Here is a 576,716-nt window from a genome sequence, read left to right as displayed (position 1 = left end):
GTGCTCTGGAGGCGTCATTATCCGGGCATTGCCAAACTACGTGGTCGATGTCATCATAACCGGAACCGCACTTAGTACAAACATTGCTCAACGCGAGGTTTATCCTGTGTAAATGCGCGTCTAGCGAGTAATGGTTGGACATAAGTGTTGACATCACGCGAATGAAATTGCGACTTACATCCAAACCATACCACCAAACTCGCCAAGAAACATTAGGAATAATGGAATGTAACCACCGTCCCAGCTGGCCATCTCGCCAATCATTTTGCCAACTTTGAAGAGAACTCTGGCGAACAAAATGGAAAAATTCATCATGTGAAATTCTTCTATCATAGATCTCACCTTCCTGTGCGCCCACCTTTGCGAGAGAGTCCGCCTTCTCATTGCCATAAATTGAGCAATGTGAGGGGACCCATACAAAGGTAATCTTGTATGATCTTTCGACCAGTGCACCCATCTGCTCCCTTATTTTTGTAAGAAAGTAAGATGAATGTTTTACAGGTTTCATCGACCGGAGTGCCTCAATCGAACTAAGGCTATCCGAGAAGATGAAGAAATGGTCTACGGGTATGTTTGAAATCATCCCCAAAGCGAAATTGATTGCTGCCAGCTCAGCAACATAAACCGAACAAGGTTCCTGAAGTTTGCGGAAGGCGGTGAAATTTTCATTGAAGACACCGAAACCAGTGGATCCATTTATGCGAGACCCATCAGTGAAAAATCTCTTACAGGAATTGACATTTTGGTACTTTTCGTTAAAAATGCGAGGAATAGATATACATCGAAGTTGATCTGGTATTCCATGAATAGCTTGTTTCATGGACAGATCGTATTAAACAGAGGAACTGTCATTGGTGAAGTGTACACGAGGAGGATTATAACCTGGGAGGCTTATGTCAGATGACATGTAGTAGAGATAGATTCTCATGAATTTCGACTGAGTGCTTAGTCTGAGCATTTCTTCGAAGTTTTCAATAACAAGTGTGTTGCTTACTCCACACTTGATAAGTAACCTTAGCGAGAGCTCCCAGAAGCGGTTCTGGAGAGGTTTTACCCCTGCCAGGCTCTAGGCTCTAGACCTCTAGGCTCGCATTATGCGTTGAGTGCATGCAACCGAGGGCATTACGCATTGAATTCGTTCCAGCTTTAGTAGGTGGCAGTTTGCTGCTGAGTGGAAGCAGAAAGAGCCATACTCAATAACAGAGAGAATAGTCGTTTTGTAAAGTTTTATGAGGTCTTCCATGTTCCATGTTCCGGTAATTGTGCGTAGAAAATTGGTCCTTTGCTGACATTTTTGCACCAAATACTTGATTTGGGTACCCCAAGTGCCTTTTGAATCAAACCAGACACCAAGGTATTTCGAAGTCAAAGACTGGTCGATTTCTATTCCCAAAAGATTGAGTTTCAGTTGGGCTGGGTTCACCTTTCTAGAAAACACAACCAATTGAATTTTTTTGCGAAACAAACTCAATCTCCAAGTCTCTTGCCTAGATTGACAGATTATTTAGAGAATTTTGCAATGGTCTTTGGAACATTTCTGCATGTGGGCCTTTTAGAGAAACCACAGCATCATCTGCAAGTTGTCTTAGCGTACGTTGTCCTTCCAAGCAACTATCAATGTCTTTCACGTAAAATTTATAAAGCAAGGTAACTTAAACATGAGCCTTGGGGTAGGCCCATGTAACTGATTCTGGAAGTTGTCAGTTCTCCGAGATTGAAGCTGATGTGTTTTTCTGACAACAAATTATACAAGAAATTATTTAAAATTCCTGGAAGTCTACTATTGTGCAGTTTTTCTGACAACTGTTGAAAGCAACGCTAGACAATCGTTTGTTCCTTTGCCCTTGCGAAACCCGAACTGTGTATTTGAAAGCAAATTATTCCATTCAACCCAATGGTTGATTCGCGATAGAATCATTTTTTCTAACAATTTCCTTAAACATGATAACATAGGAATTGGGCGGTATGAATTATGATCAGACGCTGATTTACCAGGCTTTTGAATAACTTTTTTTTTTGACCTGTCTCCATTCTGGCGGAACAATGTTGTTCTCCATGAATGAGTTGAACAGATCGAGTAGTCGTCTTTTCGCGATATCTGAGAGATTCTTAGGAAGATTGAACTTGATCATATCGCGTCTCGGAGCGGAATTGTTTGATGAAAGAAGAGCCATAGAAAGTTCCAGCATAGTGAAGGGTCTGTCCAGAGAACCGTCTCTTGAGCCTGTTTCCCAAGAAATCGGTTGTGCTGGGACTCAGTCTGGGCAGACCTTTTTCGCGAAGCTGAATATCTAACGGTTGGAGTATTCGTCACTCTCATTGTCATTGTCATTGATGTTTCTCTTGAGAGACCCTCAATGAAGTGTCGCCAATAACTACGCTTTTTCGCTTTCAGCAGGTTCTTCAGCTGTCTTTCAAGCATAGCGTACTCTTGATAAAGATCTGAGGTACCGTGCCTACGAAAAGTTTTGAAAGCATCAGATTTTTTAAGATACAACTGGGTGCAATCATCATCCCAGCCTAGTGTGGCTGGTCTTCTTTTGAAGGTTGCACTTGGAACACATTGTTTTTGTGATTCTAATGCACTCTTGTATATCAGTTCAGACAGAAATCGATACTCATCCAAAGGTGGGGGGGGGGGGGATTTTTTTTGAGATTTTACCCTAGAGGGCATTCATCTCAGGTTTATTGAATGATTCGATGCCAAAAGATACCGCTTCTGCATATTTTTCCAATCGTTATTCCTTGTGAGGTCAAAAGGAACTTGAATTGGTTGGCCTGACTGTTCTGTATGACGGAGGGAATGAGAGACGAGACCGCACTGCTAACTTACCGATGTAGTTTATTAAAAGGTTGAAATACAAAAGAGGCTTATTCTAGGTAGTGCAGGCTATTTATATCTATACAGCCGGAAGTCAATAGGTAGATAGACAATAGGCAATATAATTATTCACAATCAAGATAGAAAGCTACTTCTCCTGACATCTATTGCTAATTCTACAATGCCATAATTATAGCTATAAAAGTAGGTAGTTTAATATATTACATCCTCCCACTTTTAAAGTTTTCGTTATAACCATCAATATTTTAAATAATTTCTGAAATCAAATCTCAGCGGAGCTCTCTTAACTCTACTTGACCTTCTGACCTTTTTTGGTGATTTCAGCTTTCCTTCACTACTTCTTCTTCTTTTCTGTTTTGGTTTACAATCTTCATTTTGTTTATCAATTTTAACAAAAGTATTGTTTTGAATCAAATAGTCAGGATGAAATTTATCATCTAACCTGGACTTCCTAATCTGATTCCTATGGACATATTTAATATTATCGTTTACATTAATCAAGTGTGTACAAAAACTAACTCTCTTAACAATTCTAGCAGGTATCCATTTAACATGATTTTTAAACACATTTCTGTACATTATCTTTTCATTAGTTACAAATACGTCTTCATTTACCTTTTTCTTCATTTCCTCGTTATCTTTAAGTTTTGGTTTACAATTTGTTTTAGCAATCTGATTTGTATTTTGTTTTGGATTCATTTTACTCAATAGCGTTCTAGGTTTAAACGAGTAGATCATGTCATTTGGAGCTTTTCCAGTTACTGTAGAGGGGGTATTGTTGTATGTAATAACGAACTTACAAATTATTCGGACATGGGCAACTTTCGACAGTTTGACGAATCAACAAAAACCTTCTTAAAAACTCCCTTGACAGTCTGAACTGCTCGTTCAGCCAACCCATTACTCTCGGGATGATGAGGGGGGATTCGAGTCATTTTGATACCATTTCCCTCTCCAAACTCAACGAATTCCTTGGAACCAAACGGCGGACCATTATCAGATACAATCTGATCAGGCAAACCAAAGTACGCAAAAAAACTCCCTCATTTTACTTATCAGAGAAGCGGCATTGGTTTTGTTCATTTCTTTCACATCAATGAACTTCGAATACGAATCAACTATAACCAAACAAGTAAACCTTTCAAAATGGAAGAAATCCACATGGATTCTCTGAAACGGACGTACCGACTCTGGCCACTCAACCGTATCCTTCGAGCATTTAGAATTTTGTGTTTGCTGACAGGTGAGACAAGAAGCAACGAATTTCTCAATGTCGTCATTGACGTTCTTCCACCACACATACGACCTCGCATTAATCTTCATACGCACTATACCACAGTGTGGCTCATGGACAACGGCAAGAACACTGTTAATCAACTTTTCTGGAATCACAATGCGATCATAGTAGAACAAAGCACCATCTTCAATGCTGAAGTTGTTACGAATCTTGTAATAAGGTTGCAAATAATCAGGAATTTTCTTAGACCAACCCTCATGGACGCAAGCGAACAACTTTTTCACCAACTGATCACGTTTTTGCTCTTCCCTTATCATTTCGAAATCAAGTGGACAGTTTTCAGATAGACGGTGTATCGATTCATCTTCAATACCTGTAGGATCTGGCAACGGTAATCTAGACAATGCATCAACATGACGCATCTCTCGTGCCGGACGATGGACAAACTTGTACTGATACATAGACAACGTGACTGACCAACGCTGTAACCTTGACGCAGACACAGCGGATGTTCCTTTTGTTGGATTGAATATCACTTTCAAGGCTTCGGAATCGGAACACAGAGTAAAGATATTCCCGTACAAATATTTGTGAAATCGAGTCACTGCGAATATGATCGCAAGTGCTTCTCGATGTAGTTGAGAATAATTACGCTCAGCAGGAGAGAGAGTACTAGATGCAAAGAGGACCGGACGTTCTACACCATCAACAACGTGAGATAGAATTGCACCCACACCAAGGGGACTTGCATCTGCACAGACTACTATTTCCTTCTCTGGATCATACAGAGTTAGGACATCATGATCGAGTATTAACTGTTTACTTCTCTCGAAAGTGGACTGACAACGGGGACTCCAATCAAACTTGGTATCTTTCCTAAGAAGATTGTACAGCTCTCTCAATTCCTCGGACAACCTTGGGATGAATCTACCGTAGTAGTTCAACAGACCTAAATAAGCTTGCAACTCCACAACGGACTTAGGCACAGGGGCTTTTACAATCGCTGCAACTTTTTCCGAATTTGGACGAATGGTATCGGAACTTATCGTAAAGGGTGAGTCGTTAATTATTGTGACACCCTACCTTCAAGTGATTCGCAAATGGTCTACAGTTAACGAAACGAAACCACATTTTTACTGTAGTTTCGTATATGTATGTATTTCAACTTTTTGGTATAGGTTCAAATTTAGGATGCGTTTTAGTGAAATTCACGACATTTTCAATTAACGCCCTCCATGTGGACATGTTCAGGCTCCACTTGCAACAAATAATTAAAGCTCTCTGGTTTGTTTATGCGCATCGTGCCTGGTTTTCACCCAGCTCCAAGCTTATGTTTCACTGACAACCGTTCCTGAAACCTATTGACGAACATCAAGATGATCCGATAATGTATAATCATAAATTGTTCTAAGGCGCTATACCATGATTTTAGATTTTAGCATGTGATTGTACAACATCTTTTTTAGAACTGTGAACTAAATTTATTCTATGTGGAGCGGAATCTCACTGATAACTGCTCAATTCATTTTATGTGCACAATAGACTTTAAGGAGAAACTGTACAAAATTTGGTTGATTTTGGTGAAGTAGGAAAATAGTTACGTTAGTTTAAAAATGGCACAATAATTATCGACTCACCCTTTATGACCCAAAAAATCGACTGACTGTTCAAAAAATTTACACTTTTCGAGATTAATCTTTACGTGATGCTTATTGAGACGACTAAGAACTTCCAAAAGACGAGCTTTACATTCTTCCAGGGTCCTACCTCCCAAAATTATATCGTCTAGGTAGACTTTTGTACCCGGTACACCATGCAACACCCTATCAATTACGGACTGAAATATCGAAGGGGCACTACACACACCAAACGGCAATCGTGTATACTGGTATAACTCTTTGTGTGTGTTGATTGTCAAATACTGACGGGACTGCTCGGACACTTTGAGCTGTAGATAGGCTCTGGAGAGATCAAGGACACAGAAATACTTGAAATTGGCTAAACTAGCGAAAAGATCATCACTGCGCGGAAGGGGGTAATGTTCAGTTTCGATGTACTTGTTAATTGTGACTTTACAATCGATACAAATACGGACGGACTCAGACTTTGGCACCACTACAATTGGAGAGGCCCATGGACTAGACTTGACGGGAACTAACACACCTTCACGACACATTCGCTCTAGCTCATTTTCAACTCTTTCGCGGATTCCAAAAGGGACGGTATATGCTTTGTGGAATATTGGGACGGCATCTGGTTTGAGCACAATTTCAGCTTCATAACCAACGATACAATCAGACAGACTCCGAGAAACTACATTTGGAAATCGTTTCTGGATGTTGGAAAAATCAACAGATGGACTGCTCACGACTTGGATTCGTGACGCACTAAAATCAAATAATTGTCGCCATTCCGGGACTAAACTATCGAGCCAAGGACGACCAATCAATGGCATCTTTGAGACGGACGACTTTTTGCACTCACAAATGACAAGTTCTAACTCGACAACACGTGAACTTCCTGGTAGCCTAACCCTAACCTTAATCTGACCACTAATCTGAATCTTATCTCCTGTTAGAGTTACAAATGTTTTGGGACACTTTTGGATCGGAATTGCACTGAATAGCGATAAATACCTTTCTAGTGGCATGACAGACGCACTAGCTCCTGTGTCGACCTCCATGACGACCGACTTATCCTCGATGACCACCTCCATCTTGGCTACGGGACTCGCACTACTGGACGGCTTGCTGACTTCACTGACGACGCTGACGGATTCTTCGGGACTGTCCAATTCTTCGATCAGCTTCATAGCGAATAGATTTCCTTCTTCTTCGCTATCGGACACTTTCTGCTTCACCTCGTGGATTCTGGACGACTTTTTCAGCACACTCCTCACGTTTTTCTTCGGTTTGGATCTGCACACCAGCGACGTATGTCCTTTCTTCCCGCACGAAAAACACTCCCAATTACGCGCCGGACAGTCTTTCAGTTCATGGGACTTCCCACACAGGTGACACGTTTTTCGGATCTCACTTTTCACAGACTGCGATGCAAGTTTCTCTTCCCTCACACGTGACTGTTTGAAACCTAACCTCTTCACATACTCCTGCGACGAATGCTGCAACGTGGTATTTCCTGACTCGGCCATTTCGAAGTTCAATGCCAAATCACACGCGGACTGGAACGTTAGGTTCTTCTCTTTCAAAAGCACTGCTCGCAAACCTGAGCTTTGGATTCCAACAACAAACCTATCTCGCAACGCATCGTCTAGGAAATTTCCGAACTGGCACGACTGAGCACGTGTTTTTATCGCAACAATGTACTCCGCGATGGTGTCTGATGACGCTTGGACACACTGGTGAAACTTGTACCGTTCTGCGATCACATTCACTGTTGGCGCAAAATGGCCTTTTAACGCGGACACTAGTTCTTCAAAACTTTTTGTTTTAGGTTCCGCGGGGATCACTAACGACTTCAAAATCTTGCATGTTTCCGGACCGATCAACGTGATCAACATCGCGACGCGTTTGTTTGCGGACACTTCGTTTAACTCGAAGAAAAGTTCAAGACGCTCTTTGTACTCTTCGAAGCACTCTCCGGGGACGTACGGCTCAATGCTCCCAATCATTCCTCCACGATTCACTATAACCGGTACGATCGCTTTCGAATTTTCACCTTCGACGTTGGACATGGCTTCACTATTCCACGACTAGCGACTACGCAAGACACTGCTTCACAACCACGTGGTAGACTTCACTTTCGCGCAACGACCGACGTAGACACAACTTTTACACACGCGTTACCGTTTACCTCGTCGCCAGCTGTTCTGTATGACGGAGGGAATGAGAGACGAGACCGCACTGCTAACTTACCGATGTAGTTTATTAAAAGGTTGAAATACAAAAGAGGCTTATTCTAGGTAGTGCAGGCTATTTATATCTATACAGCCGGAAGTCAATAGGTAGATAGACAATAGGCAATATAATTATTCACAATCAAGATAGAAAGCTACTTCTCCTGACATCTATTGCTAATTCTACAATGCCATAATTATAGCTATAAAAGTAGGTAGTTTAATATATTACACTGACCTTTCACTATTATGCTTTATGGTGGTTATAATGGGTAAGTGATCACTACCATGAGGATCCTCGATTACCTTCCACAAGCAATCGAATGATAGTGAACTTGATCCCAGTGATAGGTCGAGACGACTTTCTTTGCCGTCAGATGCATTACGTGCCACTTCACCTGTATTTAAAATATTCAAATTGAAATCGTCGCATAAATCATAGAGAATGGCCGCTCTATTATCGTCATTTGGTTCGCCCCACCCTGTATGCGTTCATATCACCCAGAACTAAAACTGGATGTGATAGTGAAGAAACCGAATTCCAAAGATGACGGCGGTTAATTGAAATTCGTGGAGGAATGTAAACGGAAGCTATGCAAAGATCTTTTCCCTTTACGTTTACGTCGCGATTGGAATTCAATCAAATGAGTAAGTCTTTTTGATCTCCAAAAGAACTCCTCCATAATGGTCATCTCGGTCATGGCGAATAATGTTGAAATCGTGGAAGTTGAGTTCGTCTTCAGAACAAAGCCATGTTTCACAAAGGGCAAATATATCACAGTCAGAGTTGTGAATCAAAAACTTAAACAGGTCTAATTTAGGTTTTAGACTATGATAGTTCCACTGTAGCACAGTGATCATATCTTGCACCTCTTTTGATGAATTACCCATTGAAAGAAATGATCGCAGCAAGGAGGGGCCATGATTGTGTCAGATTTCCAAGATATTCTTCTACTGTAGGTATAAACATGTCAATAATGGCTTAGGGACAAAACATCGAAAGACAAAACGTCTAATGCCAAAACGTCGAATGCCAAAAGGTCGAATGCCAAAATGTCGAAAGGACAATACGTCTAAAACGTCGAAAGCGTGTAATCTAAGCAAATAGGGCGCCGTCCACAAATTACGTAACGTTGTAGGGGGAGGGGGGAGTACACCCCGGCGTTACGGTCCATAGAAAAAAATTACGTTTTTCATACAAAACAGCGTTACGGAGGGGGGAGAGGGGGGGGGGGGGGGGTTGAAAAATGTCGATTTTAGCGTTACGTAATAAATGGATGCTGCCTAGTGAGTTCTTTATTCTTTCAAAGGATACTCATTCTTTCACTTCTATCTGCCAACTAGTTCAGAGGGGAGCCTTCCTGAGGCTCCCTGAAACAATACCTCACGGTCGACATGTTCCTTGACTAGTTCTTCGTGGGTGGGGATTATTCGCACTGTCGTATATAAAAAAAAAAAAAAACTCACATCACGGCACGTTAAGTGTAAAATTATTTATTCCCGGCTTTTCTTCTCTTACTTCTTTGAGGCCCCTTCTACTGGCACCTAGTGTTGCATTTGAACTAAACGCGAGCCAAAAAGGAACTGAGCTTGGATGTGCCATCAAATCTTATGTGCGTCCTGACCAAGGTGCTGCCCTAGGACTTTGTGACGCATCTGCATACATGCGTTGTTGCGCGAATATATGCGCCACAATGAAATGGAACATTTTGGCATCGGGCATTAAGATTCTGCACCGAAATCCGGATTTTCCGGTAATCCACGGTGACCGAACTGGTTCCCCTTCTCAATAGAGGGTGACTTTCTGAATCGAATCAACCCAAGATTGTTAGAATTTGTGAAAAAATGGCAGACACATGACCATATAAGCTTACCAGGTACCAGGTGCCATGTTTTTGCGGGTGCAGTTCTTGATCAAATTTTGAACTGAACAATGTTCAAATATGTTTGATCGCAGCGTGCCGTTTTTGAAATTCAACGCAAATTGGTCGCGTTCAAATGCAACACTGCGAGTGGCACACTGTCACAAATTTCCTTCCACAAATTTTCAGCATTACGTCACAGCTTCCTTCAGGGTAGCTTCGATGGTAGCCTCTAGCTATCGCCTGCCGGATCTCTGGCACCTTTAGGGTGGAGATGGCGATCATTGGGTGCATTGTTCCTTCAAGGGCGTCTGGTTTGGTTTACGGCACGACATGCCGGTAACTTCCAGGCCAACGTAAGGGGTGGGAGGGAATGTCTTCCTCATTCAGAACCGGAGTTCTACTTGAAATAGCGGGGTTTTGACTAGCTGTCCTTCTCAGCAATTCATCCGGTATTCATAGAATATGGGACTAGTGCAACAATGCTAAGTATCCTCGCAATAATCTTTACTCAGCTAGTGGTTTCAATTGATGCATTGTAGAGTACAAAATGAGTCACTGACCTTCAGCGTTCGGGCAGTGACCCCAGATAACGAGACAATGTTCGTGTGTCCCCGTTAATCAGTTCGTCATCCTGCCATCTTGGTGGATCTACCGTATCACCACCCGTCTCAGGTTACCAACAGGATCGATTTTAATTCACACAAAATTTCAAAAAAAAATCCACGTTGAACTGTGAACACACACACTGTTCGACGTTTTGTCCTTTCGACGTTTTGGCATTCGACGTTCTGGCATTCGACGTTTTGGCATTCGACGTTTTGTCACCCAATCGTCAATAATGCCTCTAAATGTTTCTGGAAGGCCGAGGGCATTATATAAGCGATCCACGAGAACCCTTAAAGTAAACAGTCCTCGCTTGGGTTTAGGAGGCTTGCTTGAACTGCGAGGAACTTTAGTAGCTTTTTTGTTGCTCCCTTGTCGATTATTTCTCTTTGAAGTGTATTTAACAGGCGGAGACGGGGGTGACAGGTTCTTGCTACAACATGGATCTGAAGCTAAAGGAACCTGATTCTTCGGAGTTTTTAAGTTTACCCCGTCTCCTTTGACATTAGGCAAACTTTTGAGGGAAGACTTCAAAAAGACGTTTCGGCGCAATCCCGGAGAAGATCCCGACTTCCTTTTTCCAGGTGCGTGTACCTCCGAAAGAGATCCACCCTCATCAGTTTCGCCATCGTCCTGATCATCGGAAGACAACTCCTGATAGGGATTTTCAACTGGGACATGGTAGCGGACGAGTTCTGAGATTTTACCATTTCCGCATAAGTCTGTTTGGAGCGCCTAACAATAGAGCGACTCTCATTTTGAATGCGTCTTTTGTAAGCCGGGCATTCACGCAAGTCATGTGGATCTCCGCAACAGTAGCTACATTTTTCCGCTTCCTGTGTGCAAGAGTCCTCTAAATGAGTCTAGTTGCATTTGCCACAACGGGGCTTGTTATCGCAAAAGCTATCACTGTGACCAAACTGCTTGCATTTGGTACAATTTAAAACCTTCGGCCTTAAAAGATGCACTGGGTAAAAATCACCATCGATTACAACAAATTCCGGGAGGACGGAACCTGGAAAAGTCACTCGAAAAAACGCTGAAGGCGAGTACACTTTTTTTTATTTAAAAAAATGTAGATACTTTCCAATCCTTCAATACTCTGGGGGTATTATAAGAAGAATGCATGAACAATTCTTAGGGAAACGCCTGAAACCATATGTCTCATTTTCTTAACAGTTTGGATGATCCGGGAACCATTCAATTATCACGTGAATCAACTGATCTTCTATGACTACCAAAACTTGTTAAAGTGAGTTTGACATGTAGCCGATGCTTTGTTACGAGCGTTGATCTGGAGGCCTTAACCATATAATACAAAAAAAAATGATGCTTCAGATATCGCTGATGTGCTGGAAATATGTCTCCCACGACTTGTATTATATGTTTGAATCAAATGAGATAAAAGCCCCTACCTCAGTGAGTTGCAACGTTACGCCAACAGATTCTAGAAAGCGATTCTGAATGTAGAAATTAAGCATACGTTCTACAAAATCAAGCAGATAAAGACATTCCTCTCCAATCTGAAGACATCAATATGTGAGCAAATGCTGATATTAGTGCACTTTATAGGTCATTACAAATGAAAACCGTGTATTTTAGCTTCAGAATGGTTTAGGTTATCTAGAAAAGCTTTAAGTTATATGATATATGGTCGAACTTATCATCGATGTCTACTAAAACACACTATACCAAGCTTTGAACGTGCAGGATGCTTTGTTACGAGTGTAGATCTGAAGTCCTTAATACTGAAAGGTGACCTCAGATATCGCTGATGCTGTGGAAACTTCTCTCCCATGGCTTGCACTATGTGTATGCATCAAATGGGGCAAACTCTGATGATTGTGCATTTCTATTGATGTACCATTTCAAATTTCTTAACTTCAGAATAGCTCGGATGATCCAGGATGCCTCTATGATGTGTATCATATGATTCAACTGATCTTCTATGACTACCAAAACGCACTATACCAAGTTTGAATTTCACCCGATGCGTTATAACGGGTTTAGATATGAAGGCCTCAACTCCAGAATGGCATTCATACATTAGTTTGATATAGTATTACAGGTAAAGGCCTTATAATCAGAACACCAGAGCTATTTTAAGTTGCCTAGAACATCACCAGGTCATGACTACCATCATTTCATGTTTCAAAATGTATATTTGAATGTTATTCATCAAGTTCAAGTGATTTAAAATGTAAACACAACTTTTTGTATTCAGTAGACAGAGTTCAAAACTTCTGGACGTTTTGGATATCTATGTTACAGCTGTAAAAGGACATATGACATTTCTATCTAACAGCCCCAATCCAAACAAAGCATATTGTGCAATTTCCATTGAAATATAGCACATGTACATAGAAATATAAAGCGGAATCGAGTGAAGAACTAGTTGTGTACACTACATTTGCAGCTATATCTCCAAAATGTTCTAGCATAACATAATCTTCATATATGCATATGGTTGCACAACTAATCCCCTTGATAAAAACATCTTGGTTTTGAAAATCTACGCACTGGGTCAAAAGCTATAGGTAAAACTATGCAAAAAAGTTGTCCACATCCTTAAGGGTTAATGAAGAATGTCCAAAAGAACCCAAGCAGAAATTTTTGCAAGAAAAGATTTTTCGGAGAAATTTTCAAACGAATTCCTGAAAGAATCCATGAAGAAATTCCCAAAAGTATCCTGGAAGAATTTCTTTCTGAATGTCTGCAAAGAATTTTTAAAACTTCCCTGAAAAAAATCTGTAACGGTGAACCAGATTCAATCTGGAATCGGTTGGATTAACCACGTCGCTTAAGCGCCAAGCAAGCGAAAAGTTTCACTTGCATGCGAAGAGGCAAGATTAGAACACCCGGCGAGACTCCTCAAGGCGAGTCCTTCAAAATCAACCGAACCGACGAATCGTCCCACAGCACACACTCACAAAACCTAATCATAAGCAGGATATTCAATGGGGAATCTGATAAGAAAAACGCATGCAAAAATAAAAAAACTAAAATCGATTATTGAATTTTCTCTCTTCTTCCGACTGTGGTGTAGGGCTACAATTGCTGTATTCGAGTAACGAATGTTCCGTTTATTTTCTTACCCACTCGGTCTTCTACTTTACCGCCTCTCTTTCCCCAAATAACATCCACCTTAGCCTCCTGTGTCTGATGTCCCTATATTTCCTCTTCACAATTTCTTATTCTATGATTCTGGTCCGGACCCGAGAGATCTAGTGTTTTTTCTTCAATTTGGCCAATTTTAACAAATTTCTAATGAAAAGATCTGACCTGGTTTAGATGCGCAGTCGTCGAGCTCCTTCCACCTTGCCGCACCGCTGTCAGTGGTAGGCGTCCTGATCGTGGCGGCTTCTTCGGTAGGCTTGAACGTGTAAGGTACACCGGGGCAAGTTGAAACGGGTGGGGCAAGATGAAACACGATGTTTTGAAATAGATTTCAATACAATTTAGAAATTTGTCGTTCACCATAAGATTGTTTGAATCAAAAACTTTGTGTTATGACATTCAATCTGTTTACCATCATTGGATAACATCATGTTAACCCGCTGTTTCATCTTGCCGCACCCGTTTCAACTTGCCCCGGTGTACCTTACACGTGGTTCTCTTGATGTCGGACTAGCGAGTTCTGCTTCTAGGTCAACGATGAAGTATTTCTGGCATTTGGCGACCAGGGAAACACTTCGGAAGTAGTGGTGACTTCCAATAGCCCGTAAATGCGCTGGGATAGAAACACTAACCCGCCACGAGGAAAAACCTACAAGCGAACGAGTTTTCGGTCCTATCCAAAGGTCACATGACGTGCGTAACCCCCCACCCCTACCCAGGAGAAACACCTTCGCTTGAAGGATATTCGATCCTTCAAGCGAATATCACATGTTACAAATTTTGTTCCGATCGTTAACAAATTGTGTTAACAAATATTCATTAGAATATTTACCTGGACCTCGAGCAGATAGTTCAACAAACTTCCACAGACTTCAATTGGTAGAAGTTTTTCCGAGCCTACAGCAGTGATGGAAAACAGTGAGGAATGCAACTGAGCAGACACAAACGCAAAGCTATCCTACTCGTAAACAACAGAAGCCAGAATATATTCCTACTTCCTTCGCTCGCGAGCTAACGAAGCTGGTTGCACTCGTGATTGATTCGCGAAGCAGCTCTGAACATTTTTCAATTTTGTGAAAAAAACGAATTTCAGGAACAATAAAGCACAAAACACTACAATCTGACGGATAATTACTTGTTTTGCTATTGAAAACGCACTAAAATGCAATTTCCGTATCTCCACTTGTTCTTCGCGAATAAAAATTCATGACTGTTTATGTTTTTGTTTTGCTTCATACTCGTGAAGCAAGCGGGTGCGAATAAACTCACACACGGCTTACTCTCGGCACCGTGAGTAAACCGTTTGTTGGTTTTACACTCGCGAGTTGATTCACGATGAGAGTGTTTCCATCTCTGGCCTACAGGCAATTAATTATAAAATTACAAAATGACCATTTTTTTTATAACTTAACTCACTTGACTTTGTTCATATTAGAGGCTCACTTTGGGCCGGTAATCACGTCCTCAACCACTAATTGTCTCGAATAGGTACTGCAATTTTACAACAATTAATTATAAAGAAAGATCTTTACGACTGTAGCTCTCAGCAATTTTAGGGGTTTTCGGCCTTTTCAGTCGGTAAAATCAGCGAAAACTAATTTACCTCTACATCCGACGGTTTCGGTTGCTTTATTCCTTGAAAAAGGTTGAATAAAGCAACCGAAACCGTCGGATGTAGAGGTAAATTAGTTTTCGCTGATTTTACCGACTGAAAAGGCCGAAAACCCCTAAAATTAATTATAAAAATTCAACTCTCTACTTTTCTTCTTTACAATGGTTCACTCACAATATAGCTTTCGACTAGCTAACAAACTGAAGATCTAATAACTTTTTACTATACTTGGGACTACGTCCTTACACTCATCCGATCAATTCGAGAAAGAACAATAATCGTTTAGTCAAAGATGGCCTTCACATATTGACCTTCAAGAAATCGCGGGATTCCCTTATCACACATACAAGCATACATACATATATTTCTAGCAAGTCATGTTTTCTTTTTTAAACATTGGCTATACTGCCTATTTTCGAAGCAGAGCGATGTGATCTGCTTCGCGATCCGTTAAGAATGGGTCCTTTCAATTCTCGCCACCCATGGCGCTGCGATCGAATAAAAGCTTGCATTTCAAATATTGCCTCTTATATACAAGTCTCTCACTTTTCGGCTTGGTTGTAACCCGAGAAGTGAGAAATCCAGCTAGATATAAAATTTGATGTTTAAATATTTATTTACATTTTGTAACCTTGTTACAAATCAAGGAGGCGTTTCTGTGGAAATTTTCTTAAAAATCACAGAAGAATCCTTAAAAGTTTTCTTCAACAGAATTTCTTGAAGGAACAATGATTGCCTTTCCAACATTCCTGCTCGTCCTCGATGACTGTAAGGACGTAACGGGCGCCGTTATTGACCTTACTGACCTTGACAGATCTGGAATTGTGCACATTGAGAACCCAATTAAATACTAGGCATTATTATTCGCCTTCCGTGCTAATACACTTCAGTCATAGAACCAACGTGCTCTATATTGGCTGAGCCCAAAAAGTACTAATGATTACTTAGCAATGGTTTGCTTGTTTCCAAACCTCAATCATTACGCTATATAGATCAATCAAGAAGTAGCAAACTACGAATTGTACGGTTATGTGTGCTCTGCTCTTATACATGCTCATAACAAGTGTGTTCCCACCAAAGACAAACCAAGCTTCAGACCTAAACTGCCCATACGGTAAGCAACATTGGTCGCTTGGCACCAGAGTATCTGTACGCACAAATCTCAATACGAGATTGAGAAAAGTTGGCTGTGAGCACATGAAAATTCCGTGAGCTTGAGACTCGCGATGTTACTGCGCATCACATTGGCATTGGGAGTCTCAATGAGACATCTCAATGAGACGAGCTCCACGTACAGCTTGTTATTACCCGATAACGTACCAGTTTAATTTACTCTCGAATCCGTCACTAAAATGAAATTTTCCAGATGATGTCCAGCTGGGATTGGATTGACTTTATTCGGGTGCGAAGAAGCTTTAAGTCATAAGTATGCTGAGGCAGATAAGATACAATCGTAGGTTGTTTTACGGCGGGGAAGCTGGTAATAGGTATAATTCTGGCAGGAGTTTCTTCCCAACTCCGTATGTCCATATTGTTCTGGGAGACTGCGTAAGAGTGCTGTTGGTACTCGTTCGGTCAGCTCGTGTGCTTACAATTAGTGATTTTCTGAGCGTGTTCTGTTTGACCAGCGGTCAAGGATGAAGGGATGAAGGGTCGCTTGAATTGACGGGAAATGGCACTAAAGTTTATCTTTGGATTGATTATAATTTGTGGTAGTAGAAGTTTCTACAATAATTCCTTATTTTTCAACCTATTCATCGATTTGGTGTAGTGGCGGTGGTGGGCACAAGCGAGCGGTTGCGATTTTGACGTGGGATACAACGGTAGGCACCACCAAACAGGTAGCGAAGGAAGATTAACCGAATCGCTATGATTTTCCTCCACGAAACGTCAATATCCGAACCACCAACATGACCGCCTGTGGATAAGTGGGTTGAATCCCCGGATAATTATCGATTTCGATATTCCTGCCATAAATCTGTGGTGGAACCAGGTTCACACGATCTAATGTAGGCCTCTAAAACAACTTCGATGCAATTTGGGTTTGACTGACAGACATCTCAATGAGACGTGTCTCACGAGACGTCTCATTGAGGCACGTACATCATAATTTTCATGAGCATGCTATGATCTCAAATCTCACAAATTTTCATGAGACGCATTTCAAACCAGCTCATGGCACACTGTCTCATTCAAGTATACATGAGCTTTCTGGCACTCTGCTTGGCACATCAAACTTGAGGTGTCTACATTTTCTCCATAAGCTCATAAGGGGATTTTTTTTTTATCGTACAAATTGGGCCGAAAGGTCTCAGATTTCCATGAAACTTTTTCCACAGGCAGGGCTCATGGATATATGAACAAAAAAACTTGAGAAAAAATCGGGGTCGCCTATTTTTCCGGAAAACTCTGATGGATTTTCTTTGTTTTCCCCTGACACTACTACATAGAAACAAAGTTTTTTTAGAAAACGAAAGCAAGTTTTCTCAGAAATCAAAAAAATATGAACTAGAAAAAGTTTTCCACAAAATTTTCCACAGTTGAGAAAATTCGTAAAGAAAGCCGGAAAAACAATGCCCGAACTCGAACTCGTGAAAAACTTACACAAACATATTTTTGAGAAGGTTTTTTTCCATATGTTTTAATCGCTGAAATTTTTGGAATGCACTTTTTTCTCGTTTTTGAGTTATGGCCAATTTTGTTGAAAAATGTCCAAATGTGTCATGTAAGCCTTTTCTTTAAAAAAAATCATAACTCAAGAATGAAGCATCGTAGAAACATTTTAATGAAAATGAAAGCAAATTTTCTCAGGATTCCAAAAAAAATATGAAGGGGAAAAAGTTTCCCACGAAATTTTCTACGGTTGAAAAAAATCATAAAGAAAAGCCGGGAAAACTATGCCCGACCTCGCAGAAAATTTTCAAAAAAAAATATTTTGAGAAGGTTATTTTATAAGCATTGATCAATGAAATTTTTGGAATGCACATTTTTTTCTTTCCTGAGTTATGGTCATTTTAGTGAATGTACCCATATATTATATGTACCCATATATTATATGGTTGTACCCATATATTATATGGTTATTCTTCACCCATATATTATATGGTACCCATATATTATATGGTTATTGTACCCATATATTATATGGTTATTCTTCACAAAATAGGCCAAAACTCAGGAACGAAAAAAAAGTGCATTCCAAAAATTTCAACCACCAACGCTTGTGAAATAACCTTCTAAAAAATATTTTTTTGATTTTTTTTTGCGAGTTCGGGCATAGTCTTTCCGGCTTTCCTTTATGAATTTTCTTAACGGTGGAAAACTTTTTCCATTTAATATTTTTTTTTTGGATTCCTGAGAAAATTTCCTTTTTTTCATCCAAAAACTTTGTTTCTACGTTGCTTCGTTCTTAAACTATATTTTTTCAAAGAAAAGGCTAATATGACCAGTGCTGAAAAATTCATTTCGTCATATCTAAATTCAATCACCTACAGCTAATTTTAGAAGCTGAACCTGAGAATATGATATATGAAAAACTTGTGCAGCTAGACCAGTTCTGCAAAAAAGTCACGGAAAAATCGCTATTTTTCGAATATTTAAGGTAAATGTCCCGGACTAGTTTCAAAAAATGCCAATGATATTCACGGTGAATATCATTTGGCATTTTTCAAAGGTAGTCCGTGACATTTACCTTAAATATTCGAAAAATAGCGGTTTTTCCGTGACTTTCTTACAGAACTGGTTTAACCGCAAAAGTTTTCCATATACCATATTCTCAGGTTCAGCTTCTAAAATGAGCTGTAGGTGATTGAATTTAGATATGACGAAATGAATTTTTCAGCACTGAAAATGACACATTTGGACATTTAAAAAAAAAAATTGCCATACCTCAAAAATGAGAAAAAGTACATTCCAAAAATTTCAGCGATTCAAGCTTATGAAATAATCTTCTAGGAAATATTTTTTTTGAAAATTTTGCACAAGTTCGGGCATTGTTTTTCCAGCTTTTCTTTATGGATTTTTTTTTTATTTCTGAGAAATTTGCTTTCATTTTCTAAAAAACTTTGTTTCTGCGATGCTTCGTTCTTGAGTTATGATTTTTCAAAGTAAGTAGTGTCAGGGGAAAACAAAAAAAAATCATATAATTTTTCCGAGAAAATAGGCGACCCTGATTTTTTCTCAATTTTTTATTGTTCATATATCCATGAGCCCTGCCTGTGGAAAAAGTTTCATGAAAATCTGAGACCTTTCGGCCCAAACCCGTACCGTAATAGAAAAAAATGCCTAGAAGTTACCACAAGGGACATGCCAGTCCCTTCGCTTACGCTCATGTTATTTTTTCTCACTCGGCTGACTGCCGCTGAAACAAAGAAATGCGGAAAAAAGATCGCCAAACGGAAGCCCGAGCGGAACCCAATGAAATGAATAGAGGGGAAAATCCTTCCGTTTTGCCGGTCTTTTGAACTGGCAAGTAGGTAGTGGAGCGAACGTCCATTCACTCCGTTCGCTCACTTTGGGCTTAAGTTTTTTCTCCTCCCGAAAAAAATGCATCTGAATACATTCAGTTGGAGTTCTTTTTTCTTTGAAGTGATTATTTTCTTTTGTGCACAGGATCAACAAAATCGACACGGAAAATACGTGGAAATATGAAAATGGATTTCGGTTTTCAATGGGTTCGCTGAAGAATCATCGCATCAACACCTCATCAACGATTCAGCCAGGATAAGAGCGAAGAGCCAATTTCGGTAATTAATGGCTCTCGGAATCCATTAGTATGGCTTCACCGCTCCAAAAGACTGGGTTTTCCAACCATCGAAGAAAAATGGGAGCTGATGTTGGGTTTGGAACAAAAAAGGGCTAAATGTCTGCAGCAGTTGGCTTTTCTTCTGATGAGTTGTGTGAATTAGCTGATTGATTTTTCCATGTTGACCAGGAATGAGAGGGATCCATGTGGTATGCATAGGTGCTCCATGTAGTCAAGAGTTATCAACTGGCAGACAAATTTCTGCTAATTCCACCCTTCAGCCCAGCAACAAAGGTCTGTTATCATGCACCCGACCAGACGTGTCAAATTCTAAACACCCACGCGACTGGCTCACAATGAAAGGATTAACTTTGCCAGCTCCAATCGGAGGTTTCGGAGAGTCACTTTGCCCCGGGATCAACGCCACATATTCATCCAGGTGGGGGTGCTTGAAATGCAAAATTGAGTTGTCAGAGGCACTCGAACCGAACCGAACGAACGAGTGACAGAATGTTGATTGACTGGATGTCGACCGACGATGATGACGACGACGGCGACGTGGTAGTGAGGAGACAGCATATGGTGTATGATGGGCGGGGAGATGCCTGACATGTGCAGTGCACACAAACAGTCGCTCACGTACACAGCACACAGTTCAGGGGCTGTCCATAAACCACGTGGTCATTTTTTTGGAACTTCTCAACCAACACCCCCCCCCCCCCCCCCCCCGCGTGGTCATTTGTCCATACAAATTTTTTCATTCGTCCATACAAAATGCTCTTTGGCCGAACCCCCCCCTCATGACCACGTGGTTTATGGACAGCCCCTCACGGTGACACAATGATTGTAAAATTTCGATGGTTTTGATCCCGATGCTCTGGCTTTTTGTTTAAACCTTTGAGACGTGGCTGGATGAGAGAGTCGTCTACCTCTTAGGTACGTATCCATCCACACTTTGTCGGCAAGTGACAAGGTCGACAATTTGTCACTGTGGATAGGGCCAATGATGCGGTGTAGAAAATGGAAGAATTATGGGCAAAAATAATAACAAAATCCGAAGCACTAACAATTTAGCATCCAGACAGTACGAATTCAGTAAGACTATGCTGAGGGCAACGGGTTCGAATCTGGTCCTTATGCACTTCTCAACAATACAATCGTTGACACACTCTCACTTTCAAACAAAGCTTGGCATCCTTCCTTCATGGTTACGGCGAAGTTTTACTCCAGCTCTGGCGTCTAGTAGAACCTCAGTCTTTTTGCTTTTGCAATCCTTTCTTCCAACATTTGCAATATATGACAGGCTACTGCAGTCTATCATGTTTTATACACTTAACAATGATAATTTGCTTGTATGAAAAGTATACTTTATACAACCCACGCATCTGCGTTTCTAGTGTTCCACTTTGCTAAAGATGGGTTCTGTTCCCCTACTTGGTTGCTAGTAGAGAAAGAGGCAGGCCTTGTGGTGTTGGTGCTGGTGCAGTGATAGGTGGACTTAATTTGAACCTTGCTACAAGAAATTCCCTGAAAGTCCCTTTGAAATCTTTTGAAACGTGGGCTTTGAAACACCTTGAAACGATTCTGAAATTACATTCAAAGCCCCTTATTTATTTAGCATTACATAACACCTTGCACGTTGTCCTCCAGATCTTCTTATACCATACGGATCCCTTGCGAACGCCAGTTCTACCGGGTTTTTGTCCGGCATTCTCACAGACATGTCCTGTTTACGGAATGCTTCCAGCTTTTGCCACCTTCCGGATGCTACGCTCGCCATGGAGTGCAGCAAGCTCGTGGTTCATTCTTCGCCGCCACATACCGTGCACCTGCTCGAACATTTCTAGTACATGCATGTTCTTCTCGTGCTAGTCAAGGTCTCGTGCCCGTAGAGAACCACCGGAGACGAGGAATTTAGCTACCTTAAGAGAGTCATGGTTAGGTACTCCCGCCGCTTACCCGCGCTTGCTTGATTTTCTTCACGTTGACGGTCTTATCAGCGTTTTGTACATGGTAGGGTCTGGGACCATTTGGGCAGGAGCACCTATTTTGGGCACTTGCTGCTATAACTCGGTCAATTTTGAACCGATTGACTTGATTTTTGAAACACGATCTGATACGCACAGTATCTAGCCATGTACAAAAATTCAAGTCAATCGGTTAAAAATTGACTGAATTATAGCAGCAAGTGCCCAAAATAGGTGTTCCTGCCCAAATGGTCCCAGACCCTACCTACATTTGGTGCGAGGGTGAATCATTTTCGACCGCAGATTCTTGTGGAGCCCATAGTAGGCCCGACTTCTACTGCTGATGCGCCTTCGTATTTCGTGGCAAACGTTGTTGTCTGCTGTTAATAAAGCCCGGAGAAAGACAAAGACCTCCATCATCTCGAAAGTGTACCCATCTATAGTAGCACTGCTATCTAGGCTTGCCCTGTCGTTCGGGGCTCTGTCTAACAGCAAGTATTTCGTTTTCCACGTGATCACCGTGAGTCCGACATTTGCTTCTTCACGTTTCAGGTGGGTATACGGTATTGTTCCAAAATTTAATGGTCTAGCAATAACACCCATGCCGCGTCATTTTTGGAAGATTTGCTCTGTTGGTGATGAAGATTTGGTCCGTTGTCGAGCGGCCGTCAACGAAGCTGGCTTGAAAACTTCTCATTAACTTTGGATGAAAAAAAAATGGAAAATGATCTGGTGTATCACTTTGTAAGCTGCATTCAGAATTGAGATTGTTAGGAACTTCTCGCACTTCAACTTGTTACTTTTCTTGTAGATTCCTGCACTCCTCCGGTAACTGGTCGGTCTCCCAGATCTAGACTATTAGCCGCAGCAGACAGGTGGTCAATTTTCCTGGGTTACGTACAAAAGGCTGAATCACATAAGGCTGAATGATCAAAAGGCTGAAACACATAAGGCTGAATGATCAAAAGGCTGAAAGCATCAAAAGGCTGAAATATATCAAAAGGCTGAAAGATATCAACGTGTTGAAAATTTTTGAAAGTTGTAGAGAATCGAATGAAATAACATTTTGGACATTTATGGCTAATCTATTGGTCTTTGATAAACATTTGACTCGACTTGAAAATGATCATAGGAAACAAAATAATCTTTGCTCGAAAGTACATTTGGTCAAACGGTCATTTGGTCAAAACCCATTTTACGGAAGAGGAAGTATATGACATTCAATCGATTTGACTATTCATCGAATGGACATCTGGTCACGTAAGTTAACTCTAACTGATGAAAAGACATTCAAATGGAACATAATCTTATGGATTTCAGTATCATAATGTCTATTGTACTTTCTGCAGTATCGTATCGGCCAATACCCCGCTATTACTAAACTATTTCAGCTCAAATTGACAAAGGATTTCGCCAACAATTTATTTCCACTCGTTTGAAGTATTATGTGTGTCAACTTGGAAACTAAGTTGAATGAGTCTTAGATGTAAACAATTGTTCGGGTAATTCGGGTAATAAGCGGTAGTTGAGGCAAAAACTATTGTACCTAACTGTTGCTCAAAAATGTTTGAACTTTGTTCAGTTCTAAATTTATAACGCGTGAGAGCTCTAAATTGAACACTAGCGAAATCCGCGAAACTGAAATGACCATACCTTCACCATGTTTCCACAGATTTCAAATATTTTAAGCTCATTAGATTCAGAAATTCTTCTGCTATTGGAACCATATCTGAGCGTACCAGTTCGGTCAACATGGGTTTTGGAAAATCCGGATTTCCAATCATATGATTTAATACAATACAGTAACGGAGTTATTGGCATGAATTATCGATAATCATAAAATTGCCTAAACCAATAGAGTCTGATCGTCGGTCCATCAGTTGGCCATCCCTGATTAAGTTTCTCAAGGAACTCCGGGTGACTAAACAGGTTTATTAGCATCACATATCGACAGAAACTATTTCCCCCAAATGGTGTGCGCATAAGAATTCAGAACCGAATTGCAGCACTGCAGTGTGAACGCGTTCAATTTGCATTGAAGCTCATACTCGACACACTGCGATCAAATATATTTGAACATGCAAATTGAACGCGGTATGAACTGGAAAGGACTGAACCCGTAGCATGCTGACTAACATGTTACCCTGGTATCTGAGGTACTAAAATGGTCATATTTGCGCCATTTCACCCTTCAATTTTGGCAATCTTTTGGACTAATTCAATCTCCTTTTATTGAAGAGTGAACCAGTCCCATCGTGTGTTTCGAAAAATCTAAATTCCTGGAGCTGTATTTCAATATCCGAGACCACAATGTCGTACCAAAGGATCTATGATGCATTTCCCTGTGACATAACATAATAACGTCTAAACATGTAGATGCGGCACAAGGTTCTAGTCCTAGGAAAGAAGACACATAGGATTTAATGATAAGCGCATGTGAACTCAGAGTCGAATGGGAACCGAGCGGGCGCTCTTAAGCAGCAAAAGCTCTGACAGGCAAATTCAATGCTTTGTCGATCAAAAAATTTCAAGTGTTCAGTTCATGTTTGGCTCACGTTCTGTTCGAACACAAATAATACAATACTGCTTGAAAGAATAGCCTATTTTATAAGAAGGAGAAACATCTGGTAAAAAGTAAGCAGCTTCAACACCTGAACTTAAATTATGGTTCTTTCAACATTTTAAAAGAAGGAAAACCTTTGATAAAAAAAAGATGCAGCTATAACATTCAAACACAGTAAGAACAGCCTATGTTCAAAAGAAGGGGAAATCTCCGATGAATCGTTTTTAAGGAATATGCGCACGCAGAAGCTCGCTGCATATTACACATCGGTAAGAATGCCAACACTGAATATATGCAAATACCTCAAAAGAACAGCCTATTTTTAATAGAAGGAAAAATCAGTCACGGGAGAGTTATGAGTATGCAGATATTATCATCAAACCTTTCCGCTTGGTCGTTATACTGTACTATTTGCGGCAACAATACTTACTCTTCCATCAGAGATTTTTCCCGCTTTTTTAGAGAGGCTGTTCTTTCGAGGTAAATGCATAGATCATAATTTAACCATTCAACTAGGCTGCCTAGTAAACCTCCTTTGCATTAAAATCATTATAACCCATTCGCCTTAGTGGCAATTGAGGCCTGATATCCTTCGGCATAATGACACAGCACCAACGGGAACGACATTTCGGCAAATGCCACTCCCCGGAATAGTATTCCGGAAAATATAATACCTTGTGTAATACCATCTTTTAAATCATTAAACCCTCAGCTACGATTCTATAGAGATCATTATTATGCATATTTCAAATTTTGGAATTTGCCATGTTTTCAGCCTTTTGTTATTTCAGCCTTTTGTAATTTCAGCCTTTTGTAATTTCAGCCTTTTGTTACCATCCCATTTTCCTGGACCCATATTAATGAGTTCAGCTCCGGTACCATCCCAATTAACACACTTGTCATAGAGTCACGGTGGCGCAGGTTTTGGTTACGTAGAAGTCACTGTGACTTACTTCTAACTAGTAAGTATTTATTTGTTAGAATTGAGTCACTGTGACCTCTGCACTACAAAAACCTGCGCCGCTGTGCCTCTTCCATGACAAGTCTGTTACTTGGGATCTTTGCCAGCTGACTTATTGTTTTTGAGCTACTGGATAGCTTTCTTAACTTCTCTCAGCGTGGGTGTTGTCTCGTTGTTGCTCCCTTCTGTACTGACGTGGTCATTTCTCCCGCTGTCTTGATCCTGCATGTCTGCGCACCATTCAGGTGTTCGTCGTAGTGCTGCTTTGTCCTTTCGATGACCTGATGTCCGGTCCTCTCCCTTATCGCTGCACATTTTGGCTCGCGACATGAAACCTTTGCGGGATGCGTTCAGCTTTTGGCAGAATGTCCGTGTTTCTTGTGAAGGGCACCGCAGTTCCATTCAAGGTTGTAAAATGTCAAGGAAATGTCATGAAAAAATGTCATGACATTTTCTAGTTCTACAAATTCCTGAAATATGGTCCGTGAACGCAAACCATTGTTAAAATAACGATATCGTCAAAAAACATTTGTTAACAGGGGCAGTGAAATTGACAGATAATCAAATGACATTTTTATGACATTATACAACTCTGGTTCCATTTGTTTACATTCCGCTTTTTCTAGGCGGCTCTTTTTCTCCCAGAAGAGATGGGTCTGCTGTATCTGCATTCTTTTATATCGCTTCAAGTTCTGTCGGGTCCCGTGCTGCAGCATGACCGCCATCGCTGCGTTCTCCTCTTCCAAAATCTCTCTACACTCATCGTCGAGCCAATCGTTCATTCGACTCTGTTCCACATACCCAACGTTGGTCTCAACTGCGTTGTTAATTGCTGCTTTTAACGTACTCCAGCACTCCTCTAGAGGGGCATCAATGAGCTCAACCTCGTCCGGAAACGCTGCCTTGAGACTCTGCGCATATGCGGTGGTGATGTCCGGTTGTTTTAGTCGCTCCAGATTGCCGGTACCATACGTTGTTGATCACGGAGAGTTTCTGGCGCATTTTCATCAACATCAGGTCAGAGTCATAGTCGATGCTAGTGCCACGATAGATCCTGACGCCGATAATATCGTTGAAGTGCCGTCTGTCAATCAGGACTTTGTCGAATTGGGATTCCGCCCGCTATGGCGCTATGGCGCCTTAATCCATTGAGAAAGTGAGAGCAAGTGAATGAGAAAGAGTAGCCGTGGCTTGTGTGATAATCCATTATAAATTAAGATTGTTATATTTAGAATAAATTTTAACTAGAAGAATAGTTATGTTCTTGTTTTATCCCTGGGTCTGCATGCAAAGTTTTCCTGCTCCACTGAAGAAAACTAACGGTACATAAGCTTTTTACCTCTGAGATGGTTGAATCAGGATCAGGAGTCTCTGAGATGCACCCGGTCGGATGACCCGCTACTTACAGCTTTGTTCTCCCTAAAAAACGCCCTTCTCACCCTTAAGGACAGACTTGTTAGAATCCCAACATGGCCGCCACAATGTCCGACTTTGGCACCTACTCACGATTTCGAGGGCACAAATCTCTTCGTAAACAAAACCAGCGCATCTGATCTTCTTATTTTAAGCTTATTACAAGTGAGCAAGAACAGAATAATAAACTGCTTTGTTGTGTAACACTTGCTTCTTGAGATTTGTGCGTTTGAAGTTTTGATGCACTGTTGAAGCGGGATGTCAAGACGTTTGTCCTTAAACAACTCTTTCAGACACTTTTCCGCCGGCCCACAGTGGGATCATTCTGAAAAAAGACGATCAAAACCTCTAAGAGCCGTTAGATGACATTTTAGCATATAGGTGTCTTTGGAAGATATGTTCAGAAAAATCTTCTCTATTTTTATGCATATTCACTGTATGGTAAAACTGTAGGGTGAACCCGAGCAAAAAAATATTTTTTCAAAATAATTTTTTAGAGGGTAGATGTCTTCAGCAAAGTTGTAGAACAAGTGATTTCAAATAACTTTGCTGAAGACACCATATAGCTTGGACTTCATTTTTAGGGATAAAATATGAAAGTTTAAAAAACAACCTCAAAATCAGTTTTTTGAACTTTTCCATGATTATATCATAAAATTTCAACGTGATATGTTCTACAAGTTTGTAGGTACTACTGGAATACACTATCTTGCCGAAGACATCAACTCTGTCAAATTGAAAATTGCTCCAGTAAACCATTTTTTTGAAAATTTTTCACTATTTTCACTATTGAATATTTTTTGAATAGGCACTTTTTGGCAGCCGTGCTATCAAAATTTCAATGCTTTATCATGTCCAGAATAGACCAAAAGTGACTTAACAATCGGGTCTGATAAGGCAGTTTGATTTCTGATGCTATTTTAATAGTCATGTTTCAAGGAAAATATTCACAAACTTCATACAAATCATTTAATACAAACTGAAAACTCAAGTAAACTTTCCGACATTAATATTTGTTAATCAAAATAGTATTCTTGTTGAAGTAGTCTACATTTCTAACACTGTGGTTGACTTTACATTGAATACCCGACAAAAATATCGCTTTTTAAATTTTTAGATGATTTAAAAACTCACTATTGAATATTTTTTGAGTGGGCACTTTTTGGCAGCCGTGCTGTCAAAATTTATATGGTTCATTATGTCCAGAATAGACCAAAATTGACTTAACAATCGGGTCTGATAAGGCACTTTGATATCTGAAGCTCTTTTAATAGTAATTTTCAAAGAAAATATTCACAAGTCTCATACAATTTTTCGATATTATTTTTAGCTCATTCAAGTAGTAATTCTGAATAAAAAAGCAAGTTAAATAAATGTATACTATTTCAATTGTTAGTGTCATTTATTTTGAACTACAAATTTTGAAAGAGGGAAAAGCTTCTTTGAATGATTTCCTCATCTACGAAATCTTTCTCAAAAAGGTACAAAACCTTATTATCTTTTCCAAAAATCGTTATCATATAAACTTAAAACTAAAGGCTCCTCCGGAAAAGTATCCATAATCGAGCCGTGATCTTGATGCGGATTTGTCAAGGGATGAATCAAGGTGATATGTCTACGACGAAGAAATTTTGAAAATCATGGACAGGAATCAACCTAACGGACGCAGTTCTTGAAAACTGGAGAAAATAAATTTTAAAGAGTATCAAACAGCATAACCAATTTCAATAAAATATCTGTGAAGAATTTTCATCATGGCGTAAGATTTACAACCTAGAATATCCCTAACAGATACTGGCTATTTCAATGTGATGTAACAATGTTTCACTCGTTTTATTTTATTTTTTTTATTTTCAACACAAAACTTGTAGAGGCATTCATTATATTTTCGCCTTTTTAGTTTTTTAACCGAAGTTATAATGTTAACATAGCAAATGAAAAAAAAAATGTTTTCATTGTTTTAGTTGATTGATTAATGTATGTATTTTAACAAAAGCAAATGCATTGGGAATTACAATAAAAAAATTGACAAAAAACACAGGTTGTAATTAGTATTAAAAACTCTTCTAAAAATTTAAAAAGCAATATTTTTGTCGTATATTCAATGTAAAGTCAACCACAGTGTTAGAAATGTAGACTATTTCAACAAGAATACTATTTTGATTAACAAATATTAATGTCGAAAAGTTTTCGTGACTTTTCAGTTTGTATTAATTGATTTGTATGAAATTTGTGAATATTTTCTTTGCAAAATGACTATTAAAATAGCATCAGAAATCAAAGTGCCACACTTGTTCTGAAACATTCTGAAATCAATATAAAATCAGTACAGCACTGCCCAGTCCACCAAAACTGTTAAAAAATGTGAACTACGACTCATACATTTTGCAGCTGAACGATTTTGAATAAAAAAATTTACCTTTTTTTCTCGTTTCACCAAATTCACAGTTTCGTTTATATCACGGTAAATTTTTTTTTGATCGTGATAAAACCGAAAAACCACTGTATTTGTTATTTTGCCGCTTATGACAGACAATTTTATAACATAATACGTTATGCTAATAACATATAAGGAGCTGTCCATAAACCACGTGGTCATTTTTTTGGGACAAACCCCCTCCCCCCCGTGGTCATTTGTCCATACAAAAAAAAATATTGGTCCATACAAAATGGTCATTGGCCGAAGCCACCCCCCTAATGACCACGTGGTTTATGGACAGCCCCTAAATTACTGATTCCATTATACAGTTATTAGGCCAAAATAACATATTTTATTTTGCTGCTGATATTTTCTTCTGCTCGGGTAGTTTCATCCAGAATTGCTTCCAGGCTGAGATACATCCTTGAGCGCCCCCTGGAATCCCTTCTATGATTCACTCAGGTATTCATTCCGAGATTCCTCCGAGAGTTCCTTCTAGGATTCCCACAAAACAAACTGGAATTTCTCAGGAGGTTCATTCTGGAATTATTTCAGATATTCCATATGGAAATCTTCTAGCATTACATTACCATTCACCGCCACCATCACCTTCAGGGAATTTTTGTTTATGGAACTCCATATGGAACTCTTTTTTGAGTTCCTAACGATATTACAACAATACTTTTTTTAATGAAACTCTCCATCCAGGCTCCAACAAATTCATAAGGAATTCTTCTGGCAGTTGGTAAGGAATCCTTCAAGGAGTTGCATCGGGATTTTCCCCAATGGTTCCTTCTAAAATAACATTCCAATTGGAATTCCATAAGAAAAATCTGACGACATTCGAGAAGGAACTGGAAGGAGTTTCTGAAGGGATCCCGGGAATCTCAGAACATACCCCTGAAAGAATCTCTGAAGGTGCTCACTGAAAAATCCCAGTATGCAGTACGAATTCTTAGAAAAATTTGGAATACATTTCTGGGGAAACATTTATGTAAATCCTGGAAGAGGCCCAAAAAGATTTGCTGGGGGAACTAAATAAACAATTTCCGGAGGAATCCTAAAAGTATTCCTGGAGAAACATCGGGTGGAATTCCAGAACGAATTCGCGGAGTCATCCCAGAAGGAATCTCTGGAGGAATGCCGCGAGGAGTCTTAGAGGAACCCCGTAAAGAACTCTTGCAGAAATCCTAGATGGAAACTGTTTGGGAAACTCAGAAGCAGATTATAGAGGAGTTCTAAATACACATTAATAAAAACTAAAAAAAAAGAGTCCTAAATAAATGTCTCGAAGAATCTTATATGAAGCCCCCCGAAACACCCTGGAGAAACCCTGAAAGACATTCCAGGAAGAATTCCCAGGAGAATTCCCGGAGGATTCCCGGCAGGAACTCCTGAAGGAATCTCGGAAGGAACTACGAGATGAATCCCATCGGCAAAAAATAAATCAACACACTTCGAAACGCTCGAGTGTACAACTCCGCCACCGCGGTGTTGTAGAACGGTGCACCGTTCCAAATGTTCTAGCGATAATGTCCATGTCGTCCGCAAAGCACACAAATTGACCGGATTTTGTGAAAACCGTTCCCCGGCTGTTGAGCCCGACTAGTCGCATCACACCTTCCAGAGCGATGTTGAAAAGTAGGCATGAGAGCCCGTCACCTTGTCGCAGTCCCCGACGAGATTTGAATGAACTGGATAGGAAACCCTTACGCAATTTTGCACACCGTCCATCGTTGCTTTAATCAGTCTAGTCAGCTTCCCCGAAAGGCCGTTTTCGTCCATGATTTTCCATAGCTCTGCGCGGTTGATACTGTCGTATGCCGCTTTGAAGTCGATGAACAGGTGATGCGTTGGGACCTGGTATTCACGGCATTTCTGGAGGATTCGCCGTACGGTGAAGATCTGGTCCGTTGTCGACCGGCCGTCGATGAAGCCAGCTCGATAACTTCTCACGAACTCATTTGTTTCGGGTGACAGACGATGGAAGATGATCTGATAAAATTGGTGTGTAATTAACTGTATTAGTCTCATTCGAGTCACATTCAAAATCCTCAGATATTGAAACCGTTATTCCCAAACGCTCAATATACCTACACACATCACGCCGTCACCCCACCCCTATCCTCCACACATAAAGGAAAGGAAACCCAATTGAAATGTTAATTCCGTCACCGATGATGATATGAACAGTTCGCTGCACCTCTTAATTAACGGGTGAAAATTGAAATGTTAATCGATGCTGGGTTTGGCACCGTTGTTGTTGTCGTCGTCGTCGTCGCTTATCTCTAGCTTTTCGGCCTATGTGCTGTACAATGCATTCGCCCTGGTAGGCTGGGCAAGACCTAACTGCACTTCACATCAACAACGGAGCCAAGTGGATCCGGAAAGTGGTTAGGCATCACATGATGGCGACCGTGACATCATGGCAGTCAGTGGCAGTGGCGGCAACACAAGAGCAACTTGTTTTTCATTTTATCCCTGGAGATGTAGTTAAATTTGAAACTAATTGGATTTCCGTGGAAAAAAGCAGGTGTTTTCCTCGTGCCGAGTCTCTTCCGTATTGAATTTGCTGTCGGCGGGGGTGGGAGATATTTTTGCATGGGCGCTTCCATTCTGAACGGCGGGTGTTGGATGCAAAAGAAATGTGAATGTGTGCCTTCATTATATTTAATTCATTCCCCCCAGTTGGGGATGGGATGAATCTCGGTGCGAGAGCATGCCGGCTTGTTTCGAGGCAGTATCCACATTTACTCGTTTTGTATTATGAAGTGCGGTAGAATGCTGCAGTCATTTGCAACAGTATGCCGGTAGTAATACGTTGGTGAAGAGGTATGTATTTTTTGTCTGAGAGTGCCATAAAGCTTCTTCCGTCTGCTGTATGCATATTCACATGATTCAGTGGTTAGCACAAGTTGATAATTCAGTTATGTCATAATGAGCGCACATCTTGCTGAGAATTTATGAGTCATTAAAACATTATTCTCTTACACGATTAGCGTTGCTCAGAGAAGTATGCAGAGCATATGGGAAGCGGTTTTTAGATTTCGTTTACGTTTTACGTCGTTTCGTTTGTCTTTTATTTTTTAGTTTTATCATTAGCCAAGAGTGACACTAGTTCTAGAAGAACACTTGTCTGCATTAATGGAATCGAAACAATTTTTAACCCTAGGAAAAGACCTCCACAGAGCTTCACTACAAACCAATGCTATTTACCCGAAATAGATCGCTGGTGATGAGAGTGGGGATTCGAGTTCCCCATAAATCAATCTCATTTTCGACAACTGCCCCAAGCTAACTACACATTGATTGGAAAACGGAATCGAAACACAACAGCCTGAAAACCAGTTTCGACTGTGGCGGGAAATGGACAGGACAGTGCACACACACTTTCTCCCTCGAGGATTTTCGCTTCACGGAATGAGTGACCACTTTCTTTTTGAGAGCTTTCAAAGTAATTGCGTTTTTACTTTGTAAATCGATTATTGGTAACGTTGGTGAGAAAGTGCATGTAATATTTCCAAAAATGAACTCTCAATGTGTAGGTAGCACTCTTTATTTTAATGTAAATTGGTCGGATTGATACTCCGTACACTGTTAAGACACCCGCACTACTTTTGAAATCGTTCATTGAATTATAATGCACCATTATAAGAGGTCGTTTATAAATGACGTACCATTTCAGGAGGGAGGGAGAAGTCTTGGATTATGCTACGAGCCATGTATTAGATATAGGAAAATAGGCTACGAGAGGGGAGATGGGTGTCAAAATTCGTCAAAAAATATTACGTCATTTATGGAGGCCCCTAATGTCAGCAGTGCATTTGAATTCTATGTGCTCTATTATAGCATTTCGTACGCCAAAGTAGTATTCCATGTATCAGATCGATGTTGACTTCTGCACCACATTAAATAGTTTGCACCATTTTGCAATACTTATATCTAATCATGCAACATATTGAGGATCACTGAATCATGGTGGCAGCTAATGCATCATACTGACGCATGCGCCATATGCACAACCATGGTGTTCACTGAATCATCTAGAAAACCACAGATTATACTGATCTCACGCACTATCTTTTAATCATTTAGGGATCTAATGGACCATACTAAAATCGTGCACTGCCTTTGAATTTCATGCACCACCAAGGCTTTCCAAGCACCTTTTTTGTTTTCACTGCATCATCTAGGCATCTAAAGCATCATTATGATGTCAGCATCACAAATGTTTTCGCTGCACCATCTTCGCATTTATTTAGTACGCCAAAATAACATTCCATGCACCTGGACCAAGTTCATTCCACATCACATTGTTTTTCATGCACCATTTTTGCAATTCTTGCACCAAACCATGCAACATGTTGAGGATCATTGAATCATGATTTAATGCTCCCTAATGACATCATACAGAAACTTAACATTTCATGCAACATCATTTGGTTCACAGAATCATCTAGGCATTCACGCAGTATGCTGATCTCGCCATTGAATCAATTAGGTATCCAATGTGCTACACAGATAAAAATAATGAGATTTACACGTCGTGTAAACTTCAGTTTAGTCATGTAAACTTAGTGTTATGATGGTTTACATGATATATCATGTAAATTTGTGTTATATGTCATGTAAACACACAGAGTCATGATGAATTACATGACATATAATGGAAGTTTACATGATATTTTATGACTTTTACATGATATGTCATGTAAACCTCTGTGATATCCCACGCTCCAATCATGTGCATCATATGTCACAGAACTTTACACTCTTTTTTCGATCTGTGTATACTTATTGGTGCACTATATCATTATATTTCAGGCAACATTAAATCTTTTCGAGCACCATTATAGCGTTTATTATAACATCTAGACAACTAATGCACCAATGTGATGGCTGCACCGTATGGCACGTCGTCCAACAATATAGCATTCCACGTATCTGATTTATGTTGACTTCCACGCCACATTAAATTCCATGCACCGTTTATGCAATTTGTGCATCAAATCATCAGGAACACTGAATCATTAAGACGACTAACGCATCACTGGGTACATTGAATACTATTTTATTGTACGATGCACCAGAATATTCTCAATTTCTTTTTTAATTCCTTCGGTTATCAATTGTGTAATCTTCCAAAAATTGCTTTGTGGTGTTTTTGTGATGCATTTGGTAATTTTGCAGGTAAATTATTGTCGGATATTCATTCAGAAATTTATTCTATTTATTATAAATTTCATTGGACATTTCGTAAGAAATTTCTGGTTTGGTAGTACCTTTGGCAGTTTAAGAATTTATTCGCTTATTTCTTGCCAAGCTTTTGAGAGCTGCTTCAGAGATTGCTTTGGAAAATTCTTCGGTTATTATTTTTACAGCTCTGCAAATCCTAAGAATTTGTTAAATTAAAGGCTATGAACTTAGTACCCAAACGTCTTTGAGAATTCTTTCAATTATTCTCTTGGAAGTTCCTTTGAAAATAAATTCGTGAATTCCTACGGCCAACAATTTGGGAAATTCAGCGGAAATTCCTTTCTGTGAATTCCTTTGCAATTTCGAAAATTTTCTTCTGAAATGCCATTGGAAATAAAACGCTATTTTTTAAGTTGCGGCTGTTTGTTCAGAAAAGTTCAGCGGTTATCAATTTGGAAACACTTTGAGTATTTTTTATGGAAGTATGTTTTGCAATTCTTTTGAGATTTTTTAGGTAATTTATTTGAATAACTACAAGTTCGACAAAAATCTGAAAACTCCTAATAATGAAGATCAGTTATTAAATAAATATTTTCGCGTATATTTTCTTGGCAACAGAGTTCAACAAAACAAAATCAGATCATTTTTATTTGAGATAAAACATTAAAAAAAATGTTTCGGGAAATTTCTTCCTGGAGTTCTCAGAGCCCTTTATTAAGATATGAAATTCCCAAAATACTTGTGGATATTTCTTTTTGGCACCAGATTTATGCAAACCAAATCAAGAGAATTAGTAATTAAGATCATACATTCAAATATAATTCAGGCATTTTCTTTTTGGCACCAAGATTCTTCTAAAATTCTCAGAATGTCCAGATTGAGATTAAAATTCAAAAATATTTCAGGAAATTTCTTCTTGGAAGCAGAGTTCTACAAAACAAAATCAAAGAATACCTTAGTGAGATTCTTAGAACCAGAGTTCCACAAAAAATATGATAGTTTCTAATTTTTCATGATCCCAATTCGAAAAAAAATAATAAAAGTTTATGAATACTACTATAAATACAGAAACTATTAGAGTTTTTTTTTTAGTCAGAAATTCAAAAAATTCTCCTAAGTATTTCTTATTGGCATCAGTTCTAACAAAACTAGAAAATTTCAAATGGAAATCAAGAATTAAAAAAAAAACCTTCTGTGAATTCCGTATCGAGATAAAAATAAAAACATCAGGGTATTTCTTCTTGACAACAGAAATAAATTAAGAGAATTTCTTTTTAGCATCAGGGTTCTTTAAAAAATCTAAGAATTCCTAATTGAGATCAGAAATTAAAAAAAAATACTCCGAGGTATTCCCTCTTGAAACCAGAACTTTACAAGTATAATCAGAGAATTTCTAATTGAGATCAAATATTGAAAAACTTCAGAAACTTTCCTCTTGGCACCTTCCAAAAGCAGAGTTACTTATCGAGATCAGAATTACAAAAAAAAAATAACTTGGGGTCTTCTCTTTTTAAACCAGAGTTCTGTATTACTTCGGGGAATTCATTTTTAGCACCGGAGTTCTACAGAACAAAAGCGGAGAATTCTCAATTGACATCAGATATTCTATAAATTTAAAAATGATAAAATTTAAAAAATATTTCGCAATATCCTTGGTACCAGAGTTCTACAAAAATTTTGAGAATTTATAACTGAGAAATTTGAAGATTTGTCATAATGGCAACAATGAGATCAAACTTTCAAAAAAAAACACACATATCAGGATATGTCCTATCGAGACCAGAGTTCTACAATACGAAATCAGAGTTACTTATTGAGATCAGAAATTCCAAAAATACTTCGGGTTATTTTTATTGGCATCAGAGCTCTTAGAGTTCCTAAGAGTTAAAGATTCCGATTCGTAATCGGAGAATTCATAACCGATATGAGGAGCACTTAAATGACTTCGAAGTATTTCCTCCTGGCTCAAGAGAACTATAAAAAATCATTTCAGAGATTGTTTGAAAAATTCGTTCAGAATTTCCAGAAATTTATCTGGATATTTATTTAAAAATTACTATAGGCATACGTATAGAGAATCTATAGTAGTTTTTTTTTCTTTAGAAAATCTACCAAAAATATCTGCAGAAATCTGAAAGATTTCTAAAAAAAATCATTATGAAATTTGTCCAAGTACCTATTCGATTCATTCAAAAAATCTTCCATGGATTCGTTAGAAATTTTTTTCAAGAATTTGTTTAGAAGTTCTTCTTATTCTTCAAATTCCACAAAGAATTCTTTCAAAATTTCGTTATGAAATTCCTCCAGAAATTTTTTAGGCATTTATTCAGAAATTTCTCCAGAGTTTTCTCTAATTAAACTTTCAGCAATGTCTTTAGAAACTATTCCAGAGTTTTTCAGAAAATGTTTCAAAAGTTGCATTAAAAAAAAAGTACTGAGATTACTTTGGAAATTCTTCCAAGGATTTCACCAGAAATTCCCACAGCAATATCCAATTTTACCAGGAATTTCACTAGGGATTCTTCCAAAAGTTTCCCAAAGAGATGTGTAAGACAGTTGTGTATGGGTTTCTGTAGAAATCCCTCCAAGGATTTGTTTAGAAAATCCTACAGATGTTCACCCTATTTTTTTCAGACTTTTGTAGATTTTTTTTCGGAAATTCCTCTAAGCATTCTCTCAAACGATCTTCCATGGATTTATTCCAAAACTTTTCCGAAATTTGCTTTAGGAATTGCTCCAAGATTTTTTTGTTTGAAAGTCTGAATTTATGTATGAAAATCTTCCTGATACATTTTTTAAATATACCTCCAGGGACTCTTTGAATGAATGCCTGTTGCATTCGGAAAATCTCCCTTGGTTATAATAAAAACCTTCGACTAATAACTTCTTCAGGAATATGTCCAGATTGTCCTCCAGTGATTTCATTACAAATTTCTTCCACAACTTCCACAGATTTGTTGATGATGTTTTCAAGGACCCTTGCTTTAAACCATCCTAGTATTATTTAAAAAAAAATCTTTCACTGGTTCCCGAAAAAATCTGCTAGGGATTCTTGCACAAATTCTTTTAGGGACTCCTTTTCCAAATACCGTAGATTTTCTCTAGAATATCGTCCACAAAATCCCTAAGAAATTTAGTCAGAAAATCTTCCACAAAATTTTCTAGGGCTTCCTTTAGAGTTTGGAATGTCCTTCAGAAATTTCTTTAAGAACTCCTTAAGAAAGTCTTGCATAAATAGTTTCCAAAAATATTACATGGATTCCTTTAGAAAATATTTCAAGAATTTCTTTCAAAAAGTCTTGCCTTAATTGTTCCAGAATTTTTTTTTCGAATTTATGCAGATTTTTATTCATTTCCTCCAGAAATTTATGTAAGCGATAATCTAGAAAACCTTCCATGAGTTTTATCAAAAAAAACCCAGATTAATCCACCTTGTGGTGATAGTGCCTTTCTCGTCGAATATGTACTCATGATCTTTCCGTCGACGCAATCAATCTTGTCTTAGAGTCAGTGATCAGCCCCAAATATCTGTGCTTTGGTAATGGACGAGAAGGAGGAAATTCTCATAACAGCGATCTGGGACTTTATTACTTTACATACTTTATTTAGAAAACCAAGAATTTTATCAAGGTCATCATCGAATTGGGGCACTTATTCCGACGTTATGTTCAACGCATAGGCAGAGCTGAAAGTATCAGTCCTTTCAGTTGACTGCTTGACAACCCTCACTGGAGGCTGATCCATACCAAGATTACAATTACAAGCCAGGATTAAACTTTTTCACAGATCACTTTGACGAAGTTTGTTCTGCACATTTTGGCTATATTTTATTATCATTGGATACAAGATTCATGTAAAATTTGTAATGTAGTAATTTGAATTGTCAATGCTATATCCCATTCAAATATTAACCACGTTACAGAGCTCGCCCTTCAGTAGCATCTAAATTTTGCGCAGTAATCAGACGCAAATAGTGATTTAAAAAAATGTTCGAGGCTGTTTTAATTTTTCAATACAACGTTGATCCATCCTACTGTATATTTACATCTCAGGAATCTAAAATGGTGTGATTTGATGAAATCGCTTAAGTGTTTTAGGTTTTTGGTTCTCTTACACATATCTATCGCTTGCATTGATTTAGTTCACTTTCGTAATTCCGCTGAAGCACTCAACGCTGCTTCTGTCTCTTATGTAGTCTGAGCCTATTTTCTTGCTTACCGTTCATTAGCTTATCGAAATGTCGCGATTTGATGTGTTCCATGCATGAGTTTTGTATACTCTATATTTGGTCACTTTTGACGAGACCGCCGGAAATGATTCCGGAACACTACCGGCATATTTGAATGTGGTCTGTTATGTTAATGCTAACTGTTATTCAGGTTACTCGGAACTAAAAACACTGCCGGTAGTAATTTCTGTGAACTGTGCCTATTTTCTTATTAGGTTACTGACAAAAAAGAGATTTTATGTACCGCTCACTTTTATATATGTCCACTTCCAGTGGGCACCCTAAACCGGTTTCGGAACATTTACATGGCTCATTTTTACATTTGACCAATTCCGGAGGGACATCCGAAACCGGTTGTGGAACACTACCGGCGGTCTCCAGCGTAATTTGAGGCGATTTTCTTGAAAACCGTTCATCAGGTTATCGGAAGAAAACCTTATGGGGTTCAGTTCCCTTCTACATTTGATTACATCCGGAGGGACACTCGGAACCGATTCCGGGACACTACATAGTTTTCCCAAATATGATCTGAGATATTTTTTCTTGTTAACCGTTCATCAGAATGCCTAAAAAGCCATTTGATGTGTCGCGGAAATTGGTTTAGTAACTAGAGAACTGTTCTTTTTTACATCCAGCCACTTTCGGCGAGACAAGTGGAACCGGTTCCAGAACACTGCCAGTAGTTTCTAATGTGGGCTTAGCTTATTTTCATGCTAACCGTACTGTAAGGTTATAGAAAAGGCTGCGATTTGATGTAACGCATGTATGGATTTGGTTCACTTTTATATTTGGCCACTTCCGGCGGGGCACCCGGAGCCGGTTCCGGTATGCTACCGGTTCAGATATGATCTGAGACTATTTTCATGTTTACCATTCATCAGGTTAGGCACTTTCCATAAACTACGTAAAATTTTTTTTCGGCCATCTCAGACCCCCCGCTCCTCTCATAGACTTTTGTTCATACAAAATTTTCGAAATTTGTATGGAGTGTATACTTTAGGCAAACCCTCCACTGTCCCCCCCTAAGAGTCTATGTAGGGGTGGTTGGGGTAAAGTGGAGAGGTGGGGTAAAATGGACAGGGTACAGTTTCATGGCTTTTATTGTCTTTTTAAATGTTTCAACGATTGAAACTTATGCCTAAGCATGAATCATTATACTTTTGCTGATCTTGAACATTAAAATCAAATAAACCTCTTCAAGATGACAAAAACTTTAAATCTCACGTGAAAAATCGGAAATGATGTAAAATCTGCTTATAATTGCTAAGTTTTTCTCGTAAGTTATTTTCAAATTATTACAAGTTTTACACCCTAGGCCAATGAAGTCCATGTAGAAGAATATATTTGACCGAAAAAAAAATAAAATTTTGTAAAAAAAAAAGTTTTGGAATTTTTTTTAACAAAATCAGACCGTGGGGGTAAAATGGACAATCGGTTCAAATTTCACCAAAATTTTTTGATTTTTTTGCAAACTTCAGAATCATCAGCCGTCATACCTATCGTAAGATAGTTGAAGTAAAAAGTTGTGAAAGTTACATCAACAAAATATAATTTTCATCCAAAAAAGTGCTTATTTTTTACACTATTTTTACAATAATTATTTAGGTGTGTTTCAAAGTTTGTATTAAAAGTTTGAAAACAACATAATAAAGGTATCGTATGAAATTTGATAGTTTGTATTTAAAAACATAGAATCAATATGCTGTTATATAACTTTTAACGACTTGTTCATTTTACCCCATCGATTGTCCATTTTACCCCCACCATTTTTTTCACGCTATTTTGATGCACGATTTGGCGAAGAAAATAATCAAACAAAACAATATTTTTTAAATGCAACCCCTTACAAGATTTCTAGAGTATATCATTACCTTCTATGTTACTCGGAAAATCAGATGGATTTTGCTGCATTTCCGCGGGAAACGACCAAAATTCTTAGGTTGTCCACTTTACCCCCACCACCCCTAGTTTATGGACAGACCCTTACAGGAAAAGCTGCAATTTGATGTGTCGCATACATGGGTTTGGTTTACTTTTATATTTGGTCACATCCGGCGGGATATCCGGAACCGGTTCCGGAATACTACCGAATCAGATATGGTCTGAGACTATTTTCCTGTTTATCGTTCATCAGGTTATCGAAAAATCTGAGATTTGATAAGTCGCATGCATGGGTTTGGTTCACTTTTATATTTGGTCACTTCCGGCGGGATATCCGGAACCGATTCCGTAATACCACCGGATCAGATATGGTCTGAGACTATTTTCCTGTTTACCATTCATCAGGTTATGAAAAACGCGGCGATTTGATGTATCGCATGCATGGGTTTGGTTCCCTTTTATATTTGGCCACTTCCGGCGGGACACCCGGAACCGGTTCCGGTATGCTACCGGTTCAGATATGATCTGAGACTACTTTCATGTTTACCGTTCATCAGGTTATAGGAAAAGCAGCGATTTGATGTGTCGCATGCATTGGTTTGGTTCACTTTTATATTTGGTCACTTCCAGCGGGATATCCGGAACCGGTTCCGGAATACTACCGAATCAGATATGGTCTGAGACTATTTTCCTGTTTACCGTTCATCAGGTTATCGAAAAATCTGCGATGTGATATGTCGCATGCATGGGTTTAGTTCACTTTTATATTTGGCCACTTCCGGCGGAACACCCAGAACCGGTTCCGGAACACTACCGGTTCAAATATGGTCTGCGAATATTCTCCTACTTACCGTTCATTAGATAATCGAAAATGCCGTGATTTGATGGGTCGCATGTATGGGTTTGTTGCATTTTCATGTCTGGCCCCTTCCAGGGGTACCGGTCCGGAACACCTAAATGGCCATAACTCCGGAACGGCTGGACCGATTCGAACCATTTTCAATAGGAAACAATGGGACCAGATTCCGCGTCGAATGAACCGTCGGTCATTAAACTCGGTTGAGGTTTACTGCCAAAAAGTGATGTGAGTTTATTTGTACACACACATACACACACACATACATACATACACACACACAGACATCACCTCAATTCGTCGAGCTGAGTCGATTGGTATATGTGACTCGACCCTCCGGGCCTTCTATCAAAAAGTGATTTTTGGAGTGAACATATAGCCTTTCCAGTACACTTAGTGTACGAGAAAGGCAAAAACATAATGTTTTTGCCTTTCTCGTACACTATGTGTACTGGAAAGGCTATATGTTCACTCCAAAAATGACTTTTTGATAGAAGCCCCGGAGGGTCAAGTCATATATACCAATCAACTCAGCTCGACGAATTGAGATGATGTCTGTGTGTGTGTATGTGTGTGTGTGTGTATGTGTGTGCGTGTGTGTGTGTGTATGTGTGAGTGTGTACAAAAAAACTCACATCACTTTTTGGCAGTAAACCTCAACCGATTTCAATGACCGACGGTTCATTCGACGCGGAATCTGGTCCCATTGTTTCCTATTGAAAATGGTTCGGATCGGTCCAGCCGTTCCGGAGATATGGCCATTTAGGTGTTCCGGAACGGTACCCCAGGAAGGGACCAGATATGAAAATGCATCAAACCTATGCATGCGACACATGAAACCATGGCATTTTCGATAACCTGATGAGCGGTAAGCAGAAAAATAGTCTAAGACCATATCTGAACCGGTAGTGTTCCAGAACCGGTTCCGGGTGTCCCGCTGGAAGCGGCCATATATCAAAGTTAACCCAACCCATGCATGCGACACATCAAACCACGGCATTTTCGATGACCCGATGGACAATGAGCAGGAAAATCATCTCAGACCATATCTGAACCAGTAGTGTTCCGGAACCGGTTCCGGGGTTCTCGCCGAAGTGGTCAAATCTGAAAGAGAACCAAACCCATGCATGCGTCACATTAAATAGCGGCTTTTTAGCTTACCTAATGAACGGCCAGCATGTGTTTCGGAATCGGTTTTGAGTGGCCGGAAGAGGCCAATGTAAAAGTAAACCAAATCCAGGCATGTGACACATCAAATCGTGGCTTTTGCGATAACCTGATGAACAGTTAGCAAGAAAATAGCCTTAGATCACACTAGAGACAACTGGTAGTGTTCCGGAATTGGTTCCGAGAGTCCCGTCGAAATTGTCAAACCCTGCATGTGACACCTTCAATTTGCAACGTTTTTGGTTAACCGATGAATAGTTAACAAGACAATAATGTTAGACCATATTTGGTTCATCCGGTAGTTACCCGGAATCAGATCCGGGTAGTAAAATGTAAAATTAAACCAAACCCATGGATGCGGTACATCAAATCACGACCAGTCTTGTAAACATTCGACACGTTTTACTACCTTCATTTCGCTGCTGCAGTCGGGTGTCAGCTTGCTTTGTTACATTCGTGCGCTACCGTTACCTCTTACACACAACACGAGCAGTAGAACGAAGATCAATAAACATAACAAATGTCATCCGACACGATGACATGTGACTAATTCTAGCTTTACGCATAGATTTTCAGCCAATTCAGCTGTGGCTTCGAAAGTAGTTAAAAGTAAAAGTGAATCAAACCCATACATGCGATATATCAAATCGCGGTGATTAGGTAAAGGTGAAGAATTAGCAATAAAATAATCTCAGACCATAATTGGGACAACCGGTAGTGTCATGGAATCAGATCCGGGTATACCACCGGAAATTACCAAATATAAAAATCAACCAAACCCATACATACGACACATCAGATCACAGATTTTTTGATAATCTAATGAACGGTTAGCAAGAAAATAGCCTTAGATCACATTACAGACTAGCAGTTGTGTAGCATAAGCAACGTTCATGTGAAAAATTAAATCGTGGCATTGTTTAATGGCCTGATAAACGTTAGGTATGAACAACAGTGAACCTATTCGTCTATGTTCTCATATATGAAAGAGAACAAAATATAGACAAAACTAAAGCGATCTCATCAAATCGTACCATTCCGGATTCCTAAGGTGTAAATTTAGAGCAGGATGGGTCAACGTTGAATGGGAAAATAAGAATTTAATCGCGTCAATAGAAGATGGCGGCTTTTTTAAGGAATTTTGAGCTCTAAAACTATGTAAAATAAGTGTTTTTGGTATGGGAAATATATTCGGAGTCCACAAGAGTATCCAAGATAGCCATCCAAAATCCAAGATGATGGCTCAGTATTTTAGTTAGCGCCTATTTGATAGGATTTTAAATTCTTGGATTATGGGCATAATTTGTATGGAAGTATAGACTGTTTCAGAAATTATAAATACACTAACGATTAACTGCCATTTCAGTTTGAGCACAATATTCAAAAAAGTTTCTTCTACCTTTTATAGTAAACATGCTAACGAAGCAAATAATACCAATTTTGTTGATGTTTCTGGTAAAAGTTAAAAAATAGGGCTCTGTAAACTAGATGATTAAAATTTGAAGTTGCACAAAGTGGTCAAAAAATGTAGCATAGTAGAAAAGAAAACAATCTCACTGATGAAATATTTAATTTCCAAACACAATAAAAATTGCTGTATCGATAATAAAAGATATTTCTCGATTGGTAAGAGTAATTTTTACTAGAATATTTGATCAAGAACCACCATAACGGGCCTTCTCAATACATTTTTTTTTGTTTCAAATTTCTCAACAACACCAGTAGCAACAAATGTTAACCAAACGAATGTCTTAATTACTGCTTACTGCATTCGTTTTTATGGAATGACAAGCTTTGCCATCTGGAGGATCGAATGAGCTGAAAAAATAAGTTTGTTTAGATTAAATGCGTTCAGGAATGCCAAGAAACTGTGTGGTAGTTCTTATGTTCCGTAGAAAACCTTAAAAAATAAGAAACTTGATCTCCGAAAAAATGTTGTAGAAATGCCTTTATCGATTTTTCCCAAATTTTGATTAATGTATTTCTTAGACAACTTGTTGAGTTAGCGAATGTGATGAAAATTGAGATAATTTTTGGTACTTAGTGATAAATAATGTTGAAATCATTAAAAAACACCTTTGTGTAAATGCAAATTTGGAAAATTGAGTTATTTGTTAGAGAACTCGACTGTTCTTTAAAATATCAAGACAACTGAAAGGAAATATAAAAATATGGAGTACAATATGCTATACTCTGAAAGAAGTTGATAAAAATCATTAGAACAGTTCATTTAATTTAATAAACAAAGTGTATTTATAATTTCTGAAACAGTCTATATGTCCAGAATTCAAAATTTGTAATCAGAAAACCCAAGCTGTGCGCTGTTTCATAAGGTCTGCAATATGACTATAGTTTGAATGGGGAATAATGCCGGTCTTCTTCCAAAACTGGTTACCAGAAAATCATAAACGACATGCCAAAATTCAATACGGTGACTATTTTATGTAATTTTAGGTGCAGAGTCCAAAATACCAGAACATCCAAGATGGTGTCTCAATGTTCAAGATGGCGGTTAGTTTAGTTGGGGTAGATATCCGGTGTCAAAAAATGATGACCGGAAAATCTAAAATGACGTTTCGAAATTTTGCGGCTTTACAACACTTGTTTGGTTTGAATTTTGGATCATTGTCTTATATTTTCTGAATATTGGATGTTATGCTAATATAAAATGTATCCATATTGAGTAGATTTAGCAAGCAGTTTCCATTTTATATTTATGTTATGGATATTTTAAAGCACGAGAAAGGCACCATCACCGCTAGGTGGATTAATTGGGGTTTTTTAGAAAATGTTTAATGGATACATTGAGAATCAGAAATTGAAAACTCATTAAAAGTTTTCACTCTCAACAACAATTTCTCCAAAGATTGCTCCAAAAATTTTAAAATAGATTATTAGAAAAATCCTCAAGATTTTTCATCTTCCTTAAGCTATTTCTTCAAGGCATTTCTCTTTCAGAAATTGCTCCAAGAATTTCTTATGAAAGTTTTAGAAAATCGCCCAAAAATTCCTTCAGATAATTTTGCCAGAGATTCTTTCAGAGATTCTTATGGAAAGACTGGAAGACGTTCTTGCAAAGATTTTTGCAGAAGTTTTCACAGAGATTTCATCAGAAATTCTGCCGGATAATCTTCTATGTATTTTCTCAGAAATTCCTTCAGGATTTTCTCCAAGCGTAGCTCTAGGAATTTCGCTATGGATTCCTCCAGGAATTCATAAAAAAACCATGTTAAGGATTTTTATTAGAGGATTTCTCCAGGAATTTTTCCAAACATACCTCAAAATGTTTTGTAAGGTATTCTACCAGAGCTTTCCAGGTGTAACTTCAGGAATTCCTTCTGAAATTTCTTCAAAAACGTAAAATATTCCAGTTATTTTTCAAAAATTCTTTGAAAATTTAATTAGAATTATTCTTTAGAATTTGTTTACATCCTTTCTGGAATTTGTGATACCTTCTGAAATATATTTAAAAACATCTTCAATATTTCCAACTAATTCAGAATTTTCAACAGGGATTTCTTCAAAAGTTGTTCCATGGATTATTTCAGAAGTAGTTCCTGTTCAAGCAGTTCCTTCAGGAATTATCCAAGCGGTTCCATCAGAGATTCCTCCAGGAGTTCATCTATGGGAATGCACCAGTGAAGGGACGCCGAAATCGGTAATCCTTGACTTACTAGCAATGATTTTACCATGACATCACTGGAAATAATTCATCACATATTTTGTCAGTAATCTGCCGTAGCGTTACAATTATATTTTAATGGAATTTCGTACAAATTTTGGGATTCAATCAGCTGAGTACACGCCATGAATCCGATTTCAGAAAACTGTCGGAAGTTCTTTTGGGAGGTCGTCAAACACTCTAATAGGTATGGCGTTAGAAATTTCATGCCTCAGTTCCACAAAATATCATCATAATCGACCAGCAATTTCTCCAAAGATTGCACCAAAGACTCAGATAGAAAATCGTTCTAAAAAGTTTTCGCAATAACAACCTCTGCAAATACTATTTACTAGAAATTTCTCATAAAAAATGCTCATAGCTTAGAAACCATCACCATCCGAACCCTCCTTCAAAACTCCAATTATTGTACTTGTGCAAAGTGCGCTAGTGTGCAAAATTGATTATTAAATTACAGCTTCCATTTAATATATGTGGGAGATCTCATAGAACACTATTTTCAGAAGCCCGCTCTGAACTTAATGTTTCTAATCGAGTTGTTAAAAAATTTCCGCCCTCACGGACCCCGAGAAAACTAAAACCATCCCATCCAATTAGAGTCTATTGAAAACGTCCGGCCGAAATGTCCGCTACCACGTGTACTTCAAAGCACCATAAAATATCGTAATACCATCGTAATTCCCGGCACCAACCTAATTAGTGACAGCATTCAACAAATTTCCTGAGCCTATAGCTTTCACGCTTCTCATTATCGACATATTTTTTCCCAGAGTCAGGTCAGGGTCGAATTGCTTCGCATCCCCACTTCGCCCCAACAAAAAGCCCATTTCCTCACACCACACCGCACGTTTTGTCTTAAATTGGGAGTTGCCGTGAGACAAAACATCACTCTGTTCTGTGTATCGAACAGAGTTTATCGCACACGCCAAAAGCAGATTACCATTAATCTCGAGTCCGCATCAGCAGTCGATTCCGGGCGTCTTATCAGAATTTACACCTTTGCGTGTGGCTTCCGATACGATGTTGGATGCTGATGGCGAATAATGAGGCCCTTTCACTTTCATTCAGAGCGGCACCACGGTTTTATGACTGGCTCCCTTTCGGGGAGTTTTATCACCGGAGGTGAATTTTTAGATGGTGGTAAAATTCGGGGCCTTCCGTTGTTTAGTTGGCTGAGGAAAGGCTTTGGAGTAAGACCTTAAAACATATTTGGTGGTATAACATATTTGTCGACCAAAGAACACTGTCCGATGGCATTCTTCTTTCTCATCTATCAACGCACGTCGAGAGCATGCTTAGTTCCATATAGGTTGAAATATCGAACTAAAAGAGGACAACAACGATAAATCACCTGGAGAATATACCTTCTTCAATACAGAGAGATTTTCAATCAACGTCATCATCACCACTGCTGTGCTGTATGATGTGGCTACCGGTGGTGGGACGAGGTTAGTACCGCAGGGTGTTTTCATTTATAGCATTGAAATTGGAAACAAAGGATTGTTTCCGTTGGAGACAGCGAAGCATACAGATTTGAGGAGAAAGCCTCTTTTGAGCTTTCGGATATTTGAAATGATTGGATGAAAGTATCGACTTTTGGCAGTGCAAGCAAAAATTTAGATACCATGACTAATGCCACCCAGTCGCCTAGGTTAATGGATTGCTTCGGGCCGTGCCAGCTAGCCGTTAAAATCTCACTTGTGATTGGAATCACAATTCGTGGTACTGCCGATTTCTCAATTTCATCGGGAGCACCCGCATACTCGCCAATACTGACGGGCTTGGTAGTTTAGTGACTACCGCTGCTGATTCGTATGCAAAAGGTTTGGGGTTCAATCTCTGGACCTTCCCTTTCCTCCCACTTTGTATCTTTCTATCTACTTCCTTTCATTATAGATATAAAAACATATACAACTTATGTATATACATGAGTTCATAGCCATCGCTAGAAAAGAAACGGGTTGATAAGAGTGCCTTTCCTTCCAACATTCACAGAACTGATTCAATCTATCATATACAGGTTGTGCAACCAAGCAAACCATGCTGATTCTCCTTTAGAGTAATCAACACTCAATCTATCACCTGAAATAAATCCCCCATCCATGGATCTCATCACCGACCAAAGGTAACTCCCAGATCTCACATCCTACCCTACTAAACAAACACCCCCAACCGTGCAGGTTGTGGGTACGCAGAGTGCTCTCCGTCTCCAGTAACAACAACCATCACACTCTAGCATTCCTTTCCTTTTCAAACTGACTATAAGGACTTGGTCAGCACCGGTATTGATTCAAAATTTACTTAAATACTGTTGAACTCGATGATTGTTAGAAATAAGAATCGAAAAAGAAGTACTAAAATAGGGCCTGTCCAAGGGCCTGTCCATAAACTACGTAGACTCTTAGGGGGACGGGAGGGTCTGGTCAAAATCTACGATCCTTACATATTTCTGAAATTTTGTATGAACAAAAGTCTACGACGGGGGATGGGGAGTTCTAAGAACAAACACAACAATCAGGAGGTAGTGGTAGTGGCAACCCCTATGACTGTTTAACAATGGGTAAATGGGTAAATATCTACGAAGTCGTACAACCTAACCCTACAAACAACATATGTAATTATGTGAAACTTCGCATACAGTAGCAAAGGTGGAATAAACGCGGTAATTTTCATGATTTATTTCACCTTACGCATTTGTAACCTCTCTAATGCAAGCGCTGCTGTCACCTATTTGACGGCGGAATAAAAGGAACGATGGCTACCCAACTTCCGGAGTGATAAGAGAAGGTGAGGAAGCATGGAAGGGGAGAAACGAAGAGGAGTCAGTTGCTATGTCAGAATTGGCCTTGCGCAACCTAGTGAAACCACCTGAATCTATGATAGACGGATTCGCTCGACCAGCCAACCAAGCGGTCCGTGGGACGGCCCGTTAACCGAAACTAATCTCTGTGAACTCCACTGAATCGACGCGCCACACGGATTCCGCATTGTCAGCCGACGAAGGAGTTCGAGGGACGATTGGCGCGCGTGGCCCGTTGACCGTTTACCAGCCCTGTGAAGCCATCGGAATCGACGCCTGGGACCCACCCGATTAGCCCACGGAGTGTGCCAACCCAGGTAACAATTTGATGTTGATTAAGGTGAATATATGACGAAGCCACAGGCAAAATTTTCAAAAGCACAAATCTGAAGAACCATTGGACGGGTTGCTCTGAAAAGTTGATCGATTGGTCATCACCAGCAGGTTACCAATCGATCAACTATTCAGCGTAAACCGACACGTGGTTCTTCAGATTTGTGCTCTTGAAAATTTGGGCTGTGGCTTTGTCATATCTTCACCTTAAGCGCTTTTCTCACTTATGCTAATCAGCCTTAATTTGAACACAAGCTGTGCAAAAGAACTGTAAACATTTGTTCAGCTCTTAAACACCCAATTTTGGTGATTTTATCCAGTCATAGAGTAAAGTGGGGCAAAAGTTCGAGTGGGGCAAGAGTTTCTTTTGAAGTTTTTGAGCTCAGTTCAAATTATTTCTTCCGGGTGTCAAGGTTGTTCGAAGCCTTTTTGAAAAAAGAGTCTTTCACTCCAAAAATTATGAAAAATGATCAATATTTCGAAAAGTTATGACAAAATGTTGGTTATTGATCAAAAAATTATAATATGCTATGGTCCTTCCAACGCATGGAATTGAATTGTGAAAAAATCGAATTCGATATTTTATTTTGGGGGGTAATTAGGTATATTTTGAAGATACTTCATGTATAATGTATATGTATAATTTTTCACAAAAAAGATTTGGCAATCTTATTTTACACATAGTGGGGCAAAAGTTCGAATTGTGGGGCAAGAGTTCGAGCCATGTGGCAACTTTCAGGTATCAGTAGGTCGGCTCTATGTGGCAACTTTAGGTGAAAACCTCAAATTCTGCAAAATGTCTCTATTGTCTCTAAAAATAATGGAATTAATGAGAAAATTCGATCGAAGTTGAAAAAAAATGTTGCTTTATCTGAATTTGGCGGAAAACTACTAATTTGTGGTGCAGTGAATTTAATCCTGATTTGGGTAAAATCCAGATCGAACTTTAAAGTGTATTCCAGTTCCAACATCAAATATTAATTGGTTTCAGGTATTCCTATGATCAAAAAGTCAAAATAGTGTGCTACGGTTAGCGAAATTCCACAAACACTAGATTCGCACTTTTGCCCCAGTGGTGGGGCAAGAGTTCGAATAAGACACACACATACAAAAAGTATTGTAACCTAAAATTGAAAAGACATTTGGTGTAACTTTGTTCAGCAAAGTTGTAGCTCATGGATGGTAGAATCACCAGACGGTATTCATTTATTTATATCTGCTTTGTTTTTTTTTGAAAAATATTGAATTTTCAACTAAGGTCGAACTTTTGCCCCACCTTACTTTAAGTTGATTTGAGCTCTCCATGAAGCTGGATTAGGGTTGAAGAAGCGCTTATATCCTAGCGAAGAACGTTTTTCAGCCTTTATCCAGCATTTATTCTGCAAATGGGAATGATTTATGATTCTATTTATAGAACAGACAAGGATCAGGTGATGCTTTAGAGTCGCTTAATCATCTTTAGTTCAGCAATTAATCATCACTTATGCAGCATTACCAAAAAAATAGAATTAGTCCCACATAATTTAAGCCAGAATTGCCAGGACTCTTGGTCTAGATGTAGAATAGTAGTTCATAGTTGCTGAAATTGAAATATATAATGATGATTATAATTGAGAATCGAACTTCGGTGAATTGATTCATGGTCACTTACCTTAGCATCTGCTCCACCTGAAATGGTACGAGCTTAGTGATTTATGAAAGCACAAGCTAGATACCGTCGTGTCTGAATAAATGTTGAACAATTATGAACAAAGGCTGTGTTGAGGTTGAATACGCGATGGAAGTGCTTTGTTACGAATGCATGGATAAGCTGTCAAAACATCATTGTTTTGTTTACAGTTCAGTACTCGGTTCGGTTGTCGTAAAACACCAGAGGAAATGAACAGAAATACAGGTAAATATTCATAATTAATATTCCACGGTGTGGATAAGAAGAGTCTGCTATCTATTTTTAGAGAACGCTGGTTGTTTCGCCGTTGTCAAAACGGTAGAACACAGAAAACCCTCATCTCCATCGTGCCTCAACGTTGGGTCAACGGAAGCGTCTTGATGTGGCCAGACAAAAATGCCGCATCGCTCATCAAAGACCGGTCGTCAGCCCCGTCCTCAAAATGGTACAAAATTCCCTACACACTGAAACGAAAGTCCTTCAAGACGTTCGTAGAAGCGGAAGCTAAGGCGGCGGAAACGTCTGGTCACACTGATTCGGACTCCACGCAACCACTCCCTGTAAAATAGTTCCGAACCAAAGGAGCTGCGAAACAAATCTTGGAAGCCAACTTCAATTAAATGATGACCAACCCAGCTAATAAACTGACGATCATTTCCAAATTAAATCGAATACAGCAATAATTACTTTCAACTGAGCCATCCGTATAATCGGAAAATCATCACATCTGTCCACCGAGTCACGATCATGCTCAATTACCCTCAGAAAAGATGCACAGCGTGCAGACCCTGCAATTCGAGCAACCCCAACTTTCTTTATTTTCAGAAAATATGGTCTTCAACACATTTTGATATTTCTCACGTCTTTTTTTTTTTTTTTTTCAAATTCCGGTAATAAGTACCATTCCTTTTGAATGTTATTTTAGATTTACAATCCATTTTTGTGAATGATTATGATCCGCACAACTTTCTCATTGATAGTTTGTTATTATCATTGAAGGCTGAATAAAAGAGTCCTAGCGCATACCTTTCAATATTGCAGAAAGGCTGGATAAATGAATATAGAGAAGTTGGATAACCTTCTACCGAGTATCATATTCAGCATACGATGATAAGCTGAACAAAAGATACTTTGTAAACTCAACAAGCTACTTTTCAACTAGATGTTCAGCTCACGGCTTATTCAGCTATTGGCACCATTAACCAACCATTGTTCAGCTTTGACTCTGACTGTTCAGCTACCATTGTTACTTGGGAAGATACAGCCTACTCGTCCCGTGGTCAGTGTCTGTTGGATACCCGAAGCCAACAAATCCTTAGCCGTGGGTTGCATGCCAGAACGTTCTTGCCATTGTTTTGTCAACCTGCTTTGTAGCGTCACGTGTGTTCCCTCAAGAGGCCGACTCTGAGAAGGCAGGTCCATGAGCTAGCCGTTTGTCACACCCCTTCGCAAGAAGTCTCCGTTAAGGAGAAATGAGGAGTCAGGAGCGGGAAGTTATACACGCAGCTCCAGCGTCAGAGTTCCGATCCATTCTCCGGCTGGTCAGCCGTTGGAGATATTGGACGGAGCGTTGTTGATGAGGGCCATCAACCAAAAGTAGGAAGGGCTGCCCGGAATTGAGCTGGCTGAGCAGCAGCTTGGCAAGATGATCGACTTTGCGTCCACGAAGTCCACGAAGTAAGGACCTGAAAACGGCCCTGTTGCGACTTCGTAAGTCGATGGACACTGTCAAGCAGGATGATCACGTGAGACTCGTGAAAACTGCAGCAGCGGCGGAACTGGCGAAAGTAAAGGTTACAAAGTGTATCCAGGCCATCGTATTCACAGGAAGTCCAAAAGACGATGTGACTGCTCGTGATAAGCACTCTCAGAAGCGGGTGAGTCAGCCGTCAGGTGAGGAGCTGTCTGGTGGTGCCTGCAAGGCTAGGCGAATACAAACCCCGAAAGACGGCAGTAATGCCAGCAGGTTGGACCCCAGCCAGGTGTCTCGGAAAGCTGGGAAAGGTGAGCCTGAAAAGGCAGAACCGTTCTGGATGGGATGGTAGGAAGTAGGGGGTTGCGACCGTTGTTAGGCCCTCAGCAATCACAGAGTAGTGTCAACCAAAGGGATGATCCCCAAACCGCCGCCACCCTCCCCCCCCCCTCCCCTTGGACGAAAGTTGATCGGGAGAGGAAGAAGAAAAACCGCAGGTCGAGGAGATCGGGGATGCCAAACCAAGTAGGCGTAAAAGAGCAGGTGCTAAGCGCGAGACAGGCGACGCGCTCGTCATCAATACCGAACATTCTACGTACTCGAACGTCTTGAAGGCGATGCGAAGCGACGCCAAGCTCGTGGATCTGGAAGCCGACGTGCACAGTATTAGACGTACTCGTACGTTTAAGCACTAAAAAGAACGCAAGGGCGCCGCCTACAAAAGTCTATCGGAAGAGGTTCTTGGCGAAGGGTTCGAGATGAGAGCTCTTACTGAAGTTGAACATCCTAAACGAGGTCATGAAAGCGGAAGAGCTCGTCAACAGTGCGAGGTACATATGGCCACCGCAGCCGTTCAGCTACAGAAAGGGCTGGCAGGGACACAGGTACCTGTGGTGGACGTAATTAAGTTTGTTAACTCGGGACCGGTCGCGTCGTGTACTGAGTACACGCACCATAAAAAATGCACGCATGTGGTACACTACGTGAGCGCGGCGTACTACAGGTAGTCAAAAGCGCGACTGCTGGAGGGTTAAAGTAGGGAAAATCAGGGTTGCTGGTGCGTATGCCCTCTGACCTTTCACGACCCATCGGAGATTTGTTTCAGGTGTCTGGAACCAGGACCTAATTAGATGCGGCGCCGAGGGCCATAAGGCGCAAGCCTGCACGAGTCCACCCATTTGTCTAATTTGTACCAGGAAATTCGTGAACAACAGGCATCCAACAAGTGGTCCAAGGTGTCCGGCCTTCAAGAAAGCCACAGTCAACAAATAACAGTGCAGGTAACGCAGTTGAACCTGAACCACTGTGACACGGCTCAGCAACTGCTTTGTTAGGTGGTTTCTGAGTGAAGGATGGATATCGCCATCATAGCGGATCCATACTGAGTACCCGCCAGCAACGGCGATAAGGTTGCGGATGGGTCCAGAAAAATGGCGACGATATGGACGTCGGGTAAATACCCCATCCAGGTGCTCGTGTCTACTACCTACAACGGCTTCATGGTCACCAAAGTAAACGGTGTCTTCTTCTGTAGCTGTTGTGCGCCTCCACGGTGGCCGATCGAGCAGTTCACGCAGATGCTGTACTGTATGACGACCGTGCTCACAGGGCGAAGGCCGGTGATAATAGCGGGTGACTTCAATACCTAGACCGTGGAATGGGGAAGCCGTTTCCCGAACCAGCGGGGTCAGATTCTGCTAGAGACACATATTAGATGTCGATCTGTCGGTACCAAGCGTACCTTTAGACGGAACAGTACAGAGTCGATTATTGACGTGATTTTGTGTAGTCTTAGCCTAACAAGTAGTTCGAAATGGAGAGACGATGGCTACACTCACAGCGATCACCTGGTGGTTCGCTACAGTATCGACCACAACACCGACATGCAGCTGGTATAGGAAGCGGCGTCCACCCTAGAAATTGTTGGATTAACAGGCGCCATGGGGAAGTAACATTCCACCTGACTCCGGTCCTTCGAGCCATGGTTGCTTCCGACAGTATCTACATAGTTTCGGTCATATGGGTTCTGCCAAATGTCCGGTTTGAGCTTGTTTAGAGGAAACTGCGGAACACGTTTTGTTCGCGTACCCGCGTTTTCACACAATGCCTGACCGCATGCTTGCCCACATGCAGAGAGGACACAACTCCGGACAATTTTGTGCAGAGGATGTGTAAGGATGAGTTTGGCTAGCATGTCGTTTCAACGGCTATCACCCACATCGTCTTGGAGTTACAGAGGAGGTGACCCGTGGACTCGAAGAATGGCTAGTTTCGATGCGGTACAAGAGGTGGCCCAGGGGTTGGGAGTCGGTCATACCGGTGCTCTGTGGCCGAATTCGACCCTAACAGCGATTAAGTGGCCTCGGAGAGAACGTCCTGGTAGCGTTGCTGTCATGGCGTCAGTCCACTGGGTTGGGTTGTTGCGATGTGCACTAGTCCCTCTCTGAAGCAATGCCTTCTTGGTAGTTCCAGAGAAACGAAGAGTTTGGCGACCATAGGGATGTTGTTTAGTGGGTTGAGGAGAGAGTAGTACCGGTTTTTACTTATGTTGTAGAGAACGGCCTTAACCCCACACTACCCGGACCTTCCTGTTCGGGTGTCTGATGAGCAGACCTGATTTTTTTTTATCCAAAATGTGATGAATGAACAAATAAATGTGTATAACTTGAGTAAAATAACTGAGGTGAGAAGACAATGTCATTCAGGACCTGAACAGTGCAGTTGCTAAAGTTGGTCCAGCAGCTGAGCTCATCAGTATGGGCCCGGAAAAGTTTACAACCCAACCTCAAACAAGCCGCTTTCATCATTCACCGATGAAAATGATTTACCATGGCATCACTTCCATGCGTTGAGTAAGTAGAGCGACATCAACGTTAACCTTATCCTTCCACGTCGCTTATGAGAAGATCACATATGTATCGACCATGTCCCACACTGCTCTAGTTGGAACGCAGAAGCTGCCGAAGACGAGGCCCAAATTGTCCCGAGCTTTACTGCCAATGTTTATTTTATATCAATTTTATTTCACCAAATCTGACACTAACTGAAAGAACAACAGTCACAAGGACAACGACGTCGTCGACGACGACGATGGTCTGAAATGACGATGATGCCTGCGCCGACGGTGAGGCAACAACTCAAGTCACAGGAGATAACGAACGGGTCCTGATCTCGAATGAAAATAAAAGAGCCCTATTTTCCATGCCCACGAGCGGAAAATCTCGTTTCCTCTTGGGCTTTTTGGAGCAGCCAGCCAGCCAGCCAGCCATTTGTTGGTGAAACAGTTGGAAGATAAATAAGTTGGTCGTAGGATTTTGTGCGTCGAAAGCGACTGATTGCTACTACCGCGCCGGTTGTGGTCCTCTGTTTTATAGATACCTACAACGCCCACAGCTGCCATCCATAATGTCATAAGCTTTTCTGTGGCGTGGGGGAAAAGTGGCGGATATCCGGAGCGGGGGATGGATAAGGGCCGAAGGAAGGCGAGGGAAATGAAAACGAAACGTACTTTCCGTTGTCGGTTTTTGTTTTTGTTTGTGGTACCTGGTCGTCACAATTCTGTTCGGATGATGGCTCCATTACTGTTGGCGGAAAAAATGTTTTTGCAACAGTTATGATTGTTTGAATCTAAAACAAAAAACAAAAGCCGGTATATTTAAAAGGTTTACAATGTGTATCTATTAGGAACGATTTGAGAAGTCAAAAACATACAGGATTTGTATGTAACATGTATTCCTCTGGGACATTCAGTGGGCTGCCATTACTGTCAGTACACACGCAATGATTTCAACTGTTCGCACGGATAGCGGAGGGACATCGAAGTTTTGCCCAGAGGGAATTCTAATATAAATTAATGATCACCCGGCATGTTGGTAAATTTAAACGTGCCGTTCTCTAAATCAAGTATAAGATTGGACATTTCAGTAGATTTGACGCAGAATCATTGGAGATGTCCTTAGAATAAAAACTCCCAGTCTGATTATCCCACAGGATCTTATCCTCATCCTCAACGCTACAATAAAACAAGAAAACCCTGAGAGGTACTCGAGGAAACCCAAACTAACCGACACGCGATAAAGAAGATTGGAGGATTAGGTAAACTCTTTGTTCTCAAGCTTTTCACTTGAGAGTAGTATCTTTCCTCCGCGAATATCCTCCGAGACGTGGAAAGGTGGACCTCGGTATCACCGTCTGACGCGACGAAGGAAAAGCGATGAAACGGGATATTAGAGATCATTATCATCTTCATTTCGTGGGGTTCGCGATAATAGCGCACTGGATTAGGGTGGGAATTAATTAAATTTCGAGAGTAGCGACAGACACAATCGCGCAAAGACCAAGATGTAGGAAAACTGCCATCGCCGTCGCGTGCTGAAATTTCATTAAAAACGTCGTCAACTGAGTGGAAGAAAACCAGAAATAGGATGACGCGACGACGGTTGTCAAACAAACGACCGACGTGAGATAATTCGATTAATTGAACTTTCCAGAAACGGAGAATGAAAACAGCTGATTCTGAGAAAGAAAATTCCGAGTTATTGTTGTTCTCTTAGTGGTACGTGAGTAATTAAGGTGAGCAGTACCGAGTATTGATGAGCTTAGTTTCAGGAAATGTTTCCTCTGTTAATTCCGAAGAATAACGAAAGCTATGCGCTAATGAAAAAGGACGTAAACATTCCTCTTCATACAAAGAAAATGACTGACAAATTAATGAAATACGAGCGCCTAAAATAGCTTCTCAGTAAAATTTGATATTTTTTTTCACCATACTGGATTTATGATTGTAATTTTCGATACTTTATGCTCTTATAAATGTAAGAAAAACCACTTTCTTATGATTTTTGTTCCCACCTATACGAATATTTTTTTTGTGATATTGAAAAAGTTTTTACGCTCTGTCGAATATATTATGGAAATCGCTTAAATAATTTCCAGATTTTTATGCTTCACAAAATTTAGAAAAAATAACTCTGTAAACATCCTCATTTTTTGCCCCTGAAGACTTATAAATAAAGTCTTCTTTATGATATTGGACATTATTCTTTTGCATTCTAAATACTCTATCCTACGGAGATAAATTCAGATGACCACGAATAATTTTTGAATTGTATTCTCCATGGGTTTCTTTGAAAGTCCTTTACTGATACCTTCAAAAATTCTTTGAGAGATTTTTCAAGAAATTTATTAGAAATCTTCCAAATTTTTCGAGAAATCTTCCAGAAATGCCTTCGAAGACTCCTCTTAGAATTTGATCAAGCATTCTTCTTCTTCTTTATGGCCTTACGTCTACACTGGGACTTGGCCTGCCTCGCTTCAACTTAGTGTTCTTTGAGCACTTCCACAGTTATTAATTGAAGGGCTTTCTTTGTCTGCCGTTGCATGAATTTGTAACATTATGATGCAAGTACAATGATACTCTATGCCCAGGGAGTCGAGAAAATTTTCTCGACCGGAACGGATATCGAACCCGCCGTCTCCGGATTGGCGATCCATAGCCTTAACCACTAGGCTAACTGGAGACCCCAAATACTCTTTTGTATAGAGATAGGTTCAGATTACTGGAAAAATCTTGGAAACTATAAGAAATTGTAAGAAAAATTGATTTCTGGTGGGATTCAAACCGACGTCTCCGTATTCGCCAGACCAGCGCTTATACCAACGCAGCACCAGAACAGTTAAAAATTCTACGGAACAGAAAGCCAAACTGACTCTACTGACTGAGCTCACACCATGTACACTTCTATTTTCCCAGAATTGTTATCTGTTCTGTTGCTACGTTGGTTTAAGCGCCGGTCTGGCGAACACGGAGTCGTGGCTTCGAATCCCACCATAAAGCGATTTTTTTCATAACTTCAACTCTCAATTTGCGATTTAATGAAAATTCTGTGTCTTCTAATTTCCAAGTTTTTTCCCAGTACGTGTACGTGTCAGCAAATCGGTACGAGCCTGTGAAGGGCAACATAAACATGTGAAATTCAGATTACTCCAAAGATTTTTTGAGAAAATCTTGCATGGAATATATAAAAAAATTGCATGGATTTCTTCTAAAATCCTTTACAGATTCCTTCAAAAATTATTTGGGACATTCTTCAAGAAATGTTTCAAAGGATTCATCTAAAAAACTATTCATGGATATCTTCAAAAGTTCTACCATGGATTCCTGTGAGAAATCTTCAGTATTATTTAAGAAAGCTGCAAGGCATGACTTCAAAGATTCCTCTGAGTATTTCTTCAAGCATTCTTCCTGGGATTCCGTTGTAAAACTAATTGTTTTTTTTTTAGAATTCTCTCGAATGTTTTCAGAGATTACCTCGAAAATGACTTTAAAAACTTTTCTGGATTTCTCCAGAAATTGTTAAGCGATTTCCTTTAGAAAATTTTCCAGGAACTTCTTTCAGAAAGTCGTTAGTTCTTTAAAAATCCTTCATGGACTCATTCAGAAAGTCTTTTGAAATTCCTTTAAATGTTCATAGTTTTTTATGAGATTTTGCAATATTTTTTCCTCCTTGTGCATTAGGGTTATTTTTCACCCAAATCGTGCACAAAAATGTTGCCTAGGATATTTTAAACAATATCTCAAGATACTTTTCTAGGCATATTTACAGAAGTTTCCCAAGTAACAATGTAATGTATTAGCTGAATATTGGTGTCAGTGGCTGAGCATAATTATAGATAAATGTTGCTCTGAAGTATTTATGGATTGTTCAACCTCTTCAATCAGCAGTACTTTGATGGCTGAATATCAAGTTGAGTAGAATATTATGCATCTGAGTAAACTGCTTCAAAACATACACCAACTTGGTATAGGTTCCCTTATTAAGCATGCGGCTCCCGTTTTCATCCAACGAAAAACTGTTTTGTTTCTTATTTTTGTATTTTTGTTAGAAGCAGAGATACCATATATACTGATTTATCTGTAGTATACAGATTTTTGAGCATATGTACAGATTGCGTTTATATGAAATACAGATTTGTCATTTGTATTAAACAAAACACGAAAACAAAAAGAACTGTCTGTTGTTCAACAGCTCCCGAAAATTATCCCGAATGACCTTCTAAAGGAATTCCCGGAAGAAATTCTCGAGCAATTCCCGGTGGAATTTCTAGAGGAATTTCCGAATAAACTGTATAAGGAATTCCCGGAGGAACTTGTAGAGGCACTCCTCTAGGTGCTCCTAGAGGAATTTTCGGATAAACTTCTAAACGAGTTTCCAAAAGAGAATCTAAAAGAATTCTCTGATGAACTCTTGAACTCTTAGAGGAACGTTTGGGGAAACTTCTGGAAACAAATCTTAGCAGAACTCTTAGAGACATTGCCGGAAAAACTCTTAGAGGAATTTCCGGAAGAATTCTTAGGGGAATTACCGGTGGAACTCATAGAAGAATTCTCGGAGGAAATTCCGGGCATTCCTTGTGCAACTCCCAGACATATTTTTAGTGCAACTAGTAAAGTAATTGCCAGAGGAATTTTCGGAGGAACTCGTACAGAAATTGCCGAAGAAATTCAAAAAGGAATTCAAGGAGGAACTCGTAGAGAAATTTCCAGAGGTATTCATAGATGAGTTCTTGGATGAGCTATTAATGGATTTCTCGGAAGGATTTCTTGAGGAATTTCCAGCCGGATTTCAAGAGCAACTCCCGATGGAACTCCTAGAAGAATTCCCAAGAAATTCGTGAAGAAATTCCCGAAAGAACTCGTAGAGAAATTCCCGGATAAACTCAGATACTTCTAGAGAAATTCCTGGCAGAACTCATAGAGGAACGTTCGGGGAAATTCTTAAAGGACTTCTCGAAGGAATCTCATGGCATACCCAGTGCAAGTTTTAGAAAAAACTTATATAGCAACTCGTAATGAATTGCCTATGGAACTTCTTCCCGGTGAAACTCGTAAAGGTCTTTCCGATGATTTTCGAACTCCCGGAAGCACTTCTAGACGAACTCCTAGAAGAACTTTTAGAGAAAGTAACGGTGAAACTATTAGTGTAATTCTCGGAAAAAAAAATGGTGAGGAATCCTCGAAGGAACTCGGAAGGGAATGAATTCCCGGAAGAATTCCTAGAGGAAACCCTAGAGAAATTCCCAAAGGAACTTCTAGAGGAATAATCGTAGAAACTTCTGGAAGAATTTCCAGGCGAACACTTAAAGAATTCCAGGAAGAACTGCTACAGAACTTGCCGGAAGCACTCCCAGAAGAATTCCCGGAAGAACTCCTAGAGGAATTACAAGAGAAACTCCTAGAAGAATTATCGGAGGAATTTCCTGGTATTTCCAGTGCAATTTCTATGAACTCTCAAAGGAATTCCCGCAGAAATTCGTTAAGGAATTCCCGGATAAACTTGTTGAAGAACTCGTGGAGGAATTCCCGGAGGTGCTCCTAGAGGAATTGTGTGTGTGTTTGGTTTTGAAGAGGGACTTTAACCTAGTGGTCATTCGTCCCTCTGTCCTAGAGGAATTGCCGAATGATCTCCTAAAGGAATTCCCAGAAAAAACTTCTAGATGAGTTCCTGGAGGATCTCCTAAAATAATACCCGGAGTACCTCTTAGAGAAGTTTCTAGAGGAAGTACTACAAAAAGTCTCAGTGAAACTTCTGTAACAATGCCCGAAGAAACTCCTAGAGGATTTTTTTTATGTCTTTATTTATGAGATTTTCAACCCGAGGCTGGTTCATCTCATCCTAGAGGATGTCTCGGAGGAAACCCTCGGATTTCCCGAAGGACCTTCTAGAGTTCCCGGAGGAACTCTTACCGGAATGCTTCGCGAAACTGCTGGAAGAATCCTCAAAAGAGTTGCTGGAGAAATTTCATCTCTTCTGGATATGAACACGGCAACATTTTTTTTCAGAATCACCAGCATCTTCGGAATCCCTAGAATCTGTTTTCAGCCATCAGTTATCTTCAGGAACCCCCGGTATCTTTGTAAACTCGTTTAATTCGAAGGACAAACTCTTTCACTTTTTTAGATCTGTTATAAATTTGGACCAAAAAAATGGACCACCCCTGAAAACGACCTCACAAATGCTGCGTATGCAGATGACTTGAAATATTGTAATGAAATAAATCAAGAAATAATTTAATTTATCAATGCGTTTTTGAGATCGGCGTAGAAAACTGGAGTTCGGCGGCGGCGCACACCTCTAAATAAAGGATTGTACCTCTTGTGCTCAGCTTTTGTTGAAATGAAGGCTGCTTTAAAATAGTTTGAAGATCATTTGTACAGCATCAAATTGTTACATGGGTTGTCTAGGCCTTTCACAAGATATACCTAAAGGAATTCCTACACAAATAGTCCACAGATTGCTCCAGAAAATTGTCCAAGAATTTTATTAAAGGATTTCTTCAGAAATTGTTCTCACCAAACGGAAATCGAAAGATAAAGAGTAGTTCTTTAAAATGAAGAAAAGTAATTGTTGTTTTATTGGGAAATCTAAAAGATCTGGAGTGCCAAAGTTGGGCCATTTGTATGGAGATTTAACTTTTTTGCGCTCCGTCCCGAAAGGGATGCGGCGGACCATAATCCAAGATGTGGGCCACGAAATGGTGGTTTGAGCTATGATACCAGTTCGATGGTTAGGGGCTGTCCATAAACCACGTGGTCATTAGGGGGGGGGGGGGGGGGGGTCGGCCAAAGAGCATTTTGTATGGACGAATAAAAAAATTTGTATGGACAAATGACCACGCGGGGAGGGCGGGGGGTTTGAAAAGACCCAAAAAAAATGACCACGTGGTTTATGGACAGCCCCTTAAGATAGATGGTAGGATGGAAGGTAGTGTTAAGCGTATGGTGAAGGATTGGTGTATAGGCATAAGGTACGGTAGAAGGTAGTGTGGAGGTTAAGGTAGAAGGTAGGGCAGAAGGTAGGGTTGAAGATTAAGGTAGGGCGTAGGATTAGAGATTTGGGATATAGGGCAGTGAAGTCGGTTAAATGGACGGTAAAACGGTAGGGATTTCTTTAGGCATTCCTGTCGAGAATCTTCCCAGAATTCCTTCCAGGATTTCTTCAGATGTTCCTTGCGAAATTGATGTGAGGATTACTCCCGAGATGTCTTTCGGGATTTCCGCAGGGATTGCTTTAGAAAATCCTGAATGGATTCTTTCAGTTATGCTATTCAGCATTCCTACATGAATTGAACTCCTTCAAAGATGATTTGTGGAATTTCTGATGTAATTGTATTCCTTCAAAATTGCTTCTCTAGCTTTTTTTTTCAGGGATTTCTTTAATGGTTCTTTCAGGGAGCTCCATCTGAGATTTCTCCAAGGATCCCATCAGGTATTCTCTACGGACTTTCTTCAGGAATAAAGTAATCCCTGATTTAGGAAATCTTAAAAGGGTTCTTTCAGAAATTCAAGCTGACATTTCTTCAGTGCACATTGGTCGGTCTTCATACAAAGGGGCGGCCAAAACTCCCAAAAACCGGAATTGATATTTTAAAACTTTATTTCACCTTATAACAAAGTTAATGTATTGTACTTTTATGATTCTTAATTAAAAGCATACCAGCTTTTGTATTTCAATGACATTTTCACTGCCAAAGTGGCCTAAGTCATAAAATTGAAAAATGAATTATTCGAAAAAAGTAAAATAATAATATTTTGAGAATGGAATATATGTTTTAAGTTATCCAGCATATGAAAGCTTGTTATTGGACTGTTTGGATGCACGTATGGTGCAAAATTAATATGTCACAAAACTGTTCAAATTTTCATATATTGTACCTTAGAAATTTTGGTAATTTTTAAGTTAAAAAACGGTTCGTGTCGTCACGTGTCGCCGCAATTTCGAATAGTACATCTTAAACATCATGCTTAGAGATGCCTAAAAACGTTTAAATATTTTGCAGAAACTTGCAGTTTTTCAAATTAGAGCTTTTTTAAAAAGTCATGTTTTTTAATGTATTTTACGTTATTTTTCCATTTTTTAGTGATATAAAATTTATCTTTCCACATTTTTCACACGTTTTGAACAAACTTGATTGGATTTGATCGAAAGATGATCATTTATTTGAATTCGAATTGATTTTCTAACAAAAAACGCAAAAAATATGGGGTTTACTGATTTTCACCGTTTTTGAAATTATTGAAATTACGTAATTTTTGAATACCCCTTTTTAAACACTAAAAATATTATATAACATATCTAGGCAACCTATAACTTCGATTAAACACATAAAAAGAGTTTTGGCCGAACTATATCTTTTTCCGACCATTGTGCAGTGATTCCTGCTGGAATTACTTCACAGATTCCTTCTGGTATTATTTCGACGATTTCTATTGTAGTCAGGGAATCCTAGTATAATTCTTTCAGGTATACGTGCCGCAATTCCTGGTGATATTCCTTGAAAGATTTTTTTCGGGTTTTTTTCTCTTCAAGGTTTTCTCTCTGGATTTCTCCAGTAATTCCTCCCAGGATTTCTTCTGTGATTCCTCTCAGGACTCTATCAGATATGACGCCCAGAATTCCTTTAGGGATTTCTGCCGGGATTGCTTTAGAAAATCTTGAAGAGAAAAATGTTGTAGTTGCCATTCTTTCAGGGATTACTGCTGAAATTCCTTCAAAGATCCCTTCCAGGATTTTGTAAAGGATTTCTTTAGGGGTCTCTGCGAGGATTGTTTCCTTGTATACCTTCAAAAATTCCTTCAGGAAATCTTACGGAAGTCTTTCAGGTATTCATGCCAGGACTCTTGCTCTGGTGCCTCCAAAGATTCTTTTCGGTTTATCAACATTGCTCAAGGGATTTCTCCTACGATTCCACTAGGGATTGCTTTCCGTTATACTTCCAGGGAGTCCGGCCGAGTTTCCAGCCGGAATTTCTTCCGTGATTTTTTTGAGGATTCCAGGAGGGATTCTGTACGGTGTTTCTTTTGTGACTTTCAGAAATTTCTTCCGGGATTTCTACAGGAGAACTTCCTCCAGCGCGAGCCACATCTAATGAGAGTGGGACAATAAGGTTATATATAATATATAATACTGAAAAAGATTGATTGATTGATTTGTCTTTATTTAAGAGACTTTCAGCCCTTGGTACTGAAAAAGAGTGAAATATGCTTTGGATGCACGTAGATATCTCTAGTAAGTCATTACGAGTAAAAAATGATAGTTCGAGCTCACCGATCGAAAAAAAAAGTTACGAGTGCCGACTTGTGTATGGAAATAGGTTCGCTTATGTTCGCATCCGATTAGGAGCACATCATCACTGGAGCCAACGATGGAATTTAATGGGTGAGTTCATTCCATATTGAAACCACTATTCGATGACTTGTAAAACCAAATCTTCTGCGTATTTAACCAACAACTGTTGAAGGGTTCGTCACGTGAAGTGTCGACACAAGTTTCCAAATCACTTAATGTTTTTAAACATCTTTCTATCATTTGACCATTGACGAAATAATTTGAATGTTTCGTCGTCTTCGGTGTCGGCATGTGTAATGTTTTAGTCATAATGAAGACGTGTTATGATTCAAATAAAGGTTGCATTAACCACATTTCTTACCAAAGTGAATCCCGGTCATGTGACTAGTCTGTGACGGTAGTAGCAACGCACGTCACACTAACATTCCTTCCCTTCCTCGATGACCATTAGGACGTGGCCGGCGCCGTTTTCGAGTTTTTCGTGGAATCATGTTTATTTTATTGGAACTTGACTGTTGATAACAAATTATTATGATTGTTTGGAGGAATAACAAATAAATACATTAACAGGAATGCATTCTAAAGAGATTTATGAAGGATACATTGTATGAATTCTGCTGAAATCGTTATAGAAAATCAAGTTGTTAAGACGGCAATGATAAGACATAATTATGTTAAAACTTATCAAATGTTCAATTGTGTTAATTGTTCAAATCTGAATTCGTTATTATCTTATCGCTAAAGATTTTGATTTATTCATGAAATTGACGCATGGCATTTCCAATGTTTGACAACTTACAATTAATTAATTATTCATTATAAAATTCCCCATCGCATACGAATGGCCTTGCATTCAAACAAATCCAATATCACCAACCTACGTCAAGCATGATTTGCCGATTCAAAGAACGAAGCCTAGCCAGACACATAGAAAGGTCAAGATTGGGCATTTCGTTGTTTTTGATTCAGCTCACCACCGCGACCGTATACATTTCACCCAGTTCCTCGATCGGAAGTAGAGCGATTAGAAGTCAGCGGCGACGACAACGACGACGACGTCGCGCACGTTCTCAGTACAGACAGAGTGCGACGACGAGTTTCGCATCGTAATTGACTGCGAGATAGTGGGCTGCTTCTCCGCGCGCGGATTCCATTTCTATCGGGAGTTCAGCTGTAGTAAGCGTGTGTAAACAAAACTAGTGCGAGCGAGATGTTATCACGGTTTGGTGCGGTGTTCGCGGCGGTGGTAGTTTTGTGTGGCCTCAATGCAACCCCGGTACCGGCGTACAGTTGCATCGTGCAATTTGAAGAAGAGAGCTCGGGACGAGGCAGCTTCAAACGAACTTTCAACGGGAATCCCTATTGTGAATTTCTGGGGATCCGGTATGCGGCACCTCCGACAGGAGCATTGCGGTTCGAGGTTTGAAGCGAGATGAAAGATGGCTGATATGGAGAGTGTGTTATTAGTATGTTTCCATTTGTAGAATCCAGTACTGTTGCCACCTCATGGCAACCAGAATTTCACCAAATTGGGAAATGTTTGTCCGCAGGTGGACGATCTCAATGTCGTGACACAAATTCTAGGTGATGAGGATTGCTTGTTTCTGGATGTTTATCGACCCAATGGAGCTAGCGGCGATGTTTCGCAAAGGTTACCAGTGCTTGTGTTCATCCACGGAGGAAGTTTTTCAGTGGGATCGTCAACTAGTGACTTCCACGGAGTTGATCTACTAATTGACCATGTGAGTTTGAAGCCGATCGTGAAAAGTTTCTTGTATTTCAAAGCAAGTTACATCTTACAGGAAGTCATCATTGTTAGCATTCAGTATCGACTGGACCAGCTGGGATTTCTACGGTCGGACGAGTTCAACGTAAGTGGAAACTTTGGGCTCAAGGATCAGAGAACGGCCTTACGCTGGGTTCAGCGATATATACACCATTTTGGGGGAGATCCCCGCAGGGTTACCCTAATGGGCCACAGTGCTGGAGCTGCCTCAGTGACATACCATCTTTATTCGGAAAATTCCAAAGGGCTATTCCACCAGGCGTTCGCCTTGGGAGGATCAATGCTTGCCCCATGGGCTTATTTGTACGACGCTAGTCTTTACTCACATCAGTATTTCAAAGAACTAAACATCACTTCAATCGAGCAAATGAAATCGGTAGACTTTAAGTCATTCTGGAGCCGTGACATCGTTTACAAATTTGCGACGGTCAATTATGGATTCTGTGTTCCTAGCGCAGAACTGGACGCTTCGGATGCAGTTGTGACACGTTCACCGCAGGAGTTGATCCGCTCAAAGCCAATCAATGACGTACCTCTCCTGTTTGGTCAATCATCCGAGGAGTTTGAGCTATTCCTGAGCTACGTAGACGACTATTGGATGGGAGAAAACTTTCCCAACTTCCAAAATGAAACCTTGAAGAGCTACATCGATGCGATAGTGGACAGAGCTGCGGAGCTAGCGGAGCGAAGCGGAGTTGAACTGGACAAAAATGTGTTCTATCTGGAGCTGGCTAATACAGCAAATTGGTTCTTCCCGAACAAACATCTGCTGGAAGAGTACTCCAAATGGGTTCCGGATGAGACGTACTTCTTCCGGTTCCAATTCGATGGGAAATTCGGTTGGTACAAGAAGGCTTTCCACGGTCACATCGATGAAGTGAAGCACTACGGTGCAATCCACGGCGATGAACTGGGATACATCTTCACACCTTACAACGTGAGGGAAGCTTTGGCCAATAGGAGTGCGTTCCGGGATGAATGGCGAATTCACGAGCAGACGGTTCAACTTCTTGCAAGCTTTATAAAATTCGGGTAAGATTCAAGTCGATTAACCATGATGGGGTTTAAACGTTAAATTTCTTTCGGTAGGTCACCGAATTACCCTGGATCAAGATTGGAATGGCCGCCATACGACGGAAATACAGCAAGCCCAAAGTACCTGAATATTGATAAGGCGTTCGAAATACGGTCGGATCAGTGGAGTTTGTATCACTCCTTTTGGGGTGCCATTTATCAGTGCTTGTATCACTACAACTGTAATGATATCAAAGATCTGCTGAGAATGGTGGTGAAGGATAAAAGATTAGTTTGAGAGGAGTTCCAAATAAACAGAAAATATCTCTAAGTTTTTACAACGCAATGGTTAAGTTTTATGAATGTTATTGCATTCAAATCTTCTAGTCATCAAAACTGTACGACCGCTTTGGTCAGATTATAATAAAAAGTTCTAAGGCTCGAGTCCTCCATATTTTAAGGTGCCCTAAACACTTTCTTGAACACAAGTCATCTCATTTAACTTCTTAAACGCCTTAAAACGCCTCTTAAATTACTCCACCCCCGCGCCCAACGTGAAACTTACCTAAGAGTTTGTGAAACTCCAGAAACCCCTCTAAACCCTTCTGGTACGCCCTGAAATTAATTGATGTGTCCCTTAAACCAGCATGAAGCTCACGTGAGAGCACATAAAACTCCATAAGCTCTTTTAAAACCTTCTGAAGGAAAAAAGTAGCGAATCTATCAAAAAATGAGTTCAATGTTAGTTTAAGAATCTCTCAGAGCTCACTTAAGGTCATCGGAGCTACAAGCGTAATCAGTCTGGAACGACTTTAATCCTTTCTGATACCGCTTGAAACGATTATGAAATCTTCCTGAAGCTCAACTAGGAGCTGTCCTAAGTAACAGAACAAGCTGAATAACAGGTTCTTAAGCTAAATTTGCTTGGTTTGTTTAACTCTTGTATAGCATAAATGTTTGTTGGGGTGATCTCAAATGTATTTTCAAAAACTGTAACGCCTCACCAGACCCTCTGAAATCTTCCAATATGCCTCCGAAACTCGATGAAAATTCTCTGGAATTGCTTGTAGCACCACCGAAAACCGACCCCCTTTAAAACCCCCCAAGACGCTCCTGTATCACCTCCGGAACCCCGTGGAAATCCTCTGAAACTACCTGGAATGCCACCGAAAACCACTTGAAACTCTTTCGAATCCTCTGTAACGCACATGATGCCCTCTGAAGACCCCTTAAACAGTCCTGCAATACCTCCGAATTTTACTTCCACAACACAACTGATATGCAGAAAAAAATATGTGATATCATGATTTTTTGCTGCGTACCTCTAAAAATTTATCCGAGGATTTCTTCAGAAATTCTTCAAAAGTTACGGGGCCGGGTTCCTTCACAAATTCTCCTGTAGAGTTCTTCTGAAATTGTTAAGTATTTCCCCCATATTTTTTTTTCGGGAATTTCTTCAAGAAATCTTTTTAATGTTCTTTCTAAAATCGCTCAATGGATGACTTCAGACATTACTCTAGGAGTTATGTATTGTAATATATGAAGGTTTCTTAAAAAAAGTTCTTTCAGGGATTTTAAATGAGTTTCAGGGATATTTCTCCAAACATGCTATCAGATCGATTTTCATGGGTTCATTCTGAAGCTCCGCCACGGCTTCAGAAATTCTTCTAGGAGAATGTTTAAAAAATCCTTCGGAAATTTTTCCAGAATTTTCTACAGGGATTCCTTCAGAAATTTGTGTAGGTATTTCTCCAAGGAGTCAATCGGATATTTATTCAGGAATTGCTCTAGAAATTCCAATTGAAATTCCGGCAGGAATTTGTCCAACATGACTCAACATTCGTTAATAGTTTTTCCTAGGAATCCCACCGATTTATTTTTCCAGGAAGTTCTACTGAAATTTTACATGGGATTTCTTCAAGAATTTTTTCTAGTTTCTTCTTAAATATTCCTCAGAAATTCCACTGAAGAGGTGTCATCAAAATCTCCTTCAGCGTTTTTTTTTTTCAAAAAATCCTGCGTGGATTTCTTTTCAAATCCCTTCAGTGATTCCTTCAAAAATATCTCCAGAGACATCTTCAGAGTTTTGGGAACTTCCTTGGGAACTTAAGTGGGATTTTTTCAGTGATTCAAAGACTGTTTTATATATTCCTTCAGTTTTTTTTTTTGTTTCAGAAGATGTTCAGGAATTATAAACAAATTCTGGGAGAATTTTTGGAAAAATATCGCTGAAAGATTTTATAATAAAAATAAAATCCCTGGATGATTGTCTTGAGGTATTTTTAAACTTATCCTGGAGATTCCAAGAGGAAATTCTTGAAAATTTCGAGAGCAATTTCTGGATGAACTCCTGAGAGAATACCTGAAGAAATTTAATACATCCGTTTGATTTCTGTAAAAAATGAGAAACTGTAAAAAAATGGAGAAAGTGATGGCTGGGGCAAATGTGTGAATTTCTGGAGAGTTCGATGGAGAAATCAGTGGAAGAAATTCTTAATTCTTTAGATATCCACTGAAGAAATTGCTAAAACCAAAACAAACTTTTAAAGGAATTCAAAGCTTTTCTTAAATAATTCCTGGTAAAACGCCAGAGCATAGAATTGCTAAGAGAATATGTGGAGAAAAACCTGAAGCCTTCCTTGAAACATTTCTGAAAGAATCCCTGAAGAAACCCTTACCAATCCCTGGAGGACTGGAGAAACCCCAGAAGTATCTTCCAAAAAATCACTTGGAATGTTCTTGAGGAATTTCAGAACAAATACCTGGGATAATCCCTGAATATATGAAGAATCTAACAATAGGCATTTTCTAGAGCAATTTCTAAAAAAAAGTCTTCGAATCTCTGTGAAAAGAGTTATCCTGGGATTTATACTTTTGAAGAATCCTCCAAAGTGTTTTCTAGGAGACTCGCTTGAGAAAATTCTACGAGAGTTCCAAGAGAAATCCCGAAGAAACTCTGATTATATTCCTGTAAAAATTCCTTCAGAAATGTTTGAAAAAATAAATTTAAAAAAATACATACACGAACTTCTGTAGCAATCCTGAAGGATTTTCCTAAAAAAACCTCAGGAAAAAAATCTGGGGTAACTGCTTAAGAAAATTTAAAGATAATTCCTGGAGAAAATCCTGCAAGAATATCTGGAGGAATCTCTGGGGAAATTTTTAAAGAAATACATGGACAGGCATGCATTCTAAGGGAACACCTGCAGAAATGTTTGGAGGAATTTGTTCTGAAATCATTCTAGGAAAGCCTGATATTTTTTTTCATAAAAATCCGGAAAAAGTTTCATAAATCCTGAAAAAAATCTTAAAGAAATTTCTGATTTCAATCATTTGTATGGGGGCGTACCAGTAAAGAGGATATTTGGAAGCCTTGAGTAACGATTTTACTCATGATTTTACCATGACAGTATGCTCAGGGGCTGGAATTTCAGCGGCGTTTTTCTGGAAGTTTCAAAGACAGTCCAGATGTGTTCAAAGGTGTTTCAGGGGCATTCCAGAAGTGTTCCATGGAATTTCAGAATGTTTCAAAGACGTTCCAGGGACATCCCAGGGGTTTCAGCAGGTGTTCGTGCATTACGCGAAGAAGAATATGTGTATTGAGATATGAGGCTTGGTACTATGAACAGCCGTCCATCATCTAGTTCATCAATTCTGATTAACGCCCGAAATCGAATAGCCGAGACAACCATGGCGGTTTACCTTCTTCCGTCGTACCTTACTATAATAGGCGTGTGGTGTCGTACTACGAGCCTCTTTCTTCTCACCTCTACTACCAACGAATCGTCATCGACCTTGCCGAAGTGGATCAACCTAACTTCCAGAAATGAAGAACTTTAGTCATGTATGATTATAACTCTAATACCTTAATTACTTTGTTGTACTAGTACTCCGTTAGTACTGTGTATCTATGCCGCCGTTACTCACAACAAAAGTTTTTCCAATGGATCCGAGATTCACACATCAGCTCGCTGCGGTACCGACAGCAGGCATGATGGGCGTATCATAAGATTTCAGGGAGTTTATTGAGGGACGTTCCAGGAGTTCCAAAGGGGGGGGTTTTTTGGGTTTCAGGGGATTTCTTAGACGTTCCAGAGGTTTCAAAATCGTTCCATGGAGATTCAGGGGCTTTCATGGGTATCCAGAGGCGTTCCAGGGTTGTTCCAAGTGGTTTCAGGTGCATACCATGGGGCTTCAGGGGTGCTCAGGGGGTCCCAAGCAAGCTTGATAGAAACTCCCTCGCGAGAAAATGAGAATGCAATTTCGGTGATTTTCTGAGGAGTGATAATAAAACGCAGGAATCACAACGCAAATCTTCAACAGCTCCGAGCGCTGCTTGTCGCGCAGCGTGGAGTTAATCCAACACTTATAACTGTTTGTTGGGTTTCTCACGTTCACAGCACTCGCGAGTTACACTTCCATTCAAATATAGACTCGCTAGGCTCAAAACACACTCCTTTCTTTCTTTCTTCTTGGCGTAACGTCCTCACTGGGACAAAGCCTGCTTCTCAGCTTAGTGTTCTATGAGCACTTCCACAGTTATTAACTGAGAGCTTCCTCTGCCAATGACCATTTTGCATGTGTATATCGTGTGGCAGGCACGAAGATACTCTATGCCCAAGGAAGTCAAGGAAATTTCCTTTACGAAAAGATCCTGGACCGACCGGGAATCGAACCCGTCACCCTCAGCATGGTCATGCTGAATACCCGTGCGTTTACCGCCTCGGCTATATGGGCCCTCGAAAAACACACTCCTTTATCCGAAATAAAAACGTTGTTTTTTTCGTTCCCCTCTTTCTCACTAGCTTTTATTACCTCATTGATCGGGGTTCGTTCGCTCCCTTGCGACGAGGCAGAAGCAACATACCACTCTAGAGCATTTTGCAAAACTCTTTTGATTCTGAAAAGTATTATCAAGCCTGGTCCCAAAGGCATTCAAGTGGTGTTCCAGGGGGATACAGAGGGTTTCAGAGGTGTTCCATCAGTGTTCCATGGAGTTTCAGGAGCATTCTATGGGTATTCCAAGGAGTATCAAGGGGCTTCATGAGTGTTTCAAAGGTTTCAAAGGAGATTGAAGGGATTTCAAGGGGTCCCAGGAGTGTTCCAAAAAGTTTCAGGGAGATTCTGGAACGTTCCATGGGTATTGAACGGGTTTCTGAGGCGTTCCCGAGATTTTACCGTATGCGTGATAATGTTTGCACCATCGTTAAATAAATTTCCAGTTTTACTTGTGAAGACAATGTATTGGTTTTATTTGCAGGCATTTAAGCTATAACTCATATCATAGTAGGCTGTGAATAAAAAGTGTTGATTTTCTTAGTTTAACACTTGCATAATGACTAAGTGGCAACCTAGCTCGTGATTTGTCCACGCGCAAATGTCGAAAAGTATCCGTGGTAGTGTCAAAGTCAAGATTAACAATTTTTGAATTTATTTTTTTATTTTGACATTGCCTCATGGTGTAGACATTGACACACAAACAAAAGTTATAATAACTATTGATTCTGGAATTTGGTACGGATCGATAGTTTTTCGGAAATCGAAAAAAAAGAAGGTTGCGTTCGGGCAAATTCAAGACTTTCTTATATGGCGCTACTCGTAGCTCCTGGATGCCATTGGTAATAATGTAAGTTTTTTTTCTATGGTCGAAGGATCATAAAAGCCACCGTAATTTTCCTTTTCGACATGCCATGCCGTTAAGTCGCTGATTTCGCATTTCTATGCCATTTTTCTCATTGAGCGCATATAATTCACCCAAATCTTATTTTTGGTGGCAGCGATAGCTTTCTTAATCCATGTTAACCTTGAACGACCAGTGGACACCTTCGGGAATAGTTGCCCTTGCTTTTTTTCGGTATAAGACTGTTTTACGGTTCTCCTGAACACTCCTGAAATGTCTTTTTCGACATTTGCGCGTGGACAAGTTCCGACTACCGCTGCATGGTGCAAATTTTAAACTTAAGAAATCGGATTTTTTTACCCGCAGCCTACTGTGAGATGAGTTAGAGCTTACGTGCATGCAATAAAAACCAAGACATTGTGTGTACAGGTGATATGGGCACCTTATTTGTACGATGGTGCAAACATTATCACGCATACGGTATTGGGGGCTCATAGGATTTCAAGGGCGTTCCAGGGGTTTCATCGGGTTTCAAAGGCGTTCCGGAGGATATTTTCCTCATATCACTTGAAAGCTACTTATTTTCAATCCGGGGCACCCATGGTGGTGCAGAGGTCCACATTGAAAGTTCGTCATCCTGGGCGATTGCCAGCCATGGCCTTGACCTCTGGCCAGGTAAAATTTCTGTCGAGTTGCTTAATTTCGTTGTAGAGGCTGCGCCGCTATGAGTCTCTGGGTCTGCCTCTGCTGCGAGGGATCGGGCGAGACACCGTTGCGCAGTATTCTGCACGAAAATGCCTCGTATTGTGCTTGAATGAGGCCGATGATTTTCTAAGAGACACCCTTGCGCCTGAGGGCTCCCCACATATTTTCGTGTTTTACATGGTTGAAAGCTATTTCGTAATCCATGAACAGCAGGTAGAGAGACCCTTGGAATTCATTGATTTGCTCCATAATGATTCGGAGCGAGACAATGTGGTCCACACAGGATCGTCTGCCACAGAATCCTGCTTACTGCCAGCGGAGAGTTGTGGCAATCTTCTCCTGTTTGCTCGCGGTTAAGGAACACTTTACAGAGGACTTTACATAGCGATTTTCGTTATTTAGTAAATCTCAAAAGTTAAGAATTTACTTAAACTCAAATGTTTTGCGTTGTATTTAATTAACCAATTTAGTTGCAATGATAGTAGGCTGAATATAATATGTTGCGATAATCTTTATACATTTTTGTGGAAGATTAATGAAAGTCGTGTTATTGGAACAATCTTCATACATATTTTGCTGAATTTACAAAAAAAAGAGACTTCTTATACAATACAACAATCGGTCTAGAAAAACTTGGAATACTGCCGCAATACTGTTAACTTTTCACAGTTTTAATTCAAAGCCCTTTAGCTTTTAAACTGCAGAAAGCTTTGTTTTCGCCAAAGTTCGATTTACTTTCTAAATACACCCAACCATGACCTTTTGGTGCCACCACTCCCCACCCACTGCACAAGTTTTGTTTGAGATTGCATTCCCTGGGCGGCGGCGGCGGCAGCGACGATGGTTTGCCGCATTGGCGAGCTATGGTTTATTAATTTTTCACTTTATTACCTTTCCAACTACTCCGGTTGCCCGTTTGAGTGTTGATTGTGAAAATAACACAGAAGTGGGTGCACCACGAAGGGCAACATTCGCCAAGGGGGGTGTTGCAAAAATGGTTCGGTGCATTATTAGAAATAATTGTTTGATGAATAAATTCTCCCTCTCTCTCTCTGGTGTGGCACGGTTGGTTTGTGTACTTGCCATTTGGAGGAGCTGTCTTTCTGTTATTTCTGTTCTAGCGCCCTCGACGACCGCCCCAAAAAGTGTACCCCGGAGGAAGTGAAATTGGCCAGGCAAATTTCGCTGCTCACTCTTGTTTGAAATTCAATTTTCAATTTGCGCGCGCGTACCTCTGAAATTGTTTTATTCATGCTTGGAGGAGAGCGACTAGTTTGACTTTCGGTGTTCCGCAGCTCAAGTACCGATGAAGATGGTAGACGAGGGAAAAGCACTGTTTGCTTGGAAGGAGGGGAGTTTGGATCATGAGGAGGAAAATAAGTGCTAAAAGTGCCCAGAAATGCACAGAGCCGTTGATTTTGCTCAACACTTCGGGTAGGGTACTGCTTGGGTTTCCATCGAGCTGGCGGTAATTTAGTTGTAGACTGTTGCCAGACAAATGAAATGTGGCGTGCAGAAAAGTTTAGTTGACCTTTTTGAATAGGTTATAGCAAGACAATTGAATAATGTCGTATTGGAAGTTGGTCGGAAAATTAGAACCAACGTCGACAGGCCTATTTATTTATTAATATGCCATAGAAGTTCAACTTGCGAATTATTTGCTTAAACTTTTTGTCATTGGGAATTCGCCAATATCATTGCTCCTAATATTCTTATACACTCCAATGTACTATATTTCTCCTAAAAAAGTGAGATTCGTGTATATTAGACATGGTGCAAGCAAGGTTTTGAACTATCAGTAAATTAAAGAAGGATGAACGCTCTGTTTCTTATCAATTCAATGATGACGCTGTTTTTTTTTTTGAAGAGGGAGTCCACCATGTGTGCAATCAAATTATGACGTGCGAATTGCCATGGAAGACGTCATGAAAGGGGTCACTAGGTTAAAGTGTTTGAGTTACCGCTTTTTTAGTAGATTATTTCCAGAAGTGTTTTCATTTGTACTCAGTTTACCATCACCACCATTCACAAAAAATCCCACCCAGTGAAAGCATTTCTCTCATTGCAAGCAATTACTTTTGCTGGCAAAAACTAACATTTATTTGCTTAAATGAGCCACAATGAGTGGCATTTTTCGTCCAGCTATCCTCCAGTAGACGGACGTTCCACGCTAATAGAGAGATTTTTTTCCGTTCCTTGCTGCTCAACATTGAACGTCATTCTTTCATTGGCTCAAATGTCCTGAAAAGGAAATGAATCATTCAACACAGAGAATCAACTGAGCTTGACCTCGTTTTTTCAGTGGTGTAATATTCTTCTATGCTTCGAATACCCACATTCATTGGCTTGAATAGAATGTATCCCGCATTATCGCACCATCTCGGTTCATGATTTCCGTCAATGCCAGTTGCTACGGGCAAAAACCTAGTGCATCGTCATTCAGCATTCACCCATTTGCAAGTATGTAGTGTTCAATCTTTTCGGATGAATGAATTAGAATGTGGAAACGTGGAAATGTTTTTCATTTCCTCTTTGAATTTGAAACCTGAAAATCTTTCAAATGGTTCAACCCTACCAAGAGGATTACTACTTAGTATGGTCAATGGATTAGAGCTTTTCGGGCCCATATGAAGTTGATCTTCATTATTAACTTTTTTCCCGATCAGCCTAGATAGCTGTGTAGTGTCAATAGCGATTAGTTCATATGGCTAAGCATAGCACTACGGACCGCCTGTTCCGGTGGTAAGCGTCCACCAACAGTTGACCGCTAATTCATGGTGTGATGCGGCTTTATGCTTACCGTGCCTAGGAATGAATGGTTATCGCAAACGAAGGCTGTGGAGTACCAAGGCACCCTACACAATATTTGCCCTTACTGTGCTAACCGGAGCATTAGCGCAGTTGACCTTGTGTATCTGCGAAACAATCAGCTGCCCTTCTTTTGTCTCAAACTTGAAGCTGAATAATTATTATGCCTCCAAAAGCCTTCCGCTAATTGTTGGCAGTGATACTAATGCTCACCATATCATCTGGGACAGCTCGGACAGGCTCCACTTTGATGGAATATTTAAGTAGTACAGATCCTGGATTACTTAACATAGACAACCACCCAACCTTCATGGTATCTGCTAGAGATGAAGTGTTAGATATAACGCTTTGCTCAAACACAGTAAGTCAGGAGTTGACCAGTTGGCATGTGTCAGATGAAAAATCTTTATCTTATCATCGCTACATCTTTTTTTAACACTTAAATGTTTCTTCGCAAACTTTGCGTTTCAGGAACCGCCGTTCAACCAACTGGGATCTCTTCACTGATTTGGTTGTGGCCAAGTTTCATGGATACTCATCATCCATTGCCACTTCAAGTGATTTAGATGACGCCGCTGATACTACAAAGCTTTTGAAGAAGCTTGTCCTCTACGGTCTGTTAGGAACACAACCCGAGCAGAGGAGTATAGCAAATTATAGCTACGAAATCACATAACCTGTTTTTATATCTTGTTTTGTTATTATTAAATTATCAAGGCATAGCTTTTCCATAACACATTTTGTTAGACAACCTCATTTTGTTATAATCAAGCTATTGATATACAATAACTAAATTACATTTAAATAACATATTTTGTTGAAGTATAAGTTTAGTTATTGTTGTACTATTGATCAAATTATCAGCAATAGCACAACAGTAACATGTTTCGAAATCACAGCAACAATTCGACAATTACGACCTGTCTCTTTGTGTTGTTCCATTTTTGTATTCAGTTAAAAAGGAAATTCCGAAGTTAATACTTCTGAGCAATTATTAGGATTCTTGGCAGAATCTTTTGAAAAACTCCTGGAGAATCCTTCGGAAAAACTCATGATGAAATCCTCAAAGAAATTTTCAGAGAAATCTTAACATGAACTTCAGGACTAATGATCACAGGAAATTCTGAAGAAACCCTTGAAGGGATTCTACGCAGGATTCTGGAGGAATTTCTAGAGGAGTCTTTGAAAATCCATGAAAGATTCCGTCAAAGAACTCTCAGAGAAATTTCTGGAAGATTTTTGGTGTCATTTATAGAAAAGTTTATGACCAAATCTGTCGACAAATTTTTGGAAGAATTTTATGACAAAGTCATTTGATAAACACAAAAGAAGTTTTTGACGGAATCCTTAGATAAACAAATAGGAAAGGATCGAAGTAAGCATCGCCGCGATCGGACGCGTTTTGTTTTGCTTGACACGATTTTTTTCGCGTTCTGTCTTGAATGGTTCTTGATTTTTTCTAGGTGACTTTTTTGTGTCCGTTAAAAAAGATTCATCTGAGGATCAGCGGAAGTGGATCAAGTGCGGCCACGCCGAGCGCGGTGCGGCCGAAAAAGTGACATTTCGTGAGGATGTTAATTTTTTTCATCGAGCGCCCGTCAGACTCAATGGTGAAGGGCAAGGAAAAACTGTGATGTGCTGCATGCGGTGCCTTCTCCGCGGAACACATATTCTTAAGAAAAACATGAATAAAAAAAGGCACTGCCGCGACCCAGATGTGTTATTATGAGAGGCTTTCGGGGATGTTGTGTACGGGGGAGCAAGTGTTTGTCGACGCTGAAAGATAGGATCTCGTGTCGGCCACAATAGTAGTGTGGGTGATGGTGGTGTCCAGAATCTTGTTTCTTAACCGCCGTTCTTCGTCTCGGCCACTCCTTTTTGTGTTTGTGTTTCCTAAGCTTACAGTATCGTTTCGCGATTTCCAACCAAATTGATCTTGCGAGGATATTTAGAAGAAAAAATGCATTGTCCATCGTGAAAAAGTGATCTATGTAAAAACTGTGCAACTTCCGTCATCTCTCGTCAACCTCGTTAGTAATGTGGTGTTGTGTGCTGTTGTCCGTTGAGTGGAAATGATCGGAAACTGAAAAACTGGAACTAGATGAGATCTTTCTGATTACACTCTTTATACCCTAAATTGAATATTCGCTATTTTCAATATCCGATCATCTATTAGAAGCTGCTTCAGTTCGGGGCTCTTTCTAAGTTGATGATTGGACTACATAAATGCTTGCAAGGACTTGGCCAGGTGTGTGAGCTGAGTGGGTCTATGGCATTGTTGATAGTAGCGACATCAGCTATGTCAATGGATATATTCAGCTTTGCAACTCCATCCAAGATTTGTGTAAGTATTCATGCTATGCTATGCTATGCTATCTTTAAGTATCCCTTTCGATTTCCTTTGGAATTTTTTCCTGGACTTTCTCGCATTATTTCTTCTGCAGTTCATACGGAGCTCTTTTTGAGATTCTTGCAAGAGCTATTGGTGATATTTATCATTGCATTTTTCTTGAATTATCAGCCATAGTATTTCCTGGGTTCTATTAAAGTTACTTCCGAAATTTCTGGCAATGATTTCCTGGGGTAACCTTAGGAGAGATTGATTTAATAACTTCTAAAGGAGTTCTTGCTTGGATTCCTCTAGCAGTTTTTCCTGGTTATATTTTCTTCTCGTTTCAGAGAGCGAGCAATGGCGCTTAAACCTAGGCTTTCGAGCCAGGACATAAGGGGCTAATACCATAAATACCTTTGTCCCATCCCAGGAAGAAGAGAAGCCCCAACGGAGTGACATTAACTTTCTTAGCAACGTCACTCCCAACGTTTTCGCTTCACATTTATTACACATACGATACGGAGCGGCTGACGAGATGTCGCCGTTCCATAGTTCTGTTCAATTGTATTCAATAACGCTGCACAGTAGGCCTGGCCGCTTCAATACTTGTAATGCATCTCCGATGCCTTGCAAGTATTGATAATGACAAGAAAAATGGTAGAAGTAGTCGATTCTATCATTTTCCAGGATTCTTTCAATGAATGGCTGTGTATGTGTAGACTAGACTAGACTAGACTAGAATTCTTAGATAAACAAATATAGGAATGTTAGAAAAAAATATTGCAAAAAATTCTGGTGAAAGTCCTGTAGGAATCATCAGAGGAAGATCAAGAGAAATTATAGCAAAATTTATGGAGGAATTCTTGTAGAATCTAAGAGGAATATTTGACATAACTCTTGAATCCAGAGAAAAATCGGAGGAATTTAAACAATCTTTCCAGGGAAATTGTTATAATCTGTATAATATTTCCAATATCCTAAAAAAATCTGCTGAACTGTTGAGCATTCTAAAAATTCTTCAGTTTCTATGCTGAAAAAAAACAAAGGTCACACGTGCTTCGAAAACAATTAAGGCATAAATTACAGGTTAAAATCGAAGCTCGTCGTATTTGATAATATAGAAATTACTAAAGTTCGATTATCTCGCGACTTCAAATCTCTTAGAATGGATTAAAAGCTGAATATAGTATTTTTCGATCAATTGAAAATATTTCTTAAGTCAGAGTGATGAACCTCATGTTATTGGCGGGTTTGTGAGACAAAGCGAATAATTTTATATTATAAGTATTATAACTTATTTAGTAACGAGTTTGGTTTCATAGCAAATTCTGCTCTCCGATTATTATCAATAACATATTAATATCAAAATTTGTTATTGAAATATTTTCTGAATTCACTGTTATTAAGTTGTTATTGAAACTAACAAAACAAGTTATTGAAATGGTTTTCCAGGAACATTTTTTTGTTACGGAATTTGTTATTTTGCCGCTTATGACAGACAAGTTTATAACACAATATGTTATGATAATAACTTAAAAATAATCGATTCTGTTATTCAGTTATTTTGCCCAAATAACACAGCTGCTGTTGTTATTCCCTTCTGCTCGGGAAGGGGAATCCCTTGGTGGAACTCTGATCTGGCCAAGCTCAGGAAATAATGTAGAAAGAGTTGCAACAGACGACGTTCGGCTGGATCGGAGGCTTCCAGGTAGACTTGCAAGGCCTACCAGACAGCTCTCCGGTCTGCTGAACGATCCGGCTGGAAAAACCTTTGTACAAATGTTTCTAGCTTGAGTGAAGTCTGTCGATTGAACAAAACCCTTGCGAAATCTAAGGATTTTCGAGTGAACGAGCTCCGTTTGCGAAATGGCGATGTCACTTGCTCTGATGAGGGATATATCTCATTTTTCTTCAGAAAATATTTGATTATTTCAAACATGTTTTCAAAAAAAACTACTTGTTTTCAGTTTTTCTACAGGGTATATTCCCAAATCTTGGCGAAATATTACTGTAAAGTTTTTTTTTCGAAAGTGGGTCGTACATAGTATGATGAAGCAAAGAGTTTCCGACCTATCAGTTTGACCTCTTGTCTTCTGAAATGTTTAAAACGCATTGTCGATCATCACATCCGTGATGTTCATCTGGCCAACGTGCCTTTATTTTTTCTTCAATGATTTCCAATTGGTTTTACCAAATGCTTAAAAACCGACATCTATTGTTAACAATTTTTTTAGGAAATTTGTGGACGCCCTCATGGGCGAGTCTTATCACCACTTTTGTGGAATTTCGTAGATACGCTAATACGCTATTGAGGCAGCTCAATAATAGCGGCGTCCCTTTTTATGGTTTTGTGGAAGATTACTCAACACTGTTGGATTCGGAATTCCACCATCATTGATCACTTCGTTTCAGGCCTTCATGATGTAACAAACAATTAGATTTTTAAACGACAAAATTAATTTAAAACACACCCACTTTACAGCATGTACCAAAAACGACACAAAAGGAGACAGTTAAAGTTAGACAAAACATTTGACCAAAAACGATAATATTTATGTAAGTAATCAGACAAATTATGTAAAGACAACTCTGTTTAAAGCCTTATTACAGTTTCCCCCTGAGGAAGACACTATCCCCGTGTCGAAACATCAGGTGAATAATAACACTCGTTTTTTTTTTGAACCCTAAGACTGCGTAGCCGATAATCTATAGAGTAGTTAAGTTTCCGAACGTCGTTACTACTTGCATACGAGTTGGCTCCAATCTAATAACTATTTGCTCCCGGAGTTATGGATGTAGTTCTGTTGCAAACATGCAATGAGAAAGCCATTCACAACGCCACCAATTCCAGAATTCCACACGAACAGGAGATTCTGTTAAGCCTAGGCCCAAACTTTGCACTCCCTTACACGCCACTACACCAGGTTCCATTCTATCACGCCATCGCCGACATCGTAAATGTCTTGATCTCCACTCTGAATCATTCGGTTCGAGATTGTAATCGATGCGCAGCCACGAACATGTTGCCCTACTACATCCATAACTTCGGCAGTACATCCTAGGACCCGTTACCAACCTTTCTGTCACGTGCATGTGAGATTTCCAGGCGTTTGAACAACACTGAATCGGACAAGGGTAAATAAATCGTGGTGATGTAAGAGGCGGCTTGGGCTTCAAGGACTGTATCGTTAATTATGAGTACACTTGAATATTGCTGTATTTGATATCATTTTCTATTTGATTTTTCGTGGATCTTGCCAGCTCTCGCACCTTCTTCATGGTGTTCTTCATAAGGTTTTGGACAACCGCACCGTCAATGGTTCTGCTTGGGTTGACCCAGTTTTTCTTGAATTTGATGACGTCCTCTGCTCCCCTATTCTTTTTCCGTAGTTTCCTTTTCATCAAAGCCAAATACTTCTCAATGGGCATTATTTGCGGGAAATTTAAAGGGTTCATTGACTTTTCCACAAATTGGACATTGTTTTCTTCATACCAGTCAAATATGTCACGCGCATAGTGGCAGGATGCCAAATCCGGCCGAAATAATGTAGGACCTTTGTGCTTTCAGAGGAGTGACAGAATTAGTTTAGAAGGAGATATTCTTTCCGGTATATTTCGACGTTCATATTTGGGACGGTGAAGAAAGGTGACGATTTCATACCACTTTGACAAATTGCTTACCAAACCAACACATTTTCCCAATTTTTTTTCGCAAAAAAATCGATTTCTTAGAATTTGGAACATCCATGCCCCGCTTCACAGTAAGAAACAGTGCCCCTAGAATTGCCTTGTAGTCCAGTTTGACATGCGTTTCAGCATCCATGGATATACTCTTTTGATTTTTGCTCAAAACATCGTCGTACAGTTTCCGAGCCCGAATTTTCACATAATCCGCCAAAATTTGATTGCGTTTTGAATATTTTTGTTTTGGATGGGTCTTCAGGGAATTATGCTCCTTGGCTCGCTAAACCATACCATTAGTTGTTCCACACTTTTTTACACAATCTCTGATGGGTACCTCCTTACTCCAAAAATTACTGCTGTTGAAATACGACTGTATGGTTGACTCTCTCGATTAACGGCTACGCAGTCTTGGGATTTAAAAAAAGAGCTGTTTTGTTCACCCGACGTTTCGACCGGGGATAGTGTCTTCCTCAGGGGGAAAATAATTACTATCGTTTTTTGTCACATCGATTCGATATTATAAAATATGACAAAATTAGAAAATGATTCGTTTGCTGCATTTAGTTCAAGTTCATGGCATGTTTTTTTTTGTCTAAATAAATTCAATATCAAAATTTGAGATTGCACATCGAACATTTCGCGATTCTGATTCGAACATGGATAAAACTTTGAGACAGTGCATTCTGAATCCCAGAGTACTGGGATAAATTACCGCAGACTGCTGAGAGGAATTTCCCAAGAATCTCCAGAATTATGAAAAAAGTTCATCTAGAATTATAAGAAAGAGAGAGAGATTTCTTCAGAATGCTAAAAATGATTAAACCAGAATCCTGAGCGATATTACCTAGAAAAAAGCGAGACTCTTCCGGTATCATGGTAGGAATTCTCTCTGAACCTCTTTAAGAATTTACCTAGAATCCTAAGAGAGACGGATTGTTTAAGAGTCCCGAGAGGAGTTCTCCTAGAATCCTGTGATTAATTGTCTCAGAATCCTAAGTGAAGCTTTTCCTTGAGATTCTTCCAAAATGTTCCAGAATCCTAAGAGGGATTATTCCAGAATCATGAATAGGATTATCCCAGAATCCTGACATGAATTCTCCAAGAACCCTGAGAGGAATTGCAAGAGCGGTTCTTCCAAATTCTTGAAATAAATTCATCTAGAATACTGAGAGAGATTCTCACAAAAAAGATTTTCGGAATTTTAAGATGAAATCCCCAAGAAACTTAAAAGAAATGCCCCATAACCCTGGAAAGGATAGCTTAGAACTCTAAAAAACATTACTTCAGAATCCTGAGAAAGGTTCCCTCAAACTACTGGGCGAGAATGCTGAGATATACTCTCACATAATTCTGGAAGATAGGATTCCCCCAGAAGAATAACTCCAGAATCCTTTTAAGTATTCTCCCAGAACTCCCCTAAAATCCTGGGTAGAATCCTTTAGAATGCTGAGAATAATTCCGCCAGAATCCCGAAAAGTATTCCCCCAGAATCCTGAGAGGTATCATAAGAGGGGTTCTTCCAGATTCTTGAGAGAAATGTATCTGGAAACCTAAGAGGGATTTTTCCGAAAAACTGATAAGGATTCTCCCTGAAAAGGATTACGAAAACTGTTAGAATGGATTCCCCTGCATCCTGAGAAGAATTATCGGGAATTCTGAAAGAAAACAGAAAATTACAGCCGATTCCTGAAAGACATTCCCCCAGCATCTTTGAAAGGAATTCCCTAAACTCCTGAAAGGGGTTGTCTCAGAACTCTGAGAGTGATTCCTCTAGAATACTTTAAACATACAGAAATACAGAAAACAGAATTCTACTAGGATTTTCGTTGAATGCTACGAAGGATTTTCTCCGAACCCTAAGAGGAATCACAAAATCCAAAATTCTCTGCCCAGAATTTCGAGCGAAATTCTCCAATAATTAAAAATTGAGGGGCCTAGAATCAAAGGGGTGTAATTGACTATTTTATCGATTTTGAGCTGAGCATATCATAAAATTCTTCAGATTTCAAGCTTTCCGGAACATTTTTAAGATTGTTTCTACGATGATTGGAAAAATTACATACATTTTGTATGGGATTAAAAATTGGGCAAAAACTTTAAACCTCGAAAGTGGGTTTTGTCACATACACCCCTTTGCTTCTAACCCCCTCAATTCTGAAAGAAAGTGCCCTAAAACCTTGAAAAATATAGCCCCATAATCCCAAGGATTTCTCCGAAATCATGAGACAAATTCCCCAGAATCCTGACGGAGATTACCCCAGAAAGCCGCATTTTCAGAGAATCTTGGGAAGTGTACTCGCAGTATACTTAGTGATATTCTCCCAGAATCTTTGAAGAATCTTACACAGAATCCTGAGAAGGATATTACTAGAATCCTCACACAGGATTCCCCCAGAATTATTCTGAGAGGAATTTTGCCACAATTCTGAGAATTATGAATATGATTCTCCAAGTTGTCTGAGTGGAGTTCTTTAAAATGCTGAGAAAGTTTTACTCAGAATTCTGAGTGGGATCCTAAGTGAGGGTTTTCCAGAATCCTTAGAAGAATTTACCCAGAGCATCCATAAATTACTTCTGTACTGCAAAATCCTGAAATGAATTTTCTTAGAATCCAGAGATTCGCTAGAACTCTGATAGGTATTTCCATGTAATACTACTGCGAAAAATTCCTCCAGAGTTTTTGGAGGGACTCTTCCATAACTCTGAGGATTCCTCTAAAACTCTGTGGGAGATTCCTTCTAAATGCTGAAAATTATCACATCAGCATCCTGGTAGACCTTATCCCAGAAAGAGAGAAAGACGCTTCCAATAGGAATTCTTCCTGAATTTTATTAAAGAGAGCGATTCCAAGCAACAGCATCAAAATTAAGGAAAATTTTTAATTCATGATTTTCTATTGTACTGAAACTTTGCACAGTTTTTCAGTTTCATCTAAATCGCCATTTTTCGATATCAAATTTTTATTTAGAGCCACGACTAACTTTTCAAAAGGGTGTATGTGAAAATGGTTCAAAAATATTCAAAAATATGCACAGCAAAAACGGATTGTTCGATTGTTATGAATTTTTCAGCAAAGTTAGATAGCTAAATGGTGATTTCTAAGAAAATATACACTGTGAAAAAAAATCTATTTTATCATTGAAAAACATCATTTTTGTCACAAAAACTCAAATATCTCAAAACCCTATCTTTTTACCAACTTGAATTTTTTAGGGAAAACGGTCCATTGTATTAGCAATCTACCATAAAAATTTGGTGATGGTAAACTAATAAACAAAAAAGTTATAACATTTCAAAAATTTCACAATTTTTACATTTAGTAAAAAAAAATTTTCTGTGTAAATTATTTCGGCCGGGAATCGCGATTTGATGCTGAAAGAAAGAGAGAAAGACGCTTCCAATAGGAATTCTAACTGAATTCTATTAAGGAGAGAAATTCTCCTGCAGTATTGAAAGACATTCCATTATAATCCTGAAAGAGTTTGCCCCAGAACCCCGAGAGGGATTCTAAGAGGGGACCTTCCACATTGTTAAGGAAAATTCATCTAGAATCCTGAGAGGGATTCTGAAAAACAAAATATGTTCGGCATCCACAGATGGACTGACGTTGAATCCTGAGAAGGATGCGCTAGAACCCTGAAAGGGAGTTTTTCGACCATAAGAAGGATTTCTCCAGAATCCTGAGAAAGATTCATTTAGACTCCTGGGAGGGATTACCCAAGAAACCTGAGATATACAGGTATACCTCGATTTAGTAGACCCTAGATAATATACAGTATCGGACAATAAAAATGCACCAAAGCCGTTTTCCCATACAAACTAGTCAGCTTTAGATTACCATATCTCAGTTACTACCGATTTTTTTTCATTTTTATGTGACGAACTACAAAACATTTCAATTTTTAAAAACTGTTGAAAAAGTTCAATGATAACTATTGTTACAAAAGTTACAGATAGGTTGAATTTTGACAATAAAAATGCACCAAGACAAAAAATGTTATAGCAAAAAATGGTTATGTCATATCATTATGGTGTCTTCGGCAAATATGTTTCTTGTGTGATGACGAATAAGTTTGCTCAACAGACCAACATGATTTGACTCCAACATTTTTTGCTATACAATTTTTTGTCTTGGTGCATTTTTATTGTCAAAATTCAACCTATCTGTAACTTTTGTAACAATAGTTATTACTGAACTTTTACAATAGTTTTTGAAAATTGAAATGTTTTGTAGTTCATCACAGAAAAATGAAAACAATCGGTTGAGAAGTAACTGAGATATGGTAATCTAAAGTTGACTAGTTTGTATGGGAAAACGGCTTTGGTGCATTTTTATTGTCCGATACTGTAGGTCCTCAATTTTATGTACTTCGATTTTATGTACATTTTAGCTCGATTTTATGTAAAATTTTGCAATGGTAAAATTCTACAGAGCATTCTAAAAAAAAAGAAAATTAATATTTTTGAATCGAAAAAAATAATCGAATGTAAAAAATCGATTCGGTCGATTCCATTGGGCTTCAACATCGTTTCAATCAATCGATTAATCGGAACAAAAACATCGATGTTGCGAACATCGATTCAAGAATGCCCAACGCTACTTCAGAAGGAGTGGCTGATGAAATTGCTATAAGAAATTGACAATTCAATGCTTAAAAACATTGTCGAAACTGTGTCCAAATGAATAAACGATGAAAGTTTTAAAGATTGTGCTGAAAGATTCTCTTAAGAATTTGCCAAAGAAGCTTTTGAAGGGGATTTAAAGGAATTTCACAAAGGTATTGTCACTTATACTTCCAAATGCTTCACTGAGGTATTTCCTAAAAAAATCCAAAGGAATTCCAAAATAAAAGGCCGAACTGTAAAAAGAATCCCGAAGAAATTGCCGAGCAAATTTCCGAAAAAAATACTGGAAAACAGGAATTTCAGAAAAAAACGTTCAAAAAATTTGGGAGCGATAGATACCAAAACAAGCGCAGCCGTGTTTTTAGATTATAAAGTATAAAAGAACGCGATTAGTATTGAATTTGAACCAAAAATATACACCTAATTAAAACTAAGAAAAACATTGGACCATATTCTAAAACTTTTTGAAAGTTATGCACGCAACCTCAAATAGCGTTCTCTTACCATTTTTTCCACAATAATCATACCGCAGCTTCCGATGTCTGATGCGCTGTGTCAAGCTTTCATTTGCATACAAATTAGCTAATGTACGTTGGTTATGAAATAATTTGCATACAGCAGCAGCTAGAGCTGATGGCAGCGGCACGGCGGCGGTTTATGTTGTGGCAGAAATTTTCACGCGATCTTCCACGAAGAGCAAGACGATGCCACGATGCCCCTTTAACGCCTGCACCAGAAGAAACGTGCTCTGCGATTAATCTCGGAAAAGTCAGCTGCTTCGGGTGGATGCCGCGCCGCGCTACTTTTGATGATGGTCTATAGCGTCGTGCAGACAAGATGCCGCCGGTGGTGTGTGCAAAAACGACGGTAAGCAGCTTAGCATTAACAAGCAAAACTTTCTAAAGTGTACATATTTACAAGCTAAACAACGCAACCGTGTCCTGGCTTGTTCCGGAGCGGGGACTAAGTGAAACGCTTGTTTAGTTTGCGATTACCCGACGGTTGGTGGAAGTCACGTTGACGAGCTCCTTATGAACGAATGAGCTGCGATGCTATCATTTCTTAAATTATATTTGAATTTTCCTCTTGCTTCGAAGTGGCTTCCTCGGAAGGAATTGCAACTTTATCTGATTTATGGTGCTTCCTAATGCAACCATAAATCTTTTCATCACCCGGGGCTTTCGCTTTAATATCTTTCAAATTACTTTTGAATACTTTTCTGTCGTCCGATCGTCTCCGGGTATCATTCCGAGACGGTTGTTGCTGAAACTAAAATTAATTCAAACTACCCGGGAGTCTGTGCATTTATCCCACCCGGTCAATTTGAAATCCACAGCAAAGCACACTCGCAAGCCAACTTAAGCACAACTGAGCAAGATAACAAAGAGTAATACCAGTCGAACGGTCTATTCTTGCCAGTCTTGTTCACCATTAAGAACGTACTACAGTCTTTAGACGTCGAGCTACACTTGTTCGATAGCACACTGTGCCCTCCAATCTTGTCCACCGACTCCCGGTCACACTCACAATGTTCTTCGACTGTGGCGAACGATTACCTAGAATGTGGCTTTAACATGACCATTAGAACGGTAGAAAATAGAGTCCGGCCCCTTTGGATGGTGATGGTTGCACTAAAAGTGAGCGAAATTCCGAACGATTGACCAAAGATAAACGGTTGGTCAATTTGTGATTTTTCTCAAATTTTTCATCTTACAGGAGATTTCTCACCATATTCAGTAATGAAAGTTCCTAAAACACTTTAAATCCATGTCAGAGCTCACCGTTACCACTCAACTAACTCCAATCCACTATGCTTGACCACCGCCGGACAACGCCAACATGTAGAAGAAAGCAAATGAAAAAGTAAAATAATGAACTGATTTGTTCGGTGCTTCTCCTCGTCCATGCTAGTTAGTGTTGACATCGTCCTCTCAGCCAAGCACCACCCATTCGAAAGAGGGTAAACGATGTTGATGTTAATCCACAAGTAAAGTCCACCCTAGCTTCAACCTTCAACCAACTGTGGTGCCAGCGCGCTTTGTCTCCCGTACGACGGAGGAGACAAAGGAAGACTCATTTGGTGGTTTGCTTTGGCAGATTAGCTAGCTTTTCAATTGAAAATTCACTTAACAACTGTATGGATTGTACTACGGGAACTGTTATGGCGGTGGACAATCGGACACATAGTTGGGCCAAGTGCGATGGGGGTATTTGTGGAGACTTACGGAGTGAAGAAGGCGATAGAAAGTTTTCATTATTTTCGGTTCAATGGCTACATTTTTCCACTTTAGGTGGACGTGCTGATGGGTTTCGATTGATAATAATGTCGAATTCAGAACGAATTCGAGGGTATATGTGGTCGAGGTGAGCTTTTACTCTATCGTAAATTCATGTCGATTCACGTGTGAGTGTGGGTATTAAAATCCGTTTTGCGAGGTTTAATAGTATAATGTCATCCAGACAGCGAGAGATGGGACTCTCCTATTATGCACTACAATGAGCAACTCATATTTATTGGGGAGCTCGTTCCATGCTTACTTTCAAATTGTATATACAATCAAGGAATAACACTTTCCATGTACTTATTCAAGAAACATTAAAAAGGTCACAACGTTAAGCGTCGGCCCAGTGAATGCACTAAAAAAATCTTTTAACGGTTCGTCACCTTAAGAACAAAATTTGTTTTTAATTCAAATTCGATTTGAATGAAAAAAAAACCTAATAAATCCTCCTAGGTGGTGGCGCCTTTCTTGTACCTTCGAAAACCAATTTCAACCAAACTCAAGTGACATCTTGATGAATATTGCACTTTCATACGTTTAACAAAAATCCACTACATAGCAACAGAAGTCATACCGTTTATCTGGATTTTGATGTTTGAACCATAAACACTTGAAAAACCGCCATCTTGAATTTTAGTTGCCATTTTTTTGGACTCCAGACTTCTTCCCCATACTAAATATACGCACATCGCATGGTTTTGGAGCTGAAACTCCATGAAACAGCCGCCATCTTGAATTCTCAGCCGCAATCTTGGATATTCTGGCCACTGTTTTTGGACCTCAGATATCTTCCTCGCTCCAAATATACCCATATTGCATGGTTTTGGAGCCTATACCTCCATTAAACAGTCACCACCTTGTATTTCATATCGCCATCTTGAATTTTAGACTGCCATTTTGGATATTGTGGATGCCATTTTTGGACTTCCAGACATCTTCTCCATACCAAATACACTCATATTGCATGGTTTTGGAGCCATCATCCATTAAACAGCCGCCATCTTTTATTTTTACCCGCCATCTTTGATATTCTGGTCGCTATTTTTGTACTCCGGACATCTTCGTCATACCAAATATTCCCATATTGCATGGTTTTGGAGCCTAAAACTCCATTAAACCGCCGCCATCTTGAATGTTCATCCGCCAGGTTTCAGGGATATTCCGTGGCATTTCAGGTCAGCGTCGTATCAGGGGATTAAAATAACACCCTTAACCCTTATGTGGCCGACAGGGTACCCGGGTACCTAGCGCCCATTTATTTTTAAATGGCATGGTGAAGAAAAAAGCAAAAAGTTTGTTGGACACATAACGGTTAAATCAAAGGGCATTTCAGGGGCGCTTCACATGTTTTTGTGATGAGGTCTCTGAAACTTCCTGAAATGCCTCCGAAATCCCTCCAAAACTCACAAGAACCCCATTTAACGCACTTGAGACCCTCTCTTGGACCCTCTGAAACCCCCAAAGTCGCCTGCGTTACCTGCGTTGCCTCTGAAACCTGCTGAAAATCCACTGGAACTCCATGAAATGCTTCTGAAATCCTCAAAACCTCCTCTTACCTCATGTAACGCACCGGAGACCCTCCGGAACCCTCGAAATCGCTAACCACTGGATAACTGACACTGAGGATGATTGCAAGTGGTAGTCGAAATACGCGTATCTGTCAAAGAATAAGCAACAAAGGGCGGAATTAAAAGGTACGAAACTGATTACACTCATTCGAAGAGGGTATTTTGCTTAGAGGGTTAGAAAAGTCGGTACAAGATCAAATATACATTTCAAAACATGAAATGATGGTAGTCATGACCTGGTGATGTTCTAGAAAATTTAAAATAGCTCTGGAGTTCTGATTGTAAGGCCTATACCTGTAACAGTATATCAAACTAATGTATAAATTTCAGAACTGATTTCATCAGATCCATACATGTAAATCAGAGTATGAAAGACTAACTGCACATCAGTGGCAATACCTTAGGCCATCCAAATCATTCTGGAGTCAAAGCCTTTATATCCACACCCGTAATAACGCTTCCGGTGCATTTCAAATTTGGTATAGTGCGTTTTGGTAGTCATAGAAGATCAGTTGATTCATGTGATACTTCTATACACATCATAGAGGCATCCTGGATCATCCGAACTATTCGGAAGTTGAGAAATATGGTTTGAATTTAAAATGGTATATCAACAGAAGTGCACAAACATGAGAATTAGTCCATTTGATTTATACACATAATGCAAGCCATGGGAGAGAAGTTTCCAGAGCATCAGAGATATCTAAGGTCACCTTTCAGTATTATGTGGTTAAGCCCTTTAGATCTACACTCGTAATAAAGCATCATGCACGTTCAAAACTTGGAGTAGTTTGTTTTAGTAGACATAGATGATAAGCTCAATCATATATCATATAACTTAAAGCTGTTGTAGATCATCCAAACTATTCTGAAACTAAACTATACCTATGAAGTGCACTAATATCGGCATTTGTCTTATTTGATTCAAACATATAATACAAGTCGTGGGAGACAAATTTCCAGTACATCAGCGATACCTGTAGCATCATTTTTACATATCATATGGTTAAGGCCTCCACATCTACACTCGTAACAAAGCGTCGGCTACACGTCAAACTCCCTATAACGCGTTTTGGTAGTCATAGAAGATCAGTTGATTCACGTGATTTTCGAATATACATCTTAGAAGCTTCCCGAATCATCCAAACTATTCAGAAAATGAGACATATGGTTTGTATGAACGCCTGGAGAAATCTTTGGAGAAATCTTTGGAGGATTCCCGAGGAATCCTGAAGAAATTCCTGGAGTGAAATCAGTTCTGACATTTATACATTAGTTTGATACACTTTTACAATCAGAACTCCAGAGCTATTTTAAATTTCCTAGAACATCACCACCTAGCCAACACAAAATCGCATATGATGTAGAATGGGATGCAAAAGTGGAGGCGATATGCGTGCATGCTTCCATTTAACCGCGTGTTAAGTGTACGCATATCGCCTCCACTTCAGCATCCTATTCTACATCATATGCGATCGTGTGTTGGCTGGGCAGGTCATGACTACCATCATTTCATGTTTTGAAATGTATATTCGAATTTAATTCATCAAGTTCAAGTGATTTGAAAAGTAAACACAATTAATTGTATTCAGTAGAGAAAGTTTAAGACTTCTGGACGTTTTTGATAACCTGGAGGTCTATGTTACAACTGTTGAACTGCCGTAATTCTGCAAAGTGACGTAAGCGACATGGATAGTTTTTGCCCATTTTTCGGTTATTATGCATAAAACTCTTGCTCATTCTCTAAGTTTCTTTCCGTAGATGATAGATAACGACTAGATCTTGCATTCTAATACAGCGGGCATACCACAGTGTTATTTTTACATCAGATATTATATATAATATACCAAAAAATATAGACATTTTGAATGACGCTTACGTCACTTTGCAGAATTACGGCAGTGAAGGACATAAAACATTTCTATCTAACAGCCCCAACCCAAACAAAGATTATTGTGCAAGTTCCATTAAAATAGATCATATGTAAATAGAAATAAAACGCGGAATCGGATGAAGAACAAGTGGTGTACACTGCATTTCCAGCTATATCTCCAAAATGTTCCAGCATAACATAATTTCCCATATGATTTCGCATATGATAGCACAACTAATTCCCTTGATAAAAACATTTTGGTTTTAAAAATCTATCCACTGGGTCAAAAGCTATAAGTAAGACTATGCAAAAAAAGTTTTCCACATCCTGTAAGGGTTAAGTAAATTTTAGCTTAAGAAAGTGTTGTTCAACTACTTCTTTTTCTTGGGAAGGCTGACTAGGTCACAGGTCGCCAGGTCGACTAGGTCATAAAGCCGGCTAGAGCATAAGGCCGAATAGGCCTTTGCGACCAATGATCTTTGCTAGGCGGCCTAATGACCTTTACGGAAAAATGAACTTTGCGGCCTAATGTCCTGTTCGGCCTATTGACCTGTTCGGGCCAATGACCTTTGTGGCCTAATGACCTTTAAGACCTATTCGACGTAATAGCCTTTCCGGCCTAATCCTTTCCGAAGAACAAATGTTTTCGAAATCGTAGCCTATGTACGTTATTTGTTTTGCTCTGAATACAGTATATTTCCATTTCAGTTACGTTACATAAATGAAGGTACTTTGATGGGTTCTACTTAAATGGAGGTTTCAGTGTAGTAATAGGTCATAAGGTCGGTTAGATCATAAAGCCGACTAGGTCACAAGGCCGACTAGGTCATAAGGCCGAATAGGCCTTTGCGGCCTGTGACCTTTGCGGTCTATTGACTTGTTCGGCCTAATGAACTTTCCGCAGAACAGATGTATTCGAAATCGTAGCCTATGCACATTTGATAAACTGTGACTACAATAAATTTCCATTTCAGTCACGTTACTTAAATGGAGGTTCTTTAATGGATTTTACTTTAATGGATTCTACTTAAATGTAGGCTTGAGTGTAGTAATATTTGCATTTCTTTAAAATGCCGTCTCTACAAATAAAAGACCTAGCAAAAGAATGAGAGTGAGCACATATTGCCGTTGATCATATCTACTTTTCTGCAAGTGTTGACGATATTGATAATGAAATTGTTGGACGTGGACGAGTTGACCATGGACACGAATGGCATCGTACACTCATAGCACAATTATGGGTCACTCAAGAAGCAATCATTTCATAATATGAATCGTTTTTCATACAAATATAACACTTTCTTGATTTTTATTTTATATTCTTTTCATTGAAATTCCTTTTTATTGTTTTATATCAAAATCTGCTTGTAAAATTCATTTCAGGATGTGAAAATTACTAAAATATTGGTGAACAATGAAAACCACAATAATGGGTCAAAATTGGTTGTGTAACAATTATGGGTCAATTTGTAGCCTATTATGGGTCACTCAAGAGGAATCGGCTCAACAATTATGTTTTGTCAATGAATGATCACTTATTCTCGATAAATCAACTATAGTAGAATCTAAAACTGGTCTCAACCTCTTAACGAAGCGTGTTTTCACGACTTGGAATCAATTTTAAAAAATTGGGACAAAATCTCCAACACAACCACCGATAAACGCCTAAAAGTATGCAATTCTCATGTTCGCAGAACTCTCAATATTATGCTGCACAAAAAGTGACCCATAATTGTGTGATTTTTGGGGTTCCTTGGCACAATAATGAGTCACTTAATTTTTTTCTGAAATAAGCTTTAATTTGCTGCAATCACGTGAATTTCTACATTTAGAACGTAAATTATACCTTTGTTCTGGTGACGATACTATTTCGCACTTGAAAATCACTAAAGCTCGCTTTTACAGAGCTTACGAAAGCAGCGCACGCACTTTCCTATCACAATCGAAGCGTTACTTTGACAGATGGTTTTGCGCCAAACAACAAATATTGAGAATATGTATGTTTTGACGTATAAGCCTGTGTGCGATACGTATAGTGACACAAAACATATCAACTTATGTACGAAAAATGATAATGGCCATCAAAAGCTTGCAATTATTTATTATTTATCTATTAAAGTGGAAAGTGACTAATAATTGTGTGTGACCCATAATTGTGCAATGAGTTTACACAAGTAACGTAACGCTGAAATCGACCATTTCAGACCCCCTCTCTCACCGATGTAATGCGTTTTATGTGGAAGCCTATTTTTTTGTATGGAATGTAACGGTACGCTAGATTCCTCCTCTCTATAGCGTTACGTAATTTGTGTGTGGCGCCAAAGTATTGTAAAATGACAGTCAATTGTTGAAATCTCAGTAGAGTTCTGGGAGAGATATCGTCAGTAGCTGCACGTTGACCAGAGTACCTAGGTTGAGCAACAGGGTCTACAGGGGCAAAACAGCCGTTGGGGCGAGATGAGTGATGGTATCTTCGACGCCTATTCAGCTCTCACATGAAATACAACTGCTTGACTCCAATGTTTCGGAGTCTATTATCTCTACGTATTCATCTTGCACGATTGCGTATGCTCTCCAAAATTTCCACAAACTTTTCAAATGATGGGGAATTTCATGCTGATGTTGATCGTAGTTCCTCACGAACGTGCCCAGCCACTTCAGCGCCTCGATGACGTTCTTCCGCTGCAGCGATTTACAAGGGTCTTAATTCCGGCCATATGACTAACCTCAGAAATCACAGTGGTGTTCATAAGCAGTCAGAGACTCTTGTTCAAAACTCGTTAAGGATTAGATGGTGAAAAATACTTTGATCTAGTTCATCTACACTTGGTTGATTTCCAAAAAGCGTTTTCATCATACGTTTATTTGTAGATAATTCGCTCGATTACAAATTATAAATACCAAGAACTGTGTGAAACACCGGGGCCAGAGGCAGATGAAAATCTGATAAAAATAATAACTCAATTCTCAAAACAACATTGGTTTGCCATATTTTTCCATCGAATGCACAATTTGATTTTTCACTCTAGGTGGGGATTAAACTTTATGAATCGAATAAATTGTCATCATATTTCGGACTGATTGGTAAACCATAACGTAAATCCACTTCTGCACCTGATAATGTTTATCAAACGACCACCACCCCTATATTGGGCCGAAATCTCTATCGGACCAGCACAAAATCGTCACAAGTCACACAGCCAGCCGATAATTACTCCCTGCAGCTGCAACATAAATTCCACATAAAAGTACATTAAATCACTTACCCCACTTGATCCGAAATCCAATTTGACCCGACCCATTGTATGTATCCTCTCTCCTGTCACGTGTCTCTCTATCTCCTTCTCTTTCTCTCGCACGACAGGGAGCTCTTCTGCCGATGTCATCTCTCCATCCAAAGTCCTTCAATCGACCGCTGTAATTCGTTTACGGGACCGGCCCCAAACCAATCCCCCCCGTGAGGTGACCCAACCATTCCGGCGTACACTAATTAAAAAGTCGAAAACTCGTTGCGATCACACACGGCGAACCTCCAGCTAGCGCGCATATTGCCAATTAAGCAAATTGTAATTAATTTATGTGGAATTGGATTCATGGTGCTCGTTTGCTCGAGAGCTCGTCCCGTTATGGCCCTCAATAGAACGCGGTCAAAAGGTCACCTGGTTCCTGGTTCAAATTACCCGCATCCCAGCGCGGGACCAACAATCCGAGTACAATATCTCCGGGGAGGATTAACTGCCACCACAGCCAAATGACCGGTGCTCAAATCACACACTGATTTCTCTTCAATGATTACGGCAGTATGGTGGGATCGGGTTTTTAAAATTACTTTATTTAAAAAATGGGTACCATTTTGCTGCGGTTTCACATTATTCACAAAGGATGATTCCAACCAATTGACGGTTGAATGCTCGCTTGCTTTCACTAGGACATGTACTTACGGCTAGTTTACACTTACAGGTTTGTAATTATACTTCTCATCGATTTGTTTTTCGGTAGTTTACTTTTGGGGTCTCTCTAGAAGTCCTCGTCAGACTATCAGCGGTAAAATTAGAATCTATTTTACAAAAGGAATGAGTTATAGTATCTTGAATCTTATGTCTACATCATAGCATCTTGTCTTTGTAAATCTTTTATATCATCTTCTTCGTCGTTTGTTTAAGTCGAATTTCGAATTGAGTTTTTCAAATTTTAGCAATCTTATTTTATTTCTGTTTCACCTAATCAAAGTCATTACAAAAGGAAATGCCCTTTGGGACACCTGTTTTGAATCTCTTCTCTATGATCAAGCTTAAGACTCACATCTCTATGCTCCAAACTTCTTTTATCACATAAGAAATAAATATATCCACATTAGATTAGTGACTTGAAAACTAAAATTCTTACAGGAAACGCATTATTCTTTGCAGCAATAAAATTCCGAGTACAATCAGCCAACTGGTACAGCTACTTGATTGAGCTCTGTTGGCCCAACCGAAAGGATTGCCAAAAGCGGTCGATCCCAGGGTCTGCTCAACGTCCTCCTCCGGCATGTCGCTGCTCAGGGTGTAGAACTGGAAGATGTCACTGACCTGGAATAAGAAAAGGAAGCCACGTATTAAGCAGAAGATCCTCTCTAACATGGAATGCAAAAAAAAAAAACAGTTTGTTCAAACAGGTTTTACACATTGGGTTTAGTGCCAGTGATGAATCGGAAAGGTCATCACATATGACCCAAACGTAGTACTTGCAGAGACTTCCACCTTTTTAAAACGAAACAAAACTTGCTCCCCTCTGATCGGCGCTTTTCAACCCATGGTAGCATTACAACCAAATAGACATAGCACTCCCTAAAGCAGTTTCATGCCATGCATCAATGACCAGATTCGATTATAGCTTATGGAGGTTGCAGGTGCATTTCAGAGGTATCCAGGAGTTTCAGGGGTACCAGAAGGTCGCAGGGACATTTCAACGGGTTCCATAATGACACAGGGAGTGTCAGATGCACTTCAGGAGGTCTCAAAGACGTTTCAGAAGGTCTCAGGGGGTTCCAACAGGCCTCAAGGACGCTTGAAGGGGTCTAAGTGGTTCCAAATGAGATCAAGAAGGTCTAAATGATGTTTCAGGGGTCCTCAGGGGTGATTCTGAGGCCTCAGGGGCGTTTCAGGAAGTCCGAGTGGGTTTCAGAGTGGTTCTAGGGTGTCTCAAGGGTGCTTCAGGAGGTCTCAGGGGCATTTCAAGGGGTCTCATTGGTTATTTGGGGGTCTCAAGGGCATTCCAAGGGATCGTAGAAAGTTTCAGGGGGTACCAGGAGGTCTTAAGGGCGTTTTAAGGGATTTCATAGGGTTTCAGAGGCGCTTCAAGGGGTCACAGGATGTTCCAGAGGGTTTCAGGAAGTTTTAGGGAGCTCTAGGGGGTATCTCTTTTGGCCTCGTTTAAACGCCAAGAAGCTAGATTTGTTCAGTCATTTCTTATTTTTCCCAATGAATTTGAATTCCCTTAAATTGCATTTTCTAAGATGAAATACAACATTTCAATCGATTGGCTAGGACTCAAATTATGAACGATTCCTTAACTCATTGGAGACAGAGGGGCTAACAAGCCCCCGGCGATGAATCCGAACATAACAAACGTGTTCAAGACGGGCGAGGTTGTGGCAGCTGTGGCGAAACAATTCGGTTCGAAAGGGTTAACTCAGGAGCGGTCGTGTCGTGTACTGAGTATACATACCATGAAAAAAGCACGCTTGTGGGATACAGTGTGAGAGTGGTGTCGCTGAGGATGGCTTCATGCTAATGTTGAAAGATTCTCTCTAATTGTTGAGTGGTTTTCTCTGGTTGTCGACGTTTTACAAATTTGTCAGGTTTTCGATTTTCAAGTTTCAAGGGAGTATTCGGTGCGGTACACGGAGGTTCCTTGGAGCTTCTATAGAAGTTTCAGGGATATTTAAGAGGAGTTTTAAGGCATGTAAAGGCTTTGCATGAGATTACAGGGCAGTGAGTTATGAAGTGTCAATGTCAACCGACGTTTCAAGCAGAAATTGAGGCAACCACACATTTTTCTATACAAATTGAAATCGGGATATATGTATATTAGCGTGGGTCATCGGAACCGTTTTCTCAGATCCAAGCTTTTTTGGTTCCGTTTCGGGTCCTGAGTATCTGTGCAAAATTTGAGCACGATCGGTTGCGTTTACACTTTGCGCATTGCAATAGAGATATGTATGGGATTTTGTATGGGAAAACATACTTTTTTGCATTTTTGTCATAAGTTGAAAAAGTTTGTCTGGAATTTTTTAACCGATACTGTAAAATGATAGCCTAAGATGTTCTGAAAAACTTTGTTGAAGACTGCAAAGCGATCACAAAAGAAATTACTTGATATCACAAAAGAAATTACTTGAGGAATCCAGCTTGAATTCTTGGAGGAAGGCCAAGAGGAGTTCCTGGTGGAATTCCATGACAACCTTTATAACCATATGACAATCTCTTGGATAAAAATTGTTGGAGGAATCACCGGAGGAACTTTTAGAGAAATTTCAGGAAAAATCTCAGGACAAATTCTTAGAAGGATTCTGGGATGCATTATTGTAGATATTTCAGCAGAAGTCCTAGGAGGAATTGCTGGAGGAAACTATGCAGGAATCTCTAGAGAAACCCCGTCAGGGATGCCTGGGGAAATCCAAAGAGAAATTCTTAGCAGAAACCCCTGGAGAAATACCTAGAGAATTCCCAGGTAGAACCGGAAGAAGTATTCTGGAGGAATCCATGGATTCTGAAAGAATCTTCTGGAAGATTTCTTGGAAGAATTTCAGCAAGAATTCCAGGATACATTCTTAGAATATTTCCTGGAAGTATCATAGTTATAAATACTGGAGCATTCGTAGTAAGAATAGCTGGAAGAACCGCAGCAAAAACTGCTTGAGGAATCCTAGCTAGAGTTTCAGGAGGAAAGGCAATAAGAGTTCCTGGAGAAATTTCATGAGAAATTATTGAACGAATCCCTGGATGAAATCTCCGAAAGAGTTCCTGGAGGAATTACCAGAAAAAAATTTGGAGGAATCTCAGAAATATCCCAACTAACAAAAGAAGCTGCAAAACAGCTTATGTGGGTAACGCTTTTGCAAGAAAGTCTTATGCAGTAGAAATGTAGGCTGGTATTGCCATGAATAATCTCAGCAAGAATTCTTGAAAGAGTCCCACGAGAAATCTCTAGAGTAATCCCTACAAGAACTACTAGAGGTATTACAGTAGTAATTACTGGATGAGTCCTAACTGGAATTGCTGGTAGAATTGCTTGAGGGGTCCAGCTGGAATGAAATCGCGGAAGATGTTCCTGATGAAATCTTCTAAGGAACTAATAGAATGATCCCAGAAAGATTGTCTTCAATGATCCCTCCAAGAATTCTTAAAGGAATTCCCGGAGGTATCAAAGAAAAAAAATTCTATTCGGAATTAATGGAGAAATCTTTACAGGAATTATTAGTTAAACCCCATCAGGAATGCCGGCGGCATTCCGACAAAAGTTCGCTGAATAAATACTTGGAAGAATAACTCTCCTTGTCAGAATCTGTTTAGGTATTCTGGATGAATCCATGGAAGAGTCCCTGAAGAATCGCAGATGATATTTCTGGACGAATCTCAGGAAGATTTCCCGGAAGTATTACAACAAGTAAGTATGCCGGTTTAGAAATACCAAGAGGATTCCCCAATAGTATTCCAGGAAGTAGAACAGTTGGAATTTCTGGAGGAGATTTAAAAGGAAATACTTGAGGAATCCCAGCTGGAATTCATGGAGAAAGGTTGATAGAAATTCCTATACAAATCTCATGAGGAATTTTTGGAAGAATATTTGGATGAAATCTCAAGAAAAATTCCTAAATAAATCCTCGAAAAAAGCCCGGAAGAATCACCAAAGGTATCTCTGGAAAAATCCCAGAAAAATTGCTCGGAAGAATTTCAGCAATGATGCTAGAACAAATCTCTAGAGGAAACCCTAGTATAATTCCTTAAACATTCAGGACGCGCGCCATCAAGTAACTGAACTGCACCGCGTTCGCGCTGTATACGACTAATGAGTTTTTTTGGGTAGTGTTGTACTTTTTACAACAGTGCGCATCCCGAAGAGTTAAGGTAACACAGCTAGAATTTCTGAAGGAGTTTTATGAAAAAAAAATTCTAGACGACACACAGCAGGAATTACTTCAGGAACCTCTGCTACCTTCCACGAGGAAGGCCAACTGGAGCTCCTGAATGAATCCAATGAAGAATTTCTACAGGAATCCCTGGGTAAAATCGCTATAGGACTTTCTGAGAAAATCACCGGAGTAACTTCTGGAAGAAGGCCAGGAATTGTTTTGAATAATCCCATAAGGAATTCCTGAAGGAATCCCACTAAAAATTTCCAGATGAATCCCAAGAAGCATTCCGAGAAGTATCATAGTAAGAATTAAAAAAAAAATCCATGAAAAGATTGCTGGAAGAATCTCTGCAGGAAATTTTAGTGAAACCCCATCAGAAATATTTGGAGAAATCCTAAAAGAAGTTCATTGAAGAAATAACGGGATGATTCCAATAAGGAATAACTAAAGAAATCACTGGAATAATCTATAGAGATTTTGGAGAGCTATTGATAGCCAATTCAATAATGATAGGGACTTGGAGGACCAGAGAATATGAGATTAGATTTTCGGATCCGTTAACACATCGGATGTGATCTGATTGATGGTCAACTAATAACTTAAATTTATTTACAACAGTTCAGGTCAATTCAACTAGTGTTGTGATAAGACAAATTTGATCATTAGTGTAGGAACACGAAGCTCTGGCTATAGAAGTGGTTGATCGCCAGCACGATGGTCGAGTCCACCACAAGATATTACTGGAGGAATCCACGGAGAACAAGAACAGCTCAGAATGATGTTAAAATCTTGAAAAGCTCAAACAAACGTAAGGATTTCTGGATCCTTAAAGTGAGTGTATCCTCAGCAGTGTCAAGTTTACATAGGGAGGAAACTGTCAAGTACAAACGTTCTCCGGATACGCAACAGTCGGAATTGATGATTGTATTGAAGCTTGTAGTTCGTTATGAAAATCGAGTAAGGGAACATATGAAGTTGCCACTGCTCGAACCTTGCAGATGCTTTCTTGGTACTTGGTTAGCTACATCTCGTAGCGGTGACTCCACGTCGAATAAAGCAATCGCCTCCAGATGCCCGGAGCGTTTAGAGTCCAAGGTCCTTCTGAAAAAAAAAAAAAAAAACAAGCTGTGCGCGGCTTACCACGAAACTAACGACCCCTTCCTGGTTTTCTGCTGAATATTATTTAAGCTTGTTGCTCCTCTGGCACACGAACCCACTACTATATCGATCTCTTTACATACTTGATTCAATTCGTAGTTAATGTGACGCCACCAAATGCTGTCCTCCAGTTTACCACCAAGTGAAAAAGGCTACCCGGCCCGCGGCGACATTTTGTGCGGCCCGCGACACAAATAAAGAAAAATTATAGATTTTGGCCCAAGGAATAACATTTTTTAATTTTAATGTTAAATTCAAAAAATGATTTTCTTGGAGTGTATTTTTATTGATAAGAGTTTATATTTCATAGAAATATTTAAACACTTCTTTTCGCTTACAAATTTCAAGAAAGTTACAGATTTCTTCCATGTGAAAGTTTTTGTGAAACAATATTTCAACAAGAACTTTTTGTAACTTTAGAAATGAATTATAATTCTACGATCATTCAAAAATTTGATTTTTGTCATAAAATTCAGCAAGCTCTGGTACAACATAAAAACATTTCTAGGATTCAGGATACATCAAAATCTAAAACAAAAACGTTTTCCTCTTGGCAATATGTAAATAAATATATTGTCTTAATCCTAGGGTGGATGCATACGAAACATCGTATTTTACAAATCAGAGAATCAGAAAATCAGAGAATCAGAGAATTTCAAGAGCAAACTTATGTTTCTCTGACAGATTTTGGGCCGCTGAATCCGAATCCAGGCTCAGATTTGCTCCAGCACGTCAAGATTTCGGGCTATACATCAATTTATAGGGCAAAATATGCGATTTTGGGCTTTTTTGACATCAAGCCATTAAGCATGGAAATATTTTTTTTAAGCAATTAAAGAGTAAATTAGTTAATTAACATCTAAATTAACGACTCATGCAAAATATTTTGTTTCACCAAATCGAATTTGATAGTTTTAAGCGATTTATGTTAGATACGATATTACTCATACAAGTCACCCTCCAAAAGTTGCATGTAAGGACATACTAACATAAAATGCTCAAATCTATCAAATTTGATTTGGTAAAACGATATATTTTGCATGAGTCGTTCATTTAGATGTTAATTGACCAATTTACTTTTTGAGTGCTTAAAAAAAATATTTCCATGCTTATTGGCTGGCAGTCAAAAAAAGCCCAAAATCGCATATTTTGGTATAGCTTTGAGGTATAGCTCAAAATTGTGACGTACTGAAGCAAATCTGAGCCCAGATTCGGATTCCGCGGACCAAAATCTGTCAGAGACACATAAGTTTGCTCTTGAGACAAAAAAAAAATTGCGCTGTGTTCGTTTTCGTAAAAGGTAGTTGGGCATCATTTGCGGTGTTTTGTGGCTCTCGGATCCTGGCTGCCCACAAATATAGCCTATTCATTGGAAGTCACACAATCAAATTTCGCTTCTGTATTTAGTGAAATGATGGTCATTCAAAACATTTCCCATGCATATTTAATGTTTCTATTTCGGTAGTTGAATGAAATCCCAACATTATTTAGAAATCTTTCCTCTCTAAACAGCAACGAGAAACACTTCGAAAAGCATTGAGTGATGTGGATTAAAATCCAAAACATTCACGCCCCACGACCAATGTCGGAAATGATTGCATAGAAAATTAAAACTTATCTCCGAAACTCATTTGGTCCATCCGATCCGAGACTGGCATCATAAGCAGAAGCACTTTGCCACCTTCCTTCCCATATGGTGCGGTGTTTAAAACCACACACACACACACACACACACAGTTCTCAGCTCCACTCCCCGCGACATTCACTTTCACCTACCTCGTTCCAGCCGTATCGATTTTTCGCCTGCACGATCGTCTCGTACACCGAGTTCGGGTCCAGGTTCCGGATGGTGTACGTCATGATGTGCCGGTAGGATTCGGCCCGGGTCGACGGTGGATTCAGGATGACGTCGTGCCATCTGCCCGGATGCTGATAAGACTCGTTCATCTGGTGACGGTGACGGTGACGGTTGCCGAATCGGTGCATGCAAATGTGATTCGGGGGGAAGAGAAAATAGTTGTTAGTGTACGGGAAATTGATTTGGGGGGGATTACTGCATCGGTTTTGTGTGGTTGAGTAAATATTCATATGTAGCAATAGAGAGTATAAGCAATGCAGATTTTTATAGAAACAGTCCAAGGCCCCAAATTATTTGTATTTATGGACAGATCCTTATATTCCAAGACAATTATAAAAGAAACTTGTTTTAGACTTTTCTGTTTAAACATAAATGTAGAGTGGTAACTTTTGTTTTTTTACGATCTTCATAAAAAATAGAAAATTTTCCTCTACAGAAGTTTGTGTTAATGATTTTGTATAACGCTAATTAGATAGCTTACTAGCCTTGTACGAACGATTCCATACAGTTAGCTCAAATTTTGTCCAATAATATCTTAAGATGTGCTCATTTCACCTACAAAATCAGTGCAGTACTTTTTGTTATAGCAATGAAAGAATATTAAATTTTGTACAGCCCTTAGTTTTGCTTGCCAGCGCTGTAACTTTTGAATTTGGCAAAGGAAATGGCTGAAATTTTGAACACAAACCTCTCTCAATGCATTTGTTGCATAGGCAAAATTTCAAAAAAATCAGTGCACTATTAACAATTTTATAGTCGAAACATGTATTGGGACTCAATGTGATTTTAGCTCCTCAGACAGCAATTGGTAAGCACCCTTTATTGTTTCGATTGTACTATTGAAAGTGCTATACCAATAATCATCAAATTTTGCAGGCATAATATACACATAATCTGTGAGAATTTTATGAAAATTGGCAGAGGAATTCAAAAGCTATGTTTGCCTATATAGCACATGAAAACACAAATAGTTTTCACTAACACTTACCCCTATCAACACCAGTAGCTTTCAAACCAAAATTGATGAAATTTTTCAAGAAAGCGTCTCTATAAGTATCATAACTGCTAACGAAATTTTATAATTATCATCACAGAACTTTGAACTGTAGCATAAAAGAACTATCTATTATGCGAATGAAAATTGGTGTTGATTGTACAAAATGCTTAAAACCACGTCTATTTGTTTTTCATCGACAGTTAAGAGTAATGCATCGATTTTTATGAAATTTGTCACAAATAATAAATATGCACCAATGAATTCTCAGTCAATTATTTGGCCAACTTTACCGATTCATTACAGAGCTTCAACCGTACTTCTGTGTCCCGATTATTGCGGATACAGGCTTTACACCAAACTTAAGAGTTCTGTATATGCATTAGCATTGGACAAATCTGGCTGAAACATCGTTTTTTGTGAATTTATTCGAATCGGATCAGCAGAATCGATTCACCGATTTAATCGAATGCTTTGAACCGATGTTTTCATATCGATTCGATATTATAAAATATTACAAAACTATAAAATGATTCGTTTGCTGCGTGTAGTTCAAATTCATGGTATGTTTTACTTGTCTAAATAAATTCAATATCAAAATTTGAGATTGCACATCGAAAATTTCGCGAATATAACGTGTATAACAGTGCTTTCTGAAAAAAGAAAGTTGAAATATTATTGATTTTTGATTCGAAAGAAATATCATGAGATCCTGATATTCCCCAGAACTCTGAGAAGTATTCCCATATAGTTCTGAGAGAATTCTCCCAGAATCCTGAGAAGAATTCCAATAGCGGTTCTTTCACATTCTTGAGATAATTCATCTAGAATACTGTGAAATTTCCAAGAAACTTGGAAGAAATGACCCAGAATCCTGAAACGGTAGCTCAGAACCCTAAGAAGGATTACTACAGAATCGTGAGAAAGGTTCCCTCAAAATACTAGGCCGGATTGCCAAAAAAACCTGAGATACACCCACACATAATTCTTGGAGATAGGATTCTCCCAGAATCTTGAGAAGAATTCCTACCGAATCCTTTTATGTATTCTCCCAGAATTCCCTAAAAATCCTTTGTAGAATCCTTTAAAATGCTGATAATTCTGCCAGAATCTCGAAAGATATTCCCCAGAATTCTACGAGTGACTCCCCCAGAATCCTCAGAGCGATCATATGAGGGGTTCTTCCAGATTCTTAAGAGAAATATATCCAGAAACCTAAGAAGAATTTATCCGAAAATCTGATAAGGATTCTTCCTGAAAGGGATTACCAAAACTTCTATAATGGACTTCCCCAGCATCTTGTGAAGGATTATCTAGAACTCTGAAAGGTATATGTACCCGCATAAAACAGAAAATATATCGTAGATTCCTGAAAGACATTCCCCCAGAATCTTTAAAAGGACTCCCCTAAACTTCTGAAAGGGATTGTCTCAGAACTCTGAGAGTGATTCCTCTAGAATATTTTGAATTATTACACCAGAATCTTGTCAGGGATTTTGCCTGATTACTAGAATCCTGAAAAGAGATTTCTGGGAGTAACTGCTCAAGAATACAGAAAACAAAATTCTACTGGGATTCTCGTAGAGGGGTTTCTTCCGAACCCTAAGAGGAATCACAAAATCTATGCGAGGGGTTCTTAAAAATCCAAATTTCTGTAGATAATTCTACCCAGAATCTCGTGAGAGATTCTTCAATTATAATTAATTCTGAAAGAAAGTGCCCTGGAATCCTGAGAGAAATTTCCCCAGAAAGCCGAATTTTGAGAATATCTTGGGAAGAGTACTCGCTGAATTCTGAGAATGCTGAATATGATTCTCCAAGAAGTCTGAGAGGAGATCCTGAGAATTTATTGATTTGTTTTTATTAAAGAGACTTTCAGCCCTTGACTGGTTCGTCTCTAAATCCTGAGAAAGCTGAGAAAGATTTCCTCAAAATTCTGAGTGGGATCCTAAGTGAGGGTTTTCCAGAATCCTTAGAAGAATAAACCCAGATCATCTAGAAATTTCTTAAAATCCTGATAGGGTTTTTACCCTTGGTAGAGAACCCTGGTAGGAAAAACCCCAAAATCAAGAAATGAATTCCCTTAGAATCCACAGATTCCTTAGGACTATAGGTATCCCCATATAATACTGCTGAGAAAAATTCCTCCAGAACTTTTAAAGGGACTTTCCCATAACTGTGAGAATTCCTTTAAAATTCTGTGAGAGATTCCTTCAAAATGCTGAAAATTATCACCCCAGCATCTTGGGAGACCTTATTCTAGAAAAGAGAGAAAGACGCTTCCAATAGGAATTCTCCCTGGGTTCTATTAAGGATTTCCCTAGAATCCTTGGAGAGATTACTCCAGTTTTCTGAGATGGACTCTCTCAGAATCTTAAATAGAAAATTCTTCCAGAATCCTGAGGGATTGCCTCAGATTCCCGAGATGGGTTCTCTCTGAATCCTGTGACGGATTGCCTCAGGATCCTGAGAGAAGTTTTTCCTCGATATTCTCCCAGAATGCTTAAACGGATATCCCCAGAATACCCTGGCGGATTCTTCCAGAATCCTGAGAGGGATTCTCCTGTAGTATTGAAAGACATTTGGTTAGAATCCTGAAAGAGATTGCCCAATAACTCAGAGAGAAAGTCTCCACACTATTGAGAGAAATATATCTAGAATCCTGAGAGGAATTCTCAGAAAAAAAAAATGTTCGGAATCTGGAGATGGACTGACCTAGAATCCTGAGAAGGATGTGCTAGAACGCTGAAAGGGATTCTCTAGACCATAAGGAGGATTCCTATAGAACCCTGAGAAAGATCCACTAAGACTCCTGGGGGGGATTGCCCAAGAAACCTGATATAGAGGTACGTTTTTCTGTAGTTTTGGTATTCAATGGAATATTATGCGGAATATTTTTCCTGAACATCCCAGATCATCCAAATTATTCTTGAGTTTAGATCCTTAAGGCTAAATACACTAAAACCTCTTTTTATGCATGTTTTTTTTTATGCACTTTTTATTTATGCACCTTTTTTTATGCCCTGCATAAAAAGAGGGAGAGCTACTCAGAACCAATATTGTGCATAAAAATATTTAATAATGACAGGAACTATTGCAATGGCGAACGGGGGGGTGTTTACAGATGAGAGCAAAGGAACGTTACAGGTTCGTTTTTGGGTGTGTCCGAAGGTCTCATGTGCGTTACATGGGCTCCGAGTGTGTCTTAAGGGGATTTCGGAGTCATTTCGGGAGTCTCAGAGCATTTTAGGCTGGTTTCAAAGCCGTTATGGAGGCGTTTTTAGGGGTTTTGGTTTAAGAGGATTTATTTAGACATTTCAAGATGTTCCAGATCATTTTCGGCGTGATTCTGAGGCGTTACGGAAGCGTTACGGAGGAGTTTTCGGGATGTTCGGAACCTCTCAGGTGCGTTACATGGGGTCCGAGGGGGTTCAAGGGGGATTTCGGAGGCATTTCAAAATGTTTCAGAGCATTTTCGGCGTGATTCAGAGGCGTTACGAAGGAGTTTTCGGGGTGTTCGGAGCCTCTCAGGTGCGTTACATGGGGTCCGACGGGGTTTAAGGGGGATTTTGAAGGCATTTTAAGACATTTCAGAGAATTTTCGGCGGGATGCAGAGACGTTACTTATACGTTACGGAGGAGTTTTCGGGGTGTTCGGAGCTTCTCAGGTGCGTTACACGGGGTCCGGGGGGGTTTAAGGGGGATTTTGGAGGCATTTCAAAATGTTTCAGACCATTTTTGGCGTGATTTGGAGGCGTTACGGAAGCGTTACGGAGGAGTTTTCAGGGTGTTCGGAGCCTCTCAGGTGCGTTACACGGGGTCCGAGGGAGTTTAAGGGGGATTTTGGAGGCATTTCAAAATGTTTTAGACCATTTTCGGCGTGATTCAGAGGCGTTACGGAAGCGTTACGGAGGAGTTTTCGGGGTGTTCGTAGCCTCTCAGGTGCGTTACATGGGATCCGAGGAGATTTAAAAGGGATTTTGGAGGCATTTCAAGACGTTTCAGAGCATTTTCCGGGGATTCAGAGGCGTTACGGTAGCGTTACGGAGAAATTATCTGGGGTTTCGAAGCCTCTCAGGTGCGTTACATGGGGTCGCTGGGGGGTTCAAGGGGGATTTTTGAGGCATTTCAGGAAGTTTCAGAGCAGACTCTGAAATACCTTAAATCGCCCCTCAAACCTCATGCACCCTTTAAAGTCTCCTGAGATTCCTTGAATTGCCTCTAAAGCCCCTTGGAACGCCCCTGAAACCCACTTAATACTATTGAAATACCCCAGAATTCTCCGTAACCCCATGAAAACACCAAAAAATCTTGACAGAACACCCTTGTAAGGCTCCTCAAACCCCCCGAAACAACCCCTTAAAACGCCCCTGAAGCCCCTTGGAACCCCCTTTTTGGGCTCTCTAGGAACATTCTGGAAACCCCCTTAGCCCCACCTCATCTGCCCAGGAGCAAGATCTGTTCTCGCAAACTAGATTTTCTAATTAAAGCCCAAACTTAATTTATGCATAAATTTCCCTCTTTTTATGCCTTTTTTAATTTATGCACATTTTTAATTTATGCAGTCCCACCCATGTGCATAAAAAGAGGTTCCAGTGTATTAGTTTAACTGTAACTTCTTTCATTATACAAAGCTACGATTTGTAATCTATCATGCCCAGTAAGTCTTCTGAAAGGATAATAGATAATATTAGACCAGTCGGGATATCCTAGATCATCCAAGCTGTTCTTGAGTTTAGATCCTAAAGTCTGCGGGTGTAACGGTAACTGCTTTCATTATACAAAGCTGTGATCTGTAATCTACACAGCTAGTTGCGTTCGGTAATTTTTACCGAAATCTCAACTGCTGAGCGTTCGGTAACGGATTTTTACGGAATTCTGTAAAAAAAAAATACCAAATTTCGATAAAATCTTATCGTTTATCTGTCAAACTCTAACGAAGTTCGGTAAAAGTTGCAAGCTTTACTGAATTTTACCTGTAAAACAAACTTAACGGTTGAGATTTCAGTAAAACATTACCGAAGTCGGTATTTTTTTCTAAGTGTGTATCATGTCCAGCAAGTCTTCTGAAAGGTAAAAAGACAATATCAGATCAGTCGGGATATCCTAGGTCATCCATACTGTTCTTGAGTTTAGATCCTAAAGCCTGCGGGTGTAACGGTAACTTCTTTCATTATACTAAGCTACGATTTGTAATCTATCATGTCCAGCAAGTATTCTGAAAGTTCAATAGACAGTATCAGATCAGTCGAGATATCCTAGGTCATCCAAATTATTCTTGAGTTTAGATCTTAAAGTCTGCGGTTGTAAAGGTTACTGCTTTCAATACAAAAGCTGCGATTTGTAATCTATCATGTCCAGTAAGCCTTCTGAATGCTAAATAGACAATATCGAATCAATCGGGATATCCTAGGGCACCCAAAATGTTCCTTAGTTTAGATCCTTAAGTCTGCGGGTGTAACGGTAACTTCATTTATTATACAAAGCTACGATTTGTAATCTATCATGTCCAGCAAGTTTTCTGAAAGGTACAGTGGTTGTTTTTATTATCAACTAAGCTTCATTACAGTAAGGAGCCCATAAATATCCCCAAAATATGAAACAACGCGTATTGTTCTTCTAACTGCTACAGTGGATTATGTAACACCTTAACGTAGTGGCTAAAGCTATTATTACAAGTGTAGACCTGAAGCAATGGTCTCCAGAGTAGTGATGTTGATCTGGAATATCTCAAAACTATCTCAAAATGACTCATGATATGCCAGGAGGATTACAGATTATTTACAGTCTAAAGTTCATTGTGAGACTAACTACTGTTACTATCAAGAGCTAAACTTCAGGATAGTTTGGACAACCCTCAATGTCCCAACGTTTCATAATAATGTATGGTAGACTTCAGGTTGGTCCAGTCACCGCCTTTGATTATAAAAGATTACTCAGTATGTCAGATATAGCTGATGTTACGAGTGTAGACCTAAAGGTTTGAACTCATAGATAGTTTGGCAGAACTGGAACATTCCCATAGTGTCTCTACATGACATTTGAATTTTCAAGAGCTTCACGGATCTCAGCAGATTATGGTGAAAACACATAAAGTTTTTCTTGTATGTTAAGGCGTGTGTGTTTCCGCCATGGTGTTTTGATTATAGGATTCGACTGGATGATTGTTGATTTTTCCTATCAACAGTCATCCAGTCGAATCCTAGTTATTCTTGTAGATTTTAAGGACTTCATAAAAGAACAGTTTGGACGATTGTGTATGTCCCAAAGGTTTTTCTATAGAAAAGTAGACCTCAGTTTGCTTCAGTAACTGCGGTTGATTATGCAGCGTTACTCAGTATAACAGAAATAGATATTGTTACGAGTTTAGACCTGAAGTCCTGGACTCCAAGGTAGTTTGGCTGACCTGGAATATCCCTGTAGCGTCTCTGAATGACATTTGAGATTTCAAGAGCTTCGCGAATCCCAGCAGATTATGCAATACTATTATTTTTGCGAAAACATATAAAGTTATTCTTGTAGTATGTAGTATGTGTAGCTTTTAGAACAACTGGTATGTCAATTATTTCATTTTTCGAATTTTCATGATGTTCAGGATGTTCTAGGTTATCAATGAAGTCTCAAATACATAAAAATCTCCATTTTTCCCTAATAGAGGACTCAATTTTTCAACAACTTTGCCGAAGACAGTATTCTGTTTTATCGAATGGGTGAATTTATACAGCCTTTTGTATGTAAGGGTCATATATGACCCCTCCGGCTCCAAAGGGTTAAATATCCATGAAAGAAAATTGAAAATCGGTTCACAGGCGGCTTAGAACGAGATGCTCAAACTTTTAGTTCCCACTTTTTTTCCTATCACGGTATTTTGAGTGTTAATGTAATTTCTAGCCGCGAGGAAAGTAAATCATTGCCAAAAAACATTTTGCATCAGTTTCATTAGAAAAAAATCTCACCACAGTTGTTTTCCAAATTATAAATTCACAATTATAAGAGCTTGCAGGCGAATTTGCATAATTTACCACAAGTTTACGAAAGTGCCTTATGGTCGGTCTTCTAATTACAGTCTGCCAAATTTCTGCGGCATAGAAAACAACAACAAAGCTCTCTCCATCTCATCTCTCACATCAAAGATAAACTTTTCAGTCAATTTCTCCGCCAAATTCGATGAAATTGAAAAGTTTATTCCCATCTAGAATCACGCCTCGACTGAATGCGCTAGCAGCCGAAAGATTGTCCCACCCTCCCTCCACACTGCCTTCTATCAAGGGAATAATTACATTCGAAAGTCCTCGGGACAGTTGGTCGTGGAATCGTTCTGCCTGATGAGGGAAATTTCGTGGGAAAACCTTTGAGTGACGACGGCGCTCGAACTATGGAGCGCCGTGGATTGAAGTTTGTTTGGTTGGTGTATGAATAAATCACGAGCCAAGTGGAATTGTAATTTGGGACTGTCGTCACCGCTGTCGCTGTGCAAAATCTGCTTCCAACGGCAGGGATTCCCAAACGATAATTTGTAGGTCTGAGAGCTCATGCGTTTGAAGTGGTAAACGTGCGGATGTTTAGCAAGACCATGCTAAATGGTCATTCGGACAGAAAGCTCTCAGTTTTAAGTAGGAATATGATCATAGAACTCTAAGCAAAGAGCGTGGTGCTGTCCCATTTGCAAAGAACAGTCAGAAAGAAGAAGAAATGTCCAGGAATATGTAATGATTTTAATTTTCAAAAAGTTCGGAAACCCCTGCCCGTGAGAAAAGTACACCCCAGGGGACTAGCAAAACGGTCCATACCACTCACCATTAACTTTCGGTACAGTAATCGAATTTCCTCGATCGGCGGAAAGGACTCCACGCTCCAGGTCAGGTTGTACATCTCGCGGTAGCGGCTGTACATGGGTGAGTGGAACTGCGCTGGCCCCGGTCGGCCGGACATTTCGATGTACTTTTTGGCACGTCCGAGGGTGTTTTCCGCCACACAGCTGTACGGAACACGGGTGAGAAAGAAGCAAAACGCGGGAAAAATGGTAATATTTTAAAATTGCATTTTTGTACGGAATGGAGTGAAGAGCGGCGCAAAAGAAGCTTACCTGTAATTGCCAAAATCAGACTGGCGCACATTCCGTATCGTGAGATAGTGCTTGTCCCCTCTGGAGTCCATCGTGCGGCGATCGTTCGGGTGCAGGAGGAACGAATCCTGGTACCACATCATCTGTAAATTGTGCAAGTGCGTGAACTGTGAGATGAAGGGAATTATTATTGAAGCAAGGAATGTACAGACAATGAATACAATCGAGTTGATTGAGCGGAAACGCGAGTTCGTCAAGCAACTCTCACCACTAAGTTTTTTGTAAGCATAAATAATAATTTTCTGAAAAAGATTCAACTATTCACAGGACAAAATCAAGATTAGTGTTATAACAAGGAGCTCGATAGAATCTACAGAATCCTATGAGGATGCTCAACAGAATTTTTGAGGATTCTCTACAGAATCCTCTGAAGATTATCCACAGAGTGTGAAGAATTAGCATTAAGTTATAATTCACAAATACAAAGAAATTAAAAAAAAAAATATCCACAGAATCCTTTGATAATTCTCTACAAAATCCTTTAATGATTCTCTGTAGAACCCTTTGAGGATGCTCTATAGAATCATTTCAGGTTTCATAATAGAATCCTTCGAAAAAACTGTAAAAAAATCTTCGAGAGTTCTCTACAGAATCCTTCGAGGAATCTCCACAAAATCCTTCAAGGACTCTCCACAGAATCCTTTGAGGATTCTCCACAGAATCCTTTGAGAATTCTTAACAGAATTCTTTGAGGATTCTCCACAGAATTCTTTGAGAATTCTCCACAGCATCCTTTGACGATTCTCCACAGAAACCTTTGAGGCTTCTGCACAGAATGCCTTGAGGATTCTCCACAGAATCCTTAAAGGATTCTCTACATAATCCTCAGAGAATTCTTCACAGAATCCTTTGAAGATTATGAACAGATTTCTCCCTCTGTGGAGAATCCTCAAAGGATTCTGTGGAGAATACTCAAAGGATTCTGTGGAGAATCCTCAAAGGATTCTGTGGAGAATCCTCAAAGGATTCTGTGGAGAATCCTCAAAGGATTCTGTGGAGAATCCTCAAAGGATTCTGTGGAGAATCCTCAAAGGATTCTGTGGAGAATCCTCAAAGGATTCTGTGGAGAATCCTCAAAGGATTCTGTGGAGAATCCTCAAAGGATTCTGTGGAGAATCCTCAAAGGATTCTGTGGAGAATCCTCAAAGGATTCTGTGGAGAATCCTCAAAGGATTCTGTGGAGAATCCTCAAAGGATTCTGTGGAGAATCCTCAAAGGATTCTGTGGAGAATCCTCAAAGGATTCTGTGGAGAATCCTCAAAGGATTCTGTGGAGAATCCTCAAAGGATTCTGTGGAGAATCCTCAAAGGATTCTGTGGAGAATCCTTAAAGGATTCTGTTGAGAATCCTCAAAGGATTCTGTGGAGAATCCTTAAAGGATTCTGTTGAGAATCCTCAAAGGATTCTGTGGAGAATCCTCAAAAGATTCTGTGGAGAATCCTCAAAGGATTCTGTGGAGAATCCTCAAAGGATTCTGTGGAGAATCCTCAAAGGATTCTGTGGAGAATCCTCAAAGGATTCTGTGGAGAATCCTCAAAGGATTCTGTGGAGAATCCTCAAAGGATTCTGTGGAGAATCCTCAAAGGATTCTGTGGAGAATCCCCAAAGGATTCTGTGGAGAATCCCCAAAGGATTCTGTGGAGAATCCCCAAAGGATTCTGTGGAGAATCCCCAAAGGATTCTGTGGAGAATCCCCAAAGGATTCTGTGGAGAATCCCCAAAGGATTCTGTGGAGAATCCCCAAAGGATTCTGTGGAGAATCCCCAAAGGATTCTGTGGAGAATCCCCAAAGGATTCTGTGGAGAATCCCCAAAGGATTCTGTGGAGAATCCCCAAAGGATTCTGTGGAGAATCCCCAAAGGATTCTGTGGAGAATCCCCAAAGGATTCTGTGGAGAATCCCCAAAGGATTCTGTGGAGAATCCCCAAAGGATTCTGTGGAGAATCCCCAAAGGATTCTGTGGAGAATCCCCAAAGGATTCTGTGGAGAATCCCCAAAGGATTCTGTGGAGAATCCCCAAAGGATTCTGTGGAGAATCCCCAAAGGATTCTGTGGAGAATCCCCAAAGGATTCTGTGGAGAATCCCCAAAGGATTCTGTGGAGAATCCCCAAAGGATTCTGTGGAGAATCCCCAAAGGATTCTGTGGAGAATCCCCAAAGGATTCTGTGGAGAATCCCCAAAGGATTCTGTGGAGAATCCCCAAAGGATTCTGTGGAGAATCCCCAAAGGATTCTGTGGAGAATCCCCAAAGGATTCTGTGGAGAATCCCCAAAGGATTCTGTGGAGAATCCCCAAAGGATTCTGTGGAGAATCCCCAAAGGATTCTGTGGAGAATCCCCAAAGGATTCTGTGGAGAATCCCCAAAGGATTCTGTGGAGAATCCTCAAAGGATTCTGTGGAGAATCCTCAAAGGATTCTGTGGAGAATCCTCAAAGGATTCTGTGGAGAATCCTCAAAGGATTCTGTGGAGAATCCTCAAAGGATTCTGTGGAGAATCCTCAAAGGATTCTGTGGAGAATCCTCAAAGGATTCTGTGGAGAATCCTCAAAGGATTCTGTGGAGAATCCTCAAAGGATTCTGTGGAGAATCCTCAAAGGATTCTGTGGAGAATCCTCAAAGGATTCTGTGGAGAATCCTCAAAGGATTCTGTGGAGAATCCTCAAAGGATTCTGTGGAGAATCCTCAAAGGATTCTGTGGAGAATCCTCAAAGGATTCTGTGGAGAATCCTCAAAGGATTCTGTGGAGAATCCTCAAAAGATTCTGTGGAGAATCCTCAAAGGATTCTGTGGAGAATCCTCAAAGGATTCTGTGGAGAATCCTCAAAGGATTCTGTGGAGAATCCTCAAAGGATTCTGTGGAGAATCCTCAAAGGATTCTGTGGAGAATCCTCAAAGGATTCTGTGGAGAATCCTCAAAGGATTCTGTGGAGAATCCTCAAAGGATTCTGTGGAGAATCCTCAAAGGATTCTGTGGAGAATCCTCAAAGGATTCTGTGGAGAATCCTCAAAGGATTCTGTGGAGAATCCTCAAAGGATTCTGTGGAGAATCCTCAAAGGATTCTGTGGAGAATCCTCAAAGGATTCTGTGGAGAATCCTCAAAGGATTCTGTGGAGAATCCTCAAAGGATTCTGTGGAGAATCCTCAAAGGATTCTGTGGAGAATCCTCAAAGGATTCTGTGGAGAATCCTCAAAAGATTCTGTTGAGAATCCTCAAAGGATTCTGTGGAGAATCCTCAAAGGATTCTGTGGAGAATCCTCAAAGGATTCTGTGGAGAATCCTCAAAGGATTCTGTGGAGAATCCTCAAAGGATTCTGTGGAGAATCCTCAAAGGATTCTGTGGAGAATCCTCAAAGGATTCTGTGGAGAATCCTCAAAGGATTCTGTGGAGAATCCTCAAAGGATTCTGTGGAGAATCCTCAAAGGATTCTGTGGAGAATCCTCAAAGGATTCTGTGGAGAATCCTCAAAGGATTCTGTGGAGAATCCTCAAAGGATTCTGTGGAGAATCCTCAAAGGATTCTGTGGAGAATCCTCAAAGGATTCTGTGGAGAATCCTCAAAGGATTCTGTGGAGAATCCTCAAAGGATTCTGTGGAGAATCCTCAAAGAATTCTGTGGAGAATCCTCAAAGGATTCTGTGGAGAATCCTCAAAGGATTCTGTGGAGAATCCTTGAGGGATTCTGTGGAGAATCCTTAAAAGATTCTGTGGAGAATCCTTGAAGGATTCTGTGGAGAATCCTTAAAGGATTCTGTAGAGAATCCCTAAAGGATTCTGTGGAGAATCCTCAAAGGATTCTGTGGAGAATCCCCAAAGGATTCTGTGGAGAATCCTCAAAGGATTATGTGGAGAATCCCCAAAGGATTCTGTGAAGAATCCCCAATGGATTCTGTGGAGAATCTTCAAAGGATTCTGTGGAGAATCCCCAAAGGATTCTGTGGAGAATCCCCAAAGGATTATGTGGAGAATCCCCAAAGGATTCTGTGAAGAATCCCCAATGGATTCTGTGGAGAATCTTCAAAGGATTCTGTGGAGAATCCCCAAAGGATTCTGTGGAGAATCCCCAAAGGATTCTGTGGAGAATCCCCAAAGGATTCTGTGGAGAATCCCCAAAGGATTCTGTGGAGAATCCCCAAAGGATTCTGTGGAGAATCCCCAAAGGATTCTGTGGAGAATCCCCAAAGGATTCTGTGGAGAATCCCCAAAGGATTCTGTGGAGAATCCCCAAAGGATTCTGTGGAGAATCCCCAAAGGATTCTGTGGAGAATCCCCAAAGGATTCTGTGGAGAATCCCCAAAGGATTCTGTGGAGAATCCCCAAAGGATTCTGTGGAGAATCCCCAAAGGATTCTGTGGAGAATCCCCAAAGGATTCTGTGGAGAATCCCCAAAGGATTCTGTGGAGAATCCCCAAAGGATTCTGTGGAGAATCCCCAAAGGATTCTGTGGAGAATCCCCAAAGGATTCTGTGGAGAATCCCCAAAGGATTCTGTGGAGAATCCCCAAAGGATTCTGTGGAGAATCCCCAAAGGATTCTGTGGAGAATCCCCAAAGGATTCTGTGGAGAATCCCCAAAGGATTCTGTGGAGAATCCCCAAAGGATTCTGTGGAGAATCCCCAAAGGATTCTGTGGAGAATCCCCAAAGGATTCTGTGGAGAATCCCCAAAGGATTCTGTGGAGAATCCCCAAAGGATTCTGTGGAGAATCCCCAAAGGATTTTTACCGTCCTAAATGGTAACATTTTAGAGTAATGCGGGGCAAAAGTTCGCACCTAACAGACTTCACAAAATAACTATTGAACGAAAAGAAAACAATATAGTTTTTCTTCGTTAAACGGGTCCCTATCATGTTGCCTTCAAAACGTAGTACTAGATTTTTTCGCATTCCTTTTGTAGTTTTAGTAATACAATTTTTAAAACAAGTACTCCAATGCGAACTTTTGCCCCATAGTGGGGGCAAAAGTTCGCATTATGCGGGGCAAAAGTTCGCACCTTGTACAGGGTAGTTTATTGGTGTGATGTTCATTTATTTTATGTTAATTCATGTTCATCTTTTCACTCTAGCAATGAAATCTGTTTCTTTCTGTTCTTAGCATTACGGCCCAACTGGAATACGACCTGGTGTTCAGCTTTTGTATAGAGTGTCTTTTATGAAGATTTACACAACTATCAACTAAGAGCTGTCCTTTACAGCGTTACTGAAGTTGTCAAAACACATTGTGGGGTAATCATAGATATACGTGTTGCACAAAATACATGGAAAAAAATCAAATATGCAGCAAAACTGCTGAACGGGACCGTTATCGAATCTTATCCCCGTCAGTATGGTGATGAATTATAACTGGGAATTTACAAACTAAGCTATGAAAGACCCCGGTAAAGTAGATGAACATAAGACCTTCAGAAACATACGAAAAGACACTACGAGGATGACGAAGAAAATGTTTTAGAATGTTTTTTAGCCATTTTCCATTTATTGATTTAAATGCGTGAACATAATGTTTGAGTTACAATCAATCTTCTTACAAAACTAAGTTCAGACCCTCTGCCGCAACGATTTCAGGGTGCATCAAGGGGTGCATATTACTCATATTATGCATATATAGTAGTTTCTATACGAAATTATCATTGCTTCAAAGATTCTGTAATTATATTGATGTACTAGACTCAGAAATCTTGTGCGAACTTTTGCCCCACAGCTACTGCGAACTTTTGCCCCACTGTCGAGGTTTTAACAATGTCCCTTTCTGCAAGAAGCACTAGTAGTTTATTGTTTATTCGAATGCACCTTGCGAACTACTATGGAATAACGATTTTCCGACATAAAGAGGTTATGAGATTCTTCTTCTTCCTGTTACTACAAATTCTTATTCCAAAAGGTCCAAAAATTCTATCAAAACCCCTTGAAACACATTTTTTCGCATAACTCTGCCAAACCATAACGAAATCGTTCCAAATTTTATTGACGAGTAGCTGACCTGATTATGTGTCGAACCCATACAGATTTGTTTGGGTTCTTAACTTGTGCTCAAAAAAAGACCCACTGCGAACTTTTGCCCCGTGCGAACTTTTGCCCCGCATTACTCTACGTGGTTAATGACTAGGGAAAAAGGAAGCTTAATTTCCCTACATCAACGTCGCTTTTAAATGCACTGAGCGGTAGCACCAGCAGCAATGCGTGGGTGGTGCTAACAAACTTCGTCAGGCATGAAGTTGACAGTCAGTCGGCGGGCAGCGGATATAGACGAAAACTCCCGAAAGAACGGAGCGAGCCGAAGAGACGAACATTCGATTGGGATGCAAGGCAGTCGGTTTGAGCGGTCTCCACCACACGGACGTGCCGCGCTCGAAAGTTCGGGATAATCGGGCCGGTCAGTGTTCTTGGGAAGTGTAACATAATCCGCACAACCCCCCCCCCCCCCCCCCCTTTTGTGTGGACGGTGGAGGGCCCTCGTCAGCTGCTCTGTAAAGGCGGAGCAAACTCCAGGTTAAAACAAAATACCAACTCCGTGGCGTCTCCCTAGCGGAGGCGCGTTTTCCATCCACGGTCCACGTGGAAATACAGTCGAACCACCGAGGACAACGACAGCCATCAGTGTTCGGGGAATCCGAACATTAACAGCCGAGAATTCGGCGCTCTACGCTCTTCGTCGAGATAGGCAGAAGGGATCCTCGTGCCTCATCGGAAGACAGCAGACACCCCCCCCCCCTCACGTGTACTACTCCTGTGCCGATCGATTATGTCAAGCTAACCCGCCAGGGCAGCCCGGCTCCTTGACTGAGATACCAGCAGAGTCAATAGCCCCGGAACAACGCCGGGGATGGACATAACGGAGCCTGCCATGCTAGGCTCGCGAGCTTCCAGAACCCCATCAGCCGACGCGACGTCCGCGCCCAGCATTACCGGCGGGACCCCAGAAAGCTTCGGCACGCCCACGCTATTGTCAAGGTTGGCCTCAGTTGCAGAAATACACCCGATTGATTTGAAACGTGAGTACCTTTTCCACATTCCCCGGTCATCCGAAAACTCTCCCTCGTTTCAACGCCCTGGGACTCGGGAGCAAAAGAGGCCTTTCGCGCCCACCCCGGAAGCTGCCGACGGTCAGACCAGCAGCTTGGGGTCTAAGCAGGTCTCCTTCTGGGACCGCACGAGCTCCCGAGGTCAAAGACGTTTCATTGGCGCCCAACGAAAAAAAAGTACCATTCTAGGTTCTCAGGAGGAAAAATTATTCCTGAATATTTTTTCTCAACAAGCGTTGGGGGAGTTTTCGAACCATGTTCTCTAATTGATCCCTGCTGGTCACACAAAGAAAAGGAATCAACTTTCTATCATTTGGGCCGTGACGAAGTTTTGCATTAGCCCTGACTAAGAAGCAACTGAAGTTCTTCATGTGGAAAAAAACAGTCATTTTCGCTGGATGAGCAGGACAAAGAATTGAAAGTGTGGAAACTATACGACGTTTGAAGCTACCATCCATGAAAAAAAAATCAGTTAAACTGTGTAATTTTGCCATATTTATCGCCAACGCACAATTTCATAATCGGGATCATCTGAATCGCTAAGATCCCAACCTCATTAGCGATTTTTGATAAGTTGGAGCTGACAATTAGCTCGGAATAGTAAATAGACAAAACTATAATTTATTTTCGTATTTTTGCATGCTATTTTTTGTTTGATTTGTTGATTATTTTGTTATTATACAGATAAGGTTTATTTTTTTTTTTTCCAATGCGCATGAGATATACTTTAGGATTTAATAATTTTAGATAATTGAGATTGCTTCTTCTTAGCTAGAAGCTATTTACACAATTGTCATTAGTTGAATCGTATGTCAAAGTTGAACATTCCAGCCACTCTTCGTGTGGTTTCAGAAGAAACTTTGCTTAAGGAAGATGTGGTAGAACGATCGGCCCTGGAATTTGTGTTTGTTTACATTTCCCGAAGCCATTCTTATAAGAATTCAATTTTGAATGGTCTCCTACTACAAAGTAGACCTATCCAGTGTCATTCATGAACATGTCGCGGGCAGGAGCAATGAAAATCTACCTGCATATCACAATCCTGTAATGCCCTTGGAATGACCTTCAAATAATTCATTCCGGTTTGTCCCATGACAGAAAAACCGAAAATATGCATTTCGACTACCTATATATTAAAATCAACTTCGTTCTATGACTTCACGAGTTCGGAGCGACCCGTCTGATAGTCCAGACAGGTCTAGATCAACTATACTAATCTGGCCCATAGCTTAGCTATTGAGTGCGTACTGTAGACGTTGTATCTGAAACTTTACAGATGGTTTAGTGGAGACGTCCACGAAAACTCATCAAAGTTTGAAAATAAATATACCACTCGGTGCCTGATCTTACGAGATCTAGGTCTACATCCATACTGATATCCCGGGATTCTGTGTTAGTATGCTAAATCAATCGGAGAGGTAATCCTCTCGATTTGAACATGTGCTCTCCCTCATAAACAATATATGGTTGTGGTTGAGAAAGAGAGAGCCCAGTGTAGATCGACAGTAATCGTACTGGACATATGAGCCAATGAAAACTCGAAGTGAGAAGTCTACCGCTCTCTGTGGTCCTGGTCTCAGACGAGTAATCAAATGGCGAGAGAGTTCCAACGATTGTCGATCGGACACTTCGGTCGTCAAAACTTCAAAGGCGATTTTTAATTGACTTATAGCCGTCGATAGCAACGGTAACCATTATCCGCTTCACTTCGCGGAGTAAGACTCAGGGATATGGTTGGCCATGACCTGATTGTCGCGCTGCTGGATTCGTTTTAATTTCAGCTCCGTCGTGATAGTTTCAATACTTTAGAATGGTGTCAGTGCAATTCATCCCATAGAAAATTTTGACCCTCTAGTAAGAACAAATCGCGTCGGAATTTCAGTTTTCTTATTACTTAGTGCGGACCGTGTCACTCAGATAAAAAAAGTTGTTTTCCTCTTTTTTCTTCCCATGTTAATATAAACGATGTATTGTATTTACAAAAAAAGAAACTTTTACCATGAGTTTCTTTTTTTCCCCGACCAGTGGGGGATATGTTACCGTCCTAAATGGTAACATTTTACGTGGTTAATGACTAGGGAAAAAGGAAGCTTAATTTCCCTACATCAACGTCGCTTTTAAATGCACTGAGCGGTAGCACCAGCAGCAATGCGTGGGTGGTGCTAACAAACTTCGTCAGGCATGAAGTTGACAGTCATTCGGCGGGCAGCGGATATAGACGAAAACTCCCGAAAGAACGGAGCGAGCCGAAGAGACGAACATTCGATTGGGATGCAAGGCAGTCGGTTTGAGCGGTCTCCACCGCACGGACGTGCCGCGCTCGAAAGTTCGGGATAATCGGGCCGGTCAGTGTTCTTGGGAAGTGTAACATAATCCGCACAACCCCCCCCCCCCTTTTGTGTGGACGGTGGAGGGCCCTCGTCAGCTGCTCTGTAAAGGCGGAGCAAACTCCAGGTTAAAACAAAATACCAACTCCGTGGCGTCTCCCTAGCGGAGGCGCGTTTTCCATCCACGGTCCACGTGGAAATACAGTCGAACCACCGAGGACAACGACAGCCATCAGTGTTCGGGGAATCCGAACATTAACAGCCGAGAATTCGGCGCTCTACGCTCTTCGTCGAGATAGGCAGAAGGGATCCTCGTGCCTCATCGGAAGACAGCAGACACCCCCCCCCCTCACGTGTACTACTCCTGTGCCGATCGATTATGTCAAGCTAACCCGCCAGGGCAGCCCGGCTCCTTGACTGAGATACCAGCAGAGTCAATAGCCCCGGAACAACGCCGGGGATGGACATAACGGAGCCTGCCATGCTAGGCTCGCGAGCTCCCAGAACCCCATCAGCCGACGCGACGTCCGCGCCCAGCATTACCGGCGGGACCCCAGAAAGCTTCGGCACGCCCACGCTATTGTCAAGGTTGGCCTCAGTTGCAGAAATACACCCGATTGATTTGAAACGTGAGTACCTTTTCCACATTCCCCGGTCATCCGAAAACTCTCCCTCGTTTCAACGCCCTGGGACTCGGGAGCAAAAGAGGCCTTTCGCGCCCACCCCGGAAGCTGCCGACGGTCAGACCAGCAGCTTGGGGTCTAAGCAGGTCTCCTTCTGGGACCGCACGAGCTCCCGAGGTCAAAGACGTTTCAGGATTCTGTGGAGAATCCCCAAAGGATTCTGTGGAGAATCCCCAAAGGATTCTGTGGAGAATCCCCAAAGGATTCAGTGGAGAATCCCCAAAGGATTCTGTGGAGAATCCCCAAAGGATTCTGTGGAAAATCCCCAAAGGATTCTGTGGAGAATCCCCAAAGGATTCTGTGAAGAATCCTCAAAGGATTGTCTACAGAATCCTTCGAGGATTCTCGACAGAATCCTGAGAGGATTCTCGACAGAATCCTGAGAGGATTCTCGACAGAATCCTGAGAGGATTCTCGACAGAATCCTGAGAGGATTCTTGACAGAATCCTGAGAGGATTCTCGACAGAATCCTGAGAGGATTCTCGACAGAATCCTGAGAGGATTCTCGACAGAATCCTGAGAGGATTCTCGACAGAATCCTGAGAGGATTCTCGACAGAATCCTGAGAGGATTCTCGACAGAATCCTGAGAGGATTCTCGACAGAATCCTGAGAGGATTCTCGACAGAATCCTGAGAGGATTCTCGACAGAATCCTGAGAGGATTCTCGACAGAATCCTGAGAGGATTCTCGACAGAATCCTGAGAGGATTCTCGGCAGAATCCTGAGAGGATTCTCGACAGAATCCTGAGAGGATTCTCGACAGAATCCTGAGAGGATTCTCGACAGAATCCTGAGAGGATTCTCGACAGAATCCTGAGAGGATTCTCGACAGAATCCTGAGAGGATTCTCGACAGAATCCTGAGAGGATTCTCGACAGAATCCTGAGAGGATTCTCGACAGAATCCTGAGAGGATTCTCGACAGAATCCTGAGAGGATTCTCGACAGAATCCTGAGAGGATTCTCGACAGAATCCTGAGAGGATTCTCGACAGAATCCTGAGAGGATTCTCGACAGAATCCTGAGAGGATTCTCGACAGAATCCTGAGAGGATTCTCGACAGAATCCTGAGAGGATTCTCGACAGAATCCTGAGAGGATTCTCGACAGAATCCTGAGAGGATTCTCGACAGAATCCTGAGAGGATTCTCGACAGAATCCTGAGAGGATTCTCGACAGAATCCTGAGAGGATTCTCGACAGAATCCTGAGAGGATTCTCGACAAAATCCTGAGAGGATTCTCGACAAAATCCTGAGAGGATTCTCGACAGAATCCTGAGAGGATTCTCGACAGAATCCTGAGAGGATTCTCGACAGAATCCTGAGAGGATTCTCGACAGAATCCTGAGAGGATTCTCGACAGAATCCTGAGAGGATTCTCGACAGAATCCTGAGAGGATTCTCGACAGAATCCTGAGAGGATTCTCGACAGAATCCTGAGAGGATTCTCGACAGAATCCTGAGAGGATTCTCGACAGAATCCTGAGAGGATTCTCGACAGAATCCTGAGAGGATTCTCGACAGAATCCTGAGAGGATTCTCGACAGAATCCTGAGAGGATTCTCGACAGAATCCTGAGAGGATTCTCGACAGAATCCTGAGAGCATTCTCGACAGAATCCTAAGAGGATTCTCGACAGAATCCTAAGAGGACTCTCGACAGAATCCTTCGAGGATTCTCGACAGAATCCTTCGAGGATTCTCGACAGAATCCTTCGAGGATTCTCGACAGAATCCTTCTAGGATTCTCGACAGAATCCTTCGAGGATTCTCGACAGAATCCTTCGAGGATTCTCGACAGAATCCTTCGAGGATTCTTGACAAAATCCTTCGAGGATTCTCGACATAATCCTTTGAAGATTTTCTACAGGATCCTATGAGGATTCTCGACAGAGTTCCTCGAGGACTCTTGACAAAATCTTTCAAGGATTCTCGACAGAGCCCTTCAAGGATTTTCGACAGAATTCTTCGAGAATTCTCGGCAGAATTTTACGAGGATTCTTGGCAGAAAGTTCTGAACAACATATTCCATGAATTCTGCAAAAGAAAATCCTCCGAGAGCTTCGAAGCTAACCTTTTGGAACTTGAATTTATTTTCGATTTCTTTTTTCAAGGATTTAGTAAGTCTGCTTTAACTTGCATTCCAAGCAAACATATTGCATTTGTAAGATAATTGAAACACGAAGCCATCACGAACCTCCACTCTGTCTGATCTAATTTTTGTTCCATAAAGTGGTTGAGTTTAAAGATGATTGATATTTTCGTTCAAGGGTAATCAAGTTTTGACTTTTTGAAGATACAGTTTGAAGTTGAAATGTTTTTGATACAAGCGAAAATTCAAGGTCTTTCTTTTTCTTGTGTTGTGCATCCACAAAGCGGTTCTCAGCCAAACACATATCGAATCTTTTGCTGAAAAGCAAACACCGAACATACTTTCGTAGATTGGTTGAAAGACCACTGCACGAAATCCTGTTGCACTCGAACACACCAGCCAGCCAGCCCAACCCTGGCTGGAACACATCTCCCGGCCTCCAAAGAACCCACAGTTCTCGTTCTCCAAAGTGCTTCCAATTCTCCGCATCGGGTATCGGTTTACAACTGTGATTCCATTTGCCGAAGAAAAGTGGATTGCATTGGATTCGCATCGGACCGGAAGGTTTGTGCCAACCTTATTGAAGTAATGGGTTTGGAGGGAAGGTTTTTTTTTTTTCGTTTTTGCTCTCATGTGTGTTTGTGTGAGGTGAGCTGTTGCACCTTGTTCCTCTTCTCGGGAGGAATCGATATATCTCCCACTTGTATGTTGGTAGGTGCTGTGTGGCCATTGGGCCTTCTGACGTGCAGTACTGGGTTATTGAGAAGCTCTAGCTGCTGCAAGGTTCAACGGAGCGCATAAACCAGACCAACTCAGTACCTACCGTGGCAGGCTGAAGTTCTGTTGCCTCCTCTCCTCTTCTTGGCGTAACGTCCTCACTGGGACAAAGCCTGCTTCTCAGCTTAGTGTTCTATGAGCACTTCCACAGTTATTAACTGAGAGCTTCCTCTGCCAATGACCATTTTGCATGTGTATATCGTGTGGCAGGCACGAAGATACTCTATGCCCAAGGAAGTCAAGGAAATTTCCTTTACGAAAAGATCCTGGACCGACCGGGAATCGAACCCATCACCCTCAGCATGGTCATGCTGAATACCCGTGCGTTTACCGCCGCGGCTATATGGGCCTTGTTCTGTTGCATGTGTATCGAATGAGTTGGAATCACGTTTTTCTGCTAGGTACGAGTGGTTGATGGAAGAAGCCTGGTTTCCCGGAGGTGAAGCCAGGGGAGAAAATGGTTGGAATTGTTAACAATTCTACAACATCCGAGGGGATACACGATGAGGAAATTTGAAATTCGTTGAAGCCTGAAGATTTACCTTCCATTGGAATCAGACTTTTTCCAGAATAACAAAAATAAAACACATCTTCCAGCATCGATTACAATACATTGGAACCCCTCGTTCGTGCAATTCCCACAGAAGCATACGAAATTGCTGTGCAGAAAATTGACAAACAGCCATCAACCAGTAGTTCTGCAGCCAGCACGTACGAATGAGTAGGTACAACAGCTAGATGGGAGAAAAAATGTGAAACATAAATCAATCCGTATCGACAGGTTCACTACATCGACCGAAAGGAATTCAAGTGCCTTCTACCGTACGAGTGTGCTTTTGAGAATTGTGTTTTTTTTTCAGCTTTCCATGTACTCAAGCTAACTGAAAGGGTGCAGAATCCATTTTGAATGGTGAATGACAAAAGGTTCTTAAAATTAACGAATGACTGAATGACAGACTCTTTTGATCTGAGTCTTATAATGAAAGAAAATCATATCTGTTATGTAAACCACGAAGGCTCTTATAGGAGGAGCCTAGTCAAAGGTATCTAGCCAAGGTCTGCGATACAACTTCCGAAAGTTTTGTACGAACATAACTTTACAAGGAGAAGGGGGTTTTGAGTGGGCCTGATATGAGTTTACGCAGTTTATGACAGCGCCTAAATTAAAAACTGTTATAAGATTTAGTTTCTACGTTCATATTTTTAAGCTAGGAACGATTTCGTTTAAAAAATGTTAAGCAAATAGAAACACAATGCAACACTGCTAGGTGAGATATTTGGACGTTTTTGTTACATGTAGAACGACTGCAGTTACTGGAAGGACATTGAAACAAGCTTCCGGAGCAGAACGAAACGTGAATTAGTAAACGTGACCAATGAGCACAAAAACAGTTCAAGTAATGACAATTGGTCTTTCTTGCATGAAAGGGACTTGAGAACGAAGTAACAATTGCATTGTTGTTTCTCCCAATCATCACTTACGGTTTTAAACTTTTTAACAGAAACGGTAGAAACAGATATTCAATCATTTAATGACGACCAACGACTTCGGTTTTTACATTACATTTAAGCTCAAACAATGGCTGTTGAAAATTTCTCGTTTTCATTCGAACGAGCACAGTTTGTAGGCGTAAATAACGATCCATCAACAATGGCTGCCAGGTTGCAGATAATGAGCTCAGCAGAAAAGTATTAGTTATTTACAGTGGTGGTGCTGTCTGCCACTCTAATACCTTGCACGAGAATTGCTCGAAGAAACTAGAATGTGCTGTGAATCAACACGTAATCGGTTTGTGAATTCCAGTTCGCAGCATTGATGCCGAGGCACAATGTTTGATAACACTAGTTTACAAAATAAATCGAAAGACGTGAACTTCTGTCAACGACCAAAATTTTTGAAGTACAATTTAGCACTGATTTCGAAACCGCGCTTCAAAAATTTTTAAGTAGAGCGGTTTTTGAGTTTTAGCTCAATATCAAGTTTTACAACTTTTAAAAATATGGAATTTACTAAAATTCAAATATCTTGCGTTTTGTTCAACCAATTACAAATCTTTTTCCATAAATTAAAAGCTGAATACAATACCATTCGATCATCTGAATGCAGGTTTTGCGTCAGATTGATGAAATTCAAGATATTGGCGAGTTTTAGGGTTCTGAATGCAGGTTTTGCGTCAGATTGATGAAATTCAAGATATTGGCGAGTTTTTGGGTTCAGATCGGAATTTCTTCTGCTGCTGCGATTGTTTCAAATATTCTTCATAGATTTTTTTTGAGAAGTTCTTCCAGAAGTTACACAAAATACATTACTGGAATAATAAATGAAATAATCCCTGAAAGAAGTTAAAGAAAATCCCATAAGGATTGTCTGAAAGAGATTACTTGAAGAAATTCTTGATGATTTTCTGAAAGGCTTAAAAAAATCCCAAACAAATTAGAAACTATCTCTGAAGAAATGCCTGAATGAATGTCTGGGATAAAAACTCGAGAAATTCTCGAAAATGCCCTCTTAATTCTTTGAAAATAAATCATAAGAAACTTCTGCAGAAAAGGTTGTTTGACAAATTTTTGGAATGGTTTCTGAAAAAATCGTAAAAGAACTTCAGAATTCCTTTCCAGGAAACCTTTTAAATGTCACCAGAAATTGCAGGTAAATGTACTACGGAAATTTTGAAATTTCTTAGTGATCCCTAGAGGGTTTTTTGGAAGTATCTTTGGAAAACCTTTTCGAAATCCTGGAGATGCTGCTGGAGGAAATCTCAGATTTTTTTATCTTCTTGTTAATAATATTTGGAGGGATAAGTACCTGGAGAAATGTTTGAAGAAAATTCTTCAAATGCAAAAAAAAATCCTTCAGGAATTAACAAGGAAGAACTGGAATATCCTCTGCTGGTATTCATAGAACAATTTCTAGATAAATACCTAAAAACGTCAAGGAATAGATTCTGGAGTAATTTCTTCTGGAATTGCTGAGATAATCTTTGGAAAAAATCCTAAACTTCCTGAAAGAATTCCTGAAAATTCCTTCAAAGGATTTTAGGTCTGAATAAGTCTTAATCAATCCCTGGAGAAACGCCTGATGGAACTTCCGGAGAAATCTCTGGATGTACTTCCAGAAAAAAGCCGCTGGAAGTTTTCGGGAGAAATTTATTAACAAATGCCTGAATATATAGAGTCGTACATGTAGGAACCTCTCAGGAAATTACAACAATAGTTTCTGAAAGAACGATTGGTGGAAGTTAGCCTTTGCAGTCTACAATTCCCTAGAACGACCATTTGGGATTCGTCCCTATGTTTTGACAATTGTTGATGCCTTGGTGTTTTTTTCTGGAATTGCTACTTTTGAAAAAAAAAATCTTTGGAGCAATTTTTAGAGAAACCTCCACAAAAAATAATGGGAGACTTTCTTTGGAAATTTCTAGAAAAATTATTGGATGACTTTATTCAGCAATGTTTAACCCTTCAGGGCGCATGCAACATAACCGAAAAACCTCGTCGTATACAGTGCGAGTTTGGAGCAGTTTTAGGATCAAACAAGCGTGCTTCATGGAAGTTTAAAGAAGTTCATGTAGGAATCCATGCCCGATGTTCTGTTGGAATCTTTGAGGGGTTTTCTGAAATAATTAAGGAATCCCAGGAGGAATTTCTGAAGAAACCCATGGACGTTTGAAGTTTTTTTTACAGTGTTTACGTTCTCCACATAAAACGACAAGTTGCTCAAAACTTTGCCGATGTTTGTTTGAAAATTTTCAACGATTTTCTGCTTCGGCCCTCGTCAAAAGGAAGACTAGAGTCAAAATCACGAACTAATAATGCAAATTTTGTTCATGAAAAATGAATACACAATATTTGAGGCAATCAAAAATCACACATATACAATTTGAAGAAAAAATGCCATTTTCGGTAGAAATGCTCTTCTTAGACACTTATACAGGATTTCCTTCATTCTTTCAAAACTTCATTATACTTTTTTTAGATATTTTTTTCGAGCAAGTAGTCTTAAATCTTTGCATACTAGAGGAATATTTTTGCAAGGATTCCTCTAGAAAACCTTTCATAGACATTCTCAAAAAAATAAAATGTCTACAGATGCGTGAAGGTATTTGTCCAGCGATTCCTTCAGAAGTGTAGAATTAGCAAACGTTAGAATACACCTATAAAATAATTAAAAAAAAATCCTTCTTAAAATCAAAAGTTCAGAATACATGCATAAATTTCTTTAAAGTTTCCTTCAGCAATTCTTCCAGGGATTCTTTGAGAAAATCCTTTCGGAAATCATTTAGAAAGTACCTATTATTCTGCGGCTTATTTTTCAAAAGTTGTTGAAACCTGGAATTCGTAAGCTCTTTTGGATTCAAATGACACAAAAAGAGAAACCTCTGAGTTTAAGCCAAAAATATTGAGATTTAGAGGTCGCGCAATCGCTTCAAAGCCGATTTTTTAATAATAAAAAGGTGTTTTCATTTCAAGTGCCATAACTTTCTCAATTTTCAACCGACTTTCAATCTTTTTTTATGAATTTCTCATAAATTAAATTTCGAATAAGCTCGTAGAACATCATTTTTTTCCAAAGTCACGCAAAATATGAGTTTTTGAAGATTTAATTAATTTTCTTCTTCTTTTTATAAAAATGTGTAACTTTAGAGTCCTATAACTTTTTACCCGTTTGACCAATTTTAAATTTTTTAGCTTGCTTTTGTAGATATTTTTATTGCCTATCTTTGTCCTGAACAAACTTTTCATCAAAGTAGTAGTGATACTTTTCACCAAAATCTGCCAAAATATGCCTTAAAACTTGTTTTTTTCATACAAAATTGGAGTTTTGACGATCATTTGCAATTTTTTCACATAACCAGTTACTTCGCCTCATATTTAAGGATATGGATCACATTGGAGGATTTTTTTTCTCGTATTTTGAACATAAAAATATTTTTTGATTCAGAACACTAAAAAAACGGAAGTTTAAGGCTTCCATATGATTATCGAGAATATTTTTTTCACTTTCAGCCCGAAACTAAGCATGAAAACTATTAAAATGTTGCCAAAATTCTGTTTTTTTTTCAATAAAATACGTGTTTCTGAACGGTTTTTGGTATTTATCTATTTTGAAACGTTTTTGCCTTTCTCGTACACTAAGTGTACTGGAAAGGCTATATGTTCACTCCAAAAATGACTTTTTGATAGAATGCCCGGAGGGTCAAATCACATATACCGATCGACTCAGCTCGACGAATTGAGGTGATGTCTGTGTGTGTGTATGTGTGTGTGTATGTGTGTGCGTGTGTGTGTGTGTCTGTATGTGTGTGTACAAAAAAAAACTCACATCACTTTTTGGCAGTAAACCTCATCCGATTTCAATGACCGATGGTTCATTCGACGCGGAATCTGATCCCATTGTTTCCTATTGAAAATGGTTCGGATCGGTTCAGCCGTTCCGGAGATATGGCCATTTAGGTGTTCCGGACCAGTACCCTTGGAAGGGGCCATACATAAAAATGTAACAAACACATGCATGCGACACATCAAACTGCGGCATTTTGGATAACCTGATGAACAGTCAGCAATAAAACAGTCTCAGACCATATCTGAACCGGTAGTGTTCCGGAACCGGTTCCCGGAGTTCCACCGGAAGTGGCCAAATATGAAAGTGAACCAAATCCATGCATGCGACACATCAAATTGCGGCATTTTGGATAACCTGATGAACAATCAGCAAGAAAACAGTCTCAGACCATATCTGAACCGGTAGTGTTCCGGAACCGGTTCCGGGAGTCCCGCCGGAAGTGGCCAAATATAGAAGTGAACCAAATCCATGCATGCGACACATCAAATTTCGGTATTTTGGATAACCTGATAAACAGTCAGCAAGAAAACAGTCTCAGACCATATATGAACCGGTAGTGTTCCGGAACTGGTTCCGGGAGTCCCGCAGGAAGTGGCCAAATATAAAAGTGAACCATATCCATGCATGCGATATATCAAAGCGCGACTTTTTTGATAACTCAATGAAAGGTTGGCATAAAAAAGACTCAGACCATATCTGAACCGGCAGTGTATCAGAACCGGTTCCGGATGTCCCGCTGGAAGTGGTCATATATAAAAGTGATCCAAACCCATGCATGCGGCACATCAAACTACGGCATTTTCGATAACCTGATGAACAGTTAGCAAGAAAAAGTCTCAGACCTTATATGAACCGGTAGTGTTTCAGAACCGATTCCGGGTGTTCCGCTGGAAGTGGCCGTATTTAAAAGGTGACAAAACTCTTGCATGCGGCAAATCAAATCACGGCTTTTTCGACAACTTGATGACCGGTTATTGAGGAAGTAGGCTAAGACCACATTATGGACTGTCAGTAGTGCCGAAACTAGTTCCCTCCGAAAGCGGCTAAATATAAAATTGAACCAAAGCCATGGCTTTTTTGATAACCTAATAAACTTTAGCAAGCAAATAGGCTCAGACTATTTTAGAGACTATCGGTACTGTATCGCAACCGGTTCCAGGCCGGAAGTGACTCCAAACCCATGCATGCGATACCTCAAATCACGGCTTTTTAGGTAACATGATGAAAAGTTGCAAGAAAATAGACGCAAGCCCTATCAGTGTGTTACGGAACTGATTACGGGTGTCCCGCCAGAAATAATCAAATGTAAAAGAGAACCAATACATGCGACATATCGATGACTTATTCAGTAACAAGATAAACGGTTAACCAACAAATAATCTCAGACCATATTTGGGAGAACCGGTAGTGTTCCAGAACTGGTGACAAGACGAGTAACGCGTCGGAAGTGGTAAAATATAGATAGGAACTAAACCATAGCGGCGTTTTTGATAATCTGATGAACAGTCAACAAGAAAATAGTCTTAGGCCTCAGTAGTTCGGAATCGGTTACGGGTGTGATTTGATAGAAGTGAACCAAAACCATGCATGCGATACATAAAATCGCGGCATTTTCTAAAATTTGCCGAACGGTTAGCAAGAAAATAGCCTCAAATCACATCAACTTCCGGCTTTTCAGGTCACGTGATGAACAGTTGACAAAAACATAGTCTAAGACCATATTTGAGACAACCGGAATCAGTTCCAGGTGTCCCGCCGGAAGTAGTCAAACGTAAAATTTAACCAAACCCATGCAAGCTGCACATCAAATAGCGGAATAATAAAGGTTAACAAAATAAATGTCAAAGCGATAAATCAAATTGTGGCTTTTTTGATAGCATGTAAACGTTGGGTAAGATTATAAATGAAGAAATGATCAAAGTCTTCATATATGCGAGAGAACGAAATCGTGACCAAAGCGATCTGTTCAAACCACACCATTTCAGATTCCTGCGGTGTAAATGTATAGTAGGATGGATCAACGTTTTATATAAAAATATAATTTAATCGCGTCAACCCTATACAGTTTTTCAATCTAAAATCTCCTTATGCTTCTAAAATTACTGCTCACAATTTGGGAAAATTTACATTTTCTGCATTTTCCTCGTAGGAAGATCAAATTTTACATGAATCCTGTTACCAATGATAATAAAATATAGCCTAAAGTGTGCTGAAATAAACATTGGCGAAGATCACAAAGTGATCTGTGATTGTGAATAAAGTTAACCTTCTCCAAGCATTAGCTGACGCTCACCTCGCTGCCGTAGTGGATGGAATAGGGTCACAATGACTAGGGTTAAGGTGGTCAAGCAGTCAACTGAGAGGTCTGATCTTTTTCTGCTCTGTTTTGTTGTTGAACATAACATCGGAATATGTATCATCAATAAGCCTCGAAAATCGATGATGGCTTTGTTAAAATTGTTGCTAGTGTAAAGTGTTTTCAGGATTCAGGAACATTTTGGCTAACGTCGAAGAAAAGTTTATGAGTACATATTCGACGAGAAAGGCACTATCACCACTAGGTGGATTAATCTGGGTTTTTTTTTTAAGGTACAGTTTATTCACAGCATTCTTAGGCAACACAAAACAAGCTACAAAAGCAAGCTAAAAAATTTAAAATTGGTCAAACGGTTAAAAAGTTATAGGACTCTAAAGTCAAAATTTTTGCGCGACCTCTAAATCTCAATATTTTTGGCTTAAACTCAGAGGTTTCTTTTTTTGTGTCATTTGAATCTAAAAGAGCTTACGAACTCCAGGTTTCAACAACTTTAACAAAATAAGCCGCAGCCTAGTACCTATGCATATTTCTTAAGGATTTTTTTTCTGAAATTAGTTTAATATATCCCCTCAAAAAACCTCCAAGGGATTCTTACAGTGATCTCTCCATGGATTTATTTAAAAAACTTTTCCAGGAATTCCTGAGAAGCTTTTCCCAGAGATTTCCTTAAAATTTCTCTCAAGATTTGTTAGGAATTGATACAGGTATTCTTTGGAAAATTCCTGGGATTCCTTTAGGAAGTTCTCGAATGATTTCATTGAAAAGCTTCCGAAGGAATGTCACCAGCAGGAGGAGTTCCTTTAGAGATTTGTGTTCCCTCATCTGTAGAGCCTTTTAACCACTGCGTCCATTATTTAGGAATATTGTGGTATGACCCATATTTAATTTGGTGCTAGTCAAATAACCTGTCACAATTGAGCTGTGTTGGACAATAGTTGATCACAACTAGGCACAACTCGTTTTATAAAGTTCATTACCCTGTTGGGATTACTTCTCCAAATTTCCAAGGGCTCTAGAAAGCCTTTACCAAACATTTTCTGTAGAGATACTTCCCATTTTTTTTTTCAGTGGTTCCAGGATTGCCCCAAAATATTTCTTCAGTAATTTGAAGCAGATTCCTGCAAACATTGCTCCAAGTATATCTTTCTGTATATATTTTTTCCAGAAAACCATGTCGAAATTACTCCCAGGATCCTCTAGAAATTTTTCCACAGAATCTTTATCAAATTATATCAAATATTTCTTAGAAATTCCTATAGAAATATAAATGTCGATCTTTTTTGGGAATCATTACAGAACTATCCTCCAATAGCTTCGGCAGATACTATTTAAGAAATACTTCTACGGATTCTTTCGGAAATTCTTTCAAAAAATGTCCAGGATTTCCATTGAGGGATGTCTTCAGGAATCCTTATTGAATATTTAGAACCTTTCAGAGACGCTTTCACAAACTCCTCAAGGGGGTTTCCAGAAAATCTTGCAAAACTTGTTTACGGTTTTTTCCTTAACTTCTTCTAGGATTAATTCCAAAGACTTTTCAAGAAATTGCTTAACTAACTCCCCCGAGGATTCAGTTCTATAAAATTCACTTAGAATTCATGTGGAAAATCTAGCAAGTGTTGCTTCAGACATTCCTCTATGAATTTCTTTTAAAATTCCTCCTGCGATTTGTTCCTAAATTGTTCTAAGGACTGTTCATTTTATAAAACGGACAACTTTACAGGCTATAAAAAGAAAACGCGTGGTTCAAATTTAACCACCCTTGTTTCGTTGTTCAGTACATCATTTTTCATTACAGTAATGATTTTTGAATCGAATAAAAATAGTTTTATTTCATAGAAAATCGGCCAGATGTTAAATGAGGTGAATTTAACGATTGCCATAAATTGAAAATATACACAAAATTACTGTTCACATATGGTATGTCGTTTTGATTATCAGAAAAGTATTAGCCATGCTGCAGCAGCATGAGTAATAAACATTCTGGCGAAGTTTCAACTCAAATATAAAATTAGTTGTTGAAATATTAAAGTCTCAAGTGAGATTCGATTTTTTGATTAAAATTTCATTGTAAAGCAAAAAGGGCATGAACATATTCAATAAACAACTTTTTTATACATCCAGTCGAAAGTCGGAGTAATGTGGTTTCAAATGCAGAAAACTGTTTCGTAATAGCATTGCTGGTTAGGTTATTGTGTGCCAGTAGATGCACAGTAATCAAAACAGTTTCGTTCTTTGAAGATTCTTCCAAATAACAATTCAACGTAATGCAAATTTTACATAACAATGATGTTGGAAATATGAAATTTTACATCCAATTGTATACAATAACATAGGACCAACTTTGTTGAAAATAAATAATAACAAGATTCGCTAGAGTCGAAAATTGACATCAATGGAGCAAAAAGTATGCATTTTTTTACTAAGACCATCTTTATGGATTAAATTTTTCATGAAGAATGCAATTAAAAGTAAATTTTTCTTCTGTATCATCCAGCAATCAGTATTCTACTACTCTGGACAAATTTTTAGCCAAATCCTTTGTGCTATTGCATCACAGGACTTAAATAAATATTTTTTTAATAATTTCTTTATAAACAAGGCAACTTAGTATATCAAGCTGGAGGCTGCTTGGTGCGTTATTATTTACCAACTATTGAGTTTTACCTTTAGTAGAATAGTATAAGATTCCAATACATTAAAAATTTCATGAAAATATGCATGTTTAGTATGTGGAAAGTTATGTCGAATTTTGAGAAATGGGTTTTTATTGATGTTTTACGAAAACCGCTTCAGTTAGACAATAAAGAACATTTTGCCAAATGTTATATTTTTCCTACATTTGAGAATAGCTATAGTAAGTTGTGCAAAAAACTGATAATGATTTTATTGAAAAATAAAAAAGATATCGCACAAGCAAGTTGTCCGTTTTATTAATTGAACAGTCCTTAGAGTTTCCTTCAGAACTTTTTCCAGAGATTCCTTTGAAAACTCTCCAGATATTTCCACAGAAATCATCCCGGATGGTTTTGAGACAGTAATTCAAAAATTTCGTAATGAATATCCCAGTGAGTCCTTCGGAAATACTTTGAAACACTTTTTTAAATCTTCATTGCAGCTCCTTTAGTGATTCTTTCAAAAATTTTGTTGCTAAATTTTTTTAAGAGATTGCTTTAGAAATTCTTCCATAAATTTTCTCAGAAATTCCTTCAGAGCGGTTTTCAGGAAATTGTCTAGGGATAATTCAGAAAACTTTTTCAAAAATACATACAAGGATTCCTCTAGAAGCCTTTCCATGAGCATTGCAGGGATTCCTTCGAAAACTTTTTCATGAATTTATTCGGAGTTTTTCCCAGGAATTTCTTTAGAGATTTTCTGCAGGATTTTCCAGAAACTCTTCAAGGAAGTCCTTCAAAAATCTCCGGTGATTGCTTCTGGAATTTCTCCCGGAGTTCCTCCAAAGATTCCTACAGAAATTTATTCCTCCTTGCTTCTCTTCATTTTTATCAAAAATCCAAGGTTTTTTTATGAAATCCTGCATGAATTCCTTAAGAAATCAATAAAAAAAATGCTCCAAAAATATTTCCATTGGATTCCGGAAGGAAATCCTTTTGTACTTTCTCAGTTGATTATTTTTGGCAATATCTCATTTTTTTTGGAAATCATTTTTTCCGCAGATATATTTAATGCAGTTCGTTCAAGGTTTCCTCCAACTGTCCAGCATTTTAATTGAAGGATTTCTTCGGGAATCCTTTAAACACCCTCAAAAGATCCATAGGAAACTGGTAGAATAGAGTTTTATAAAGAAAAAAAAAAATCGTTGAGCAAAATCCTCGTTTGGTGTTTTTTTTTAAGAATTCCTACAGATACAGAGATACAGAACTACAGATTTACGTTAATTGTTTGAATGTCGAAATACTTTTAAGAGTCTAGGCGAAAATTCCACTAAGATTTCCATCGAGAAATCCTCTAGCAGTTTCTACATTAATTTCTCTAAGAGGTTTTTCAGAAGTACATCCAAAAATTCCCTCAGGAATTCTTCTTCTTTCCTTTAAGAATTCCTCTAGCAGTGCTGCCAGGAATTTCTTTAGGAAAGCCTTCTTGCATTGCTTTAGAAGTTTCTTTGGGAATTCCTACTGGGAGTTCCTGCGGAAATACCTCTTGGGAGCTCCTCCGTGAAGTTGTATAGGAACTCTCGCAAGAGTTTCTGTAGAAGTTCCTTCAGGAATTGCTATAGGATTTTTTTTCCTAGAATTGCTGTATGATTTCTTCCGAAAATTATTATTTTTTAATTCTTCTATAATATTATTCGGGAATCCATCCAGCAATTTCTTTGGGATTTTATTAAGAAGTTCCTAAAAGAATTCAACATGGAGTTTCTTTGAGAATTCCTCTCGGATTTTCTTCGGGAGTTCCTCCACGTTTATCTACATCAATTCCCCTTAGAGATCCGTAATTCCTCTGGGATTTTTTCCAAAAATTCCTCGAAAAGTTCCTACAGGAATTCTTCTAAGAATGGCTATAAGAATGCCTCTAGAAGTTCCTCCACAAATTTCTCAATACATTTCTCTGGGAATACCTCTAGGAGTTCATGAGCGATTTTCTTTTGAAGTCGCTTCAAATATTCCTATAGGATTTCCTTCGGGAGCTTCTTTGCGAATTCCTCTATGAAATCCGCAAATTCTCTGAGAATTTCTGGAAGAATTTCTTTAAAAATTATTGCAAGATTTTTTCTCGGAGTTCCTCCAGAGATTCCCTTAGAAGTTTCTTCAAGAATTTCTCTCGAAGGGTTTCCGGGAATTCTTCAAGAGTTCTTCTGAAAGTTGCTCTAGGAATTCCTCCGAGAATTGCTCTATGGATTCTTCCAGAAAATCATTCAGAAGAGCCTCTAGGATTACCGAGAGTTTTCTTAGAAAATTTCTCATGTAGTTCTTCTGTAAATTCCTCTAGAAGTTCCTCCTGAAATTAGTGAGCCCCGACCTTAAGTCAGAAATAAAGCCTAATGAAATCTTAAAACAACAGTCTCCTGTATTTGAAACACAAATAGCACTCTTGCGAACAAAAACTTTCCTTGCAATCATTAACTGAGAGCGACCTTCCGTAGAATCAACAGCAAAAATATATCCAATCGAATAAAAACAGCACTTACCTCAGGAGTTGAATCGCCGTGGACGGTGCAGACCAGTTGCGCCTCGTAGCCCTCTCCAGCGTGAACCCAAGTTTTTTCAACGGTTATTTCCGGTGGAGCTGCAGGAAGAAACAAGAAAACAAAAACACAACTCTAATAAAGATCAAACCGAACGCCAGCCAACTTGCGAAAGGGGCCATCCCCTGAAGAAATCTCGATAAAACAACACGGAACCCCTCGATGTTTTCCTCGGTGTGGGTCGAAACTGGGATGAAGACATCCCGTCGGTCCGTGGGAGTCTAAGTTAAACAAAATTAATTTCATTCCCAACAGTGCGCGGATAGTGATTCGGGGTGAAAGGGGGCATTGAGTAGGGAACCAGGAAAAAAAAACGAACAGCAATCATTTTAATCATGAGGCCGAGCTCTTCGTCTACTGGTCGGCTGGTCCTACAGGCTCGGGAAAAGTCCTTTGGTCGGTTTGGCCTATAAGCGAGTTAGCATTTGCAAAATCAGCTGCCCATAAAAAGGGATAATGCGAGGGTACTTGAACCGCTCTTTTGTGTGTGGGAGCAACAAGGCAAATTACACCGAAACAAAAAAGGCGGATTTCGACGGGAAAGCCATTTATCAACGGTGGTTCAAAATTATGGTTTTTGTTAGGTATTCTAAGAATCAGCTGGAGAGTACTCAGAAGATTTGTAGGAGAGGACGCATTTCACGATATTATCAGATTTCTATTTGTTTCTAGTATTTTATCAACAACAACCTGTGGCAGAACACAAATTGATATCTGATAGAAATTAATAAGCATTTCAGGAAGGAAATATTCGATTCTGATTGAATATTTAATAAATTCTAGCAACTTGAAGTAACACTCCTATACCTTGTCAAATTAAACATTCAGAGCCCTACATTTTCCTCAAAAATTCAAGGAAGAGTGCTCCGGAAGCCATTTCGCGGCCACTGTGCATCGGAAGCCAAACATTCCGGAAAACCCGACGTCAAACAGAATGCGTTTACTTCTGGGAAAATGATTTTCACTGTCCGGATCGATGACTTGTTGCGTTCTTTTCCGCCACAACAACAACGCAATCTGTTTCCGAGGGGTTCCTTTTTCGAATCAGAATTCGGGATCGAGCATGGTGATTTGCATGTTTTAAATAACTTTGGCTTTGCCGCCAGACTACAGACGAGCGATACGATTGGGAATGGGAATGGTGGTGGTGGTGAACCCTTCTCAAAAGTGGTTACACTTTTTGACAGTCATCGTTCAGTCGGACTGTAATCACTGCTGTTCCTTTGAAGTCGCTCGTGAAATTGGCCTTTGGAATGATGGGTTGCTCGGAGTGGATTTGAATGATTGAGGATTTTGATTTGACAGCTGGAATGTGGCGTGTCTTGCTGTGTAATGATGTCTTGGTTAAAGTATTCCGGAGAATAAGGATTCTGAGAGTTTGAGAATCCGCGAATGTGATGTCCAGTTTAAGATCTATTCTTTTTGAATTTCCTATTTCTGAAGTTCTTGAAAAAACTTTGGGAAAAATCAGCTTCTTAAAACATTTTCGAAGGAGCTCTCGAAAAAGAAAACGTTAGTTCTATTGAACATTTTTCGTTAAAATTGAATAGAAATTTCATTCGGACCTGAGTCAAAAATTTCTATTGAAGAAATTGCCGTTTATTTTATTTTTTTAACTCATAATAAAATTTCTCTCTATTTTTTGTCAAGTATTCCTTAAAGAAATATTCTATTGATTTTTCCCAAAATTGCTACATGGATTCCTTTAGAAATTACTGTAGAAATTCAGTCTTTTAATTTACCAAGTTTTTTTTTTCAAACACTCAGTGGTTTCTTCAGAAAATCATCCAGGAATTCTTCAAGAAATTCCTCCAGTGCTCACTTCAAATATTCCTTTAAGCATTTCTCCAGAATTCGTTAAGGTTAGATTTCCATAGGTTCCTTCTGAATCTCCAATAGAGATTACTTTAGATTTCTTCTTTTTTCTAGGGATTCGTTTAGAAAATCATTCGCAAATAACTCCAGGGGTTCATTCAGAATTTTCTACAGGGATTCCTTCAGATTTTTTTTCAAAAATATCTATATATATAAATGAGTTTGAAGTCCCTTTGAGGCAACAAAACTCACGAACGGGTGAACCGATCAGCATGGCTCTTGCATGGATCGAATCGTATTCATGGCGGCTGTGTTTATATGTAAAAAAAGTTACGAAAATCGTCTAGAAAAGGACAAAAATTGTGAAAATACTGAATTTTTATGATCGGGGAAAAAAAAATAGAACGATAAAAAAAAAAACAATCTAGAGTGCTTTGCTTCAATGAACTCAAAAGCTGTCAGAACACCGCAAGCTTGGCAAGACAAAGTTTGCCGGGACAGCTAGTATTTCATAAATTCTTCCAGTGGTTTCTTCAAAAAAACTTCCAGAGATTTCTTTCAGAAATTCGAACGGGTATTTCTTCAAGAGGTCTACCAGGGGTTTGTTCAGGAATTGCTCTAGGGATTTCATTACAATCCCCATATGACAGGCTCGTGCACATAAGTGGCGCCAAGGGAGGGGTTTTTCCCAATTTCGGAAAAGGCGGAGGGGTGCCTATTGTATGAAACGTCACTCCCCTTCTCCCTTTGTACACGGGCTTGCCATAGGAATGTGTTGAGATTTTTCTCAGATATTCTTCCAGAAAATTCTGCATGATTAGTCCAGAGATTCTTGCATTATTAATTCATGCAGGAATTCTTTCAAAGCTTTCTGCAGGCGTTCATTTCAGAAATTTCTCCACCATTTAATCTAAGGATGTCTTTATTTCTCCACGGATTCCGTAGGGAATTTATTCAGATATATTTCTCAGGAATTTCTGCAAGGATTTCTTCCAAAGTATCTGAGGTTTTGAATGCATCTTTACAGAACGTGTTATCAACGTGTTTCTCCAGGTATTCCTACAGGAATTGTTTCAGAGTGAATGTGTTTCTGCTCCAAGATTGCTCCAGGCATACTTTCAAAAAATCCTCAAAGAATGTAAATCAGAGATTTAGGATTTTTTCTAGAAATCGTTAGTAAACTTCTCAAGGAATCCAGCCAAGGGTTTCCCTAGGAGTTTCTCCAGGAAGTTTTTCGGAAATTCCTTCTGGGTTTCCAACAATAACCCTGGTATTTTCTCAGACATTCCTTTAGATACTCATTCTGAACTACTTCCTAAAATTTCTACAGAGATTCACCAGAGATGAGAGAATTATTCAAAGTTTTTCCATGGAATTTACAAGAAATTCCTTCAAAGGCCAAGCAGTCAGTAGTGTGCGGTAGTTCGGCAGCAGCAAAGTTTCGTGCGCTCGCTTTGCTAGATTTTTTTCCTCTTCCCTCTGCGGGGCTCCGACGACGGGATGCCAAGCAGTCAGTAGTGTGCGGTAGTTCGGCAGCAGCAAAGTTTCGCGCGCTCGCTTTGCTAGATTTTTGCGATTTTTTTCCCCTTCTCTCTGCGGGGCTCCGACGACGGGACGCCAAGCAGTCAGTAGTGTGCGGTAGTTCGGCAGCAGCAAAGTTTCGCGCGCTCGCTTTGCTAGATTTTTTTTTTCCTCTTCCCTCTGCGGGGTTCCGACGACGGGACGCCAAGCAGTCAGTAGTGTGCGGTAGTTCGGCAGCAGCAAAGTTTCGCGCGTTCGCTTTGCTAGATTTTTGCGATTTTTTTCCTCTTCCCTCTGCGGGGCTCCGACGACGGGATGACAAGCAGTCAGTAGTGTGCGGTAGTTCGGCAGCAGCAAAGTTTCGCGCGCTCGCTTTGCTAGATTTTTGCGATTTTTTTTCCTCTTCCCTCTGCGGGGCTCCGACGACGGGACGCCAAGCAGTCAGTAGTGTGCGGTAGTTCGGCAGCAGCAAAGTTTCGCGCGCTCGCTTTGCTAGATTTTTGCGATTTTTTTTCCTCTTCCCTCTGCGGAGCTCCGACGACGGGATGCCAAGCAGTCAGTAGTGTGCGGTAGTTCGGCAGCAGCAAAGTTTCGCGCGCTCGCTTTGCTAGATTTTTGCGATTTTTTTTCCTCTTCCCTCTGCGGGGCTCCGACGACGGGACGCCAAGCAGTCAGTAGTGTGCGGTAGTTCGGCAGCAGCAAAGTTTCGCGCGTTCGCTTTGCTAGATTTTTGCGATTTTTTTCCTCTTCCCTCTGCGGGGCTCCGACGACGGGATGACAAGCAGTCAGTAGTGTGCGGTAGTTCGGCAGCAGCAAAGTTTCGCGCGCTCGCTTTGCTAGATTTTTGCGATTTTTTTTCCTCTTCCCTCTGCGGAGCTCCGACGACGGGATGCCAAGCAGTCAGTAGTGTGCGGTAGTTCGGCAGCAGCAAAGTTTCGCGCGCTCGTTTTGCTAGATTTTTGCGATTTTTTTTCCTCTTCCCTCTGCGGGGCTCCGACGACGGGACGCCAAGCAGTCAGTAGTGTGCGGTAGTTCGGCAGCAGCAAAGTTTCGCGCGCTCGCTTTGCTAGATTTTTGCGATTTTTTTTCCTCTTCCCTCTGCGGGGCTCCGACGACGGGATGCCAAGCAGTCAGTAGTGTGCGGTAGTTCGGCAGCAGCAAAGTTTCGCGCGCTCGCTTTGCTAGATTTTTGCGATTTTTTTCCCCTTCTCTCTGCGGGGCTCCGACGACGGGACGCCAAGCAGTCAGTAGTGTGCGGTAGTTCGGCAGCAGCAAAGTTTCGCGCGCTCGCTTTGCTAGATTTTTTTTTTCCTCTTCCCTCTGCGGGGTTCCGACGACGGGACGCCAAGCAGTCAGTAGTGTGCGGTAGTTCGGCAGCAGCAAAGTTTCGCGCGCTCGCTTTGCTATATTTTTGCGATTTTTTTTCCTCTTCCCTCTGCGGGGCTCCGACGACGGGATGCCAAGCAGTCAGTAGTGTGCGGTAGTTCGGCAGCAGCAAAGTTTCGCGCGCTCGCTTTGCTAGATTTTTGCGAGAGTGAGTTTTTGGAGGCAAAGTTTACAGGCCGCGTTTTCATTTGGTCGTCGTCGTCGTCTATTTCACTGCTCATCTTCGTACGGGGCGATTTATGATACGATAAATGCAACAAACAACATTTTTTGCGATTTTAGTCAACAGACATTGAAATGTTCGTCACGTCAAGTGTCGGCCCAAGTTCCAAAGCCACGTTGGTTCAAATCACTTTATTTTCTCTTTCGTTAATTTTCGCACTTCGAAAACTATCTGAATCGTTCGTCATCTTCGATGTCGGCATGTGTTTTGTTTTAGTCCAAATGAAAATAAGTGGTTTGATATAAATAGGGTTGCATGAATCACTCCACTTACCAAAGTGAACTCATATCATGCGCCCTTTCCCCTCCCCACTAACAAAAAGTCCTTCCCATGACAGACGTGGAGACGCAGAGGTGATCTCGGTCTTTAGTAAGCAACGCACGTCATAATAACATTCCTTTCCTTCCTCGATGACCGTAAGGACGTGGCCGGCGCCGTTATTGACCTAATAAAGTTTGGAATTCTCGAAGATGCACATTGAGGACGGTAAGCTACTCCCAAGCTCCGTCTGTTGGTTCCTTGTGCAACTTCGATTGTTCTGGTCAATCACGGAGTAGCAACTACGAATAGTACGGTCATCTATGCTCATGCTCATGCTCATGGAATTTACAAGAAATTCCTTCAAAATTTTCTCTCCATATCGTACAATGATTCCTTCGAAAATTATCCCAAATGTTCCTCCAAAATTTCATTGTTAAATTCTTTCAAGGATTCCTGCAGAAATTGCAGGAAGGATATTATTAGAAAGCTCTATCAGAAATATCTCTAAGCAGTCTTTCAGATATTTCCACAGGAATTCCTCCTGGAATGTTATAAGAAATTAACTTCCAGATACGTCACCAAAATTACTGAAGTTTTCTTGAAAGAACCCCTTAAAGAATGGTTTTAAGAAATCCCTGAAGTTTTCAAAAGGAAGCGCTTGAAATAACTCTACATATCAGAAGTGGACAGAAGAATTAGCTTGCCGTTTTACCCCAGGATAACAAACCAAATGAAAACAGCACTTCGTCGACAAGGTCTTCACGTTGTGCATAAAAGTGACAAGACTCTTCGGGGGATCTTTAATTCAACCTTAAGGACAAGGTACCGCCGGATAAACAATCCGGATACAGTAGACTCCCAACACGAAATAGACTGGGGAAATGCAAAACTCGTCAAAGGTGAGAGGAAAATAGTGCACTAAACGCTTGGGAGTTAATGTTTATCAGCAACACATGAAGACCGTTGATGAATGAAGACGACCTTCCCATCGTGTCATGTCTTTTCAATCTGGTAGACACGACACCTCAGTAGCATCTCTTCTCTTCGGACGTGTACGAATATCAGTCGGACATTGTTCTGCTGAGGCGTGACATCGAGTCCGAAACCGGTCGACGAAAGGTCAATTTAAATATGTTGACAGTAGTGAGTACTATACTGCCGTGAATCGCATATCAGTCCCATCTTTGCTGGAGTTCCTATGCAAATGGGACAGATATGCGATTCACGGCAGTATAAGTGTAAGGTTTCGTCTCACGTCACGTGTAATATGTATATAGTTACTATTCTTACGCTAGCACAAATCACGTAAATTGAATAGTCCTGGTGAGTGATATCCTTGAAGATTCGTAGGAGATATGCTTGAAATTTTTCTGAAAAGACAAAAAATTCTGAAGCTATTTCTGATGTTATCTCGGGAGAATTTCCTGGATGAATGTCTAGAAGAATACCTGAAAATATTATTTTACTTCTTACTATGGAAATAATTCCAAAAAAACATTGTTTGAAACATTCTTGGAGGGATTCTTGGAGAGATCCGAGAATCACTCCAGAAATCACCTGAAAAGTGTTTGCAGAAATTCCAGCAGAAGTTGCAGAAAAAGGTACAGAGGGAATTTTTGAGAAAATCCCTCAATAAATTTTTGAGGGTTTGCTTGAAGAATTTTCTAAATGATTCATTGGAAAAACGTCTAGAGATAGTTCTGGGGGAATTTCTTTTACAATTTTTGGATGGATTAGTCCCAGACAACCAGATCGTATAAGTTGTTGCATAAGATGTTATCGTGGAGGCGATACGCATATGGCCTCTACTTTATCATCTTATGCTACATCTTATACGATTACTGGTTGTCTGGGGTATATACAAAAATCACTAAAGGCAGAAATTTGCAAAGGAACAAAAAAAAAACCTGGAGGAAGTCTTTGAACGAATACCTGGAGGAACTGGAGAAACCTGTGCAGGTAGTGGGCTTCATGGCCGTGCGGTTTGCGGCACCAGTCGTCTAGGCGTTTCGTAAGCCTCAGAGTGCGGGTTCGATTCCCGATCCAGTCGAGGAAAACTTTTCGTCAAGCGGAAAATTTTCCAATGGGTCATTGGGTATTATGTGTGCTGTCCGTTGCTTCGTGTTAGTAATGTTCAGTCTAAACAGCCTCTAGCTGAAGACGGTGTAGTGTATTTTTTCAATCATCCCATGGAACATACTGGTGATCAATTAGTCCTGTTGAAGTTCTGAGAAACTTCACAAAACCTAATACCTTTATTTTTTGTTTTATGGTGGCTCTAAGAACATCTTCTAATCTATTTGACTATAAAATGTTACTTGGGATAGACAAAAATCTTGAAAATTTCGTGGAAAAATGCGAAGGAATAGATTTAGTAGTAATTTCTGCAATTTTTTTTTTTTTCATTCTTCAATCACTGAACCGAATTTACAGCTCTTTTATTCACTAGGGCACTGCGTGAGCGATTCCAATTGGAAGCTGTACTTATTTTGTACAGCGCCTAAATGTATTCTATTCCTATTCTACTATATCAAACTAGTTGCCGTTGCGCTGCTTTCACTTTCTACCCTATCATGGTAGAATGCTGAGCACGAGAATAATGATTTGGGGCTGTCCATAAACCACGTGGTCATTTTTTTGGGACTTCTCAACCCCCCCCCCCTCCCCCGCGTGGTCATTAGTCCATACAATTTTTTTTTTCTTCCATACAAAATGGTCATTGGCCGAACCCCCCCCCCCCCCCCCTCATGACCACGTGGTTTATGGACAGCCCCTTTGTGGCTGTTGGTTGTTCCTTTTTCCGTCCGATTGGGGTTCCATGAGTTGCCGTTCACCGATGTCCAAGTTTCCGTTTAAGCCATGGACTTAGAAGAGGGCCGGTGTCAGCTGCTCTCAGGTGGAAAATGCCGGGGCTGGGATCGAGCCCATGACCATTTGCTTATGATGCAAACGTGTGGCCAAATGCACCACCAGGCCCCGGCTGCTTCTGCAGGAGTTGCTGGGAGGTTTTTCGGCGAAATTCGTGAAATACCGCCGGTAAAATTGCTGAAAGAATCTCAGAAGAAACCTTTGAAGAAACCTTAAGCAATTTTTGGTGGAATACCTGGAAGAATTTCTAGTGAAACCCTTATAGAAACTTCTATAGGAACTTCCACAACAGTGTCTTCAGAGTTCTCAAAAGGAATTTCAAAATAAATACCTGAGAGAATCCCTAATATGTTATACCTGCAGGAGTGAACCAGGAGAAACCCCAAGTAACAGATCAAGAGCACAGCGAGCTAAAATGGTCAAAATGTAACCCGGAAGGGCTGCAAAACGGTGAGTCGATAAGGAGAGCGTCCAATATAGCTCTGGTCCTCACAAGTTCCTACCTCATGCTTCCACGGGTCAAGCGATGACAAAGACCGCCAGCTAAGAGTTGTGTGCTTAGCTGGTAGCCTGGTAGTGCAGCCTGGGCACTGTTGTCATTCTGACTTCAGCTAGAGTGAGGAGGTACGATCCGAGTGTCTGTTCACCAAGGAGGTGCGGCTCAAACAGCGTCTGTTCTGGCATCCAGCGGCTGAGTAAGAAACGCTGCACCACGCCCAGCTAGATCCAAGGTGGTAGCCCCATCAGCGTGGTCGTCCCAGTGTTGGTTGGGACGTTAAACAGAACTGGCACGATGGCCCTCCGGCGAGACAGGAGTGTTGGCGTAGGCCCAATAAGCCACCCGTAAAAATCCCCATTGCGAACAACATAGGAGAAAATACGACTCGATACAATCGGCAAAGACCCACGCGACGAAATAAGGACTACGATTGGAAACTTGGAACATGGAATTGCAAGTCACTTGGTTTCGCAGGATGTGACAGTATAATCTACGACGAACTACATCCCCGCAACTTCGACATCGTGGCGTTGCAGGAACTTTGTTGGACTGGACAGAAAGTGTGGAAAAGCGGGCATCGAGCGGCTACCTTCTACCAAAGCTGTGGCACCACCAATGAACTGGGAACAGGTTTTATAGTGTTGGGCAAGATGCGACAACGTGTGATCGGGTGGCAGCCGATCAACGCAAGGATGTGCATGTTGAGAGTTAAGGGCCGTTTCTTCAACTACAGCATCATCAACGTCCACTGCCCACACGAAGGGAGACCCGATGACGAGAAAGAAGCGTTCTACGCGCAGTTAGAGCAAACATACGATGGTTGCTCGCCGCGTGACGTGAAAATCGTTGTCGGCGACATGAACGCGCAGGTAGGAAGGGAGGAAATGTACAGACCGGTAATCGGGCGAAACAGCCTGCACGCCGTATCCAATGATAACGGCCAGCGATGCGTAAACTTTGCAGCCTCCCGTGGTATGGTAGTCCGAAGCACCTTCTTCCCCCGCAAAGATATCCACAAAGCCACCTGGAGATCACCCGACCACCAAACAGAAAACCAAATCGACCACGTTCTAATCGACGGTAAATTCTTCTCGGATATAACCAACGTCCGCACATACCGCAGTGCGAATATAGATTCGGATCACTACTTAGTCGCTGTATGCATGCGCCCAAAACTTTCGACAGTTATCACCACGCATCGAAGTCGAACGCCGCGGCTCAACATCGAGCAACTTCGTAACGTAGAAGTGGCTCAAGACTACGCGCAGCAGTTAGCAGTGGCCCTACCAACGGAAGAGCAGCTTGGCGCAGCTACACTTGAAGATGGCTGGAGGGACATCCGATCCGCCATAGGTAGTACCTCGGCTACAGCACTAGGCTTCGCGACTCCGAATCACAGAAACGACTGGTACGACGGCGAATGTGAACAGTTGAAAAACGAGAAGAATGCAGCATGGGCGAGAATGCTGCAACACCGTACGAGAGCGAATGAGGCACGTTACAAACAGACGCGGAGCAGGAAGAACTCAGTCTTCCGGATGAAGAAGCGCCAGCAGGAAGAACGAGATCGCGAAGCGATGGAAGAGCTGTACCGCGCTAAGGACACACGAAAGTTCTACGAAAAGCTGAACCGCTCGCGCAGAGGCTTTGTGCCACAAGCCGACATGTGCCGAGATAATCACGGGAATATTCTCACGAGCGAGCGTGAGGTGGTCGAGAGGTGGCGGCAGCATTACGATGAGCACCTCAATGGCGACGTTGCAAGTACCGAAGGTGGCGTGGTAACAGATCTAGGAGTATGTGCACAGGACGAAAGACTTCCGGCCCCTGACCTTCAAGAGATTGAGGAGGAGGTTGGCCGGTTGAAAAACAACAAAGCCGCTGGAGCAGATCAACTACCAAGCGAGCTTCTCAAATACGGTGGAGAAGCACTGGTGAGAGCACTACACTGGGTCATTACCAAGATTTGGGAGGAGGAAGTATTACCGGAGGAATGGATGGAAGGTATCGTGTGTCCCATCTACAAAAAGGGCGACAAGTTGGATTGCGGAAACTACCGCGCGATCACACTACTGAGCGCTGCCTACAAGATACTCTCCCAAATTTTATGCCGCCGTCTATCACCGATTGCAAGAGAGTTCGTGGGGCAATATCAGGCTGGATTCATGGGTAAACGCGCTACAACGGACCAGATGTTCGCCATCCGCCAGGTGTTGCAGAAATGCCGCGAATACAACGTGCCCACACATCACTTGTTCATCGATTTCAAATCGGCGTATGATACAATCGATCGAGAACAGCTATGGCAGATTATGCACGAATACGGATTCCCGGATAAACTGATACGGTTGATCAAGGCGACGATGGATCGAGTGATGTGCGTAGTTCGAGTATCAGGGACACTCTCGAGTCCCTTCGAATCTCGCAGAGGGTTACGGCAAGGTGATGGTCTTTCGTGCTTGCTGTTCAACATTGCTTTGGAGGGTGTAATAAGAAGAGCGGGGATAAACACGAGTGGAACGATTTTCACGAAGTCCGTTCAGCTGCTTGGTTTCGCCGATGAGATTGATATTATTGCTCGTAAATTTGAGACGATGGCGGAAACGTACATCCGACTAAAGAGTGAAGCCAAGCAAATCGGATTAGTCATTAATGTGTCGAAGACAAAGTACATGATGGCAAAGGGCTCCAGGGAGGAATCACCGCGCCCGCCACCCCGAATTCATATCGACGGTGATGAAATCGAGGCGGTTAAAGAATTCGTGTACTTGGGCTCACTGGTGACCGACGACAACGACACCAGCAGAGAAATTCAGAGGCGCATTGTGGCAGGAAATCGTGCTTACTTTGGACTCCGCAGAACTCTACGATCGAACAAAGTTCGCCGTAACACGAAGTTAACCATCTACAAAACGCTGATTAGACCGGTCGTCCTCTATGGGCACGAAACATGGACCCTACGTGCAGAGGACCAACGCGCCCTTGGAGTTTTCGAACGGAAGGTATTGCGTACCATCTACGGCGGAGTGCAGATGGAAGACGGGACTTGGAGAAGGCGAATGAACCACGAGCTGCGTCAGCTGCTGAGAGAACCAACCATCGTCCATACCGCGAAAATCGGGAGGCTACGGTGGGCGGGTCACGTCATCAGGATGTCGGATAGCAACCCGACTAAAATGGTTCTCGAGAGTCATCCGACCGGTACAAGAAGACGTGGAGCGCAGCGAGCTAGGTGGGTCGACCAAGTGGAGGACGATCTGCGGACCCTACGCAGAGTGCGGAACTGGAGACAAACAGCCATGGACCGAGTGGAATGGAGGCGGCTACTATGTACAGCAGAGGCCACCCCGGCCTTAGCCTGACCGGTAACGTAAGTAAGTAACCCGGAAGAGATTCCCAGATTGAATAGTTGGATTAGAAACTTCAAAAATGCAGGAGGGTTTCAAGAACACAGTAAAAAATGCTCCAATTTTTTTCATCTTCATTCATTTTCTTGAACAACACTCAAATTGATTCACTTCATAATCACAATTTCAAACAGTTCAATATTACTTAATTCAAAAATACTTCACACAATTTTAGATAATAGGATAGCGAGGACATCCACTTCACGTAATGGCACCAAGGTGGTGCTTCAGAGCAGAAAAGAAATCTTTGCACGTTAATTGTTCTTCTTTTATATCACGATGTCCCGAAAGGCGGTTGTACGCCATGATGAACATATCTTGGCGATAAAAGTTTTATCGTTTTTTTAAGGACGAAGATCTCGCACGGTGATAACAACTCATGAGATTTAACAGCTGACAGATAAGTGGCGCGTAATTTACCTACTCGCAATGTGCAGGACATATACTAACATAGGCATAGGCTTGAGTTTTGTCTAGGAATTTCTTATCCTAAGGGGGCACCTTGAATCTCGTTTTAACATGACCCTGGTAACAATTTGATGCTGTACAAACGCTTCTCCAGCTATTTCAAATCAGCCTTCATTTGAACAAAAGCGGGGCACAAGAAGTACAATCTTTTATTCAGCTCTTAAACATCTAATTTTGGTGATTTGAATCAACCTTCAGCTGATTTGAGGTACACTGTAAGGCTGATTTAAGGCTTAAATTGCGCTTAATCAGAGATCAATTAAATTTATTAATTGTGTAAACATAAAAGAAAAACACTTCCATTATTTTTACCATTTGCTGCGTCTATTTTCAGAAGAGATGTTTAGGAATGCATAAATTAATCAGTAGGAAATTTGGGAATTGAACTCGGACCTCTTGATTTATAGTCACTCACCTTAGCACCTACACTACACACCATTATATACACATCCTCGAAAACAAGAGCATTGCTTGTTGTATCTGAATAGTCAAGAACATTAGTTGAACCAAGTCTGTGTTTAGGCTGAAGAAGAGATGTGGACTTTACGAAAACCATGCTTGGGTCAGCTGTCAAAAATTATTTGATTTAAGGTCGAACAACATTAGATTAATTCTTCATGTTGGTGTTTGTTTTAAAGCTGGTTACCCACATGAATAATGTTCAATTCAACTTGCTATTCAGGCATCTATGAATTGTTGATTAAAGAGGATGAAGAAGTTATACTGCAGATCAATATTCAGCTGTCATTGTGGTCAGCCATTGACACAATTAATCAGCTGTTGTTCAGCTTATACTCTCACTGTTAAGCATTCATTGTTACTTGAGGAGACGTCTACACGCTGATGATCCTGTTAGGGAAGAGTCTACACATGTCATCTAGTTAATCATTTTCCAACATTACCTGAATGTAGAACATCAAAATGAGATTGCTGAGATCTCATGGTGCTCTATTACCCCAGAGCACTATAAATGCGCATTAAACTTGGGGAAAAGTTTACAAGTTGAGAAGTACATTTAACACAAAAGAAAACTTGTAATAAATGTTACTATAGATTCCAACATTAGTTTCTGAAAGTTCCTGAGAATGCTTTTGATTTTCTAAAGAAATACTCTAGAGAAATCTCTGGGAGAACCAAAATTGCAAGAAAACGACAAGAGCCAGAAGTATGGTGTCAAAGAACAAGTACAAGTGAAAGTCGTGATTCGACTGCACACACTGCTCCAGATCCAAAAGCGGTTATACAACTACAGCAACTACGAGATGCACTAGCGTTCTACATGTCCATAACAATCCCGCAGATCATCGACACCCATGTGCAGCTGTTGAGTGCTCTTACGAAACGATGGTGGCGTTATGGAATGTCCGAATGTCCAACATTAACGAAAGGGAGTACTACAACTGCATCCGAAAGACCTTCTGAAGATTGGCGACGTCACACAGTTCTGGGTCAATCTATGGCAGAAGCCTGTCCAGCACAGCGACGATGAGATGTGGTTGGCAGGAGATCAACGGCAGTGTAATGGCGATGTAGACATGACCGCGGTCATAGTAATCGCCCAAGATATATGCGAGGTTTTACTCGGTATACCAGAAATTGGACCAGATTTCGTGCACAATTTTTGGCATAAAAAACTTACGACGATCCACGGGCGAATGGCAGAATCTTCCAACATGGTGCTGAAAGACCCTTCGCATCTACTAGAGTTCGTTACCTGGGGTGTCACTTATCTTCTGCCGAAGGAAGGGCCAAAACAAAGTTGGTCCAGCAAAGTACAGTCCCATCACGTGCCTCTTGAGTCTGTACCAGGAAAATATGAGCTGCAAAAACAACACTTGGTAGATAAGGACAGTGTTCCAATCATTATTTATTTGGAAGTAGGTGTAATTTATCTGTTCGAATTTCATTATGGCAAAGGCGCAAACATTCAACATGAACAATCTCACACAACGTTAGTACAGCCAATCTATCTGATCAATTACCGAATAAATAACAAGAGAAATACTGTGTCAACCTGTCAATCCTCAAAACGGCGTCGCTAAATGCTGCCACTGAATGACTCTTTGCTACTCTAGCAAGAGCGAGTGGTGGGTATCTTGTAGCTCTGAACAACTCAATGCTGCAGAATTGCCACTTTCACAAGGTGCTGGCAGCCACTAATCTAAAACACAAGCGCTGCACGTGTTGAGTTGTTTTATGAAAGATATGTTTCAGAAAAATATGATTAAAAACTATGTCGCCTAAAAGCACCATCAACATGCATAGAAACACAATTGGATTGGCACCGCTCGTTTGAAGTCAAAATTTATGCAACATCATCACAACGTTATCTTATTACCCTGCCTCCACAACACCTCCCCTCCACCCAACATTTACATACAAAATCGTTATCCCCACCCACACACCGCACCGGGCCCAACGCACATCCATCAGCGTGACAAATTTGTTTGTCTATTACTTACACAGGACGATGAGTTGCAAGTCGACAAACACGGGCTCCCGGATGCCGTTGTCCGCAAAGCAGCGGTACGTGCCACTGTCCTGCCGGCTGACGCTCTCGAGCGTGAGCGTCGGTCCCTCGGCCAGATGGGGCGCTCCGTGCAGCGAATCCTGCAACAAATCCAACAAAACATTACTCAAAGGATTTACCTTCGTCGTCGGCCGAGAACGTTCCGCCGCACACATACCTTTCGGCTCCAGCTGATGCTGGGCACGGGATTTCCACTGGCTTTGCACTCGAGCGTGGCCGTTCCGCCCTTCCGCACCGTTACGTGGCCCGTTTCCGGTACGGAACGCACCGACGGCGGCACGAGGATTTCCACCGTGTGCACCAGATCCCGGTTGTCGTGGTCGCCGACCTGGCAGCTGTAGTCGCCGGCGTCCTGCGGTCGGACGTTCTTAATCTGCAGCGTGTAGCCTTTGAGCAGCTTGAAACGCAGATCGCGGGTGATAATGAGGTTGGATGCCGTCACGACGGCACTCCCTCGTCGCCATAGGAGAATGTTGTTGCCTGTAATCATAGGAGAAGGGAAAACCATGTGATTAGCTTTAGAAGGGCGATAAAATAATGTTTAAATTGTTTTGGTCTTATGTCAAAAAATGATAAGCAGCTTCTTCTTCTTCTTCTTCTTCTCTTTTTCCTTTTCTTTTTCTTCTTCTTCTTCTTCTTCTCCTGGCAAGTATAACGATACTTCATCAAGGAATTGCATTCGAAGCTCCTCAATGAATGCCATTCACAGTTCCTCCAGGAATTCCATCTGGGAATCCTCCAGGAATTCCATCTGGAGTTCCTCTAGGAATTCTATCCGGAGTTCCTCCAAGTATTCCATCCGGAGTTTCATACGGAGTTCATCGAGGAATTTCATTCGAATGTCGAATTCAGAGCTCCTCCAGAAATTCCATCCGGAGTTCTTCCAGGAATTCTATCCGGAGTTCCTCCAGGAATTCCATCCGGAGACGCTCGAGGAATTCCATCCAGAGTTCCTCCAGTAATTCCATCCAGAGTTCCTCCAAGTATACCATCTGGAGTTTCTCCGGAGTTCCATATGGAGTTCATCGAGGAATTTCATTCGAATTGCATCAGAGTCCTTCCAGGAATTCCATCCGGAGTTCCTCCAGGAATTCCATCCAGAGTTCCTCCAGGAAATCTATCCAGAGCTCCTCCAGGAAATCTATCCAGAGCTCCTCCAATTCCATCCCGATTTCTTCCAGGAATTCCATCCGGAGTTCCTCCAGGAATTCCATCCAGAGAACCTCCAGGTATTTTATCCAGAGTTCCTCCAGGAATTCTATCTGGAGTTCCTCCAGGAATTCTATCCGGAATCGCTCGAGGAATTCCATACAGAGTTCCTCCAGGAATTCCATCCGGAGTTTCTCCAAGTATTCCATCCGGAATTCCATACAAAGTTCATCGAGGAATTTCATTCGAATGTCCTCCAGGAATGAAATTTAGAGCTGGTCCAGAAATTCCATCCGAAGTTGCTCCAGGAATGCGATCCGGAGTTCCTCCAGGAATTCTATCCTGAGTTCCTTCAGGAATTCCATCAGGAGTCGCTCAAGGAATTCCATCCGGAGTTCCTCCAGTAATTCCATCCGGAGTTCCTCCAAGTATTCCATCTGGAGTTTCTCCGGAGTTCCATACGAAGTTCATCAAGAAATTACATTCGAATTTCCTCCAGGAATGTAATTCAGAGTACCTCCAGGAAATCCATCCGGAGTTCTCTCAGGAATTCCATCCAGAGTTCCTCCAGGAATTCTATCTTAAGTTCCTCCAGAAATTCCATGTGGAGCTCCTCCGGGAAATCTATCCAGAGTTCCTCCAATTCCATCCGGAGTTCTTCTAGGAATTCCATCCGGAGTGCCTCCAGGATTTCCGGAGTTCCTTCAGGAATTCCATCCGGAGCTCATCCAGGAATTGCATCAGGAGTTACTCCAGGAGTTGTTTTAGAAATTCCATCCGGAGTTTTCTCAGGAATTCCGGATCCTCCAGGAATTCCATCCAGAGTTCCTCCAGGAATTCTATCCAGAGGTCCTCCAAGCTATCTATTCGGAGCTCCTCCAGGAATTCTATCCGGAGTTCCTCCAGGAATTCTATCCGGAGCTCCTCCAGGAGTTCTATACGGAGTTCCTCCAGGAATTCCATCCGGAGTGTTTCCAGGAATTCTATCCGAAGTATCTCCAAGTATTCCATCCGGAGCTCATCCAGCAATTCCATCCGGAGTTCCTCCAGGAATTCCATGCGGAGTTCCTCCAGGAATTCCATGCGGAGTTCCTCCAGGAATTCCATGCGGAGTTCCTCCAGGAATTCCATGCGGAGTTCCTCCAGGAATTCCATGCGGAGTTCCTCCAGGAATTCCATGCGGAGTTCCTCCAGGAATTCCATGCGGAGTTCCTCCAGGAATTCCATGCGGAGTTCCTCAAGGAATTCCATCCGGAGTTCCTCCAGTAATTCCATCCGGAGTTCCTCCAGGAATTCCATCCGGAGTTCCTCCAGGAATTCCATCCGGAGTTCCTCCAGGAATTCCATCCGGAGTTCCTCCAGGAATTCCATCCGGAGTTCCTCCAGGAATTCCATCCGGAGTTCCTCCAGGAATTCCATCCGGAGTTCCTCCAGGAATTCCATCCGGAGTTCCTCCAGGAATTCCATCCGGAGTTCCTCCAGGAATTCCATCCGGAGTTCCTCCAGGAATTCCATCCGGAGTTCCTCCAGGAATTCCATCCGGAGTTCCTCAAGGAATTCCATCCGGAGTTCCTCAAGGAATTCCATCTGGAGTTCCTCAAGGAATTCCATCCGGAGTTCCTCCAGGAATTCCATCCGGAGTTCCTCCAGGAATTCCATCCGGAGTTCCTCCAGGAATTCCATCCGGAGTCTCTCCAGGAATTCCATCCGGAGTTCCTCCAAAAATTCCATCCGGAGGTCCTCCATGAATTTCATCCGGAGTTTTTCCGAGAATTCCATCCAGAGTTTCTTCAGGAATTTCATCCAAAGTATCACCAGGAATTCCGCCAGGAGTTCCTGGTGAAATTCCACCAGAAGTTTCTACAGGAATTCCGTCCGTTCCATATGGAGTTCCTCCAGGAAATCCGTAGGGAGTTCCTCCAGAATTTCCATCCGGAGTTCCTCCAGGAATTTCATCTGGAGTTTCTCCAGAAATTCTAACTGGAGTTCCTCAGGAATTCCATCTGGGGCTCCTCCATGAATTCCCTCTCCAGAAATTTCATGGGGAGTTCCTTCAGGAATTCCACCTGGAGTTTTTCCACGAACTTCTCCAGGAATTCAATCCAGAGTTCCTCCAGAAATTCCATCTAGAGTTCCTCCAGAAATTCCATCCGGACTTTCTCCACGAAATCCTCCAAGAATTCAATCCTTAGTTCCTTCAAGTATTTCATCCTGAGTTCCTCCAAGAATTCCTTCCAGAGTTCCTCCAGCAATTCCATCTGGAGTTTCTCCAGGAATTCCCTCTCTAGGAATTCCATAGGGAGTTCCTCCAGAATTTCCATCCGGAGTTCCTCCAGGAATTTTATCCGGAGTTCCTCCAGGAGTTCCATCCGCAATTCCTCCAGGAATTCCATCAGGAATATCTCCGGGAATTTCACGGAATATAATTCAATAACTGGAACGCAAATTATGAGTACGCATGAATGATGAATTCTTAAAACATCATGTTTTCAGAATATTTTTGGTACATAGAAAAAATATATAAATAGAGTTCAAGGTATACATTCCTGGAATTGCTTTACTCCAACCCAAAATTTCAAGCGCAAAAAAATCACAACGACAATCGAGCGCTGATTTTCTATTCCGGACGCGCCATTCCCTTGTGAAATATTTCATCACCAAAAACAACACCATTCCTCTCTTCTCTTGCCCTAGGAAGCTCCGATGCTTCGGCCCTACAATCCATTTGGCAGTCGGTTATTCTAATTTTAACAAACTCCATTGGCCACTACTGACCGTACATCAGTGAAACAAAAAAAAAAATATCGAAAAGCACTCTCCCTAGAAAACCTCCCGGTAAAAAAACCCAAACTCCCACAAAATCCAGTTCACCGGACTCCATGTTTCAAAAAACTATAACTCTTTCCACTTGTTCGCCATTATAAACTATTGTCTCTTCACCATTTCGGGCACCCCATGGGCTTGGACCCAACCGGGTGCGCCCCCCATAGGGTAGGTGTCCCCATCGTTCTGCATCGGAGACAGACAATAAAATCAACTGCATATTTCATTGCTTGGCGGAGGCTTTGTGCAGAGCGCGCGCGTCTGCATCGCATCCAACCGAGAGGCTTCGTTTGCATTTGGATGCTAGTGTCCGTCCTCTCCGGTCCCGGTGTCGCAGTGGAGCTGTTGGTCAACTAGGTGGCATGGAGTGCGGTGAAGCTGTTGCAACAGAGGGATGCCGTTCGGGGTTTTTGCTGTTTGAACTTTTTTGCTACTCGGTTCTTGCTCTGTGTGCATGATTCGCTTTCAGATATTGTTGCTGCCGAGGCTGGCTGGCCTGGTCAGAGGCTGTTAGTGTTGTGAAAGCTATGCTTTTGTTGTGTTCTTAGTATATGGATTTGTACCTGGCTAAAGTTGGCTTGCGGACGTTGCATACTGTAAGTGGTACTTTGCTATTCACTTAATAATAGATTCATATTGGTTTAAAAGTGGACTGGACAAATGGAAATGCATTTGAAATAATTTTTGGAAAACAACTGCATCATTTGTGAATAGTTTGTGGCTCTGCAATGAAACTAAAACTGAACACTTCTTTTGAGTTTTTTGCTCTAGAAAACTAAGTTGTGCAACAAAACCAATAGATTCAAAGATCTTATTTGATAGTAAATTTAATAATCTTTCGAATGAGGAATCACTGCGATAAGATTGACCATTTTCAAGTTATAGCCAATTTGAGACAAGCATATTTAAAAACATGAAAAGTTCAATTACTACGTAACGTAATCAATAATCATTTTCAATTTTGAGCGCCCTTATATAAGTGAAACTTACTGTAGTATTAGTTATTTTTCTTACGATCTCCCAAATATACAAAATTCTCCTTTGTGATTATTCAAATGCTTGCGAATTCTGTTTTTTTTTCTGTTTCGGTTTGTACACCTTCGAAGATTTTTGTGAGAAATCCTAAACGATTTCTGCTGTTGATTTTTTCAAAAAAATTCTAAGTTTACTATATTCTTTTTCCAAAATTTTCTAGAGATTTCTCCAGAAATTAATTGAGGAACTTTTAAATAAAAACCTTCACTGGATTCTTTCCTATATTGCTCCATTTCTTTCAGAAAATCTTCCGCTAATTTAGTCTGGAAGTTACCTAGAATATTTCCAATGGATTGCTTCAGAATTTCCTATAGAATTTCCTTAGGAATCTATTATTCTCCAGAATTTCTCCAAAACATCTTCTTGAAAAGCGTGCATGTTTTTTTTTTTTAAATTCCTCCACAGTTTTTTTTTTTTTTATTTTCAAAAATCAGTACGAGAGTTTCTTTAGGAAATCATCCACGCATTCTTACAGAAATGATTTCAACAGTTTCTTAAGAAAATCAAAGGTTCCTCCAGAAGTTTGTCTAAGGTATTTTTTAGAAATATCCTACGGTCTTCTTTAGAAATTCTTGCAAAGAATCCTTTCGAAATTCTCCCAGGGATTATTTTAAAAATTTCCATGGAGATTCCCACAAAAGTCCAGAGAAATCTTGCAAGGATTTCTTTCGAAATTAATCCATATAGAGTCCTTAGGAAATTATTCCAAGGATTTAGTCTTAAAATCTTCAAGCTTTCTTTCAGAAACTTTTCAGGTGATTTTTTTTTGTTCAGAAATTCTTCCGGGGATGCTTTAAGAAATGTCTTCAGATATTCCCCCTTGAATTTCTTCAGAAATTTCTCTAAGAATTCTAATAGGTAGATTTCTATGCGTTCCTTGAGAAACTCCATCAGGATACTTTGGATGTTTTTCTAGGAGTTTGTTAAAAAAGGGAATTCTGTAGATTTTTTTTTTCAATTTTTCCTTCAGTGAATTTTCCAGAGATTGGTTCAGAAATTCTTTCAGGTATTTTCTCAGAAAGTCCTACAGAGATTTTTTTAGGAATCGTTCTAGGGAATGTGTCCATTAGTTACTTCAGGGTTTCATCTAGAAAATCGTTCAGAAATTCCTTCAAAGAATCTTGCATTATTACTTTCAGTAATTCAGGCAGAAATTTCTCCAAAGATTCATACAGGAGCTCATACATAGATTCCTTGAGGATTTCCTCCAGATATTCCTCATGTTTTATCCCAGAATTTCCTCTAAGGATAATTCCAATAACTTCACCACGGATTCCTTAAGAAATTTATTCAAAAATGTTTCCTAGAAATTTCTACAAAAATTCATTTTGAAATATCTTTAAAAAAAACATCAAAGGATCTTCACGACCGCTTAGCTATGCGTTTCTCCAGGTATTTCTACAAGAATTTTACATAAATTCGTCCACAGATTTCTTGAGGAATACTTTCAGAAAATTCACCAAGAATTTTATTAAAAGAATTCTCCAGGATTTTATTTCTGAATTCATAAATATTTTTCAGAAATTCCACCAAGGGTCTCCTGGGAGATTTTCCAGATATTTCTCCAGGAAGTTTTTCAGAAATTGTTTTTGAGATTCTTTGAAGAAATGCCTTTGAATTTCTTCAGATATTTCAAAAATACTTCCCAAGATTTCTACTGGGGATAAGGGTTTCAGTAGAATCCCACTGAAGATTACTTCGGAAATTTCTTCAGGAGTTCCATAAGAAATTCTTGCTGGGATTCCTTCTGAAATGTCTTCGAGAAAATATTTTTTCCATCATAAACTTCTCGAGAATTTCAGGGTTTTTTTTTTTAATTTCAGCAAGAAATTTCTTTAAAAAAAAATTTCCATGAAGTTTTTTTTTTAAATATATTTTAAAAATTCTTCACAAATTCTTATCAGGGTTTCTCTAAGATTTCTTGTTTTTTCTATCTGTATTAACGAGATGTTTAGCCCTAGGAACTAGTCTCGAGACCCACGGTTAACATCCCTTCCGAAGGAAGAATCCACATTTTGTGATTTTGTCGGGAGTGGGATGCGATCCCTGGTCCTCGGCGTGATAGACAACCCAAGTAACAATTCAAAATCATTAATAAGCATGTCAGTTGATTAAATGTGCTTCAAAGGCGCCGACAGTTGTACAAGAGTTTATGTTGAACAAAATGGCGAATAAATGTTTCATGCAGTGGAAACTGCACGTTAGTTAAACATATTTCTGCTTATTGAATAACCAATGGTATAAAAGTTTAAAAACAGTTACTTAAGTATTGCCATCATCTGTCCAATAGTGCTCTAATAATGATAGAATACAAGCTGCTTCCAACGTATTAGATGCCGTTATTCCACATCAGATCTTCAGTGGAACAAGTAGCCTATTTAAAGTTTAACAACTTTTGCTTGATCATTTTATTCATCTACACTGATATAGCTTAACAACAAGATATTACCATGTTTCTTTAATACAAATGTTACACTTTCATTCAAGCAATGTTGATTAGCAGTGGTACTGTGTCAGTTAATTATCGTTGTTCACCATGCCCCTTTTTGTAAACACAATTGTTGATTAGGAGCCTAAAAAGAGCAACCGCGGCTACAAGCTTGAAGACCAAAAAACTTCATGCAGCAGCTCTAAATATCACACTCTTCACACTTTTAAAAACATTCTGACTCACCTTTTACACTACGCTCCAACGACAGCAGCATCGGCAACAAAAACACCAAATGCAACTGCAGTGGATCCTGGGCGGCTCCTCTCTTTGGTATTGACGAGGTAGATTACCCACCAAGGTGGCACCGGTAAAACCGGGCTCAGCTTCCTAATGTTCATATTTCCAGCTGATTGGAGATATACACAATCGTTGCACATTTTCCTCTTGACACAAAACAGGACCGGTGAAAATAAAACAAATAAGTTCATTTGTTTGGGCGTTTAAATGAAAAAAGTTCGAAGAGTCACCAATCTTACAACACAACACCGTGAATTACTGACACGTTGTAAACAAACAAACTAATTAGCATGCATGCCTTATGATTAAACGTTGCGGTTACAATTATTCAAACATTGATCAACTTCAATGTTTATGAAGGCAATTAGTTGAATAAAATATGTAAGCAATGTTTAAGCAGCATATGTACGGTAATGTATTCGACTTAGGAATTGAATATTTATATACTGCTTTAAATCTGCCGATTCATGTAATTCGGATTGAAGCAGAGCGGATGCAGACGAGTGTGAACCCAAAGATCCAGAGTTCGAGTCTTTCCATTGATGTGATTTGTCCCATAAAATGTAATAAAATAAAGATGTTGGGGGTACATAATCAGAGAGAGCTATTCCAGACACAAATGCAGAAATGTTGAAAGTTAAATCATTTTCTCATTTTATTGTTACATGATGTAACATGATGTTGAAGAAACGTTTAAGAATCGTTTTTGTAGCAATTATAAAATCATATCTATAAATAGAAATAAATTTCGTAAGTTTTATCACAGCTCCAGCATGTTTTGATTGTATTATGGTGGAATAAATATCGAAGAAAGCTTGTTATTATGCGCTATGCTGCTAGTGCACAATAACGGTTTCAAAAACCATTCTTAAATTATTAAACAAATAGCGTCATACAACATTGTTTAATAAACGTTGAAGTAAAGTTTATGATGTTTGTGTAAATTGCTGATGGTTCTAACGTTGAACAAGAGTTTCACAACCGATGTACGATCATTGGATAAACTTTCATTTCATCGTGCTTATAGAACGGTTAACGTTGAATAAATTCTCATTTTTGGGCGAACAAGAGTTGAAGAATAGTTTCATTTTAAAATTATTCAAATATAATACGACTTCCAGTTTAATAACGTTGCTTTGAGAAACATTTCTAAAAGCAAAAATTGTTTCTTGGGAAGTGTTTTGACCATCACACCAGGTTCGCTTCACACAATAATTGTTTGAGAAATTCCTTCAGCGATCCCACAGAAACTTCTTCAAGGATTTTCTTTAAGAAATTGTACCTGCGGTTTCATCAAAAATATCTCCAGGGAGAGCCCTACAAAAATCGTTCGGATATTCCTCCTAGTATTTTATTGCTATTATTAGCTTTATTTACGAGGCTTTCAGCCCTAGGCTGGCTCACCTCGGATCCTTTGCCGTTTCAGAAATTGCACAAACATCTCTAAAGGAATTTCTATGAAATACTAGGATGAGTGTCGCAAGCAATCTTTTAAAAACTCCTGAAGATACTTTGGAAATTTATTAGAAGAAATTCTTGAAAATTTTCTGGAGAAATCCCTGAACAAAAAAAATCCTATTTGTTTAACCCTCTAATACCCATTTTTTTATTTTGATCTAAATATCATTTTTCGTCATCTAAAATCGATTTAAACATGTTTTGGAAGATGATTCTTTTTAATTCTCGATTTCATAAATTTCAGTTTTTGATTTTTCTAATTTTTATTTTTGAACATTCCCACATTTTTATATTTTTCCTGGAGCCTATCTGGGGTATGGATTTTTTGAGATGAAAACATTTTGAGATTTTATGATTATTGTTGAAATATATTTATATTTTTTTTTTTCATATTCATTATATTCATATTTTTTATTTTCCGTGTAATTGTAAGGAAAACAATTTAAGAGTGTATTCGATTCCCTTAAACTGTTGAACTAGGATAAAATAGTTTAAGAAAAATTTAAAATATGAAAATTGTAGCGATTCAATACAAAATAAACAATGACTTCTAGAAGGTGACTAAAACATCAATTTTCCAATGATTTTTAACAAATGTTAAAACGCTTTAAAATGCACCAAAAGCCATTTTGAGATATACAAACCAGTCCTATGTTTCAGCCAAAAATATAAAAATCTTGATTTTCCTCGAAACAAAAATTACAAAAATGCTCAAACTATACCCCGTCTAAAGGTGGGGTTGGGTATTAGAGGGTTAAAATTTCATGAACAGTTATGAAGGATGGATACTGGAGTAGTATCTGCAGAAATTGTTAAGAGAATCTTTGAAAAAAATCTGAAAGAATCTCTGAAGAAACTATTGGAGAAAACCCTGGAGGAAATTCCAGATCAACTTCTAGATTTTTTTAGAAAAAATTCCAAATAAATGCCATAGAAAATCACTGAACAATTAACTAATAGCTGAAAGAATCTCTGGAGAAATTCAAGCAATGATTTCTGAAAAAAATTCTGGCTAATAATTATATTCTAAAAGAAGACACTAGTGAACTTTCTTAAAAAATCAATGATTTTTTGTAAAAAAAAAAGCTTTTTGCCTTTCTCGTACACTAAGTGTACTGGAAAGGCTATATGTTCACTCCAAAAATGACTTTTTGATAGAAGGCCCGGAGGGTCGAGTCACATATACCAATCGACTCAGCTCGACGAATTGAGGTGATGTCTGTGTGTGTGTATGTATGTATGTGTGTGTGTATGTGTGTGTACAAATAAACTCACATCAGTTTTTGGCAGTAAACCTCAACCGATTTTAATGACCGACGGTTCATTCGACGCGGCATCTGGTCCCATTGTTTCCTATTGAAAATGGTTCGGATCGGTCCAGCCGTTCCGGAGTTATGGCCATTTAGGTGTTCCGGATCGGTACCCCTGGAAGGGGCCAGACACGAAAATGCACCAAACCCATGCATGCGACCCATCAAACCACAGCATTAACGATTATCTGATGAACGGTAAGCAGGAAAATAGTCTCAGACCATATTTGAACCGGTAGTGTTCCGGAACCGGTTCTAGGTGTCCCGCCGGAAGTGGCCAAATATCAAATTGAACATAACCCATGCATGCGACGCATCAAACAGCGGATTTCTCGATAATCTGATGAACGGTTACCAGGAAAATAGTCTCAGACCATATCTGAACCGGTAGTGTTCCTGAACCGGTTCCGAATGTTCCGCCGGAAGTGGCCAGATACAAACGAGTACCAAACCGATGCATGCGACACATCAAACAGCGGCATTTTCGATAATCTTATGAACGGTAAGCAGGAAAACAGTATCACACCATATCTGAACCGGTAGTGTTCCGGAACCGGTTCCCGATGTCCCACCGGAAGTAGCCAAATATAAAAGAGTACCAAACCCTTGCATGCGACACATCAAACAGCGGCATTTTCGATAACCTGATGAACGGTTAGCAGGAAAACAATATCAGACCATATCCGAACCGGTAGTGTTTCGGAACCGGTTCCGGGGGTCCCAACGGATGTGGCCAAATATAAAGGAGTACCAAACCCATGCATGCGATACAACAAATAACGGCTTTTCTGATAACCTAATAACTGGTTATCAAGGAAATAGGTTAGGACCACATTAGGGACAGCTGGTAGTGCCGTAACCAGTTCCGGACCCTCCGAAAGCGGCCAAATATAAAATTGAACTGATCCTATGTATGCGACACAGCAAAGCTCGGATTTTTGATAACCTTATGGACGTTAGCAAGCAAACAGGTTCAGAATGGTGAAAAAAATGTTTTACGCATATGGTCAAATCTCAACCGTTACGTAGTAATTGAATTTTCGACTTTGCTTGCCTCAAACTGGCTATAACTTGAAAATGGTCAAAGTTATCGCATTTAGAAGATTATTTGCTACCAAAAAAGATCTTGGAATCTATTGGTTTAGTTAGTTTGAAGCAAAAAAGCTCGAAAGTAGTGTTGGCCTTTCTCGTACACTTAGTGTACTAAAAACTATATATTCACTCAAAAAACGATTTTTTGAAAAAGAAAAAAGGCTCGGAGGATCAAGTCGCATATACCAATCAACCCAGTTCACCGAATTGAGATTTTGTCTGTATGTCTGTATGTACATATGTACAGGGGATAGACAAACTGATCGGGACAGGCAAATTTTTCCCTTCTCAATTTTTTTTCAAAAAGATGTAACTTTTCGAAAAGTGCATCAAATATTCTCAAATTTTCACTGTAAGTTGATCAACTAGTTGTGTATCAGTGGAAAAAATTTGGAAAAGATCGGGCTATTCTGCACGAAGTTATAAAGATTCCAGAAAAAGGTATAACTATCCGATAGCCAACTTTGAGCTGTTATATCTCCGGATTCAATGAACCGAATGCAATGAAATTTTGACCATTTATGACTTATATAATACGCTTTGAAAAAATTTTGACTGAACTTAAAAATCTTAACACGGAAGACAATTAACGATTAGAATATTTTTCAGAATTCAAGATGCTGATTAGAGGTCATTTTAATTTCCTCTAATTGTCTTAAATATAAATATGTTTTGAAAGAAAGTAACAACATAGCCGGAAATTCATTGGAAAAGTAATGGGATGCATACTAAAAATAAACCAATTTACAAAAAAAAAATATACAACAAATTAAATCGCTATAACTTTATCTCTTGTTAATAATTTTAAGTTGAGTCAAACGTTTTTCAGAGCTCATTATATAAGCTCAGTATGTACGCTACGCAAAATAAGTTCACGCACTTTTAAGACACTTCCCACTGGCCGATTTTTCGGATTATAGCTTGAATCGAACCGGAATTGTTTGCTATCAAAAATGGTCTAGATCGGCCAAGGCGTTGCAGAGTTATGGCCATTTCAGTGAGCCTCATCATGAGATACATCAAACTGCGGCGATTTTTGTAACCTTTAGCATGGTTGACGAGTTTTGTGCGGGAATCAACACTGGAGACCAGAAACTCCACAATGTCGGCCCGAAATTCAAGATGACAGCCATGGCGGCTCAAAATTAAAGATGGCGGCTGTTTAATTGATATTTAGGCTCTTAAAGCATGTTATATGGGAATATTTGATATGGGGAGATGTCTGGACTCCTGAAATGGCGACTAGAATATCCAAGATGGCAGTCTGGAATCCAAGATGATGGCTTCAAAATCAAGATGGGGTCTGTTTAAAGAAGTTTAAGGCTCTAAAATCATGCAATATGGGTATATTGGGTATGGGGTAGATGTCCGAAGTCAAAAAATGGCGACCATATTGCACAAGATGGCGATCTAAAATCTAAAAGATGGCGGGTTCAGTATCAAGATGGCGGCTGTTTGATAGAGATTTAGGCTCTAACGGCTGTTTAATGAAGTTTTAGGCTCTAAAACCATGCAATATGAGTATATTTGGTATGAGGAAGATGTCCGGAGTCCAAAAAGGCCGACCAGAATATCCAAGATGGCGATGAAAAATTTAAGATGGCGGCTTTTTAATGGAGTTTTAGGCTCTAAAACCATGCAATATTGGTATATTTGGTATGGAGAAAACTTCCAGAGTCCAAGATGGCGATCTAAAATTTAAGATGGCGGCTCCGAATCCAAAATCGCCGCTGGTGAATAGAGTTTTAGGGCCTGTAATAATGCATTATTGGTATATTTAGTATGGGGATGATGTCTGGATTCCAAAAATGGCGACTAGAATATCCAAGGTGGTGGTCCAAAAAACAAGATTGCGGCTCCAAATTCAAGATGGCGGCTGTTTAATGAAGTATATTTTTTGTAGGGAAGATGCCTGAACGCCAAAAATGGCGACCAGAACAACCAAGATGGCAATCTTAAATTCTAAATGGCGTCTTCAAGATAGCGTCTTTTTCTTAAGAGGTTGTGGCTCAAACATTAAAAGCCAGAAAATGATATGATTTCTGTTATCATGAAATGGATTTCTGTTAATTGTATGAAAGTGCGATATATATATATCAACATTTCGCTTGAGTTTTATTGAAATGGGGTTTGGAAGGCACGAGAAAGGCGCCATCACCACTAGGTGGATTAATTAGGGTTTTTTTAATTTTTATTTCTGTGTACTTTTACATATGCTTATTCTACAAAAAATAAATCTTCTAAAGACTGGTCCAGAAAGTATGGACGCAGTAAGAAAACACTGGCATTTCAAAACTATTGATGACTAGTTCTTTTTGAAAGCTACATCCTGTCGGTCAACCTATTTTCTCAGCATTTGTATAGAGGTTTTTGTGATTCCTTCAATTTGTTTCAAAATACATGAGCTTTCAGCGAAACATCATCGAAAAAATGTGCACAAACGATGGACAGAGTTTGAACGGTCACTTAGGAAATGAGCAAAATATGGTGGGAGTAAGTGAGAAAGTCGTGCAAGCAGCAATCAGCAACCATGGTGGGGATACCACGTTTAAGCATATGCAAAAATTGGATGAATAATAAAGATCCTGCTAATCCTCGTTTGGATAAACAAATAATGAGGTGTTTGAGCACAAGAAAAAACCTTCTAACTTACACAGAGCGGGGTATGACCAAAACAGTTATCATTTCGAATTCCAATGTTCATCGTGGCAAAGAACGTTTAAATTTTCGATCTCATAGTAAGCAAAAACAGCCAAAACGAAACCCGAAACAAGAACCATCGATCAGGCCCAAACAATTGAAGATTAGGTGCGTCCATACTTTCTGGGGCAGTCTTTAGGAACGCACTTTTGGAGTAATTCCTGGAGAAGCCCCTAAATAAAACCCCAAAAGAATTCCATGAATTATTCTTGAAAAATTTTCCAGAACAATTTTCGGAGAAATTGCAAAGAAAAACTCCTGGAAAATATGCCGACAATATTTCTGGAGATTTTTTTTCAAAAATGCTTAAAGATATGTGAAGGAATACGATCAGGAATTTATGTAGCAACCAATGAGAGAATATCTTATAAAATTTTGAAAGAAAAACATGGGTAAATGTCTTATTGTTTCGAACAAAAATCTAGTCGTTTTGCCTTTCTCGTACACCAAGGTGTACCGAAAGGCTATATGTTCACTCCAAAACTGAAATCTTGATGGAACCCCCGGAGGGCCAAGTCTTATATACCAATCGATTCAGTTCGACGAGTTGAGATGATGTCTGTGTGTGTGTATGTGTGTGTGTATGTATGTATGTGTGTGTGTGTGCGTGTGTATGTGTGTATGTGTACAAAAATGTCACCTCACTTTTGGATAGTAAATATCATCCGATTTTAACGCTTTAGGTTTCAATCGACGCGGAATATTGTCCCATTGTTTCCTATTGAAAATGGTTTGAATCGGTCCAGCCGTTCCGGAGTTATGGCCATTTAGGTGTTCCGGACCGGTACCCCAGGAAGGGGTCAGATATGAAATTGCAACAAACCCATGCATGCGACCCATCAAACCACGGCATTTTCGTTCATCTGATGAACGGTAAGCAGAAAAATAGTCGCAGACTATATCTGAACCGGTAGTGTTCCGGAACCGGTTCCGGGTGTCCCGTCGGAAATGGCCAAATATAATAGTGTACCAAACCCATGCATGCGACACATCAAAACGCAGTTTTTTGTATAACCTGATGAACGGTAGACAGGAAAATAGTCTAAGACCATATCCAAACCGGTAGCATACCGGAACCGGTTCCGGGTGTCCCGCTGGAAGTGGCCAAATATAAAAGTGAAACGAACCCATGCATGCGACACATCAAACCACCGCTTTTTCTGTAACCTGATGATTGGTAAACAAGAAAATAGTCTCTGATATCTGATCTGGTAATGTTCCGGAACCGGTTCCGGGTATCCCGCCGGAAGTGGCCAAATATAAAAGTGAACCAAACCCATGCATGCGACACGAAGGGCCCATATAGCCGAGGCGGTAAACGCACGGGTATTCAGCATGACCATGCTGAGGGTGACGGGTTCGATTCCCGGTCGGTCCAGGATCTTTTCGTAAAGGAAATTTCCTTGACTTCCTTGGGCATAGAGTATCTTCGTGCCTGCCACACGATATACACATGCAAAATGGTCATTGGCAGAGGAAGCTCTTAGTTAATAACTGTGGAAGTGCTCATAGAACACTAAGCTGAGAAGCAGGCTTTGTCCCAGTGAGGACGTTACGCCAAGAAGAGGAGAGGAGGCATGCGACACATCAAATCGCAGCTTTTTCTATAACCTGATGAACGGTAAATAGGAAAATAGTCGTGCACTTTATCTGACCGGTAGTGTTACGGAACCGGTTTCGGATCATATCCCAGGAAGGGACCAGATATGAAATTGCAACAAGCCCATGCATGCGACCCATCAAACCACGGCATTTTCGTTCATCTGATGAACGGTAAGCAGGAAAATAGTCGCAGACTATATCTGAACCGGTAGTGTTCCGGAACCGGTTCCTGATGTCCCGCCGGAAGTGGCCTAATTCATACATGCGACACATCAAATCGTAGCCTTTTCGATTACTTGTACGATCAGCAAGAAAATAAGCTAAGCCCACATTAGAAACTACGGATAGTGTTCCGGAATCGGTTCGAGGTGTCTCGCTGAAAGTGGCCGAATGCAAAAACAAACCAAAAAAAAAAAATATTCGCGACACATCAAATGGCATTCAAGGTATCCTGATGAACGGTTACAAAGAAAAAATATCCCAGACCATGCTTGGGAGAACTAGTAGCGTTCCGAAATCGGTTCCCGGTGTCCCTCCGGAACTCCATGCATGCGCTTCATCAAATCACGGTTTTTTCGATATGCTGATGAACGGTTATTAAGAAAATCAGTTGAGATTACGTTCCACAACCGGTTTCAGGTGTCCCGCCGGAATTGGTCAAATATACAAATGAACCATGTAAATTTTCCGGAACCGGTTAAGAGTGTCCCACTGGAAATGGGCATATATAAAAGTGGATCAAACCCATGCTTGCGGTATCAAATCGCTTTTTTGTCAGTAACCTGATGCGTGGATAATAAGAAAATAGGCACAGTCCACAGAAGTTACCACTGGTAGTGCTTTTAAATCCGGGTAACCTGATTAACAGTTTTCATAAACTAGTGAACATAAGGTAGTGTTCCGGAATCATTTCCGGGGGTCTCGTAAGCAATACAAAATAGACTGAGACCACGTAAGAGGCTACCGGTGGTGTTGCAGAAGCAGCGTTGGGTGCTTCAGCGGAATTACGAAAGTCAACTAAATCAATGCAAGCGATGGATATGTGTAAGAGAACCAAAAACCTAAGAAAACTAAAGCGATCTCATTAAATCACACAATTTTAGATTCCTGAGACGTAAATTTACAGTAGGATGGGACGACGTTATATGGAAAAAATAAAATTTAAGCGCATCAGCCCCGAACATTCTTTGAAATCTTTATTTGCGTCTAAAATTACTGCGCAAAATTTTGATGCGACTGGAGAGCGAGCTCTGTAATGTGGTTTATATTTGAATGTGATATAACATTGGCAATTCAAATTACTACATTACATATTTTACATGGATCTTGTAACCAATGATAACAAAATATAGCATAAAGTGTGCAGATTAAACTTTGTCAAAATGATCTGTGAAAAAGTTAAATCCTGGCTAGTTATTGTCATCTTGGTATAAATCAGCCTCCAGTGAAGATTATCAAGCAGTCAACTAAAAGGTCTGATACTTTCGGCTCTGCCCATACGTTGAACATAACGTAGGAATAAGTGCCCCAATTCGATGATGACCTTGAATTTCTAAATAAAGTATTCTCATGATTCAGAAATTCGTAGGTGGTACAGTCCCAGATGGCTGTTATGAGCATTTCCTCCTTCTCGTCCGTTACCAAAGCACAGATATTTGGGCCCCAAATTTTGGGGCTGATCACTGACTCTAAGGCAAGATTGATTGCGTCGACGGAAAGATTATTAGTACATATTCGACGAGAAAGGCACTATCACCACTAGGTGGATTAATCTGGGTTTTTTCTAATATTTTAGAAGGCTTTTCTTGCAAAAAATCCTGGAAGAATATCTGGAGATATCCGATCGATCAATTCCTGAACGAATCGCATGAGGAATTTCCGATGCAGTACTTGGAGGTACACTTGGAGAAATTCTTGGTTGAATTCGTATAAGAGATTATTGAGAATTTAACAACAATCCAGGGGAATTATTCTAATAAACCCAGATTAATCCACCTAGTGGTGATAGTGCCTTTCTCGTCGAATATGTACTCATAAACTTTTCTTCGACGTTAGCCAAAATGTTCCTGAATCCTGAAAACACTTTACACTAGCAACAATTTTAACAAAGCCATCATCGATTTTCGAGGCTTATTGATGATACATATTCCGATGTTATGTTCAACAACAAAACAGAGCAGAAAAAGATCAGACCTCTCAGTTGACTGCTTGACCACCTTAACCCTAGTCATTGTGACCCTATTCCATCCACTACGGCAGCGAGGTGAGCGTCAGCTAATGCTTGGAGAAGGTTAACTTTATTCACAATCACAGATCACTTTGTGATCTTCGCCAATGTTTATTTCAGCACACTTTAGGCTATATTTTATTATCATTGGTAACAGGATTCATGTAAAATTTGATCTTCCTACGAGGAAAATGCAGAAAATGTAAATTTTCCCAAATTGTGAGCAGTAATTTTAGAAGCATAAGGAGATTTTAGATTGAAAAACTGTATAGGGTTGACGCGATTAAATTATATTTTTATATAAAACGTTGATCCATCCTACTATACATTTACACCGCAGGAATCTGAAATGGTGTGGTTTGAACAGATCGCTTTGGTCACGATTTCGTTCTCTCGCATATATGAAGACTTTGATCATTTCTTCATTTATAATCTTACCCAACGTTTACATGCTATCAAAAAAGCCACAATTTGATTTATCGCTTTGACATTTATTTTGTTAACCTTTATTATTCCGCTATTTGATGTGCAGCTTGCATGGGTTTGGTTAAATTTTACGTTTGACTACTTCCGGCGGGACACCTGGAACTGATTCCGGTTGTCTCAAATATGGTCTTAGACTATGTTTTTGTCAACTGTTCATCACGTGACCTGAAAAGCCGGAAGTTGATGTGATTTGAGGCTATTTTCTTGCTAACCGTTCGGCAAATTTTAGAAAATGCCGCGATTTTATGTATCGCATGCATGGTTTTGGTTCACTTCTATCAAATCACACCCGTAACCGATTCCGAACTACTGAGGCCTAAGACTATTTTCTTGTTGACTGTTCATCAGATTATCAAAAACGCCGCTATGGTTTAGTTCCTATCTATATTTTACCACTTCCGACGCGTTACTCGTCTTGTCACCAGTTCTGGAACACTACCGGTTCTCCCAAATATGGTCTGAGATTATTTGTTGGTTAACCGTTTATCTTGTTACTGAATAAGTCATCGATATGTCGCATGTATTGGTTCTCTTTTACATTTGATTATTTCTGGCGGGACACCCGTAATCAGTTCCGTAACACACTGATAGGGCTTGCGTCTATTTTCTTGCAACTTTTCATCATGTTACCTAAAAAGCCGTGATTTGAGGTATCGCATGCATGGGTTTGGAGTCACTTCCGGCCTGGAACCGGTTGCGATACAGTACCGATAGTCTCTAAAATAGTCTGAGCCTATTTGCTTGCTAAAGTTTATTAGGTTATCAAAAAAGCCATGGCTTTGGTTCAATTTTATATTTAGCCGCTTTCGGAGGGAACTAGTTTCGGCACTACTGACAGTCCATAATGTGGTCTTAGCCTACTTCCTCAATAACCGGTCATCAAGTTGTCGAAAAAGCCGTGATTTGATTTGCCGCATGCAAGAGTTTTGTCACCTTTTAAATACGGCCACTTCCAGCGGAACACCCGGAATCGGTTCTGAAACACTACCGGTTCATATAAGGTCTGAGACTTTTTCTTGCTAACTGTTCATCAGGTTATCGAAAATGCCGTAGTTTGATGTGCCGCATGCATGGGTTTGGATCACTTTTATATATGACCACTTCCAGCGGGACATCCGGAACCGGTTCTGATACACTGCCGGTTCAGATATGGTCTGAGTCTTTTTTATGCCAACCTTTCATTGAGTTATCAAAAAAGTCGCGCTTTGATATATCGCATGCATGGATATGGTTCACTTTTATATTTGGCCACTTCCTGCGGGACTCCCGGAACCAGTTCCGGAACACTACCGGTTCATATATGGTCTGAGACTGTTTTCTTGCTGACTGTTTATCAGGTTATCCAAAATACCGAAATTTGATGTGTCGCATGCATGGATTTGGTTCACTTCTATATTTGGCCACTTCCGGCGGGACTCCCGGAACCGGTTCCGGAACACTACCGGTTCAGATATGGTCTGAGACTGTTTTCTTGCTGATTGTTCATCAGGTTATCCAAAATGCCGCAATTTGATGTGTCGCATGCATGGATTTGGTTCACTTTCATATTTGGCCACTTCCGGTGGAACTCCGGGAACCGGTTCCGGAACACTACCGGTTCAGATATGGTCTGAGACTGTTTTATTGCTGACTGTTCATCAGGTTATCCAAAATGCCGCAGTTTGATGTGTCGCATGCATGTGTTTGTTACATTTTTATGTATGGCCCCTTCCAAGGGTACTGGTCCGGAACACCTAAATGGCCATATCTCCGGAACGGCTGAACCGATCCGAACCATTTTCAATAGGAAACAATGGGATCAGATTCCGCGTCGAATGAACCATCGGTCATTGAAATCGGATGAGGTTTACTGCCAAAAAGTGATGTGAGTTTTTTTTTGTACACACACATACAGACACACACACACACGCACACACATACACACACACATACACACACACAGACATCACCTCAATTCGTCGAGCTGAGTCGATCGGTATATGTGATTTGACCCTCCGGGCATTCTATCAAAAAGTCATTTTTGGAGTGAACATATAGCCTTTCCAGTACACTTAGTGTACGAGAAAGGCAAAAAATACTGGAAAATTTTCTAAAAGTACTCTTGGAGTACACAGATCGAAAAAGGGTGTAAAATTCTGTGACATATGATGCACATGATTGGAGCGTGGGATATCACAGATTTTTACATGACATATCATGTAAAAGTCATAAAATATCATGTAAACTTCGATTATATGTCATGTAATTCAGCATTATTCTGTGTATTAACATGACATATAACACAAATTTACATGATATATCATGTAAACCATCATAACACTAAGTTTACATGACTAAACTGAAATTTACATGATATTATTTTTATCTGTGAAGACGAATTATAATTATTAAAGGAATCCCTACTGGAACATCTGGAGAAACACCTAGAAGAACCTGTTTGAATATGACAGTTTTTGAAAATGTCCAGATGAATTCCAGCAAAAACATTTTTGAAAATAATTTTGGATAAATTCCTGAATGAATTTCTTAAAGAATCCGTGAAGCAAATCGTGGAGAATTTTCAAGAAGAATACATGAAGGAATACGCGAAACGAACTCCTGAAGCAATCTTTCCATGAATTTCTGCAGGTATTTCTGGAGATATTGCTGTTCGAATTACCAAAAATGATTTAGCAAGAACCGCTGCACGAATTCCTGAAGGATTGTCTTGCAAATTCCCGGATACTTCTTGGAGACAGTCCTGCGGGAATATCCATTCGAATCCCTTGGGAAATTTATGAAGAAATATCTTTGGAAAGTTTCCTGAGGAAATCTTCGAAAGATTTTCTTAAAAAGTATTAAAAAGAACTTCCGAAAGAAGTTTCAGTTTAACTTCAAGGAGAACTTCCAAAAGGAATAAAAAAGGTTTTTCTAGAGAATATCTGTAGGAAAGCCTGTTGTTTTTTGCCTTTCTCGTACACTAAGTGTACTGGAAAGGCTATATGTTCACTTCAAAAATGACTTTTTGATAGAAGGCCCGGAGGGTCAAGTCATATATACCAATCAACTCAGCTCGACGAATTGAGGTGATGTCTGTGTGTATGTATGTGTGTATATGTGTGTGTGTATGTGTGTATGTGTGTGGACAAAAAAACTCACATCACTTTTTGGCAGTAAACCTCAATCGATTTTAATGACCGGCGGTTCATTCGACGCGTAATCTGGTCCTATTGTTTCCTATTGAAAATGGTTCGGATCGGTCCAGCCGTTCCGGAGTTATGGCCCTTTAGGTGTTCTGGACCGGTACCCCTGGAAGGGGCCAGACATGAAAATGCAACAAACCCATGCATGCGACCCATCAAACCACGGCATTTTCGATTATCTGATGAACGGTAAGCAGAAAAATAGGCTCAGACCATATCTGAACCAGTAGTGTTCCGGAACCGCTTCCGCAAGTCCCGCCGGAAGTGGCCAAATATAAAAGTGAACACTACCCATTCATGCGACACATCAAACAGCGGCATTTTCGGTAACCTGATGAACGATTAGCAGGAAAATAATATCAGACAATATCTGAACCGGTAGTGTTCCGGAACCGGTTCTGGATGTCCTGCCGAAAGTGGCCAAATATAATAGTGAACCAAACTCATGCATGCGACATATCAAACAGCGGAATTTTCGTTAACCTGATGAACGGTTAGTAGGAAAACAGTTTTAGATCATATCTGAACCGGTAGTGTTCCGGAACCGTTTCCGGATGTCCCGACGGAAGTGGCCAAATATAAAAGTGAACCAATCCCATGCATACAACATATCAGAGTGCGGCTTTTTTTATAACATAATGAAAGGTTAGCAAGAAACTAGTCTCTGAACATAGCTGAACCGGTAGGGTTCCGGAACCGGTTCCGGATGTCCAACCGGAAGTGGCCAAATATAAGAATGAATCAAACTCATGCATGTGACACATCAAACAGCAGCATTTTCGGTAACCTGATGAACGGTTAGCCAGAAAATTGTCTCAGACTAAATTTGGGACAACAGGGCCCCTAGAAGGGGTAAAATTGGGCCAATTTCAATTAGGCTATATTATTGTCAAAATTAAAGTTGAAGCATTTACACTTTAAACAATCCTAAACAACATAATACTGAACGTGTCACCTGAATTCAACATTGATTTAGAGCTAAAGTATTGTTGTAACGACCTACAAAGGGATGGACTATGCAGTTTTGGCCCAATGACACCCCCACTGACGATAAAATTTAAAATAAAGAAATGGTCGAAGTATTCATATATGCAAGTGAATAAAATCGTGGCCAAAGCATTCTCATCAAATCACACCTTTTGTAAAATGAATGCGAATAGAATCATTATGCATTTTAAATTGTAGGTATAGTGGAGCGGACCTGGTGTGATGGTTAGAACACTTGACGCCGAGGACCTGGGATCGAGTCCCACTCCCGACAAACTCGCAAAATGTGAGTTCTTCCTTCGGAAGGGAAGTAAAGCGTGGGTCCCGAGATAAACTAGCCTAGGGCTAAAAATCTCGTTAATACAGATTAAAAAAAAAACCTTTTCAAATTCATGTGGTGCACAGTGGTCCAGATTTAAAATACCTGGCAAAAATTTCCAAATCATAGTAGTCTGCTAGATTTAGCCAAAATGAATAAGGTTTCAGTATTTTTAAGATCTCAATTTCATTTTCATGGCATTTTCATTATTTTTCGATTTCTTCGAACGAAGTCCGAACAAAATAACTGTTTTTCATACCATTTGACTATATACATATCACCATGGTGCTAATGTTTTAGTAGCTCTTCGCACTCGTTTAAATTCGTTTATGTTCATTATCAAAACTGCAATATTTTCCATTAGTATCGTTACAAGATACAACATCAATAGTTTCAAATTCTTTAAAAGCTATTCAATGATCATGACATTATAGACGAGTGCTCGATATACTGTAACCCATGAGATACATGTTCAAAATTTGAGTTTCTGCCAGCTTTTCCCAAAACTGGACCTCTGTGTGGTGTGTAAATATAAAGTAGGATAAATCAACTTATCATGGGAAAATTATAATTTGTCGCATCAACACTGAATAAAGTTTTTCCAATCTCTTTTTGCGTCTCAACTTACTGTGCACAATTTGGGTGCGGCGGGTTGAGCCCTCGCTCTTCTCATTGCGATTAATTATTAAATGGAAAATATCCCTTTTCTGCATTTTTTTTTTCATAAGGTCAAATTTTACATGAATTGTATTAAGCGTATAAGTATTCTCAGGATCGGCAAACCTCGACGGAAAGATCATGAGTACTTATTCGACGAGAAAGTCACTACCACCACTAGGTGGATTGATCTGGGGTTTTTTAATAACTCTTAGAATTCCTTCTACAACTCTTTATAGGTTTATGCAGAAATTCCCAAAAAGATTCATTTCAGAAAACTGTTTATGTCATTCCGTCAGAGATAATTCCTAGGATCCATTCAGAGATTCCCCGAGAGATTTTTCGGGTGTTTATGCAGAAACTACACAAAAAAGATACTTAACGAAACAAGTTTTCTTGGAGAAACCTCAGGAGATTTCAAGGAAAAAAAATCTAGAAAATTTTCCGGAGGGATTCGTGAAAGAAATTCTCTGAAGCAATGTCTGCAGTAATCTCTGTTTCATGATTCCTTTGGTGGAATTCCTGAATTGTAGGAACTCTGGAAGTGATTTCAAGGAAAAAAATCTTGAAAGGAAGTCTGAAGGAATTTTTGGAGAAGTCTTCGAAAAGTTCTGGAGAGATTTCTAAAGGTCACCCCTAAGGTCATTCCGAAAGAAGCACAAGAAAAATCAGCTGGAATTTTTGTAGAAAATGTAGACAACAGTAGGGGAGAAGTTCTTGAAGAAATCTGTGAACAAATTCTCTTAAGGTTTCCTTAGAAGATCTTCTGTGGATACTAAGGGTTCTCTAAAGGTTTTTTTGTACAGCGGATTAGTAGTCACGAATTAATAATCAATACTCTAACTTCACAGAAAACATAGAAAAAAAAAATTTCCAGGGGAATCTAGTAAAGACAGCACTGAAAAAGGATTGTCGGGAAGAACAGTAGAGTCTTCAGCAGGTATTCCGATAATCATTTCATAAAAAAATCTGGGAAAAATACCAAATAATAAAACATGAAGTAATTTCAGAAGAATGTTCTGGAAGAATCTCTGGAGAGATTGAAGGATCATCGGAACAATTTCTGAAAGAATCCCTATAGAAAAGCCTGAATAAATCCAAAAAAACTTATAGAATACGAAGGAATACTTCCCGGAGGAGTCCCTGAATATGATAAAATGATAAAAAAAATACCTGTAGGAACCTCTGGAGGATTTCCAACAATAATATCGAAAATAAATTTAATTGTCTGAAGAGAGAAACTCTTTCAAGAATCATTGAAACAATCTCCAAAACTTCTGCCGAAATCTCTAGAAGAATTCCAGTTACAATTAAACTGTGAACAAATTTACGTTAGAATTTCTTCTTTTTGCCTTTCTCGTACACCAAGGTGTACCGAAACCCGAGCAGAAGAGAATAACAACATCATAACAAAATGCGTTATTTTGGCAAAATAACTGCATAATGGAATTAGTAATTTTTATGTTATTAACATAACATATTGAGTTATAAACTTGTCTGTCATAAGCGGCAAAATAACAAGTCACATAACAAAAATTTGTTCCTGAAAAATCAATTTAATAACATGTTTTGTTAGTGGCAATAACAACTTAATAACAGTGAATTTGGGAAATATTTCAATAACAAATTTTGATATGTAAGAGTTATTGATAACATTCCGAAAGCAAAATTAGGGTAAAAACTAACTTTTTTTACTCATTTTTGGGTAATTATTTTAAGTGTGTTATTCTATTTTTAGAAAATAATAGGTCACATAAAAAAAATTCGAATTCATTATAAAACTTACAAACATCGACGGGATTTGAACCTCCAATCCTGCTATCCAGGCCCGGATTTAAGGGGGGGCAATGGGGGCAAGTGCCCCGGGCCCCCCGATTGAGGGGGCCCCCAAGAATCCCTAAGCACTATATATATTTTGTTCAACGAACTTATATAAAATGCAGTTGTCCTATAGTAGTTGTAATTGGGTTACCGAAAGCTGAGACGAGACTCGCGAAGACGGTCTTCTTTTTCTCCAGTTTGTTATTTTTTTCTTCTTCCTATCTGTGTTGACATTATGTTTTGGGCTGGTGGTTCAAACACGTACGTGACCGCATCACCTCACATGCAGTGTGATTCAATCCCATTCACGCACAAAATCATGTTGAGGTGAAATTTTGCATCGCCAACAATCGCCAAGCAAAGTAATCATTGGAATATTTTGTTTTCAATTTATTTTTGACAGTACAGGAGAAGAAAATGCTGCTCGGAGTGAATTTTGGCTTCAGAATTTATCTCGGATAGCAATACTTGCCTCGTTTTAGGTAACGTAATCAAACGGGCTACAACTGACAGCTCAGTTGGGCTGCACTTGACGTTGCTTTTTTTCCTCTTCGCGAGTCTCGTCTCAGACCGAAAGTATAGAGATTATTTCATAATCTGAAATTTGTCTTGAGAATAAATCGAAATCCTAAACTTCATGATTTTTGGCACTATTTTTAAAATGAATTTACAGTTTTTTTGGATATTTTTTTTATATGAGCTGCCATTCAAAAACCATAAAACTGTTTTGTCAATTTATTCATAAATGCAAACCAAATTTTGTCCATCCAATTGAAATTAAAAAAAAACAACAACAACTAAACGATTCAATTGTTTCCCCAGAGAGGTATACAATATTCATCAATTAGATAAAAAGATGTTTCTTGTTAATTTTGGTGTACACGAGTTAGGTACTCCAAAACCTCTTGAAAGTTTTTATTGAGTTCTGTAGTACAATTTAAAACGTTTCTTAAAAAAACCAAGAATACATTTTTCAGAGTAAATTAGACGATATTTGTGCATCAAGAGAAATGTCATTTCATTGATAGTTTAACAATTCAATCACTTGACAATAATTGTGCATGCTTCTGTTGATTATACGATTATATTCTGAAAACACCTGCTCAACATCCATCTACATCAGTTCGTTGAGGACAAATGTTTTTATGGGAAAGATATGATAGTTATTCCAGGAAATGCTTAGGAAATTCGGATAAATTTTGGTAACCTAGCTTCCAAAAACATTTCGGAGCAGTGGTTTTACATATCTATATTTTGGGTTTCACCGACGATTTCGAAAATTTATTGCAACAGTTGCCCCCTAAAGACAAACTTTTTTCAGTCTAAAGCCTGTATCCGCAATAATCGGAACACAGAAATACAGCTGCAACTCTACAATAGATACATTGAAATTGATCAAATTTGGCTTAAAAACATCTTAAGATGTGTTTATTTCGCCTACAAATTTTTATGTGAATTGGTGCAGTACTTTTTGTTATAGCCATGAAAAAGTAGAATGTGCGCCATTGAATTTTGTACAGCCCCTAGTTTTGCTTGTCAGCGTTATAACTTTTGAATTTGGCAAAGTAAATGGCTGAAATTTTCAACACAAACCTTTCAATCTATATTTGTTGCATAGGCAAAATTAAAAACAAAAATCGATACACTATCAACAATTTGATAGTCGAAACATGTATTGGGACTGAACGTGATTTTAGCCCCTCAGACAGAAATTAGTCAGCACCCTTTATTGTTTCAATTGCACTATTGAAAGTACTATACCAATAATCATCAAATTTCGCAGGCATAATAAACACATAATCAACTACCTTCTGTGAAAATTTCATGAAATTGGCAGGGAAATTCAAAAGTTATGAATAGGCAAACATCGCACATGAAAAACACGAAAAAAATTCACTTACACTTACCCCTATCAACACCAGTAACTTTCAAACCAATTGATCAAAGTTGATGAAATTTTGCAAGAAAGTGTCTCTATAAGTATCATAACAGCTAAAGAAATTTCATCATCACAGGGCTTTGAACTGTTGCGTGAAAGAGCCATCTATTATGCGAATAAAAACATGTTATGATTGTACAAAATGCTAAACTGTGAATGAAAAACAAACAGACGTGGTTTTAGTCTGTTTGTTTTTCATTCACAGTTAAAAGTGATGCATCGATTTCTATGAAATTTGGCACAAATAATAAACATACACCAAAGAGTTCTCAGTCAATTATTTGGCCAATTTCACCGATTCATTACAGAGCTACAGCCGTACTTCTGTGTCTCGATTATTGCGGATACAGGCTTTAAATCTTGAAGTATTCGTAAAATATTGCAATCGCAAAAAAAACAGTAAAAATTTAAAAAATTCGAATTACACAACATTGACGAAAAATTAATGTACGGTTTACATCTTTAAAATCTTGCTTTTGGGGGCCTACTCTAGAAAGTTTGCCCCGGGCCCCCCGAAGCCTAAATCCGGTACTGCTGCTATCGTAAATTTCCAGTCGCCTTTACCAATGAGGCTATCACAACACTTGCAATGAGGGACGATAGAAGCTTTACTGGTTCTACGTATTGCCAGTTTCCCTATTCCCCCATTTCATGTTTGCCAGTCGCAGGACAAAAATAGACAGAGATTTGAATGCAAGATCAAACAACGAACCTCTCTCTCTTACCAACAGCGCTATCGCGGTGCGCAGACATGTGCACTGTAACACTAATAACAGTGGTGGCGTTCGCAGGGCCCGTCGTCGGCTGTTTCGGAACAAAGAGAACGAAGAAAAAGTTGCTAGTCGACTATTTCAGGCCAAACATGTCTAAAGGTCCTATCTGCAGAAGAGAGGCTCTCTTTGGTTTCCCTCTCTTTCATTAATATCTCAGCTGTTTATTTGAGTTATGATTGTCTCCTTGCATTAAACGATTGTCAAAACAATCGGCTTTGGATTAGTACTGCAAAAGTAGTTGAAAAGTGTACCATTAAATTGCAATAATTGAAAGAGAAAGTGAACAAAGAGAGCCTCCCAAATGCAGATAGGACCTATTGAAATGTTTGGCCTGATTTATGATTGAGCTTCGTCATGGGGTGCATTTTGGCGGCGACAAAGATCCTTTCCAGACGGAGATGATTTTATTTAATTTTTTGTTTTGTTCGCGTTGTGAGAACGGCGATTATACACGTACCTACGTGAGCGAAGGTAAAAGGTAATTATATCAAATGCCGATATGATTACTTCTGCAGATGCTGTTTAGTTTTATTCTGTTTTAGATTATTTTTAGTAATGAAAAAAGATATTTATGACATAATGTCAAACAATATATGATCGAATAATAATAGACCGAAAGAAAAAAGTTATAATAGACAAATGCAATCATCAATTGAGCAGAATTGTCTGTATAGTTGACATTTTTATTGATTAGAATTATTTAGTAGGTACCATATTTGCTATCTCCACTCTCACTAACATTCATTACTTCGTAATACATAGTCTGTTCGATACTTTTGACGTTATAATTAGAGGTTAGAATAGCAGTACTGTTAAAATGACATATAAATTCAACTAAGTTTACTCAATTTTGAGATAAAAAAAAACTCATTTGCAGATGTATCACTTTTTGAAGCTAAAATTTTACTTAACCTATAAGAATTGGGAATCGTAGAAAAGTGATAGGAATTTGGCACCGTAACGGAACTGGGATATTGAAAGAAGGAAATTAATACAAAGATAAACATATCAATAGCTATGATGCTATATTTACCCAAAACTCAAATTATAGCAATGAATAAAATAAAAAATACGGAAGAGTCTGATGAAATTTCTAGAAGTTACAATGCCTTTATTTTTTACTTCATAATATGAAACAGCAGACAATAAAATAAAGAAGGTAAACTATGTAATGGTTATATCTGCGATAAATTTTCTCCGATTTTGACAATATTGATCTCATTTGATCCAGATTTATTTTTTCCATCAAAAACAAATCCGACTGAACCGATCTGGTCATCGTGAGTTAAGAAAAAACCCGAATTGCCATACACGTGGAATTTTCCATAGACCAGCTGCAATTGGCTTCTTTAGTGGTGTTGAGATAATTCCATATTCACAATCTATACATGCCAAACTGAGCCGAAATCCAAATTTTCATGAACTTTGGTGCCCGGGAACCTATTTAAAAATCGATTTAAAGTTTGTATGGGATCGATTTGTCGAATCACCCCTCGTCGCATTTCGTACTGGGTGGAGCTGTCAAGCAATTGCCCAGCTGTCAAAAGGTGATTTCAAAAAATCTTTTTGTAATTGAAGCTTAAGGTATCAAAATAAAGTTTAAAAAATCTGAAAAAAATCATACTGGCTTAAAAAAAGGTGCTCTTTCGAATAAAATCAAAAAATCAATATATTATTCTTAATTTAAAAAACCCAATTGGTGATTGGTACAAATTAAGTACCTTACCAAGAAGTAAAATGTTAAATTTAAATTTATACGTTCAATATGTAGTCCGTCCAAAGTCTTACACCGTACATCAAAACGTTTTTAATTAGATTTTGTTTTAGATTTTATAGAGACATTTTAAAATCTTCGCCTGTGTGGTAGGGATAGGATTTTTCAAAACACCATCGTTCTTCTTCTTCTTCATGCACCATCGAATCACCAATAGCATATCTGCCCAGCCTAGGCCCAAAGTATTGACTTCAAAGTAATCATTACGAAGCATAAATGTCAATTTCTTGATTTTGCTTTGGCTGACCAAGCCAAGGTTGACCGTAGCATTTTCATAATTCAAATCTCAATTTGTTCATCGAGCACATGTTCTGTTGTGCTGCACGTGGATGTCAAAGCGTTTTCAACAGTGTAATTACGAAGCATGTTTCACGAGAGACCATATTTTTTTCAATACACTAACTCCAACAACGCCGATATTAGAATAGAGGAGCTTAGAAGCAAAGGGGTGTAAGTTACAAATACCCACTTTCGAGTAAATGAGCTTTGAAGTTTTTCACCAGTTTTTCATCCCATTCAAAATGTATGGAGTTTCAATATCAACCCAATTTTCTCTGATTTACTGTAACTTTTCTAATCATAAAAATAATCTTTAAAAAGTTCTTGTGAGCTTGAAATCTGAAGATTTTTTGATATGTTCAGCTCAAACTCGACAAAACGGCCACTTACACCTCTTTGCATCTTGGCCCCTCAATAGCATCAGGATATGTTCCAGAAAATTTGGACTTTTGGGAATACCGCGTAACCCAATCGTTCTATTCGCATAACCAATCAATAAAAAAAAAGATTTCTTATTCAAACGAGTCGAAGTTCACTTAAATCGGTTCAAAGTTGAAAAAATATGACTACTTTTCAGTTTTGAGGGTAGCCGGATACGCTTCCGGCATTCTACGCAATGAAAAACAAGCAAAACTGCAGCCCCTCAACAGTAATTGAATGTTTTTTTTTTTTTAATTTTTCAATTACATGGAATAAAGCTGTTTCCTTATAAACATTTTCTGATCTTTTACCTGCTATCCATCGACCTTTTGCTCTACAAGCAATGAAAAAAAAACGAATACTTAATCAAATTTCTCATTTTTTGTAATATAGCTAAAATTAAAATTATTTCATATTCTATATCAGATAATGGGTATTATCGGCAGGTTTGTTCTCTTCGTCATGGGGGGTTTTTGTCAGCCAAATTGCCTGAAACTTGGCCATACAATTCAGCTTAATTGGGAAGGATTTGAGACCAACTATGAGTTCAATAGGTTTCAAAAAACCCCCAAAGACGAAGAGAACAAAACGGCCGAGAATAGGTAATTTCCCCTAATTATGTTATTTTTGCAACTGATTATTTTGTTCAGTTGCAAAAATAACAAAGTTATAACAGAGTTTGTTCTGATTTATTTGTAACAAAACTAGTTACAAAAGATTATAATATATTTTGTTATAATTTAGTTTGAAAAAGTTTGAAACAGTCCATGTCATAACAAAATTATAACATAATTTATTAGTTATATCACATTAAGATATAATTATGATATATTATTGTTATGTTCATCTAGTCGGGTATGGCCTCCACTTTAGCATCCTATTCTACATCATATATGACTTCGTGATGGCTGAGAATTCTATATATTTAGACCAACATGTGAGAATGCGAACTTCAGTTTCTCTCTTCCCTAATAGGTGTATTTTCAACTATTCATGTACCTATCTTTCAAATAGGTAGATCCGACTTCATCCTCTGGAACGACAGGGAAAACATGTGAAATACAAAATATTTCTGAAAAATTCCATTCAAAACCATCTACAATTTTGGATTTAGCTGTCTGTATTAGCTTCGTTCAAACAAGTTTATTCCATAAGTTTGACATTTTTATCATTGAAATTCACATGTCAAAGGCGGAATCTGGAACGTCCCTTTGAAAACCTTAAAAACCTTCAATATCGTCTGCTATGTTCTCGTTTAGATGTATGCAGGGTACTGCGCCACTTGGGCAGTGGCTGGTATTTTGGGTACTTTTCAGCTACAACTCAGTCAATTTCAGAAATTTAGCAAAACCTCGCGCCGCCCAGCAGGGACTTTGTTTTGTACACATTACAGCACCTCCATGTCACGTAATATACCACACCTCTTATCAAATGTGATACCGTAAGCGTACCATACTTTTAGGTTTTGTTTCAAAATTTGTTTTAGTTTGATAGCAATACCATAAAGTATTTGTGCACTCTCAATAATACAATAATAACCAAACTTGTTCCACAACAGAATGTAATATTGAGATGTTATTTAAGGGCTGCATACCAATTGCTTGGTCATAACAAAATAAGATTGTCCAACAAAACATGTTATGGAAACGTAATGCCTTGATAATTCAATAATAACAAAACAAGATATAAAAACAGGTTTTGTGATTTCGTAGTTATTAATTTGATATTCCCCTCTGCTCGGGAAGGCTATATGTTCACTCCAAAAACGAAAATTTTATACAGCCCCCGGAGGGGCCAAGTGTTATATACCAATCGACTCAGCTCGACGAGTTAAGATGATGTCTGTGTGTATGTATGTGTGTGTGTATGTGTACAAAAAGGTCACCTCATTTTTAGTTAATAAATATGAACCGATTTCAACGACCGATGGTTCATACGACGGGGTATATTGTCCCATTGTCTCCTATCGAAAATGATTCAGATCGGTCCAGCCGTTCCGGAGTTATGGTCATTTAGGTATTCCGAACCAGTACCCCAGGAAGGGGCCAGATATGAAAATGCAACAAACGCATGCGACCCATCAAACGACGGCATTTTCGATTATCTGATGAACGGGAAGTAGGAAAATAGTCTCAGACTATATCTGAACCGGTAATGTTCCGGAACCGGTTCCGGGTGTTCCGCCGGAAGTGGCCAAATAAGAAAGTGAACATAACCCATGCATGCGACACGTCAAATAGCGGCTTTTTCCATAACCAGTTGAATGGTAAGCAGGAAAATAGTTTCAGACCATGTTTGAACCAGTAGTGTCCTGCCGGAAGTGGCCACATAAAAAATTGAACCAAATCCAGGCATGCGACACAACAAACAGCGGTTTTTTCGATAATCAGATGAACGGTGAGCAGGAAAATAGTTTCATACCGTATCTGAACCGGTTGTGTTCCGAAACCGGTTCCAGGTGTCCCGTCGGAAGGCACCATTTAAAAACTGAACCAAACCCATGTATGCGAAACATCAAATCATCAAAAATGTTCGATAACTAGATAAACGGGCAGCAAGACGACGAGAAAGGCACTATCAACACTAGGTGGATTAATCTGGATTTTTCTAAGTAATCTCTGAAGGAACAATTGGAGAAAGCCGAGGTCTAATTCATAGAAGAATCTTCACAGTAATTTCTTGATTTTCATCTCACCCCCGTGCAAAATTCCCGGAGAAATTCTTGGAAGAATCTCTGTTGGAAAAATAAATCTTAAGTAATATATGAAGGAATGGATATGTACCAATTTCTAAAGCAATCCTTGAAGGAATTTCTAAAAGCGGTATTTCTGAAGATATCCCGTGAAGAAAATCTGGAGGAATTGCTGAAGAAAACTGTGGACTAGTTCCTGGAAGAGTCTTATTAGTAATTTCTTGTAAAGGTACTGAAAACATCCCAACGAAAATTCCAAAGTCAATTCTTGAAGGATACTCTGGAGGAATTCCTGGAGAACTTTTCGCAGAATGTATCGCTGTTCATACACTACAGTAATACATTCAATGGGGATGCCTTTTTTAAATCTCGTTATTACAGACAAAAATATAGGAATGTCTAGAGGAATCGTTGGAAGGACAACAATGTTGAACGAATGTGTACGTAAGTGGATATTAAAGTGAGATTCCCGTTCTTCTACGGTCTCCCGAATCGTGCTTGAACTACTAGAAATTGGCGTCAATAATGTATACAATGATTTGTCCAGAAAAGTAAGAACATACTAATTAACCAAACATACATTTGGTCATCTGCAAAATTAATTCCAGGCCCGTGGATTTCTAATTCACATCATTCGACGAAAACCTATCCAGCGTTCAAAAGTGGTGGTGCTTCATTCAGCCGAAAACTTATGCCTGGTTAGTTAGCGTAATAATATTTTCGAATATTTGAGCTAAATAGTTTGGCTGTTGCTCTCTTTCAATTCCCCATCACATGCGTCCATCACATCCTAGCCCCTCCCCCTTTTGATAACCCGTTTCACAATCACTTAGTCGAGCTCGCGTCTGTGTGTGAGGGTACAAGAGTTGCTGCTCATATAGCATGAACAGGCACAATAGAGTCGGTAGCCTCGATTCCCTCTCTTGTTTTGCCGCCCTTCCGTGTGATCATTTTCGAAAATGAATTTCTATGCCAGTTGGCCAGTGGTTCTCAAACTGTGGATTAGTTGCCAAGGATAAACCATCGTGAACTTATATGGAAGAAGTGCAACCTGTTTATGGCATTCCATAAAGAATTCCACCTGGGAGCGGACCTGGTGTGATGGCTAGAACACTTGACTATAACGCCGAGGACCTGGGATCGAATCCTACTCCCGACAAACTCGCAAATTGTGAGTTCTTCCTTCGGAAGGGAAGTAAAACGTGGGTCCCGAGATGAAAAAAGGGCTAAAAATCTCGTTAATACAGACAAAAAAAAGAATTCCAAAGAAATTCCTTATCAAATTCAACTTTTCAGATATGAAAACGAAATCTTCCTTCAAAGTAAATTTAGAAACTTCATATATATTTGTTGAATTTAATTTTGAAACGGTTGGATCAAAATACTGAATAAAAAAATTCCGACTTTTAAAAAACGTCACCGCTCTTAAACCTTTGAGAACCCCCTACCGGGCTAAGAACCAGGAACAACCAAGGGGAGTGAGAAATCGTGTTTATTTTATGCTATCTAAATTTCCATATTTTGCCCGTCCAGTCGAGCATCAACAGCCAGCAGTGCACCGAACGCATGCATCGTGCATGCAACATGGGGCCAATGATAATGGTAATTACATTTCAAATAATTATTTTGCAGTTTGTGTTTGATTGTGGTGACCACTAGCTAGCACTAGCCGGCATCTACCGGTGCAAATAACACGGATCGTTTATGTGGTGGTTGGTGGCTGTGCGGGAAGTTGGTTAGAGGTCAGAAGATCGTTTGCTATATTTTTGGTAAAATATACTTTTGAAAATGGCTGGTGTGGCTTTCGAAAAACAACCAACTATCAAACTGCGGGCTGCCAGTAAGAGTGCTGTACTTGACATGAAATTACACCAGCAATACCGTTTAGACAATTGGCAGTTTATTGTGAGGCGGACGCAATATGGGAAAATGTATTTTTTTTTTCGTTTTTGAACTAAGCAGGGACGCATAAAGCTCAGTTATACATTAGCTTAATAACACATTTATTTCCACTCTAAATTCAGTAGCTTTATCCTGCAGATACACGTGCACAGTGGTCTGTTAAGTGTTCAGAAATTTACTCAAAAAATGTATAGATGTTGTCACAAGTTCACCTTATTCGACACATCCTTAATTCATCAAGGAAATCTAAAGATTACATCCGTATGTTTTCCCCAAATAATAACTAATCTTTGAACTCAGTAGAAAATTCCACAGCATTTCCAGTATTCCAGTAAAATACTGCGATTATGAGTTCCCACCGCGAACATGAGTCGTCACCAGTGTGGTAACTCACAAGAAACTCACCACAGCACCATGATGAACGATTCCATCCGCGTCACGATTTTGTGCGCATGTTCCAGAATACCACAGAGAACAGACACACGGGAAAAAATCCGCTGCTTGAAACCTGCTAAATGAGTCATGATTTCGCGTAAAATGTGTGTTTTCATGTTATAAACATACACCACAAAAAAGGTAATAATTTCATGACTCATGTTGCCGTAACGTCACCTTGGTCACGTTTTTCATATTTATTGACAAAAATTTGTAAGTTAAGTCATGATATCATGCCCATGAATACCAGAACTATTAACTAGATTTATAAAACCAGAAGCGGTATTCATAGAACTAGTAGTTGTCATTTATGGTTCCAGTTTTATTAGCGAAATTTGGTAAGTCGGTTCATATTATCATGAAGTACATACTCAAACTATGAACTAAATTTATGAAAGCTTGAGCATTACTCATGGTGCAAGTATTTGTCATTTATGGTACTGGATCGATTTGCGAAAAATGGTAGTACTGGTCATGTTATCATAAAGCATGTTCTAAATTTATTACCTAATGTTATAAAAACATAAGCAGTATGCATGATTCTGGTATTTGTAATTTATATTATCGGATTAATTGGTGCAAAATGGCATTTAAGGTCATGTTATCGTGAAGCACGCGCTCTGAAATCATGAACAAGGTTCCTGAATATCTCTGCTGATGAAGCTGGCCAAAATTTTGTGCCGGAATTGTGCGTGAGCTTGATTGTTCTGCTGCTGATGAAGCTGGCCGGAGTTTTGAGCCAGAATATGGAGTTTTTTCACTTTCAACTTCTGAAATGTAGTTCAATAATTATATAGTTTACTACTATTTAAGTAAGAACAATTCACTACACTTTTTCGAAAACCAAAAAAAATCTCACCGGAAAACACTGCCGCTCACCAAAGGCGCCTTGACAGAAGTGACAAAAATGGCGTAGGTGATTCTGCGCGAGGGTTTGCATAACGTTTACAGTGCCCAAATTCGTTTGTTGTGATTCATGATTTTATGACTCTGCGTTATGTTTATACGACTCAGCGTCTGGTTGAGATGACTCAGCGTCATAGTTTTATGACTCAGAGCCATGCTCAGCCTTATGGTATTCAATTTATGAAAACGAGCTTAATTTTTTCATAACGCTTTTGGCGGCCATGGCTTTTGTTGATGGAATCAGTTATTATTATTTATGATAATCGTTGTTAACGTCACGATATCATGACTTGTAGTTACAATATCATGAAGCGAGAAGTTTTATGATTTCATAACATTTTAGTCATGGATCCGGCAACGATTTTTTTTCCGAGCAGCCAAGTCCATTTCCGAAACTGTGTAAGGAATTTAACGACCATTTGAAATCGGCAACACAAGTGGCAATAGCGTGGCGCTGCAATCGGTTAATTTCCCATACAAATTTAATTCACCACTTGAAATGTTTCAATTCACCACTGACTGTGGTAATATGGTGTTTGGTGACGTTAGCACTCCGTCAAACACTTGGGCGTGATGATCGACGATAAGCTTACCTTCGGTAGCCACCCCAAGTAACACACTTGTCACCGAAGAGTCACGGCGGCGCAGGTTTTTGTTGTGCAGAAGTCACTGTGACTTACTTCTAGCAAGTAAGTGTTTATTTGTTAGAAGCAAGTCACAGTGACTTCTGCGCAACAAAAACCTGCGCCGCCGTGACTCTTCGGTGACAAGTGTGTTACTTGGGACGTCGATTATGCCTGTAAAAGAGCCTCCACAGCTATTGCGGCACTGTCCCGGATGATGTCCAATAGCTCTGCGGTGTACGCCAGTAAGCGCAAGCTTCTGGCTAGTGTTGCTACGTCCATACTTAGGTATGGCGGCCCGGCGTGGGGCACCGCGCTAAGTACTAAATGCTACCGACGGAAGCTGGAAAGTACTTACAGGCTTATGTGCCTGAGGGTTGCGAGCGCGTACCGTACCGTGTCACACGACGCGTTCTGCGTCATTACTGGTATGGTGCCTATCAGCATTCTTATCAGTGAGGACATGGAGATGGAGTGCTTCCAAATGCGCGGCACAAGAGACATACGCAGGACTGCCAGGATGGCCTCTATGGTCAAATGGCAGCGCACGTGGGACAGTTCCGCCAAAGGAAGGTGGACCCATAGGTTGATACCGAGGGTAGATAGTTGGATTAATAGGCGCCATGGGGAAATTACATTCCACCTGACACAGGTCCTTACAGGTCATGGTTGCTTCCGACAGTATCTACACCGTGTCGGGCATGCGGATTCTTCCGAATGCCCAGTGTGCAATGGTTTAGAGGAAACGGCGGAACACGTTTTGTTCGTGTGCCCGCGTTTTCGCACAATGCGTGACCGCATGCTTGCCACATGCGGGGAGGACACAACTCCGGACAATTTTGTCCAGAGGATGCGTAGGGATGAGTTTGGCTGGAACGCCGTTTCAACGGCTATTACCCATATCGTCTGGGAGCTACAGAGGAGGTGGCGCGTGGACTCGGAGAGTGGCTAGTCCAGATGCAGTACAAGAGGTGGTCCAGGGGTTCGAAGTCGGCTTCGTAGGTCATACCGGTGCCCTGCGGTCGAGATCGACCTTTACAGCGATTAAGTGGCCGCGGAGAGGAAATCCCGGTAGCGGTGCTGTTGCGGCGTCGGTCTACTGGGTTGGATCCGAGCCCGCGGTTGGAAAGGGGTCCCCAGCAAGGGTCGGGGCAGGTGGAGACCCTGCTGTCAGCAACCTTCTGGTGCAGCTGATAGGGCCTGAAGGGTATAGTGATACCCTTGCCTTCAGCAGGTCAGATCGGGTTGCACGTGGGCATCAATTCTTGATGTCTGCAAAGCAGTTGGGCGCGGGCGGGGTTGACCCTGCCCGCCTTCCGAGGACAAAGGGACTGGCGAGGACCACTCGGGAAACTGGCTAAGCGCCAGCATGCTACCGTGATGGACTCTCCAAAGCGAGTCATCGATGTTCGTTGCTGCAGGCTACGCAGCTAACCTTGAGGGTGCGATGTGCACTAGCCCCTCTCTGAAGCAATACCTTCTTGATGGTTCCGGAGAGACGTAGGGTTTGGCGACCATAGGAATGGTTTAGTAGGTACACGAGGAGAGAGTAGTCTTGGCTTTTACTTTTGTTGTAGAAGACGGCCTCAGACCTACACTACCCTAACCTTCTGTTAGGGTGTCTGTTGAGCAGATTATCCCCCTATGGTTTAGAAGAAAAAAAAAGGAACTTCCGGTGTTTAATCTCATGAGGCTGCAGAGGTGCCTCAGAGGCAGCGCATTGGAAGCTGTCCGCAGCAATCTACTGCTGTCCAGATCGACTGCTGCAGACCATGTTGAACAAGGTTCATAATATTCCAGCACCAAAAGCAGACCGGTTGGAGACTTTGGTCAATTTTGGCATCATCATTTAGAACCGGGTGGGACATCTGGAAGGCCCAAACTAGCAGGCACATCTGATGAATCCATCGCTGATGAGCGAACTAGTGGAAAAACCGGCTAACAAGCAGTGCGCCGGTTTCGTCGACTTGGGCACCTTCAGCGAGTATATGATGACGATAACTTCGGCGGCCAGTGATGTCACGCAGTTCAGCGACCCAAGGAGGAGGCATATATGAACACCCACTCTTCTTTCCGTTGAGAAGAAGGGAACGCGGAGCACGAGAACCAATCGCAGCGAAGACAAGACTAGGTTGGACTGTGTTCGGCTGCATAGGTGATCCTTCGGAAGTCACTGTATCACCTTCGTTTCACATTTGCGAATGCGTGGAGCTGAAAGGAACCCATGAGCTGGTTGAAAGTTTTTTCTCCGAGGAATATCTGGTCATTGCAGCAGCACATACGCTGGAAGAAAACGAACAGCGTCGCGCAGGAGAGATCCTAGAAACTACCACCGTAAAGCGAGAAGATGGGCGTTTTGAGACTGGTTTGCTGTGGCGCAACGACGTCGTGGAGTTTCATCCGAGCTACGCTATGGCTAAAAGGGGACTAGCTTGTCTTTATCGTCGACTGAAATCCAACCCGGAACTGCTAGCGGACCTGGAATACCAAATGGCAGAATACAAGATTGAAGGATATGCACACAAGGCTACAAAGCAAGTGATCGAAGAATTCAATCCCAAGCAGATATGGTTTTTACCGTTAGGGGGTGTGATCAATCCAAGGAAGCCTGGAAAGGTTCGCATTATTTGGGACGTCACTGCGAAAGTAAACGGCGCATCGTTTAATAGTCTGATGTGCTGATGGGACGGGACCTGTTGACGCCATTGCCGAAAGTATTGTTCCAGTTTCGACAGCGACAGATTGCAGTTGTTGGAGATGTGCGTGAAATGTACCACCAGTTCTTCATCCGTGACGCAGATCGTTCCGCTAAATGCTTCCTGTGGAGCCTGGAGACCTCGCTGGGAGTATTCATTATGGATGCAGCGGCCTTCGGCTCCACCTGTTCTCCGTGTCAGACACAGTTCATTAAGAACATGAATGCGAAGAGCTGGGCGCATGAGTTTCCGGAAGCAGCAGTAGCACTAGTAGAAAACCACTACGTGGATGACGACCTAGATAGAAGGGACACAGCGGAAGAAATGGCAAAACTGGCGACAGATGTTCGAACAGTGCACGCGAAAGCACGATTCGAAATAAGAAATTGGCAGTCAAATTCGGGACAGGTGTTGGCGCATCTTGGGGAACAGCATACATCTCATTGAACGTGTGCTAGGGATGGCCTGGCTTCCCAAGGGAGATGTATTCACCTTCAGAATATCTGTTTCAGAGGAACTGCAGAGATTAGTATCAGGAGATTCAGTGCCTACGAAGAGGAAAATCTTGTGGTTCATTATGAGCCTATATGATCCGATTGGACTAATCTTTCACATGCTGATACATGGACAAACCAGCATACCAGATCAGTGGAGATGTGAAGTTGAATGGGACGATCCAATCCCAGAAAAAGTTAACGAGACATGGAGAAGATTTGTCAGCGTTTTCGGTGAGCTGCACCAGATTCACGCAACTCGCTGCTACTTTCCAGACTAAGAAAAGGGCAGCTGCACATGTTTGTGGATACGAGCTTGTCTGCTATGGCTTGTGCGGCTTTCTTCCGTGGACAAGCACGATGCGCATTGGTGGCTTCGAAGGCAAAGGTAGCTCCGTTGAACCCGCTATCTGTTCCGCGTTTGGAGCTGCAGGCGGCTGCTATTGGTAGCCGCTTAGTGAAGTCCATTGTCGACAGTCCTTCGATAAAAATCCAGAGGAGATTCATCTGGACCGATTCCAACACTGTTCTACTGTGGATTCGGTCGGACGCTCGAAAGTACCGGCCATACGTTGTTGTGCATGTAGGCGAAATCCAACATCGACTCCGACCACTACCTAGTGATGATCAAACTGCGTCCAAAACTCTCCGTCAACAAACATGTACAGCAACAGCGATCGCCACGGTATAACCTAGAGCGACTAAAACAACCGGATGTCGCCTTAGCATACGTGCAGAATCTCGAGGCTGCGTTGACAGCCGAGAGCGAGCTCGATGAGTCCCCTCTAGAGGGCTGCTGAAGTTCAGTGAAAGCAGCCATCAATGACGCAGCCGTGAGCACCATCGAGTACGTGGAACGGAATCGACGGAACGAATGGTTCGACGAAGAGAGCAGAACGGTTTTGGAGGAAAAGAAAGCAGCGTGGGCGGTAATGCTGTAGCAAGGGACCCGACAGAACGTGGAACGTTACAAACAGAAACGGAAACAACAGACCCGCCTCTTTTGGGAGAAAAAGCACCGCCTGGAATGAGCGTAGCGCGAGGAAATGGAACTGCTTAGCCTTTTACAAGAAACACTTAAGTTCTACCTGAAGCTCAACGCATCTCGCAACGGCTTCGTGCCGCGAGCCAAAATATCGAAGGATAAGGAAGGAGCCCTCTTGACGGACGGACGTGAGGTGATCGAATGGTGGAAGCAGCACTTCGAACCTGAATGGCGTGGAGAAAGTAGTCACGGGAAACCACGGCAACGGAGGAAACGACCACACCAGTGCAGTGGAGGACGAAAATGAACCAACTCCCACGCTGGGGGAAGTTAAGGATGCCATTCACCAGCTCAAAACCAACAAAGCAGCTGGTAAGGATGGTATCGCAGCTGAACTTATTAAGATGGGTCCAGAAAATTTGGCCACCTGTCTGTACCTGTCAGCATTCACAAGGAAGACGACCATTTGGAATGTGAGAAGATCAGAGCAATCCCTATTTTGAATCCTGCTTACAAAGTGATATCCCAGAGCATCTTCTGTCGTCTTTCTCCTAGAACGAATGAGTTCGTGGGAAGTTATCAAGCCGGCTTCATCGATGGCCGGTCGACAACGGACCAGATCTTCAACGTACGACAAATCCTCCAAAAATTCCGTTAATACCAGGTCCCAATGCATCACCTATTCATGGATTTCAAAGCGGCATACGACAGTATCGACCGCACAGAGCTATGGAGAATCATGGACGAAAACGGCTTTCCTGGGAAGTTGACTAGCCTGAGTAAAGCAACGATGGACGGTGTGCAAAACTACGTAAGGATTTCCGGTGAACTATCCAGTTCATTCTAATCTCGCCGGGGACTGCGACAAGGTGATGGACTCTCATGCCTACTCTTCAACATCGCTCTGGAAGGTGTGATGCGACGAGCCGGGCTCAACAACCGGGGAACGATTTTCACACTATCCGGTCAATTTGTGTGCTTTGCGGACGAAATGGACATTATTGCCAGAACATTTGGAATGGTGGCAGAGCTGTACACCCGCCTGTAATGCGAAGCAGCAAAGGTCGGACTGGTGGTGAATGCCTCAAAAGCAAAGTACATGCTGGTAGGCGGAACCGAACACGACCGGATCCGTCTGGGTAGTAATGTTTCGATAGACGGGGATACTTTCAAGGTGGTGGAGGAATTCGTCTACCTCGGATCCTTACTGACGGCTGACAACAACGTGAGCCGTGAAATTCGGAGGGGCATCATCAGCGGAAGTCGGGCCTACTACGGGCTCCAGAAGAAACTCCGGTCGAAAAAGATTCACCCACGTACCAAATGCACCATGTACAAAACGCTAATAAGACTGGTGGTCCTCTATGGACACGAGAGTCTTCAAGCGACGCGTGCTAAGGACGATCTTCGGCGGTGTGCAGGAGAACGGTGTGTGGCGGAGAAGTATGAACCACGAGCTCGCTGCACTTTATGGCGAACCCAGCATCCAGAAGGTGGCCAAAGCCGGAAGGATACGGTGGGCAGGGCACGTTTCAAGAATGCCGAACAACAACCCTGCAAAGCTGGTGTTCGCTACAGATCCGGCTGTCAAAAGCAGGCGTAGAGCGCAGAGAACACGATGGACGGACAGCCACAAACCGTGAATTGGGGCGTACTATTGTTGACAATTTTGACGTTATTCGGCACCACTGTGCAACGCGTGCATTGAAACAGATGTTAGCAGAAATTCGCATTCGTATAAAAGTTATAATGGAAATTTTCCACCCAGTGAACGACTTGCGCTAAGTTTCCCTGCACCCGCACACGCATTCAACATCGTTTCCACCAACACAATAACCATCATCATCGTCATCATCCTCATCATAGCGAGCGGAGTGCATAGCTCCATAATTGAATAGAGAGACGAAAGATATGCACGTTAATGAGCGAATTAAAATGCACTTAACATTCGTATTCATAATTCGCTCGGCTTTTCCTTCTGGCAGCGCAACCAGCAGCGCAGCGGCTCGGTATAGTTGGTAAGTTTTTTTTTTCTATCCACGAAAACTCTTCCAGCGAGTGTGGCTTCGAATGCCACCAGTCGGAATGCTACCGCGGAAGGATCATAAAAGGCTAACTACTGGAAGTGTTAATTATGAGTGCTTTTTAGTCGGTTGAAGTACCGACTGGCGTGGGAGAGCAGCTTGTTCCATACCCCTCTAGGCCAAAAGGGCTACGCGGTAGGTAAAATCTCTTCCTGGCAAATTACTGCACCAGTCAATAAAACTGATTCGCTATGTAATTTCTAATTAGCAAATCGTTTCGCCATTATTGCCGATGTAGAACGACGGCCACGCTTAAAATTCAATTTGATGTCATTACAACGTTTGTGTCCGTTGTCGTCTGGTTCGCTTCTGGTTTTCACCATAGCACTGCAGCAGTTCATTGGAACTTAATTTAATTAGGTTGGATTGTCGCTGGATTGCTTTTTCAAATCAAATGGAACTTTTTTTTGTGCATTGACCGATTTACGTGAATGTGTTTAACCGCTGGACGGTAGTCCCTTCGCGTTTGAAACGCTCAAACCTTGTTTCGTAATGTTTTCCTTTAATCCGATTTGTATCAACCAGATCTCCAAAAAGTCATCTTTTCAATCGTCCACTATCCTTTGATCTCAGCGCTGCTCGAAAAAATACCAATCTACGTTCGAAAACACCAGATCAATCATCTCGGCAGCAGCGCTGTTCTCTATGCCTGGATCTTCTCGTGCTGCGAAGCAAGGATTACACTAGTTTACAAAATAAAACGAAAGTCGTGAACTTCTGTCAACGACCAAAATTTTTGAAGCATAATTTAGCGCTGATTTCGAAACCGTGCTTCAAAAAAATTAAAGTAGAACAGTTTTTGAGTTTTAGCTCAATATCGAGTTTCACAACTTTTTAAAATATGGAATTTAATAAAATTCAAATATCTTGCATTTTGTTCAACCAATTTTAAATCTTTTTCCATAAATTAAAAGCTGAACATAATACCATTCGATCATCTGAATGCAGGTTTTGCGTCAGACTGATGAAATTCAAGATATTGACGAGTCTTGGGGACGATCTCCTTGAATTTTAGCAAATTTAACAAAAAAAATATATGAAGAAATGTATTTTTTTCAATAAGAAAAAATCAATTTAATAATTCTTTCTCAACGTTTATTTGACATATCATATGTAGACGAGTTACAGTAAAAAAATTCAGCTCAATCGGAGCATTGATTATGGAGAATGAGATGTGTGAAGTGAGTGACGTTGCTTAAAAATAGAACAAAAATCGTTTTCAAATCATCAACCTTGTATGGAAAGTCGAAAAAATTTCCGCTCTACTGTATTTTTTTTCCTTCGCGTTTTCGAACTCAGGGCATGATTCTACACCAAAAACGATTATCAGCTTACCGAGTCCAAAATTGCTGTAAACTAGTGTTATGGTATAATTATTTAGCTGCAACTGCAAACCACAATTGCACGAACCAACCTCCACGTAACTTCACCATTATTGAAGCCCAGAAAAGTTTTCCGATATGTACATGAGAGTACGCCCTCAACCCCCTTCTTCCCCCGTACTCACCCAGATTATCTACCTCGCACGGTAGCGTGATCGTATCGCCAATGACGGCCCTTATCGACTGGGACCGGGAGGTGAACTTGGGCTGAATCATCGGTGGGTTGTCGATAAAGTCTGGATCTGACAGCGGATCGGACAGCGAGTTACCGTACGATGTGCCTGTGGAAGAGAAGAACCGGCGCGCCGGGCGGAGAACAGAATGGAAGGTGGTTAGTGGGAAAAATTCAGAAAATCAGAACAACGATTTGAAACGAAAACGAAACGTCAATCAGGAAGGTTTTCGGTATCGGTTTTTTGCGGCGGTTATATGTAGTTGGAATTGGGTGAAATGATTGCTTAGTGAGGTTTCGCTAGAGAAGGGGTAGTCAATCATCATGTACATACAATGGTTTTCAACTGGCAACGCAATACGGCATCGCAAATGTATAGTTGATAGTTTAGTCAAGATATATTAGAAATGTTTAGCTCAAAATATCATGTTCAAGATAGCACAAACATGAGTATATGAGAATACCAGTACAATTCGTAGTTACTACAGGCATACTTCGATTATATAGACCCTCGATTTTATGTACTTCGGTTTTATGTACATTTTTCATGGTGAAATTTTGTATATCCGATCAGTTTAAAACTTGCAGTGTGCAGTATGATGACTTATAATGCAGAGGTTTCTGCCTTTTGACACACGGAGAACTTCAGATCCATTGATTTGTGGAGCACCCATAATAGGGCACTGCACTGTTTTGATTTTGTATGGGATTTTGAAATTTCTTGGCCTTGTTGTTTACAAAATTTCTGTAAGAGTGAAAGAAAAGGAGAGAATTTCATGCAGTGCCCTATAGTGCCAAAGCGTATCTCATTACATACTAAGCCTAATTCCATAAAAAGTTCATAATTATTATTATTATTATTATTATTATTATTATTATTATTATTATTATTATTATTATTATTATTATTATTATTATTATTATTATTATTATTATTATTATTATTATTATACAGTTGTGATGATTCAGGAACCGCCTAACTATACTACAGGTTCCAAGAATCACCGCTTTCAGGATGCTGTTCAGGTCCTTCTTCAATTCCAGCTCGTCTAGGGACCTCAGGAGAGATTTAGGGACAACTCCGGTTGCCGAGAGGACAACCGGAACTATACGGACGTCCTCCAGGTGCCACATCTGCTTCAACTCCTCCGCTAGGTCGTGGTACTTGGTTATCTTGCCGGAGAACGTTGATTGGACATTATGGTCTAACGGTACAGCGATGTCGATGAGAGTTACTCGCTTCATCTTTTTGTCGAAAACCACAATGTCAGGCCGGTTGGCACGAATGAGGACGTCCGTAATGATCTCGCGATCCCAGTACAGCTTTATGCAACTATTTTCCAGAACCGGGTCCGGCTGGTACTTGTAGTAGGGTACAAATCTGTCGACCAAGTTGTGCTTTAAAGCAAGCTGTTGGTGCACAATCTTGGCAACTTCGTTGTGACGATCGAGGTAAGCTGATCCAGCTAACACTGAACAGCCTGCAACGACATGCTCGATCGTTTCTCCTACTGAATTACACTTCCTACAACGGTCCTCCACGTCCTCGTGCAATATGTACCGCCGATAGTTCTTCGTCGCAATAATCCGGTCCTGGATGGCTACCATGAAACCTTCTGTTTCTGAGAACAGGTCACCCCGCACCAGCCACGCGTTTGACGCCGCCTTATCGATGTGCTCGAGTTCCAGTTGATGGGGGTGCGTCCCATGCAACTCCTTTTGCTTCCACGTTACGATCATCTCGTCGACGGTCTTGATGTCGCAGTTCAGCTGATAATCCTCCTGCGCCAGATGCAGGGCGCTGTAACCGTGGTCAGCTTCACATACAGTGCGGTACATTTCGTGACGGTTCTGGCTTTCTACGAAATATGCCCGCAGCTGCTGGATCTGGGAGACACATAGTGCCTGGATATCGGTGACGCCTCTTCCTCCTACTGCGCGTGGCAGGGTGACTCTCTCAATGGACGACTTTGGATGGCGCATGCGGTGCTTGGTGAACGCCACTCGTACTGCTCGTTCTAACGCCTCGTGGTCAGTCTTGGTCCACTTTACCACCCCAAAGCTGTAGGTCAACAGGGGCACAGCAAACGTGTTGATCGCCTTCACCTTGTTGCCGGCTGACAGAAAGCTCCTCAGAACACAGTTGACACGATGCAAGAACTTGTCCTGCAGTTCCTTCTTGATCGCTGTGTGGCGAATACCTCTCAGTTGCAGGAAGCCGAGGTATTTGTACGCTTCGCCTTCAACCATATTCCGAATCTCCTCCTGTTCGTTGACGCGGAAACAGCTGGCGTCCACTACTTGACCCCGGCGAAGATGGACTAACCGACATTTGTCAATTCCAAACTCCATCCGGATATCGTTGCTGAACACCGTCACAAGCTGCAACAGTTGATGCAGCCTCTGTATTGATTCCGCAAACAGCTCCAGGTCGTCCATAAAGAAGGTGTGGGTTATTCTTGTTCTCCTTCCCCCACTTTTCAGTTGGTAGCCATAGTTGCATTGGTTGAGTGCTCTGCTGAGGGGGTTCATCGCAAGGCAGAACCATAGCGGACTAAAAGTATCGCCTTGAAACATCACCTTTCGGATGCTGAGAGTTCTGGACCGCAACACAGCTGTTCCGTCGGTGATTTGTAGGGACGTGCTCCACATCCCCATCGCGTGTTGCATCAGCCTGATGACGTTCCCGTCTACCTTGTACAACTGCAGCACCTTAAGAAGGTACGAGTGCGGCACTGAGTCGTACGCCTTCTTGTAGTCGATGTACGCCATGCTCAGGTTCCTCTGCTTTTCGGTGGCTTGACCCACAATGACTGCGTCTATGATGACCTGGTCTTTGCAGCCTTGCGTGTTTTTGCGACACCCTTTTTGTTCCTCGGTCATCACGTTGTTGGCATCGCAGTGGGCTTGTATCCTACTCGCTATTACCGACGACAGCACTTTGTACAGACTTGAAAGGCACGTTATTGGTCTGTACTTTGCTGGGTCTGCTGTGTTTTGGTCCTTCGGCAGAAGATAAGTGATACCCCTGATAATGAACTCTGGTAGCTGCGTGGGGTCTTCTAGCACCATGTTGAAGCATTCCGCCATCCGCCCGTGAATCGTCGTGAGTTTTTTTATACCAAAAATTGTGCACGAAATCGGGTCCTGGTGCAGCCCAATTTCTGGTATACCGGGTAGCTTCACGTATATCCTGGGCGGTTACTACGACCGCGGTCATGTCTCCAACTTCATTACACTGTCGCTCTTCTTCTGCTAACCACATCCCATCGTTGCTGTGCTGGACAGGGTTCTCCCATAGATTGGCCCAGAACTATGTGACGTCGCCAATCTCCGGAAGGCCCTGTTCATAATCAGGCTTGTCGTTTTGGATGCAGTTGTAGAACTCCCTTTCGTTAATGTTGAACATCCGGTTTTGTTCTTTCCGCTTCGAACATTCTCCATAACGCCGCAATCGTTTCGCAAGAGCACTCAGCCGCTGTACATGGGTGTCGAGGATCTCCGTAACGTTGACTTCTGTGAGATCTCGGAGTTCTGCGGGCTTCACAATTTCAGTAACATAACGAACTAGCCTCGTTGATCGAATCCCCTGCTTGTACTGTGTTGATCGACCAATCTTGGTCCGCAATGTAGCGATCCGGTTCTCCAAACGTCGCATCCACGCGGGTTTCTGTGTGCTGGGGCGTGTGCGACCTTCACCGTCGCCTTGCGGGCGCGTCCGTAATCCCAGCGTCTTGACAACAGCAACCGCAGCTGAATACACCGTGAACTGCAGAGGGATCTCTCGTTGAACATTTCCAGCATCCCTGATCTGCCGGACATGTCCGTCTCCATCCTCGTGCAGACAAAATAGCAGCGAATCACGTACATGTTCATCTCCCTCGTCCACATGATCCGCTGCCGTCGGCCGCCTGCTAACGTGAGTGACTGACGTCGATCAGCCACAGCAACATTGGCAGGTGCAGCATGGCCTTGGTGATTGCTATTGCTGCCGTTTCTGCTCTGCGTTCGTGGTACGGGCTGTGCCCGTTGACTGGAAGGCCGCTCTTGCACCACTTCCTCTTCCAGCCGCTGGCCGCTCGCTCTGTCCCCCGTTCCAGGACCAGCTCCAGTAGGGGCTCCCTCCTCGGGCGATCGCATTCTTCTATTTCGTCTTGCTCGTGTCTCCATTATGGGTGTGCTTTCATTCCCGGAAGCTACGGGTTCTGCATTGGCATTTACTCCAAGTACAGGGTCGTTTGGCCGCATTATGATCAAAATATTTCAGAGGTAGTTTTTGACATTCTTACTATCAGTATGATTATAAGTAGTATTTACTTCTTTTAATCATAGGATATTCCTTTAAGTTTTGACATTCAAGGATTAGTTGGCGTTAAAACTGCCAATAATCAAAGATTTTTCCTTCTTTGAATCATAGGCTGTTCTTTCCAGTTTTACTGATGTGCGGAACAGTGGCATGGTCACTTAAGTTCATCAATCATTTTTCGGCCAAACGGCGTTCGGCCAAATGGCGTTCGGCCAAATGACCCGGAACCGATTTTCTGACAGAATCACTCGAAAAATATGTGATGGAATTCCTAGGGCAGTTTCTGTAGGAATCCCTGCAGAAATTCCCTGAATAGATCTCACATTAAAAAAAATTCCCTGGAGGAATTTCTAAAGAAATCTCAGGATCCCTGGCGCAATCCTCGGAAAAAAAAATTCAAAGTATCCCCAGTACAAATGTTTGAAGGAACATTTGAAAAATTTTCTGAAAAAAAAACTCCTGAATAGGGTAACGAACCACTTGAGCAGTGGCCGGCATTTTGGGCACTTTTCGCTATAACTCAGTCAATTCCAAACCAATTGACTTAACATTTTGTACACGGCTGGATACTATACGTATCTCATCGCGTTCCAAAAATTGTGTCAATTCGTTCGAAATTGGCTAAGTTATAGCGGAAAATCCCCAAAATAGGAGCTCTGCCGAGATGGTTCCACTACCCTATGAAAGAATTCTCTGTAGACATTTCTGAATATATGTCTAAAGAAATATCTGAAGGAATCTTTGAATGAATTTTTGAAAGAATGCCTGGAAGAATTTCTGGTCAAATTCATGAATGAAAATGGAGGATTTGAAGAAGTAAATCTAGGTAGATGCTTTCAAAGAATTCTTTATGAAAATATTAGAACAGGAAGAATTTCTAAGCAAATCCCTGAAGACAGTTTTCGAATAAATCCATGGAATATTATTTGAAAGAATCTGTCAAGGAATTTTCCGAATCCGAAGACATTTTGCTAGATTTTCTAAGGGAATCTCTAATACATTCTCCAAACGAGTTCCTAGAAAAAATCTTAATAAATATCTAGAGGAATTTCTGAAGAAATCCCGGGAGAATTTATCAAACAATCTCGGAAATGATTTGATAAACATAATGGAGGAATTGATGAAGCAATTCATGGCAGATTTCGTAAAATAATTATTTGTGACACTTCTGGAGGAACCACGTGGATGATTTTCTGGAATAATCTGTACCATGATGATTTGATTTGGAAAGATTTCTTCGGAGAAAGTCCTAATAAAGTTGAAAATGCAGGGCTCACTTACTTTTGAACTATACAATGAAACGGTGACCACGGTGATCTCGTCAGCCGCTCCATATAGATGTGAAATAACAATTTTGTGAGTGACGTTGCTAAGAAAGTTATTGTCACTCCATTGGCGATTCTCTTCCTGGGATGGGACATAGAAATTAACCTCTTATGTCCGGCCTCGAAAGCCTAGGTTAAGCGCCATTGCATGCTCTTTGAAGCGATAAGAAAATATGGCAACTTCTTCCTCGGCTGAACTATAAATAATGGTATTATAATAAGGAAAGGAAGCAGTAAGAATTCTACTGACAGCTTTCCGTGAAATATTTACTGGAAAAATAGCATAACATCAAAGATAAATTATAGATATAAAAAAGCCCGACGCATTAGTTCATCGGCAACTGTTACTGTCTATCATCTATCATATAATGCCCACAAGTTATGCAACCAAGCGAAAATAAACGGTGATCAAAGCAACGAAAAGACCATCTATCACCTTACGCCTGGCATCCACGCATCAATACGTGAATCCTTGCCAAAAATAACCATTTCCCAACAACACTCCGACATCCGCATGACCTTGTGCAGGCACAGAGAACTCAACGGCCTGAAGTGGGCAAGCAATTGCAATCTGAGTTTTCCTTCCATTTCCCGCATTAATCTGCAACCTGATCTAAAACAGAAGTTCACCAAGACTCACATACTGAAGATACCTATGAGTGTGGCTGATATGGCGATACAGGAGTAACCACTACGGAAAGTCATCAAGCTCAAGATCTATTATTTCAGGAATTCCTTCCGAAATCCTCCCATGGACTCTACCTGGTGTTCTTTCACTGATATTCCACGGGATTCCTTCAAGGATTCTTAAACAAAGTCTCCTGGATATTCAGTAGAGATTCCTTCATTGATTTCTCCGCGGATTTTTCAGGGATTTCTTCCGGATTTTCGGATTCTTTCGGAGATTCTACCTCGGGTCCTTCTCGGATTTCCATTATAAGTTTCGCCAGCGATTCGTTGTGAATTTCTCCCGAGATACATGGATTCATCCCTGTGATTCCTTTATCGATTCCTCCCGGGATTGATTTAGAGATTTCCTCTTAGATTTTTTACGGACTCTTCTCGAGACTGCGTCGGAGATTTTTCCTGGATCCTCCTTGGATTTCTCCCGGGATTCCTTGAGGAATTCTTCCTGCAATTTCCTCATTAATTTCTTTCAAATTTCCTTTGTAGATACCTTCCCAGGTTCATTCAGGGAGTCTTTCAATGATTTTTCCGGAATTGCTCAAGGGATTTTTTCTGGAATTGCTTCTAGGTTAAAATCGTTGAGTTTCCATAAATTTCTTTCAACATTTTTTAGCGGAAATCCTTATGTGATTTCCTTCGGGATTCCCTCTTTGATTATTGATTCTTTCCAGTATTTCCCGTGGAATATCTTCAGAGAACTCGCTCAGGATTCCTTAAGGTTTATTTCCCGGCATTCAACCAGGGATTCGATTCGAAACTCCTTCATTGATTCCTCTCGGAATTCCTTTGAGGATATCTTCCAGATTTCTTTCCAGAATTCTACCACTGATCATCATCTTTATTTCCTCCAGGATTCTTATTGTGTTTTTGCCGGGATTCCTTCATAATTTCCACTCGGGATTTAATCATGATTTTCCCAGGTTTTGTCTAGAATTTCGCCAAAGATGTATTTTGGGATTTCTTCCGGTATTCTTTGTGAAATTCCTTCTGGTGTTTCCCCTGGGATTCTTTCAGGGGTTTCACCGGGAGTCTTCCTCTACACAAAATGACTGCTTTTGAATTTCTATCAAGGAATTACTCCCATATTTTTTACAACTTCTTCTTGGGATTCTGCCTGGTTTCTTCTGGGGTTCTTCATGGATTCCTTCCAAAGCTTCAACAGTAGTTGTTACGAGGATTCCTTCATTGAGTTCTCACGTGATTCTTTCGTTGATTCTGTTCAGGTTATCTATAGGAATTTCTCCCGACATTCTTTCAGGGGTTCTTCAGGCATTTTTTCCGGGAATCCTGAAGGGATTTTTCCCAAGATCATTTAGGGATTCCTTCCGCCATTCTTTCATATTTTGCCCCTGATATTTATTTTGGGATCTCTTAATAGTTTCAAGGATTTCTTTTGAGATTATTAAATGATTTTTAAATTCGGAATTAATTTCCTACTTTCCCCTGGGATTCCTTTCAGGATCCTGTTGAAAATTTCTTTAGGATTCTCTCAGAGACTCCTCTAGAGATTCTTACAGGGATTGTTCCCAAGATGCTTTTAGGTATTTGGGCTAGGATTCCTCCTGAATTCTTTCGAGATTTCTCCAGGAGTTTCTTCCGAGAATCGTCTGGGTGCTCCTTCCCGGACTTCATCTGAAATTGATCCCGGGAGACTGTATTACTCCAGATAATATTCCCGGGATACCTGCGAGGATTTATGAACGAGGAGAGGATCGGGTTTAGTGAGGGAGATTTATCGATAATTTAACAAGCCTTGTGTCAAGTATTGGAAAATAAGTTACCAGGGGCAGAAAAATGATCGAATTCGATAAAAAATGAATTGTCTTTTATGTATTCTCCCTTACAAAAAGATCCATTTGAATCTATGGTATGTTGTAATTGATGGTAGGCACTTCTTCCACATTATTAACGTCAGGACTAATCATGATGCCAACATAGACTCAGTCCATTACCAGGTGATAGTATAGCTGCACTCAAAACTCGTAGTCATCAACAATATACGGTACCGACGGCCACGTCGGTACGACTACAACAATCAGAAGTCGACTCAACATACGCGCAGAGTATCGAGGAGGTTGAGCTCGATAAGCAGTGGTGTCATTGTGGTTACTCCAAGTTACTTAGTGAGTAACTAGCCCTTGAGATCGCATCAAAAAATTTTTTAGCTCTCAGTATGAGTGCCCTCGCAAATATAAAAAGAACCTCCATTTTTTATTACTTTGTGCTCTAACACATAGAAGGATTTAACCTTGGCGCACTCATATAATACAAATTATGTCAGAAAAAATGACATCTAATTGTTTTGCTCTTACATCAGAAGGCCGACTCCAAAGTCATGTTATCCTCCATTTGGGACATTTGTGTTATTTGCGCCCTCTTATGTGTTAACATTACAAATTTTGTCTTCTGCTCTCTCAAATATAAGGAAATCTTCTGTGTAATTTTTCATATGTTTGCGCACTCATGAATTTAAGAAAAAATATCCTTTTGAATATTTCAAGCTGAGCGCCCTCGTAGGTGTAAAAAAAGCTTTTTTCTGGATTGCGGAAGTTGGATGTTCCCTTCCTCTTTTCATGGTATAAGAATAACTAGAAAAAACCTCTTTGATATTTTCGATAAAGAAACATTTTACGTTAAATTAAACGTTTTTCTTGCGCTCTTATTCCAAATCATGTAAGAACGAAAAGCAGCTTTATGATTTTGGAAGGGGCGAAGAGCCTCTTATATTATCTTCAGTGATTGCTTATGTGATTATTTTATAAAATTAAATTTAAATATAAGAAAAGTAAACTGTGACATTTTTCAAAATGGTGTGCTCTCCAAATATGACCTTTTCCATACAAGAGAATTTCTTAATACGCCCTTCAATACAATAAAATCACCTTATCATTTTTCTACTTGTTCTGCGCTTTCACAAACCTAGAATAATAATCCATGTATTGTTTTTCCTGCAAAATTTCTCCTCCCAAGTATAAGAAACCGTGTACGATTTTTTGACATCTTGTATGTAAAAACCGATTTAATCCACCTATGGTGAACAGAACCCTTCTTACACTTATTGAAATTATTGTTGTATTATTTGTATTTAACATATTTATTTCGTGCTATTGACCAAAAGTTATAGAAAATATTTGTCATCTAGAGAATTGGATTCCAAAATATCATCATGGACCATGGGCTAAACTACCAGAAATGCCAGACACCTCCTAGAATCTTGTATGGTATATTTAAAAAAATAGATTACATAGTCTGGAATATTGTATCTTTTGTTAACTGCCAAAAGATCTTGAATCGATTTACAAATGGATAAGAAAATCACCGAGATACACTTTGTCTAATATCTCTTAAATATCTCGATTAAATTTGATCCGAAGTACTTGGTATTCATGGTTATGGTGTAGAAAGGACAAAAATGATACATCTACTAAGTTAATCAGTTTTGGCATTAGCTAGTTATTTTGGCTGTCCGGTTCTTGCATTTTTCCCACAATATATAAATTCAAAGCTTTCATTTAACATATTGTTAGTTTTAATAGAATTCCTGTTTATTTGTAATTTGTTATTTATAATTTTGTTGAAAACAATAAGGCGAATACAAATTTTATTTTCACTTGTTGTTTCCCCCCCCCCCCCCCCTTTAAAAATGTTTGGCCGGATTTTGCATTTTGAGGGGGCAGATAAAAAAAATATTTATCAAAATATAGGGTCTTGCTAAAAATTCTTTAACAAAACCGGTGAGTTTTTAATATTTTTCAGATTACATGCTTTATTATTTTTAACCCCCCCCCCCCTCTACCAGCCTAAGAGTGGTGAGACAAAAAGTGAAATAAATATTTGTAACGGCCTAACCTGCTATAGTATACACTATAAATGAGGTCAGCATTATTTATTGAAAAATAATTTCCCATATAATGGTCAAAAACTCATGCAAGATAACAAGTGAATATAATAATAAAATAAAAAAAGATTTAATTGAAATACTCTTCGTAAGATATCTCAGTAATCAAATGTCGATTCGAAATAAAATTTCAGGGCCTTTTACAAGGATATTGCAGCTTTCATTTGGTGCTCAGAGAACCCAAATCGGTTGACAGATGGCTGAGATATTTATTATGGTACCCTTAGTCAAAAATCTCTCAAAAAGTTAACCTGTATTACTCCCAAGTACTCTTTGAAAGATATCTCGGTAACCAAATGTCCAGTCCTAATGAAATTGTATAGGGTTCTACTAGAATGTTGTAGCTTTCATTTGGTGCCAGGAGAACCGAAATCGGTTGACAGACGGCTGAGATATTTATTATGATACACTTGGTCAAAAATCTCAAAAAGTTTAGTTGTATAAATCCTAAGTGCTTTTCGAAAGATATCTCTGTTACCAAATGTCCAATCGAAATAAAATTTCTGGGCGATGTACTAGGATGCAGTAGCTTTCATTTGGTGCCAAGAGAACCCAAATCGGTTGACAAACAGCAGGGATATTTATTATGATGCACTTGGTCAAAAATCCTAAAAAGTTTAGATGTATGACTCATAAGTACTCTTCGAGAGATACCTCGGTAACCAAACGTCCAATCGAAAAAAAAATTCAATAGCGTTCTACTAGGATGTAGTAGCTTTCATTTGCTTCCAAGAGAACTCAAATCGGTTGACAGACTGCTGAGAAACGTGCGTGACTTTTTTTTGTAACGCACATACACACACACACACATACACACATACACACATACACACACACACATACAGACATTTGCTCAGTTCGTCGAGCTGAGTTCATTGGTATATGAGACTCGGCCCTCCGGGCCTCGGATCGAAAATCGGTTTTTCTAGCGATATTTATACCCTTCTTATGGGTGTAAGAAGGGTAAAAAGGCTTTTCCTACATACATTCCGTGATATTTTTGCTACTGTTTATTAAGCTCAAATATTACAAAGAGATAGTAGCTTTTATGTATTTGATGCAATTGCATTTTCATGTAGAGCTAACTTGGGAAACCAGATTTGGTCATAAAAAAGGCTTTTCCTACATACATTCCGTGATATTTTTGCTACTGTTTATTAAGCTCAAATATTACAAAGAGATAGTAGCTTTTATGTATTTGATGCAATTGCATTTTCATGTAGAGCTAACTTGGGAAACCAGATTTGGTCATAAAAAAGGCTTTTCCTACATACATTCCGTGATATTTTTGCTACTGTTTATTAAGCTCAAATATTACAAAGAGATAGTAGCTTTTATGTATTTGATGCAATTGCATTTTCATGTAGAGCTAACTTGGGAAACCAGATTTGGTCATAAAAAAGGCTTTTCCTACATACATTCCGTGATATTTTTGCTACTGTTTATTAAGCTCAAATATTACAAAGAGATAGTAGCTTTTATGTATTTGATGCAATTGCATTTTCATGCAGAGCTCCTTGAGAAACCAAATTTGATCATAAAAAAAGGCTTTTCCTAAATACATTCCGTGATATTTTTGCTACTGTTTATTAAGCTCAAATATAACAAAGAGATAGTAGCTTTTATGTATTTGATGCAATTGCATTTTTATGTATAACTAACTTGTGTAACCAAATATGATCATAAAAAATCTGTTGACAAACGGCTGAGAAATGTATTATGATACATTTTATCAAAAATCTCTCAAAAGCGTAAACTTCATTACTCCTTAGTACTCGTGGAAAGATATCTCGGAAAAAAAATGTCCAAACGGCATAAAATTTAATAGCATACTACTTGGATGCTGTAGCTTTCATTTGATGCTGAGAGAACTCAAATCGATTGACACACGGCTGATTCATTTATTATGAAGCATTTTGTCAAAGACCTCTTAAAAAGTTAAGTTGTATTACTCCAAAGTACTCTCCGAAAGATATCTCGGTTACAAAATGTCCAATCGGAATGAAATTCAAAAGCGTTCTTCTAGGGTGCAGTAGCTTTCGTTTCGAGCCTTAAGAACCCGATTCGGTTGATAGACAGCTGAGAAATTTATGGTGATACACTTTGTCAAAAATATCTAAAATAATTAAGTTGTACTACTCCCTAGCACTCTTTGAAAGATATCGCGGTAACCGAACGTCCAATCAAAATAAAATACAATAGCGTTCTACTAGGATGTAGTAGCTTTCATTTGCTTCCAAGAGAACTCAAATCGGTCAACAGACGGCTGAGAACCGTGAGTGACATTTTTTTATAACATACATACACACACACATACACACACACATACACACACACGCACATACAGACATTTGCTCAATTCGTCGAGCTGAGTTGATTGGTATATGTGACTCGGCCCTGCGGGCCTCGGATCGAAAGTCGGTTTTTCAAGCGGTATTTATACCCTTCTTATGGGTGTAAGAAGGGTAAAAAAATAAATAACCTTTGTGGATTTTCCCATTTTTATTGTAAACTCACAAGTGCATCTGTGGATCCCTTTAGAAATCTCTACAAATGAAAGCAGTATTTGGGGATTCTTTCAGAAATTCGTTCAATTTTCTCAAAGATTATCCCACATTTTTTTCAATTGGTTCTTTACAAAATCTATCATAAAATCATTTGGAAATTGTCACTTGTTTCTCGTTGATATTTCATGAAATTCATACAAAAATCCTCCAGGTATTTGTTAAGGAATTCCTCAGTCAATCAGTGATCGTATAAGATATTGCATAAGATGTTAAAGTGGAGGCAATATGCGTACATTTTACATGCGCCTAAATGGATGCATATGGCCTCCACATAATCATCTTATACAACATCTTACACGATTATTGGTTGTCTGGGTCGTCCAGCGATTCCTTTGGAAAATCTTCCACGGAATTGTAGAGACTGCCTTTAATGCCTTCGGAGATTTCTCCGAGAAATCCATTGATTCCATTGGAAAATTCTTTATTTCCTTTGAAATTTTGTCCAAAGTTTTCTAGAGATTAACTCGAAAAAATAACTTAGGACCTTTCTATAAAATCTTCCTTGTATTGCTTCCGATTTCTTTAGAAAATACTCCACGAATTTCTTTTGAAAGTTCTTTAGAACACATTCCATGGATCGCTTCAGAATTTCCTACGGATTTTTTTAGAGGGTTTTCCAAAAGGATCTCCAAAAATCCTTTGAGAAAATCTTGTGTTTTTTAAAAATTCTCCATAGATTTTTTTTTATTCAAAAATCTGTACCTGAATTCTTTCAGGAATTATTCTACGGATGCTTCCAGATATACTTTCAGCGATTCTTTAAGAAAATCAAAGGTGCTCCAGAAATGTCTCCAATGATTTTTAAAGAAAATCTTTCTTGGACTGCCGAAATTCTTACAAAGATTCCGCCAGAAATTTATTCTGGGTTTCTTTTAGGTATGTTCCTGAGCATTAGTTCAAACATTACTAATGAGATTCCTTCATAAATTTGTTCAAGCATTCCAATCCAAGGAAATCTTCAATGGATATTTTCCAAAATTAATCTATGGAGCCCTTCATAAATTACTCCACAAATTAAGTCTTTGAACCTACCAAAGTTTTAAACAGAAACCTCCGGCGATTTATTTTGAGAAATTATTCCAGGGATTGTACAGAAAATTTGTCATAGGGTTCCTCCAGTTATTCCCATATGAATTTCCCCTAGAATTCTTTTCAATTCTATAGGTTATTTCACTAGGAACGTTATTCCACTTCTAGCGATTCGTTTAAAAAATCATCGGAAATTCCTCAAGGGATTTATTTAGAATTTTTCACAGGAATTTCTTTAGTTTTTTTCTTAGGTTCAGGAAAATTTTCCAAATATTTCTCTGGACATTCGTTAAGGATTTTCTTCAGAAAGTCCAGAGATATGTTCAGGAATTGCTGGAAATTCATACGTGAATATGTCCAGAAATTTCTTCGAGGATTATTATTCTACTTAATCTTGAGATATTAAGGAAAAAACTGCTGAAATTCCTCCAGAGATTTTGGCGATAATACTTTCAGTGATCCAAGCAGGTACTCCCCCTGAGATTCCAGCAGGAGTTCAGAAAGAGATCAGACAGAGATTCCTTCAGGGTTTCCCCCAGATATTTTTTCATTTCTTATGAGTTCCTCGATATTTTTTTCCCTATGAGTTCCTCACTATTTTTTTCTATGAATTCCAACAAGGATTTTCCGAGTAGTTTCTACAGGAAGTTGAGAAATTCCTCCTGGGAATCCTTCAAGAAAGTACCTGGGATTTCTTCGGATATTTCTCCAGAAATTGATTCAAAAGTACATACTTTCTATGATTTCTACAAGAATTCTGCTGAAGATTTATTCAGAAATTCTTTACAAAATTGTTCCAGAAATTCCCGCTGGGATTCTTTCTGAAATTCCTTCGAGAAAATATTTTTATCTCCAAGGAATTCTTCAGAATTTTATGGATTGCATCAGGACCTTCAGCAACGGATTTTCTTGAAGATTTTTCCATGGAGATTTTAAGAAATTCTTATAGAATTTATTTACAAATCCTGCATTGCTTCGGAAATTCTTCCTACGGTTTCTCCAAAGAATTCTTTAAGAAATTCCTCCAGTTGTTTCTGCAGTTGTGCAAAGATTCCTACTAGATTTTTATTTTTGAAAATGATCCTGCGGCTGCATAATAAATATCTCCTGGGATGTCCTCAGAGATACCTGCAGATTAGTTATCCCTGCAGGGTTTTTTCAGAAATTCTTCTAAAAAAAAATCAATAGAGGATTGACTCAAGGAATCCTTTAATACTCCAGGAGATACCTTTGGAAACTCCTTGTATAAATTCTGGAATTTTCATTTGAAAAACTCCAGGACAAAACTTCCTGAAGCAATTTCTGGAGTATTAACTTGAGTAATTCCTGGATGAATGCCTACCCCTAGTAACATTTTTTTGACGAATTAGTCTTGTACATGGTAATAGGAACCTCTGCTAGTTACTGCTTCTTGGGTAGGCTAATATCTAAGAGAATACCTGAAGAAATAGCTTTAAATACTCTTGATTTTAAGAAAAAAAAATTATGATAGGCTTATGGAGGAATTCTGCAAGTAATTCCAAGGAAAAAATACTTATTCAAATTTTGGAGGGAACCCTGGAAAAATCCGTAGAGGAATTTCGGAAGGAATCTCTAAAAATATGTCTGCCAAAATCGGAGGAGTCAGAATATAGCAGTATTGGAGGAGTTCTTGAAAAATTCTTCAATAAACTTCTAAGAGATCCCTGGAGGATTCCTTGTAAGAACTCCTAGAGATACCTCTGAATAAATTCCCAGAAAAAAAAATCATACACAGTTCCTGAAGGGTTTTATACACAAAAACCCCTGAGCAACTATCTGAATAAATCATACACAGTTCCTGAAGGGTTTTATACACAAAAACCCCTAAGCAACTGTCTGAATAAATTATATGAGGGAATAAAAACCAAAACAATAAAAAATCTTGTAGAAATTCTTTAGAGAACAACTGAAAAAAGGAGGTTGAAATAATGTTTGGAATAATACCCAAAAACATTGAAGTATCCTCTAGGTATTCATAGATAAATTTCTTGATAAGTTTCTTGGAAATTTGAAGGAAATTTTGAAAAAATCCCTGGAGGAAGGTCAGCATAAATCTCAAAGGTGAAACTATAAGAGAAAAACTTAAAGGAACTTTCAGAAAAAATCCCTTGAGATTTTGTTAAGAATTTAAACAGAAATGCCCGAGAAAATCCTAGAATAAATGGAGTAATACCTGAAAGAGCCTTTGGAGTAATTCAAGCCATAATTTCTGAAAAAGTTTCTAAAAATAATCCTGATTTTTTTTAAAGAAAAATTCAAAGGAATCTTTGAAGGAATCTCTTAATCATTGTAAAATAATCTTTTGAAGAAACATTTGAAGGAATTCCTGGGAAACTTCAGAAATGCTTTAAAGAAATACATGACGGAGTACAAGCATGAACTTATGTATCCATCCTTGATGGAATTTACTATAGAATACCTTAAAATCCCAGAAAGAATGTCGAAAGAATTTCTAGGGAGTCCCGCGGACCAGTTTCAACATTCATTTTTTGAGAAATTTCTTTAGAAACTCCTGCAGAAATGCCAAGGAAAATTCTTGGGAAAATTCATGAAAAAATCTCTGCAGAAATCTTCAAAGGATTCCATGGACAACAGGGCGTTTTGATTTTTTTTTTTTTTCAAAAATATCCAGCGAGAATCTTATTTCTGTAAACATTCCATAAATTTTTTGATGAATCTTCAAAGAATCCCCAAAAAGAAAGTTCTAAATTCTAAATATGACGATGTCCCTGAACGACATCTTGGAGAATTTTCTAGAAATTTCAAGAAGAATTCTTGCAAAACTCATAGGAATTTCAGCAAGAATTTCTCTTGCGCGAAAATTACAGATAAAAATCGGTAAATTATAATGCATGACGGGATTATCCCGAAACAGTTATTATTTAGGCACAATGGTAAACTCATTTCCTTAAGGCGTACCAGTTTAACAGAACGTGGAACGTTACACACGGAAACTGAAGCAGCAGAGAAGCGAAATGCAAGGAAATGGAATGCCGTTTTTATGTGCTGAATCGAAGAATGAAAACCAAGTAGCAAAAACGATAGAAACCTCTGGACGAACGGGCGTGAGGTGGTTCTCAAATGGAGGATAACGTGCCTCTGGAGCCGGTCTTCTGACTGCGTACGCGCAGCCGAGCCGATGGCCACCTGTCTACATTGGTTGTTTGTCGTTATGGGAAACCCAACATCTACATACCAGAAAAATGAAAGGATGGAGTAATTTGTTCATTCATGAGAAATTTGGGGAAGTACGTAGTACGAGAGTTCGCAAGCAATAACCATTCTGCATGCTGCCTTAAATGTGCTATCCAAGATCATCTATAACTTTTATCATTCAAAGTGAATGAGTTTTTGGGAGGTTATCAGGTTATCTATTACAAAGTGTTACATAACACTAGGAGGCAGTACTATAGGAATACTAAACCAAGAAGCAGTGGGTATTCCAGGTGGAATATATAATCGAGACAATGAAAACGCTCAAGAAATAATGAAGATGCGAGCTATGGCTTATGGGTTCCGTCAGTCAGTTGTCCGCATTTGTTACAAAAATCAAACACCCCACTCAAAGCCACCCAAAGCACCGCACATCCCACATCTCCCACCAAATTATATCCGCTTCCAGAATCTCATAAAAATTCATGAGAAAACTTTTCCCTTCTCGAATTAAAGACTTTCAATAACAATTTTATGTCATTTCGCGAAGTTTTGGCTGGTGTACGCACGTGAAACTTTTTTATGCTGGGTACGCTTGATAGAAAAAAAAAACAAAGCGGGAAAAGTTGACGAATAAAACAAACATCTTGATACGACTTTACAGCTCATTGTGTAATCGTTAAAAGCTCGTGCAGAACACGCCATAATTTCTACTTTGTTTCAGCGGTTGCGGAAGGGAAATTCCCTTCGTCGAACCGTGCACCAGCACCGTAACTAGGTCGTCGCTGTTGCTGTTGGTGAACAGTTAATAATACAATTTCCACCCCACCGAACGCCACACAGACAGAAACACCGAGAGCTTATACACCTTCCAAAAAACCGAAAATTGAAAAAGTGGAAAATCCCATTTCCCAAGTACACGGTTATTATTATTATGTCGGACTCGATAGCAGGAAATTTAATGCGAGCGGAGGTTTTTCAATTTACCTGCTCATGCACGCCACAATGAATGGTGGAGCGTTCAATGCTGCTGCTATGCAGGTGTTAAAGGTCATGACAGGTGTTCGAGAGACTTCACGGCTGCCAGTCAGTGACGGGGCCGACAGAAGTTTGCAACTCTACAAGTTCAATATTCTGAACTGGTGGAGTTAGTTCGTGATATTTTTCTACGATGTAGTAGGGGTTGCTGAGCTGAACATTGAGAAGACTTGGAGGGAGCGTCCAAAATAACTTTGATGTGATAACTGAAGCATAGGAAAGCATGAATCAAAAGGATTTGATGTGACTTCATGCCACGGGCATAGCCAGAGGGGGGCAGGGGAGGGCCGTGCCCCCCCCTAGCCAACAGATGTTTTTTTAAATTCAAGCCAACTCAAACATTATCAATAATTCAGAGTTCCAGAAAAAATATCACAAAAAATTAACTATGTTAATAATTAAGGTTTTTATCCACAATTATCAAAACTTTTTGACTTGAGAACCACAGGGAATTTCGCCAAGTTTTTCTCCAAGAGAACCACTTCAATCTTATCATAGAATTTTCCAAATAACAAGGTTGGTTCAATGGCTAAATTTTGAGATGTTTATTCATGGAATACAAAAACAGAATGCCAAATTTCCAGGTATGCCGGATCCGGTTTCGGTAGCGAAAAATAAGGACTTTGTAAAACCATATGCTGCTATAGAGCGCAGTTACATGTGTGCAACTGCTACACGAATTTTCACTCGTATTCAATTCAAACAAACGTCATGCTAAGAGCAAAATACCTGGGATTCCTTTACAAATTCTTTCAAGAATACCTTCAGAAATTCCTTAAGGCATTTATTCAGGAACTTCTCCAGAAATTCTTCAAGGGACTCCTCCAGGAGTTTCTCCTTCATGAATTCTTTCGTGGGCATCTTGCAGGGTTCCGATAGTGATATTTTCAGGGTTTGTTCCGAAAAATGCTTCAAGAATTCCTCCCACGATTCCTTCAGAAATGTTTACTGATACAGCTGCAAGGATGTATCGACGAATTCCTCCAGGAATTTTTGCTCCAGAGAATTTCAAGAATTCTTCTGTGGGTATCACCAGACATTACCTCGGGGAATTTTTCCTGGGATGTTTTTAGAGCTTCCTCCAGCGATTGTTCCAGTGCTTTTCTCGAGGATTCCTGCAGGAATGTCAGGAGGGATTTCCAAAGGAATGTCAACAGAAATTCTTTTAGGTATTTCTGCAAGTGTTGCTTCAGAGATTTCTTCAGGGATTTCTCCATATATTCCTTCAAGAATTCCACTAGATATTGCTCCAATTATTCAATCTGGAATAATTCGAAGTATTTCAGCAGAAATATCTTCCAGATACCCATACAGGAAATTTTACCAGATATTGGCTAAAAATTAATCCAGGAATTCATTAAAACATTATTTAAAACATTCTTTTGGTAGTCCATCCAAAGATTCAAACAATAATTCGTCCAAAAATTATTGCAGACGTGAATTTCCTACAGAAATTCTTCAAGGAATTTGTTAAGAAAGCTTTCCTGGGATTTCCTCATAGGATTTCTTCAGGAATTCCTGCAGGTTTTCCTTCAAGAATTCCTCCAGGGATTCACCCGGAAATTTTGTCTGTGTTTCTTTCCGGAACAACTGCAGGGATTATTTTAAAAATCCCTCCAAGGATTCCTCCAGGAACACTTCTTAGAATTCCTTCAGGAGTTCCTTTTGAAATTCTTTAAGGAACTCCTCCAGGAATTAATCCAGTACTTTCTCCAGGGACTGTTTATTGATTCCCTTAGGAATGCCTCTAGGAATTGCTTCCGGGATTCCACATCGGGTTTCTTCAGGAACTGCTGCAGGGATTCCTTCAGGAACTGCTACAGGGATTCCTCAAGGAGTTCCTTAATGGACTATTCTTAGAATTCCTTCAGGATATCTTCAAGGATTCCATCTGCAATTTCTTCAGGAATTCAGGAATTTCTTAAGGGATTCCTGAAAATTCAACCAGGGATTCCTTCAAAAATTCCTCCAGGAAATCCCAAGGAGTTCTTCCAGAAGATTGTCCTGCGATTGCTTCAGGAATTTTTCCTGGGATTCCTCCAGAAACTCATGCCGAGGATTTCTTCCAGGAATTTCTCCAGGGTCTCCTCGAGGAATTCCTCCAGAAATTACTCCAGGAATTTCTTCAGGAATTAATCTAGGAATTCCATAATAAATTATGTCAGAAAATTTTCCAGGAATTTCTCTAGGTATACCTTCTGGAATTTTTCCAGGAATTCCTTCAATAATTCTTCCAGGAATTCCGCTAAAACTTCCTCCAGGAACTTCTTCAGGGATTTCTCCACGAATTTCTCCAAGGATTCCTTCGAGGATTTCTCCAGAAATTCCTCCAGAAATTTCTCTACAAAATCCTCCAGGAATTTCTCAGAGGATTTTTTCAGAAATTTCTTCCAGTGTTCCTCTAGAGATTCCCACAGACAATCATACAGTAATTATTGCAAGAATTATTCCAGAGATTCCTCCAGGAGTTCTTTCAAGGATTCTTCCAGCAATTCCCAAAAGAAAACCTCCGGGAATTCCTCCAGGATTTTATCCATGAACTCCTCCAGGAAATTCTCCAGAAATTACCCCAAGAATTTCATCAGGAAATCCTCCAGCAATTTTGGAATCCCGGAATTGCTTCTGGACAACCTTCAGAAATTATGTCAGCTGAAAATCTCTAGAAATTTTTCCAGAAAATCTTCTGGGGATTTTTTCAAAAATTTTTCCTGGAAATTCTCCAGGAATTTCTCCAGGAATTCCTCCAGGAATTCCCCCTGAAATTACCCCAGGAATTTTTTCAGGAATTCTTCCAGGAATTTCTCTAGGAATTGCTTTTGGACATCCTTCAGAAATTATGTCAGCAATTCCTTTAGAAATTCCTCCACACATTCTCCAGGAATTTCTCCTGAGATTCCATCAACAATTGCTTCAGGGATTCCTCCAGAGATTTCCCCACGAATTCCTCCAGGGATTTTCTCAGCGTTTCCTCCAGGAAATCCTCCAGAAGATTCCTCCAGGAAATCCTCCAGAAGTACCTCCAAGGACTCTTCCAGGAAATCCTCTAAGGATTTTTTCAGAAATTCTTCCAGGAAATTCTCCAGGAATACCATCAGGAGTTTTTCTGGGATTCCTCCAGGTATTCCTCCAAGAATTCCTCCGGGGATTCCTTCAGGGGATTTCTCCAGGAATGACGCCAGATATTCCGCTAGAAATTCCTCCAGGAATTTCTCAAGAGATTTTTTCAGAAATAGAAAAATAACAGAAAAAGAAATATTCCACAATTCCTCTGGAGATTCCTCCAAAAAATCATTCAGTAATTCTTTCAAGCATTCCTTCATCAATTTCCACAGGAATACCTCTAGCAATTCCTGCAGGCATTCCTCCAGCATTTTATCCAAGAATTTGTCCAGGAAATACCCTAGGAATTCCTCCAAGAAATACCCCAGGAATTTCTTCAGGAAGAATTCTCCAGGAATTCATCCAGGGATTGCTTCAAGAATTCATCAAACAAAAAAATCTCCAGGAATTTGTTTAGAAGTGTCTCTAGGCATTCCTCCAGGATTCTCTCTAGGGATTTTCCCAGGAATTGCTTCAGGGATTCTTCCATGAACTCCTTCAGGAATATCTCCAAGAATTCCTCCAAGGAATCTTCCAAAAATTTATCTAGACATGTTCTAGGATTTCCTCACGAGATCTCTTCAGAAATTTATTTAGTTATTACTCCCATTATTAATACAGGAATTTCCCCAGGTATACTTTCCAAAATTCGTCAAGGGATTCCTCCGGGAATTCCTTCGAGAACTCCTCCTCTAGGGATTCATCCAAGTGTTTTTTTCACGGATTTATCGTCCAGGGTCTTCTAGGGATTGCTACAGGAATTCCTCAACTGATTTCTTCAGAAATTCCTCTCAAGTTCTCTTCAAAAATTCATTCAGGAGTTCCCTCGAAAATTTCAGAAACCTTCAATCATCTTGTCAGGGATGTACCCAAGAACTACTCCAGGATTACCTGATGTTTTTTTTTTTGAATTATTTCAAGAGGAAGAATTCCTCCAGCGAATATTTAGTATTGGAAGATAATTTAAAAGGATGTTTTGCCATGAAAAAAGCAATAAAAACAAAAACATTGGACGCCATGTTCAATCGAATGCTGGGATGCTGTTTCTGGCCCTTCGTCATCCTCTGGTGCAAATAAGAGCGATAAAAAGAATTGAAAATTATCCGCGATGATTATTTCGAGTGATCATGTTCTGTAAGAAAGGATTCGGACAATCCATTGAGAGATTCAGAATATATAAACATTAGTACAAGGGCCAAGCCCATGCACAAGGGAGGGGTTTTGGGGGTTAAACCCCTCCCATTATCGATGTTCCATAAACTAGGCGCCCCTCCGCCTTTTATCAGAAATAGGAAAAACCCCTCCCTTGCCGCCTTTTCTGTGCACGGGTCTGACAAGGGCAACACATGTTCTAAAGATGTCTCCGATGACCTATGGGGTCAATAAGGGAATCATATCTCGTGTTTAATGTCATTTGAGAACAACAATCGTAGATGTAGACTTGGATGCTTCAGAAATGTTCAATATCCAAAGAACTCAAAGGAGACCTATCGAAGAATCTCAAAATCGAACCTGTAGCAACTTCAACTATGTAAACTCCCATTGAAATACTTCGTGACCAAGACAGTTATGGTGGTGTAAATCGTACTTGGCCTTATTTTTACCCGACTTGACCCAGTAATCTACCGACCTTACTCCGTTCAGAAGTCCAAGAAAATTTTGATCCCGTATATTTCCAAACTTGAGTGTTGTGTGAATTTGTATTCAAAATTTGGTCAAATTCAATTGATAAATGGGTTGTTGGCGATTTTTTGAACTTTTATTTCTCAGCTGGGCTTGGTGGTCTAGTGGCTATCGCTTCTGATTTATATGCAGAAGGTCCTGGGTTCAATCCCTGGCCCGTCCCTTTCCTCCTACTTTGTATCTTTCTGTATACTTTCTCTCTGCTCTCTACATATACAACTCATGTATATAAACATGTTCATAGCCGTCGCTAGAACAGAAACTGGTTGAAAAAGCCGTTTCCCTTCCTTCCAAACTTTCACAGCACAGTATCACAATCCTATTAGAAAACGCCTACAAGTTATGCAATCTGTGCGAACTGTGCCGCACATCTTCAAAATAATAAAAAAAATACACAATTCTATCACCTTCCCCCTGGTATCCACACACCAATGTGTGAACCTTCTGCCAACCAATTCCCACCAACACTCCAACATCCGCATGAATTTGTGCTGGCGCAGAGGTATATTCGGCCAGATGTGGATACAAACGATTGCAATCATCACTTCCTTACCCCTTCCTCACATTGACCTGCAACCTGACGTGGCAGGCGCCATTGTCGCCTAAAAATAGAAGATCACCAACGCTCACACACTGAAGATGCCTGCTAGTCCCCGGCAGTTATCTCATTGGTCCTTGTGTGAGTGTAGTAGTTGGTCTGGCGATACTGGAGTAGCATCCACGGGCGGTCAATCAAGCTCAAGCAAGCTCAAGCTCAAGCTCAAGCTTTTATTTCTCAGCTGGGGACAAACGGGTTAACCAAAAAAAAAATCAGAGCAAAATAATGCACGAATAAATACAAATCCTTAAACTTCCAGAAATTGGTCACCTAGTTGATTTGTGTAGATCAGGCGTGCCTTTTTTAACGTATTGTACAAAATACAACAGCGTGGCTGCTGAAGGGTTTGATAATGCTTTAACCGTTCCGGACACGCGCCGTTGAAAAAAAGTTCAACACTACCAAAAAAACCTCACTCGTCGAATACAGTGAAAGCACAGTGCAGTTTTGCGAACAAATTGGCGCGCGTCCTGAAAGGTTAAGAATATAATGTTATAATATTCAATTCCATCATGTTGCGTTTAGTTATAAAAGCTATTAGTTACAAATTTGCTATTTCGCTCTTGTATATATGTATTTATGTATTTGTGTTAATAATTCATCCGACAAAAGTCTACATGAATAAGTTAGTTGGTAAAAAAACAAGAAACAATACAATAAAACTGAACGAATTAAACATTACATCTTCATCTTCTTCTTCGGAGAGCATTGCGTAGCTGGTTTGAAGTTCTGCCAAACTCAAGCACGGATTTCACCTCCAAAAACGCCCTAATCATCGCTGTCAGTGGCGCATGGTAACCATAGGCAATGCGATGGTCCCTGATTTGCAGCTACGAAGAATTCCGTAACCACCTTTGAGGAACTTGGAAGTCCAATTGCGCAAGTATTTCCGGGCAATCTACTTCACCATTCAGAAGCTTTGCTACAAATGTTGCCTGTTGTATCGTCCTCCAACGCTCCAAAGAATCTGAATCAAATAAGTAGGCATCTGTCCAAATATGGTGGCAAATTCGTCGGATCTCGCCAGGAGAGATTTTGCAAAGTCATTCTCAGAAATCGCTTTTGTACCCGTTCAAGTCAAAGAATCCACGTGACTTCATACGGACACCAGATAACAGATGCATTCTCAAGTATTGGCCGTACAAGCGAGCAGTAAAGCGACATTAGGCAATGCGGGTCAGTAAAATCCTTTGCAATTTTTGAAATAAATCAAAGTTGGCGATTCGCTTTAGAAATTATCTCTTGATAGTGTAGACGGAAGTCCAGCTTTGGATCAAGAAGGACGCCCAGATCTTTGACCCTGTCAACTCTCTGCAGCGAGTCGCCATCAATGTTGTAGTCAAATACGATTGGGTTCTTGATGCGATGAAACGTCATTACACTGAAACCTCCATTTAGGTTGAATCCATTTAGGTAAACTCTATTTAGGTCCCTCCATTTAGGTAACGTTATCTAAATGGAATGTGATTGTGTTCAGAACAGTCGGAGTGCTTAATATTAGGTATAAGGGTGGTTTACGGGAAAGAATTAGTCAGTAGAGTAAACGAGATATTGTGGGGGGGGGTGGCAATGTTGAGAGATGCCCCCTCACCACCCCACCGCTCTGCAGTGTTGCAAAGTATCAGTATCAACCGATATTTTCAGCTGAAATTGAGCTCCAGCTCAGTCTAGACACATATCATTCAATTAAGCCCTAGTTAGGAAGCAAAATTTGTGGTGTTATAGGTTTAAAGCTTTACCATCATTGATGACGTCAAACCCGACATAAACCAATCATTCGCCTATTTTTATTTTGGCCACCAAACCCAACAAAGACCCAACAGCTGTTCGATGTTGGTCCAACAGTGGCCCAACATAAGATAAAAATGTACTCGACTTTGACCCGACATTCGATTTTTTTTTCAGTCTAGCGGAATTTTGCAGGGCTTTTCATATTTCGTACCCAGCTAGTAAATTGGATGACAATTCATTCAATTGACAAGAATTCGCTTCTCATTTGATAGGTGCTCTGATTGAATTAAAGACCCTCCAGAACCCCCTGAAAACGACCCTGAAGCCCCCCCCCTTGAAACTCCCATGGCAGCCCTTTGAAACTCCGCATGACCCCACTTAAATCTCCTAGTCACTCTCCCTTCAGCTTCCTCGATGCAGCAATAATCATCTCTTCGGACACCACAAACGTAGTCAGATTTATGGAATCCTGCGGTACATCACTTGCTGAAGACTCCGCTTCCTGGTCGCAAGTTCCACTCTGTTCGAAGACTGATGCGAAGTGTTCTGCAAATAACTCACATGCTCCCGCAATACTGGTTGCCTCTCTATCACCAAGTCGCACATTAGAAGGAGTACTAGAGTTTTTCCTTTTGCTGTTCACGAAACTCCAGAAGCTGCTTGGGTTGCGCCGCAAGTTCCACTGCACTCTGAGAATATGTGATTTATACAATGAACTGTTGAGTCTACAATAGACTGTGCTTGCATGTTTAAAGTTCCGCTTATTGTCAGCTGTTTTGTTGTTCCTTAGTTTTCTCTGAGCCGAGTTTCTATCCCTTTTCAGTCTACGAAGCAACGGAGAACTCCACGCTTGAGAAAAGCGGCGTTTTTTACGTGGAACATTCGATTCCAGACAATCCACAATGGTTTATTTTCCCATTTTCACGCTCTTAATTATTAATTCGTAGGATTGAGAAAATAGAGCAATGGTGTCTTCGGCAAAGTTGACGGGAATGACCAGCGCCATCTTTTGACAGTGAGAGTTTTCGGATCAATCCCCCTAAAAGTGAGATACAATATTTTTTTTTTTTTATTGTTGAGATAGAGGGTTGACGTCTTCGTAGTAGCCATGAATTTTACTGTCAACGTAGATTTGAATGCAGTTAAATCGTTATACGGACATTTTTTATTATGACCATATCTCCTCAGTAGACGATCGTGGACGGACAAACTAACCCTTATTTGAAAGCTCTTTAGATAGACTTTCTGATAAGTGTATCCTCAGCTGCACTTTTTTGCCCCTAAGAAAGATCTCTATCCCCAAAAATCGATGAAAAAAATCATAAATTTATCTATAACTCGTCTTATTTAACTCTTACAACTTTGATGTCTTCGGTAAAGTTGCGCATTTCATTGAAACATACAACTTTGCAGAACATTGTATAGGTCTGAAAATTTAAAAAGTATATGTTTTACCTAAAAAACGTGTTTTTGGGGTTAATTTTCAAACACAGGCCTCTATCTCCATTGCTGTAAAAAATACAACATTGACGTCTTCAGAAAAGTTGTTTGGAATCAAAAATGCTACAACTTTGCCGGAGACGTCGACCCTCTATCTCAACAATTTAAAAAAATTAATTTTGTATCTCACTTTTAGGGGGATTGATCCGAAAACTCTCACTGTCAAAAGATGGCGCTGGTCATTCCCGTCAACTTTGCTGAAGACACCATTGCTCTATTTCCTCAATCCTACGAATTATTAATTAAGAGCGTGAAAATGGGAAATTAAACCATTGTGCAATCCTTGATAATCCCACAAAACCGCATGGTCATGTCGTCTGCGTCAGTGGATTGAAGAACATCGTCCCAGTCTCGGTTAGAGAGGAATTGCGAGAAAATCGCAAAGTCAATCTTACGGAAGTCAAGAGGCCGGACTTCGAAGTTCCGCTCAATTTGTGCTGGTTGTGCAAGAGTCGAAGACAGTGACAAAACCAAAGAACGATTTCCATGTCGTTTTCCACGCTGTAGAATACCAAATCCAGCGTGCGGCCGAGTTCGTTCCGAACTGCGTTAGAAAACAACAGGACCAGTACCCGTCAAATTTGACAGGTGTTGGTCCTGTTGTTTTCGTATTCCCCATTGGAGAGAAAGAGAGCAATTTCTTGATGACGTCACCGTGCATTAGAGTACTGCCCTAGTGTCCATGTGCGATGAGCAGGAAGTTAGTTAATGAGGATAATCCTGAACAAAATCTATATGAGAAACTTAAACTCTCATCGTCTGTTCAATAATTGAAAATTTGCATTTGGCTGAAGAATCAGTTTAAGAACAAAATAAATACATAAAAACCATTCCTATCTACCTACTTCTAAATTGAAGGTGACACCTTCCCAATTTCAAAATCCAGGAATGCCCTCAAGGAGTTGAAACAAAAAGTTTAATAAAAGTATTTCCAGGGCTTACTGTCTGTATTCAGAAGCTACAAACTGAAATTCAAAAGTTATGGAATAATTTTTTTTTATTGAATAGATCCTTCAATCAAGCACGGTACAATAAATCGAGTGATTGTTTGTTCTCGGCAATGTTTCGAAGTGAGCCCAGCGTGACCCCTCCGGACACAAATTGTTAATTAAAACCGAAGCCAACATCTACTCTGTTCCAATTTTCGAATGCCATTTTTCATTGTTCTAACTGTGAACACTTTCAACAATAAAATACCCCACAGCTTCAACTTGTGGCACCGACCGAACTGCAAGTGGCTTTTCATCATTGCTGAAACCATAACTGCACAAACAAGCCGCGTTCGACAGTAAACACTGACAGACCGCATCTCGCTCCCTCGGCATCCCACCACCACCCACTCTTGGCCACCGTCCAAATGTCGGTCACCAATTTGAAGCCACTAGACAATGCGAAATTTCGCGCCGCGCTGCTCAGTGAAACAAAATTACAACCCATCGACAGGCAATCGGCACTGGAGCCATCGAGTTCAAATATTGACACTTGAGTGGTCTAGTTCGCGTGCAGCAACAGCAGGATCCCGTTTCCGATCTCCCCCATGTCATGTCGTATCCGTTCGAGAGGCTGTTGGTCGATTCAAATTGCAACGCAACGCTCTTGCTCTTGGAGCAAAAATAGCCTAGTCGGCACGTTTCGGGCCCGCAGAGTTACTGTGGGAAATTGATGGCCTGTGATGGTGCACCATTAATTCCCGCGACTTGGTTGAAATATTGCCAGCCATCAATATTCAGATTTTTGCAGTATTGATTTTGCCACAAGAATTGCTGGCATTTAGCTACACACCAAACGCTTTCAGCAATATTTTGCTGAATTTTGCCGAGCTGAAGGGTTCAGCAAATTTTTTTGCTGAACTTTCGGCAAAGTTTGCTGAATTTCAGCAAAACGTTACTGGTGATCAGCAGAGTTTACTGAAAAAATCAGCAAAATTTTGCTGAATTTCAGCAAAATGTTTACTAAAACCTTCACCTCGGCAAAATTCAGAAAAAAAAATTTGCTGAAACCTTTAATCGATTTTTGGTGTGCATCGATCTTTCAGTTTTTGATATGCAGCGTCCAAGAGTGGAGGTTGGACTAACGAAACTTTGGCTAATTACATCCTGGCTCGTTTCGACTGACGAGTTTTGCGTAAACTGTATTCGTTTAACATTGACTGTGGTGAAGTAGCAGAGGTTGTCTTCTATGGATGACCTGAGTTTCGTGAGCTTGCAGCAGAACGCACAACATACGTACATGTATTTGTAAAGCATGAATTAGGGTACGGGTACCCTTCTTCGGCCTATTTCCCTAGGTTTATTTTATTCCAAATCTGAACGATTCAAGCACCACCGATGGCTGCCTTTTTTGTTATCACGCATATTTACTCCTAGCAGCAAAAAAAAAAAACAAAAATGAAAAACAAAACAAACAGCTCTAATTAGATTTGTTTTCGATAGGATGAAAATGGGAGCACTATGCTTAAGGTGGGTTCCGTTCCCCTACATGGTCAATAATATTACCAAACAACAATCAAACTTTGTATGCGGATGGCCATGTGTTCAATTCCCAGCCACGCCACCAAAAATAATTTGTCAAACCGACACATCTCGTCGGTAGACTCCAGGGTAGTTCAGATTTTAAACTTGTTAAAAAAAACAAATCAATACTCCTGTGGGATGTGAACGAAGCTTAGTGTCATTCCCCTTGCGTGTCTATTCCCTAGGAAGCAACAGTGACAGCAAGCATCATGACGGGGTCGCCAGTGTGATGCTGCCGCCCCGTCATCAACCCTAGAAAGATGTTGGGGTCAATATGACCCAGACAGGCACGCTGGACGTGCATTACGCCAGCGGTGTTGCACAAATCCTAACATCCTGGGAGAGTTAAAGGGTGTAGCTTTGGCGGAGTAAGTTCCCTTCATCATGAATTGCCAGAGGAATCAATGGATAAATGTAATTAAGGACAGACTTGTTAGAATCCCAAAATGGCCGCCACAATGGCTGATTTTGGCACCCACTCACGAGTTTAAGCGCACAAATCTCTTCATAAACAAAATCAGCGCACCTGATCTTCTTATTTTAGGCTTATTACAAGTGAGCAAGAACAGAATAATTAAATGCACTGTTGTTTGAAACTTGCTTCTTGACATTTGTGCGTCTGAAGTTCTGATGTACTGTTGAAGCGGGATTTCAAGACGTTTGTCCGTAAAGCTCGAGCTTGAGCTTGATTAACTGCCAGTAGGTGCTACTGCAGTATCGCCAGATCAGCTACTCTCTTACAAGGAACCAATAAATGTAGATAGAAAGATACAAAGGTGGAGGAAAGGGACGTTCCCGATATTGAACCCATGACCTTCTGCATATGAATATCATACACACTAGCTCGTTTATTGCCGTAGAAATTAAAAAAAAAAATAATCAAACGAATTGATGAAGCAATAAATACTGCTTGAGAAAATCCTGAAACGATTGATGAAGGAATGTTCCGGATTTGTCAATGAAAATTAACCCTCTAATAATCAAATTTTTGATTTTGGTCTAAAGATCATTTTTCTTCATCTATAATTCGATTTTAACATGATTTGGAAGATGATTGTTTTAAAATCTCGATTTTGTGAATTCCGGTTCTTGATTTCTTCTAATTTTTATTTTTGAACATTCCCACACATTTTTATTTTTCCTGGAAGCCAATTCTGGATACGGATTTTTTTTTTGAGACGAAAACATTTTGAGATTTTATGATTATTGTTGTAATATTTTTATTTTTATTTGTTTTTCATGGAAAATTTTATTTTTTGTGTAATTTTAAGGAATGGAAAGGAAAAGAAAACAATTTGAGAGTGTTTTCGACTAGGGATGCGATCATTCATTTGTAAAGAGTTACATTCACTTGATACTATCCCAGATCAGAAGCATTCTATAAAAAGCTATGTGTGGATGAATTGAACCTTGTAGTTGTATCTGAAAGTTCGCCGAATAGCATAAGGGTCGCACACGCATACCAAATTCGTGAACGAGCTGTGAAGGCAACTCTCCACGCAGTGAATGTAAATTACTTTCACACCGTGGAGAGTTGCGTTTGATGCCTTCTGTTGACTTTATTATTGACGCTACGCTAGTACATTGTTCTACAAAGTTTCAGGTAGAACAAAAATAAAAAAAATGCTCCAAACATTAAATTTTTGCTACGAAGTTTCTGAAGCGAGTTATTTGCAAGTGAATGTAAATGATTGCAAATGAATGATTCCATCCTTGTTTTCGACTCCCTTAAACTATTTTACTATGATGGAATGATCTGAGAAAAAATTAAAATTGCAGCGATCGAATGCAAAATGAACACTGGCTTCTGGAAGGTGACTTAAACATCATTTTTTCAATTATTGAAAAAAAAAATAAAAACGCTTTAACCAAAGCCATTTTGAGATATACAGAACAGTCCTAAATATCAGCTAAAAATATAGAAAAAAGATTGTCCATGAAACAAAAACTACAAAAATGCTAGAACTATACCCCGTCTAAAGGCGGGGTTGGGTATAATGCCTGTACTCAAAAAAAAAATGCACCACAGAAAATAGTGTATAATTTTTGATTGAACGCATCCAAACAGATGATTTTCCAAAAAGTTACTGTATAGTTTGTGTAGATTATGCCATGAAAGTTTCATAAAAATCGGTGAAGTATTGGCAAAGATATCTCAGACGGCTCTAGAGTAATTTCATTTAATTTGATCTTACCCACAAAAAGTTGTGGTCGTATATGTGGACAAATGTCGCAATAATCAAGCATAGTCGCATCATCAATAGTCGCATAATTGCCATTTCCACTTTAAATCAACCTTAAGTGTTCATGCAAAGTAATGATTGCTCTAAATACACCGTATATCTGCATGCAATAAGGCTTCAGCACCGTGGTTACTTGGGTATTTTAAGGCTGTCAAATTTTGATAAGAATCGTGGCAGTATGGAAAGTTCTACAATCCAAATAGTGCACTCGGACCTTGTCAGTAGCCACGTAGTCGCCGGCTAAGAATAGGACTACTAACCCCAATTCAAGGTGTCAAGCGACCCATGCTGAGGAATGAGTGATCGAGGGGGTGAAAAAGATGCTCGATCTTTAACGGAGCCTGTGGGGTACCTGGGCATCCCCCACAGTAAGCTGTCACTTACCGCGTTAATGCAGTGCTTTGGTGTGGTGGACTTTCTTTCCCGTGCGACTCGTGGGATGTAAACATGAAATGTAACAAAAACCAACATCAAAACTCATGTGGAAGTAGTGGTGGGATCAACCCCTTCGCAAGAAGCGGGTTGATGAGGTCTCCGACAAGGAGAAGTGAGGAGATAGGCGCTGAGAGCTGCGTACGCAGCTCAAGCGTGGGTGCTCCAGTTCACTTCCCAGCAAGCCAGCCGGTGGAGGTTATGGACGGAGCGTGGTTGTTGAGGGCCGTCAACCAAGAAACCAAAGGACGGTCCGCAATAGAGGTGGCTGAGCAGCAGCTTGGCAAAATTACCGACTTTGCGTCCACTAAGTCGAATATAAGCAAGGACCTGAAAACGGCCTTGCTTCGACTAAGGGTGTCGATCGACGAGGCCAAGCTGGAGCACGCGGCACTCGCGTTGCTGACTGCTGCAGCAGCGGAGCCTGCAAATGAGATAGTGCCGAAGTTTACCCAAACGGAGGCCTTCTCCATCGCAGGAAGTCCGAATAAGGCGGAAGCGACTGCTCGCGACAAACGGGGCAAGCAATCGCAGAAGCGGGCGAGGAAGCCGTCAGGCGAGGAACTGTCTGGCGGTGCTCGCAAAGCCAGGCGAATCATTACCCCGAAAGTCTATAATAATGCCGGAAGGTCGGACCCCAGCCAGGGTTCCCGGAAAGCTGGGAAGGGTGGGCCTGAAAAGGCTGGCCCGTCCCGGAACGATGGGAACAAGGGGTTGCGCCTGCCTACGGGCTAGGCGGCGGATGCAGCGAGCACGATCAGAGGAAGAGCTAAACGAACGGCGGGTGGTGTTCGCCGCTGCAAAAGCCGCGCTTAAGACCGAGATAAGAGCAAGCAAAAAGGCCTGCTTTGAGGGTCTCCGTCAGAGTGCCAATACGAACCCGTGGGGTGACGCCTACAGGATCGTTATGGCCATGACGAGAGGTGTGATGGCTCCTACAGAGCAATCTCCAGAGATGTTGGAGGGGATCATTGGAGGACTTTTTCCGCGTCATGATCCTAGTCCTTGGCCTCCTTTTGTAGGACAGCCGGGGACTGGGGCTGGCGATGAGGAGAGGGTCACCGATGTGGAACTTGCGGAGATAGCTAAGTCCCTTAGCGTAGGTAAGGCCCCAGGTCTGGACGGAGTTCCGAACCTGGCCTTAAAAGTAGCTATTGCAGAGGCTCCCGAGATGTTCAGGTCTGCTATGCAGAAATGCCTGGACGAGGGAGTTTTCCCAGAAGCTTGGAAGAGGCAGAGCCTATTGCCAAAGGCGGGGAAACCACCCGGAGACCCGTCGGCATATAGCCCAATATTTCGTGGTGGCTTGTCAGTCTTGACAAAAATAAAACACTATTTATGTTATTTTGTCCGAGGTTTCGGTCCGTTTGGGACCTTCTTCAGGGACCGAAACGTCGGACAAAATAACATAAATAATGTTTTATTTTTGTCAAGACTGACAAGCCACCACGAAACAGTTTCGTAAAACAGTCGAACACACCAACGATATAGACCAATAATATTGGTCCAATATGCTTGATTGACACGGCGGGGAAGGTGCTCGAAAAGATCATCCTCAATAGAATGTTGAGGTTCACCAAGGGCGAAAATGGTCTTTCGAGCAACCAGTACGGCATCCGGAAGGGGAGGTCCACCGTAGACGCCATCTTGTCGGTTACAAAAACCGCCGAGAAAGCACTCGAGCGTAAAAGAAGTGGGATTTGCTACTGTGCTACGACTCTGGATATAAGGAACGCGATTAAGCCAAAACTGGATCCATTTCTTCATTTTTGGGTTTTTGATTTTTCATAAAATACCGAAGCAATATTTTCAAAATCGGTTTTCGTGCACATGTAGAGTATGGATCAGGGTATCTCCTGATTTTTTTGACGTAGGACTACCCGGTATAGAAATTAAAGACTATACCGCAGTACACTTTACAAAAACGAAAAACCGAGCATGTAACGAAATTATGAAAGATTTCAAACGTTAATAACTCAAAAAGTAATTGATGGATTTTTCGGATTATAGCTCGAATCGATAGGAAAACTTCACAACAATTTTCTACAATACACGAAAGTTACTATTTTCAATTCTAAACTATTGAAAAATTGATAATTGACCCATATTTTCACTAACCAATCACGTCCAAGCAGAATTTTGGATTTTTCCTTGGGATATAAAAGCATTCTGCTTCTTCTCATCTTCCATCAGTTTTCTTCGATGCCTCGAGGAGAACACATCAGCGGAGCGCTCGTGGAGTATAAATTAAAATCTTCTTTTCGTTTTCGCTCAGTATTCTTCAATGCGTCGTCGAGTGCGGTGGGGTCGGCGAGAGCGCTTTTGCGTTTCGCTTGCCCATTCTTCGCCACACTGTCGAGCGCGGAAGACGGGCGGTCGCATTACCGACACGAAGCAGCAAAAGCGGCGAATTATTTTGCATTTCCGCAGCTCGGAAGCGGATGCGCGACGACACGGCAGAAACGCTTCCCTTGCAAATGCTTCGCTTGCAAATTTTCATCGTCAAAGGAAGAAATTTCTAGGGAATGTTTGAATGGTTTGCGAAATTAAAATTAAACAGCCCTTATTAGGGCTATAATTCTGAATTCCATGTTTATCTAATCCAGTAAGTTGATGAATTACGGACCTCACAAGGGCAACGTGACTGTTTTCGAACCATTTAACCCGAATTGGATAGCTGAAGCTAGGCAGATCCTGAACTGAACCTCCAATAATGCCATTCTCGTTGACTCTCCCCTCGCGTACACAAAGCACACTGTCATAGTGGGTACGTCTGGCGGGCAGCCCGTGATTCACACGTCTTTTAGTGCCCGAAACGAGGTTTCTGTAGAACAGGTTGTAGCGAGGTAGGAGCTCGGTTTCGGAATTTGCTGGTCTGAATTCGATTTTTGATCCATCCTGGTGAATCGTAAATATTACTTGATAGCGATTCGCCAGCGCCGCGATAGATTCTTCTCCACCCCAGAATCCAGAACTCTCCAACTTCGCAAGGTACCACTCAACTTTGTCTTCAATAGAACAGTCCGCAGGAAACTCGTCGTTAGCGTGGCAAGCAATTTGGTCGTAGTAATAGGGAAGGTGGCTCCGTATCTCATCCACCGCAGTTAGGCGTGCCTGATGGCTATGCGTCTTGAACATAGGGTGTTTGGGGGTGACCCCGTAGACCTGATGCACGATAGAACCGAACAAGCAATCTCCGTCGCCGGGAATCTTTAGCAACCAATAACGATCTCCGCGATTATCCACAATACATTCCATCATGAGGGCTTCACAAAATAAATTGAACGACAGCAACCACGAGTTGTAACGCGGAAAAAAATCTCAAACTTGAAATCACGTGACGCTGACGCTCCAATAGGCTTGTTTGTTTGAAGTAGTAGTAGTAGTGAAATTCTGATCGTACTTAGATAGCGTATAAGCATTATATACTAGCGACCGACTAACAGTTCGCTTATATATTGTATTAAGCATAAGTAAAAAGAGAATGAGTGACAACTAATACAAATGTATACATGAACACATTGGCCGTAGTAAAATATAAACGATACCCAAGACTAAACTGCAATAGGGTCTTGTGCCGCTTGGGCAGGTGTTCCTTTTTAGGACGCTTGCCCCTAGAACTGAGTCAATTTCATACCAAATGTTTTGAATTTTTGCATAGGATTAGATACTATACGTATCTCATCGTGTACCGGGAGTTGGATTATTTGATGTGAAGTTGACTTAGCCACATCGGCGGATGCCCAGGTTGGGTGCACCTGCTCAGGTGGTACCCGAAACGTGGGTAGATCACCTTGGAATGATGCGTTACGGTGTAAGATCTACCATATCACATTTTGATCTTGCTATTTGCCAGCCTGGTTAATTCAAATGCAGGAACATTCCAGGATCAGGATTTGGTTTCTGGTTATTTTTTTCTCTATATATATATATATATTTTTTTTTAATATTTTTTTTCCACCGCTTATTATACCTTTTGTTGCAGAGGGATGATGGTAAATTTATCATATACATGAATAACATAGTTTACAAAAACATAACTGTAGAGAACGTATCACCATCTAATACTATTTTCTATTTCAGATTTACAAGCAGACAATCAGCGATCAAATCGACGAAACGTCAAGATTACCGTACGATTCAGTGACAAGTAGACCGCGTTGTCCGCGTCGATTTATTCGTGCCAAGTTTCATAATTTCGCGTCTGTTCGAACACGTACGATAACTTTATTTTTTGGTATATTTTTTTCTTAAGCAAAAATTAAATAATTCCTTAGTTTACATTTTCAATTTATATTACGCGTCGCGAGCATTCGCGGTAATAAATATGTACAATGGTTTAATTATCCGCAATCTTATTAACACGGGAACGCGAGAAAAGAGTAATACAAGAACATAGGTGAAACTTATAAACAACGATCGTTAAGCAATATTCACTGGCATTTTTTAAGCTTCCGTTGTCTCGTAAAGCTATGGCGCGTGTTTCGGTTTTCCATCATTGGCATTGAACTGAACTACTTACAGTTTAATTTTTACTAAGAAACGATTAGCTTAGAACGTGCTTTAATGCGAGTTGGTCCGACATAAGTGTGGTTTAAAAATTATCCATACCCGGTATATAATAAAATTCAATATACAAACATACAATAAAATTATTGTATTCTTTCGACAGCCGGCTGTCGGAAGACTAAATCATATTATGGGTCGCATAGATCACATCACTTACCAATGTGAATCCAGATCTATGTAACTATCTATCCCCTCCCACTCCCACCAACAAACTTCCTTCCTGTGACAACCGTGGGGATGCGGAGGTACACACGGTCTCTAGTAGCAACGGATGTCACACCAACATTCCTTCCCTTCCTCGATGACCGTAAGGACGTGGCCGGCGCCGGTACTGACAATATAGTTTTGAATTTTCGAAATTGCACATTGAGGATGGAAAGCTAAACCCAGGCCCCTTCCTTTTGGTTCCCTGTGCAATATTGACTGTTCTAATCAGTAACGGAGTAGCAACTACGAATTGTACGGTCATCTCATGCTCATGCTCATGCTCAATTCTGAATTCCATGTAAGAGTTAAACCGAATTCCTTTAGAAAGTGGAGAAACATAAGTGCTACAAGAAGTGCTAACATTTTAAAACCTACCGCCGAGGGCGGAACATGCTTCGTCACCACCTAGTAGCAGCAGCGGCGGTGGCTCATTCGCATTTTCAAAGTGCAGTCGCGAATGCGCATGGCAGCGACTGGGAATAATTACCTATGGGGCTGTTTATAAACCACGTAGACCAAATTTTGCCAATCTCAAACCCCCCCTCCCCCCTCGTAGACTTTTGTTCACACAGAAAAATTAATTTGTATGGAGCGTAGACTTTGGCCAGCAAAAGCAGAGATATTGTGCGAGAGGATCTGACATCTGTATCAATTTTATTCGCAAAATAATTACATGTTAGCAGCCAAAGAAATTTGAAGGTCTCGGAAACTACGGTTGACCCACTGAAATTCTTCTAGAAAATTTACTCACTGTACTTTCGAGGGCAACAACATAGTTCAATAAAAGAGAAACTAGCGACTACCTGACGGGCCGCTACCGATAGATGTTGAACCAAGAAAACCCAGTGCTGGGTTAGTATGCAGGTTTAAATAGTTGATATGGAATGAATCGGTTCGAAAATAATGAAATTCTTACCGTTTCAACCAGAATGTTCTATACTTGATCTTAATTTGATTTAATATAATGTTTCATCTTGTGTAGGGATGATTATATTGTTCTACAATTTCGTAACCAACTTTGGTGAAATTTCTATCGGTAGGTTTGAAAAGGAATTTTTGGAAAATCAGGTATATTCTCCCTGGTGCAAAAGTTACAACAGAAATATTTATAGTACGCAGTTCTATCATATACTGTTCTAGGATATAATATCTCTTCAGCATGATTCATCACACTATTAAGTTCAAATCATAGTAGTCCTACGTCACCCTTTCGTACAACCCCTAGGGCTGTAACCTTGTAGTTTTTGTGGAGGAAAATGTTATTCGTTTTTGCAGAAACCATTTTTGAACAAAATTTCACAATAAAATGGTTTCTGCAAAAATGGAAAATATTTTCGACCTCAAAAAAATCAGAAGATGCCTTGATCCATTCTCTTCCGATTTTGGAAATATTGCTTCGTTATTTAATAAAAAATCAAAAACCAAAAACCCAGATTAATCCACCTAGTGGTGATAGTGCCTTTCTCGTCGAACGTGTACTCATGATCTTTCCTTGGTTGGGATACGACTGGGATGATTTTGAAATGGTGTGATTTGATGAGATTGCTTTAGTACAGACAAACAGACATATCATTTGGAACATAATGCTATTATATTTCTTTCGTGACGGAGCTCAAAAAACTGAAATTTCCATACAAATTGCTCAACTTTAACTCTCCAGCACTTTAAGATTTCCCAACAAAACAACAATTGTTATCCCTCATTTGGAAGAACCACTATTACTCTTTCGATTTCTAGCTTTGACTATCTAGATAAAACGAAAATTAAATATATGCTACAGATAAAACTTTTTCATGTTTTTCGGTTTTTGTCCACATTTTGTTCAACTAGTTGTGGTGAATGCCACATGCAACGTAAACAAAAGTTTTTTTGCACACATACAAGTTCAATTACTAAAACAGTTTACATGCCATAAAACAAAGAAAAAAACAGATGAAAAATATGCAAACCTGTTATTGCTCAACAGCACAACTGTGCTGGTTCATGACGAAAGGGATATTCATCGTCGAGAAAAAAAAATCGTCAAATGCTTTCACAAGCAGCTTCTGGCTTGATGGCGGTAGTGAGTAAACGTCAAACAAACAAAAACGATTTATATTTTATTCAACCGTTGAAAACAAGCACGATGGATAGTGAGTAGAGTGAGACGTCTGTATGTATGTGACCTTAGTTCAGTCAAGATTTTAATCGCTTGCATTGACTTTGTTCACTTTTGTAGTTCTTACGAAGCACCCAATGCTGGTTCTGCATCACTATCGGTAACTTCTAATGTGGTCTGAGCCCATTTTCTTGCTAATTGTTCCTTAGGTTATAAAAAAGGCGCGGTTTGATGTATCGCTTGCATGGATTTAGTTCACTTTTGTATTTGGCCACATTCGGTAGGATACCCAAGAAACTGAATCCGGAACACTACCGGTAGTTTTAAATGCGGTCTGAGCCAATTTTCATGCTAACCGTTTATCGGGCTATCGAAAAAGTCACGATTTGATGTATAGCATGCATGGGTTTGGATAACTTTTTCATTTGGCCACTTCCGGCGGGACACCCGGAACCGATTCCGGGACAATACCAATTATCCCTTGTATAGTTTGATACTAGTTTCTTGCTAACTGTTTATCAGGTTTCCTAAAAAAGCCATGGATTGATGAGTATAATGGATGAGTTTGGTTCATTTTTGCATTTGACCACTTCCGGCGTAACAACCGAAACAGTTCTGAAACACTACCGATATTGTATAATGTGGTCTGAGCCTATTTTCTTGCTAACCGCACATCAAGTTATCGGAAAAGCCGCTATCTGATGTGTCGCATGCATGGGTTTGGTTCCTTTTGGCATTTGGCCACTTCCGGCGGAACACCCTAGATTGGTTCCGGAACACTATCGGTAGTCTTTAGAAAGATCTTAGCAGTGGTCTGAGTCTATTTTCTTGCTAATCGTTCATCACGTTTTTTTTAAATGCCGCAGGCATGGGTTTGGTTCTCTTCTACATTTGAACACATCCGGTGGGACACCCGGAAGCGGTTCCGGAACACTTTCGGTTGTTCCAAATAAGTTCTGAAACTATTTTCTTGCTAACCGTTTATCAGGTTGCCAAAAGAGGTGCGATTTGATGCGTCGAATGCATAGGTTTGATTCACTTTCATATTTGGCCACTTCCGGCGGAACACCCGGAACCGGTTCCGAACCACTACCAGTTCAGATATGGTCTGAGAATGTTTTCCTGACTGCTGTTCATCAGGTTGTCAAAAAGGCCGCGGTTTGATGTGTCGCATGTATGGGTTTGGTTCACTTTCATATTTGGCCACTTCCGGTGGGACATCCGGAACGGTTTCGGAACACTACCGGTTCAGGTATGGTCTGAGAATGTTTCCCTGCCTACTGTTTATCAGGTTATCGAAAAAGCCGCAGTTTGATGTGTCGCATGCATAGGTTTGGTGCACTGTCATATTTGGCACTTCCGGAGGGACACCCGGAACCGGTTCCGGAACACTACCGGTTCAGATATGGTCTGAGAGTGTTTTCCTGCCTACTGTTCATCAGGTTATCGAAAAAGCCGCTGTTTGATAAGTCGCATGCATGAGTTTGGTTCACTTTCATATTTGGCCACTTCCGGCGGAACACCCGGAACCGGTTCCGGAACACTACCGGTTCAGATATGGTCTGAGAGTGTTTTCCTGCCTACTGTTCATCAGGTTATCGAAAATGCCGCGGTTTGATGTGTCGCATGCATGGGTTTGTAGCGTTTTCATATCTGGCCCCTTCCTGGGATGCCGATCCGAAACACCTAAATGGCCATAACTCCGGAACGGCTGGACCGATCCGAACCATTTTCAATAGGAAACAATGGGACAAAATGCCCCGTCGAATGAACCATCGGTCGTTGAAATCGGTTGATGTTTACTATCTAAAAATTAGGTGACCTTTTTGTACACACACACACACGCACACACACGCACATACGCACACACATACATACACACACACACATACACACACACAGACATCATCTGAACTCGTCGAGCTCAGTCGATTGGTATATAATACTTGACCCCTCTGAGGGCTCTTTCAAATTTTCGTTTTTGGAGTGAACATATAGCCTTTCGGTACACCTTGGTGTACGAGAAAGGCAAAAAATGAGAAAATGCTTCCAGTTTCACCTTAATAGCGCCAGTTCGCCAGCTATTGCCGATGCACTCCTGCGTCTGGGCCTCGGATTCTCGGAAGTTACTTCCACAATCAAGTACTAGTTAACGACACAGAGGTGGGTCGGAAGTGCTTTCACATAACCTCAGGAGTCCCGCAAGGTTCCATCCTGGATCCGGTGTTATGGAATGCCATGTACGACGAGGTGTTAAGGTTAGAGCACCCAGTGGGAGTGAAGATTGTCGGATTTGCCGACGACATTACGCTCGAGATCTACGGTGAAACGATCGAGGAGGTGAAGTTTACTACCGACCACTCGATCAAGGTTGTGGAGGCGTGGATGAGGTCCAGGAAACTGGAGTTGCCTCATCACAAGACTGACGTGACGGTTGTGAACAACCGGAAGTCGGAGCAGCAGGCGGTGATCAGTGTAGGCGAGTGCACTATCGCGTCGAAGCGCTTCATCAAACACTTGGGCGTGATGACCGACGATAAGCTCACCTTCGTTTATTATGCCCTTGATTATGCCTGTAAAAGAGCCTCCACAGCTATTGCGGTACTGTTCCGGATGATGTCCAATACCTCTGCGGTGTACGCCAGTGAGCGCAAGCTTCTGGCTAGTGTCGTTACGTCTATACTTAGGTGTGGTGGCCCGGCGTGGGGCACTGCGCTAAGTACTGAATGCTACCGACGTAAGCTGGAAAGTACTTACAGGCTTATGTGCCTGAGGGTTGCGAACGCGTACCGTACCGTGTCACACGACGCTCTCTGCGTCATTACTGGTATGATGCCTATCGGCATCCTTATCAGTAAAGACATGGAGCGCTTCGAAATGCGCGACACAAGAGGTATACGCAGGACTGCCAGGATAGCCTCTATGGTCAAATGGCAGTGCTCGTGGGACAGTTCCACCAAAGGAAGTTGAACCCATAGGTTGATACCGGGGGTAGATAGTTAGATTAATAAACGCCATGGGGAAGTAACATTCCACCGTGGTTGCTTCCGACAGTATCTACACCGTTTCGGGCATGCGGATTCTCCCGAATGCCCAGTGTGCACTGGTTTAGAGGAAACAACGGAACACGTTTTGCTCGTGTGCCCGGGTTTTCGTGCCTGACCGCTTGCTTTCAACATGCGGGGAAGACAACTGCGGACAATCTTGCCCAGAGGATGTATGGGACCTACAGAGGATGTGGCGCGTGGACTCGAAGAACGACTAGTTCAGATGCTGTACAAGAGGTGTTCCAGGGGTTCGGAGTCGGCTTCGTAGGTCAGCCGGTGCCCTGCGGTCAAAATCAACCCTTACGGCGATTAAGTGGCCGCGGAGAGAACGTCATGGTATCGTTTATGTCGTGGCGTCGGTATACTGGATTGCATACGAGCCCACGGTTGGAAAGGGGTCCCCCCTCCAGTAAGGGCCGAGGCAGGTGGAAACCCTACTGTCAGCAACCTTCTGATAGGGTCTGAAGGGTAATGATACCCTTGCCTTCGGCAGATCAGATCTGGTTGCACGTAGGCATCAGTTCTTAATGCCTGCAAAACAGTTGGGCGCGGGCGTGGGGCGTGATAACCACTCGGGAAACTGGCTAAGCGCCAGCAAGCTATCGTGATGAACTGTCCAAAGCGACTCATCGATGTTCGTTGCTGCAGGCGACGCAGTTAACCTTGAGGGTGCGATGTGCACTAGCCTCTCTTTGAAGCAATGCCTTCTTAGTGGTTCTGAAGAGACGAAGGGTTTGGCAACCATAGAAATGTGTTTACTTGGTCGAGGAGAGAGTAGTACGGCTTTAAGGCTTATTACGGCATCATCAGCATCGGCAGCCATGTTGGATATGAGCCTCAAAATTTCAAAGTGATAATTCTCTGCCACCAAAGCGAATATTCGTATGAAAAAGTATCATCCTATATGCTCACTCGCAGTGATTGCGATGATACTTTTTCTGCTGCATTGCTGCAGAATTGACAGTTTTTTATCACTTCAAAAATGCGAGGCAAACAATCATTGAAAAGGAAAATGTCAATGATTCGTTTGAAAACTTAGTGATGCAGTAAGACACCTTAACCCCACACTACTCGGACCTTTCTGTTCGGGTGTCTGTTGAGCAGATTTACCCCATATGGTTTAGAAGGAAAAAAGGGCATCTTACGATTTAAAATGCAATAAATCAATCATGAATGCAAGAAAACTTGAAAGGAAAATGAAATGGAAGACTCTGAAGTTATTTTCCCTTTAAATGGGCCATGAGCCCAAAAGTGGATCAAGTGTCACACATTTTTGTAAAAATGCCTGTATAACTCTAGCCCGAGTAGCACACATGCTCTGCAAAAGTTTGTACAACTCTTGTATGATCTAATTCAAACATACAAGAGTTGTAGGTAGTTTTGTAGAACATGTGTGCTATTCGAGAGTTTTGGAAACTTTAACATCTAAGGCTTTAAGGCTAACAAATGTCTGCTTCAACCACAAAATTAACTCTACACTACACCGCCACGCCGTATGCCGCTAGATGGGGAACATCCTGTATCCTTCTCTAGTTTTCACAAAACAGTACTGTTACACTAGGGACTCGCCGCTCAACACAGTGCCCTTGTCTGCTTTTATGATCCATCATTCTGAATGGATAATTTATTTACGCGTGAATCTAGGCTGACATTTTTAATGAGTACTAGCCGTATGCTATCACACGCTCCCATGGAAGATTACGTGCATGACCTCATACATAGAGATGTTTCGTGGGAGGACATGTAATAACTGCGGGATAAGGTGAATTTAGGACGTGCCCAACGAGGGTCTTGGCGGTACACACTCCCCTCCCCTCCTCCGCAGTTTAAAGAGATCATGGAAATGGATCTTTTAATGTATGACCTTCAAAGGAATCATGCAAAATGTTCTGTTGCGTTTAAAGCCTATGCGTTGGTGTGCTGTATTGTAGCTTCGTTGTACCAATCATAAGGGGCTGTCCATAAACTACGTGGTCATTTTTTGGGACTTCTCAACCAACCCCCCCCCCCCCCTGCGTGGTCATTAGTCCATACAAAAATTTTTATTCGTCCATACAAAATGGTCATTGGCTGAACCCCCCCTCATGACCACGTGGTTTATGGACAGCCCCTAAGGTTTGTTTTTTTTTGCCAATTACTTTGACTTTGCTATTATATCGTCGTATAGGAATATAATTCATGAAAATATTTAAATAGTATGATAGGGTAATTTTCCAATTGTTGCACGGCTTAAAACTCGCCTATTGTTGCACACTCCATGTTATTCTTATGAGCCGTGCAACAATTGGAAAATTACCCTACTAGGTATTATCATACTACCAATCAGGATGACTTATTCCTGATCTGAATCAAGCTGTTTCTACACTGATATTTCCCTACGCAGAACATCGAATCATGCAAGCTTTCACTCATTCCGCACGCTTTTCCCAACAATACCTATGTACACGTAAGCCTAGAATTCCTCGAAGTCAGTTCAGCCAGTTAATCGCCATAACCCAGTTAAAAATCAATCATCTCTCCTCACCGGCAGGCTTGCGGACTTCATCGTCTGTCGGTCGGTGTGCACTCAGTCAGTCTCTGCTGCTGCTGTATCAGGTTGCAGCACCTGGTTGTTCGGTATCATGAGAGCATGAACGAGTGGGTGGCTTTGACTATGTCGTGTCTGGCCTTAGGTCGGTCGGCGGCGGTGGCACACAATCCGTTCGTGTCCGTTCACTTCCTCCCCCACATCGGCCATCGCTTATCATAAACTATAATTGAGTTCAATTAATTTTCCTTTCCGAACAAAAACGTGATAATGTTCCGTTTGCTGCACTGTTTTGCTTCGGTTTTTGCACCATGAGTGGTTTGGAGCATGGATCTGTTACCGGCGCACGATACACCGCTCCGAAAGAGTGTTCACTTCAGTTCAGAAAGTTTGTGAAGTGTTTCAAATGAGTTTTATTGTTGCATGTTTACCGGGAGGCTGATAAAAAGTGGAATGGAATTTGTTGTTTTTGTGTTTCGTTTTAAACTGATAGTACATGAATGTGTCTATACTCGCCCAGACAATATGATTTTTGGATCGGTAATCCTCAAACTGTGGATTCGCAGTCCTTTAATTGTTAATTGCGGAAGTGCTCAGAACAACATTGAAGGTATGACAAGGAAGATGGATAATGGAATACACAAATCTGCAGAGGACCTCCTGGCACGGAAGACCACTTTGCCGCCATAAATCTGAACTGAACAGCGTGGATGAAATCACGCGTCAAATTCATCATGTTTGGTAATTTACGATCGCACGTTTATTAATCCCCCATCTGCGACTCCATTTTCCGCGGGGCTCAATTTTCCACTCTCTGTCGATTTATTATCCTCCTCGTCGCGTACCGTATAATCAGCAGTGGCTGTTTCTTTTTTTCATCTTCTTTTTCCGTACCACCCCCAAAATAATCTCGCCAATTTCGCCGAGACTCCAAACAGGTTTGGCCCAGGTTCACTTGACTATCATAAAGTGCCGAGTTATTTTTTTCGTCAGTGACCTCCCAGAGCCAATAATGCCACCTCCCGCTCGCCAGCTAGTAGATATACGATTGAACTCTCGATAACTGGCGGCACGAACGTGGAGCGCGCCGTGGTGGAGATCGGTGAAAGCGTGCGCGGGACCAAATAAAAATAGCCTGTCGAGTCCGCACCTGGCTGTTTTAATCAAAAGCTAGGTGGAACTTAATTAATGGAAAAATTGGAAATCGATTTTTGCGGGGCACTCCCGTGCCTGACCGTGATTGCTGGCTTTCGTCGGAGTCATCTTTGCGTCCACACACAGGTCAATGTGGGGTTTTCTGACGTTTATTTCCGGTTGGATCAAATCTAATTTTCTCAACTTGGATGGATGGTTGTGTGTTTCTTCGATACACATTTGTTTACAGGCACGCTTCTCAGTCTCAAAGGACCTACGCATGTTTGTATGTGTAGAGTGAAGGCTGGTTGTTCCATTGGTAGCCTACAAGATTACAAGGATGATACAATGAACAATCGCTACTGGAAAACATTGACGGGTTAAGATTCAGAATTGATACATTCCATGCTAGAATGAAATGTTCTACTGATAGTTTTATTATTGTTTGCGTTACGTTACAACTGGAACCTATGGATTCATATGAGCACTTCGTCATATATTGAGCTCAGAGTTTACTTTGTCGATAGATCTATGCACGTACCTGTGGGGACTTGTCGTCACAAGCGGTTACTTTGGTGGTTCGGTTTTGAATGAATGTTTTATTTCAACCAATCTTACTTGCTAGGTTACATGAATTTCGGGATCGATCAAATATGTATCGATCCTCACTTACACGTTTAAAGTATATAGAAATATAGAGAGGGACAGATAGAGTTGCGCTGTGCTAGTCAGTTAGTTGTGTGTCGTTAATAGGAAACAGATGGGTTAAGTAAAATAGAATGCATACTGCTGACTGTTACATTGCAGTTCGTTCGCATTTGTGTTCTCACGCTGTGAAATGTAAATTGACCTGGGTATGGTTCGGGTCTGTCACCTCGAGTGGTTACGACATGCTTTAGGTTTCGGTAAAAGATTTATGTTGCAGTTTTATGAACTGTATGAAGCAGGGTGGTCTGCTAAGGGTAAAGAATTTATATTGATGTAAAACAGATGTAGGCACAGCACACCTACCCCCTTTGGGAAGAATGGTTTACGCAGTTAACCATTAATTATAATCTAAGCGTTAACCTTATACATTCTTATTATTTCATTTATTTTTGTGTTATATATTAGTTTGATTGTTTTAATAAAGAAAATTATAATTGCAAATTTGATTCATTTGATAATTCTGTTTTTGTGAACTCTTTGTTTTTCTTTTGATATTACGTTTTCTATTGTTACATTAGGATGGTCTATGTTTATAATTTTATATGGTCCTGAGTACACGGGATCAAGTTTTCTTCGATTCTCTATTTTTAGGTAAACTGTATCTCCTACATTTATTTCCAATGGGTTTGATGATAGTGATTGATTTTGATTTCTAAGAGTTTTGGATTTGTCTAATAAAATTTTGGCTTTTGCACATGCTGTTTGAATTCGGTATTTCATTTCGGTAAAATATGAATCTGTATTGTAAACTGGGTCGATATTGCTAGTTGAGGTTTTTGAAATTTGGCATTGTCTTCCGTATACTAATTCAAATGGGGAAAATTTGTGTTCCGAGTGAGGTGTGGTATTGTAATAAAATGTGTAGTAAGGCAACCATGAATCCCAATCGTCATGTTGCTCGTTTATGAAATGTCTTAAATATTCGTTTAGGCATTTGTGATTACGCTCTAAACTACCTATTGTTTCTGGGTGGTATGCAGTCGAGAAGTTTTGTTGTATCTGAAGCAAATTGCAAATATTCTGAAACACTTCGTTTCTATATTCGGTACCCATATCTGTTTTGATAATAGAGGGGCTACCATATTTTAAAATTAGGGTTTCGACGAACGCTTTTGCTAGTGTGTTCGCCTGCTTATCCACTATTGGTGTAACTACGACATATTTTGATAATTCGCATTGGATAGTTAATGCATAGCGATTACCATTATTTGATCTCGTAAATGGTCCTATAGTGTCCATCGAGATAGTTTGGAAAGTTTTTTCGGGTGTTGTTGTATGAGTAAATGATTCTTTTGTTTTAATCGAGTGCTTGTTCTGCTTACAGAAAAGACAAGATTTAACATATTTCGTGATAATAGATTTCATATTAGAAAAATAATAGTTTCGCCTCAATCTGAGTATAAGTTTGTTTATACCTACGTGTCCTCCTAAGGGTGTCACGTGGTTTTCTTCAATGATTTTCATTATTTCGTTTTCATCTTTCAATATTTGCGCAGGGGCGTAAAGTATCAACTGAACATGAGTCAGTGTTTCATTACATATTATTTTAAAATTTTCAGGTGTCACCATTGTAAAGATTTCGTCGTTTCTTGCAATTGCTAGTTTATTAATTTCAACGTTTTTGGCCATTTCGTTGATTATTTTAAGGTACCTTTTTAAATTAAGTTTTCTCAATGCATAGGGAAATTGAGCTTGAGCAATGACCCTTTTCACATTTTTCGAGTAAATTGTCGCATATAGGTGGTTTTGCTGAATTGAAAAATTGAGCTTTAGCATGTTAAATGCATCGATATTATTAATAGAATCATATGCCATAAGGTGATCAATCTCATTAGCAGTTTGAGTTCTTGCTGAAGTTTGTTGTGGTGTTTGAGTCATGGATCTTGTTTGAACTCTTAGTATTTGAAGATTTTTGAGTTGTTCCGAATCTATGCTGATACGAGATAGTGCGTCGGGCCCGACGTTTTCTTTTCCTTTCACGTATTCAACTTCGAAAACGAACTCCTCTAAATCTATTCTCATCCGGGTAAGTTTCGATGACGGGTTTGTCATGGAGAATAAGTACACAAGTGGGCGATGGTCAGTTCTGACCACGAATTTTCTACCGTAAAGATAGGGTTTAAAGTGCAAAACAGCCCAGTGGATAGCCGTCAATTCTTGTTCAATAGTTGACTTGTTACTTTCTCCTTTAGTGAAAGATCGGCTGGCGTATGCCACTGGTAAGTCAATATCACCATGTCTTTGTGACAATACAGCACCGCATGCTATTTTGGATGCGTCTGTGCTGAGAATAAAAGTTTTGCCATAATCAGGAAATTTTAAGATTCTTGGAGATAGAAGTTTATTTTTGAGTGTAACGAAAGCTTCTTTACATTGTTCGTTCCAAATAAATTTAGCATTTTTACGTGATAATGCATTCAATGGAGCAGCTATATCAGCGAAGTAAGGTATGAATCGTCTGTAATAATTACAGAACGCTACAAATCTCTTTACTTCGTCTGTTGTTTTTGGCTCGGGGTAATTCAAAATAGAAGAGTATTTACTTTTATCCGGTTGGATCCCTTGTTCGGAAATATGATGTCCTAAATAGGTAACATCAGCGCAAAAAAAATTGCATTTGGAAGGGTTTAATTTTAAGTTAAATTTCCGTAATCGATCGAAAACTTTTTCAAGATTTGCCAAGTGATGATTAATTGAGCATCCGACAACAATTATATCATCTATGTAAAGGAATGCACTCTCTGGGGGCAATCCACTCAGAGCAATGGTCATCATCCTCTGGAAACTGTTTGCTGATATATTTAAACCGAATGGTAATCGGTTAAATTCAAAATGACCTGACGTCGTGGAGAAGGCGGTATATGGTTTAGAATTTTCATCGAGTTCAACTTGATGAAAACCGGACATCAAGTCTAATGTGGTGAAATATTTCGCTCTACCTAGTTGATCGAGAATGTCGTCTACCCTAGGTAAAGGGAATTTGTCGGCAACTATTTTCTTGTTTAGCTGCCTGAAGTCAACGACCAAACGCCATTTTTTGGTATCCGTTGAGGACTTCTTTGGAACAAGAAGTATGGGTGAATTATATGGCGATACAGAAGGTTGTATTATGTTATCGTTTAAAAGTTTATCGACTTGTGTGTCAATTTCGTGTCGATGAATTTCTGGTGATCGGTAATTTTTTATGTATACCGGTATATTGTCAGACAAGTTAATATTTTGCCTGTAAAAATTATTGCTTGACAGTGTATCTCCTTCTAAAGCAAATATGTCGTTAAATTTTGCACAAAGATCCAAAAGTTTTTGTTTATGCGTTTCGGGCGTATTTTTTAGTTGTAACTCTTCAAAGAGTTTTTGATTTCGATCATTGGTATTAGAATTGTCATAGTTGAGAATATGGTAATTTCGTAGCGGTACATAAGTCCTTCCAAAATTTTTATTCACACGTATGGGTTCTTGATTCGTGTTGATTAGTTTCACGACATGATTTTGAGAGCTTACTATTGCATTAGCACAATAAACTCCAGTTTTGATTTCTTTGGATAGTAATACATAATCGTCGTTAATTTCGCTAGTGTAGACGTGTTTGTAAATCTCACATCTTGGTGGTAAGATAAAATCTCCGTTCAAATTATCTTCGATTGGAATCTCTATTGTTTCTCCATTGCTAATAGCTGTTAAAATCCATGTGTCATAATTTAGGGAACAATGAAATTTTATTAAGAAATCTCTACCGAGAATTCCGTCTGTCGGTATAGGAAAATTTTGATCTACTAGTTGGAATTTGTGTTGCACAGATGTGCCATTTGGTAGTAAAATATGTGTTGAAACAGTTCCAATGGTCTCTATAGGTGAATTATTAATGCCAGTTATTTGACATTTTTCTGAAGAATTAATTGAGTGGGATTGTGTTAACATATTAACTTTAAAAATAGAAACTTCGGCACCGGAATCAACTAGTAAAGTCGAATCTGTTGCTGAAAATTCTAATTTTAAGCATACGAAGTTGTTGCAAGAGGTATTAATTTGAAAACATTGCCCATTATTCAGTTCCGGGTTATATGATGTATAACCTGACCTTGCGGTTGATTCAATAGTTGTGGCTGATGACTGATGTTTTGGGGTTGGCCTTGATGTGCTCTTTGGCCCCCAACCTGGCCCAGTTGAGGAGCTGGTTGGTTTCCCGATTGCGCCATGAAAACGCGAGGGGCTTGGAAAGTAGACCTGTTACGCTGATAACGATCATATTGTTGGTTATTTTGCCTTTGGTAATTATTACCCGCATTACCTCGTCGATAGTTTGTAAAGCCTCGTGACTGATATCTTTCATTTCGTCCAAAATTATTGTGACTATTTCCGTTTCCGCGGCCTCTATGGTAATTGTTCGAAAAACGATTGCCATTTCTGAAATTTTGAGTGCGGTAATGTAAGATACTATTTGTGTTATTTCCGGTCGGCTCATTTTCAGTAGCTCTTTCTACTGCTGCAGAAAGAGTGGCAAATTGTCCAGCCTTCAAGAGAAGTCTGGTTTCGTTATTTTTAATACCCGTGGCAAGGGCTTTTACACCCGCTTTCACGGCCATTTTCGAGGCTGTAGCCACAGGAACATCTTCGCTTATATAAGCGCGTTCTAATTCTAAGGTAAGTTTTTCTATTTGTTCGGTAAATTTTCCCACATCTCCATTCTGCCGTGTGGCATTAAGTTTAGCTACCACAGTCTCAGGGGAAATTTTAGTTTTGCACTTGTCCTCTAATTTTTGAATTATTTCATCTACATTTTGGGGATTATCTCCCACAGCTGCTCTAGCTTTTCCTTCTAGGCGGGAAAGTATTATTTGAATAGCGACTGCTTGGTTACCATCGTTGATTAAGGTTTTACACGCTTTTAAAGCGGCCACCGTGCTGTTTAATTTTTCGCCATCACCATTGAACATTTGAATCAGTACAGGAATCGTTCTTATTAATTCCATAGCCTGTGCCATTTTGGAAATTTTCGTAAGTTTATTCGCGAATATAATTGCTGCACCTAATGCTTTGAAAGACACAACCTCAGTTTTTCTTTTCGTTTCTACCAGATGTTCTATGGCTTGGAAATATTGTTTCGCTTTTTCTAGGGTTACTTGATTTTCCGTAGTGTCTTCAATTTGAGCAATATTTTTAATTTGTTCTAACAATTCATTTGCTAATTTGATTTGATTCGATAATATTCTATTAGATGATCTTACGTTTATTTTTAATTTCAAATCAAGGTAGATCTTCTTGAGGTTCTCGTATTTTTGCCTCATTTATAATCACTTGGTACTAATAATTTAGACTAACATTTGTGTACTCACTGAAAAAATCCTTTCGCGTTCCTCTGGCTCCAACTGCCCATCTGAATGTTGTTGGAATCGGTTGGCCTCGCCGAGCTGCTTGCCCCGGGCATTTGTTATCGCGACTCAAACATGATATTACCGGCGGAGGCGCTCTCCTCGACGCTCGGTGATCGAAAATTCTCTGCTGCTGATGTCTTTGGCGGAGGCGCTCTCCTCAACGCTCAATCAGGTAGCAAACAGGGGTCGCTGGGGTCGCCGGAACGCTGCCAAATTGCTGTGTAGTTGATTAGCACTGCACTGAACTTTTAGTAATTTTCGCTTTAGTTCTTAGTATTGCACATAGCATTGCACTGAACTTTTGGTAACTTTCACTTTAGTTCTTAGTACTGCTCACTTTTTTTTATTACACATTCAGAGCAGCAATTGATTTTGCTGCTTTCAGCGCGATCTTCTTTTCGCGTTTTTTATAAGCGCCGTAAATCGTAATTGCGAGTTGCACCAGAACCGCGAACAGGATAACCCATAAAAGGAGGGTTTGCACACCATGCTCATCGGTGTGCTCTTCTTGATTTTGCACTATTGCGGTGAGTTGTACGTCACCGTTTTCATTGTTCTGTTTAGACTGCGTTTTACCCATATCGTAGGAATTCACTTTTTTTTTTTTTTCACGGATTTAACTACTTGCACTTGAATTTAAATATTCTAAGTCTTTTTAGGACTTAGAACCTGCACGTGTCGCCATGTGGGGACTTGTCGTCACAAGCGGTTACTTTGGTGGTTCGGTTTTGAATGAATGTTTTATTTCAACCAATCTTACTTGCTAGGTTACATGAATTTCGGGATCGATCAAATATGTATCGATCCTCACTTACACGTTTAAAGTATATAGAAATATAGAGAGGGACAGATAGAGTTGCGCTGTGCTAGTCAGTTAGTTGTGTGTCGTTAATAGGAAACAGATGGGTTAAGTAAAATAGAATGCATACTGCTGACTGTTACATTGCAGTTCGTTCGCATTTGTGTTCTCACGCTGTGAAATGTAAATTGACCTGGGTATGGTTCGGGTCTGTCACCTCGAGTGGTTACGACATGCTTTAGGTTTCGGTAAAAGATTTATGTTGCAGTTTTATGAACTGTATGAAGCAGGGTGGTCTGCTAAGGGTAAAGAATTTATATTGATGTAAAACAGATGTAGGCACAGCACATACCCACGTTTTCTAGTCATTTGGATTTTGAGCTAAGTTATGTTATCTAGATGGCCATGGAACCTATTTAATTTTCTGTTAGCACGGTACTCTTGACGGTACTGCTCAAACATCCGCGCAGCATATCTAGATAGTAGATAGCTTACACCATCCATTTTCGGAGTCATTTAAACATAATATACTGAGCATAATAGTGTCGATGTATGCTAACATCGTTTGCACTTTCATCTAATAATGTCAACTCAACAGACGATTGTTGTACTAGTTGTAGAGTTGAGAAGCTTTATCTTTTACTAATCCCTCCTATTACCCAAGCCTTCGAATGCGAAAGGAGTTGGCTGGAGCTTGATTGGAAAAACTTAAGTCTTTGAAAAGAGTTACTTAGTACTTAGAATCGAGGAGTCTCAAATCATACTGAATCGATCAAACTTTTTTCACTTTGGCATGCTACGGTTCCGAATGCGAGTACCTAACTTTGGCATGAGTCTAGAAAAATATAAATGCATTGTGATCGACTTTTCCTCATCCGACTAAGTCACGTCTTCGAATGCGAAAGAATTTGACCGGATCTAGGAAGGTTGATCGCTCCCACATTCGATTAAGACCAATCGATTTTAATTATCTACCACTCAATCCTCCGAGTATCAGTAAGTAGTTTCGGTCGTCGACAGTTCATTCAGTGCGTTTCTCTTGCCTGTTGATTGGCACACGCGGAATCGAATACCGTCTCCCTTCGCAACGGTACCGTGCAACTACTGTGGTGTGATTGCCATCATCGTCATCGTCGTCGTCGTCGTCGAGTGATCGTCGCGGCAGCTGACAGGAACACAACAGGAGTGTAAGTGCCCCATCGCCAACATTCTACGAACAGTCTCAATCAACCACCTTACCGAAAGCTATAATTGCCGCAATCGGAGGCACCACTATAGTGAGTGCCCTGAGAAGAAAGGCACGTTTTGCAGGGTGTGCGGATTTCCGGAGGTCTTTACAAGTCAGTTGCCCAATTTGCCCAAAAAACCCAGAGGGAAATATTTTGTAAACTTACTTGCGTCACAAATCCAATATTCTAAACCAAATTTGATGAATCATTACAGAACATTGTCTACGCTACTCAGAAAGCTTCAAAGCACTTCTAGAAAATGTATGATACATGAATTAAGTGATCTAGGTCATCCACACTACTCAAGAATTCATTTTCTTAAGACCTACAACATCTACCATCATTTGTGTTCACTCTGTTCAAGAAATTTAGTCACGTTGATGTCCATTAGACCTCGCAATGTTACGAGCAACTCAATATTGTGATAGTTGGAGTTTGGACATTTCGTGAAATACAAATGGCCTCCAAAATGCTTTGAAGGTGGGTTACGATATCTACATCCTGTATCATGCTTAAATTATAAAAAATATTCGTGGAATGTAATCTATACTGCTGATGGAGCCACAGTGCACAACTATAACGCTTTTGGTACATTTATGGGATATTTCAGGCTTTCCAAACTATTCTGGAATTAGGACCTTCAACGTCTACAGGCTCTACTCTTGTTTCTGTTCACTCTATCGGCATAATTCTTTCACGATTGTGTCTGTTGCACCTCATAATATTACGCGTATCTCTATGTGTTGCTATTTGGGTGTCCACTCACTGGCACACAAATAGACTCAATGTATTTTGAAGTATGGGTCGCAATATCTGTTAATCTAAGGATATTTTATTGTAGCGAATGCTCGTGGAATAAAATCTACACTTCTCTTAGAGTCTCGGAGTGTAATTCTGATAACTTGGCAACATTCACTTGGTGATCTAGGTCATCAAATCTATTCTGGAATCGAGACTTTTAAGTTCCATAAGCTCTACTCTTGTATCTCTTTACTTTATCGGTCTGGTGCCTCCAAAAAATTCATTTAGGAATTTCTCGAAGACTTTCGCCAAGGATTCCTCAAAGAATCTTTCCAGATATTCCTCCAAGAACTTCGGCAAACAATTCATTGAAGAATTTCTCCAGCAACTTTTCGAAAAATTCCTCGAAAATTCTTTCAGGTGTTCTTCCGAGAATTCTACCAGAAATTCGTTCAAGAATCGCTCCAGGAATTTCTTTAAGTTTTTCTCCAGATATTACTTTAAAAATTCTGCCAAGAGCTCCTCAAAGAAACTCGCTAGGAATTTCTCCAAGAATTTCTCCAGTAATTCCTCATAGACTTCTGCCAAGAAATTATTCAAGTATTCCTCCAGGAATTCGTGAAGAAATGTTTCAAGGAATTCTAACAGAAATTACTTCAGAAAATCCTCCAGGAACTCTTCGGGAACTCGTCGATGAATTCTTCCAGGAAATCCTCCAGGGATTTTTCAGGTGCTTAGCGACAAGTGCTTGTTATTGAACTGCTCATGAAAAACGGTTGCGCAGTCAAGTGGACCACATGGAAATGTATCAGATGTCAACAACTGTTTCCTGAAAATATGAAGAACACCCAAGCACATGTCAAAAAGGAGTGTCCACAGCGCAGGTTTTTGGTTGGACACGATTCTTTTTAAGTTATTCTGCCTTTGGGTTAAAATTACATGAATGTGGCTCCTACAACCAAAAACCTGCGCTGTCGATACTACTTTGTAACATACGTGTGCTGCTTAGGCATGTGATTTCACACGTTACAGTTCAAATCTCATTGGTCATGTATCATCTTTCCTTACACACATATATATCAATCTCACTTGTACGTATTCACGAAGAGCGAGCGCCATTTCTTTATTGTTGAAACTGATTGGCTATCTTACAGGCGTCGCTTCGTTAAAGACTGTGTTTATGAAACCCCTCCAGAATCATGGGTCCACCTGAAACTATGCTAAATTACATGACATATAATGGAAATTTACATGAAATTTTTTGACTTTTACATGATATGCCATGTAAACTTCGGTGATATCCCACGCTCCAATCATGTGCATCATATGTCACAGAATTTTACATTCTTTTTTCGATCTGTGTAGGAAAGGACAGATCGCTTAGGTCGGTGGTTTCAATTCGTTAACAAGATAGTTTGCGACAAATGCAAACTCATTCCTCTGCGGACTCCAGGTCTAGCCTAGAGTTTTCATGACTCCTTCGCAGCCAGCAGCTCCTCACGATAAGATTCAGGGATGCGTTCAAACAGCTCCGGAGAGTCGGAACTCCATCTATGAACAGGGAACCCAGTGGATTTCAGCATTCCAGAATGCTGGATTTTGCATTCCATGGCATCGGTTACGGTATCAGCTACAAAAAAAGTTGCCATCGACTTTGCAATCATCTTGGTTGACGTTTACAGCGTTGGGAAAGGAGTCGGCCTCATCGATAGTCAGCTGCAACAAACACCTTGTCACGATGAATGGAGCGCACGCTGTTTCTTACGTTACCGTAACCAATTCCAGTACTCGAAGAGGTAGCCCAGGGTCGTTTCGCCAGAAGATCCATAGGAAGCACGAATGGGCAGGAATAACCTTGCTATGCCGATACCTCTTCGAAATATCTATCCTGAATTCAACAAAGTGCTTCCAGAAGCGAACGAGGATGACGAAGATGCCCATGTGCGTACCTACAGCCCATTTGCCTCGTTAACTTCAATATCGTTCGCACTTATAGTGCAATACAACCAGCGTGCACGACTTCGGAGCTGGGGAACCGAACCGCTGTAGTTACGCGCATGAAGATGCCGTTCTGCACGATTGCTCCCAATAGAAGAGCTTGATAAATGTCAGATGGCGAAGCCTTGGCTGATGCATCGAACACCACACGAAGCTTTGTACTGGAGCTCGATGGATGAAATACCGTATAATGCGGCATGTCCGGTGCATCGCAGTATTCGATGATCTCGCAGCAGTGTCCTAGGGCTTCGTAGTCAGAATACCTGGACTCGATCGCCACTGTCAGCATTTCTTATTTTGGTTGCAAATACTCTCGTAATTTTTACAAGCATGGGAGCCCGTTGTATCGCCCGACGGTCTGACATACCTTCTTGTTGTAGAGATCTCGCAAGCTCACCAGAGCATCACCGTCTTCTGTTCCAACGGTTGGTTGTTTGGAACAGCCGTGTTCAACGATGATCGAGAAGGTAGTTGCGCTGGCGGTGCCGATTGATTCCCTAGAGTTGTTCTTACCTGCTGTACCGGTTGAGCGAACTTGTCTGGTGTTGACCTCGACTCGATTTTTCATGCAAAAGCGTGTAGTGTTTCCGCGGGCACTCCACACACGTCTTGCTTGATGGGCACTTGACGGATCGATGTCCTGGACTCAGGCAGATTGAACTCCTTTACCTTCTCTACGCGGTTTTGAACATAGGGCACTCGAAGTGACGATGATTTTCGTTACAAGAGTCGGGCCGCGACGATCTTAGTCAGTAAGAGACCAGACATCACGTCGACCTTTATGCCTTGGTACTCTAGTCCTTTGATGTGTTGGTCGACATCGCAATCGGCTATACATCCAGAAGGTCTATCAGATGGGAGTCAACGTTCACTTCACACGAAGTTTTTTGAACTGGTCTTTGACCTGCACGTCTGCTGGAAGTTATTCTCCAGGATAATTTTTGCCGTAATTTATCCGGATGCTTCAGGGCATCGAATTCATTGCTGCACTCGACGATCTTAGTGACCTTCATATTGATTTGGTCACGCTGATAGATGAGACCGTCAAGATCGTCATCCATCTCCTCTTCCTTCTTGTTATTCTTCTTCTCGGATTTGGGTGTGTGACCAGTACGCGGCACAAAGGTGGGTTCGAAGTGCTTTCTCATCCGGTTTTATGGAATGTCATGTGCGGCAAGGTATTGAGTTTGAAGGTCCACAGACGATATTACATTGGAGGTCTACTGTAAATTGATCAAAGTGGTGGAGGAGTGAGTAAGTTCCAGAGAGCTGACATTGGCTAACCACAAAACAGAGGTGGTTGTTATGATCAACCATAAGTCGGAGCAGCAGGTGATGAATCTGGCAGGCGATTGCACTATCTCCTCTGCGAAGATACCGATTAGAAGAAGGTAGACTCGGAGAGTGGCTTGGTCAGTCGCATCCAAAAAGTGTTCTCAGGGTGCGGATGTCGGTTACGTATATCGATGCTCTGCGGTTAAAATCAACTGTTCTATCAGAAGACTTCCTGGCATGTCGTAGTCGTAGCAGCTGCATAGAAAGGAGTCCATAGAAAGGTAGACGGAGGCTCCATGTTGACAGGTTCTTTTCCGATAATAACTGATTAAGGCTTTGCTAGGGAATGGTCAAATTGCGGTGCACGCCGTATCAGCAGCGGAAAGTAGCCGGGGTATTTACAGTGACCCCACACCGATGAATCACCTTAATTTTTGTACACTATTTATGAATCACCATGTTGATCAAATGGAGTGATCCATAAACTGTGGTCATTTTTGCCGATTCATAAATTGTGGGGTCACTGTACCCTGTGGTCTCTTCCGAAGAGATAAGGAGAGGTGAGGCTGCTAAGGAATCTAGCAATACGTCCGCGTTATACCTTGTTGCCGTCCTCCTAAAAGAGCGAATCACGAAGTCCGTGGCTACTTGAAGGCTTGTCTTGACTAGGCTGCCTACTTCGAGGGTGTGTGCTGCACTCTAGTCCTTCTCAGAAGCAGTAACTTCTGGTGGTCTCGGGAAGACGATGGGCTTGTCGACAATGAAAACGGTTTAGGATTAGACCGTGAAGTAGTCCCTTCTCTTTGTTGGCGTAGGAAACAACCAAGATAACCTATAGGTCTTTATAGAATAATGGAAATGTCTTACCATACATGGTTGCAATTTTTCATTTGCATATCGTTCAGTTGACTCTAGTGAAGTCGAGGAAATTGCAAATTTCCAGAACTCTCCCGAAAAATTGAACTCAGATGCAATCAACTTGGACGTGCTTCGTAGCTTAGCGACTTTCCATGGATCTTTCTAAGCTTCCTTATCCTTTCCCCTGGCGATTCCCATATACAGAACCAATAAAACTGTCTTATAACTCTATTTTTACGAATATCCCGAAAGTCACTTCTCACTAAGCTTTAACTCACACATTAGGTCGTATACCTCCCTCACACGATGACTTTTCCGCACAACGAATGGCAAATGCGGTACACGGTCCCTGTTGATTGAATGAGTGTTATGGCATAGCTCGTAAAAAAGCTCATTCTCCGTCGCCGTCGTCGTCGTCGTCCGTCACACTATAGCCGGTGCTTATGTATAACAGCCAGTCGTATCGTCGTAGGTACCTACCAGAAGCTCGACATGAGCGCTACATCGCCGCACCTTTCCAGGAAAAGTAATGTGCGCGCCTGTTAAAAGATTTATGGTAATCTCATAGTCCCGCCGCTGCCGCCGCCGACGCTAGATAGGCACCTGAAACTGAAACGACGACGACGAAACGGCAACTTGTCTTGTTGTTGATACGGCTACGGTGGCTGCGGTAGTGGTGGCGCTGCTATTGTGCCTAAAGGAAATACACGGCGTGCACAAAAGCGACGGCGTGGCATTACCGACGACGCTAAAATGAGGCTGGCTAATTGAATTCGGGCTGAGATTGTTTGTCTTCCACCCGCCATCATTGTGGCGGTGTGAGGCGCGGTGTTCGAAGACGGCGTCGCCGGATGGGATGACTGAAACATCTTCGCCCTCTAATTGTCGAATTCTGTCGAAAAGTTTGTGCGGTACATTATGAAAGCGTGAATTCCTTCGGGCCACAATTGTTAACGAGCTGGGAAATTTCCAAAACTGGAGTCCGGTTCTCTCAGGCGGTGAGTTTTCACTGAATACAAAGGCGCTAATGGGGATTCAAATCTTTCTGAGGAAGAATGATGAGGGCCATATATTATTTCTCTACTATGCTCAGAAACGTAATTTGGGCGTCATGTACGCACTTATGAAGTCAAGATTGAAGATAATTAAAAAGATACTATAGACAGGTATGTAGATTCACATCCGTCATTAGAAAAAAATAATCTATTCCTTGCCGTCACTAAGCCTGTGCCCCTTTTATCTTCACGTAGTCAGTCAGTACTATCTGATTTAGTAATTCTACACCACAAATTTCGGCTCACAGCTGTTACTCTTGAACATCAAGAACGACCAACCCTTGCCAGATTACTCTGGGCATAGTCAGCCCACCTTGCCCGCTGCGCTCTGCATAGGGGCTGTCCATAAACCTCGTGGTCATTTTTTAGGAGTTTCCGAACCCCCCCTCCCCCGCGTGGTCTTTTGTTCATACATTTTTTTTTTAATTTGTATGGACCGTGGTATTTGCCCGAACACCCCCACCACCCCTTACATGACCACGTGGATTATGGATGGCCCCTAACAGTTGTATCGCATCTCTGGCGAACACAATGTTATAATATAACTTATAACATTTCAAGTCCAACGTCTCCTACCGACTTTGGCAGTATTGCATTCTACATACGTTTGCCGTAGAGCGCAGCGAGCTTGTGGTTCACCCTTTTCTGCCATTCACCGTCCACCTGTACACCGTTATAAAGACCTTCCTTAAGGTTGAAGAATTCGTCATTAATAAAACCGTCATCATTGAAAATTCCAGGAAAATTCAAAAGCAGTTTTCGCGCTCAAAACTTAAATGTTTGCATTGAAAATGTATTCACTGTAAATACTCCCTTCTCCATCCGCAACACAGTGAATACATTTTCACCGCGGAAAATCCAGCTTTGAACGTGAAAACTGCTTTCGAATTTTCGATGATGACGGTTATGTCAATGACGAATTCTTCAACCTTAACACTCATTGTTTGAACACTCCAAAAGATTGCTGGTTCACCTCGAGCAAGGTCCATTAGGGTGGGGAATGTTTTGAAAAATGTATCCGGAATATAAGCTCCTACAGTGTTGCCAGTTTCACAAGAAAAACACCACAACACTACGGTACTTAACACTCCCACTGCCATGCCTCCTAAACAGTGGGAACGGTAATTTCAACTTGATGAAACTCAGCCGTTTTTCATCCGATTTGCAAAATTTTTGAAGCAATGAATTTTCTCAGCCTTCTAGATGAATATAAAATTTTCAAACTATCGATTGGACCACAGTTCAATTTTTGAGTACTCAAAAACTCGGAGCAAGTACTTAAAAATATCAGTTTATTTGGGGTTATTCCAAATGTGAAGTAGTTTCCACTCATATTTTGATGTTGAATTGCCCATATTGATAAAGCAAAATTATTGCATAAGAAATCTGGAGATACTCAATATTTAAGACTATACAATCTTCACAAAATTACGTATAATACAGAAAATTTGTATATTCGGTTTGAACTTTATATTCATTGCGGCAACCCCTGTGTTTTATTGCTAGAAAACAATCACGTGCACATGAGAAAACTTTTTCCAAACGATTGTTAAAAGTGTGAATCTTGAAAACTACAAAATCTTCACAAAATGACGTATAATACAGGAAATTAGTATTTTCAGTTTTAACTTCACGTTCATCGCGACAATCCCCATGTTTTATTGCTTGAAAACAATCACGTGTACATAAGAATACATTTACAGATCAATGAGGACAAGTATGAATCATAAAAACTACAAAATCTTCACAAAATTACGTATAATACAGAAAATGTGTATATTCGGTTTGAACTTTACATTCATCGCGACAATCCCTGTGTTTTATTGCTTGAGCACAATCGCGTGTGCATAAGAATACTTTTTCAAAACGATTGTGAAATGTGTAAATTACAGGAACTGAAAATAATCACAAAATTAAGTGAAATACTGGAAATTTGTATTTTGAGTTTTACACTTCAGGTCCGTCGCAACAATCCATGTGTTCCATTGCTTCAAAACAATCACATACATACATACATAAGAATACATTTCCACAGGGCAGCGATAGGGAGAAGTATGAATCATCAAAACTACAAAGTTTTCACAAAATTACGTATTATACAGGAAGTTTGTATTTGTGGTTGGAACTCAACATTCAACGCGACAACCCCTGTGTATTATTTATTTTTTTAAATAAATCATATGCGCATGAAAGAACTTTTCCAGAGCGATGGGGATAAGCATGATTCTTAAAAACTACAAAATCTTCAACTACGTACGTTTGAACGTAATTTCGTCATGATCTACAGCGCTTACTACAGCTCAAGGGCGTAGCTAGCTTTTCGGTCAGGGGGGAGGGGGGTCAAGCACCCTAGGCCAGCGTTTCTCAAACTATGGGTCGCGACCCACTGGTGGGTCGCGGGCTGAATTTTAGTGGGTCGCGAAAGCTTGAGCAATATTGTGATAAATGCCTTAACCCTTTGGAGACGGATGAGTCACATTAGCCTAACCGTGAAAATTAACCTTTACAAACGTGTTCTAGGCCAGCGAGGTTGCATCCAGAAAGGCAAAAATGCCGTCTGCAAAGGGATAACTTAACTTAACTTATGTCTTACTGTAAGAAAATTTTGAAATTGGCAAAACTTATAAACGAGAAAAAAACAAATAAAATGCATTATTAGACTTCCTTTCATTTGCAAGTGAATTTTAAAAGTTATTCAAATGCATGAACTAAATGTTTTCTTTCTCTTCAAAATGTTATATTATCTAGAATCTATGAAGTTCTGTTTTGTTGCATGGAGCAAGACTGGTTAAATTTGCACTAGAAACATGCAAACTTATCAAAAATTCTTTACACCACTTGATACTAAACGCTTGGGCCAGTCTGAATTATCAAAATGACTTATGTTATGAGCTGGTGGGTCGCCAAATTCTACTACAATCTAAAGTGGGTCGCAAGCTGGTAAAGTTTGAGAACCCCTGCCCTAGGCAAATGTGCACGTACTAGCTTTTACAACCAAACACAACACGATGAAATTGAATATTATAACATTATATTCAAAAGCATTATTTAATTATTATTTTGTATAATACGTTGAAAAAATCGCATTTTCTACACTAACCAAGGTAGTGCTGGTAGCGGTGGTCAATTTCTGCAAGATTTAGGATTTTTATTTATTCGTGCATTGCATATTATTTTTGTAGCTCAGTCGCAGACCCAGATTTTTAATCATGATTTCCGTCAACGTATTTTTCCAGCAGAACATAATGGAAACCCGTCCGAAGATTTTTTCAAAAAAGTTTACATAATATCTTCCTGGAATTTCTGAAGGGATTCCTGAAGAAATCCTCGAAGGAATTATTGAACTAATCCCTTGGGGAATCCTTAGATAAATTTATGATAAATCCCAGAAGGAATCCCTAAAGTAATTCCTAGAGGAATCTCTAGAGGAATTCCTGAAGGTAACTCTGGTAAATTCCCTGGAAGGATTGCTGAAGAAATCTTAGATTCTTAGAGGAATTTCTGGATGAATCTTCGAAAGATTTCGTGGAGGAATTCTTGGGAAACACCCAGGAGAAATCCATGGAGAAATCCCTGGAGGAATTATTGAAACAATTCTTGAAAGAATCTTTGGAGTAATTCCTGGAGAAATGCCTGATGGAATCCCTGGAAAAATCCTGAAAGGTATTCCTGGAGAATTTCCTGCAAGAATTTCTGAAGAAATTCTAAATGGATTTTCTGGAGAATTCCTGAAGAAATTGCTGACATAATTCTGACAAGAATGTGCAGGAGCAATTCCTGGATCAATTCCTGGATCAATTACTGGAGGAATTCCTGAAGAAATTCTTGGGGTAATTCCTGAAGATTTTCCTGCAGGAGTTTCTGGAGAAATTCCTGGGCAAAAACCTGGAGGAATTCCTGGAGGTATTCTTGCGGGAATTGCTGGACGAATTCCTGGAAGTTAACCTGGAGGAATCTCTAGAGCCATTCCATAGAAAAACGATATTGAAACAATTACTGGATGAATTTCTGGAGGAATCTCTAATGGAACTCTGTGAGAAATTTTTGTTATTATCCCTTGAGAAATTCCTGGAGAAATTTCTAGAGGAGTTTCTGGAACAATTTATGAGGAAATTCTTGAAGGAATTTCTGACAAATCCCTGGGGAAATCCTTGGAGAATTTCGTGGAGAAATCCCTGAAGAAGTTCCTGGATGAATTGTTAGCAGAATTTCTGAAAGAATCACTGCAGCAATTGCAGGAGGGAAATCTGGAAGAATTCGTGAAGGAATCCCTGGAAAAATTCCAAAGGGTATTCCTAGAGAAAATCCTGAATGAACTTTTGAAGGAATCCCTGAAGGATTTCCTGTAAAAATTCTTGGAAGAATTGACAACAGAATTCATAAAGGAATTCCTAGATCTATTCCTGGTGGATTTCTTGAAGGAATCCCTGAAGAAATTTCTTGGGTATTTTCTGGATGAATTGCTCGAGGCGACCCTACAGAAATTCCTGGATGAAATCCTGGAAGAATGCCTGCAAGAGTTCCTGGAGAAGTCCCCGGAAGAATTCCTGAGGCAATTCCAGGAGAAACTTTTGGAAGAACTCCTGGGGAATCCCTTGGAGCAATTATTGGAGGAATATCTGGAGGAATTCCAGAAGGAATCGCTGGAAAAATTCCGGGAGAAATTTCTTCAAGAATCCAAGTTAGAAACCTTGGAAAAAAGCATTCGTAGTGGAATTCTTGGAGGAATCCTTGAAGTTATTCCTGGAGTAATCTTTGGAGGAATTCCTGCAGGAGTATCTGGAAAAACCCTTGGAGGAATCCCTTGAAGAATTCCTAGAAAAAATCCTATGGGAATTACTAGGGAAATCCCAGAAAGCAATTCCTGGAGGAAGTCCTGCAGGATTACATGGAGAAAACCCTAGAGGAATTCTTGGAGGTATCCCTGGAGGGTATCCTTGTGGAATGCCTGTAGGAATTCCTGAAGAAATCTTCAGGGGATCTCCTGGAAAAATCCCGAGAGGAATTTCTGGCGGAACTTCTGGAGGAATCTAGATGAATTCCTGGAAGAATTTTCAGAGAATACCAGAAATAATTCCGCAAGAAATCGCAGATGGAATACTTGGAGAAATTCTGAAGAAATTCTTAGAAGACTTCGTGCAGGAATCCCTGTAGCAGTTCCTGAAGAAATCCCTTGAGGAATTCCTGAAGAATTTCCAGAAGAAATCCCGGAAACAATTTCCAAGGGAATCCCTAAACAGTTCATTGAAGAAGTACTTAATTAATTCCTAGAGGAGTTCCTTGAAGAATACAAGGAGGAATTCCTGAAGGAATCCTAAGAAGAGTTACTAAGGCAATATGAAAAATAAGTTGTTCCAGAAAAAATCACAGAAGGAATTCCCGAGTGAAGCCTTGAAGAAATTCCTGGAGAAGTTTCTGGAGGACATCCTGGAGGAAAGCGTATAGGGATTCCCGGAGGAATCTCTGGAGAAACTCCTGGAGGAATCTCTAGAAGAATTCCTGGAAGAGTTTCTGGAGGGATTCCTAGAGGAATATCTAGAGGCATTTGTGAAGGATTCCCTGGAGGTATTTTAAGAGGAATCCCTGCTACAATCCCCAGAGAAATCACTGAAAGAATTTCTATAGAATCCCTGAATAAATTCGTAGAGGAATCCCAGTATGAGTTTTTGAATAAATCGCAGGTGGAATTTTTGGAGAAATCCTGGAGTAATTCTAGGAAGAAAGGATGTACTACTAGAGGAACCCCGTAGCAGCTCCTGAAGGAATCCCTGCATGTGTTCCTGAAGAAACCCCAGGAGAAATCCCGGAATCAATTTCAAGAGGCATTCCTAACAGAATTCATAAAAAGTTCCTGGAGAAAGAACTGGATCAATTCATGGAGAAGTTCCTGAAAGAATTCCAAGAGAAACTCCTGAGAAATTCTTGAAAGAGTTCCATGGGAATTCTTGAAGGAATTCTTATAATAATCCCTGGAGTTGTTCCTGAAATAACTACAGAAGAAATAATCCCAGGATGAATTCCTGAAGAAATCCAGATAAGAGCCCCGAAAGCAATCCCATGAGTAAATACTTAGGAAACCCCAAGAAAGTTTTCTTAACAAATTCCTGGAAGAATTTCTGTAAGAATTTCTAGAAAAAATATGAAAGAATCCATGTATTCAATAATTTATGAACGAAATGTTGGAATCCCAAAAGAATGTTTTGTACAATGTTTTAAGGAATTCCTAAATTAATTTTGAGATATAATCTAGTTAAATTTTCTGGAAGATATTCTAAATGGGTTTCTGAAAGATATTCCATATCTGCAGACATGTTGTCTAGGATCAAGTTCGTGATCTATTTTATTTTGAAAGTGATCATACGAAATGAAACAGCATTGTAAACGGCCTAAAGGAGTTGTCTTGATTAATGTTAAGTTAAAAAAAACCTGACTTATAGGGCGTGGGACCATTTGGGTAGGAGCACCTATTTTGGGCACTTGCTGCTTAAACTCAATCAATTTCAACCGATTGACTTTAAACCGTATCTGATCGAGTCTCAAAAATCAAGTCAATCGATTCAAAATTGATTGAGTTATAGCAGCAAGTGCCCAAAATAGGTGCTCCTGCCCAAATGGTCCCAGACCCTATGTACGTAGTTTGGTGAAGATTTTGTAGTATCTTACTTCTCACAATCGCTTGGAAAAAGTTTTCTGATGTATTCATTGTTTTCGAACAATAAAACGCAAGGGTTGTCGCAATGAACGTGAAGTTCAAACCGAAAATACAAAAATCTTGTGAAAATTTTGTAGTTTCTAAGCACACACTTTTCACAATCGTTTTGAAAAGTATTCTCATGTACATGTGCTTCTTTTCAAGCAATAAAACACAGAGGTTATCACGATGAATGAGAAGTTTAAACCAAATATAAAAAAATTGTATTATACGTAATTTTGTGAAGATTTTGTAGTTTTTAAGAATCATACTTCTCCCCATCGCTCTGGAAAAGTATTCTTATGTATGTACACATAATCATTTTTCAAGCAATCAAACACAGCGGTTTTTGCAACGAATTTGAAGATCAGTCCGATTTTTTTTTTGTATTATACGTAATTTTGTGAAGATGTTGTAGTTGTTATGATTCATACTTGTTTCCTGTGCTCTGAAAGTTTATTCTTATGTACACGTGATTGCTTTGAAACAATAAAACACAAGGATTGTCACAATGAATGCAAAGTTCGAACTGAATATACAAAACTTCCTTCTGTATTATACGTGATTTTGTGAAGATTTTGTAGTTTTTTTGGTTCACACTTCTCACAATCACTCTGAAATTTTTACCCATGTACACGTGATTGTTTTCAAGTAATAAAACACGGTGAACGTAAAGTTCGAACTGAAAATACAAATTCCCTGTATTATACGGGATTTTGTGAAGATTTTGTAGTTCCTAAGACACACACTTTTCACAATCTATTGGAAAAAGTTTTCTCATGTACACGTGCTTGTTTTCAAGCAATAAAACACAAGGGGTTGTCGCGATGTTCAAACCGAGTATACAAATTTTCTGTATTATGCGTAATTTTGTGAAGATTTTGTAGTTTTTAAGAATCATACTTCTCCCCTTCGCTCTGTAAATGTATTTTGATGTACACGTGATTGTTTTCTAGCAATAAAACGTGGGGGATGTCGCGATGAACGTGATGTTCAAACTGAAAATACTAATTTCCTGTATTATACGTGATTTTGTGAAAATTTTGTAGTTTCTAAGATTCACACTTTTCACAATCGATTGGAAAAAGTTTTCTCATGTACACGTGATTGTTTTCAAGCAATAAAACACAGGGGTTGTCGCGATGAATATAAAGTTCAAACGGAATATACAAATTTTCTGTATTATACGTAATTTTGTGAAGATTTTATAGTCTTAAATATTGAGTATCTCCATATATTTCTATGCAATAATTTTGCTTTATTAATATGAGCAATTCAACATTAAAATATGTATGGAAACTACTTTACATTCGGAATGGCTCCAGAGAAACAGCATTTTTTTAAGGTACTTGCTCCGAGTTTTTGAGTACTCAAAAATAGAACTTTGGTCCAATCCATAGTTTGAAAATTTTATATTCATCTAGAAGGCTGGGAAAATCCATTGCTTCAAAAATTTTGCAAATCGGATGAAAAACGGCTGAGATATTAGAAGTTGAAAAATACCGTTCCCACTGTTTTGAGGCATGGCAGTTGGTGTAAGTGATTTGAGGAATTCCACGGAGTCATGTCAGTCGATCCTGAGCGACCATTTCAAAAATATCTGAAACTTTGCACAGTTTTTCAATTTCATATAAATCGCCATTTTTTGATATTAAACCTTCATATTCACTCACGACTAACTTTTCAAAAGGGTGTATGCGAAAATAGTTCTAAAATATTCTAAAAGCTGTACAGCAAAAACGGATTGTTCGATTGTTATAAATTTTTCAGCAAAGTTAGATAACTAAATGATGATTCCTTAGAAAATATACACTGTAAAAAATTTCTTTTTCTACTTTGAAAAAATATGATATTTGTCACAAAAACTCAAATATCTCAAAACCCTATCTTTTTACCAACTTCAATTTTTTAGGGGAAATGGCCCATTATATCAGCTATCTACCATAAAATTTTGGTGATGGTAAACTGATAAACAAAAAAGTTATGACATTTCAAACATTTCACAATTTTTACATTTAGTAACAAAAAAAAAAAAATTTTCTGTGTAAATTATTTCGAGAATTATATTTTAATGCTGATTTTATTGTAAAGGCTACCGCCTGAATTAAACAAGTTGTTTTCATGATACTTTAGTTTGATTATTCGTAATTACTATATTATCTATTTGAAACTTAGACGCGATCCAGTGTTGTGATCAAAAATATTGAGATTGTCATACTTTTTATTGTACGTGACTGGTGAAAAAATCCCTTGATAGTGTTGAAAAGCTGTTGATTATAAGAAAAATGGAATTGAATTTATTTTTAAGACAAAAGCTGTATAATAAAAGTTTTTTTATACGCGTATACGTCTAGTTTATCCGCAAAAAAAATCCCTCTTACACACTTATTTCTGAATTGCCTGTTCGGTACTTTTTTGACGAGATTATAACAGCAGTACGATCTCGGTAGTTTCGGTAATCGATTTTACTGAGGCTCAGTAAAACAACTGTCAAAATCGTATGGAAAAGGTAAACAATGCATTTTTGCTGAACGAGTTCGGTGCTCAGCAGTTTTAATCTCGTCAAAAAATTACCGAACTCGGTAATCAAAATTAAGTGTGTAGAGAACAGACTTTATGATCGGAAGAATGCGAGTAACTTCAACAACAACAAATGCATAAGAGGTACATACCACAGACAAACAGACGAAACGCCTAGAACAATTTTAGTGAAAATTCATCGCCCAGTTCACACTATCACCACCTGGTGGAAATGTTTCACGAAACACTGCGTTGTGCAATATCGTCATCAGAAGGCGCTAGTGTGAAACGTCAAACGCAAAGAAAAACGATGGGCGCTCTTCTTGTTATGAAAGCCACAACCAAGATTCAAAATGATCGTTGAAGGCGTGGTCAATGAAAATTTCGCCAGTGTTACGTTTGTTTGTCTGTATACATACCTGACAATGCTCACGAAAAAAACAAAAAAATACTACCGCTATGAATATTAAAAATTGTATACTATTTTTTTTCTTCAGCCACCAACACCAAACAAGTAAGTTAAAATTAATAAGTGATTTTGTTTATTATAATCTAACGAACAAGATGAACAGTCGCTTTCTCAAAGGTCTTCAACTCAACGCTCTCTTGTAGACCGTTTGATGAAAAAAAATGTTCAAAAGAGTTACGAAATCTCACCGAAAGCACCATAGATAAACTGAAAGAGACTGGTTATGCCCAAATGTCCACATTGTCTACAAAATTACGCATTTGCACGTCCTGCCGTCTAGAATTTGACAAACGAGCCATCTGTATATCATCGGTAAAGCAGGGCGCAGGAAGTTCGAAAACGACAAAAAACTGAGAAATTGCCATCAGCGACATCTGTTTAAACAATTTAATTACGCCCCTTTTCAAAAATGCCCTGTAATATTCTTCAACATCTATACCCATTTCAATATTTTTAACGTTGCAAAACACGCTTTCAACATTAATCTTGAAGAAGAGGGAAAACACTTGTCCTCAAATGTAACAGCAAATTAATGAATAAACGACTAATGCGCGGAGGGCGTGATAAAATCGGAACATTACGGTACATAGTATATTATATTATATGTATGTATAATATATAATAAAAACAACTTGTTTTACTCACGCAAGGCCATTAACAATAAAATCAGCATCAAACTTCAATTTCCGGCCGAAATAATTTACACTAAAAAAAATTATTACTAAATGTGAAAATTGTGAAATGTTTGAATTGTCATAACTTTTTTGTTTATTTTCATGGTAGATTGGTAATACAATGGACCGTTTTCTCTAAAAAATTACGTTGGTAAAAAGATAGGGTTTTGAGATATTTGAGTTTTTGGGACAAAAATGATATTTTTTTATGTTAAAAAAGATTTTTTTCACAGTGTATATTTTCTTAGGAATCGCCATTTAGTTATCTAACTTTGCTGAACAATAAAATCAGCATCAAATCGCGATTCCCGGCCGAAATAATTTACACAGAAAAATTTTTTTTACTAAATGTAAAAATTGTGAAATTTTTGAAATGTTATAACTTTTTTGTTTATTAGTTTACCATCACCAAATTTTTATGGTAGATTGCTAATACAATGGACCGTTTTCCCTAAAAAATTCAAGTTGGTAAAAAGATAGGGTTTTGAGATATTTGAGTTTTTGTGACAAAAATGATGTTTTTCAATGATAAAATAGATTTTTTTTCACAGTGTATATTTTCTTAGAAATCACCATTCAGCTATCTAACTTTGCTGAAAAATTCATAACAATCGAACAATCCGTTTTTGCTGTGCATATTTTTGAATATTTTTGAACCATTTTCACATACACCCTTTTGAAAAGTTAGTCGTGGCTCTAAATAAAAATTTGATATCGAAAAATGGCGATTTAGATGGAACTGAAAAACTGTGCAAAGTTTCAGTTCAATAGAAAATCATGAATTAAAAATTTTCCTTAATTTTGATGCTGTTGCTTGGAATCGCTCATTTATAGCATGGCAGTGGGAGTGTTAAAAAGCCTCAAATTACCGCTAGAATATTCATGGTACATGAATTGGGTCATCTAGGTCATCCAAACTACTCTGACATTTTTTTTTTGTAATATATAAACTTTGATGTTCGGGTTACAATATTTACATACTTTGTCATAACTGCAATAACACTAGTTTACAAAATAAAACGAAAGTCGTGAACTTCTGTCAACGACCAAAATTTTTGAAGCATAATTTAGCGCTGATTTCGAAACCGCGCTTCAAAAAATTTAAAAGAGAACAGTTTTTGAGTTTTAGCTCAATATCGAGTTTTTCAACTTTTTAAAATATGGAATTTAACAAAACTCAAATATCTTGCGTTTTGTTCAACCAATATTAAATCTTTTTCCATAAATAAAAAGCTGAATATAATACCATTCGATCATCTGAATGTAGGTTTTGCGTCAGATTGTTAAAATTCAAGATATTGGCGAGTTTTGGGAACGATCTCCTTAAATTTTAGCAAAATTTCCAAAAATATATGAAAAAATGTATTTTTTTGAATAAGAAAAAAAAACAATTTAAAAATTCTTTCTCAACGTTTTTTTGACATATCATATGTAGGCGAGATACAGTAAAAAATTCAGCTCAATCGGAGCATTGATTACGGAGAATTAGGTGTGTGAAGTGAGCGACTTTGCTTAAAAATAGAACAAAAATCGATTTCAAATCATCAACATTGTATGGAAAGTCGAAAAAATTTCCGCTCTACTGTATTTTTTTTCCTTCGCGTTTTCGAACTCAGGGCATGATTCTACACCAAAAACGATCATCAGTTCACCGAGTTCAAAAATGCTGTAAACTAGTGTAATTGGTCGTGGAATGTAGTCTATGCTGCCGATGCAGCACTAGTGTATGTTTAAAATACTTGTGGTACATTCTTGGGATATTCGAGGCTTTTCAAACTATTCTGGAATCAGGACCTTCAATGTCTTTTGTTTCTCTTCCTTCTATCGGCACAATTCTTGCACGATGTAGTATCTTATAATAGTAGAGGGTGATACGGTCAAAATTTGGTCACACAATTTTTTTCATAACTTTAGACTTACACCGTACACCGTACACCAAAACAGCTGATTTTTGGACCAGTAATGCTACATTAAATATATGTTGCTTATACCATAAAATTTTCATCAAAATCAATTAAGTATTGGTTAATATATAGATAAAACCATCGACCTACCTTTTTAAAATTTTGTACAAAGGCGCTCCATAATACATTTTCGGAAATTTAAGGTCAGTAAAGCACAATTTTGATTATAGAACTACCAATACTGCGCCGATTTTTATCAAAATTTTAAAGTATAATACTATTATGAAAATATGTTCTTAGTAAAATTTTGAGCCATTTTGTATGAATACTTTCAAAGTTGTAGCAGTTTGAATATGAAAAAAACTGACAGGGTGCCACTTAAGCAAATATAACTTTGTAACGGCTGGATCAAATTGAATGAAATTTTTACACAACATTTTGATATGCATACTTCACATACAGAAAAATTTTCATTGAAATCGGTTTAGTATCTCTGGCTCTATAAATAAAACAGTAAAAGCGTGTTCTTATTTGTGAATCCTCTTTGCACAAAATTTTAAAATTGCAGATCTCAGGGTTCAACAATATCTCCGCAAATACTAGACCGATTTTGATGAAAATTTTATGGTATAAGCTACATATAATGTACCATTACTGATCCAAAAATCAGCTGTTTTGGTGTACGCAGTCCAAAGTTATGAAAAAAATAGTGTGACCAAATTTTGACTTGACTTGACAAAATTTGACAAAATTTGACCACCTAAACAAATATAACTTTGTAACGGCTGGATCAAATTAAATAAAATGTTTACACAACATTTTGATATGTATACTTCACATACAGAAAAATTTTCATTGAAATTGGTTCAGTATTTCTGGCTCTATAAATAAAAGAGTAAAAATGTGTTCTTATTTTTTAATCCTCTTTGTACAAAATTTTAAAATTGCAGTTTTCAGGATTCACAATATCTCCGCAAATACTAAACCGATTTTGATGAAAATGTTATGCTATAAGCTACATATAATGTACCATTACTGGTCCAAGAATCAGCTGTTTTGGTGTACGCTGTTCAAGTTATGAAACAAATTGTGTGACCGAATTTTGACCGTATCACCCTTTATGAGTATCTCTATGTGTTGCCAACTGGGTGTCCACTGGCATACAGATTTTTACTTTTAGAACCGCTGAGTGCAATTCTGATAACTATTCTGGAATTAAGACCTACAAGTTCTATAAGTTCCACTCTTGTTTCTGTTAACTCTATCGGTTTAATTATTTCACGATTAATTCTGTTGTACCTCATATTATTATGAGTATGCAATAAAGTTCGTGACACTAGCAATGTTTTACAGATAGTTAATAGCTTTCAAATTGTTCACTACTCATCAATAATCTCCGTCAGCGTAGCATTTTGACATGTTTTATTTCATAATTATCTCAAAATATAATATCAACAAACTTGTACAGCAGTCTTTTTTTTTCATTCATTTATTTAGTTCACATCAAATTCATGATAATACTGAATCAACAATTTGCCGCCATAATACTCGATTTGCAGCTGCAGCTCTCCATCCTCGGTCACGCCCAACACTCGCCAGATCACGCTCCACCTGGTCCGCCCATTGTGCTCTCTGCGCTCCACGCCTTCTTGTACCAACCGGATGGTTAGCAATCACCAACTTTGCAGGGTTGTTGTCCGGCATTCTTGCAACATGCCCTGCCCACCGTATCCGTCCAGCTTTAGCCACTTTAAGGATGTTGGGTTCACCGTAGAGTGCAGCGAGCTCGTGGTTCATCCTTCTCCGCCACACACCGTTCTCCTGCACACCGCCGAAGATCGTCCTTAGCACCCGTCGCTCGAAAACTCCGAGTGCTTGCAGGTCCTCCTCGAGCATCGTCCATGTCTCGTGTCCGTAGAGAACCACCGGTCTTATTAACGTCTTGTACATGGTACATTTGGTGCGGGGGTGAATATTTTTTGACCGCAGTTTCTTCTGGAGCCCATAGTAGGCACGACTTCCACTGATGATGCGCCTTCGTATTTCACGGCTCACGTTAGTGTCAGCCGTTAGCAAGGAACCGAGGTAGACGAATTCTTCTACCACCTCGAAAGTATCCCCGTCTATCGTAACATTGCTGCCAAGGCTTGTCCTGTCTCGCTCAGTCCCACCTACCAGCATGTACTTTGTCTTAGCCGCATTCACCACCAGTCCGACCTTTGCTGCTTCACGTTTCAGGCGGGTGTACTGTTCTGCCACCGTTCCAAATGTTCTGGCAATAATATCCATGTCATCCGCGAAACAGACAAATTGGCTGGATTTCGTGAAGATCGTACCCCGGCTGTTGAGCCCGGCTCGTCGCATAACACCTTCCAGGGCGATGTTGAATAGTAGGCAGGAAAGTCCATCACCTTGTCGTAGTCCCCGTCGAGATTCAAATGAACTGGATAGCTCACCCGAAATCCTTACGCTGTTCTGCACACCGTCCATCGTTGCTCTTATCAGTCTAGTCAGCTTCCCGGGAAAGCTGTTCTCGTCCATAATTTTCCATAGCTACAGCAGTCTTATGACGTTCAAAAAGTCGACATTTGGTGGGCAAATCAGAATTCTCTGAAAAATACTTTGAGGTACACATGAATTCTGAGGAACTCCAGGATGAATCTTTGATGTAATTCTCGGTGCAATTTTTAGAGGAACCCTTGGAATAATTTTTGAAGAAATGTTTGGAGAAGTTCCTATAAAATAAAAGAAATAACCCTGACAACGTCGGAAAACAATCTTTACAGGATTTTTTGGAAGAATACACGATAAAATTCAAGAGGGATTCTTGGAGAAGTTCCTGAAGTTTCCTGAGGGGAGTACCCTCAAATTCTTGGAGAACCTCTTGTGGATCACTGGAAGAAATTCTAGTGAAATCCCTGGAGAAATGGCAAGAGAACTTTTTTAATCTCCAGAAGCAATTCCTGAAAATTATACTTGGTCTTGTATAACAAATTATTGACAGCCTCTTAATAGTTTTTTGTTCAAAACGCATGCAGTTTTACTACAAAAATTTTCCACAAATTGAGTCTGACGTGATGAAGTTTAAGACTCCTTCGGATAATTATTTGAGAAGTAAGTTAAATCAAAAAAGAAACTGAATCACAATGATAGGAGAATAAATAAGGAGGGCTTTTAGATCACGCAAATATTTCCTGCAAGAATTTCATTTTAGATTCAAACCTGACACACTCCCTCCCTTTTGCGCACAGCTTGTGGGATAATAATTAAAAAAACAGGCTTGTAGAAAATTACGAAACCATCCAGATGATATCTTGGAAAAAAAAAATTCGCAAAGAAAGACAGAAATTTACTAAATATATATTTTATTGGTGTTTGTATGTCAGGCATAGGCTCGAGGACGGGTAAACGAAGGTAAATGATGCTTCAATTGTTGAATTTTTACAGGGCTCCGACGTGTTCGTACGAAAGAATAATTAAGAAAAGTGACCGGGAAGGCAGGAAAAATGGGAAAATCTGAAATTGCATTTTGCGGGCGATTTTTCTACAGAACTGCATGTCAAAAACGTAGTAGGCAGGCAGTACGAAGTTTGCCGCGACAATCATATGTATGACTGTCGTAACAATTGGAAGGGTTTGTAGTTCATCGGAAAAAAAATGACCCGTATTTTTTATATCGTCTTAGGGTGGCCAAGCTTCAGATAAGGTAGTCCAATAATAATAATAATAATAATAATAATAATAATAATAATAATAATAATAATAATAATAATAATAATAATAATGCATCTGGCGCAGGAGGATTATCAGCTGAACTGCGACATCAAGACCGTCGACGAGATGATCGTAACGTGGAAGCAAAAGGAGTTGCATGGGACGCACCCCCATCAACTGGAACTCGAGCACATCGATAAGGCGGCGTCAAACGCGTGGCTGGTGCGGGGTGACCTGTTCTCAGAAACAGAAGGTTTCATGGTAGCCATCCAGGACCGGATTATTGCGACGAAGAACTATCGGCGGTACATATTGCACGAGGACGTGGAGGACCGTTGTAGGAAGTGTAATTCAGTAGAAACGAAGTTGCCAAGATTGTGCACCAACAGCTTGCTTTAAAGCACAACTTGGTCGACAGATTTGTACCAGCCGGACCCGGTTCTGGAAAATAGTTGCATTAAGCTGTACTGGGATCGCGAGATCATTACGGACGTCCTCATTCGTGCCAACCGGCCCGACATTGTGGTTTTCGACAAAAGGATGAAGCGAGTAACTCTCATCGACATCGCTGTACCGTTAGACCATAATGTCCAATCAACGTTCTCCGGCAAGATAACCAAGTATGTACCACGACCTAGCGGAGGAGTTGAAGCAGATGTGGCACCTGGAGGACGTCCGTATAGTGCCGGTTGTCCTCTCGGCAACCGGAGTTGTCCCTAAATCTCTCCTGAGGTCCCTAGACGAGCTGGAATTGAAGAAGGACCTGAACAGCATCCTGAAAGCGGTGATTCTTGGAACCTGTAGTATAGTTAGGCGGTTCCTGAATCATCACAACTGAAAGTACATCCAAAAGCAGACTCATTAGGATAAGTTAAAAAACCGGCTAATGAGATCCACAGAGCCGAATCCCCTTTGGCATTCCGATTGCCCGGGGTAGGTGATAGTTTCCAGCAATTTTTGCTGCGAAGTGCCAAAACTCTATAATAATAATAATAATAATAATAATAATAATAATAATAATAATAATAATAATAATAAATCAAAATAAAGGTCAAATTTTCCCATAAAAGACACTTTTTTAAATTCATTTATGTTTTGAATCCTTATAAAACCATGGAAACCAAAAACACAAGGAATCACTCAAAAAAGCAATACAATGTATAGTTTTATGAGGATTTACAACAGTAGGCAGTTTAATAGTAGCTAGTATTAAAATATATGACTTTCTATATTCAAAAAATCATATCCCAAAGACTAAAAAAACACATTTCTCTCATTGTTTGATATGTAACGCCAAATTTCTGAGTTTTCTGATGAAAATATAAAATCAGAGTACCCTTCCGTGACCATGAAAACGTAAAAAAACAATATATTTGTATGTTTTTTTTTACATTTTAACACAATTTGGCTTCTTCAACGTATTTTTCCTTAAAACTACAATTCAATAGCCTACAAACAAAAAACAAAAAAGTTTAACATCGGTCAACTGGTTCAAAAGTCATGATTTTTCGAAAAATTGTAGTTTTTAAAAACCTTGATTTTCAGGACCATCGTATCTGAAAATTGGTCACTCTAATGATGAAATAACATGAACTACAAACTCATCAAGTTTCACGATAATCGGAAATGTACTATTTATTTTTTTCTGTGAAATGGTTGTATAGATATAATGATAATCAAAAGAAGGAGGGCTTCTATATCGAGCAAATATTTCCGACAATTCTGACAAGTTGCTCCAGAAGTTTCGTCAGTGCTTTTTGATGGACTTCTTTGGAAATGTCTCTGGAAATGCTTTCCAGAGTTTCTCACAAGATTCCGTTTGATTTTATCACAGATTTTTTTTGTACAGTGCGAGAAATAAGTAAAAAGACAGAGCCGATTTCCATACAAAATAATCATGTTTGAGGATCAAAATCTCTGTTTCTAGCGATTTGATTGTAATGGAATTTTGGCTGCAACCTTAAAATAACTAGAATTTTAGCTAGTATTATAAATCATCATCTATGCAAATGTTTACATTTACTTTTCAGATTCAAATAAGTATAAAGACACTTTTTGTATGAAAATAGTGCCTTTATATTTATTTGATTCTGCAAAGTAAATGTAAACATTTGCATGGATGATGATTTATAATACTAGCTGAAATTCTTGTTATTTTAAGGTTGCAGCCAAAATTCCGTTACAATCGAATTGCTAGAAACAGAGATTTTGATCCTCAAACATGATAATTTTGTATGAAAATCGGCTCTGTCTTTATACACTCAAACCTCCATTTAGGTAGGATCCATTTAGGTAAAATCTATTTAGGTCCCTCCATTTAGGTAACGTTACCTAAATGGAATTTGATTGTGTTCAAATCAGTTGGAGTGCTTAAGATTAGGTATAAGACTGGTTTATGGGAAAGAAGTAGTGAGTGGTGTTAGGGGGTGGGTATGGGAGGAAGGGGGGTGCAATGTTGCCCGCTAAACACCCCCTCCCCCCTAATTCAGTGTTGAAAAGTGCCAGTATCTAGCGTCATTTCCAGCTGAAATTGAGATAATCAACCATCCTTCCATCATTCCATTGATATCAGCTCCAGCATTGATGACGTCAAACCCGACATCAACCTATCATTCACCTGTTTTTATTTTGGCCACCAAACCCAATATAGACTCAACAGTTGTTCGATGTTGGTCCAACAATGACCCAACATACGATAAAAATTGACCCGACTTTGACCCGACATTCAATAATTTTTCAGTCTGGCGGAATTTTGCAGGGTTTTTCGCAAAGTTTTTCGTGTTTCGTGCCCAGCTAGTCATTTGAATGACAATTTTGATCTAAGACCCTCCAAAACCCCCGAAAACGCCCCTGAAGCCCCTCCCCTCCTGAAACCCACCCCCTCCTGAAACTCATTGAAAGCCATCTGAAACTCCGCATGATCTCCTTTAAATCTCCTAGTAACTCTCCCTTGTTGAACTTCTTTGCAACCTTGTAATCCATTTAGGTAATAAACTGAATCCATTTAGGTAATGAATCCATTTAGGTAAAAATTCTATTTAGGCAGTCCCGACTCATTACCTAAATGGAGGTTTTAGTGTACTTATTTCTCGCACTGTATTCCTCTCGGAGATTCTTCCGGATTCTTGCCGGCATTTTTCAGGATTCGAACAATTCTTGCTGTATTTTTGCTAAAGAATCTTCCAGGATTCGTGAATGCAACTTGTTGCTCCTGGATTTTTTCACAGGGATCCTGCAGTATGTCTTTCAAGGCTTTCTGCCAGAGGTTTTCCCGATATTGATAGCGGATTTTTTCCCGGAGTTTTTCCTGCGTTCTACCCAAACAAATGTTTGTGGGGTTTCTTCGAGGATTTATCTAGGGTTCTCTAGAAGAGTTTCTAGGGAGAGTCTGAATATTTCTTAGATGTTGTCACGGAATTCCTCCAAGGGCATCTCTCAAGATTCCTTTGAAATGATTTGTCGTAATTCTGTCTAATGGGATTTCCGTAGAAGATCTTGCCGAGATTTCTCCCAGAGTTTCTGCAAAAACTATTCCTGAGATATCTTACATCCTGGCATTTCTCCTGGAGTCCTTTTTTCTAAAGGGATTCCTCTCGAAATTAGTTCCGAAGTTTCTCCTGAAATGTCTACAAGAATTTCTCCTGGAATATTTTTAGTAGTTTTTCTCGGAATATCTATGTTATGCCTTTTTGGAGAAATTCGGAAGAAACCCTGAGAAAAACTGGGCCGTCTCAGGAAAAAAAAACTAGAATTTATCTCGGAAAAAAACTACCTAGGGAAATTCAAAGAGTAAATCTGCAAACCTCTGAGAGAAATCCTGGAAGGAACTACGAGAGAAATTTTGCGAAAAAATTCAATGTTTTCTCCAATGGTTGTCTAGTATTTGTAAAAATTGTCATGATATTCGGTATCGCCAGTCTTTTATTCAAAATTATTCTGTTGTTGTTTCCAGTTATCCGTACGATTATCATCGTAAATACCATGATGTAATACCTTTAACTCCCCTGGGGTCCCCAAGCAACACACATGTCTAGTTTGGTTACATAAAAGTTATTGTAAAGTTCTTCTAGAATAATACTAGAAATTCGTGAAAATAAACACGAGAAAGAGAAGGATGGAAAGCAGTTCCATGGCACCCCCTTTCATACTGCTCTTTCTCGTGTTAATCAAGGAGAATGAATGAGAAAAAAGAAAAAAGCTAGATTCCCCAATATATAGCACTTGTTGTATGCTGAATAGTATGGGACCCGCTTGTATGGAAAAAATAAATCCTCGCTCAAGTCGACTTTTTAGATGCCATTTAGGTCCCATATAAACTGTACAAAATTTCAGTGCAATCGGTGAAACTATAATTTAGCGCAAGCGGCTCAAAGTTTGCATAGGATTTACTATGGGAAAAGTTTCACTTTCAAACAAAAATCCCAGAGGTCGCCCTTTGTCTCCTTAATTCAAATCGATCCATGTTTCTTGTAGAAAAATCATTTATACAACTTTCCTTCGAAGACCGCAAAACGATTGGATGCTTGTGGAAAAAGTTATTGATTTATTACCGATTAGTGATCCAACGAACGGTTTTTTGATTTGTTTTACCAGCAGCACTGCTGCTGCCGTTGTTGCATGTGGTGGCGGGAGGCATCACCACCCCCAGAAACAGCAGCAGCCAAGGCAGCAGCTACAGTGCTGCTAATAAAACAAAACAAAAAGCCGTTCGTTGGAGCACTAATCGGTAATAAATCAATAACTTTATCCACAAGCATCAAATCGTTTTGCGGTCTTGGAAGAAGAGTTTCATAAATGATTTTTCTACAAGAAACGTTGATCGATATAAATTAAGGAGACAAGGGGCGGCCTCTGGGATTTTTTATCTGAAAGTGTAACTTTTCCCATAGTAAATCCTATGAAAACTTTGAGCCGCTTGCGCTAAATTATAGTTTCACCGATTGCTCTGAAATTTTGCACAGTTCATATGGGACCTAAATGGAATCAAAAAAGTCGACTGGAGCGAGAATTTTATGTTTGTTCCATACTAATGTTGAACTAATAGTCAGAAAAAATAATTAGACCATATTATGATTGATGTCACGCCCTGAAGCCACCCCGCTTTTCAAGCAAGATTGTTATGCAATTGTTTTTGATAATGAAATAAAATAACTTAGTATTTATTTCGTATATCCTAGAACAAACTTCATAACTTTATTCAGGTAGTCCCCGATATTAACTCTAACCCGCAAAAAAATGCAAATGTTATAATTATGCAGTTATGGGCAGAGCTGTCCCTGCAAACGATGTACAGCATTTCTACGTAATTTTTGACTAACAACTCCATAGAGAAGTGCCCCGCAAATTCATCTGTATGGGAGCCCCCGTTTTTCAGAGGGGAAGACGTCTTTGATCATGCAAAGAACCTTCATCGTTCCAAAAACTTCTACAAGTAAATTTTCACGCCAATCAGTTCAGCAGTTTCCAAATCAGGATCAGACAGCCAGACATATTATATATACATACATATAAGACTGGGTCAACAAAGTTGATTTTTTTTAACAAAGCTTTTTCGATTCCTTTTAGCGTCCAAAACAATTGTGCAAAATTTGGGAGCGATTGGTTGCGTCCCCGTATTCCGCATTGCAATTGAAATTTGTATGGAATTTAGTATGAGAATCACGTTTTGCATTTTTCTCATAAATTGAAATTTTTCGTCTAAACCGATCTAACTAATGACGTTGAAGTATAGCCTAGGGTATGCCGAAAAACTTTGCCGAAGACCGCAAAGTGATCCGACACTTGTGAAAAAAGTTATAACGTACAGATTTCCCAGTGGTGCTTTACATTTAACATGTAAAGGAATAACATCAATAATAAAATCTCAATTTTTGGCCTAAGTTACCAGACGAATAACTTTTTTCACTAGCGTCGGATCACTTTGCGGTCTACGGCAAAGTTTTTCGGCATATCCTAGGCTATATTTTAACGTCATTAGTTACATGGTATTAGACAAAAGAATTCAACTTATGAGTAAAATGCAAAAAAGTACGTTTTCCCATACTAACTTCCATACAAATTTCAATCGCAATGCGGAATACGGGGACGCAACCAATCGCTCCCAAATTTTGCACAGTTGTTTTGGACGCTAATATAGATTGAAAAAGCTTTGTTCCGGGTTGATACGATCAAATTTAAAGTTTCTCCATACAACGTTGACCCACTCTAATATATAGATTAGTGTGGGTCATCGGAACCGTTTTCTCAGATCAAAGCTTTTTTGGTTCCGTTTCGGGTCCTGAGTGTCTGTGCAAAATTTGAGCACGATCGGTTGCGTCTACACTTTGCGCATTGCAATTGAAATTTGTATGGGATTTTGTATGGGAAAACATACTTTTCTGCATTTTAGCCATAAGTTGAAAAAGTTTGTCTAAAACTTTTTAACCGATACTGTAAAATGATAGCCTAGAATGTTCTGAAAAACTTTGTTGAAGACCACATAGCGATCCGATGCTTGTGAAAATAGTTATAACCAACGAACCGCATGCATGTGTTTATGTTTTAACATGTAAAGGAATAACAATAGCAACAAAATCATGCTGTTTCGCCAAGCAATGCCAACGCTATAACTTTTTTCATAAGCATCAGATCACTTCGTGGTCTTCGACAAAATTTTTCAGGACACCCTAGGCTATGCTTTTGCTTTATCGGTTACACGGTTTTAGAAAAATTCGAGCTTGTTATGAGAGAAATGCAAAAAAGTGTGTTTTCCCATGTAAAACCCCATACAAACTTCAAACGCGATGCGCAAAACGTAGACGTAACCAATCGTGCCCAAATTTTGCACACTTATTTGGGTTCTGAAATGGGATCAAAAAAGCTTTGATCTGATGGGATGTCATTGAATTTTTATTTTTTCCATATAAACGATGACCCACTCTAATATAGATGTGTGATAGTTGGGTGCGAGTGATCCCGATTCTGAATGCGTCCTTCTATGTGCCATACTAGATCATCTTCCGTCGACTGAGATTTCGAGCGGACATCGTCGATGGCCAGTCAACAATGAACCAGGAATCCTCTAAAAATGCCCTTGATATCGGAACTTCTCGCATTACCTTCAAGGTTTCATACAAAATGTATCAACCGCACATGAAAGCTTATGGACGAGAGCAGCTTCCCCAGGAAACTTAGATTCCAGACAGATAGAAGCAACAACGAACGACGCACAAAATTGCGCGTTTTCGTGTAAACTATCCAGTTTATTCAAACCTTTTTTTTTTTTGCCGTTACTTTCTCACTGAGACAAAGCATGCTACTCAGATTAATATTCTTTGAGCACTTCCACAGTTATTAACTGAGAGCTTCTTCTGCCAATGACTTTTATACATGTGTATATCATGTGGCAGGCGGGAATGTACTCTATGCCCTAGGAAGTCAAAAGAATTCCTTTACGAAAAATTCCTGAACCGAACGGGAATCGAATATGTCACCCCCAGCTTGGTCATGCTGCATACCCACGCCGTTACAGCTGTGGCTATAAGTACCCTTATGTCTATTTCGGATTTCATGTCTATTTTTCGACATCGGCCTTGTAAATGCTTCTTACGTAACACTAAGGCTGTTACAATCATTCATTTCACTTTTTACTCAACCACTCATTGGCTGGTGTAGGGGGTTGGGGGGTAATAAAAAAATAAATCATTTAATCTGGAAATATTAAAATCTCATCGGATTTATTAACATATATTTTTTTAATCTGCAACCCTCAAAATGCGAAATCCAGCCAAAAAATTTTGCTGAAAGGGGGGGGGGGGACAAACATCAAAATGAAATTTGAACCACCTCAAATAAAATAAGTGTATGTTAACCTACACGCAGAAAAATGGCGCTTGTTTAGAACAATAAAACGCATGGTTGATTTTCAAACTAAGAATTTACTTATTCCAAAGTTATATTTAATTGTTTTCATTTAGAGTTTATCGATAAAAACAACCGATTACCATCATTTGATATAATGTCAAAAATTTCATTTGTTTCAACAAAATAAAAACCATAAACATGGTCCGAAAGCACTAACACATCCATAAAATGCTTGCTCCAACATCGCCACAACGAAGAAGGTGTGCCAACTTCCAAGTGCAGCTTTGGCCGTGATGGATGACGCGCAGGTACTCACGACAGCATCCACAAAAAGTTGATCGGTTTCGCCTTTTTTGTCTTTTTTTTTAGTCGGTCTCCTCCCCAACCACTTTCCGACGGTCTAAAAATAGATTTCCGAGCTGCCGCAGTTGCTGCCGTCACCAACACAATCACATTCCGGGTTTGTTAGTGGCAAAAGTACAGTCGTTTGAATCAATCCATTATTTCATGTTGAAAATACCATATCTCTGTTTGTTTTAACAAACTGTCAAAAATTTCGACAAATGAAAACATTTGTATTATCAAACAATAGAACAGTTCAGTTTAAACTAGAAATCAGTTTGTCGCTATAGTAAACTGAAAAATCGTTTGATTTGAACTAGAATTTAATTGTGTTTACAATTTATTTTTCTGCGTGTACATAGAAAAAAGTTTCATCATTCCAATGTGACTTAGTCCGTGTCTTCATCATGATTTTTGAATGCACTCAGCTCGGCGTTGCTCCAATAGTGAACAGCACAGACGCGTCGAACGAGCATTGTCGAACGCAGAAGCGGATGTGAATTATTGCTACTTTCGAAATGAATTGCACCGACGCCCTTGGGACTGGATTCACCACCCCCACCCATTGATGGCAACAAAGCGCGGCTGTAAAATTGCGATTTGTTATATTATTGCAGCGTGCACTAGGAAATAAAAAAAAATCCATCAGAAAATCCATTACGAGGAATCCATTACCCCCGAAGCGGCAAATCGGATCGAAGTCGGTACAGATGAACCTAAATTGATTCAACCAGTTCTCTCTCTGCTGGACTAGTTTGTCCAGTCCGGGCGCAACGTAGCGTGTAACCTTCACACCGACAGGGCTTAAGTAGTTGCCATTACCACGTTCCCGGGGGACCAGAGAAAGCTTCGCACTTCTGCTGGCTGAGAGCACAAAAGCAAGCCAAGTGACAATCATTGAGCGCCGGGCGGCGAGAGCGCTGCTTCCAGATGAATGATGGGGGAGGGTGGCATTGAAGGAAAAATGGGACATCATTTGTCCTTTCTAGTGAAATACTCAACGAAGGATAAACGGGACACTAGGGGTGAAAAAGTTTAAAAAAATAGTAAATTTTGGAAAATTTACACATTTTTAATTTGTGAAGTACATATTTGCTTGATTTTGTGATTTGTATAAGTTTAGTATAAGTATAATTATTCATAATGGTAGATTTTTTATAAACATCCCATAGTTTTTAGGTAATGTTAGCTAAACTTGATTTAAAATTTTGGAATTTTGGGAATTGGTTTACTGTTTGAAGAAAATTTAAAAAAAATAGAAAACCTAACAAACCTCATGAGATTTTAAAATGTCATAAGCCTGTCATTTACCGTCAGCTTGATATACTTGTTTCCTTCTGTAAGATTTAAATATAGCAGCCCAGTGTAACTCTTTCGCCTTGTCATCCCCACACAGGGTGCATTATTCCTGTGATGCATCGGAAAAAAGCAACACAAAACTGTCCTCCCTCGTGAGGAGAATAATGGGGCAAACAATTTCCGCACGGTTCGTCTCCATTGTCGGTTGATTCTCCTGGGTTGTTACACGTAAGCCAGAAAATCGTTCCTTTATGACTTTTGTACACCCATACTCCGGACTATTTTCGAAGTGTATGAGCCCTGCAGCATCAGAGTTTTGCTTTAACAAATGTGGAGAAACAAAAAAAAATCGCTCATCACTCAGGCACATTCGAAGCATTCGCGCATTCAAGGAACAAAAAAGAACGACAATGACAAAACATTAGGCTAGACTCCGGAGGAGATGCACTAAAGAGGCCCTGAGGCCCCGCAATCTTAGGAGAAAATTGCAGCTCACTGTCGCTCATTGTTCCACTTTTTCCTCTCTAATGGTGGTGCTGCAGCTGCACTGAGTGGCATTGAGTCTTTCGTTCTAGTGGAAAAGAAGAAATAAAAAAAACACTAGAGCTAGGAGATGGATGCTTTTAGCGCAAATTAGTGCTCCATACAGGAAGTGCTTGTCGTTATTGGTGTTGTACTCTCAGTTTCTCTGTTGGTACACCTAGATTATTGGGTTATGGAAGAAAAGGTAGTTCATCAAGTAATCGATGAATTTTAGTTTACACCCAAACCTCCATTTAGGTAGTGAGTCGGAACTGCCCTAAAATTGAATTATTTACCTAAATGAATTTGATGATTGGAAAGAAGTTTAGTAAGGGCGAGTGGCGTGGAGATTTAAAGGGGGTCATGTGGGGTTTCAGAGGGCTTTCAAGGGAGTTTCAGCGGGGGGGGGGGGGGGGGGGAGGGGGTCAGACCAGAGATGCCAGATATACAGATTTTTCTGTATTATACAGATTTTTTACCTTCCATACAGACAAGATACAGAGTACAGAAAAATACAGATTTTTGAAATGTGATACAGAATTCTACAGAAAGCATAAAATTTGAAGAAATTTTCAATGGATTCAATGAAAACTTTGTAAATTGCTGCTTAAACTTTGAAGAATTTATGAAAATTTGTACGTTTTCACACATGTTTGAGAAAAATAAATACCCGTAAAAATTTAAAATCATCAAAAAGTATTTTTGTTAGTTTCGATTGAAATCTAGGACTCCCGGTGTCTGCTATACCCTCAAACACAGCGATACAGAAAAATCTGTATTGATACAGATTTTTGATGAAAATGATCTGGCATCTCTGGGTCAGACGCATAGCATGGGTTTCAGATGGGGTGGGTTCAAGGGTCTTAGTTGTGTTACATGGGGTCGGAGGGGGTTTTAGGGAGATTTCGAAGGCATTTAAGAAAGCTTTGAAGGATTTTTTGCGGATTTAAGAGGTGCTATGAAGGCGTTTTCGGTGCTTTCTAAGGGTCTCAGGTGCGTTACATGGGGTCCGAGGGGTGGGGGGTTTCAAAGGCATTGAAGGAAGCTTCAGAGGATTTTAGCGGGTTTCAGAGGCGTAACGTAGGCGCTATGTAGGCGATTTTTGTTAAGATTTTAGGAGATTTTCGAGGGCATTTCTGAAAGCTTCAGAGAATTTTTGGTGAGCTCCAGAGCTAAAGGGAGATTTGAACGGCGATTGAAAGCATTTCATGAACGTTTCCGGCGATTTCAGAAGATAATCAAGACGTTCCAGACTGTAGATCCGATGACCTATACTCAAGGGAGCTCCTATACAAACATTGAACTTACTACAAGCACACAAGTTATACATGTGGATTCGATGACTTATGCTCAAGAAAGTTTTAATGAAACCTTAAACAGTCCCAACTCTCACCTGAAATGCCCCCCCCCCTCCTCCCTCATCGCTTCCCCCTGAGCATACCCTTAATTCCCCTTAACTCTACTTGCTACTTATCTCTCGTAAACCAACGTTATTCCTTATCTAAAAGACTCCAAGGGGCTGTCCATAAACCACGTGGTCATTTTTTGGGACTTCTCAAACCCCCCCCCCCCCTCGCGTGGTCATTAGTCCATACAATTTTTTTTCTTCCATACAAAATGGTCATTGGCCGAACCCCCCCCCCCCCCCCTCATGACCACGTGGTTTATGGACAGCCCCCAACTGCTCTGAATACAACCAGATTCCATTTGTGTAACGCTATTTACCTAAGTGAAGGAACCAAAATAGATATTATGCAATTCAGTATCATAATTTACATTTTATATAACTCATTTTGGTATCATAATGGCCAATTTTTCCGAACTGGTTCATTATGCAACTGAAATGAGTTGCATAATGAAAAATAGTTGTACATATAATGTTCATAATGCAACTCATTTGAGTTGCATTATTAACATGATGCAACTCAAATGGGTTGCATTATGAAAAAATCATTGCATAAAATTTTGTGTGGAACTCGTTGCAAAACTCGATTTTTTTAGCACTCTTCGTATTTATCCAACTCGGCAAGCCTCGTTGGATAAATGCACGACTCGTGCTGAAAAAATCAACTTTTTGCCACTCGTTACATAAATAACTATTACCTAAATGGGTTCTACCTTAATGGAAGTTTGAATGTATGCACTTTTTTATGCCCTGTATAAAAAGAGGGAGTGCTATTCTGAACCAATATTGTGCATAAGAAAATGTAATGATAGTAACCATGACATTGATGGCCAGGGGCCCTATATAGGGGTGAGTAGAGGCGATTACATGGGTGTTTCAGGAGGGTATCAGAAGATCTCAGGGACGTTTCAAGGGGATCCAAATGGGTTTCAGGGGAGGTACCAGGAGATTTCAGAGGTGATATTCAGGCGGCCTCAGCGGGATATTGGAATGCATAATGGTCTCAGGGGCATTCCAGGAGTTTTCAGAGGTCTTCAAGGGGATCCGATGGAGTATCAGGGGCGTTTCAGGTGTCCGCAAGGCGCTTCAAAGGGTCTCAGAGGAGTTCCAGAGGATCTCAGGGGTGTTTCAGAGAGTACCGAAAATCTCGGAGGTGTTTGAAAGAGGTCCCAGGGGGTTTCAGAGGGGTACCAGGATATCTCAGGGGCTTTTCCAGGTGCTCCTAGTGGGTTTCAGAGGGGTCTCAGTGACGTATGAAGGGGTTTTCATAGGCCTTTAAAGGACTAGGTTTCGGGGGCGTTTCAGATAGTCCCAGGAGGTTCCATGTGGTCTTAGGGGCGCTTCAAAGGGTCTCAAGGATTTGCATGGGAGTTCCAGATGGTCTAACAGGCGTTTCAGGGGCATTTCAGACAGTTTTAAGAAACACCAGGAGAGTTCAGAAGCGTTTCAAGGCATCAAGAACACTTTAAAAGGTCCCAGGGATTCCATGAGACTTCAGGGGCCTCAAAAGGCACTTCGGGAGGGCTCAGGAGTGATTCAGCGAAATTCATGAGGGTACCAGGCGGCAGGCTCGTGCACAGAAGTGGCACCAATGATTTGAGGTGTGATACGGTGCAGAACTTTGTGTGCGAAAATACTCAGCGTAACGAGATTGTAGAATTCTAAAATAATTACACGGAAATGTTTGATTAATGCAGATGTAAAAAGGGTGCAGCATAATGCGAATGTGTTAATAAATTAAATAAAAAAAAAATAAAAAAATGTAACTTGGAATAAGAATTGTTAAATTGCAAACCTCATGTTAGAATGCTGTAGATTTTTGTCATTTTTAATCCAGACTATAATGTATGACTAACCAACCGCTCAAAACCCGAGCCATAACCGTCTTGTCTTGGGTCTCTTGCATTCCTTACTGGCGAAAGTTTCCCACTGGAGTACGTAGCTCCATGGGGCCGGGCGGAACAAGCAAAAGTTGTTCATTTTTTATGGATATTTACCAGCATCTTTGTGAGAAGAGTTTATTATTCTTCGTTGGCAAAACAGGACAAGAAAAAAAAAGCATCCTACCGGAAGCGCAAGTAAGAACAACATTCTGTTCATACTGTTATGGCGCAAGCTTGAATGCTGCCATTTCGCCCAGTAGAGGAAAACTTTTTCGCTTCATTCCAAGCATCAGTTTTGGTAGTGTAAGCAAGATGAAAACATGACTTCTTACATCCGAGTCTCGGTAAGCAACTTTGATGCGCACTTGGAAGAAACCTACTGTGGTCAGCATGAGAAAAAAAAAGTAGGGGGGAAAAGAAAACTTAGAAACCTGTTCAAATATTAATCTTTATCGGGATACAGCACTTGCCCTTCTTCTAGGATGATCCCTCCCGTCCGTGTAGTCTTGCCCGGATTCGCTAATTTTATTACACACGCTCGGACAAACTTCCCATGCGGTAAGCCATCGATTTTATTACGTCCCATCCATTGCTGCTACTGCCTCTTGAATTGAAATACGTCTTCCCCTCAGCGTAATCGACAGCAGCGGCAACGTGTGTTGCGGAACGCGTGTCCAGTTCCTGAGTAATGCCGCAATAAAATTTCCTTCCCAGTGGCTTCATGGCATCCTAATGGGTTTCAGTTATTGCCTCTGATGTCCGGTGGTATCTATTTTCTCTGGGCGATCGGTGAGGCATACAATCAGAGTTGGTTTTATCGTGACTATGAGTTTTGCGATTTGTTCCTGATACAGCGGCCAGAATTGTAACCAGATCAGTTTTTTTTTAACCAACTATCAATGTTTATACTTATTTCAAAAGCCGCTAGTACACAAGGTCTTCCAAGACTTACTGGAGTACTTTCAGTAATCAATCATCCAGTTTGTCTATGCTTATTATCAATCTTTGAATCTGTATTCCTTCATAAATAAACATTCAGTGGTGGAAGCTCAGGTAAAATATTATCTCCTGGGCGCCCATTAAAAACACCACCCCCGGCGAAGACTGGTGCTTGAGCCTAGCTATTTAGCACTGTAGTTGGAGGAAATGCCAATGCAGAACCCGTAGCTTCCGGGAAGGTAAGCCCAGCTCCTTGGGCTAGTGGGTTGGTGTCAGGCCCTGCGAGCCAGCCGTAAAAAAGACTAGCACCGGAAAATCAACAAGAGAAGAATGCGAACCGATACCAATGGCGACGACCACAGCGACGAAAAGGGACTTGCGATTGGAAGCTCGGTACGTGGAACTGCAGATCTCTCAACTTCATCGGGAGCACCCGCATACTCGCCGATATACTGAAGGACCGCGGGTTCGGAATCGTAGCGCTGCAGGAGGTGTGTTGGACAGAATCCATAGTGCAAACGTTTAGAGGTAATCATACCATCTACCAGAGCTGCGGCAACACACGCGAGCTGGGAACAGCTTTCATCGTGATTGGTGATATGCAGAGGCGCGTGATCGGTTGGTGGCCGATCGACACAAGAATGTGCAGGTTGAGGATCAAGGGCCGATTCTTCAACTTCAGCATAATAAACATGCACAGCCCACACTCCGGAAGCACTGATGATGACAAGGACGCATTTTACGCGCTGCTCGAACGCGAGTACGATCGCCCACCACGACGTCAAGATCATCATAGGAGATTTGGACGCTCAGGTAGGTCAGGAGGAGGAATTCAGACCGACGATTGGTAAGTTCAGCGCCCACCAGCAAACGAACGAAAACGGCTTACGACTCATTGATTTCGCCGCCTCCAAAAATATGACCATACGTAGCACCTTTTACCAACACAGCCTCCCTTATCGTTATACCTGGAGATCACCACAGCAGATGGAATCTCAAATCGACCACGCTCTGATTGACGGACGGCACTTCTCCGACATTATCGACGTCAGGTCCTATCGTGGCCACGGTACAACCTAGACTGCCGTCCTACGCATAATTGTCCCATGTTATATGGGAATCCCATATAACATGGGACAACTATGCGTATAACTATGCGTATAATGGCACAAATTTCCCAAATGGAGGAGAACGTGCCTCTAGAGCCGACCTACTGATACCTGATGCGTATAACGGCAGTAGAGTGACTGAAACAACCGGATGTCGCCTCAGCATACGCGCAGAATGTCGAGGCCGCGTTGCCAGACGAGGGCGAGCTCGATGAGGCCCCTCTAGAGGACTGCTGGAGTACAGTGAAAGCAGTCATCAACGACGCAGCCGAGAGCACCATCGGGTACGTGGAACGGAATCGACGGAACGAATGGTTCGACGAAGAGTGCAGAACGGTTTTGGAGGAGAAGAACGTAGCGAGGGCGGTAATGCTGCAGCAAGGAACCCGACAGAACGTGGAACGTTACAAACAAAAGCGGAAACAGCAGACCCGCTTCTTTCGGGAGAAAAAGCGCCACCTGGAAGAAGCGGAGTGCGAAGAAATGGAGCTGCTGTGCCGTTCCCAAGAAACACGGAAGTTCTATCAGAAGCTTAACGCATCCCGCGACGGTTTCGTGCCGTGAGCCGAAATATGCAGGGTTAAATACGGAGGCCTCTTGACGGATGGACGTGAGGTGATCGAAAAGTGGAAGCAACACTTCGATCAGCACCAGAATGGCATGGAGAACGTATGCACGGGAGACCACGGCAACGGAGGAAACGACGACGCCAGAGCAGCGCAGGACTGTAATGAACCAGGGAAGTTAAGGATGCCATTCACCAGCTCAAAACCAACAAAGAAACTGGTTAGGATGGTATCGCAGCTGAACTCATCAAGATGGGCACAGCGAAGTTGGCCACCTGTCTGCATCGGCTGATAGTCAGGAAGTGGAAGGCAGTGGAAGGAAGGGGTAATTTGCCCCATTCACAAGAAAGGCGACCATTTGGAATGTGATAACTTCAGGGCAAAATCGCTATTTCGACTGCTGCCTACAAAGTGCTATCCCAGATCATCTTCCATCGTCTGTTACCTAAAACGAATGAGTTCGTGGGAAGTTATCAAGCCGGCTTCATCGACGGCCGGTCGAAAATGGACCAGATCTTCACCGTACGGCAAATCCACCAGAAATGCCGTGAATACCAGGTCCCAATGCATACCTACGCTGTTCATCGGCTTCAAGGCGGCATACGACAATATCGACCGCGCAGAGCTATGGAAAATCATGGTCGAAAACTGGTTTCCTGGGAAGCTGATTAGACTGATTAAAGCAACGGTGGATGATGTGCAAAACTGCGTAAGGGTTTCGGGTGAACTATCTAGTTCATTCGAATCTCGCCGGGGACTGCGACAAGGTGATGCACTCTCACGCCTACTCTTCAACATCGCTCTAGAAGGTGTGATGCGACGAGCCGGGCTCAACAGCCGGGAATGATTTTCACAGAATCCGGTCAATTTGTGCGCTTTGCGGACAACATGGACATTATCCCCAGAACATTTGGAACGGTGGCAGAGCTGTACACCCGCCTGAAACGCGAAGCAGCAAAGGTCGGACTGATGGTGAATGCCTCAAAAACAAAGTACATGCTGGTAGGCAAAAACCAAACACGACCGGATCCGTCTGGGTAGTAATGTTACGATAGACGGGGATACCTTTGGAGTGGTGGAGGATTTCGTCTACCCGGCTACTTACTGACGGCTGACAACAACGTGAGCCGTGAAATTCGGAGGCGCATCATCAGTGGTGGTCGTGCCTACTACGGGCTCCAGAAGAAGCTGCGGTCAAAAAAGATTCACCCACTCACCAAATGTACCATGTACAAGACGCTAATAAGACCGGTGGTTCTCTACGGACACGAGACATGGACGATGCTCGAGGAGGACCTGCAAGCACTCGGAGTTTGCGAGCGACGCGTGCTAAGGACGATCTTTGGCGGTGTGCAGGAGAACGGTCTGTGGCGGAGAACGATGAACCACGAGCTCGCAGCACTTTACGGCGAACCCAACATCCAGAAGGTGGCCAAAGCCGGAAGGATACGGTGGGCAAGGCATGATGCAAGAATGCCAGACAACAACCCAGCAAAGACCTGTTTGAAACTGATCCGGTTGGCACAAGAAGGCGTGGAGCGCAGAAAGCACGATGGGCGGACCAGGTGGAGCGTGACATGGCGAGCATTGGGCGCGACCGAGGTTGGAGAGCGGCAGCCACAAACCAAGTATTGTGACGTACTATTGTTGATTATGTTTTGTCTTAAATGTGTTGAACAAATAAATGTATGTATGTAATGTAATGTGTGATTTTTTTTCTAGGCTAATTATACCAGAAGTTGCTGTTATAGTATCAAGTTAATCAATGTTTTATAATTAAGGTAATTTTTCGAAGTCGATAGTTGTTTGTTGTTTGTTTATCAAGGTTCATATGTCTCTTAATTATACATACAAAAACCGGACTATGTCACCTATTTTTTCTTTCTCTCACACACGAACCGTCGCTTAGAGGTGCAAACCACATCGTTCCAGCCCCAATTCAGCTTCTTGGCCTTTTCGTACCATAAATGCACGCAATGTTCCTTCCCATCCTTATTATCGGGCTTTCCAGGTAACCAATTGGCATATTCAATTGGTTGCCCATTAGCAATCCACACGAAATGTCCCTCTTTGGTTTGATCGCTAGCTCCAATCCATAGCTCAACTTTTCCGTTTTTGAATTCGGGCAGATTTTTGGCCAAACCCTCGATCTTCATCTGTTTTGCTTCACTGTTGACCACGGCCAGTTTCCAGCCGTTTTTCAAACAATACTCGATGGCACCGGTCCATGTTGCCTAGAGAGGGGCGTACAATGTCAAAATAGGGTATCCGCTGGATAAGTGATTGTTTTATTTGATCGAACTCACCACTTCGTTGGGAAAGCAATATTTGTTCTGTGAATCACACTTCTCCTGGCAAGCAACTAAACCCAGAAGAGCAAATGACAGCAGGAGCTTCATTTTGCTTTGGTATAATCAAAACTGATTTGCCTTTCTTTTATAGTCTGAATGATACGATTTTGATAGATTATATCGATCACTCAAACGTGACACTTCTAGACGAGAGTGATGATGTAAAACCAAAGCTGAATAAACAGCGAATTTCTAGCTGCGATTCCATACCATTCCAAGCCCGTAAACTTGTCGGACAAAGACTTAATTACCCCGACCCCGCACACCTGTTCGTGCCTGGATGGATATCTACTTCAAAGGCAACAGACAGCTCATCTTTTATGTTTTGGACAGGTTTTGGTTCATATGGTCGGGGTTCTGCTAAACCGAACTAAAGACCAATTTTTTAAAAATTGAGTTTTCTTAACTATTGGGTGAAGAAAATGATGATCTTCCTTCCATGTGAAAATCCAGTAATTCTGACAGCTCTTCGTGGAGTAAATTCAAAATTTCTGTTTGGCGGAACATACAAAACATCATTTTGCATCCAACCAGAGTGAACTGTAAACCATTCGATAGAGTCAGCGAAATATTTTAGTTGTGATGCAGGCGATGAACATTTCAAGTTCTCCTCATCTCCGTCAGATTTCTAACTTCTAACCGACTCATAGAAACAATCTGTGAGAGAAATGAACACGTAATTAGAAATATGGGCGTTGGAAGAACCAATTATGTTTCGATGGCGCTGATCGCCATTTTTCCAAATCACATTCAGCCAGACCGAACCAAGTCCACAGCATTTTAGAATCAATTTATTCTGAACGATACAAAAACCAACTGGTTTTTAATACCAGCGTTATGTCGATACACCTCATACTGGTAGTTTAACACAGGAGCCGTCATTGAACAACAAGCCTAATTAGAAAAATAAAGCTTGAAAAAAATTAAACACTTGGTTCGCTTTGGCTGATCGAAAAATGGCGTTTTCACGAAAACCATCCTTGAGAAGAATGTTTAGAACTTGATTCAGACTTAACGACTGACCTTCAGCAAGGTAATATGACCTAGAGGTAACGCGCTTGGTTATCACTCAGATGATCCAAGTTCTAATCTCTTTCATATTTTTGAAAACTTTTTTGCACTTAGTGCACTTTGGCAGAACATTTTCATGGTTTTCTTCGACCAGTATAAATTTAAAGTACACAAATCACTCCACATTCACATCTCAGGACCTCAGGGCATGCAAGGACATCGTTTGACATAATCACTCTTGCTCTGTGTTTCCACATACACCACTTATGAAGAAAAAGCATGGGTGGGAAGGGCTGAGCTGGGAGGGCTTCCGCCGTTCATATTGCTAACTGTTTTGAGACCATCGTGCTACCATACTATACGCGTCCTCTTTGATTCATGTGAAGGATTGTGAGTGATATCGATTTCAACTTGATAGGCGATCAAAAATCGAGATTTTTTTCCACTATCCATTTGGTTTTATCTGAAACAAAAAAACACATTCAGCCAAACTGAACTATTAACCATTTTCTGGTGTTTTTGATCAGCCAGAGTGAACTGAGTGCAAAGTACCATGAAATAAAATGTAATTATATCAATGATTCCAAATAATTTACACGTATTCTTCATTTCTGATGGTTAATGAAGGCTTGTCAGTTATATGTGTGCGGAAAAGTTTCAAATAATCTCCGCTGTTGTTTATTTGTGAGTGGTTGAACTTTAAGTCTAATTATCTCGGAATTATCTTTTTGGCGCTTAGTTCGGTTTAGCAGAACCCCGGCCATATGTCTCTCCGGACTATGTCACCAATTTTTTCTTTCTCTCACACACGAACCGTCGCTTAGAGGTGCAAACCACATCGTTCCAACCCCAATTCAGCTTTTTGGCCTTCTCGTACCACAAATGTACGCAGTGTTCCTTGCCATCTTTATTATCGGGTTTGCCAGGCAACCAATTGGCATACTCAATTGGTTGCCCATTGGCAATCCACACGAAATGTCCCTCCTTGGTTTGATCGCTCGCTCCAATCCATAGCTCAACTTTTCCGTTCTTGAATTCGGGCAGATTTTTGGCCAAACTCTCGATCTTCATCTGTTTCGCTTCACTGTTGACCACGGCCAGTTTCCAGCCGTTTTTCAAGCAATATTCGACGGCACCGGTCCATGTTGCCTGAAGAGGGTCATACAATGGCATTAAAAAAAGAATACTTGCAGGACTTGCTGTTTTATTTGAAGAAACTTACCACTTCTTTGGGAAAGCAATATTTGTTCTGCGAATCACACTTCTCCTGACAAGCAACTAAACCCAAGAGAGCAATAAATGACAACAGAAGCTTCATTTTGATCTGGTCTATTTACAAACTGATTTGTATTTCTTTTATAGTCTGAACAAATGTATGATTCTATTATGATAGATTATTCCGGTCACTCAAACGTGACACTTCTAGTTGTAAGTGATGCACAACCAAAGCTGAATAAACAGCGAATTTCTAGCTGCGATTCCATACCATTCCAAGCCCGTAGACTTCTCGGACAAAGACTTAATTACCCCAACCTCGCGCACCTGTTTGTGCCTTGGATGTTGGATATCTACTTCAAAGGCAACAAACAGCTCATCTTTTATGTTCTGGACAGCGCCAAAATACCACCATTTTTTCTGTTGTGGTCGTCGTCAGTTTATGACACCACCTGGATAAGAATTTCTCCGCAAAAGTACAGAAAAAAGCACGCCGCACCCCAAGCTGACCGACCTCGGACCAAAAGATTACACTGCCGTGTGCCTGGTCCGCAATGGAGAAGTGGTCGCTGCGCTGCCGTGCTGTGCACCACCGAATTTACGTTGACCGAAAACATTAATTTATGCTACCGGGCGTCCTGTCCACGCAGCCTCGTCCTCGTCCAAATTTTCTGGGGTGCGTTCACAAATTATGTCACATCCCAAGGTTTACGGCTGACGAAACTCGCAAAGCACTCATGCAAAAGCACGAATATGGTTTAAAATGGCCAAAACGTAATTTATGCGTGACCCCCCCTAGGCTGGTGTTTGTTTCTGGCGTTAGCGTGTACTCAATCTTGACACCAAAGGTCGCCTTCGGAGTTCATATTTCTCGTTTCGGCCTTATCGCGTTTTTGGCGCTTTTGTGGTGCTGAGCGTTTCTTTTGTTTTGTTTGTTATTTTTCCGCGTAGGAGAAATCTTGACCTATGTCTGTCTTGGGCGGGCTGATAAGTACATAGCTGGCAGTGGCTTACGTTTGAACTCACTGCTTGCTTAGGGGAAAAGAGCTGCGAGTGATTAGGTTTGAGTTGCAGCTGGAAACGAATAGTATAATTAGAATGAACAAATTGTTTTTTTTTTTGGTCATTGTTCTAGCGTTGGCAAAGTTGAAATGGAAGCAACATTGTAATAATCATCAGTTTCAAAAATCATTTCCAGCTCAGCACACGAATCGCGATCTTTTTCAATTCAAATGAAATTTTGCTCATGTATAAGCTTCTATCTGAAAACGTTTTTCATGTTATTTGTTATGCAATAATCTTCAGCTAAGTTTTGAACAAAGCGTTTTAAAAAAAAACCCAGATTAATCCACCTAGTGGTGGTAGTGCCTTTCTCGTCGAATATTTACTCATAATCCTTACGTCGACATTAGCTGATCCTAAGAACACTTATACGCTTAATACGATTCATGTAAAATTTGACCTCCTTATGAACCCAAATTGAGCACTGTAATTTTAGACGCAAAAGGAGATAGGAAAAACTTGATTGAGTGTTGATGCGATCAAATTATAATTTTTCCATAACATGTTGATTCATCCTACTATATTTATATTAGTCCGCAGGAACTTGGAATGGTGTGATTTGATGAGATTGCTTTGGTCACGATATTGTTCTCTTGCAAATATGAAGACTTTGATCATTTCTTCACTTTTAGTATTACTCAAAGTTTATCAGGCTATCAGAAAAGCCACAATTTGATTTATCGCTATCATTGGTTTTGTTCTCTTTCATAATTCCACTATTTGATGTGCCACATGCATGAGTTCGGTTCAATTTTACGTTTGACCATTTCCGGCGAACACCTGAAACCGATTCCATGACGCTACTGGTTGTCCCAAATATTAACTCTGGCTTTTTTCTTGTCAGCTGGTTATCAGGCTGCCTTAAAAACCATGAATTGATGTGTTGCACGGGGAGCATCCATTAAGGACAAACGTCTTGAAATTCCGCTTTAATAGTGCATCAAAACTTCAGACGCACAAATCTCAAGAAGCAAGCTTCGAACAACAATGCATTTTATTATTCTGTTCTTGCTCACTTGTAATTAGCTTAAAATATGAAGCTCAGCCCCGCTGGTTTTGTTTACGAAGAGATTTGTGCCTTCAAAATCGTGAATAGATGTCAAAGTCGGCCATTGTGGTGGCCATTTTGGGATTCTAACAAGTCTGTCCTTAAGTAAGTATGTCACGCCGAAATTGGGTTCCTGGGGTTATCTGTTGTCCCAAACTTGATCTGAGACTATTTTCTTGCTAACCGTTCATCAGGTCACCGATTAAATCATGTGACATGCCACATGTATTGATTCTCTTTTACATTTGAAATATTCCGGCGTGACAGACGGAATCGGTTCCGTGGAACACTGATATGGTCTGAGTCTAGACCGGGTCAGGTCTGGCCTGACTATTTTCATGCTAACCGTTCATCAGGTTATTGAAAAAGCCGCTGTTTGATGTGTCGCATGTATAGGTTTGGTTCACTTTTATATGAGGCCATTTCCGGGGAGACATCCGCAACTGGTTCCGGAATATAACCGGCAGTCCCCAATAATGTGGTCTGATCCTACTTCCTAAATGACCGGCCATCAGGTTATAGGAAAAGCCGTAATTTGATGTGTCGCATGCATGGGCTTGGTTCACTTTTATATTTGGCCACTTCCGTCGGGACCCCGGAACCGATTCCGGAAAACTACCGGTTCAGATATGGTCTGATACTGTTTTCCTGCTAAACGTTCATCAGGTTATCTAAAATGCCGCTGTTTGATGTGTCGCATGCATGGGTTTGGTTCTATTTTATATTTGGCCACTTCCGTCTGGACATCCGGAACCGGTTCCGGAACACTTCCGGTTCAGATATGGTCTGATACAATTTTCCTGCTAACCGTTCATCAGGTTACCGAAAATGCCAGTGTTTGATGTGTCGCATGCATGGGTTATGTTCAATTTTATATTTGACCACTTCCGGAGGGGCACCAGGAACCGGTTCCGGAACATTACCGGTTCAGATATAGTCTGAAACTATTTTGCTGCTTACCGTTCATCAAATTATCGAAAATGCCGCGGTTTGATGGGTCGCATGCATGGGTTTGTAACATTTTCATATCTGGCCCCTTCCTGGGGTACCGGTCCGGAACACCTAAATGGCCACAACTCCGGAACGGCTGGACCGATCTGAACCATTTTCAATAGGAAACAATGGCACCAGATTCCGCGTCGAATGAACCGTCGGTCATTAAAATCAGTTGAGGTTTACTTCCAAAAAGTGATGTGAGGTTTTTGTACACATACACACATACACACACACACACACACACACATACATACACACACATACATACACACATACAGACATTACCTCAATTCGTCGAGCTGAGTCGATTGGTATATAAGACTTGACCCCTCCGAAGGCTCTATCAAATTTTCATTCTTGGAGTGAACATATAGCCTTTCGGTACACCTTGGTGCACGAGAAAGGCAAAACATACAACTCGAAAACTGGGGAGTTGAAATGATGTTTTCTAAGATGTTTTAGGATATTTGAAAAACTTTTAGATGAAAATACACTGAGAGAAATTTCCATCGCGGATCTGTGTTAGATGTCACATAATTTCAGTTTTATTAAAACATTACACTTAGATTATTATTTTTCTGTAGAAAACCGACTGCAGCCGTAAAATTTGAATTAGGATCCCCATTGGACCCTAGTACATCACATATTAGGATTAATCTGAAATTATATGAAAAAACTACAAGAAGCTTTGTGGCACTACGTTGCATCTCTTTACAGACTTTCGACAAGAATTTTTTTTTTTTTTGAACGTTATAAAAACCTGATTTTACACAGTTGTAAACCAAGACTCATTAATTCATCATTAGACCTCGAAAATTGCTATTACCATCAATCAGAGTGAAGTTTTAGCTCACTTTCGAATTCACGAATTCAATACAGAATCAACGTATAATCTTCCTCAAATTTCAGAACTCACAAATCAAATTCAGCTTCGTGTCACACTTGTGATCGTTCCAGGTCCATGTCCATCTAGTGTAGCTCTGGTAAGCGATCTCCGCGCAGTGTTCCCTACCGGCGTGGTTATTCGGATTGCCCACAGACCAGTTGGTGTAGTTGGCCCGCTGTCCCGTGGCGAGCCACACGAACGTGCCTTCCGTGGATATATCGTTGGCTCCAATCCAAACACTGGTTGCGTTAGGTACAAACACATCGGATGCCTTTATCAGCTCTACGATGTTATCGTGCTTCTCCTGACTGTCGACTATCGCCAGCCGCATGTTCAAACGATTGTAGTACTCCACCGCTCCGATCCAGTCCGTCTGCAGAATGTTCAAAGAATGCGTGACATATTGAGTTCAGTAAAGTGAAACTAAGCTAATTGGAACCCACCGATACTCTCGGGATGTAATATAGCGGTGTTTTTACACAGAAATCTACACAGTTTGTAGCAACTGCCAGAAAAAGTACCGAAAGCAGTACACGTAAACGGAAATGCATTGTACTCTCCACTGGCGCTCGAACTGAAAAATGATCGTTCATTCAGCAAAAAGCTTATATTTGATCCGTTCATATTTGCCAAGAAGATTCGTATCTACATACGTAAGCTAGCTGATTAAAGCTTATCGCAAATTTTATCTGCTGGTGGCTATTATAGGTTGCTCAATGCTAAACAATTCTGACGATATCTTTTCTCAGAAATGCCTGTTGGATTTTTTATATCATCGTACAAATTGGTACGAATGTTCCCATAATTTATTGACATTTTTTTACAGTGTCGGACAGAACAATAAGACCACCAGCCATTTTTTTAATACAAAATGGCCCAGTTTGACTAATGCTCGGTTAGTGAACCGATTTGGACTAGGATTTGGCTGCAATTTTGACAGTCGCCACAGAGGTACGTGAATTTTAATTTGGATTTGTTTGATAGAGTTCTGTTCACTACATCAAAAGTAACAGATATACTAAACGACAAAATAATAGGACAACTTTAAGAGTATCTGATGCTTGATGATTGATACAAATCAAGGATGCCATTTAAACTTGGGAACATTTTTATTGAATTGACCACGAATAACCATCATAAAAATCTAGTGTTAGAATTTTGTCGCACCGTACATCTATAATTTTGTATGAAAGAGGACGTGTGGTCTTATTGTTTTGTGAAAAAGTTTATTTATGAAAAAAGTTAATTGAATAAAATCAGGGTCGCCCAATATTCTAGAAAACTACAGTGAAAAAAAAAACAACAAAAACACCTATATTAAAAAATCATAAATCAGGAACGAAGCATCGCATTTACAATGTTTTATTATGAAATTGTTACCAAATTTTCTTTGCAATAACAAAATACAAAACAACAAGTGTTTTTCAAATTTGGCCACTCTGATTACTTTCAATTTAGTTTATGTTCATATCAAGGTTCATATGTACATATATGAACCCTACTTAAGAAAATTTATAAATTCTGAGAGGTAGGAAGCAATTTGTACGATAATGAAGAAATCTCCTGTGGTTACCATCAATTTAGTGTAGAATGCGTATACAAGCGTATTCAAACATATACACTGAAAGATCTAATTTATCTACCACAGGAGTTTCTCCATGCATTTATTCAAACAATCTCCCGATGATTCTTTCGAAGAAAAAGTTCCTCGGGGTTTGATCTAGAAAGGTTCGCCTCGGAATTTCATAAATTCCAACAACAGAGATTTCTATGTGGATTTCTATGAAAATTATTCTAAAAATTTCCCATGTGTTGCTTTTGAAAATTCCACCAAGATCATTCTCAAGGAGTCTCTTCAGGTATTTCACCATATTGAATGTTTTCAGAAAACCCTTTTTTGCCTTTCTCGTACAACAAAGTTGTACCGAAAGGCTATCATTTCACTCCAAAAATCAATTTCTGATAGAAAGCTCAGATTATCAAGTCTTATATATCAATCGACACAGCTCGACGAACTGAGCAAATGTCCGTCCGTATGTGTGTGTGTATGTGTGTGTGTATGTGTGTGCTAATAATAGATCAAAGAAATGAGCTTAAGTTTTTCCTAGTAAATGTCAATTGATTGTGCCGCAACAAGTTTCATTTGATAGGGAATAGGTTGTAGTTGAACGCTATTGAATTTGGTTTGGTTATTTCAAGCCATTTCAGAGATATTTGAAAAACTTTGCGAACTTCCACAAATAAATATTTTTAATTCCCACGTTCCCATTTTCCAAGCCTAGACACGAACGCTTCTTGGACACCCTAAAATAATTTACCTGCGTTGTGAATTTAACTCTTATTTTTTTAGATTGACAAAGTTGTAACAAAAACCATTTTCTGCTATAGCCCAACAGTAGATGTAGTAAATTTAAGTTGCATATTCAACGGAGTGGTTTTGAAGTTATATTTCAAGCTTGAAAAGTAGTGAATTGTACACCTTTTGATGTAGCATTTTTAAGCGTGTGCGTTGTAGCACGTAAGGGGCGACCATAAATTACGTCACATTTTGAGGGATATCTGCAAAATGTGATAATTCCGACACATGTTTTAGAGAAACAATGCAAAAAGTTTGACTGCAAGAAAAAAGGGGGTTGAAAATAGACAATTTTTAGTAACGTAATTTGAGGACGTCCCAAACATATTAGTACACGGTTACAGAAGTTACACAGATTTGTGTACTACTAGATCAGCCTCACCGCTGTGTCAAATGTACACAGATACTTTTCCGGCTCCAGCGCTGGCATGAAAACAAAATTAACAATTATTTTTGCACTGATCGATTCCTGATAATGCATGTCATCGTTCAGAGAAAATTAGTTATGAACTTTGCTCCCATACCAGCGCTAGAGCCAGAAAAGTGACTGTGTACATTTGACACAGGGGTGGAGGCTGATCTAGTAGTACACAAATCTGTGTACATTGTACACAAGCCTGTGTACATTGTACACAAGCCTGTGTTGTTTCATTTTAGGGTGTATATTTCGTGGGTCGTGTGCTGCATACATCTCGGCGATTAACTTACCGCTTACCGAGTTCTATTTAGTACACGTTACACACGAATAAACAAATTACCAAAAAAAAAATATGCCAAAAACTCAAAAACAAACAACCAACACGCTAAGATAAAGTTACTCTAAAATGAGTAAGATTCACACAAAACTGAGCTAAACTGGAACAGCTCAAAAAATGAGTAAATTGAATTTCCAGCGATAGCGCTGGCCCAAGTGCAAAAATCCAAATGGTTTAAGCCGTATAATATTTTTCGAATAATCAAGAATATTATACGGCTTATACTGATGAGATTTTCGCACTTGGGCCAGCGCTATCGCTGGAACAAAAATTTACTCAATTTTGAGTTGTTCCACTTTAGCTCCAAAATGAGTGAATTTTCTGACCGTGAAGACTTAGTAAAGTATGAAAACCCTACACGCTAAGAAAATGTTACTCTAAAATGAATAAGATTCACACAAAACAGTTTCAGTTACTGAGCTAAACTGGAACAGCTCAAAAAAAATGAGTAAATTGCATTTCCAGCGATAGCGCTGGCCCAAGTGTAAAAATCCAACCAATTTAGGCCGTATAATATTCTTCACATCAGCAAGAATATTATACGACTTTAACTGTCGAGATTTTCGCACTTGGGCCAGCGCTATCGCTGGAAAAAAAATTTACTCATTTTTGAGTTGTCCCACTTTAGCTCCAAAATGAGTGAATTTTCTGACCGTGTACTTGTTTTTGCGTTTTTTGGCATTTCTGCCTTTCTCGTACAACAAAGTTGTACCGAAAGGTATCATATCATTCCAAAAATCATTTTTTGATAGAAAGCTCAGATTATCACGTCTCATATATCAATCGACACAGCTCGACGAACTGAGCAAATGTCCGTCCGTATGTGTGTGTATTGGTGTGCTAATAATGCTAAGCAAATAAATGAGCTTATGTTTTCCCTAGTAAATGTCAATCGACTGAGCCGTAACATGTTTTGTTTGATAGGGAATAGGTTGTAGTTGAACTCTATTGAATTTGGTTTGGATATTTCAAGCCATTTCAGAGATATTTGAAAAAGTTTGCGAGCTACCACAAAATTAACACTTCTCATTCCCACGTTCCCATTTTCCAAGTCTGGACACGAACGCTTATCGGGGACCCTAAAAAAATTCACCTGAGCTGAGAATTTAACTCGCATTGGTTTAGATTGACAAAGTTGTAGCGAAAACTATTTTCTATTACCCCAACAGTACATGTAGTAAATTTAAGTTGCATATTCAACGGAGTGGTTTTGATCTATTTTAAGCTCGAAAAGTAGTGAATAATAATTCATTATTATTATTGTACACCTCTTGATGTTGCATTTTTTAAGCGTGTGCGTTGTATCAGGTAAGGGAGCGATCATAAATCACGTCAAATTTTGAGGTATATCTGCAAAATGTGATAATCCCGATACATGTTTTGGAGATACAATTCTTTATTACACCAACGATCCTAACCTCAAAATGACTGACAATTCTCAGGTCATTTTGACAGATGTAACATGAGCATGAAAAGGATGGCAACAAGATCGATAAAGTAAAATATATGATCCATCTTTTTCGTTCATGTGTGTGGTCTGTCAAAATGACCTGAGAATTGTCAAACATTTTCATGGCTAGCTTTGTTGGTGTAATGAAGAATGCAAAAAGTTTGATTGCAAGGGAAAAAGGGGTTGAAAAATGACATTATTTATGTAACGTAATTTGAGAACGTCCCAAACACATTAGTACATTTTAATGGGTAGTTTGCTGCATACATCTCGGCGATTAACTTACCGATTACCTGCACGGTCAGAAAATTCACTCATTTTGGAGCTAAGGGAACGTCCATAAATTACGTCACGCTTTGAGGGGGGAGGGGGGGTTATGCAAAGTGTGACGACTCATACAAAAATTTCAGAGGTCCCATACAAAAAGTGTGACAAAGGGGGGAGGGGGGGTTGAAAATGGTCGATTTTTGAGTGACGTAATTTATGGACGTTCCCTAAAGTGGGACAACTCAAAAATGAGTAAATTTTATTTCCAGCGATACCACTGGCCCAAGTGCGAAAATCTCATTTGTTTAAGTTGTATAATATTCTTGCTGATGTGAAGAATATTATACGGCTTAAACTGTTTGGGTTTTTGCACTTGGGCCAGCGCTATTGCTGGAAATGCAATTTACTCATTTTTTGAGCTGTTCCAGTTTAGCTCAGTTTTGTGTGAATCTTACTCATTTTAGAGTAACTTTTTCTTAGCGTGTGGTTCTAATTAGTACACCAAGAAAAAAATCTACTCAGTGGCTGAGATAATCTTACTCACACGCTAAGAAAATGTTACTCTAAAATGAGTAAGATTCACACAAAACGGAGCTAAACTGGAACAGCTCAAAAAATGAGTAAATTGCATTTCCAGCGATAGCGCTGGTCCAAGTGCAAAAATCCAAACAGTTTAAGCCGTATAATATACTTCACATCAGCAAGAATATTATACAACTTAAACTGATGAGATTTTTGCACTTGGGCCAGCGCTTTCGCTGGAAATAAAATTTACTCATTTTTGAGTTGTCCCACTTTAGCTCCAAAATGAGTGAATTTCCTGACCGTGCAGAAATCGAAAAATCGATTATTTTTCTTACTCGTTTTAGCTAAAAGTGGGACAACCCGTTGCCAATGAGTTGTCCCACCATTAATGGAAACTGAGCAAGAAAACAAAGGATTTTTCGATTTCTGAGTGAGACCAACTCAGAAACCGAGTAAAATTTTTTGCAGGTGTACACGTTACGTATAGTACACATATTAATGTAACATTTTTAAGCGTGTGCTTCGCTCAGGCAAGGGAGCAATCGTGAATCACGACACGCTTTAAGAGGTACTCACAAAGTGTAATAATCCATGCACACATTTTGAAGATGCACGGTCAGAAAATTCACTCATTTTGGAGCTAAAGTGGAACAACTCAAAATTGAGTAAATTTTTGTTCCAGCGATAGCGCTGGCCCAAGTGCGAAAATCTCATCAGTATAAGCCGTATAATATTCTTGATTATTCGAAAAATATTATACGGCTTAAACCATTTGGATTTTTGCACTTGGGCCAGCGCTATCGCTGCACGGTCAGAAAATTCACTCATTTTCGAGCTAAAGTGGGACAACTCAAAATTGAGTAATTTTTTTTTGCAGCGATAGCGCTGGCCCAAGTGCGAGAATCTCATCAGTTTAAGCCGTATAATATTCTTGATGATGCGAAGAATATTATACGGCTTAAACCAGTTGGAATTTTGCACTTGGGCCAGCGCTATCGCTGGAAATACAATTTACTCATTTTTTGTGCTGTCCCAGTTTAGCTCAGTTTTGTGTGAATCTTACTCATTTTAGAGTAACATTTTCTTAGCGTGTGGAAATTCAATTTACTCATTTTTTGAGCTGTTCCAGTTTAGCTCAGTTTTGTGTGAATCTTACTCATTTTAGAGTAACTTTATCTTAGCGTGCGTACACGGTCAGAAAATTCACTCATTTTGGAGCTAAAGTGGGACAACTCAAAAATGAGTAAATTTTATTTCCAGCGATACCACTGGCCCAAGTGCGAAAATCTCATTTGTTTAAGTTGTATAATATTCTTGCTGATGTGAAGAATATTATACGGCTTAAACTGTTTGGGTTTTTGCACTTGGGCCAGCGCTATTGCTGGAAATGCAATTTACTCATTTTTGAGCTGTTCCAGTTTAGCTCAGTTTTGTGTGAATCTTACTCATTTTAGAGTAACTTTTTCTTAGCGTGTAGAGGGAGAAAAGTTATTTACACGGTCAGGAAATTCACACAAAACTGAGCTAAACTGGAACAGCTCAAAAAAAGAGTAAATTGCATTTCCATCGATAGCGCTGGCCCAAATGTGAAAATCCATTCAGTTTAAGCCGTATAATATTCTTGGTCATGCAAAGAATATTATACGGCTTAAACTGATTGGATTTTTGCGCTTGGGCCAGCGCTATCGATGGAAATGCGATTTACTCATTTTTTGAGCTGTTCCAGTTTAGCTTAGTTTTGTGTGAATCTTACTCATTTTAGAGTAACTTTTTCTTAGCGTGTAGAATGGAAAATTTTAAGTGACGTAATCTATGAACGTCTCGAAGATATTAATATAGTGTGTTGCATACATCTTGGCGATTAACTAACCTACCACTTAACGAATAAATGTACATTTTTCAGGTTCTAATTCAGGCCAAACATTTCAATAGGTCCTATCTGCATTTGAGAGGCTCTCTTTGTTCACTTTCTCTTTAAATTATTGCAATGTAATGGTACACTTTTTAACTATTTTTGCAGTACAAATCAAAAGACGATTGTTTTGACCATCGTTCAATGCAAGGAGACAATCATAATACAAAAAAACAGCTGAGATATTAACGAAAGAGAGGGAAACCTAAGAGAGCCTCTCTTTTGCAGATTGGACCTTTAGACATGTTTGGCCTGAATTATCACCTACCGAGGAAAATTTCTACTCAGTCACTGGTTTTTGTTTTCCTACACTGAATAACGGCTGGTGGTTGAAATTACTATGAGCCATTTTACGAAGTGACAACAATGTTGATGTTGATATCGATTTTCGCGGGTTTGGACGCTATCTCCTGCTAAAATTTCATTCATAATAACGGCTCGTAAAATGCATTATTCTGCAGACTGAGTTTCGCTTCAATTCAACAGATAAATCAGGCCAAACATTTCAATAGGTCCTATCTGCATTTGAGAGGCTCTCTTTGTTCACTTTCTCTTTAAATTATTGCAATGTAATGGTACACTTTTTAACTATTTTTGCAGTACAAATCAAAAGACGATTGTTTTGACCATCGTTCAATGCAAGGAGACAATCATAATACAAAAAAACAGCTGAGATATTAACGAAAGAGAGGGAAACCTAAGAGAGCCTCTCTTTTGCAGATTGGACCTTTAGACATGTTTGGCCTGACTGTCAATTTTATAATTGACCCAATTTACAACTAACCCTTTACACTGAAATTAATTTTGTTGTGAAAACTAACTGAAAGAGTGAAAGACGGCTTGCGGTAATGACCAGCATAAAAATGATTTTAAATTTACCATGGCAAAAAAGGTGATCATCGTCCAACAAACGCTTGTTGTCTGCGTTTTGTTCCCTCTCATGTCAACTCGTTCTATAGCCGAGTGGTAGCATGCGAGCCAGTTGATCTCAAGCTTGTTGGTTTGAACCCAGTTGCCAACAGATTTTTTGATTAGCAGGGTAACATTGATTGGCTTGACCGACCTCATGAAATGTTCATGGATCATTTCCAGTATGCTTCATTTTAAGTAATCTACACAATGAATTTTCATGAGGTATTCTTATGGCTTCCATAATATTTAGTTATAGCAAAAGTTCATAAGGTGTTTTGATGAATTTCGTTAGTTTATTCGCTGGGTGTACTAAATCGATATCCCTGATTTCGAATATGCTGTCCAAAGGATCCAAAGTCATACAAATAAATTATGTGTTTTTTGTCACTGTAGTGTTAAAACCGTCTAAACTAATAACGCCTTAAGGTAGGCAAACTTTTAGGGAATTGAAAACCTTCTTTTAATAAATCGTATATTTCATCAACCCGGTTACAGTCGCGTCGTGTACTGAGTACACGCACCATGAAAAAAGCACATTTGTGGTACACAGCGTGAGCGTGGTGTCGCTGAGGGTGGCTGAAGACGCGATTGTTCGAGGGTTAAGAAGGATCACTTTCGTAGTGTGCCGCGCTTGTTGATGAGAGTGAAAATTTTCGCTCCCGTCATTTATTTTTAGTTTCATTTTTCATCAAATTTTCCTTTTTTCTCAATATTGAATGTTTTTGATTCCTGTATAAAAAGGACCAAAAATTTTGTTTTGGGACTGAATCACCTTCCTCAGCGTCATGCTCAAAGTACTATTCTTATATAAGATGATGGCAACGATTTTCGAGCTTTCGGATATGGATGGGATAGTTCATTTTTTCAAAATTGATTCATAAAGTTACACTCATAGCACAATTATGGGTTAGGTACCTACTCAAGAAGCAATCATTTTATAATCGATTTTCATACAGAAATAACACTTACATTATTGTTATTTTACATTCTTATCATTGAAACTCCTTTTTATTGTTTTATATAAAAATCTGCTTGTAAAACTCACTTTAGGTGATGAAAATTACTAAAAAGTTGATGAATAATGAAAACTAAATTAATGGGCCAAAATTGGCTGTGTAACAATTTTGGGTCAACTTGTTGTCTATTATTTATTTAGTTACTCAAGTTTTATCATCTATTTTGTTAATGAATGATCACTTATTCTCGTTAGATCAACTATTCTTCATTGCACCAACAAAGCTAGCCATGAAAATGTTTGACAATTATCAAGTCATTTTGACAGACAACACACATGCACGAAAAAGACGGATCATATATTCTACTTTATCGACATTGGTGCCGTCCTTTTCATGTTCATGTTGCATCTGTCAAAATGACCTGAGAATTGTCAGTCATTTTGAGGTTAGGTTCGTTGGTGTAATAAAGAATAGTAGAATCTAAAGCTGGTCTCAAATTTCTTAAGGACAGACTTGTTAGAATCTCAAAATGGCCGCCACAATGGCTGATTTTGGCACCTACTCACGATTTCGAGAGCACAAATCTCTTTGTAAACAAAACCAGCGCACCTGACATTTTTATTTTAAGCATATTACAAGTGAGCAAGAACAAAATAATAAAATGCACTGTTGTTTAAAGCATGCTTCTTGAGACTTGTGCGTCTGAAGTTCTGATGCACAGTTGTTACGGGATTTCGAGACGTTTGTCCTTAACGAAGCGTGTTTTCATGATTTGAAATCAATTTTTCAAAATTGGGACCAAATCTCCATCCACCCACACCACCGATAAACGCCTAAAAGTATGCAATGTCTATGTACGCAGAACTCTCAATTACATATATGCTGCACAAAAAGTCACCCATAATTGCGTGATTTTCACGCAACAATAAAGAGTCACTTAAATTTTGTCTGAAATTAGCTTTAATTAGCTGCAATCACATTAGTTTCCACATTAGGAACGCAAATTATACCTTTGTTCTGGTGGTGATACCATTTCGTACTTGAAAATCACTAAAGATTACTTTTACAGATCTTACAAAAGCAGCGCACGCACTTTCCTATATTCACAATCGAAGCGTTACTTTGACAGATGGTTCTGCACCGAACAAAAGTTTTTGAAAATATGTATGTTATTATTGGAAATACTGTTACATGGGAAAATATTAAGAAAATTTGCTGAAAAACTATGAAAGATACCCCATTTTACTGTATATTTTTGGTGTACCCTTGAAGAATCTAATTGCTATAACTATTACAAGTTCAAGCTTCTATGTTGCAGGAGCTAGAGAACGTATTCTACGAGAAAGGCACTATCACCGCTAGGTGGATTAATCTGGGTTTTTATTTCTGCAGTTGAAATCTCACCTCTGCTGGGGATTTTTTCGGAATTTCACTAATAATTTATCCATCTTTATATCTATATGTTGAGTCTCATGAAATATCATGGTTCCGAAGTTATTCCGGATTGCCTTGGAGTTCCAACATTGGGCACATCCTTTCCACACGTATACCTCAAGATCAGGGATGACATAAAAGCTACCCAGAAAATAATAAAGAATAGAAAGAATTTAGTCGTATGAAACTGATTTTGGCGCTATTGTTTAGCTTCTCTGGGAATTTCTTCTGTGTTTCTTTCTAGGAGTTCCTCTGGAGATTCCTTCAGGAATTCCTACAGGCAGGCCTCCAGGATATAATCCAGGAATCCCTTCAAGAATTCCTACAAGTTTGTTTTTTCTTCAGAGATTCCTCCAAGAAATCCTCCAGGTATTCCTCCAGAGATTCCTTCAGTAATTGCCTCCGGGATTCTTCCAAAAACTCCATCAGGATTCTTCCAAGGATTTTTCAGAAACTCCTACATGAATTCCTCCAAATTCTGAATTTCTCAGCGGTTGTCCCAGAAATTTCTCCCAGAGCTCCTGTAGAGATTCTTTCAGAAATTCATCCAATAATTACTGTAAGAATTCCTCCAGAGTATTCTCCAGGAATTCCTTCAAGCATTTGTCCAGAAATTCCCAAAGAAAAGCCTCCAGGGATTCCTCCGTGCATTCCTGCAAGGTTTTATCCAGAAATTTCTCCAGGAACTCCTTCATGAAATTCTCCGGAAATTACGCGAAGAATTTCTTCAGGAATTCCTCCAGCAATTTCTCTAGGAATTGATCCAGGAATTGCTCCTGGACATCCTCTAGAAATTATATCAGCAATTTTTCCAGGAATTTCTCCATGAATTCTCTCAGGAATTTTTCAGGGATTCTTCCAGGGATTTCTCCACGAATTTGTCCAGGGATTTCCCCAGGGATTCCTCCAGGAAATTCTTCGAAAATTCCTCCAGGAAATTCTCCAGAAGTTCCTCTAAGGATTCGTGCAGCAAATCTTCTAGGGATTTCTTCAGATTTTTTTTCAGGAAGTTCATGGAGGAGCACCTTTAGGAATTTTTCGAGGATTCCCCCAGGTATTCCTCCAGAAATTATTCTGGAGATTGCTCCGAGGACTTCCTTACAAATTTCTTCAAGGACTCCCCAAGAGGTTCCTTCAGAAATTCTTTCGAGGATTTATCCAGGAATTCCTCTAGAAATTCCGCTAGAAATTTCTCCAGGATTTTCTCAAGAGATTTTTTCTGAAATAGAAAAATAACAGAAATACAAATCTCCCAGGATTACTCTGGAGAATCCTCAAGAAATTAAACCAGTATTTTTTTCAAGAATTCCTCTAGAATTCCTCCAGGCATTCCTCCAGGATTTTATCCAAAAATATCTCCAGTACCTCCAAGAATTCCTCAAGGAATTACCCCAGGAATTTCTGCAAGAATCCCTCCACCAATTTCTCCTGAGATTCCATCAGGAATTGCTTCAGGTTTTCCTCCCGAGATTTCTCCAAGGATTTTTTCAGAGATGCCTCCAGAAAATCCTCCAGGCGTTCCTAAGAGGATTCTTCAGGAATTTTTCAGGGATTCCTCCAGGTATTCCTTCAGGAATTTCACCAGAGATTCCTCCAGAGGCCCCTCCAAGGATTTCTTCACACATTTCTTTTAGGATTCCCCCAGGGATTTCTTCAGAAATTGCTTCGAGAATTTCTCCAGGAATTTCTTCAGAAATTTCTCAAGGTTTTTTCCAGAAATATAAAAATAACAGAAATAGAAATCTCCCAGGGTTCCTCTGGGGATTCCTCCTAGAAATTTGTCCAGTAATTCTTTCAAGAATTCCTCTAGAGATTCCTACAGCAATTCCCACAGGAATACCTCTAGAAATTCCTCCAATTAATGGCCCAGGATTTTATCCAGGAATTTCTCCAGGATCTTCTCCAGAAATTGATCCAGGAAATACCTTAGGAATTTCTCCAGGAAATCCTCTAGAGTTTCTTAAGAGTTTCTTCCAGGAAATTCTCCAAGAATTTTTCAGGGATTCCTCCATACATTTCTCCAGGAATTCCTCCAGAGATTGCTACAGGGATTTCTTTACGAATTTCTCCTGGGAAATTTCCAGAGATTTCTCCAAGGAATCCTCCAGAAATTCCTCCAAGAGTTCTCCCAGAAAATCCTCCTGGAATTTCTCATGGGATCTTTTCATATTTTTTTCCAGCAATTACTCCCAGTATTTCTCTGGAGATTTGTCCAGGAATTCTTCCAGGCTTTCTTCCAGGGATTGCTCCGATAAATCATCCAAGAAATTTCTCCAGGATTTCCAACTGGGTCTCATCCAAGAATTCTCCAGGAATTACGCCAGGAATTTGTTCAGAAGTTTCTCCAGGATTCTTTCTAGAGATTTTCCCTGGAATTGCTTCAGGTATTCCTCTAGAATTGCTTCAGAGAATTCTCTAAGAAATCCTCCAAGGATTCTTTCAGAAATTTCTTCATGATTTCCTCAAGAGGTTTCTTCTGAAAGTTTTCTAGAGATTCCTCCCAGTATTTCTCCAGAATTTCCGCCAAGGAATCCTCCAGAAATTTATCTAGGATTTCCTCATGAAATTTCTCTAGATATTTTTCCCATAATCCTCCAGGTATACTTTCAAAAATTCTTCCAGGGATTCCTCCGGGAATTCCTCCAGGGGTTCTTCTTCTTCTTCTTCTTGGCGTAACGTCCTCACTGGGACAAAGCCTGCTTCTCAGCTTAGTGTTCTATGAGCACTTCCACAGTTATTAACTGAGAGCTTCCTCTGCCAATGACCATTTTGCATGTGTATATCGTGTGGCAGGCACGAAGATACTCTATGCCCAAGGAAGTCAAGGAAATTTCCTTTACGAAAAGATCCTGGACCGACCGGGAATCGAACCCGTCACCCTCAGCATGGTCATGCTGAATACCCGTGCGTTTACCGCCTCGTCTATATGGGCCCTCCTCCAGGGATTCTACAGGGCTTCCACTAGTCATTCCTGTAGGAATTGCTCCAGGGATTCATCTAGGTGTTTTTTCAAAGATTTATCCAGGAAGTCTTCTTCTTCTTCTTCTTCTTCTTCTTCTTCTTCTTCTTCTTCTTCTTCTTCTTCTTCTTCTTCATAATGAAGCTACGATATATACGACAGTATTCATCGCACAGAGTTGTAAAAAACCATGGGCGAGGAACAACAAAAGCCGGTGTACGATTTTCACAAAATCCGATCAATTTATGTACTTTGCGGACCACATGGGCATTATCTTCAAAAGATTTGGAATGGTGGTCGGATGAGTACTAGTATGTGCGTCAAAAACAAATCACATGACGGTAGGTAAAAGCGAAATCCAACAGGACTCGTCTACGGGGAAGTAATGTCACGATGGGCGAAGGAATTTCTCTACCTCGTTTCCTTACTGACGGTTGACAATAATATGTGAACCATGAAATACGAAATGTACCAACTACACTGACTTATTAGTGCGGTCCAAATGTCTATCAATCATGAAAGAGTGGGGTGTCGGCTTGAAAAATGTTTAATTACTTCATTGACAGATTTCTGTGCTACAGTGTTTGCTTACTGTCATAGTTATTAATACTATCTAATTGCATCATTTATCAACGGCTCCGATAAACCTATTTAAGTCTCAATCGTTACGAACGAATGCAGCAAAGTTTATCAGTACAAACATAAGAATGATTTTCTCATTGTATCTAATCGTGACTATCTTTCTAGCAGACCTCACAGCCGCTCAGCAGGAATGCGACTGCAAAAATAGATTCTGCTTCCCGAACGTTGTGGTAAGTGTGCATTACGTTTTCATCTACTCTTATAGGATCCATTCCAATTCCTCCCTTTAGGCAAACTGGGTTGGAGCAGCCGAGTATTGCAGCAGGAACGGCTGGAGATTGGCCATACTGGATACGGAGGAAAAGCAGCAACAGATGGAGGAGCAGGCCCAGAAAGTGGACGCATTTAAAACGAACAAGGTGGAGCTCTGGATCGGAGCCAGCGATTTGGCCAAGGAAGGCAAATTTGTTTGGCACGGAACCGGTATGGATGTGTCGTACGAGAAGTGGATCGCCGGCATGCCGGACAATAGGAACGGTAATGAACACTGCGTTCATCTGTGGTACGAACCGTCGCGTTCTTTCCAGTGGCAATGGAATGACGTGGTGTGCAGCTCAACGCGGCGTTTTGTGTGCGAACAAATGTAAAATTCGATCCGGAATTTAATAAAAATCGTTGCATTGGTACGTAGATCGATGTGTCTTTGTGAAAAAGTTTGCAAGCTAGTAGAGCCTGATTCTCAGCTGAGTGTTTTGAATATGAAATTGGTATTTAAGGCGAAACTGGAAGCATTTCCTCATTTTTTGGTTTATGATTTTTTATTCAATAACGAAGAAAGCAGCCCCCCCCCCCAGATTTATTTTTTAATATCGAGCCAACTCAAAGATTATCAATAATTCAGAGTTCCAGAAAAAATATCTCAAAAAATTTGATATGTTAATAATTTAGGTTATCCACAATTATCAAATCATTTTTAGTCGAGAACCACAGGAAATTTCGCCAAATATTTCTCCAAGAGAACCATTTCAATCTTATCTAAAATTTTTTTTTTACCAAATAAGCTTGGTTGAATGGCTAAGTTTTGTGATGGCAACACAACACAGCATGCCAAATTTTCCAGATATGTCGGAACGGGTTCCGGTAGGGAAAAAGAAGGACTTTGTAAAACCATATGCTGCTATGGAGTTCAGTTATGTGCAACTGCAACACGAATCTTCACCAGTATTCAATTCAAACAAACGTCATGCTGAGAGCAAAATACCTGGGATTTCTTTACGAATACCTTCAAAAATTCATTTAGGCATTCATTCAGGAACTTCTTCAGGATTTTTTTCAGAAATTCCACAAGGGACTTCTCCAAGAGTTTCTTCTTCGTGAATTCTTCCATGGGCATTTTGCAGGATTCCGATAGTGAATGTTTCAGGGTTTGTTCCAAGAAATGCATCAAGAATTTCTCCCACGTTTCCTTCAGATTTTTTATAGATACTTCTGCAAGGATCCATCGACGATTTCCTCCAGGATTTTTTCCATAGCTCACCCAGGAATTTCTTCTGTGTTTCTTTCAGGAACAACTCAAGGGATTATTAAAATAAACCTCGAACGATTCCCCAAGGAACACTTTTTAGGGAGTGCCTCTTGAAATTCTTTCAGGATTTAAGCCAGTACTTCCTCCAGGGACTGTTTAAGGATTCGTTTAGGAATGCCTCTAGGAATTGCTTCTGGGATTTCTGCTGGGGTTTCTTCAGGAGCTCCTGCAGGGATTCCTTCTGGAACTGCTACAGGGATTCCTCAAGGAGATCCTCCAATAACTCTTCTTAGAATTCTTCCAGGATTCCTCCAAGGATTCCATCTGCAATTTCTTCAGGAATTCCTCCGGGGATTCCTACAGAAATTTCTCAAGGGATTTCTCTCAAATTTCTTCAGAGAATCCTCCAGGAATTATTCCAGGGATTCCTCTGGAAATTGCTGCAGGGTTTCCTCTAAACAATCGTCCAGGGATTCCTTCAGAAATGTCTCTAGAGATTCCTGCAGAAACTCCTCCAGATTCCTCCAGGAGTATTTCCAGAGATACCTTCGTTAAACTTACATGCTTTTCTCTAGGATATCCTCCGGGAATTCCTCCATGGATTCCTCCAAGATTTTATGCAGGACTTAATTAGGGAATTCCTTCTGTGATTCTATTTGGAATAACTTATTTTAAAAATTACTACAAAAATACAAAACTACATAAAGCTCTTCTTAAGTTTCTTTCAAGAATTCCTCCTTGTATTGTTTAAGGAACCCTCCAGGAAATAATACAGTGTTTCCTCCAGAAACTGTTTAGGAATTCCCTTAGGAATTCCTCTAAAAATTGCTTACGGGATTCCTTCTGGAGTTTCTTTAGGAACTCTTCTGATGATTCCTCCAGAATTTCTTCAAGAATTCATCTGCGATTTCTTCAGGAATTATTCCTGGCATTCCTCTACGAAGTTCTAAAGAGATTCATCCACGAATTTCTTCAGGAATTTATCTAGAAATTTCTTTTCACCTTCAGATTCCTCCAGAAACTCCGCCAGAAATTCCTCTAAAGATTTCTCCAGGAGTTCTTCTGGAGATTCCTTCACGATTTCCTACAGGTATGCCTCTAGGATATCCTCCAGGAATCCTTCCAAGAATTACTACAAGATTTTTTTTAGATATTCCTCCAAGAAATCCTCCAGGTTTCAGGTATTTTCCAGGCCTTTTCCAGGAAATTTTTCAGGCATTCTTCCAGATGTTCATCCTTGGATTCTTGCAGAGATTTCTCTAGGATTTTTTCCAGCGAATCCTCCAGAAATTCCTCCAGCAATTTCCCATGAGTTGTTCCAGGAGTTTCTCCTGGGATTATTTCAGCAATTCTTCTTGGGATTCCTTCAGAAATCTACGCAGGCTTTCCTTCAGGATTTCATCCAGGAATTTCTCCAGGGTCTCCTCGAGGAATTTTTCTAGGAATTTCTTGAGTTATTCCTCCAGGAATTGCACCAGGGAATAATCAAGGAATTCCATCATAAATTATGTCAGTAATTCATCCATGAATTTCTCTAGAAAATCCGTCAGGGATTCCTTCAATAATTCTACCACGGTTATCTCTAGAAATACCTACTAGAATTTTTTCAGGAATTCCTCCAAGAATTTTTTTAGATTTACCTCTTGGCATGGATTCCTCTAGAAATTTCACTAAAAATTCCTTCAGGAACTCCGTCGTGGATTTTTCCAGGGATTTCTCCACGAATTTCCCCAAGAATTCCCCCAAGGATTCTTTCAGAAATTCCTTCGATGATTTCCCCAGGAATTTCTTAGGAAATTTCCCTAGGAAATTTCCTACAGGAATTTCTTCAAGGATTCCTGCAGCAATTCTCAAAGGAAAACCTACAGAAATTCCCCCAGGCATTCCTCCAGGAAATTCTCTAGAAATTACCCCATGAATTTCTTCAAGAGTACATCCAGTAATTACTCAAGGAATTGATCCTGGAATTGCGCCTGGACATCCTTCAGAAATTATGTCAGCAGTTTCTTCAAAAATTTTTCCAGAAAATCTTCTGGGAATTTTTCAGAAGTTCCTCCAGAAAACTCTCCAGGAATACCCTCAGGATTCCTCCAGGCATTTTTCCAGGAATTTCTCCTGATATTCCTTCATGAATTGCTTCAGGAATTCCTCCAGCGATTTGTCCACGAATTTCTCTAGGAATTTTCCCATGGATTCCTCCAGGAAATCCTTCGAGGATTTCCGAACTTTTTCCAAGGGTTCTTCCAGCAAATCCCCTAGAGGTTTCTTCAAAAATTCTTTCAGGATATTCTCCAGAAATACCTTCAGTAATTTTTCAGGGATTCCTCCAGAAATTTCTCAAGAAATTCCTCCAAGATTTTCTCTTGGTTTTTTTTTTCAGACATAGAAAAGTAATATACATCTCCCAGAGTTCCTCTGGAGATTCCTCTAGAAACTTATATAATATTTTTTTTAAGAATTTCTCTAGAGATTCTTCCAGGAATTTCATCATGGATTCCTCCAGCATTTCCCACAAGAATACCTCTAGGAACTCCTCCAGACTTGCTTCAGGAATTTCTCCGAGATTTCTGCACGAATTTCTCCAGGGATTTTTTCATGGAATCCTCCAGGAAATCCATCGAAGATTCTTCCCGGAAACCCTCCAGAAGTTCCCCCAAGGATTGTTCCAGGAAATCCGCTAAGGATTTCTTGAGAAATTATTCCAGGAGGAAAACTTCTTGGAATACAATACCTTCAGGAATTTTTCAGGTATTCCACCAGGTATCTCTCCAGGAATTATATATATTTTTGGAAATTTGGCTAAAATTTAAGGAGATCATTCCAAAAACTCTCCAATATCTTAAATTTCATCAATCTGACGCAAAGCCTACGTTTATAAGATCGATTCGTATAATATTCAGCTTTTAATTTATGGAAAAAGATTTAATATTGGTTGAACAAAACGCAATATATTTGAATTTTAGTAAATTCCCATATTTTTAAAAGTTGTAAAACTCGATATTGAGTTAAAACTCAAAAACTGTACCACTTAAAATTTTTTGAAGCACAATATTTGATCGTTGACAGAAGTTCACGACTTTCATTTTATTTTGTAAACTAGTGTAACTCTTCCAGGATTTACGTCAGGAATTTGTTTAGAAGTTTCTCCAAGATTCTCTCTAGAGATTTTCCCAGGAACTACTTCAGGGGTTTCTCCTGGAATTCCTTCAGAGATTTCTCCAAGAACTCCCCCAAGGATGTTTTTTTTTTTTAATTTCTATAAGATTTCCTCTATGAATTCCTCAAAAGGTGTATTCTGATTTTTTTTCTAGGAATTCCTCCATGAATTTCTCCAGAACTTCTTCCAAGCAATCCTCTAGAAATTTATCTTGAATTTCTTCTAGGGTTTCCTCATGAGATCTCTTCAGATACTTCTCTAGGCATTCGTTCTATAATTTATACAGAAATTTCTCCAGGTATACTTTCAGAAATTCTGCCAGGGATTCCTCCGAGAATTTCTACGGGAATTCCTCCGGGAATTCCACTAAGGATTCTATAGGGCTTCTTCCAGGCATTCTTGTAGGAATTGCTCTAGGGATTTATCCAGGAAGTCTTTCAGGGATTGCTCCGGGAATTCCTCAAATTAGTTCTTCAGAAATTCCTCTCAGGTTCTCTACAAAAATTCAATCAGGAGTTCCTTCGGAAATTTTAGAAATCCTTCAATCATCTTTTCAGAGATGTACCCAAAAACTTCTCCAGGTTTACTTGATGATTTATTTTTAACTATTTCAAGAATTTCTGGAGGAATTCCTCCAGTGAATAGTATTGGAAGATAATTTAAAAAGTACTCATACAGGAACCAGAAAATTCTAGTCCTTAAAATCTTTAATCTTCCAGAAATTGCTCACCGCACAAAATCCAAGAACGTAGAAAATCGAAGGAAAAGTTTGCTGTTTCCATAGCAACTCTTACATTGAGCATTTCAGAAACGTGAAAAATCCGGGTATTTTTTTTTTCACAAATCATCCCCAAGGGGCTGTCCATTAATTACGTAAGGGTTTAAAGGGGGAGGGGGGGTTTGAAAAATCTTACGAGCCATATAAAAAATTTTGGGCTCTCATACAAAAAATCTTACAAGGGGGGGTGGGGGTGTCGGAAAATCGTAAAAAATCCCTTACGTAATTAATGGACAGCCCCCAAAGGTGAGTGATAAAAGTAGTCCTTAACGACATTCAGCGCCCCATGTGAAAATCTCTTTTTTGTTTACATATGTTACATACGGTGTTTTGGTAAAGTTAGGCTTGTAATGTACTAAATACAACAGCGTGACTGCTGAAGGGTTAAATAATGCTTTTAAAATATAATGTTATTAAGTTCAATTTCGTCGTATTACGTATAGATATAGAAGCTAGTAGGCACAAATTTGCTAAGGGTTCTAGGTATGAACACTTCCACATTTATTTTCTAAAAACTTCCTCTGCATGTGTATATCGTGTGGCAAGCACGAAGCTACTTCTATGCCCAAAGAAATCTAGGAAATATCCTTCACGAAAAGTTCTCACCATCTGCATGGGCATGCTGAATAACCGTGCCAACTATACGGGTTATGTCGGCGTATTCAGTCAGATACCTTCAATTGGTTTCCTGGACAACGTCTCCAGGAAAAAAAAGTGTGCAAATAGTGCACGTAATAATTCTCTTTTCCCATTATGAGTGAAGTGGAATAATTGCGGCTGGAATTTAATATCCTTCCTTCAACTGTATTTATACGTACGTTCATCTTCCACGTGACAGGGGGAGATACTTATGTACGATAAATAGATGGTGCGTTGTTCAGCTGCCGAGAACTGCTGCGCCCGTCACCGTTCTATTGTTGCGAGTTTGAGAATCTCATAAAAGTGACAGTGGATATACGATACTAGGTAGGACGCTCCGACGACGACGACGACGACGCGACGGTGTAATTGTGCAAATATACGGATAATGTGATAAATGTGGAAATATCAAAGGATCGCAAATCTTCCATTGTTGTTGGTCGGGGAAGTAGACAGCCAACGCAGACAACGCAAACGGACGACGCGACGGAGGAAGTATATTAAATGTGAATGCGGTTTTATGTTGCGATGCGATTCCGAGGGGATACTAGACAACGATTTTTTTGAACAACGGTTCGGAGCTTTCGAGTTTTTGATGAACAAGGGGAGATTATAACATTAGCTCGGGCTGAAAGTGGTCGTTTGTTGGAAAGTTAATAGGATCGGAATGACATCGGGAGGAAGCAATTTCGTGCAATGGGAAACGATGCTTGATATTGTTTTTCAGTGGAGATTGTTGTTAGGGGAATCCTAATGTGATTTGACATCATTTGCAATTCATTGGATGAGATACCATCAATCCATAGTTGAACTGTTGAGGATGAATTTATATAAGGGTTTTTATTCAGGAAATTTTATTGACTGTGCAATCACATTATTTCGTGAAATTACTGTTCATGAATTATAAACGCCGACTACAATTTATGAACTGTTCAACCAAGAAGAACTTTTCTAAATAAACAAATCTCAACGAGAGGTTCCTTCGCCTTCGTCGACGGCCATTATCTTTGACCTCCATTAATAACAACTGCCGGATTACGGTCATTTCTTTCAGGTTCGTTCTCTCTTTCAGCTGAATTGATTATCCCACTAAGTGTCATTTATCCTCGAATAAAGCCGGGAAATGGAGTCTTAATACGCAAACGGTTGTTTCTTCCTCATCACACTTATAAAACCAACCGGGTAAACATTCAACAGCGACCAACCACTGACCAACAGAATACAATAAATAAGAAAATGAATTGCGCTCAACCATTGTCGACCGAGTAATCTACCGCATTAGATCACATACTTTATCGCAATTGCGAGATTATTTCGTCGTTAGATGGATTTACTGGCAGTCATCCACTGGTGTCATCAAGGTGTGTCATTTTGGGGTTCACCTGTTTTCTTGTAACCACAAACGGGGAACATACCCTAGTAACCAAAAGTTCAGATAAAAGGGTACTTTAGGGGCTGTCCATAAACCACGTGTTCATGGGGGGGGGGGTTCGGCCAATTACTATTTTGTATGGACAAATTAAAAATTTTGTATGGACAAATGACCACGCGGGGGGGGGGGGGGGGGGGGTTTGAAAAGTCCCAAAAAAATGACCACGTGGTTTATGGACAGCCCCTTATAAGCTAAGCATCTCGTTCGGGGTGCTCATTAGCCTTCTAAGCAGCTTCATTTTTAAGTAATTTTGGAACTTGAAAGTTCACATAAGCACACTGGATAGCCTTCTAAGCAGCTTCTGACAGAACTTTGACAAAATTCATGCAGAAACAAAAATGTGTGTTCCAGAATCACAACCCTGTTGGTGGGGGTTTGTGATTCATGTCTGGAAATTGCTTCTGATAATTATATTTTCACACATGTCGCTGCTATGTAGGATTTGAACTGGATCCTCCTGCGTGATAGCCTGCCGTCTTACCGCTGCGCTGTTGAAGACACTCGACTAAGTCAAGCTAACTTCACTACTGTACAAATGTGCAAAACTAGCTGCCGTCAGAAAATTGATTCAAGTCAGATTTTAGCTGCTATTCACTCAATCGCAACTGTAGTACTATGGTAGAGCGTAGGGATCTCCCGCAGTGACTATCGGTTCGAATCCGATGGCCGGCATTTTTTTTTTACTCAAGCCTAGTATTCATTGATTTGATGAATTCATATTTGTCTTTTATTCGTGTTTGCCTAACAGTTGTTTTCTGTAAAAGAAATAAATTTAATCTTCATTGAAACACAATGCTATTCAACTGAACTTCTATGAACTTAAAAGTTCCGAGTAGCATCTTAAGCAGCTTTGAAGTTCAGTGAAGTTCAGATAAAGTTCCGAATGGAACTTTCTGGCTGCTTAAGAAGCTAACAATGAGCCTTGCCGGAACTTGTGACCGAAGTTCCAGCAAGGCTCATCGTTAGCCTCTTAAGCAGCCAGAAAGTTCCATTTGGAACTTCGTCTGGATTTCGCGGAACTTGAAAGTGCATTTTGTCATGGGAAGCGCAACTTTTGGTTACTTGGGTATAATAGCATCTCTGATCACATATTAGGGGGATCCACTAAATAGCACACTTTCATCGCTTCCCGTCGATCACCTTTTTAACGATTGATTCAAATATTCAGTAGTAGGTAGATTGACCACTCGCGGCACTGGTATCGTTTTTGCTCCTGTTTGACGTTTGCTCACTACCGCCATCTAGTGGCGCCCCGGCCAAACACAGTTCATTTGGCATTGGGCGATTGCGTTTTCGTGACGAAGTTTTTTAATGAAATATGTTCTAAGTGCTACGTCTGTTTCTCTGTGGTCATTGGAAGAGGAAGCTCGCAGTTAATACATGTGAAAGTGTTCATAGAACACTAAGCGTTTGTGTTAGTGGCAACGTTACGCAAAGAAGAAGAAAAATCGATAGGCACACAATTCTTGATTATTGGGTTGTTTAGTAAATTAAATATGGCCATTTTCTTCAGCCTAATCGAAAGAGCTCATTTTTCTGAATATAACGTGAATTTATTGCGTTCAAAATTCCTTTGTTTTGATGGTTAAATAAACAAAACAGTTTTAATTTCCGTGGATGGAATGACAGTTCAATCGAAAAAGTGACAATTCGCCTCGAACAAAAAAAAATCCCCATACAAACATTAAATTTGTTTAAGAAATAGTTCCCAAATACCAAAAATGATGAAATTTTGGATTTCGACTAATTTTTGGACGAAGATTCCGATTATGCAAAAATCTGGATACCTCTAAAGAACCCAATTGCATCCTCCTGGAGCTCCTTCAGAAAACCCTTCATGAATTCTTCTGAACATTTTTCCAGAATGTTCTTCAGAGAATCATTAAGGGTTGAGGGAATCCGCCTTGAGGGATTTCTTCAGCTATTCGTTATAAAGGAGTTATGTAGAGATCGCTCTAGGAGGTGTTCCTGTAAGGATTTCGTCAGGGCGGGATTCTATGAGCATACACAGGGATTCCTGCAGGAATTTCTTCAAGGAAATTTTGATAGTTATTCTCTCAAGAGCTCTGTCATAGATTACACTAGTAACTTCTGAAGGAATTTCTCCAGAGATAATTCATTTCCGAAAAAAATCGTAACGTGGATGTCACGTCTGACCATCATCACCTTCTAATGCGCAGCCGGTGCTCGGATTCAGCGGTGGAAGGATAGATTCGGACGACGATTGATCACACTCTGACTAGAAGATTTCGTTGTAAAGAAATTCTAAGTTGCCGAACTTGAATTTCAAGCGATGGATGTTCCGGAAGGTGTTAACGTAGAAATGCAGTGGACGGACATCAAGATGGCCTTTATTAAAACGAGCGAAAGAAACCTGAATGAGCTACGCACCCAGTAAAACAGTGGGTTAATGTGCATAGAAGTCAAGTGGGGCCAGAATCAGGAAAGCCAAAAGGAAAAATAAGTCTTACGCTGTTGCAGATGAGACAGCCTTACTAACCTTGTCAATCAAGAAAAGAAAGCCGTCACAATCGGCAATAACCGCCTACTCTACGATAAACTCTACGGAGCAAGGATGAATCCGAGGATGCCAGTTAAAAAGACACCACTGGATAGCTTCTCACCGACCCAGTTGGCCAACTTAAACGTTGCTTTAAGCACTGCGAACAACTTTTTTAAGTTTCGACGTTCGACCAACCTTCAATATCTTTGCATGACTCGCCAAGGATACGGCGCATCATCCGCGTGAACTCTGAAGCACCATTACTGCAGGAGATTGAAACAGCCATCCGAAACATAGAGACCAACAAGGCTCCTGTGGTCAACAGAGATGCTCAAAGCTTACCCCGTGTAAACGGTATTTTTCAAAAATGGGTGACACTTGATCCCCCTTTGAGCACATGGTTTATTTAAAGGGAAAATCATTCCAGAGTCTTCCTATTCATTTTCTTTTCGAGTTTTCTTGTATTTTCGATGAATATGGAGTGTTTAAAATTGTAAGATTTCTTTAAATTTTTAAGGATATGCCGTATTTTCAAAATGGGGAGACTTGATCCCCCTTCTCTTGGTTTGTACTAAAGATATAATTATCTGTCACATTTTATCGTTGAATAGACTAGAATTTCAAGTAAAAAGAGGCTTCCGAATAGAATTTTATTTTTCACATGTATAATGTGTGTGTAATAGTAATCCTCGAGGGATCAAGTCTCCCCATGTCACTGTTGTGTATACTAAGCTGAATTAATTAAAATATGTTAACAACAGCTTTATTTGGATAAATAAGTTTGAAAGTATTTCATTTTAACTATGTGCTGTGAAATTTTGACACGATTAAGTTTAATTTTCATAAAGTTATTGATATTTTCGGGATCGCCTAAAAGATTTCTGAAGGACTGAAAACAAACCATCAGTCGTTAAAAAATAATGCAATGTACAATCGAAATCACTTGTAGCCAAAGCATAGTCGTTTGTCCAGGAGTAATTTTTAAAAATAATGCTAGAAGAAAAATGTTTTTGATTCCGAGCAAATATGGGGGGAACAAGTCTCCCCAGGGATCAAGTCTCCTCAGTCTCCCCTACCATTAAAACGATTCTGCAGGGCGGTCTTTACGACCCGATCAGCAATTGCCCTCCCAAGATCAATTGGCTTCTTTAGTGGTGTTGAGATAATTCCATATTCTGAATCTCCATGCCAAACTGAGCTGAATTCCAAATTTTCATCGATGTTTTTGCCCTGGAACCTATTTAAAAATCAATTTGAAATTTGTATGGGAGCGATTTGTCGAATCACCCCTCGTCGCATTTTGTACTGAGCGGAGCTGTCAAGCAGTTAGGGGCCGTCCATTAATTACGTAAGGGTTTATGGAGGGAGGGGGGGTTTGAGAAATCTTACGTGCCATACAAAAATATTCTGACTTTCATACAAAAAATCTTACAAGGGGGGGAGGGGGTGTCGAAAAATCGTAAAAATTGCCTTACGTAATAAATGGACAGCCCCTTACCCAGTTGTCAAAAGGTGATTTCAAAAAATCTCTTTGAAATTGATTTTAGATACCAAAATAAAGTTCTAAAAATCTGAAAAAAATCATAGCGGCTCAGAAAAGGTGCTCTTTTGTTAAAAAAAAAAATAAAAAAAATCATTGAATTTTTCTTAATTTAAAAACCCAATTGTGCAGGTTGTCTTGCGACATGAAATAATCATAACACGTCTCCGATATATGCTCCAGAACGATTTCTACGTGTCGCGTCAAACCATTTATGCGTCGGTTGTCAGTTGCCACGATCGTTGCAGCCCTATCAAACCAGTTGTCAAGCGCCCGGCAGTCCCGGTTCAGAGATCCAAATGAACAGTTTGACCGTAAGTACCCAAGTAACCAGGCCTGTGCGCAGAAGTGGCGCCAAGGGAGGGATTTTTCCCAATTTCGGCAAAAGGCGGAGGGGCGCCCAGTGTATGGAGCGTCGGTAATGGAGGGTGTTTAACACCCAAACCCCCCCCCCCTTGTGCACGGGCTTGCAAGTAACAATGATAGCTGAACAGTGAGAGTCATAGCTGAACAGTGGTTGTTAATTCTAACAACAGCTGAATGATATGTAAGCTGGATACAAGTTGAATATAAGCTTGTTGGGTTCACAACCTATGTCTTATTCAGCATTCGTTGTTAAATAAATATTATGCATCTACTCTACAGTCCTTCATCCAGCTTATTAGCATAACTGAAAGTTTAGCACTAGGGCTCTTTTATTCATCCTTTAGTAGTAAATAAACCATTAAGGCCCCATTACAAATATTTCATAGCTACCTTGGATAAATGTCAGACTTCAACGGCAATTATTTGGCATAATGACAAACAGTCTAATGGCACCTTTAGTGAGAAACTTTTGCATATCATAATAAATCCCAAAAATAGAACGCAAATCTAAAAAAAAATCAAATAGAATACTTACTTAGAGTCAAGCGGGGAAACATTTTGCACCTAACAGACTTCACAAAATAATTATTAAACAAAAAGAAATAACATCGTTATACTTCGTTAAACGGGTTACCTTCAAAACGTAGTACTAGATTTCTTCACGTTCCTTTGTAGTTTTAGTAGAACAATGTTCAATAGAAGAACTCCAATGCGAACTTTTGTCCCATACTGGGGGCAAAAGTTCGTATTATGCGGGGCAAAAGTTCGCACATCCTACAGGCTAGTTTATAAGTGTGAAGTTCATTTATTTCATGTTAATTCTTGCTCATCCTTTCACTCTAGCCATGAAATCTGTTTCTTTCTGTTCCTGGCATTACGGCTCAACTGGAATACGTCCTGGTGTACTGCTCTGGTTTACAATGTATTTTATTAATACTTCCACAACTTATAACTAAGAGCTGTCCTTTCCAGCGTTACTGAAGTTGTCAAAATACATTGAGGGGTAATCATAGAGATACGTTTCGCACAAAATACATGAAAAAACTCAAATCTGCTGCAAAACTATTTTTTTTTTGCCTTTCTCGTACACCAAGGTGTACCGAAAGGCTATATGTTCACTCCAAAAACGAAAATTTGATAGAGCCTCCGGAGGGGTCAAGTCTTATATACCAATCGACTCAGCTCGACGAATTGAGGTGATGTCTGTGTGTGTGTATGTGTGTGTACAAAAAAACTCACATCACTTTTTGGCAGTAAACCTCATCCGATTTCAATGACCGACGGTTCATTCGACGCGGAATCTGGTCCCATTGTTTCCTATTGAAAATGGTTCGGATCGGTTCAGCCGTTCCGGAGATATGGCCATTTAGGTGTTCCGGAACGGTACCCCAGGAAGGGACCAGATATGATAATGCATCAAACCTATGCATGCGACACATCAAACCACGGCATTTTCGATAACCTGATGAGCGGTAAGCAGAAAAATAGTCTAAGACCATATCTGAACCGGTAGTGTTCTGGAACCGGTTCCGGGTGCCCCGCCGGAAGTGGCAAATATCAAAGTGAACCAAACCCATGCATGAGACACATCAAACCACGACATTTTCGATAACTTGATGAGCGGTAAGCAGGAAAATAGTCTCAGACCATATCTGAACCGGTAGTGTTCCCGAACCGGTTCTGGGCGTCCCGCTGTAAGTGGCCAAATATAAAATTGTACCAAACCCATGCATGCGACACATCAAACCACGGCATTTTAGATGACCTGATGGACAATGAGCTGGAAAATCATCTCAGACCATATCTGAACCGGTAGTGTTCCGGAACCGGTTCTAGTCGTCCCGCTGGAAGTGGCCAAATATACAAGTGAACCAAACCCATGCATGCGACACATCAAACCACGGCATTTTCGATAACCTGATGAGCGGTAAGCAGAAAAATAGTCTCAGATCATATCTGAACCGGTAGTGTTCCGAAACCGGTTCTAGGCATCCCGCTGGAAGTGGCCAAATATACAATTGAACCAAACCCATGCATGCGGCACATCAAACCACGGCATTTTCGATGACCTGATGGACAATGAGCAGGAAAACCATCTCAGATCATATCTGAACCAGTAGTGTCCCGGAACCCGTTCCGGGGTTCCCGCCGAAGTGGTTAAATCTGAAAGAGAAACAAACCCGTACATGCGTCACATCAAATAGCAGCTTTTTAGATTACCTAATGAACTGTCAGCAAGTGTTTCGGAATCGGTTTTGAGTGGCCGGAAGAGGCCAAATGTAAAAATGAACCAAATCCAGGCATGTGACACATCAAATCGTGGCTTTTGCGATAACCTGATGAACAGTTAGCTACAAAAAAGCCTTACGTCACTGGTAGTGGTCCGGAATTGGTTCAGAGAGTCCCGTCGAAATTGTCAAACCCTGCATGTGACACCTTCAATTTGCAGCGTTTTTATTTAACCGATGAGCAGTTAACAAGACAATAATGTTAGACCATATTTGGTTCAGCCGGTAGTTACCCGGAATCAGATCCGGGTAGTAAAATGTAAAATTTAACCAAACCCATGGATGCGGTACATCAAATCACGACCAGTCTTGTAAACATTCGACACTTTTTACAACCTTCATTTCGTTGCCGCAGTCGGGTGTCAGTCGGCTTTGATACATTCGTGCGCTATCGTTACCTCTTACCTACACACAACACGAGCAGTAGAACAAAGACTGATCACGACTTATCGACAACCTGATGGAAAAATAGGGTCAGAGCACATTAGATTCCCGGTAGTGTTGCGGGTTCAGCTGTGGCTTCGAAAGTGGTTAGAAGTAAAAGAGAAGCAAACCCATTCATGCGATATATCAAATCGCGGTGATTAGGTAAAGGTGAGTAAATAGCAATAAATTATTCTCAGACCATAATTGGGACAACCGGTAGTGTCATGGTCCATGACTCATGGAATCAGATCTGGCTATCCCACCCGAAATTACCAAGTATAAAAATGAAGCAAACCCATACATACGACACATCAGATCGCAGATTTTTTGATAATCTAATGAACGCTTAGCAAGAAAATAGCCTTAGATCACATTAAAGACTAGCTGTTGTGTAGTAGAACCACCGTTCATGTGAAGAATTAAATCGTGGCTTTGTTTAATGGCCTGATAAACATTAGGTATGAACAACAGTGACGAATAGGTTTAAGTTCTCATATATGAGAACAAAATATAGACAAAACTAAAGCGATCTCATCAAATAGTACCATTTCAGATTCCTAAGGTGTAAAGTTATAGCAGGATTGGTCAGCGTTGAATGGAAAAATAAGAATTTGATCGCGTAAACAGAAGATGGTGGCTATTTTAAGGAATTTTGAGCTCTAAAACTATGTAAAATAAGTGTATTTGGTATGGGAAATTTGTTTGGAGTCCACCAGAGTATCCAAAATAGCGGTCCAAAGTCCAAGATAATGGCCTAGTATTCAAGTTAGTGCCTATTTTATAGGATTTTTAATTCTTGCATTATGGGCATATTTTGTATGAAAATATGTCCAGAATTCAAAATTTGTAATCAGAAAACCCAAGCTGTGCGCTGTTTCACAAGGTCTGCAATATGACTATAGTTTGAATGGGGAAGAATGCCGGTCTTCGTCCAAAACTGGTAACCAGAAAACCATAAACGACATGCCAATATTCAATACGGCGACTATTTTATGTAATTTTAGGAGCAGAGTCCAAAAATGAATACCAGAACATCCAAGATGGTGTCTCAATGTTCAAGATGGCGGTTAGTTTAGTTGGGGTAGATATCCGGAGTCATAAAATGATGACCGGAAAATCTAAAATGACGTTTCAAAATTTTGCGGCTTCATGACACTTGTTTGGTTTGAGTTTTGGATCGTTGTCTTATATTTTCTGAATATTGGATGTTATGCTAATATAAAATGTATCCATAATGAGTAGATTTAGCAAGCAGTTTTCATTTTGTATTTATGTCAATGTCATCAACATGTCGCTCGAGTTTTGTTGAAAGGATATTTTAAAGCACGAGAAAGGCACCATCACCGCTAGGTGGATTAATTAGGGTTTTTTTAACTAGTTTTAGATTTATTAAAGTACAAGTTTGTAAAAATTACAATTCCAAACTATTGAATGGGACCGTATTCGAATCTTATCTCCATCTGTATGATGATGTATTATAACTGTGAATTTACAAACTAAGCAATGAAAGACCCCGGTAAAGTAGATGAACATAAGAACTTCGCAAACTAACACAAAAGACACGACGAGAATGACGAAAAATATGTTTTAAAATGTTTTTACGCCTTACAAAACTTAGTTGAATCCCTCTGCCGGAACGATTTGATGGTGCATACTACACATTTTATAAGGTACACCGGGGCAAGTTAAAACGGGTGGGGCAAGATGAAACAGCGGGTTAACATGATGTTATCCAATGATAGTAAACAGCTTGAATGCAATAACACATAGTTTTTGATTCAAACAATATTTAAACGAAAGAAAAATTTAGAAATTGTATTGAAATCTATTTCAAAACTTCGTGTTTCAACTTGCCCCGGTGTACCTTACATGCATAGAAGTTTCTAGACGAAATCATCATTGCTTCGAAGATAATGTATTCTGTATATTGATGTACTAGATTCAGAAACCTAGTGCGAACTTTTGCCCCACTGTCGAGGTTTTAACAAAGTTGCTTTCTGCAAGAAGCATTAGTAGTTTATTATTTATTCAAGTGCACCTCTCGAACTACTATGGAATAACGATTCTCGGACATCAATAGGTTATGAGATTCTTCTTCTTCCTGTTACTACAAATTCTTATTCCAAAAGGTCCCAAAAAACCTCGAAACATATATTTTTTGCATAAGTTTGCCTCAGCATAACAAAATCGTTTCAATTTTCATTGACGAGTAACTGACCTGATTATGTGTCGAACCCATACATATTTGTTTGGGTTCCCAACTCGTGCGCAGAGAAAGACCCATTGAGAAATTTCGCCCCGTGCGAACTTTTACTCCGAATTACTCTATCGTTGCTTTGGGCACCGTTTTTTATTCTGATTAGTGCTATTCGGTGAAGATTGAAAACTTCTTCTTTATTCTTCTTAACGTTTCGACCTACTTTGGTCATTTTCAGAAGATTCTGCCGAACGTTCGTTTGTCAAGGCGGCACACTTAATTCTGTGGTCACCAAATGGCGGCCCACGGGGCGCACGTGATACCGAGAAACTCCCTAGAATTTCTTGCAATGTTTCTTATGGAGGTTTTTCTTTTCCCGAAGTGATCTAGAATAAAGTGTTTAATGTTTCACAAATGGATCCAGTAAGTGCAATACAGGCAGCAGACTGGAGGATCACTGCATTACAAGATTTCTTACGGGTTATAAAACACCAATATCGAGATAGCGATAGAGATGAGGGTTCTTCCCGATCTACCGTTTTGACGGCGGCGAAATTGCCACCGTTCTCTAGAAATAGATAGTTGTTTTCCACGTTTTGGTAGTATTTTATGGATATTAGTCAGTATTTTTATTTATTTTGCGTGACTTCGCTGAAGATTCTCGTTTATCAAAATTGAGGAGTGCTGAACTGTAAACAAAACAATGATGTTTTGATAGTTAATCAATGCTTTCGCACCAAGGACTTACATAGCTTATTCAACATCAACACAACCTTTGTTCAAAATCGTTCATCCTTTATTCAGTCATGACGATATTTGACTTGTTCTCTCGCAAATGACTTAGCTCTTACCAGGCCACATTGGTCGGGCTCCATACAAAGGGGCGGCCAAAACTCCCAAAAAACGAAATTGATATTTTTAAACTTTATTTCACCTTATAATAAAGTTAATGTATTGTACTTTTATGATTCTTAATTGAAAGCATACCAGCTTTTGTATTTCAATGACATTTTCACTGCCAAAGTGGCCTAAGTCATAAAATTGAAAAATGAATTATTCGAAAAAAGTAAAATAATAATATTTTGAGAATGGAATATATGTTTTAAGTTATCCAGCATATGAAAGCTTGTTATTGGACTGTTTGAATGCACGTATGGTGCAAAAATAATATGTCGCAAAACTTTTCTAATTTTCATATATTGTACCTTAGAAATTTTGGTAATTTTTAAGTTAAAAAACGGTTCGTGTCGTCACGTGTCGCCGCAATTTCGAATAGTACATCTTAAACATCATGCTTAGAGCTGCCTAAAAACGTTTAAATATTTTGCAGAAATTTGCAGTTTTTCAAATTCAAGCTATTTAAAAAAGTCATGTTTTTTCATGTATTTTACGTTATTTTTCCATTTTTTATCGATATAAAATTTATCTTTCCACATTTTTCACACGTTTTGAACAAACTTGATTGGATTTTATCGAAAGATGATCATTTATTTAAATTCGAATTGATTTTCTAACAAAAAACGCAAAAATATGGGGTTTACTGATTTTCACCGTTTTTGAAAATATTGAAATTACGTAATTTTTGAATACCCCTTTTTAAACACTAAAAATACTATATAACATATCTAGGCAACCTATAACTTCGATTAAACACATAAAAAGAGTTTTGGCCGAACTTTATCTTTTTCCGACCATTGTGCAGGCTGAGCAAATGCCAAGTTGAGTGACCTTACAATCATCTATTGTATAATTCAATTTCAGCCATTATAAGCTGTATTCTACATTTAAAACTAGAGCCCTGGCAACTCTGGCGAAAATTGTCTGGGACAATTGTTCATTTTTTAGTGCCACATAAGTGATGATAACGATCAACGATCAAACGATCAAATCTGACTATACATGTCAATGGTTGCTCCTCCGTGATTGATCTGAGCTGGTAGCAATTGCACTGAGATCCAAATGAATAAGGACTGGGACACTCCACTTATTCTCAAAGTGCAATTTTAGCAGCTCATGCATTTTGGATCAATAACGGCGCCGGCCACGTCCTTATAATCAGTTGGGAAGGGAAAGGAATGTTAGAGTGCGCTGGTTGTTGCTACTCAAGAACGAGAGCACCTCTGCATCCCCACAACCAGTACGGAATGGGGTATTTGTTAGATGGAAAGGATGGAAGATCTGGGAGTCACCGTTGGGTCGGTTATGCGATCCATGGATAGGGATTTATTTATAGTGTTCGTAAGGTGATAGATTGTGTGGTGAATAAGGTGAATAAGGTCAAGCGGCACAGCACGCTTTGGTTGCATAACTTATAGGCGTTATATATTTATACACTGTGCTGTGAGTGGAAGTTGGAAGGAAGGGAAACAACTTTTTTTTTCAATTCGTTTCTGGTTCTAGCGATGGCTATGAACATATGAATATACATGAGTTGTATATGTAGTGAAGAGAGAGAGAGAAAGTGGATAGAAAGAAACAAAGTAGGATGAAAGGGACGGGCCTGGGATTGAACCCATGACCTTCTACATACGAATCAGAAGCGGTAGCCACTAGACCACCAAGCCCGTCGTTTTTTAGTGCCACATAAGTGATAATAAAGAAGATTAAGCGATTCTAGAGATTCTCCTGATCCTTGTCTGTTCTATAAATAAAATCTTCAAATTATTCTCAGCCTGGATATAAGCGGCCAATGAATATTTTGACAAAAATTTTAGAGATCCTGTATGACAATGACCTCCTTATTGTATCCTAATCCAAAAAAGTTTAATTCATTGGGATTATTTCATTAAAAATCATCAAATACTGCAAAAAAATGGAATGTCGCATTTTTTATGGGTCATACTGTAATATTAATGATCAAATATTTGTACTAGTCTCAATGACACAATAATAACTGAACTTGTGCTACAACAAAACATGTTATTGAAATGTAATTTAAAGAATATATACCAAGAGCACAATCATAACAAAATAAGATTGCCCAACAGAACATGTTATGGAACGGTGATGACTTAATAAGTTAATAATAACAAACCGAGATATAAAAACAGGTTTTGTGATTCCGTTGTTATGATTTTGATATTTTCCTCTGCTCGGGAAGCTTAATCCTTTGGAGTCGGATTGTTATGCCTTCGCTGCCGTTACCTCGCTGACCTCAAACACGTTTATCATGCTCGGTTTCATCGCCGCGGTCATGTTGACCCCTCCGGCTCCAAAGAGTTAAATCAGCTCGAGGATGTTGATGAGCCGAACAAACGATTACAGTTGTTTTGCACAGATTTTGCTCAAATATACTGGAACGCAATCAATATCAATTTGTTGCCTAGGAACTGCTGAAGAAACTCTTGAAGAATTTTCTGGACAAAATCCTGCAATTCCGTTTGCGAGAAATGTGAAGCGTCAGACTCCGGATTATCGAGTCTGACCTGCATTGCAGTGGCCCAGAATTACTGTGCAGCGTCGTTAATTACATTTAAAATAAATCCTAGAATGGTGTCATCTCGTCAGCCGTTCCGTATAATATTATAAGTAAGCAAGTTAGGGGTGCATAGATGGTTGGTGTCACTCCATCGATGCTCTTGTTCATTCTGGCATCCAGGCTCGAAAGCCTAGGCCTAAGCGTCGTTGTATGCACAGAAATTAATGCGATCAAGACTTATAGATAAAATCAGAACAAACTCACAAAAACTCGCTTTCATTTTGGGACAGAAATATTGCTTGAATCGTCGACAGGTTAAGACAGTCAGTCCACATCGTAGGTCCACATCGTAGGCAGCGGCACCTTTTTTCCGGTATGCAAGGCTAACCCCATTTGAATATTGGACTCTGTGGAGAATTGGCTTTCTGGTATTCGATATTTCTCTCACAGAGAATCGGAATTCTAACGCGGACCGTGTGAGGTTTCATATATCAGTAACAAATTTTGAAAACGACGTATAATCAATGCTACACCATTGATTATACGTCGTTTTCAAAATTTGTTACTGATATCACTATTCAGAATTAATGTTAGTGATTACAGACTTGTCGTAAAAAAACAGCACCACTTGATTCTAAAAACACGGCAGGAAATATGTGTGAACATTACCCGAATCATTGAACTTAGAACTTGAATCGATCACATTCCTGACAGCAAACATGGGTAACAAACATTTTTTATCTGTAATTCTGCTAGAACCAACCATCATATAAAGTTATAGGACAACATATTTCCGAGAGTCTTAAAATACATTGTCCAAACTTTCTATGCAAAACGTGAGCTTTCATAATAAAATAGTAGCATGAAACGAGCTCACCAAATCATGTATATTTTTTTAAATGGTTAACATTGAAAAAACGTTTCAAATTTAATTTTCAAATAAAACTTTTTAAAATGAAATCGATGAAATTTGGAGTTACCATCTTGGATTTTAGGCACTATCTTGTATGTTTTGTCCGCCATTTTTGAATGGTTTTGCAACCGCCATCTTGAATTTTGAAGCCAACATCTTGGATTTTAGACCACCATTTTGGATATTCTGATCGCCGTTCTTGGAGTCAAAACTTCTTCCCCATTCCAAATATACTCATATTGCGTGATTTTAGGTCCTTAAATTCCATTGAACAGGTGCCATCTTGAGATTTAAGCCGCCATATTTGATTTTAGACCGCCATCGTGAATATTTTGGTAATCATTTTTGGATGCCAGACTCCTTCCTCATAACAAATATACCCATATTGCATGACTTTAGAGCCTAAAACAGTATTCAGCAGCCGCCATCTTGGATTTTGAGCCGACATCGTGGAATGTTTGGTCTCCAGTATTGATATCCGCACAGAATTCGTCAACCATGCTAAAGCTACATAAATTGCGGCAGTTTGATGCGTCGCTTGATAGTGCCAGCTTCAGTTTTGGATCACTGAAATGGTCATAACTCTGGAACGCCGTGATTGATCCGGACCATATCTGAATGCAAACAATGCGGTACAATTCCGGTTCGATTCGAGCTTTAATCCGAAAAAATATGCCAATGGGAAATGCCTTTAAAGTGAGTGAACTTATTTTGCGCACAGACATACATACATACACACGTACATGCATCATCTCAATTCGTCGAACTGCGTTGGTCCTCCGAGCCGTTTTTCGAAATTTCGTTTTTTGAGAGAACATGTAGCCTTTCCAGTACACTTAGTGTACGAGAAAGACAAAAACCTAGAAGAACGCTTTCCGTTTTTAATTTGGGCTACGTTCATGACTGCGACCCCCTGCCTAACCTCCAACAATAAAAATAAACATTCTATTTACCCAGCACAATTCAAACACCGAAATATGAAAGGCACAAAGCAAAAAAGAGAACTCACCGTAAGCCGTTTCCTGGGCGAAGAGAAAGAATAGTAAAATATGACACACATATCCGGCCATTATTTTCCACCTTTAGTGCGCGCCGGGCGTCTTTCCTTTCCCGAGTGTTCTCCTTAGCCGGAGGACAAATTTTCTGCTGCCACTGCTGCTCGCGTTAAGCACAAAAGCACTCACTACTGCACACTTCTACCCACCGCACCACCGGATCTGCGAGCGTGGAAGCCGAGATCTCTGAAGGGATTTCCGGTTTCAAACCTCACTTTCTCTCTCCCCCTGGCTTCCGGTGTTTCCTTATTCGGTTTTCACAAGTGCTTGGTACAGCATGCATGCATGTGTGCACTGTGTACACTTACTGTTGTTGTGGTTATTGTTATAAAATTTGCTCCGATTTTCCACCAACCAACCACCCGGACACAAACACGGCCAGCACGTCTTCTTTCGGCACCGGGTGTGGGGAGGCCTCTAGAGCCGACAACTTTTCTCACTTCTGGCTGGCGGGCCCAACGAGTCACACTAAGCACACCGGGTAGTAAGCCCGCTTGAATACAGACACAACCGGCGTATTTGGACCACCGACTCTGATCTCTTCTCTACGGTTGGTTTCGAACCTGGAGGTAGGTTTCACTATTTACTGTTGCTTCTCTGTCTCCGAAGAACCGACACACCAGCAGGCAGCATTATCCGTATGCACTACTTCAACTAGATCCCGAAAAGCAAACATTCACCCACCTGCCACCTTGGAGTTATGGTACAGACGGAGGGAAACTGCTTTATTATTACTTGTATGCCACTATTATTTCTGTGCATGTGCTTTTGTTGTTCCAGGCCCCAGCCGGGTGTAAACTTAAAATTTATTTTTCATTTATTCCCCCGCACTGTTGTTTCTTTTTATGATTATTTGCACTGCACGATCGGTTTGTCTTGATTCTGAGTTCCGAAGATTGTGTGTATGAAGGTAGTTCCTGAAAAATAAAAGAGAAGAAAATATGAATTGTGGAGCAATGTCTGAATATGCTTAAAGCCTGGATCTGCAATAATCTGGACACAAACATATGGATCGTTAGAATTGGTAAAAAATATACTGATACCACCCGGTCGCGATGACATCATGCATTTTGCAGGTGAAATAGACATATGAGAAGACGTTCGCCGACCAAACTTAAGCAACCTTACATTTCTTTGGCCAAGTTACTGCTGATATCTGTGTTACGCTTTAAGAGAAATCATTATCGATTGATTCATTTATCAAGATTATTTGGTAACAATAAAAATAAACTAGAATACATATGCTTTGGTGAATATTTAAAACGTTTATTTTTTCAATCTACTTGTATTTCAACAATACTGAATTATATCTAAATTCAAAGGTGAAACCTGCCCTCACTCATCAACGATCACAAACAAAGCAGATCTGTGGTCCAAACACTAGGCCTAACGTTACATTTTCAGCCGTGTAACAATGAGTTCTCTTAAAAAAACACACAACTTTTTCTCGTGGCGAGCTAGCTCAAACTGAACTTTATTCCTAATCTATATTTCTACAACACTAGAATCACTGCCACTTGCTATTATGTCAGGATTGTATTGTGTCAATAACATGACGCGATGTTTATATTTTGAATTCCCCGGCTTCTATCATTCTCTTGATCCGATCGTATGTCACCGTCGTTGTTGAAATTGGCCTTCGCCCGGCTCAATATTTAACTCACGTATCAACTTGATTAGTTTAATTAACATGTTTTACATATTATGCAATAACACATATAAGTGGGACTGCAAAACGGTGGGTCGATAAGGAGAGCGTCCAATATAGCTCTGGTCCTCACAAGTTCCTATCTCATGCATCCACGGGTCAAGCGATGACAAAGACCGCCAGCTAAGAGTTGTTTGCTTAGCTGGTAGTCCAGCCTGGGCACTGTTGTCCTTCTGATTTCAGCCAGATTGAGGAGGTACGACTCGAGCGTCTGTTCACCAAGGAGGTGCGGCTCAAACAGCGTCTGTTCTGGCATCCAGCGGCTGAGCAAGAAATGCTGCATCACGCCCAGCTAGATCCATAGTGGTAGCCCCATCAGCGTAGTCGTCCCAGTGTTGGTTGGGACACTAACATGGCAGAAAATACGACTCGATACAATCGGCAAAGACCCACGCGACGAAATAAGGACTACGATTGGAAACTTGGAACATGAAATTGAAAGTCACTAGGATAATTAACGATGAACTACATCCCCGCAACTTCGACATCGTGGCGTTGCAGGAACTTTGTTGGACTGGACAGAAAGTGTGGAAAAGCGGGGATCGAGCGGATCAGGTGACAGTAGTTCAACGCAAGGATGTGCATGTTGAGAGTTAAGGGCCGTTTCCTCAACTACAGCATCATCAACGTCCACAGCCCACACGAAGGGAGACCTGATGATGAGAAAGAAGCGTTCTACGCGTAGTTAGAGCAAACATACGATAGTTGCTCGCCACGTGACGTGAAAATCGTTGTCGGCGACATGAACGCGCAGGTAGGAAGGGAGGAAATGCACAGACCGGTAATCGGGCGAAACAGCTTGCACGCCGTATCGAATGATAACGGCCAGCGATGCGTAAACTTTGCCACCTCCCGTGGTATGGTAGTCCGAAGCACCTTCTTCCCCCGCAAAGATATCCACAAGGCCACCTGGAGATCACCCGACCATCAAACAGAAAACCAAATCGACCACGTTCTAATCGACGGTAAATTCTTCTCGGATATAATCAATGTCCGCATATACCGCAGTGCGAATATAGAATCGAATCACTTTTTAGTCGCTGTATGCATGCGCTCAAAACGATCGACAGTTATCACCACGCGTCGAAGTCGAACGCCGCGGCTCAACATCGAGCAGCTGCGTAACGTAGAAGTGGCTCAAGACTACGCGCAGCAGTTAGCAGTGGCCCTACCAACGGAAGAGCAGTTAGGTAGTACCTCGGCTACAGCACTTAGCTTCGCGACTCCGAATCACAGAAACGACTGGTACGACGGTGAATGTGAACAGCTGAAAAACGAGAAGAATGCAGCATGGGCGAGAATGTTGCAACACCGTACGAGAGCGAATGAGGCACGTTAAAGACAGTTGGCAGAAGCGCCAACACGCGAAACGATAGAAGAACTGTACCGCGCTAAGGACAAACGAAAGTTCTACGAGAAGCTGAACCGCTCGCGCAGAGGCTTTGTGCCACAAGCCAACATGTGCCGAGATAATCACGGGAATATTCTCACGAGCGAGCGTCAGGTGGTCGAGAGGTGGCGGCAGCATTACGATGAGCACCTCAATGGCGACGTTGCAAGTACCGAAGGTGGCGTGGTAACAGATCTTGGAGTATGTGCACAGGACGAAAGACTTCCGGCCCCTGACCTTCAAGAGATTGAGGAGGAGGTTGGCCGGTTGAAAAACAACAAAGCCTCCAGAGCAGATTAACTACCAAGCGAGCTTCTTAAGTACGGTGGAGAAGCACTGGTCAGCGCACAACACTAGGTCATTACCAAGATTTGGGAGGAGGAAGTATTACCGGAGGAATGGATGGAAGGTATCGTGTGCCCCATTAGGGCAGTTCAGACTTTAGACATGTCAAAAAATCAAAGCTCCCATATGTTCATTACAATCCTTGGTGCAAAACTAGAGTCCTGTCAAATTTTCAGCCATTTTGGTGGTGATTTAATGGTGGCCCAAAAGTAAAATAGGTTTATATGGGAATTACTATGGAGAATTTTCGAAAAACGTTCTCCGCGCTGTGAAGCAATACCATATGGATAAAGTCATAGGGTCAAAGCCGAATTGATTTCTTCAGATCTCAATAATGAATGTTGCCGAAGACCGGAACATATTTCGACAATCGGGTAAAAAGTTAATAGGCAAATTCTTACTCGCATGCGCATCTTTATGGATGATGTCCTGCAAGGTGTGCAAGAAGGTAAAACGCATACTATGATTGCGTGCCAAGCGTGTCGATCGAGCTGTGGTCTTCTGTTCAAGCATGAATGGATGAATATTGATTAATAACTTCTGTTTCGTGAGTCAAAACGAATTGCGGTCTTCAGCAACATTCATCATTGAGGTCTGAAGAATTCAATTCGGCTTTGACCATATGATTTCATCCCTGTGTTAATGCTCTACAGCACGGAGAACCTTTTTTGTAAAATCTCCATAGTAATTCTCATATAAACTTATTTTGCTCTTGGGCCACCATTAAACCACCACCAAAATGGCTGAAAATTTGACAGGACTCTAGTGTTGCACCAAGGATTGTAACGAACATATGGGAGCCTTGAATTTTTGACATGTTTAAAGTCTGAACTGCCCTAGTGCCCCATCTACAAAAAAGGCGTTTTTTCGGCTGCCTAGATAACTGTGTAGTGTCGGTAGCGATTGTCTAAATTTGCTAAGAATAATACTACGGACCGCCTGTTCCGGTGGTAAGAATCCACCAACAGATGACCCCTAATTCATGGTGTGATGCGGCTTTATGCTTATCGTGCCTAAGAATGAATGGCTAAGGGGGTCTAATAAAAACCTAACCGCTAACGGGGCCTGTGGAGTACCAGGGCGCCCTCCACAGTATGTTGCCCTTACTGCGCTAACCGTAGCAATGGTGCAGTGGACCAAGCCCGTGCACAAGGGAGGCGTTTTGAGGATTAAACCCCTCCCATTGCCGATGTTCCATAGACTAGGCGCCCCTCCGCCCTTCGCTAAAATAAAGAAAAAAAAAACCTCTCCCTTGCAGCCTTTTCTGTGCACGGGCCTGTAGTGGACCATGTGTTTCTCCGAGACAATCAGCTGCCCTTCTTTAGTCTCACATGAGGCTAAATAAGGGTGGGATTATGAAGACGTTGTTAGTTAGTTAAAATTTTCACCTATATGGTTTCGCATTATGCGATTTACACAGTGTATTCTGTGTATTGTCGCCTTTGACGTATTCCAATCAATACCGATCTGGTTTTAGGGGCTTTCCATAAACCACGTGGTCATGAGGGGGGGGGGGGGGGGGGGTTCGGCCAATGACCATTTTGTATGGAAGAAACAAAAAATTGTATGGACAAATGACCACGCGCGGGGGGGGGGGGGGGTGGGGTTGAGAAGTCCCAAAAAAATGACCACGTGGTTTATGGACAGCCCCTTATTGCTGTTGTTCTTTGTTGTGCTGTTATTGCGAAGAGTTTAATCTGACCCAGTTTGGGCAGTGGCTATGGTTAGGATAGCTCAGATCAATCTTCAGCATAAAATAACAGCAACGATCAATCTTTGCAGACTTATACAAAAGAGTACAGCCCATGTGGCGTTAGTCCAAGAACCTTACTTTCGTAAGGAAAATTTCTATCTAGGAAACCTTGTGAACCCGGTGTTTGCTACTTTCAGTAAACATGAAAAGGCAAACTTGCGTGTCATGCCTCGAGCCTGTGTGCTTGTCAACAACGCAATAGTTGCTACACTCATCTCTGCACTAACCACTAGAGATGTATGTGCTATCACAATCGATGTATCTATTGGAAACCTCAACAGGAAATACGTCTATTGTTCGGGGTATTTACCGCATGTTTAACCATACCCTACGGATGCTTTCAAACATGTCATCGCATACTGCACTTCAAAAGGCCTTCCGCTAATTGTTGGCAGTGATGCTAATGCTCACCATATCATCTGGGGCAGCTCAGACATTAAGTTGAGAGGCTCCAGTTTGATGGAGTACTTAAGTAGTACAGATCTTGCATTACTCAACATAGGTAACCGCCCAACCTTCATTGTATCTGCTAGAGAGGAAGTGTTTGAATTAGTAGAATTAGTCACGAGCTGACCAATTGGCACGATGTCAGAATCTTTATCTGACCATCGCTTTATCTTTTTTGAGCATTTAAATGTTACTTTGAAAACTTTGCGTTTCAGGAACCCCCGGTCAACCAACTGGGATCTCTTTACCAATTTGGTTGCAGCCGAATTTCATGTATACTCACCATCCATTGACACTCCAAGTGATTTAGATGATGCCGTTGATACCACAACGACCTTCATCATGGAAGCTTTTGAAGAAGCATGCCCTCTACGGTCTGTGAAGATCATAAGATGAGGTGGAACTCTCATCTGGCGAAACTCAGGAAACAATGTAGAGAGATGGAACAGACGACGTTTGGCTGGTTCGTAGGCTTTCAGGTCGGCTCACAAGGCCTACAAGAAAGCTCTCCGGTCTGCTGAACGATCTGGTTGGAAAACCCTTTGTACAAATGTTTCCAGTTTGAGTGAAGTCAGTCGGTTAAATGAAGTCTTTCGAAATTTAAGGATTTCCGAGTGAACAAACTTCGTTTGCCAAATGGTGATCTGACTTCCCCTGATGAGGAGATTTTGGAATGCTTATTCAGCACACACTTCCCCGGATGTAAGGATATTACATCTTGGGATGAACCTGATGTCTTTTCTTTTTTTTTTTACTTATTCGTTTATTTGGAAGGCTCGGGCGCCTCATGGGCATAACTGAGCCGAAATCATTTGTTGTTTTTTTTTACAATATATTTTACATTTTACAATATTTACTGCCTTAATGCTATGTTAGTTTGGGGAGCCGAAGTACTCGCGGCTGTTTCGAGGTTAGGGATAAAAAAAATAAAATAAAATTGGGAAGGAGGGATTTAGGGGTCTTAAACTAAATTATTTGCTAACTTATACTAAAACATTGATGGGGCAAAATGTCCTTATCTGAAATGGAACAAAAAAGAGAGGACTTTATCGGTAGACAACGACAAGAAGAGGACAAACGGAAGGGGGGTGACGACAGACAGGGGCGAACAACAAAACCAAAGGGCGGACAACGAAAACAAGGAACGTACTACATCAAACTCTGACATCAACACGTTTCAAAAACTGGTAAATCAGGTTCATGTATTCCAAATCAAGTCCTGCCAACACTTCTCTAACGGGTTTCTGTTGTTTTCCTCGGACCCGGAGAATTTCATGCAGCTCAGATCTGACCTCACGATACTCATTGCATCCCCACACGACATGTTCGATATCCTGGTAAGCTACGCCACAGACACAGAGATTGCTTTCTGAGAGCCCAATACGGAAGGTATGTGCATTCAACAAATAGTGGTTGGACATCAGCCGACACATTACACGAATGAAATCGCGGCTCAAATCCAACCCTTTGAACCATGGCTTCTTCGACACCTGTGGAATGATGGAGTGCAACCATCTACCCATCTCTCCATCTCTCCATTTGTGTTGCCAGCTGATCAAGGCCTCCTGACGGGCCAATGCAAAAAATTCGTCGAAGGCGATTTGACGCTCGTAAATATCGCCTCCGCTAGCGCCCACCTTAGCCAGAGAGTCCGCTTTCTCATTGCCCGGAATTGAGCAATGTGAAGGGACCCAAGCTATGGTGATGATGTATGAGCGTTTGGACAAAGCACTCAAGACTTGGCGTATTCCATTCAGGAAGTACGCTGAGTGCTTCATCGGTTTCATTGACCGAACAGCCTCCAGAGAGCTTAGACTGTCGGTAAAAATGAAGTAGTGCTCAGGTGGAAGAGTGCGAATGTACTCTAAGGTGTAGTATATAGCCGCTAGCTCAGCAATGTATACCGAACATGGCTTTTGAAGCATGTAGGTGGCGCTATGAAATTCGTTGTAGACACCGAAACCACTTTGGTCATCGGTTTTCGAACCGTCTGTGAAGAACTGTCTGTCCCCGCTAACATGCCCGAACTTACTTGCAAAGATCTGTGGAATACCTACGGAACGAAAAGATTCCGGAATACCGGTGATCTCATCCTTCATAGAGAGATCAAAATCCACTGAGGAGCTGTCGAAGTTTGAGAAGTTGTCACGATTGGAGTTAACCGGAGATGGGCTTACCTCCAGCGTCATGTACCAATAGTACACAGTCATAAAACGAGTTTGAGGGTTCTGTTCGAGCAGCTTTTCGAAATTTTCTATGACCAATGGATTCACAACCTCGCATCGGATGAGGAACCGGAACGATAACTCCGCAAAGCGGTCTGTCAGAGGCTGTACACCAGCGAGTACCTCTAAACTCATAGTGTGAGTTGAGTTCATGCAACCTAACGCGATCCGAAGACAACGGTACTGAACCCGTTGAAGCTTCAGCAAGTGTGTTTTCGCCGCGGATTGAAAACAGAAGCTACCGTATTCTAAAACCGACAGAATGGTTGTTTGGTACAGCCTGATCAGATCTTCCGGATGTGCTCCCCACCATGTTCCGGTAATAGTTCGCATAAAGTTGATTCGCTTTTGGCATTTCTGTATCAGATACACAATGTGCTTCCCCCAGGTGCATTTGGAGTCGAACCAGACGCCGAGATATTGAGAAGACATGCTATGAGTGATTGTCGTACCCATCAGATGGAGCGGAAACTTTGCCGGTTTGTGTTTTTTAGAAAAGACAACCATCTCAGTTTTCTCCGGAGAGAATTCGATACCCAGCTTAAGAGCCCAAGTAGACAAATTGTCCAAAGTATCCTGTAGTGGTCCTTGCAGATCGACTGCTATTGATCCCGTTATAGAAACAACACAGTCATCCGCAAGCTGTCTTAACGTGCAATTTTCCATGAGACAATCATCTATGTCTCTAACATAAAAATTGTAAAGAAGGGGGCTTAGACATGAACCCTGGGGGAGGCCCATGTAGCTAATTCGTGAAACTGTCAAGTCGCCATGAGCAAAACTCATCTGCTTCTCAAACAGCAAATTATACAAAAAGTTGTTTAAAATTGGTGAAAGGCCACTTTCGTGTAGTTTGTCGGAGAGAACATCGACACAAACTGAATCAAAAGCTCCCTTAATATCCAAAAACACTGAGCCCATTTGCTGCTTTTGAGCGAAGGCAAGCTGAATTTCTGAAGTAAGCAACGCAAGACAGTCGTTCGTTCCTTTGCCTCTGCGGAAACCAAATTGTGTATCTGACAACATGCCATTCGATTCAACCCATTTGTCCAGTCGAAAGAGAATCATCTTCTCCAACAACTTCCGTAGACAAGACAACATCGCGATTGGACGGTACGAATTATGATCCGACGCGGGTTTCCCGGGTTTTTGAATAGCTATCACTCTCACTTGCCTCCAATCATCCGGAATGATGTTGTTATCCAGGAACTGATTGAACAAGTTCAACAAGCGCCTCTTAGCGACGTCGGGGAGGTTTTTAAGCAAGTTGAACTTAATTCGATCCATTCCTGGAGCGGAATTGTTACATGAAAGAAGAGCAAGTGAGAATTCAACCATCGAAAACGGCCTATCCATGTCGTCCCTATCCTCGGAAACATCCCGAATTATTCGCTCCACGGGTACGGAATCTGGACAAACTTTTGTTGCGAACTTGAGAATCCACCGAGGAGAGCTTTCTCGATCCTCGTTTACCGACGACGCGTTACGCATTCTTCTCCCGACGTTCCAAAGAGTTCTCATTGATGTCTCGCGCGATAAACCCTCGACGAACCGACGCCAGTAACCGCTTTTCTTCACCTTGATCAAGTTTTTGAACTTGCTTTCAAGGGAAACGTACCGCTTGAAGTTTTCGACCGAACCGCGTTTTCGAAACTCTTTGAACGCAGCGGATTTCTCGCGATAGATTTCTGTACACTCGCTATCCCACCACGGATTGGGGGGTTTCCTGCGAGCCGATGGACCTGGAACTGGCCGACGTTGTGCCTGAAGCGCGCTACTGATGATCAGTTCTGATAGAAACTGATACTCTTCCCGCGGTGGAAGAATTTCTACCGATTGCTCACCGTCGATAATTGCTTCCGCGTACTTTCCCCAGTCAATGTGTTTCGTGAGGTCGTAGGAAATGTCGATAGATGGAGGTTGACGTGAACCATTGGAAATAGAAACAACAATCGGAAGATGATCACTACCATGGGGATCCTGGATAACCTTCCATGTACACTCCAGCGATAGTGAGCTCGAACAGATTGAGAGGTCTAATCGGCTGTCTCTAGGACTGCCATCTTTAGCTGGAGGTGCCACTCGCGTAACTTCTCCGGTGTTCAAAATTGTCATGTTGAAGTCGTCGCAGAGGTCATATATCAACGTTGAACGGCTGTCATCGTACAGTTCCCCCCAGCCTGTACCATGGGAGTTGAAATCTCCCATGAGCAGCCGAGGCTCGGGCATAACCGAGCAGATGTGGGCGAGATCCCTGCGAGATATCGCAGTTCTCGGTGGAAGATATATGGAGGCAACACTGAGGGTTTTACCTCGGATAGTCACCTCACATGCGACGGCTTCGATGCCTGTCATCGGTTGAAAATCGACTCTGTAAAATGAGTGCTGCTTTTTGATCCCTAAAAGCACCCCTCCGTACGAGTCGGACCGATCAAGACGGATAATGTTGAAATCGGAAAAAGGTAAGGTTACATCGGGTGTCAGCCATGTTTCGGATAGCGCAAAAACATCGCATTGTAAATTGTTAATTAAAAATATGAAAGCGTCTAATTTTGGTACGATACTACGACAGTTCCAGTGTAGCACAGAAATCATATCTTCGACCTCGGTAGTTAAATTAGCCATCGAAAGATACGAATGTCGCAAGGAGGGGCATTTTAGAAGCCAACTGCTTCAAAAGAGGAGACACACAAGGAAGAAGTGCTTTGACAATGCTCTTCACTGAGTCAGAAGCATTAAAGAAGTTAAGGATGATGTCTACGATGCCAGAAAGCGTGAACATCGGAGCACCAAGGGGTTGTTCCTGGTTCTCCGAATGCTGTCCCTCTGGCTGAGAAGTCGAAAAAATTGGGACATCTGGGATTTTTGATGTACCCGGGAGCGAAGGAAAGTCTCGTTCATCTTGGATTTTGAATCCAGGAGGTGAACGTTTGGCGCCTTTCATAACACTCCTAGAATTTGTCACGGTAGGTTGGGGGTCACTGCTAGGCAGATTCCGAGGTTTTTTGGTGGGTCTCTGGAGCCTCATCCGTTTCCTCGTTTCACCCTTGAAAACAAAGGGAACCCCGTCCCCGACCTCAGAGTCAGAGCCTTGATCATCGAGAGATAAAGACGAGTAGATGTTACGCGATTCAACGGTCGGGGCAGCTTTTTTCAGCATTTCGGCGTAGCTTCGCCGTGATCGCTGCTGCAACGACCGTTTTTGATGTTTTTTCTGCTGTATGTACCTTGGGCAAGCAATCAGATCATGTGGACGGTCGCTACCACAATAAACACACTTGGGCGGCGTTTTACACGCACCGTCCACATGTCTCTCGCCGCATGTTGCGCAGCGAGGTTTATTGCTGCAGTACTGGGCGGTGTGACCCAGCTGCTTGCAATTGATGCAATTCATTACCTTCGGTACATACAGCCTCACAGGTAGCCGAAGTTTGCCAATCACCAGCAGATCTGGTAATGCAGATCCGGAGAAGGTCACGCAAAATTCTTCAGATGGTGTGTAAACCTTCTTCTCGCCCTCCTGGGATACCGAATGCAGTTGCCGGCAATCCAGTATCTGGACAGGAGGTAGAGAAGGGTTATGGAAACGACCACAGCCTTGCATGATCGTTTCGCAGGTCAAAGATGCGTCGGCGACCTTCCCCGAAATCTCTATCGACGCGCTCGGCAGGTACACGAAGTACTCAAGAGTAAACAACTCGCAGGCCACAATCTCATTAGCGTGTTTTCGGTCGCCTACTGTCACCCGAAGCTTAGCTGTACCGACCATGTCAATGGAGACAACGGAAGAATACCGCTTAGTCAGATCCTTGCTGATTTGAACGGTGTTCAAACGTTTGCCTTTGGGTCGGAAGAAAACAACATATGGCCCGCCAAAGTCGGGAGGGTAGGCCTTGAGGCGGGGGGACGTCGAAACAGATTTACTGTTGGTGTCCATTGGAGAAGCACCAGGGTGAAGGGAATCAAAGGGGTTAGCATTTATATCGCCATGTTGGCTCGAGCAGTCCGATGCCAATAACAAAGCTTCGTTGATGCGGTACGACGTACCCCCGCCATCGTCATCATCGCCCATTGTGGTAGTTAACTACCACCACGGGACACTCAAAAACCTTAAACTAACACTATCACTGGGACGAGAAATAATCAAAAAACAAGGGACAAAATTAACGCTACAGGAAAAGTGAGAAAAAACTGCTTATGTACCAAATTAAATCTAATCAAAGAGTCAGTGGAGAGGGGGGAACAACGAGGGGTAACTTTATGTACTTATCTTTGTGCACTCTGTTTAGCCACAGGCTCGACGACGACAGGTCCAAGCGATCGGATCGCCCGCACTGGGAGGAGGCGAGCTGCTGCTGAGCGCCGACGTTGGTGTGCGGCGGAACGCTCTCTGCTCTTCTCTCGGTGGGCTGCTGCTGTCGACGACGATGAGCTTGGGTACTCACTGGAAAAAGCCGATCACGGCCGCGCGAGCGGCGCGGTGTGCGGAGGGTACTGCGCACGATAATCGGACAATGCGCCACGTGTTACGATGAAAATAAGAATTTCACTCGAATTAAACAAACTTTTGCGGTAAAAAATGTGGCCTAGCCAACCGCACTCGTCCCACTAGGGATAATCACTGAAACGTGAACACTTGAAACACTAGCACGCCGAAAAATAGCCACCGAACTGGAAAGTATCGAAGACAAACCGGACGAACGAGAAATTTCGACTGTCTCGCACGAACGCTCGACAAAGAATGTGATGATGTCTTTTCTTGTAGTTATAATTCCCTGGCTTCGACACGGAGTATTGTAACTATGGAATCGATTGAGTGGGCTCTTAATAGCTTTGCTCCTTTCAAACCTCCTGGGGCAGATGGGACTTATCTTATTTTGCTTCAGAAGGGATTTGATTATTTCAAACATGTTTTGAAAAAGAATTCTTGTTTGCAGTTTTGCTACAGGGTTTATTCCCAAATCTTGGCGGGAGATTACTGTGAAGTTCATTCCGAAAGTGGGTCGTGCATCGAATTAAGAAGCAAAGAGTTTCAGACCTATCAGTTTGACCACTTTTCTTCTGAAATGCTTAGAACGCATTGTGGATCATCACATTCGTGATGTTCATCTGTCCAACGTGCCTCTTCATGTAAACCAACATGCCTACCCATCTGGTAAATCCACTGTGACTCTTCTACACAAGGTTGTTTACGATATCGAGAAAGCATTTGCTCAAAAGCAATCCTGCTTGGGTGTTTTCTTAGATATCGAGGGTGCCTTTGACAATGTGCCTTTCGATGCTATATTGGAAGCCGCACGGAGTCATGGTATATCTCTAATGATTTACAATTGGATTCATCAAATGCTCAAAAACCGATATCTTTTCTCGACATTGCGTCTAGCAGGGATTAGGAAATTGAGTGTTGGTGGATGCCCCCAAGGGGGAGTCCTGCCACCGCTTTTGTGGAATCTCGTAGCAGATACGCTATTGAGGCAACTCAATAATAGCGGTTTTCCTACTTATGGTTTTGCCGACGACCACCTAGCATTGTTAGTTTGTATGTGTATCACCACCCTTTTCGACCTGATTCAAAGCGTCCTTCAGGTAGTTGAGAGTAGGTGTCACCAACATGGCCTTTCGGTGAATCCAAGTAAAACATCTATTGTTCTTTTTACGGAAAGGCGAAACCGTAATGGCGTTCGACCTTTGCGTCTCTTTGATTCTGAAATCGATGTGACTGAACAGGTAAAGTACTTTGAAGAAATTCTTGATTCCAAGCTTTCCTGGACACCTCATATTGAGTTCAGAATCAAGAAAGCTTGTATGGCCTTCGGGCAATGCAACTTGGGGTCTAAATCCCAAGTATATCAAATGGATCTACACAACTGTTGTTCGGCCAATATTGGCCTATGGATGTCTTGTGTGGTGGCAAAAGGGCGAAATGAGAACGATCCAATCAAAGTTAGGCCATCTCCAAGGGATGTGCCTAATGTCGATGTCTGGAGCGTTCTTTTCAACTCCCACTGCAGCGCTCGAAGTTCACTTTGTCGTTGCTCCACTACACATTCATCTCAAACAAGAAGCACTTTCTTACACTGACCGGCTATGGGTACTCGGTTTATTAAAGGAAACTCCTGTGAACCGCACACCAACGCACACCTCGTTGTTTCCACTTTTGCTGAATTGGGACAAAATTGTTCTTGCTCCAAGTGATCTTACAATTGCTTGTAATTTTCCATATAGGACATTTTCCACGAAACTCCTTTCCCGGGAAGAGTGGACATCTGAAGATCTGGAAAGAAGTATTTCAGACGGCATCGTATGTTACACTGATGTTACACTGGTCAAAATTTCATTGCATTCGGTTCATTTAATCCGGAGATATAACAGCTCAAAGTTGGCTATCGGATAATTATATCTTTTTCAAGAATCTTTATAACTTCGTGCAGAATAGCCCGATCGTTCCCAAATTTTGACCACTGATACACAACTAGTTGATGAACTCACAGTAAAAATTTGAGAATATTTGATGCACTTTTCGAAAAGTTACAGCTAGTTGAACTTTTTTGAAGAGTGAAAATTTTGCCTGTCCCGATCATTTTGTCTATCCCCTGTATGTGCGGAGTGCAATCAGCACTTCAGCAGCACGTAATGGGCAAAGTAATATGATTCTGTTCAGATAGCCAGGCTGCTATTAAAGCACTTGCTTCAGCCAACTCCAGGTCGAAGATAGTTATCGCTGGTCGAACTCAAATCGAGGAGCTGAATACATCAAACGCTGCTCACCTTGTATGGGTGCCTGGCCATTTTTCTATCGCTGGAAATGAATTGACTGATGAGTTAGCTCGCACTGGAGCATCATATGACTTCATTGGCCCTGAGCCAGCTATTCCGATATCGAAGTGTTGGGTAAAGCTTCAGAGTCACACCTGGGCTGCCTCTCAACACAGACAATGGGACACGTTCGGTGTAGTACTAGATTTGTAGTAATGAGCTGAATTTTAGTATGGTGAGAAGGTCAATTCTCCGTATGTGCAATAAAATGGTCCAAAAAGCGTGATTCCTTGTCTAATTTGATGCTGTTTGAGCAAAACTTTGGATAACTATGTTGTTAATGTTGCAAGAAATGGAGAAAACAACAACACCGTTGCCCAAAGTTTAGCTCAAACAGCATCAAATTAGGCAAGGAAACATAATACCCACGCTTTTAGCACAATTTCATTGTAGAAACGGAGAATTGAGCTTCTCACCATACTAAAATTCAGCTCATTACTACAAATCTAGTACTTCACCGATCTGTCCTATACCTACTGGAATAGTTTGGAGTCATGTCGTCAAACCAAATTATATTGTACTGAGCCATCTCCAAGGGAGGGAGAAGTATCTTACAAATCTGTCAAAGCAGAATTGCAGCATGCTGGTCAAAGCATTGACTGGCCACTGTCGACTCAGCAATCACATGGCGAATATTAAGCAAGCTGATTTATTTGCATGTAATAGCTGTGAATCCGATTATGGAACTTCGTATCATTTGATATGTAACTGTCCAGTTTTTGCGCAACTTCGTTTCCGGGTACTCGGTAAACACTTATAAAGTGAAACTGACTTCAGAAACCTGAATCTTCAGGACGTTCTGTTGTTCTTGACCCGCTGTAGTAAAGAGCTGTGGGCTCTCTTTTCGCTTTATGCGCTATCATTGTGCTCTTTTCAGGACACTATGTGAACCCATTGTGATACGCTTATGCGTGTATGACGATCCTATTCCCTTACCTGTCCTTTCCCCTGTCCCATCCCTTTTTCCTTCCCTTCTCCCTCAGGTAAGTGATGAATAGGCTCGTGTTCATGGCGATGGCACAAATTTCCCAAATGGAGGAGAACGTGCCTTTGGAGCCGACCTACTGATCAGGGATGCCAAATGATTTTTCCAGAAATCTGTATCAGGATTTTAGAAAATCTGTACACTCAGTAGCAAAAAAAAAGCCGAGCTGATTTTTTCTATTAAAATGCACCATGTTCAATCTGCTGCAACTTTGGCAATTATCAATATTTTTGGCTGAAAATTTTACCACTTCATCATCAATATATTGGTCATGTATGGACAAAATTTAAAATTGATAGAAATTATATATTTTGAGTTATAACAACTTATATGAAAAAATCCATTTTTGGACATACCTTTTTCATAAATCCGTATTTCAGTGAAAAATTTAAGTAGCTTCATGAAAATTTCACTGCAACGTCAGTAAATATAGGAAATGTTGTGGTCAAAATTTGAAATCTTTTCATCTAGCGGTTTGGGCCACAGAATTCGTCAAAGTTGAAGTACCACTGTGGGTGCCTACAGTTTTCACTCCATATTGACCACGCTGAAACACCGGTGCAGAAAAAAAGCCGAGGTCAATTCGTTCCATTAATGTTTAGATCTAAGTTTTAATAAACAATCTATATTATATGCCATATTTTTTATAAATTTTCGTGTGGTCTGCTAGTTGTGTATGAAATCCCACACGTAACACATAGTGCGTTACGCGTTACACGTAATGCGTTACAAACATACATATGTTAGTGAATATACAAGTAGTTTGTATAATTTACAAATTTTGGCAACTGTTAAAAAAATATTATGAGTAAACAAGTTGTGGGGTATAATTTAGAATCACAAAGTATGATAAAGAAAGGCATGTAACATCACTTGTTTGCTTATGATAAGGTTTTAACAGTAGCCAAAATTTGTAAATTATACAAACTACTTGTATATTCATCAATATACGTATGTTTGTAACGCATTACGTGTAACGCGTAATGCACAATGTGTTACGTGTAGAATGTCATAAACAACTAGCAAACCACACGAAAATTTATAAAAAAAATATGGCATATAATATAGATTGTTTATTAAAACTTAGATCTAAACATTAATGGAACGAATTGACCTCGGCTTTTTTTCTGCACCGGTGTTTCAGTGTGGTCAATATGGAGTGAAAACTGTAGGCACCCACAGTGGTACTTCAACTTTGACGATTTCTGTGGCCCAAACCGCTGGATGAAAACATTTCAAATTTTGACCACAACATTTCCTATATTTACTGACGCTGCAGTGAAATTTTCATGAAGCTACTTAAATTTTTCACTGAAATACGGATTTTTGAAAAAGGTATGTCCAAAAATGGATTTTTTCATATAAGTTGTTATAACTCAAAATATATAATTTCTATAAATTTGAAATTTTGTCCATATATGACCAATATATTGATGATGAAGTGGTAAAATTTTCAGCCAAAAATATTGATAATTGCCAAAGTTGCAGCAGATTGAACATGGCGCATTTTAGTAGAAAAAATCAGCTCGGCTTTTTTTTTTTGCAACTGAGTGTATTTGTCTGTATTTTGAAACCCGATCAGAAGAAAATGTCAACAGCATAATGAAATACGTTATTTTGGCCTAATAGCTGTATAATGGAATCAGTAATTTTTATGTTATTAGCATAACATATTATGTTATAAACTTGTCTGTCATAAGCGGCAAAATAACAAATATCATAACAAAAAAAAATGTACCTAGAAGAATAATTCAATAACTTGTTTTGTTAGATCAATTACAACTTAATAACAGGACATTTGTTAACTTGTTACTGTTGTGTTATTCTTCATGACATATTTGTACATTCTCTAGCAGAATAATAACTAAACATGATCTACAACATAATATTTTATTGAAATGTTATCTTGTGGATATATCCCAAAAACTTCAATATAACAAAATAAGATTGCCCAACAAAACATGTTATTAAAAAGATATATTTTGATTAGTTAACAATAACAAATTATGATATAAAAACAGGCCATGTGATTCTGTTGTTATCAATTTACTATTCTCCTCTGCTCGGGAACTGTGACTGAAAGCCAAAAAACACCAAGTTTCCGTAAATCCAGTCAGACCCCGTAAGAAATCTGTAAGTTGCACATGTAAATTTTTGTGTCCCGATTTTTGCACGAACATTTCTCTTTGCAGTAAGTTTTCACTAAACGGTGTAAATATCAGAACGTTATGATTTTGCATAGTAAAATAAATATGTATATTCTTAATAATTCTGAACTTTTACGTCGCCGAATTTTTGTGAAAATTTCTCCAGGGATTCTTCCAGGAATTTTCCCTGGGATTTTCCTGGGAGTTTCTCAAAAAAATATCCTGAAACTGGTTCACGGGTTTCCGCAGAAATTCCTTTCGAAAGTCCTCATAGGATTCTTTAAAGGATTAAAGAAAAAATTCCTTCAGGGATTGCTACATAAGTTATGCTTGTATTTCTTAATATTTTTTTTTTCAATATTTTTGGAGAAATTCCTCCAAACTTTTTTCACGAGTTTTTCTATAGCATTTCTCCGAAAATTTATCAATTAATTGCTCCAGGGGTTTCTTCATGAATTTCTTCTCACGTATCTTGAAAAGATGCAATTCCAGGAGATATTTTTCTTCAACAAAAATTCAGAGATTCTATCAGAAATTCAGAATCTTCCAGTTTGTATGAAGAACTAGCATAATTTAAAATACACAAAAAATAGAAAGATTATAAAAAATAAACTTCAAGAACCATTCCAAAAATTATTGCTTAAATTTCTACCTAAAGGATTACAGCAAGGACCCGATTATGTCAGCCCCATTTCACGACAAACTTTTTGCTCTCGTTATCTTACGGGGAAACTTTAACCAATTAATTCATGTTTATCAGCAAACTACAGCATAAACGCAGTACACAGAGGGATCAAAAATTTAAAAAAGTTCTCAGGTTTGTAAGGAGAACAAAAAGTGTATTCTGAAAAGGGACTGACAAAATCAGGTCACTAATGTACTCCATTTTTTCAAGGATTTTTTTTTTGGAAATTCCTCTAGAAATTCTCAAATGATTTTTCTGGAAAGTTCCAATAGTTCCTTGAAATATTCCTCCAGGTATTGCTTTGGATTTGTTCAGACCTTTCTTCTGGATTTTTTTCTTTTTTTTTCCAAAAGATTATCTTAACAATTGCTGCAGAACTTCAACTAATAATTGACTAATAAGCATTTTTCAAAGATTTTATCTAGGAATGTTTCAAAGAATATTTGTGGAGGGTTCACCATTTTTATTTAAATTTCTTTATTGGTTCTCTAACCCGAGCAGAAGGGAATAACAACAGCATTAGGAGCTGTGTTATTTGGGTAATATAACTGAATAAAAGAATCGATTATTTTTCTGTTATTAACATAACATATTATGTTATAAACTTGTCTGTCATAAGCGGCAAAATAACAAATATCATAACAAAATAATGTTCTTAGAAAACCATTTTAATAACTTGTTTTGTTAGTTTCAATAACAACTTAATGACAGTGAATTTGGAAAATATTTCAATAACAAATTTTGATATTAATATGTTATTGATAATAATCGGAAAGCAAAATTTGTTATGATATCAAAACCGCAACTAAGTAAATTCTGATACTCATTATATAAAATTATTCACTTTGTCCGACAAACCTATCAATAACATGAGTAACTATGCTTTAAATGATCGAAAAATACTATATTGAGTTTTTAATTCATTATAAGAGAATGTAAAAGAAAAATCTTCCAGAATTTTTTCCGAGAGTTCTTCCACGAAATCGTTCACAGACTTTCAAAGACTCCTCTAGAAATTCCTCCAGAATTATGAACAGAATCCCTTCAAGGATTTCTTCAGAATCTCCTGTGATTATTTTATCTTAAGATTTCTCTGAAAATTTCTTTGAGAATTTCACCAGGAGTTTTTCAAAAGGTTTTGCCAAGAATTCTAATAATTGCTCAGAAAAATTACTTTTGGAATTTCTAAGAAGATTGCGCCAGGAGTTTTTTTTAAGACTTCTCCAGGGTATCGAAGGGTTCCTCCAGAACTTCCAAGTTTTTTTTCCGACAATTATTTAAGGAATTTTCAGAGGATTCGCTCAGAATTTTCCGTCCTAACTGTATATAGAAATGGAACAAAACAAAAGGACAGGTCATTATTATCGAATTGATACTTTGATTTCAGAACTTGTTACTGTTGTGCTGTTGTTGATAATTGGTCAACAGTACAACAATAACAAAACTTGTACTTCAACAAAACATGTTATTGAAATGTAATTGAGTGAATATTGTTCAATAGCTTGATCATAACAAAATGAGATTGTCCAACAAACTTTGTTTTGGAAAAGCTATGCCTTGATAATTAAATAATAACAGAACAAGATATAAAAACAGGTTATGTGATATCGTAGTTATTAATTTGATATTCTCCTTTGCTCGGGAAAGAATTCTTCCATGAAATCTCTTCATAAACCGCACGAGATTTTTTTTATGAATCTTTCAGAATTACTTCCAGCAGTTCTTCCAAGGATCCCTTCAGAAAATCCTCCAGGGAATCTTTAGAAATTCAATGAAGGATTTCCACAAGTACCTTTATCTGCAATGTCTGCATTTTTCAAGAGATTTCTCCAGAAATTCCTCCTCGGAATTTCCTGGAATCACTGCAGAAATTTCTCAAGAATTCTTTCATTGATAAAGTTACTCCAGAAGTTTATCAAGATTTTTTTTTCATTTTTTCTAAAAAAAACATGAAGGAGTTTCTGCAGGAATCACTGAACGAATTTCTCAAAAAAAATCTTGGAGAACCCTGGGAAGAGTTTCCGAAGAAATCTCTTCAGGATTAATTTACTTGAAGAATTTCAGAATTTTTATTTTTTCAGGAAAACTTCATGAAGTAACTTCTCAATTTTGAAATTTTGAAGAAATCTCTGGATATAAATATATCTTAAAATACAAATTTCTGGAGAAATCTAAGCAGGAATTTCTGAAAGAAAGAGTTAGAGGAAGTAAAGTTAGTGGTAAGTAAAAAGGAATTCGGGTTAAGTACTGTTCCTTTTAAGGTCGTCTACGGTATCTCGTACTTGACTCGTCTCCAGTCAAGTCCAGTCGAGTCAAGTACGAGACACTGAAGACGACCTTACAGTTGAGGTCGAAATACGTATCTGTCAAAGGATGCAAATTCTTAGTGGAATTAAAAGGAACAGTACTTAACCCGAATTTCTTTTTTTACATCCTAGAAGAAGTTTCTTAAGAACATCCTGGGGAAAACCCTGGAGAAACATTTCGGGAAATTCTTGGTGGAACGCATTACAAAACATTTGCAAAGGTCCCAGAAATAAATTCTTCAGATACTTCTTAAGGAATTTCCGTAGCAATTCTTTGGAAATATTTCTGAATTAATTTCTCAAAGAATCCGTGGAGATATTAATGGAGATATCCGTCGACAAGAAATTTTCGATAATTGTTTAAACAAATCTCCAAAAGAGTGTGTAAAGTTTTTCTTGCTGGAGTTTAAGAAGGAACCCATTGAAATCTGTTCAAGAGATTTCCTGGAGAAATTAGTCAAGGAATATCTTAAGAATGCCATCTAGAAATTTTTCAAGGAATCTCTGCAAAAATTTCTTCAAAAAAAAACCCTTCCCATTACCGGTATTCCATATACTAGGCGCCTCTCCTCCTTTAACCGAAATTAGGAAAAACTCCTCCCATGCCGCCTTCTCTGTGCTTCAACAAGCTAAGATGGCCAAAATTGCTAGGGCGTGATATTCACACCCAAAGGACCTGAGCTGAATTCGCGTTCGCAATTCTTTACTTTTCATCTGCAAGGTAACGTTGAGAATGTTTGAACTTTCCAACGTTTTGCTACATTCGATGCATCATATTTTTGCAAGTTGTTTTCGTACTCTGTAGTTTCCCAAAGCTCTATCGATTTTCAATCTTTAACACAATTTTAAAGTTAGTAACTCAGTTGTTTGAAAGGGTGTGTACTGGCTACTTCTTCTCAGGTTCGATTCGGTTTTATTATTAAAAAAAAACTGTCATTATTTTCAATTTTCAACGAAAACATTATTCGTGAGTTTTCTCATTATTTTCATTCTACATATAAGAATGAAAAGCATAAAGAAAACCAGGTCTTTTGCTTAGCAAAGTTTCAAACTTTTATATCATTTTTCATGTTCAGTACTTCAAGCTGAAATTTTCCATACAACTTAATATTTCACTGAAAATTCGCGACTCTTGCAAATTGTCAAGCAAACAGCAATACACATAAAAAAAATCAGCAAAGTTATAGTTTATTCTATTGTTTCTTATATTTGTATTTGTATTTGTATTAATTTTGGACAAAGGTTGAAAAGTTATATTTTACAAGATTGAGATTTCAACGTGATAAAAACGTAAAGAAGCCCGCCCTTAACGTATGCTTATTGCATATCTAGGACGTTTTATGTTTCGTAATATTTTTTTTTATTAAATTCAATTCGAAAGAAAATTTTCCCTTTAATGGAACGATTTAAAATTGAGGTCAAATGTGAAAAATATGAATAATTAAATGGGTTTGTGCTCTCAATAATTTTTATTACTTTATTTTCCATCTGGCGTGAATGTATGAGGAAAAAAATATGTGGAGGAAAAATCTGTATCATGATCATGAAATCTGTATTTTTTCTGTACTCTGTATCCTGTCTGTATCAACCTATAAAAATCTGTATAATATAGAAAAATCTGTATATCTGGCATCTCTGCTACTGATACCTGACCCGATAGGGCGCGACTACGACTACCAAATAGGTCACGAAGGCTGTTCGTAGTTGGGGTTGACCCAACGACCTTATCGTCTAGAGGGGCTGGATATGATTGAGTTAAGATCTGTTTCAGTAAAGAAGGGTTCTCCAATCATCGTAGATTTAGTTGGTTGGACATAAAGTTTTTTTTCAGAAAATATTCTATTGCATATCACCCATGTGGACCAATTTCTTTCCATAGGGTAATAACCACACCATCAACCGTTTCTTTTTTTTCAAACAGCCCTCATCCCACTGTCGCTCATTACCCGCTGCTGTCCCGCGCAAACAAGTGGTGCTCACGCCGCTATCAGGGAAATTTATTGTAATGTATTTTTTGTGCAGTTGCATTCAATCCTATTTATTTTATTTACTTTTGTTGCTGTTGCTGCTCGTGCTCGTGCTTTTGCCTGCCAGCTTGTGCAAACAACTATTTATTTTCGCAAACTGCCACGTGCAACTGTTCTGCGCCCGGCAATGGAACTGGTTGGTCGTTCCATTTATTTCTTCTTCTCGCGCCAAACCGGAATCCGCGCGAGTCACACTCACAGTTTTTCCGTGCCGGCCCAGATTGCAGTGTGCCATATGTTTGCTGGAAAAACAATGAGCGCGAAGAAAAACGCGCAATGAAAACAGCTCATAAAGTGCAGCACTTGGTGACGCGCTGGCTGGTGGGGGAGGCGATGGAGTCGGTGGCGATGACGATGGGCCCACGATGATGGCCATCCAAACCCGATGCAATGCTTCGCCGTCAATGATGGGCAATAAAAAGTTAAAAATTGGTCGCACAATTGTTTGGAATTACTTTGCAAGGGACTCGCGCGGTCCCAGCGAAAAAGAAGGCAAATGCGTTGTGCGACGATTGGCGGATTTCACGCCAACTCGTCCAATAAACGGTGTAGCCGGAATACTTGTTTTTAAGCAACTTTGCATTTTATGATTTGAAATATATTTCAGCTTTGTGTTTTTGCAATCATTTCAGAGTTATGCTTGGATCAACACTACGCAAATTTTAACGGAGAAGTTCCATAAATTTCGTCGAAGCACTCAACATTTACAGAATTCTAAATTATAAACATGTTTTTTTTTCTCGAAAATTAAGAAACTGACACTTGGTTCCCTAAAAGTTTTCACTATATAAGAAATCAGTAATTCCTCTGTACTCTGTATCCTGTCTGTATCGACGTCTACGAATCTGTATGCTACAAAAAAAACTGTACATCTGGCATCTTTGATATCAATCTAATAATGAAATTGCTGTAACATGAAATAAAAATATGAATAAACAGCACAAATTTTCTAGAGAAGATATGGAATATTCCATATTTTCAAGGGGCGCAACAAACAAGTTATCTCGAAACACTCACCGATAAATTATTTTCTTTTCAGAGCTACTCTGTTTGCCGGCTATTTTTCTTCGTCCTCTCCGAAAGTGACTTCATCAATTTCGGTCCAAGCCGGGCGCGGTCCAACTGGGCGCGTTGTGGTGGTTACAACGAACACAGAGTCAGCAGTTCAGGATCAACACCGGGAAAAACTTTTTCGCCGAATTTCGTACTCCATCCGTAAAATTAATCGCGTTGCTCCGTTTATACCGAAGTGCTCGTTCCGTCGTTCGTTCGCCCAAACAGTCCAAACAGTGTTATCGTAATTTTCTCGCTTGCTTAACTTTTTTCCTTCCTTCCTTCCTTCCAGTTCAGACCACCACCGCCACAAACCCCAAAGTCCGCCTGCACCGTCCGTTTGGGGCCTCAATTTCGCTCGTCAACGATGTGATTACAGCTTCATTCAATTTTCCTCCGACGCGGCGACTAGACCCGTCGTCGTCGTCGTCCTCGTTTTCCGCCCAGTAGATCTTCAGACGTCGGAATTCAGAGCCAGTGTCGCCCGGCCGGATGGAAAATAATTTGGCACAGTTTTCGCCATCTTTATCAGCAGTTTAAATGCATTAACCTAGAGAAAGATGGGAGACCAAAAAAAGAAACAGTCAGAACAGCAGGGAGAATAAATGACTAGAGCAAACGGCATTAATGGTAGAAATGATCTTTTTTTTGGGTTCTTTCGGGGAGCGAGATATACGGAAATGGCGAAAAACCCATGAATCGATATCAGTGACGAAGCGAGGAGTTGGACGTACATGTCCTGTCAGGTTTTAAAGTGTTTCACCAGTTAGCACATGTTAGGAAAAGCTCTTCAAACTTTGAGATATATGCACCCAACAGAAGCACGTGTTTGATGAACAAATTGCGATTGGAATTGCGAAAAGAAATCCTCGTGCTCTGGTGGGAATTGAACCCACGACTCCCAAGTCGCTAGACGGGCGCGTTAGTGGAATTTGGTTCAGTTCTGTGCTTTCAGAGGACGGAGATGGTCAAGTGAATCCGTAGCTTGGGGGAAGGAAGCGCTCGTCTAGCGAATTGGGAGTCGTGGGTTCAATTCCCACCAGAGCACGAGGATTTCTTTTCACAATTCAAATCACAATTTGTTCATCAAACACGTGTTTCGGTTGGGTGCATATATGTCAAGGCAAAATACAGATTCAAATGTGGCAACCATCACAAATCAATCTAGCTTAAGGATAACTCCATCCAAAGCACAAAAAAATACTCGTGATCAAGAAAAAAAAAATAACAAATTTTCCCCTTTACGGATTTTTTCAACCAACTTCCAAGGATGCTTTCAAAAGTTTTCTTCAAAGATTGCATCAGAAATTTCACCAGGGATTCCCTTGAGAATTACGGATTCCTCCACACTTTTTGTTTCTTTTTAGAAAACCTTGCATGGATTGCTTCCGAAATTCCTCCAGGGATTTCTTTAGAAATTCTTGAAGAGGTCCATCCTAAAATTTCTCGAATCAGCCTTCGATAGGTTTCTGCAGAAATTTCTACATGAATTGCTTCTGAAGTTCTATTGGAATTTCTGCAGGGATTTGTTCAAAATTTAGTCTGACGATTCCTCTAGGAATTCTCACAAGTATTCCATGAGAAAATTTTTCATGTATTCTTCAAGAATTTCCTCCAAGGATGCTTCCAGGAATGCCTTCAGAAACTCCTCCATGGATTTTTTCAAAAACATAAATATATTTGGAAATTGATTGCTACAAAAAATCATTGGTAGATTTCTTCTTGACGTTCTTTCAGGAAATTCTATTTTAAGAAAACCTACTGTGGGTTGCTGCTCCAAAAGATTCGTCATGGTTTTCAGAAATATATTTGAGAAATCCTTCAGAAATTCCTCTAGAAATTTCTTCAGAAATTTATCCGATGATTTCCTGAAGGTTTTCTATTCTGTTCCATTCTCAAAAATGTCCCCATGTGTTTTTTTAGGAAATATTCCAGGGTTTCAATCAGTAATATTTCCAGTAATTATTTCTGAAAAACCTTCGAGTTTTTCTTTAATATTTTTTATATGTACTCCATTACAAATTCCTCTGAGAATTTTTTCAGAAATTCTTCCACAGAATCCTTAAGAAATCGGAGATTCCTTAATAAATTCCTCTAAAGAATCATTCATAGAATATTTCAGGGATATGTTAAGAACTTTTAAGATTTCTTAAAAAATCCTCTAGAGATTCCTCAAGGTCATCTCCACGACGCCTTGCATTGATTGCTTCCGAAATAACTATGTGAATTTGTTCAGAAAATCCTCTTGTAATTCCTTTTAGGAATATCTACCCCGGATTCTTAAATAGTCCATGGGTTTTAAGAAAATTCTAGTATACCTCCATGAATTTTTTTAGAGATTTCTCTAAAAATGAATCTAAGCTCTAAGCATATTATACAAAAAAATCTTTCATGGATTTTCTTATAAATTTCTTCATGGATTCTTTCTGAAACCCCTACGGAGGTTCTTTCTAAAAATCTTCCACAGATTTTTTCTGAAAATCCTCCAGTATTTTTTTTTTCAAGAATAGCAGAATATCATATTTTTTCAGAAAATTTCCCAAAATAATCTTTAAGGAATTCATTATTTAAGTCTTCCAATGGTTGCTTCATAAACTATTATAGAGATTCCTTTGGAAGTTTCCACAAGGATTGCTAAAGTAATTCCAATTCGGGTTCCTGCAGAAATTTATCCAAAGATTCCATCAAACACTTTCCATTAATGCTTCGTGAAGTCGCTTCATCGATTGCTTTACAAATTCTGCGTATTTTAAGAAAGTTCCAAGAAGGTTCCTTCAGAAGTTCTATCAAGGATTTTACGTATTCTTTCACATATTTCTTAATGAATTTGTTCAGATATTTCATCAAGGATTCCTTTAGTAAGTTTTCCTTAGATGCGTTCAGAAATTCCCCCCTGAGTTTCCTTTATAACTTTCACTAGGGATTCTTAAAAAAATCCCTGTAAAATTTATCAGGAAATCTTTCGAAAACTGCTTATGCGATTTTTTTCTTCAGAAATTCGTTCTGACATCCCTACAGGTAATAATTTATGAATTTCTCCAGGGATTGCTTAAGTGGCAATTCCAACAGAGATTTCAACCCTCGGAAATACATATTTTTAAGAATGCTTCCAAAGAGTGCTCTGGAAAAGCTTCGTGGAATTCTATTCGGATTTTTCTCCAGGAAAGCTTCAAAAAATACCTCAAGAGATTCTTGTTGGAGTTTTACCAGTGGGAATTTATTCGGAAATCCTTTCTTTTTATTCAGGCATTCGATCAAAGATTTCTTCAGAAATTCATTCAGGATTTAATTTAGACATTCCTTCAGATATACAGCTGTGTTCATAAAAATAGCAGTGGAAGCCATATAGAAAATGGTAAACTTTAATATGCTGTAACTTTGTTCTCCTATGAGCGATTGAGCTGAAAATTTGACAGCGAACTACAAATATGGTCAATTTTGTTATAGCAAAATCTGAGAATTTTTGAATCACGTGAAAAAAGTTAACCACTATGTGAAATCGATCAAAATAATAGCAGTGAAAAAAAAATTGAAATGTAGCTTTACCTTGAAGAAGCAAGACATATTTTCGCTCACTATTCGATCAGTTTCTGCCTTGGCTACAAGGGTTAAAACATTTTAAAATTTTTGCTACATAAAAAAATCAATACAAACACTGCTATTATTTTGATCAATTTCACATAATGTTTAACTTTTTTTCACGTGCTTCGAAAATTCTCAGATTTTGTTATAACAATATTTACCATATTTGTAGTTCGCTGTCAAATTTTCAGCTCAATCGCTCATAGGAGAACAAAGTTACATCATGCCAAAGTTGGCCGTTTTGTATGAAAAACGGTTTTCACTGCTATTTTTATGAACACAGTTGTACATTTAAAAATTCCTGCAGGGATTCCTTCAGAAATATCTCCAGAGACTTCTTCTGCATTTCAAAGGATTTTTTATCTGTTAACGTAAAATTAGTTAAATTTCCGATCGATTTCTAACCCTATAAGAATTTATTTCCCATTTGTATTTGTTTGATAATTTGTATTGATGTATTAGCTAGATCAGATGAACTTCCGCTAGAGAACTCATTCTCAGCCCTCACTTTCGTCGTTTTAGTAGATAGATAAATTGCTAGATACTGAATTGTAAGTTAAGTGTCGAACCTAGTATCGAACTCACCTTCGCAAGAAAACACGTGTTTGCTACAAAGTCTTGCCGCATTGTAAAGTTTTGTCGAAACGGAAATAAAGTTGTTCAGTCTAATATTGACTTCGCGAGTGTTTTCTGGACAGCATTCCTGAAGAACGAAGAAACCCAGTTTCGCCAGCGCTACCTTTTTCTCTCATCGGCCGCAGTATGTTCCCCAACCTCATCCATGATGTCATCAAAAAATAATGTATCAATGAAATCAACCTTGTAGTTTTATCTAAAACTTTGCCGAATAACATTAAGGTCGCACACGCTTACGGAAGGCGTGAGCGAGCTGCGAAGGCAACTCTCCACGCCGTGAATGGAAATTACGTTCACGCCGTGGAGAGTTGCGTTTGCTGCCTTCTGTTGACTTAATTATTGATGGTACGCTAGTACATTGTTCTACAAAGTTTCAGGGTAAACAAAACTGAAAAAGTGTTCCATACATTGATTTTTGCTACGATGTTTCTGAAGCGAGTTAACAGCAAGTGAATGTAAGTTATTGCAAGTGAATGATCCCATCCCTGTTCTTCATAATTGATTTAATGTGATATACAAGTTCCACTGCACCGTGTTTTTATTTATTTATTCAGTAAAGAGTATTTGGTAAAAGATCATACTGTCCTGAGGGCCCGATACTAAATCCATTTCCATGAAAGCGTTCCAGTCCAAGTTACATTAGAAGAGGATCTTAGAACCATCATAAAACCAAAATAAAAGGTATTTGGATTTATGATGATTCTCAAAACCGCTACAAGACTTATTGGTCATCAAAAGTTACTTAGGGAGCATCCATAAATTACGTAGCATTTTTAGCCGATGTTTTACTCCCCCAATGTAGCATATTATCCCATACCTAATACATGGTTCGTCACACTATCCCAAATTCCCTCCTCCCCTCTAAAAAGCTACGTCATTTATGGACGCTCCCTTAGGAGTAGATGGGCGTCGAAATTTGGAAATCTTGAGTAACCAGCTCTCAGTTTATCATGACTGCACTGCCGAACACGCTCTGAACGCCGCTCGAAGTTCTCTCGGCTAAACTGGTAAAACTAGGGAGCAAGCTAAAATCCCAGTTTGCCCAAGCTGAGTTCAAGGCAAGCGTAAATGAGGGAAGCGTTACATATTTAGGATTAGGTGCGTAAACAAAATTCAGTTTGTAAAGATAGAAATTTCAAAGTTTTGATCATGAGTTTGAGTTATTTAGTAACAATGAACCGTTTAGCAGGTTTTGCAAAGTTCAGTAGTTTCCAACCTACGGTCATAAGCCAAGTGAATTTCTCAAGAACCGAAGGTGTGAGGATGAAGCGATAAGCTTTTCCAAGCTCTGTACCTTAGGGAGCTCTTATTACAATGTATTTGTGTTTCGAAGGTCAGTGGTACCCAATCTGGGGCCACGGGCCACAAGATTTTTTCAAGAACCGAAAGTACTAGGAAGAAGTGTAAATGTGTTTCGGATTGATCATCTCAATCAGTATCTCCAATACATATGGATATGTTGAAAACAAAATCAGTGGTTTCCAATCTGTGGTCACGGACGCGCGAATTTCTCAAGACCGTAACGGTGTGTGACGACGAGATGAAAGTGTTTTTCTGATTCTACGTCTTCGGGAGCACCTACAAAAATATAGCTCGGTGGTTCCCAGTTGACCGTGAACCGAATTGGGGATTGCTGTGGCAGCCCATTACCATGGAGCACTTAAATGACTTCGAACTGGCTGATGACGTGCTCTCCTAGCTCAACGGCGCTCTGATGTGCAGAGCAAGCTCGATGATCTTGCCAATAGCTCATCAGCGGCAAGTCTTACCATCAACGTCAACAAGACCAAATAGTTGGATGTAAACACGGTCAACCCTTCCAGCTTTACTGTAGCTGGGCAATCAGTGGAGAATGTTGAAAGCTTCCAATATCTTGGTAGCCAAATGGCGACCGATGGCGGCACCAAGATCGACATAGGTGCACGGATCAAGAAGGCGAGGGCTTCTTTTGCGAGTTTAAGAAATGTGAGAAAAAACAATGAGATCAGTCGACGCACCAAAATCCGAATTTTTAACTCGAACGTGAAATCTGTGCTGCTATACGCCAGTGAAACCTGGTGCGTATCAGGTCATCATCAATAGATGCAAGCGGTATATTATTCGTGCATAGTGGCCTCACAATTGGATCTCCAACGTGGAGCTCCATCGTCGATGTCATCAAAAGCCGATAGCGGCAGAAATTTGGGAGCTAAAGTTGAGGTGGGTCGGCCACACTCTACGCAGGGGCGGAAACGAAATCTGCAAGAAAGCGTTAGATTGGAACCCAGCAGGACTTCGCAGCATAGGCAGACCCAGAGGCTCATGGCGGCGCGGCCTTAACAACGAGATCAAGCAAGACGACAGAAATTTGGCATGGCCACAGGTCAAGGCGATGACTGGCAATCGCCCAGGATGGAGATCTTTCAATTCGGCCCTCAGCACCTCCGTGGGTGCCTGAAGGACTGAAAGTAAGTAAATAGCTCCCAATTTAAAGTCACGGGCCACGAGAATTTCTCACGAACCGAAAGAGTGAGAACAGAATGTTTTTCGGAATTTGCGCCTCAGTGAGCACTTATATAGTAATGTGATTCAAAAAATCGTTTTTGCCCCACATCGCTTATTCGGTTTGGAACCAAATTCTCTGTCTTCTCCCAAAATTTGAACTCATTTGGTGAAAAATTTAAAATGTAAAAGCCCTTCAAGGTTTGTATGGGAACACGATGTTTTTCATTCAATCGACCGTAGCATTTCCTCAACTGCGCTGGAGTGCAAGCATTTAATTGGGACGGAACAGGGATTGAACCCAGAACCCCTTCCACATCCGAATCATATGCGTTAGTCACTAGACCACCAAGCCCGTCATCCAGCCTCCTCACGCTTCTGTCTCAAACGAATAACCAAAGCCGGAACCAACGATGCACGAAAGAAAGATTGTCTTCCGACTGCATTCCCGGCAGCATTATGGCCACTGTTTGATTTATCCACTTGCAAGCAATCGGCAAAATTCCATTCGATTCGATCCGGTTGCTCGCAACGAATCTGCCGCTGCCGCCCATTTGAACAGGAAATTGATGAGCTCGGAATGTGCTGTGTCAAATGCTAACCAAATTGGACGCTAAATGCGCTGTTCGCTTTTTAAACTTTCAATTTCAGCCACGCTGTCTGTTATTCACGTCCCGCCGCGGCGGGTCGCCGCACATTGGAGTAAATCGCATCAAAACCTGATCATAAGTGGAAAAACTCAAAATGAAGTCATTGGGTTTTCCGTTGTGTTTTTGCTAAGTGTAGTTATCGTGTAATCGTTTGACAGCTAAGCAGTGTCCAAATGTTTTGTTTACGCTTATCAGAAGAGGTTAAGTGAAGCTGAAGTTTAGCCGTTTTCTTTTATATGACTTACAGCGCGTGCTAGTTTTGACCGTACAATGTGAATGAAATTGATAGTCAATCAATTCAATGATGCAGTTTGTTAAAGAAGATTAATGTTGTTTTTCTGCTAATTTGAAACCCAAACAAATTGGCGTTGAATTTACATATAATATATGAAAATATTTAAAAAAAATATTTGATGGAATCCTTTACCGTACATTCAAAATGAAATAAGTTGATTTTCCGGCTGTTTCCGGAAAATCTGCTTTTAGTGTATGATGAAACTATTGTTCCTCTTTCAAATGCAGAAAGAAAACCTTCCGGATGTTTCCGATTTCAAAAGTTGCAACACTTTGAAAAAATCGTGATGATTATATTATTATATGATATTATTTGCCTTAAAACACTATTTGGCCCTCTGAACGTATTTTTGCTGAAAACTAGAATTCAACAGCTTTCAAGCAAAAAAAAGAAGTTTAAAATCGGTCAACTGGTTCAAAAGTTGTGATTTTTTGAAAAAAATTAGTTTTGAAAAATCATGACTTTTACAATCATAAAATTGGTCACCCTAATGACGAAATAAAAAAAAATACGAAAACTATGAAATACGTTTCATTACTAATTTGGGTTGCATTTGGGTTGCGAAAATGCGTCAAAATAATTTTGATCAGTTTTGATGTACTAGGTGCTCCACTGTGCGCCGGTGCCGACCGGGATGATTCATCTGCAGGGAATGAAATTATCGATCACGATCGCGATAGTAGAAAACTCTCCCACACGCATTATCGGCGAAAAAAGACGTGCGATAAATTCAGACCCGGGTTTCTCCCGAGAATGTGTTTTCGCTCGTTCCGCAGCGCCGAAAATCGATTATCATCAGCAATGAAAAGTTGACTGGTTTGCTTTCTGCTCTTTGTTCGCCTTTCCGTAGTCCCGTCGTCACCGGATGTAGCTTTTATATATAAAATTTCTGTCCTCTCTCGAGCAGCTTGTGTGGTCGAGTGGTTATGGTGCGCGCTCATACACATTTTTGTGGAGGATCTAGGTTCGAATCCCGTTAGCGGCAAATTTTTGTTATTTGCCTTCTGATAATTATCGCGATAACTTTGCAGGCGATAAAGTTGGATAGCGAAAATGAAAACAGCGATTTCCAGTTTTCGGCTATCTTTGATCGGGGACAAACAGCAACGACCGATAAACATTTCTCACAGGAAAAGTAAAAACAGAAAAAATCGGCTGCTCGAAAAACGCCGTTTTTCGTCTCAATTTGCTGATAATTTCACTCCCTGTTCATCTGCCACGTCCTTAGTGTTGCTCATTGAATCGGATCGAATTGCTCTGCCACTTGCCCCTCAGCGCGACGCTTTGTGAACCGAATACGCTCTTTTGATTGATAGGTCTCATTCTTTTCCGACACGCTTTCCTGCGCTTAAAAGTCCCTAATTTATCATCACATCATGCATCAATCAACTTGACTCACACACATAGAGAGCGGGAGAGAGGAGAGGGATTCTCATTACTGGCCCATGTCGAATAGGGGAGGCCTTTTAGAAAAACACACTTACATTACCATTAAAAACCAACATTTGCAACAATTATTCTCGGGAGAGACACGTGACTCGTCATAGAACTGCTGCCACGTGCCGCTCGTCCTCCCCCCCCGGAATAACGTTAGCGTATATTTTGAAGTGCGGATAGCGGAGCGAGATGCACCTCCCAACAGTTGCGCTCTATCTTAGCTTACCCAAAAGCTTTAAACGGACTTTACATACCTACATATAGTTTCTATTAAATGATTGAACGAAAACAGGTAAAATGCACACAGAATGAACTGAGAGGATGACTGGGAGTGGTCATAACCTTTCTCACTGTGCATTATATGTTGATTCCACTAATAAAAGGTTCGATAACAGCGTCGGCCACGTCCTTGCAGTTAGTTGGGAATGGAGAAGAAATATTTGTAGCAAACCTTTGCTATTCAGGTAACCGTGCTTACCTTAGCGTCTTGACAAACGTCATAAGATGGAGCATTAAATGAGAGTAAATGTTCGTTGGATAATAGGATTTACTTTGATTTGTAGATATAAAAATTGAAGTTTTTTTTTCGATTTCATGGACAGATGAACAGGTAAGTGTACAATTTTATTTCAGCGGCGTATTTCACACCTTGTCCCCCTACTTTCCGCATTCTGCATTCCGTCTTCAGAACTTCTGATACTATGACCCAACAGGATGGTGCTTCCTCTCCTTTCAAGCCTAAGCAGAAAGGCAGCTATGCGTGCTGTTGCTGCTGCTGGCCTAGCAGCACCATAAACGCTTCAAGTGTTTACAAAACACTGCTGCGAGAGTGTGGCTTTTGTATTTACCGTATAAAACGTGGAACGAAACGTACCAACTCTAGTGGGTACGGGGTGGCGAGGGAAAATAGCGTGTGTGTGCTCTTGGTGCTCTTTGGCTGGTGACTGCTGGGACTGGTCCTGGTGGTGCCTTTAGCGCCCAGAATGCAGAGTAGGGTGTCAGGATGCGATACGGCCCCGGTGGAATGCGGAGTGTGAAAACAAGAATTCATTATTCATAACTTGCCGGGCTAGCTGGACTATGCTGTTGGAAGTGGAGTTGCTGTTGGGCTGGCATATGTGAATGCCGCCGAGCTTGATTTCGTATTCTGACGGGATTGCAGTTGTTATTTTTTACCGCAATCCGGAGACGCAAGCCTCTCGAAAAGGATGCAAAAGTGGAGCACAGTTGAAAATTTTGGGGGACGTGATGTAATAGATTTGTTTTTGTTGAAGAATCTTTCAAGTGACCAATCACTTACATTCAACCCTGAGAATCCACGGTGGTGCAGAGGGCCTAAATGTAAGATCTCAACCTTGGGCAATCGCCAGCCATTGTCTTAACCAGTAACCATATCAAATTTCAGTCGACTTCCTTTATTTCTTAGTTGGGGTTGTAACGCCGTGAGCCGCTGGGCCTCCCGATCCACCTTTACTTGCGCTTTTGAATTTCTGTTACTATCGGCATTCGATGACATCAACGAAGGTGCATTTGAGATCGAATTGTGAGGTCACCGGTCACCTTCAGCGTTTGAGTGTTCTCCACTGATACATACCTGGTTTCACTTGCAGATATCGGCACAGGTTTTACGTTTGAATTGATCATGCGGATTTTGTTGCGTCGACTAATCTGACGCATGATAGAAATTCAAATGTTTTCTTAGTCTTTCATTTCGTGGCTTCGTTGTTTACGATTTGGAAATATGAAATTCCATCCCTGCCATTCCGAGGAGAATGCTGGTTTACCATTCGGGGTTTTTGGGAGACTTGTAGGTCGAACTATGGCAGGATCAAAGCCTGATAAAAATTGCGATTCAGTCTACAGCAGGGGTTCTCGAACTTTTTCAGCTTGCGACCCACTTTTGATTTTTATAGAATTTGGTGACCCACCAGCACATATTTTCGTAAAATACGTAATTGTTTTTCAAAATTTGGACTGCCTGTTTATCACTTTCATAGGTTGTGATTAACTTACGTTACGTGAGATTGTAGTGAGTGCCCAAGCGAGATTGAGGTGCCCAAGTTTGCAGCATCAGTTGTTTCTATTTTGTAATCATATCACTTTTCAGTTGCTCTGACTTACGTTTAAGTTCAGATTGTCAACATTCAGTAGAATTTTACTGAAGTTAGCTTTGATTAGTTTGCCGAAGTTTGTTATTTTTTTTTGGTATTTTTTTTTTGATATTTCAATTGCTGAACCTGGCTTGTAAGTTTGACTGAAAATGCTAACTGCAAGCAACAACTTGAACTTATTCCTTTTCCAGAACGCAAGTAAAATGTTTTACCCTAATCTTAAAACTTTCAGTTGAAAACTTTCTAATTCATTATACTCCAGACAAAGGCTTATAATACAAAATATTGAATAAAATTAAGAATAAACCGAATCTATATAAATAACTCTGCCAACTCTCCAAGGAAGTAGTTGTAAATTAGAAAAAAAATATCATTTGACATAGGTAATTTAAGACTTCTCGACCCACCAAAAATATACCCGCAACTCACCAGTGGGTCGCGACCCATAGTTTGAGAAACGCTGGTCTACAGTAGGTGAAATAATGTTAGGATTACCACTTGAATCCTGTGGAAAATTTTCTTGTGAAATTCCAAAGACATGCTGGAGACGAGCCTTGATGTTTCTTTGACGAAAATTCGTAGGGAATTCCATGGCGATTCTCGTGTGGATTTCTGCTAGTACCTGTACAAAAATAATGGCGGTATTCGGGAAGAGAATAGCACTTTAATTTCTGTTGGAATTAATCCAGGAGGAACTCCTGTAGGATTTCCTTACAAAACTGAGGAAGAAATTTCTCACGTCATTGGTAAGGGGGTACTGGAGTATTTTTTCAAGAAATTCGTAGAAGAGTTTCTAAAAATATGCTTAAGCAATATCCATAAGAAACATCCGAAAGAATTACAGAACCAACATCCGGAAGCATTTCAAAAGAACCGTGCTAGCTAATTGTTGAACACTACCCAAATATTTAACAGTTTCTGAAAATTTTCTTATAAATCTAACCTAAGTAATTTTCGCTCAACGTAAACGTATGATGTAGATGCGTATACATGTGTGTCACGATATTACTCCAATTAAGTTACAAAATTATACAATTTTAACTCAAAAATGTTGATTGCAAATTTTGTACCGCTGATGACACTAAAACTGCACAATTCTTAAGAATAATTTTAAGAAATTGATGTTACGAAATAGGCTTTGCTGGCAAATCTACCACGAATATCAAAGTCACACTATACAGGGGATAGACAAAATGATCGGGACAGGCAAAATTTTCACTTTCCAAAAAATGTTCAACTAGCTGTAACTTTTCGAAAAATGCATCAAATATTCTCAAATTTTTACTGTAAGTTCTTCAACTAGTTGTGTATCAGTGGACAAAATTTGGAAAAGATCGGACAATTCTTCACGAAGTTATAAAGATTTTTGAAAAAGGTAAAATTATCCGATAGCCAACTTTGAGCTATTATATCTCTGGATTCAATGAACCGATTGCAATGAAATTTTGACCATTCATGACTTATATAATGAACTCTGGAAAACATTTAACTTAACTTGAATTTTTTAACAAGCGAAAAAGTTATAGCGATTTTATTTTTTTCACGATTTTTTAGTAAATTGGTCTATTTTTAATATGCATCCTATTACTTTTTCAATTTATTGGCGGCTATGTTGTTACTTTCCTTCAACACGCATTTATATATAAGTCAATTAGAGGGAAACTAAATGAACTATAATTTGCATCTTGAATTTTGAAACGATGTTGATGTTTTGGATAATTTGGTGTTTTTTTAGAAAAATAATCTAATCGTTATAACTTTCATCCGTGTTAAGAATATTAAGCTAAGTCAATGGTTTGTCAAAGCTCATTATATAAGTCATAAATGGACAAAATTTCATTGCAATCGGTTCATTGATTCCGGATATATAACAGCTCAAAGTTGGCTATCGGATAATTTTACCTTTTTCAAAAATCTTTATAACTTCGTGAAGAATTGTTCGATCTTTTCCAAATTTTGTCCACTGATACACAACTAGTTGAGGAACTTACAGGGAAAATTTGAAAATATTTGATGCACTTTTCGAAAAGTTACAGCTAATTGAACATTTTTTGAAAAGTGAAAATTTTGCCTGTCCCGATCATTTTGTCTATCCCCTGTAGTTACAAGAATTAGAAGGATGTCCTTAACAATTCAACATTGTTTAAAATCACATTTTCATTGTTCATTGAAAAAAATATGTTTCTTATCACACTATCATTATGCATTTAGGATCCAATTGTTGAACACTGGCATAACCTACAATGTTAGCATGACTGCCAGATTTTTTTCACTTTACCTACGCGTGCATGTCATGGGGCTTCAAGGGCGATTCCAGGGTGTTCTAGGGGTGTTGCAGAGGACTTCAGGAAGTTTCCAGAGGTTTTCAATGAATTTCAAGGGCGTTCCAGAGGTGATCCAGAGGGATTCAGAGTGTTAAGGAGGTCCCAGGAGTATTTCAGGGCGTTCCAGGGGGGTTTAGGAGCGATCCACGGGTTTGCAAGGGATTTCAGGGTCGATGCAGGGGTGTTCTAGGGGGTTGAGTGAGTCCCATGGGTATTCAGGAGTGTTTCAGGGGTTTTCGAAGGCGTTCTTTTCTTCAATCGTTTTCGCTTCTAGTCAAATCTTTTCACTCATTTTTTGCATCTAGTCATGTTTAAAACGATTTCAGTCCACTAGAGCTCTCTTCAAATAAGGAGCGTCATTTGAATAAAATATCACTCAAATGACTAACTAGCCACAAAACACGAAAAACCCGGAAAAAATGCGCCAGAGTGAAAAAATATCGGATGTCGGGTCAAATTTTATCAAATGTTGAATCATTGTTGGACCCACATCGGAAAAGGGTCTATGTTGAATTTGGTAGCCAAAATAAAAACAGGTCAATGATAGGTTTATGTCGGGTTATACGTCATCAATTGGGTTCTTTACGGGTATTTGGGTTATTTCATTATCGGGTTCTCCGCCCAAAAATTGGTCGAAATCCAAAATATCATAATATTTGGACTCCGAGAACTATTTTTAAAATACATTTAAAGTTTGTATAGGGATTTTTTTTTGTTCGGGACGAACTGTCATTTTATAGATTGAACTGTCATTCTATCCACAAAATAAACACTGTTTTGTTAATTTAACCTGTTGGAGCCGAGTTTTTTCGCCACTGTCGACGCAACCTCGCTGGTGTCGAACACGTTTGTTATGCTCGGTTTCATCACCGGGGTCATATATGACCCCTCCGGCTCCAAAGGGTTAAACAATAAAAACAAAGGTATTAGAATCCAACAAAATCACTTTGTACTCAGAATAATAAGCTCTTTCGATTAGGCTTTAGAAAATAGCAATATTTTATTCACTAAACAACCCAATTACGAACAAAGCTTGAACCGTTAAACAATTAGCGAAAATCGTCCAACATTAGGATGAGCTAGCTTAAGGAAGCGTTCAACATTTGGGTAACAGACTTCCCATACAAATGTTCTATTTTCTCTTAGAAAATGGAATTTAAGGGAATATAAATTCAATGGGTAGTATAAGGAAAGAGTGGATCTAGACGTTTACTGGATATTTTCAACTAAAGTGGAATTATGCACGGAAAAACAAACGAAAACAAAAATGCCAGTACTAACCGTTCAACAATTGGCGAATTACCCTGCTGGAGGAATCACACTAAATTTCCGTACATGTTATATTACATGTCGATGTTGTACACCAATGTAAGTTCTATTATTATTCCGTTCTGCTTTGTTGTGTCAACCGACACCGTCAGTCTGTCAGAGCCGTCGGATGACAAGCGCTGCGTTAGATCTGCTCAGCATCCCTGTGGATACTTTCAGATGCGGTGTCGACGTTCGTAACGCCTCCCGTAACACAAAGGTTGTGATTAACTTACGTTACGTGAGATTGTAGTGACTGCCCAAGCGAGATTAAGGTGCCCAAGTTTGCAGCAACAGTTGTTTCCACTCCAGGATCCACTTTTGCCATTACGATGCAATTTTCTTATGGCTTGCGAAACAATACATATAGCAACAAACAACTATCATTCTAGAATGTTTCGTTTCAGATATGACACTTGATAGTAGGCTTTTAAATCAATACAACACACTTACTCAAAGTGCAAAGTTTCGGTGCATCAATTCGTGTGGCCAATTAGGCCGGAACAAATCTCATTTTCTTCTTTTGTCACTTTGCTCGTTGACTCATCAAGGGGGATTATAAATAATAAATGCATTTGATGAAAAATTACCCAAACAAGTAGGCAAAATCGTAAAACTCATCGGATTTGTTAAGAAATTTTCTCGACAACTTTAATTTCAGTTCAAAATTTTTAAAATTTATGAATAATTTATTTGTGTCCCCCCTCAAAATTTCGAATTCCGACCAAAACTTTCCGAGGGGGGAGAAAATCGAAATTTGTGTCAGCCTTATGCTGTTTTATTAACTCAATTTATGAATTTATGTATACTTACTTGGATAAGTTTTTTTTTAAAACCCCGCTGCTCAGGTGTTTCAGACGTCCTGCCATTCGGCCGAATGCCGATTGGCCGAGTTATTTTCAAAATAATTTAGAGACCCTTTCTCACATTCTAGCTGCCAATTTCATCATTATTAATTTTGCCTTTTGTCAATCATTGACTATTTTTACTAGTTTTACAATTCAGGGATTAGTTGGCGTTGAAACTATCAATATTTTATCGGAGATTTTTCCTCCTTTAAATCATAGGCGTTTCTTTTGAGTTAGAATGACGTGGAGAACAGTGACAAGTTCATCATTTCTCCTTTAGCCAAATGGCGTTCGGCCAAATGGCTCGGATTCGGTATTTGAACAATAAATAATTGCGTTCGCTCTTCGTACATATATTTGCGATCAGGGGAAAGATTTGATATTTCTTATAACTAAAATGCCGTGTCAACTGATTGATCATAGAAAAAATAAACTTTTTTGACTTTTGTCGCGAAATTTTGATTTCTGGCCCTTAGTGCACCGTAAAACGAAAGGTCTGAAAACCCCTGTCGTAGTCCGTTGTCGTTTGCGTTGACCAGTATGCCATAATCAGGATGTTGTTTTCTCCTCGAACCTTTCGATTCGAAGATGCGTATATGTTCTGTTCTGCTGTCGTACAGTGGCGCCTTTGTTTTGATGCGGTGAGTGTCGGAAAAGTTGGATTCAATGACCGATTGTAATGGTCAATCACCGAGTAGGCGAATTGTACGGTCAACTATGACAATGCTCAAATCCATCCTTGCCAACTGTCTTTTTGATTTTGAACACCATTTAAGTGTTTGTTGAAGTGGTCTTGTTACCATCTCATGACCAGATGTTACAAAAATAAAAGAAATTAATTATTACAATGCATCAACATAACACGATACACATAGAACCTTACAAATGCACAATATACAGACAACACAAATTGACGCAATACGACTCAAAACATATACATATGTGCCCTGTTAATAACTTGATGATTTTATGGCTATATCGGTCTTTTTCTACTCAGAGTATGGGGCTGTCCATAAACCACGTGGTCATTTTTTCCGGAATTTTAGAACCCCCCCTCCCCCACCGTGGTCTTGCGTGGTTTTAGGCTGCCCCCCCCCCCCCCGGGGTGACCACGTGGTTTTTTTTATATGCGATTTTTTTTCAAAACACATAAAAAATAACCACAACACAATAACAGCACAGTGTATCATTGTACTCGCCACACAAAATACGCATATTTATGCAATGCAAACAAAGAATGCAATGCACTTCAATTAATAATAGTGGAAGTGTTAAAAAAAAACACTAGTTTGAAGAGAGACACGACAAATTCCTGCGGCCAAAAAAGAAAATTTGTGTTAACCCTTTGGAGACGGAATTTTCACCTTTCTGGATGCAACCTCACTGGTCCAGAACACGTTTGTGATGGTCGATTTTCTCGACTGGGCACATATGACCCATCCGTCCCCGAAGGGTTAAACTTCACTGTAAGAAAGTAGCAGCATTTTTTACAAAGCTTTTGAATAATGTAAACGGGAGAGTAGGTGAATTAATTCTAACATTAGCAGACCATGTAAAAATAAATAATCCGTTAAGATTTAGTCTGATTTGGTGATTAGCCACGTTATCTGGTGAAGGTGATGTTCAGTGGTATCATAATATTTGAATTGTGTTTATCGTCAATCACTCGAACTTTTCCCTTCCTGAATTCAAATCATATAATTTTGTTTCTGCTAGAAGAGTAATATGTGACATAGAATTTTAGGTAAACTGGAACTTGTACCTGACCATGTAAACATGCAACTTTCAATATTCATGAGAAAAAAAGCGGAAAAGTGTTCAAAATAAAAGAAAAAGTTTCTTTGAATTTTCTCATCAACCTATATTTTGTACAACACGTTAGAAAAATCTCGCTTTAATACTCAGCATTAGCTGTGGTAGCCAACCGCACGACTGACGTTTTTTTTTTCTTTTTCTAAGATACATGTGGTTTGTTCGTACGGACTCTAGATGGACAACATAATTTTTGGTGCTGTGGACAGGAATAATCAGCATAGTCAGTTGAATCAAAATTGATTTTATGCTTTTGGATCAGACAGGAAAAATAAAACACCAAATAAAAAAAAACCACGTGGTTTGGTGGCAACCCCCCCACCCCCCTCCGTGGCTTTTCGTGGTCTTTCGGCAGACCCCCCCCCCCCTCCCCCCCTAGTGACCACGTGGTTTATGGATGGCCCCTATAAGGGAGTAGAGATCAAAGTGGATAATGAAATTGATAGATATGATGGTATTCGCTAGGTTGCGAACAAGTATGAAAATTTTCATAGAAGGTGAAATTAGGCAAGTAGGCCATGTATTGAACGAATACATCGAATGCGTGAAACTTCTGCCGTACGATCTGTGCTTTTAAACAGATCGGCTTGGTTGGTAGTTCATACCACCTTACCAAGACTGGCAAAAGTTTCAGGCACCCGACTGTTTTCATCACAAGTTCTATCGATCAGTAGCTTTTTCGGAATTCGCACTCCGTTCATAGGGGTATATACATATAGGCAGTCGGGTGCCTGAAACTTTTGCCAGTCTTGGTAAGGTGGTATGAACTACCAACCAAGCCGATCTGTTTAAAAGCACAGATCGTACGGCAGAAGTTTCACGCATTCGATGTATTCGTTCAATACATGGCCTACTTGCCTAATTTCACCTTCTATGAAAATTTTCATACTTGTTCGCAACCTAGCGAATACTATCATATCTATCAATTTCATTATCCACTTTGATCTCTACTCCCTTATACTCTGAGTAGAAAAAGACCGATATAGCCATAAAATCATCAAGTTATTAATAGAATACGGTCGATAAATCAGAATGTGCCCTGTTATCCAGATGGATAACTTCTTCCGATCACAGGATGACGAGGTTTCATATTTGTTCTAGGTCCATCAGTCATCCTGGAGTTTGTGTTTTGTATGCCTGATTGCATTCTTAAACAGTCTTTGTTCTGTGTTCATAGCTTAATTTTGAAAACTAATCCTAATTGGGCATCCCGTTTCGGGTTTCATCACTAGAGTTCTGTGACTTGAAGTCTGTGTCAGGGAAGGTTTACGTCTCTAGTACTTGATCACGGCCCGAAGTGGCCTGAATGTTGGCAATCGAAATAGGATTGCACTTCATGGGCCTCTATTATGCCAGAACCCTATTAATGTTAATTAATACAAAAGGGAATATTCTGTCTTATGATTGTAACAAATATTCATACCCGTAACACAAAGTACACACTTAAATTTAGCATTTTTGTCTATGTAGCGTCACTAGCTCTTCAATGCTTTTCCATACTAGGGCAAAAATGTCGTTCTGGCGCTGGGACGTCCCCAAAGCTGTCGACCTTATGTGGAAACCTGGAATCCATGTTTTGAGATTTTTTCAAACTGTCATGATGAAGTAAGTTTTGGTAACTTAACACAAAAGGTATCAATTTTTACATTTTTTTTTTACCTCCGTCAATGCTACAGCTGGCCGTCTCAATGCTGCTAACACATTCGTGACGAATGCATTCATAAAGGGTCGGGAGGCATACTTGAAAGATTGTAGGAAAGAATCCCATGGGAAATCCCTTAATGAATTCCCGGAGAAATCAGTGCAGGAATAAATGAAGGAGTTTCGGGAGAAATATCTAAAAGAATTCCGGGTAGAGTCCTTGAAAGAGTCTCTGAAAAAAAAAGACTTTTTTTTAAAGAACCTCAACCTAATTTACAGCTTTTTTTATTCACTGAGGCACCACGAGAACGATTACAATTGACAGCTGCACTTACAGTTTGTACAGCGCCTAAGCTTATTCCATTCTACTATATCGAACTGGTATTTGTTCTGCTTTCACTTTTCTACTCTGTCCATGGTAACACGAGGATGTTGATGTGTGGCTGCCGTTCCTTTTCCAGTCCGATTGAGGGTCTCATAATCCAATAATCCGGCTCTGTTAGAGCTATGGGCTCAGATGAGGTTCAAGTGCCAGTCGCTCTCGTAAGGAGGGGGGGGAGAAGGTCAACTTATGAAGTGCCGGGGCTGGGATCGAACCCATGACCATCCGCTTGTGAAGCCAACGTGTAACCATTGCGCCACGGGCCCCAGCATAATGGGAGAAATTCCTGAAGGAATTTCAGAAGGAACCCACGATGGATACCCGGAAGAAATCTCTGAAGTAATTCAAGAAGGATTCCCTGGAGAAATCACTAAAATCATAGGAGTTATTACTGGAAGAACCTCAAAACGAGTCTTTTTGAATATCATGTATGAATATCTGAAAGAATCCCAAGAGGGAATCCCTTAAATAATCTCGGGAAGGGATCCATGAAGAAATCGAGGGAGAATTTTCAGGAGAAACCCCAGCAGGAATCCCGGAGGGAGTCCTTGGAAAAAAAATCGAAAGAAATCTCTAAGGAAATCCCGGAAGAAATTCTCGAAAGAATCCCTGGTAGAGTAATTTGAAGCATCTGGGGAAATCCTGGCAATTCCGGAAGAATCCATGAAAAAAACACTGAATGAATCACGGAAGGGATCTCTAAAGCAAACCTGGAAAAAATCAATGACGGAATCCCGGTAGGAGTACCTGAAGGAATCCCTGCCAAACCCCTGGGAGAAACCCCAGGAAGAATCCTGAAGCAATCCCGGAAGAAATGCCTAAAAAAATCATAGGAGGAATCAATGAAAGGATCATGCAAAGATTTGATAACGAAATTCCAAAATGAATTCCTGGAGAACTCCTTGACAGAATTCTGGGGTAATACCTAAAATAATCTTAGGAGAAAGCTTCATAGAAAACCATGGAAGGATCAATGAATGAATCAGGAAAGCATCCTGGGGGAAATCGCCGATGTAATTTCGGGAAACAATACCAAAAGAAAGCTACTGAAAAATTTCGGGAGTAATCCTTGGGGAAATCTTTGAAGGAATACTTGACGGAAATTCAAGAAAAATTTCTAAGAAAACTCCCGGTAGAAATTCCCAAAAGAATCATAGAAATCAATAATGAAAAACCAGAAGAAATCAATGAAAGAATCCCTGAATACATCCAGGAAGAATTCGTAAATAACAGAAGGAGTCTCGGGAGAATGGATCCGTTGGAAATCAATGATGGAAAGTTGGAACTAATTCTGGGAAAAATCTCTTAAGAAATCTCCTGAAAATCACCTTGAGAGGAGTTTGTAAAATAAACCCGGTAAAACAAAAGACGAGATGCCGGGAGGTGTCAATAAAGGAATTCTGAGAAGATTTACTAAAGGACACCCGGAAAATGTCGCTGAAGGAATCCCGGGAGAAATTCCTAAAGGAATTCCGGGAAGAATCTAGAAGGAAAGCCTGAAAATATCCCAGGAGAAATTAGTGAAAGAATTGTGGGAGAAATTCCCAACGAATTTCCAGAAAAAAAAATCCCGGAGAAATCCCTAACAAATCCCTGGAGGATTCGCAGAACCTGGATTGTATCTTTTTTCGGGCCGCGATTCTACTAAATCAAATCAAATATACTACAGCTCCATTTAGGGAAAAAAAGTAAGTTAATTGAAGATTATTCAGATAGATTACATTTGAAATTGGACTTCCAAACCACAGCCATATGCAATCTTTGCAACAGCGTTCGCGGCGCCTAGCGAACCAATTCTGAAGAGTACTGTTCACTATGCAGGAAGTTTTGAACAGCTTCTCCGAAGACAGCGTGTATTTATCAATATTTTCTCTTCAAAAGTATTGTCATATAAATGGGAGGGGCTGGGCGTTCAGGGCATTTGTCGTATGAATTGGGTGCGTGGCTCGTCTCTGTTTTGATGGTTTGTGATTTGACCCTCACTTTCCAGTGATATTAGTTGGCTTTAACTACCATGAAACTGCACAGCACCAAGTTTTAGTATGTAATTTGTTCGACTTGCACAATGGTTTTTACTATCACTTATTTTTTTTTATTAATTGAATAATACTGAAGACATTCTGTGCTAAAATGAACCTCACATAAAGACAACAACAAAATTGAAGAACACAATCATTAACATGATTTAAAAATTCAATAAAGTTTTTACTGTGACCAAATCGTCAGCAGTCTTTTAACCCGGAGCTGACACAGCAGGGCGCTAATTCATTCCACCATATGACAATTGCCTCATAGCTCTTTGCAACCTGCACAACACAACAACAGAACTGGCCGCGTTACGTACATTGATATTCTTTGTCGCATAGTTATTTACTATACTGAGAAGTAGTATGCAGACTGTGTTCAAATGTGAGATATGAACTTAAATTACAAGTTGGTTTATCAAAACGATATGAAACGTTCATGAATACTACTCATATGCATTCAATGATGAATAATTGATGGTAACGCCAATATATGTCACTGTTCCATGCAGTATATTCGTTTTAGGATTTATTTTGTTGGGATTTTTATTTAATTCCCGTCATACTATGCACCAACCAATCATGGTCGAGTTTATTCTTGCATACCAAATTACTAATTCCTAAATTTACTTCCATATTATGTGAAACAATGTCGTAAAACAACTAGTATTACCTTATTATAATAAGATTAAATAATTGTCACCCGAATTGTATTTCCGTCTACTCCATGCCTGTTTCGGTCGCAATATCAAGTAAATTCCCGTCACACCTTCTAGGTGACATTTTGGTACCTAGGATGATGATTCGACTGTAGTTCTGCATTCGAAAAGTCTATCAAATTCTTCGCAATCTAAATCAAATCATGTTTTCAAGAAACTATTGAGCAAAAGTTTTAAAATTGAGATAGATATAATAAACACCAAAATGTTTTAGTTTCGGTGCCATTTTGCCAACCAGATCATAATACGGCATCACGTCATCATGCCTGATGAATAATAAATAGAGCTTCTCACGGGGAAAATGCAAAAACAATGTTTTCTCATACAAACTCTCATACAAACTTCAAACGAGTTTAGCACCGCCCAAATGTTAACGGGTTAAGCTGAAAATTTGACCGTGGCGCCATATTGAACGAAATGACATAGGTGTCCATCGAACTTTCTAACATATGGAATTTTGAGCCACTGCATCGTTACTTGAACGAAGAAAACTAGTTTGTTTACATTTCATCGATTGGATATAGGAATTTATTTGAAAATTGATCAGCTTTTGCTGCTTTCTGCATCCAACTTCTGCTGCTTTCTGAAATCCAACCTTGAAGTGCCACAGAGTTTTTGTGGAATGTGATTTGAATGGCTGTTCGATAAGTGAATAAAGCTATGCGAAAATTGAATGGTGATGAACGACATTTCGGTTAGCTGCTGCTTTAGTGTGGTTTCCTTCGTCATACGCAAAACGAGAAAAAATGTCAGCTCGTAAGTGGAGTGAAATTGAAACGTGAAATTTTGTGTAATTATGCTGAAGAGACTGGTTATAGATAGTCTACATTTTTTTGCTTCCATCTGATGAGCCTCTGGCAAAGGTCAGTTAGAATATCTGTAATTATTGACTATTTTTCGCCTGATATGATGGGAAATGGCGCATATAATGAAGAAGATTTCCAACCTAATAAATTTCAAAGAGATTTTTTATATCACCTTTTAACAGCTGGGCTTGACAGCTCAACCCAGTAAAACAAGAATTACGAGGGTTGATTCAACAAATCGCTAGCATACAAACTTCAAATTGATTTTGAATTGGTTCCCTAGCACCAACGTTCATGAAAATTTGGATTTCGACCCAGATTTAGAATGTAGGATAAGGGTTCGTTCGCATATTACGTAACGCTAAGAAGGTAGGGTGCGAATCGATGTGGATTACCTAAGGTGCGACGATAGGAAACTAGTCGGCGCTTCCATTCCTACGGCGTTCTTATGGAAGTGACGTCATGTTTACAAATATGGAACATGACGTCACTCTCATAAGAACGCCGTAGGAATGAAAGAGCCGACTAGTTTCCTATCGCCGCACCTATGCGTAAATCCACATCGGGGTGGGACTCTACCGCTGTGTTACGCTCCATATTAAAATTCAAAATTCTTCATGCATAAGTTGTTACGTGGGGGAGGGAGGGATCTAAAACTGGGAAATTTTGCGTTACGTAATATGCCAATGAACCCTTATCTCACTACCGCCAAAAAGCCACTTGTTGTTTTTTTTTGTGACGCTGAACATGTGTGGTCAATATTGTTCAATTCATCGTTTCAAACAGTATATGTGGCATTTGTAAACAAAGGTTTATGACACATTCTACGGGCTCCGTATCATCAATACTTATTTTTCAAAGTTGAAATTTGTCATATTTCACATTTTTATAACAATTTACACTACTCTTGTCGTCCAAAAATGTATTCAACATGATAATAATGTAACAATAAATATTTATTGAACGACGGTTAAGATTAACAATAAAATCGTGATTTTAAGGCATTTAGATACACTATTCATCAAAGCTGTCGTATTTTAAACACCAACGCACTGATTTTTTTAAAGTCTTCCATGATTAACAGATGAATGTATGTAGATTTTTTAGCATACGAAGAATTTTAATTGTAATACTTTACAACTATGAGGTATGGTTGGTCAAAGTATAGGTTTTTAAAGCGTTGTAACGTCACGGAAAATCAACCTTTAAGAAATTTATTCAAATTCGGAACAAGTTTCAAGTATGAAATTTTGTATGGTTTTTGTATTCCAGAGTATCTTTTAAATGAGGCTTAAACAAAGGAAATCGGTTTACTGACACCTGAGTTTCACCTGGTTGAAGTTTGCGTTGTAACGTCACGAAAAAAAAACTCTGTGGAAAAGACCAAATTTCTCTGCGTTGGACGGCTTCTGAAGTGGACAAAGGTAGTTCTATATTCCAAACCAATTTCTTTCTCGTAGTGTATGAGCCCTTTTTTAAAGTATCATTCATAAATTGCGTACCATTAAGTCCCTTTCACAAACTACGTAGGCTCTTGAGACCCGGGGGATTTGATGTTTGGCTAACATCTACGCTCTATACAAATTCCAAAAATTGTTTAAATTGTAATTGTACTGCGATCTTGTAAAATGCCACTCAAACTGATTATTTATATGATATCAGAGCCAAACAGACGAAACACTGACAAAATTATCATCTCATATCATAGGCGCCAACTTGTGACGTAGTTGGGGGGGCGAAGCTCTCCAAAATTGGCCAAAATTCAACTTTTTTCAGCTCAATGCACTAGTTTTCACGTAAATATGCCTAAACTAGGTGAACTGCGTCGAAATTTTCCGAATTTGATTGATTTTGAGAGGCCTCGCCCCCCCAACTACGTCACAAGTTGGCGCGTATGTCTCATATATCTCAGGGTATTGATAACTTCGAGAGTTGGTGTTTTCAGCAAAGTTGTTAGGTTGGTCAAAGACATACAGTTGATGGATAGTATGGTTTAAAGTTCCACAAAAAAAGCGGCACTAGAGAACTTACAAATTTCATGTATCTCAGGACCCCGATTACTTGGAAAGATGGTTTCTTCTGCAAAATTTGGTAAGTCAAGGACTTGCAGTTGATTTACCATTTGATGCGAGATTTCGTCACTAGAAGCATTTTGCAAAAGCTGGCAAATGATTAGAATTTCTCAAAAAGTATTCTACAAGCTGGAACTTTTTTCACTTTTTGACATATTGTATTCGAATCAAATGGTAATTAACGACCAACATATTACTCATAAATGTTCAAAAATTGATTAGATTTGTTTCACTTGGTCCCAAGATACAAGAGTTAGTAAAACGACAGACTGCTTGAAGCACTCCATCTTCGTGTAGAGCTAACCAATCAAGTCCAAAATTGTAGCAACTACAGATAACAAGCTGAGAAACTATCAGTCAAAATAATAGAATTTTTGATATTTTTTACAGAATTACGGCTTGTTGATTGATTGTTTGATTGATTTGTCTTTATTTAGGAGACTTTCAGCCCCTCGGCTTGTTGAATGATTTAAATAAGATTGGTATGCTTTTGAAAATTTGCAACTTGCGCCACGGTGCGGCACATATAAGAACCAAACGGCTATCAAACTGAAAGTTCTTGATCTACTAAATAACTTTACCGAAGCAACTATATTTCGAAATTGTCCAGGATCCTGAGAAAAACGAAACTAAAAATGTGTATACCCCCTACCGCCTCCTTGTGAAAGGGTTTGAAATCATACGGCTCATCAATTGAAAGTTCTTGACCAGCCAAACAACTTTGTCGAGGACACCAGCTGTCTAAATAACAAGGATCTTGAAATATAGGGGAGACTGAGGAGACTTAATCCCTGGGGAAACTTGTTCCCCCCATGTTTTCTTGGAATCAAAAACAGTTTTCTTCTAACATATTTTTTCCAAAACTGCGTCTGGACAAAAGATTATGTTTCAGCTACAAGTGATTTAAATTGTGCATTCCACTAATTTTTAACTACTGACAGTTTGTTTTCAGTCCTTCAGAAATCTTTTAATAGATTCCAAAAAGTCTTAATAACTTTGTGAAAAATCGTGTCAAAATTCCACAGCACATAGTTGAAATAAAGTACTATCAAACTTATTTATCCAACTAAGATTTTTATAAACATGTTTTAGGAAATTTGGCTTAGTATATACAACATTGATATGGAGAGACTTGATCCTTCGAGGATTACACACACATTATAACATGTATGAGAAATATAATTCTATTTGGAACCCTCGATTTACTTGGAATTCTAGTATATTCAATGATAAAATGCAACAGATAGGGTATCGGGATGCATCGTTGGTATAGTCCCCTCGTTCGGCCTAACGTAACGTAAACCAAACACGCATAACTAGGAATCGGAAAAGCTATGCGCCAAACAACTGTAACATTTCCTTTCAATTTTAGCACTTTAGAGCATTAACATGGAATGAAAATGTCACTTTGTTTAGCTTTTGTAGACGCCATGATTCTTCGGCTTAGTGGTAGTCTATACACATGATCAAAAATGACATGATTCTGGGATATTTCGAATTGACTTTTCGATAATTGAACATTTGATGCAACGGTTAAAGACGCTATTTTGGACTTGTATATTTGTTTTCAATGAATAATGATTATTTAATAAATGTGGGCCGAATATTGAGGACATTTTTTTAAATATGTAATGTACCCAAATCTTCACTCATTAGTAAAGTGACTTCCAAAACATCGATACAGTGGCGTCAACAACATTGCTTGCGTATGAACCAGAAAAAAACGAACAGGAAGAAAGATTTTGTGTGCGGTGATTGTAAAAATATAACACAATAATTGGGTTGCGTTGTTTTCGTTACTAAATTAAAAAATAACTATATTTCAAGAGATTTATTTATAGTTTTGTGAAAATTTGGCTCCGAAAATGTGATTATAAAATTAAATTGGTGAACGAACAGTGATAATACTTCAGCAGAAATATTGAGAAAATGAGAGAATAGGTGATTCTAGCGCTCGGAAAGCAATAGTCCAACGTTGTATCCACTAATAGGCCAATTTGTGTACCATAGATCAACATTGCATGTCATCGCATCGAACCTTTTCGACGCAATTAAGCAAGTTCTTTAATATTTACGTTAGTTTACTTCCAAGTAGTGAAACATGCATTGTCTAGAGTGCGTGATAGGTTAAACATATAATTTCTAGTGCTATTAATTCACGAGTTATGGTCAAAATTGTCAAAGCGACATGTATATTAGGCCATGGTATGGTACATATATTCTACCCAAGTAACAATCTTGATTCTATTTGGTTTTATTTGTTTTTATGATAGTTTTATCGGAACATTGCATATTCTAGTTGATCTTATCGGAGTTTCAGCTGAGCACAACTATTCTTCGTCAATATGTGGTTTTAAAAACACCTCCAAGAATACTTGAGGTTCAGTTCATATTTGAAACCATAAACACAACAAAAACTGTTAAACTTATTTTCAGTTTTATAAGGTTCTTGTAGTTATCTTCAATCATCCGTTCTTGATCAAGAGCAACTGTTCTTGCATGAGAACAGTTTGGAACATGAAAAATACAAGAAAAAAAAAACTCAAGCATCAGATTTTGATTCTGATCGTTCCATGATTGCTGTTAATCCAAGAAACCTACCCGGAAACCCAACTACGACGCGGTGCAGTCCCAAGTTCTTCCGGTTGCAGCATCCGAAATGAGGTGGGTTTGGTCATCCAGGACGTCGATTCCCGTGCAATCGGGGTTCCAATCATCGATCTTCAAAATCAACAACTACTTACCTGTTGGAAGTGCTGATCGGGGGAATGAGGCACTGCACCCATGACTGCACCGCATCAAGGTCGGTTATCGAAAAAGGTCTGCCTGGTTGGCAACGGTACCGGGCTGATGATTAAATTCATCGGACGAGATTCACAAAATCCACCGTGGTGCGATAATTTATTGTTTGTTTGCAATTTAGCGTACATGATTTTATGACGTTCTCGGCGGAGTCTAGTCTAGTCTAGTCTAGTCTACACATACACAGCCATTCATTGAAAGAATCCTGGAAAATGATAGAATGACTACTTCCATCACTTTTCTTGTCATTATTAATGATTGTAGTACATCGGAGATGCATTACAAGCATTAAAGCGGCCAGGCCTACTGTGCAGCGTTTTAATTCAACAATAAAGACAATGAGTGGGGACATCTCGTACCAACCGCTCAGTTTATGTAAAAGCAAAATACGGTGATAATCGGTGGAGGAGACTTAGCTAAGAAGGTTAATGTCACCCCTTTGTCCTTGGTCTTTGGTCCTTCCTGGGATGGAACACAGGTATTTACTCCGTGTCCTGGCCCTAGTGCCTAGGCTTAAGCGCCTTTACTCGCTCTCTGAAAATAAACTAAAACGTTATGGTCCCATAACCCTTCCAAAAATGGTTTGACTTGTAAATAAAAATTAGGTTCACATTACTATCTTACCCGGTATAAACGAAACCTCAGAAACATTAACAAATAAATCAGTTGCATGCATAGGCAAATATATAAGGGTGTGAGAGATGGTGACTTGGCAGATGATAACAAACATACGAAACACTCAGCAGATATAAGATATATTGGTAAGATCTCACCGAATGTCAGCGTCATTTTGATCAGCATAAATAATTCCGTGGGTCCGTAGGTCGAGACAATTTTATGCCTTAAGAAATTAAAGATTTTCAAATTTAACACCGTCATTTACACTAAATTTGTTACATATCAGCTGAATCCAATGCACTCATCCGAATCTATTATTCAAAGTTGGCAACTGCGCAAGCAAACACGAGAACACCTTAACGGCTATCGACTCTACCGAGCAGCATTCAAACGGAACGTATCTAGCAAACGAAACTATTTTTTCTACTTCCACTGCACACACTTCAAACTGCGCCACAATGGCTACTTGTTGCAGCAGGAACCGAACCTATCAAACGGAACCATTTTCTTTCTACCCCTCAAATGGCATCGATCGACCAAAACTCTTAAAACTGGTATTTTCTCCGTATAACGCGAATCAAACAGCTTCTAACACTAGATTTCCCGATGGTGTCACAAAAAATGGCTGAATACAAACAGTTCACGGAGATTATTCTCACTCGTTTCAAATTTCACTTTATTTTCACACGCGTACAACCTCAAATCTTCTGAAACGACCAAAACTAAAACTGTACGCCTTTGCTGGAAGGCGTAGCACCGCCAGTTGATACCAATTTCGTCAGCCGATTCCAGCGAGAAAACACGCGAACGCAAAATCACTGTCCTTTTATGACGTTCTCGGCGGAGTTTGCATAAACCTACATCAAGAACGTTATAAACCTGAGTACTCTTGAGTAATACTTCTAACCCTTGCATAAGATGAAATAAATTTAAGACGTTCTTGATGGAGGCCAACCAGGCTGCATTGAGAACGTTATAAATCCTAGTCTTCTTGAGTTATGCTTTTAGCTCTGGCATAAGTTGAAAGAAATTTAAGACGATCTTATGGTGGTGTTGATTAAAACCATCGATAATGGACCGACCACCGGCCTAGATTTCAATGGAAGCCATGTTGAAAAAACTCATGAACAATGTTCTCATGACCAGGAATAATATTTTTAAGGTGAATATATTACGAAGCCACACTTCAAATTTTCAAAAGCACAAATCTGAATAACCGAGGGTTAATTTACGCTGAAAAGTTGATCGATTGGTCACCATCAGCGGGTCACCAATCGATCAACTTTTCAGCGCAATCCGTCTTTTGGTTCCTCAGATTTGTGCTCTCGAAAATTCGAGGTGTGGCTTCGTTATATTTTCACCTTAAATATTTTATTAGTGCATTATAATGGAAGCGTGTTGATATTTTCGGAAGTATCTTGCAACATATATATGATGAATTTAGCTTGGCATTTGGCATCCTTGTTACACCACGGAAATATGTCCAATTTGTGTAATAAATTAATCCCGATGCATCATTTTCATTGTGTTTATTTTTTAAATTTAATTCACCATACTTTTCTGTCGATATAAAAGCTGCACCCAGCAACAAACACTGACAAATTTATTATCGTTTTATCGTACACTTGAAGAGTTCTACAAGGAGAGAGCAATTCGCCTTGAGGACAACTTGGGAAGTACAACAAGTTTTAAGAGAAATTTAAAAACAACTCTCCAAGAGCGTCTTAGGATGGGCCGCTTTGGTTTTATGGCGGATTTATGGTTGTGTTGATGTCGTTTTGCAGAGCAATTTGGTTTATGCGTGGTTTTAAAGAATAGGTGTTGAAGAATACTTCAAAAGCATTATACAATTTATTTTGTTACTTGGGTAATTATTATTTTAATACACATCATGAAAAGGGGGATCAAGTCTCCCCATTTTGAAAATACGGCATATTCTTGAAAATTTAAGGAAATTGTTCAATTTGAAATACACTATATTCATAGAAAATACAAGAAAACTTGACACGAAAATAAATAGGGTGCCTCTGAAGTTATTTTCCCTTAAAATTAACCATGGGCTTAAAAGGGGATCAAGTGTCACCTATTTTTGTAAAATGCCTCATAAGACATGTCCCAATATAAACCCAGTTTTGAAAACTTCAACAATTAATTTAAGCCTTTTTGTTGTGTATAAACCTATACCTGTCATTGTGTACGATAATCGGATCTAGTTTTATGTTTTAATTAAAGTTACAGGCAAATCACGAAAAAGGGATCAAGTCTACCCAGTCTCCCCTATTGAATGGAAATAATGGCAGTGTTACGTCTGTCTTCGATATCACAAGAATCACCGACTCATATATCTCAGGACCCTGACTATTTAGAGAGTTATTTAACTTCTTTTATGCAATTCAGTTTCATAATTTTTTATTTTATACTACTCATTTCAGTATCATAATGACCAACTTTTCCATACCGATTCATAATGCAACTGAAATGAGTTGCATAATGGCAAATAGTTGCATAATGTTCATAATGCAACCCATTTGAGTTGCATTATGAACATTATGCATTATTTTGTATGAAACTCGTTGCAAAACTCGATTTTTTCAGCACTCTTCGTATTTATCCAACTTGGCAAGCCTCGTTGGATAAATGCACGACTCGTGCTGAAAAAATCAACTTTTTGCAACTCGTCACAGTTTAAAAGTCGTTTGGTTTAAGGTTCTACTTGCCTAGTGGTAGTTGAAATTTTGAAAAACCATGCACATTATGTTTATTTATAAAAGAAAAATTGGAAATTTTTAAAAAGTGTCCAACATTTTACAAATTTCGACTGCTAGTTTCTCAATTAGTCAAAGCTTGTAGGAAACTTTTTGAGAAATCATTTGCAAACTACTACAAACTTTTAATTAGCATCGCCCAGTGGTGAAATCTCACGTCAAATGGTAAATTAGCTGTAAGTCTTTGATTTATCAAACAACTTTTCCAAAGACACCAACTCTCTAAGGAATTAAGATTTTTTTCATCACTGTTAGGTCTATTTGTCTCTGAGATCACAGAAGTTGATCTTAGGGTCTTAAGTGGTCTGCAGATCCTCTGGTATGCTTTTGCTTCAATAAATTCTCGCAAACAAATTAAAGCATTTTTACTTGAATAGATGACATTGCATAGATTATTGAAGAATTGTTTATCTCGACGGCGTGATGAGTTATATGCTGAAAAAACTAAATATCTGGCGGTGTGAAGTAATGGATCTCAGCGCGATAGTTTTTGGGACAAAACTAGAAGAATATGGGCGGTACTAAACCGAAGATGGGTGCCGGTGTCATTAACCTTCATGAAGGAATATTTATACTACTGATAGCAATAACTTGGCCCTCCGAGCCATTTATCACAAAACGGATTTTCAATAGAATAAAGTTCCTCTTGAAGCAGTGAAGATAATGCAATAATATAATCACAAATTCGGTCAAATTTGGCTGATTAAATATTCTGATTCTAACATGATGTGCATTTTCGTGACGTTACAACGCGAGCAGAACCCTGTTTGAAACTGAACGGGCGTTGTAACGTCACGAAATGTAAAAGTCGATTATCCAAAAACAAATCCAAAATTTATATGTTTTATTTCATTTAATTGAAGAACCAACCAATAAATTTCAATGGTAGAAAACACATTTATTATCATAAACAACCGAGCAGATTTTTTAAGATGTTGATAGCGCGGTAGAGAAGGTCAGATTCTAGCGCGTTGTAACGTCACGCTACAAATACGCATTTTAAACACGTTTTTCTAATGCAAGCTAAATGTTCAATAGGTCAAATATATCAGAAATTTTACAAGGAATCCGAATATGAAAAAATAGTTTGAGGTTTACAATCGTTTTCATAAGTTATAGTGGAAAATCTGACTACGAATGCGTCAAAACGTTGTAACGTCACGGTAGAATGTGTCTTATGAAGAATCGGCATCTAATGCAAACCGCTAGTAATTTCCAAAAAGCATTCCAAAATAGTTTCGAAACCAAATGATATGGAGCAAATTAGTCTCTTCTGAATTGGTTCCCTAGAATCCAAATTACCCTCCCTAGTAACATTTTGCAAACAGAGGATTTCCCCAAATGAAAACCATCAATAGAATCGACTGTTTGATCGTATTCCAAGTCCAGCCAGGTAATTTATTTGGATCGATTTCCGCAACTGGTTCGTAACAAAAGCATCGAGTATCACACCAGTCAGTCGGCACATCGTCAAATGATTTGACCTCGTTTCGTTTGCTCGCATCCCTCAATCAATTCCAGCGAAATGCAAACCAGAAACGCCGCTAGACTACGCTTCGTTGATTCCGTCGACAGTAGCAGCACCAACAGCAAGGCTTAGTGCTGCTCTCGTGAGTCCTCAATATTTCCGCGTCGTTGGATTCACGTGTGTCGGAACGTGTCCAAGCACACACGGGACTTTCAAGGCAACCGACTGTACGGATGCACAAACGTTGACGATGTTAGTGATGACGACGATGATGGTGATGACGGTCAAGTGCATTCGTTTGAAGAGCTGTGGCACAGTTTTCACCGGAAAAACCATCGAACACGGATGAAACGGATTCGAATGAAATTGGTGCCAGTTGGTTGATGTTGGATGATGAATCAAATGCCGGAATTGGTGCAGGGTGTGAAGCTGAGTCTGAGCTGGAAATAGTCCTAACTCAATTGAACATTTTGCTTTACCGTGCCAAATGAGCGGAGATATTTTGATTTTCTTTGGGAAATCAAAGAAAATTTCATTTTTCAAAATTCACAGAAGCTTTCGCTAGGTGAGCATACATACATACCATTTATTTATTCACCACCACAGACAAGACATAATCAACAGTAATCGGTTTGTGGCTGCCGCTCACCATCCTCGGTCGCGCCCATCGTGCTCTCTGCGCTCCACTCCTTCTTGTGTCAACCGGATCAATAGCAAACACTAGCTTTGTAGGGTTGTTGTCTGGCATTCTTGCAACATGCCCCGCCCACCGTATTCTTCCGGCTTTGGCCACCTTCTGGATGCTGGGTTCGCCGTAAAGTGCAGCGAGCTCGTGGTTCATCCTTCTCCGCCACACTCTGTTCTCCTGCACACCGCCGAAGATCGTCCATAGCACGCGTCGCTCGCAAACTCCGGGTGCTTGCAGGTCCTCCTCGAGCATGGCCCATGTCTCGTGTCCGTAGAGGACCTCCGGTCTTATTAGTGTTTTGTTTAGGTGAGCATAAGGAGTGTTAATGTTTTGCTTGGTGTTCAGGAAAGACTACCGTAAAATGGGGTGTTAAGGGATTCAACTTCACATACTATATGTAAAATCGCCAGACCGTAAAAAAAATGATTTACTTATTTCGAATTCGCGTCAAATGTGTGTTGGAAATAAAGGCATACTATAAGGATTACCACTCATGAAAATACGGTTTTAACTGGACCCTAGATATCAAAAATAGAACGGCATTGCTTTTTTTAAATTTTACTACCATTGAAACATTCATTTGCAAGGTCGGAATTATTATTAGGAAAAATATGTGAGTAATCGTAATGTGTTCTACAACTCATTTCAAACGAAACAAGGGTAAAATATTTGATGTTACTAGGATGGTTTTCGAACACCGACAATTTTTGAGAAAAAAGTCTAGTTTCATAAACTGATGGGGTGTTTGGGGATTGAATCTCTCATATATTTTTTTTTTAATTTGTATTAGAAGTTTTGAGGCAATTGATTCATTGTATAACAGTAACTTTTCTGAATGACGTATTACGGATTTCATTTTGGGTCATAAGCATCCCAACAGTTGCCATGGATGATAAATTCAACTATTACAATATAGATCTTTAAAAACAAGTGTTAGATAGATACATATAACTAGAACATTGATCAAATTCTTAAACTCAATGCCGCAGTAGTCCCCTCTTTACAGAACTTTGTGTTCTTTTGGTGTTATGTTATGTTTTAACGAAAACGTATTCTTTAAAATAGATTTTCCATCTGTTTTCTCATTTAAATATTATCAATTATTAACGTTGAAACGTGACAGCTTTTTGAAAAAGTGGAATATGCTCACTTGTTCCATATATTATGTAAACCAGACTGTCACTAACTCTTTCAAAAGCAAGTATTTATGAAGATGACACATGCCTGCTAAAATATCTCAACATCTGAAATATGACCTATCAGCGATGCTCCAGAGTAGAAATATAAGCATTGAATACATAGTTTACACAATGGGCCTTCTAATGATGCTTGCATATACAATATTTCAATATAAAAGAGTTTTTAAGTAAACAAAAAACTGTCAATACACATCCTTAGTCTACAGCCTATTGGTCAGTCTGAACTGTTCAATTTAATAGTAACTGTGAATAATGTGTTTGTTATAAATTGAAGCAACTCAGGTACAATTGACGGTATTTTTTCAGATTTCGAGGCTTTAACGAAAAAAAAAACTCATACAAAGTAGATGACAGTGAAACTGTTCCTGCACCTTCAGGAATATGATAATCTTTTTCGCTGATGTTCAAGTAATATATGTCACTGTTTACAATTAATCAATTTCTATCTTGCTTTGAAATATAAGAACTTTTACATTTATTCCCTTAAGTTTCTTAACACCCCATTTCGTATTTTCTGAAAATTCGCACATTTTGTTGATTGTACGACATTTCCCCGAAAACCAGTTCCCCGAATGAAGTTTTTCCGAAAGTGATTTCCCCGAATGTACCATTTCCCCGAAAAATGTTTCCCCGAATGTACCATTTCCCCGAATGTACCGTTTCCCCGGAAAGATTATTGCATATGCCATTTAACATTGACCCAATGCACAACTAGGGGCATCCGGTCTTTAGGACGAAGTACGCTTAGCCAAAGTACGTCAAACCAAAGTACGTTAAGCCGAATGGGTTGCGAAGCTGAAATTCATAGGGTAGAATGGGTCAGTAGGCCGTCTTTTTAATTTTCTTCATAAATGATGTTAAAATTTGTTTTCGAAGGCCTAGAAGATGTTTGAGTCCCTTGAGTGTTTTACATTCCTCGAATCTAGGGAATTCTATGGATACTAGGGTATACTTCCATGATTTTACAATATTCTTTTACCTTTTCTCTTTACTCACATCGATGATTTCTTGAAGTTGATGTTATACTGTTACTGAAGAACTGATGATCAACCCAAGTAACATGTTGATAGGCAATTAGTCTTGTAGAGGTTTTGAAAACCTCCATAAATCTTTCTATATATTATTTTGGTTTTATTATGGTTCTAAGAACCTCTTCTAGTGTATTTGACTAAACAATGTTACTTGGAAAGTGATCACTCTGCAAACATTCAATCTGAAAATTTCGCCTCTTTTTATAACACGCAGTTGTTTTTAGTTGTAATATTGCATAGCTTTTTGACGGTAGTAATTTATCAAACCACTGACTGTCCCATGACAGATAACCCTTCTTTTTGAAGTCGGCTATTCTTTTGAGTATTGGGTTATATATGATCAAACTGGGTTTTTTCTTGGCTTTCAACTCAATAGTAATGATGCTCTTCCGGCGTAATGATACTTTCGGCCTAATGATTGTTGCCTAACGTACTTCGGCCTGACATACTTCTGCCTAAAGATCCAGCAGCGTCTTTTTGGCTAGATTGATAACCTTTCATTTAATAAAATTTTCCTTCTTTCAAACATAGGCTGTTCTTTCAAGTTGAACTGCTCAATCAATCGTCAGTGCTTTGACTGCTGCTATATTTATTATTTTTTTGTGACCGACTGTTCTAGTAGGTATCTATAGGCGTTATAGTAGAAATCTCCATCAAAGATTCTCCCTTCTTTCATCATACACTGTTCTTTCAAAATATTGCCGGTGGTCTAACTACTAGTATCTTCTGTAGAAATGTCAATTCCAAATGCTATTTCGGTCATGATTGATCCATTGATTTACAAAAACAAACTGAAGAGTGCTTAGCTTCAAATCTGTTTGTCAAACAAATTGAATTACATTGACTTTTGTTTTAAAGCCTGTTAATGCACATTACAATTGTGCTCATATACTTCCTTCGCTAGCAAGAAAACTTTAAGACTTAAAGTTGAAGTCATCTGGATCATGTGTTTTACAATGACAATGAAAACTTTAGTAGATTACTACCACAACCACGATGACTCGTTTTAAAGGTATTATGCATTTAAAGCTTATGTGACCAACAGGGTAAGGGTTAAAGGGCGTTTTCAGCGATTGAACATTGAAAAATAAATAGAAAGAACAGCCTATAAATGAAAGAAGGGAAAATTATGATGAGCGTGTTCTTAATTGAGTGCCATGTCTTTTTCAATCAGTATTACAGAAAGGAACGACCCATATTTTAAAAAAGCAAACCTTATTGAAGCATCATGAAGAACATTATATCTCGAAGATATAATGAAGGTAAGAGGGAATGCATAATATCAATGAGATGTGAAAGTTTCTATGATCTTGATATCTTTCTAAAGACTACACATGGGCACACTTTGTACTCAGGCTAACTTTCCGATACTTCGTTTCAATGACTAGTTCAGACAATGGAATTAATCAGGAAAATGGTTAGAAACCAGTTCTAAAATTAGTATTATAAATATTTCGGGGAAACGGTACATTCGGGGAAACGGTTCGTTCGGGGAATCGTTTTTCGGGGAAATAACTTTCGGGGAAACTTCATTCGGGGAACTGGTTTTCGGGGAAATGTCGTACAATCCATTTTGTTAAATATCTTCAATTTCTCCAAATAATCGTCAAATTTTATAATCTTTATGCATAGCAGGCAGCGATACAATGATACACAATGATAGACAATGCTTTTCCTGAAAGTTTTAAGAAGTAGAACCCATGAATTAATGGAGACGCAAAATTGTTCTGTCCCTGAACACCCCATTTTACGGTATATGTGCACTCAAAAAATGATTTTTTGATAGAAAGCCCAGCAGGTCTATTCGCATCGATCAACTTAACTTAACGAATCAAGGTGTTTGTATAAGTGAACGTACGTAAACAAAAAACTCACATCACATCGCATGGAGTTATGGTAAATCTTCACTACTCGACATTACGCAAGCAGCGATTGGGGAATAAGGACATTGAGTGTTTGCGGATGCCCCCAAGAGGGAGACTTAACAGCACATTTGTGAAATCTCGTAGCCGAAATGCTGTTGCGTAGTCGAGACCGGTTTAGGTTTACTCGAGACAGGTTTAGGGACAATACGTCGAAAACGAGTAGTCTAAGTAAATAGTGAGTTCTTTATTCTTTTAACAGAAACCCATTCTTTCACTTTTCGACCTCTGCCCTTTCGATGTTTTGGCATTCGACGTTTTGTCTTTCAATGTTTTGACACCCATCCTTCGAGAGGTGGTGTCTTCAAGAAGTCGAGGGTTGAGATTGCCAATATGGTCTCTCAATACAGCTTAATGAAACATGTATTGTTCGTTCCACAGAATAGCGAGGCAGTAATGGCGTTCGACCTTTGCATATCTTTGATTTTGGAATAAACGGATTAGGTAGAACACGTTGGAGTAATCCTTAAGTCTGAACTTTCCTTAGCTCTTCACCTTGAGTTCAGATTGCAAAAGCTTGTGTGGCCTTCGGGCAATGCCGGCGAACAAATCAAAAGTTTAGAACTTCTCCAGAAATATCTCTATGGAATTCTTTAGAAAAATTTTCAAAGTTCCCTTCAGAAATTCCTCAAGCGATTCCTTTGAAAATTCATCTGGAGATTTCTTCAGAAATTCTTTTTGAAAATTCTCCATGAATAAGTAAAAGGATTCTTTTAAAAATCCTCCATGGGTTCCTTTCAAAACTGCTCCATGGATTTCTTCAAGATTACTCCAGGAATTCGGTCCTAAAGTCTACTAAGATTTGTTTCAGAAACCCCTCGGTTTCTTCAGAAATTACTTAAAAAAATCCAAAGGGATTCCAAATGAGTTATCAGTTTTCTACCCTTCAATTCTGCCCTTGCACAAAAAACTGGAAGAATTCCTTAAAGAATTTTTATGCAAATCCCTAGAGATTGTCTGAATAAAACTTAAAAAAACTTCCAGTGTCACACCTTTGGAGATTCTTAGAAGATTTTTTTGAAAATTTTCTGAAAGGATTCCCGGTTTTAAAAATATGAAGAGATTTCTGACGTTATTTCTGGGGTACTTCCTGAAACTTGAAGAAATTTCTATAAATTATCTCCTCAATTCCTTGTAAAAAATCATGAGAAGCTTCTGCAGGAACTTTGGAAATTGCTTGAGATATTTCTGGAGAGATTGCTGAAGAAACTCGTCGAAGAAATTGCAATCAAATGCATTAAGTAATTTTTAAAGAAATCACTCAATAATGTTTTGCGGGATCCCTTGAGGATTTTCTGAAGGAATTCTCAAGATACCTCTGGAGGAATTCTTAGGAGAACTTCTCATACAGCTTTTACATGAATTAGTTCACAAACATCCCTGAAGTATTGAGACATTGCTGAAGCAATTCTCAAAGAAACAAATCATTCCAGAGGAATTCTTTTGAAAATCAGTGAATTAACTTCTGAATTAATGTGCTTTAGAAGTATTTTTTGAAAGAATCTCTGACAGAGATCTGAATGTATTCTATTTTATCCTTGGAGAAATACCTGGATGAACTTCTGCAGAAAACCGTGAAGGAACATCCAGAACACCAAAAATATTGCGGGAGAAAATCTGATAGTATTTTGTGAGGAATTTTATCATAAATGTTTGAAGAAAACATGAAGGAAGACGTGCACGAACTTCTGTAGCAAATCCAAAAGGAAATTCCTAAAGAACCCCTGCAGGAATTCTAGGATTCCGAAGGAACTCGTGGACTAGTTTTAGGAAATTTAAGGAGAAATTCCTGAAAGAATCTCCTGAGGAAGCTTGAAAAAAAATACAGGGTCGGGAATTCTTAATTAATATTGTAACAATTATCGTCAAGGTATACCAGTACAAGGGGTACAGCTTTTTGGAAACCTTGAGTAACCGGTTCTGATTTCACCAAGTCAGCACTGCGAAAAAAGGTGCTTATCTTCAGAAGTTTTTCCAAAGATTCCTACAGAAAATGCACCAGGGAGCCTTCAGAAATCTTTTGAATATGTTGTTCAAGAACCCTACCTGTACCAGATTCTGAAATTTTTGCGGGGATTTCAAAAAGATTCCTTCAGAAATTTCTCTCAAAATTTTTCCCACAGAACTTTCTGAAATATGTTTTTTTATTTCTCGCAAAGTACCTGGACAAGCTCCTCATGGTTTTTATGGGAAATTAATATGTTTCTCAAGAACTCTCTTGAGGTTTATTCTCAGGCATAATCCAGGAATTCCTCCAGAGATAAATTCAGATATTTTGAAATTTTGGACTGGAATTCTAACAGAAATTTTTCATGAATTTCTTCTAGAAATCTCTAATAGTATAACCTAAATTGTTTAAGGAATTTCTTCAGACAATCCTCAAGAATGTCGTTTGAAATTCCTTCTTAAAAAAAAATAATATAATTTTGTGCAATATCTGGAAGAACTGAAAAAATCTCTGGAGGAATAACTAAAACAATCACTGCATGAATCCCTTAAAATCCCAAAAGCTATTTGCGACGGAGCTTTAGGAGCAATTACCTAAAAAAACCTTGCAAGAATTTCTGCAGGAAAAATTTCAGAAGAAATCTCGGTAGGATTATTGAAGAAATGTCCATTAAAACGCCATGAAAAAGCTTTTGGACACATCTTTAACGGAAACTCGGAAGGAGAAATCTCCTAAAACGTGAAAATGTTTGTGGAGGTATTTCTGTAGGAATTCCAGAAGGAAATTCTGAATTAATCTGCAGTAGAATCCCTGTAGAAATTTCAAAAAGATGCTTTTTAAGGAATCCCAGGAGCAATTTATGCCTAATGTGCTGGAGAAATACCTGAAGAAATTCCTTTGTGAAATTCCTAGAAAAGTGTATAGTCCATTTTTTGGTTTTTTTACTGAATTCATGGATGATTTTCAGAAAGTACTTCTGGGAAATATTTCCGAATAATTTTCTTAAAAAATCCGTGGAGAAAATTGAGTTATCCTTAGACGCAATACTAGAAATCCTGTAGGAAAATCTGAAATAATTTGTGCCTTAATCACTGAGGAATGCAAGAATCTCTGGAGGATTTCCTGGAGCAACCCCTGTAGAAATTTCTGGACACATTCCTGAGGGAATTTTCAATACAAATCATGCTCAAATCTCTGGTGGACTTCTTGAAGAAAAACTTGTACGAATTTCTGAAAAAAAATCTATGGATGATTTTCTGAAGAAATCATTGACTGGAAGAATTTATGAAAAGATTTTTGAAAGATTCTTTGGGTAATTGCTGGAGAAATTTTTAATTTTCGCCTTTCTCCTGGGGCCTGAAATCCAAGGTGGTGGCTCAAATTCAAGATGGTGGCTGTTTAATAGGGTTTTATGTCCTAAAACCACGCAATATGGGTATAATTGGTATGAGGAAAATGTCCGGAGTCCAAACATGGCGACCAGAATATCCAAGATGGCGGCACCAAATGTAAGATAGCGACTGTTTGATGGAGTTTTAGGCCCTTAACCATGTAATATGGGTATATTTTTAATGCAGCAGATGCTCTAGATATCTGGAATTCAAAAATAGCTACCAGCATATCCTAAATAGTGGCCTAAAATCCAGGCTCTAAAACCGCGCAATATGGGTATATTTGGTGTGGGGAAGATGTCCGCAGTCCAAAAATGGCGACCAGAAGATCAAAAATGACGACCAACATCCAAGATGGCAGCTCAAAATTTAATAAGGTGTCTGTTTAATGGAGTTTTGGGCCCTATAATCATGCAATATGGGTATATTTGGTATGGGGCAAAAGTCTGGAGTCTAAAAATGGCGACCAAAATTTCCCAGATGACGAACTTAAATCCAAAATGGCGGCTCAAACATAAATAAACAACTAAACGGAATGATTTCTGGTGTCATTAAATGGATTTTTGTTAAACGTATGAATGCATGATATTCTTCAACATGTCACTGTTTAAATAGGATTTCGAAGACACGATAAAGGCGCCTTCACCGCTAGGTGGATTAACTAGGATTATTTTTTTTTGAATAAAACGCTATTCACCGGAGCCGTCTCACTTATTTTCAAATAGGATGAGTTAAGGAGTGCAACATTCTCAGTACAGCACTCTGAAGCAATCTATCATATCTTTTACACGGAATTCCTTTCCACGATCGAAACTTAATAGCTATTGGTTAAAAGTCTTCATAATTATAATATCCCTACATACATAGTATCATTCAGTCATCATGTTTATAATTGTACACTCGGTACTGTGCACAGGATCGAATCGAACGACCAAAGCCAAAAAACATTATCGGCGTAATTTCATTCCCGGTTCGATGAGTTCTCACGCTAATACATTAAAAATGATGGCCAATTTCGGTCATTAAATGGCAAATTAAATTATTCGGAATTTTCCGTTCGCTCTTGGCACTGACCGACCGTTCAGCTCTGTGGCAAGTCCCGGTCATACCAGTAGGATGATGGCCCACACAGGTGACGACGATATCGATATCCGGAGATGGCTCTCATTGGGTCGATTTTTTTTTCTCAATTCTCGTTTCCAATCGTTTTCCTGGCTGAACGGAACCACATCAGGACCTGACCGAGTGTCACGGTGAGGCGAGAGCTTTTCATCCGGTTTATAATTTCATTAGGTTAATGTTTGCGCAAGGTAAAAACCAATTTGGGAACTGTCGAAGCGGAAAATTGACGAGTCCCTCAAGAGCCCGTCGGAACGTTTTTAAGCGAGGCGATCTGGCCACCCGGTGGCGGTGGTGGTGTATGTGTCATCATCGAAAGAGTTGGCTCATTTTTAATGACCTTCATCGGGGTGATCCCATCGTACAACTATTTAACGATCTATTTAAAAAATTGATAGTTGGACAACTGACTATCCGTGTCGCTCGCATCGTTTTTGTTCGAGTTTGACGTTTGCCCGCTACCGCCACCTAGCTGATGGATGGCCAAACTCAGTCGTTTTAGCATTGGGTGAACATGTTTCCGACGCTATGATTTAAATCGAAAAATGTTCAAAATGTTACGTCTGTTTGTCTGTCGTTAAATCACCAAGGACAATGTTGTTTGAGAAAATATGAGAAAATAATGTTTAATATTGAAGTCGATATTCATTTATTTAAAATTTTATACTCTATTTGAAGGAATTGACGGCAAAGCATTCAAAGTGTGATTCACAAGTTGTAAAAGTTTATGTCTTATTTTTAGTAAATCGTAGTGATGGTTTCTCTCAGTGTTTTCTTTTCTTTTGGGATGGTGTCTTCCCACTCAACCAGTGATCGTATAAGATGTTGCATAACATGTTAAAGTGGAGGCGAAATACGTACATTTTACATGCGCCTAAATAGAGACATGTGCGTATATGGCCTCCACTTCATCATCTTATGCAACGTCTTATACGATTACTGGTTGTCTGGGTTTCTATTGAACATCCTAAATAACGACATTCCGTCAGCAGAGCGGAAAATGAGAACTGGTTTGAGTCTCATAGACAATAATGGTGACACAAGTTGTGTTTTGTTACAGAAGGAGAGTAATCTATTTGTTTACCACGAGCAGCGTCTTTTCGAGTGTCGCAAGATTTTCGAATGTGTCAATGTGTGATCGGGTGGTAGCCGATGTACAGTATGCGGCAGGAAAAAATGCGAAAGTGTTTTTCAACTTCATGCCTCATTTTTGTCCATTTGACGTTAACCAATTTATGTTTCAACGAACCATGACAACAGGCTAATTTTCTGAAAAGTTAAAAAAAAATCCCATTTTGGTCACTGACCTTTTACAAGACGGTGCCTGAAGCTGAAGACAATCAGAATTTTCAAACCACTATAATGTACGCGACCTGTGTAAATTTCATATGTGATGAAACAAAAATTTTAATTTTCACTACAATATCTTAAACTATATGTGTTTATTTCATCTGGTATGTGAAACTACATGGCTCTGGATTAGTATGGCCTGTTTGTTCATCGAATTAAAGCTATTTTTTTACTATTTTTTTTTTTTTATTTTTTCCATTGGGCGCGCAGTTTATCGATTCCCACTTTTAAAGCTTGCATTATCACATGTTAAAAATCAAATATGTTCATTTTTATTTTGTAGTGCTAGAATATAGACATTGACTGATACACTGTCTTGAAAAAATAGTCATATATATCCCATATTTAACGTGTGTTAGCGCCTTGAACTTTTCGAGTTTTTTCCTGCCGCACCCTGTATGTACATGTTGAGAGTTAAGGGCCGTTTCTTCAACTACAGCATCATCAATGTGCACTGCCCACACAAAGGGAGACCTGATGACGAGAGAGAAGCGTTCTACGCACAGTTAGAGCAAACAAACGTTGGTTGCTTGCCGTGTGACGTGAAAATCGTTGTCGGCGACATAAACGCGCAGTTAGGAAGGGCTGAAATGTATCGTATGATAACGGCCAGTGATGCGTAAACTTTGCAGCCTCCCGTGGTATGGTAGTCCGAAGCGCGGGACAGGCAGAACGCAATCTTCCGGAGGAAGAAGCGCCAGCAGGAAGAACAAGATCGCGAACCGATGGAAGAGCTGTTTCACGCTAAGGACACACGTAAGTTCTACGTGAAGCTGAACCGCTCGCGCAGAGGCTTTGTGCGCCAGGTGTTGCAGAAATGCCGCGAAAACAACGAGCGCCCACTCACCACTTGCTCATCGATTTCAAATCGGCGTATGATACAATCGATCGAAACCAACTATGGTAGATTATGCACGAATACGGATTCCCGGATAAACTGATACGATTGATCAAGGCGACGATGGCGGATGATGTGCGTAATTCGAGTGTCAGGAACACTCTCGAGTTACTTCGAATCAGAGCGTTAATGATTAATCATAAATTTAATCATGATTAATGATTAATGATTAAGATTAATCAAAAATAATTAATCATAATCACAAAACTATATCGTTTAATCATTAATCATTAATCTTAATCACACTGCTTTCGCAATTTAATCATTAATTAGTAATCATAATCATAAGACATTTTTTTAATCAATCATTAATCATTCATCATTAACCGTTATGTGTCCGACAAACTTTTTGTTTTTTTCTACACCGTGTTATTCAAATGGGCGCTGGGTACCCGGGTACCCTGTCGGCCACATAAGGGTTAAAAATGATTCCCCATCCATATAACATATATGATCCAATTTAAATTAGTTTAACCCCCCTAAGATGTTAGAATTTTCGTACCACGATGGCGTAGTGCACGTTCAGCGTGCCTGTCTGGGTTATATTTGCCCCAACATCCTACTAGGGTTAAATGTTGTTCTAACTTAAACTTCTATTCATGCTGGTTATTTTACTGTACTTTTAATGTATGCACCTTTTGCTCTGCATGCAATTTTGTGGAAATAAGGAATAAGGAAATGTAATGATGACGGTAACTATGGCAACGGCGGCCATGGAGCGTTTATAGAGACGAGCAAATTAAGGTTGCAAGGGTTCAAAAAGGGGTTTCAGTGGGGCACCAGAAGATCTCAGGGCGTTTAAGGAGGTTTCTGGGTCCTCTCAGGGGGCTTCAGGGATTCTAGGAGGTCGCAGGAGTGCTTCAGGGGTCTCAGGGGTGTTTCAGGGAGTCTCAGTGGGATTATAAAGAGCCTCAGGGTGTTCCAAGGGAGCTCTAGCAGGTCTCAGGGGCGTATCATGGGCATTCCAGAGTATACCAGGAGGTTTTAGAGGCGTTTAAGGGGATCTCAGGGGGTTCCATGGGGGGTCAGATCGGGGACATTGATTTTCGAAGCAGGTTTCAAGGCGTTTTCGGAGACATTTCAGAAAGTTTCCAAAGATATTTCGGCGCGTTTCAGAGGCGTTACGCAGGCGTTTTCGGAGCTTCGGATCATCTCAGGTGCGTTACATGGAGCCAACGAGGATATAAGGTGATTTCGGGGGCTTTTCAAGAAGTTTCAGAGGAATGTTGGTGGGTTTTGAAGGCGTTACGGAGGTGTCTTCGATGGTTTCAAAGGTTCACAGGTGCATAATATGGAGTCTGAGGGGTTTTTAGGGGATTTCTGAGGCACTTCAGCAAGCTTCATGAGATTTTTGGCGGGTTTTAGAGGAATTACTTAGGAGTTTTCGGTGCTTTCGGAATTACATTGGGTTCATGCTGTTTTTGAGGTATTTCAAAGCCGTTTCTGGAAATTTCAGAGGACCTCTTCACGACAACCCTTGAAACGCCCCAGAAATGCCTTGAAACACCCTTGAAACCACTACAATCTTATTGAAATGCCCTTAAAATCCCCGTAATCCATTTGAAATGCCTCTGAAACCCCAAGATGTTCCTGAAACCCTCCTAATATGACCCTACCAGAAATGTCACGAAACGCCCCTGAAACCTCCGTAATCCCATAAACACGCCCTTGAAACCATCATAATCAATTTAGAAAAAAACTTAAACCTCTTGGAACGCCCCTGAAACTCTCTGAAATTCCCTTTGTACTATTGAAACGCCCATGAAATCATCGTAATCTCATTGAAACACCAATGAAACCTAACGGAACGCCCTTAATATGCTCCTGAAATCCCCCGAAACAACCCCTTGAAACGCCCTAGAAGGCCCTTGGAAGCCTCTTTTCGTTGGGTTTCTGGGAACTTCTTGGAAATCTCTTTGGCCCCATCTCAACTGCCCAGAAGCAAGCCCTGTTCAAGCGAACTAGATTCCCTAATTAAACTTAACTTATGCACAAATTTCCCTCTTTTTATACCTATTTTTATAAAAAGAGGTTCCAGTGTAATATAAATTATGATTTCTTTTTCAAACATCACTAACACAGAGTTCTTTTTATCAGGCTAGTTTACTGTTCGTACGTACTGTAAAAAAGATAAGACAAGTAATGGTCAATATGTAATGATTCCTTGAATGATTCTGTTTCATAAGTACTTGAGCGGTTCGCAGAATGCAGGAAAAGTGTAACACCGCACAGTGGTCCAGATTTGAAAATACCTGGAAAAAAATGCCAAATCATAGTAGTCTGCTAGATTTAGCCAAAATGAATGTATTGGAACATGATTTAGTGCTCTTTTTCATGTAAATGGCATTTTCATTATTTGTCGATTTCTTCGAACAAAATCCGAACAAAATGGATGTTTTTCATACAATTTGACTATACACATATCATCATGGCGCTATTGTTTTGGCAGCTCTTGGCAGTTGCATTTTTCCTTAACCGATTCTACATACATAAACGTGCATTTGAACGGAATATCACCGCGGGGAGTAGCGGGGAGCGTTTTGTACGACACTTCGAAGTCGAATTGTAAGAATATCTCGTACTAATGACATGTTATGCCAATTTTGAAGCCAAAAGTGTTATTTTGATCTCTTGCTCCATTGAAAATGTCTGATATACACAAGAACTTACAAATATACTTTTGAAAGCAATTGAATTACTTATATTAACATACTTTTGTAGTGGTTGAACTTGTTTGTGTTCTTTATCAAAAATTCAGTAAATTTTCCTTTAGCAACTATTCAGTGCTGTAACAGGATACAAAAACAATATTTCCACATTTTTTAAAGGCCAGTCAGTGCTCCTGGTATTATAGATGAATGCTCAATATACTGTATCCCATTAAAGACATGTTCAAAAATTGAGTTTCTGCCAGCTTTTTTCAAAATTGGACCTCTGCGCACCGGTAACGTTTTCGCGCAATACAACTGGAGCTGTAACTTTTCCTCGCTGAAAATAGTCCTCTCTATTATTCCGTAAGGAAAAGTAACGCTTCTCATATACTAGAGCATTTGTCAAAAGTACTTGCGGAAAAGGAGGAATTCTACTTGAGCGCTCTTCTTGGGAACAGGAAACTTAGCTTTACTTTTGTAATCTCAAATACTATTTTTTTTATAACTCAGGTCTAGTTTATCAATAATTATTTCCAGTTTTTTTTTTTGTGATTGGGTTTGACCGGTGCTACGCCATCCGGATAGCTTCCGCGTGTGAAAGAGTGCTTGTTCTGTGAGAATTTTAATAGTTGATTTATTGATTTCGAAAAGAATCATCATTTCCAAATGACTCGTGCGATATCGGGGGGTTTCAAAGATTGTGTGTGTTTGAATGCCGCTGCTAAAGTAGTTCGGGTTCGGAAACGGTGCTGAATTTCGTTTCGAGAGTGTAGGAATGTGCCGTCTATTTCGCGCTTTCACGTAGAACGGTCAACGGCGCTACGCCTTCCAATAATTTTTCATTGTAAAGTCCCTATGACTGCAGTTTTCTTCCGTGTTTTTTTTTACGCATGTGGCTATTAAACTACCACCATGCCATCAGCGGTTCGCGAGGGATTAGAGAATGATCCCGTGTGGCTCAACATTCATAATTTCGTGGGAGCTAAAGTGACGTTTGTTCAAATGAAGACTGACTGCAAGCGCAACAGTGGCGAGACGAAGAGGAAGCCTGACTGCACAATAAAGACGTTGCCTTGGTGATGGCAGCGCTACCTTGGATTGGATGGATTCCGGTGAGAATGTTCCGATTACTTTTACTACAACAAAATTAACTAAATACGCGCCAGATTCAAAGATTCTCTTTGAAACAGGAAGTGTGTTTGCATTATCATTATCCAAATGATAACGGTAATGTACACATGCGGGGCTTGATGTAAGTGAAAGTGACTTCTGAATGGACGTGTCTCTCCAGCCATTCTGAAATGGGTCTCTGAATCTGCAATAGAGCTATCACCTTCTAACTCCCGGACTAAAGCTTTTTGCAAAAGCATCAAAATGATATTGCAGACATTTTTCTCCATAATACCACTGCCGGACAGTGGGGGTTAGTTGGATCACACACACACACACACACTAAAAATTTGAAAAGCCCAAGAACTTGTTTCAAGGAATGCTGTAGGATGGATTTCTAAAGAAATGTTCTCCAGATGTTCTTAAAAAAATGTCAATAGAATTCACGAAAAGCAACACTGACATTATGTACCGTTAAATGGGATAACTTGCAACACTTTTCGACTTTGAAGCAATATCATTGAAAATCTAAACATTTGAAACATTCTGTAATGCATCGTGTACGCTAATTACCCCGAGTAGACTACTATGCAGCACTTGATTTACCAAAATACGTTGCCACCTAAGCAGAAGGTGCGAAATACATGCATGTTGCAAGTTTCCCCATCTGTGGGGTAAGTTGCAACACAGGACATGAAGCTAAGTTAGCTATCATTAAACAGCACTAACATTCCAGTACTTGGTCGTTTTGTAAATTTTTGATGTTATGCATGAAAAATTCATTGAAAAGATGTGCACTAACCAATTAACATATAATTTTTCATGAAAGGGTTGATAGTTATTGCAAGCGAGAGTATATCGTTTAACAACAGGTCTCACGGTCCTCAAATATAAAATGTATAGGGATCTCGTGACTCAGTAGAGTAAGGTGGGGCAAAAGTTCGACCCTTGTTGAAAATTCAATGTTTTCGAAAAAATCGAAGCAAATAAAAATAAATGAATACCGTGTGGTGACTCCACCATCCATGAGTTGAAATTTTGCTGAACAAAGCTACGTCAAATGTATTTTCAATTTTGAGTTACAACACCTTTTGTATGTATGCGTCTTATTCGAACTCTTGCCCCACCACTAGGACAAAAGTTCGAATCTAGTGTTTGTGGAATTTTGCTAACCGTAGCACACTATTATATATTTTACCCAAATCAGGGTTGAATTTACTACAATAAAAACTAGTAGTTTTCCGCCAAGTTCACATAAAACAACATTTTTTTTTCAACTTCGATTGCATTTTCTTACTAGTTGCATCATTTTTGAAGATAATATGTACATTTTACACAATTTTAGGGTTTTACCTAAAGTTGCCACATGACTCGAACTTTTGCCCCACAATTCGAACTTTTGCCCCACTATGAGTATTGTGTTGTTCTTTGTTGTACATGCGAGTGTCGAAAAATAGTGTCGCACGATTGCACAATGGTCCCAGGTCCGAATCTAGCTAGACAAAATTATTTACGGCGAAACTATTGATTTTAGCTATATGGTGTCCAGGGATGGGAACACTCACTTTCAAAGAGTTACACTCACTTGCCATTTTCTCAGCTCAGAAGCGTGCAATCAAGAAACGATGTATGGACGACTTTTTCATTGTGATTTTGTCTAAAACTTTGCTGAATAGAGTAGAGGTCGCACACGCATACCAAAGTCGTGACAGAGTTGTAAAAGCGACTCTCCACGAGGTGAGTGTAATTTACATTCACCTTGTGGAGAGTTGCCTTCGCAGCTCCCTCACGACTTTGGTATGCGTGTGCGACCCCTACTCTATTTGGCAAAGTTTTAGACAAAACCACAATGAAAAAGTCGTCCATACATCGTCTCTTGATTGCACGCTTCTGAGCTGAGAAAATGGCAAGTGAGTGTAACTCTTTGCAAGTGAGTGTTCCCATCCTTGATGGTGTCTTTGGGAAAGTTTTTTCCAAAATTTGTGTCCTATTTAGTCAATAAATTGAAATTAGGGTGGTCCAAATGGTTTAAAAGATTTGTATATCAACTTTTTTGTTTTTCCAAATACACCTATACAATGTTCTACAAAGTTTTAGAACAATTAATTTGGAGCAACTTTGCCGAAGAAACCAACCTCCTAACTATTACGGTTGACGAGTTATGATTTTTGAAGCTTGGATGTTAGGGTGGACCTTAAAAAAATCAGTTTTTTGCTTATAACTTTTCATAGGGACATTTCTCGCAAAAACGTTGTTCCGAGCACTTTTAGATCTTTTGATTTTACACTTTCTCTCCGAAGAGGGCAATGTTATATCTCTTGAAATAAGAAAGTTATGCAAGATTTTCTCTTAAAAAATCGCTTTTCTTACATGTAAATATTTCAGAATGGCGCAAACCGATTTTCAATCTTTTAAATCCATTCAAAAGATCTCACTTTCATTGTTCGATGGTGAAAAAATAAAAGAAGTGTTTTTTGTTTAAAGCGCTTAATTAATTTTTGAAAATATGTCATTTTTCATCAAAAAATGGCCATAACTTCAAGAATATACAAAATACAGGTATGATGTCTTCAGCAAAAAAGTGCGCAATTGAATGCTTTAAAATTGTATAGAACAAAGTTTTTTTTTTAAACCAACACATAAAAATATATTTGAGAAAACAATGTTTGAGTGACAATGTAACCCGATTAGAAAAGGAATGCTGATCAAAGTAGCCTAGATCAAAGTAGCCTAGTTCAAAGAAGCCTAGTCAGCAGAGCATGATTTTCTGCATGCATGCTGTTGAATTTTGGTTAGTGCGTTATCGTTTCACAGAAAAAAGCAAGATGTCAGTTGGTAAGTTACAGAATTTCTCAACTTTTGAAGTAGATTCCCTAACTAAATTTTCCACCAGGTCTTAAAGTCGCCTTCCATGAATTGGCTGAACAATTCATTACCGATAGTTCTACAACATCTTTGTTTCAGTACGTTATTGACAAGTTCCAGGGCAAAACAATTGATACTGCAGAACTTCAAAAGAAAATTAGCTTTTTCGCACTCAAATTCACAACAGCATGGAAAAAGAGCAACCGGAAAAGAGACCGTTTCTTTGAGCGCAACAAAATTTGGTTGAGTGGGTTTGAAACTTTCAAAGAACTTCCGATGTCGAACACCAAGAGAGGGCGTCCGCGTAAATCATTTGAAACCTCAAGCACAAAATCGAAGCAGCGAAAAGTTCATGATATCAGCGTCGAAGTTCCGTATCAGGAGTTGATGTTTGCAGCGGCAACAAGAGCCACAAGTTCCGGACATAGAGATGCGGCAAAGATCATCAAAAATATTTCTGAATTTCCAGAAACCGCCACTAGCTTGAAGCAATCTATGAAGTCTAGTGATGCCGGAGTGGAGCAGTATTCACCGACTGAAGCTTTGGCATTCATTTGTAAGAACGGATTTTCCAAGAGTCAATACAATGACATTCGTGCATCGGATTTGAAGAAAGGGTGTGATTTGTATCCGTCCTACAATCGGGTTTTGGAGGAAAAGAAGCTGACGTATCCTGAAGGTAATTTCTATTTCATTAGATAGGGCCCATTCATACACTATAAAGGCATCACAAAACATCTTTTCTATTATCTAACATGATCGAAATGAATCTATGTTGCTTATGGACAGATAATTATGGGAATGCAAAAATAGTCATGAGATATTCATAATTTTCAGGTATTACGATAAAACCATCAGCAGCCGAAGTTCCCCTCCAATCCCTAGTTGACCACACAAACAAACGCTTAATAGAAAGCCATAGAAGTATTCTTGCTGGTTCGGCTTGTAATACGTTTGAGATTAACTATAAGTGGGGCTGCGATGGCAGTAGCAATCACTCTCGCTATAAGCAAAACTTTGTTGAAACGGATGAAGACGGTGAATTACGAGAGTACAATGATTCACACATATTTTCGATGGCTCTTGTTCCTCTCCAATTAATTGGAAGAATCTCAGAGCACGAACGAGATATTTTTTGAAAAAATGATCTACCTTCTTCCGTTTCGTTGTGCAGACCGATCAAGCTAATTTTTTTGAAGGAATCTGCTCAGCTAACGCGAAATGAAGTTGAGAAAGTGCGAGATCAAATAAAAAATCTGAGGCCAACTGAAATTCTTCAAGACGGTCGGACAATTACTGTGTATATTCTTCGTTAATTCTAAGTATGATGGATACTAAGGTAGTAAACGACCTCACAGAAACAAACTCGCAATCCTGCTCATTTTGTGGGAAAAGCGGAAAGAATCTGAATGACGCAACCAACGATCTGAACGAGACCAACGCTGAAAAGTTCTCTCGTGGATTCTCCCCTCTCCATGGCTATATTCGGACAATGGAACTGTTTCTTAAGGTAGCATATCGACTAAAAATGGAAAAACCGACATGGCGCGTAGCGAAGTCTAACGAAGCTGTCCGTCAACGAGAAGCCACCATTCGAGCCGAAATAAAACGAAGACTAGGGCTCAGAATTAGCGAACCGTTACCGAGCGGTGGCAACAGCAATGATGGTAATACCTCACGAACGTTCTTCAAAGAATGGCGTACAATCTGCGAAATTACGGGGTTGAATGAAGATCTACTGGAGAGAATGTACATCATTCTAGTTATTATCAACTGTAAGAGTGATATCAACATGGAAGTATTCCAAAACTACTTGGAAACGACTAGGAAACTTTATATCAGGTAAGATGTAGTTTGACATATAATAATAATAAAACTAATAATAATGGAATTGGATAATAATAATAATTTATTCTAGCCTATATGGTTGGTATCCGCTGTCTCCAACTCTCCACAAAATTTTGGTCCACGGCGGTGCATCGCGAAGCACAGTACTGTTCCTGTTGGAATGTTGAGCGAGGAAGCACTGGAGACCCGGAACAAGTCTATCAGAAAGTTCCGAGAATTCCACTCCAGGAAATTCAGCAGAACGGCAAACATCGAAGACGTCTTCCAACGTTTGCTTCTAACATGCGATCCAGTGATTTCCTTGATGAATAGGAAAAGCAGCGATTCTCCTTTAAACTCTCTTCCAGCCAAAGCTCAAGAACTTGTTATTTTGAATTGAATTGAAAAGATATGTAGTTTTAGTTTTTATTTGTTCTAAGCTCAATAAACCAAAATATTAAGTATATACATACTAATCGATTGTTTTTAGAAATCCAACATAGAGAGAAAAGTATGGAACCTTTCATTAGGGTACATTGACAGAAGGTTCTTTGAAACGTTGATAGTGTTTATTTTTCAGTTAAAAATCCATTTTTTTTAAAATATGTTTTTATGTGTTGATTCTTCAAAAAAACTTAGTTCTATACAATTTTAAAGCATTCAATTGCGCACCTTTTTGCCGAAGACATCATACCTGTATTTTGTATATTCTTGAAGTTATGGCCATTTTTTGATGAAAAATGACATATTTTCAAAAATTAATTAAGCGCTTTAAACAAAAAACACTTCTTTTATTTTTTCACCATCGAACAATGAAAGTGAGATCTTTTGAATGGATTTAAAAGATTGAAAATCGGTTTGCGCCATTCTGAAATATTTACATGTAAGAAAAGCGATTTTTTAAGGGAAAATCTTGCATAACTTTCTTATTTCAAGAGATATAACATTGCCCTCTTCGGAGAGAAAGTGTAAAATCAAAAGATCTAAAAGTGCTCGGAACAACGTTGTTGCGAGAAATGTCCCTATGAAAAGTTATAAGCAAAAAACTGATTTTTTTAAGGTCCACCCTATCATCCAAGCTTCAAAAAATCATAACTCGTCAACCGTAATAGTTAGGAGGTTGGTTTCTTCGGCAAAGTTGCTCCAAATTAATTGTTCTAAAACTTTGTAGAACATTGTATAGGTGTATTTGGAAAAACAAAAAAGTTGATATACAAATCTTTTAAACCATTTGGACCACCCTAATTTCAATTTATTGACTAAATAGGACACAAATTTTGGAAAAACTTTCCCGAAGACACCATATAGCTAAAATCAATAGTTTCGCCGTAAATAATTTTGTCTAGCTAGATTCGGACCTGGGACCATTGTGGATTGTATCGTTTTAGCGATAGGTCGACGGGTGCTCGAATGAATGATTGATGATCGGTGAACAAGCTTTTGTTTTTATTTGAAAGATGCAGTAAATTCATCTGTTAGTTTAGTTTAAAACCATCCTTCATATATTTACTCAACAAAACTGCAAAGTTCGTCACTTCTAGTGTCGGCCAAATTTTTCAATTAAATTTGTGTTTAAAAAATTCTCCTGTATTTTTGTGCAGTTCGGCACCTTACGGTGCTGGCCACACTGATTTGATCCGTAATTATGCGTCAGTATGTTGCCTAAGTTTGTGCGGTCCGTCACTGTTAGTGTCGGCACAATATTTTGATTCAATATATCGATTTCATGGCAAATAGCATATTGGTTCACCAGTCCTCTCAATTGCGAGGTGACGCAAAATCTTTTTCATTCCATAAACTTTAATTTAAAATGTTCATGGTCTCACCATTCTTCCAAATTGTGAGGTGACACATTGGTGTGTATACTGTACGGTTGCATGGATCGCATCGCTTACCAAAGCGTATCCCTGATCTATGTAACTATCAATCCCTCCCTACTAACAAAACTCCTTCCCGTGACAACTGTGGAGGGTCCAGTAGTACATACAACCTCTAGTAGCAACAGTTGTCGAACTAACATTCCTTTCCCTTCCTCGGTAGACCGTAAGGACGTGGCCAGCGCCGTTATTGACCCAATAAAGTTTGAGCTCTCGAAACGTGTACATTGAGGATGGTGGCAAATCCCAAGCCCCAACCAATTGGTTATCTGTGCAATTTCGCTAGCTCAGGTCAATCACGGAGTATAGCAACTACGAAGTGTACGGTCACCAATGCTCATGCTCATGCTCAATCATTTCCAGTTTTTTTGTGATTAATTAATCAATGAGTCAATTTTAATCAGTAATCGTTATCACTAATCACAGATAAAACCAAATTTAATCATTAATCATAATCATTAATCATCCTAAAAATCAGATAAATCATTAATCCTAATCATTAATCACAGACAGTTGTGCTGAAGCCTTTGCTGCATTCGGAGTGCTTACGTTAAGCACCGTGCGCATTGAATTATCGATTCTATTATCGTGTTGATTGGATGGCATCTGTTTTGCCTCTTTATTATTGGTTACAATGGTTATTACTCTTCGCCAAAACACCTTCAAAATAGATCTTCGAAACTTTGAAAAGCGTCCGAGTTTTGAAGATGTACATGATTCCATCTTTCGAAGCCTTGCGCTGCGACCGACACAAGTTCAACGTTTGCAAATGAACCACGTTCAGTGTTGTGTACATGTGAAATGCAATGATCTGGAAACTGCCCTAAATGTGGTAGAGCAGCATAACGACCGTCACGAGCTTGAGGTAGCTGGTAAGCGGTACAAAGTTCGTTTGTCAATGGACGACGATAGAATCGAGATAAAGGTTCACGACCTGTCGGAGAATGTCTCAAATGCAGACAATGCTACATTCTTCGAACAATATGGTCAAGTCCATACTGTGAACGAAGCGGTATGGGGTAAACACTTCGCTGGCAGAGGCATTCCTTCCGGAGTGCGAATTGTGCAAATGGTTCTAAAAAACCACCTGAAATCCTACGTCACAATAAAGGGTAAACAAACGTTTATTTCGTATTTATCCCAGCCGGCAACGTGTCGACATTGTACCCAGCTGGTGCATACTGGCAAATCATGCACGGCCAACAACATAGTTTGATACAAGCAGCGTCCAACAAGATCACATCAACTAACTTGGCCAATCCAACCGTTTCCATCACCCCCTCCGTTGTAACATCCAAGGTTGTAAAGAAGAAAGGCACTGATGTGCTCCAAAATTTGCAGCAAAGGCTTCCACAACAACAGTCTAAGCGAGTAGTGTCCCGGGTCGATGATAGATCACCACCACCGTCGAATGAGAGATCGCCACCACGGAAGAAAAAAGACAATAAAGCAGAGCCGGCTGTGAAATCCGTTGCGCAGAATGAGAATGAGAACTCTACCGATGACGACTATATGGATACCACTGAAGTACTCGAAGAACCGGACTTCGATGAAGATGCAGACAAGTGGTTCGCATGGATGCAGAAGTATTACAAACGTGATAAAAATAAAAGTAGAGTTGAATTGTAGTTTTAGTTTATATAAGATACTAGCTGTCCCGGCAAACGTCGTACTGCCTGCCTACTGTGTTTTTTGACGTACGGCTTCATAGGGACGTCCCCCGCAAAGTCATCTGTATGGGAGCCCCCCGTTCCAAGGACCGGAGAGGTCCCGCACCAAGCTAAGAACCTTCCCCGGTCCCAACAGCATCCACATACAAAATTTCACACCGATCGGTTCAGTAGTTTTCGAATGCATAGCGGTCAGACAGACAGACAGACAGACAGACAGACAGACAGACAGACAGACGGAAATCCATTTTTATATATATAGATGTACACTCCCGTTCAAAAGTTTGGGGTCACCCCCTCAAAAACATGTCATTTTTTTAGGCCCATATTTCCGCCAATTTGCGTCCGATTTCAAAACCCTAGGTTTCATTCAAAAGATAATAAGTCAAAGAAATTTTGAACATGATTTAAAAGAAACTTTTTCAAAAAAAATTATATGTAAACTTAACCCAAAGTTGCCAAATTTTCTAAAAAAATGAATATAAACTTACGGCAGTGTCGCTGGAAGTTGGGTCGACCAAATTTTAAGATGAGAGCGGTAATATGACCCATTTTCTATTAGCTTTCAACTGCTTTTTACAGAACTTAGCTAAAAAATCTAGAAAAAAAGTTATTAAGTAAATTAATCCTTGATGTCATCGACCAAAAGTTTGGGGTCACCCCTCAAAATGCTGTATCGGCCAAAAGTTTGGGGTCACTATCGTAAAACATGGAAAAGTGATTTGTTGATATCTTTTGGCCGATACATCATATTGAGGGGTGACCCCAAACTTTTGGTCGATGACATCAAGGATTAATTTACTTAATAACTTTTTTTCTAGATTTTTTAGCTAAGTTCTGTAAAAATCAGTTGAAAGCTAATAGAAAATGGGTCATATTACCGCTCTCATCTTAAAATTTGGTCGACCCAACTTCCAGCGACGCTGCCGTAAGTTTATATTCATTTTTTAGAAAATTTGGCAACTTTGGGATAAGTTTACATACAAAATTTTTTGAAAAAGTTTCTTTTAAATCATGTTCAAAGTTTCTTTGACTTATTATCTTTTGAATGAAACCTAGGGTTTTGAAATCGGACGCAAATTGGCGGAGATATGGGCCTAAAAAACGACATGTTTTTGAGGGGGTGACCCCAAACTTTTGAACGGGAGTGTATGCTTGGTCGACCTGAATGACTCACTTGAGTTAAAAGGTCGTTAATAAAACAAATAATAATAATAATAAAAATTAATCACAGAAATTGAAAGAATGTCTGGAGGAATGCTTTAACTGTAAAGGGTCCTAGAAATTTCCAAAGGAATGACCAAGGATATTATCGGCAGGATTGTTCTCTTCGTCATGGGGGGTTTTTGTCGGCCAAAAAAAAAAACTCGCTCGCCGTATACATATACGTTTTAGTATCAAACAGGCACGCTTCCTGAAAGGTTAATGAAATTTCTAATAAATCAATGGAGTCATTTCAGAAGGTTCTCCATAGAAATTCTTTGAAAAATTTGTGGAGGAACTTAAGGCATCTCTAAAAATATTTCTAAATTTAGAAAAAATTCGGATATTTTTTGAAGAATCCTTGGAGAAATTTTTGAAATAATTCTGGAAAATTTTCTAGAAGAATTCTTGATAAAATTTCTGGAGGGTCGTGTACCTATACCAATAGATTTGATGGAATATATGCCTCCAAGAGTGTCATTCGTAATTTGCCATGGAAATCTTCCAAGAGATACACATATTCTTTGTAGGAGAATGTGTTTGTAAACCTAATGAGAATATCGCCAAGAATTTTGTTGATAATCCGTTACGGTTTTCAAATGAGTCTATTTAGTATGTTCAGTACAAAAATAATGAGGATATTGTATTGTATTTCTGTAAGAAATCATTAAACGAAATCACAAAAAAAAACAAAGATTCACAAGAACTTCAGAAAAATACGCCTCGTATGCATAAGGAAAAAAAGAATCTGTTTAAAAATTACCGCTGTTATTAGTTTCAGATTCAAACAGGTTGGTGAGCAAAAATCTTTGTCGTTTTCTAATCGGCGTGGGAAATTTTGTTTGGCGGCGTGGAAAAATATGAACAGCGGTGCGCCGGGTCAATTTAACTGGCGGCGGCGGCGGCGTGAAAAAATCGTCGGCGACGGCGGCGCGGCGCGGCGGCGCACACGTCTAGTAGTAAATCCAATAGTTAGTTACTGTTTTTGTCTGTTTTATGTAGTTCAAATTGTTAAATCGTGATTTTGATTGTGATATTTTAGGAAATTGATGAACCATAATATGTTGACAAGTTTTCACGCAAAGATTGAACCTCCAGACGAAAAACGAAAAATGTTCTTGTAAGACTGTAGTTTTTTTGTATGTTCTTGTATCTTCATGTAACTAAGCCAATTGACCTTTACAGAACCCTTGAAAAAGATGGCATAGCCCATTGAAACGTCGGGCGTAAGAAAGATATTTTCGTTTCAATCGCTTAACAGACTGAAAGCCGAAAAATCCCCTGTGTTGAAGACATGATGGCAAAGGGCTCCAGGGAGGAATTACCGCGCCCGCCACCCCGAATTTGTAGTGGCGGCGATGAAATCGAGGCAGTTGAAGAACTTGTGTACTTGGGCTCGCATTGTGGCAGGAAATCGAGCTTACTGTAGACTCTGCAGAACTCTACGATCGAACAAAGTTCGCCGTCACACGAAGTTAACTATACAGAATGCTGATTAGACCGATAGTCCTCTAGAAGTACGAAGCATGCACTCAACGTGCAGAGGTCGAACGGAGTTTTTGAACGGAAGGTGTTGTGTACCATCTACGGCGGAGTGCAGATGGAAGGCGGAACTTGGAGAAGCTGCTGAGAGAACCACTCCGTCAAAATCGGGTGGCAACGGTTGGCGGGTCACGTCACCAGGATGTCGGCCGGATAGCCACCCGATTAAAATGGTTCTCGTGAGCCATCTGAACAGTACAAGAAGACGTAGAGCGCAGCGAGCTAGGTGGGTCAATCAAATGGAGAACGATTTGCGGACCCTTCGCAGAATGCGGAAGTGGAGACGCACAGTCATGGGCCGAGTAGAATGGAGACGACTCCTACGTACAGCAAAGGACACTCAGGCCTTAGTCTTACCGGTAAGGTAAGTAAGATTTCTAATTCGTTTAGATGCCAATCGAAAATTTTTGTGGTCCTCGCACAACTCCACTGGCTCTTCTTGCCTGACGACAAGCGTATGTAATAGGGAATCGCGCCACTTGGGCGGTGGCTTCTATATTCGTCTGTTTTCCACTATAACTCAGTCAAATTTGAACCAATTGACACAAGACACAACTTTTGGAATGTGGAGAGATAGGCATAGTATCTACCCGTGTACAACATTTCAAGTCAATTGGTTCAAAATTGACTGAGTTATAGTGGAAAACAGACGAATATAGAAGCCACCGCCCAAGTGGCGCGATACCCTAACATATTTTTTTAAAATATGGTTTTAAGCTCATATTGCCGATGTGGTAAACGAACCATGCTATTGGTGAAGGATTACATTTCCGGTCGATCCAGTGTTTTTTTCGCAAAGGAAATTTCTTTGACTTCCTTGGGCATAGAGTATCTTTTTGCCTGCCCACGACATACACATCCAAAATGGCCATTGATAAAAAAAAACTTTCCTCAATAACTGTGGTCGGTCATACAACACAAATCAAAAAATCACACTTATCAGTAGAAATGTTACGTCAGATAGAAAAAAAAATACTGATTTGATGGCAAACTGTTCAACAAAAAGTTACTATGAGAACAAAATAATTTAGTTATTAATAACATCTTTATGTTGTAAATCAGAGCACATTCAAGTAAACAACTCCATAAACATCAAAACAACAGGTCATGTTCAATCAATATACTCCCGAACACATTTGAAAAAGGGCTTACGAGTCTGACCGCTCGGCTCCTACCCCATGAACCCATGTCAATCCAGTAAAAAGAACTCCTTCGAAGATCTTTTTCCCAGATTCCGAACAGCAAAACAACAATCCCATAACTCATTTCCGTTCGTTTAATCCATTCCAATCCCGTCACCGTCTCTAGGAAGACGACGATGGTGGAAGACCCAATGACGACCATCTGACACAAAGAACCACCTCTGCTGGTTGGCACCGGGAAGGGAGCACTCTTGATCCTGGTTGTTCCTTTTTCCACCGGCAACAAAACCATGAACGCCAACCAGCCATAAAGAACTACTTTCCTTGTTTGTTTTACTCTTTTATTTTTTTCTTGTCGTCGTTTTCAACGACTATCCCCCACAATATTTATGTCCGTTGTCCTTTTTGGTCGACCGGCAACAGGGAGAATCGCTGGCAGACCGAGAGCGGGATGACTGACTGAGAAAAACTAATGTTTATCATCGGCAGATAATCGGTCCAACAACTGGTGCCCTTTTAGTTGGGGCCGAAGCGGAATCGAGTAGACAAAAAACAGGACTATGCTTTATTCCATCAAATATTGTGTGTGGCGTCTACCTTTTGAACTTCTAGAATGACTGGTTTTCTTTGTTTACTTTCATTTATTTTATGTGACGTCTTTCTACGAATAGAATTTCGAAATTCTTAATATTGATCAATTCGCAAAAGCCATAAATAAACCTTTCCAGATTTCATCTATAAAACAGTAGGAAGAACCAGTGACAGCTACTGCTGATACAGCTAAGCCAACGTAATGTCTGATTCGACAAGAAATACCTACAAATGACGTACGAAAATCATGACTCCAGAACTTGAATGCTAATGGTCGGCAGCTGACTCAACAGAGATCGGCATAGGATGAAAAGAACAGACGAGAAACGAATCCACTGCAGCTAGAAACAGCTAGCAGAAAGGTATGGTTCGGAACGACATGCGGAAATTTTATGTAACTGGCAATAGTGCACGAATAAGACTGCGACAGTGCTCACGATGTACGAAGAAAAAGTAAAAAGGAACATGAGCAGGCATCGTGGAGCGGATCTGGTGTGAAGGTTAAAACACGTGACCATCACGCCGAGGACCTGGGATCGAATCCCACTCCCCGTTTTCCGCTCAAACTGATTAGACTTGTAGTTGAATGTAGAATGTGTCAAAATCAATTGTTTGGATCACATATAAAGTTCCTCCCTCGTTTGTATCCAAGGATAGTTTGAAGCAGGGCGTAGCAATTCCAAATATATTGTTCAAGATTCAGTCTTGAACATCCGACAAAATCCGCATTATTATTTCTCAAACAGTTTCAAAAATGTTTTTAATGTTTCGGAAACACTATGCCCATATTGGATGAACTTCTTCTAGGTTTTCTTACCACCATATATCGTTACACGTATTTCGGAAAGCACAACTGTCAGCGAATTTCACCCAGCAGGGAGAAATGCAATGGTTTCCTATTGCGAACTTCTTGTTCGGTGCCACTTTGCTGTGACTAATCACCGACGCTTAAGCTTCAACACTGTATGTATGTCTTACAAAACAGCATGAAAAACTTTGTCCACTGACTCTGAGCGAATTTGAAGAACAACGTTAAAGAATTTAATCCCGGCGAACATTTGTCCCTCGTTGACATCGATTTTTTTTGCTTTTCTTTGTTCCGTCCCAGCTCTAAATGTGGAGGAGGATCGGCGAAAAGGTCCGACTGTTGCTCGGATCAGCGTTAAAGTTCGTGTAAAGCTAATAATGCGTTCAATGATGCGAAACAGGTACTTCAGCTCACAAATGGCATGGGATTAGCCTGTTCTAGTTGGTGGTTTGTTTGGTGTGCTGTTGGAATGTTAAATATTTACTGTAGATGGATACTTCAAGCTCGTATCTATTCAAGTGCTGTTTAGTGGAGTTCAACCAAAACAACACTTACCTAGAAAGCCAATAATAATTTTGAAATAGATCAAAATGATTTGCTGCCAACCGATATATCATATCAATTATTAGAACACTTACAAATACATCAAAACCTCAAGGCAGATCTTTCCACATTTCACTGGAACAAATTTCATCAAGTATCAACATCATAATTGAATTAATCTAAGCCCGATAAATAACTGCTCATCGTTCGAGATGCTCCCATCTTTCCAAGCGCTCCACCCCGGAGAACACAGACTATACTTTGAAATTACTTATTGCCCCTGGATGATACAACAGCCAGCCGGCCAGCCATCCCTTTGATTTCTGTATCCAATCTCAAACTCGTCGGATTCGAATTGCCATCGGGCCTCTTTTCTTTGACTCCTCATCACTGAATGGCAGTGGTGCTTTAGATCCATTTTTGGAGCTGCCAAGCATGCCCAAAAGCTAGACCGGAAAAAAGGGCTTTATGGGGAAGCGGTATGAAATGCACTGTTGAAGAAAAAGGGTTAACTTTTTTATTTGTTCGAAGAGGACCACACATGAATAAATTTGCACCATTGTATATTATGGGGAGTTTCTGCAAAGCTTTGAACCCCCGCAGAATATGTTGGACATTCGCATGCCTTTGCTAACTTTTACACTGGAACCTCTTTCCACGTCATGGACTGGAGGTGCAGAAATTGAAAATGGCATAAATTGAAACAAAGCATTAATGGGGGGAATTAAGTGTATAAAGCAAGTCAGGGCTTTAAATGAAGGAACTTAGTTATCGAGAAAAGGTTTCGGTCCTGAGGAGTTGGGATGGGACCGAAGAGGCTTCCTGGAATTTCAGGGGTGTTTTGGAAAGTTCCTGAGGAATTTGGGAGGTTTTGGAATAGCTTCGGCGAGTTTTAGGTGCGCTTTAGGGACTTCCAAGGGGATTCCAGATTTGTTTGTTTTTTGTCTTCTGGGTTCAAAAGCCATTTTAAAGGTGTTAAACTTCTTATTAACCATCCTAAGATGTTAGGTTTTTTCGCACCATGACGGGGTAGTGCACCGGAGCTACTTCGTCTTCGATCTCAACTCCTCGGCGTGATAGTCACGGTCTTTGACAATCACACCAAATTAACTCCTCCTGTGCTGTAATTGAAACCACCTTAACAACCCTGAAGCAACCCTTCAACTTCCAGAGACCCTTGAGATAACCTGAAACGCTTTTGAGACCAACTGAAACACCATCAAACGCCCCTTATTTCTCCTGTGATTCCTTAAAAAGCCCATGAGATACTCTGAAATGCCACTGCTACTTCCTTAAGCCTCTTTGGAACTCCCTGAAATCCTTCGAATCACCCCTAAGACTCCCTCGATTCGCCTTTGAACACCCTGAAACGCCCCTGAATTCTCATGAGATCCCAAGGGCGTTTATCCTGATACTGCCCAAACTTCTTGAAATCATCACGGATCACCAGTTTGATCCTTTGAGATCTTCTGAAACGCCCCTTTAAAACTCTGAGTTCCCCTGAAATGCTTTTGAAACTAAAATCCCCGAATCCTTCTGAGGCCCCATGAAACTTCAGGAAACCCCTTGGGAACTCTTGTAAGACCCTGAGAATTTCTTAAACCATTCAAAATTCCTACGTTGCTCTATTTAAACGTCTTGAGATCTCCAGAAACGTCTCTCAGATTCCCTAAGACTCCATGAAACGCCCTTGAAAGCCCCCTGAAATCCCTCTGAATATTCCTAAACGCCCCTGAAATTCTCCTGAATCGTAATAGCCCCTCTAGCTCAAAAATCTGTAGTTCATATAAAACGAATTCTGTACGGATGTATATCTGGCATCCCTGATCCCAAGCAGCACACATGTTTTCAAAACAGTCACGGTAGCGCATGTAAGGGTTGCACAGAACCCACTGTGACTTACTGCGCAACCCTTACCTGCGCTGCCGTGAATGTTTTGTGATCATATGTGTTGCTTGGGATGAATCCTATTGAGACCCTCTAAAACGACCTTGAGATCCCCGAAGTCCGGTGAAACCCCTTTGAAATGCCCCTGAGATTCCCAGAAACTCTTTGAAACGGCTTTAGATCAGTTGAAATTCTTTTAGAATCTCCTGACCCCCAAAACCCGCTGGAACCCTTAATAAGCTCCTTGAGGTCTCCTGAGAATCCCTACAACGCCCCTGAAACCTGTCTGAGACCCCTCGAAACGCCCTGAATTGACCTAAGTTAACTTGAAACGCACATTACACCCTCTGAAATCTCCTAAAGCTCCCCTGAAACCCTGAGATCTCCTAAAACGACCTCCAGATCCCCTGAGACCCCGTGAAACGCCCTAAAAATATCCTTAAGTCCCCTTGAATCCTCTTGAGACCATCTGAAAAATTCCCTGAGGCCAGGCTCGTTCATAGAATAACCTTCTTTTCTATGGACGGGCCTGGTCTCAGAGTATTTCTGCAGAGGGTCTCAGAGGCGTTTTGGAGAGCCTTAAGAGGATTCAAGGGGGCTTTAGGATATTTTAGGAGGGGTTTTTCCTTAATTCGCCAAAAGGCGGAAGGGAGCCTAGTGTAGGGGACATCTGTAATGGGGAGTGAGGGGTTTTTCAAACTCTCAGGCTTGCATGAGTCCCTTTGAGATCCTATGAAACGCCTCTGAAATTCTCAAGATTCATATTGAGACTCCTGCCAAGTAACACACTTGTTACAGAAGAGTCACGGCGGTGCAGGTTTTTGTTGCTCAGAAGTCACGTTTCTTCTACTGTTTTAAATCAGCCTTTATTTGAACAAAAGCTGTGCACAAGAGATACAATCCTTTATTCAGCTCCTAAACAACTAATTTTAGTGATTTTACACAACCTTTTGAAGATTTGAGGTTCATTGAAAGGCTGTTTTAAGGCTTAATATGCGCTTAATCAGTAATCAATAAAATTTATTAATTGTGTAAAAATAAAAACACTTTCGTGAGCCTAATTTTACCATTAGCTGCTTCCATTTCCAGAAAAGATGTTACGGAATGTTTCAATTAATCTGTGGCAAAACTGGGAATGGAACTCGGACCTATAGATTTATAGTCACTTACCTCAGCACCTACACTACACACAATTGTATACGTACCCTCGAAAACAAAAGCATTACTTGCTGTGCCAAAATAATCAAGAACATAAGTTGAACTAAGTCTGTATTGAGGCTGAAGAAGCGATGTGGACTTCACGAAAACATGCTTGGGTCAGCTGTCAAAAATATTTGATTTAAGGTTGAACAAAAGATGATTAATTCTGCATGTTGGTGTATGTTTTAAAGCTGATTATTCAGATGAATAATATTCTATACAACTTGATATTTAGCCATCTATGTATTGCTGATTGAACAAGCCATACTTCAGACCAATATTAAGCTGTCATTGTGTTCAGCCACTGACACCATTTACCAGTTCAGCTACTACTCTCACTGTTCAGCATTCATTGTTACTTGGGTTACTTCCAGCCAGTAAGTATTTATATGTTGGAAGAAAATCACAGTTACTTCTGCGCAATTAAAACCTGCGCCGCCGTGACTCTTCTGTGACAAGTGTGTTACTTCGACGAAAAGCCCCTTAGGAAACAACCATTAAGTACGTCACGCTAAAATTGGGAATTCCTCCCTTTGTACGGGTTTTTCCTATGCTTAATACATTGCTTGTCACACTTTCACAAAACCCCCCTCCCCCATGGGACCGTGACGTTCTTAATGGATGGCCCCTTAAGCCCCCCTCTTGAGACCCTCAGAAATTCATTCAAACACCCTGAGATCCTCTGAAAGCTCCTGAGACATTCTGACATACCCCTGAATCCCACCTGAATCCTGTTGACACCCTCTTTAAAGACCTCTAGAAACCCTGAGGTCCATTAAAACCCTTTTGAAATGTCCTTGAGATTCCCAGAAAACTTTTGAAACGCCTTCAGATCAGTTGAAACACTTCTGGAACCTCCTTAGAGATCCCCCAAACCGTTAATTAGACCCGCTTAATCAGCCCCAAAAACCACTGGAATCCTCAATATGCTCCTTGAAATCTCCTGAAACGCTTCTGAGATCCCCTGAGACTCTCTGGAACGCCTTGGAAACATCTCTGAGACCCCTAGAAACGCCCTCAATTGTCCTGAGACACCTTAACACGCTCATGAGATACTCTGAAATTTCCTGAAACCCTCAGATTTCCTTAAACGACCTTCAGGTCTTCTGAGACCCTGTGAAACGTCCACTTAAATCCTCCTGAGGCCCTCCGAACCGCCAGGAGACCCACTGAAGAAATTCCCTGAGACTAGACCCATCCATAGAAAAGGCGGTAAAGGAGGAGTGTTTTCCTGATTTCGGCAAAAGGCGGAGGGGTGCCTAGTGTATGGAACATCGGTAATGGGTGGAGGATTAGGTGTGTTTTTAAACTCTCAAATACTACCACCCAATCCCCCCACCCCCTTGGTCACGGGCTTACATGCGACCCTTTGATATCTTCTGATACGCACCTGAATCCATTGTGAAATCGGTTGAGACCCGCTAAAACAACCCCGGATGCACGGTGAATCATGCCAGATGGGAAAGCAGTCGGATGTAAAAACGTATGATTCCGTAGACCATAGGGAAACGGAAGCTTCAAGTGAATATTGTGCGTATGGTACCGAATTCGATGGTGATGGAAATACATCAACAGATGGAGTAGCAGATGAAAAGGGCGGTAAAGATGGAGGGTTGTCTGAGAGAGAGGTAAATGGGCGAAGATATCATAGGCCTAAGTTGACCAGGAAGGTCTAGAAGTGGGGCAAGAGGCTTTCGAAAGATGACCTCAAGTAACATATTGATGACTAACTATTCTTGTAGAGGTTCTGAGCACCATCATTAAACCTAATATCTCTTATTTTGATTATATGATGGTTTTAAGAACCTCTTCTAGTCTATTAGAGGGAAAAAAAAATATTTGGGTGGTCCAAATAACACCTTCTTAGACGACGGATCAGAATTAACTCTCTTCGATCAGCAGCTCACAGATGATTGCCGTCTAATTATGCAGGAAGCCAGGAAGGCGGACATGAGGGCACTCGAAGAGTCAATAGATATGACCAAACTCACAGAACAGCTTGTTATATGAAAGGCCTTGTTGATTGACGTTTTCCCACGAATTCCTAATGGAAGCATGCAGCTGCATACGGTATACTGAATGGGAAATCCTCCGGATACTAATGACCATTTATGACCCTCTAGGTCATGTCGATCACTTCCAGGGCTAACTACAGGTTTGGCGTGCTAACATTTACTGGGACGAACGAATTCTTGAAAACCTGTTAAAAAAATTGGAATGATTGGCTGCAATTGCTACCATAGGAAGAAAAGTTAAGGATTCCAATGTTCCAGCAAGTTGTTTCATCCTTGGACGCAGCTTCCATCGAAATGTACGTATTCGTATAAACCAGCGGTACTTTAATAGGGTAGAATTCTACTTCGTCATATGGACTAATTCCCGTCATATCAGACGGAAAATAGCCAATAATTACAGATATTCCAACTAACCATTGCCAGTGACTCATCAACTGGAAGCAAAAAGGCGTAGACTATCAAAAACCAGACCCTATTGGACAGGCAATCGAATAATTTCGCGAAATTTCACGTTTCAATTTGACCTAACTTACGAAATGATTTTTTTCTCGTTTTACGTACGACGAAGGGAACTGCACCAAAACAGCAGCTAGCCGAATTGTTCTTCATCAATGTTCAACTTTCACTTCACCAGATTCAATTGCACATTTAATTCACACCCCACAAAAGCTCTGTGGCACTTCAGCGCTAGATTTTACTTCTGCAGAATGCACTTTTCTCGTCGGTAAATGTAAACAGCAAAATGCCGTCGTTTAGGGAGAATGTAAACAAATGTGTGCGTGGATTTTCTGCATACGAATCATCGTATTTCTCAACCACAGAGAAAGCTTTCTTCGTTGAACTGTGATGGCGTATCACCAGGGGGTGGCCAAAATGTTTGGAATAGGCAACTTTTTTTTCTCTCACAAAAAAGTTCAACATGCTGTAACTTTTCATAGAGTGCATCAAAAATTCTCAAAGTTTGACTGTTTGTCAACATATTATAGACCATAGCTTCCCAACCTTCGTGTCGCGACCCCCCAACCACTTGCAGGCACGCTTCGGTTGTTTTACGAAAAGCGCAGTGACGACAGACTGGGGGGTCGCGAGAGCCAAGGTTGGGAACCGTGGTTATAGACTGTTTCAGAAATTATAAGTACACTGTGTTTTTTGAATAAAAGGAAGTGTTTTGATAATTTTAACCATTTTTTTACTATACGGTCTATTGTGTTCCATATTTTCATATTTCATGTAACTATCATGATACTTTAGAAAACAGTCGAGTTCTTCAACTATTCACTTTATACTCAAAATTACAATTTGCACAAGACTGTTTTCAACATTATTTCTTACTGCGTTGAAACGGCTATCTTGGTCTTGATTTTCAAACGACCGTTATTTCATTCTACCCGACGTTTCGGCCATGGTTTTGGCCTTTTTCAGGGGAAAAAAATGTCTATCGTCCATGTCCTTGTTACAATTTGCATTTGTGTTTGTCACTTTATCCGGGTCATTACTTTTTTGTGCAATTTTAGGGAAATAAAAACGATAATTTTGGTCACAGTTTTGCTTACACATATAACGGCTGTTTTAAAATGGTGAATTCACCGCATACCTAATACTTTGCTGGTCACACTTTCCGCAACCCCCCTCCCCCCCTATGAGCGTGACGTACTTTATGGATGCCCCCTTATCGATCGCGTTCCACTCCGGGCGGAGATGCATATGAAATTTCAAAGAAATAGGGGATATCGGGGTTATTTGAAGATATTTTAATTTTTAAGGCCATGCACAAACACGAATCAAATAAATCGTTTATTTTTCACTCCAGGATTTTTCTGAATAGGTGATATAGAGCGAGAGTGGGGTAAAACGGGCCTGATACACTGATTTCTAGCATCGTGCGGCGAATGATACCCTCCTTATCTGAAACGGTAGGAATTTTTGCAGTTTTTGTCAAAAAATTCATTCGAATCCATCCACTCCGAACTCTGATATTGAATTTATTCGCGTTTTATACCTATTTTTCCCATTGTGCATTGTTACAAATTTGAGCCTGATTGGTTAATGTTTCGCGAAGCTAGAACCGTTCTCGTAAAACACTATTTTTAAGACAACTAATTTTTGAACTGCCATATCTCGGAAACCAGTGTACCGAAATGAATGAAATTTTTATCGTTTATTAACAATATATACTTATTACGACGTCATAAAATGTAATATTTTCTCACAACGAATAAAGTAATAGTGGTTTGACATTTTTACCCATAAGGAGAAAAATAACTTAATATATTAGTAATTGATAGTTGGCCATAAGGCATTTGGTCGGTGCTTGGCTAGACGGGAATTAGATAAAAACCATACCATTATTCCACTTTTCCAAGTATTTTTTCGAGATTTCTTCAGCAAGATACAGGAATACCTCAATTTAGTGGACATTTCAATTTTTGGAATGTCTATAAAATCGAATTTTACATAAAATCGAAGCAATTTTTTTTAATTTTATTTTTATTTAAATTTCATACCAAAATGTACCAACACATATAAAAATTGCATGAAAATTGAGTTTTCGATAAACTCGAAAACCCGAATAAAACCTCCCACATTAAATCATCATGTTACAGAATATTTCAGAAAATCTTCCATGTGTTCCTTCAGAAGAGTCCCAAATATTGCTTTACCATGATTTTTCACAAATCATTTCAGAGATTGTTTGAGAAATTCGCCCAGGAATTACTTCAGAAATTTATTCAGTTCTTTGTTCATAAACTTCTCTAGGCATTCGTTTGGCGAATCTTTTGAAGGTTTCTTCAAAAAATCTGATTACTTCTATTCTATGATTTCAAAGCATCTTTTATGACATGCTTCTGAAATTCCTCCACTTTTTTTCAAAAAAATATACATGAACTTGAGCAGAAATTCCTGAAGAAATTTTTACAAAAATGCGTTCAGAGATTCCTTCCGAAATTTCTTTAGACATTTATTCAGACATTTCTCCAGAGATTCCTTTAATAAAACATTCAGCGATACCTTCAGAAACAATTGTTTCAGAAAATGTTTCAAAACTTCCTTCAAAAATTTGAACTGTGGTTACTTTGGAAATTCTTCCAAGGATTTCACCAAAAATTCCCACAGCAGCTTCCAATTTCTCCAAAAATTCCATTAGGGATTTCTCCAGAAGTTTCAGATAGAGTTGAGTATGTTTTTTTAGAAATTCCTTCAGAGATTAACCTTTTTTTGAGACTGTTTTCAGATTTTTTTTCCGAAAAATCATTCGGAAACTCCTTTAAGCATTCTTTCAAACGATTTCCCAAAGATTTACTCCAAATCTTTCTCCGGGGTTTGCTTTAGAAATTGCTCCAGGGATTTTTTTTAACTGAATTTCTGTCAGAAAAACCTCTTGGGATTTCTCTAGAAATTCCTCCAGGGACTCTTTAAAAAAAGTGAGATTCATTAGGGAATTTTTTACAGAAATTCCTTTAGAAACTACCCTGGGGGTTCCTTCACAAATTTTTCGGGAGGTTCTTTCTGAAAATCTCCCATGGCTTTTATTATAAATGCGACTAATAATTTCTTCAAAAATATCTCCAGATTTTTCTCCAAAGATTTCTTTAAAAAATTCTTTAAGGATTACTTTGAAAAAACTTCCACTGATTTTTCGATAATTCTTTAATGAACCCTTTGCTGAAATACACCCCAGGATTTATTTAAAAAATCTTTAACGAGTTCCTGAAAAAAATCTTCCAGGGATTCTTAGACAGATTCTATGGAAACTGCTCGTAGATTAATCATCCAGGAATTCCTAAAGAAATTCAGTTAGAAATGTTTTCTCAAAATCTTCTACGGATTCCTTTACACTTAAGAATGTCATTAAGAAATTTCTCCAAGAACTCCTTAAAAAAAGTCTTGCACGGATAGCTTCCAAAAATGTTGCATGTATTCAAAAAATCTTGCATAGATTGTTCCAGAAATTCATCTACGAATTTCTTCAGATTTCTTTAATAGAGATTCCTCCAGAATTTTTTTTTAAGTATTCATCTAGAAAACCTTCCATGAACTTTCTCAAAAATACTCCATGAACTGTTTTAGAATATGATTCACGTATACATTGAGAATCAGAAACTCAAAACTCCTTCAAAATTTTCTCAGAAGCTTTCGAAAGCTTCTCCAAGGATTGCTTTGGGAATTCTGCAAGAGATCACTAAGGAATATCCCAAAATTTCTTTGCATTCCTTTAGATATTCCTTCAATACATTCCTCTTCCAGAAATTGCTTAGGAAATCCTCCAAGGATTACTTCACAATTTTTTCTACAGATTTTTCCGAGATTCCTGCAGAAATTGACACAGAGACTCCGTCAGAAATTCCGCCGGGTATTTATTTTCTCAGAAATTCCTCCAAGATTTTCTCCAAGCGTACCTCTAAGAATTTTTCTATAAATTTCTGCAGGAATTCATTAAAAATGGTTAAGGATTTTTTTTTGGGGATTTCTCCAGGATTGTTTTATTTTTCAAAAATATCTCAAGAGGTTTTGTTAGGTATTCCACTAGGAGTTTTCAAGTATTTCTTCCAGAATTTCTCTAGAAAATCCATCTATGGATTCTAAAAGTATACCTTTTTGTCAGAAATTCTTTCAGGAATTTATTTAGAATTTTCTTAATATTTTTTTTTTTAATTCCTATTATGGGTTCGCCACAAAACAATTTATTGATATGAAGTGCTCCACGTGTCAAAAGGCTGAAAACCCCAGCATCGAAGAGATCGCGTGGTGAGTGGAAAGCTTACCTCAGAATTTCGAGTTGAACTTAAATTCAGGTTAGTCACTACGTCTTCGAGTCTTCTCGTAGCGTAGCGGCAACGCGCCTGTCAAGTGAGTAGGAGTCGTGAGTTCGAGTCTCTTCGAGAGGACGAGTAACTTTTTCGTAGATTTCACCTCAATTGGTCCATTTCTCACTCACGTCAGTGTTTGTGAAGTCTAGCTTTTGGAATTTGATATGAATAACAATATCAGTGGAACGTTCAACCCCGATCCCCCTTTATTTGAGAATATTTCGAGAGATGGGCCGAGAGAGTAAGAGGCTTCCAGCAGTCTTGTTCATGAATATTAATGAGTGAGGAGCGGCGCAGGTGGAGGAGACGAAACATGGTCCCAACATGCAACGGAAGAAGGAAATGAACGAACGCGCTGCTGCTGTAGGAATCCGGTGTGTACGCGAACACACTGATTTGCACATTGGTCTCGAGTGGGACTTTAGTGGAAATATCTGTGTGTTTTGCACCGGCTGAAAGCCGAGTTTTCTAATTTTTCCCTAAATAATTCTACCTTCAGTAAATACACTCGCTTCAATTTTTCAACGTGGGTTTTTTATCGAACATGTGCGTACGGTGCCTTTATGAGTGGAGCTGTGATTCACGCGGTGGCAGCTCCCACGGGAACCGGAAGAACTCACCTCTTCCGTCATCAATCATCCGCAGCCGGGGCTACTCGTCGTCAATTCGAATTCAACGGGAAACCACTACCATCACCAAACCAAGCCCAACCCAGAGTGTGATTTTAGCTTTGACTCGGATTTCTTCTGAGAGCCCGCGGTGATAAATTACTCCCCGTAGAATTGGAGTGATTCATAACCGAAAAGTGTCAACTCTGGCGAGCTTCACTTTCGCTTCGGTCGTCGTTCGGTCGTATGGAGTGATTGACGCCGCGCCAGCTTTGGGGAATCCCCCAGTTTTTGTCGGCGGTCTTAATTCGATGTCATCGCCAACAAGAGGAAACCAATTTCCTAAAGGGAATTTCGTCGTATTCCAGTTGGTTAAATCTCTCCCACAAACAAGACGGAACTTTTCCTTTGAAATTCCGTTAAGACAGTCGATTTCCCCAGACCGCAAATCGAACCATACATGCCATTGATCATTGATCAGTGGAAAACTTTTCATTGCTCCCCGGAACTTGTTAAACGGGAGCGGGTGAACTCGCACTGAATATCGAAAATTTGAACTTTTCTTTTTCTCTAAACTGTGAAGGGAGTACTTCTGAAGCATTCCTAAGTACTGGCACCATCATCGTCATCACATCATCTATGTTGAGACTTCTTTCAAACTCATTTGGGAAGTGGGAAAACTTTGCACGCTCACCACACCACTAGTACTAGGTATCTCTTCCATCCGACGTATATATGTTCCCATGTCATCGTGTGGGAAGCAAACGTTTAGCATGCTGCTCACAGTTTTCTCCTCGGGGGAAAGCTTAGAGCCACATAACAATTCATCGGCAGTGGCGTAGTTAAGGGGGCGTTGAAAAAAAAAAAACTTGGCACCTCCAAGGTTTTCGTGCGGGGTTTGGCAATGACACAGGAGGAATTCCTAGTTAATTCAAAGCGAATCCCTGGGAGAAATCCAGGAGAAACTCCTAGGGGAGTTCCAGTAGGGATTCCCGGAGGAATTGCTGGAGAACTTCTTGAAGAATTTCCAAAAGAAATTTCTGTAAGAGTTGCCGGACGAAATCCTGGAAATTTGCTGAAAGAATTTCAAAAGCAACTTTTGGATGAATTCCTGGAGAAAATTCTGGAGGAGTTACCGGAGGAATTTATGAAGAAATTCCCGGAGGTAAATATGAAGGAATTCCCGGGGGAGTTTCTGGAGCAATTACCGGAGATAAATTCCTCCCAGAATTGCCAGATTCATTCTTGGATGAATTCCAGGAGGAATACCCGGTGGAATTTTCTGAGAAATTCCAGAAGAGATAATCGAAAAATGTTAAAGACTGGACTCAAAAAAAAAACCCAAATTAATCCACCTAGTGGTGATAGTGCCTTTCTCGTCGAATATGTTCTCACAATCTTTCCGTTGACGAAAGTCAGAGTGTTCCTGAATCCGGATATTAATAAAGAAAAGCAAGCATTTTATCAAAGCCATCTTTGAATTGACTTAAACCTTATTGATAGCACATAGTCCGACGTTATGTTTAAAGTATAAGAAGGGCTGAATAATATTAGACTTCTCAGTTGACTGCTTGAGCACCTTCATTAGCACTGGAGGCTGATCAATATCAAGACCAGACTAACAAGCTCAGATATAACTTTTTACACAATCACAGATCACTTTGCGGTCTTCGATAAAGTTTGTTCTGCACATTTAGGCTATATTTTATCGAACGTTTAAAACAAGAACGATAGGTAGTGAGTATAGTGAGACATCTGTTTGCATGTGGGTTTAATTTGTCAAAATTTTGTTCTCTTACACATATTTATCGGTCCCTAACCGATCCTCGGGTTGTTCAAAAAGCCGTGATGTGATGTGTCGCATGGTAAATTTGGTTTCTTGCGATGCGGTACCGAAACAGGTTCCGGAGCACTACCGGGTCTCCCAAATATAGTCTGAGACTATTTCATTGCTAACGTTCATTAAGTTACCCAAAAAACCACGATTTGATTTATCTCATGCATGGGTATAGAACACTTTTACATTTGACCTCTTCCAGTGGGACACCCCGAACTGGTTTCGGGGCACTACCGGTTGTCTAAAATATGATCTGAGGCTATGTTCTTACGAATCGATCATCGTGTTTTCATAAAAGCTGCTATTTGATGTACTGTCAAACCCCGCGTATTTCGTTACTCTTTAATACGACACATTCTTATTCGTACCCCGCTCATTCGACATTTGTCGAATTAAAAAATGATCAAATGTCACAGTGTAATACACTGTAAATACGAATGATCCGATATTGTGGTGCTACTCCCACCCGCAGCGGTTCCTCGTGCAGCTGCTACTTCCGGAAGTGTGGAGCAGACCTGGTGTGATGGTTAGAACACTTGAATATCACGCTGAGGACCTGGGATCGAATCCCACTCCCGACAAACTCACAAAACGTGAGTTCTTCCCTCGGAAGGGAAGTAAAGCGTGGGTCCCGAGATGAACTAGCCTAGGGCTAAAAATCTCGTTAATACAGATAAAAAAAAAAATACTTCCGGAAGTTCAAATTTGGTGCTTTCCGACACCTGATCCGGTTAGAGATCAATCGCAGTGAACTTTGGAAGCCAACAATCGTAAAATGAACTAGCTATCGATTCGTACCACTACAATATCTGTAGGATTTGTGTTTAAAAACAAATCCTACAATCTAAACAAAAACTAAAATAGAATTAGTTTATGGAATTAAAAGCTTACTCAGGTAGTTTGACAGCAATCATTGTCGAATTTCAAGCCACTTTTGGTTCACATTTTACCACTTACCGATTGTCCCTGATGTGGCCTTAGACTAGTTTCAAGCAAATAGTTAATCAGCTTTCATAAAACGTCACGAATTGATGTACCGCATGCATGGGTGTGGTTCATTTGTGCATTTCGCCAGTTCTGGCGAGACACTCGAAACTGGTTCTGGAACACTACCGGTAGTCTTAAATGTAGCCTGAGACTATTTTCTTGCTGACCGTTCTTCGCGTCATCGAAGAAGCCATTATTTACTGTGCTGCGTGCATGCGTTAGGTTTCGTTCTACATTTGACCACTTCCGGTGGAGCACCTGGAACCGGTTTCGGCACACTATTGGTTTTCCAAAGTGTGGTCTATGATTGTTTTTCTTGTATTTCGCTAGTTTGAAGGCTCTTTCAGTCTATATTAAGCAGCTAAAACGCCTTTTGCATCTACTGTCCTACTTTTCGGCGTGTATTTCACCTACATACCGAAACGTAGGACAGTAGATGCAAAAGGCGTTTTAGCTGCTTAATATAGACTGAAAGAGCCGTAAAACTAGCGAAATACTCGTCAAATACAGTCGTTAGCAGTCAGTCAAATTGTGTTTCTTGTTAACCGTTCATCAGGTTACCTAAAAAGTCATTAAATGTGTCGCATTTATGGGGTTGGTTCTCCTTGACCATTTTTTATGGAACATCCGTGATCGGTTGCGTAACACTACCGGTAGTCCTAAATATGATCGGAAACTATCTTTTGCAAAATCAAGATACCTAAATGCCGCAATTTCATGTATTGCATGCATGGGTTTGGTTCACTTTTATATTTGCTTACTTTCGGCGGGGCACCCGGAATGGAATCCGGAACAGTACCGCTAGTGTCTGATGTTGTCTGATTTCTTGCTAATCGTTCATCAGGTTATTGAAAAAAAAACAGATTTGATGTGTCGCATGCACGGGTTTGGTTCACTTTCATATTTGGCCATTTCCGGCGGGACACCCGAAACCGGTTCCGGATCACTACCGTTTCAGATATGTTCTGAAAATATTTTCCTGCTTACTGTTCATAAGGTTATCGAAAAAGCCGCGGTTTGATATGTCGCATGCATGGGTTTAGTTCACTTTTATGTTTGGCCACTTCCGGCGGGACACCCGGAACCGCTTCCAGATCACTACCGGTTCCAATATGTTCTGAGAATATTTTCCTGCTTACTGTTGATAAGGTTATCTAAAAAGCCACCATTTGATATCTCGCATGTATGAGTTTGGTTAACTCTTATACTTGGCCACCTTCAGCGGGACATCTGGAACCGGTTCAGGAACACTACCGATTCCGATATGATCTGAGAATGTTTTCCTGTTGATCAGGTTATCGAAAAAGCCGCGATTTGATATGTCGCATGCATGGGCTTAGTTCACTTTTTTGTTTGGCCACTTCCGGCGGGACACCCGGAACCGGTTTCGGAACACAACCGATTCAGATATGGTCTGAGACCATTTTCCTGCCTACCATTCATCAGGTTATCGAAAAAGCCGCGGTTTGATATGTCGCATGCATGGGTTTAGTTCACTTTTATGTTTGGCCACTTCCGGCGGGACCCCAGGAACCGGTTCCAGGACACTACCGGTTCAGATATAATCTGAGACCTTTTTATGGTTACCGTTCATCAAGTTATCGAAAATGCCGTAGTATGATGTGTCGCATGGATGGGTTTGTAGCGTTTTCATATCTGGCCCCTTCCTGGGGTACCGGTCCGGAACACCTAAATGGTCATAACTCCGGAACGGCTGGACCGATCCGAACCATTTTCAATAGGAAACAATGGGACCAGATTCCGCGTCGAATGAACCGTCGGTCATTGAAATCGGTTGAGGTTTACTGCCAAAAAGTGACGTGAGTTTTTTTGTACACACTCACACATACACACACACACACATACACACACACATACACACATACAGACATCACCCCAATTCGTCGAGCTGAGTCGATTGGTATATGTGTCACGTCCCTCCGAGCCTTCTATCAAAAAGTCATTTTTGGAGTGAACATATAGCCTTTCCAGTACACTTGGTGTACGAGAAAGGCAAAAACGATGGCTTGCCGAAAAAATCTTTGAAAGAACTTCTGGGTGCGGTGATGAACTAGGCCAGGACTGAAAATTTCTAATATGTTTTTTGAAAAGATAAAGAGAGAGCTTAGAGCTTAGACTTGCACAATGAATCATCTGAATAATTGACTGGGAGTAGTCAAAATTCTCACTGTGCACGCTTCAGAGACTCTATTTATCGGTACAATAACGGCGCCGGCCACGTCCTTGCAGTCAGGTTGGAAGAGGGAAGGAATTAGTATCAACCTTTGTTATGTGAAAGTTGGCGTTTACTGCACGTTTCCACCAAAGGCTGAAGGAGGGGTTGATAGTAGGGAAGGTATCGTTGGGTCTGGATTCACTTTGATAAGTAATATGACCTTTTGAATTAGAATCATGCCATGCAGACTATCGCGCTATTGTTCGCTTTACGCGGAAAGGAACTCACGTCAGGTGGTCTCTTAATAAATCTATACTACAAATGACGGGACAAAATATGCAATCTGACGCGCTTTTGTTTGCTTCACGCCGTAAGCAAATAATCAATCACTTACGTTTGGTGATTGTTCAATATTTGCTATAAACCACGCGACAAAACATACAAGCTGATTCGCTATTGTTCGCTTCACGAGATAAACTTGACATGGGTGATCGACTATTTGGATCACCCATGTCAAGTTTTTTTTTTTTTTATATTTACTACTAAAGATGCGTTAAAACATGCAATCTGCCACGCTATTGTTCGTTTCACGCGGAAAGCAAACAATCGACCACCCATATCGGGTGGCCGTTCAATGTTTACTACATAAGACGTAGCAAAACCTCTCCGGCACACACGAATGACATTACGACGAAAAACAACAACAAAAACTGAATCGCATTCAGTAGCACTGGCTTCCGGCTTCCACACGACCGAACCACGCCAACGGGACTGTTTTTAAATGTTTTTTTAAAAGATAAAGAAGAAAAAAAGATAAAAAGGCACTTATTTTTGAAAACAATTTTATGAAGATAAAAAAGAAAATCACTAAAAGGGGATTTTCCCTCTTTGTAATATTTTGTTGAAAATAAAAACTAAGTTACTAACTGACGGAAAATCTCAATAACTAAGACGGCTAGTTTGGCATAGCCCGACGTTTCGGTCCCGTGTATTGTACCTTTTTCAAGGGATAAGCAGTCAACCGTCTCTCGTTATAGGGTGTCCCAGAAAGTATGGGCACAACTTTGCAGCTCTGCCATTTGGGAATGGATGCATAAACAAACTTTATTTTCACACATAGCCTGCCTTAATATATCATCATCAAATGCCAATCATTAAAATTTGCATTTCACACTTTGTTTGAATGCGGTAAAACATTTCCCGAAAGACCTTTTAAAGCTTCTGCACAAATTGCTATATTTTTCAATAACATCGCTTAACAAATTGTTTTCTATGCATGAAATTAAGCTCGATAAAAATTTCAAAAAATATATCCGTGTATTTCTACATGCGTATCTATTATACAACCCTTAGTTCGAATTATACACATATACTTTTGCACCTGAAAAATAAATTGAAATACCAAAATTGATATTTTTGAAAACCCGTTTTTCTAATAGTTGTAAACAAGCTTCTGAATACATATCACAACATGCAGAAAATAATATTTTAATTTCACTATAAGTTAAATAAATGCTCCAGCTTTATAAAGTGTAGATTGAATTGTTTTTATTCTCGTCAAAACATGTTTTAAAACTCGAATGTCTGTGGGCATGTTTTATCCAGAAATAGAAAAGGCGATTTTTTCAGTTTTCTCAAAATTATGATTGACCCGTACGCACAATCAAAACATATTTTTATAAAAAAAATCAATCAACCATCTGAGGAAACATGTTTTCGAATGTATCATGTGAAAAAAATTCGAAAAAAAATGTTTCGAATTTGGGTATTTGGCAAAATCGTAAAAAAGCAGTTTGTGCAGAAGTTTTTAAAGATGTTTTTTCATTTTATTCATTCTGCATATTGAAACCATTTTTAATGTATAAACTCTTCACAGGTATCAATTAAAATACTCTGAATAATAATACAAAAATATAAAAATTTTTGTTTGTTGAGAAAATGATTGTATTTTCGCTATACAAAGTTGTGCCCATACTTTCTGGGACACCCTATATGCGGTTTTTGAATGCAATTTGAGAGTTGAAGCTTCTTGTAATGCCATTTAACATTGAACATAGAAATTTTTCTTGTAATTTTTGGGACAACTTACACTGCACACTACAGATCACATCGAGCGACATACGTTTTCACTGTAAGTTAATCAACTAATTGTGTATTAGTGCGCAAAATTTGGAAAAGATCGGGCTATTCTGCACGAAGTTATAAAGATTCTAGAAAAAGGTGTAATTATTCGATAGCCAACTTTCAGCTGTTATATCTCCGGATTCAATGAACCGAATGCAGTTAAATTTTGACCACTTATGACTTATATAATGAGCTCTAAAAACGTTTGACTCAATTTGAAATTATTAACAAGAGAAAAAGTTATAGCAATTTCATTTATTTTATGTTTTTTTAGAAAATTTGTCTATTCTTAATATGCATCCCATTACTATTTCAATTATTTGCCGGCTATATTGTTACAACATATTTATATTCAAGACAATTAGAGGGAATTTTAATGAACTATACTTAGCATTTTGAATTTTGAAACGATGTTAAAGTTTTAGAAAATTTGGTGTTTTATCAGAAAAATAATCTAATCGTTATAATTTTCTTCCGTGTTAAGAATTTTGAGTTAACTCAGAAGTTTTTCAAAGCTCATTATATAAGTCGTGAATGGTCAAAATTTAATTGCATTCGGTTCACGGAATCCGGAGAGATAACAACTCAAAGTGGCTATGGGATAAATAAACCTTTTTTTAGAATCTTTATAACTTCGTGCGAGGCTCTCAAGAAAGAGACGAACCAGCCAAGGGCTGAAAGTCTCTCAAATAAAGATAAAAGATAAACTTCGTGCGAAAAAGTCAGATATTTTTCAAATTTTGTCCACTGATACACAACTAGTTGATCAACTTACAGTAAAAATTTAAGAATATTTGATGCACTTTTCGAAAAGTTACAGCTACTTGATTTTTTTTTTAAAAGGGAAAATTTTGCCTGTCCCGATCATTTTGTCTATCCCCTGTATTTCTCAGGATTGAGTGCACCGAATGGAATGAATGGCTAGTCAAAATTTGCATGAAATTTTGTACTCAAGTGGTTATTTACCTCGTATGTATCGATAGAGCCACTCTATGTGCTACTAGGAGAACTACTTCAGCACCAATACACCAAGCACGAACAAACGGCAAGATTGTGTACGACGCCCGTTCCCTCTGTTTTCACTAAATCTGTCATCCAGTAATAACTACTCAATCATATCATCAGCAACAGCCTGAGTAAACCAGAACTATATTGTGTGCACTAGACCGGGTCAACATGGTCATTTTTTCGGAACAAGGTTTTTTCGATGCCATTTATGGCAATTCCGAAATCTGCTTTCTTTTATCCTGCAAGGTGGTAGCTGTAGTTCGCCAGAGTTTCGATGTGAAAAAACAAGTGAGAGGCTTATGCGCTGTCCATAAACTACGTAAACTTATTTTTAGCTAATATCTTAAACCCCCTCCTTCCTCGTAGGTTTTTATCCATACATTTTTTTGAAATTCATATATACCGTAGACTTACACCTCCCAGCCATATCAGACAACGGACCATAATAGGGACGGGTCTAATTCGGAAAGACTATGAAATGATCTATTCTAGTCGTTAAAATGTAATACCATATATTTCACCTACCCAGCCCCTCAATCTTTTTGAAATTTATGAATGGGTTAACCCCATGATACTTCGACTTCCTTCGAAAGCCGGTGTGAAAAATATCCGCCAACTGTACTCTTCCAAGTATTTGCTAATGACAAATAATCGTGCATTATTTATAAATCGCTGCCAAAGTTTCCAGTTGGTTGAATTACGTGCTGCATAATTTTCCTGTTGTTTCCTCCTGAGCAAACCTCATTTCCTTTTAAAACCATGGAGAAGACAATCACGATAAACTTGTTCAAGCATTTAGAACTGTTGGAACCATTACATCATTGGAAATTACGGGGGGCACAAACTAGTTATTCCACAGAAAGAAGCCGTATATTTAATATACAAAAATAATAGTCGAATAATGAATTATTGCTTTAGAAATATTTTCTTCCATGAGTAAATCCGGAGTATCCATGTCGCCAAAAACTACCAAAATATCTTTCATTATACTGGCTCACGACCCAGGTCAGGTTCAAATAATTTGTTCCTAAAGTGGCCATCGTTTTTAGCAAAATTGTCACTACGGTGCTCCTCTAAAATACTTGTGAAAAAATCCCCAAAGGCAGGTCCTAAAAAGAAAAGAATTTAATAAATAATTGAAGTGGGAAAAGAACTGAATCCCAACGGTTTGATTGTTGTTTGTTGATAAAATGAGGTTTGAGATTGCTTGAAATGTCATAAAGTAAAGCAAGGATGAATTGATTCTTTGAAGCATCAGCAGTGTTGGCAGAAAAAGTAGTTTTCAGCAGTTGTACGGAGATATCAAACTTTGAACAATAATAACTTTTTTCAGAGTCATTCTACCACCTTACTCTTTTTGGCAAAGTTTATCAGCATCCCCTGGGCTATACTTTAACATTGTGAGTTGTTAAGCTCTAGACAAATTTGAGCCTCTCACGAGAAAAATGCAAAAAAGTGTGTTTTCCCATATAAAACTCATACAAATTTCAAACCCAATGCGGAATGCGGGGACGCAATTAATCACGCCCAAATTTTGCACAGATGTTTAGAACCATAAAAGGCATGGAAAAAACTTTGTTACGAGCTGATAGGATCAAATATGGATTTTACCATACAACGTTGACCCAGTCTAGTGTGCACGAATAGAGTCAATGTTAACACCAATACATTAGGCTCAGCACTACCTTATACGCACCCAGACAGCTACCCAAAACAACCAGCAACAACAACTACAATAGCATTCTGCGGAACAATTCAGCAGCCCAACAACACAGATGTGATTTCCCTGATAGTAATTCAATATAGCGAATAGCAATTTTCTTATTTATAAATACAGTTTGAGCACAATATTTAGGACCATTTAACACAATTATTATGACGATTTACACTCTTTAAATTTAAAATAAAAAGCTAATTATGTTACTATGCAGCAACTATACAACAGTGCACAGTGGTCCACGAACCAGATTTACGAGGAAAGATGCATTCAACGCCTTCAAATGAGTTTTTAGGCAAATATGGTCTTCTACAAAGTTGTCCCTAATAATAAGGCCCTCTTTTCAATATATATGAAAATTGGGGTGGTCCATATTTTCAAAGAAATTGGTAACCAAACTTTTTCATTTGCAAGAATAACTATATACATTCTTCGGGATAATTGTAGATCTATCAATTTTGAGCAAGTTTGCTGAAGACACTTTTTATGTAGCTTGAAAATTGACCGATCTAGAGGTATTTTTCTGAATGAGCTTAGGGTGGTTCAAGAAAAACCGGTTTTCTGGCGTTAACTTTTTCAGTTTCGATTTTTCATCAAAGTCGCCCAAGAAACACTTGTAGAGCATTTGAAGACGCGTCGTTTCGTTCGCTAAGATGGTCGTTATCTCTTTTGGTTCAAAAGTTGCAGGCGTTTTTCATAAAAAATCATAGTTTTTTTTTAAAGGGTTTATGATGGGTTGAGGCAAACATAAAAAATATCTTTTGCCTGCATTCAAAAGAAGAAATGTTGTTCTAAAACATATCAAAAAATTAGAGGGGTGTTATTTTTGTAACTCAAGTGAAAAATATTTGAAAAGTGCCTATTTTTTCTAGAAAATCATCAATATCTTTTGAACGGAATGACGTAGCAACATTCTCAGTGCACGAAAATGCGCGTTTTTAGAAGCTCTTAAAGTGGTTCTTAGGCGACTTTGACGAGAAATTTGAAACAAAAAAGATAAAGTAATAAAACGATTTGTTCTAGCGTCACCCTATGAAAACTATGGGAAAATGCTTCAAATTTGGTCAAAACAGTTTTAACGCATTATCTTTTTTGTTTCAAATTTCTCATCAAAGTTGTCTAAGAACCATTTTTAGAGCTTTAAAAAACGCACACGTGCGCTGAGAATGTTGCTACGTCATTCCGTTCAAAAGATATTTATGATTTTCTAGAAAAAAATAGGCACTTTTCAAGTATTATTCACTTGAGTTACAAAAATAACACCCCTCTAATTTTTTGATATGTTTTAGAACAACATTTCTTCTATTGAATGCGGGCAAAAGATATTTTTTATGTTTGCCCCAACCCGTCATAACACCTTTTTAAAAAACTATGATTTTTCAAGAAAAATGCCTGTAACTTTTGAACCGAAAAAGATAGCGTCCATCTCACGATAGCGCACGAAACGAAGCGTCTTCAAATGCTCTACAAATGTTTCTTGGGCGACTTTGATTAAAAATCGAAACTGAAAAAGTTAACACCAGAAAACCGGTTTTTCTTGAACCACCCTAAGCTTATTCCGAAAAATACCTCTAGATCGATCAATTTTAAAGCTACATAAAAAGTGTCTTCAGCAAACTTGCTCAAAATTGATAGATCTACAATTATCCCAAAGAATGTATATAGTTATTCTTGCAAAAAAAAGTTTGGTTACCAATTTCTTTGAAAATATGGACCACCCTAATTTTCATATACATTGACAGAGGGCCTTATTTTTAGGAACAACTTTGTACAAGGCCATATTAATCTAGAAAATCATTTGAAGGCGCTGAATGCATCTTTCCTCGTAAATCTGTTTCGTGGACCATTGTGCAGTGATGCCAGAATTTGAATATTATTTCTACCGAAAAACAAACAGCAACCTGTCATTCTCTTAGCATCCTCCGAAATGAACCAAACTACGCCTATGTCCCAAGTCAACAAAAGGAAGCCTATAGATCCCGGAGGCAAGTGCTCTATAGAAACCCCTCATGCTGACTGGTGGTGGCGGAGGTGGATGGTGATAGCAGCGGTTGTTGTTGGTCGGTTCGTGGGCTTTTCATGTGTGAAAAGATTTCTGCTGGCTGGCATCGGGCCGAGTACTGTGTTTAACTAGATGCCAAAAGGGTGAAAGTTTTTTGCTTTTGGCTTTCTTGTTGCATTGTATAATTTCCTTTCGGGAGCGCTAAAGTTTATTCTTCGCACTACTTTTCCGTTTCCTCTGCGTTGTTGGCTGTGCTGTTGTGTTGTTGTGAAGTTCTGCTAGCTTTCCGGGTAGTTGTTGGGCGGCGGATGAATGGAACTTGGAATGAAGTTTAGAGTGGGATTCTTGTGAGAAGTGTTGACGAAAGGCGTTCATTTATGGTTTGTTGTATGGTTTCTTATTGTTAGACGGAAGTGATGTTAACTATCACAGTGAACCAGATTACTGAACTCGAAAAAAGCAAGCAAATCTCTGAAAGCAAAATTCTGTGTTATTGGTGTAGTCTAGGAGCTGCAAATTCTATGGTTTTAACTTTGTTTAATTTAACTATCCGAAGCGTTAAATGCGTCGGTATTCAACAAATTCACAACATTGGCAGAGAAGTACTTAGCTTATAATTGAGCAAAAGCTCATAGAGCACAAAGCTTAGGAGCAAACCTTGTTCCTGTTGGTACATTACACCAAGCAGAAGAAGAACATCGATTTGAAATGAAACCTAAGGTAAAACTGATCGTGACTCAAAATGCGTTCAAAATACGGAATGGTTTTCCGCATCGAAGGTCGAAATATCATCATGAAAAACGGGATCCGTAAACCTATCCATTCAGCTTTGCAACCGGAAATCAGAAAATTTACACTCACTTCAATTGTTACTGGAACCATCATCAGAGTCAGCATTGACACAGATTCCCAACGGGAGGCCTCTCCATTTCGATTGAATTCCTTTCGGGTCACTTCCTCTTTCTGAGTGAATGGTTGATTTTGGCTCTTTCAGCACTAAACCAACATTCTCGTCGGACCCATCATGGACCATGGTGCTCTTCTTTGGCCGGCCATATATGCAATTGCTAATCAAACATACCGAGTCCAGAACTGAACGGGCAGCTCGGTAGGGAAGTAGGTAGCTATACGCAAACAAGAGCCAGCCAGTTCAGTGTCGTTTGGTATGAAGCATGAGAGCAGACTTTTTGTTGTCGCATTCGTTGTTACAGCCAGCCAGTGCCCTGGTGTGGTCTATCTGTACCAAAAGGAGCCAATGTCAGCAGTGTAGGCCACATGGGACCAGTCATGAGTTGAAAACTTTTGTAGCTACCTCTGCCACTCGGGGGCCTTTGTCCGCTGATCGATTGAAGTAAAATTGAAAATTGGCACCGTGAGCGGTAAGGCTTTCTTTGATATTTTCTAAAATATTTTGAACTTTTACGTAACATATCGAAGTTTTCAGAACAAAGTTGCTAAGCCCCTTTTGCCAGTGCTGCTAAATGTAATGAATTTCATGTGACTTTGAGTACATAAGTAAAGAATTCTAAAATTTTAATTTTGATAATTTTTGTTATTTTAAGCATTATCATGTTGCTACTGGTTTGAACCAATACAGATAATAAAATTTGCATCACAAAAAATCCCAAATATTTAAGGTTCGGATTCTTCTACATAGCGTATGCAGGCCGAACCGTATTTAATTGGACCGAACAAAGCGGCCACAAAAAAAGCACCTAACAAAATTGGAGGCAGTTTGTTCGATCTGTGACACATAGCTCGTACGTATGGGCGCCCAATCGAACGGACAGGGCAGCGCAGCGCCGGCCCCGTTTGCACGTGTCGCACGGCGGTGGATGGCATGTAACCATTTCCCTACCAACGAACAGCTATGCTTTCGTCCGGGTCCAAGTTTTTGGAATTCCTGTGCACACACTAACGTACACAGCAGCGGTACGCATCCACATCCTGACGGGGTTCAAAGCAAAGAACGCCGCACGACACTACTCCCGCATACTCCAACGAAATGACGACGACACCGACGACGACCGTGTTCGTAATGGCGCATACATTGTTGAGCTGTCGCTGTTGGAAGCTACCGGTATGTATGTGGAATGGACACGTAGGCCAATAAAGAACGAAAGTGCCAGCTGATGCTGGTGCGAGAGTTGGGACAAAAAAAAAATGCTCATCGCGGAGTCAACAATGGGTTGAAAAATTTCGGTGTTGCGAAGGAAAAACCTGGATCAACTCAACTACGGAGAAACGCGAATAGTCTTGATTTGGCTTATTCAGAATTAAAAAAAAAACCTAATCAATCCACCTAGCGATGATGGCACCTTTCTCGTGCCTTCGAAAACCCATTTCAACAAAACTCAAGTGACATGTTGATGAATATCGCACTCTTATAAGTTCAACAAAAATCCATTTCATGGCACTAGAAATCATATCGTTTATCTGACTTCTGATGTTTGGGCCTGAGTATCTTAGAAAAAAGCCGCAATCTTGAATTTTGAGCCGCCATTTTGGATTTTAGACCACCATCTTGGATCTTCTGGTCGCCATTTTTGGACTTCAGACATCTTCCTCAAACCTAATACACCCATATTTAGAGCCTTAATAATCATTAAACAGCCGCCATCATGAATTTAAAGACGCCATCTCGGATTTTAAACCGCCATCTTGCATATTCTCATATTCTGTTACCCATTTTTGGACCCCAGACATCTTCCCCATACCATATACAGGGGATAGACAAAATGATCGGGACAGGCAAAATTTTAACTTTTCAGAAAATGTTCAACTAGCTGTAACTATTCGAAAAGTGCATTAAATATTCTCAAATTTATTTCAAGTATCAAGTAATGTATAATCATAACTTAAGGACTTTTTGAAGAAATTCCAAAGGAATTTTTGTGTGACTTCTTACAGAAATTTCTGAAAAAAAAAACCATTGCGGAACTTCTTAGAAAAAATCCATGTTAAGATAGTTCAAGAAATTCTAGGAATACTCAAAGAGTGTATTAACATATTTCCGAAGGAAACTGGATATTTAAGGTAAAATTTCAGAATGGATTTCAGAAGAAATCTTTGAATGAATCTCTGAGGAATACGTAAAGAAACTCCATGGGAAGTACCAGAAAAAAATCATAAGAGAAACTCTAAAGATTTTCCCTATAAAAATCTAAAAAAAAAAATTTACTTAGAAATTCGTAGTAAATATTTCTGGAGAAATTGGCAGATTAATCCCTGAAAGAGTTTGAGGAAAGATTGCTACAGATACCCTTGCACACTGGGCCAGAAACAGAGATTAGCAAGACAAAACCTCTAGCACATTGGGGTTACGTGCTATCAAGTTGGTGTCTTTGGCAAAGTTGTTGGGTTTTATCTGCGCCTCAAATTGCGCTTGGAATTTAGTTCGTAAAACCGCCGCATAGGTGGCACTGCGGTGCTAACTTTTTTATTTCACATCCTAGTGCTTTGGCGTCTTCGGTAAAGTTGTAGAACAGGCAAAAATATGAATGGTTGTCGAAGACACTAAAACTGTAGCTCTTAAAATAACAAAGTTACATTGAATTTTATTAACGAACGACTTAAATTTTCGGTTTTATGTCATTATCTTGTTTTTCAGCCTACATGTTTCCATGGCAACAGAAAACAAAAATCGCAGTAGTCGAACAGGATCGTACATTTGAAATTGTATTGCACTCTTGCAACAATCATGCATTTCGAGGAATAATATATACATTTGTATTACTAGTAGAAATTCCTGTATAAGTGTATATGAATGTTATATCGCTAGCTGTCGATGTGCACCTTCCTGATTTTGCCCGAATTAAACGCATTTTTCGTAGGTGAATTCACTTCTAGTATCTTTTATACTTTTGTTTCATGCATTTTAAAATCAAATCAGAAACAATATCAACAGCAAAACTAAAGAATTTATCAGATAAAAGTTAACAAATTATCCATTCACGGCCTTTGTGGGTTGTGAAGATAGCGGACAAAAGGTATATCAATTCACTTATATATTTATTATATTAAGTATGATTGAAGTAAGCATCATTAGCATGCGGAATATTGCGGGATTTTTCTAGAAAATAAAACTGTCGATGAAGTAGGTGGAATCTTAAACTGCCTATGATCGCATATCAGTCCCATATATTCTGGGTTTCCTATTCATATGCGATCATGGACAGTATATGAAAATTAAAGTCAATCGCCCCGATGGTGAAATGTTTTAAAAGATGCTCGTCAACTCATTACGCTTGATATAATAATTAGGGTGTAAGTGTCATAAGTAACCTCACGCTCCCAAATTCATCCTATTTGTAAACAAGCGATTACGGCACCGTTTGATTCCGTTCTTTTTGTTTTTTTTTGTGCTCACTTCTAACAAAAGTACAAAAATAAGAAACAAAACAAACAGCGCTTCAATCCCGTGTTCTTCGTAGGATGAAAAGGGTACGAATACTCTATTAGTGAAATATGTGCTGGTAGTTCATCAATTGGTTTTCGGCGAGAAATAATTAAAAACTTATTTGCCAGACTGTCCGGACGTTTCGGTCGATTTTACTGGCCTTCGACCATCTTCTGCGGACTAATCTTCCAGCCGTCTCTTCACTATCAGACGGCCATAACTGATAGTGAAGAGACGGCTGGAAGATTAGTCCGCAGAAGATGGCCAGTAAAATCGACCGAAACGTCCGGACAGTCTGGCAAATAAGTTTTTAATTATTTCTCGCCGAAAACCAATCGATGAACTACCAGCACATCAAATCGCGGCGATTAAAACAATAATAACATATTAGTGAAATAAAAAAATCTACCTCTAGCCATTCTGCTATTTTGTAATCGCACTAAAACTGTGAAATGAATCATTCGACAACTTTTATCTGACAAATCTTTCAGATTTTCTGTTGCAGTTGATATTGTTTCAGATTTGACGTGAAAACGGATAAATTAAAGGTAAAGTTGGGACTCAAAAGACGCTGTCATCCATTTTACGCCAACCACAATATCTCAGCTAACTTATATCCGATCCAGTTTATTTTTTGAATTCGTTTGGGCTCAAATTAGGCTCCTCTTTAGACTTGTCTAATACTGAAAATAAACTTATTTGAATGCACGACAATCTGGAATTTGCGGTGGGCGTGAAGTGAGTGGCAGCGTCTTGTTGCGGTCCCGAATGTTTAAAAAGATTCAAGAAGCGAATTTACTAACCTACATGCGTTTCATTCAGGCAAAATCAGGAAGGTGCAGATTACGCTATATCACTCATATACACTAAAACAGGAATTTCTACTAGTAATACCTAGACAAATGTATGTATTATTCCTCAAAACGCATGATTGTTGCAAGAGTGAAATACAATTTCAAATGTACGATCTTGTTCGACTACTGCGATTGTTGTTTTCTGTTGCCATGGAAACATGTAGGCTGAGAAACAAGATAATGACATAAAACCGAAAATTTAAGTCGTTCGTTTATAAAATTCAATGTAACTTTGTTATTTTAAGAACTACAGTTTTAGTGTCTTCGACAACTATTCATATTTTTGCCTGTTCTATAACTTTGGCGGAGACGCCAAAGCTCTAGGATGTGAAATAAAAAAGTTAGCACCGCAGCGCCACCTATGCGGCGGTTTTACGAACTAAATTCCAAGCGCAATTTGAGGCGCAGATAAAACCCAACAACTTTGCCGAAGACACCAACTTGATAGGACGTAATCCCAATGTGCTAGAGGTTTTGTCTTGCTAATCTCTGTTCCTGGCCCAGTGTGCCTTGGAGGAAATTCCGGGAGAATTTCTAAAAAAATCCCATTGGAATCAAAGATGTAATCTCTGGAGGAATTCCAGCATGAGTTCCTAGAACAGTTCGTGATAGTATACGTGTTTGAGTTCCTAAAGGAAAATTTCTTTAAAAAACGGATGGTCTTCAAAAGGAATTAATTTTCCTTTTCCTTTTTTTCTCCTTTTTTGTCTGAAAAAAAAAAATCGATACAAATTCTTGGTATTCCTTGGAAACACATTCTGAGGAAATCCTTGGGAGATTTTCTAAACGAATCCCTGAAGAAGCTTTTGAAGGAATCCATCGAAGACTTTTAAAAACAGTCCTTTTAGAAATTTGTGAAGAAGGTTTCCATAGAGGAATTACTGAAAGTATCATTTTAAAAATTTATGAAGGAATTCCTGGAGTTTTTCTGAAAGAATCCCAGCAGAAATTTTAAAAGAAATACATGAAGCATTATTAGAATATTTTTCAAAGGAATCCATAGATAGGTATAAGCAGGCCCGGATTAAGGATTGTGGGGGCCCGGGGCCAGAACAGATGTGGAGGCCCCTCGGAACAATGAGCCAAAAAGTATTTCCTTGATTTTGAACAGTATGCAATATGAAAAATAAAGTTGATGTGTAGCAACCAAAAATGTTTTTGTGGGGGCCCCTAAAATGTGGGTTACCGGAGCCCTGGCACACCCCCCCCCCCCTCCCCCATTAGATCCGGCCCTGGGTATAAGAAGAAATTTCAGAAGCAAACCTTGGAAATTTTTAAAAGAATCCCTGGGAGACTACATGAAGATAACTATGAAGAACTTTCAAAGAGAATTCTGAATTTCTGATTTCCGGAAGGAATCACTGGAAGAACTCGTGAAGGAATCCGTGGATTACTTTCGACATTCCCCAGAGGGATTTCTGATAGAATCGAGAGAAGGATTCCTGGGAAAATCTCTGAATTGTTTTCTATGTACTTGGAGAAGTATCTGGAAGACTGTCTAGAGAAGTTTTTGATGGGAATTCTGGAGGAATTCTGAAGATATTCACAGAAGATGATTTTTTGTAGTAGTTGTTGAAAAAAGTTTTAGAGGAACCTTTTGAAGAATTTTCAAAGGAATTTAAAAAGAAGTTCTAAAGCAACCCCTAGAAATTTTTCTTAAAAAATCTTTGGAGGAAAATTTGCGAAAATTTTGAATGGAAACTATAGAAGATTTTATCAAAGAATTCTGGGAAGAATCTCTGAAGAAATACCAAGAGGCAGACGCACCAATTTGGTCAAATTATTGGGGAGGGGGTCAAATTATTGAGGGAAACTATGCTTGCCCTCCTTAAGTTGGCGCCTATGCCAAGAGGAATTTGTAAAGAAAACCATTGAGGAAATCTTTAAAGAATTCTGTGAAGATTTTTTCAAGAAATCTCGGAGAAATTTTTGAGGTATCCAAGAAAGATTTACCAAGAGAACCAGTAGGGAGATTTCTAAACGAGTCCATAAAGGGGTTTTCTATAGGGCCTCTCGAAGGAACTACTTAGGAAAACTATGGAAAGTTTTCTCAAGGATTCTTTAGAGAAATTTTCGGTGAAATCTCTTGAGGAATTTCCAAATAAAACTCAGGGACATTGAAGGGCTTTCTAAAGATTTTTTTGGAAAAATTTGGAAGTTTTTCCAATTTATTCTTTGAGAATTTTCAAAAAAAAACAATCAAAGATATTTTTGAAGGTTCTACTGAGGAATTTATAAAGTAATCCCAAGTAAGGGTTTTTTTTTCAAATGATACCTGACGAAATTTCTGTAAGAATCCCTGGAATATTTTGTAATGGAAAATTGAAAGTAAGTTTTGAAGGAATTTCTAAATATGTTTTTTGATTATTGGAATACATCCTGACAGCCTTTCTTGGAGAATGTCAGTTAAAATTCTGTAGGAATTTCTGAAAGAACTCATAGGGAAAATCCTGAATAAATTCGGCGATGAATTTCTGAAGCAATTTGAGAAATTTCAGAATTATAGAATCCGTGATGGAATGCATTTCTTTTTATTTTAATTTTTTTAGTGATTGCTTTAAACATCCGAATGTTTGAAGCAATCACGTAAGAAATAATTCCTAATGAATACTAAGACGGGATTTCAATCAAATTCTAAAGGAATTCTAGAATACATTTCCGAATGAATTTTTGTGACAATTTCTGAAAAATATCTGGAGGGCTTTCCACAGGAATCCCTGAAAAAAAAATCTGAAAAATATCTGAAGGCATTTAGAAACAATCTACTGAATTACATTTTTAAAGAAATTTTTGGAGGAATTTCCTAAGCTATCGATGTAAGATTTTTAAAGACTTCTTTCTGATATTTTTGAACAATCCTGTCTAGTGTAATTTCCAAAGGAATTCCGGAAAAATCCCTCTTGGAATTTGTGATAAAATCTGTTGAAGAAATACACCGCTTTTTGTTTGTACGTTCGAAAAAACAAATAAAAAAGAAAAAAATCACACAAGAGATTTTCTTGTTTTTGGCAAGAGAAGTTTCCAATACAATAAAATAGGGTTTTCTTACATGTATGGCGATACAATCAATTGTAATATATACAAGAGCTCTTGTTCTTATGTGTGTGAGGGCGTTAAAAGATTTGAAAGTTCACTTAGGCAATTTTGGTTTATTCGGGAGGGCGAAATAGATTTTTTTTTGTAAAATGAAGATGCAGAATTTGTTTGACAAACTGCAGTGGTTATTTTTCTTATGTTTATGAGAGCGCTAAAACTATTGAAAAAATCACATAGGCGATGTTCTGACTAATAAAAAAATCACCATTTAATAAAGGCGCTGTTTTTACACGTGAGGAGGGAGCGCAAAAGTTTGAAATAATAACAAGGGTATTTTTTCTTAGATTTTTAAGTTTCCAAAAATATTGGAAAATCACAATACAATATCTGGAGATACTCCTTCAGAAAATTCTAGAAGTTACTCTTGAGTAATTATAGATAAAGTACCTAGAAGATGTTATGCTGGTTTTACAATAATTGGAGATCGGAGACAGTTTTGGCTTTGCAGTCTTGCTATAATGGAACAAACTTTTTAATTTCATCCAACTTTTCGGCACCGGGTTCAGCGTCTTCTTCAGGAGAAAACTGTGGTTGTTTGTCCATTTTTTTTTCCTGAAGAAGACGCCGAACTTGGTGTCGAAACGTCAGTTAAAATTAAATAGTTCGTTCCACTCAAACAAGACTGCAAAGCCGAAAACATTCTGTTAGAATCATTGAAAAGAATCATGCATTCATGCAGGAATTTCCAGTGACGTTCTTGCGGGAGTTTCTAATAAAACTGAAAATCAGAAAGGCATTCATGATGAAATTTCGGAAGGTAGTCATGAAAAAATGTTCCAAGGGAGTTCTAGTTTTATTTAATCTCCAGAGAATTTTCGGAAAAAATATGGAAAAAAATCCGAAAAAAAATCCGAAAAAAATCCTCTATAATTCTTTAAAAACAATACCTGGAGGATTTAATATCTGAATATCTGAAGGTATCCTTATTAATAAATCCATGGAAGGATTTCTAAAGAAATCACTAGAAGGTTTTCTGAGAGAATCCTTGAGGATACTGGAAAAAAAAAATAATTACATGGCACGAAATGTTGCTAATTGACAAATTGAGAGATAACATTTGTGAAAAAAAAAATCGCGTTCTGGTGGATTTTTCACAATATTCATCTCTCAAATTGTCAATTAGCAACATTTCGTGCCATCTTATTGAAATTAATTCCAGTATGTTTCAGATACACCAGCAAATCTGGTAAAATGCCAGCAAAGGCATTTACATTCATCATTGAATCCTTGAGGAATTTTGAAAAACGCCTACTGATTTTTTTACAGGAATATCTAAAGGCCTCCTTGGAGAAAGTTTTCAAAGCATCCCTGGGAATGTTTCAGAAGAAACCTAAAATTATTTTTTGAAGAATCATTGGAAACTTAAATGATTAACTTCCTAGAGTAATTTCAGAAGGACTCCATGAAAGGTTTTCAGAAAGGCTCCCTGGAAGGAAACTTTGAAGAGAAATCTGGGCGAATCTTTAGGAGCAGGATTATCCGCATTGAGCGCATGATAATTCTGTATTTTTTTACGATGATTTTCGTGATGCAAATCAAAAGAGCAAAACTTTTATGAGCTCAGTGCGGCCATGTCTGTTTACTACAATTTTAAACAGAATTTTTGGAAAAATTTTAGAAAGAAACTTTGAAAGAATAGCGAAATGAATCCCTGGAGATTTTTTTAGGAAATCAACGGAAGAATTTCCGAAAAATCTTTGATGGAAATTCTGAAGACATCATCGGGAGATTTTCCAAAGGAATCCTGATAGAAATCTGAAGAAATTGTGGGGGGATTCCTTAAACCTTCAGCACGAGCGCTGTTGTAAAAAGTACATCACTACCAAAAAACCTCGCTCATTGTATACAACGAGAGCGCGGTGCAGTTTCGGTTGCTTGATGGCGCGCGTCCATCTGATATTTACTAACAGGATTTCTGAAGAAATCCATGAAAGATTTTGCAAAAGAATGCCTCGAGAGATTTCTGAAGGATTCCCTGGAGAATAATCTAAAATAATCCTTCTAGCAGTAACTGAGGAAATCTGTGGAATGTTTTATTAAGAAATCATCTTATATTTTTTTGGAAGAATCTGAACAGAAATTTCTGAAGAATACTCAAGAAAAAATCTCAAGAATTTCATGGAGGAATTTCAGAAGCAATCAGAGGAAAATATGCTTAGAGGATCCCTTGAGAAACTTCAGAGGGAACTCCTAGAAGAATTTGTGAATGAATCCATGGACAAACTTTACGAATCCATCCCTGAAAGATCTGAAGGAATTAGAAGTCAGCACAAAACTTACTCTTACAGGCACGTAGAAGCATAATTATGAATGATTTGATATTAAGCATTGTAATTCTATGATCATCCTCACATAATATGAATTTGTGTTATAATAATTTTCACTTCATTTTAATTCAATATTGCTATTCCATGTTTAGACTGTGTATTTTTATAAGTTCTTTCTTCACAACTGTCTATGTAATGATTTCTAGAGCGAACAGCAAATAACTGTTACAACTGTTTCTTCTTGTACCGACTTTTCGAACCCTCTAAGCAAAATACCCTCTTTGAGTAAGTGTAATCAATTGTTCATAAGCAATATAGAGTGGAATTAAAAAGTAAAAAACTGATTACACTCATTCATAAAACTATTTCCTGTTAAAAAAAAGAATAACCAAATCTCAAGAAAAACGTAAGCCCAAAATAACTGAAGGATTTTTTGTAATATTTTTATAGCAATTCCATTAGAAAGTTCATTAGAAAAAATACATGATAGAACTTCTGCAGAAATCTTCGGAATATCTAACGAGACTCTGGTGATATTTCTGAAATAATCCCTGAGGAACTTCTAAATATATTTCTGAAGGATTAAGAATAATGAATTATTAAACTAACTACACTAGTTTACAGCATTTTTGAACTCGGTAAGCTGATGATCGTTTTTGGTGTAGAATCATGCCCTGAGTTCGAAAACGCCAAGGAAAAAAAATACAGTAGAGTGGAAATTTTTTCGACTTTCCATATAAGGTTGATGATTTGAAATCGATTTTTGTTTTATTTTTAATCAAAGTCGCTCACTTCACACATCTCATTCTCCGTAATCAATGCTCCGATTGAGCTGAATTTTTTACTGTAACTCGCCTACAAATGATACGTCATTTAAACGTTGAGAAATAATTTTTAAATTGTTTTTTTTTCTTATTGAAAAAAAAAATAATACATTTCTTCATATATTTTTGGAAAATTTGCTAAAATTTAAGGAGATCGTCCCCAAAACTCGCCAATATCATGAATTTCATCAATCTGACGCAAAACCTGCATTCAGATGATCGAATAGTATTATATTCAGCTTTTAATTTATGGAAAAAGATTTAAAATTGGTTGAACAAAACGCAAGATATTTGAATTTTATTAAATTCCATATTTTAAAAAATTGTAAAAATCGATATTGAGCTAAAACTCAAAAACTGTTCTACTTTAAATTTTTTGAAGCACGGTTTGGAAATCAGCGCTAAATTATGCTTCAAAAATTTTGGTCGTTGACAGAAGTTCACGACTTTCGTTTTATTTTGTAAACTAGTGCTATCAAAGAAATCTCTAGTCGAATACCTGTAGAAATCTCTAGAAATATTCTTGAAAGGATCCCTGGAGGAATCTGAGTTGAATTCGCGTTGAAATAGAAAAGGATTTTCTGAAGAAGTTCATGGAGGAATACATGAAGAAACTGCTTGGGTATCTTCTGTTCGAACTCCTAGAAAAATTTCTTTAGATAGCTTTAGAAATATTGCTCCAAACACACCTTACAATTAGTGTAATCCCTAGACGATTGTAGGATGTATATCTAAGGACATCACTGAAGAAATAACAGGAGAAATAGATAGATGATTACACTAGTTTAAAGCATTTTTGAACTCGGTAAGCTGATGATCATTTTTGGTGTAGAATCATGCCCTGAGTTCGAAAACGTGATGGAAAAAAATTACAGTAGAGCGGATTTTTTTTTCGACTTTCCATACAAGGTTGATGATTTGAAATCGATTTCTGTTCTATTTTTAAGCAAAGTCGTTCACTTTACACAACTCATTCTCCGTAATCAATGCTCCAATTGAGCTGTAACTCACCCACATATGATATGTCAAATAAACGTTGAGAAAGAATTTTTAGATTGCTTCTTTCTTATTGAAAAAAATACATTTCTTCATATATTTTTGGAAATTTTGCTAAAATTTAAGGAGATTGTCCCAAACACTCGTCAATATCTTGAATTTCATCAATCTGATGCAAAACCTGCATTCAGATGATCGAATGGTATTGTAATCAGCTTTTTATTTATGGAAAAAGATTTGAAATTGGTTGAACAAAACGCAAGATATTTGAATTTTAGTAAATTCCGTATTTTAAAAAAATTGTTAAACTCGATATTGAGCTAAACCTCAAAAAATGCTCTACTTAAAATTTTTTGAAGCGCGGTTACGAAATCAGTGCTAAATTATACTTCAAAAATTTTGGTCGTTGACAGAAGTTCACGACTTTCGTTTTATTTTGCAAACTAGTGTTATCTGTAAGTATTCCCAACAAAATCTCCCGAGAAGTTGAAAAAAAAAAGTTATCGCAGAAATTCCTAGGAAACATCCGAAGAAAGATTTCTTAAATAATTCTTGAAAAAAAAATCCAAGGACAAATTTCAAAAATGTCTAGAATATTGTCAGAAACAATCCGTGGAAATTTTCTAATAGAATCTTTGTCTAATAAAACAGATTTGGATAGCTCCTTGAAAGATGTTTGAGCGTATTTCCAAAGTATTCCTTGAAAAACTTTCTGAAAGCCAATCTGCCAGAAGTTTTGAGAAAAAAATCTGTGGATGTTTTTAAGGTAATCCATGAAGAAATTTCTGAAAAAAAGCAATCATGACTTTCTAAAATAATTTTAAGAAAAAAATCGTAAGCACCCAAGTAACACACTTGTCACCGACGAGTCACGGCGGCGCAAGTTTATGTTGCGCAGAACAGAAGTCACTGCGACTTACTTCTAACAAAAAAATACTTACTTACCAGAAGTAAGTCACAGTGACTTCCGCGCAACATAAACCTGCGCCGCCGTGACTCTTCGGTGACAAGTGTGTTACTCGGGCAGTTTCGAGAGAAATTAGTGAATGAATCCCTTAAGAAGTTTCTGAAGGGATTCATGGACAACATTCTGAAGAAATCCATGCAAAGAATAATTTCCAAAACTTTTGGAGGGATTTCCAAAAACATTTATAAAGGGCGGTCCATGAACCACGTGGTCAGGGCAAAGATCACGGTTCACAAAAAAATTTACATTTTATTATGAACAAAAGACCACGCGGGTGAGAAGGTGGTGTTGGAATAATCAGAGAAATAACCACGTGGTTTATGGACAACCCCAAAGAATATTGCCTAGTGAATCTTTGGAAGATTATTAGAAAGAATCAATGAAAGAATTCCCTTGGGAATTTCTGGAGTGCTTGGCAAAATTAACTAAGGAATCCAAAATAAATTTTGGAAGATTTCCCAAAACCCTCGGAGATATTTCTGAAGAAATTCGTTGAAGAACTTTAGAACCAATCAATGATGTCCTAAAATTGTGTTGTGAAAATTATAAAGAGACATTTCTAGAGGAATCCCTGGAAAAAATCTAAAGCAATCCCTGAAGAAAATTTCCAAATGAATTCTTTGAACAGTTTTTGAAACAAATCTGAGAAAAATAAAAAATGGAGGAATCTATAGAGAAATTTCCGAAGAAATTCCTGGAGGAACGGGAAAAGGACTGTTTGAATGATTTTCTAAAAACCCTACGAAATAGTTTTTGAATATTTTTTTTTAATATCTGGACTGTAGATTAATTTCTTCAGCATTTCACGCAAAATTTTCTAAAAGAAGGTTTTTTGAAAATTTTCGAACGAAATCTTGAGGAATTTCGGACGGAAATTTCTTAGAACATATCAAGTGGATTTTTTTTTAAAGAATCCCTAGTGCTATTTCTAAAGGTGTTTTGCAAGATTTTCAGAAAAGGAAGTAGAAAGAATGTCTGAAGAATGTCCTTTTCTTGAAATAACCTTTCAGAAATTTCTGAAAAACAAAATTCCTAGAGGAATTTCTAAAGTATGTTCGTATTTTATAGATATCTGTGGTGGATTTTCTGAACCAACAAATTCAAAATATCAATAAAGAATTATTTTAGATATTTTGGGACAATCCCTTGTGGAATTTGAGAAGGAAAAATCGCTGAAGCAATCGCTAAAGAAAATTCCTAAATGAATCTTTGGGAGACTTTTTGCAAAAATTCGAGAACGAATTCCTGGAGGAATCCATGGATGTCAATGGCTATATTTCTGAAGGAATTTTTGGAAGATGTTCTGAAATCCCCTGGGAAGATTTCCTAGAAACGTCCCTGAAGAAATATTGTGGATAAATATCTAGAGAATTTTTAATGAAATTCTTTCAAAAAATGTTGAAGTAATCTTATATGAGATTTCTGAAAAAAATCATGGACAATTCTAGCCCATATTGTCCAACCGAGTTCTGCAGTGAAATTTCTTAAAAAAAATCCCCAGGGGAATTGGTTTCAAAAATCCTTGGGGAATCCCTGGAGGAATTCTTGGAAAAATTTTCGAAGGAATCCCTGAAAGAATTTTCGATAAAATGTAGGAAGATTTTTTGAAAACCTCCAGATGCGTTTCTGATAAATTATCTCTCTCTTTTTGGAAGACTTTCTAAACATATTTTAGAGGATTGTTCATTAGACGATGGCACAAATATCCCAAATGGAGGATAACGTGCCTCTGGTATCGGCCTTTTGAAACCCATTATAGCAATTTTAAATAATCGTGAGCAACAGGTAAATAATTATTCCGAAATATTTTCAGGCGACTAAAACTTAAACTAAATATATTTAAACAGTTGCTATATCCCGTTCCAGTCGAAAAAAAAAAACAAATCAAACAGTTACTATTAGTTCAAATTAATAGTCACAACTAGCGTCAAACGCTTGTGAACCACATTTTACGACTCCCTTTGAATCGTCAATGCCATTCACACAAATTCATTCAACCTTACTCGTTCCAGTTTTCGCCATCGCCATTCAAATGTTGTGTCTGATGTTTGTCGCTCACTCGCTCACAGAGCTTGAAATTTGTTTGCATTCCGCATTCCTCCCGCACAAAAAGTTATCTCACCATAGCTCGCCGGTTTCACAAGCTTTATGTGTTGAATGCGCTCACATCATTATTCCGTGTTGTAGTTATGTTATGAAGTTTTTTCTCGCAGCAGTTTTTGAGTTATTATCTACCACCTTTCGTCCTGTTTCTCGCCCGTTCAACTTCCCGTTCCACGTTGCACTTACACTTTTCGCTCCGCATCCGGTTAAAGCTCCGCAGGTTCACACCAGTCAGTGTCGAAACACGCTGCTGTTCCCGAACGAACTGGGACTTTTTGTGTGTGTGCTCACATGCACTGAATTTTCCACGTCGATGCACTGTTTTAATCCCTTAATCCTTTTTTAATTTAAATTCTCGCTTGCATTCACTATCACGTTCGGCGCCACCCACCAATGCGCTAGACTAGACAGCCAGGGAATCGAAGTGAAGCGCTGCGCATCGGACTTTTCAATTTCGCACACACCGAGTGAATATTTGCTGGCGATCAGCAACAACTCTCACCTGCAGGGTGGACCACAATGAGTTAGGACGGGAATTTCGAACTTTGTGGTCTGTGATGAAAGTTTTGGTAGTGAATATGAGCTTCTGAACATGTCAGCTCATTTGGTGCACGGGAAATACTGTTGAAAGCAACATCAGTTGTGGAAATCCATTTGACTGCGTTTTAGACACCAAGTTTTAACAAAGGTTCGAGTTTAACAAAGTCGTGAGTTCGATTCCACCGGAGCATGGCAAGCTTCTACATAAGCATTCATGATGAAGGACATTGAAGTATGAACGACATCATCCAAATCATTTCGAGTGCCAATAGATGATGACTATCCATGAAATTTGGTAGTAGAAAAATCAGTAGAGAGATCTCAGTTTATTTACCAGGAATTCCTGAAAGTAACAATCAAATATTTATGAGAGATAGTGCGATGGTCAGTACTCCTCATCTTACACATGTCAGATGGTTATTTCTTGAGCAGAGTGTTACATCTATCACTTTTTCGATAGCTAATATTATAAAGGTTGGGTGAATGCCTATTTTAAATGAATCAGTTGTTAGATCTTTTATGATATGCAGGAATGGTATCATATTGTTGACCCAATTTTTACAAACTTCTTTGAACGCAAAAAAAAGTCTTATTGACCAGAACCATATACATATACCTTCTTATTTAAAAACCTGAAATTCTTAATGGGCTTCTTAATGATACCCGAAAATAACTTCAAAGATTGTTTCCACGGACTCCACCAGGAATTTCTTTTATACATCTTTTATTCCTTTAAGCCTAGTATGCACCTGGTAAGAAAAGCACTCAAGAAAAAATCCCTCTCTTTACCAAAGGAATTTTGACAACTGATTAGTATGGGAGGAAATGTCAGTTTTCCTTGGGGAATAATTCTAGATTGAGTTTAAATAAGGGCGAAAGTAACATGAGAGAGTTCTCTTCATCGACTCTCTCTTCTGCAAATTAATGTGACAAGATGCAAATTCAATCAAACTTTTTTACACTTAGACGCTAGATTGCATCGCAAACTAGCGATTTATGACAAAAAAGTGCAACCATACTTGCATCTTGTCACTTTAATTTGAAGAAGAGAGAGTCAATGAAGAGAACTCGCTCATGTTACTTTCGCCCTTATTTAAACTCAATCTAGAATTATTCCCCAATCTAGAATTGAACGGAACATTTTTCCGCAAGGAAAAGTGTCAGCTCCATTTGATTTGCCCGGCAGGCGTTACGAGCGTTACACAATTTTTATTTCTTTTCAGCTGCGGACCGCTCAAGAAATTTTGACAACGAAATCATTTCTTGACCGTTTCTTGTCCTATCCTTTTCCACAGTACTTTTCAGGTGCGAACTACACTTTAGGAATTCCGAAACTTCTCTCGTAATTTCACTTGTAATTCCATCGGGAGTTCCTCTCGAAATTCCGACAGAAATGGCTGCTGTCAAATCATAGATGTTTTCCAGATATTCTTCCAGTAATTCTAGCCAGGATTCCTCCAGCAATATAGAGATTCCTTTAAAAATTCTCACAGTGAATCATGCTGACATACTACCAAATCGTTTGAGATTTTTCTAGGAATTTCAAAGCAATATTTAAAGTAATTTTCTGATCCTCCAGTGATTTCTAAGTCATTCCAGACAGGGGTCTCCAGTTAGCCTAGTGGTTAAGGCTATGGAACGCCAATCCGGAGACGGTGAGTTCGATTCCCGTTCCGGTCGGGAAAATTTTCTCGACACCCTGAGCATAATAGTGTATCATTGTACTTGCCTCACAATATACAAATTTATGCAATGACAGGCAAAGAAAGCCCTTCAATTTAAAACTGTGAAAGTGCTCAAAGAACACTAAGTTGAAGCGAGGCAGGCCAAGTCCCAGTGGAGACGTAGAGCCATGAAGAAGAAGAAGAAGAAGAAGAAGAAGAAGAAGATGATCCAGACATTTATCCAGGCAATGATGAGGGATTGACAAGGTATTTCTTCAAGAATTATTCCAGAGATTTCTCCAGCGATTTCTGTAAGGATTCTTAAAGGATTCGTGCAGTTATGCAATAATAAATTCCTCCAGGGATTTCTGCAGGATATCTCTAATATTACTTTCCTCAAGTGATACGAATCAGTTTAGCATTTCACGCCCAAAAAACAAGCATTTTGAAAATAAAAAAGAAAATCGGATTAAGTACTGTTCCTTTTAATTCCACTAAGAATTTGAATCCGTATTTGGACCTCAACTGTTAGGTCGTCTTCAGTGTCTACTTAACTCGACTGAAGAGATCCACCGCATTCCACACGTTTTATTCACCTTAGGTAAATATATAGTAACTTAATCAAGGTATGTTTTTTTAAGCTTGCAAAAGCTTATTTCTATATCATCCTCCACCATAGAATAGGTACATCATCATCAAGCATTTTTCACCGTTTGCCTCTTTGCAGTGATGTTAGTTGCTGAGTGTATTTCAGGCGGGTTGCAAGAGAGTCAACCTCGCTAAACAGATATGCATGATGTGCAAAGTGAGAGAATTCACTGTAGACAGGGTGCACTGCCTCTGAGCTAGGCGAAACGAATGGGATTTGTGACGTCGTGCCGTTCTTATACTTGAGCTTGTACGTACAGCAATAAAAGGTGAAGAAGAGAGTCATGACCAGGGATGCCAGATGATTTTTTGAAAAATGTGTATCGCACTTTTCAAAAATCTGTATCCCATACAAAATTTGGGAGAAAAATCTGTATCCCAAGCTCAAAAATCTGTATTTCATATAAAACAAAATCTGTACGGATGCTCATAATACAGATATTTATCTGTATAATACAGATAAATCTGTATATATGGCATCCCTTGTCATGACAATCACATCCATGTCAGTGGCGACGGTCGCAAAACGAAGGTTGACGACTGACGCGAAAGGAATTCAGTGTTTTCTGGTGTTTGCGACTGTAGATACTCTACTAAGTCTATTCGAGAAAGCGAACCAGAAAGCGCAAGGACAGAGTGATACAAGTTTGGTTTTTATCAGTGTTGATGTGACTTTATGGTGATGATCTAAGTCAGTGCTGGTGATGGTTCACGGTTCTGATGAAGGTGACAAAATGCATCACTGAACTTTCAAATGAATCATTGACTTTTTGTTTTTCAATGATCGTTTGCCTAGCTATTTCGAATCATAAAGTGTCCACTGAATCAAATTTCAACTATCGTGCATTATCAGTATTTAATGTCGCAACCTGTATTTGTTGCGACAATCCATCCAATGCGACATATCTTTGTACCAACTTTAACATAATAGCATAAAGATCATTCACCACGTGTTTAGAGATGCAAGTTCTGAGACATCTCCGGATGAGATTCTCTACGAGATTCCACCAGGCTACCGGAACTTTTCCCGGATGTTGTATCGGTGTTTCTTCTGGGATTTCTATAGCAGCTACTCTGGGAATTTCTATCTGAGGTCTTCTACTAAATAGCTCCCCATACTCTTCCTGGGATTGTTCTTGGAGTTCTTTTCGGGGCTTGTCTTGGATGTTATCCAGAGTCCGTTTCTGTGTTTCCTTCTGTATTTCTATCAGAGTATCTGGAGAATGATTTTGGATTTTTTTTAATCTCTAAAGGAACTCCTGCTAATGTATCGCAACACTTTGGAAAAATATCTCGCAAAAAAAACTCCAGGGTTTACCATGAATTGCGGAAAATTCCAAGGGGCTTCCTTATTTCTCCTGGAGTTCTTCCTGAGACATCTTCAGAACGCCGGCTTCAGAGGCATGTTAATCTTTTAATCTTATCCGGAGATTATTTTGGGATTTCTCCCAAGATTTCTGCAGAGTTTTCCCGAACATTTCTTTTGAAGATCCTGCAGAGACTTTCACAATTGTTTCTCCGGGATTTTCCCTGCAAAAATTCCTGACGTTTGTTCAGAATTCCTCCGCAAGCGTTTCTCAGAATTTGTCCGAAAAATCCTTGCAAGATTTTTCACAGTGGCTTCCCAGAGATTGTTTTCGGAACTTCTTCCGAAGTTTCTGCTGGAGATTTTCCGGGATATCTCGTGAAGGTTTCACTTGGAGGTTGTCCGGCATTCGTTTCTGTTTTCCTTCATATATTTCTATCAAAGTATCTCCCAACCCCAGGATTTCTGCAGGAGTTGTTACTGGAAGAAGTAACCCCGTGGTTTCAAGAGAAATTACTTCAAGGTTACATCCGAAGGTTCCGAAGGAGTTTTTCCTGAAGATCATCCCGAGATTCTTGCAGAGTTTTCTCTGTTATATATTCCAGATTTCCTTCAGGCACTTGTACACGTTTTTCGAGATTTCCACTGGAAATCCTTGAATGATTTCTCTCGGTAGTTCTCCAAGGAATGCTTCCAGTGTTCTTTACGGGATTTCTGGTGGAGTTCCTTCTGATATTCTTCCACAGCTTCTCTTGGGATTTTTTTTCCGAAGGTTTACCAAAATTTAGAAAGCAAGTCTTTCCCAGATTTCTCATAGAGATTTCTTATAGAGGTTTCCAGATTTCTGCAGAGTTTTCCCAAATTTCTGTCGGAGATCCTCCTGCGACTTTCACAATTGTTTCTGCCGGGATTTATCCATTATTTCCTCCTAGAACTCCTCTCGAAGTTTGTCTAAGAATTTGTCTGGGAAGCCCATGCGGGATGTCTGTCAGTGGTTTCCCAGGGATTGCTTTCGGAGTTCCTTTTGGAGTTTATGCTGGAGTTTTTTTTTTCCTTATATATCTGTCATAATTCATCCACGATTTTTTCCGATATTTCTTGCTGAGACCCTTCTGGTATTTTCTTTTTTTTTTTTTTTGTTTAGAGAGACTTTACCGTTCTCGGCATTCGTCTCCTTCCGGTATTTCTCATAGACGTTTCGCTTGAAAGTTATCCGGAATCATTTTCTTTTTTCCTCCCTGTATTCCTAACAAAGTTTCTCTTAGAATTTCTTCATGAGTGGTTATACGATATTTTTCCACAACTTTTTCTTCGACAACTCATCCCCTTTTTAACGCTGGTTTTCCAGAATTTCTCGCAAGAGTTTTTCCGGGTTTTCTCATAGAAGTTTCTCAAGGAGTCTTACGGGGTATGACTGGATTCACGTGAAACTTGGTATTTTTCGGCTTTCAGTCACAGAAATGCGTTGATTAGCTTAGATCATCACCAACCAACCACAGGTTGTAAACGATGGCGATGATCTAAAATATTCAACGCATTTCTGTGACTGGAAACCGAAAAATACTAAGGCCGTTTTTCTTTTGCTCCCGACTTCGGTTTCGCTTGTACTGAAGTTTTTTTGACGTTGTTTGTTAACACATTTTCCGCCAATCCAGTTCCAACTCAGGTTAAAAAATAAAAACGGCATAAGTTTATAAGGAGGTTATCCTGAATCCGTCTCTGTGTTCCTTTTTGTATTTCTATCAAAGTTTCTTCCGTAGATTCTGTTCAGATTTCTTCTGACGATCATCCCTAGATTGTTTCCAGAGTTACTCCCGGGCCAGTCATCATATCCCGGGATAAAATGCAGATATTGCCAGGATTTCTCCACTATTTCCTTCTGGAATTTCTCTGTAAGTATTTCTCGGAATTTATCCGGGAAATCTTTGCGGGAATGCTATTCGTGGTTCTCCAGGGATTCTTTATGGAGTCCTTTTCGAGGCAAAGGGGCTGTCCATAAACCATGTGGTCAGGGGGGGTTCGGCCAATGATCATTTTGTATGGACAAATTTAAAATTTTGTATGGACAAATGACCACGCGGAGGGGGTTGAAAAGTCCCAAAAAAAATGACCACGTGGTTTATGGACAGCCCCAAAGCCTTGGGTTCTTAGTTGTTTATCTCTAACAGATCTTTCCGGGATTTCTTCTGAATATTTTTCGAGTACTTCTTGCGGAGATCCCCCCGAGATTTCGCATCGAGATTTTCCGTGATTTCTGCGGTTCATTTTAAAATTCCTACCGCAACTGTTGTGAAATTTATTTAATAGTTGGAGCTGGCATTTCTTCAAAGGCTGCTTCCGGAATATCTCCCGAAGCTCCCGGGGATCATTTGTGGTATGTTTTCTAAAGTTTCTCTCGTTCTTCACAAAACTTTCTAGCGCAAAATTCGATGATAACCTCTAGACATTCTTGTGAATAATGAGAGGATTCCTCCTGGAATTCCTCCAGTGAAAGTAAATTAATACTGTGGAGAGTCGAAATTAATTAACATCAAAGCTTCTGAGATGGTTACAGAACAACTTCAAACTGATATCGTCGAAACAAAAACATGACGCTGTCTGCAAGCTAATTCCAGCATCGCAGGGACCCTGACGACGGGAACAATAAAACATCATCCAAGCGCTTCACTTCATTCGTCACTCTTACTGCTTTCTTCGTCACAACGACGCTGATTCGAGTCATTTTCACATCGAATGGGTTTCAATTGAAGGTTCTATAAAGCCTAAAATGAATGTTTGCTACATTTCTCACGGATAACTGATACATTGAAATAGGCATAATAAAAATTAACTTTACACACTGTCAGTCATCAGCAATCATCAATTTTTCAAAAGCAGTTTTCTTGCTAGGAATCCAAAAACCATCCATGAAACATATGTCACTGTTATCCAGATGCTGAATAGAGTACAGTGATAAATTTTCATTAAAATTGATTGTGATTTCAGCGAAAAAACTGATTTTGTTTGTATGGTAAAGGATGATGGTTTGTTTCTTCTTAACCGATAAAGTTTCTTCTTACCTGAACTTTAGGCTACTGAGGGAGAATGGGACAAGGGATGGAATGGGATTAGGAAAGGGAAAGGTGATGAAATAGGAGGGGGTGCCCTAGAGGAGGGAATGAACGCATAAGAGCAACAAGAGCTCATAGCCCACACCACAACAGTTTTAATCAGTGCGCTGAAAAGGACACTGTAAAACGCATACGCGTAAAGAGAGCCTATAGCTCATTGGTGGTAGCTTGTGACGTCATGCGACTTTCAATATGACATTGAAAGGCACGTCATCGAAAGCATCCTCAATATTCAGGAAATCACCCAAGCAAAAACCTACGTTTGAGCGAGTGCTTTCTTGAAAACGTATACAACTTTGTGTAAAAGAGTCACTGTGGACATCACATATTGGGAGGCATGTGAGTTCACATGAATAGGCATGTTAGCCAGACGAACATCACAGACGTGATAATCGACAATGCGTTTCAAACATTTCAGAAAGAATGAGGTAACCAGATAAATCTGGAACTCATTCCTTCTTTATACAACGCACGCGCACTTTCGGGATAAAACTATGGAGTAATTTCACGCCATGAAAATACGCAATAGAAAACTACAAGAGTTCAAAACATGTTTGAAATACTCAAATCCGTTTGGAGAGACATAGGACAAAAACTCATTTGCTCCTGGAGATTCGAAGTAAGCAGAGCTTCTTAGTGCCCATTAAATCGATTCAATAGCTACAATCCTCGAGGCAAAAGCTAGAAATTTGTAGCTGTACAAAAGACTGGTTTATCCGAAGATATTTTGAGCTTGAACAGGTCAGAGTTCCATTCAGGAATACCTCTTGTGGTCCACACAGACCGCAGCAGGACAAGCTTCATTCAAAGCAATAGTTATGGTATACCACAATGGAGTGTATTGTAGTAACCAAACCACAATGAAACACTCTTGGAGTAGCAATGGAAGCGAGTTATCCATAAATGTGGTCGCAATCAATTAGTGCAGGTTCCCTAGTCTGTTGAGCAGGGACGCCTGAATACGCAAAGTTTGCGAAGGAACACTCAAAAGTGATAAGAAAGTCATATGAAGACTCCTCATCCGACACATGCCAATCAGTCAACTCATGAAAAATTCTGCTCATGCAGAGTTGGGTTGGGTGCAATTCTATGTTAAGTTATCCATGAACTGAAGCATCTCAAATGCCAAATATCAGCAAAATGATGCTGAAAACAAGAGCTTGTTTGAAGGCATCCATAAGGAAAGGTTGAAACATACTGTTACCGTTATTCTAAAATATAGCATGCTCGAGGCACGACAATTCATTTATAATGAAAGATGCAAAACTGGGTTCACAAGGTAACCTATACAGAAGTAACCCTACGAAAACGAGCTTTTTTAAGTAGAGCCACTTACAAGGTTGCGACCATTCATTTGCAAAGATTTACATTCATTTGCTATTATCTCAGTTCAGAAGCATGCTATCGAAAAACAATGTATGGATGACTTTAACCTTGTTGTTTTATCTGAAAGTTTGCCGAATAACATTGGGGTCGCAAACGTATACCAAAGTCGTGAGCGAGCTGTGAAGGCAACTCTCCACGCGGTGAATGTAAATTTCATTCACGCAGTGGACAGTTGCATTCACAGCTCGCTTATGACTTTGGAATGCGTGTGCAACCCCAATGTTATTCGACAAACTTTCAGATAAAACTACAAGGTTAAATTTATCCATACATTGTTTTTCGATAGCATGTTTCTGAACTGAGATAATAGCAAATGAATGTAAATCTTTGCAAATGAATGGTTGCAACCTTGGCCACTTAGGCTACACACGCTTTTTACGCTGAAAATTGATCTGAGGTTTCCTAGCCGTAGCCACTACCCAAACTAGACAGAATTACACTCATCACAATCACAGCACAAAAAGGAAACATCAACGACAAACCAAATCAGTGAAAAACGCCAATGGCAAAACGCATTAAGTGAACCTATAAAGGTAGTAATGAAAGTAATTTACAACATTTGAATAATCCCGCCCTTATTTAGCCTCAAACTTGAGACTTAAGAAGGGCAACTGATTATCTCAGAGAAACACAAGGTCCACTGCACCATTGCTCCGGTTAGCGCAGTAAGGGCGTAATACTGTGGAGGACGCCCTAATTCTCCGCAGGTTCCGTTTGTGGTTAGGTTTTTATTAGACCCCCCTAACCATTCATTCCTTGGCACGGTAAGCATAAAGCCGCATAACACCATGAATTAGGGGTCACCTGTTGGTGGACTCTTACCACTGGATCAGGCGGTCTGTAGTGTTATTCTTAGCCAATTGAGACAACCACTACACACTACCGTCTACCCCCGTTGGTTTGAACGACACCGCATGCAAACCAACGGGGTTCATTTTTTAATTTGAACTTCTAGCAACCCTGTGGCCATCGAAAAACACACTGATGGTAACCCTTTTTGCTATTTTGTTTTGATTCTGCGTTCCGTTTCACCCCGTTCCATGAGCAGAATGACGTTTGAAGCATTTTTAGTTTGAACGATGTACAGATTAGCGGGGGTCAAATTAAAAAGTGTTCAGATTAGATGCGGTCAAACCAACGAGGGTAGACGGTACACAGCTATCTAGGCTGATCGAGAAAAGAAGTTAACATGACGGTCAACTTCTAAACGACCCCGAACAGCCCGACAGGGGGTTCCTAGAAAATCCCTGAAGAAACTCTTGCAATAGTGTTGTAGGTAAAACTAGTAAAAGTTTTGAAAGAACCTTTGAGGAAGTTTCCCAGAAGAAATCCATAATCCTGGATTGAATTCCACCGTGAACGTATCTCTGAAGAAACTCCTTGAGAGAACACTTGGTTTTACGTGCTTTCTTCAGAACAACATTATTCAAACATCCAGGTTTATATTGGCTCCGATCGTTTTTAATTGAAATTGCTTAATTTCGAATGTAGTTTCCGGACTTCAGTTAAGTATGACGATTTTAACGGATTTCTAACATTCCAACCAAACCAAACCAAGCAACCAAAAATAGTAGCAAAATCCGTTTTTTTTTCGCATCAAATTCGCTGCAAAACTCCATTCAAATTCATGTTTCACAAATAGTATTTATGACGAACGCCGTAGTAAACTCATATTGATTGATTTGTCTTTATTAGAGAGACTTTCAGCCCTTGGCTGGTTCGTCTCTTTAAACTCATATTTAAAACTGTTTGGTAATACGGCATAATTTAGAGTTGACCTTTTTATATTTGTTAGTGTTAATAAGCGATTTCCAAACTCTTATTGCCAATACTTCCATGCACCAAACATGCTGAAGTTTCCGAAGTTCCTATTTACCTTTATAGTTTTTATGTTGTTGTTTGAATTTGAAATCCCCGATTTTTCACTTTTCGCAATAAACTTGGATCACTCTATAATCCTATCCACTGTTATAAAGAATGGCACGCAATCGACTCACAAGGCCAAAAATCAGCAAACTCAGCCGGGCATCCGCCAATGACAGCACTCGGGGTAGATTAACACTTTATGTATTTCGACCAAACTTAATTCCACACACTTTTTTCCGCACCGATTCTCACTCCCCACTCACCAGGCGATGTCACTCTGAGTAAGATACCTGCTTTATGCACGGCAGCGCTGTCGTTTAATATCCCAAATTGTTTCACACCGCTGTTTTTAATTCTTCCTTTTTTATGTGCCAACACCAGGACTCGACGACGTCAATGACCACGGGCTCAGACACAAAAGCGCACTTCAAACTGTAATCCACCAAATGTCAGATGATCTCAGCCAACGTAGCGGCAGGAAAACGGAAAAGCGCAAATCCGACGACGACAGTGTCAAATTCCTCCAAAGTTGACCACAAGGAATTGTCATCCCTATCCCACCAATGCAATGTTTTCGTACCCAGCATAACAGCGGCTCAAGCGTAGGGCTCAAGCTGACAACCTATCTCTCAACACAGCAGCATAATTTTAATGCTGGGTAAGAAAACAAGAAGACCATAACAGTCCCCTGGTTGACCAACTGACAGACAGACACACAGAGAGTCAGAAGAACAATCCTTCCTACAGTGCAGTGCAGTCAGTCAGTGTATGATCTCTATCCGTCAACACTCCGAGTGGGCTAAGCCAAACCGAGGACGAGCTGTAGACCGAGAAAAGTCCAAACTGCTACTGAGTGGAAAAACGGCCAGTACCAAAAGTAAAAAGGATCCCCGAGTTGAATCGCACGCACTATGGTAGGGAAGGAATCGCTCGAAAAATTTATTCGGGAAAAACTCGGTTCGGTTGTGGTGAGCATAAAAACAGGATACCCACCGACAAGCATGTTGCATCATCATCGTCATCATCAACGTTGGTGTTCTCTCTCTCGGCAAAATGCCGGAAAGAATGCGCTCCTCATCAAAAGAAGGAAAAACTCTCGCTCTGTTTGTGCTGGAACAGATTGTAACCGGGAAAATCGAGAGGCAATTTTTATGCGATGAGAAAAGTTTTCCCTACTGAGAGAGCGAAAGGGATAAATTATCTCTCCCGAATGGTTGGGACTAAAACAAGCTTAGAGAAGTGAAACAAAACAGAGAGGATCTAGACCACGTGCGTTTTGTTTTCCCCCGATAGTTTCAATGCTTTCCACTTACAGTTTGGTTTGATGCTTGTTCGTTGAGAGGATTGATGCTATGCCATGTGCGATTAGGGTTCGATGATATGTTGCATGCAGGCAGGAGTTCTCTCGCTCTCTAACCCACCGCAAAGGGTGGAATTTGTTGCGTGAGATGCCGGTATGCAACAGATTTTCTAGTTTTGTTTTGCTCTAACTGTGGATGTGGAAAACATGACACAACAATAATCACGTAAAGAAATAAATTGTAAACACAATTAAAGCCTGTATCTGCAATAATCGGGACACAGAAATACAGCTATTACTCTGGAACATATACATTAAAATTGCTCAAATTTGGCCTAAGACCAAGCCCACCCGTGGGCTTAATACTACACACGCAACAGCACGTCGTTAACGATTTTTAATTTCGTTATCAACCCATTTTCGCACCGGTCGTTCGTTTCCATGTGAGTAAAATAATGATCGGTCGCCTTTGCGCACCGGTGGTCTCTATTCTCTCCGTACCATCGTTTTTTTGCACTTCTGTAAATCATCGCAATATTTTGTGTATTTCTATGGGGTTAGTGCAAATCTTATTCAGTATAATAATTTGTGCTCATGTTATGAAAGATGGGGTTTTGGATAAGACTGAAAACTGTTAGAAAAATTGAATTCAAATAAATAATTCCCTTGGAGATTTGTACCAGTTTTGGTGCGTTTAAAGATATCATTTTCTCAATCATTTATAATTGTATTTAATCCCGGAATTCAAGCAATCTTTTTTTTAAATTATATGTTTATATGTTTGTTGCTTACTGTATGACTTGTAGGTTGAAATTTTATCTAAAATAATATCCATCTCTTCAATATTTATGTTGCCTTTCTCGCAAGAAATTTATCTGAATTTGAGATTATGAGCATCTTTTTTAATAATTAGGTTTATTGAATAATTACATCCCTTGCATTTCCAACACATTTATAACGTAGTTGTCTCCTTTACAACTTCGCGTAGGTCAAGATTCTTGAATCCTGGTCATAGTAGACGCTGTCTTCTAACAGTCTGCGATAAGTTTGCGCAACCTTTTTTCATTAACGTGTATTTTAACATCCGCTAATTCTATACTCAGTCACAACCTTTTAGTTACAAAGCATCACTCGCAAATCTTAATATATTGCGATCTTTTGGATGCTGGTATATGAATATTTTGTTGGAAGCAGATTGTATGCGCTTGAAGTAGACTGCGTATTTGTCAAAGTACATAATGAGCCCACTCTCCTTTTTGGCACTTCATACAACAATTGTTGTATATGAACATCCAATGCCTTGCTTTTTCTATAACGAGGAACCTACAATATGGCAGTCCTGCACACCGCCTATTTTAATTGGTGAAACTTGGCAGCTCGACTACATTTTTGCCTTTCTCGTACACTAAGTGTACTGGAAAGGCTATATGTTCACTCCAAAAATGACTTTTCGATAGAAGGCCCGGAGGGTCGAGTCACATATACCAATCAACTCAGCTCGACGAATTGAGGTGATGTCTGTGTGTATGTATGTGTGTGTGTATGTATGTGTGTATGTGTGTGTACAAAAAAACTCACATCACTTTTTGGCAGTAAACCTGAACCGATTTTAATGACCGACGGTTCATTCGACGGGGAATCTGGTCCCATTGTTTCCTATTGAAAACGGTTTGGATCGGTCCAGCCGTTCCGGAGTTATGGCCATTTAGGTGTTCCGGACCCGGTACCACAGGAAGGTACCAGACATGAAAATGCATTTAACACATGCATGCGACACATCAAACCACGGGATTTTCGATAACCTGATGAACGGTAAGCAGGAAATAGTCTCAGACCGTATCTGAACCAGTAGTGTTCCGGAACCAGTTCCGGGTGTCCCGCCAGAAGTGGCCAAATATAAAAGTGAACCAAACCCATGCATGCGACACATCAAATCTCGGCTCTTCAGGTAACCTTATAACCGTTCATCTGAAAATAATTTCAGACCATATTTTGGACAACCGGTTGTGTTCCGGAACCGGTTCTAGGCGTCCCGCCGGAGGTGGTCAAATGTATAAGAGAACCAAACCCATAAATGCAGCACATTAAATAGCGGCTTTTTCAATAACCTGAAGAATGGTCAGCAAGAGAATAGTCTCAGACTACATCTTAGACTACCGGTAGTGTTCCGGAACCGGTTTTGGGTATCCGGCCGGAGGTAGCCTATTGTAAAAGTGAACCAAACTCATGAATGCGACACATCAAATTGCGGCTTTTTCGATAACCTGATGAACGGTTTGCAAGAAATAACCGCAGGTTACATTAGAGACTACCGGTAGTGTTCCAGGTCCGGTTCCGGGTGTCCTGCCGGAATTAATCAATTGTAAAATTGAACAAAACCCATGCATACGACACATCAATTCACATCAATTTATGGGCAGCAAAAAAAAACACCCGTAGAATGCCGGCAAGGTACCCGTGTACCCACGAAATTGAAATGACCATATCTCCGCGAATTTTCCACCGATTTAAAAAAAAAAATCTAGCTCATTCAACTCAGAAATTCATTATCTATCAAGATTATATTTGGTTGGACCCGTTCGATTAACGTGGGTGCCCGTGGATCTGAAATGCTGGACTGAGCAGAGGGTGACATCCAATTGGATGGATGTCAAAAATTGCAATCAGTCAAAACGATTTTTAACATGCTTATAAAACCAAAAAGCTCTTAAAGCTCAACAAGAGAGCTCTATGTACATACCCTGGCCTAGTAACTGGACACTGCCCGAGCAGGCATCACTTAAAAAATATTGGCCAAATTCAGAGTGATATCTGTCGTGTCTGTAATACGGAACGTGAAACCTCGGAACATCTGCTTTGCAGTTGTGGTACTGCCAGTGACCATTTTGCATGTGTATATTGTGTGGCAGGCACGAAGATACTATATGCCCAAGGAAGTCAAGGAAATTTCCAATACGAAAAGTTCCTGGACCGACCGTCACCCTCAGCATGGTCATTCTGAATATCCACGCCATTACAGCTGTGGCTCCCCTTCAAAATGGTCATTGGGAAAGACAGCTCTCAGTTAATAATTATAGTAGTGCTAATAGAACACAAAGCTGAGAAACAGACACTTAAGTTGGGACGTAACGTCAGGGAGAAAAATTCCTTCGGAATCAACATTGAAAAAGTGATTCTGTTAATTGTATCAATTTCGACACATAACTAGCAGAGACGCACCAGCATCGGGCGGAAATTCTTCTTACAAACATAAATAAACCTGAAACTCAAATCTTGAAATTTTTGAGTCTCCAGTGGATAAGGGTATGGACCGCTAATCCGTAGACTACGGGTTTGATTTCCGTTCTGATTGGAAATTTTCTCGACTTCCTAAATAAACTGTATTGTTACGCTTACCTCACAAAACACAAATTCATGTAATGGTGGGTAATAAAAATCCATCAATTGAAAACTGTCGCAGTTCACTAAGTTGATGGAAAGCAGGCCAAGTTCTAGTGGAAACGTAAAGCCACAATGTCCAAGTTCCACTTTAGATAACTCTTCAGCGCCTGCGTCTGCTCCACGTGGCCATTCACCAGCGAGAAGGTGTACTGGAACCACGAAACCATGTAGCTCTGGGTGGTCGCCTTGGCAATGTGCTTCATCATATACATAGGTCACACAAAGCTCCACCAAATACTTGATGTTATACTTATCTGTCAGTTACAGCATCGGCATCGTCGTCTGGATGGAAACCTTAATCTGGCCCAGGTACTTGAGAAACTGAAGGAAAACCATCGAACACATGGGATCCTCCTTCAGCTTGATCATAGCAGGTTCGCAATTTTCAACAGGACCTCCTTAGAGTTGTTCATCTGCAAAATAAATTGTAATTGTAATTGTAATTTATTATCATAAATAAATAAACGTGTTCTGGATGATCTACTCTGGGAATATGAACGAAAATCACGTAACATACCTCGACATCACTAGAATCTTGACTACATATTGTTGGTCAGAGTTTGAGGCACCGAGGTTGGACCCGGACGCATCACCGTTGGCGCTGCTGGATCAACCCTGCAAAGCTGACGATGCTGCCGCCACCGCCCGCATTCCGATGACGAAAATGATCCCGCAGTCGAATAATCTGCGATGTCGCAGTAAAGGGCGGCTCGATTCCATTTCGCCTTTTCCGTCGCCATCGAACGTAGTCGACGAAGATGAAACAGCAGGGTGCCTTAATCGATAACGTTACAAAATCCATGATGCCACCGACCAAACAGCCAACGTCTCCCAGTAAGATTCCGATGCAGTTGTATAGGCCGAGCAGGACGGCGAAGAATCTTCCCACAATTCCAACGGCGCATACGCCGTACTTCAGATGCCACGGAACGTCATCTTTCGGAACGTTATCCTGACTGGGACGAACCATCAACCCGGCTAATGTCTCGGCGAACAACATTGCTTCTTGTGCGGGGCGCTTTGCTGTTGCTTGTGCTGAAGTCTTCAATTTCTGATATGCGAATGACGTCGGGAGAACGGAACAATCCCGGCACGACCGGACACTTGCACTTCACACACGGACTCACGACACGACGAAGACGGACCTGTTAGCGCGCACGGCGAGGATCTTCTCACGCACGGGAACAAAACGATTTGTTTACGTTTATGATCAAATAAATTGGGGACTACGAAGGTTATGATTTTGTTTGCGGTTTTCTGTGAGAAAGTGCAGGAGGGAAGATTTCTTTGCTTTTTTTTCACTCATACTCCCATAAGAATCCCCGTAGGAAGAAAGAGTGTTTCCCGGCTCATCAACCTTCGTAGTTCCGGGCCCAATGGTCCACTGCACGAATCTATTCTGGCCTGCTTACTCTCACACGAAATTTGACGTTTGAGCGGTGTCGGCACCTCTCAAACGTCAAATTTCGTGTGAGAGTAAGCAGGCCAGAATAAATTCGTGCAGTGGACCATACACATCAACGTTGTACGTTCGTTCGATCATAAACGTCACGCCGCGAACGCAGTGGGAACCGAGGGAGCGTACGCAAACGTTTTTTCACGATGACATCAAAAACAAATTTAAGCTAACGGATCAAATTACACATTTAAATCGGCCTGTTAAAAAAATACGTCATTTACACAGATTTTTTGTTTATTTTTACTTTGTTATTCATAGAATCATGAAGGCGTGCACGCAAGATTTTTTTTCACTATGGCAACAAACTTCTGATAGTGTTTGTAGGTTAGCTGTCTTCATTTTTCTTTCGTTACTAATACATAGGAATCTCCTCTTCATATGCCGCTGCGTGTGTAAGGCAACGTGTACGTACACGCAACACCACTAAACCTGCGCACTCTCTGATGCTGTCTTGCTCTCTGCCACAGGAAATATGACGTTTACTGTCATCGTTTTCAAATTTTCCGAAAGAGTGAGGAAGACAGTAGAATCTGCTGCATAGGCTAATGTGCAGCCAGCTTTTGCAAATCTTCCAGGCCATTGAAACATATGGCCAAAAGTGGACGAGCATTTTGCGAGTGAAGAAAAATTTGTGCAAAAGTTTAAGAAAAGGTTAATATAACTTTTTCAAAGCAATCTAGATTGGTGAAAATCAATCTTTTTGGTGGAACAGCGCAAAGGTTAGTTGTGAAAAATCCGTGGTGGTATATTTTTTTCAAGCTCAAGATTAGACTTGAAAAACGCTTGTGAATTGGGTTGTGTAACGGTATTCGCATTATTTCATAATTCAGGCCAAACATTTCAATAGGTCCTATCTGCATTTGAGAGGCTCTCTTTGTTCACTTTCTCTTTCAATTATTGCAATGTAATGGTACACTTTTCAACTATTTTTTCAGTACAAATCAAAAAACGATTGTTTCGACCATCGTTCAATGCAAGGAGACAATCATAATACAAATAAACAGCTGAGATATTAACGAAAGAGAGGGAAACCAAAGAGAGCCTCTCTTCTGCAGATTGGACCTTTAGACATGTTTGGCCTGATTTGTTGCATTACCCTCGACGGATTTTGTACTGGGCGGATCTGTCAAGCAGTTGACAAGCTATCAACAATCTCTGAAATTGATTTCAAGTATCAAAAAAAAAAGTCAAAAAATCATAGCGGTTCAGGAAAAGGTGCTTCTCAGTATAAAATTGGAGAACCAATATTTTTTTCAAAATTTTAAAACCCAATTATTCGAAATTCAATGTGTAATGCCAGACCGATGTCAATTATTCACAGGTCCGGATGCCAGACATATCGCGATGGGGGTGACAGCTGAAATTGTAAACACAGTGTACGTACAGCTTACCAAATTTTCGGCGAGTGTTCTCGGTGCTTAACAAATTCCTTTGATGGTCAACTGTCACCCCGATCGACAAATGTCAAAAATACATGGTAAACAAGGAAAATCAGCTGATCGCATCTGTCTCATGGATTGCCTTATAGTCTATTTTACGAAACGACAACAGTGTTGATATTGATATAAACACTCACGGGCTTGGGCGCAACCTCATGTCAAATTTTCATTCATGACGAGCGATCAGCTGATCCGAAACGTCTCGTAAAATGGCTCATTACCTTATTTTGTTTTTCGAAATTTGTCAAGAACAACATTTGAAGAGGGCCTAATTTTTTTCATAGATTTTTTTTCCAATCGATGTAACCCAATAATGACAAGACCTACAAAAAAGTGTTGTATGGCGGACTATCGTGATTCAACAAAGTTGTTTGGCATATAGTCACCTACAATAATACCAAAATTTTTATTAATTGAACGTTTACAGCGCCACCTAGCGGCAAAAATCAAATGCTTAAGATTTCTCCATACATTTGGTTAAATTTTCCCATACAAACTTGAAGCTCGTTCAGCGCCCCTTTAGGGGCCATTCACAATTTACGTTATGTTTTAGGAGGGAGGGGGGTCGAGGTTTTGCAGAAATTGACGACCTATACAGACATTCGTGAAGTCCCATACAAAAAGCGTGACAGAGGAGAGGGGGGTTGAAAAAGGTCGAATTTTGCGTGACATAATCTGTGTATCACCCTTTAGACTTAGACTAAATCGATTTTGCTCAAATGCTGAACGTACCTTCTGCATGTCCAAAACAAGGATACAGGAGGTAAGAATTTTTGAATTTTGGCATTTTTTGAATTTTATGTTTTTCATATAAGTGTGGGCCGCCCTAATACTCCCTTTTCAAATGTTAGTCTAGATAAATGTTAGACTACACGCTAACCTGAAACTACCCATCGACTGGGTCGATTCGACCCGAATTTTCATGTTGTTAGCAGTTGTCATAATCCGGGTAACCCGAAAACCCAGATTCGTTGAATTTGGGTAAAGATCTGGGTAATCGGCACTTTGTCACTTTTCGGCTTGAGAGTATGGCAACGGTCAGGAGAACGCTGAAAACTATGAATGTTTTCGCGAAAAATATGCCGATAAATGACGGAAAAACAGTGGAATTATTCCGGGGAACTGTTTTCCAGCATCAGGTAAGTGAACAGCACATGGAAATTAAGAGCTTTTTATATAAAATCTAAATTGGAAATAAATAAACAAAATCAAGGCCCTGGAGGAGCTGGGTATCGTTTACCCAGATTTTGCCACCACCATCGGTAACCCAGATTTGAGTAAAGGTGCCTTTACTCAGTTTAGAGTAACTGCAGTTTTGCTCAGTCTGGGTCGCTTTGACACCAATCTGGGTAACTGAGGGTTAGCGTGTATGCACAGTTGTTTCTTAAACAAAGTTTTAAACATCCATAGAGATAAGTGACATTTCAACACACGAACAATAGCGTGAATTTTTTTTTAAGTTGTTAAATCCATGATTATAACTTCCGATCAAATCAAGGTATGATCTTAGTCATGAGTTTTGTTGTATTCAGTTAACGTAATACTGTTCTAAGTTTTATCATAAACCTTATTTAATGTTAAAATTACAAGTACATCTTCGGCCCATTCTTCAGTGATATCGTTTTGAGATAATTCACTCGCACTCCTGCAGAAACCCATCAATTCTAATAAATTTATTGTCGTATTTAGTCTTTAGATGCCCCGAAATTCGTTGTACTGATGTTGTATTGAAGATTTTTTTTATTTTTGGAGAATTCTTTGTTAAATCCCCTGTCTATTTCTTGTTCTGATGCATTCTAAATCTACGTTCCCAGTAGAGCTTGGTCTCCAACTCAGTGTTCTTTAAGCGCTTCTTACGGCAATCAAAGGCTTATGCAATCAGAGAACTGGATACCCAAGATACTTCACACGTTTTTAGTGCATTTTTAGCTTACGGTGATATCTGAACTCAAAAAATTCAAAGTTTAAAATATATTAGCTAAATCCTTTCAATATTCTTATTTTACAATATAAAAAATTCCTACACCCTTGGTGTATTGATGGCCTTGTGGAAAACTATTAATTTATTTATGGTCTATGGTATGGAATATTTTACAAGATATTTGCAAAGATTCCTGACAGGATTCTTAATGAATTTCTTAAAATTTTTCAGCAAATTTTCCTTCCCAAATCCTTAGCAGAATTTTCGCATGTCATGAATTTTCGATTTGTTTTTGTATTCAAATGCCATCTCTAGTGATCTCCTGGCATAGTCCGAACAGGATTCAAATGGAAATTTTTCATTTTTCATAGATTTTTTTTTTTTCTAAGATTCATATTAGTTTTCTATCGTGTTGTCAAACTAAGGAAAATTTATGAAAATTTGAAATTTGAGTGAACTTGTGAAATGTTTCTTGGCAAAATATATGTGTTGATAACTTACGAACACATCTGATATAATCAATAATGCGTACTAGACAGTATTATATGTAGGTTTGATTGTTTGAAGAAAATATGTGAGTATGTAAAACTCTTAAAAAATACAAAATCTTGCCGTTCTGCCGTTCTTCTTCAAAGATCTAAAAAGTCTACAGTAAAGCAACTATATTAAAAATTCTGGTGAGAATATGGAAAGCATCTAGTGACGAATTTACCAATCATCCCAAAAGACTTGTAAATTGTTTGAGACATAAGAATATAAAAACAAAATAAAACCGAAAAGACATTTTTTTTTACACTAGTTGATGGGAATATTCTAGACAGATTTCTGAAAATGTTGAAAATCCATTCCTGAAAAGCATTTGAAAAGTTTCAGCTATTTCAAGATGATAATATGTAACGAAGACCAGGATGAAGACTGGACTATCAATCTCGTAAAAGTCCTTCATGTGGTTTTCATGCTGCAAAACCTAGCTTTTGAAATTATTTGGGAAGAATGGTTATTGTTAGGCATTCTGTAATTTTATTTTAGGATCCAACAGATTTCCAATCAATGCTTGTTGTATCAGGTAGAGTTTATCCAGAAAAATCATACGACTTTGGTAAAAAAAGTTGTGACTTTTTGTAGGGGTTGCATAAAATTCACAACATGCGCTTTCAATAGGTTTTGCATGAAAAATCTTAAAAAAAAATTGTTCTAGACCCCCCGATGGATGTTTTCTACCGACCCACCAAATTGAAGGGAATGGCCCAAAGTTTCAAAGGGAAAAATTTCAGACTTACTTATTTTTTGTTATAAAGTTGTTCTACGCAACACACCGTGTCGTTGCATAAAATGGTACAGTAGACATTCGGTCGGTGCAAACGGTTGAACTGCAAGTCCGGTAAGTGCAACAAATTTGCAGTTAGGGGCCGTTCATAAACCACGTAGACTTTTTAGGGGGGGGGTCTGGCCAAAGTTTACGCTCCATACAAATTTTGAAATTTTTGTATGAACAAAAGTCTACGAGGGGGGAGAGGGGAGTCTGAGATGGCCAAATTTTGGTCTACGTGGTTAATGAACAGCCCCTTATCGCACCGCCAAACGTCAAAATAGTGCGCCATGTTAGTCCAAATGAACAGTCGAATGAATTTAGCGTTCATTTAAGGACAAACGTCTTGAAATCCCGCATCAATTGTTAACAGTGCACATAAACTTCAGACGCACAAATCTCAAGAAGAAAGCTTCAAACAACAGTGCATTTTATTATTCTGCTTTTGCTCACTTGTAATAAGCTTAAAATAAGAAGATCAGGTGCGCTGGTTTTGTTTACGAAGAGATTTGTGCGCTCGAAATCGTGAGTAGGTGCCAAAGTCGACCATTGTGGCGGCCATTTTGGGATTCTAACAAGTCTGTCCTTAACGTCAATTGATGGCTTGTTGACGTCTGTCAGTCGCTGCAGTTATCAAATTTTGTTCGCTAAGTGAAACGTAAACATGTCGCAGTTATCGAACGTCTACTGTATTTATTAATGTATGCCAACCAGATTGAGACAGTGTAAACCTGATTTATGGGATTTTAAGGAAGTATTACGTCTTTTTTTCTGTGATTTGATGGTTAACAATTACTGCAAAGTGTTAAGATGCTAATTCACAGGGTCAATCAAATCTATGCTCAAACATCTGTTTTGACTCGATCGAAGTGTCAAGCAGATGTTTACTCTTAAGTTCATTCCTTGTCAAATATTTATTTGACCCGCTGTACTCAGGGCCTTATTTCACTCTTTGACCAATGCCAAATATTTGACCACTTCCGACAGTAAATTTTGACCAATGTGTACCGGGGAAACTGAAATATTTGTCACTCGAAAAATGAATACGGACCAACAGAGCCAAACAACAAGCCAACATTGATCTGTCAAAATTGGTCAAATATTTGTCGTTCAGGCAAACAGTGTACTTCTACTTTTACACTTACATTGCAGGTACTGTTTTCACCGATCAAATGTCTACTGTGCATCAATAGGAAATTGTAACCAATGTGTTGTAAACAAAAATGCACAAACCACTTTTTTACATTACATTATCATTCAAAATCGGGCATAAATATTGTTATTTTGATCACACTCGGGTGGTTCAGTATTAGATTTTTGGACCAAATGTTTATATTGCAGTGTGATCATCCGGAATAGAAAGGAATTATACAAACATTGTACAGGTTATGATTTTCTTAAATCAGGAATGTTAATCTATGATACAACGAATCATAGGGACGGTAGCAGTAATTGTTTCCGAAGTTTCAATGATAGACGGAATTATAATCGCTTTATTATCAGTTCTACGATGCAGTAAAAATAAAACGAAAATATCGGGTTAACCGACGAGAAAAATTCATAATCTGTCAGATTATGTGAACTCGGTGTACCATAGAGTGAATGGTTATGTTGATTTGTTTAAATTTTCGCTTTTTATGTGCTTGAATGAAATCCAGTAGCTGGGAAATTTATCTGCTTCTCGATCGTAGATGGTTGAGCATAACCCAACAATTGATATCCTAACGTCCCCAATTTTCATCATGTAGTTGTGGAAGATGCCAAAAAAACATCATTGCATACATGATGGTTTGGTTTTCTGCATTCAATATTCTGTAGAATGAATTACAAAAATATCAATGTTGCTTATCCAAATATAAACTTGTACCACGGGTCATTTGTAAAATCTGATGGTGCTAAACAGTTTGAATTGCAGTTCAGTAGATACGGGAACATCCTCTAAGTGTCAACTTTTTTACTCGTGTGGATATTTACAATATCGTCTCATCCGTAACTACGATCTAACAGTTTATTATATGATACCCATACATGCGTGTTTTGTTTCAGAAATCGCTTCAAAATGCCTAAAATCAAAAAACAATCGAGTTTGCAGAAGGCGAAAACAAGAAAATTATATGATAAAAATCGAAATGAAGTTGAGAAAAAATCTCAGTGTGACAACATTAGTGAGAAGGCGTATAGTGATGGCTCAGGGAACTGTTCAGAGGTGCGGACTGCAAAATCAATAGAGCAGGCAATTGATAACCGGGATGCAAACACGCGGAAGCAGAAAAATAAGCAGAACATGAAGAAAAAACGAAGTAAAAACGCAGAGTACAGCAAACAGGAACAGTTGAGAAATAAGCAGAGAATGAGGAATATTCGAATGAACAATGCATATATGGAGTGTGAAAGGGCAAAAAATTCACAAAGAATCACAGAAATTCGATCAAAAATGGAGTATAAAGAGCGAGAGAAGGAGAAGAATTCGCAAAGGATGGCAGAAATAAGGAAACGTGAAGATTACAAACAGCAAGAGAATCAGATAAACGCACGAAGGGTGGCAGAAATAAGGAAACAGGGGAATTACATTCTGCAGGAGAAACTAAATAATATGCAAAGGATTGCAGATTTCAGAAAACACGAGGAGTACAGACAGCAAGAAAAGCAGAAAAATTTGCAGCGAATGACGGAAATAAGAAAGGAACAGGACTACAGGCAACAGGAGAATCAGAGAAATTTACAGAGGATGGCAGAAATAAGAAAACACGGGGACTACCGGCAACAAGAACAACAGAAGAATTTGCAGAGGATAACGGATCTTCGTAAAACAGACGAAGAGTTCTCTTGCCAGGAAAAAGCACAAAACAGAGATCGTATTAAAAAGATGCGAGCAGATTTACAATACGCTCGAAAAGAACATAACAGCAATATTGAGCGCATGAAAATTGTACGAAACGATGAAATGCTGAGAATCGCCGAAAGGCAAAGAGATCGACAAAGTAGGCGTGAAAAACGGAGCTCTGAAATAATAAGACACCGGGATGCATTATACAACAACTTGAAGCGACATGAACCAGATCAAGCTTCCATTGAACTTTTGGCGTTTATCGATAGCAGGAAAGAAGTTCCATCGTGTTTCTGCTCTTGTTGTGAACGCATGTTCTTTGAAAAAGGGCTGAAAAAAATCACGCGCGAAAGGGTGATATCTCTAATGGCTGTGAAAATTATGGCGGAGAAAACACAAATAACTCCTTGGGTGGATTCCAACGTTTTGAATAACTATGATGAACATAGACAAAATTATCTTTGCCATACATGTCATAGGTACGTTAGCGCAGGAAAAATGCCTAAACTTTCAAGCAGTAATGGATTAAAATTAGCAGCAGTCCCGGAGTGTTTGGAAGAATTAAATCCCATTGAGGAACGTATCGTCTCACCGTATGTGCCTTTCATCAAGATCATTATGCTTAATCATCGAGCTTCAAATCCACAAGTTGGTGCTCAAGGTAGTGTGATATATGTTCCTACCGATGTTAATGAAATGGAGCAGTCCCTTCCTAGGAACATTAACAATATCAATATGATAGCCATACCAGTGGAGTTTAAGAGGCATATGGGACATACATCCAGTTATCTTAAAGGGCTGGTACGTAAGGAAAAAGTTGAGGCAGCTGGCAATTACTTGCAGGAAACGGAACTATATAAGAAGTATGGAATTCGTTTCTCGGAAAATGCATACGATGGATTGGACATAAATGATGACGAACCAAATTTGAACACAACCGAGTTTGATGGTGACAGGGTTGAACAAGAAGCAGGTATAAACATAGACGAAGAATTCGCGAATTTACTGCACGAAGGAGACGACGAATGCTTGCTGATTGATTTGAATGAAGTAGCTGCCCAAAATGCAATCGTAGTAATGGCTCCTGGACAAAACCAGAAACCGGTATCACCATACAGTAACCCGGACATAGAATATCTTTGTTTTCCAAAAATTTTTGCTGGACAACCACGGAGTTTGACAGACAAAAACATAACATGCAACGATATCATCAAATGGGAAATTCGGTACTACAACAACAGGATTGAACCAAGGCGTATACTTCACCTTTCAAAGAAAAAGTTGCTGAATGAATCGTACAATTCTATAAAAGTTGCCATTCGGAAGAAAAAGAATGCAAAAAATGTAACGGCTCAAGAGGCACTGCAACCTGATTACATTGGAGGTTTATTGTCGTTCAACAATGGATTAAGATTCATGGATCAAATGAGATGTGCCCCTGCGTATATGGAGCAAAAAAAGAAGGTTTTATGTGGACTTATGCGGCAAATCGGTACTCCTGTATTCTTTCTCACGGTATCTGCAGTTGAAACTAATTGGCCAGAATTGATTCAAGCTCTGGTAGAGTATACTTCAGGTACAAAAGTTAGTTTGTATGATGCATTAAATTTACCATATGAAGAAAGGGCAAAACTGGTGAAGGAAAATCCCGTATTTACTGCAATGTATTATGATAACAAAATCAAGAACTTGATGAAATTGATCACTAAAGCAGAAGGAGGAATTTTCGAAACATACAAGGTCACTGACTTCTTTCGCAGACGGGAATTTCAACAGCGAGGATCACCTCATGATCATATATTGTTGTGGATTGACAATGCACCTAAAATAGATCGTGATGACAGCAGCACTTTTGACCTAGTCATACAGTTTGCAGACAAGCACATAACGTGCGAATTTGACGAGAAAAATCCATTTTGTAACTATCTGCGACACAAGCATACCTCCACATGCAGTAAAGGAAAGAAAAATAAAAACATCTGTAGATTTAATTTCCCCAAATTTGTAATGCCACGGACAACGATTCTTGAACCGTTATCCAAAGAGGAAAGAACTACTGAAGTGAAGTCCAATCTGGAAAAAATCAAAAACCTAATGGAACAGTTCTATGTGAGTAAAGAAAGAATTGTCAAAAGCTTTGATGAAGTTTTGGAGCACCTTCAGATGTCAGAGGAGACGTATTTAACAGCTTTAAGAAGCTCTATTAATAAACTGACAATCTTTTATAGGCGCAGGAGTTGTGAGGTAGATATCAATACTTACAATCGAATAATTCTCAATTTGATGGAATCAAATGTCGATTTGCAACTTGTTGTGGACGAATATGCTGTAGCATCGTACATTGTGGATTATGTGGCGAAAGGAGAAGCAGGGCTTTCAAAAGGACTGAAAGACCTTCAAACTGAACTGGACAAAGGAGATCGTAATTTACAGGATCGGTTACGATGCATCATGAACAAATTCCTGAACGGACACGTGATATCGACTTCAGAAGCAGTATACCATTGCTTGGGAACACCTATAACAGAGTTCAGTCGAAGTGCTATATTTATAAATACGGGGCGCAGTGAGGAAAGAGTAGCATTCTTAAAAACAAACAAGCAGTTGCAAGCAATGGATCCTGATTCAACTGACATCGTAGGAAAAGATATTCTTACACATTATTCAGAACGAAAAGCTTTGGATGATGTTTGCTTGGCTGAATATGCCGCATATTATTTCCAAACAGCGAAGAAAACAAGACGAGATAAGAATTTGGATTCGGACGATGAAGGTAACGAGACAGACACGGAGAAAGATGAGAATAAACGCCGCAGGAAGGCCAGAATCGTACGGCACGTGCGATACACGTATGAAAAAGATCCGGACAACTTCTTTCGCGAACAGTTGCTGTTATTTCTTCCATGGAGAAACGAAGAGAAGGAAATTGAATCGATTAACTGGAGTGCAAAGTTTTATGAAAACAAGGAGTTGATAGAAAAAAATCGCGATAACCTGTTTAAGTTGTCTAGCGATCGATTGGATGATGCTATGCTAGCAGCTGAGCAGCACAGACAAATAGCCGATGCAGATGAAATTGAAGATTTTGAGAAAAATCAAATTCCTAAGGAACAAGAGATCGATATCCTTGTGCAAGTGGGGATAGATCGTCCAAAAAGTAATGTACCTTTTATTTACACTGCCCCTCCAAAAATACACGAACATAATCTCTTTGATATGCTATGTAAACTGAACGAGCGACAAAGGGAAATTGTAATGCACATCTACAAGTCATTCAGCACCGGAAAGTTGCCTCTTCGAATTTTTATTTCGGGATCTGCTGGAGTAGGCAAAAGCATGGTTATTTCTACTATTTTCCAGTTAATCACATACCATTTGGAATATTCAACTTCAGTTCTGAGAGACCAAAATACTGATTCCATTAAAGTTTTGTTATGTGCGTTTTCTGGAAAAGCAGCTTTTCTGATTGGAGGAAATACGTTACACTCTGCATTTGCTCTACCACTACAAGAAAATGCGAAAATGTCGGATTTACCCATGGATGTTGCCAACAATTTAAGACAACAACTGAAGGACTGCAAATTGGTCATCGTTGATGAGATATCGATGGTTGGAAGCACCATTTTCAGCCGGATCGATACACGGTTGCGGCAAATCACTGGAAGAAACGAAACCTTTGGTGGATTATCGGTAATCACAGTTGGCGATTTTCTTCAACTACCACCTGTAAAAGACTCGGCCATCTTCTTGACTCCGAAGCACAGTCTAATTAAAACAAGCATCTCACCATTATGGGACGAATTTAACCTTTATGAGCTTACAGAGGTTATGCGACAGAAAGATGATTTGAGCTTTGTTAGAGCTCTCAATAGTTTTGCTCGTGGAGAAATGACAGACGAAGACATCAACATCATAAAATCTCGAGAAATACAGGAAGATCAAGTGCCCGATGAAGCCATCAGGCTTTACTATACAAACGCCAATGTTGATAAATATAATGACAAGAAGATATCGGAATCACTCGCATCTGAAATAGAGTGTAATGCTGTCGACACAATTACAGGAAAACTAAAACCACATCAAAGAACTGCAAAGATTAAAATGTGGAGAGAACGACCGACCAAAGATTGTGGAGGATATCCATATACGATCCGGTTCAAACAAGGAATTAAATACATGCTGACAGCTAATCTTGACGTTGCAGATGGATTAGTTAATGGAGCTACTGGAGTTTTAGAATACGTTTTTTGCAATCCTGGGACTGAAAAACCAACTATTGTTTTTCTAAAATTCGATTCTAGTAATGTAGGCAAGAAGATACGACAGCAGTACAGGAATTTCATGGAGAACAACAATATCAACCTCAGTTTGACGCCAATCCCTAGGAAAGTATACAACCTGACAACTCATTTCCAGAAGGATTACCAGATGATACGAGACCAGTTTCCAATAGTACCCTGCGAAGCTCTAACTATTCATAAAAGTCAAGGTCAAACATACAAACATGTGTGTATTGATTTCAGGAAATCTGGTAACCTTACCCGCCAGTTAGTGTATGTAGAGCTTAGCCGCGTGACGAGTCTTTCAGGACTTTATATTTTAGGTAATTTTCCAGGAAATATGAAAAGTAATAATACAATTGATGCTTGTTTGAACGAAATGAATAGACTAAGAAAAGAACGATCATTGTCACTTGCGTACAATAATTTAGTTAACGTATCAGGGCTCAAAGTAGTTTATTTGAATATTCGATCATTACGAGCGAATAAAAAGCATGTAGACGTGGACCCATGGTATTTCCGCTGTGATATATTAATTTTCTCCGAAACTAACTTGTATGCTAATGAAAAGATTGAATTTCCTGGATTCGATTTGGTTTACCGTTCAGATACTATTAATTATCCGGATTATGTTAAAAAGAACTTTGCTAAAGGAATTATCTGTTTTGCAAGAAGCAGTTTAAAAGCAAATGTTGTCGACCATTGTACCGAATTCAAGGCGGATCAAAAGGGACATTATCATAGTCACATAGATTTAGTAAAATTTGTAGTCAATGAAATCCAGATAATAAGTGGATATAAATCACCAAAAGTAAGTGTTTGCGATTTTAAAGATACAATGCTTCGTTTTCAGTTGGAGGAATCTTGTCCAACTATTGTCATAGGTGATTTCAATTTCAATCTTAATGATACAAGAAATGCACAAATCCATGAGTTTAGTTCTTTTATGATCAGCCGTTCATATGTTTCGAAACTACCGCCAACAGAAGCAACAACTATTTTGGGTTCACGACTAGATGTAGTATACGCCAATTTTGAAAATATTACTGCAGGAGTTTACGAATGCTACTTTTCTGATCATAAACCAATATATTGTAATATTTATAGTAAGCAACCATGCCTTGATGATGTGAAAAAAATTGACAATGATAATATTCAACTGTTTGGAAAGTCTTCCGACCTAGTATCCGTAGATAGTATATCAATAGCATCTTGTGTGGACTTATCATCCGAATGTAGTAGCATCCGATCGAGCAATAGGAATATTGTTAGTTTATCATTTCAGTACAGTGATTTTGAATCAGATTCTGAACATTTAAATTTAGATAACAACATTAAAGAGTGGATTAACTCAGTAGATACAACAAATGATGCATATGATAATGGTAATGAAAAATTGCTCAAAAATATTCAACAGGTATTTTATAACGATCCATATACATTTACTAATTCAGAAGAATTGCTGATAGCTTCTACAGATGGCAATGTAATGCGTTACAAAAGTGATATCGACCACATTGCAAACTACTTACGGACATTACCTACTAACATTTTTAAATGTAGCAGAGATAGACCATTGTCAGTTCAAACATTGAATGGATTCTTAGAGATTCCAATAACTGGAGATGGTGGTTGCCAATTTAATGCGATTTCGTATGCAGTGGTAGGAAATGAAAGTTTTTCTTTTGATCTTAGAGCAATTGCATTCCAAACCGTAATTGAAAACATACATCTCTTCGATAAAATCAAAAATACCATTGGTTTGGAATCAGACACATTGTTTAACCTTCTTCAGATATGTTGTTCAGAAAGATTATTCGGTAACCTTGACACCCTGTTTGCTCTCAGTATGGGTCTTGAACGAATTATATTTATCATGCTGCATCACGAAAACGGAGAACAACGGTTTGTTAAAGTTGAACCACCAAGTTACAGTAATACTGATTTACCAATATTACTGCATTTGACAAGACCAGGTCAAGCAGACGCACATTATAATGTTCTCCTTCCATCTGATGTAAACACACCATACGACTTTACATGCTACGATGTGTATAACTTGAATCATATAGTGATGAGTTAAAAGACGTTGGTGTAACCTGCCAAAACAAATCGTCAATTAGAAATAAACCATATTAGCTAAAATCTTCTGAAACTGCTGAAAATCATATTAGCTAAAGTCTTCTGAAAATGAGATGGGAGGAACTGAATACGGTTTACCGTGTCAGCTAAAACGATTCAGAAGAGGCTGAATATGATTCAACGACAGGAGAGGCTGAATACGTTTTACCGTATTAGCTCAATCTCCTGAATAAGATACAGAAGAGGCTGAATATGGTTCAACGACAGGAGGGGCTGAATACGGTTTACCGTGTTATTGCGCGCAAACCCCAAAATTTTATTCCCACCTTTTGGTTTCCGCGCCGAAGACCCAGCGCCAGATTCGGCGACAAAGAGAACTGACAGCAGTCGCCGGGCAGTTGGCAATCCTGATATTTGACGGCGGTCGCCCGTTAGTCATGGGAGTGGATTGTTGTCACGCAAATAGAGCTTTTCGCTGGAAATGCATGTGTATTGAGTTATTGTTGACAGATTTTCTGCTGTGTTAGTATGAAATTCAGCGATTTCCTGTATCGCGTAAGCCTTCGCTGGAGGAAAACGTCATGTTGCTCAGCGAAGCAAGTAAAATTTTCAGTGAAAAAAGCAATAGCTAAAACCTCCTTAAACGATACAGAAGAGGCTGAATATGATTCAATTACAGGAGAGGCTGAATACGGCTTACCGTATTAGCTCAATCTCCTGAATAATATACACAAGAGGCTGAATATGATTCAACGACAGGAGAGGCTGAATACGGCTTACCGTATTAGCTCAATCTCCTGAATAAGACACAGTAGAGGCTGAATATGGTTCTGAGATAAGAAGCTGAATGCACGTTTCAGTAATAGTTCTAGAAATACTAATGACCTTAAAAAACTGGGCAACAATGAGTAGTTTTGGCAGCTATGACACCCTTGACTTTGGTCAGATAATACCTATATTTTTATGGGGGGGACCCAGAGCCATTTCTAAGCGCTTAAAATATATACATGGTTTCCAGCATGTTTTGCTAAACATTTCAATATGCTGGCTTTAAAAAATATCAACATAACATATTCGACGAGAAAGGCACTATCACCACTAGGTGGATTAATCTGGGTTTTTAGGATTTTTATCGGTATGATTTAGTTTTTACAAAAAGAAATAACTGTAGTGTTTCTATGATATCTGAGTTGAGTTAGGTACAGTCAATGCATCTTTGAAAATTACTCTTATCTAATCTCATACATACGCGGAGTCACCCTGGAAAGCAATCGTGTTACTTTTCTTGTCAATACTGATGCTTGCAGCATATCAGAGATATGACACATGCATCAAAGCGGCCTGGTCTACTGCGTTGTATTTACGCGCAAAGATGATTCTTCGAAATACTTGGAGTACCTACAGAATATTTTATTTCGGCAAGGTACTTCTCGAATGTACAGGGGAGGAAGGATGCGTGGACGGTGAAGTTACCCATTTCGCACACTTTCTTCCTAATGTCTCGTTTATTTAATTTATATTTTTAAATTTATATTTAATAAACCACCCACTGACGACCATTATTTTCAAAAACAGCAATCAAACCAAAACTCTTTTGCCTTTTTGAAATATAAAAGCCCCCTTCTTCGGCCTAGTACCTATATTCATCTCATTTTGTCTCAAGGACTAGAGATGTGCGCCGTCGAGATTTATTACTTCATGCCGCCGGATGTTTTGATTTTCTAGCACGCCGCCAGCTTAAAACTCATCACGCCGCCGAACTTAGAATTTCCCCAATAATCTTCAGAAAATAATCGATTTAAGTTTAAACGCTCCCAAAATGAATGCATGTCATTTGAACGTTTAATTGTCTGCCGCACTATATACGAGTGCGCAATTACAAGTTACTACACTAAAACCTCAATTTATGCACATGGCTGGGGGCAGGGATGGCATGTCACGCAGAAATTGTGCCCATTTACGCTCATCTTTCACTGAACTTCTCAGTTTCATTTACCTTACAAAAGAGAAAGAGAAAAAACGCACAATAAAATGTACATAATTTCTCTCGCGCAGAGTTTTTGTGCGGGTGATTAGAGTGCTGCGTGAGAGCAATGAGAGCCCGCAAGTCATAATCCCAGTGCGCAATTTCTGCGCGCACGCAGAAAAAACAGAACTCAGTGCACACGCGGTGTGTTCAAAGGGGTCAATGTTGCTTGAGCATTTGGTGAACCGAAAGCATGCCAGAATATGTCCAAAACCCGCTAAGGGGTATCAAATCCTGTGATATCAGAGACAAGCAGACGTCTTAAGCTGATCAAGGACTTACAGTTGATGAATATTTTGGTTTCAAATTCCACCAACAGGTGGTGCTAGTGAGCTAACAAATTTTGTTTTTCATATATGTCAGGAAAATTTGCAAAAAGTTGCAACTAGCGCCGCCTAGCTGCAGAAACTCGAACCAAACGATAATTATTCTGAAAGCCCTTGATCTACCAAACAATTTTGCCGAAGACACCATCTTTCTAAAGAATCAGAATGCTGAGATATGTGAAATGTAAAATTTGTACGCTATCTAGCGCCGCCTAGCGGTGAAATCACGAATCACACGGCCCATATTTTGAAAGCCCTTGACCAGCTGAACAACTTTGCCGAAGAAACCAATTCTCTAAGTAATCAGGATCCTGAGATATATGGGATGGAAATTTTGTCAGTGTTGCATCTGCTTGTCTAAGATATCACATAAATCACAGACAAGTGGATGTGACACTAGCGAAATATCAATCTAATATATCTCATGATCCTGATTACTTAGAGAGTTGGTGTCTTCGGCAAAGTTGTTTGGCTGGTCAAGGACTAACCGATAATAAGACTTAAGTTTCAAAATTCCACCGCTAGGTGGCGCTAGTGAGCAAACAAATTTTAAGTTTCGCATATCTCAGCATCCTCATTTTGTAGAAAGATGGTGTCTTCGGCACTATTGTTTGGTAGATCAAGGGCTTTCGGAATAATTACCGTTTGGTTCAAGTTTTTGCAGCTAAGCGGCGCTAGTTGCATTTTTTTGCAAATTTTCCTGATATTTATGAAAAATAAAATTTGTTAGCTCACTAGCGCCGCCTAGCGGTGGAATTTTGAAACTTAAGTCTTATTATCGGTTAGTCCTTGACCAGCCAAACAACTTTGCCGAAGACACCAACTTTCTATGTAATCAGGATCATGAGATATATGAGATTGAAATTTCGTTAGTGTCACATACTATTTGTCTGTGATTTATGTGATATCTTAGACAAGCAAGTACTTTCATACTCCTGTGGTACACACAGTATTGCACTGGAAGCACGACTGAGTGCGCTCTCAACACGAATTTTTGTGTGCACATTTTCTGCGCGCACAAAATGTGCACACAGAAACTGAAAAAACATTTGATCTAACATTTGTTTGAGCACTCATTTTGAGGGTGCCGCGATGGATGCCAGAGAGTGAGCGGCTGGTTTGTGTGTGAAGAAAGTTGCGTAGTTCACCCTCGCTCTCGTTGAAAGTCGTGAGTAGAGTGTATGTTTTCTCTTCTCACGTTTCGCACTGAGGAGCATGCCATCTCTGGCTGGGGGTGCATAAATTAAAAAAGGCATAACATGAGGGAAATTTGGGCATAAAAAAAAAAACGCTTCCGTAACGCCTCTGAATCCCGCCGAAAATGCTCTGAAACTTCCTGAAATGGCTCCAAAATTCCCCTTAAACCGCCTCGTACCCCATGTAACGCACCTGCGACGCTCCGAAACCCCCGAAAACGCCTCCATAAGGCCTCTGAATCCCGCCAAAAATGCTCTGAAACTTCCTGAAATGCCTCCAAAATCCCTCTTAAATCCCCTCGAACCCAATGTAACGCATCTGAAACCCCAAAAACGCCTGCCTAACGCCTCCGAATCCATCTAAGACCCACTTGCACCCGTTTAACGCACGTGAGATCCTCGGAAACCCCCGAAAATGTACCCGTAACGCCTCCAAACCCCGTCGAAAATCCTCTGAAACTCTCTGCAATGCTTTCGAAAACCCCCTCAGACCCCCGAAAACCCCCCGGAGATCTCCTGGTACCTCGCGGAAACCCCTGGGAACCCCCTGAAACTCCCCTGTGACTTCCATTTGCTCATCCTTATAAACACCCTTTAGCCGCCGTTGCAATAGTTACCGTCATTATCAAATATTCTTATGCACAATATTGGTTGTGAGTAGCTTTCCCTTAATTTATGCAGGTCATAAAAAAAGGTGCATAAATTAAAAAGTGCATTAAAATAACATGCATAAATTGAGGTTTTAGTGTATTTACATTCTCATATGCAAAGTATAGTTTGTTAAAATGTTTCGCTATATGAGATGTAAAAGAGCGAAATATTGAAATCTCATTTTTAACGCCGCCGCCGCCGACGACCAAAAATGATGTTTTAACCGCGGCGCACATCTCTGCCGAAGCACCAAAGCAAGCATCACAGCGGTGCCAGACATCAAGAAACAAGTAGTTAATTGAATGAGATTTGGTCACTACAAATACGATGTTTTTTCAATCAGAATATGGTCGTTTCTTGGTTTAACATCTTGGTAATCGAACTTCTACGCAAATCGATCAATAATTTCATTTTCCAACGCCATTTCTTTCAAAATATTTGGTTTGGTTTTCATCTAAATATGCTGCTACCGCTCAAGCTTTACGAACTATCATCCAGTTCGGCAGCACTGATTTGCCAATCAGCTGTGAATGTATGCGAGTGCAAAACGTGGGGAGCGAGCATAGACGATTCGTCGCGCCGCACATTGTTGTGACTTCTCCTTTGCGAGAGAGGAAAACAATCACAATGAAACTGTCACCTGCTAGGGAAAGGGAGTGCGTTAGTGGGTGAGTGCAGAATGCTCTACGATGAGAAAATGTGAGAGTGGTTGTGGATTTGCTGTAAATACTGTTGAGATGAAAAAGGAGCCACCCGGTGGACCGCGATGAGATGAAAATTTTACGGTGTGCTGAAGATAGGTGCGAGTGGCTCGCGATTTGTGATCGCAATTAAATCAAATATTGAAGGTAAATCCCACTCTAGTGCATCGTAAGATCAACAGTGGAAGTGAGCACGTGTGTTAAAGGTTTGTATCATTCAGTTTGAAGCGTATACATTGCGCTGTGAGTGATTTTTCATGTTGCACATCCTTAATGAGACTAAGATAGGCACAAATACCCTACACGACAAAACGAAACGCGAGGCACAGCTCTTTCAAAGCGGAGGATCTCAGCCCGGGAAGTGAAGAAAGAAAACCTTGTGGTCACTTATTACCGTCAAATAGTTTCTTATCGGGTTAGAAAATACGCACATCTTCTCACCGGAATCTGCGTCGGATGACGATAATTTTTAAACTTGTCGGAACGAACTTCGAGAGTTATTTATTTGGACATTTTTCTAAATGTGCAAAACTAAGCTTTACTTGCTGCGTAGAAAACCCGACTCAAACATGTACGTGTTAAAACAGCAAAACTCACTGAATCACTATACATTTCTTCAAATATTAGTTTCGAAACGATCGGCCGAATCAAAAACTAAAGGTGCGATTATGAGTAATCGTAACTATTTTTAAGAGAAAATCAATACATTTTCGATATGCATGATCCTAAAATTGGCGAAGAAGCGAAAACTTTATTCATAACATACTTAAGCAAAGCTTGTCAATTTAAACCTATTATTTTTCTGCGTTTGTATTGTCACTCTATCACAATTCTATGTTGTGTTATTCGTGTAACGATCTATGATATTGATTGGTTGAAAATTTCAAATATTTGATGCAAACTAAAATAAATTCCTACCTATACAAAACAAGAAAATCATTCTCTAAAAACTATATACTTGGCAACAAATCCATACTCATGTTCTTTCGTCTCCTCTTTACGCTACCCAGAGAGCTAAACGCGAGAGAGCGCACGAGCCTACGGATAGAGACCGTACTTTGCGTGTCTCTATATTCTAAGCCCTGCTACGAACCGTACGTAAACTTTTCGCTTTCGAGCCCTACTTAGCAGCGACCGGTGCGGTTCGCTTCTTTGTTCGGGGCTCTACTTAACGTTAAAATGCTTGATTGAGCCCATGAGTGGGCTTGGTCTAATAACATCTTAAGATGTGTTCATTTCACCTATAAAATTTCATGTGAATCGGAGTAGTACTTTTTGTTGTAACAATGAGAGAGTAGAATGTGCGCCAATGAATTTTGTACAGACCCTAGTTTTGCTTGTTAGCGCTGTAACTTTTAAAATTTGCAATGGAAATGGCTGAAATTTTGAACACAAACCTCCCAATCTACATTTGTTGCATAGGCAAAAATCGATGCACTATCAACAATTTTATAGTCGAAACATTTATTGGGACTTAATGTGATTTTAGCCCCTCCGAAATCAATTAGTTTGCACCCTTCATTTTTTTTTATTGTACTATTGAAAGTACTATACCAAAAATTTTAAAATTTTGCGAGCAAAATAAACACATAATGAACTACCTTCTGTCAAAATTTCATGAAAATTAGCAGAGAAATTCAAAAGTTATGAATAGGCAAACATCGCACATGAAAAACACGAAAAATTTTCCCTAACACTAACACCTATCAACAGCAGTAGCTTTCAAACCAATTGATCAAAGTTGATGAAATTTTTCAAGAAAGTGTATCATAACTGCTGACGAAATTTCATAATTATCATCATAGAACTTTAAACGGTAGCTTAAAAGAACCATCTATTATGCGGATGAAAATTGGTCATGATTGTAACCATGACCATGCTCATGCTTAAAACCACGTCTGTTTGTTTTTCATCTACAGTTAAAAGTAATGCATCGATTTTGATGAAATTTGGCACAAATAATAAACATACACCAAAGAGTTCTCATTCAATTATTTGGCCAATTTCACTAATTCATTGCAGAGCTACAGCCATACTTTTGTGACCCGATTATTGCGGATACAGGCTTTAAATTCTAGTTCAAATCAACCGATTTTTCAGTTTACTATAGCGACAAACTGATTTCTAGTTTAAACTGAACTGTTGCATTGTTTATCACATACAAATATGTATTATGTATTATCACATACAACTATTTTCATTTGACGAAATTTTTGACAGTTTGTTAACCGTTATGTGGCCGGCAAACTTTTGCTTTTTTCTACACCGTGTATTTTAAATGGGTGCTGGGTACCCGGGTACCCTGCCGGCCACATAAGGGTTAAAACAAACAGAGATTTGGTAGTTTCAACATCAAATAACAGATTGTTTTAAACGACTGCATCTTTGTGACTAACAAAACCGGAATGTGATTGTGTTGGTAACGGCAGCTCGGAAATCTATTTTTAGGCACACGGCAAGCGGATGGAAAAGAGAACAGTTAAAAAAAAGACAAAAAGCCGAAACCAACCAACTTTTTATGGATGCTTTTTTGAGTACCTGCGCGTTATCCATCACGGCCAAAACTGCACTTGGAAGTTGGGGTGATGGATTTCCTACATTTTCCTCGTTATGGCGATGTTGGGGTAAGAACTTTGAAGATGTGTGAGTGCTTCCGGGTCATGCTTGTGGTCCCCATTTTGTGAAACAAGAAGTCTTGGACTATTTTCCTGCTTACCCATTCATCAGATAATCGAAAATGCAGTGGTTTGATGGGTCGCATCAAATCATCCTGGGGTACCGGCCCGGAACACCTGAATGGCCATAACTCCAGAACGGCTTGACCGATCCGAACCATTTTCAATAGGAAACAATGGGACAATATACCCCGTCGAATAACCCATCGGTCGTTGAAATCGGTTCGTATTTATTATCTCAAAATGAACATTTTTGCCTTTCGCGTACACCGAAGTGTACTGAAAAGCAATATGTTCACTCAATAAACGAATTTTCGATAGAAGGCTCGGAGGGTCAAGTCACATATACCAATCAACTCAGTTCGACGAATTGAGATGATGTCTGTATTTGTGTATGTGTGTGTGTATGTATGTATGTCTGTGCGCAAAAAAATTCACTCACTTTCAAGGCACTTCCCATTGGCCGATTTTTCGGATTACGGCTCGAATCGAACCGGAATTTTACCGAATTGTTTGCTATTGAAAATGGTTCAGATCGGTCGAGGCATTCCGAAGCTATGGCCATTTTAGTGATCCGGACCAGCACCGGTGGAATTAGCCGTATATAAAACACAACCAAGCCCCATCATGCGACACATCAAACTGCGGTGATTTTTGTATTGTGGATTCAGCACCAAATTGGTGTCGGAAATAACTTCATTGACTTCCGCTGCCTTTTCTATGCGTTAAACATATCGTCGGAAGTAGTGCGCTGTATAGTAATTCGGGCTCTAAACCATGCAATATGGGTATATCTGGTATTGGGAAGATCTCTGAACGATTGAAATATCTAAGATGGTGACCAAAATATCCAAGATGGTGGCTGTTGAATGGAGGTTTAGGCTCCAAAACCATTCAATAAGGGTGTATCTGGTATTGGGAAGAAGCTTCTATTTCTTCTTCTTTTTTGGCTCTACGTCCCCAATGGGACTTGGCCTGTCTCACTTCAACTTAGTGTTCTTTGAGCACTTCCACAGTTATTAATTGAAGGGCTTCCTTTGCCTGCCATTGCATGAAATTGTATATTGTGAGGCAAGTACAATGATACACTATGCCCAGGGAGTCGAGAAAATTTTCCCGACCGGAATGGAAATCGAACCCGCCGTCTCCGGATTGGCGATCCATAGCCTCAACCACTAGGCTAACTGGAGACCCCATTGGGAAGAAGCCAGGAGTCCAAAAATGGCGACCAGATTTTCCAAGCTGCCGGACTGAAATCCAAAATGTCGGCTCAAAATTCAAGATTGTGCTGTTTCTCAAGAGTTTAAGGCTCAAACATCAAAAGCCAGATAAACGATATGATTTCTGGTGCCATGAAATGGATTTCTGTTAAACGTATGGAAGTGCGATATTCATCAACATGTCACTTGAGTTGTGTTGAAATGTGTTTTCGAAGGCACGAGAAAGGCGCCGTCACCGCTAGGTGGATTGATTAGGGTTTTTCATGCATTCCTTTAGAGATTCCAAGAGGCACGTTTGATAAAATCCTGGAGAAATTTCTAAAAAATAGATAGGGGAATATCCGGTGGAATTTCTTATGAAATCTCTGTGTGAATTTCTACAGGAATCTCTTCAAGAATGTCTTCTAGCCTTTCCGTAAAAATCCCTTAAAGTAACTCGAAAAAATTCTGTTCAAAAAATCGGAAGTAATCCTTAAAGGATTTTCCCAGACTTTTTGAATAACTTTTTGGAACCATTTCTGGAAGGAATTCTGTGTCTTCTGGGAATTTCTGAAAAAAATGTGGAGAGATCTTGGGTATTTCCTTAATTGTCTCTTGTAGAATTTGTAAAGCAATTATTGGAGAAAATTCCTTGGAAAGGTTCGGAGAAAATTTTGAAGGACTTCTGAATGTCTGATTCTTAACGGATGCATAAATCATTATCTAAAAAATATCCATGGAGTTTTTTTTTTGAGAAAGTTAATGGAAGGTTTTATAGATAAATGCTTTGAAAATTTTCTGGAGGAATCTCTATGAAAAAAAAATCTGAAGAAATTCGTAGATGAATTTAAGAACAATCTATGGAGATTTTTGAAAGGACTTCTTCAAGTATTTTCTAAAGGAATCCATGCATCATTTTTGGAAGCTATCCGTGCAAGACTTTCTTAAGGAGTTCTTGTAGAAGTTTCTGGAGGACATTCTTAAGTTTAAAGAATTGCCTAGAAGATTTTGTAAAAGAATTCTGGCTGATTTTTTTTGGGTCTCCTGGATGATTTTTTGAAGTAAAATCAAAGAAATCCCTGAAAGAATTTCTTCAAGAAAGCCCTAAAAGGTTTTTTTCAGGACTCGTGAAAGATTTTTCAATTGAGTTCTAGGATGAGTCTCAGCAAGGCTCCATCATCGAAAAATGGAAGGAATGAGGAAGTTTTTTTTTTAAAGGTAATCCTTGGAAAAATTTGTGAATTGTTGAAATTATTAGTCAAATTTATAATTAAACCCATGGGAGATCTTCTTGAAGAATCCTTCGAAAAGTTTGTGAAGGAACTCCTAGGACAGTTTTTATATGAATCCCTGCAGAAAATTCCCAAATGAATCTTACATTAAAAAAAAGTCCCTGGAGGAATTTCTAAAGAAATCCCAGGTCTGACAATACCAAAATGCGGTGAATGGGCCAAATTGTGTTTTTGTGCAAAAAATAATTTTCACGTTTTCAAGGTCTCCGGAACAAAGGAATTAGTTGAAACTGTCAATATTTTACCAAAGATTTTTCTTTCTTTGAATCATAGGCTGTTCTGTTGTGTTATACTGATACGGAGATCAGTGGCTTGATCACATGAGTTCATTATTCATTTTTGGGCCAAACGGCATTCGGCCAACAACTGATACAGTTTAGGAGCTGTCCATTTGTCACGTAAGGTGATTTTCACAATTTTATAAATATCACGGTTTCGAGGCAAAATATCGAATTCACCTATTTGGTGTCATACACAGCAAATAATTTTGTAATATCCAGGCGCGTAATTTCTGGCGACGTATCCAATTCCGAACGTAATTTCACTCTGTTGCATCTTTTTCCAACAATTATCACACTCACCATGTACACCGTAATTGGCACCGGAGAAAGTGTCAACAAACCCATTCCAGCAGATACCTAGAAGCAGTATCACATTTATCATACATTCTCTAACTCGGTGGAATAGCCGAGAGGCAAGGTATATGCCTCACAATCAAAGGATCAGTGTTTGGATCCATGCGAATATTTTTCTTATATATGAATCATCTATCGTTCCGGTTCTGGCGATTGCTAGACCCTCTGTCAAGCTGCAGCGGCTAATTTGCTGCGTGGAAGGGATGTAATTTGTACATCACTTTTACGACGCGACTGATGTGCAGCGGAAATGATGTGATATCACAAGAAATTTTTTGCTGTGTACTATAGAAAAAAATTTTTATAGCAGCTGGCAACACTGGCCATATTTGGTTTAATTAAATATTTCGAAAAAAATGCAAGAAAGGAAACTGGAATGTTCAACAACTTCTTGTGTTCCTCAAAAACACTCTGGACTTCAATCTCGGCGACATAATCGAAACCTTGAAATTCATCGGAAAGTAATCGCATTTTCCCTTTTTTTTTCAAGTATCTCCACCTGTTGAAAAACTGATAATCACCAGGTTCAACAATTGACGAACACGAAAACCGTCGAACGAAAAGTACCCGTGAAGAACTTTATGACAGCCATTGAATTTCTTTCGTTTCAGTACCCATTTTTTTTCTACCACCGATCGGTGGCAGCAGTACGTTAACGGCAACAATTCTATACTCTCGATGAAAGGGGTCCTGATGGTACCCTGTTGAGTATTCTCGAACTAGGTGGGTTGGTACAACTAACTTTGCTAGGTCAACCCTTCTCCAACATGGTAAACCAACCACCACCCACTTGTTGTGCTGTAAATCACTTTCTTTGTTCAGGGAAGCGTCCTTTTCTCTGGTGTACCGAAATGTTCATGGTAGGGGGATGTGGGTCGAAATGATTCAAGTCGTTAGGCAGCAGAACTCATTTCTTCCAAGAAGGGGACAGGTTAAAACAAATAATTGTTTAGCATGTTGTTATTTTTTTTGGTTTTGCAATGAATTGTATTTTAGTCACATTACATTAAAAATGTAGTTATATGATGTCTTAGGCAACACTCCCCTTCTCACTGGTAAATCCCTACAGACCAAACTAGAGACCTCACAGAGAAAAATGCAAAACTTACACCGTTCGTGGTGTTCCGAACCCACCCCGCCCTTGAAGGAATGTTGCAACAATGTGCAACTCGCATCCACTTCGAGCACACACATATGGGGCAAAGTGAGAGGGAAACATAATTCCCATAAAATTTTATCATTTCTCCGTGCCGTGACTGCATATTGTGTATATTTGTATCACGAGAAAAAAAAACCCGTTCCATTCACTTCGAGAACACTTTCGCATGCTACCACCACCGCCACCATCTAGAATCGCGCCATTCAGCTAGATCTGGTGAGGGTGGCAAACAGCATCAGCTGCAGTGAACGGTATTTCTATTTTTCCTGCACCGATATTCCCTGCACAAAGCGACAGAGTTTGTTTTCATTCATCTGAATTATTGTGCTAGCAGCGTTTTTTTGTTGTTGTTGTTCTGTAATAGCCTTCGATTGCAGGGAAATCGTTTCTGAGAACTGAGCCAGTAAGACTGGGTAGAACAGTTAGCTGTCGAAATAATAACTCGGAACGAACTCAATGGAGTGAAGGCGAAGTAGAAATTGACAAACCTGCTCGAGAAATAAGGTACATGATCTGTTTGGATAATTGTGCGACATTTGCCAAAAAAAAAACAAGTTTTCTATTGCTCATTTTATCATTTCTTCAGCAGTATGTTTTAATCTTACATGAGATACATTTTCTTTTTCTTTTTTTTTCAATTACGAATAGTTCCTGGCCCGACCGGGTATTGAACCCGTCACCCTCAGTATGGTGGCAGTGGCTATACAGTGATAGACGTTCGTTTAGCCGAGGCCCACAAGTTTTCAAAAAAGTGTCGGAAAACTCATTCAAAAGATTTTAGGATAAAACTTTTTTATTGCAGTGATAGTATATCTAGTATTGTTTTATGATAAGGTGATACATCACACTTACATATACACTGAAACAGAAACGAGGATAAAAACCCTTCAAATGTCATTTTTGTCTAGACATTCGTTTAGCCGATTGAATTGAAAAATTTGTTTTTAATTGAATTTTTGTAGTTTCGTGAATATATTTCGAGGATATACCCCAAGGCATTTAGTTTATGACGTGTTAGCAAGATAATTGACCTTAAATGTTTTTTTGTATTTGTGAAATTCAAAGAAATATTACAAAAATTTGTCCCGATAACGAGAAACGATGATAAATAAATTTATTCAAGGAAAATGCCTTCTAAAGACAGCTAGAGTAGTTGTTTTGAAAATATGGCACAGTGTTTTTATTGGAAACGTTTAAACTATTGTCATTTTAGTCGTGAGAAAATGAAGTATATAGATTTTCGATTGATTAACAATCAAAATGGGATTGATAAAAGCTAAAATAAATAGTTCTGTGTAGAAATAAAGACGTATCCTAATGCCTCTGAAGTATAACTGTCTGATACTCGCATAACTAAATGAATTACTGCCAAGCGAAAGAACTGCTAGAAGAGTCGGAATTTTTGAACCCTGTTTATTTTAAAGCAGATGTTCATACAAAAATGCATTTTATAGTCAATACATTGAATGAAATAATTCAATATGAAAAATATATGATAAATGAGTCTAAGATTGTTACCACATTCATTTTTAACATGATTTATTTGAAAATAACGTCTAAATTATGAAACGAGTAGTTCATGCTGGAAATTTGAATACTTTGGGTGCCATTTCTCAAAATGTGAGGCGTTCAATGCATGTTATTTCAGCCAGAATACAGTTTGGAAGATATTAGGAGCTACAAGAAAACGTAATAGTAGTAAACGCTGCGATTTATGCAAGTGATACTATCATATTTCATCAATACTTAAATACGTGATTTTTTATGGCTTGCAGCATTTTTTTCTGTTAAAAACTTTGTTTTTCGTGGATTTTCAGCCTGCACTTGTCGTGATACTTTTATTAGAATCTTTTGAAACACTTCCGTTGAAAATAACTACATCAAATCTCAATTTGAAAACATTTACAATATTATTACATATTTATAAGAGATGCATGTAAAATTAATATGGCAACACTTTCAAAAACGATAAAATTCATGATTTAAAAGTCGATCTATAATGCAGGTCACCATACAAAATGATTGTGTTAGATATATTTCAAAATTTAATAGTTTTTATTATGGAATTCTAAAAATTGTACAACTCGGCTAAACGAATGTCTAGGCAAATTTTCTATTTTTCTTGCATTCTACGGCCAAAAAACAAATAATATATTGTTTCATCCCATTGGCGAATGCAAATTATCTAGAAGATCCTCCAAAAATTAAACTAGAACATAATGGAGATGAACCAGCCCCTGGCTGAAAATCTCGATAATAAAGATAATAATAATAATAAGAACATACAACTATTACAGTTGCGAAAAAAAAATTGCAAAAATATGCCTCGGCTAAACGAATGTCTATCACTGTATGTGCTCATGATGTACCCGGTACAGGTATTTTGCAAGACCATGCTGAAGGTAACGGGTTCAATTCCTGGTTGGTTCAGGAACATTTCGTCAAGTTAGCACGAGTGTTTAATAAATAAGACTTCGATCAGAACTCTTCTACAAATTTTTCAAGTGATATTTTGGTAATCTTTACAGAAACATTCAAAGAAACTCTGTAAAAATTACTAAAGCATCACTTGAAACAATTGTAGGGGAGTACTATCGAGGTGTTTCTGTAGAAATTTATAAATTAATTCCTGAAATAATTCCTGAAGGATTTCCTCAAGTTATCCTTGAGGAAATTTTAAAGATAATCCAAGAAATCTTTCGACTATTTTAAGAGGATTTTCTGGTGAAAATTTTCAACGATAAAACACATGGAAGACTTTCAACGATATCCTGGTAAAAAAAATCGGAGAAAGTTTAGAAAGTATATGTAAAAGGAGGTATTCATGAAACAGTCCCAGAAGGTACTTCTGAAATAACAGCTGAAGGTATACTAGAAACAAATCATGAAGAAATTCTAGAGAAATTCATTGTGATAGCCCCGTGGATGGAATGATACGCAATTCGAATTCACTCCATTTCCATTAAAACTTACACTTCTACCGTCGAACATTATTAATCAACAGTATTGAACTATCGGATGTGGCCACCGGACATAATTTTCGGAGGAACCTGCTATGCACTGTATTGGGGTTAACATAATTCATGTTTTGCAGCCTCAAGTATTGACATTAGCGGCATGATGTCTTGGAAGAATTTATTTTATATACTTAACTTCTTATTCTGGAATTTTCACCTTGATGATTAATCCACCCATAAGTGTTCCGAGTAATTGCTGGTGGAAATCACTAATAAACTAATAAACAAATTCTAGCTGGCTTCAGCAATAGTGCTGGGATTTATTTTGATGTTTGTGAAAGACTCCGTCAGGAAGTTTTGCTAAGATACCTCAGGAATTACCTGCTGGGAATTATCATGGAATTCTTAAAGGTCTTCCGACAGTAACTACTGGAGTAGTTTAAGTTGAAAATCTTGCAGCAAGTATATCTGTAGATACAAAAAAAAAACTCCGGATCAATCACAAGCGGAATTTCTATAGAATTTCTCACAGAAAAATCTCTGGAGGAATCCTTGGCAGAATCAGAAGAAGTATATGGAAAGGAATTCTTGCAGACACCTCCTAAGCAATCTCAATATTAATGTTTAGACTTTAGAGGAATCATATGAGGCACTTTTGGAGGATTTCTAAGAGGATTTCCAGCAATAGAGCTCTAGGTTTGTCTCCAGAAACGCCTTATGAGATTCTTTAGAATTTCCTGCAGGGATTGCTAAACAAATACCTTCATGGATCCCTCAAGGAATTCCTCTTGAGATTCCTCCAGAAATGTCTGGAAGGTTTCATCAAAGAGTTCTTCTGGCTTTACCTTTAGAAATTCTTGATGGGATTCCTCCCACAACCACCACTGTTATTTATTCATGGATTCTTTAGATATGTAGTATTCCTGCACACAGCAAAACAATCATTGTGGTATCACATCATTTTCGCTGCACATCAGTCGAAAAAGTGATGTACAGATAACATCCTTCCCACGCAGCAAATTAGCCGCCGCAGCTTGAAAATGGGTCTAGCAATCGCTATAGAGCCGAATCGATAGATGAATTATTTATAGATAAAATATTGGCATGGATTCGTACACTGATCCGTAGATTGTGAGGCATATCCCTTGCCTCTCGGCTATTTCACCGAGTTAGAAGGAAGGTGATAAATATGATGCTGCTTCTAGGTTTCTGCTGGAATTGGTTTGTTGACACTTTCCGTTGCCAACCAGGGTACATGGTAAGAGTGATAATTGTTGGAAAACGATGTATTCGGCAGAAATTACATCCAAAAATGGATACATTGCCAGAAGTTAGGCGCCTGGATATTACAAAATTATTTGCAGTGCAGGGTATCCTCAAGAGGTTATACTAGGAACTACTTCTGCGATTTCTTCAGGACTGCTTCTGGGACATATAGACCATGTTATTTTTCTGGGTTTCTCAAACAATACCAGAAGAAAATCCTATACAACTTCTTAGAGGTCTCTCAAGAATTATAATTGCAGATATTCTTGTTGGATTAATTGAAGAAATCCTAGCAGAAATTATGGGAATAAAAAGAGCAATTCATGAGGAAATTATTTAAAAAATCTCTTCAAGGTAACTTCAAGAAGACCTTCGTGAGGAAACCCAGAATTTTTGGAGGAACACCAGCAGGTATTCCTAGAGTAGTCCCTAGAGAATCTACTTCATAAATCTTCTGAGAAATCCTCTAGTAATTTTTCCAGCAATGCCTGATTCAGCTAAAAATTTCTGTCCAAGGATCCCTCTGGAAATTGCTTCGGTGCTTCCGTTAGGGATTTCTACTAGGATTGTTCTAGGAATTCCTCTCGGAATACCTCCAGATATTTTACTGAAATTTCGTCATGAACTCCTGCCAGGATGATGATGATTAACCTGGGCTTGTTAGGGGAATATCTGTAAATAAAAGAAAATCGGGTTAAGTACGGTTCCTTTGAATTCCACTAAGAATTTGCATCCTTTGACAGATACGTATTTCGACCTCAACTGTAAGGTCGTCTTCAGTGTCTTGTACTTGACTCGACTGCCAGGATTTCTTCCTTCATTGACTCCTGTGAGTTATTGCTCTTGAGAATCCTCCAGGAATTCCTAAAGGATTTTCAACAAGTATTGCTTGAAGAATCCCAGCAAAACTTCTCGAAGCATTCCCAAAACGATGTCTCTCACAGCAGAATTCCAGGGGCAGAAATCCTCAAAGGAATCAGAAGTGGATTTCCAATAAGAATACAAAGAGGAATCCCTTGAAGTATCTTTATTGAAATCCTGAAAGAATGACTGAAAAAAAAAACCCCAGGGTGAATCCCGGGAGAAATCCATATAGATGTTTCAGCAGGAATAGCTAGATGCTAGATGCTAGATCAAGAATAATTGGAGAAATCCTAGCAAAAAGTTCTAGAGAGGTCATCCCAGAGAAATTCCTGCGTTGCGTTGCGTGGTAACGGAGTAATTCGTAGATTGCATACTGAAAGTTGTCATGTTAAAACTTTAATACTCTCATTCTAATTGCTAATGGAATGCTGTTTGGGAAGGAACAGCTTTCCAATCAGAGGTTGAAGTAAAAAAGACATGAAAACTTCCATTGCTGGCCACGCCCATCTTCTCCGTTACGAGGATAGGAAAGGATGTGATGATATGATACCTACTTTATGAAAGGCCAGCGACTCACCGGCGCCCCCATAGGTGTCAAGGAGTTGGATATTTGGAATTGGTTGATAGGGGATTTACTATAAGCGAGTGATGCGGCAAAATTTAGATTGTGTAAGTGTATTTGAGTAGATCATGTAGATGTGTTGGTATGAGTGTAAGTGTTTTAGTATAACACCAACGTTGGGAGTGACGTAGCTAAAAGATTTTGTCACTCCATGGGCCTTTTTGATTCCGGGACAGCGATGCCAGATTATTTTCATCAAAAATCTGTATCAATACAGATTTTTCTGTATCGTCGTGTTTGAGTGTATAGCAGACACCGGCAGTCCTAAATTTCAATAGAAAGGGGCTGTCCATAAACCACGTGGTCATTTTTTTGGGACTTTTCAACCCCCCCCCCCCCCCCGCGTGGTCATTGGTCCATACAAAAAATTTTATTTGTCCATACAAAATGGTCATTGGCCGAACCCCCCCCCCCCCCCCTCTCATGACCACGTGGTTTATGGACAGCCCCAAACTAACAAAAATATACTACTTTTTGACGATTTTTAATTTTTACTAGTATTTATTTTTCTAAAACATATGTGAAAATATACAAATTTTCATAAATTCTTCAAAGTTTAAGCAGCAATTAACAAAGTTTTTATTGAATTCATTGAAAATTAATTTAAATTTTATGCTTTCTGTAGAAATCTGTATCACATTTAAAAAATCTGTATTTTGCTGTACTCTGTATCTTGTCTGTATGGAAGGTCAAAAATCTGTATAATACAGAAAAATCTGTATATCTGGCATCTCTGTTCCGGGATGGGGCACAGGCATTTGGACCATGTGTCCTGGCTAACAAGCTTAGGCTTAAGCGCCATTGCTCGCTCTCTGAAACGAAAAGAAACACAATTTTGTCTACCGTAATTATCCTACCTGTTGCATAATCTTCGTGACTAGGATGGGAAGGGATAAGAGGGAAGGCACGATATCTATTTAACGAGATGCCAGCGACTCACCGACGCCCTCATAAATAGAAAGGAGTTGGGATTTTGGTTAGGTAATGGTCTATGATTCACAGGGGTGCGCCGTTCTACTGTGCCCCAGACTGTCTAGCGAGCCGACACGAGTAGTCATCTTTAGGTTCCGCGAAGGTGGTCGGAGACCAACCGATGAAGCGGAAACCTTCTTTGCAGGCCGGGCGGGGCCAATCCATCCAGCACTTTGGCGGAAATCCAAAAAGCGGCGAGGTCGGCAGGCCATAGCGGTTTGACGGAATAGCGTCTCCGCAGTCCATGTGGGACACGATCTGTCTTCGTCCGGAGTAGACCCAGGAGTTTGATGAGATGGCCAACAATAGGCCCAGGAGTGGCGCAGCCGGCAGGCCGTAGCGGTTCGGTAGAATAACGCTCCATAGGAACATTGCGTGTTTTTGTCAACACCAACACGGTAGAATTGAGCTTGAGCTTGAGCTTGATTGACCGCCCGTGGATGCTACTCCAGTATCGCCAGACCAGCTACACTCACACAAAGACCAATGAGATAACTGCCGGGGACTAGCAGGCATCTTCAGTGTGTGAGCGTTGGTGATCTTCTATTTTTAGGCGACAATGGCGCCTGCCACGTCAGGTTGCAGGTCAATGTGGGGAAGGGGTAAGGAAGTGATGATTGCAATCGTTTGTATCCACATCTGGCCGAATATACCTCTGCGCCAGCACAAATTCATGCGGATGTTGGAATGTTGGTGGGAATTGGTTGGCAGAAGGTTCACACATTGGTGTGTGGATACCAGGGGAAGGTGATAGAATTGTGTGCGGCACAGTTCGCTTGATTGCATAACTTGTAGGCGTTTTCTAATAGGATTGTGACACTGTGCTGTGAAAGTTTGGAAGGAAGGGAAACGGCTTTTTCAACCCGTTTCTGTTCTAGCGACGGCTATGAACATGTTTATATACATGAGTTGTATATGTAGAGAGCAGCGAGAAAGTATATAGAAAGATACAAAGTAGGAGGAAAGGGACGGGCCAGGGATTGAACCCAGGACCTTCTGCATATAAATCAGAAGCGGTAGCCACTAGACCACCAAGCCCGTCAACACCAACACGGTAGAATTAAATAAAAAATCCCCGAAAAAATTCGTGACAGGCAAAAATTTTCATCCTGTCGTTGGCAAAGCACACTACGATCCCCAGAAATTCTTGAATAAATTCCATAAGAATTCCTGGAGGAATCCTTCGGAAAATCTCTGGAGGAACTACGTGAATAATTTTTGAAGGAAACCCAGCAGGCATTCTTGGGGAATTTCCAAGAGTAATTTAATTTGTGCAGGAATCTTTCGAAAAATGTTTATAGATATAGAAGGAACTGCTGCAGTAATCCCAATTACGCTGAGAACTTCCTGAAGAAAATTGTTGGAGAAATCCAAGGAGAAATGCCAAGAATAACTGTTGCAAGGGATCTCCAGTTGGCGTAGTGGTTAAGGCTATGGATCGCCAATTCGGAGACGTCGGGTTCGTATAATTGTACTTGCCTCACAATATACAAATTCATGCAATGGTAGGCAAAGAAAGCCCTTCAATTAATAACTGTGGAAGTGCTCTCAAAGAACACTAAGTTGAAGCGAAACACGCCATGTCCCAGTGGGGACGTAGAGCCACAAAAAAGAAGAAGAACGTATCTCAAGTGTAATAATTGCAGATATTCTAGTTAAATTGCTGAAGGAATCCCAACAGAATACAGCTACTTCTGAAGGAATTCTTTTAAAATCTCTGAAGGAATCATAGTAGGAATCCCTCGAAAAACTTCAAGAAAACTCTCTTGAGGAATCCCAGGAGGGAATCCTGCAAGAGTCCTATAGGATGAATTTTCGAAGAAACACCGACAGGCATCCCTAGAGAAATCTAAAGAGAAATTACTTGAGAAATCTTCTATGAAAACCTCTTTAAATTTCTCCAGCAATGCCTGATTCTGGTAGAATTTTCTGCTGGGATTCATCCATAGATTTCTCCAAGAATCGCTCTGGTAATTGCTTCAGTGATTTCTTTGGGAATTTCTTCAAAGATTTATCTAGAAATTTCTCTCGGAATACATTTGGGTCTCCTATTAGACGCTGTCACCCACTTTCCACCCACCGCGGTTTCCAGGTTCTTCTTATTAATTTAGGTAATTTTTTGTAAGTGATAAGCCTATAGTAAGCACTAACTACACTAAAAAATCAGCTGGGTTGGATGAAAGGCAGCTGAGAAATTGCGGTGGGAGTAAATTGGGTGGCAGTGTCTAATAGGAGACTCGACTGTACCTTCAGATATTTTTGATGAGATTCCTTCAACAGCTCCTGCCAGTTGTTGACAGCCCTCCAGGAAGTCCTGGAGGGTTTTCAGTGGGTTATATTGCTTGAAGAATCCCATCTTGGGGATTCCCATTGCGATTGGCTAGAGATATGCAAGCAGCATTCCAGAAACAATTGCAACAGAAAACAATTTAAAAGGGAATTTTCAGAACGAATACGAAAGAAATTTCATGAAGAATCTCTACAGAAAATCTAAAAGAATCCCTGAAAAAAGTCAGGGTGAATTTCTGGAGCAATCAATATAGGAGTTTCCGCAGGGATTGCTGGATGAATCCCATCAAGAATTGTTGGAGAATGCCTAGAGAACAAGAATGTCTAGAGAAGTAATCTCAGAAAAAAATGCAAGAGAAATTCCTGAAGGAATCCTCTGAAGGAACTAGAAGAAATCCAACAAGAATTTTCGGGGAATTTCCAAGAAGAATTTATAGAGGAATCTTTTGAAACATGCCTGTAGAAATCACAGAAGAGACTTCTGCAGGAATCCTAATGGGCATTACTCGTGGCTTTCGTCTGGATGATGCTTTACATTGAGCGCCCAAAAGCTACATAGTGTGTGATACCTGAGTTTAGTGTTAAAGGTCAAGTATAATTCAGAGATCAATAGTTTACCGTTTTACGCGGATATCGGTGATAGATTTAGGGATGATGGATTTTCTCCTAATCGTAGACTTAATCTTTTATTATAATTATGAAACCACAAAAACCCCACTGAAATTACTTTTACCCATTCTACTACACCGCAATTTGTTGGTTCGTGCCGATCACCACAGGCACCACTTCCCGGAAAATCATTCACCTTCCAGTCCAGCAAAAGCCGCAAATCTTATAAATCAACGCACGACCAAAGTGCGCACGTATTGCTCCGTCGCCGCCGCCGACTGACTGTCCGACGTGCTCCGACGACGAATTACCCACAAGGGATAGCACGTGGTGGTCGGCGTCGTCGTCGCCAGTCTGCCCCTAGCCAATAACGCACCATCGCTGCCCTCAGTCTCAGTCGGCACGGCACGGCAGGGAAGCCACTGTTTATGAAATTACCTCTTATTATTGTTATATTTAATGGGACCGGGACGCACTCCAGCAGTGAAACAGGAGGACCACTCCTTCCTTCCCAAAGGAGGGACGATTTGTGCGGTTTGATAAATATGGTAATGGGCGAGCAAATTGTTACGTGAATTTTTGATAGGATTCTGCTTATGAATGGAAAATTGAAAGATTTTAGAAATTGATAAAACGGCTGTTGAATGCGAAACCATACGGAAGATTGCATCACACATCCTATTGAATCATCCGGACAATGATGAATGGCGCAATGATGGATGTTTGCACGAGGTTTGAGGAAGGGATACAACGCGGTAGATTAACTGCAATGATTAGCTTCTGTCGCATCCTTTGAGATCGAGGTGGTACCAAAGGGACACAACAGCCGAAAGCGGTAACAAGGGAATACGGCTCTTTGAGGGTATCCCTTTTCTAACGTCTATCGTTTGGCAACGGACGGAATCAGGCACATAATGGAATCAACATCTGTCAACCCAATTTACCGAGTTGTCCCTTCTTCCCCTTCTGTGCTGTGGGTTCTAATCTTCCGAAGGAATCGACTTGCGCTACCGTGTTTGAAGCAGGCTATAATTAAATTTTGACATGCTAAATTACCCGGCAAAAGTCAAACAAAGAAACCATTTATGTTGGAAACATTCATCTTTCTTTGAACCTTTGAACTTGATCATCTACTAAATTTGATGCAGACACAGGAATCCACAGAAATAAATCACTACGTTCCATTCTGAAAGCAACAAAAAGTAATATCCAAGTGGTTATGCAGTACTTGGTAGTAGCCGAAACAATGATTTCCGACTGACCACTAGAATTACGGACAGGGGAACCGAGTCGAATACCGCACTTCGCAAGTCCTAAAAGGAAGTTTCAACCACCCAACAACGGAAGCAACTAAGGCAAATTGAAATAAAATCATATAGCAGCAGTTGTGGAAATAATCGTTCACCATCCCACCCGGACCTGACGCCGGCTGCTTGGGCCTGGTTGCCGTTGTTGTTGTTGCTGCGTTAAGAGTCCGCCCGCAGGCCAAATTTATGCAATATAAATGACTTCTTGAGAAAGGAGGCAGAAGGAGGGCGAAGGACGGGTCAAACACAGGAAAGTTAATTGCCATAATTGAGTTAAAAATCAATCATCGCTTCTGGCGAATGGGGGTCGAATTATTGTTCTGGTTGTTGCCATACTTGAGAAAAGTGTCGTACATTTGTCGGCATTGCATTGGCGGGGTAAACGTTCAATTATGCACGTTGAATAAGTGATGTTTACAGTACTTGACAGGGAAAATAAGGCTTTTGATACGAGGCCCATTAGGCGTATGGTATGGTCATTAATTAGGTATGTGATTCTTTTCACTTTGTGCAATGAGAATGGTAGTTCATTTTCCATCACCGAATGTTATTGCGCATAAAAGTGTAGTTTGTAAACTGTTTTGTTTCTGTCGTTTTCGACTTTTGGAGATATCGACGAGAGTTCAGCATTGAAGATCCTGTTGTAAGGCCACCATGCACGATATACTCCAGACATTTGAATGTTAATTCTTCTTCTTCTTCTTCTTCTTCTTCTTCTTCTTCTTCTTCTTCTTCTTCTTCTTTGTGGCTCTACGTTTCCACGTGAACTTGGCCTGCCATATCTTAAACTTAGTGTTCTTTGAGCACTTCTACACTTCTACAGTTATCGTTGAAGGGTTTACTTTGCTTGCCATTGCCTTAATTTGTATATTGTGAGGTAAGGACAATGATACACTATACCGAGGGAAGTCAAGAAAAGTTCTCGACCCAAACAGGAACCAAACACGCCGTCTCCAGATTGGCGATCTAAAGACTCACTCACAAGACTAACTGGAGAACCGAAATAGAAAGGTTAATATGAATGTTCATTATTTGGCAAATTGAGAGATGAAGTTGTGAGAAAAATCGCGTTCTCTTGAGATTCAAAAACACGACTCCGTATTCGCTAGACCGGCGCTTTAACCAACTAAGCCACAGAACAGGTAACGATTCTGATGAATAAAAAGCCAAACTGAATCCGAGACCACATCATGCACACTCCTATTTTCACAATTCCATCTTTCTTTGGGGCTGTCCATAAACCACGTGGTCATTTTTTTGGGACTTCTCAACCCCCCCACCCCCCGCGTGATCATTAGTCCATACAAATTTTTTTTTCTTCCATACAAAATGGTCATAGGCCGAACCCCCCCCCCCCCCCCCCCTCATGACCACGTGGTTTATGGACAGCCCCTTTCGGCTTAGATGCCAACCTCTTAACACGCTCGCGATTGTCCCTTCCAATTATCAAACGAGAGTGAATTATTTCGATAGCCAAGACTTACTCTCGCACTCCGCATACCTAGGCACCGACCTGTTTGTGTTTCCGCTGTCAAATCTATGACAAAAGGTCGAAAGACATAAGGTCGAAGGATTAAAAGTCGAATGGGATAAAAGGTCGAATGTGACAAAAGGTTGAATTAGACAATAGATCGAATGGGTCAAAAAGTTAAATAGGCAATCGAGAAATTCAAAGACAAGAAGAAGTGATTAGATTTTTTTAGAAAAACGACAATTAAAATAATTCAAAACATAAAAAAAAACATTATTGAAAGATAGGAAACTGTCTACGAAACCTTCTACATAGTAGCTTAAACGATCCATTTTATTATCACATTGCATTGCAGTTCGGAATAGATACCCATGAATGCTAGGAAGCATGGGCGAGAATGCTGCAACACCGTACGAGAGCGAATGAGGCACGTTACAAACAGGCGCGGAACAGGCAGAACTCAGTCTTCCGTATGAAGAAGCGCCAGCAGAAAGAACGAGATCGCGAAAAGATGGAGGAGCTGTACCGCGCTAAGGACACACGAAATTTCTACGAGAAGCACGAGAGCCTCGCGCAGAGGCTTTGTGCCACAAGCCAACATGTGCCGAGATAAACACGGGAATATTCTCACGGGCGAGCGTGAGGTGGTTGAGAGGTGGCGGCAGCATTACGATGAGCACCTCAATGGCGATGTTGCAAGTACCGAAGGTGGCGTGGTAACAGATCTAGGATTATGTGCACAGGACGAAAGACTCCCGGCCCCTGACCATCAAGAGATTGAGGAGGAGGTTGGCCGGTTGAAAAACAACAATGCCGCTGGAGCAGATCAACTACCAAGCGAGCTTCTAAAATACGGTGGAGAAGCACTGGTGAGAGCACTACACTGGGTCATTACCAAGATTTGGGAGGAGGAAGTATTACCGGAGGAATGGATGGAAGGTATCGTGTGTCCCATCTACAAAAAGGGCGACAAGTTGGATTGCGGGAACTACCGCGCGATCACACTACTGAGCGCTGCCTACAACATACTCTCCCAAATTTTATGCCGCCGTCTATCACCGATTGCAAGAGAGTTCGTGGGGCAATATCAGGCTGGATTCATGGGTGAACGCGCTACAACGGACCAGATGTTCGCCATCCGCCAAGTGTTGCAGAAATGCCGCGAATGCAACGTGCCCACACATCACTTGTTCATCGATTTCAAATCGGCGTATGATACAATCGATCGAGAACAGCTACGGCAGATTATGCACGAATACGGATTCCCGGATAAACTGATACGGTTGATCAAGGCGACGATGGATCGAGTGATGTGCGTAGTTCGAGTATCAGGGACACTCTCGAGTCCCTTCGAATCTCGCAGAGGGTTACGGCAAGGTGATGGTCTTTCGAGCTTGCTGTTCAACATTGCTTTGGAGGGTGTAATAAGAAGAGCGGGGATAAACGAGTGGGACGATTTTCACGAAGTCCGTTCAGCTGCTTGGTTTCGCCGATGATATTGATATTATTGCTCGTAAATTTGAGACGATGGCGGAAACGTACATCCGACTAAAGAGTGAAGCCAGGCGAATCGGATTAGTCATTAATGTGTCGAAGACAAAGTAATTGATGGCAAAGGGCTCCAGGGAGGAATCACCACGCCCGCCACCCCGAATTCATATCGACGGTGATGAAATCGAGGCGGTTGAAGAATTCGTGTACTTGGGCTCACTGGTGACCGACGACAACGACACCAGCCGAGAAATTCAGAGGCGCATTGTGGCAGGAAATCGTGCCTACTTTGGACTCCGCAGAACTCTACGATCGAATAAAGTTCGCCGTAACACGAAGTTAACCATCTACAAAACGTTGATTAGACCGGTCGTCCTCTATGGGCACGAAACATGGACCCTACGTGCAGAGGACCAACGTGCCCTTGGAGTTTTCGAACGGAAGGTGTTGCGTACCATCTACGGCGGAGTGCAGATGGAAGACGGGACTTGGAGAAGGCGAATGAACCACGAGCTGCGTCAGCTGCTGAGAGAACCAACCATCGTCCATACCGCGAAAATCGGTAGGCTACAGTGGGCGGGTCACGTCATCAGGATGTCGGATAGCAGCCCGACTAAAATGGTTCTCGAGAGTCATCCGACCGGTACAAGAAGACGTGGAGCGCAGCGAGCTAGGTGGGTCGACCAAGTGGAGGACGATCTGCGGACCCTACGCAGAGTGCGGAACTGGAGACAAACAGCCATGGACCGAGTGGAATGGAGGCGGCTACTATGTACAGCAGAGGCCACCCCGGCCTTAGCCTGACCGGTAAGGTAAGTAAGAATGCTAGAAAGTAATGTTATTAATTAAAGCGGTGGAAAACATATTCCTTTAAAGAACAGCCTAAATGCCGAAGAAGGATGAATCACTGATTGAAATATTGTCATTTGAAACTCCTATCATTACAGCGATTTAACAAAACCAAAAAGTCTTTGAATTAGAGAAGGACAAATCTCTGGTACTATATGAGCACACAAAACCTTTACAGTGTAATTCGCACGAACTTCCTATCGATCCAGGAGGGGATGATCACTAAGCACAAGTAGTTAATGATTTTTTTCTGCAGTATAGTTAGGAAGAACAGCTATTGAATAAAAAAGTCAAAATTTCTGAATTAAAAATAAGTACCGTCCCTACACAGTTATGCATCACACACAGTTACGGATCACTTTGATGTTTAAAGTCGAATATCTTGCTCAAAACATATATTTCGGCACGAAAATCATTTTTGTAGCATGATCCTATTTGTTTTCTGAGATAAAAAACCATTTACAAGAGTTCAATCTAAAAATAAAATGTATTTTAATGCAACGATAGTGTTATCCTCTTACATCTGCCAGTAAACAGCCGAATTCCATAAGAATCTACTCCTGCAGCGGTAAGCTCTAAAAGTGTCGAAATCCATCAATTTTGATATAAAAATCGCTCGTACACGTTGAATAAGATATGTATGTATCTATTAGAAGAAGTTTTGTTTTATTCTGGGACTCAAATACTAAAATAATGTGACTTTCAACAGTGATCCATAATGTGACCCAAAAACTGATCGTTTGACGCTATTATGGATCACTTTAAACAAATATAGATTTTTGCTCCACTCAACGCTCTTGATACAATTATCTTACCTTAAAGTATCAAAAGTATCATTAAAAAACATGTAACCTTGAAAACCAGGTGTCTTGAAACACAGAGTTGTAAAAATAACACTTAAAATGGAGAGCATCACTGAAACCTAGTGGCGCACCTCTATCGAAGTAAATGGATTCGGGACTTTTTAATGTTTTCTCTTTATTCCTGTTGTAAAATCGGGTACTCCATCAGTAAAATAATCAATGCACTGCGTAGTTTAGCCTTACAAATGCAAATTTATTATCAGAGTTGGAATTTTGAGTAATTTTGCACTGATCCATAATATTGCAAAAATTGATCCATAATGTGTGGGACTCAGTGGAGCTGATCCATAATAAGGCATTTTGTAAACAGTGGAATATTCCTTTTTTACGCGGAAATGACTTGCGATTATACTTCAAATTCATCGGGAATGAAAAGTTCGAATCAAAACATAGCCAACAGTGCTTTCCAAGTCGTAGTATTTGTTTTCTTTTATTTTTTATTGAATTTTGAAGGTCAAAAATACTACTAAGTGATCCATGACTGTGTACCCACGGTACCTGAAGAGAAAATAATTATTTCAGTAACAAAGTTTAAAAGAACAGTCTATAAATTTAAGAGGGAACAATTCTTGAACATGAAATTAAACTAAATTGTTATTAAATTTTACATTAACGCAACAAAGGAAGGAAAAAAATCCTATAGAAATGATAGTGGCTGAAATTCATATGCTTTCTATAACAGCACTATAATGTTTTTCTTCATGAGCAAAAACAAAGACTCATGAAATATTGTTTACTTAAAGTGAGACACATCAGCTGGTAACCGAATCTATTTTTTTTACATTCGACCTTTTATCCATTCGACCTTTTGTCCCATTCGACCTTTTGTCCCATTCGACCTTTTGTCCCTTCGACCTTTTGTTCATTCGACGTTTTGTCCTTTGACCATCTGTCCTAAAGCTCCGCTGTCTGTTTAATATGCGCCGAGTGCTCAATTCGGTCGCACGCTCAAGCGACCAACTGCGCCAATAAAACGCAACTATGGTTCACATGCCTATGCTGCCCACTACAGGCTCGTAGCAATTTGCTGGTACGTCGAAACGTTCTGGGTAAAACGGTGCCTAGGTATGCGGAGCGGTAATTATAGAACGCTTAAAGCTTTGTTCGGTATTGTTTTGGCCACCAAACCCAAAATAGACCCAACAGTTTACCGATGTGTGTCCAACAGTGGTCCAACATTCGACAAAATTTGACCCGATCTTGACGCGGGTTTGTCGAGCTTTGTACCCAGCTAGTCATTTCCATTTGAGTTATCATTAATCATTCAAATGACTACGAAGAGTTTCCTATTTGAAGAGAGCTCTGGTTGTCTAAAATCAAAAATGGTAGAAAAATGTGTTGGTTAATGTTCACAAAAATAAGATTCATTTTGCAACACTATTCCAAGGGATTCTGTGGGATTTCAAAGACGTTTCAAGGAATTTCCAGAAGTGTTTCAAGCTGTTTCTGGGTTTCAGGTGCTATCATGATTACTTCCCCTGGAACGCCTCTGCAACCGTCTCAAACCCCCCGGGAACACCCCTGAAAATCCTTGAGATCCCTTGGGATCCCCTTGGAATGCCTGTGAATCATCATGGAACGTCCATAAAAACCCCAGAAATCTCCTGAAACACCTATAGATCCCCCTGAAGCCTCTTGAAACCTTGCATGAAACCCTCTAGAACGCCCCTGAAACCCCGCGAAACACCCTGGAATGCCTTTGGAAGCCCCTGGAATGCCCCTGAGAACCTCTTAACCCCCCTAAAACACCCCGTGAACACCCCTGAAACCCCTTGAAAACTTCTGGGTTTCTCCTGAATCCCTTAAGAACGCACCTCGCATACACTGGAATACCACTGAGACACCCTGAAACTTCTGAAGACTTCTGGAACATCCTTGGAACGCCCTTAAAGCCCCTTGTAATAAACGATTAGGTAAAGTGAAAAACAAAATCTGACAGCCATCCATATTCACAGTTTCGGTTACGCAAATGTTCAACAATTGGTTCATGGATACATAATGAAAGTGTGATAAACAACACAATATGTTGGCTCATTGCCAACATGTAGGAATCGTAGGGGTCGAGCCAGCAGAATCAGCCCTATGCCGAAATCTGCTAGCTACGCGCACTTCACTACAGTCGGCTCACTGCCGACGACGATGACGAGATGACGATGGAATGGAGCTAGCAGTCCGTCTGCACATTGCCGACTACCGCTGCCCCAGCACACACTACGAAAACTCGGCTCACTGCCGGCGATGCACTGCGGTGGCCCACTGCCACATACAAACACGTACTCACCAGAACGACACACTGCCGCCGATGCGGACGACGACGCAGAGAGGTCGACGACGACGCGACTGTGACAGTCCTATACTACCACACACGATCACGAGGAGGACGAATGCCGACGCTGCTTGGTCGACACTGTGCTGGCTCACTGCCAACACATGCACACGATGACGATGATCACTGACGATGACGACTGTGCTGGCTCACTGCCAACACGACACGAGGTATCGCTGTGCTTGACTCGCACACACGATGACGACGACGACGACTGCCCACTGACGACGCGGTACGTGTTTGTATGTGGCAGTGGGCCACCGCAGTGCATCGCCGGCAGTGAGCCGAGTTTACGTAGTGTGTGCTGGGGCAGCGGTAGTCGGCAATGTGCAGACGGACTGCTAGCTCCATTCCATCGTCATCTCGTCATCGTCGTCGGCAGTGAGCCGACTGTAGTGAAGTGCGCGTCGTCGTCGACCTCTCTGCGTCGTCGTCCGCATCAGCGGCAGTGTGTCGTTCTGGTGAGTACGTTTGTGTATGTGGCAGTGGGCCACCGCAGTGCATCGTCGGCAGTGAGCCGAGTTTTCGTAGTGTGTGCTGGGGCAGCGGTAGTCGGCAATGTGCAGACGGACTGCTAGCTCCATTCCATCGTCATCTCGTCATCGTTGTCGGCAGTGAGCCGACTGTAGTGAAGTGCACGTAGCTGGCAGATTTCGGCACAGGGCTGATTCTGCTGGCTCGAACCCATACGATTCATACATGTTGGCAATGAGCCATCATATTGTGGTCCTTCGAACCGGATAAGTGTGTGAAGAACAATACAGTCCAACAAAGAACAAGTGTGTCAAGTGCTCGAACTGATCGAACTCTCCTCTGCGGATCGGAAGTGATAGTGCTGCGAACTAAAAACGAAGAACTGAAACTAAGACCGATCCGAGAAACTGATGTGTGCCAATGAGAGTATATTACAGGTGAGGAAGAAGAAGAGATGGCTATGTATTAGTAAGCAAAGAAAAATGTAAACACAAATAGTGACGTCACTATTTGACACGCGTTCTTATGGGAGCTCGCTTTGCTTGTATTAGTGACATGTTTTGCACCAAACACGGATCTCACGCACACAAAGCATCTCTTCCACACCTCCATTATACTCTCATTGGATGTGTGCTAAGAAATCCAAATGAACCGAAAGTGACAGTGAAACCTCGCAAAGCCGAAAATTCGAAAAGTGATTTGTCGATCTACCCGCATCGATAATTCTGATGTCCGTGCAACATTCACCGACCAAGAGCAGCCAGCAGCCAACCATGGAAGATGTGAAGACCTTCGTTCATCAGCGTGGGCAGGTAAGGGGTAAGGTCACCGCAATCTTCAACACGTTGGAGAGAGCGGAGGACGACCCCTCCCAGGTGAGTGTGCCTTTGCTTAAAGTTTTCTCTAAAAAGTTAGAAACCCATTACGCGGAATATACCGCTTTACACAAGGAGGTGCTGAGGCTTGTTCCTCCGGCCAAACTCGATGAACAAGATGAAAAGTTGAACGAGTTTGATCGGATTCATACGGATGCTCTTGTTCGTTTGGAAGGCTTAATGGAAGCTCTTCAAAAGAATCCTCGTGATTCTAATGTCGTGCAAACGCAATCCGATTCTTCCAGAATCATTATCCAACAAGCACCGCTTAAAGCTCCCATCCCAACATTCGATGGGAAGTATGTTTCGCGGGGTTTCAGGGGCGTTCTAGAGGGTTTCATGCAAGGTTTCAATATGTTGGCTCATTGCCAACATGTATGAATCGTATGGGTTCGAGCCAGCAGAATCAGCCCTGTGCCGAAATCTGCCAGCTACGTGCACTTCACTACAGTCGGCTCACTGCCGACAACGATGACGAGATGACGATGGAATGGAGCTAGCAGTCCGTCTGCACATTGCCGACTACCGCTGCCCCAGCACACACTACGAAAACTCGGCTCACTGCCGACGATGCACTGCGGTGGCCCACTGCCACATACACAAACGTACTCACCAGAACGACACACTGCCGCTGATGCGGACGACGACGCAGAGAGGTCGACGACGACGCGACTGTGGCAGTCCTATACTACCACACGCGATCACGAGGAGGACGAATGCCGACGCTGCTTGGTCGACACTGTGCTGGCTCCCTGCCAACACATGCACACGATGACGATGATCACTGACGATGACGACTGTGCTGACTCACTGCCAACACGACACGAGGAAGCTGTGCCTGACTGGCACACACGAAGACGACGACGACGACGACTCGCCCACTGCCGACGCGGTACAGTGCCGCGCTGCGCTTGATTCCAAAGCAAAATAACTGTTTCTCGCTCACCCTGCGAGTAGCATCGCCTACCGTAACTCTCAAGTGGATGGCTCTGAAAAGAGCCTTGGGAAAATTAATTCTCGGTAGCGAGCCAAGATGCTGGGTGACGGAAACCACGACGAAATTGGACACCAAGCAGCTGCGCTGGAACTGAAACTGGCTGAGCACTTCACTGGAGAGGATCGCCTTCTTCGGAAATAAGAACACGAGTTTTCACTTTAACTAGACTTTACTTGTTCACTGGTTGGAATACAAAAAACTTCTAAACCTACGACTTGTCCTACAGCTATTTATATGCAGTCGTTCAAATAATCTAGAATTTTCTGATTGGCTGGTTGATGCTTAGCCCTGATTGGCTGTGTAGTTGACGGCATGGAATAGTTGACTGTACCTTTCTTCTCGTGGTGTTCTCCAGCTGCGGGTAAGCATCTCGGCTGGCACGACATGTTGGATCGTGTCGCTAGCGTCGCGCGGATCCGCCGATTTGGATCGACGTCAAATCTTCGCTGTTGCGAACATCCTCCCCCGGGCGATCGCTGCCGGAATCCTGAGGCCCCCCAATGCGACTATTGTCTTCTATTGGAAGAATCGAAATTTTAGTTATCGGACGTCTATAAACCGCATTTCCCACCTTGATATCGACTACCCTTACAAAATTATCTTCCCCAGGATAGACATGAACGATTCGCCCTAGCTTCCACTGTTGGGGCGGAAGAGTCTTATCTTCCATCAAAACTACTATACCTGGACGAACATTCGGAAAGCGAACGAAGTTCTTTCCCCTAGGCTGCAGACTCACCAGATAGTCGTGCACCCACGACCTCCAAAAATGTTCCCTCATCTGTTGCAGGTGCTGCCATTTCGATAAACGGTTTTGATTGAGACCCTCATAGGAGGGCTCAGGAACGGCCGTCAACGGGCGGCCAATTAGAAAATGAGCTGGAGTGATTACTTCACCCTCAGCGGGATCGTCCGAATGCGAGAAGAGAGGTCGCGAGTTCAAAATGGCTTCGACCTGGGTCAATAGGGTATACATCTCTTCAAAGGTTAACGGAGTTCCTTTGAGGATACGCTTCAGGTGATATTTCGTGCTTTTCACTGAAGCTTCCCACATCCCGCCGAATTCAGGAGCATCAGGCGGAATAAAATGCCAGCTTATTTCTTTATTCTGGCAAAACGTCTCGATCTGGTTGATAGCGACATTCTCACGAAACAACAAATACAACTCATGAAGCTCGGCTTTAGCCCCACGAAAATTGCTGCCATTGTCGGAGTGAATTTCACGGACTATTCCCCTGCGACTGATGAACCTTTGCAACGCAGCAATAAAGGCAGCAGTCGACATGTCCGAAACAAGCTCTAAGTGGAGAGACTTCGTCACCAAGCAAACGAACACACATAAATACGCCTTGACATGAACAGTTTTCCGACATGCTTGTCTGATCAGGAAGGGCCCCGCGTAATCCACTCCGGTGACCTCAAACGGTGCGGATGGCGTTACGCGACTTTGTGGCAAGTTGCCCATGTACTGCGCCACACCTTGTGGCTTCACCCGGAAACACTCCACACACCCCCTGGTTATCTTCCTTACAGCAGAACGAGAACCCAACAACCAGAAGCGTTGACGAAGAGCTGACAAAAGACCAGACGGACCAATGTGCAAATGTTCCAAATGATATTCGCGGATAATCAAATCGGTGAGTGGATGCCTTGGCAAGATGTATTGATGTTTGGCATCAAACGACATTCGTGACTTCTGAATACGCCCACCCACTCGCAAGGCTCCGTTATGCAAAAACGGGCCGAGAGCTTTCAACCTTTTAGACGGTTCTCCATTCTCGACTCTTTCGATTTCTTCAGGCAACGATTCGTGTTGAATCACTAGCACAATTGTATGGAGAGCAGACCGAAGCTCGGAGACGGATAGACAACTACTTTTGACACGATGCTCCGGATTCTTGGTACGGCAATTCTTCAGAAATCGCTGAACGTAGGCAAGAACACGTTGAAGTTTACGCAGGGATCCGAATTTCTTGAAGAGTGGAAGATCATCACAATTCACTACGGGCATTACCATGACCAAAGCTGGTTTCATTTCAGGCATCAAATCATCAGGAAGTTGATCAAGAACTGGTGATTCGTACATCCTTGATTGGAGAAACGGAGGTCCTTCCCACCATAGCGAGTTTTCCTTCAAAGTGCCGGGGAGCTGACCGCGGGAGATCACATCGGCCGGGTTGTCCTTGGACCTGACGTAACCCCATTTATAGAGACCGCAGTCCCTTGATATCTCCACCACACGATTCTGAACGAATGGCTGCAATTTCGCTGGCGCCTTTTGTAACCACGAGAGGACAATCTGACTGTCCGACCAAAGAGAAACGGAGGAGAACTGAACTTCCAAAGTCGATTGAACCTTCTTGACCAACCTAGACAGCTGCACACAGTTCCTTTCGAGGAATTGTCAACTCTTGAAGAGGGGCAATCTTAGACTTGCTGCACAACAACCTGACGACACAGCGATCATTTGGGAGAATACTGCGAACATACAAGCAGGCACCGTACGCTATTCCTGAAGCGTCTGCGAACCCGTGTAGCTCAAGAGACTCATACGCGGGACCGGTTACTGGTCTCGGAATTTTAATGTCACGAACGGCTACGAGCGAATTACGAAGGCGTAACCAGTCTCTAAGGAGGTCATCAGAAAGAGACTCATCCCAGTCTATTTTATCAGCCCACGTTTGCTGCATCAAACGCTTAGCTGGAACGGTAATTGGGGCGAGTAGGCCTAGCGGGTCAAACATTTTCGCTACTTCAGAGAATAGCTGGCGCTTCGTCACAGCTGAATCTTCGGACGAAGCAGACTGACAGAAAAGAAACTCATCGCTCCTCGGATTCCACGTTAATCCAAGAGTCTTCATCACCTCATTTGCCGACAGATCATCAAGGAGAACTAGTTTCTCGCGCTCATCCTCAGGGACATCCTGAAGAATCGTTTCATCGTTGGCGCACCACTTATGCACCGGAAAACCACCCCTGGCTAGTAACGTTTGGAGCTGTTGACGACATTCAATGGCTTCTTGAATGGTTTTCGCTCCCGACAACACATCATCAACATAGCAGTCCTCTTGTATCACGCGAGCTGCAAGAGGGAAATCGGCTCCTTCATCAACACTAAGTTGAACAAGCGACCTAGTTGCCAAGAACGGAGCAGCAGAAGTACCGTACGTAACAGTCACTAACTCGAGAACCTTGACGGGATCCGTTGGGTTGGACCGCCAGAAAATTCTCTGCAACGAGGTCTGTTCAGGATCAATCAAAATCTGCCGATACATTTTTTGAATATCAGCGGTAAAGACGAAAGGATGTTTACGAAATCTCAATAGAATTGACATCAAGTCGTTCTGAACGACGGGGCCTATCTTCAACACATCGTTGAGAGACACTCCAGACGGCGGTTTCGCCGACACATCAAACACCACCCTTAATTTTGTGCTTGTGCTCGACGGCCTGTAAACGGCGTGATGCGGCATGTAGTACTTCAATTGTCCAGCGACATCGTGCGCCTCAATAACTTCTTTGCAGTGACCAAGAGATTTGTACTCTTCGATGAAGTTAGAGTATTGCAGACGGAGTTCGGGATCCTTCAGCAACCGTCTTTCGAGAAAGAAAAAACGACGAAGGGCCAGTGAACGATTATCAGAGAGTTCGTGTACATTTTCGCGAAGAGGTAGTTCACAATGTATCTACCGTTAACATCACGCCTATACGAGCTACGGAACAATTCCTCACACTCTTCTTCTTCTCCTGTGGGAGTGGAATAAACTTCAACCTCCTCAATCTCCCAAAAACGCTTGATTGTCTCGTTGAGCGACTCGATAGCAACGCAACTCACCTGTGTGACATTGACCAAAGCCGGTGCCTCAGCACGGATTTCACCAGCAATCACCCATCCTAGCTCAGTCTCACGCAACTCGGGAAGGCCCTCAGCAAGAACGATATGGCCTATCTTCAAGAGCTCAAAGAAATGACCCATCCCGATCAGTAAGTCTACTGCGGCTGGAACATTGAAATTAGGATCGGCCAACTTGATATTGGAGGGAATATTCCACTCAGAAATGTCGATTGACTGGGACGGCAACGGATTTGTGATTTTCGCGGTGACCAAGCACTGAAGGATTGTTTGATAGTCGCTGTACTGCGAACGTAGACTCACATCGACCAGACAGTTAGACTTACTGCGGGTGGAGCTGACGCCGACGATATCGACATTCACAGGAAGACCATCAAACCCTAACTTTACGAACATAGCGGTAGAAAGCAAGTTCGTTTGAGCCCCACAATCTAGAAAGGCTCGGCAAGGCACAGGATGACCAGATTTATCGAGCAGATGCACCATAGCAGTCAACAACAAAACATTTGGGAGTGCAACGCTCTGTGAACACGACGAAGACACAGTAGCTGACTGAACAGAATCTGTATTCGAGGACTGCGGCGGATCAGGGACTGGCTTCTGAACGGCATCAGTAGGCTTCTGAGCCGACGCGGGCGGGCTCACACTTTGATCGGACTTAGATCCATCATCGTGTAGCAAGGAGTGATGCCGCTTACCACATTTCGAACAACGGTTTTTCGACGAACAATTGACAGAATTGTGCCCACGACGAAGACAGTTGAAACACGAACGAGATTCCTTCACCTTACTAACGCGCTCCGAGATGGAAAGCTTACGAAATTCAGGACATTGATAGCTGAAGTGCGATTTTCCACAAAAACTGCACGACTCGTTACTAGCATCCGGCGTTGCCGAGTGAACTTTGACGCTAGCAGGTTTAACACTAGACTGAGACAACTTCCCTGGTTGAGATTTAGCGGAAGATGGATTGTCCACCTCACACCGCTCCAAAACACGACACTGATCCTTCAGAAACAACAAAGTATCATCCAAATCTTGCAAATCACCATGATTGAGAGTACGTTCCCACTGTTTACGTGTTGCTGGGTCCAGACAAGACACCAAAATTTTATTGATAATCAGTCCAGCGGTCGCTTCCACTGGCTGTTTCATGAACTTAAGACCCTCAATGTTCCGAGTACACGTATCAATCAACTCCCTCAGTTCCCTGTGAGATTCCCTGTTCATTTTCTTCATCCCCAAAAGTTCTGAAATGTGCGTGTCGATGATAATGCGAGGATTTTCATACCGTTCGGTCAAAATCGTCCACGCATGCTTGTAATTGTTGTCCGCCAAAGTTTTGGAATCAATGATCCCGGATGCGGCACCAATCAACGACTTTTCAAGATGGTGTAGTTTGATGGAATCGGAATCCGATCCCTTGCCGACGATGTCTTCAAACATCGCCTTGAAACGAGGCCAATTTTCATACTTCCCATCGAATGTTGGGATGGGAGCTTTAAGCGGTGCTTGTTGGATAATGATTCTGGAAGAATCGGATTGCGTTTGCACGACATTAGAATCACGAGGATTCTTTTGAAGAGCTTCCATTAAGCCTTCCAAACGAACAAGAGCATCCGTATGAATCCGATCAAACTCGTTCAACTTTTCATCTTGTTCATCGAGTTTGGCCGGAGGAACAAGCCTCAGCACCTCCTTGTGTAAAGCGGTATATTCCGCGTAATGGGTTTCTAACTTTTTAGAGAAAACTTTAAGCAAAGGCACACTCACCTGGGAGGGGTCGTCCTCCGCTCTCTCCAACGTGTTGAAGATTGCGGTGACCTCACCCCTTACCTGCCCACGCTGATGAACGAAGGTCTTCACATCTTCCATGGTTGGCTGCTGGCTGCTCTTGGTCGGTGAATGTTGCACGGACATCAGAATTATCGATGCGGGTAGATCGACAAATCACTTTTCGAATTTTCGGCTTTGCGAGGTTTCACTGTCACTTTCGGTTCATTTGGATTTCTTAGCACACATCAGTTTCTCGGATCGGTCTTAGTTTCAGTTCTTCGTTTTTAGTTCGCAGCACTATCACTTCCGATCCGCAGAGGAGAGTTCGATCAGTTCGAGCACTTGACACACTTGTTCTTTGTTGGACTGTATTGTTCTTCACACACTTATCCGGTTCCGATGGACCACAATATGTTGGCTCATTGCCAACATGTATGAATCGTATGGGTTCGAGCCAGCAGAATCAGCCCTGTGCCGAAATCTGCCAGCTACGTGCACTTCACTACAGTCGGCTCACTGCCGACAACGATGACGAGATGACGATGGAATGGAGCTAGCAGTCCGTCTGCACATTGCCGACTACCGCTGCCCCAGCACACACTACGAAAACTCGGCTCACTGCCGACGATGCACTGCGGTGGCCCACTGCCACATACACAAACGTACTCACCAGAACGACACACTGCCGCTGATGCGGACGACGACGCAGAGAGGTCGACGACGACGCGACTGTGGCAGTCCTATACTACCACACGCGATCACGAGGAGGACGAATGCCGACGCTGCTTGGTCGACACTGTGCTGGCTCCCTGCCAACACATGCACACGATGACGATGATCACTGACGATGACGACTGTGCTGACTCACTGCCAACACGACACGAGGAAGCTGTGCCTGACTGGCACACACGAAGACGACGACGACGACGACTCGCCCACTGCCGACGCGGTACAGTGCCGCGCTGCGCTTGATTCCAAAGCAAAATAACTGTTTCTCGCTCACCCTGCGAGTAGCATCGCCTACCGTAACTCTCAAGTGGATGGCTCTGAAAAGAGCCTTGGGAAAATTAATTCTCGGTAGCGAGCCAAGATGCTGGGTGACGGAAACCACGACGAAATTGGACACCAAGCAGCTGCGCTGGAACTGAAACTGGCTGAGCACTTCACTGGAGAGGATCGCCTTCTTCGGAAATAAGAACACGAGTTTTCACTTTAACTAGACTTTACTTGTTCACTGGTTGGAATACAAAAAACTTCTAAACCTACGACTTGTGCTACAGCTATTTATATGCAGTCGTTCAAATAATCTAGAATTTTCTGATTGGCTGGTTGATGCTTAGCCCTGATTGGCTGTGTAGTTGACGGCATGGAATAGTTGACTGTACCTTTCTTCTCGTGGTGTTCTCCAGCTGCGGGTAAGCATCTCGGCTGGCACGACATGTTGGATCGTGTCGCTAGCGTCGCGCGGATCCGCCGATTTGGGTCGACGTCAAATCTTCGCTGTTGCGAACAATGGAACGTCCATAAAAACCCCAGAAATCTCCTGAAACACCTATAGATCCCCCTGAAGCCTCTTGAAACCTTGCATGAAACCCTCTAGAACGCCCCTGAAACCCCGCGAAACACCCTGGAATGCCTTTGGAAGCCCCTGGAATGCCCCTGAGAACCTCTTAACCCCCCTGAAACACCCCGTGAACACCCCTGAAACCCCTTGAAAACTTCTGGGTTTCTCCTGAATCCCTTAAGAACGCACCTCGCATACACTGGAATACCACTGAGACACCCTGAAACTTCTGAAGACTTCTGGAACATCCTTGGAACGCCCTTAAAGCCCCTTGTAATAAACGATTAGGTAAAGTGAAAAACAAAATCTGACAGCCATCCATATTCACAGTTTCGGTTACGCAAATGTTCAACAATTGGTTCATGGATACATAATGAAAGTGTGATAAACAATTATATTTTTTTTAATGAAACAATATTGTAAATGTTATTTGAAACAATGTAAAAGTGGAAAGAATAAAAATAACGCAAGAGGGAGGAAGGGATGCATTGGTTAACTAAGAGGTCTTATGCAGCAAACAATAGGAGAAGAATTTCCATGGGCGTTTCAAGAGGGTGCAGGGGCGTTTCAAGTGGGGCTTAGAAGGGTCCAGGAAGATTTCAAACGATTTTCAAGAGGGCTCAATGGGGCTTCAAGGAATTCAGGGGTTTCAAGGTTTCTAGAACTATAAAGAGGGGTTCCAAAGGGTTTACGAGATTTTTTTGAAGCAAGAGGTGCTTTAGAGCGTTTCAGTGGTTTTCAAGGTGGATCTAAGGTGCTTCAGGAGTTCTCAGGAGCGCTTTAGTTGGTCTCAATGCGGTCCGAGGGGCTTCAGAAGGTTCCATGGGCATTTCAGAGGCCTCATTGAGATTCACAGGGTCTCGAATTCGAGATTTAAGGGGCATTCTCCGATAGTTTCATAGTCCGGTTTTCTTTTTTCTTCCCTAGACGTTTCAAGTGCTCTACGTGGGTTTCAAAGTCTCTCAGAGGCGTTTCAAAGAGTTTCAGGGGCATTTCATGTGGTTTTAGTTACGTTTCAATGGTCTCAAAGGGCATTTCAGGGGGTTTCGAGGTCACTTCAGAGCGTTTAAGATATCATCTTTAGAGTGCGTGGATTTTTTAGGAGACGTTTCAGGGGGCTTAGATAGCCACAGGACGCTTCGTGAGGTCTTAGAAGCATTTCAAACAGTTTCTGGAGCATTTAAAGATGTTTCAAGGACGTTATAAAAGAGCTTGATAGTCTAAGGGGCGCACACTGGGGCAGGATTGAAAATACACGGAAAAAACCTCTAGCTCGTCGAGATGTCGAGATACGTACTTGGTGTCTTCAGAGAAAATATTTCTATGAACAAGGTCGATATTCTGAACGGTAGCATATTTTTCTTACGTTATTCGCATAAAAGTCCTATAAGTCATTTTGGCCATCTTTCATTTTAGCGGTATGGTGTCTTCGGCAAAGTTGTCCGGCTATTTATGCTTAAAAAGTTTGCCGAAGACGTCAAATTTCCAAAGCCTACTGTTCTTGAGATATTAGTCGTTTTATAAAATACCTACCTAAAATCGAGTTTTTTCATTAAATTACGTTTGTAAACAAATTTAATGTCCGTTTTCGAGTTATAATAATGAAAAATACTAAAATAAAACATATGTAAAATTAATTAGTTGGAAAAACAAAATATGCATTGATTTTTCATAGAAAGTTCCTGAAAATCACGCAAAATGTATGTAGGACGTTCTTGCAGTCGGGCAAGTTCGGGCAAGTTTTTTCATCGGCGATCACCTAAAAAATACATAAGCTTTCATGTAAATTTTTTTCACCGACATGATATTTGATGATTTTTTTTAAATAGCGTTCAAAGTTTACTGTTTTGTGTGAATTAGTACAACATTTTTGCACATATTTTACCATGTTGTATGTTGCCAAGTGAACCATGAGAAGTATAAATGCAATCTAGTTACAGGTTTAGCCATATTTAAGCTCCAAACAAATTGTAAAACACAAAAATGTCCGAAACGCCAATAAAAGTGAGTTTTTAGGTCATTGAACACAAAAAAAATATTTCTATTAAATAAAATTATATAAGATAATAATAAAACCAAGGCTAAATGGCGTGTTTAGGACATTTTTGTGTTTTACAATTTGTTTGGAGCTTAAATATGACTAAACCTGTAACTAGATTGCATTTATACTTCTCATGGTTCACTTGGCAACATACAACATGGTAAAATATGTGCAAAAATGTTGTACTAATTCACACAAAACAGTAAACTTTGAACGCTATTTAAAAAAAATCATCAAATATCATGTCGGTGAAAAAAATTTACATGAAAGCTTATGTATTTTTTAGGTGATCGCCGATGAAAAAACTTGCCCGAACTTGCCCGAACTTGCCCGACTGCAAGAACGTCCTATATACATTTTGCGTGATTTTCAGGAACTTTCTATGAAAAATCAATGCATATTTTGTTTTTTCCAACTAATTTATTTTACATATGTTTTATTTGAGTTTTTTTCATTATTATAACTCGAAAACGGACATTAAATTTGTTTACAAACGTAATTTAATGAAAAAACTCGATTTTAGGTAGGTATTTTATAAAACGACTAATATCTCAAGAACAGTAGGCTTTGGAAATTTGACGTCTTCGGCAAACTTTTTAAGCATAAATAGCCGGACAACTTTGCCGAAGACACCATACCGCTAAAATGAAAGATGGCCAAAATGACTTATAGGACTTTTATGCGAATACCGGAAGAAAAATATGCTACCGTTCAGAATATCGACCTTGTTCATAGAAATATTTTCTCTGAAGACACCAAGTACGTATCTCGACATCTCGACGAGCTAGAGGTTTTTTCCGTGTATTTTCAATCCTGCCCCAGTGTGGGGCGTTTCAAGAGATTTCAAAGAGTTCCACGGACGTTCCAGAGATTTTAAAGGAGCTATTGCAGTATTTCAGGGAATTTGAAAGAGTTTCGAGGGCGTATCAGGAGGTTTCAGTGACGTTTCAGTGGTCTCAGGGGGTTTCATAATCGCTACGGCGATTCATGGAGTTTTGAAGAGTTTCTGGAACATTTCAAGGAACTAATGTTTTGTGGCTTCTCAATCTTGACAAAATCAACGCTGTTATTATATATTGTCCAACGTTTCGGTCTGTATGGGAGACCTTCTTCAGGGACTCAATAGTTACAGTGTACTCGTATCTATTGAGTCCCTGTAGAAGTCCAAATGGACCGAAACGTCGGACAAAATAAAATAACAGCGTTTTGATTTTATCAAGAGTAAGAAGCCACAAAACATCAGTTTTCAACTACAGTCAAGCACATCAACGATACAAATCAAGGAACCTCAGAACAAGGTGTATTAAGGTGAATATATAACGAAGCCACACTTCGAATTTTTAAAAAGCACAAATCTGAAGAACCGAGGGTTGGTTTGCGCTGAAAAGTTGATCGATTAGCCACCACCAGCAGGTCACCAATCGATCAACTTTTCAGCGCAATCCGGCTTTTGATTCCTCAGATTTGTGCTCTTGAAAATTCGAGGTGTGGCTTCGTTATATATTCACCTTAAAGGAAGGTGACAGGTTCTAAGAAGTCAGTGGATGCGGGGAGAGGCGAACGGCGGGAGAAGTGAAGGAGATAACTACAGAAGTGTCTCTGTGCTACATCTTTCACACCTTTATCAATAGTTGCTGAGGGGTTGATACGTTGTTACGGCTGAAAGTGTTTGTTATTTGCCATCACAACAGAAACACGTGCTTGATGAACAAATTTAGATTTGAATTATTGAAAAAAAAAATCTGGTGAGAATCGAACCCGGGATTCCCAATTCGCTAGATGGGCGCTTCTTTCCTACAATCTACGGAGCCACTTGACTATCTCCGTCCCCTGAAGGCACAGAACTGAACAATTAAAAGGCCACATCAACATTGCGTAAACAAACACGTTTCTGTCGACTTGGGGCCTTCTGGGATCCACTCACACATCTCACCACCATTAACAGAAAGCTTGATGTTTGCGCTTTCTGTTAGTGGTGGTGAGGTGTATGGGTGGAGTTCAAAAGGCCTCAAGTCGATATAAACATGTTTGTTTACAAAATGTTGTTGTGGCCTTTTCAATTGTTGGTCTTGAACTCGATTCCACCAATGCACATGGTTTGTTCCTTTTCCCAATTCAAATCTTCTTCGGATAGAATTAGACATCTACTCGTGGAATGATGAGGAGAAAACTTTTAAGGACCACAGTTCTGAATTCTGGTAGACTGATAGATTGATTAAAGCAACGATGGACGGTGTGCAAAACTTCTTTGGGACTGTTCATAACCACATAGATCAAAAATTGGCCATCTCAAACTACTGTACGAAACAAAAAAGTCAAACGAATGCACTTGACCACTTGCTAAGGATGATTTTTGGCGGCGTGCAATAAAATGGAGTGTGGCAGAGAAGGATGAACCACGAGCTCGCTGCACTTCTACGGCGAACCCAGCATCCAGAAAGTGACCAAAGCCGGAACGGTGGGCAGGGCGTGTTGCAAGAATGCTGGACAACAACCCTGCAAAGCTGCTGTTCGCGATTGATCCGGTTGGCACAAGAAAGCATGGAGCGCAGAGAGTACGTTGGGTGGGGGGGGGGGGGAGGTGCAGGGTGGAACGTGACTTGGCGAGCATTGGGCGTGACCAAGGATGGACAGCGGCAGCCACAAACCGAATATTGTGACGTACCATTGTTGATTATGTCTTATCTTAAATGTGATGTTGAGCAAATAAATGTACCTATGTAGCTCTGATAGACGTCCTTTCCAAGATGATCGATTCATAATTTTGTAGTTCAAATAGAAAATGAAAAATAGTGGGTCTCTCTCATAGAGCGCCTGCTTAATAATACTTTTCTCACATTATGAAATATACACGACACATGGCATAATCTTGTTCTTAGCGGAAGGACATGCAGTCACTCGTTCCTAATGTACGTACGTGTCACTCAAGTCTCCTTGCTCGCGCAAACTTTGCTCCGTTGGCAGGCAGCCACTACTGCTGCCGTCATCGTTGTCGTCTTCGGTTTTACACAGTGATGATAAGTGCAGGATGTCAAAAACGAGATTACGCGAGGTAATTGCTATACATTTTCATCCACACTGTCGACCTTCATCCTTTCACGGGTTTTACGCACACTATGTTACAAGTGTATGTCTTCCTATTGAAAGTTTCTCCATATTTCATGGGACGTTTTGAGATGCACAAAATTACTCTGACGGATAGTAAGCCTTAACTGTCATAACCATTGATACGATTAACAAATAATCTCATGTCTTAGCCCGCTGTACAAAAGCTTACGGCGCTGCTCAACAACCAAAAAATTTCGTGTTACGTGTTCTTGTAAGGTAGCAACCAAATCCGTCATGCAGAATTCTGCTGCGACCAATCCTCAAAACCCCTTCTTTTCGCCACCCACCGACAAATTCCTCATCACACCAGAATGAGCTTACATGATTTCACGCTTCCAAGGGTGGGTTTTGAAGTATTATTGTCGAAATGCTGGCATCCACACCACCAGCAGTGGCAGTGTCTTCCTACTTTTTTGCAGAGGTACTAAGCATGAGATGAGAAAAAAAGGACCCACTCCGTGTAGCAGTAGGTACATTCACGGAACCGTGTCAGCTCAACACCACCGACTTCGACTAGCGTAGCTACAAGATTTGCAAGTGTATCCCACCTACCCTACAACATCCAACATCCCAGGTAACAACACTCCTTTGAATGAAATCCTGCTGGCTGCCAATATGAATGGTTGGCCCGGAAGGTTGAACGAGACAGACGAGATGGGAGCTAGCTGCAGGATGCCCGAGGCGTCCCATTTTCACAATATTTCACCAACGAGGCGCAGTGGTCCGGAATTACAGATGGGAAGGTGAGTCTTTTAAAAGCACCCTATAGCCGTGAATGACCATGCTAATGTGATGGGTTCGATTCCCGGTCGGTGCAGGAGCATTTCGTAAAGGAAATTTCCTTCACTTCCTTCGACAATGTCTGATACACTCAAACCACCATTTAGGTACACGCGAAAAAATCCGTTCTGATAAACGTCAGCAATCAAATATACACCCGTGAACTGGAACTAGTTCCAGCTGTCACACCGCATACGCGCAGAATCTCGAGGCAGCGTTGCCGGACGAGGGTGTGCTCGATGCGGCCCCTCTAGAGGACTGCTGGAGTTCAGTCAAAGCAGCCATAAACAACGCAGCCGAGAGCACTATCGGGTACGTAGAACGGAGTCGACGAAACGATTGGTTCGACGAGGAGTGCAGAGCGGTTCTGGAGGAGAAGGATGCAGCGCGGGCGGTAATGCTGCAGCATGGAACCCGACAGAATGTGGAGCGATACAGACAGAAGCGGAAGCAGCAGACCCGTCTCTTCCGGGAGAAAAAGCGCCGCCTGGAAGAAGCGGAGTGCGAGGAAATGGAACTGCTGTGCCGTTCACAAGAAACACGTAAGTTCTACCAGAAGCTCAACGCATCCCGTAAAGGCTATGTGCCGCAAGCCGAAATCTGCAGGGTTAAGGACGGGAGCCTCCTGACGGACAAACGTGAGGTGATCGAAAGGTGGAAGCAGCACTTCGATCAGCACCTGAATGGCAAAGAGAATGTAGGCACGGAGGACCAAAGCAGCGGAGGAAATGACTATGTTGGTGCAGCAGAGGACGGGAACGAACCAACTCCCACGCTGAGGGAAGTTAAGGATGCCATCCACCAGCTCAAAAACAACAAAGCGGCTGGTAAGGACAGTATCGGAGCAGAGCTCATCAAGATGGGCCCGGAAACGTTGGCCACCTGTCTGCACCAGTTAGTAGTCAAGATGGGAAACCGAACAGCTACCGGAGGAGTGGAAGGAAGGCATAATCTGTCCCATCCACAAGAAAGGCGACAAGTTAATGTGTGAGAACTTTCGAGCGATCACCATTTTGAATGCCGCCTACAAAGTGCTATCCCAGATCATCTTCCGTCGTCTTTCACCTAAAGTAAATGAGTTCGTGGGAAGTTACCAATCCGGTTTCATCGACGGCCAGTCGACAACGGACCAGATCTTCACCGTACGGCAAATCCCCCCGGAAATGCCGAGAATACCAGGTCCCAACGCACCACCTGTTCATCGACTTCAAAGCGGCGGCATACGACAGTATCGACCGCACAGAGCTATGGAGAATCATGGACGAGAACAGCTTTCCCGGGAAGCTTACCAGACTGATAAGAGCAACGATAGACGGTGTGCAGAACAGCGTAAGGATTTCGGGTGAACTATCCTGTTCATTCCAATCTCGACGGGGACTACGACAAGGTGATGGACTTTCCTGCCTACTATTCAACATCGCCCTGGAAGGTGTTATGCGACGAGCCGGGCTCAACAGCCGGGGTACGATCTTCACGAAATCCGGCCAATTTGTCTGTTTTGCGGATGACATGGATATTATTGCTAGAAAATTTGGAACGGTGGCAGAACTGTACACCCGCCTGAAACGCGAAGCAGCAAAGGTTGGACTGGTGGTGAATGCGGCTAAGACAAAGTACATGCTGGTAGGTAGGACTAAACGAGACAGGACAAGCATTGGCAGCAATGTTGCGATAGACGGGGATCATTCGAGGTGGTAGAAGAATTCGTCTACCTCGGTTCCTTGCTAACGGCTGACAATAACGTGAGCCGTGAAATACGAAGGCGCATCATCAGAGGAAGTCGTGCCTACTATGGGCTCCAGATGAAACTGCGGTCAAAAAAGATTCACCCCCGCACCAAATGTACCATGTACAAGACGTTAATAAGACCGGTGGTTCTCTACGGACACGAGACATGGACGATGCTCGAGGAGGACCTGCAAGCACTCGGAGTTTTCGAGTCAAGTACAAGACACTGAAGACGGCCTTACAGTTGAGGTCGAGATACGTATCTGTCAAAGGATGCAAATTCTTCATGGATTCAAAGAACATTACTTAACGCGATTTTCTTTTTACTTACAGAATTCCCCTAACAAGCCCAGGTTAATCATTATTGAACAAAGTTGTTTGATATATACTCATCTACAAAAATACCAAAGGTTTTATAAATTGCGCTTACAGCACCTCCTAGCGGCAAAATTCGAAACTTAAGATTTCTGCCTAAATTTAGCCAAGTTTTCACTTAAAAACTTCAAGCTTGTTGAGAGCCCTCTTAGGCTTAATTGATTTTGATCAAATTTTGAACTTAGCTTCTGGGAGTCCAAAAAACTGATTCAGGAGGTAAGACTTGACATTTTACGAAATTTTCATTCCTCATATAAGAGTGGGCCACCTTACTCCAGAAGTTTCACAATTATTGTTTTCCTTGAAATTACTTGCAGAGTTCCTCCTCTAGTTTCTCACCCCAGTATATCCACACAGCACCCCAGTATATGCAACCCCGAAAAGCAGCAGCCAACAGTTGATCAATAGCAACAAATCCAAACACCACCACACATACATAGATAACAGATTGCTTTACACGCACATTCTCTCACAAACTAAAAATCACCTGAAATTCTGCATTACGCATTACTACTCCCACAAACACCAGTATTCAGTGTCTAAACATGGTTAGTGTTCGGTGCAAAGGCAAATTTAGAAGATTACACTCCCATCAGCTACCCACAACTAGCCAACACAAAGTAAACACACGCTGTTAAGAAAATAAGAACATTCACACATCAACCGATAATAACCTGCCAGATTTAATCTGCCAAACCCGACAGCCCAACGCCAAGTAACTGGAGGCAGACAAGTAGCGATATCCTTAAGGTGAAATTTTTCTGAAATTTTTAAACTCAAAGCAAAATGTGAATTTTGGCAATAAAAGACCCCTATTTTAGATCACCCTGAAAAAGGCCCAAATTAAGAGCCGAAACGTCGGATGAAATAGAATCATTCCTTCAGACTCTAGTTTAATTTAAAAACACTTCACTAATACTTTACTTTTGCAAAAGAAAATAAAAAATGAATAACTCTTTTAAAGAAAAACTAGAAAGGACGAGCAAATTCCTTTTAATTCTACTACTGTGCTTATCTTCGGACAGATAGGCCTATTTCGTCTGTGACTTACAGACTTCTTCAGTGTCAAGTGCTCGACTCAAGTCGAGCACTTGACACTGAAGAAGTCTGTAAGTCACAGACGAAATAGGCCTATCTGTCCGAAGATAAGCATCTACTACTGTGCTTGAGTCGAGCACTTGACACTGAAGAAGTCTGTAAGTCACAGACGAAATAGGCCTATCTGTCCGAAGATAAGCACAGTAGTAGAATTAAAAGGAATTTGCTCGTCCTTTCTAGTTTTTCTTTAAAAGAGTTATTCATTTTTTATTTTCTTTTGCAAAAGTAAAGTATTAGTGAAGTGTTTTTAAATTAAACTAGAGTCTGAAGTAACAAGTTCTACTAAAAGCTCTAAAGTAATAGTAAAGAATCATTCCGTTTTTTATTTGCCCAGACCGAAAAGCCAACCGAAGAGGGATAACTTTGAGAATTCTAACAAATTTCTTCAAAGATTTCTTGAAGAATTCTTCAGTAAATTGTGGGCCTATTTGTGGGAATCACTGAAGGAATTCTTAAAAGAATTCTTGTAGAAGCCTTGGGAAGAAATTCGCAGCTATCCTTGTAGGATTTGTAAAAAAAAAATTATACTAATTCTGAAAAAAAAATCATGGATGAACTTTTGAAGAAATCCGTTGCTGAAATTCCTGAAACAATCCCTAAAATTCTGATGAAGTATCTGAAGATAAAAACAGCTTCTCAAAGGAATTTCTGAAGACGTTTTCAGTATAATCCCTTTAGAAATCTTGAAATGTTCTTTGCATTTATCTCTGCAGTAATATCCCATAAAATCCTAGGACATTTCTTGAGCAATCCAAGGACGAATTTAGTAGGAACTCCGTGGATAAACACTTGAAGAAATTTCTCGGGAGAACCTTGATGGATTTCTGAGAGAAAAATTCCTGGAGAAATCCTTCAAATAAATCCTTGAAGGATTTTCTGAAAGCGTTCTTGGAGATATCTGTCGACGAATTTCTGAGAAAATCCTGAAAATCTAGAAATCTACATAGATATCCGTCCGCAAAGATCCCCAGTCAAAATACTCGTGAGGTATTTCTTAAATTTGATAGGGGGTTATAATTGGAATCTCAATAGCACTTTTTGACCTGAACAAACTTCTGAAGGAATGTCTAGAAAATTTTCTGAAGAAACCATTTAGAGAATTTATTAAAGAATATATGAAAGATTTTCTAAAAAAAGTCCTATATAAGGAAACTTTCAAATTCTTTCCAAAGGATTTTACATACGAACTCCGAGAAGAATTTCTTAAGTTATTCCTGGTGGAGTTTCAGAAGATATAAAACTAAAAAGATTTTTTTGGGGTAATTTATGAGGGAATAGCTGAAGGAACCTCTTTAGAAATATCTTAAAGGATCCCAGGAAGAATTTCTGAAAAAAATCGAAAGAAGAGTAACTGTAAGAAACCTTGGTAGATTTTAAGGCTGAATTCGTGGAGTAATTTATAAAGTTACCCATGGATTAATTTTGGATGAAATTCAGAAGGTTTCCTTGGACTTGGAATCCTTGGACAAATCTATGGATGAATTTCATAATGAATTTTTCAAGGAATTTTCAGAAAAGTTTCTTAAATAGTCCATGAAAGAATTTCCGTAGGAAGCCTCATGAGATTATTTCAAGGAGTCTATGGAAGGTTTTCTACAGAATTCCTTGGAAAATTTTCTGGAAAAACCTTCGATTTTCTCAAAGAATCGCTAAAAGCATTTCTTAATGAATCCGTGGATGATTTCCTAGAAAAGTTCCCGTACGGATTTCTGAACAAATCTATGAAGGATTTTTGCCTTTCTCGTACACCAAGGTGTACCGAAAGGCTATATCAACAATCAATACGAAGCTGGCGAATTTGTTGTGACGCCAGTCGTTCCCCCAGTGAATTCGCCCAATCCTAATGTTTCTGACGCCACGCTTTAAATGTCAGTTTTTTGCCCCGCCCATTTTCATCGAAGCAATTTAGTGACCATGGCAACGAGAAGAGTCGGTTTGTTTATTTACACATTGCATTCCGATGAAAAAAAAAATCCAACGTTCACCACCTCTTGTATTTTTTTAAGAAATTGTGTTGCTATGGACATCGAAATACTTACCGGAGGCTCTCGTAGAATACACACATTCGAGAGGAAATTCCCGTGCTCCCAATGGACCAGAACCGTCATGGTATAGCTGGTGATGGTTTCCACCATTTTCAATGATATGATTGGTGGTACCGAGGGGGAAAATAGCTACGAGGTGTCCGGACACTTTTATTTATTAGATAAGCATGCCACACCAAGTGCCTCGTCTGAAAAATATGTACCTTTACTGCATCGTACATCGTAATGTTTTTAATTTAAATTTGAAAAATAAAAGATTCAGATATTCTAAAACAACTTTGAAGAGGAAGCCTAATTGAAAATTAAAGCATCCGAGCAAAAAAACTGTACAACTATGCAGACTGGAATCGAACCATAAACGTCGAGATCACTGAGCTCTTGTTTAACCCACACGGTTATCAACGCTTGAAGATATGGTGTTGCTAAATATGTATAAAAATCAATCTGTCAGTTGACACTGCGTCATTGAACAATCTTTCTCGTTGTCATGGTCACTAAATTGGCGAACTCAGTCTTGCTTTGATGAAAACGGGCGGAGCCAACTGACATTGAAAGGGTCGCTTTGAGAAAACCAGTATTGGGCGATTTTACTGGGGGAAACATGGGGGAAAAACTGGCGTCAGAAATCGAACTGAATTTGTTCCTGACATTTATGTCTTAGTATTAAGTCTATGGCTATCTGTTCACTCCAAAAATGAAATTTTGATAGAACCCTTGGAGGGCCAAGTCTTATATACCAATCGACTCAGCTCGACGAGTTGAGATGATGTCTGTGTGTATGTATGTGTGTGTGTATGTATGTGTGTGCGTGTGTATGTGTGTATGTGTACAAAAATGTCACCTCACTTTTGGATAGTAAATATCATCCGATTTCAACGCTTTTGTTTTCAATCGACGCGGAATATTGTCCCATTGTTTCCTATTTAAAATGGTTTGAATCGGTCCAGCCGTTCCGGAGTTATGGCCATTTAGGTGTTCCGGACCGGTACCCCAGGAAGGGGCCAGATATGAAATTGCAACAAACCCATGCATGCGACCCATCTAACCACGGCATTTTCGATTATCTGACGAACGGCAAGCAGGAAAATAGTCGCAGATTATATCTGAACCGGTAGTGTTCCGGAACCGGTTCTGGGTGTCCCGCCGGAAGTGGCCAAATATAAAAGTGAACCAAACCCATGCATGCGACACATCAAATTGCAGCTTTTTGTATAACCTGATGAACGGTAGACAGTAGTCTCGGACCATATCTAAACCAGTAGCATACCAGAACCGGTTCCGGGTGTCCCACTGTAAGTGGCCAAATGTAAAAGTGAAACGAACCCATGCATACGACACATCAAATCACCGCTTTTTATGTAACCTGATGAATGGTTATCAGGAAAATAGTCACAGACCATATCTGATCCGGTAGTGTTCCGGAACCGGTTCCGGGTATCCCGCTGTAAGTGACCAAATATAAAAGTGAACTAAACCCATGCATGCGACACATAAAACCGCAGCTTTTTTTTTATAACCTGATGAACGATAAATAGGAAAATAGTCGCAGATCATATCTGTACCGGTAGTGTTGCAGAACCGGTTCCGGGTGTCTCACCGGAAGTGGCCAAATATAAAAGTGAAACAAACCCATGCATGCGACACATCAAATCACCGCTTTTTCTGTAACCTGATGAATGGTAAACAGGAAAATAGTCGCAGACCATATCTGATCCGGTAGAGTTCCGGAATTGGTTCCAGGTATCCCGCCGGAAGTAGCCAAATATAAAAGTGAACCAAACCCATGCATGCGACACATCAAATCGGCGCTTTTTCTATAACCTGAGGAACGGTTAGCAGGAAAATAGTCTCAGATCATATCTGAACCGGTAGTGTTGCAGAACCGGTTCCGGGTGTCTCACCGGAAGTGGCCAAATATAAAAGTGAAACAAACCCATGCATGCGACACATCAAATCACCGCTTTTTCTGTAACCTGATGAATGGTAAACAGGAAAATAGTCGCAGACCATATCTGATCCGGTAGAGTTCCGGAACCGGTTCCTGGTGCCCCGCCGGAAGTGGCCTAATTCATACATGCGACACATCAAATCATGGCCTTTTCGATAACTTGTACGATCAGCAAGAAAATAAGATATGCCCACATTAGAAACTACTGATAGTGTTCCGGAATCGATTTGAGGTATCTCGTTGAAAGTAGCCGAATGTAAAAGAGAACCAAAAAAATATTCGCGACACATCAAATGGCTTTTAAGGTATCCTGATGAATGGTTACCAAGAAAAAATATCTCAGATCATGCTTGGGAAAACTAGTAGTGTCCCGGAATCGGTTCCCGGTGTCCCTCTGGATGTGGTCAAATGTAGAAGGGAACCCAACTCCATGCATGCGCTTTATCAAACCGCGGTTTTTTCGATAAGCTGATGAAAGGTTTTCAAGAAACCAGCTCAGATTACGTTAGAGACCACCGATAGTATTCCACAACCGGTTTCAGGTGTCCCGCCGGAATTGGTCAAATGTAAGAATGAACCATGTAAATTTTTCGGAACAGGTTAAGGGTGTCCCACTGGAAGTGGACATACATAAAAGTGAATCAAACCCATGCTTGCGGTACATCAAATCGCTTTTTTGTCAGTAACCTGATGCATGGATGATAAGAAAATAGGCACAGTCCACAGAAGTTACTACCGGTAGTTAGTTCCGGGTAACCTGATTAACAGTTTTCATAAACTCAGATCACATTTGAATATACCGGTAGTGTTACGGAATCATTTCCGGGGGTCTCGTAAGCAATACATTTGGTCGTACTCAACGACGGCTCCCCGACTTACAACAATCGATCTACAGCAATTGACATCTCCGTTGTTAGTCGCTCTGAAGTACAGCGTTTCTACTGGGAAGTCAACCCGGACCCACACGGCAGCGATCACCATCCGCTACAAATATCTACAGCCGTCAAAGCCCCCACCACCACTAGGCGTCCCCGCTGGTTATATGACCAAGCGGACTGGACCATTTACAACGACATCGTCCTCTCCTCCCTTCGATCGACTCCACCGAATGATCTGTCGGATTTCACTGCAATGCTCAAGCGAGCCGCAGCCGAATCCATACCGAAAACAAGCAGCACGCCTGGCCGTAAGGCTCTCCGTTGGTGGTCCCCAGAAGTGAAGCAAGCAGTCAAGGCGCGAAGGAAAGCGCTTCGAGCCGTGAAACGCATGACCTTTGATCACCCACAACGAGGAGACGCCCTCGAACGTTATAGCTCTCTTCGCAATGAGTGTCGGCAAGTCATCCGCGAAGCCAAAAGGATTTGCTGGAAAGACTTCCTAGAAACCATTAAGGTGAATATATAACAAAGCCACACCTAGAATTTTCAAAAGCACAAATCTGAAGAACCAAACGACGCATTGCGCTGAAAAGTTGATCGATTGGTGATCTGCTGGTGGTGACCAATCGATCAACTTTTCAGCGCAAACCAACCCTCGGTTCTTCGGATTTGTGCTTTTGAAAATTTGAAGTGTGGCTTCGTTATATATTCACCTTAATGCCACACAGACAACAGCAGATCTATGGTCAAAAGTAAACGCCCTAAGAGGAAAACGGCGAGCTGCTCCAGCGGCACTTAACCTCGATGGAGTGAGCACCACGGATCCCACCATCATCGTAAACGGCCTTGGCGAGTATTTCGCTAGCCTAGCAGCTTTCGACCACTACGATCCGGCTTTCCTACGACAATCTGGAGCCACTGCCGACGACATCCTTAATTTCATTGTGCCCGCAGATGATAGCCACCTGGATATAAACCGGCCTTTCACCTTGGGTGAGATGCAATATGCATTAGGACGCAGCAGCGGTAAATCTGCTGGTCCCGACGACATGGGATATCCGATGCTGAAGATGCTGGAAAGTCCCGGTCAGCTCGCTCTACTAGAGCAAATCAACAACATGTGGGAACAAGATACCTACCCCCTGGAGTGGCGCGAGAGCTTTGTGGTGCCCATCCCAAAGCCAGGCATCCACGCAAAAGAACCATCTGCCTTTCGACCAATCTCCCTTACAAGCTGTCTTTCCAAAGTAGTGGAGCGAATGGTTAACCGGCGGCTAACACACTACCTATACTCACGGAGCCTGCTCGACCATCGACAACATGCTTTCAGACCCGGATATGGAACAAATACGTATTTCGCCGCCCTCGGTGAAGTTCTCCACGAAGCAAAAATTCTGGACTATCATACCGAAATCATCTCTCTTGATATCTCGAAGGCGTTCAACCGAACATGGACTCCCTTTGTTCTCTGTAAGCTTGCCACATGGGGTCTTGCCGGTCATGTGCTCCACTTTCTGAAGAACTTCCTGACAAACCGTTCCTTCCGAGTTGTCATTGGCAATGAGAAATCCAGGTCCTTTCGTGAGCAGACTGGTGTTCCACAGGGGTCAGTGATTGCGGTGACCCTCTTCCTCATCGCAATGGACGGAGTTTTCGAGGATCTCCTCAGTGGGGCTCAAATCTTTGTATATGCGGATTAGACCTGTTCACTTTGAAACTTTTTTTCTCCGATTCTCCGTGACACATCAAATTATCAACCCACATGCAAAAACAAGTCTTCAGTCCAAAATTGAGCCAAATTGATAAAGATTTAAAGGTGTATCAAATCGATTTTGTGTTTTTTTAACCGTTTTCACAGAAATTTATTCATAAATCCAGAAAATTGCTCCGAAAGGGTGCCGAAAATACCGTTAGGATATAGTTAGTACAATACTCTACAACTTTGCCGAAGATACTACGGTGTTTAAATTGCTTATTTCGAAGCTATTCAATAATTTTAGTTGAAAAATCACGAAAAAACACGATATTTTTACGATTTTACATATAAAAGTCATGTAATTTTACATTATTTTAAGTGACTAAATTAATTAGCTATTTCTCCTTTGTGTAACGAACATTTCGTCCATACATCGTTTTTGTGTTGGAATTCGTTTTCAATGACTAATTATCAAAAGTATGTCACGTTGATACTAAAAATCGCGTAGAGTTGCCAGCACGAATTAAAACAAAGTTACCCATGATTAAGACGTCATGCCATCGTATTCTAATGTCTTTCGATTCAAGTATCAGAAATGACGCAGATGATAAGGCTCGAGCCTGCGGATCAGAAGGTCCCAGGTTCAAGCTCAAATACATAATATTTTTTTTTTCTTTGTTTGTAGCATGAATCTGCCATGAGCCATGGCCCATGACTTACTACACGCAATCTCCCAAATAATGATGATCGGGACCTGCCAATTAAGTCCATTCCAGGACTAGCTAGATATTTAGTTTATTTGTTGACTAGAAATCGTGTCGACGAGATCAGCTGGACGAAATATTGGACATCTGTTTGATACCGATTAATTTAGCTAAAACAATTCAATACGATGATGGAAATGCTTCTGGATGCAAAATTTATCATACAACTGTGGAGATTACTAGCATCTATCTAGCCACAAGCTACACAACTACACGATAAAGGGAAACTTCATTCTTAAACAATGCACTCTACGGTTTCGAAACAAGGCTATGATGCCAAATTGCAATGAGATGCAGAGCGTAGTCTCATTAACTTATAGCTGGATCGAGACGCAAAAAAATCCTATTCCAGGGCTCGAACCGTGAATCTTCGAATCGGCAGTCTCATGCTCAACCATCTACACCAAATTGAAACTGATGCAGATGCGACAAAGAAATGTAATGACGTTTTAATCATGGGTAACTTTGTTTAATTTTATGCTGGCAACTCTATGCGATTTTTAGTATCAACGTGACATACTTTTGATAATTAGTCAATGAAAACGAATTCCTACACTAAAATGATGTATGGACGAAATGTTCGTTACACATAGGAGCAATAGCTAATTAAATTAGTCACTTAAAACAATGTAAATTTACATGACTTTTACATGAAAAACCGTAAAAATATTGTATTTTTTTGCGATTTTTTAACGAAAATTGTTGAATAACTTTGAAATAAGCAATTTAAACACCGTAGTGTCTTCGGCAAAGTTGTAGAGTATTGTACTAACTATATTTTAACGGTGTTTTCTGAACCTTTTCGGTGCAATTTTCTGGATATTGGAGTACATTTTTGTGAAAATGCTCGAAAAACCACAAAATCGATTTGATACACCTCTAAACCTTTATCAATTTGGCTCAATTTTGGACTGAAGCCTTGTTTTTGCATGTGGATTGATAATTTGATGTGACACGGGTAGGTCAAAAAAAGTGAACAGGTCTAATGCGGATGATATCGTAATTGTTGTGTCTGGACCGACGATTGCTGCAACCCGTAGAAAGGCTCAGGCAGCCGTTTCACGAGTAGCCAAGTGGGCTTCCTCAGTCGGTTTCGTAATGTCTGCACCGAAGAGCGTCAGATGCCACGTATGCTCATCCAGACACAGAATAAAAGGCCGGCCCATCGTAATAAACGGACAGGCCATTCCCGTCCGTAGTACAGTCAAAACTCTCGGAGTCACCATTGACCGCGGCCTAACCTTCAAAGCCCACTTCGACAACATCAGAACCAACTGTCAAAGCAGGTTAAATTTAATGAAAACCCTTTCCTCGCCACACTATAGCAACAACAGGAGAATACTGTACCGCGTGGCTGCCACCGTAATTGATAGTCGTCTACTGTATGGCCTCGAGATGACGTGCCTGTCATCGGACACCCTAATCAACTCACTTGCCCCTATCTACAATCGGTACGTTAGAACAATATCACATCTCCTTCCGTCGACTCCGGCCGACACAACTTGCGTCGAAGCCGGACTGCTTCCTTTCCGCTTTCGAATCACAGTGGCACTCTGCTGCAAGGCCGCCACTTTTGCAGAGCGGACTGCCGGATCCTTCAGAACCCGACTCTTGGAAGAGGCAGACATTTTGCTGCAAAAGACCGCTGATGCTGTGCTTCCACCAGTCGCCAAAATACAATGGTATGGTGAGCGTGACTGGCGCGGTCCAAAAATTCGCATCGATAACCGGATCAAACGAAATTTTCGGGCAGGAGATAACTCGGTCTGCCTACGACGAACCGTAGTCGAGCTGCTTGAAACAGACTATAATAGCTATCAGCGTCGATACACCGATGGTTCTCTATCGACATCTGGCATTGGGATGGGAATTTTCGACCATAGCCTTGCGGTTAGCATGAGCCTCCCAGAACAGTGTTCGATTTTTTCCGCCGAAGCCGCAGCCATTCTCTATGCCGTAACTGCCCCAGCCAACCGTCCAATCGTCGTCATCACAGACTCGGCCAGCGTCGTCTCGGCACTTCAATCCGAGGCCCCTCGTCATCCGTGGATTCAGGACATAATCACACACGCACCGCCTGATCTCTGCCTGATGTGGGTTCCGGGACACTGTGGTGTGGCCGGCAATGAAGCAGCAGATCAATTAGCTGGAGCCGGTCCATCAGGGCCGCGTTATAAAACCGCAGTCCCGGTGCCGGATATTCGTCGATGGGTGAAAGCTCTAGCGCTTCAAGCTTGGCAGGATGAGTGGACTCGGACACGAGGACACCTACGGAAGATAAAACAAAGTACGAAGGCATGGACAGATCTTAGGTCAATGAGAGAACAGACGATTATCTCTCGACTACGAACCGGGCACACAAGAGTCACCCACAACTATGGTGGAAGTCCTTTTCGTCGAACTTGCGAGATCTGTGGCATTATCACATCAGTTGAGCACATTATATGTGTATGTCCAGCATACGAGGGCCCCAGACGGCTATACGACATACCAGGGAGCATTCGCGACGCCTTAAAAGACGACCCGTCCTCGCTGGCGGCGCTCATATGCTTCATCAAAGATGCAGGACTATTTTTCAAAATTTAAGAAACCATACGATTCGAATTAGGGAATGTATTGTCAGTTAGTTCAATTTTGTTTGTTTACATTGTTACTATTTCCTAACTTCTGGTTAAATTACTTATACTCTGTGTAATACTCCGTTTTCCTCAACTCTGTTAAACATGTAAGAACTAATATTAAGCAGCAATTGTAGTTTTTTTCAGGCGAGTCCTTCTGACTCGTCCTGTTTTTTCCCCTTAACTTGACCCGGGATGAACCTGCCTACGGCAGAAAATCCCGCAATAAAAAAAGAAATAAAAAAAAAAAAGCAATACAAAATATACTCAGATTACAAAGGAGGCTACCGGTGGTGTTGCAGAAGCAGCGTTGGGTGCTTTAGCGAAATTACGAAAGTGAACTTATTGAATGCAAGCGATAGATATGTGTAAGAGAACCAAAAATCTAAAAAAACTAAAGCGATCTCATCAAATCACCATTTTAGATTCCTGAGACGTAAATTTACAGTAGGATGGATCAACGTTGTATGGAAAAATTAACATTTAAGCGCATCAGCCCGGAACATTCTTTTAAATCTTTATTTGCGTCTAAAATTACTACGCAGAATTTTGATGCGGCTGGAGGGCGAGCTCTGTAATGTGGTTGATATTTGAATGTGATATAGCATTGGCAATTCAAATTACTACATTACAAATTCTACATGAATTTTGCAACCAATGATAATAAAATATAACATAAAATGTGCAGATAAAACTTTGTCAAAGTGTTCTGTGGAAAAAGTTTAATCCTGGCTAGTAATTGTCATCTTGGTATGAATCAGCCTCCAGTGAAGGTGGTCAAGCAGACTGAAACTTTCAGCTCTGCCCATACGTTGAATATAACTTCGGAATAAGTGCCCCAATTCGATCATGACCTTGATAAAATTCTTGATTTTCTAAATAAAGTATTCTCATGATTCAGAAATTCGTAGGTGGTACAGTCCCAGATCGCTGTTATGAGCATTTCCCCTTACTCGTCCATTACCAAAGCACAGAGATTTGGGGCTGAACACTGACTCTAAGGCAAGATTGATTGCGTCGACGGAAAGATCATGAGTGTATATTCGACGAGAAAGGTACTATCACCACTAGGTGGATAAATCTGGGTTTTTAAGGTAACTAATGGCAGTTTTTCTAGAGCAATTTTTGGAGTAATTTCTGAATGATCCTCTAACGAAAATTCCTAAGGAAATTTTAGAAAAAAATTCTAAGCGATCGATGGAAAATGTTCTAAAGAACTGTCAAAAGAAGTCTGTGGAAGAAAGGAATTCCTGGAGAATTAAAGACATCCATGAAGCAATATCGGAAGGAATCCAGGGAAGGTTTTGTAAAAAAGATTCAAAATTAACTTCTGGGGTAACTCCTGTGGAAAACCTTTGACAACATTCTAAAGTAAACTAATAATTTTCTAGAGAAAGAAGTGGAGAATTCCTGAAAGATTTCTAAGAGAAATCTCCGAAGGCATTCACTGCAGAATTTCTTTAAAAAAATACTTGGAAAATTTTCTGAAGGATTCGCCGGATGAATTACTGAAGAAGTATCGGCAGGATTTTGGATGAATTTCTAAATATATTCATAAGAAACTAAAGAAATTTCAAATTCCGAATTATTTTACTATAGATTTTCCTGTCTCGTATACCAATGTAAGGTACTAAAAGGCTATATGTTCACTCAATAAACAAATTTTCGATAGAAGGCTCACAGGGTCAAGTCACATATACCAATCAACTCAGTTCGACGAATAGTAAGAAATCAAAGCTTGTTTTTCTTAGAGATGGCGCCACCACATAAAAAGTAAAATAATTTTTCTTGCATGGACAAATCACGCTTAGGGTAAGTGTACCAGTTATCGCCATAGTGGTTCCCTATTTGGCCATAGTGTTAATTTGAAAAGTTTTCAAGCTTTGACCTATTATGAATGTTTTAGTGGCCAGAATTTAAAAGCATCTTGTCATTAAAACCCTTAAAATGATACACAATTTTGAATTATCTCAAATAACCACTATGGCCAAATAGGGAACCACTATGGCGATAACTGGTACACTCAGCCAACCGCATTTATCAGAAAAGCGCCTCTTCCGGCACTCTAGCAAAAACGCAGCTGATTGCTTCCCATTGATTACATCACCATACAAATTTCAAGTTGTTTACTTCTTTTTACCTGACTGCCCAGCCAACAAATTGATTCACATAACTCTGCTACAATTGTGCTAAGTGAACTCTTATCCGTCCAAAACACATTGTATAAGATGCACCAAATATGCTCTATTCGCACAAATTTGGAGGCCATATACGTACGTGTTCAGAAAACCACTTTGAGTTATACAACTTCGGACGAATGCATTTGGCATGTAATATAACTTCTTTTTATAACTTTGCTTTGCAATATATACGATTTCATTTTCACATCCTCAAATATAAAAAAAGAAGGTAACAAGCCTAGATTTTCCTACCTGCAGCTCATTGATCAGATACCCTACCACTGTATCAATCACTGGCTGTTGTAGAACGTGAAATTTAAGCAAATATAAATCATTAGAAGGCTGGTGAGCATTCATCCTCAAGTGCAAGTATTGGATGATAAAATTTTGCACTCAAACCCTGCAAACAAATTGGAATTACTCTTTCGCAACTGAGTTAAATGAATATTTATTCGTTCAAAATGAATTGCTTTGAGTGCTCAGATTTGCTATATCCGTACACACTTTGGTGGTCATCTACATACATATTGACAATATCATTTTGATATGCAATTCTTGGCGAATACATTCTGCGTTTTATATAACTTCATATATAACTTAGTCTGACCCTTTACGATTTCTCATTCACAAACAATAAAATAACAACAAGTCGTGTTGTCTCTTTGTTGAAAGTGTGAAGTTCAGCAAAAATGTTGGTGAAACTACAAGTACAGTGTGAAATAGATTTTGTAAATTGGTGAAATCCTTTAATTATGCTGATATCAGGTTGTGCAGCACTATAAGAATGGTTTTTGTTCGCGGAACGAGAGAAACATTAACTTAGAACTTAGAACAGTGCAGCTGCTGATCCGCGATACGGCTGAACTGGTACTTCCACAGTGCTGCCCTTGAAGCTGCCAGTAGGACATTGAGGTAGGTGAATATAATACAATTCTCCTGCAGCTGTAACTATTTGAGTTGAGGGATGCGTTTAGCGAAATATTTCGAAAATCATCTCAATTTTAATCATCCACTGGCTCTTCAACTAGATTCCCTTACCGTATGATTTAATTTTTACAAATATGAACTCATATGCAATCTCACATTTAAGATTATAATGGAGTCGCAACAAGTGCATCTGAAGTTGTTGAAGAATGTCAACTGGAAGTTATATAATTGTAAACGCAAATTTGGAATTATTAATACTGCCAAATGAAATCGGATAAAATTTCTGACTTCGTATACGATTTAACCTAATTTGTTATTGCGTCTTATATAATTCTAACTTAATTTGTTCATCAATATGACTTTAGACTAACATCCTTATATGACTTCTGGTTTGCTGGGTGGCATTTTTCACACGTGTTGCGCATGATGTTTCGAGTGGATAGGTGCCAGGTGGCGCCGCTGTATATGTGAAAAACACATGGAACACAAGCGCTGTCTATGATTCCGTAGCGCAAACTTTTTTGCTTGTTTACACTGTTATCACGTTTACCGAATTTATCAGAAAAGCGCCACTACCGGCACTTTAGCATAACCGCAGCTGCTTGCTTCCCATTGAGATGATTTCTGTATGTGCCCCATCATGCGAAACATCAAACTGCGCCGATTTTCGTATCCTTTAGCATGGTTGACGAATTTTGTGCGGAAATCAACACTGGAGACCAGAAATTCCACGAAGTTGGCCCAAAGTACAAGATAGCGGCTCAAAATTCAAGATGGCGGCTGTTTATTTATGCAATATGGGTATATTGGGTAAGGCGAGGATGTCCGGAGTCCAAAACTAGCGACCAGAATATTCAAGATGCCGGTCTAAAATCCAAAATGACGTATCCAAATTCAAAATGACGTCTGTTCAATGGAGTCTGGGTTCCAAAACCATGGAATATCGGTATATTTTGTATGGGGAAGATGTCCAGAGTCCAAAAATGACGACCAGATCTTTCAAGATGGCGTTCTAAAATCCAAGATAGCTGCGCCAAATTCAAGATGGCGTCTGTTTAATCGAGTTTTAGGCCATAAAATCATGCAATATGGGTATATTTGGTATAGAAAAGATGTCCGGATTCCAAAAATGGCAACCAGAAGATCCAAGATGGCAACTCGAAATTCAAGATGACGGCTGCTGATGGAGTTTTAGACTTTAAACTCATTCAATACGGGTATATTTGTTATGAGGAAGATGACCGGAGTTCAAAAATGGCGACCAGAATATTCAAGATGGTGGTCCAAAATGGCGGCTCAAAATTCAAGATTGCGCATTTTTCTAAGAGATTCAGGCCCAAACATCAAAAACCAGATAAACGATATGATTTATGAAGTGAAATCATCTAGACAATGCCTGCTCAATTCCTTTACCCCCAGCAAATATTTAGGCCATTCCACAGACCAATCGGAGCCACCTTGTTCACCCACTTATACCTCTGTTTCCCCAGCATCGCTCCTACATTGTTCCGCGTGGATGCTGTACTTGTAATACATTTTTTGAGCTTACAAACCATGTATCGTTTCGTTCCTCTATCCTGCTGGAAGAGGAGCAGCAACAGAGACCAAACCAGGTGTGCCTGGGCCTGAACGGAACCAGACAACGCGGAGGGAAACTCATATTTTAACACATTTAAGAGCTGGGGTTTCTTTTCCGGGAATAATTTTTGTCATTGTCCGTGCTCCCAGCTCAAGAACATGACGGGATTGGTTGAGATCTGGTTTGCTGCTGCTGGTAATGTTAAGGTGTGGAAAAAGTCAGCGTGTCGAGCAGTCATGTTGAACAGAACGAGAAAAGGGAGTGTTATGAATCATTGCATTAACGGGATTATTATGTTCTGAGGAACATGGCTGTGATTTTTTTTCGGTTTTCGGTGAAAATTCAAATATTTATTCATGTACATCCATGTACATGCCTGAACCTGAAAGTCATTTAAATTTCAAAATAGGAAAGGCCTAAATAATCGAAATACATATATTAGAAAAGCAATAAAGGTTGTTGGAAGTTTAGAAACGCTTACTGTTGCGCATAGCAGCGCAGGTAAAATGTACATTTTTCTAATATTAACCCTCGAGCGATCGCACTGTTGTATTTTGTACAACACGATGAAAAAATCTCGCTTTTTGTACTCAGCATTAGCGTGGTGCTGACGCTGGTAGCCAACCGCGCGAGTTACGGAAGGTTAAATAAATTGAATCTTGCGCATCCTTACGCAAAACGACGGTTATGTGTACGGCCTATAATAACAGATCATGAGGGGCTGTCCATAAACCACGTGGTCATAGGGGGGGTTTCGGCCAATGACAATTTTGTATGGACAAATTAAAAATTTTGTATGGACAAATGACCACGCGGGGGGGGGGGGGGGGGGGTTGAAAAGTCCCAAAAAAATGACCACGTGGTTTATGGACAGCCCCTGATCAGTAATTCAAATCAATAGCTGTAGTGCGGAGGTGAAACATGGAACGAATCCGTTTCCCGTATTTGGTTACCGAGTTTGTACGCTATGAGATAAGTAGAATAATTATAATTGATTAATAAATACCCCTTTTATAGCTTTGTAGCTGATCGTTTGAAAAACAACTCTTTTCCTTTCTGCTGAAAGAGTCCGCTTTCGCCAGCACCTCCCACAACCACAACACTTACTATTCTCAATGTTCACAATCTGAGAACAACCATTGCTTCTTGAAACCTATAAGTTCTCTGCATCTCCACAGTGCTCGCAAAGCTATTCTATGACGCTTGTAAACCTCAACGTAAGTTTATCCCATGGAGAAAACTGCCGTTGAGTTTCCCACAGAAGGTCACAACCTGCGAAAACGAAAGTTCTGAAAGCTCTGTTCAAATACTCGCATTCTTGCAGTAAAAGGAATGTTAACATAGGCAAATTCATCCGGGTTTCCTTAAAATCACACCGGCATTTGTATATTCCACACGCAAGCCAAAGTGAGCGCCCCATTTCAACATTTCATTCCATTCAGGTTGTTGTGAAAAGCTTATAAATGTTGTCGACAAGCATTCAGATTCAGACGAAAGTGCACAGACGAAAGAAGAGATTTCGTCCACTTTCTCACTGGGTCAAATGGGAAACTTCCTGGGGCCGCCTGTGTGTTTGCTTTTCCCAACCATTTTCTATTTGCTTTGATGAGCCGTTGCCCGAAAAGCGTTTCTTCGTCGTTCTCGGTCTGAGTTGTGTCCTCGTTGGTCGTCTTTAGTTTGGAGGGGAACGTCAATAACAACCGAAACTGAAGGCAAACGACCGTGACGAAGTAGGTAGAATTCAGCGGCTCTCACCGGTTGATGAATGTTAAATATTTGCACATGGCAAAATAAATCGACAAATTTGTCAAACAGCTTAGAACGGGCGAGAAAAATGGTTTCTTACTGGGATCGGGCCGCCGTAGGGACCATCATTTCCGCACACACCGCAATCATTGGCAATCAGTCAAATCTCTCCGCTAGCCGAATTGAGGAAGAGAGCAGATACCTAGGATTCATACAACATTCCCTATGAGTTGACATGTGCGACCAGGATCTATAATTGCGTCCCTGCGGATTAAAGTCATCCCTCGCTGTACAGGGTAACCTTAAACGCTTAAACTCCACCCCATGCATCCTAAGCGCTTTTGTTTTGCTCTCTCTGCGATTTGCTTCCGCAATACTTCGTACCCTTCTTGACGACCTCGCATTATTGCTTGTCATTTGTCAACAGTTTAATACACATGATCTGTGTGTGTCTCGGTTTCTCCCCTACTACCAACAAATTGAATCGTTGCTCTGTTGTTCTTCCTGTTCTGTTCTCCGAGAATCACCGGAGGGTTGCTCCGAGCCCTCTCCAACTTAGACGGCGGAAGAACTTACCCGAGCAGAAGGGAATAGCAACAGCACAATAAAATGTGTTATTTTGGAAAAATAACTGAGTAGCGGAAAGAGTTATTTTCATGTTATTTACATAACATATCCTGTTATAAACTTGTCTGTCATAAGCGGCAAAATAACAAAAATTATAACAAAAAAATGTTCCTGGAAGACCTGTTTAATAACATGTTTTGTTGGTTTCAATAACAACTTAATAAGAGCGAATTTTTAAAATATTTCAATAACAAATTTTGATATGAATACGTTATTGATAACAATCTGAAAACAAAATTTGCTTTTTTTCTGTTGCGGATAGGATTCCCTCCAAAGTCCCATATGCATTCAATGGGATACGCAACAATAGGATCTATTGTTAAATGTTTCATTCATAATTGGGACGCTATTGTTGTCGCAAGCGATTTATTATCGAAAACAGAGAGAAACAATAGTTTTCGTTTATTTTCCAAACAACTTACGATGAAAAACTACCGTCGTTTTGAAACCCTTTATTAGGTGGTTCATTCATTGTTTATAAGATTTATTTACATTATTACCTCATTGATTGATACATTTGTCCAAGTGGATCTAAGTGGGCTCGATGCAGTGAAATCAATAAAAATAAAATGTCTAAAAATAATTAATGGAGTTCTCGATGACTTTTTTTTTTTTACATTTTTGTTGAAAATGTGTTGTTCGTCGTTGAATTCCACCAGTTGATCCAAAATGTTTCATAAAATGGTTAACACTCTATTACACTCTCTATTTTCGTATTCATACCTAACTGAAACCTTCATACCTTAAAACGGAATGTCAGTAAGAAGAGGATCTGATGACAAAATAATATTTTCTCTTACAGTTCCTCACGGAATGCAGTGAACAACGAAAATCTCGAATGGTGTAGTTTTGATTGCAAAGCTAGTTATGTTGTAATATTAATGATCAAATATTTGTACAGTCTCAATGACACAAAAATAACTGAACTTGTGCTACAACAAAACATGTTATTGAAATGTAATTTAAAGAAAATACACCAAGAGGACGATCATAACAAAATAAGATTGCCCAACAGAACATGTTATGGAACGGTGATGACTTAATAAGTTAATAATAACAAACCGAGATATAAAAACAGGTTTTGTGATTCCGTTGTTATTATTTTGATATTTTCCTCTGCTCGGGTACAACCCTCTTGCCTTGGAAAAACCACCCTAGGTAAATATGTATGCAGTCCAAACACAAGTGTCTCGCGCGTTGACAACGACCAGGACGACGACGGATGAACCCACAAAGTGCAAGTACAAAACTGTTTGGATTATCATTTCCCTTGTTACCTCTTCAATTGGATCGTTCACCCCATTTTCCACTTTCTGCCGCTCGCTCTTTATCGTTCTTTACGGCAACAGTCAGCCACAGCTCGCCAGTGCAGTGAGATACCCATCGCAGGCGAGCTGTGGCTGACTGTTGCCGTAAAGAACGGTGTAGACTTCCTAATCCAAGCTAGTTGCTACTAACCCATACACTGGTTTTCAAAATGGTATGAACCATTATGGCTATTTGTTTTTTTTATTGACTGACGAGTAATATCATCGTGTGCCCTTCGTTCCACCATCGACGGTAGAAGAGACAGCACCCCGACAACCAGTTCATAAGTACCCGACTTTGATCCGACATCCAAAAGTTTTTCAGTCTGGCTAATTTGTTCAGAATTTTTCTTGTCCCCTGCTGAGCTAGTCATCCGAGTGACAATTCATTCAAATGGCAAGTAATAGCTTCCCATTTGATAAATGCTCGGATTAACTGAAATAGTTTTAAACTTTGACTAAAAGCAATACTGAACAAAAGCAAAACTCAGTTGAAGTATAATAAGGAAAACGATAATACTTGAAAATGCAGCCTATGGATAAATAAGAAAGAATTGATTGGAATATTGTCGTTTCAGATACCTATAATTTACTGTGGAAAAACAATGTCGAATAACAGTCTATAAATTGAAGGGTAGTTTAGGGTTTGATCAGAGGTAAGAGAGAAAGAGGGATGGGGCTATTTACGATTCCCTAACAAGTTGAACATAAGACATAGGAGCCACATGCATAACTTGTGTGTTGATTGAAACTCGTGCTTGCAAAGCCTGATGCAACTTTGTGTTGTCATGTGGTGAGATCAAGGTCCGTTTGAAGATTTCCAAGAACTCCCTTGACAAAAAGTTATTGGATCTACAAGCGAAATTCCTTTTTAAACGCCCTAAAACATCTTGAAACACCTTGAAAGACATTGAAGCGCATCTGAAACCTTCTTGGAAATCCCACTGAAACTCATCTGAGACTGAGAGTCTATCTAACCTCTAAAGACTCCTTCAAATCCTTTTAAAACGCCTTGAAACGCCTGGAAATGCCTCAAACGCTTCTGAAGTCCCCTTAAAACCTCCATGGAACTGACCCCGTGCAGACCCTCAAAACACCTGTATAACGTTCTGAAGCACCTAGAAACGCAGTGAAACACTTTAAAACGCCACTAAAGTCCCTTATAAACCCTAAATGGAACTGACCTGGGACCCCGTGTAGTCCCCAAAACCGATCTGAACCACTCTGAATCGCTCTAAAACGCCTGGGCATGCATTGAAACGCCCTTAATCGGCTTGAAACGCTTTTTTAATCCCTATAAAACCTGCACGGAATTGCCCCTAGAGTTCCTGCAATCTCCTAAAACTACTCTGAGACCTACCGAAACGCGTCTGGAATCCCCCTGTATCCCTTCGTATATTCCCATGGAACTGACCAAAGAGCCCACATAGCCCACGAAAACCCCATCTGAAACTTTCTAAAATTCCGGAAACTCGGAAACTCCTTGAAATGCATTGAAACGTTTGTGAGATCTCTCTCAGCAACAACCTTAACGCCTGTATAACCCCTATAAACTGTTCTGAAACCTTCTGAAAGCCTCTGAGCGCCCCTACATGTACCTGGAGATCACCACAGCAGACGAAATCGCCAACCGAACACGTCTTGATTGACGAATAGTGCTTCTCCGACGTTACCAACGTAAGCACTTATCGTGGCGTCAACATTGATTCTGACCACTACCTGATGATGGGCAAACTGCGCCCGAAACTTTCGGTCATCAACAATGTCCGATACCGGAGACCACCACGGTTCAACCTTGAACGACTTAAGCAAACGTATATCGCCTCAGCATATGCGCAGAATCTCGTTGCCAGACGAGGGTAAGCTCGATGTGGCTCCTCAAGAAGACTGCTAGAATACAGTAGAAGCAGCCATCATAAACGTAGCCGAGAGCACCATCGGGTAAGTAAAACGGGATCGACCGAAAAAATGGTTTAACGAGGAGTTCAGAGTGATTTTGGAGGGGAAAAATGTAGTGCGTGTGGTAATGATGCAACATGGAACTCGATAGAACGTGGAACGATACAAACAGAAGCGGAAACAGGGAAAGCGCCCCATGGAAAAAAAAAGAATGCGAGGATATAAGACTGCTGTACCGTTTTCAAGAAACATATCAGGATTCAGAAGTTCACCAAATCCCACAAAGGCTTCATGCCGTGAGCCGAAATATGCTGGGATGAGAACGGAAGGCACTGGGGAAGGCACTGCTCGAAGACGACCTAGGAACGGGTGGTTCGGCGAGGAGAGTCAGAGGGTAACGGATGAGAAGAATGTCGCCGGGAGCAGGGAGCGATATAGGGAAGCGAGAGCAGCCGAAAAACGAATGATTGATCAGGTGCAAGAAAGTATGGAGCTGAATGATATGCGGAGATTTTACGAAACTGTCAATGGCGTGCGGAGAAAAACAGCGCCTTCTCCCGTCATGTGCAACGAATGTGAAGGAAACCTGCTGACAGACAAAACAATGGTGGCTGCCAGGTGGAGAGAGCACTTCGAGGAGTTGTTGAACGGTGGGAAATGGAACCAAACCTTACTTCTCTCCGGAACCACCAAGAAGGTATTGCTTCAGAGATGGTCCGGCCGTGGTAGTATCGATGAAGTGATGCTAGGTGGTGGAAAGTTTGACATTGCGGACGAATTTGTTTATCTTGGTACTCTAGTAACGTGCAATAATGATGATACCGCGAGTTGAAAAGACGGATTACAGCGGCGAATCGGGCCTTTTTCGGTCTGCGAAACCAGCTGAAGTCCCGTAGGCTGCATACGAAGACTCGCGTTGTACAAGACTCTGATACTTCCGGTCGCTTTATACGGCCATGAATCGTGGACTTTGAGAGTAACTGATCGGAGAGCCTTTGGAGTCTTCGAACCTTAAGTGCTGTGACCAATACTCGGCGGTAAACTGGAGGACGGCATCTGGCAGCGTCGCATGAACCACGAACTATACCAAGTAAATAAAGAGATGGATATAGTGAAGCGAATAAAACACGGCAGGCTGCGGTGGGCTGGGCACGTACCTCGTATACCGGAGGAACAACAAGCTAAAATCATATTTAGCAGAGAACCAGGGAGAGGCCGCCGGCTTCGTGGTAGGCCACGCACACGGTGGCTTTTTGCAGCTGAGGAGGACCTTAGGGCTTTAAACGTTCAGGGTGACTGGAAACGATTGACCCAGAACCAAGATCAGTGGAGGCGAATGCTTCATTCGGCGTAAACTCACCGCTACGAGTTGTAGCCCACCAAGTATCTAGTAAGTAAGTAAGAACGGAAGACTCTTAACGGTAGAAGCCTCTTTACGATAGATAGAAGCAGGACTTCGATAAGCACCTGAATGATGTGGGAGGGATGACTACATCAGCACAGTAGGGAGTACCAATGAGCCCACTCTCACGATGAGGGAAATTAAGGATGTCCGGATCTGGGAGACCGAACAGCTACCGGACGAGTGTAAGGAAGGGGTAATTTACTCCATACTCAAGAAAGGTGACAAATTGAAGTGTGCTATTCAGATCATATTCCGTCGTCTTTCCTCTAAAGTGAACGTCGATGATCGCTCGACAAAATACCAGATTTCATCGTGCTACAAATGCCACAAATTCTAGATCTCCACGCATCCACTATTCATCGACTTCAAGGCAGCGTACGACGGTATCGGCTGCAATCATGGACAAGAACGGCTTCTCCGGGGAGCTCCCTAAACTGGTCAAAGCGATGATGAACGGTGTAAAAACAGCTTAAGGTAGTTCGTATGACGTCCGATGAAGTGATAGACTCTAGTGACTGCTATTCTATATCACCCTGAAAGGTGTAATACTACGAGCCAGGCTCAACAACCGGTGCACCATTTTCTCGGAATACTGCCAATTTGTATGTTTTGTGGATGAGATGGACATTATTGCTAGACAATATTGAATGTTGGCAGAACTGTACACCTGCCTGAAACGTGAAGCAACTAAGGTCGGCCTGATGGTGAACGTGTCGAAAACGTAGATTACATGCTGGTTGTAGAAATCGCGAACAGCAGGGCAAGCACTGGCGGCAGCGTTACCCGGGTAGAGCGAAATATCAAAAGAAGGGCAAATTTTACCATTAAAATAGAATTTTTGAATGACAAAACTTTCCATAAGTTTGTTTGAAATAAGAGTTAAAATAACATAAATAATAACTTTTCTATGGCATAACAACTAAAGAATATCTGATTTTGCCATTGTAATAACACAGTTCGACAGTTGGTCTCGTGACGAACAGTCGTGTTTCTTTATTTCTCGCAGAACGATAGTCTGCACACTGCATTCAAAGTGATAAACAACTCAGTGAACCTATTGTTATAGTGCCCGCATCAATAAAATCTACCTCTGCTTAACAAAGAAGCGCTGTTATATAGATAGATACAGCCCGGTAGCGCCAACACGGACGGTGGAGTTTTCGATAGTAGAGGGGAATTAACGCGAATAAATTTGGCACGCGACGAAAGGAAGTCGAAAAGACATGGGAAGTAATCCCGGCCCCTGCGGGGGCCCGGGACCGTTAAACATGCTGGGAGGTCAATTCACGGGCCGCACTTTCCCTGAGTGGGGCGACCCTGAAGGGAATAGTGGTAACCTGGTCGTACTAAGGATGGAGGCTGCAACAGGTTCGCTACCGAAGGCGCCGTTCCTACTTAGGAAATCGGTAGAAGCCTACCTGGGCGTTCCCATCGACGGGGCTTTCCCCGAAGCAAAGGGAACTACCTACGTGCTGAAATTGCGTAACAATCGCTTGGTGGAACGATTGAAGCAAATGAATCAGCTAGCGGATGGAACTGCAATCAAAATTGCTGAGCACCCCACGCTCAATAAAACCAAGGTCGTTATAAGCTGCCAAGAAACAGTCGGCTACACGGATGATGAGCTCAAAGACGAGCTCCTGGACCAAGGAGTCGTCGACCTTCGCCGAATCACTCGCTTGGACGGCAGAGAAAGAGTGAACACTGCAACGGTCATCTTGACCATCAGCGGCACGGTGGCACCGAATCACATTGAGGTGGGTTGGTTGAGATGTCGTACACGGCCCTATTATCCCTCCCCAATGTTGTGCTTCGGATGCTACAAATTCGGGCACACAAAGGCACGCTGTCAGCAACAAACACCTGTTTGTGGTAACTGTTCTGGAAATCACCACAGTGATCGTGAGACCCCATGCAATGAAGCTGTATTTTGTAGTCGCTGCCAATCCTCTCAACACTCTCTGAGCTCAAGAAAATGCCCAGAATACAAAGTCGAAGAAGACATTCAACGACTACGCGTTGATTTGGGAATTTCCTATCCAGCGGCCAAGCGGACATTCGAACAGAGAAAAGGGAACACGTACGCCTCCGTCGCAAAAGGAGATCAGGAGAAAAAAATCGAAGATCTGGCCACAAAGCTAGACAGACTCCAGCAGGATATGACCAGCAAAGACAGCAAGATTGACGCTCTAATCCAGCAAATTGAAGCCAGGGACCTAGAAATAAAAAAACGCGACGCCAGGATCGAACAACTTGAATCACTCCTACGTCTAGAACCACAAGAAAGGTTATCTACAGTGAAGGAATATGGAACAATCCAAGACCTTCTCCGTAAGGTCAAAGATCTGGAGCAGGACTTAACAAAGAAAAATAAAGAAATCGCTACACTCCGCAAGGTCTACACCCCAGGAATAGTCAACACAGCTTCCCCTACCACAACACCCAAAACGAAGGCAGAAATCGTACCAAAATTCGATAAGAAAGAGACGCGTACGTCGAATGGCGGTTGTAAGAAGAAACCAGCCAACTCGAATCCAGATACTGCAGAACTCAATACCCCAACAAACTCCGGAATCAAGAAGAAGATACCCACACAGGACAGCCCGAAAACCAAACGTCAAAAGAATGATGAAACCTCGCGTAACTCGGAAACCGACAGTGACGATAACATGCAAATATTCCAAGAAGTAATTGAAGTCGACTATGATATTTCGTCGAATGACGAAATAATAATCGACGGAATTCCAAAAGCATAAGTAACAGTCCAGTTTTCCCAGCCTGTAAACTGCCCACAGAAATTCTAGATCTAATTAATCTGTGTTCGATCCACCTTATTCGAAGGAGAATGCTTTAGAATACAATACGGCTGGGAAGAAAACAACTAACAGCACTACTTGCTCCCACACTCAACCTCAACAACACGAACAAGACAGAACCTCGAGTCAGCACAGTCGATTAGCGCACATACAACTAGAACGTGCTTCCGATACCAGCTCTGATGAACTTCCTACAACTGTGATTTGTACCCATCGAAAGACTTCTTCAATTCCAGTAGAAACAAGGCATAACGCATCCTTGTATGACGAATTTCAAGCTCGCAATAGAGGGATTCCCGTCCCACAAGCAAGCTCTTCTTGGCCAACTTGGTGCTACGAATTCAGGGGAAATCGGAGTACTTACTCATCGTTCACTGATAGAGGGTTGATGCGAGGAAAACCGAGTTCTCCTCCTCAGGACTACGCTGGATACAAGGCCAGGGCAGGTGGAAATGCTGATCTGCCGTCTTCGGATAGAGGGTCGATGCGAGGGAAGCCGAGCTCTCCCCCTCAGGACTACGCGGGATACAAGGACAGGGCAGGACGAAATGGTGATCTGTCATCTTTGGATAGAGGGTCGATGCGAGGGAAACCGAGCTCTCCCCCTCAGGACTACGCGGGATACAAGGCCAGGGCAGGTGGAAATGCTGATCTGCCGTCTTCGGATAGAGGGTCGATGCGAGGGAAACCGAGCTCTCCCCCTCAGGACTACGCGGGATACAAGGCCAGGGCAGGTGGAAATGCTGATCTGCCGTCTTCGGATAGAGGGTCGATGCGAGGGAAGCCGAGCTCTCCCCCTCAGGACTACGCGGGATACAAGGACAGGGCAGGACGAAATGGTGATCTGTCATCTTTGGATAGAGGGTCGATGCGAGGGAAACCGAGCTCTCCCCCTCAGGACTACGCGGGATACAAGGCCAGGGCAGGTGGAAATGCTGATCTGCCGTCTTCGGATAGAGGGTCGATGCGAGGGAAACCGAGCTCTCCCCCTCAGGACTACGCGGGATACAAGGCCAGGGCAGGTGGAAATGCTGATCTGCCGTCTTCGGATAGAGGGTCGATGCGAGGGAAGCCGAGCTCTCCCCCTCAGGACCACGCGGGATACAAGGCCAGGGCAGGACGAAATGCCGATCTGCCGTCATCGGTTGGAGGGTCGATGCGTGACTCTTCCCCACAAGACGGTAAGACAGGAACCGCTTTTGCTCTTCAATGGAACATAAACGGGTTCTACAACAACTTGGAGGACCTGGGGATGTTAGTGAGAGACATAAGACCTACGGTGATAGCTTTACAGGAAGTTCACCGAGCAAATTCAACGGGAATGGGTAAGTCGTTGTCTGGTGCGTATAAATGGACGCTGAAAACCAATCAGAACATTTACCACTCGGTGGCCATCGGGATATTAGCCGACATTCCATTCCAGCAAATACAACTGAATACCTCCCTTCCAGTAATTGCAATTCGCATAGATTATCCATTCCCTATTTCCATTATTTCCTTTTACCTTCCCTGCGGAAATATTGTTAATCTGACCGAGCAGCTTGAAGAAATTTGGAAACAAATCCCTGAACCAAGGATCTTCCTCGGAGACTGTAACGGCCACCACCCAGCCTGGGGTAGTCCTTCCGCAAATTTACGCGGAACAATCTTGGTAGAAGCAGCCGAAGCAACAGATTCTGTTATTCTCAACGACGGATCCATAACATACATTAGTGGCAGAAGAGAATCTGCTGTCGATATTTCCATGATTAGCTCTTCCATCGCAAACCGATTCTTCTGGGCTTCAGGCAACGATCCCTTGGGTAGCGACCACATCCCTATAACCATCCTTACTAACGACCAGCCACCGAAAACATCCCGTCGACCCCGCTGGGTCTACCAGCTAGCAGACTGGGAGACTTACCAAAACCGTATAGATGACATTCTAGACAAATCCGAACCATCCAACATCTCTTCCCTAATGGATTCAATACATAAAGTTGCCACAGAGACCATCCCAAAAACCAGCTCTAGCCCCGGTCGTAAGGCTCTTCCGTGGTGGTCGCCAGAAATTAAAAAAATTGTTAAAGCTAGAAGGAAAGCTCTACGACGGTACAAGCGGCTACCTCACGACCATCCGAAAAAGGAGGATGCTCTAACCATGTACCGACAAGCGAGGAACACTTGTCGGCAAGCTATCAGGGATGCCAAATATCAGAGTTGGTCTGACTTTTTGGACAGCATCAATGAGCAACAAACGCCAGCCGAATTATGGAAAAAAGTGAACGCCCTGAACGGCAAAAGAAGGTTTACGGGTCAGGTCATCAAGCATCAAGGAACCTACACGCGTGACCCCGAAACAGTAGCGAATGTCCTCGCCGACTATTTTGCAAATCTCTCCGCTATTGATAAATACGACCGTACTTTCATCAGAGCCAATAATGTGCTACCCACTTCGATCAACAACATTCAAATCCCACCAGACAATAATCACGTAATCAACATTCCTTTCTCCCTCTCAGAACTGAACTTTGCACTTCAGCAAGGAAAGGGTAAATCCTCGGGCCCAGATGATATTGGCTACGCAATGTTGCAAAATCTTCCGGAGATGGGTAAACGTTATCTTCTCAAACTTTTGAACAAGGAGTGGATAAATAATACTCTTCCTTCTGAATGGAGACATAGTCTGGTTATTCCCATACCAAAATCTAAAGGGCCTGCCAATGAACCAGACAGCTTCCGGCCAATATCGCTAACATGCTGTATTTCGAAGGTCCTAGAAAGAATGGTGAATCGCCGCTTGATACAGTATCTCAACGAAGGAAACTTTTTAGACCACCGACAGCACGCCTTCAGGCCCGGCCATGGAACGGGTACATATTTCGCCACTCTAGGCCAAGTGCTGGATGATGCCTTGAGAAATAACAGTCACGTAGAACTTGCTACACTAGACCTCGCAAAGGCATACAATCGGGCCTGGACACCTGCTATCATCCAAAAACTGGCGGAATGGGGTCTTTGTGGCAGTGTACTCCACTTCATTAAAAATTTTGTCTCCAATCGTTCATTTGAAGTACTTATCGGGAACCATCGTTCAGCAATAACCAAAGAAGAGACCGGAGTCCCACAAGGATCAGTAATTGCTGTCACGTTATTTTTGGTAGCAATGAATGGTATTTTCGAATCGTTGCCAAAAGACATTTACATCTTTGTGTATGCAGATGACGTAGTCCTTGTAGCCGTTGGGAAACATCCTGTTGCTCTAAGGAGGAAGCTTCAAGCAGCGGTAACCGCAGTTTCCAAATGGGCTGACTTGGCTGGCTTCCATTTGTCAGCTGAAAAAAGCGCCCGAACACACATCTGTCTAACAAATCACCGCCCACCGCGCAAAGCGGTCACCATCCACGGTATTGAAATTCCATTTAGAAAAACTGTGCGCATTCTTGGAGTTCGTATCGACCGCCGACTAACATTCATTGATCACTGTAAGGAAGTCAAAAAGGATTGCAGAACCAGGTTGAACCTGCTTAAGACTCTCTCAAAACAGCATGCGAGCAACAATCGCAACATTCGGCTCAGAATCTCTAGCGCAATTGTAGAGAGCAAACTTTTTTATGGGACAGAACTGACATGTAGATCTTCCGAAACGTTAACTAACACGCTAGCTCCTGTCTACAATAACGCCATCAGGATAGTGTCTGGCCTACTACCCTCCACTCCAGCGGATGCAGCCTGCATAGAAGTCGGTTCTCTTCCCTTCTTTTACAAGTTAGCTGCTGCTGTTAGTAGAAAAGCTGTTGGTTTTCTGGAAAACACTCGCAATTGCCGCACAAGGGTCTTCATCCTCGAAGAGGCTAACAGACTCTTAAGATCGGTAGCCAACCAGAGTCTCCCACCAGTTGCTGAGGTCCACTGGACTGGAGCGAGAAGTTGGCGATCTTCTCCCCCAAATTTGGACTTTTCCATAAAAAGACAGTTCAAGGCCGGTGACAACTCTGCAGCACTACGAACACACGTCGCTCAGCTTCTAGCTACCAAGTACCGATATCACACACAGCGATATTCTGACGGATCTAAAACTCACGAGTCTGTCGGAATCGGAATTGCCGGACAAGATGTCCAAATTCATCATAGCCTTCCACAAATCTACTCTATTTTTTCCGCAGAGGCTGTAGCTCTATTTGTTGCCACCTCACATCCCTCCGAAACTCCTATCGTAATCCTTACAGACTCCGCGAGTGCTATACTTGCCCTAAGTTCACCTTCTTCCCGACACCCTTGGATTCAAGCCATTCAAGCTATCTTGGACCACAGCAACAGCACCACCTTCGTTTGGGTCCCTGCCCATTGCGGCATTCCCGGAAACGAGGCGGCAGACAAATTTGCCTCACTGGGTAGGTCCAAAAGACGACACTTCACCAAGGAAATCCCGGGAGCAGATGTGAAAAAATGGATAAATAATACGGTTCGCTACGCCTGGTCACAAGAGTGGCATAGCAGAAGAGACGTCTTCATACGTAAAATTAAAGCAGACGTCGATAAATGGATCGATACAAAGAACATGAAGGACCAACGGGTGCTTTCACGCCTTCGAACTGGGCATACGAGAATTTCTCACAATATGACCAGTGGTTCAAATTTCCATAAGCACTGTGATTTCTGCGGACTAAGGAACTCTGTTGAACATGTTATTTGTGTCTGTCCAAAATTTGAAGACCTTCGCAATCATTACGACATCGGATCCATCCACGATGCCCTGAGAAATGATCCGGATAGGGAAGTATCACTGATTCGCTTCCTCAAGGACGCAGCATTGTACAGCGATATTTGACAACATCTCACGACCAGGGCCTCACGAATCCTAATGGAAATCAGCATCGAGTATTTTCGGACTTCTTCTTCAAATAGCTCAACTATGTAAATTAGGTTTAAATTCATATAGTATACATTGTTAGTTTTATTATTATAATGAGATGAACCAGCCAACGGCTGAAAATCTCATAAATAAAGTGAATTGAATTGAATTGAATTGAATTGTAATAACAAAATAATAACAAAAAGAATGTCAGAAAAATAACAGTGGAATTCAAAGGAACAGTACTTAACGCGATTTTCTTTTTACTTACTAACAAATTTTAATATGATGGTAATTTATGTTATTGTTTTGATATAATGGCTGATAGTATATTACTATCGTTATTATTATGTTATTATAATATTCAATAATAACTCGCCAATTACATGTTTTACAATGATAGCATGTTTTGTTATTAATGTGTCATCCTGAGCTATTCATAAAAAACTAAAGGATTGCAAATTTAGACATGATAACAAAATATGCTGTTCTTTAGTTATTGGTTTGTTATTTACCTCTACCCGAGTACGATTGACGGGGATACTTTCGTCTACCTTGGATCCTCATTAACAGCAGACAACAATGTTAGTCGTGGAATACGAAGGCGCATAATCAGTGGAAGTCGGGCCTACTATGGGCTGCAGTGGCTTAATTTCCCCAAAAGGGGAGGAAAAAATACATGGGCTCCATAAGAACCTGCGGTCGAAAACGATTTGACACCTCACCAAACGCTGAAAAGAGCGGCAATTCTCAACGGGCACGAGATTTGAACTATGCAATCCCCCGAGGTGTTCGAGCGTCGGGTGCTTAGGACCGTCTTTGACGGTGTGCAGAAGAACGATGTGTGATGGCGAGTGATGAACAATGGGCTCGCTGCACTCTACGGCGAACCAAGCATCCAGAAGCTGGAAGGATACGATGGGGATGGCATGTTGTGAGAATGCCAGACAAAAACCCTGCAAAACCAGTGTTCAGAGATCCGGATGGAGCAGAAGACCTAACGGGCAGCATGCAAGGTGCGCGGATCAGGTGGAAGAAATCTGCCGAGATCGATATTGACTACCACGAACCGCGTACTGTAGAGTAATATTTTTGATACAGTTTTATCTTAAATTTGATAATGTACTAAGTAAACAAGGAGGTCAAATCGCGGTGCACGTGGTACATGTCAGTTCTTGATACTTGCTGAGCAGTGGGAAATAGGCATGGTACTGTCGACTCTGTCCCGTCTTCTGAGGAAAAAGAGAGTTGTTAAGGCGGTAATGCACCAGTTCTCAACATTTGGAGTCCTTTAAAAAGAGCGTGTCGTGATGTTTGATGCTGTAAGCAGGGATGCCATATATACAGATTTATCTGTATTATACAGATTTTTGAGCATCCGTACAGATTTCGTTTTATATGAAATACAGATTTTTGAGCTAGAGGAGCTATTTTATTTTTGTATGGGATACAGATTTTTCACCCAAATTTTGTATGGGATTCAGATTTTTGGAAATGGCGATACAGATCTTCTGGAGGATCGACTGAGGGTTTTAATCTACGATTTAAACGGATACGCGTAGCCGATTTTTCAAAAAATCATCTGGCATCCCTGGCTGTAAGGCTACATAGCTAAACTCAAGGGTATGTTGTGCACTAGCCCATCCCCAATGCAATGCTCTCTAGGTAATACCAGTAATACGTAAGGCTTAGGCGCAATGGGAACGGTTTAGTGGAGCCTTTCTCAAACTTCTTTACCGACGTGTGTATTGCTTATGAAGCTGGTTCGCCGCGACCCATAGTTTGAGCAGGGCGGGTGTAGTGGGTAGAGTATGCAGTCACGAACCTGATATGTATTCAAAATACCTGAAACTGATCATATAACTATGCGAAGCAGTGCACTATAGGGTTGAAAGGACGGTTGGTCGTGAATCCTCCGGATGATAACCTGCTTTTCGGCGCTCGCTCGTCGTCTCGATGAGAGACGAGAGACCAATATTTATTACCACACACATCCCAAAACGACACTGACGACGACGACCACGGGCCATAGGAGCAACCAGAACGAGCAACCGAGGAGGTAGGTACACACAAATGTGCAAATTTTCCCTGCGACGACATGTGAAGAAGCCCCGGAAATCCCGGAAAGCAGCAGGCAGGGAGGACAACAGGTCCACCGGGAAATCCCACTGACTGCTCGCTACTAAACAGCGACATATTTGACCAATAAATCAGTGAGAATTAAACATTTTTACCCGACCCAGAGGATAGTTTATATTCTATTTGCGGATCGTCAGATGGGACGGGATGGACTGGATGTGGATATTTTCGGGGTAAAAAAGGATAAAAAAGAATGAAGTATTGATTTGGTAGTCTGGTGCAGGCGGTGCAGAACGAATCGGAGAATGGTTATCAGTGGATCATAGTCTTGGCTGCATGATAGTATGGGCTTGGAGATAATAACAACATAACATGTATAAGGTGGAGTAGAAGATTGATGAAGCATAAGGATAAGCGTAGATAACCCTGCAAATTAAAGGTGGTAGGGTCTGGGACCATTTGGGCAGGAGCACCTATTTTGAGCACTTGCTGCTACAACTCTGTCAATTTCAAACCGATTGACTTGAATTTTTGCACATGGCTGGATACTGTGCGTATCTGATCATGTCTCAAAAATTAAGTCAATCGGTTCAAAATTGACTGCTATAGTGCCCAAAATGGATGCTCCTGCCAAAATAGTCCAAGACCTTACTTCGTGGTTTAATGGAATTGCGTTCGATTACATACAAACCTAGTTGCTCAATGAACCATTGAATTCCATGATTGTTAGTTTAGGGAAGGAATGTTAGTCCGACAAACGTTGCTACTATGTACAATAAATAACACTGCTCGACAAAATTTGGTGTTATGGGATGAGAAAAAAAGAAAAGGAGTTTGGGACCCTAGAAGTGTCATAGTGAAAGAATTTTTGAAGAATATTGGAGCGGGCCTTCACAGTTTAAGGTGAAACGGGACGCAGTGTTATTTTTCCTATCTTTCCTCTCTTTCTAACAATTTGCCTCGCAATTTTGAAGATGGTAATCTCGATTTCTATCGCACTGAAGATGCTGAAAAACAATCAGAATATGCACTGCATACATAATAAGGTGGCCCACACTTATATGAAAAGCAAAAATTTCGAAAATCCCAAGTCTTACTTCCTAAATCAGTACTTTTGGACTCCCAGAAGCTACATTCCAAATTTTAAGCAAAATAAATTAAGCCTAAGGGGGCGCTCAAAACGCTTGAAGTCTGTATGGGAAAACTTGGCCAAATGTATGCAGAAATTTTAAGTTTTCGAATTTTGCCGCTAGGTGGCGCTGTAAGCGTTCAATAATCAAACCCTTTGGTATTATTGTTGGTGACTATAACAATTTTGTCCAAGACCGCAAAGTGATCCAATGTCTGTGAAAAAAGTTATACCCTAGGTAAAGTGAGGATACACTTTTTTGTTGTTTTTCCAATACATGTACATAAAGGAATAATATCAATACAGTCGACTCTCCACATGTCGATGTTCTACATCTCGATATCTCTCCCTATCTCGATAATTTAGTCGGTCCCTTCAATCTGCATCTGCATTTACCTCTGCATTTTACCTCTCTATTTGTCAATATCTCCTTATCTCGATATCTCCCTATCTCGATGCGATCTAGTTCGTTTTGGCTCCACATTTTCTCTCCGTATGTCGATATGACCATTTTCACAGGTTGCTAGACCATGTTTTCTAGGAGCAAAACATTCTGGATGGGCGAAGTGACATGTGTTTGTTGATGGATTTTCTTAGTTACGGAGGTTTTTTCAATCTAGTGTGCATTACAAATTGGTTCTGCAAATCGATCGATGGTCCCTTCAATATCGAGATGTAGAGAGTCAACTGTAATGAAATCTCAATACTTTGCCTCACTCTGCCTAGGGTATAACTTTTTTCACAGCCGTCGGATCACTTCGCGGTCTTCGACAAAGTTCTTTGGCATGTGTCAACTACTATAATACCAAAGGGTTTATTTATTGAACGCTTACAGCGCCACCTAGCGGTAAAATTCAAAAACTTAAAATTTCTGCATAGGGGCTGTCCATAAACCACGTGGTCATTTTTTTGGGACTTTTCACCCCCCCCCCCCCCCCGCGTGGTCATTAGTCCTTACAATTTTTTTATTTGTCCATACAAAATGGTCATTGAAAAGAAACTTACCCCCCCCCCCCCCAATAACCACGTGGTATATGGACAGCCCCATACATTTGGCCAAGTTTTCCCATACAAACTTCAAGCGTTTTGAGCGCCCCCTTAGGCTCAACCGATTTTGTTAAAATGTTGAATGTAGCTTCTGGGAGTCCAAAACAACTGATTCAGGAGGTAAGACTTGGCATTTTTCGAAATTTTTGTTTTTCACCGAGTGAACGATCACACCTCGATGTGACGGGCTTGGTGGTCTAGTGGCTACCGCTTCTGATTCGTATGCAGAAGGTCATGGGTTCAATCCCTGGCTCGTCCTTTTCATCCTACTTTGTATCTTTCTATCCACTTTCTCTCGCTCTCTCTTCTCTACATATACAATTCATGTATATTCATATGTTCATAGCCATCGCTAGAACCAGAAACGAATTGAAAAAAGTCGTTTCCCTCCCTTCCAACTTCCACTCACAGCACAGTGTATATATAACGCCTATAAGTTATGCAACCAAAGCGTGCTGTGCCGCTTGACCTTATTCACCTTATTCACCACACAATCTATCACGAACACTATAAATAACACTATAAATATCCATGGATCGCATCACCGACCCAACGGTGACTCCCAGATCTCCCATCCTTTCCGTCTAACAAATACCCCAGTCCGTGCGGGTTGTGGGGACGCAGAGTGCTCTCGGTCTCTAGTAGCAACAACCAGTACACTCTAACATTCCTTTCCCTTCCCAGCTGACTATAAGGACTTGGCCGGCGCCGTTATTGATCAAATTATGCATGAGCTGCTAAAAATTGCACTTTGAGAATAAGTGGAATGTCCCAGCCCCTTATTCAGTTGGATCTCAGTGCAACTGGTACCAGTTCAGATCAATCACGGAGGAGCAACCATTGACATGTATAGTCAGAATTGATCGTTTTTTGATCGAGTGAACGATCACACCTCGATGTGAACAGACGTGTTGTTTCGCTCGTGCTTGCTTTCGGTGCGCGTTTGCAGACGAAGTGATAGTTATTCTCCCCATCGGCCGAAGTGGAGAGAGAGATGGAAGTTAAAAACACGATTGCTTTTGTCTTCCCCGGAGATGCCGCTCAACCATCTCTGGCGGATGTGGCCCGCTTTGTTAAGGAAATCAATGGCGACCATGCGATGATGGAAACCGTGTATAAAATTTCTGACGAGAAGTCAATTTTTATACGTTTCAAGACCGAAGGAGCCATGAAGTTCTCCTTGGAACAGAGTCCCGAGCTGCTTGCTTTCCATTATTCTGATGGGAAAAGTGTTTCTGTACGTATGTCGATGGCTGGAGAGACCACTCGATATGTACGTGTTTTCGATCTTCCACCGGAGATTTCGGATCAGGATCTGTCATCGGTACTGTGCAAGTACGGAAGAATTCGACGTGTTGTTCGTGAACGTTTCCCCGCTGAATTCCAGCTGGATATGTTCACTGGAATACGTGGGCTGTACATGGAGGTTGAGAAGGAAATTCCCGATGTGCTCTATTTTCGTCATCGAAAAGGGAGGATTTATTACGATGGCAAGAAGTTGAGATGCTACAGATGTCAATCGGATACGCATCTGAAAAGATCGTGTCCTTTGCTTATGGATCGTCGAGGAGAGCAGGCTACACAGCAAAATCCAGCAACAAATTTCGAGGTAGAAAAAGGAAAAGAAGATGAAGAAGCCGGGATGGATGAAGCTGTCTCCGGCGAGTGCAAACAGCCAAAGGAGAAATTGAAAAAGAAAGTGAAGAAAAGCGAAACAAAGCGACAACGGTCATCTGATTCGGATGTAGAAAAACAAGCAAAAAAGAAAAACGAGGTTAATCCACAATCGAGCGAGAGTGACAGCAGCATCATCGCGGACCCGGACTTGCCTTCCGTTAGGAGAAGGTTAAAAGTTTCATCGTACGAGTGGATTGAAGATCAGAATGAACGCCAGCAACTGATGGAAGAAGACAAGAGCAGAATAGCAGCCGCCTACAATATTGCAATAGATTTAGTTGACGTTTATTACGATTAATATTAGTCTATGTTGTTCTATATTTTATTATAACCAAAAAACAAACTTCGATTCGGCTCTGTTATGCCCACGTGGCGCCCGAGCCTCCCAAATAAACGAATAAGTAAAAAAAAAAGTGTGGGCCACCCTATTACACAATGAAAGGTCTCTGTTGCAAAATATGAAGTAAAACCTGAGATTACCATCTTAGTAGCAACAGAGCAATGGCGGATAATTCCTCGACCGTCCCGTTCACCCTTAAAACTGAAGTTTGTATGGAGAACGTGCTGTGCATACTTTTAGGCGTTTTCGGAATTTCAGTTTGTTTCGTTATTGTCTAACGCCTAAATATATGTACAGCGCGTTCTAATGCAAATATCAATTGAACACCCCAAGTTCTCCATACAAACTTCGGTTTTGAATTGTGAAGGCCCGGTTCAATATTTTTCAAAAATTCTTTCACTATAACACTTCTAGGGTCTCAAACCCCTGTTCTTTTTTTTTAATCCCATAGCAAAAAATAGTGTTGAACGGTGTAATGTACACAACAAATAGAAGAGAGTATTCTGCTTAGAGGGTTCGAAAAAGTCGGTACAAGAACAAATAGCATTCTACGGAAAAGTAGTGTTATAGAAAAAGACAAAATGGATAAATGATCAGTGATTTTTTTTCCAACAAAGATACAATATATAAAATTCACTCAATTCAATGTGTTTTATTGAAAATTCATAATATAATCATCTGCATTTCTTTACGGTTCCCAAAACCTATAGGTCATCAAATTGTTTCTTGTCCAGTCACCAATTACAAAGTATTCAACCAAAACTATTCTCAGAATCGTTAACCATTTACAAGAAACCCACCATCCATTACTCCCACCTAAATAATGTCCAAACAGAAAAAAGTCCCAAAACATGTGTTCTGGGCTAACCATAATTGGATGAAATCAATGGGATCCGCTTGCAAGTTGTTCTTCTCCTTGGTGAAAGGAAAAAGTTTATCTCTCCTCGATTAGGTTGCAAAGTTGCTTCGGTCCCTCCACCAACCCGCAGCGTACCATTTTTGCGAAAGATACACAACCATCCAACACAAATTCGGCACCACCTACAGGTACCCACCGCACCGTCGTCGTCGTCGTCGTCGTCGACGGTCGTAACTTCATTGGGAAGCACGTCGTCGGAAGACGGAAACTCCTGGAGGAAGCTGCCGATCCGCTGGCTGCTGCTGCTGCTGCGAGGATTATTCTCTGTCCCTGAAACAAACCCGACTTTCTTGGCAGAAACTTTTATTGCAACCGAGAAAAAGACAGTCTCCTGCACCATAACTAACAGTGCCAGCGGATCGTTCATTCAGAGAGGAAAATACGGAAGGCGGACTTTCTTCGGTGTGCTATCTGATTATGTGTGATGGAGACTTTCGTCTCAGTTCTTCCTGACCTGAGCCCACCACACCACACCACCACCACCACTCTTCGAAGTTAGTAGTATTTTTGTTGTTACTGAGTTCCAAAAGTAAAAGTTTTTCGGGTTGCGCACAGAAAAACTTTGCTTCTTTTGACGACGACGACACGATGCGATGCTCTTTGCACTCACTCCCAGCATAAGCGTTTATAGGAGCTGTTGCCGCTGATAAAATGTTTTTAAAGTCATGTCGAATGAATGCATCCCAGAACCAGAAAGTCTTGAATCACGTTTTCGCAGTTCATTAGTGTGTTTGTGGGCGCTGTGTGTATGTGTAGGTAAGTAAGCAAGCATGCCCAAGAAAGATGTTGGGTGAAAAGTTTTCGGTTTCTTTTTTCCAAGTGGCGGGGGAGGACAATTTATGGTATGAACTATTTGGGATGATAAATTGGTGACTTAACGAAAGTTGAATCACATATCACTCCCGGCCGGATTCACCGAATCTTTTGGTTGAGAAGAAATCTCAAGAGACTGGAAGTAACTACCCAAATCGGTGTCATTATGAACTTACCTTTTTGGGGTGGCAATTTGGGCCTCTTGAGAACTTTGACAATACCGGAGCACTTCTCAGAATACCGCATTTTTGAGTGAAGTTGATCAGTGGGGTGTAACAGTGTTAAGACGTCTACATACTTTTCTGGTAATTATTTTAAAAATTCGTCCACATATTTTCCCACATTATTTTCTTTTCTTCTGAGATTATTCAAATAAGAATTTCAAATTTTCTTAAAAAGTTCTTTCTGGATTTTTTTATTAAAATTTCGCAGAGATGTTCTTTTGAAAATTTCTTCAAGAATTCTTTAGTAAATACCTTAGAGAATCTTGCGGGAATCACCCCCTTAGATTTTGCTACAAATTCGTTCCTTAAGAACTTTTTAAAAAATATTTGTTCTGTTATTTTTTTTCTAGAATTAGTACCACCAGCAGCTCGATAATCTTGAGTGGTGAGTAGATAATTACTATAGAGATTGCATCGAGAATTCCTCCACAAGTTCTTTAAAGAAATTTTCCCACAAATTCCTTTGTTCATTTCTCCTTTTCGAGAATTCCTCCTTAGCTTGCCAAGGGAATTCCTTGAAAAATTCTTTTCGGGATTCCCCCAGACAATCCGTTAGACATTAGTTCAGAGAACCTTACGAGACTACCAGAAATTATTAAAAAAAATCGTGCGCAAATTATTTCAGGATTTTTTTTTTCTAATTTACCCTCTGTAATTCCTTCAATAATTTCTCCAGAAATAATTTTAATAAATCCAAACAGTACAAAAATTGCTTCGGGCCTTTGCGCACAACCTTTACTTATTCCTCCAAAGATAGTTTTAGAAATTCATTCCAGTACTCTATGCAATACAAATATTTACAATACAAATTGATTCA

At 40.1% G+C, this 576,716-nt stretch overlaps 7 protein-coding genes across 16 annotated transcripts; 2 read left to right on the top strand and 5 right to left on the bottom strand.

Annotated features, from left to right (window-relative positions):
* The first annotated feature begins 65,705 nt into the window (after positions 1-65,705).
* Positions 65,706-68,127, top strand: LOC115267981 (esterase B1). 2 transcript variants are annotated; one of them, XM_029875837.2, is made up of 4 exons: positions 65,709-66,252; positions 66,317-66,574; positions 66,635-67,650; positions 67,708-68,126. In XM_029875837.2, the coding sequence occupies exons 1-4, from the start codon at positions 66,043-66,045 to the stop codon at positions 67,928-67,930; spliced, it is 1,707 nt and encodes a 568-aa protein (XP_029731697.1). In that variant the 5' UTR covers positions 65,709-66,042; the 3' UTR covers positions 67,931-68,126. The 2 variants fall into 2 exon arrangements, with proteins under 2 accessions (XP_062716745.1, XP_029731697.1); XM_062860761.1 differs by having other exon boundaries at positions 65,706-66,252; positions 66,317-67,650; positions 67,708-68,127.
* Positions 68,128-96,941: 28,814 nt separating this feature from the next.
* LOC109410678 (protein amalgam) lies at positions 96,942-470,765 on the bottom strand. 8 transcript variants are annotated; one of them, XM_062856460.1, is made up of 12 exons: positions 470,635-470,765; positions 469,940-470,361; positions 359,343-359,928; positions 335,446-336,408; positions 199,212-199,367; positions 154,284-154,606; positions 154,059-154,206; positions 139,092-139,189; positions 113,346-113,491; positions 113,057-113,237; positions 104,184-104,354; positions 96,942-97,701 (listed from the first exon to the last, which is right to left on the bottom strand). In XM_062856460.1, exons 4-12 carry the CDS (start codon positions 335,504-335,506, stop codon positions 97,513-97,515), a joined length of 1,473 nt encoding a protein of 490 aa, XP_062712444.1. In that variant the 5' UTR covers positions 335,507-336,408; positions 359,343-359,928; positions 469,940-470,361; positions 470,635-470,765; the 3' UTR covers positions 96,942-97,512. The 8 variants fall into 8 exon arrangements, with proteins under 8 accessions (XP_062712444.1, XP_062712445.1, XP_062712443.1 ...); XM_062856461.1 differs by having other exon boundaries at positions 470,675-470,762; XM_062856459.1 differs by having other exon boundaries at positions 469,940-470,450; positions 470,675-470,691.
* On the bottom strand, positions 292,315-293,035 carry LOC115267974 (perlucin). Its single transcript, XM_029875825.2, has 2 exons — positions 292,884-293,035; positions 292,315-292,811 (listed from the first exon to the last, which is right to left on the bottom strand). The coding sequence occupies exons 1-2, from the start codon at positions 292,974-292,976 to the stop codon at positions 292,449-292,451; spliced, it is 456 nt and encodes a 151-aa protein (XP_029731685.2). The 5' UTR covers positions 292,977-293,035; the 3' UTR covers positions 292,315-292,448.
* On the bottom strand, positions 293,198-295,565 carry LOC115258436 (perlucin-like). The gene is made up of 2 exons (XM_029858532.2): positions 295,162-295,565; positions 293,198-295,088 (listed from the first exon to the last, which is right to left on the bottom strand). Exons 1-2 carry the CDS (start codon positions 295,255-295,257, stop codon positions 294,717-294,719), a joined length of 468 nt encoding a protein of 155 aa, XP_029714392.1. The 5' UTR covers positions 295,258-295,565; the 3' UTR covers positions 293,198-294,716.
* On the bottom strand, positions 298,779-299,749 carry LOC115258435 (perlucin-like). Of its 2 annotated transcripts, XM_029858531.2 has the most exons (3): positions 299,590-299,749; positions 299,177-299,519; positions 298,779-298,917 (listed from the first exon to the last, which is right to left on the bottom strand). In XM_029858531.2, exons 1-3 carry the CDS (start codon positions 299,737-299,739, stop codon positions 298,913-298,915), a joined length of 498 nt encoding a protein of 165 aa, XP_029714391.2. In that variant the 5' UTR covers positions 299,740-299,749; the 3' UTR covers positions 298,779-298,912. The 2 variants fall into 2 exon arrangements, with proteins under 2 accessions (XP_029714391.2, XP_029714390.2); XM_029858530.2 differs by having other exon boundaries at positions 298,779-299,519.
* LOC115258437 (C-type lectin 37Db-like) lies at positions 313,333-313,942 on the top strand. Its single transcript, XM_029858533.2, has 2 exons — positions 313,333-313,484; positions 313,545-313,942. Exons 1-2 carry the CDS (start codon positions 313,380-313,382, stop codon positions 313,899-313,901), a joined length of 462 nt encoding a protein of 153 aa, XP_029714393.1. The 5' UTR covers positions 313,333-313,379; the 3' UTR covers positions 313,902-313,942.
* A 51,714-nt stretch (positions 470,766-522,479) lies between the features above and the next one.
* LOC134291050 (uncharacterized) lies at positions 522,480-527,852 on the bottom strand. Its single transcript, XM_062858314.1, has 4 exons — positions 527,706-527,852; positions 525,736-527,630; positions 524,759-525,676; positions 522,480-524,382 (listed from the first exon to the last, which is right to left on the bottom strand). The coding sequence occupies exons 1-4, from the start codon at positions 527,850-527,852 to the stop codon at positions 522,480-522,482; spliced, it is 4,863 nt and encodes a 1,620-aa protein (XP_062714298.1).
* Between the last annotated feature and the right edge of the window lie 48,864 nt (positions 527,853-576,716).

The sequence above is a fragment of the Aedes albopictus genome, chromosome 3, assembly GCF_035046485.1.
Source record: "Aedes albopictus strain Foshan chromosome 3, AalbF5, whole genome shotgun sequence".
NCBI lineage: Eukaryota > Metazoa > Arthropoda > Insecta > Diptera > Culicidae > Aedes > Aedes albopictus.
The sequence above is the reverse complement of the archived record's forward strand: the minus strand, read 5'-3'. Positions and strand labels throughout refer to the sequence as shown.

What these genes read in the sequence shown, in the direction of transcription:
- LOC109410678 (XM_062856460.1), bottom strand. Translation starts at nt 335,506, where the DNA reads ATGGCCGGATATGTGTGTCATATTTTACTATTCTTTCTCTTCGCCCAG. An exon ending in TCTGATTTTGGCAATTACAG is followed by an intron (nt 113,238 to 113,345) that starts GTAAGCTTCTTT and finishes TGTTCCGTACAG; the next exon opens with CTGTGTGGCGGAAAACACCC. An exon ending in TACTGTACCGAAAGTTAATG is followed by an intron (nt 104,355 to 113,056) that starts GTGAGTGGTATG and finishes CACCGTCACCAG; the next exon opens with ATGAACGAGTCTTATCAGCA.
- LOC115267974 (XM_029875825.2), bottom strand. Translation starts at nt 292,976, where the DNA reads ATGAAGCTCCTGCTGTCATTTGCTCTTCTGGGTTTAGTTGCTTGCCAG. An exon ending in ATTGCTTTCCCAACGAAGTG is followed by an intron (nt 292,812 to 292,883) that starts GTGAGTTCGATC and finishes GCCCCTCTCTAG; the next exon opens with GCAACATGGACCGGTGCCAT.
- LOC115258435 (XM_029858530.2), bottom strand. Translation starts at nt 299,739, where the DNA reads ATGAACGATCATTTTTCAGTTCGAGCGCCAGTGGAGAGTACAATGCAT. An exon ending in ATTACATCCCGAGAGTATCG is followed by an intron (nt 299,520 to 299,589) that starts GTGGGTTCCAAT and finishes AACATTCTGCAG; the next exon opens with ACGGACTGGATCGGAGCGGT.
- LOC115267981 (XM_062860761.1), top strand. Translation starts at nt 66,043, where the DNA reads ATGTTATCACGGTTTGGTGCGGTGTTCGCGGCGGTGGTAGTTTTGTGT. An exon ending in CAGGAGCATTGCGGTTCGAG is followed by an intron (nt 66,253 to 66,316) that starts GTTTGAAGCGAG and finishes TTCCATTTGTAG; the next exon opens with AATCCAGTACTGTTGCCACC. An exon ending in GCAAGCTTTATAAAATTCGG is followed by an intron (nt 67,651 to 67,707) that starts GTAAGATTCAAG and finishes TTCTTTCGGTAG; the next exon opens with GTCACCGAATTACCCTGGAT.
- LOC115258437 (XM_029858533.2), top strand. Translation starts at nt 313,380, where the DNA reads ATGATTTTCTCATTGTATCTAATCGTGACTATCTTTCTAGCAGACCTC. An exon ending in TCTGCTTCCCGAACGTTGTG is followed by an intron (nt 313,485 to 313,544) that starts GTAAGTGTGCAT and finishes TCCTCCCTTTAG; the next exon opens with GCAAACTGGGTTGGAGCAGC.
- LOC134291050 (XM_062858314.1), bottom strand. Translation starts at nt 527,852, where the DNA reads ATGTCCGTGCAACATTCACCGACCAAGAGCAGCCAGCAGCCAACCATG. An exon ending in AACTACCTCTTCGCGAAAAT is followed by an intron (nt 525,677 to 525,735) that starts GTACACGAACTC and finishes CTTTCTCGAAAG; the next exon opens with ACGGTTGCTGAAGGATCCCG. An exon ending in AAGCGTTTGATGCAGCAAAC is followed by an intron (nt 524,383 to 524,758) that starts GTGGGCTGATAA and finishes TTGGTCGGACAG; the next exon opens with TCAGATTGTCCTCTCGTGGT.
- LOC115258436 (XM_029858532.2), bottom strand. Translation starts at nt 295,257, where the DNA reads ATGAAGCTTCTGTTGTCATTTATTGCTCTCTTGGGTTTAGTTGCTTGT. An exon ending in ATTGCTTTCCCAAAGAAGTG is followed by an intron (nt 295,089 to 295,161) that starts GTAAGTTTCTTC and finishes GACCCTCTTCAG; the next exon opens with GCAACATGGACCGGTGCCGT.